The sequence below is a fragment of the Archocentrus centrarchus genome, chromosome 7 (assembly GCF_007364275.1).
Source record: "Archocentrus centrarchus isolate MPI-CPG fArcCen1 chromosome 7, fArcCen1, whole genome shotgun sequence".
Classification (NCBI taxonomy): domain Eukaryota; kingdom Metazoa; phylum Chordata; class Actinopteri; order Cichliformes; family Cichlidae; genus Archocentrus; species Archocentrus centrarchus.
Genome location: NC_044352.1, coordinates 28,501,933 through 29,057,944, shown reverse-complemented (window position 1 = coordinate 29,057,944; position 556,012 = coordinate 28,501,933). Strand labels below are relative to the sequence as shown.

At 41.9% G+C, this 556,012-nt stretch overlaps 13 protein-coding genes across 37 annotated transcripts; 6 read left to right on the top strand and 7 right to left on the bottom strand.

The window, feature by feature from the left end:
- The first annotated feature begins 5,006 nt into the window (after window positions 1-5,006).
- On the top strand, window positions 5,007-13,855 carry tmco4 (transmembrane and coiled-coil domains 4). Of its 2 annotated transcripts, none has more exons than XM_030734528.1 (14): window positions 5,007-5,151; window positions 5,719-5,854; window positions 5,962-6,136; window positions 6,327-6,354; window positions 6,676-6,805; window positions 7,232-7,329; window positions 7,528-7,671; window positions 7,813-7,932; window positions 10,097-10,261; window positions 10,443-10,579; window positions 10,946-11,030; window positions 11,136-11,253; window positions 11,477-11,594; window positions 13,283-13,855. In XM_030734528.1, exons 1-14 carry the CDS (start codon window positions 5,103-5,105, stop codon window positions 13,769-13,771), a joined length of 1,992 nt encoding a protein of 663 aa, XP_030590388.1. In that variant the 5' UTR covers window positions 5,007-5,102; the 3' UTR covers window positions 13,772-13,855. The 2 variants fall into 2 exon arrangements, with proteins under 2 accessions (XP_030590388.1, XP_030590389.1); XM_030734529.1 differs by lacking the exon at window positions 5,007-5,151 and adding an exon at window positions 5,243-5,354.
- A 486-nt stretch (window positions 13,856-14,341) lies between these two features.
- On the bottom strand, window positions 14,342-19,923 carry htr6 (5-hydroxytryptamine (serotonin) receptor 6). Its single transcript, XM_030734530.1, has 3 exons — window positions 19,015-19,923; window positions 16,810-16,944; window positions 14,342-14,889 (listed from the first exon to the last, which is right to left on the bottom strand). Exons 1-3 carry the CDS (start codon window positions 19,921-19,923, stop codon window positions 14,533-14,535), a joined length of 1,401 nt encoding a protein of 466 aa, XP_030590390.1. The 3' UTR covers window positions 14,342-14,532.
- Window positions 19,924-22,031: 2,108 nt separating this feature from the next.
- micos10 (mitochondrial contact site and cristae organizing system subunit 10) lies at window positions 22,032-25,656 on the bottom strand. Its single transcript, XM_030734531.1, has 4 exons — window positions 25,512-25,656; window positions 24,404-24,451; window positions 22,529-22,635; window positions 22,032-22,232 (listed from the first exon to the last, which is right to left on the bottom strand). Exons 1-4 carry the CDS (start codon window positions 25,573-25,575, stop codon window positions 22,224-22,226), a joined length of 228 nt encoding a protein of 75 aa, XP_030590391.1. The 5' UTR covers window positions 25,576-25,656; the 3' UTR covers window positions 22,032-22,223.
- Window positions 25,657-26,583: 927 nt separating this feature from the next.
- On the bottom strand, window positions 26,584-30,766 carry sike1 (suppressor of IKBKE 1). Its single transcript, XM_030733837.1, has 5 exons — window positions 30,317-30,766; window positions 29,722-29,827; window positions 29,492-29,634; window positions 29,258-29,371; window positions 26,584-27,578 (listed from the first exon to the last, which is right to left on the bottom strand). Exons 1-5 carry the CDS (start codon window positions 30,473-30,475, stop codon window positions 27,456-27,458), a joined length of 645 nt encoding a protein of 214 aa, XP_030589697.1. The 5' UTR covers window positions 30,476-30,766; the 3' UTR covers window positions 26,584-27,455.
- Window positions 30,767-32,912: 2,146 nt separating this feature from the next.
- On the top strand, window positions 32,913-47,746 carry csde1 (cold shock domain containing E1, RNA-binding). Of its 10 annotated transcripts, none has more exons than XM_030733455.1 (23): window positions 32,913-33,042; window positions 35,391-36,107; window positions 38,412-38,600; window positions 39,189-39,387; window positions 39,509-39,618; window positions 40,345-40,431; window positions 40,812-40,909; window positions 40,989-41,070; window positions 41,512-41,640; window positions 41,768-41,893; window positions 42,031-42,246; window positions 42,388-42,558; window positions 42,643-42,807; window positions 42,977-42,988; window positions 43,214-43,231; window positions 44,011-44,118; window positions 44,358-44,536; window positions 44,641-44,753; window positions 44,877-44,996; window positions 45,085-45,263; window positions 45,422-45,585; window positions 45,749-45,881; window positions 46,142-47,746. In XM_030733455.1, the coding sequence occupies exons 3-23, from the start codon at window positions 38,442-38,444 to the stop codon at window positions 46,187-46,189; spliced, it is 2,616 nt and encodes an 871-aa protein (XP_030589315.1). In that variant the 5' UTR covers window positions 32,913-33,042; window positions 35,391-36,107; window positions 38,412-38,441; the 3' UTR covers window positions 46,190-47,746. The 10 variants fall into 10 exon arrangements, with proteins under 10 accessions (XP_030589315.1, XP_030589313.1, XP_030589310.1 ...); XM_030733453.1 differs by having other exon boundaries at window positions 39,509-39,675; window positions 42,388-42,528; XM_030733450.1 differs by having other exon boundaries at window positions 39,509-39,675.
- A 2,319-nt stretch (window positions 47,747-50,065) lies between these two features.
- On the bottom strand, window positions 50,066-51,664 carry rassf11 (Ras association domain family member 11). The gene is made up of 2 exons (XM_030732631.1): window positions 51,562-51,664; window positions 50,066-51,482 (listed from the first exon to the last, which is right to left on the bottom strand). Exons 1-2 carry the CDS (start codon window positions 51,662-51,664, stop codon window positions 50,158-50,160), a joined length of 1,428 nt encoding a protein of 475 aa, XP_030588491.1. The 3' UTR covers window positions 50,066-50,157.
- A 4,805-nt stretch (window positions 51,665-56,469) lies between these two features.
- ampd1 (adenosine monophosphate deaminase 1 (isoform M)) lies at window positions 56,470-66,547 on the top strand. Of its 3 annotated transcripts, XM_030733461.1 has the most exons (17): window positions 56,497-56,596; window positions 57,764-57,772; window positions 58,713-58,721; window positions 59,360-59,525; window positions 59,714-59,861; window positions 60,997-61,162; window positions 61,271-61,490; window positions 61,660-61,789; window positions 62,108-62,302; window positions 62,787-62,918; window positions 63,084-63,247; window positions 63,439-63,565; window positions 63,726-63,889; window positions 64,742-64,862; window positions 65,355-65,528; window positions 65,796-65,906; window positions 66,214-66,547. In XM_030733461.1, exons 1-17 carry the CDS (start codon window positions 56,575-56,577, stop codon window positions 66,367-66,369), a joined length of 2,214 nt encoding a protein of 737 aa, XP_030589321.1. In that variant the 5' UTR covers window positions 56,497-56,574; the 3' UTR covers window positions 66,370-66,547. The 3 variants fall into 3 exon arrangements, with proteins under 3 accessions (XP_030589322.1, XP_030589321.1, XP_030589324.1); XM_030733462.1 differs by lacking the exon at window positions 57,764-57,772 and having other exon boundaries at window positions 56,470-56,596; window positions 66,214-66,369; XM_030733464.1 differs by lacking the exons at window positions 57,764-57,772; window positions 58,713-58,721 and having other exon boundaries at window positions 56,560-56,596; window positions 66,214-66,369.
- Window positions 66,548-67,469: 922 nt separating this feature from the next.
- Window positions 67,470-87,984, top strand: dennd2c (DENN/MADD domain containing 2C). 6 transcript variants are annotated; one of them, XR_004020227.1, is made up of 20 exons: window positions 67,674-68,016; window positions 70,804-71,915; window positions 73,941-74,053; window positions 74,594-74,676; window positions 74,857-75,009; window positions 75,904-75,982; window positions 76,223-76,270; window positions 77,137-77,321; window positions 79,111-79,220; window positions 79,867-79,936; window positions 81,496-81,573; window positions 81,938-82,078; window positions 82,780-82,928; window positions 84,313-84,490; window positions 84,714-84,755; window positions 85,360-85,468; window positions 85,892-85,898; window positions 86,003-86,134; window positions 87,088-87,174; window positions 87,251-87,984. XR_004020227.1 is itself a non-coding variant. In XM_030734519.1 (19 exons), exons 2-19 carry the CDS (start codon window positions 71,011-71,013, stop codon window positions 87,280-87,282), a joined length of 2,805 nt encoding a protein of 934 aa, XP_030590379.1. In that variant the 5' UTR covers window positions 67,470-67,600; window positions 70,804-71,010; the 3' UTR covers window positions 87,283-87,984. The 6 variants fall into 6 exon arrangements, 5 of the variants coding, with proteins under 5 accessions (XP_030590379.1, XP_030590381.1, XP_030590378.1 ...); XM_030734519.1 differs by lacking the exon at window positions 67,674-68,016 and adding an exon at window positions 67,470-67,600 and having other exon boundaries at window positions 85,892-86,134; XM_030734521.1 differs by having other exon boundaries at window positions 76,226-76,270; window positions 85,892-86,134.
- An 18,422-nt stretch (window positions 87,985-106,406) lies between these two features.
- rnf223 (ring finger protein 223) lies at window positions 106,407-112,978 on the top strand. Its single transcript, XM_030734417.1, has 2 exons — window positions 106,407-106,716; window positions 111,150-112,978. The coding sequence occupies exon 2, from the start codon at window positions 111,239-111,241 to the stop codon at window positions 111,941-111,943; it is 705 nt and encodes a 234-aa protein (XP_030590277.1). The 5' UTR covers window positions 106,407-106,716; window positions 111,150-111,238; the 3' UTR covers window positions 111,944-112,978.
- A 4,758-nt stretch (window positions 112,979-117,736) lies between these two features.
- ptpn11b (protein tyrosine phosphatase non-receptor type 11b) lies at window positions 117,737-150,192 on the bottom strand. Of its 4 annotated transcripts, none has more exons than XM_030734151.1 (16): window positions 150,071-150,192; window positions 135,307-135,429; window positions 128,864-129,058; window positions 126,528-126,720; window positions 126,194-126,313; window positions 125,916-126,029; window positions 124,546-124,642; window positions 124,240-124,319; window positions 123,870-124,025; window positions 122,980-123,111; window positions 122,032-122,186; window positions 120,170-120,237; window positions 119,924-120,075; window positions 119,596-119,696; window positions 119,363-119,492; window positions 117,737-117,917 (listed from the first exon to the last, which is right to left on the bottom strand). In XM_030734151.1, exons 1-15 carry the CDS (start codon window positions 150,082-150,084, stop codon window positions 119,405-119,407), a joined length of 1,788 nt encoding a protein of 595 aa, XP_030590011.1. In that variant the 5' UTR covers window positions 150,085-150,192; the 3' UTR covers window positions 117,737-117,917; window positions 119,363-119,404. The 4 variants fall into 4 exon arrangements, with proteins under 4 accessions (XP_030590011.1, XP_030590013.1, XP_030590014.1 ...); XM_030734153.1 differs by having other exon boundaries at window positions 126,194-126,310; XM_030734154.1 differs by lacking the exon at window positions 150,071-150,192 and adding an exon at window positions 141,771-141,823.
- Window positions 150,193-154,970: 4,778 nt separating this feature from the next.
- On the bottom strand, window positions 154,971-441,832 carry agrn (agrin). 4 transcript variants are annotated; one of them, XM_030732751.1, is made up of 38 exons: window positions 441,353-441,832; window positions 439,707-439,968; window positions 336,764-336,802; window positions 265,215-265,430; window positions 244,437-244,661; window positions 239,558-239,776; window positions 235,104-235,310; window positions 225,436-225,657; window positions 215,040-215,237; window positions 214,342-214,542; window positions 208,905-209,053; window positions 208,038-208,143; window positions 205,447-205,566; window positions 204,736-204,900; window positions 203,248-203,391; window positions 201,362-201,486; window positions 201,138-201,243; window positions 196,553-196,972; window positions 194,202-194,327; window positions 189,809-189,936; window positions 187,005-187,119; window positions 186,380-186,499; window positions 185,819-186,184; window positions 184,211-184,403; window positions 182,499-182,714; window positions 179,641-179,870; window positions 177,891-178,025; window positions 175,383-175,473; window positions 174,912-175,076; window positions 174,659-174,770; window positions 172,986-172,997; window positions 171,001-171,117; window positions 168,750-168,933; window positions 167,799-167,886; window positions 166,861-166,884; window positions 163,046-163,270; window positions 160,435-160,538; window positions 154,971-157,850 (listed from the first exon to the last, which is right to left on the bottom strand). In XM_030732751.1, the coding sequence occupies exons 1-38, from the start codon at window positions 441,551-441,553 to the stop codon at window positions 157,690-157,692; spliced, it is 6,237 nt and encodes a 2,078-aa protein (XP_030588611.1). In that variant the 5' UTR covers window positions 441,554-441,832; the 3' UTR covers window positions 154,971-157,689. The 4 variants fall into 4 exon arrangements, with proteins under 4 accessions (XP_030588611.1, XP_030588612.1, XP_030588613.1 ...); XM_030732752.1 differs by lacking the exon at window positions 166,861-166,884; XM_030732753.1 differs by lacking the exons at window positions 166,861-166,884; window positions 172,986-172,997.
- Window positions 441,833-454,606: 12,774 nt separating this feature from the next.
- mtor (mechanistic target of rapamycin kinase) lies at window positions 454,607-539,626 on the top strand. Of its 2 annotated transcripts, XM_030732981.1 has the most exons (59): window positions 454,607-454,771; window positions 455,199-455,341; window positions 455,608-455,716; window positions 455,805-456,037; window positions 460,054-460,254; window positions 460,368-460,502; window positions 460,576-460,851; window positions 462,111-462,219; window positions 462,434-462,617; window positions 462,831-462,959; window positions 463,065-463,309; window positions 465,006-465,215; window positions 465,380-465,585; window positions 466,453-466,575; window positions 466,730-466,813; window positions 467,016-467,165; window positions 467,567-467,659; window positions 467,892-468,026; window positions 468,601-468,730; window positions 471,209-471,459; window positions 471,572-471,658; window positions 474,308-474,475; window positions 481,571-481,683; window positions 482,030-482,192; window positions 482,587-482,679; window positions 483,034-483,180; window positions 483,628-483,770; window positions 484,150-484,312; window positions 485,239-485,384; window positions 506,626-506,701; window positions 509,145-509,284; window positions 513,279-513,379; window positions 513,946-514,061; window positions 516,567-516,644; window positions 517,052-517,159; window positions 520,852-520,977; window positions 521,622-521,753; window positions 523,857-523,972; window positions 526,211-526,328; window positions 526,848-527,045; window positions 527,550-527,650; window positions 527,803-527,899; window positions 528,110-528,208; window positions 528,334-528,456; window positions 528,702-528,884; window positions 529,179-529,313; window positions 530,923-531,097; window positions 533,031-533,166; window positions 533,290-533,437; window positions 534,565-534,687; window positions 535,234-535,316; window positions 535,428-535,500; window positions 535,582-535,656; window positions 536,740-536,875; window positions 537,758-537,823; window positions 537,926-538,006; window positions 538,273-538,353; window positions 538,740-538,845; window positions 539,073-539,626. In XM_030732981.1, exons 2-59 carry the CDS (start codon window positions 455,213-455,215, stop codon window positions 539,086-539,088), a joined length of 7,701 nt encoding a protein of 2,566 aa, XP_030588841.1. In that variant the 5' UTR covers window positions 454,607-454,771; window positions 455,199-455,212; the 3' UTR covers window positions 539,089-539,626. The 2 variants fall into 2 exon arrangements, with proteins under 2 accessions (XP_030588841.1, XP_030588842.1); XM_030732982.1 differs by lacking the exon at window positions 467,016-467,165.
- Window positions 489,348-492,584, bottom strand: angptl7 (angiopoietin-like 7). Its single transcript, XM_030732983.1, has 5 exons — window positions 492,031-492,584; window positions 490,922-491,022; window positions 490,609-490,803; window positions 490,171-490,366; window positions 489,348-490,068 (listed from the first exon to the last, which is right to left on the bottom strand). The coding sequence occupies exons 1-5, from the start codon at window positions 492,380-492,382 to the stop codon at window positions 489,899-489,901; spliced, it is 1,014 nt and encodes a 337-aa protein (XP_030588843.1). The 5' UTR covers window positions 492,383-492,584; the 3' UTR covers window positions 489,348-489,898.
- Window positions 539,627-556,012: the final 16,386 nt, after the last annotated feature.

Sequence of the window (556,012 nt, the reverse complement as noted above, 5' to 3'; positions counted from 1 at the left end):
CGTCCGCAGTGGAATCTGTTAGGGCAGGTTGAGTTGGGGGAGGACCTGGCAACCTATCAAAGCTATCAGTGAGGCAAACCAACCCCCCGCTCTTGCATCTCCTTTCTCTAAAGGAGTGCACAAATAAAAAGATAGTGCGCACAAAGGATTTTGTAATGCACCGACGCTCATTTTATGCTGCAGGCACTTGAGAAGCTGACATTTCAAGGTGCCTAACACCTAACCAGGTGAGATGAGTAACCCACAGCCCTTTAATGACAGAATGAGGGCAACTGTTCCGTCCAGCCCATCCTGCCTGCCCCTACAATCACCTGTCATCTACATCTGTTGCCTCTCTTATTAAGTCTGGGCCTTTCACTTCTTGGCACATACAACACATGCTCAGTTTGTGCCTTTCTCTGTTATCAAATTCTTACTTCCTGCTCTTTCTTTTCAAAGAACATACACACCCACCAAAATGCCCCACAGGTCATAAACTCCACTCTGTCTTGGTTTCACTCAACTCTCCTCCTGAAGAGTGTTGAGGTGACAGTAAGGAGAAGAAGCCTGACATTGTCTGTTGGCGATACGCTATCAGGGGAGACGGGAGGGGTGCCGTGTTTGAACTTGTCTGGCTATAGTTTTGCCTGTCTGCCTGTCTGTTTTTCAATGAGTAATCCATTGTAAGACTAAACACACATATCTACCTACAGCTCAAGTACAAGACGGAAGAGGGGTTTTAGTCTGGGAGTGATCAATAGGTGAGATGTGAAGGCTGCAGGCTGGGTTAAAGAGTTTGTCTTGTTTTATGTGCAAAAACACCTAAAGTTCTGAGTTTGAAAAAAAAAAAGGGGTCAATATTGGCCATGAGGCCGTAATGTATTAAGAACTACAGGATGGACCGGCGTCAAACATTCACAGTACCCAGGAGATGATTCATTGGTGATCCCCTGATGTTTCTAGAATTACCGCTGGCTTCATATTTTTGTTTTTGAGTAAAAATAGTCAGGAAATATTAAATGCATTGGTGTGACATTCATTGACAGAATGAATGGTGACAATCAAAAATAATAGATTAATAATATACGGTCTGTGATCAATTACCTGAAAAACAAATCCCCCATCAGCCCCAGGCACACTTTTTTTTTAACCACACGCTTGCAAATGGTAGCACGCTAACACGCTAAACCACAGGTAAGACAGTAGCATGTTGGTTGATATGTGAAATATTTGACATACGTTACAGTAATGTATTTGAAAACCACGACTAATAAAGGCAAAACAAGTAGATTCAGAAATGTAATGCAGGGATTTGAAACCGTCCTTTCCTTACAGCGAGATAATGACAAACACTGGAACATGTGGGGAGATGCAGGCAGATGGAAGGCTTTTGAACTTTATGCAGTTGCATTTTTTTCTATTTCCTCTGGGTGCTTCCAGATTTTTTTTTTTTTTCAATCAACATGTCTTTCAACTGGAAAATAATATTTGCACGTCAAGGGGACCTGCCTTTGCATGCATGACTAAGAACACAAATTTGACATATAGAACTAATGTCCACAAAGTTAAGTCTATCCAGTGGTGAGGCAGGTCATTTTAATCCCCCCAGAGGTATAAAAACTAGCACCAGAGCAGTAGTGATAGCAGAAATGCATGTGCTGTTTCTCGGGAACATTGAGGACAGGTGTGCAAATAAATGTCCCAAACTTTATGCAAGACACAGCAGCGGTTCACCTCGTATTATCTTTTCTATCACTGCTTTTCAACACTCAAGGTTTTTCAAACTCATATCCAGGGCTTTTATTTTTCCCTGATTACAAGTCGAGGCAAGCTGAAAAGGCTGAGTCTATAAGAGGAGAATTCATAGAGGTTCTATTTAACAGTTCTTCACAGTGCCTCTAAACTACATATTGTCAGTGATTAGCTGTACGTGCAGTGTTTAAAGTATGAATCATTATTTATATCAAGCAAGGACGGAATTTTTAAACAAAGATATGCTACTGTACATATGATCATATCATATATACTTGTATATGATACACTTGAGGCTGTATAAACAGGATAGCTTTGAGGGTCAGACGAACACAGCTCACACAGGTTTGGAGATTCCTCTGCGACAAGGCCCGGATATTATTATGACAAAGTACCCACACTGTACTGACTGCTCTTCCTCACAAAGACCTGGTGGGAGTGTAATCCACCTTTACATGCTTTTCCTGTGTTTGCTTTGGCCTCTTTTCTTTTCTTTTTTTTTTTTTTTTTTTTTGTTGGGGGAGGGGCGTTAAGTGTATATACTGTAAATGTGGATGTGTTGATGAAGCAGCTCCACATTTACATGGGTGTTTGCCTTCTCACTCATATGGGAAAGGAGTGAGAAGGCAAACACCCAAACAGAGATAGAGAGAACATCAGCCATAACACAGATCATGGAGTGTGTATCACAGGGTCTGTGCAAAGTACATGAACAATAAACATTTTGGGAAGAGGTCAGAGTGACATTTTGGAAGATTATTTCAAAAGCAAATCCACTACCCAAAGCTATTTCAGCTTGGTTTGTAATTGGAGGAACAGAAAAAGAAAACAGAAAAACAGAAGAAGAAAGAACAGAAAAAGAAAGAATTGAAGACATATAGAGAACGTCAGGTTTTTTTGTAAGTGACAAAATGAAAAAGAATGAAACAAAAAGCTCATGAACCAAATGTTATGCATTAGATAAATGATCCCAAGCCTTCCACGAGAAAGAACAAGATAAACACTGAAAGGTTCGGGGGTCCTTTTCTGAACCTTGTAGACGATGCCGATTTATCAGAAAGTCACTTGGAGCTGTTTTTTTTTTTTTTTATTGGGAACCATGCAGCATTATTTTTGTATAAACTGACTGGAAGCTTTATGTGTTAATCTGAATATTTTACTTGCTGTCCCGTGTCCTTTGTTCCCCCCAAGAAGACTTTGGCTTTCCATGTGTTAAATGGGAGGAGCAGATAATTATTATTTTATCTTTTATTTTTGCTTGATTTCCCATTATTGTTTAAAATAGCTAGGCTTGTGCACATTTTTACAATTTTGTATAGTATACATTTACAATTATATAATTTCTTTTATTAATAAAATATACATTTACTAAACTACAGTCATGTGACTTCTGTGTGGTAGGCAGGATTTGTACCCAAATGCAGAACACAGGAGGCAGGAATTAACTCAAAAAAGCAGCCTTAATGCTGAACTCCCAACAAAATACAAAACTAAGGAAGGCCAGGAACAAGCTCTCCAAAAACTATGGAAACACCGAGCAGGAAGACACACAACCAGGGGGAGGATGTGACAATGAACTTAGACAAACTGAGGGAATAAATACACCAGGTGATGAGGGCAAACAGGAGACACCTGAGTGGACAGCTGAACCTAACAGAGAAAACAGGATGAGGGATGTAAAACTAAATGCAAAGCACAAGAGACAAAAGACTAACAAAGGTGAAAATCTAAACCGAAAGCAAACTCAGAAAGAACTGAAGATATTTAACAATAACACAACTCGACTGACCAAAAAACACAAAACACTGGGCAGAAGACCCAGGACCATGATAACTACTGTTCTTTATTATACTTTTCTACACTGTCATATATTTATAGTATCCATCCATCCATCTATTTCCTTCCACTTATCCTTTTCAGCATCACAGGAGCCTATCCCTGCTGTCATAGAGTGAGAGGCAGGGTACGCCCCACACCAGTCTGACACACAGAGACAGACAACCCATCACACCTTTAGACTGTGGGAGGAAGCCAGAGTATACGGAGAAAACCCAAACAGACACGGGGAGAACATGTAAACTCCACACAGAAAGGTCCCGGCCAGGGTGGATTCAAACCCTGGATCTTCTCACTGTGAGGCAGCAGTGCTAACCACCATGCCACTGCGCTGCCCTATTTAGTATAGTATCTATAATTTTTAAATCATCCTGCCTTTTTTAATGTTTCTCCTATGACTTTAATTTTTACCTCTCTGTTTAAATCTTTCACTTTTTCCTGTCAAAGCACTTTGTAAACCCTGTTTGCTATATTAATTGTTACACAGTTTTTAGAGTTGATGTACACAGTTTATTATGTATTTACTGAACTATATTATGCTATACTGGAATAAACTATTCTATGTATACTATGCTATATTTACCATTTCATACTATGCTATAAAATATTTACTATACTATATTATGCTACATTTACAATACTATACTAAAACATAACATGCTGCTGTGAATCTATTGCAACGCTCTCGTCTTCTCTCATTATACTTGTAGCACAATTCAAATCCATTTATTAACAACATGTAATTCTTTGTTTCACACGCCATGAGCCACATCTGATCAAATGTCACAATGCGCTTCTTTGATAATGTCCTTGGCTGACAGCCCTCCTTCTCATACACTGTCACCCTGCATCTGAGGCTCAACACTGCTGTGGGGAGTCAGACCTTCAGAAATGGACCTTGGATCATCAGTGAACAGCAGGCGAGCATTTGTTTAAAAGCACATTCGTGCTCTTACAATTTAGAAAAAAACTTCCCAATAATCACTTTAAAAAAGGAAGCATATTTATGGAACATAAAAGGGTTATGTGTTGGAAAATAAATGCTGCACTCACACCTACTGGCCAGAGTTGTGTAACACTAGTGTGAAACAAGCAGGGCTTTGGTAGGAGTTTGGGTAAAACCAGCGGCTGCCTTTAATTTAAGCATCATTGGGACTTAACTGCTCATTCCTGACCCAACAATTTCTGATCAGTCTCGAAAATCCAAAATAACACTACAGGTAAACATACCGCTGCCCTTCCTCAGCGTAGTGGAAGTTACGTCACTTAAAAGTTGAAAAACAAATGATACCTTCACTTACCGTCGTACATGTTAAAGTGAGAATTGTAACAGCCACATGTGCGGCTCAAAACAGCTTTTATAGTCATACAAAAAACTGAATTTTAGAAGACATGCGATTATTTGATCGTTAAAACAATATACAGTGTAGGCTTCTTTAAGAAAGTTGATCACATCATCGACTGCGTTGATATTGTGCATTTCACGACGAACACGTCAATGCAACGAAAGTTCAATCTGCGGAGTTGTGACACCTATGACAATGGAGGAAAAACAGAGCAGTACGGACACAAATATTGCCCCAGGTAGCATAAAAAATGTGTTTGCTATATCCTCCGGTGCCATAGTATAGTAAGTTATTGAACTGACGACGTTATGAAAAGTTCCCAGTGTACCGTTAGCTAGTTTACCGGAGAAGCAGCGCAGCCACTAACAGCCAACTGTTTAGGAGCTAAAGTTTTGTGTCGCTCAAAATTCACCCGTTTAGGTTGCATAAATATTATGTGAGGTAAAAGCGAAAGTGAAGTGTTAAAAAATAAGTGGGTCGCGTTTTGACAGTCTCGGTATGTTGAATTGGGGTCAGTTCATCAGAGAGTTAACGAGAGGCGCAAAGTTAGACACCGTGTAACCTCGTTCCTGGCTCTGAGAGCAACATGGATCTGCGCTGCATTTAAAGCATTTAAAATAAACTAATGAGTGCATTATTGCAGCTTGTCACCTTGACCCAGTTGTATGAATACATTGTATTTTAGGTTTTTGTTTATGATTACAGTACGTTAAGTGATTCCTAGTGTGTTTGGTTTCTTTTTTTTAATGCGTCTGAATTCAATTCTTACATTAAAGTTAATCATTAAGCTTTCACCATCTCATAGACCCAGGGGGGGCAGGAACATGTGACCAACGCCCTGAGAGAACAATCAGCAGACAGCTGTCCGAACAGAACCGGTTCGCTTATGCTGCTCTTTGTGGTGTCTCCTTGGGCCAGTTGTTTCCTGGGTCTGAAAACAGGTAACCATGAAAGGATGAGCTTATTATGAAATTCTGCATGTGCGTCCCTCATGGCAATATCAGTGCAGTCCTTGTGCTGATGAGTGCTTGCTTCTTCCGTTTTTCAGGCTATTTAGGGAGCAGTACCTACAGGCCTTAGTTCGCTGGTTGGATCTGGATGAGTCGGTGATGCCAGTTATGGGAGCCTTCCTGTCAGGTTTGGGCTTCGAGGGCTCTGACACCTTCCTCTCCATCTTACAGGCTGAACCGCTGCTGGCAACAGGGGCCATCCCCATCATGCAGGTGTTTGTCACTCTTATTGAGGTTAAGATGGCCCTGGACTACAATTCTCCTTAAAGTTTGGTGATATTGGGGTCACAGCCGTGCAAAACAGTTAATCTTTCTGTTTGTTTTTGATAACTGAAAATATACTGTGTTGTATTCATCTTTACAAACCATCCTATTCCTAACCGGCTCTGGTTTTCTGTTACAGGATCTGGTGTCTTTTTCTGTCAAAGATGGTAAGAATCTTTTAAGAATGAACCAGGGTTTTTGTACATTAAGACAGGCTTTGCAGCCTCCAAAGAAAAAAATAAATTACCACAATTGTATGTACATAATTTTTTACCTATCTGGTTAATTATAGTTTAATTCATAGATACATAGATATCTGAAAAATAAGGCCATACAGATTTTTTCTTACTATTGTGTAGTCACCCCCCACCCCACCCCCAAAGACCTGTTCTCATAAAAAAAAAAAAGGCTGAGGAATACATTCAAAAGTTGCTGTAAAATTCTGAAAGTATATTATTTTAACACTTTGTGGTCTGTCATGTACTCAGGCGAGTATGATGCCAGGGCAAGGGTTCTCATCCGTCACGTCAGCTGTCTGCTGCGAGTCTCTCCACAGGAGCTCGAGGAGTTTGAGGAAACTCTAGGAGAGAGGCTGAGGGAAGGAGGAGAGGAGAGCGAGTAAGTTATGGCTGGGTGGTGGGATGAAAGGATGGACGATGGATGACTGTGGCTGAGTCATTAGCTATATTTACCGTACGTGTACTTTATAAATGATAAGGCATTCATTCCATTTAAAAATAGTGTTATAAACCTTTAATGTTAGTTGTTATAAACCTTTAATGTTAGCTCATTTAAGATACTTCATTATAACATCTTTTTGCTTTGCTTTTTTGGCCAACTCTTGTGTGCGCCAGACTGTTAAAAACTCACACAATGGCTGCACATGGCAGTCACACTTGTATTCAGATTGACAGCATGAAGATAAATAAGCAGCTAATTGTGTTCAAGATATCAGCTTAAATGGGCTGCAAGAGACTCATGTGACATTCTTTTACAGCAAGTGGATATTTCACCACATAAGCATGATCTGTGTGTTTCCATTAGAGAGGAGTCCACACGAAGGCGAAAGAAAGAAAGAGGGCGAAAGCTACGGCGTTACCTCCTCATTGGACTTGCCACCGTGGGTGGAGGAACAGTGATCGGTGATTATTCTTGCTTCAGTTCTGGATATTTGAAGTCTCTTCACCTGAAGAACTAATCAGCTGATAACAAAATCACTGTAGAACTATCAGAATAATTTCTGAATGTTGCCTCAGTTTGAGAATTCTCCAGCTTACAGACGGCGGCTCAGATTAGCTTTTGTATTCTGTACTGATCGTCGTCTTTTTTGTCTTTGCCAGGTGTGACAGGTGGACTGGCGGCCCCTCTGGTGGCAGCAGGAGCCGGTGCCGTGCTGGGGGCTGGAGGTGCTGCTGCTCTGGGCTCGGCCGCTGGCATTGCAATCATGGCCTCTCTGTTTGGAGCAGCAGGAGCTGGACTGGCTGGTAAGAGCACAGCTTTGTGTGGATGATAATTATCAGTTATCAGAATTTGAACTTGATTGGATAATAGCTGCTTTTTACATTTTTTTCCAAAATCAACAGAATTTTGTCACCTTTTAAATGATTAATCCACTGTCGTTCCAGGCTATAAGATGAATAAGTGTGTTGGGGCAATAGAAGAATTTGAATTCCTGCCATTGAATTCTGGGAAGCATCTTCATCTGACCATTGCAGTGACAGGCTGGCTTTGCAGTGGTAAATACAGTAAGTATGACTTCTGCTGTCTTACCACAGTCACTTCCAGTTTCCAGTTTCATTATGTGTGGGCAGTTGGGAGAAAATCTATCCATGCATCCATTCAATTTATTAACCACTTATCCAGTTTGGGGTCATGGAGGTGGTGAGAGTGAACTCTGTCCCAGCTGTCATAGGGCAAAAGGCAGAGTACACCATGGACAGGTTACCAGTCCATCACAGGGCTAACACAAAGAGATAGACAGTCATTCACGCTCATATGCACGGCCAGCTTTTTTCTCTCAGTTGCTAGCAATTGGGAGAAAATCTTCCATCATAACATGGCATAATGGGAAGTAGATTAATCTCTAAGGGAAGTTTTGGCTAATTAAGTACCTACAAAGTTATATAGTATATTAAAGCTTTTTTTTTTCATCCATATATCCATTTTCTGCCACTTATGGGCACAGCAGTATAAGCAGAGAAGCCCAGACCACCGTTTCCCCAGCCACACTGAGGTGTTTCAAAGCCACCTGTTAGATATAGTATCTCCAGCATGCCTTGGGTCTGCCCCAGAGCCTCATTCCAGTAGGACATAAAAAAAAAAAAAAACACGTCACTTAGGAGGCACCCAAGAGGCATTCTGACCAGATGGCCAAACCACTGTAACTGGTTCCTTTTAATTCGGAAAAGTTGTGGCTCTACTCTGAGCCCTCCTGAATGGCCAAGCTCCTCACCCTATCACTAAGTGAGAGCCCAGCTACGCTTTTGGAGGAAGCTAATTTCTGCCGATTGTATCCAGTCTTATTCTTTTGGTCATTACCCAGAGCTTGGGACCATGGGTGAGGGTAGGAACGTAGATCAACTGGTAGCTTTGCTTTCACACTTAGCTCTCTCTTTACCAAGACAGACGCTATAGCAATTGCATCACTGCAGACACCACAACAATCTGTCTGTCAGTCTCTTGCTTCACTCTCCTCTCAAGACCCCGAGACACATGAACTCCTCCACTTGGGGCAGCAACTCATCCCTGACCTAGAGTGAGCACTCAACCCTTTTTTGTATCCGTAAAAGTTGTTAACAGTATCTGTGACAAAGGGCAGCCCTGGTGGAGTCCAACACCAACCAGGGCGTCAAGTTCTCATTGCAGGTGTACGGGGACCGAATGGCCCATAGTAACAGGCCCAATAGCCCATTTCGCCAAAGCGCCCACCACAGGTTCCCCTGAGGGATGTGGTTGAATGCCTTCTCCAAGTTTACATACACCCTTGGATTAAAGACCTGATCCAGTGTTCTGCGACCAGGACAAAAAAATGCGTTGTTCCTCACCACCCCAGTCTTCCAAGTCCAGAGGCACTACTCTGGAGCTCCATGCAACATTTTAGAGGCCTGTCAACCAAGACAGTCCCAAACATTCAGAGCCTTAAGGAACTCAGGGTAGATCTCATCCACCTTGACCACAAGGGACTTGTTTACCTCCATGACCTCACCCCCAGCCTTGCTGAAAGCTTTTCCCACATAATTATAATTAAATCAGAACATGCATTTGATAGTGTTGCTCTTTACACATGATCTACAATGTACACAAAGTGTGTCCTGAAACTGGAGCAAACACTACATTTTGACTGTAGTGTGATTTTTTTTGAGCAGTCAGTCCTGGATAGTTTATTTTCAGAGCACTGCATACATTTAGTAGAGTCAGTGCCAGAGACAAATGCACAAAGGAGTAAATATCTCCCAAAGAAACAGATTAAAAAACACAGTTAGTTAAAGACATTTTCTATGATCTTTATGTTGATTTTTTTTAAAAATGGATGCGATAAAACCTACCAAAGTTCTGTGCATAATATTCTAAATCTATTCCAGTAGAGATCATACAAACAAACCACTTATGATTTGCTTTTACATGAAACAATGCAGCTCTATTCCATCACTAATACATACACACTCTGTTTCTCAATTTAGAACCACCTACACATAAAACTCTACTTTATTCACAAGGGGGTCACCACAGCGGGTAGCTCCGCATGTTTGATTTGGCAGATTTTTTTTTTATGCCAGATGCCCATCCTGACGCAACCCCAAAGGCATTTGTGAACCACCTACACATAAAACACCAGAAAAAACCACCCCACTTCATATACAAGTGCAGCTTAGTCGATCATCTACATTAAACACAACTGCTGTGTTGCAGATTCGTTCCAGGCCCCGTGGTGCAGTTTGGGCGAGTGTGGGGAACAATACTGCCTAGTGTGGGAGTCGCGCTTCCTCAGGGATCTGGGCTCCGCCATGACCTCTCTGTTGGATGGGCTGGTCAGCATGGTTGCTCAGGAAGCCCTCAAGTACACTGTGCTGTCAGGTAAAGAGGACTGCTGTGCAGGAAGCTTTTAGTCCTGATTTGTTGGATTTATACTTACAGATGTGGTATGGGGTGTGAGTAACCTTTGGAACCAGCAGCCACTCTTGTAATTTCTTGTAAAGGATCAATGTCTGTTTAACAGTTTCTGCTATATTCTAACCATCGTCTTCTTACTGTTCAGGTATTGTGACAGCTTTGACGTGGCCTGCCTCTTTGCTGGCAGCAGCCAGCGTCATTGACAACCCCTGGTGTGTTTGTCTGAACCGTTCTGCTGAGGTGGGGAAACACCTGGCACAGGTTTTGAGAAGCAGACAGCAGGTAGCCTATTACTTTATATCTTTATTGATACATGCTTTACCACAAAGTAACATAATTATCCATCAGTCTTTAAGGTTTATTTGTAAATCATATCTGAACGTTACTTTTCACCTTTCATCTGGTTGATGCAGTAGAATTTCAAAGCACAAGAAGAAAGGAGGGTGTGTAGCATGCAGCAACATGCACACCTCACCTGTGCTGCCTGTGTACACATTGTTCACTGGATTACATTAACCAGGATGATTCTCCTCTTCGCTCCCATCATTGCTTCTTTCATTTGTGCCTTTATTGTTTTTTTTATTATTATGAATATGCCTAAACAGTAAGAACATTAAAGCTACTCACATTTCTTTTATGTGTTTGAAGGGGAAGCGGCCCGTCAGCCTCATAGGTTTCAGTCTTGGAGCTCGGGTTATCTACTACTGCTTGCAGGAGCTCGCCAGCGACCAAGGTGCAAGACATTTAGATGATAGATAATAAATGATATAATTTCTACTTTACATTCCACATTTTTCTGAATCAGTAAATTTATCTGTGTTTGTTTTTGAATCCTCAGGTAGTGAAGGAGTAGTGGAGGATGTGGTCCTCCTGGGGGCCCCAGTAGACGGCTCTGAGAAGGCCTGGCAGAGAATGGCAAGAGTAGTAGCTGGAAAAATAGTAAACGGATACTGCAGGTAAAGCAGAGCTCTTTCCTGAATTATACATCCAGCAGTGTTTCAACTTTTTAAACAGTAAATGCTTGCAGATGCTTTATGGTGTTGGTGTAGTTATTATTTAGTCAGTGGGTGAGTCCATTTATTTTCCCTTGTGGAAGTTTGCAAATAATGGTCATGACAGCAAGATTCATGCTTGAAGGACTGCATGCGTAAAGGTTTTTCTGATCTACTTACCTATCAGAGGAGACTGGCTCCTGGGGTTCTTGTACCGAAGTTCAGCTGCACAGCTGTCTGTTGCTGGCCTACACCCAATCAACATCCAGGATCAGCGCATAATCAATGTGGATCTTTCCTCTGTGGTGAGTCATATTTGAAATGTGATGAAGTTCACGTTAGTAAATTGAAGCACAGCTGAAGGTGGAGGAACTGAATTTTAAAGCAGCCGTAGTGTAAGAAAAGCCACATGCAGTGCCCTGCCTCAAATTTACTCTGTTAGGGGGTCAATTTGTGTTTTTGAAATAATACAAGCAGTCCCTGAATAATTCATGAGAGTGAAATGAAGTAACGCATTCCTGCATAGAAAGCAATTCTGTAGCTACTTTTCCATATTCATGTCTGAAGGTTCAAAAAGTTTATGCAAGTTGTTCAATGAGAAATACACTGACTTTGATGTCATGCTTTTGATACTTTGATTTCATTTCACATACCTGTGGCATCAGGCGGCCGTGCTCTTCCAGATTTGGTTTTGGAAAGCACAAGTCCACAGCTTAAATAAGCTTTGTCAAATCAAACACAACACTGACATATTTCCACCTTGTAAAGTTGTTATAGAAAACCCTTTCACTGTTTACACATCAGATACAGAGTGACTGTTGTCTCCTTTAAATCCTGAGGGAATTATTTGGCTCTTGTGTAAAGCAAATGCACCGCTGTGGGACGCCACTTTGGGGCTGTGCTTTCTAGAACAGTCCCCACTGTTCCAGGATCATTGAAAACTCTGTTTTTTTTTTTTGTTGTTGTTTTTTTTTTTTTATTCCTGAAAGACTAAATTAAACTCCTTGTCAGTTCCTGGGGTATAATGCTTCAGACACAAAAGACGCTGATCAGTGATTAGCGATGGGTCGCATGATCACATCAAGATTCAAACTTCACTAAATGTAGTTTAAAGTGGGATATGGGATAGAGGCTGCAGATGGTTGGGGAATGTCTTTAAATGTAAAAACAATATCTAAACATTTACAGTCAGTAGGCATCAAATGTAGACATCTCTTCCCTGCTAATCACCAGAATGATTAATTCTGGGTCTGACTCGGTCTTCTCGGTTTGATTTTCATCTTCAGCTGCTGTTATCTGCATTTAAATCGCAGGAAGATTTAAGTCTGATAAATGCTGACAGAGTGCATGACTTGCTGTTTTTTTTGTTTTTTTTTTTATATAAAGATCGTGGTCTGCACTGGCACACAGTTATACTTGAAGCCCTACTGGATTAAAATTGAGGCTGTGCTTTTTATTTACCAGTTGCCATGGCGAATCTTGCTCTCTGAGCTCCATTGTTGATCAGGGTGAGCACAGCCACATTTGATTGAAAAGTGTCCCCTCTCAGATATAATGAACTCAGAGTTCAGGGTTAGATTCAGAGTTTTCAGAGTATTAAACCTGCTTTCTGGAACACATCCAAGCTAGTCTCTAACTGTCTTTGACTCTTACTCAAACTGTCCAGCATAATTGAGCTACTGGGTATGAAACTGAAATAGTAAGCATGACTTCATACTCATCGTGATCATCTGTAGTAGTTTTCTTTAACCAAGTAAAGCATGAGAAGTTTAACCTTTTATTTAAGTAAAGATTTAAACCACAACAGTAAAAAGATACCTGACATGTCTGAAGCACCATACAGCACATACCTGGTCATGTAATGTGAAGAGCGGGAAAAATTAATGGTACAAAAAACACATTCGTAGAAAGAACAAAAAAATATATAGTATACATTACATAGAGATGTGAATGAGGTTGAAATTGATAATAACACTATATTCCTGCTTCCTAGGTTAAAGGTCACTTGGACTACATGCGTCAGATGGACACCATCTTGGTGGCAGTAGGAGTTCCCACCAAAGAAGTCCCAGGAGCCTCTTTTGCTCTTCCTCATTCTGTAACAGTAACAAAGGGGGCAGTGGGCATCCCTGACCAAACCACCAATGAGCAACAAGTGGCCGAGACACAGAGCCAAGGTGAGAAGGCCGAGACTTCTACACAAGAAAGCAGAGATGTGAAAGAGTTGGCGGAGACGGCCGACGGTTGGGATATCCCTGATATTTCAGACCTGCTGGACTCATTAAACGACACAGAATCAGACAGCAGAGTGTCACTCCAGAACCATTCATCCCTTATTTCTGAGGAGAGTGCTCCTACTAACACAGTAGCCACTGATTTGAATGCCCAGTGTGATGGTTTAGACGAGGCTGACCTGGATAACGAACACATATCATGGAGCTGGGATGACACACACTGGACTACAGAAAACTCGCACAAATAAAGGCGGCCAAACTTGTAAAGAGCATGTTACAGGAGCAGCTGCTTCCTTGTAAACTCTCATCATCTCGAGTTAGTTTTTTTTTTTTTTTTTGCCGCATCAGAGCTTTGTTGGAGAAAATCTTCATTCCATTCTCAGCACACTGACATGCCAGAGACTGCACAAGCGTCGATGCGCACATACGGCAGCTTCCAGTGAAAAGCCTGTGAAGGAACTGTGTTTTTAGATGTGTTGATTTAATAATAATTTAGAACACTGTAGATAACTTTTTATAGAATTTAAATATGTTCATAATTTATTTCATAAGTGTGCTATAAGCATTAAAATCTGTAATGTTTCATGAGCTTTGCAGGTTTGAGTAGGTGCAAAAAAATAGGTGATATCTCTGTCCTTTCATCTGTCTTATTTTTATCTGTTAGCTTGGTTGCTATGGATATTATAGAATAATTTCCATATAGATAGCAGCAAATATGCCTTTTTTTTCAAACCTTTTTTTCTGTTTTGTTCTGTTTGACTCATACAAATATCATCCACAGCTTACTATAGAATTACATTCTCTATTGGCACTGATAATTGGAAATACTTTTGACGCTGGCTGAGAGAGAGAGTCGACCTTACAGAATGTGACCATAAAATAAATAGATTCTTTTGTCTCTTCAGGCCAAGCTTCACAGTGAGTAAGTCAAATTGTTACCAGCTTCGGTACTTCTCCGCTGTTAACCCTGATATAACCTATAACATATCTGCATTTCCATAATTACTGTTCAGTCCAGAGTGTCGACCTGGTTGGGGAGAAGGAGAGGCAACTCGAGCCCAGCGTGCTCGGCATCCAGCAGATTGACAGCATCAGTGGCGGTGGCAGGTGGGTGGGTGGGGTCAGAAGGCAGAGGTGAGGGTGGGTTGCTGGCGATGTTGGGCTCTCCTGAGTTGCGCAGAGAGAGAGACAGCGCTGGTGAGGGTCTTCTGGGCGACCTCGAGGAACAGCAGGGCAAGAGCTTCCCCAGAGCTCGCTTGAAGTCTCTCATAAACAGCGGGTAGATGATGGGGTTTATTGTACTGTTGCAGTAGCCCAACCAGGTGATGGCATCAAAGAGCGCAAGCGGGACGCACTCACACACTGCCTGGATGAAGATGGTGAGAAGGCGTTGGAGACGTTAAAGCTTAAAAACTTAGTTTAAGGGAAAATGTTTTTAAAAAGTTCATTACAAAAACAAATAAAACATGAATAGAGAAATTAAATAATAGCTACAGCTAACAGATGAAGCAAATAGCCACTGCCACATGCTGGAAGTAGTTAAGAGTTGTACTGATAAAAGATTAAGCCCCCCCCCCCCCCCCCCCCCACGCACACTCATTTAGTTGGTAAATGCACCAATACAGCCAGATTGTGTTTATAAATAAAAGATTTTGGAAAACATTAGGAAAAAAACTATAATCTTAAAAGTGAGGGTAATCTTAAAGGCAGCAATATTACACCAGTGTTTTCATATCATGCACAAAAATAAATATGTGCACACATATATGTTCCTCTTCTGGTTTTACACTGATATAGATCAGGAAATGTCGCAATGTACCAAAAATCAAATAAGTAGAAGACACAGATACGTGCAGTCGACAGTTATCAATAACGTCCATGAAAGGAGTTTGAATGTTTATTAGACAAGCACACACACACACACACAATGTGAATATTAACTTTAATAACCAAAAATGTAATAATTTTAGCTTTTTTTTTTAGTGTGCTTTTATTTTTGACAAATTATATATTTATTCATATAATTTATAGTGCACATTGATTTATTTCCTCACAAAAAATATACACCAAACACTAAATGTACAGTAAATGATAAAGACACACAGTGTATCAAAGTGCACAAAATGTCATCATATTTAACAAACGTTTTACCTGACTGTGTACATAAAATTAGTTTTTATTTATGGCACTTATTGTTTAAATAAATTTCTATTTTTTAATACCCTAATAATATGTGTAGATTTTAAATAGATAATTCTAAAGACATTCAATTAATTCATTTAATTAAAAATTTGTATCTTACCTATATATTAATAATGTGTGAATTTTTTTTCATTCTGAGAAGTCGGTACATCTTGTTTTTTCACCTAAATTTACGTTAGGGTCTGACTATTAAGAACACCGATCTTGAAAATAACCAGTAGGTTTGGAGAGCGACAGCGAAGGAGGGGACAGCTGTTAGAGGAGAGCTTCCAATACTATCAAGATGAGAGGGGGGAGGCGGTGGGAATAGGACAGAATTGGGGGGGGTTGCGTTTCACACACCACATTGAGTGCGAAAAGAAAGGAGTGCGCAGGCACAGTCAAGTCTCTGTGCTCTGTGTTATGCAGGGGAGAAGTGAGAGGGCACAGATGGGAAATCAAAATGACTGGATCATTGAAAGCTTGACAAAAACAGGACAAGTGTCATTACCAATTTAGATTAAGCTGTTTTCTGATATTCATTTACTCTCGGCGAGGTTTTTCAGGGTCCTCCTTGTTTGTTTGCTGAGTAATAAGTGTGTATATTCATTCAGTCTAATCAGATCAAAATCACTTTGAAAAGAGTAGCAATTATAAATGGTACTTTGGTAGGTTGTTTTCGAGGCTTTAGGAATGAGTCAGCCACACAAAGCTGAAATGCCAATCTATTTCCTCGTTAGATAGCTTGGCAAGGCTGTGACGCCAAGGCTGGCCAATACAAAAATAGATCAGTATCCAAGTGTTTTTTCTCTCTTATTTTTTCTTCCTTTTGCATGTATTTCGCACTCTTTTTGTGCCCACCGTGCTTATAAATTTGTGAGAATACCTCTGAATCACTGAGCTATATGAGCTGTTAAAAACAGACATGCTAAGATCCTGAGGGGCATTTCATATATATGAAGTCAAAGCAGACAGAGTGAAATTATTTGTCTTTTGAATTGCTTTACATATGTTTAAAGTAACTGTTAAGCTGACCTGCATTTTTTTTTTTTTCTACCATGAAATCTCTGTGTCATCAGTGTTAGTTTCTGGTGCTCCTACTGACCTGAGCCATGTTGGTGATGAAGAACGGCAGCCAAGCACTGAAGAAGAGTCCCAAGAGGACTCCCAGGGTCAGACTGGCCTTGAGTGCCCTCCGACCCTGCCTGTGAGCCAGACGACGCTCGCTGTTCACTGATGGCTGTGGACAGGTGGGTGCAATAGAACGCCTTAATCTCAAAAGTATTGATACCAAGCAACCTTTAGTCTTCAGCACAGCCTGAGCGCTCTCTGGCTGCTTTCTTGACATTTCTTTAAGCAGTCTACAGGAATAGTTCTCCAGGCTTCTTGAAGGACATTCAAAGCTCTTCTCTGGATGTTGGCTGCCTTTTGTTCTGTTCTCTGTCAAGATGATCCCACTCTGCTTCAATAATGTTGACTGATAGTGTTCAACTGTGCGTTTTTATATCCATCTATGCTTTTGCTGCATCAGCAGTGCATTTGGGATCACTGTCACGCTGGAAAATGAAGCTGTTGGCAATCAGACACATGGTATCGCATGATGGATCAAAATCTGATGGTACTTTTCTGAGTTCATAATTTCATCAGTTTTGACAAAATCTTCAACACCACTGGATGAAACGCAGCCCCAAACCATGACAGAGCCTCCACCCGATTTTAAGATAGCTTGACTGTGGGACCGCTCTCATGAGTTTCTCTGCATATATTGATGACAATTTAACAAACAAAACAACACAAGAACTGGACTGAAAATGAGTGGAAAAAGCAGCCAATGTCCAAAGAAAAACTTTGAAAGTCCTTCAGAAAGCCTGGAGAAATTTGCTGAACACCACTTCAAAAAAAAAAAAAAAATGACCAGCAAGTCTGTCATTAGAAGCAAATTATAAAGTAATGAGTGCTGGCCCAAGACTTTTGCACAGTTCTGTACGTATTTGATGAGGAAGCAAAAACTTTGCTTCAGTCATGATAAACTCATGCGGTGTGACTAAATTTGCATTGAAGAGCTGGAACAAGTTGATGCATGACATGGAGGATACAGTGAAGAAGGCGATTTTAAAGCTACTTAAAAAAGAGAGAATAGCAGTTATTCAAATTCATATAGAATTGAGCGTTTGGGTGGGGCATGCATGTGCGGTTTGTCTGCAGGAAAATGTGACAGACTATGTGACCGTGATCCTTGCAGCACATCTGACACATAGTCTGTATTTTCCCCGCCAACATTTCGGAGGAATTTACACCTTGCTTGCCTACACCAGGCTTGACACCTTGCTCCTTTTACTGGGTCTCTACCATTTCTTCATTTTCTGTCTTGAAGAGCAGTCATTTTTCAGGTCATTTAATATCCACAGGGTTATTTATTTAATACGTTGCACCTCTTCTCTTCTTTTGTACAGCTTTAATTTTGTTAAAGAATTATTTTACTACCTCATCCTTTCACATAGCCAGTAAAAAGAAAACAAATCAAGGACACATTTGTGTGACATTCCTGTCTGCTCTCTGAACGTTCACATTCAAACACATCTTCCACGTCTTAGCAACAGCTTTTAACGTCACCACAAACTGCTTACTATGTCCAGAGATTTTCTTGTTGATAGATCACTTGGTAAAGTTTTACAACCATAATAATTATCTGAACTGTAATCATTCAGATTTCTATTAGCTAGAGGATATTGAACCTGGTAGTGAATTTCTGCAGTATGGCTTTAAGAAAATAACATTAGACATATGTATGAAGAGCACTGTGTGAAAATGTCAAGGGAAAGACAGCTTTTCCACTCAGAAAATCAACCTTTTCAGTGCCTACTCTCACTAATCCTGTGAGGTTTAAACTTCTTTCCTATTGTTTCTGTGTCCTTGTCTGAAAATGGTTGTATAATCTTTGCCCTACAGTGCACGTCTGGTTTGTTTGTTTTTCGCAAGACAACTCTTGCTATCAGAATATGTTTTGGGCTTTTATATGCCTTGAGATATTTTGAAAATTGTTCTCCTGGGTCCTAGCAATCAAATAAACATTCTTATTACCACACATCAGAAACTATTTTCCAGAACATATGGTTAGTTTCAGGATTAAATGTATTCTCATTGTAATGACGACTCAGAGCTCACAGACCTCACTGCTGATTTTTTTTTTTTTCCTCTTGCCTGGCATTTCAGAAATTGCCCAGTGCTTGTTGTAATTATTTGGGTCGGCAGTAATACGCTGACTGCTTTCATTCTGTTGTGTTTAACTGTTTGGTCTCTCTTTTCTTACCAGCATGTTTTGGGACACAGGAGGCTCCAAATGGCTGCAGTCATCTCCATCCTGCTGAGCCTGCCCCGCTGCAATCCCAGGTGAAGGAGGCCGGGAAGGTTCTCCGAGAGAAGGGTGAGGGTGAGGTGGGTGGCTCAGTGCTGCGACCCTCTTTGCCTGCCTCCGTGCTGCCAGTAGGATCCGGCAGTAGGTGAAACAAATGGCACTGGAGGGCAGAAAGAAGGTGAGCACAGATGCCACCAGAGCAAAGGGCAGGGTGACCCGCAGGCGACACTGGAAGGAAAGGCCACCTGAAGGTGACAGCTGAAAGTAGGATTCTGGGTACAATTTGTCAGAGTAGGTGCTGATGTTACTAACGCTGACCCCAAGAACAGACGAGTGCCCGCTCCTGTGGCCTAAGCTGTGCCATTTCATCTGAATGGGCAGGAAGGACGCCAGTGCTGCCAACCCCCAAGCAGCCCCTACCAGGAGTAACGCACGAGGTGGGGTCATCCTCTGCTTGTAGCGCAGGGGTGAGATGATGAAGAGGTACCGGTCCAGACTAATCACACACAGGTTGAGGATGGATGCGCTGCAGCACATGACATCAAAGCAAAGCCAAACGGGGCAAAATGCGGGCCACAGCACCCAGGCCCCACACAGAACGTTCAGCATAGCTGGGGGCATCACCACCAACGCCACCATTAGGTCAGAGAAGAACAGAGACACCAGGAAGCAGTTTGAGGTGCAGCGCAAAGAGCGATGGGCAAACACCAAAGCAATGAGCAACATGTTGCCACAGACTGTCATGAGGATGATGGCAGTCAGCATGAAGGCCAACAACCAGGGGCCGCTGCCAGTGATGTTCCAGGCACTAGTAGAGCTGCTGTTGTAGCTTCCTAAGGAGCCAGACAAGTGAGAGTCAGCCATGATGCCTGCTGGCAGCAATCAGTAAACCAGCTCTCCAGGCAACTCTAAATGTTACAGACTTTAACCGGTTCTCCTTTGCAGCAAAAGCTCACACTTAAGGGACATCGATGAATGAAAAGCCACTGAGGTCTTGTGTTGAGAAGCCATCCAATGCGCTAGAAGGCAGGGTTAACTGAACTGTTCTCCATGGATAAATATCTCCATCTGCCTTTGGCAGGAATACATCCAGGTGCACTGGGCTTACTTCCACAGCCACCAGCACAAAGATCCAAATCACCAGCACGGTTTCACTCATCACTCCATCCTGGTCAGTATGTCCCTGCCTCATCCACAGCTAAGAGCCAGAATGAGCCATTCGAGAGCTGACGGAGGGTTTCGAAGCAGCATGTCACAATGATGACAGGCTCTGGAGGAGGGCACAAAAACAGAAAAGCCTTGAATCGGCATAAGAGAGCAGCTCCACTGAAGATGAAGAGAACAAAGACCAATTCTCAGAATTATACCTCACCTCACAGAAGTAGATTTGCTCAGCTTCCACAAGTCCTTTCCTGAGCTGGAGCTCTGCTGCCTTCCACAAGTCCTTTTTATTCTGGGAAACACAGTAAGGCAGCAAAAACCAACACAAAATTGTGCAGCAGTCATTTGTGAGCAAGGCTTTGTTCATGAGTGCTCTACAGGTATCACGGCCATGTAACGCTCGGTCCCGTTAATCCCTGTGTCGGCCACTCCAGCGTGCCTCCCAGGCTGAGCGCACAGCTACTGAGAAAGGAGCGTGTCAGAGCACTGAGCTGTTAATGCATTACCATGCACAATCACAGCCAAGATATGCTAATTCTACATCATAGGAACTAGTGTGGGTGTTTTTCTCCCTTGTTTGGTCACAGTGTTTTTAACTACTGTGGAACAACTATTTTAAAAATGTAGTGAGTGTTTTGCTTTTTTCGTTCATGTCTATTATGCCTATAAAAAATCATTTTTACCCTCAATTTTCTTTTTTTTGTTTGTTTTGTATGTACTAGATAGATACATGTATTTTGACACTGCTCTTCGGGACAGTCCATACTTTCAAAATTCTCTTTGTCTTAGAGATGTTTGGAATTTTCCTTTTTTCTAATTAATGCTGTTTTTTTTTGTGTGTGTTTTTTTTTTTTTTACATTACAGGCATATTTCACCTCAAATCTCTTGTGGAATAAGTACATTTATACAACTAATGTATTTTATTAGAGAATTGCCATTTTAATTATCAGCTTCAGTTACAAGTTACTTTGTAGTGATTATAGAAGAGCTCATAAAACATGTTGCAGTGTTACAGAATAACCGTGATCCATCCTTTCTCTCCCACTTATCCTTTTCAGGGTCGCAGAAAAATAATGAAAAGGCGAAAGAGCAGTATTTGAATACTTCACTAAACACCAGACACATTAGTAGCATTTTGCCAGTTTCTCAGTACTATATTGTAATATTTTAATAATTTTCAGTGACTCATACTTTTAGCATTAGTGAACAAATTCCCTGTCAGATAACAACAGTCACTTTATGTCATCTCATTATTCTTGATACATCGAAATGCCGAGACAGCCATACAATCATGCATTTCCAAACAGGGCCACTTGAATAACTAAAAGCATTCATCGGGTAAAATCCAATGCGCTCCAGCCTTTAAAGAGCCTCGGCAAATACTAAACGGTATATACACAACTCCCAGTTTTCGTGCCCCCTCAGAGCTGACTAATCTCCACCATCACTGCGCCACTGTCATCTGCCACCTCAGATCAGCTGCTGCCAACCTTCTGACCCTCGCTCACCCACACCAAGCCCACTACCTTATGGGACTGCACTTACATTACTGCCCCCACCTTCCTCTCTGACAAATTTCAGAAACATTACTTCAGCCACCTTTTCAGAACTGCATTAACACTTGACTCCTATTCTCCTTTCGAGTGTCACCGTTACTCCTTATAGTGTTTGAAGTATAACCTGTTATAATGTATTACACAATCCTTGTTTTTGTACCACTTAGTTCAATATGGTTTTTACATAATTACATTCCTTATAAAGCATGTGTGGAACAACTTATTAAGCCATGACTCTTTTTTCTTATAATTATTTTATTAAATAAACACAGACTGTCCTGATAGGGCATATACAAGTCATACAGTCATACAGGGAAATATGTCAACAGGGAGACAAGAGTCTAACTGTAGAACAGTGCAAATGGTGATGCTCCCACAATCAAAGCAAAAACAAACATTTTGGATTTTCTTTTTTAAAAAAACGACAGTCCCTTGATGGCGTGCAGCTATTGCTCCTGTTGAAGAAAACAGACAGGTTTCATGAATTTTCGTTAACATAACCAACGACACAGGGTGGTTATACTTTGAGTTATAAATAGGAAATCAATTCGTTATGTTGCTCTCAACCCTCTGGGGTCATGCTTTAATTTTAGTGGTCATATCTCTTTGTCTAGAAAAAAAATTACCTTAATTCACTAGTTTAAGATATAAGCCTGAGACTGAAATGATGCCAACATTATACACAATTAAAATATAATGAATCTACTGGAATTTATAACATTTTATTCATTTTTTCCATGCACAAACCAACCTTATCGCCTCTGTGTAGTATGTAATGTGACCTCAGGTCATTCTGACAATTGGCATATGCCATGCCAAGTCCTGCTCCTGAGCTGAGTGAAATTGGCCATGTGTGCCCTACAATTGAGAAAGATGCTTTAGATTCTTCAGGAAAGTCGGAAGAAAAGCACTTCACAACATGAAGTGACAAAACTGACCTTTTAAACAAAAGGCACAAAACTTTCCTACATGTAAAATCAGAAAAGACTTGTCTGTGGACAAAAAAAAGTTCTCATCTGTTACCAGTAAAAGACAACTGCCTGTACACCGATCAAGCATAACATTATGACCACCTGCCTAATATTGTGTTGGTCCCCCTTTAGCTGATAAAACAGCCCTGACCCATCGAGGCATGGACTACACGAGACCCCTGAAAGTGGGCTGTGGCATCTGCACCAAGATGTTAGCAACAGATCCTTTAAGTCCTGTAAGTTACAAAATGGGGCCTCCACAGACTGGACTTGTTTGTCCAGCACATCCCACAGATGCTGGAGGAGATTTTAGAGGCCAAGTCAACACCTCAAACTCATTGCTGTGCTCCTCAAACCATTCCTGAACCATTTTTGCTTTGTGGCAGGGCAAATTATCCTGCTGAAAGAGACCACAGCCATCAGGGAATACCGTTTCCATGAAAGGGTGTACATGTTCTGCAATAATCTTTAGGTAGGTGCCACGTGTCAAAGTAACATCCAAATGGATGGCAGGACCCAAGTAGGGCTGCAACTTGGGTCCTGCCATCCATTTGGATTAATTAATCAAGTAATCGGATAAGAAATACTTTTGTCTTATTAACGGTTCATCTGCATATTTTAACTTCTGTAGATTTACGGCAGATTTTTTGCTGTGTGAAACAAACAGCGGTGGATGGAGCAGCTACAAAGTTCTCTTTCCTTCATGTTGACACTAAGTGGTTAATGAAGGATCTCCAGCTGTGCCCCAGTAAAGGTTTAATGGCATTTACAGGAAAAAGCGCTGCTGCGTTGGACGCTAGGAAAACATTTCCTTTCACTCTACCTGAGCTCACTGTCTTGGTAACAGCTTTGCATCGAAGCAACAAATTTGTGTCGAGGATTCTTTATAATCGAATTATTCGAGTTACTTGAGGAATCACTGCAGCCCTAGACCCAAGATTTCCCCAGCAGAACATTGCTCAAAGCATCACACTGCCTCTGTTGACTTGCAGCAGAGGCACAGTGTATCCCATTGCTTTTGGCGGTGGACAGGGGTCAGCGGCTATGTAGCCCCATACACATAAAACTGCAATACACTGTGTATTCTGACACCTTTCTATCAGAACCAACATTAACTTTTTCAGCAATTTGAGCTACAGTAGCTTTTCTGTTGGATTGGACCATACAGGCCAGCCTTCACACCCCGCATGCATCAATGAGCCTTGGCCACCCATGACCCTGTTGATGGGTCATGATTGTTCCTTCCCTGGACCACTTTTGATAGATACTGACCACTGCAGACTGGGCACACCCCACAAGAGCTACAGTTTTAGAAATGCGCTGACCCAGTCATCTAGACAACAATTTGACCCTTGTCAAACTCATTCAAATCCTTACGCTTGCCCATTTTTCCTGCTTCTAACATCAACTTTGAGGACAAAATGTTCACTTGCTCCTTAACATATCCCACCCACTAACAGGTGTCATGATGAAGAGATAATCAGTGTTATTCACTTCACCTGTCAGCGGTCACAATGTTATGCTTGATCAGTGTGTGTGCGACTGTAGTGAGAGCAGAGAATCACTGCAGCTCTGCTCTTCTTTTCTCAAGGACTTCAGAGCAAAAGAAAAAGCTGTTGATCAAGATGCAGTACAGCAACAATTAAACTACTTACGTTTGAAGAACAGAACAGAAAACACAATGCCTAATCCCAGCCCGGTGCCTGAAATTCACAGGGGAAAAACAAAACTGTTAAAGTAGACATGTAATTACACTATGCAGCTATTGTATTATGCTTTTGTATTTTGCACATATGGTGTCTTGCACTCTCTCTGATTAATGTAATTATCATCATGTGTTCAACATTTTTCATGCAGCCATAACAAACGTTTTATTGCTTTATCATAAAGTACTTTATATTTGATATGACACCAACATTTGGTATAAAAACAGCATTTATCCCCATTTTTTCTTCTAAACTGCTTTAAAATACCAGTTTTTAAATATAACAGATGTTATCTTGCCATAAGAAAACCTTTACATTAATGCACAGCCTCCTTCAAACGAAGTGGGTTTGTTCTTTCCAGTTCCAGAGTGTCGATGGTCATCGCACCAAACTCCATTCAAATATCTAACAATTTTATGAAGCTGTGCTTCCTAGCAGTAAGTACATGGCACTGTTACGTTATGCACCTCCTGGTTTGCACTAACTCCTTAGCTCAGCTTATTTTATTAGAGTATTCAACTTTTCGCCGCCATTTGTTAGCTTCATTTGTTCTGGAAAATTAAGTTTAACGCCGAAACAACAACTCAAATGCTGATAAAAAAGAAAAGTTTGTTTCTGTTTTATATGTATGCCGAATTAGGGAGGGGACAGAAATGTCTTGTAAAAAGCTTTCATTTATGTACTAGAAGACGTGTGCGTATTAACGAAGGACAATTAGGTTGACATTTTCTTAATAGCATTTCCATTCTGCTTCCTTCTAACGAAATTTAAGCGAAACACATAAAAAAAACTAGCAGGTAACGTTAAAGCCCGAATGTACAGAGGGTTTTTAATAAAACTACAGAATACAACCTAAACAATTACATTTAGTCAAAGTAAACAAGTGATGAATAAACGATTGGTCATTCAGTTGTCCTTTACAAGCCCTTATGGCTAGCAAGTTAGCCTCTCGCCCAGTCAATGACAGCTGTGCACTTCAGTATAAACGGCCGCTTATTTGGTCCTTATTTTGGTACAGCACAATGTCGTTATGATTGGGAAACTAAGGGATATTCACCTAGTTTAATGGCACCGTCTGCCAAGCATCGGTCCCACTTTTTCCCCAGCTCCTTCTCAGACATGCTTGAAAATTAGCTTGTGTCAGGCTAGAAGTAGCAAATGCAGCTCTGCGTGATGCTTTCAGGTGGTGTCGGAAACACACCCCTAAAGTTGCGATTTAAACGCGTAAGAATGACATTGACCGCGCTGAGAGTTTTAGAATAACAGTAATTAATTTAAAATATCAACTTTTATCGACTTAGTGTTATTGAGAGAGTCTATGTTAAGTCGAAAAAATTTTTAAAAAACGCAATATAACCCTTTTACGCCTTTGAAACCTGAAAGCAGCATTAAAACCTCGCAAACCTCGCGATGGGTTGTACCCAAATAACTTAGTGCCGCCATCCCGCGGTAAAGAGAAGATTATCCCAAACAAGAAGTCATTCTCATTAAGGTTTATAGTATGCAGAGGTGGCAAAAGTACAGACATTCTGTACTCAAGTAGAAGTGCAGATACTTGTGATAAGAAATACTAAAAAAAAAAAAATACAGGCTCTGAAATGTACTCAAAGTAAGAAAGCAAAAGTAGCTCTTTGGAGGATATTTCTACCAGCTATTTTTGTGCAAAGCTAACTGAAACTTTATATGAATAACAAAATAATATACAAATGAACCCAAACTTTATTTCAATCTAAATTCTAATTCTAATGAATGTACTCAGCTTGAACACTTGTGTAGAACATGAGCTGATAGAAACGCTGGATTTCAAAGTACCTGCAACAACATGTCACTCTCCTTATGGTCACTCTGTAGCACTAGATGCTGAAGTGCCCCGACCACAACTTACGTACATCTGTACCAAAATCACCATTCCAGATCGTTCTGGTCCACTTTAAGCCCTGGGTACGGTGCTGTAAATGATGCATAAATGATGTGGTTTTGCCTCTTTCATCTCTTTGCATGCGATAAGCCCTGATGATGGCCACACCAATAGGGTTGTCTTATGTGCTGATGTTCCCTCCATTCAGACTCGGCTCAGTGTGATGTTTGAAAATGCTCAGTGACAAAACTAAACCCACACTCAAACATGCTGTTTTGTATAGCAAACTTTCTGAGTGAAGTTTAATTTGACACAAATCAGTACACTGTCATGAAGTCATCTTAATAACACAATTTCCTGAGATGACAAAATACAGCTTCTGACAACATACAGTGCACAAACGTGGTATCGATTTACACAAAAAACTTGGCATGTACTGAAAGTGGTACCACTAATAAAGATGTGCCATTAGCTGGTACACAATACTCTGAATCTGGAAACTGTACAACTTGTGTCTAACACAGAATTAAGGTACTAAAACATGAAAACCATGTTATATATGTTGAGACTGTCAAACATGTCACACCCAAAACATTACAATAAGATACAAAGGTTCCACTGTTACTCCTCAGCAGGCAAACTATAAAACAGCCAAAAGTTCTCGTATTGGCAGCAAACACAGCCTCTTATATGGTGTGAACTACAAGTTGGCTTCTTGATTTCAAGTGAACTCAAAGGAGGGTTGGTTATGAGCGCTTTACTCACTGTGAGAATGTGTGTGTGTGTGTGTGTGTGTGTGTGTGTATGTGTGAAGAGCAAAGGGGCACCAAAGAGGTAGAAACTGTATCCTTGGAGATTAAAAGTGTCTTTGGCTAAAAACAAAAGAAATCCCCTTTGCTTTTACTGCCATTGCTCCAGTACATGTGTGTGTGTGTGTGTGTGTGTGTGTGTGTGTGTGTGTGTGTGTGTGTGTGTGTGTGTCACGAGTGATAACCAAGACCCTTCATGATGGACTGCATTTAATTGTATGTAAAAAAATAAAATAAAATAAAAATATCAATAATGTGGTGGTGAGCACAGGAGAGGACACCGATAAGTCTCCTGCTCCTGTAGATCTTCTATTCATCCCAACCACGGTTCAGGTCACTCGGTGGACTCTGGCAGAGGAGACTGCTCTCCTGTGGCTAGTGGCTGGTTAGTTTCATCTCTCGTCTTCACAGAGCTCTTGCTGATGGCCAGGAGATCTCGCAGCTCCCTGTTCTCAATCTGAAGGAAAAAAAAATGTTCAGTATAAAAAAAATATATCATCAGGTGCTTACCAGGTTCTAAAATGATCTGAATATAGACTCAGATGAACAATAACACATGACATATAACACCATGTTATTATTTATTTAATAAAACTAAGTGAAAATGCAGAAGCTGCATATGGAAAAACTAAGCACACCCCATGATTCAGTAGTTTGTACAACGGCCTTTAGCAGCAGCCACCTGAAGTGATTGTTTTCTGTATGACTTAATTAGTCTCTCACATCATTATGAAGGAATTCTGGCCCACTCTTCTAAGGTCCCACCACAGCTTTTCAATCAAGTTGAGGTCTGGACTTGGATCATTGCAGCACCTTGATTCTTTGCTTTTTCAGCCATTTTATTGTAGATTTGCTGGGGTGCTTGGGATCATGTCCTGCTGCATGACTCAGTTTGGGCCAAGCTATCAGACAGATGGCCTCATATTTAACTCTGAAATACTTTGGTATGCAAAGGAGGTAATGGCTGACTCAAAGACTGCATGGTGTCAAGGTCCCATGGCTGCAAAACACCACCACCACCCACCGTGCTGATACGCTGTGTTTGGTTTTCTCCAAATTTGGTGCTGTGAATTGCGGCCAAACTTGGTCTCATCTGTCCAAAGGACTTTGTTCTAGAAGTCTTGTCTTTGCAACTTTGCAAGCCTAAGCTGTGATGCTCTGTTTGTTTTTTAGAGAGAAGCAGCCATACTTGTTCACTGTTCTTCTAAATGTTCTGTCATGAACTTTAACATGCTGACCGAGGCCTGTACAGTCTGAGATGTAGCTCTTGGGTTTTTTGCCATTTCTCAGCATTGCAGTCTGACCTTGGGGTGACCTTGTTAGAACCTCCAGTCCAGGAAGATTGGAAACTGTACTGAATGTTTTTATTTATTTTAAAATACATAGCTGGTACTGTTTGGATAATCATCCTTTTCAATAAAATTTACAGTTGGTAATGTATCTAGGGAGTTCACAAAAGGTCACTACAAAGGTGCTGCCATAAGAAAGTTAACCAGCTTGTTTAAAAGCCCTCTTCTAACCCTTTTCCTCCAACATGGATCAATTTCAATTTTATTTTGCACACCTAAATTGAAATTGAAAATATTGAAAGACTTTTTTAGCTGATTGAGATGAGCTGTAGTCATGATTATGAATGCAGAAATATAATGATATAGGTGCCACTGTGATTCAGCCTGTGACACATTAAAGACATTACAGACACTGACGATGCACAGCCCATGTGACTGTCCAAAAAAACCAACCAGCATGCTCCTGGTGTGATTTGCTGCCTTTCCGTTTGGACACTGAATCCTAACCAATTCACTAAAAACTGGATACTAGCTGACAACCCAGCTCTCAGGTAATTTTGACACAGACAATGTCTGAGGTCTGTGGTAAATCACAGACACACAAGTGCAAATGGTCCATTTGGGACTTTCATAGAGAGATACAAAAACAGCAGAGTAGCCCAGCAGTTCCCCCAGAGACAAACACGATGAAGAAACTGGCTGAATTCAAATCATTTATGGCTTTTTGATCTTTATGGATGAATGTGTGGAACTTAAAAAAAACAAAAAACAAAAAACAAAAAAACACAGACACACTTGGTTTGAGGGTTTCATATGCATTGTGTCTATGTATAACTGTATTTCTCACCTCTAGTTGAGCGAGCCTCTCTCGAACAGAGCAATAATGCTGATCATCCACCTGCACTGCTCTTCTCATCACCTGGCCCATCTCGCATATCCGCTCCACCTGGTTCTGCACTTCCTGGAGAAAAGTTGGAAATCAAGGGATTTTTTTTTTTTTTTTTAAACTGTGCATCTAAATCACTTTTAATCCTAACCCACAATGTGTGAGCATGTAAAAAAAAATGCAGTGCTGGTGTACTTTGGCATGGTCCTCATGGAGGCTGAGCACAGGTCTGGTGTCCAGCTCCTTCTTTGCCATCATCAGCTGGAGCATCTGCTTGCGATACCGACCCATGATCAACTCGAGCGCGTACTGGTGTTCTTCAAGAGACAGCCATAGTTCTGCAAAGACAGTCATAAAGAGTGTAAGCACCGGTATGGAACACCAGCCATTCAGAGAGCAGAATCAATTTTGGGTTTTTTTTTTACCTTTATTCTCTCGCTGCAGTTCCTTGATTTGAGTGTTTTCCTGAGTCAGAAGTACATGAGGTTTGTATTTCGTGAGCTCCTGAATCTCTGAACTGTCATCTGTGTGCTAAGAGAAAGGAGCAGAAGAAGAAACAGATAAGCAACAGCGAAGCTTCTTGAATTACTTTTTTAAAACAGATGATCGGTATTGCAGTCCTGCGGCCAGTACAGATATAGGGCTAGGTAAGGCAGTTTCTAAGTTTACACTTATGAAGCAGAACAGATGAACACATACAAAATCACCCCATAATGACATCATTCACGTCAATAAGAGCTTTAGACGATCCTGCTGATAGTAAGACCCTCTAATTTACAGAGACCATCAGAAATGAAGCTTTAATTCTTGAGCGAAACAGAAAGAAATGGTTTGTGATTGGACATCTAGTGCCAACGCCATACACAAACATGATCTTAGGTAGTCTCGGAAAATACCCCAAGGTGTGCGCCTTTAGCGTGATGTTAGCGAAGACGGATCACGAAAACGTATACTAGACTGGTAAAACTTGCTTTGAGTAGTGCAGCTTTTCATAAACGTCAGCTATATACTCGTGCTTACCTTGTCTGGAAGAGCATTTCCCACTTCCCTCATGCTCTGTACTCTCTGACTCAGGGCCCCGGACTGCTCTATCAGTCCCTCGGCGGCTGTGTCGTGCTCTTTTAGCCTTTCGAGAAGGGTCCGAGCATCGGCCAGCACTTTTTCTAAAGTGCAGGCCATTTACTGGAAAGTGACAACTCTTTTAGTGTAACGTAAACAAGCTACTTTAAAACACCAGCCAGTCAAGCAAAAAACACCTCGCAGCGGCTGCTTACATGGGCTACATAACCTTAGCCGAGGTAGTTCGGTGCCAATATAGCAACATATATATTCTTTCTGTTTCGGGACCTAGCTAATGTTGTGTCGGTAAACGGTAAAAGTACCGGACACACAAACAAAAATATTGTGTTGCCAAGGCTGACGTTTCCGTATTAAACTAAATGCTAGCGACGCTTCCGCTTTCCTCTTATCCTTTTGGGTTTACTGACGAATTGTCAAACCAACCTAGAGTCGCCCCCTACTGGGGTGGAGTGTAGAGCAAACAACCAAAAGGGGGAGAATATCTACCAAGCTTGTACTTTGTCCCTGATTCACTGTGGAAAAAAGTATGGACATTTCATCAGAAACTTTTGATAAACAACAAAATGAGAGATGTCTCCTTTAAACTGTTACATAGAATTTATCCCACTAATCAATACATGATGAAATATGTTAAAACAATAGACCCCAACTGTAAGTTCTGTAAAGAACGGTCAGAAACAATCAGTCATCTATTTTGGAATTGTTGCATCACAAGAAAATTTTGGAAAGACTGTAATAACTTTATAAATTGTAATATTGATTCTAAATTTTCACTAAGGTATGAACACATTATTTTTGGTTTTCATGGAAAGAATACAAATGCAAACAAAAGACTAACAATTAATCTAATTATTATATTTGGTAAATTTCATATCCACAAATGTAAATTTTCTTCATCTTCACCCTTTTTTACAGTTCTGGTTAAGGAAATAGAATTGTACTTATCCTCTATTTACAAGAGTACAAACAAAAAAGCTATAAACACTTATGAATGCTGCAAGTCACTGAATGTTTTTAATTTATTGTAATCTTTATAATATCTGCTTTTTGTTTTTGTGCCAATGTATTTACTTCAGAAGACTATACCCGTGGCATATTTTATTTCTCTTCCTGTGTTCTGTTCCTAATTCTATCCTTGTTTTTCCTTTTGTCAACAAGTTGTGTCTTTAATAAAAAAAAAAAAAATCTGAAAAACTGAAAAAAAAAAAAAAAAAAAAAAATCTACCAAGCTTGTTCATCTTTAGAATATATTTACTAGGGGTGGGACTCGATTAAAAAAATTAATCGAATTAATTCGAAGCTTTGTAATTAATTAATCGAAATTAATTGCATTTTAATCCCATTTTAATATTTAACATGAGAAATATTAATTTAAGTTTGGTTGATGAATACATAAGCTTAAACTTCAAAATTTTATTTTCCCACCAGTCTACTACACAGACCAACGAAGGGCGGAAGTGCTCCTGTGATAAGCAAACTCCTGAAATTAAAGTTAAGCTTCATAACTGGATAGTTTTAGTCAACATTAATGTCTCACTTAATATAGTTGGAAATTAATCATTCGCTCAGCTGTATTCCTTGATGTTGTTATGCTGGTTTTAACAGCTTATTTTGAATAAAGACTTAAAATTAAACCACAAAAAGGAGCAAAAGTTCGTTCTTCGTTTAACCAGCTGCTTTTCCACAGCTGTGCTTCACACTCACGTTTGCTAGGCGACATGAGCTACGCAGAGGTGACGGCAGGCGACGCTGATCTGAAGGATAGCCTCTCACTTCCAATCTTTGCGGGATTCGTGGGCTGCGAAGGACCCAGTCTACGTGGGCCGGGTCCTTCAAAGGATGCGGCCCCTGAATTTGGACATTGTGCGTCGATATAATCTGTATGCCGGGAACTCGTGCACTCGAGAAACGTTCCACGGTGCAAAGTGCGATTAAAATGCGTTAAAATTTTTAATTCGTTAATTTCCCCGTAATCAATCAATCGAAATTAACGCGTTAAAGTCCCACCCCTAATATTTACATAACGCAAAGCGTCTCCTTAAAAAAATAAAAAAAAGATGTCGTTTCTTCATTGGTCAACAGCTGGATGATAAACGAATAAACAGTCACCAACAATTTGAGCGTCATTTTAAATATTGTTATAATTTGAAGTATTTTTAATAAATATAAAATACTTAATACTAATAAGCATACTAATATCAGATGATTTCAAAGTGTGTGAAGGTTTGAAATGAGAAGCAGTGATGCATAATGTTACATTTTTCCCACGTTGGATTTTTGCGCAACGCATAGTCTCAGAAACAAACTCTCCTGTGTGAAGAGAAAACGCACCTACTGAGTTTAGGTATCTACTAAATGGCATGGTATTATTATTTTTATTTTATTAATTTATTTATTTCTGGAACCCGACTGGATGACTCTTACGTGCCTATTTTCCAGCCTAGCGAGCAATATAGATGAAATGTAAACGTTATTATAACGCAAGAGTCTCCCATGTCCCTTTGCGGCACAAAGGCGGTTCACCATCAACACCTCCACTCGCTACTCTTCGCTTCAGGATCTTTGGTTAACCTCTCATCAAATATCGCGATAGCCGCCTCCTTGTCACTACGCAATGTGCCGTGCTGCTTTTAGCGGCGCTGGTGACAGTGCTGAAAGCTGTTGGGGTGAGTTTTTAATATATATCCTGTTAAGTAGGACAGTTAAAACGTGTATTTTCAGTGTATTTATAATATGTTTACTTCTTTGTTGCGTGAGTACTTAGGAGGGAATTGGTTATTGAGCGTTCGGTGGTACGCGCAGCTCGGGCCTGGGTGGGGGCTGTTTCTGCTCAACATAAATCACACAAGGGCCGAGGAGCGCAAAGGCATGCTAAGCTAGCTAGCTAGCTAGCTAGCTAGGGCCACTGTTAGCTGCTTAGCGCTGTGATGGCCCAGTTACTCAACCCAAGGTATAAATAAACAAGCGTGTGATGTTGTTTCTAAAGCTTATTAGAGTCTGTTAATGAAGCAGCACCCGTGTAAAGTGGATGCGGTGCACTTCAGAGACAAAGACGGCATCTGAATAGAAATGAGCACGAGGCTTCTAACTAGCTTCTTTGTTGTTCCCCCTCCTCGTGCCGTTAGCTCCGATAACGTTATTCTTCTGCTATCGACTTAAGCAGAGAATAAACTGGGTTTAACGTATCCACAATTGACAGGAAAGGAAAATTAGTATAAGCAGAACTACTTGTTAGGTCTGGTTCTACTGTCGGCAGTCACTTCAGTGTTGTGTCCTGAACTCTTTTGTCCGTTTAGCCCTGATAGCCCGTGCTGCAGGGCTACAAAACGTTTCCTTTATAATACGACTGCTAGTTACAGACTCGCTTTGTAACCAGCCCCGGTTAAGTTCATACAAAGTCTGTGTATTTTAGATTTAATAGCGAACATTAAACATGAATTTGAAGCAGAAATGTAAATGCTGTGTCCAACTAACGTGAACCATTTAACTATTATTAGTAAACTTTCTGTTCAGAGACTCCACGCTGCACGGCATTTAAATCATTCAGTGATTACAAAATAACAGAATGCCTTTTAGTTAACTAAATGACCCTGAATTTCTTCCCTCCAAGTGTTGCTAAAGCCCGGGTAGCATCGGCGAAATGTTAATCTGCCAGGCTTTGTTTGTCCACACAAGGTCATCAAGAGATATTTAACTGCTGTTGTACGGGTTACTTTGTTTAATGAGCAGCAAAGAGCGAAAGTGACGCACAAACGATGTTTTTAGCTTTGTCGTATGTTGTGAAATTGAGTGGTTGGACGTGACGTTTGCGATGGCGTCGCATACCGCAGCGTGCTGGGTCAGGCCGTGTCGGCTGTTCCAGCTGAGGATAGCGGATTGCTGAGAAGTCACATGGTGGTTCCTGTCGGGGCAGCTGTTTTGTTTGCCCAGAGCAAAGACTATCGTTTAATAACTGTACTATCATTAGATGTATCTTTCCCACTCTTGTTAAATTAACAAAATATAGTTTGATCCTAATTAATTCTGTTTAAAGTGGCCAGTCGCTGCTGGTTGTCTTGTGGGTGAATTTTTTTTTTTTTTTTTTTTTTTTTTTTTTCCCTGCATCTCGAAAAGGAGAAAAAATGGGGAGCAGATAGTTTCCACAGAAGCTGTCTTCAGTTCCAGGCTCATAACCTTTAATACACTTACCCGACCAACCTTGTGATTACTGCCTTCTCTGTAATACTCCTAGAATATACAGTGTCAGTTTGATCAAGGGTTCCAAATATACACAAAGGTAGCTATTTTTCATTTTTATATTTGTATATGAAGCCCTTTCAAAAATGTCATGCCTTCTGAGCCTTTTTACAACTTCATATTTTAACCCACTGGGATGTAGGAAGGGAGATGTTGCAACATAGTCACAGCAGAATAGATATCATGTGTCCTGGGTTGGCTCAGCCATCTTGTTTTCAAAGCAGGGTATTTAGGTCAACAACATCCTACTCTTATGTACTGATGAAGGTTACGTTGTGAGTTTCTGACAACATTTAGGAGAAATCCGGACATAGTACAACACTTTATTCATCTGGATTGCCAGATTAGCCCCACACTGAAATGTGTAGTGGTGTGCAGAACATTCGGGAGGCCGAATGATGAAACAGAAGGCCTTAGTCTGAAATGTTGCCATAAATAACAGCCTGAACTGAAGGTATGCACAAGGACTTGTTGATCCACAGCACTTGTCAGCTGCCTAGCATTGTATCTAGAGGCATTTGAGGAAAGCTTATTTTGGTACTTGAGTGGGGGGTAAAGAATCAGATGTTCTCCAAAAACTTCAGGCCACTGGCGCTTGGGGTTTTTAGTGATTTTTATTTATTTTTTCATGTGACAGAATAGTGTAATTACATTTCTCTGCCTCATTCCAGACTCATGGAGCCCTCGGGCCTTTATGTGTTTTACCTAAATTTATGTCTGGGGAGTAGAAGTGATAAGTTTTCATCATCTTTTCCCTTTTTTTCCCCCCTTCCAACAGTATGAAGTGAAACAGAACTGAATTTTGTACCATCCGCAACTGCTTCAAGTTCAGATCACATCAAAGAAACTGAAGACAAACCTACCAAAACAAAGCTGCAACACTGAAGAAGCGTAGGGGGGAAAAAAAAAAAGGATCACTTCAAGGATTTAAACACAAGAAGTAACCAAATCCTGAAACGACCAAAGAATACACACATCAGTCCAACTGAGAAGTGGAAGAGAAGCAATCTTGCGCCCAAGCATATTCTGAGAAGACCATAATTGATCTGAAACCAGAAGTTTGTGCCTACTCAACAGCTTTGACAAAGCACACGTCCCAACGCTGCTCCTAGCCCTCCTCATCCTCACTACACCGCCGACTCACCACCGGGGTGTGGAGTGGGCTGCTATCTGCTAGGTTTTTTTTTGTTTTTGTTTTGTTTTTTTCTTTTTCCCCACCCCCATAGTTCCCCTCCCCATTTTTCCCTCCTCCTTTTTCTTCCTTCTGTTTTTTTTTTCTCTAAGCAGTGTTTTTGCACCTGCATTTGCCTTTTGTTTTGTTGTTGCTCTAGATTTCTGTCCCTCCTTTTGTTTGTTTTTTACTTTATGCAACGATCTAGAACTTGTGCCAGAAACTGTAACGTGTGCGTGTTCAACTGTGTGTGTGAAGAGGTCCAGAAAAACTGCTAATTCATCAAAATCCTGAGAAGTGTCACACACAAGGCAACTAATAAAGGTAGGTCTCAAGTCAGTTGAAGCCCTTCATAGTGTGAGACCTTTTGTGTTAAGGACAGCTGTAAATTTACTACTGATTGTCTTATGTTTTCTGAATTTCTTACCCACATTATTAGTAGTATTGCCCTCTGTGGGATTTAAATATTGAGATCAAAACTGCTGTCTCGGTTCAGAATCTGTATTTGGTAGATGCCTTTTTCTTTTTTTCCTTTTTTTCTTTTTTTAACACTTTGCCTTGATTCACACATGCTTAAACAGATTGTGTAACACCTATTTCACATTCAGCAGCTGCACTGTTTTGGGGCAGCATTGCAGAGGTTGTAGTCTTTACTATCTCTAAACACAAATAATAGTGTTTGCCTTTGTTTGAATAAGCCAGTCCAGCTTTGACAAATCTTGAAACTGCATCACTTTGACATCTAAATTTATTTTTATAAGGCAGTGTTTTGTTATTGTTTGCAGTAGCAATTTCCACAGATGATGGCTACTGCAGTGCTTTGTTAGAAATGAATCTTTTATATTTATTGCTTTTTGCATGTGAGAACACACCCTTTTTGTGGAATGAGTGCATTAAGTGATACTTAATGTAAATTTGATTGTAATTAAAATTTAGATTTCCTCTCGGTGACCTCTACATTGCCCTTTGCTAAAGATAACGCTTCTGAAAACTTGAAAGAAGCCAGTAGAACTGAGCCACCACCACCTCCAAATACTTGAACTGGTCATTCAGTTTTGTTGGAAAATTGTTTACTTGCCTTCCCTTACCCAGCCCACACTCTTCCCATTCTGTCGTTCAGGCCATATCGTCCCTATTTTTTGCCTTTTGTACCCTCTCTGGGGATTAAAGCCCACAGCTATTTTCCTTCTGTTTGTGACACTTGGCACATTGGCTGACCTGCCTTACCTATTATGTTTGTTCCTCTCTTCACCCTTGCAGACATCCAGCGGTGTATCATTGGGTGGTTATATAAGAATAGTACTTAACATTCAAGCAAAAAAAATTAATAGTTCAGCAAGTGCTCAAGCAAGTTTTGTTCAAGTTTATGGGAAAATATGGGCAGTCCCTGGAAAGGCTTTGTTGAGTTTACCTTGCCTGCGTCGCCACCCACCGCGTTTGTTAGCGCTGACCTGAGCAGCACCTCCCCTGTCGGACTCAGCCTGTCGCCATATGGCCGATCCGTAAGTTTCACCTTCCCGCCTTTCTACGTGCCCCACCCCATCGAGCAACCCATCCACCCACCTTGCCCCGCATCTTTGCTGTGAATGGCCTAACTTCTTTCATTCTTTCAGGCTCCCAAGACTAGCCTCTACTCAGTTATTTTCTTACAGGGTGAGGGGCGTTCTGCCGATTAGACTGGAGAAATCTGATGTAAACACGTTTTGTTTTGGGGGTTTTTGGGGGGTTTTTTCCTTCTCATTTTTACTTTGATCAAAATCGGGAAGGGTAAAAAGAGGACAGTGACTCTGGCAAATCAAGTTGGACAACATTAATGCTTGTACATAACTGCACTCAAAATCCAGCAACACAAATGCATGCAAAGGTATACGCTAGTTGGTCCTCAGGAAAACTGAAAATTGATTTAAGTGGCTGGTATTTACAGTACTCACCCATCAGCATTGGACTAAAACCCTTCATTCTCTTTGAGACCTCCATATATGTATTGTCTTGCATCATGAGGAGCTCATTGTGATAGTTGCAGGACAGGGCCTAACAAGAGGCTGCTCTGGGACCCCTGCCTTCCTCCCCATAACTCATAATCCATCACCAACTTTCTATCCACTGTAGATGCTCCGCTCTTTGACCTGTCATTTACATTTTCTGATTCTCCATCTTTTACCTTTTTTCCTTTATTTTAAATTGCAGCACTGCACTTAAACCACTTTCCCTAGACAGTCTGTGCCAAGAAGTTTGCCTGTTTCTTTTTTTTTTCTTTTTTAATCTTGTTAGTGTCCAGGTTGCTTCCTCTGTAGAGCCATTCCTGTTTGCGATGCTGTAGCATTATCAGGCTCTTGGTAGCGCTCAATATACTGCTCCCTTAAACATGAGGTTTTCAAGGTTGTAGACCCCTATTTTCTGAGTGACCTGATGGTTTTTCTGCCTGGTCTTGTTCATGGTTTGAGTATTGGTGGTGGTTGTGATGAATATTATCTAGTCCGTTGCTGTGACATTGTAGATTATATGCTTATGTGGCTGGACTAAAGGGTTCTGTAATACTTCAAGGGAGTTGTGTCTGAGATTACGGGAAAATGTAGGCAGAGTACAAGGTAAATGCTCAATTTCAAAGCTGTTGCCTCCTCTCAACAGCATATCCCAGTCCTGTCCTCAGTGTCAGAAATGGAAAGGGGCTCCTCTGAACCTCCAGTGGCTCGCAACACTGTTTCTACCCCATCTGCTTCTACCGGTCCCATGCCTATCCCCCGTTCCTCCTCCGTCTCTTGCCATCCCCACCCAGGCAGTAAAAAACACAAGCGGACACCCTTGTATCAAAGATCAGTAAGGAGGCAAATCCACTGGTGCCCACGCTGACTTAACCACTCTGTGAGCTGCTGGTGTGTCGTGTGACTTTTGCTAACAGCATGGATGAAAACAAACAACTAGGGTGTCGTGAAAGAATTTGACAAGCAGGGTATTCAGTGATATTCCTATGTAATCACTAGTTGGTTAATGGATAGTGAAACGTTGTGAATGTTTGCCTGTCTAACCAGAACGGTATGAAATTTTGGCACATCTCTGTAAGTTGAATGAGTTCAGTTTAGCTTTAAGTGCATGAGTGACAAGGAAACTCTACAGTGTTGTGATTTGTTTTCTCAGTGGTCTAAATCTGAAATCAGTGTGTCTTAGTCCCACAAGGTTCACATGTAGCTTTACTTTTGCTTCCCCCTCCCCCACACACTCACACTCTCCCTGAAGGTGCTGTATTTGCATGTGTGGTTTTTTTTTTTGTTTTTTTTTTTTTTTTGTTTTTTTTTAAATTAGGTTGGCATCAAACACAGCTGCATCCTCCTCTTTAACCACATGATTATCTACTACTGGTGGCTTTTTTGTTTTTTGCCTTTAACACTTCCCTCTCCTCTTCTCCAGATGAGTTTTGATCCAGGCATGCTCCATAACAATGGGCACACAGCATTTGCCAATGGCTCAGGGCCTGGCATTAGAGAAACTGGTGTGGTGGAGAAGCTCTTGACTTCCTACGGGTTTATCCAGTGCTCCGAACGTCAGGCTCGTCTTTTCTTCCACTGCTCCCAGTACAATGGTAACCTGCAGGAGCTTAAAATAGGAGGTGAGGGTGACTTGCTGAAAAGAAACCTTTTGATTTATTACTGGCTTTATTGAAATGCAGGTTGTACTTGTCATCTGAATTTTGCTAATTTTATTTTCTTTTTGTTTCTCTCTTTCTTTAGATGATGTAGAGTTTGAAGTGTCCTCTGACAGGCGCACTGGCAAGCCCATAGCAGTGAAGCTGCTTAAGATAAAGCCAGAAGTGCTGCCAGAGGAGCGCATCTCGGGCCAGGTGGGGCCAGACCTGCACGCCTATCCCTTTACTGTGCTGCATGGTTATATTCATCCAGTTAAGGAACACCATTTTATTTTTGGTTATGTCCTTGTCTGTCAGCTTAGCTTTTAAAGTGGCCTGTACCTTTTTTCTTTTCCCTTTTTTTTCCCTTGTTTTTGTTTTCGTGGCAAGCACTGTCATTAATATATTGTAAAACATGTTCTCCCTTTAATCCTGCATCTAAATTACATATCAAAAATTTCCATGAACAATTCCAGTACACTTGAAATGAAAACTGGTGTGAGTGTGTGCTGGAGGTGTTGAATGTCTGAACAAATATGTACAAATGATTAGCATAATGTCTTGTTTGACTAAGTGGTGGTGCCCCCCCCCCCCCCCCCCCCCCCCCCAAACACACACACACACTAGTCTTACAAGTACTTGTTGATCTCTTTAACTTGATCAACAGAGGTAGGCAGTAGCATGCCACATGAGACTCTTGTACTTTGCTCATTGGTGATGAGCATAACTGTGTAATGCCATATTATCTTGTAATGGATAGACACAAATTACTCTTCATTTGGAGCTTTTATGCATATGCATTTGTACAATTTGAAATTCAGCCATTTCATCCATCTCATTTCCATAAATATTTCAATTGGGCTGTTTAATTGTTGTGAAAATATAGCCTAACAAAGCAGTGGTTTAATGTCCTCTACCTGCAATTTTCCCCTTTTACTGCAGGTTGTGTCATCAATCCCACTGCATTTGGATGGAAAGTCTGCTCCTGGACAGGTGCCCACTGGCAGTGTCTGCTATGAACGAAATGGGGTAAGATGGGTGGCATGGATTACAGTATGCTTGCTCAGCAAGACGGAGCGTATTAATGTAACCCCACCCCCTCCTACCAGCTCTGGAAGAGTTTGTACAGAAACATTCAGCTAACTTCTTGTATCTGTTGCTTGAGTTTGCTGAGAGCTCACTTGACCAGTACAATATGATTACTTCTGTAGGCAGTGGAAGCCAGTGTTTGCAGGTGTTACCTTTTAGGCACACTAGGTGGCATTGAGTGAATGTAAAATCGTCAGCCTCCACATCACGTGGCTTCCTTTTTCTTTAGCCATTTGCTTTCTTTGTCACTAGTTTTAAGTGTTATTTGGTTTGAGTTAATGGGTGTGAGTTTTCGAACTCACTGCTGTGTCTTTTCACAGGAAGTATTTTACCTTACCTATACTCCCGATGATGTGGAGGGAAATATCCATCTGGACACGGGTGACAAAGTTAGCTTTTATATGGAGACCAATAAGCAGTAAGTGTGCACCTACTGTCACAGTAATGTCCTAAGCAGCTTGCACTTGGTGCTTATGTGTTCCTTGGTGCTGTTTCAGTACTGGTGCAGTCAGCGCTCGTAATATTCAGCTCGTGAAGAAAAAGCAGATGAGGTGCCAGGGTGTGGTGTGCGCTACAAAGGTAAGATCCATTCATAACAGATGTTTTTGTCACCTCCAGAGAGGCAGGAAGACACTTAGAATCACTTTTCCATCATCCATCTGTCTGTCACACTTTCAGCCTTTGAGCTGGAGACGTGTGTTTGCAGCGCTCTTGTTGTTTTTGGTTTTAAAGCAGAATGTCTTTGTGAAAGTTGACAAAACTAAACGAGTTCAGTAGAATAGCTGAATATTTGGTAAACACTAGGATTAGGGTTTGGTATAAATTTGCTTTGGATAGACATAAATCATCCCAGTATATCTAAATGCTGCATGCATGGTTTCACATGTAGAAGAATATTACAATTGTTAACAAATAACATACAAAAACCTCATTTAACCCCCACCCTCCAGCCTCGTTAGGTGTGCTAAGCTAACAGGTCCAACCTGTTATGTTGAACCTTTTTTTTTTTTTCTCTTTCAGGAGGCCTTTGGATTTATTGAAAGAGCGGATGTGGTAAAGGAGATCTTTTTTCACTACAGCGAGTTCAAAGGTGATCTGGAGGCTCTTCAGGCTGGAGATGATGTTGAGTTCACCATCAAAGATAGAAATGTGAGTCCTTTTTAAGGATTTCAGTTCACAAATTCATCACTGAACTTCATTTAGAGCCACTTTTAAACATCTTTGACATCTGTAACTTTTAAAGGATCCGTGTTAATCTGTATGCAACCTTCAATAGGGTAAAGAAGTAGCAACAGATGTGAGGCTCCTCCCTCAAGGAACAGTCATCTTTGAAGATATTAGCATTGAGCAGTTTGAAGGCACCGTTGTAAAGGTCATTCCCAAGGTTCCCACTAAGAACCAGGCAAGTAAATTACAATACAGCAAATTCTATGTAGTAGAAGGAAAGTTTGTCATGTTTAGAGCAGGAAAGGAACTGGCATCTATCAACCAAGAATATACAATATAACTTTAACAGATCTCTAACCTTTGTTTCCACAGAACGACCCTCTGCCAGGTCGTGTCAGTGTAAGGATTGGTTTTGCTGACAAGGAACTGCCGTTTGGCGAGAAGGACACAAAGTCCAAGGTGACCCTTTTAGAGGGAGATCACATACAATTCAATATCTCCACTGATCGCAGAGACAAGCTTGAGAGGGCTACCAACATTGAAATCTTGCCAGACACCTTCAAATTCACCAAGGAGACTCGTGAAATGGTACGAATTGCAGAACAGAAGCTATAAATTGTACTAATTACAGTCTGTAATGACTGCAAGATTAAAAGCGTGATTGATTGGAAAGCTGGTCTACATTTATCGGAAATATTGATTATGGTGCGTCATCAAATCTTCTGCTAGGGGGTGATTGCAGCTATACGTGATGGCTTTGGATTCATTAAGTGTGTGGATCGGGATGCCAGGATGTTCTTTCACTTCAGTGAAGTCCTAGAAGAGGGCCAGCTTCATATCTCAGATGAAGTGGAGTTCACTGTTGTGCCTGTAGGTCCTGTTTATAAGCTTTTCAAAAAAGTATGTATTTCTTATTACCTAAATGGACACATTAAAGTCAGTATTTTTATTTAAAAATGCTAATATAAATGTCATCTTTGCCAGGATATGCTGTCAGCTCAGAGAAACCACGCAGTGCGCATTAAGAAGCTTCCCAAAGGCACAGTGTCTTTTCATATCCAGTCTGAGCAACGTTTTGTGGGTGTAGTGGAAAAGGAAGTTGTTGCAACCGCCGCCAAGAACATCAGTCCCACCAAGGGCAAGGAGAAGGTACCATAATTCACAATTTTAACTAGATCTTTCCATTCCGAACACTACTGTCATAGCCTGTTTCCCAGCATCCCTCATCCTATCCCTCTGTTCAGACTGTGTTTTAGTTCTAATGTTCCTCTTTGCTTTCTCCTTCAATGACCTCCTATTCATGATCCTTGTCGGTTAGAAAAAAGACAAGGTAGGACTGAGAACTTCTGCACGAGGCTACATAAAAATGTGTCACAATTTAACACTGCAGTTATACAAATTATCAGTGTTACCAATTTGTTTGACTAACACCTACTCAAAGACACTTTAGTCATGTAAAATCTAGAAATCCAAATTTGAATTGCAAATAGTCAAGTGAAGGACTTCTCTATTTGCAAGTGTTGCTGTCTAATGGATCTTTCTCTTGCTTTTGAAGGGTAAAGTTGTAGAAAAGGTTAGTCTTGGCTAACTTCTGGCTCACTGGTGTCCTCCTTTACCTCATTGGTTTACAGCATGGTGTTTGATCACCAGTTAATCCTTGGAAATGTGGAATCAGGGTTTCACTGAGTAGTAGGGCTGCACAATTAAGAAAACTGTGGTCAGAAAGCGTGTGTGTGAGCCTGTTGTACTTAGAGGAAAAGTGTATGTGTTTACTGCATCATTTAAATAGCAATTCTTTGGTTCTTAAGAGTTGTAAATGACACTCAATTTTCAATTTAACATCTTTTAACAATTTGCTTAATTTTTTTGCAGTCAAAATAAGACAACTGAAATGGCAACAGAAACGCAGCAACGGACTGAGCAATTTTCTGTAACCTGTTGTTGTGATTATATTATTAAATACCTAGAATTATAACACCAGTAAACTTGATGCTGTGGTTTAAGCGATCACTGCTCCTAATAGTTGAAACTAGAGTAGTGACTGATAATTATGCAGCCCTAAATTCTAGGCTTGTGCTTGCAGTAGATTAGGGTGTGCTGACTAACTAGGCTGCTACAGCATGATGCGTTACACACATTTGTGCCTTACATTACATGATGTAGGTTGTTTGCACATCATCTTCTAATACACAAGTCATAAATCAGTTGATTGAGTTGAGTTCTTCTTAAATTGAAGACATTGCCAGGTTCTTCTCATCTTGTTAAACTGTAACTTTGCAGAGACATTTGGCCAGCACTGCTAATCTTAATTGCAAAGATAATTTAAGTTTGATTTGTTGCCTTCTTTTTCAGGAAGCTGAGGAGGGAGTGATTGCATATGAAGACTGTGGAGTGAAGCTCACTGTTCCATACCATGCTAAGGACCTGGAGGGAGGAAGTCACCCACAGGTTGGGGACAAGGTATCTGAGTGACACTGGTTTATTTTGCTGTGAGGATTACAGAAAATCCTACTTTGTAACTTAAGCTCTTAATAAAGGAATGAGCAGTTACAAAAACTCCTCCTTTTTGGAGGTCTTGTCCCATAGCAAACAGTCTACCACTCTTTTGGAGCTCTGCAGTTTAGTAGCAGCAAGATTGAAGCCTTAAGTTTTTTCTTTTTCTTCTCCCTGTGCAACTTATTCGTGCGTTCGTCCTCCAGGTGGAGTTCTCAATCAATGAAGTGAAGCGAACCGGCCAACAGAGTGCCGTCTCCATCAGGGTCCTCAACCGTAATGCCTCCAGTGCCAAGAGACTGCATGGATTTGTTGCTGCACTGAAAGATAACTTTGGCTTCATTGAGACAGCAAATCATGACCAGGAAATTTTCTTTCATTACAGGTAATGATTTAAGATTGTATCCTTCAGTCAGGATATTCATTTATTAATACCAGGTAGTTCATTTTAGTATCAAATTCTCAAAGACCTTTTTTCTTTTTGTTTAGTGAAATGTGTGGAGACTTGGATAACTTGGAATTGGGCGACACAGTGGAATACACTCTGTCAAAGGGAAAAGGAAATAAAGTCAGTGCTGAAAAGGTTAACAAGGTTGCTGCAGGTATGAAGGATTTCATTCCAGCTGTTTGTGCATGATTTGTTTGTAATGTTTGACTTTGTGTATGTTGGAATGCCTGCAAATAAAAAGTGTATGTGTGTGAAATTCACTGTTTTCTTCTTTTAGTAAATGGAATTGGTGAAGATGTTGGTGGGACGGTGATGACGGGGAAAGTTATCCGTCCTATACGCAGTGTGGACCCCTCACAGACAGAATACCAAGGACTTATTGAACTCTTAGAGGAAGGTCTGTCAGCTTGCGACTCAACATTTAAAGCACATCATTCTATTTGGAGAAAGTAAAATTGACTCCCCTCCCCCTCTATTATTTTCAGGAGGAACTAAAGTACAGAACTATCCATTTGGAATCATGAGTATGGCAAACAAGTGTGATTGTCTGCAGAAAGGAGAACTGGTGAAGTTTCAGGTTTGCACGATACCCCAGACTGGACAGAAGATGGCCTGTAATGTGGTTCCACAGCGTAGAGCTGTGGTGGAGTGTGTTAAAGACCAGGTAGTGTTCAGTTTTGTTTTTCCACCCTCTTCAGTTTCATGATATAAACCTTATTTAGTTACTACAATCTGTCCATTAAGTGGACTACATATTTTAAAACCTAAAGTTGTGATTTATTTTTTGTTTTTGTTTTTTTGTCTCTCTCTCCCCCCCCCCAGTTTGGCTTTATCACATATGAAGTTGGTGATAGCAAGAAACTGTTCTTCCATGTAAAAGAAGTGCAGGATGGTTTGGAGCTTCAGACCGGGGATGAGGTGGAGTTCTCAGTTGTTCTCAATCAACGCACAGGAAAATGTAGTGCCTGCAATGTACGCAGAGTCAGGTAAGAACCAGGACAAAGGGTACAACTTGATCTTTAAATTTATAATGTGAACTGTGGCTGGTATGGTTAACATTTTCCAAGTGTGTAAGGTGGAACACAGTAGGCCTTGACATTGATGTTTTTTGTTTTTTTTTTTTGTTTTTTTTGTTTAAATGTTTTACAGTGAGGGGCCTAAACCAGTGGTGACACCACGTCCTGACCGCCTGGTGAACAGACTCAAGAGTATCACACTTGATGACGCCAGTGCACCTCGCCTGGTCATTGTAAGGCAGCCTCGTGGTCCTGACAATTCAAAGGTACAGTCGGACCTGTAATGATGTGATAAATTTTGCTAAACAGGTTTGCCTAGCTTTTTATAAATGATTTGGGCTAAAATGAATTCAAAGCCAGCCATGTTGTTAATGCACCTAAAATTATTTGCTACAGTTGCCAAAAAAAGAAAAAGCCACTTGGCTGAGATTAAGGGGTTTGAAGTTTTCCTTCCTGAAATCTTCAGACACCATTTTGAGTTTCATTTTATTTTCCGTCCCCATTAAATGTTGTCCTCTCCTCACAGGGCTTCAATGTGGAGCGAAAGACTCGCCAGCCTGGTGTCATAGACTGAGCAGTACAGGACCTATCCCGTTTGGTGTTGGGAGGGATGCTGTGTCAAAAGGCAACAACAGCGGATAAGGGAATATGATTTGACACATGCTTGTACACAAACTCATCCACAAAACATGCGCACACATACAGTAATTGGCATGTGTAATCTTTGTCCCCAGTCTGCAGTGGAACTTTTCTTATTCCACAGTTCCCTGCCTCCCATGTATGATGTACTTGATACAGAGTTCCATGCTGCAGTGTACATGGGGACCTCTGAGTGTGTGTGTGTGTGTGTGTGTGTGTGTGTGTGTGTGTGTGTGTGTGCGTGCGTGTGATGTATCCTAGAATTGATTAGTGTGTAATGGAGGTATTTGTTTCTGAGGACCTTGTCCCTCCCTGGCTGTCTATGTCCTGATCCTCTGCTTTGTCTGGAATTCTGCACCTGTAATCTGTCTGCTAGTTTGACTGGGTGAGCGAGTCTGACCGTTGGCATGTCTCTGAACCTCTGCTTCATATTTGTTCTCCATACTTTTTGCTCCCTTACTGATGGAAGCGTTAATGACATCGCTGTCAGGTTTCCTCTCCTGTATGCTTTCCTACAAAAAAAACGCATAAAGCAAAGCTCGTTTCATAAGGAGGATCATATTTCTGTGCAAGCTTAAACTGAGGATTCTTCTCTGCTCAGTTTTTTTGAGCAGTTTTTAAAATGCTTTATTGAAGTGAAAGCATGGCGCGTGTGTGACGTTCGTGAATGTCAAAGCAGTTAGTCTAATGGGATTTACTTCTACCAATCTGGAGTTGTGAGATACCTTTTTGGTATTCACATGCTCCGCTTGAGCATTTTTTTTTATTTTTTTTATTTTTTTTTCCCCTTCACCCCCCCACAGGTGCAGAATTCCTTGTGGCATCTTATATCTGCAGTTCTTTTATACTTTTTTTTTTTTTTGTTTTTTGTTTTGTTTTTTTGTTTTTTCTTGCACATATTTTGCTTTTTTCCATCAAAACTTAATCTGCTAATATTAAGAATAAGGTGCCTAAAAACTGAAAGCAAAATGAAATAAACACAAAAAAATACAACAAAAAATTAGATGTATCCTCTGATCCCAGCCAACCGCCAAAATATTAAGAACAATCTTAGGGTGGCTTTTTTTTTTTTTTTTTTTTTTTTCTTTTCCTTTTCTAGTAGAAATAATACTGATATGCATCCCAAACCTGTGGGTTGACCTGTATGTAATCTGTGCTTTTTTTTTTTTTTTTTTTTTTTTTTTTCTCCTCCCCTCCCCCCTCCCTTAGTGAAATTTGAAAACTTAAAGTATAATGAAACAAATGTAACTTAAAGTAAAGGGGTGAAGTATTAGAAATTCAGTTTTAAAAACAGCATTAAGAATCAGGAGATCAAGTCTTTGAGCTCCGGAGATGAGCTGGGCGAGCTGTTGTGCCTCTGCACATTAAGTTACAGTCAAAATTAATTTCTCTGGAGCTTACCGGGTTTCAGTTGAACCCCAAACAGAGGTTCTCACGTACTTTTGTTAATGTTCTTGAATGAAACAATTGAATTAAAATTTTATGAAAATCAGGAGTTTTGTCTGTTTTGTTTTTTTTGTGCTTTGAGACTGAGGGAAATGACTTAAACACAATGTTTTTTATTTGAAATTGTGAAATCCATTTTATTTTTCTTACATGGGTCTGCTAATGGTGTGAGATGCATATTTGATCTATAACTGGGTTAAAAGTAAGTTTGATAAACTACACTTTACATTCAACACGTTTCAATTCAAACATTTGCCACTGTAACTTGCCAACTTAAGTAAAACCTCAGAACAATTAGATTCAGTAAGTGGGAATTCAGTTCTCAATATTTAATAACAAAAAGCAAGAAAGTTGATTTGTGTTTGAAATGTCACAGCAGTACAGCTACAAACAAGGAGAAATGTGAGATCATGGATTTGGGTGAGGCTTACCTGCTAAAAAGTAAGGAAAACGAGTATCAGGAAAATGGACTCAAGGGTTTGAATAATGCACCGCTCTATTTTTGCCCCAATTTGAGAAGTGTGTTTCTCTGTTGAGAACTTACTGTACAAATGCATGTAGGGTTACCTTTATGATAATTCCCAACATGTGGGATTTAGTCACAACTGACTGAGTATTGTGAGTCCTGTGTCTCAAATCACAATTTTAGGGAGGAAGTCACAGTGCCTTTATCAGGCTAATCCCAAACAACCACTCCTGTCAAACACACCCAACCCTATAAAACTGTACCACAGGTTTAGAGAAAACCACATCTGTAAGAAAGCCATGATTGAGGTAACCTGACCGGGATCGTGCCACTGGAACGCTTGAGGTAGGGTCGACCACCAGACAATTTGCCACAGCAGTGAGTCCTGATCTCAACTCCACAGAAAACCTGTGGGTGTTGGGTGTGACAGCATAATCCTCTGCAGACACAGCAGCAACTCCTGGCATCACTGACTGAAGAGTGGGCTGCCAGCCCACAGAATGACATCTGGAGGTTGTTCCTGTCTATATATTACTGGCATAATCGATGCAGATGGGGGGGGTCACACTAATTACTGTTTGTATTTTATTTTTTTGGTAAGCTGCAGTTTTATCCCTTAAACCGTTTATGGCGCTTACATTTCTTGGTATTTTTGGTCTTTTTTTTTTTTTTTTTTTGCTCATGGTCCAGTGTCCTGCAGGTTTTAGATGTGTCTCTGCTTCAACACACCTGAGTCAAATATAGAAGTCATTAGCAGGACTCTGGAGAACATGACTGCATACTGGGGAGGTAATTCAGCCATTTGATTCAGGTGTGTTGGATCAGGGACACATCTAAAACCTGCAGGACACCGGGCCACGAGGCCTGGATTTGAGAACCACTGCATTAAAGGGTAATCAGAAGCATGAGTGGTTGTTTGCGTACAACCCAAACTACACCAGTAAATTTACAAAGAAATGTTCCTTAACTGTAGTTTGATCACTGAACTTTCCTCTTGGCCACCGAGAATGACAAAGATCCACAAAGTCATGTTGGTCACTAAAATTTAAGTGTAACTTGTTCATTTCATTCGATGACCAAATAAACTGTTCTAAAAGTTTAGTGTTTGGATGTATAGATTTAAGTAATCCAAGTTTATTGAGACACTGGTGGGACGGTGCTGTGTTGTGCCATTAAAAAAATGTAGGTACAATATTAATGTAGACTAATGTACACAGGAAAACTTGTCTTGAGGGCAAGAAGCAACAAAATATTTGCGTTCTCTGATATTAGACAGCAGTTGTAACAGAAAGAAAGCCATTTACTAAAACTGAACAGCAGTATTGTCATACAGTGTGTGACACTGACGACTTAGCTGATGATGAGGATAAATTCATCATAGAGGAAGCTCAAAGCTTTCAGTCCAGTCCTATCCCTGGAATCAGTTTTCAAATTGGCTTGCTTCAGGTCCGCAGCTGAATATTTATAGTATAATTATCCATTGTCCAGCTCAGTGCCATGGTGCAGCAGAGCTGATTTGAGCACAAAAAAAGAGTTCATAGATGTTTTTGTGCTTGTGTGTGCTAAAAGGAACAGATCAAGTCCATCCATCCATCCATTTTCTTCAACTTATCCGGGGCCAGGTCACGAGGGCAGCAACCTAAGCAGAGAAGCCCAGACCTCCCTCTCCCCAGCCACCTCCTCCAGCTCATTCAGGGGGACCCCAAGGCGCTCCAAGGGAGAGATATAATGAAGTAAAATTTAAAATTCATCCAAAAAAAATTCTTTTCCTTTCTCTGTTCATTTAGTTTGGGCCCACTGAAGGTAAAGGATCCGAGAGACAAAGTTAAACAACGCTTGCCGAGGGGCTTCATCCCAACCTGATATATACAGTAAGCGCTGGTAACAAACTTAGAATGAATCAGTGTCTTACAATGTCAGGATGAAAAAAGCACAGCTGGAGTACAATGAAGTATTCATCATACATTAAGTATTTGTGATCTCCACTGATTCTAAACCTTGGTACTCCCCAAATATATAGTGAGTTCAGACCGGTGAATCACCTTCTTGTGAGTTTGTGATTGAGCACTATGGGCTTCCGACCAGCGTGTCCACCACTCCCTTAGCTCAGTGGGCCCGGTGGGCCGGCGCTCCTTTATTTGGCTTGGATGAACTAGAGCATGAGGATGGCTGTCGTCTTCTCTGGGCAGTAACTTCCTGTTTACATTTGCCTTCCCATCTGCATCAGTTTGCTGCACATTTCCGTCCTGGGCCGAAACAGGAGAAATCCCAGTGGCAGCATTTGCGTCGAGTTTTGAAGCCGTCTCTGAATCCTCTTGAACGGCACCTCTAAAGAAATCAAGCTGCTGCATTTTCCACTTGTACTCCTCCAGTTTAGCCTTGCACTCCACAGCTTTCGCTCTCATCTCAAGGAACTGATGCTGCAAATCCTTCTCGTAACCTTCCTCTGATTTTAATTCGTTTTCCCAAAATCTGATCTCCTCCATCTCCTCTTTAGCTATCCTCTCTTGGGCTTCCTGTGCAGCAATTCTGGCCCTCTGACCTTCCTCGAGCTCAAAAATATGTCTGTCTATGCATGCTATCTGGGACTGCAAGTCCTGCAGATGCATGAGCTGACATATTATGGTTTCTCTGAGAGTATTTTTCTCATCTTCAGTCGTAGCACAGCTCGAACCACAAGGGTTAGATTTTGTCTCGTGAGGTTTTTTGGAGTGTTTGCTTTCTTTACCCCTTGTCTGATTTCCTATACAGCAGGAGGTTTGATGGTCCAAGTCTGACTTCAAAGCTTTCTGACCTTTGGCTTTACCTCTGCTGCTGCTAGCAGAGTTATCTTGATCCACAGTGAGAGAAAAATCCAAAGACATGCGATTCCTTTTATCTGACCTACTGCTTTCCTTATCGCGGGCAGTGCTGTAGACCTTTCCTTTGCCCAGACTTTCCAGCCAGTCCCAGGCCTCCTCCATGAGTGTCAGAGACTTTCTTTTAGGTCTTTTCAGGTCTTCTTGTTTCTTCTCAGCTTCTTGCCTTAAGCAGGACAACATTGGCAAGCTTTGGCGATGCAAACTCAGCGAACCGCTGCTCCGACGCATTCTAGCACCTACATCTTTTCTTCTTAATGGCGGGCAGGGCTGGTATCTTCCCACTTTTGCTTTGTTCATTTCATCCAAGACAGCTGCTCCTCTGTGGAGTAGACTGAGCTGGACCTCCTTGGCCTGCTCACCATACCTCTCCAGGGTCTCCAAAAGGCGCTCCTCTGGTGTCATGCATCGCTCAAAGTCTTTAAATTTCTCCCGTAATGTGTAGCGCCCAGGTTGACCTAAAGAAAAAGTTAAGAATGAGGCTTAGTCGCCATATCAACATAACCTTTACCACCGTACCGAAAACATCAAACATACCCAATGCCTGAGCCAGTGCTAGGACCATTTCTTGGCATGTTGTTTCCTCTGTTACTCCACAAACCACACGTGGGATACCATCCACAAAAACCTTCACTTCCATTGTTTCCAGTCTGTGATCCTAAAAAAAAAAGGAGATTAAAAGCGTGTGGGATATTGAGCAGAGTATCCTCTTATCTCTGTCAGGGGAAGTGGTGGAGACAGCTAAATAACCCTCATTAACATTCATTGTAATCTGTCTGCCCATCATGTGTTGGTCAAGCTTCAGGGCTTTTGAGAACATGACAAAATAGCAGGCTTACGCACCACACTGAACAAAATGGTAAGCAGTGTAGATACCTTTATTAAGCCTTTTCTTTTGAGGATAACAAGAGTAAAAAAAAAAATGAAAGGAGATTGTTGCTGTGAGGGGGAGAGAATAACACACAGATCAGTAGTAGCAGTTGTTTCAGTATTATTTAGAATCCCAAACTATTATGTAGTGCCACCCACCCAAACACATGTACATTACGCCTATATCTATGCACACTTATGTCCTAGTATCAGTGCTGGGTGGTGAGCTGGCAGGAAAGCACTCAGAAAGGCCAAAACAACATCTCTACTGTCATGTTTCACTCACTGGCAGCGATTCAAAATAGCTGATTAACAGTGGCCAATAAGCAACCTGGAATAAGATTTTTTTTCTATTTTTATAAAAGAAATAACATCACATATATACAGGATTTGACAGACGAGGTTAAAGAGGATTTCTGCTGGAGGAAAATGCTTCTGCATGCAGTTAAGGAGGTGAAGGCATTCACACTGGTATGGATCTTTGTTTTGATCTTCTGGTCATTCAAAGATAGCTGTGTGAAGAGATGGTGGGGTTTCATCTTAAGTGATTCAGTTCTTGGTGGTAGAAGGTCATGGGGTTTAATAGAGTCAGCTACCAGCATGGAGTTTATATCATCTGTGCCAGTAGTAGGTAGGATTTGGGGGATACAAAATGTCCTAGAATTAGAAATATCTAACAAAAATATAGTTTTTTTTTTTTAGTATTATTCTATAGTCAAAATGTGGTGTCAAAACGAGCAACTGACCTATCTAAAGAAAAACTTTTCAAGACCTTTTCTAGCTGTGGCTGGAAATGAAAGAAGTTTATGAGGAAGGCTGGAGGATAAAGCTCATCTACATACCTGGAATATTCTGGTAAAACCAAAAAAAAAAAAGAAGAAATAAGAGAAAAGCGGAATCCATGGCAAAATATTATAGACTTACCTCTTTGTCCTGTCTGCAGCACAGATGCTTGAACACGTCTGTTCTGGGGAAGTGAATGTTCTGGCTGGGAGGAATAGTACAGCAATTAAGACCAATTAAAATTCCTGAAGGCATCGCTGGGGGACACTTTATGATCCCACCCATCTTGCATCTTTCCATTAAAAAAAAAAAAAAAAAAAACCCTGAAAAAACAGAGCAACCTGTCAGAACCTTAAACATTTAGTAATGTATGTACACATGTCTCCCCCAGCAACATGTTGACAGTCACACAAAATTCAGTGCACCTCCGATCTTACTGTCTGTACTCCAGGTTTGCACTCCAAGCCTGGGAATGTTGTGTTGTACTTACATTCAGTATGGTCAATTATTCAAAATATACTTCGTTCATAATTGTAGCCCAGATGAAGCTCTCATAATATTTTAAGACAAATTCATGCATAAATCCAGATGTGTGTTTTCACCAGTGGTAGATGTTAGCGCTGTGTTCCTCTTTATCTTTCTAACAGGAAGTGTGATTTCGATCCAAACGCAACATGCTGCAACCCTGCGCCAGCACACGTGAGCAAAGAGCAGACTCCTTCCTGTGCTCCAGAACATTTTTCATCAGAACAGGTTTAATCTTTTGCTTGGTGCATTTAGACTGCAGTTACCTTTACTTATGTAGAAGTCTCAATATCCCCAAAACCTTTTAGAAAAGTGGAAATTAGAGAAAAAATGCTGCATGAACAACTCCTACAGAGCAGAAGCCGGACATTGGAACACCTGTTGTAATTTGGTAGTGTCTGACAGTCTGGATGATTATGATGATAGGAGTAATATGAGCTGGACAAACTTGGACACTCAGTTCCCTCTCACCTGTTTAAACCACATGTAGGCTACAGCTGCCTGTGACCTCCCAGGTTCATGGTGAAGAACAGTGAGATCTGTCTGGAAAAAAAAAAAATTCTTGAATTTGGCTCGTTTACATTTTGCCAATCACCTTTGATTGTTTATCTTTTAAGTTCACATTCATGTGGCAATTTGAAACAATTTATGCCTCACATTAAGCACTAATGTTCTCTCTGAGGCATGTATCTTTAACACTGTGGCACACCATCTGAAGAATGAGAAGAATAAATGTATCTCTTGTGCTTAAGAAGTTGAAGAAAACTGTATTTACAACCCAGTTCACCTTTTTAGAATTCAAACATTCACTCTGGCATTTTAATTTCTTGAGTCTCAACTGACTGACAGCCCATTTTTAACTTGATCTCTTTAACTAAGTAAGAGGAACCTTGACATTTAGGATCTCATTCCCTAAAAATAGATGAGTTGTTGGTTTGTGTCTTTAAGCTGCATGGACATGATGAAATGGGAGCATAAGTGTTACACACAAACCAGCTTTATAAAATATATAATATCTGTTGGTATCTTAATTAAATGCACAGGATAAAATTGTGCATACAGTCCTGTGAAAAACTAATAGACTCTTACAGCTTCCATAGGAATTAGAAGGGTAAGCTGGAGCCAGGTGTTGTTGCTAAAATGCTCTTGATTAACTGATCATAACCAAGTGTGAAACCTCTTTAAAATTAGACGTTTTGGCAGTTTGCTGGTCTGTAGCATTGAGGTGTGTGTTAACATATTGCCACAGTCTTCCCAGGAGTGTAGATCCCAGCAAATTCATCCTAAGGTAAGACCATGTAATACTCAGGGAAACTGCAAAAAGCCCAAAATCTACATCTCAGACTCTGCAGGCCTCAGTTAGCATGTTAAATTAGAAAAAGACAGAACAAATACGGCCTGCTTGGAAAGGTTGCCGGGAGAAAGCTTCGTCTCCATAAAGAGAAAAAGATGGCAGCACAGCTTAGGTTTGCAAAATTGCATCTGAACAAACCACAAGACTTCTGGAATAATGTCCTTTGGACAGATGAGACCAAAGTGGAGATGTTTGGCCCATTTGGCAAAAAGATTAACTCATATCAACTGCCAAGCATGGTGGTGGAGGGTGATGATTTGGACTTTCCGTGCAGTCATTTAGTCGATCATGAACTCATCTGTAGACTAAATTATTTTAGAGTCAAATATGAGGCCATCTGTCTGACAGCTAAAGCTTTGCTGAAATAAAATCATACAACAAGACAATGGCCCAGTTAAAATCCAGACCTCAACCTGAGGAAAATGCTGTGGTGGGACCTTTAGAGAGCTGTACATGACCTCAGTTATTGCTGCTAAAGGTGCTTCTACAAAATAATGAATTATGTGTTTAGTTTTTCACAGGCACAGAATCCTATGAAAACATTTTCACATGACTGTAAATTGATTTTGCCGAGTAACATTTGAATAGTTGAATTAAAATGTTTTTCTTTTAACAATGTAGGTTGTTAAAATTTTACATTTAGCCTGTGTACAGTACTTTTTAAAAAAATTAAATGGCAAGTTTTGTGGGTGAGACCGAATGCTAGGTTTTCGGCAATGACTTAAGTTGTGTTAGGGTTTCGGCATCTCTGGAGGGAGGGGGAGACTTCAGGCTGTCCCTCTTGGTCTGCCAACTGGTGAGCAGACTGAATGCCTGCCCAGTCACAAAGGATCAACAATTTTGGGAAGGGATGTAGAGGCCAAGGAAATCAGAGAAGTACTGAGGGACAAGCGTGTGAAGGGACTTGTAGGTGAGAAGAATTTAATTTGTATTTAAAGCAGCTGAGAGTAGGGGTGATCGCTTGTCAGGATTTAACTTTGGCAACAGAGTTCTAGTTCTGAACACTTTGCAGCCCATCTGAGACATTGCTTGCAGCTCAGTACCCCATAGGACTCCATTTCTGCAGTCCAGACAGAATCTGACAAATACTTGGAGCGTTTCAGCAATGGGATATGAACGTGACCTCTTGAAACAAGTGGCAACCATGATCAACCATGATCTTGAGCACAAAGGCAATTAGTGGTCATCGTGATGTAGGGTTGAGTATCATCTGCATAGCAGTGGAAGCTAATGTTGTGCTGTGAATGGTCGGTTCAAAGGATATGCTTGGAATGGTGGAAGGACTGAATCCTAGGAAACACCTTGTTATGAAGTTAAATGTTTTTGTCTCTATTGCCTATCCCTGATAGAATTATATTAATGATGGAAGACTGACAGTGCAGACAGTACAATGTTAACTTACAATCAGCAAGTATAATTTATGCCAGGATGGGGCACAACTGGTTTATCGGTAATGTTCTACTAGATACCACTAAAGATAAGTGAGAAAATGTGTTTATAACACTCAGCGAGAGGTGAGCCATAAGAATGTTTTTGAGGTGGTGTCTATGTGTCCACATGTCCTACTGTTGTGAATGTGAGCATCTCGTGAGCATCTTTGGGGAAATTTCTCAAACTGAATCAAATTAGATTCAGCAAAGGTAAATGGTTGGGGTTGCCCATCTATGTGGCCGTTGTACCACCCAATGTTCACAGCAACTAGTGCAGCTATCCTGGTGTTTTATAAGACAAGTCCCCTCGTGTGCACATGCCTGTCACTTTGTCAAAACACTGTGCCAGTCAGTCAGCGAGTCCTGTATGCACACAGATCACTTAAAATAGATCTGGGCACATATGAGTAACCCATTACATCAAGGCATGTTTCATGCAGCCACTGCAGGTTCTGGTTACACTTAAGCAGAGGGTGCTTAATATTGCTCAGCGCGAGCACTGGGCTCCACACTTCCCAACTACAGTGGTCCAGTGCCTGACCACCAGTTTACCAGTCCTCAGGATAGTTTGACTGCAAGACCATCACCATGCCTAAAGTTTTGGTTCCAGGTGAGTTTGGGCTGAATGAAACAGTAAAGGAAAGTTTTCTTTTCTTAGCCAATAGTTGACAAAATAGGCAATTGTCTTCAGACTGACATGAAGTGACATGCTGAATGTATATTACAATGGTCTCACACTTTTATGTGCAGTGTTTGGTATAAGCAACCATTCAGATTATAAATCCCCATTTGTTTAGCAGTGCCATTCCAGTGGTATCTCTCTTATGGGTGGCAGTGACAGCTTTAATGGCAGGTTCACCGGGGTTAGTCCAGTGTGAGATAGTGAGAGGCATTATTCCTATGTGAGCTATGCCTGCAGAAAAATAGCTAACTAGTTTTAATATGCACAATTAATTCAATACAATTCTATACCTACGCTCTATTATAACCATGCAGATACAGTGATATACAGTGATGGTATAATACTTTAGAGTTGTGTGTTAGCATTTGGTAATGCATCTAGTTACTGATTTACTGGCTGCTGTGAAAATAGCAGGAGAGGAAATATGATGATGCATTTGTTAGCATGTTCGCAGAGATGGAGTTTGTCATATAGTTACTATTTCTCAGTTTATACTTTCATGACATCTTTCTTGTAGTCCCAACACCATAAAAATCGTTGACATTAATAATAATCTGAATGCTGTTGTAATAGTTGCTAATTATAGGTCTGCCTTGACCAGACACGGGGCAACCAGCCAGTCGCATTATGTAAGTTTTTCAAAAGGTGAAAAAATAGAAATGCTAAAGCCTGACCACCTGCAGACAGGTTTGATTTTACAGCTAACAGGGTTAGGTTGTATTGATTTTGCAGTGATTGCTGGAAGATATCATTGCTGCTGCGTGACATGCAGCCCATGCAGGCTGATGTTAAGACCAGTGGATCTGCCGCAGAACAAATGCGTTATTGAACAAACAGATTCATTGAGCTTATACAAATCATCACAAATACATTTTCCTCACATACTAAGAGCAACATTTAGCCATGCAGATAGATCTGGTTTTGTATTACGCAGGTTAACATCCACAATGTGGATGATATTTTTTTTTTTTTAAACGACTGCGTAGCACACTTGTGTCCTTGTTATTGTTGTTCTGAGATATAACCAGGCATGTTTTGTTTCCCCTTTAACCTGGACTGTCCCACCCTGCCTGGGACTTTTTGCTTTTTCACCAGAGGGAGGAAGTAAGTATCCAGATGGGAAATGATTAGGGAATTTGAAATACAGTTTAAAGTATTTCAAATGCATGGTTTACTGTATGGATGTGAGGCAGTCACATCGCCAAACCTGCATTTCTTATTTGAAAAGAACCTTGTTCAATGACTTTTGGTGAATGAACACAAACGGGAAGCGATGGAATAAAGTGCAAATTGACAGCAGTTATTAATAAACTGTTCACATTCAATATCAGTTCTCTAGTTTATTGAACTGCATTTGTATCAGATGTTTCACAAACAGCATCAACCATGAAGACTGAACTGAAAGTGAGCATTTACATTAATAAATGACTCTTCATCACTGCGACGGCCATCATACAAGTTGGCACAGGCAGCACATTCCATGGACACACAGTTAATGCATCCTTATATGCATGGGGCAGTTAAACTATGAGAATTAGCTGAACATACTGCACATTTTATTTGAAGTGTGTTGCTCCGCCATGAGCGGAGACACCATGAAACCATCTCTGCGTGTGTTTTGAAGATGCACTTACCAGTTTTTTTTTTTTTGTTTTTTTTTGCCCAGCAGCTCGAAAATAATTTTAACAGCCATGTGTCCTTTCTATCACCTATCCTCACACTGCACCTTACATTAATCCCAATTACTCATTTACCATAAGTGGTCCAACATCTCATTTCATTATTCATGTCGGCAACGATTGCCATTGCATGCATTTTCTAATCTATATTGTTGATAATATTTAAGTAAATATTCTCATCTTTTAGATGAGTATGCCTTTTATATATTACAATCTGACTGCAACCTACTGTGTATAATGTTAAAGTGTTTGGGTTTATTTATGTATAACCTTCCACATAATATTTTCTAACCAAAGCTTTTCCTAACACTTTCTTTTCTTGGTTTTATTCCCGGCGATGTGACTTTCTTGCTGGGCATAATCAGGTCAAACGAGTAAGTATGGAAGATTGCAAATGGAAGTCAATGTAACTTCAGTATTAAACTGTATGCTAGACTTGTCAGCTTAGAGTAGAAAGGCTTGGCTCTTGCAAGTGCATGTAAAAACAATAGACTTGACCTAGAGATTAGTTTTGTAGGCAGCAGGTTGTTAAATAGAGCTACAAAGGCTTTGCATTGTCACTGTGTCATTTTGTTGTTCTGTACATATTCTTCAACATATTCTGATCAACAGCAACAATAAACAGCCACTCACACGGTGGCTGAATGGGTGCAATTATGCAGTTATAAAGACAAATGGACCTGGAGTGCCTCATCTCTGTAGTCCTCTATATGCATGATATTTGCAGTCTGTACTGGAGGTCAGAGTTTCACAGTTGCAGTGGTTGACTCAGTCTGTTGCCATGTATGCTTGTGCTGGAGCCTGTACACATCAGGTTCAGTGAGGTGTGTGCTGTGAATGTAATGTTAGTACATCATATCCAAGATTTCCTTGTTAGAATTTTGTCATTCAATGATGCAGATTAGTAGTCAAAAAAATCCTGAATGTGGCTTGTCTAGTTTAGTTCAGTTCTGCATGATGCCACAGAAGCAGAATGCATTTCTGCTACTGAACCCTTTGGTGTGCATGACAGAGACCGATGACAAGATGAGGGCCTTCGCAGAAAAGGTCTTTGCTTCTGAGACCAAAGACGAAAACGTCCGCGATGAAATCTCCATGTTTGACGTGGCTGAGGACTGTCCCATCATCCATCATGAGATGGCCCACCATCTGCACGTTGATGATGATGAGGAGAAACGGTGAGATGGAAAATTATGAATGGTGGTGCCATCTAATTAATGATTTGTTCCCTGAAAGAACAAGAAAAAAGAATCATCAGATAACTTTATTATTAAATGGGAACAATTTGGTTAGCCATAACAACAAATATTTCAGAAATTTTAGAGGAAGATTAAACTGAACACCAAACTTCACCTCTCATCCACAGCAAGAAGCGGTCTCGTACCATGGTGGTGCCCACGGTTGCTTCCCAGGCAGCTGCTGCCCCTGTAGTGTCAGTGGAAGTGGACACACCCACCTATCTGGAAGTGCCTGACTTCCAGAGAGTGGCCGTCATTGGAGACTATGCTGCTGGGGTACTGTTTATTTTCCCTTATAGTTAAAGCCCACCGATGTTTCATACTTTGAGGTCAACCATAAATAACACTTTCCTTCAGTGGTTTATCTTGTAAGTGTTGCATTGCAATGATGGAGAGTGCACTTCACAGTTTATTGGTACACTGTGATCTCACTGAGGGCTGTGGTTGTGGGTGCGACAAAGTAAAAGTCTTTAAACTTTCAAAATGAGCTCAGCAAAGCTATAAAGAAAACAAAGTAATTTATTAACTGCTAAGATGTGTGGTTCAGTCAACAAATGCTTGGGAAGACTGATATGCACTTCAATCAGACTGGCTTTTCAATTACATCAACTCAGTTAAAAAGGTCAGCCCTTCACCACATTGTCTTTGCAGAGTGCTAACATGTTAACCGTGGTTAGAAGAGTTTAGCTATTACTTCGTTGAGTATTCACTTAATTAAGTTTATAAAAGTCATCTTGAAATGGGTTTAAAGTGGTACTGATAACTTTAAAACTGAAAGTACCTGTAGCACGTTCAACTCGGGTCAAGTTGATATGAACGTGGGAAGTGGTGACCATGAATTTCACTGACTATATTTGTCTGTGGGTGAGTGTCCTCGCAGGCCACCTCCCACGATGCAAGGCCATGCGTGGAGCTAATTTGAGAGTAGGCTAAGGTTTCAGGTTTCACCACTGTTGGTTTGACATTTACAGTAGAGGGAGAGAAAAATTTGGAGGAGCCAGTTTTGCTTTAGCTTACTTAGAGCCTCACATTTGTTAAGATAAACTTTAGGTTTGTTCATTGCATATGTAACATGTTGTGTAATATTACTGAGAGCAATTGATTGCTCGTGCAGTATAATGAACCATCTTGTTAGCTGCTGTCTACAGCTGGTGTGAAAATGGTATGTTACTGTTTATTTTCTTGTATATTTTACCTATTTCTTTCAAGATTAGGCCAAATAAACAGTTCTAATCCATTAAACAGTCACATTTTTTAACAGTCTAGCCTCCATCTGTTTCATTCATCCAGCTAGCAGCTTATCCAGTTCAGTGTGGTAAGGGTGCTGGAGTCTATGAGAGGAGAGAGGGTATTTCACATTGTTTTGCAGATAACTGTAAAATGTGTCATATCTGTCATATGTGCTATTCAGGTGACCATGGATGATTTTGAGTTGGCATGCAAGGGTCTGTACCGCGCTTTAACCATCAGGGAGAAGTACATGCGGCTGGCCTACCAACGCTTCCCAAGAACAGCCTCACAGTACCTGCGTGCGACTGAAGGAGAGACTTTCAGACCTGAAGATCAATTGCAGCCAGGTGATGATAAAAGGAGATAAGCGTCAGCTTGATCCTGATCCTAGTGTTTACATAAATGGTCTTTTAAGTAAAGATGTGTACTCATTTATATGCTGCATCCATCCTTAGTCTTCACAAGTCCTCCAAAAGAAGGGGAAGACCCCTTTGACGTCAAGAACCTGCCAAAGAATCTGGGCTATGTTGCTCGGATGAAGGATGGTGTGATTTATGTGTACAATGATGCTGCAGCTGCTGATAAACATCAGCCAAAGGACATGCCTTACCCAGACCTCAATACCTTTATCGACGACATGAACTTCCTCATTGCTCTAATTGCACAGGGCCCAACGTGAGTCCTTTAAGAAGTGTTCATTACTGAGTTGCAGATTTTAGAGCTTTCAAAAAGTGCAAACATGATTTTTCCTCATTTTTGTGATGCAGCCGTAATTCTTTCTAGTTACAAATACTATTAAAGTGCAATTATTGCCTTGTATTAAAACCTCCACTTTGTTTTGCAGAAAGACTTACACTCACCGCCGTCTTAAGTTTCTCATGTCAAAGTTCAATGTGCATGAGATGTTGAATGAGATGGAGGAGATGAAAGAGGTGAAGAAGAACCCACACAGGGACTTCTACAACTGCAGGAAGGTAGCTGTGAAAAGCACATTCTGCATGGACACGACTGTGTGATTTGCTTTAATGTGGAGCGACATTAAATAAAATATGAGTATAATTTGTACAGCTGCAGGATTTACATGAGTGTGTGACTATCAACAGCTTCACACTGACTTTAAACTGGAGTGTGCCATAGAGGTTAATGCTCATTTGCCACCTTTTCTATCATCTTCCTCACTTCCTTCTGCAGTGCAGCTCGTGGTGTCTTTAGCTCCCTCTTGTGACCAATCATGAGTATTACACCGCATAAACAAAAACCTCACTGATCACTCTCTGCCATCTCCATTCCAGGTGGACACTCACATCCACGCTGCTGCCTGCATGAACCAGAAGCACCTGCTGCGCTTTATCAAAAAGTCATATCGTGTGGATGCTGACCGCGTTGTGCACAGCCTGAAAGGGAAGGAGCTCACCATGAAGGAGCTCTTTGAGTCCCTTAAACTGCATCCATACGACCTCACTGTGGATTCACTGGATGTGCACGCTGTGGGTTTCTTAGTAATCTAGCCACTGATAACAGACTTTTGATACAGTATAATAAAAAAAACTCACATAGTGGTAGAATTAAAATGACAGAATAAATTTCCATGAAAGCAAATAGGTATTCAAGTTGAGACTTAAAACAAAAGTATGTGTTTATTTTAATAAAAAAAAAACAAAAAACAGAAAAACAGTGGTATAAAGGATTGTACACATAATTATAATGCTTCCAAATTTACCATTTACCAGAAATTGTGCCATAAATAACCTGCGTGCAGGAAAAACACTTGCTGTCACCTCTGCAGGCCACACATTATCAAAACCTGAAAACTGGATCGGGATAAACTTCCTTTCTGTTGGTTAAGGAAAATTTTAAACATCAAAAAGATTGTATGCTATAATAGAGAATACTTTAAAATTTGTTGTATTGCAGTATTTACTTTTACAACTTCCCTGGTCTTAATTTATTCTCTTGTGCCTTTCTCTGAAGGGTAGACAAACCTTCCAGCGTTTTGATAAGTTCAATGCCAAGTACAACCCTGTAGGAGCCAGTGAGCTGCGTGACCTGTACCTGAAGACAGAGAATCACATCCATGGAGAGTACTTTGCCACCATCATCAAGGCTAGTTTGATGAAAGATTCCTTTGAATGATTTCTCCTTGAAACTGTATAACTGTCACTGTGGCAGCGGAAGATCAATATTGCTCTAACTACCCTATTAATATTCAGTTTTATACTTTGAACTGGTGATTTGAGCTGGATTTGATTTGATCTTTGTACAAACCAGGAAGTAGCTAGTGATCTGGAGGAAGCCAGGTACCAGTATGCTGAGCCCCGTCTGTCAATTTATGGCTGCAATGCCAATGAGTGGAACAAGCTCTCGAGCTGGTTCGTCAGGCACAGAGTTTTCTCCCCAAACCTCAAGTGGATGATTCAAGTACCCAGGATCTAGTAAGCTTTTAGTCTCTATTCCTTCTTCCATGTAATCAGCAAACTTTGAGGCAGATGGAGAATCTTTTTATTTGCCTACATTATGTTATTAAAAAATGTGCCTTCAAACGCTACTACTACCACCTCTACTACTACCAAAGATGGCTAGAATTCAGATTTAAGAAAGTGTGTTTGTCTGTGTTCTATCTCAGCGACATCTTCAGAGGCAGAAACTTCGTGCCACACTTTGGCAAAATGTTGGAGAACATTTTCCTACCCGTGTTCCAGGCCACCATCGATCCACAGTCCAATCCAGAGCTCAGCATCTTCCTCAAGCATGTGAGTCACGGAATGGCTGAAATACTGAACCTTTACTTGGCGGAGGAGTGATTTCCAAGACACAAATTAAGATATAATTATAGAAAAGATGACAAATTCATGCTCAGCACTACAGAGATGAGCCCTGCATTCCCAGTATGATCTGTTGTTTTCTGTGTAGGTGACAGGCTTTGACAGTGTGGACGACGAGTCCAAACACAGTGGCCACATGTTCTCGACTAAGAGCCCCAAACCAGAGGAGTGGGACATCACCAAGAACCCCTCCTACACCTACTACATCTATTACATGTATGCCAATATTGCTGTCCTCAACCAGCTGCGCAAGTGAGTACCTTTCTTTCTATGTACACATTTTGTTCTTTCATGTTCTGCTTTTTACCTCGCCCGCCGATAGGTGGAGGGAGGTAATGTTCTCACCGCTATCAGTCTGTCTGTCTGTCTGCCTGTCTGTTAGCAATACAACTCAAAACATTTTTAACCAAAATTGATGAAACTTTGCGGAAATATTCCATATAGGCCCAAGAAGATATGCTTTCATTTTCAAGGTCAAGGGTCACGGTCACCAAAATTGGTCATCGCTGGTGAAATTTAAAAATTCATACATCAGCAAATTTTTTCATTTATCACAATGAAATTTGGTACTCAGGTATAAACAGTTACTGTTGATAATTGATTGTCTTTTTCTATTTTAAATGAAAATACAATAATGCAAAGTGAACCTCAAACTCTACATCAGTCTCGCACACATTTACATTCATATCACAACAAATGTTTGTTTTTCTTTTTTCATTTCATTTTTTTAGAGGATGCTTTTAGGGTACATAAACTGAATAAAATATAAAACTGCGCTATTATCTGTTCATGTTCATGTGGATCTCATTTTTTTAAACAAAAATATAAAAACATTTTTACAATTTTTAAAGACAATAAAATACATTTCTAGTCTTTGTGATCTCGCTATTCATGATGGAGTAGGACAACACTGGGTGGCATCTACTGCAGCATAGTATCAGCACATAGAAGTGGGGGAGGTGTGCGGTCTACTGAGTGCCCTTCTAGTTTCTATTTGTTTTTTTACAGTCTCATTTTCTCTAAACATTTACAATGAGCACATACTTAACTCTAGCCTAGTATATCTGCCTTCTGTTGTATCATTCCTATTGTTCTGCTCTGCAGACAGAGGGGGATGAACACGTTCATGTTCAGGCCTCACTGCGGTGAGGCTGGTGCCATAACCCACTTGCTGGCTGCCTTCATGACTGCTGACAACATCTCTCACGGCCTTAACCTCAAGAAGGTAAGTCCTCTGGATGCAGATTCTGTTTGCTATAAATCATACTTTAATTTATATGCACGACTGAGCAATTGTCAGCTCAAGGAGCCATGGTTTATGCCATGACCGTAGGGATGGTCCTAAAACACCCTATACGTCTAATAAAAGAATAAAACCGGGTTTCTTGTGTTCTTGTTTTCACCGCATTGTTAATAATATCTGACAAGTTAACGATGATCGTATATATTTTCCTGACATGAAGTTGGACAATGCTACAACTGAGTTGTAACTGGAGTATTGAAATGTCAAGTTCAGTTTCAGATTTGACATGCATTTTATGAACAAGTTAACAGACTGCTTATTGCCTGTTCATAATTTAGTACTTTAATTTTTTTTTTTTTTAAATCCCCCAAATAAACGTGCAAATGCATATCCAGGCTTTGGCAAAGAATATTATAGGGTGGCTGAAGCTGATCTTGTAAATTCACTGTTTTCCTTTCTATCCTTCACAAACAGAGCCCTGTGCTGCAGTACCTGTACGTCTTGACCCAGATCCCAATCGCCATGTCCCCACTCAGCAACAACAGCTTGTTCCTGGAATATGCCAAGAACCCCCTGCTTGAGTTCCACAAGAAAGGACTGGTGGTGTCTCTGTCCACCGATGACCCCATGCAGTTCCACTACACCAAGGTCAGAGCACATGGCCTTTAGTGACAACAGACCAACGCACACAGCCTACTGTGGTGTTTACAAAGGATATATCTACAGATGTTTAGATCAGCTTTTTTCAACGTGCATGATAAACAAACACTGTAAATCCCATAAACAGGTGTATGCCAAAAACATTCTGATGTGTGCAAAATTAGCTTATTGATTAATTTAGTTGTGAATACTCTTAAGTTGAGGTAGAGGTATTCAGTAATATGAGAGTGTAAGTCTCTGTTTTTATGTCAACAGGAGCCCCTAATGGAAGAATATGCCATTGCAGCTCAGGTCTTCAAGCTCAGTACTTGTGACATGTGTGAGATCGCCAGGAACAGTGTGCTGCAGAGCGCCCTCTCTGATGAGGTAACACACGGTGTAGTAAATGTTGTGGTGTTTCTGCATCGAAACGTTTTGTGTCAAATGACACACACACACACACACACACGCCTATGAGCCTGCTCATCAGTCAGAGAAAGTATTACCAGCCACAACTACATGACAAAATACATATAGACATCCACTGTAGTGAGAACTACCAAAGGTGGTTTTAAGAACTTTGACAACCATTGCCACGTAATACCTTGGTTGGGTAAAATTCAGGAAATTAATTTCCCTATAGGGATCAATGAAGAGTAAAACTTTTCTTTGTGGTTTTCTTTTTGCGCTGCAGGAGAAGTGCCACTTTCTGGGTAAGGATTACCTAAAAGAGGGTCCAGAGGGCAATGATATCCGCAAGACCAACGTGCCTCAGATCCGCATGGCGTTCCGCTATGAGACCTTGTGCTACGAGCTCAATCTCATCAAGGAGGGCATGAAGACTGAGTAAACCCTGTCAAACCTGACTTACACTCGCTTACACACTAATCTCTCCTGTGATGTGGAAAGGTTTCTACATTTGTTTTCCACAGTGGCTTCTGAAAGACATCTCTCTGTTGAAGAAAGAAATGCTTTTAAAATCTGCACATCTTTGACTTGCACATTGAAACCTTTTTTTTTTTTTTTTCCAAGCTGGAGAAATATTGTGTATAGGATTGGAAAGAAATAAAATGTCAAATTGTTTACCTGACAGCAAGATCTTGCCCCGCTGTGTTGATTTTTGTATTTTGTTTGCTTTCAGACATTTCTTTTAAGCTCTTTCCATTGTTTTTCTTTAACATTCGGTACCAGAATTACATGTGTGAAGGCTGATCTTTATTTTAGAAGTGTAGCCATATGGAGATTTGGTTTTATCAGCAGAATGCAGGGGAATGTGCATCAGTGGTGCAAATTCAGTTTTTGACAGATCTTCTATGACGACTGCAACAGTATTTCCATTATTGAAAGGCAAAACAAGGTGACAAAGTCAGCATTTGTTAAAACTTAAATTAACTGACTTCACGTTTGGTCTTAAAGTGCACGGTTACTCTGGGGGACTAAAACTACACGTCGCATACGTAATAATTTAAAGGTTCAGTTTTGTTTATTAACTTGTGCGATGCAGATGTAGCTCCTAACCCAGTGTTTATATTTCCCAGGATACTTGAAGACAGCAGTGTTTGTTCGTCGTTGACAGCTGCAGGAGTTGGTGTGATGACGTCTCCCCTGTTAGAGGTTTCAGCCAAACTTTCTCACATTCAACCCGTCAAGCTCCACGGAAACACCCGGAGTAACACCGGAAGTCAAAAGAAAAGCGCAGTTGTAAATAAGGCTGAAATCTTGCATTACAAAAACATTCCCCGTTTACTGTTTGTGGTGCAGTTTGAACAGGTGTCAAACATAGTCAACAACTAATCACTACGGGATGTGTTGTGTATTTATATATTGCCTCCTTCCTTTATTATTTGAATAAATTTAAAATAGTTTTCGTTGTTCCCAAACTTCAGCGGCAGGCGTTACGATGCCGATATCCCAGTGGTCTCGTAGGACCCCAGAGCAACTGATGCAAAATAAGTGTGCAGTTAATTAAATGCATTTACCTGTGAAATGTGTACGATTTACAAAGAAAACCTTAAAAATGTTGCAAAGGAACATATAAAAAGCTCAAGAAACCAAGAAATTTTTCCCCCAGGAATGAACAGGTAAGTTGGGGGGAGAGCGTCTTGAATTATTATCGGTTATATTCTGGCAGTTACAACCGGAAGTCACATTTTTTTTATGGCTGACTTAACGCTAATTGTCCAAAGACGGAGCTCGAGGAGTGTTCTGCTTTAGCAGCTTTGCTCTCCTCTGTGGCCACTTTCTTTGTTGTTGCTGCTGCTGTTTTGAGTTATTAGTAGAAACGGCACGTTTTTTCTTTTACCCCATGAAGTTTTCGTCCTAATAAGTTAGGTGTAGCAGTCTGCGGGCCGCTTCTTCGGAGCAGCGTTAGCCTTTCTGACGTTATTGAGAGCTCTCCAGATTGAACGATGAGACCGAGCGCACTCGGATTTGATATGTGGTTTTTATTTTATCGAAAAGAAAAAGAGGAAAGAACATGAGTCTTGCTCATACTTTGGTAAGTATTGAGACATGTACTTTAAGTCATCTGCCCATCATAGGCTTCTGTCTTCACACTTATTGCACAGCTTGTCTAACACTTTCTCAAAGAAGACGCTAGCTGAATAATTCAAGGAGCTGTCTTACTGCATTCAGTGATATGTTAGCTAATAGCTGGCTGTAAAATTTTGTAGCTCTCCCACACTTCTCCATTACTTGCTTGCTTCCTATGGCGATAACTCAACGCCAAACTCCGCTAAAACTATGGCAAGTTTGAACCGACAATATTATCTACAGCTGTAATCACGTTTTACTGTAAATATCAATACTTTTTCAGAGTCGGTAAGTACTTTTCTTCAACTCGGCATTCATCCAGTATTTTTTTTTTTTTTTTCCTTTTCGTTTATTGCACTGTAGGTTTTCACCGGTGACTTTAACGTTATTCCTGTATTGCTGTTTCAACCAGCGGTTCAACAGGTTTCACCTTAAGTCCGTTAAGTTCCTGACTTTCAGGTCTTTATTAGGGCGGCGGGGTGTTTACAGGTTTACCGATTTTTTTTTTTTGGTCACATATTTTCCTAATGCTATTTTCCTTTCTCTCAGTCCGCATGTGTTCCAGCTCATCTCTAGTTTATCTCTTGTTTATCTACACATAATAACCATAACCATAACCATAAATATGGAGGAAATTCAGGTCACAGGGTGCCCAAAGGAGCTGATACTTTAATGCTGTAAACTGCTGCATGCAAATCATGTGCGTGTGTTGCCAAATGTAGGTACAACAGCTTAGTTAATGGATTAAATGTATGCTCCAATCAAGGCACTGATACTGTAGCAATCTGAAGTAATGAAATTTAGCTTATTTATTGTCTCATTCTGAATTTATGAGATGATGTGGACCATTTCAGCACAACCGACAGCAACAAGCTGACACAAAAGTCCTCAGGAAAGTTGTTTGTCTGTCACTCCCTCACTGGAATTGTGGAAATTACTCCCTGGGTGCCCTGCAGGGTGCTGAAGGATCAGTCATTTTAAGGCATTTTATCTTGCTTTGTCCTTTTATGTTGGCATAGGGCAAACCAGCATTTTCCTTTTATTATAGTGCCGACTGCGACTGCTGGTGATGAACTACAGTTGTACAGTACCTCACCTGCAACATGTCATGTCACGCCGCAATCTCTGCAGGGCGTGTTGTGGCGGTTTTGAAGGTGCAATTAGGTTTAATTTAGTTGCCAAGTGATGACTGGGTTCTCTAAGCTTTATGTGTCCCCTGTCTAGTTTCTACATGGGTGACTCAGTGAGTTTCACTAAAATAATGCCGGGATGCCGTTCTGCAGAGCCGAGTGCCTCATTAAATTGTTCATTTTGACTTTCCCTCTGGCTTTGCTGCTTATCACAACAATGCACAGTTCGCCTCAGTGGCAGTAACATTTGATTTTAACTCAATACCAAGGCAAAGCTGCCATTTTGAGATGTTTCACAGTGTTACTGTAACTGGCCAGTGGCTGATATATTTCTGGATTTCTTGTATTTTCAAACTCAACATTTGAATATAGATGATCTAAACATAGCTTAAACCAGTGGTTGCAGCTGGGTGCAAATCTTTCTGCACCATAATTACGGACACTGCTGATCCTTCTTCCTGCAGCTCAGGAAACACAACTCGTGTCTTCCTGCACTATATACCACACACAGATGAATAACGCAAGTGGGTCAGTTTGGGAGTTGCATTGTCACTGCATGGTCTGGCTATGATGGAGCAGCATTCCACTACAAACAAGTTTGATTTTTAGGTCAAACCAGACAAAGCCATCACTTGCAAGACTGACTGACTATCTGTAGTTTAATCTATTTACCGACACCCCCTACCATCACCCCTACCATCACCCCCACCCCCATTGAAGGAATGCAGCTCATAGACTTATTATGATCATGAGCTGTGCTGTGGAATTTTACCATGTCTCCCCTTCTTGATCCTCATGTGCGACGTGTCCAAATAGTTTGGTTCCAGCAAGACAGGAGCAAAAGCACTTCAGCAACCGTGTTGATGTCAGCAGGGGAGATATAAATCAGGCTGGCTGCAGTGGAAAACAATCACAGACAACATGTGATTTGTAATCTAAGGTGCCTCAGCAACAATTTTTATATGATGTATATAGCGAAGGCCTCAGTTATTCAGACTGTGTGGGCTCTCATCTTTTTATTCTGTGTCTGACAGTTCAACCATGTGGGGAACACCTAATCCAGGGCTCAAGCATGTGTGGATAGGTGGGGTTAAAATGCTCTCCATCAATTGTTGTTGGCTTTTTATGCAAGCATTGAGATTCACGTTTTCTCGTCTCAAAGGCTTCTTGAAATCACGTAAGATGTTCTTCTCAGTCATTTGAAAAACAAGCTTTCAAATGAGGTGCATTTGATTTGCTGTGCCATTGGTATTTTTGTATTTGGCCAGCTATATGGATTAGGAGGACCGCTTCACAGAATTCCCCCAGGGCTAGGGGAAGGTTGGTTGGTGCTTCAGTGACATATACACACAGTAGCAGGTAACCTTGATCCTGTCACATGTTTTTATTTATTTATTTTTCAACTAGGTTTATTTTTAGAAACCAGTCTTCATAGGAATATGCTCTTGCCGACTTCCTCCCTTTCCTTGCCTTCACCTTTTAGACAACTTTGCATGCGTGCTTTTTCAGAAGAAAGATTTCTCTTGTGTTTGTGTTACACTGACCCTGCAGTGTGCAGTGTGCTGTCTGGATGTGTTTTAAGTGCAGTGATGAGTAATTTTAGTGTCTTGTCTTCTTTTTAGGTTGTTTATAAAATGAGACAAAGGGAAAATGATACTCTGCCACCACACAAAGACATGAAGACAGAAAGGAAGCAACAATAAACTTTGTGGCACTTTTGATTTTGGTGACAGTTTATGGATAATTAACAATAAGAACATTTTTCTGTCCTTTGTGGGGAAATCCTTGATGCATTTATCTATGGAGTATTCGGGATGAGCTGACACAATATGCTGGCTCTCAGACCGGAGCAGGGGAGCTGTGGGGTTGGTGAGGTTGTGCTGAAGAATGAGACCCCCACAGCCAGGCAAGGAAGGCCACAAATGAGGACACCTTCTCACAAGCAAGTCATTAATATCAAGGAGAAGATCTCACAGTGGGAAGGTCTCAGTCAGCAGGGCAGCAGCCATGATACCGGAGGAAAAGTGCATCCTCCGACTATATCTCGGACTCTGTCTGCAGATCTCTTAGGTAACGGATGTTCCAGTGAGAGCTGGAGAGGGGGTCTTCATGCAAAAGCCAACCTGTCCAAAACAAAGAACTTAGAATTTGATTTTCAGGGATCCCCAGCAAAGGCTGAGCACAGAGTGGTTGGCAGGAAGTCAGAACCGTTGCACAGTGGTTCCACTGAATTACCAACTACATTGCCAGGAAATAAAACACTTTCAACACAAATACTTGCATCTCCCAAAGTGGAGGCTAATACCGCTATCTCTGCAGGTAAACAAATCATTACTGCCAATGGTGACCAAAGAATGGGTCATATCTTGGATGCTGAAGTAGTTTCTAAACCTCTACCTCTGTCAACTGATGACCTAGAAGACAATATGCCTGCTGGTAACTTCTACACTTCCCGGGGTTTCTGGCGGAAGCTTGAGGGGAACAGACTGCTCTGGGAGAAAGGCAGGGAATCATCAGGTGAAGCTCATCCCCCTCCCAAACCTCAACGGACATTCCAGTATCGAGGAGCCAAGAACAGCAACAACGCAAACTACATGGTGCAATGGGACAACAGATCCCCTCATAACAATCACTCCAGCATAAGAAGCAGGAGGGTAACTCATCCACCAAACTTCCCACCTCCTCCATGTCCAGTTGGAAAGACAGAAGGACTTTCGAGACACAAAAAGAACAGGTCAGTCAGTATACTGAAAGAAAAGTAAAAATAACTTTTAAATACGTAATAAAAAGTAAAATAGAATGGAATTGTTTGCAACCCAAATGATCCAGCTGAAATTTGCTTTGTACTTTGCTTTCCAGCATTTACTGAACAGCAGCTGTGTATTTAGAACAGTTTTGGGGAGGGTACTGTCAAAGTCTGATTGCTGGCTGGGGTCCTGGTGTGATGTCACATGATATCTGGCAACATTGTTCGCTATTGTCTAGAAGTGGCCTAGTTCCTCAGCAGCCATGGGTTCAGGGTCATCATCAGTGGGCACACACACACACACACACACACACACACACACACACACACACACACACACACAGCCCCTCTTTCATTATTTTTAAGGCCAAGTAAAACAAGACTAAACTGTGTCACATGCACATGTTATCTGTAGTCCTGTGAAAACCATTGTTGGCTCTTTTTTGGACATATTTGGACGAGCAAACATTTAATCCTTTTTCATACGGTCCTGCTGATAAAGATGGTAAAGAGCAAGAGTGATCAGTGATTTGAACAAAATATTAAAAAAATATAGACACGTTATTTCTTTACAGATAAAGCAAGTATAGCCTTTGGGCTTAGAAACTAGTATAGCTTGTTGACAATTTTGACTACTCTATCATGCAAAATCCCTGCAGTTACAGTCCTTAGAGGAGTTGATTGCAGTTAGAATCACTATTCTGTCGACTGGTCAGCCTTCGGAAAGATGGCCTCACACTGTCTTCAGGCACGCTGATGAGGGTCTTCTCCATGAAAGCTGGTTTGGTTTATGTCAAACGTCTGTACTGCCACTGCAGCCCAACTTGATCTGTGATTTGTCCTTTCACAGAACATTATTGCAAGAGGCCTCGTTTATACGCTGCTCAAAAAAATTAAAGTAACACTTTTTAATCAGAGTTTAGCATCAAGTCAATTACATTTCTGCCACTTGTAGATGTAACATAATAACAATAATAGATTCAGGCATTTACATCCTTTTTATTTTTGAAGACCTTAGAGAGTAAAACCCTCTCTAAGGTCTTCAAGGTGCAGAGTGATACAACACACTTAAGTAGAAAAGAGAACTCCACCAGATTCTACATGTTAGAGGTTCAAATACGAAGCTCCAATTGTGGCTTCTTGAAGAGGTTCTAATCATTGGCTTCTAGTCTGGATCCAGTAAGTTTGACAGTGTGATATGTTAGGGGTATACGTACTACTGTATTATCTGTCAAAATTATGATGATTAAAACACTGTTGGTAGGTGTCATTGATTGTAGTGCCTTTTTCATTAAGTACTGTTTCAAAGAGAATGAAATGTTTGCTTGTCCAAATAGATAAGAGCTGTGCTTACTTACTTACTCACAGAGTCGGGCAGAGGAGACGACAGGATGGGATGTACATGAACCTATTTTTTTTTTTCATAGGGCAGTGTGCCATTGCCCTGTAATAGCTGGTTGTGGCCTCAGTGTCTCTTTGTTTCAAGTAGTTTCATTGTACTTACAAAGTTGTAAAAGCAGACTTACTTTTTCAGTTCATGCCAGTAGCTCGACTTAGTCTTCTAGTCATGTTTGCACACAGATAGCACAGGGCGTTTTGTTTACTGTCTTCAGAGGAAGCCATTAGCTTTCATTCATGACTGTACATTATGAAATATCTGCACCTAGTTAGGTATTGCATCACATGAACTTCAGTGACATAGCAGTTTCAATTTCTGTACTGACCCAGACTGGTTTTTCCATGCTTCTGTATTGTCTGTTACAAGAACTGTTGTTAGAAGAGTTTTTGCCATATTACAACTTCTCTATCATGTGCTCAGTCATTTCCTTCCATGATGATTTCACTCTCGCTCTCTTGCTCTATCTCTTTTTTTTTTTTTTTTTTTTTTTTTTGCTGGTTTGATATCAACAAGGCATTTTGTTGTGGGGCATTGGCTAAACATAAGACAATAGAGTGTGGTTATCTTTAGGTCAGCAGCCTTTCTCATTGGCTTCACTTCCCTCCCTGCCACAGGAAGTCCTTTGAGTACGAGGATGCGGCACGTCTGACAGCAGAGCAAGGCCCTCGGGCAGATGATGCCCTTTACCATGCCTACTCTGATGACAATATTTACGAGGACATCGTCTGTAAGTCCCACTCCTGCTGTGGAGCTGATTTGGAAATAATTTCCAGAGCTTTTGATTTATGTGGCTATTAGCATGAAAAAGACAGGAAGTCATAAATACCTATCACTGTGTGGCTGGGAATTTCAACATTTCCAGTTTAGGATTTGCCGTATTGTCATACAGCAGCTCAAAGAATAATGTTTCCATTTCCTGATTTCCCACAGATTTCCTACAATTCCTGGAATTAATACTTGTGTTCAAAATGGCGAAACATGCTATAGAAAGTGGGATTGGATATATAACACTTATTCACAATATGTTGCAGGGTTTTGAAATGTGGCCAAGTTGTTTGATACAAGTGTGTAATAATAGCCTTTGACTGCAGTATTGCATTCAGTACATCACAGTACTTAGCAGATAGCTGCTTCCATGGAGCTTAAACAACTTGCTACAGGTCCTGTGAATTTAGGCTGTCTCAGTTGCTTCTCTGTCTCAAGAATCCCCTTCAAGACATCCAAGCATGCTGTCTAAATCCTTCCCATCACTCTTCCTTCCCCTCAGGTGACGTGACCAGAGATAGCCCCTATGAGGATGTCAAGCTATCTCCCATGTGTCTCCCTATTGCAAGGCCCCCTCTCCCAAAGGTAATAGATAATATTCCACATATATCTCCCTTTCATAGGACAGGAGTATTTTTACCAGTTATGCATCAATGTAACAAATGATCCCGACCTGTCTTAACCTGAGACTGAAACAAAGGAAGTATTGTAGTTTGATACCATGTAGCTGAAAGCACGCATTAACTTTGTTGCCTTGTGTTCCAGTTGCCTCCTAAACCACAAACATTGCATGGCTATGCTAACAAAGGGGAGAGGAGGGGGTGTCAAGCAGTGTCCAAATCTTCAACCCTTGCAGACAGTCCCAAGCCAGCTGGACCCCGGCGTGCAAGCACTCAAAAAATGCTCAGGACACCTCAGGTAGATTTGTGCATACCATCGAACCTTTATGCTACGACTGACTGACAGCATTTTTGTGCGTGTATTTATGTGGGGCAGGCTGACAAATTGGCATAGGTTGAATGACGAATCATGTGTTACGTAGAACAGAAAAGAAGGTGGTTACTTGTTGAGCAGGAAGAGGTTCGTGCTGAAAGAAATAGATAGTGTGGGAGCTACTGCTTTGTGTAAATTCAGAACACAGAAAAACAAACATCTAACCCATGGCTGTGGGAAGGTTTTGGACAGGGACAGCCTTTACTGACAAGGTAAATATAAAAACGGACTTCTTGGCATCTATCTTTAAATATGATTACAAGAATAAGAGATTATGGCTTCAAAACAAACATGGCACTAGTACTCTGTCTGTGAGCCAGTTTGACGAATGCCAGTCATGTTTATTTTTAGATGTTTTTTAAGAAGAGGCTTTCGTTGAAGTGCTTCTACTTTATTATGTAACTTTTTTAAATAAATGGCATGAATTACATATCTGCTATTGTTTTAATAAGCAAACAGTGAGTGAATTGAGTATTAAATGTTTTTAGATGATCTTTAAAAAATATTTAAAAAACATTAAACTAGGCATTGACACCTTGACAATAACACGTTATGTATTGTTCATCTTCCAAACAGTACTATTGTGTTTAGTAAGTGTGTTTCATGCAAAGTTTGCTTCCTCAATTCCTCAACAGTCCACTATGTTCTTTTAGGAAGAACAACATGAGTATGGGTAGAAAAAAATGCTGAAAATCTATAATATAATTATGTACTTAGTAGCTGTTAGTGGCTGTATATCATGATTCCCTGTAATCATGATTCTGTAATGGCTCTAAAATTATGGGGCTGACAAGCACCTGTGCTTCTACTACTACATAGTATGTCAACAAGATTGAGACCATCTTTGATGACAAGCGAGGGAGGAAGCGAGTGAAGAACCAAGGAATCTTGGTGCGAGGTAAGACACAATCACCTACTGTCGCAGGTCCACGTCACCCACGTCAAGCTTAAGTTGATCCTCTTGGTGGAAATACCCATCTTTTGATGATACGCATAAGGCTAGTCGCAGTAGGCAATGAAATGAAATTATGAAACAAAGACTGGCTGTCTGCATCTGATTATGGCTTGTCAAGTTTTTTTTTTTTTTTCCTCCATTCCTCTGCTTCTCACTAATCTCTCCTCCTCCAATTTATATAAGCAGAGGAGACCAGTGGGACTGAGAGCGACCCAGAGGAAAGCACCAAAGGTATAACAAATGCACAGAATCTGTCTCTTTATGTTAATCATGGGTAAAGTTTAGAGGTACATCATTTTATATGGAGTAAGAAAAGCCTTGTGATACTATTAGTTCTTAACCCTTTGACACCGAATGTATCCCCCGTGACACAACATACTTCAAAAGTGCCGCCGTTCGCGGACTTCCGGCAGCAAATACTGTAATACCCCTATATGGCTGTGGCATGCAATTTCTGGGCTTCCAGGAACCGTTTGCATTTTTTCGATAGGACAAACGGTTGCGGAGTTACGGTAATAAGCCAGCTGATCAACGTTCCTTTGATCAGCCGACTCCGAGCTGATACGCCACGTCTCAATCAGCTGTTCGCCGCTATTGAGGGCAAGTAACGGGCGCTTCAGCAGCGATCGCCCGGCGTTAAAGGGCTACCAATGAAAGCATAGACATAGTGCTATGGTAAAAGGAAAAGATAAAAACGTCTACATTTAATACTGTGTACTGTTACAGTGTTAAATGCTCATACTAAACATCTCCAAAGTTTCAAATCATGAGATCAACTTATGTATAAGTAATAAGCCAGTGAGAAGAAAGGTGGCTTAAAGGGAGGGGGGAGGGAGCTAAAGCAGCTTGTTTCAGACAGTGAATGAAATGAGGGATTGCACCAAGGCTCAGTAAAAAGGATTTTTTAAAATTGTGAATCATCCAAAGCTCTAGAGTCGAAGAATAAAAATACAGAAGTGGAAATTAGCATAATAGGTCGTTTATAACTACAGTTTTACACTATTGCTATTTAGAGGGCCTTGTATTGCGTCTCTGTGCTGGTTGGATTTGTCCCAGGATAAACATGAATATTGTCTCACTATGTGGTGTCTAAACAGGCTCCAGGAGATCAGTTTACATCCAGTCTACATTGAAACGTCGGCCAGGCTACCGCACCCTGGAGAGAGACTTGATCCAGATGCAGCAGCAGCAGCTTTTCCAGATCTTCGTGGTGGTGTCACTAAGAAAAGGCTCCCAGGGCAACACCTACTCCCCTGAAATTACACAACAGTTCCCCAAAATGGTTAGGAGAAGCTTTTACAATACAGCACCACCATTACTTCTGGCAGTCTGCACAACTCTGCTTTGTTCATGTTGCGTGACTCAAATGGCATCTGTGACAATTTCATGGTCATATTTTAATCTTGTTTGGCATTATTAGGGATTCTCATCATACATAACAAGAAATCCTTTTGAGGATTTGATTAACGGGAATTTCCCAGTCTGATATAAGCCTACTTGGAAGGACTCTCTTGATGTGTTTTTCTATATTTATCTATATATTTTCATATTCTTTATAGAATATGAACAGGATGTTCTCTTGAAGTGCATTTAACCACATAAAGATGACAACAGAATTATTAGCCCACCTGTGAAAATTTCATTTTTATCCCCCTGTGCAAAATAAAGCAGGAGGCATTGTTGTCATACCGTCCGTCCGGATGTCTGTCTGTGAGGTTTTACTTTTCCAGTCTGTAGATTCCAAAACCACAAGGAGTTGAGCCATGAATTTTGGCATTTGTGTTCTTTACTCTTCAAAGATGTGCAATAAGAACTTCATATTCCTGGATGTTTAGTACCCGTTGTACACTCTGGCTGTATTTATCTGAAGTGGAGAGTAAACATCATGGAGGATTCCAGGCTGCTAGTGCTATGATAATATATGCTAATAATATGAAGTCACTTTCTCATACCTGATTGGCTTAGCCTAATCATGTGACATGTATTGTGCTATGTGACTGGCTATACCTACTTTACCATTATTGACTGAAATGGAGAAAGTGGGAATTCCCCATATCTGTCATCTGACCATCTGAACAGCTGGCAGTGAGAAACTGAGGAATCCCAAATTTCTAGGTAAAGAGGCAGTCTGTTTATAGTAAAATCAATTCTAGGCTGCAGTCTTATTGTTTAGCCTGTGATGCAAACTTCTGATTGGCTGAGCATTGTCTAACATGTTGGTTAGGGATGACTCATGGCCATAAATAGTACAGACATATGACTCATCATTAAGCAAAATTAAAGCCTTATCTACTGCTCAGCAGTATTGCTCAAATGGTTGCATTATGTTTTGTTCATGATTGCGTTACTATTATAGTGATGTTATACATCATGTATTGATATCAGCAGATTATGTAGTATGGGGGCATTATGTAGTAATATTCCTTTACACACATGTATAATATGATTTAAATACCTTGTAAATATGCATAATATCTGGCTCATTGTTATAGATTACATAAATAGAAAGACATTATGTAGTATACACTCTTGTACAAGAGTGCAGTATGTACTTTCTCTAATTTATTTACCATGGAAATTTTTTTGTCTGTTCTAGGATGGTTACCAAAAATTATTTGTAGAAATGTTAAAAATAATCACGGAATATCGATCTCATACAGTATGCTTAAAATTCATTTGATTTAATGAGTGGTTAGCACTGTTGCCTCATATAAAGAAGGTCCTGGAGCCTTCCTGTGTGGAGTTTGCATGTTCTCCCCTTGTTTATGTGGGTTTTCACAGCGTACTCTGGCTTCCTCCCACAGTCCAAAGGAGTTAGGTTAATTGGCGTTTCTAAAATCGCCCATAGGTGTGAATGTGAGTGCGAATGGTTGTCTGTCTCTGTGTTAATCCTGTGACACGGTGTACCCCGCCTCTCACATTATGACACCTGGCATAGGCTCCAGCTCCACCTCCCACCCAGCGACCCTTAATTGGATAAGCAGAAGAATGAGATTATTGTTAATATTGAAAACATATTTTTGCTCATTTGTACTTAAGACTTCACAATTTATTCTTCTTTTCTCTTACAGTTTGAGAAGTCATCCCGGCTCTCCAGAGAAGCTGAGGATCAGCTGAAGGTCATTCCCAAGTTCTGCTTCCCCGATTCTCAGGACTGGAAACCTTCTGCACAGATACCAAGGTCAGCTCAAAGACTACACCAGTGTTTTAACAGCATGCCTGATGTATGCTGCATTGAAGCATGGCTAAGCCAGTGACATAATGGTAACACGATACTGTATTATTTCTTCATCTTGCTTTCATTTTCTTTGTTTTGGTATCCTTTTGTTGACATCATACTGTCCAACTTTTTCCTTTATGCCATGTTTATTACCCATTTCCTATTTTCCTATTAATATCTTTAGCTATTAGCTGTAACCCATAAATCTCTGCTGCAACAGCTTAAATTCCCCACAGGGATGATTAAAGTTTCGTCTGATCTAATTAAATCGGAGTGCTAAGGGGAATTGGGCATTCGGTTTGTTTCTACTGTGTATGGTTCATTGTTGTAATGAGGGTTATGCTCACAACTTACACTGCCTTCCTGCCTTTAAAACATTTATCTGAGCCAGCGCAAACAACCAGACGACAAATATGTACGTGTTCATTACATATTTTCTGTTCTCTCTGCCTTCGTGTAGTTTTTCCTGAATTATTTAACTCAGCTGCTTTTTTTGTTTTATAATGAAGTTATTCCATAATGAGATCATTCATATCACTCCCTCAGTTTTTATACAAGGAATGTCATGGTTAAATGTCCTCAGCATTTCCTGTGTTTCCATTGACAGTGAGACTTTCTCCTTTGTTCTGACTGGTGAAGATGGCAGCCGCTGGTTTTGTTACTGCCGTAAGATCCTGGTGAGTATGGATTTGTTTGATTTGTGTTTAAATCGTTAACTGAAGTGTGTGTGTGTGTGTCTGTGTGTGTAAGATATGGCAGCCTGCCCAGTGCTTACTCAACATCTCTTAGGAGATGTGAGTCACAGACCATAAACCAATGCTAAATTAATGACAGAGAGCAAGAGGAATTTCATCATGTTCCCCTTTTCTTAGCCTCAGAAGGATTCACTTAAGATATTTTTTTATGCTGAAATTATGACAAGTTTTGTGCCCGTTCTTTACTGTTAAAGTACTGTTGTTGTCTTGTTAAGAACTGTCTGTTAAAACTCTGTTTTGTTGGGTTTATAGTGTAGACAGATCTAGGCCATATGGAATGTGGAGAGCTTTTTATCCTCCCGCACAAAATAAAGCAGGAGGATATTGTTGTCATATTGTTGTCCGTCTGTCTGGGTGTCTCTCTGTGAGGTTTTACCTTTCTGGTCTATAGACAACAAAACCACAAAGCGCTGAGACATGAAATCCGGCATGTGTGTTCTTTACCCTTCGAATATGTGCAAAATGAACTGGAACGTGTATTATATTTTTTTCTAACCCAGCAGTGACTAAAAGTATTTGGATAAAACTTCAGGCAAGGCCTCCAAATTAGGGCAAAATAGTTTTGCAAAAGGCAGTAAGATGTCTGCTGAAGAGTTTTCAATTATGAAATGGAGCTCTAATGTTATTCTACATTTGTTTTCTACATATGTTTTCCTTAACACACACAACTGAGAAGGCCCTTTTCAGTTTGCTGGGGTTTCCAGACATTGTTTCAGATACTGTGTCATTAACGGTCGTTTTCATTTCACCTGAAGGTTATTTTCTTGATAATTGTGTCTGTAACGTGGCAGAAACCAGTGCAAAGTGTCAGCTATAAGTCCCCCAAAGCCTAAAATTATGTGTTCAGATTACCTATTTTACCCAGCATTCCAGCACTCCAAAATCTTCAGTTTACACTCTGATATGACAAAGACTAGCTTGAGTTGTTTTTTTGTTTGTTTATTTCTTTGTTTAATTTTTGCTTGAAACATGACCAAAACACTTTCCTGTCACTCGTCAGTTTTGGGTCATTGATTTAATGGTGAGGCGTCGATCCATTCACAGTTCAAAAGAATCTGTAGAATTCAATCAGACTGAATGGGTCTTCATGCAAATTGAGTTGTTATATAGCATGAACCAGATGAGCTATATGTCATTGACGGTGTGCTTTAATTTATTGTCAAAGCACTGTTTTTTGCAAATGTGTTTTTTTTTTTTGTTTGTTTTGGTTTTTTTTAATAGTTTTGAATATTACATTTTAAATCTAAAGTGTCTTAACAGGTTATCTCCTTATCATGGAAGGAGACTTTCAGACTTTGGACTGCTGATTAGTTTTGTTCCACTTCAGACCATTATATGCCATTATATATGTCAATATCACATATTGTTAAAATTATTAGAGGGAAAATAGACACTGAATATATATGTGGTGTTTAATGGTGTTTTTTGTAATTGGTGTCTGTGTTGTTTCTTCCTTTCTGACATATGAAACACTCTTTAAGCCCAGTGGAAAGGGGAAGAGACTTCCTGAGGTGCACTGTATTGTCAGCAAGCTGGGCTGTTTCAATCTTTTTGCAAAGGTAACCATACAACACTCTTTACGAACTCTTTACTGCAAGATAAAAGGAGCTGGATTGACAAAAGTTTAGTACTACTTATCCCCTGAAGATTGTGAAAACCGGTGCCTTAAAGCTGCATATATAAAGATAGAATGAGGTTGCACTAGAAGATAATCCCGAGCAGTCATTGGGTGTGTTTTTCCAAAAAAGAAATTGTATGCATGTAACTGTGTCTCACCCATCCTTCAGCTGGCCTGAGGGGAAATTAACAACCGTTAGTGTGCTCTGAAGGAAAACCACATCTGCATGCAAAGCTGTATCTGGACTTTATTCAACACTAGTTTCTTCAGGAGTCACAGTGATTCATCTGCCTTTGTCTGACCAGATTCTGGAGGAGGTGGAGAGGCGTAGAGAAATTTCTCCAGCACTCGTGTACCCTTTTATGCGTAGTGTGATGGAAGCTCCTTTTCCAGCCCCCGGACGCACAGTTACCGTCAAGAGCTTCCTCCCTGGCTCTGGGAATGAGGTAACCCTGAAACCAAAAGAGGAAATCTTAATTAGTAGTTATGTTCCTTCTAGCCACTCCCTTCTGCAGACTCAGAATGACTCAGAATTGGAGGATATTTGTGGAAAAAAGTAGGGCTGGCTTTCTCAGCCATGCTAGGACAGTGTGTGTTTTTAAACCCTGACAGTAATCATTTTGGTCATTACTGTTTACTAATGGTCCTTCCCAGAAAAATTCAGGAACTGATTAAGGAAGCAGGAACTTATTTAAAAATAAAAAAACTTTAGACTTGCAAAAGTGTAAATTTAAGTCCCCATCTACCACATGTCTGTTGTCTTTAACCTCTTAACATTCTCTTGGCAAACCATGTGGGGGTAGCGGTCAACATCCACCCCTTATTATGTGATTTGGCACACCTACACGGAAAAGCTTATATCAGAAGAATTACAAGGCTGAACTACATGGATCAGATTTAATTTTAAAAGTAACAACTTGTAGTTTTGGAAATATGTGTATTTAGCATGAGGCTAGAACAGACCCAAACTGCTGGCTTTAACCATTAGTAGGTCTCTGTTGATCTGGTGGATGGTGGATATCCAGTGTCTAAAAAGCCAGTTTTTTTTTTTTTTTGTTTTGTTTTTTTGCTCAAAGGCTTCAGGCACACTGTCAACAACTACAAGTTCTATTTAGTTTGTCTTCATGTGCTGCCATTGCTTTGCCAGGTACTGACTTTATGCCGACCTGTGGACTCTAGACTGGAGCATGTGGACTTTGACAGTCTGCTGGAGTGTCTCAGTGTTGGAAACCTCCTGCAGGTTTTCGCCTCCCTTCTGCTTGAGAGGAGGGTCATCTTCGTCGCTGAGAAGCTCAGGTACTGATGTAGTAGCATGCACCTCACTGCAGGTGGCAGTCAGCCATCGGTGTCTATAATGACGTAGCAAAATGAATAGTGGGTAATTCACTTCACTGTGATAAATGCCTTTGCAAGTTTGCATTGTTACAGCAGAGTTTTACCTGCGTGGACTTTTGCCCCAGTGAAAATTGACAGCATTAGATGATACGAGATGCCACATCAGTAATGCAGATTAAATGGTTTTAAAGGCTAAGTAAAAACATGCATATTACAGATAACTGAAAATTGCTGCATACACAGAACAACCCAAAGTAAGTCAAACTGAATAAAATCGTGAGCTCTTCGATCATGAGGAAGTGTGTGAGAGAATGCTCAGGGAGAACAGCAGCAGAGTGAAATATGGGGAGCAAAAGAGACAAACATGCAGACTTAAGCACATGCCCAGTATGTGTACAACCTTAGTGCACTGAGTTACCTGCCAATACGTGAGTAATGCTGCACCACTGTTTCTGTGAAGCAGTTGCCATAACTCAATTTTATTACCACTAAATAACCAAAGAATAATATGGAAATGCTAACACTGGGTATAAAAAAAACAAACAAAAAACCACAGGTTAGCATGCTATTGAGCAACAATAGATTAATAGATTGTTTTACATCAATCAAGTAACATCTGTGACCTGCTTAAAAAGAAGAGTGCACTAAATTACAGAAAGGGACAATCTAAGGGGAATTAAGAAAAATAAAATGATCAGATGCACTAAATTAACAATTCAAAGATTCTGATAGCATAACAAGTGGTTAATCTTCTGTCTAAAACTGACTGAAGGTAATTAGAAACAGTTATTAAATGCAGCGTTTGAGTAAATGTGCATGAGAAACTGGTTTAACGTTTTTAAAAGTAGCTTTATTTGAAAGTGGGCTTTTTGCTGAGTGGTATATCAACAGCAGCTGAAACTGTGGAAAAAAAGAATTACTATTCAGATAATTGTGCGGCTGCAGAAGGGAGGGAAAAAAAAGACTGTTTGTGAGACCGTTTCACCAAAGATGAGGAAATTTTTGTTCTAGAAATTGAGCAACCAGATGAAAGGGAAGAGCATTTCACAGTATTCGTGCAACTTTTCATAAACAGACAAGGAGTGTCAGCAGGAGTAGCAGTAACTACAGCACTAAGAGGATTAACAGAGATCAGTTGCATTTTGAGAGAACCCTTTGATACATAAGAAGTTTTCCTGAAAGCTCTTATAGTTTATTGTGAAAATGTGGTGGGAAAATAATACATGTGGCCATCCTCTATCTTTAGGGTGCTATGATTGATATCTTGGTGTCATGTGATCTGTGTGGGAACTGTGTGAGTAATGTTTTGTTAAACCTCGTCTCTTCTCTATTCTTTTCGCCGCAGCGTGTTGTCACGCTGCAGCCACGCAGTCCTGGCGCTGCTCTACCCGTTCACTTGGCAGCACACTTTCGTGCCCGTGTTACCGGCCAGCATGCTGGACATCAGCTGTTCCCCCACCCCGTTCCTCATTGGGGTGCTGGCACCCTGCCTGCCACAGCTGCTGGAGCTGCCTATTGAAGAGGTCTGTGAAAATCATTTTGAAATAATTTCAAGTTTAAAAAGACAGTCCTGTCTGTGTAATGGTTACACTGTCTGCATGCTTTTGCTTCCACTGTGCGTGAGTAGTAGTGCAGCAGCAGCACACTGTGGCTCAGACTCACTGCACCTTTTAAATGGCTCTCATTTCAAAATTGTAAACTCATACAGTTAGTAACTGTCAATCCTCCTTCTTGTTGTCTTTCCAGGTGCTCATAGTAGATCTGTGTGCAAACAAGTTTGTCATTCAGGTGTGTACACACTATGTATAATGAAAATGATAGGTGTGGTCTCAAATGGGAAGATTGCTTTGCCTACACTTGTCCCTTGCTGGCATGCAGAATATTTTAAGAGTGACAAACTATATGGGATGTAAGCCCAGAGCATAGTCCTGTCACAATAGAAAACATGAAACTTGATTCAGTGCTGGAGGTTTCAGTTAACAGTAAAGACTATTAACTGAAGCCTAGCCTATAAACTTTTGTTTGACAGGATCTTTAACAACAATTTATTATACACTTAAGTAATCCTAGCAGAGTTCCATTCAGTTTAAGTTTATGAATAAAGGGCTAAAAAAAAATCTTTGACTTACACAGTGTAGGCATATTTGTCAGTACAGTCTTTGCTTTCTTATACACCAGATTTAAAACCCATCTGCACATCAAAGCACTGACCGTAGTTAGTTTGATAAATTTGTCACAGCAGAAATTAAAAACATGAGCGATACATAAAGTATTTCTATTGAGAGTACTGGTACAGTTATTAAGTGGGAGAAAATGTATAAGACAGATTAAACTTATGCTTGTAAATGGCATCGTGTGACTGCTGTTGACCCTTTGTTTTGATGTGTGGCAGCTGGGCGATGAAGACTGCATCCTGCCCAGCAAACTGCAGGCGGCGCTGCAGCAGATCCTGGAGGAGAGGGAAGATATTCTGAGACAGGAAACTGGAAACACGTGTGAAAGTTGGTACAACAGACATCAAAACTACAAGATTTACCAGTCTCCATGTCACATGTTCCTTTTCTATAGTGATGATGGGAAGAATATTTCACTATAGCAGTATCAGCGTTTCCTTTTGTTCAGTCAACTAAATCTATGAAGAGAGAGGCTGTTCAGAAATGAGCTGCAAATGTCAGCAGCACAGCAGGCCCAGACCACTGAGGACCTGTAGATCAATGCAGATTCAGTTTTTTTTCTCATTTGTAACTAGACAATTGGACCTAATCTATAACTAGATGTGTGCTGATGGCCCTTTGGTATTCTTTGTTGTAATGTAATTAGAGGCCTTTAGCATTTGTTAAAGTACTTATCTTATTGCTGTGCTACGATTCATCTGCATTTTTTTTTTTTTTTTTTTTGTCTTCTTCCAAATGTGGCCCCTTCAGACCAGCCAGCTGAGTTGAGCTCCTTGGTGTCAGAGGGTTTTGTGCGGTTCTTTGTGGAGCTGGTGGGACACTATCCTCTCCACATGGTTGAGTCCTCCAACGGAAACAAGGAGCTCCAGCGGGACAGTTTCCGCAAATCTCATCCCTCCCGGGGAGTTCGCCAGTTCCTGCAGCTCTTCATGGACACCCAGATGTTTGCCGGTTTCATTCAGGACAAGGAGCTGCGCAAGGGAGGAGGAAGAGGTCATTTTGAGATGTTATTTTTTATTTTCCTGTTTGGGAATGCTTTCTGTTTCCAGGCACTGGTAGAGTTCTGAAAAAGGTAAAGCTAAATGTGCTCAATTAAGATTTTGTTGCTTCAAAGGCTGACTTTCCCTTTTAATATTTTAACCACAGAGCTGTGCCAATAAACAGCAAAATACCAAAACAAAACAGAAACTCGGGATTTGTCCAACTTCACAATAAAATGTAGCCAGTGTTCTGCATCTTGATGGGAACATAAAGTATCATCTTACAAGACGTTGCAAAAAATTTCAAATAAAGAAGTCAGATGTTTCCACATAACCGGTAAACGGATAAATAGCAGTGTCGAATCATATTAAACCCGACATATGCATTAAATTAAATGAGTCACAGCAGGCAGGCCTAAAACTGAGTGAAAACAATTTTCCCTGCATGCAAACATTAGAGGCTCGGTGTATAAGCAGCCAAAATGCGTGCATACACCTTTTCCCACACAAACTGCTATTTATAAAGATGTGCAGACCACACACACACACACACACATTCAGACAGTTCCATTCAGTTTTATTTACATGGCACCAAATCACAACAGAAGTCGCCTCAAGGCGCTTTATATTGCAACGTACAGACTGCAATAATACAATGGTACACACTTGTAGAGCTAGTCAAACTTGATATGCTGGAGATGAAAAATAAGGTGAGACAGAACAGTTTTTTGTTTTTGTTTGTTTGTTTTTTAAAGTAAAGCTGCTCAGTGGCTAAAATTTGGTAAAATTGAAGAGGACCATGAGTATGTACAGCTTTATAAATCTGCTGAAAAGAATGCACTTCCTCTGGTTACACATTTTTTTGTTGTGAATCTGCAGATTTTTAGACATGTGGCCCATGCACAATAATCTGTAGCATATGAAGACTAACTCCCCCCCACTACCGCCTCTCCATTTTTCTCACAGGTCTCTTTGAAACCAGAGTGGCCGAGTATCTGGATTCATGCTCTGAGCCTGAGCCAAGTGGTGTGAACAAATTTCTTAAAGGATTGGGTACGTGTCACACCATTAACCGCTCGTTTTTAAAAGGTTAATTTTCATCAGTTAATTGTTCCACTTCTGCTTTTAGGAAACAAGATGAAGCTCCTGCAAATGAAATGAACAGAGACCAACATGAAATTAAAGACAGAACTCTGTTGCTGCTGGACTGAGAAATTGCCATGGATGTGAAAGTCTTCTGTCAGGAGGTGGCAGGGACAAAGAAGACTCGATGTGGAGGACCAGTCTCATCTTATAGCCATGAACTCATGTTTGAGACCAGAAAACTGGATTTAAAAAAAAAAAAAAAATTCTCTGGTACTTTTGAGGCCATGAGAATCAGGCATTGTGTCTTTGTGAAACTGCGAAAAGATTCCATCTACATCAACCTGAACATGTAGTTGTAACTACTTTCTCCATTTATATGGAAACTTGTTTACTTACCACTTTGCTAACATTGGAATCAATCTTACATTTCTTACATCAAGTACTTTACAAAATTTAGTTTTTGTGTATGAATCCGACCTGGGAGATCTTGTTTCTTATACATGTGATGTAAATAACATTCCCATTGCTGCCATTCTTTCACTGCAAACTTTGACACCGTGTCTGTGGCGTTTCTAGTGTGGGCTGAATACCTGTGATCAGAACATTTCAGTGTTTCCAGGTTAAACCTCACTCAGATCAATCTTTTTATACCTTTTTCTTTCTGGGTTTCTTTCTGTTAACTGGAATTGTAAATATTTTTTCTTTGGACATTTTGCACATGATCAGAACCAGTGTACAGTATTTGGAATATTTTTGTATTAAAGCATGACACATCATACATACTTTTAAAATAAGAGTTTCCAAGGACTGTTTAATGCGCCTTTATTTACTTTTTTTACACTTGGCATTAACTACTTGCAAAGCTATATTTTTTTTTATTTTTACTCTTAATATAGGTCACTGAAGGACAAAATGGAGGTATAGTTTTACATTATTTCTCAGTTTTAGGTTCAGAAATATCAGGAACAAAAAAAAAAAATGTAAGACTGATATGAAGCAGGGCGTGTTTGGGGTTTTTTATGGTCAGACATGACCACCATTGATTTAACAGGGAGATTATCCTTATTTTAAATTGGCTCCTCAGTTTTCAGGGAAATAAGTGACAAATCATATGAGCACATTTTAAAATGCGTTCCATCTGTCTAATGATTCCTGGAGTTATTTCTGTAGACTTCATGCTAACCTGATCAATATCCCATCATGCATTTTATGCTTTAAATAAGGCTGCAAAGAAATGTTTTTCCATGATATCACGCATCACATTATGTGAAATACTTGTTCCTTTGACCTCAATTCCTTCACTACATTAAATTCGCACTGATTAAGGCCCTGAGACCAAAAGAGGTGATAATGGTGTGTGAGACGAGTCCGTCTGTGCGGAGGAGTCAATCCTCCAGACAACTGGTGTTGAATGTATTCAGCTTTTAAAACACACCCCGAGAGTGGAGTGATGAATAACTGTGACACAACTGGTTCATTTGAAAGGCGAGTTGTGTTCCCTACACAGAGCCTCTCAGCCAAAACTCTGTCTGTCTTCATACAGTTCTCCCCTCCTCTGCTGAGATAATATGGACCTAATTTTCTTCAGCTTTTATAGAAATATAACACAGGATTAGATGAGTTTGCTGGAATCATACACAGGGTAGGGGCCCAACAGGCAGTTTTAAGTCAACAAAACCACACAGCGTTTTTTGTGGAGAACAATAACAAGTACATCAGACCCATGACCATGTGGGGGCGCTGTCTCCACGTGTTTCTGCTGAAAGCGCCAACAAAAAGTCTAACAATGAAAGTCTCAAGTGTCACATGTCAGATATTTACTTTTTACATTAAGATTTGAAATATATTCCATATTTCAGACAAATGGTCAAAGTTGGCCTGCTGTGACCAGAGTGAAATATTACAACTATTATTATAATTGAAGGGTAAATTTCAAACATTCAGGTTTTAAACACTATAAAGTAAGATTAAATTGCACCTCTTGGATTGTATAGTATGAAAATAAATTCTGCACATTGTCACATAGCTGTGTGATAAACTTGTATGAGACACAAAGACCTAAAGTCTTGCAAACCTAACTCCAAGCAATGCACCATTTACATAAATATGCAGGTCAGTCAAGGCGTTTTTTGTTTAACTGTTTACGTAATGATCGCTAAGAACACGAGATTCAGTGTTCAGAGGAAAACACAGAGAATCACATTCCTGTCATTTTCCCATGGAATTTATGGACAATAGCAAAAATGTGTAATATCACCAGACTGAGAATGCTGTATCTGATTATTTACACACATCCCAGCGAGCTACCTCTAGCACCTTAACATCAAGGCCAATAAATATGAAACAGGGCTACAAAAGATATTTTCATGTTGTCTACCACGTTTATATGACTGGTACTATATATATATATATATATATATGTGTGTGTGTGTGTGTGTGTGTGTGTGTGTGTGTGTGTGTGTGTGTGTGTGTGTGTGTGTGTGTGTGTGTTTGCTGGCACTCTTGACATATTGAAATCGAGTTTTGTTTAAAGAAACACAAAAACACCAAATTTGCATTTCTAGTACTACTGGTGGTTGTAAAGAGAGCCATTGCTACTGTACAAGTGTGCTACTTCTGCCACTATTACTGTTATTATATTGCGATCCCCACTGCTAATATTGATGCAATGAAAGCAATTAAGCAAAATTAATTAACTGTGTTAGTACTTGGAAAGTGTTCCATCCATTTCCTCTGTAAGACATTAAATCACCTGCAGGTAGTCATTATTTCACACCTAGCAAAAGAAAGTGCTGCTGAAGTACAAGTCTGAAATTTGATGTTCTACTTTTTTTTTTCATTTGTTTTTATGTAAATCCTCAGAGGCTGTTTCTGAAGTGCTCACAGAATGCATGGTTTCCATTTTTGTTGCAGACATAGGCAAAACTCCTCCTGAACTTCTTCTGTCTGATTGTGACAGTTTAGCAAGTTACTCGGCCTTGACCGGACCCGAAGCTGTAATTTGTTCTTTTTCACAGAAATCCAGATATTTACTTTGTTTACAGCAGTTGTGACTTATTCATTTTCACAGAAATCACTTCATTTAATGATAGAGAAGCAGATTTAAATGCTGGAGCTTAAAATGCAAATGCTAGTATTATTGTTATGTTGCTCACGCTACTATTAAGTCTACTACTTCTGCTACTATTATAACACTGCAGTCTCTAATGCTAATGTCTGTGATGCATCAGCTGCACAACTCAACTATGGCACAGCAATGATTGTTCACAGCAGTGGTGCAGTTATTCAAAAAGTACATTTTCATGGTACTTTTATTGAGGATGTGCATTTCATGCATTACTGAATTACGTTTATCTAATAAATGCAAGCTACATCCACATATTTCCACAAAAACTTGTAATGAAATTGTAATTTATGATGCTTTTGTCATTTTTAAATCCCAAATTTTAGAATTGTCCTGCAGTTTTGCAGCCACATACCTTTTAAACCTCTGGTGGCATGATTAGAATCTGCCTTGAGTCCAGATAATTAAAACTTCTCAGTATTTTCAGTACACAAATGTGACCACATGTACTGCACATCACCCAAAGTAGAGTTTAACTCATTTATATCCAATTCACATTAAAGCAGGTGGATTCACACAGTCAGCGATGCATGAAAGAGCACATTGAAGAAGAAGAAGAAGAAGAAGAAGAAGAAACAGCCTTTATTGTCCCACAGAGGGGAAATTTGGGTGTAACAGCAGCCGCAGTTATTATAAATATAAATAAAGATATAATAATTCACACTATTAAGAAAAGAATATATATAAAATCAACAAACAATATTAACCTTAATACTACTAATAATAACACTATATACAATGTACATGATGTGCCTGTGTGTTGAACCTTAACAGGCCGGACTATTTACAGTATATTATATATTATCCTACATTGTGTAGGCTATTGTGGTTTTTGTTGGGAGCAGTGATGGTTATAAAGTCTTACAGCTGCTGGGAGGAAGGATCTGCGGTAACGCTCCTTTGTGCATTTAGGATGCAGCAGTCTGTCACTGAAGGAGCTCTCCAGCTCAGCAACAGTTTCATGCATGGGATGGGAGACCATCAGTGATGTTATTTTGGTCAGAGTCCTTCTGTCTCCCACCACCTGCACTGAGTCGAGAGGACATCCTAGGACAGAGCTGGCTTTCCTGATGAGCTTGTCTATCCTCTTCCTCTCAGCTGTAGACAAGCTGCTGCTCCAACATACTGCTGCATAGAAGATGGCTGATGCCACCACAGAGTCATAGAAGGTCTTCAGGAGTGTCCCCTGCACTCCAAAAGACCTCAGCCTTCTCAGCAGGTAGAGTCTGCTCTGACCCTTCCTGTAGAGCGCATCAGTGTTATGAGTCCAGTCCAGTTTATTGTTTAGGTGAACACCCAGGTACTTATAAGAGTCCACTATCTCAATGTCCACTCCCTGGATGTTCACCGGTGTCCGTGTGGTGGGTCTGCGCCTGCGGAAATCCACCACCAGCTCCTTGGTTTTAGCGGCGTTGATCAGGAGGTGGTTCCGCTGGCACCAGTCCACAAAGTCCTGAGTCCACTGTCTGTACTCTGAGTCATCCTCACCTGTGATGAGGCCAACTATGGCAGAGTCGTCAGAGAACTTCTGCAGATGGCAGCGAGGGGAGTTGATGGAGAAGTCTGCAGTGTAGAGGGTGAAGAGGAACGGTGCCAGCACAGTTCCCTGTGGGGCCCCCGTACTGCAGACCAGCCTGTCAGAGACACAGCCCTGTGTCCTCACGTACTGTGGGCGGTCAGTGAGGTAGTCCAGTATCCACTCGGAGATGTGGTGGTCCACTCCTGACAGTTCCAGCTTGTCTCTCAGAAGTCCTGGCTGGATGGTGTTAAAAGCACTGGAGAAATCAAAGAACATGATCCTCACAGTGCTTCCAGGCTTCTCCAGGTGGGTCAGAGCTCGGTGCAGGAGGTAGATGATGGCGTCATCCACCCCGATGCCAGGCCGGTAGGCGAACTGCAGCGGGTCCAACGAAGACGACACCATGAGGCGTAGATGGTTGAGGACCAGCCTCTCGAGGGTCTTCATTAGATGCGATGTCAGGGCTACCGGCCTGTAGCTGCTAAGATCCTTTGGATGTTTGGTCTTTGGTACCGGTACCACACAGGAGGTCTTCCACAGTTGTGGTACTTTCCCCAGCTTCAAGCTCAGGTTGAACATGTATCCCATGATGCCACACAGCTGATCTGCGCAGCACCTCAGGAGCCTGGAGCTGATGCCGTCTGGACCAGCAGCCTTTCGGATTTCGGATCATTGGGAACATAGAGGTCAGTCACAACACACCTGAACACACCTGGAGTAATTTAATTTAATCAGTGGAGACATGGTGGGGGGTTGAATTGTGCTTTGGCCCTCTGGGATTTAGCACTAAAAAGCAAAGACAGTCATGATCGTATGTCAAACTACAGTATGTCATCAGGAGGTCAGCGATGGAAAAATGTGATACACGAGATAAAGAAGCTTGTAACCAAACCTGATGAGAATTCTATTTGTCTAAGTTTTTCATTTTCATTGGGTCTGCATTTAATATTTGACTACTTTTTTGGTAACCTCCTGTGAAAGCTATTCTAGAAAAAGTTCCAAAGCTGAAACTTGGCTTACTGCAGTCATTGCTGCTGCTTTCACTACTATACTACTGTTGTGTACTCCCTCTATTTCTTTGGAAGGCAGGTTGGATTAAACTGTGAGAGCCTCTAATGACCCCAAGCCCATTATGAATATGAATGATTTCCTTCCACTTATTTTTGGACTGTGCAAGTATCATACTGGCTCATAATGTAGAATACAAGAGGTGCACTGTAACAAAACAATGCATAATACTGTGAGGATTTTGATGAAGGTTGTAAAACTCAGCGCCCGGGTGGCTCAGTGGTGGAGCGAGCAAACACATGCATTGTGGTGCGGGCAGCACAGGCTCAAGTCCCAACTTGTTGTCAGCTTGCCCGCGTGTCTTCCCCTGTATCTTTCCCCCATTTCCTGTCTCCCTCCACTGCCAATAAAAGCTGCTGTGGCCAAAAAGTTAAAAAAAAAAAAAAGAAAAAGAAAAAAAGGTTGTAAAACCAGTAGTAGTTGTTGTTTGTGGTCTCTTTTCTGTCTTCTCACTCCCATCAAGTCACAGCAGTTGGCTGCCCCTCCCTGAGCTTGGTTCTGCCACAGATCTCTTCCTGTTTAAAGGGAGTTCTTCCTCTCCAGCATCCCCAAGTACTTGCTCACAAGGGATTGTCTAATTGTTGAATTTAACCTCTGAAACTGTACCATATAAAGTTCCTCTCCACCTTAGCTCAGTTTTCCAGTGCATTGCATCCAAAGTCTCACTAAGCTGACTGCGTACTCTGTTGTACCACCAAAGTCTAGATCTATGTAATCCAGTCACTTTCTTCTACCTCCATCTGGGATCTATGATGTTGTTTCTCATCAGAGTAGCTAACAAATACGTTTAAAATTTGTATATTCAGATAAATTTTGCTCTTTTCTTCCAAGTAATCTGTCCTTATTAAACTTCCACCCATTTGTTTAATTCGTCCTTTCAGCCATTCATCCATCTATTTTTTCTCAAGGCAATCTGTGGGACATAATCTCTCCCGCTTGTCTGTCTGCCCTGAGATGCATCTTAGTCAGATGTTCAGACCACAACAGCTGATTCCTCTGAATGCAGAGGAGTAACAGCTCTCCTCCGTGGCCCCTCCTGAAATCTCCTCACCCTATCTCTAAGGGAGAGCCCAGTCTTTCTTCTGATGAATGAACTACTCACAGCTGAAGGTTTGAATTACTGCAATTTTTCTCTGTTCGGTAAAAATGTTGCCAGTGGTACAAAGAAAAAAAGGCTATTGATGAACTTTTTATAAATAAGATTTAATGGAAAATGTAAAGCTCTGTATATTCATTGTGTGTGTGTGTGTGTGTGTGTGTGTGTGTGTGTGTGTGTGTGTGTGTGTGTGTGTGTGTGTGTGTGTGTGTGTGTGTGTGTGTGTGTGTGTGTGTGTGTGTGTGTGTGTGTAAACAGGTATTTGTTTGTACAACATATCATTTTCCGAGAGTAATTTGGCTCCTCTGCTGTAATGCATAATATTGACTCAGCATAAGTGTAACCATAAAAGCTGCATGTTGTCAGTTAAGGTCACTATGCTGGAAAATTCTGATTTCATGCCAAACAGAAATATTGACTGAACTCCGTCCAGGAGTTATTCTTTGTTATGGAAAGTTGGTCATAGAGCAACAAACCCCTTTGGAAACCTTTCTAGCACGTGATCTGTTATTACTTGAACTCATTTCAGTCTCTGAGGAAGTCACAAACATCCTCCTTAGAGGCACCGTTTTCTCGACAGTGATGATGATAAGGAAACTATTAATCATTATTTTGCAGTCATAAAGATAATCTGTTGTCTTGAGCTAGCTTACAATAAACTGTAAAACACAACCTTTAACCTTATAAATCAACATTCCTCTAGTTTGCCTGCTTTGATTTGAAGTCATTTTGAACCTTACCTGTCATATCTTCATTTCCAACTGTCTAAGAAAGGTGACTGAACCAAAGTCAGATTCACATGGCTCTGTGATTTATTACAATCTACAGCAGACATAGACTCAAATGCAAATTATAAGTATAGATAATATATATATTAGTGGAACTATAACCCTTTTATTCATTTTTATTTATAACCATCTCACAGGCGTATCTTTGTGATCAGCTACTTTCTCTGAGGTAACTTCAATAGTTGCTTCTTCCCAGCCATCAGAGTGTTTTTTTAGACCCCATTTCTAAAAGACTGCTCAAAGAAGTCCTACCATTAATTAACACGTTGATCTTAAATATGATCAATCTGTCTTTATTAATGGGCTACGCACCACAGGCGTTTAATGTGGCAGTAATTAAACCATTACTTAAAAAGCCATCACTTGACCCAGCTGTCCTAGCTAATTATAGGCCAATCTCAAATTTTATTAAAAATAACATTTTTGAGAGAGTAGTTGTAAAACAGCTAACTGATCATCTGCAGAGGAATGGTTTATTTGAAGAGTTTCACTCAGGTTTCAGAATTCATCACAGTACAGAAACAGGCCTGGATGACCTCTAATTTCTGCTACTAAATTCAGATAAAACTGAAGTTATTATACTCGGCCCCACAAATCTTAGAAACTTGGAAAGAAATCTTAGAAAATCTTAGATACTTACTCTGGATGGCATTACCTTGGCCTCCAGTAACACGGTGAGAAATCTTGGAGTCATTTTTGACCAGGATATGTCCTTCAATGCACATATTAAACAAATATGTAGGACTGCTTTTTTGCATTTGTGCAATAACTCTAAATCAAGTTGAAAAACTAGTTCATGCATTTATTACTTGTAGGCTGGACCAGGGTTATTATAGTTAACGAAAAGAACGAAATAACGAAAACTGAAATTGAAAAAACATTGTCGTTAACTGAAATAAATAAAAACTAAAATTAAAAGGAAGAAACGACAACTAACTAAAACTGAATTGTGAGTTTACAAAACTAACTAAAACTAACTGAAATTATAGATATTGTTATTTTTTCAAAAGTCTTGTGGATTGATATGAAATCATTAAGCTCGGAACGCCGTCGGGCAAATGGGTGCGCATGTGCGTGCGTGCGCACACCGCGCTGCTCCTCAGAGAGTCCCATGTGGAGTGTTTTTTTTTTTTTTTTTTTTACTATGATAGCACAGATAGCAGCGAGTGTCTTGTTGTGGATGATGTTGTGGATGATGTACGGAACACTTCTTAGTCAGGAAAAAAAAAACACCAACATTAAAGTAGACCTGAGAAGCGCACACAAGGCAGCTACGGAAACCGCTCTCATCCTACAAGGCAACCCGGCCTGCACCTCCAGAGAAACGTGACTACTCGTCGGGTCAACGCAGCCCACAGCGTTGTGTTTAGTGCTTGTGCGTTTCCGGCTACTTTATCAGTCAGATAATAACAATCAGGACTAATAATCAAAGCATCAATATAAGGACTCACAAATGTCAGCAAATTCCTGGAGGGAGCTGCTGAAACTATGGGAATGGACGTGAAGAAATGAAGAAAGTGAAAAAACAGCGACAAATATGTTTGCACCCTAAAAACTGAGCACAAAGAGCAAGGACCAAAAAACCCCCAGCACACAACCACAAGGTAATTAACACACGCAATCCAGCTATACATGCATAAATGCGGACATGAGGTCGGACACTTCCGTAGGCTACAGAGGCCGCAAAGACCCTGCAAGTCTAATCAGCGAGCATCTAACCAAGTAGCTCCAAAACAGAAGCAGCATCAGGTGGAGAGAACATCAGGATGCAGCTGGATTTGAGCTTTGACTCCTTCAAGGAGTTTGTTTTTGTCAAACACCACATGTAGCTGTTGTTAATCTGCTGCACTGAGGCTGAACTTTATTGGGAGTTTATTGTAGAATTTATCGAGTTTTGGAGTTCATATTGTTAGCAGTTTCTCCCTGTTGATGTCCATGTGTGTCCTTAATATTACACACATTTAGCATGTAGTTCTGCTGTCTGTGAACAGTTGGTTGCTGAATATATTTCTTTAAAGGGTATCTTTAAAGGGTACCTGATTAAGTATGAAAATACTAAAACTAATACTGAAACTAACTAAAACTAAGCATAAAACCAAAAATAAAAACTAATAAAAACGAGCAAAACCACTCTGAAAACTAATTAAAACTAACTGAATTAGAGAAAAAAAAGTAAAAACTAACTAAAACTAAACTATAATGTAAAATCCAAAACTATTATAACCCTGGGCTGGACTTCTGTAATTCATTATTATCAGGCTGTCCTAAAAGCTTCCTGAAAAGTCTGATCCAAAATGCTGCAGCTAGAGTACTGACAGGGACTAGAAAGAGAGAGCAGATTTCTCCCATATTAGTTTCTCTTCATTGGCTCCCTGTTAAATCTAGAATAGAATTTAAAATCCTTCTTCTCACATACAAGGCCTTGAATAATCAGGCCTCGCCTTATCTTAAAGACCTCATAGTACCGTATCACCCCAATAAAGCACTTTGCTCTGGCTTAGTACTTTCCTTTTTGATCAAGCTTACAGCTAGGGCTGAATCAGATGACCCTGATCCCTCCCTTAGTTATGCTGCAGTGGGCCTTGGCCTGCACTGTGTTTCTTTATCACTCACCTCGTTTCACTCTGTTTATTCCCCACGCTGCATTTAATCATTAGTTATTATTAATGTCTGGCTCTCTTCCAGTGTTTTTTCTCCTTTCTCCCTCCTCTCACCTCTAACCGGTCGCAGCAGATGACTGCCCCACCTTGAGCCTGATTCTGCTGGAGGTTTTTCCTATGAAAATGGAGTTTTTCCTTCCCACCATCACCAAGTGCTTGCTCATAGGGGGTCTTTTGATTGTTGGGTTTTCTCTGCGCCTTCGGGCCAGGGAATGGGTCTTGACTGTTGTTTGCACTTATGCGCCAAGTGACAGAGTACCCACCCTTCTTGGAGTCCCTGGGCGGGGTGCTCGAGGGTGCTCCATCCAGTGAGTCCATCGTCCTGCTGGGAGACTACAACGCTCATGTGGGCAATGACAGTGAGACCTGGAGGGGTGTGACTGGAAGGAACAGCCTGCCCGATCTGAACCCAAAGAGTGTTTTGTTATTGGTCTTTTGTGCAAACCACAGTTTGTCCATAACAAACAACATGTTCGAACATAAGGACATCCATAAGTGCACGTGGCACCAGGACACCCTAGGTCACAGGTTGATGATCAATTTTGTAATCGTATTATCAGATCTGTGGCCATATATTATGGACACTCTGGATAAAGACAGGAGCTGAGCTGTCAACTGATCACCACCTTGTGTGAGTTGGATCAGGTGGCTGGACAGACCCGTTGCACCTAAACGGGTTGTGAGGGTGTGCTGGGAACGCCTGGCAGAGCCCCCAGTCCACGAGATCTTCAACTGCCACCTCTGGCAGAACTTCAACAGCATTCCAAGGGAAGCTGAGGACATTGAGTTTGAATGGACCATGTTCCAGACCTCCATTTTTGAAGCTGATGCTCAGAGCTGTGGCTGCATGGTGGTTGGTGCCTGTCGTGGTGGTAATCCCCAAAGCAGATGGTGGTCACCGGAGGTAAAGGGAGCCATCAAGCTGAAGAAGGAGTCCTATTGGGCTTGGTTAGCCTGTGGGACTCCAGAGGCAGCTGATGGGTATTGGCAAGCCAAGCAGAATGTCACTCAGGTGGTGGCCGACGCAAAAACTCAGGTCGGTGAGGAGTTCGGTGAGGCCATGGAAAAAGACTTTGGGATGTCCTCAAAGTGATTCTGGCAAACTGTCAGGTGGCTTAGGAGAGGAAAGTGGTGCTCTACTCAAATGGTCTATTGTGCAGGTGGTGTGCTGCTGACTTCAACTGAGGCTATAGTCAGGCGGTGGAAGGAATACTTTGACGACCTCCTTAATCCTACTGACACATCTTCTGTAGTGGAAGCAGAGTCTGGGGATGAGGGGGATGACACGCCCATCACTGGGGGGTGAGGTCACTGAGATGGTTAAACTCCTTGGTGGCAGGGCCCCTGGGGTGGACGAGATTCACCCTGAGTTCCTGAAGGCTCTGGATGTTGTAGGGCTGTCTTGGTTGACACGCCTCTGCAACATCACATGGAGATCTGGGACTGTGCCACTGGAGTGCAGACTGGGGTGGTGGTCTCCATCTTTAAGAAGGAAAACCGGCGGGTGTGCGCCAACTATGGGGGGGGTCACACTCCTCAGCCTCGGGTGCTGGAAAGGAGGGTCCATCCGTTAGTCAAACCTCGAATTCAAGAGGAACAATGCGCTTTTCATCCTGATCGCGGAACACTGGATGAGCTCTTCATCCTCTCGAGGATATCTGAGTGTGCGTGGGAGTTTGCCCAACCAGTCTACATGTGTTTTGTGGACTTGGAGAAGGCATTCAGCTGCATCCCTCGGGGTATCCCGTGGGAGGTGCTGCAGAAGTGTGGGGTGCCTGGCCTGTTGTTGCAGGCCATTCAGTCCCCGTACAACCACAGCGAGAGCTTTGTCCATATTGCCGGCAATAAGTCGGACTCATTTCCTGTGGGTGTTGGACTTCGCCAGGCCTGCTTTTTGTCACCGATTCTGTTCATAATTTTTATGGACAGAATTTCTAGGCATAGCCAAGTAGCGGAAGGCTTCTTCCTTGGTGGCCTCAGAATCTCATCTCTGCTCTTTGCGGATGATGTGGTCCTGTTGGCTTCATCAGGTGGTGGCCTCCAGCTTGCAGTGGAACAGTTCACAGCAGAGAGTGAAGTGACTGGCATGAGAATCAGCACCTCTAAATCTGAGGCCATGGTCCTCAGCCGGAAAAAGGTGGAGTGTCCACTCTGGCTCAGGGACAATTTGCTGCCCCAGGCGGAGGAGTTTAAGTATCTCGGGGTCGAGGAGTTTAAGTATCTTGGGGTCTTGTTCATGAGTGACGTGAGAAGGGAACGGGAGATCGACAGACGGATCGGGGCTGCGTCTGCAGTGATGCGGATGCTGCAGTGGTCTGATGTGGTGAAGAGGGAGCTGAGCATGAAAACAAAGCTGTTGAATTACTGGTCAATCTATGTCCCTACCCTCATCTATGGTCATGAGCTTTGGGTAGTGACCGAAGTAATAATATTGCAAATACAAGTGGCAGAAATGAGCTTCCTCCAAAGGGTGGCTGGCCTCTCACTTAGAGATAGGGTGAGAAGTGCAGCCATTCGAGAGGGGCCCAAAGTAGAGCTGCTGCTCCTCCACATTGAAAGGAGCCAGTTGAGATGGTTCAGGCATCTGACTAGGATGCCTCTTTGGCGCCTCTTGGGTGTCCTACCAGGATGAGCCCCTGGGGCAGACCCAGGACATGCTGGAGAGTTTGTATCTCTTGGCTGGCCTGGGAATCCCTTGGGGTTCCCACGGATGAGCTGGTGGAGGTGGCTGGGGAAAGGGAGGTCTGGGCTTCTCTGCTTAGGCTGCTGCCCCGCGATAAGCAGAATGGATGGATGGATGGATGGATGGATGGATGGATGGATTTTCTCTGTATTTTTTAGGGTTTTTACCTTACAATAAAAAGAGCCTTGAGGCCACTGTTTGTTGTAATTTGACACTATATAAATAAAATTTAATTGAATTTTATCCCCAATTTAAACTTTTCTAGCTTGTTTGATTTCATATCTTATCCACAGTATGTATTGGATGCAGGAAGTTTAACTTCAACAGTGACCCTCTTTCAGCTCTGGTATTTCACTTATTGACATTCAAAACAAGAAAGGGGAAGGAAGTGTACACCTGCTTAGGTGCCCATTCTAAAGTTTCAAAAACATTTCTTAGCGTATTTTGGTTTGACACTTGACAAGTTAATGAAACACAGCTGCTGGTTGTACAGAGCACAGAGAAGCAGACGAGTGTTGGAAGACAGAAAAGCCCCTTGAGGTGATTGGTTTTTTTCAGCACCTCAGCATAAGCCCTGTATTGGTAGAAAAATGACAGCAAGCTTTAAAGTGTAGTGCTTTAACAGCACATGCCTAGTATTTGAAAAGTCCATCCTCATTGTCATGTTGCCCTGTTGTTCAAAAAAATGAAGGGAACACTTGAGCAATTTTAACATTAATTTTTGATACAATTATGAATCCAGGCTTCAAAGGTTTGATGATTTTGGCTTCCACCGACCACTGTTATATAGTTTTTTCTCAACAAACTACATAATTACGTCATTAAAGATTTTCAACTTGCAGGAATAACCTTTCAGTAGCAGCAGATGTAAAGTGTCACATGTAGATGCATCTATCATTGAAATACTATATATCAAGAAGGATAGATAGATAGATAGATAGATAGATAGATAGATAGATAGATAGATAGATAGATAGATAGATAGATAGATAGATAGATAGATAGATAGATAGATAGATAGATAGATAGATAGATAGATAGATAGATAGATAGATAGATAGATAGATACTTATTATTGTAGGGTCTTTATCTTACAATATAAAGTGCCTTGAGGCAACTATTGTGGTTTGGCGTGACATAAACAAAATAAAACTGAATTAAATTGAATTAAAGAGATTTATGTATGGACTACATACATAAATTAAGTCTACATAAAGTCTACTTTTTTTTTTTATAAAGTCTACTTTTAAGATTAGGTTTCAAACTTTTTTCACACTTGTGTTGTTTCCAAATTTCAATGTCTGTCTATCTTCATTCTCCTAGCCCAACGACCCCTAGTCCCTGTTCTTAAAACTGATCATGATCATGATGACTCTGCCTTTCCACAGTGCCATCCTCCTCCTCCATATCTCCACCTTAGCTCAGTTTTCCAGTGCATTGCATCCAAAGTCTCAATAAACTGGCTGCTTACTCTGCTCCACCACCACCACCAAAGTCTAGACATAGGTAATCTAGTCACTTTCTCCTACCTACATCTGGGATTAAAATTTTGTATATTCAGATAAATTTTGCTCTTTTCTTCCAAGTAATCTGTCCTTTTTAAACTTCCACCCATTTGTTTAATTCATCCTTACAGCCACTCATCCATCTATTTTTTCTCAAGGCAATCTGTGGGACATAATCTCTCCCGCTTGTCTGTCTGCCCTGAGATGCATCTTAGTCAGATGTTCAGACCACAACAGCTGATTCCTCTGAATGCAGAGGAGTAACAGCTCTCCTCCGTGGCCCCTCCTGAAATCTCCTCACCCTATCTCTAAGGGAGAGCCCAGTCTTTCTTCTGATGAATGAACTACTCACAGCTGAAGGTTTGAATTACTGCAATTTTTCTCTGTTAGGTAAAAATGTTGCCAGTGGTACAAAGAAAAAAGGCTATTGATGAACTTTTTATAAATAAGATTTATTGGAAAATGTAAAGCTCTGTATATTCATTGTGTGTGTGTGTGTGTGTGTGTGTGTGTGTGTGTGTGTGTGTGTGTGTGTGTGTGTGTGTGTGTGTAAACAGGTGTGTAATGCATAATATTGACTCAGCATAAGTGTAACTATAAAAGCTGCATGTTGTCAGTTAAGGTCACTATGCTGGAAAATTCTGATTTCATGCCAAACAGAAATATTGACTGAACTCCGTCCAGGAGTTATTCTTTGTTATGGAAAGCTAGTCATAGAGCGACAAACCCCTTTGGAAACCTTTCTAGCATGTGATCTGTTTTTACTTGAACTCATTTCAGTCTCTGAGGAAGTCGCAAACATCCTCCTTAGAGGCACCGTTTTCTTGACAGTGATGATGATAAGGAAACGTGTAGAGGATAACCCCCCCCCCCCTTCTTCCCAATGATTATTTTGCAGTCATAAAGATAATCTGTTGTCTTGAACTAACTTATAGTAAACTATAAAACACGACCTATAACCTTATAAATCAATATTCCTCTAGTTTGCCTGCTTTGATTTGAAGTCATTTGGAACCTTACCTGTCATATCTTCATTTCCAACTGTCTAAGAAAGGTGACTGAACCAAAGTCAGATTCACATGGCTCTGTGATTTATTACAATCTACACGAGACATAGACTCAAATGCAAATTGTAGGTATAGATAATATACCTATAAGTTTCAAAAACATTTCTTAGCACATTTTCAGTGCAACACAACTGCTGGTTGTACAGAGCACAGAGAAGCAGACGGGTGTTGGAAGACAGAAAATCCGCTTGAGGTGTTTGGTTTTTTCAGCACCTCAGCAAGTGTCATGCCGCCCTGTTGTTCAAAAAAAATGAAGGGAACAATTAATAAACACTTACTAAATATTAACAACAGTTGAACTTCATTTGTCTTTATTAAACACACAAATAATAACTTATGGTCTAGGCTAGAAAAATTATAGGAACCTATTTTTTATTTATTTATTTTTACAAGCGCTACTTGGAGTCAGGGGTTCTAGGGAGTGAGCTGAGACTGTGTGTGCGTGTGTGTGTGTGTGTGGGGGTGGGGGGGGTGGGGGGGGGGGGGTGTAGAGGCACTTTAGCAGTCACTGCGGGAACTGGATCCAGTGCACCCTGGACAGGCCACCAGTCAACCATTTACTCTCACATTCATAACTATGACCAATGTAAAATCACTAATTAACCCAACACACAGGTCCACATCTGTGAACTATGGAAAGAGACCAGGATACTGTGACAGCACAGAGAGGACATGCAAATTCCACAAAGAGAGGCCCCAGTGAGGAGGGTAGTGCTAACCACTCCACCACTATGCCATCCCTTTAGTGTCTTCAGTAAAGATATAAAATGTACAACATATTGTGCTAATAGTGTGGTCAGATTGTGTTTATCTTTAATTCAATTTAGTTTTATTTATATGGCACCAAATCACAACAACAGGTGCCTCAAGGTGCCTTATATCTTAAGGCAGGGGTAGGGAACTCCAGGCCTCGAGAGCCGGTGTCCTGCAGGTTTTAGATGTGTCCCTGATCCGGCACACCTGAATCAAATGACTGAATTACCTCCTCAGTCTGCAGTCAAGTTCTCCAGAGTCCTGCTAATGACTTCTATATGTGATTCAGGTGTGCTGGATCAGGAAAACATCTAAAACCTGCAGGACACCGGCTCTCGAGGCCTGGAGTTCCCTACCCCTGTCTTAAGGTAAAGGCCCTACAGTAAACCAGAGGAAAGTAACACAGTAGATGTAAAACCCAACAATTTGTACACAAGCTCTTTGCAGCAGTGGGGAGCAAAACCTCCCTTTTAACAGGAGGACACAGTGCCAGTTTCAGCAAGGGCAGCAAACTACCTCGACCAGTTTGGGGTGAGGGGAAAGTGAGGAGCGAGGAAAAGAAGAAAGAGTCAGCAAACAAGATCGAGCACTCGACAGGCCGGTGGGGCCAGTAACCGCAGACCAGGAACAGCTAGTTCCAGAGCCAGAGGTACCTGTACAACTGCACACAAGAGCATAAAGAGAGAAACAACCTGGAAAGAGAAGGAAAACGTTGCATGTCAAATTTAGAACCTGTAAACAGAAGACTTCCAGCAGATTATCTCTGCTTAATATCACCTTTTTCAAACTCATCCTGACACTAAGCCAAGAAATGCTTACAAAGCACCCAAAATTCAAATGAGGTTTTTCATGGGTTTCTATGGTAATAATTTTATTTCTGGTGCTTTGGCACTAGATGATATTCAGAAGCTCAAGCAAACCAAAAGCCAAGCAGTGATGTCAAACAAAAGAAATAAAATTAAAGTTGAGATAAGGTGAAGATAAACTGTCATTAGAAGCAGTTTTAAAAGGTATCAAAAGGACAATTAAAGCAGCACGTGAATGCAATTTAAAGAAAGTTGCTGATTCCACATGCTTTATTTCCTTCAGCAGTCTTTGCAAGTAGTCCTGGAGGTAAAGGCATTGTGATGTTTAGATCTAGGCCTGGACAGGCAGGGGGATTGCACTAAGGCTGTGAGATAGCTCACATGGACTCACAGTGTTTCTCCTATGGGGCGAGAACTCGACTGTTTGGAAAGTGATCTGTAAAATCTTAAAACCAATCCTAAAATTTACAGGGAGCAATTGGAGAGAAACACTGGGATTGGGGTGATGCCATGCAGTCTGGTAAAACATTAAGATGCTTAGCTGCTGCTGTGTGAACTAGTTGGAGGAAAGAGAATGTCTCATGGCGATTTATCCAAATGTTTGGACATGAAAATCAAATTTATGCTAGCTGTAGATGCAAACATTTCCTAAATCCAGTAGGAGCCTCCTTATGGAATCCTCAGGTGTCAATCAAAAATCATCATGTCAGAGGTCAACAATACTGACCACTTCGTAAATAAGGCTGATAACAGCCAACCACTGTACACACATTCCTGCTGGCGGCCTGAGATGAAACAGTGCAGGAGCGTAGATTCAAACTGTCATCTTGATCATTCGAGTAACTGTCAGTTCAAGTGGAGAGACGGTCAACAATGAGTCATTTTACAGTCTGTCTGCACACACCCAACTCCCCTTCTCACGTGTATCATTTCCCCACCTTCCATCCTACAAGATCACTTACTGTAGCATACTGTATTACTTTCACTGAGCCGCCCACTAAATCTTTGACACATTTATTATGAAGCCCAATTCATGGATTCCAAGAAAGGGAGTAAAACACATTTGATTGTGTACCTACCCCTTCCTCAAAGCTCACTCAGCTTAGATCCCAAGAAATGACTTTGCTGATATGATACGGCGGTATTTGTGCTTGGGTTACTAAATAACTGAGTCAGTTAGACAGCTGTTATTGCTATTGCTAATGGCCCATAGCCATTAGTCATCTCCATAAAATATAATGAGTAATCAAATAAAACATCAAGCATACATCCTTCAAGTCATCTGAATGAGCAGTAGCCTCTTCATGGTGGATACATTTGTTACTTCTATGTTTATTTCCTGTTATAGGTATTGAATGAATGTTCTGACAGTCTTTCAAATGCAAAGTTGATGAAAGTCTTTCTAATCTCTTGTGATCTCACCCTCTAAGATCAAACATGATGTCGTTTTTCTTTTAATGATGAAGTGCAGCTGGGAAGGTTTTCCAAATTTACATTCATCAGGCCCGATTAACTGACCGGCAGCACTGCACGCGAGTAAAACAGTGAAACCAGAGACTGTTTGCATGTACAGTGGTGCCCTGGTGGGAAGATATCCCTCTGTCACCACCTGTCACCTTATCAGTGACTACATGGAAATGAGACCTTTATATATATATTGTGTATCTTAAGCACACTGGCTGATACAAAGGCTGTGTAGCTTGTGTGTCATTTGTGTTTAAATTCAGCTGGTGTTAGATCAAAAAGGCAGTTTCATTCTGTTTGCATTTACTTCACCTGCAGGGGCTTTTTTTTTAAGGGCACAGACTTGGATGCTGTTGACAAGAAAATTAATGTTGCTGTCATGTGAAGAATATATTAGACTGAATGTGTTTATTGTGCTGCAGGATGATGGGTGTATGCTTTGTGTGTGTGTGTATTTATGGGGGTGGGGAGACAGTGAGCACAGGTAGAAAGAGGCACGGAGGAACACAAAAAGGCAGAAGGGGTGTTGCTCAGGCAAAAATGTGTATTACTTTCCTTGAAGTTCGGAGGCGTTGTCCTCCTCCCCTTCCTCCTCCTCCTCCCCGCCTCAAGGCCAAAACTCTGTTGAAGCCATTTACATAGAGGGCTAAAAGGGGAGCTGACAGAGCAGGACAGGTGATACCGGCCAACAGATGCTGAGGAAGGACGACCCAGATCTGACTGACACAGCTAGCTATTACTCAGCCTTTGAACACACACACACACACCCACTCACACAAACAAACAGAGACATACCACAGAGGACAACGTGAGCCTGAGCGAGAGGCACAATTAACACCCCAAACTCCCTGCTGGGAGCTCCAGAGTAAGTTGGCTTTGACTCAAGAAAAATGCTCTGTCAAGTGCTGAGGGAGTGAGCTGAGCTCAGCCCACAAAGATCAAGACAGGATCATTTGACATCTTCATCATCTAGCAGGTAAACTGAACTCTTGCTCTACAAACCGCTTCGAGACTTTGAGCTTTTTATAACAGCTTGTAGCTCACTAATGTTAAACTCAAAGGCTTTAAATGTTGCACTTTAATATTTGTTTCCATTTGACTGTTTTCTTTAAAAGTAAAGACTTTAAATACTACTTATTGTCCTTGAATTAAACACAAGAGCCAAACTCCAGATTGTATAAGGTTAAGATAAGGTTCCTTTACCTGATCTCCAAACTGTATTGAACCTGTGTTACTATTGTAACACAGGTGGGCTACACCCTTCATAATCTGCTGTAGCAGCTGCACCAGTAGTTGTCTGTATATTCAGGTTCTCAGGTGTGTGTGTGTGTGTGTGTGTGTGTGTGTGTTGCTTCCTACTTTGTCCTTTGTGTGTACACGTTTCCTACTGCACAGATCTGTTTTTGCCCTGGCTAACCTCATATTCATTTAAACTGTCTCATGCTGTCCCCCCCGCCCCTGATTCAAACCGTAGATAGGTCGAGTTACATTTACCTTTCAAATTGAGAACAGGTAGTGCAGCATTATAGATGACAGTTGAGCAGCAGATGCACCCAGTTGAGCCTGACACAAAGAAGCGGGGGGGGGGGGGGGGGGGGGGGGGGGGGGGTAGTACTTTACATGCAGGTTGGGAAAAAAGCCTCTCATTTGGCTAACACACAAATAAGCTATAATGAAATAGGCCAGTGGGACAGGTGAGAAAACACACGTGCGATTGTTGTGCAATTGCGCGTAAAAGTGAAGGTCAAAGCAAAAGAGTGCTGAACAACAATAAAGATACCTGGCCATGTTTTGAAGTGTTGAAGGCTGAGCAACGACTGACTTTGAGTTAATATTTGACCCAATATCAGATTAGTCCCAAAGCCTTTTGCACAGCCTTTCCTCTACGTGAAGTGTTCTGCTTTTCATAACAGTCTGTGGCTGTTATTTAAAAAAAGCAATACTAGAGAGAAAAAAAAAAACAGTCAGCAGGGGTAAAAGTGTGTGTGGACACCATTCCCTTTTTGGGGGTTGTCTTGTTGTTTCCTCTCCAGTGCACCTGTTGTCACTTTTCATTTGCACTAATACAAGTGAAATGGATTCATAGTGGTTTCTGTTTCCTAACTGAACAGGCTGATATCCTTAAAGTTTAACTGACTTTGTGTTATACTGCGTTTTTCTAGCAGTGTACTTGGCCTACTAATACCTAAGCAGTGGCCACAGGGGCTGCGTGGCTAATGATAAACTCTAAAATATTACATTCTTTACACATTAACAGTTCCACATCTATGGAAACTTTCCAGAAGCAATTTTCATGTGAGCAGCTCTGTGAAGTGTCCTTAGAGCATTCCTTCTGACCAGCCAGCAGATTAAAACCTGTAAACCTTTAACCAACAAGTTTGTTACCAGATTACTGGGGATGGAGACAGTTGTAGATGTCATACAGGAGATATCAAACACACAGCTGAGACTTATCAGTTCAAATTTAGTTACTTTATTACTACATTCAAGTCAATTCAATTCAACTGTAGTTATATAGCACCAAATCACAACAAACAGTCGGCACAAGGTGCTTTATATTGTAAGGTAAAGACCCTACAATAATTACAGACCCCACAGGGAGCAAGCACTTGGAGATGACAGGAAGGAAAAACTCCCTTTTAGCAGGAAGAAACCTCCGTCAGAACCAGGCTCAGAGGGGGGGGCAGTCCTCTGCTGCGGCTGGTTGCGGGTGAGGTGAGAGAGACAGGACAACAGACACACTGTGGAAGAGAGCCAGAGATTAATAATAACTAATGATTAAATGCAGAATGCAAAGAGGTGAGTGAAGAAGAAAAACTCAGTGCATCATGGGAACCCCCCAGCAGCCTAGGCCCATTGCAGCATAACTAAGGGATGGTTCAGGGTCACCTGATCCAGCCCTAACTATAAGCTCTATCAAAAAGGAAAGTTTTAAGCCAGCAGTCTGAGAGTAAATTGCTCTATTGGGGGTGATACGGTACTATGAGGTCTTAAAGATATGGTGGGGCCTGATTATTCCTTGTGTGTGAGAAGAAGTATTTTAAACTCTATTCTGGATTTAACAGGGAGCCAATGAAGGGAAGTCAATATAGAGGCAGGGAGTTTGGGTGGGCTCATCAGAAGTCAGACAGTCTGAGGTGAACTTTGGTTTTTACAGTTTGAAACTTGTCCGGTTGGTCGCCATTGTTTTTGTTTTTGTTTTTTTTGTAAGACGTTGAGCTGGCTCTGTGTGTCTTTGAGAAACATAAAATACCTCATGTGAACCTCTATGTAGGTGTTTAAATATTTGCTAAAGCCTTATGTTAAACGTTTACCCACGTTCACATGTGTGTCATACATTCCATTGTTAATGTTTCAGATCCTTTTTTGTGTTGTTTCCATCTGTGTAGTCACTTTTGAAGCTACTTTATCAGCTGTGGTGACATTGAAATGAAATGAATTTTCAATTTGCTGCATCAGATACTAGTCACTGGCAGTTTAATGTTATCTGGAAGTCTTCTTCCTGGTATTGTAGGTGAGCCAGGCGTCCAGTAAAGTGCCACGCCCAAAAAGTAAATTTTGATTTGAATTAAAGGGACCCTGAGTCAGAATCTGTGCTTAAAGGAGTCTTTGAACAGATAAGATGTGTAAGTATACCGAGAAATCTCTACTAAAGCATGTTTGACTTCAGCAGAGATGTGGAGGGAGAGAGCTGTCTGTGCAGGAATGTCGAGGGTAGATGGAGCGATTAGATGGAGAACAAGCAGGGACTTTGTGTAGATGGGAGAACTGGGGCAAGACCAGCCCTCAGGGCGCAGAGAGGAGAACACCTGTGCGGACATCTTTCATCCCTAATGCACACACAGTCTCCCTCAAAATTAGTGACTTTTAATACCAGAACTACAACACAAACTGGAAGGTTATTTCCATGTAATATTACTATCGAGCTGACAGCATAAAACGAGGAGGCAAGACTTGAAAGTAAGCAGCAATTCTCTCATCAAGGGCTGGTGTCCTGCAGATGAGTTAGATCCTGCTCCAGGTCACCCACGGTGCCCTCAAACTTGGTATATTAGTTTCTGCACAGACGTAGACAAAAAGCTACATTAACAAAGCAGCCTGTGTGCATCCCTGATACTCACATACCCACAAAAATTGTTCATCACCTGCCAGAGGCAAGACACACCCAAGACCTCCCTGAAAGAGCTGTAGACAGACACTATCCATGCAGGAAAGCTACCACTTAAAAGATTCCTATACAATAGGCGGTGTAAACTCCAGGCAGTCACACAGAGACGCTCTCATCTCTTTGTGTACAAGCTAGCAAATATAATATATGGGTTAAAAAAATGTGAGTACACTAAGTCACATCCAAAATAAAACACACAAATGCAACAAAAGATATGTCACCACTCAACAGACATTTTTATATATAATATAAAATCCCATTACATTACAGATGAGGAAGGTAAAGCTCTTTTTGCTAAAGCCTGTTTTTGCACTAGTTATTAAACAACTATATTATCCTACAAGTGAAAGAATTATAACATTGAGGCAATACGCACAACTTGAAGTTTGCTTGCGCAGTCACCGGTTAAGTCACCGGTTAAATAAGTTATATTTTTATAGTCTCTGCAACTGATTAGAGATGTAGCATTATGCACTGTACAAAGTCTTGCAGTACTACGACACCCAGGAACAGGAGTGCATTCTCAAAACGGTCTGTGTGACTCATAAAATCGCACAGGTGCACCATACTTTCCATTTACGCACTGAGCTCTGAAAGTCTTTCACCCACTGTGAACATCTGATAACCCAGTTGGCAGCGACCAGGATGTTCGACAAATAGTGCTCAACAAATAACAAACAAGGGATTCTTGGGTTTCGTTGACTGACTCATTCACTCATCCTGCATTACAGCTGTAACCTGTACAGAGTGTTCGGCCAGCAGATGTTAATAATTTCTATGATTTATAGTGGAATTACAGGTCTTTTTTTATGGTTTGCTTTAGCTTTTCCTTAAGGCCTGATTAAAATGTTGTCATGACTGTAATATCTTTATACAGTTCCCCTGAGAACACTGTGTTCATCTACACTCACGCTGTACCTGCAGAAGTGCCCACTCTGTGTGAGGGGGCCGAGGACTTCTTTTCATTACTGTCTGGCCACTAAACTGACTCATATGTTTGTGCTTGTTGCATTGCAGCTTTATCACACAACACACTCGACCCATTTTGCATCATTCCTGAATTACTCACTGACAGGACAAAATCCTATCAGCTTTGTAATATTATCAGCACACTGAGTGAGGGTAAAAATAGTTGGGGCACTTTGTTGGCCTGACTGAAAACTGGTCTGCAGTTACTTGCAGTTTCTGTGACATTATTAGAAATATGAATACTAATCCATACATTTCCCTCCTTCTTTCAGGATATTCAGAGAGTTAGGGGCAGACCAATAAAACACCAGAGCCCAGAGGAAACTTGACAAAGGAAGTGAGACGTCAAACATTTCTAAAGATGGAAGAAACTCAGCAGGTCTGGCACGTGACGATACCCTCCCAGGAAGACGCTGGAGAGCTACAAAAAAAGGTGTCCGTAGCAAACCAGCCAGAGTGCTCCATCTGCTACAACACCTATGACAATGTCTTCAAAACACCCAAGCTGCTGCAGTGCACCCACACCTTCTGCCTAGAGTGCCTTTCACGCCTCAATGCACTGTCCAACCCGAACAAGAACGACAGCAACTCAGACCTCCGTTGCCCCGTCTGCCGTCAGGCCACCATTTTGCCAAAGGAAGGACCCCCGGCCCTGGCCACCAGCCGTGAGGTCCTCTGCGAGCTGCCCAGCCACCAGCAGCAGGAGGAGCCGGTGTGGCTGGAGGGGGAGAGGCTGTGCTACAAAAGCAAGCAGAATGGTAGCTCGGGGGACCCTGACAGTCCCACAGCATTCTGCATCTGCATTGACATTGGGGCCACCAAGAGGGATATTGCTCATAACGAGCCCCCATCGCGGCATCTTAGTGTGGTAGAAAGAGTGGCAGACTGCAAGAAGATGCTTCTCTTCATTATGCTCCTGGTGCTGCTCATTGCGGTTGTGTTGTGGCCTCTGCAGTGTGTATTCAGCACTGGGAATATTCGCTGCATCAGCGAAACACCCCATCCCACTGTCAGTACTACCCCCACCACCACTACCGAGGCCATTTTCAACGGACTGGCAGGATAAACTTTGAAAGTACCCTCACTTCACTCTAAATGGTTGTAATGTTGTAATGACACATTTGTACTGTTATGTGATGTTTTCATTTTTTTTTTTTCTTACCAAATTATTGTCCTTAGAAGTGTGCTTTGTTATTGGCACACACAAACAACATCTCAAATTTTTACTCTTAAAGGACCCACAAATATTAAAGCTTCTATGTGTAAGCTTTTTAGACATCTGGCTTCAGTGCCCCCCAGTGGTGGTTCAAAAAACTACATGGAGGCAGACAGGGAGAAAACTAACAATCACTGCAGCCATTTTCACTGGAGTGTCGTGCCATTGTGTTATATGACTCAAGAATTATTTAGATTTTTTTTTTTTATTAATGGACTGAAATTTCTTGTTCACACAGGCAAGAATATAAACTGTATATAAAAGATGGACGTAGCCACTGTGTCTGTAAAGTGAAGCCAATGTGGATGTTCCTCAGCCAGCAGGGACAACTTCCTACTCCTCACATGATTTATTACCTCATTTTCCTGAAGGCTTATCATATCAGACCCACTTATTATGTCTGTTTAAAAAAAAAAAAAAAGATGATGATGATGATGTTGGTTTATTTATTTATTTTTTTATTTTTCAAAATGGTAGTCTATGAACCAGCAGCTATGCCCATCTTTTAGAGTCTGTGGGAATGACACACAGTGAACACCAAACACCACACAGTGAAGCAAGATTAACACAAGCTGTACTTATTTAGTGGCACAAAAAGGTGAAGAATCTTTACACTTTAATCTGCACTTGTATTTATGAAATTAGATATGATTTTGCTGGCTGTTGATGGGCTGGAACACAGCAGGGTCGATTCGTCGTGGCGCAGAAACCGGCCGTCTCCAACCCAAACAGTGAAGCTTTAAAATGTTGGCATTCAGACGTGAAATTTGACCTTTGGTTTGCAAATGTGTGGCTGGCAGCACAGAACCTCCGCAAAAGAGAATGAATGTAGTGTTCCCAGTGCGCCGCTTAAAACTGTATGTAATGTGCATTTAATTGTTTAATTGTGTTTTCATAAGTCCTTTTCTACAAACTTTAAATTAAAAAAATAAAATGATCTCAGATCAGGATTGTGGAAAATAAAACATTTGAGGGAAAGTGATTGGGGTTAACTTTTGAGGGTCATCACATGTTGAGTGACGAGTTTCCATAGCTGACATATTCCCCACACACACACACACCACACACACACACACACACACACACACAAAGCTGCTCACACTCTTTTATGCTAATTAAAGCAAAGCATAGTCTCAGCATCAAGTTACCAAACCAACCGCTCGCTGTCCGCTGCTCATTCACTCCCCGTGTAACCATTAAACCATGCTCATAAAAGCCCGCTCCTCCTCTGTCTGGATAGGAAGCCGCCTTTATTTCTTCCTGGACTCGGCGTGTCACATGAAGGAAAACATTAGGCTGCGGGGCTTTCCAAAGCTCATGTGTCATATGAATGATAAGAGTTTAGGTTCATTTCTAACCTTCATTCAGAGGAAGGCATAAAAGAATAACTTCCTGAAGTACGAGCTGAAGCTGCCAGTAAACACGGTTAAACAATAAATCTGCATGAAAGACAAAAATGCTGAATCACAGCCGAATCAAAGTTGTTTCCTCTAAATAGAAGAAGACAAAATAAAGTCCTTGCATTAAAAAAAAATAACAGTTGGCAAAAATTTGTCTCTATAATTAAAGTGATCTTTTTTCCAGAAAGAAGCCTTTTATAATAATAATACATTTTTACCTACTTACAATAAAGAAGCATTGAACAGCCGATTTTTTTGTGACTGGCAGGAAAAGAAAACTGTCTCATTGAAATTCAGCCAGGAAAGCATTAATTTCACACTCATCAACTATTTTATTTGCTCTAAAGTTACAAAGCACATTTTCTTGAAGCCACTTCAACCATGAAACACTGGTGTTTTTCTGGGTCGGCTTCCCTGCCTTGCTTTTAGTATTAGTATTAGCAAGTTAGTGATCAGTGAGCAGCATTGAAATAATAAGTGGAGTGAGCAAGACGGAGAAGCACAGAAATGTATGACCAGTCATAAACACACCCCATGATTCAGCAGCTTGTAGAAACACCTTTAGCAGGAATTAAAGTAATTTTTTTTTTTATATCTTTATCAGTCTCTCACAATGTTGCTTCTCTTCATTGAGGTTTGCATTTGTTTATGCACAGCTCTCTTAAGATCCCACCACAGGTTGAGGTCTGGACTTTGACTGGATCACTGCAGCACTTTGATTCTTTTCTTTTTCATTTTGTTGTAGATTTTGCTGCTGTGCTTGGGATCATTGTCCTGCTGCATGACCCAATTTCAGCAAAGCTTCAACTGTCAGACAGATGGCCTCACATTTGACTCTAAAATACTTTGGCATACAGAGGACTTCATGGTTGAAAAAGACTAAGGTGCTGAGGGCCTGTGGCTGCAAAACAAGCCCAAATCATCACTCCTCCACCACCGTGGTTGACAGCTGCTGTGAGGTGTTTGTGCTGATATGCTGTATTTGGCTTTTGCTAAATGTGGCGCTGTGGATTAAACACCCCCACTTTGGTCTTGTCTGTCCAAAGGACATTGTTCCTGAAATCTTATGGTTTGCTCAGATGCAGCTTTGCAAACCTGAGCTGTGTTGCTATATTTAATTTTTTTGTTAGAGAGAAAGGAGGATTCCAAACAAGCCAGACCTGCTGTAGAGTCTGAGATGTAGCTCTTGGGGTTTTTTTGCAGTTTCTCTGAGCATTGTACTGTCTGACCTTGAAGTGAATTCACTGGGACGTCCACTCCTGGGAAGACTGTACTGAATGTTTTCCCTCGTGGATAATCGTTCCCACTGTAGAATGATAGACTGCATATTTTTTGGAAATGTCCATATATCCTTTCCCAGATCTCTAAGATCACTGATCAGCATTGTGTTAACACACACCTGAATGCCCCAGACCGGCAAACTGCCAAAACATCTGCTTTTATAAAAAGGTGCTCACACTTGCAGATGATCAATTAATAAAGTGGATTTGATTAGCAGCTCCTGGATGCTACTTATCCTCTGAATTCCTATGGAAGCAGTCAGGGTGCGCCTTGTGCTTTTGCATTTTGGATTCATTTTTGTTAAATAATGACGTAATATGTAATATGTCACATACTGTTGTTCATCTGACGATGTATTTAAATGATTTCAAGACCATGTTAAAGACTTTCTCCTTTCCCAAACTGGAAAAAAAAGAAAAGAATCAAAAATCACATTTAACTTTCTATAGTGCCATCATAGATTTTTATTAAACTATGATAAATCATTTTGATGCCATTTCTGACAGATCATTGTGTCAGCAGTTAGAGCCTATACAGCAAAAAACAAGGCGTCTGGGTGGAGCCAGTGCAAGAAAGAGAGCAAGAGGGAAGAGCCTCCACTGAACAACATGGGAGCACTTAGTATACCACTACTCATTTCAGGCTTACTGCAACCAACAGAGGAACAGGGTATCAAAACAAAAAACACGTCGACATCATGTTCAAGTAAATGTAAGATGACAAGCAGAGAAAAAAAAAAAATCGTGTTACCTCTGCAAATCTCCGTGTATGTAGGTACAACTCCGAGCCAGAATTTTATCAATGGTAAAATTACACAGATTAAAAAAAAAAAAAAAAAGTCAAATAAAAATACAAAATGCAAGAATGAATAAAACAATCAAAAACTATACAATCACACAAATGAAATGAAATAAACACAGATGGCAAAAATCTAGTGCACTACCAAAAAAAAAAAAAAAAAAAAAAGCTGACAAACATCCACACAGCCTGAGGCCAAAGGTTCAGCAGTTTCACGCTTTCAAGTACTGATGTTTCACCAAATCATAAAAACAATCTGACCAATAGAGGCAAAAGAAAAATACAAAAAAGCAAAACAAAAGAAAAAATCCTAAATTATCTCCACCGATCATAGTTCAGGAACATGAAAACAAATCCACAAGTCATTTCTCATTCATTGGACAACAATCACAGTTCAGGAAGGAAACAGAAAAACAGGAGGGTTCAACACGCCGTCAGTGCTCAAATTCAACGGACGGACAGGTGGTGCAGCGTTTTCTTCACCCACAGACATACTGTAGGTCTTCACCAACACGTGGCAGCAATTCAAAAGACATACGAGTTAACCATTCAAAAAATAATTATTTGATTGTGCTTGGCTGCATTATAAATTGTGTTGGTAAAAATCACGAGCTGCACCTTGTGGAAGCACACCATCAAACATGGAGTCCAGCTGAGAGTGTCCGCGACCTGGTTAGTTTCTCTTGGCAGAGGAAGATGAATGGTGTGAACACTCGTAACGAGGGCCACTCATTCACACATTATTTTGATGCTTAAATTAAAAGAAATATTTTTTTAAAAAAAGTGGACTGAACATATTATCATGGGCATGTTCAAAACTGTCAGACATTCAGTAGTTTGTTTTCAAAAAGGTTTTTAGGACACTGAGTCACTACAATTTAAACCACCGAGGTCAGACTTCCAACACGTCTACACTTGTTTTTGCGCAGGATATTTTGGTGCCGGTTCTTGAGGCTAAAAATAGCCAACAATCTGCTGCACAGCACACTGGCAGCGGCACCACCGTCTTCCTTATCACATCAATGACGTCAGCTTACTCTCTCTGCCATCATCAAGCCTGGATTATGGCCATCTTCTAAATTACTTTTTGGAGACAAATCTATTCTTCAATCTCAGGGCGATTACAGTGGGCCAGATGGCTATGTGCCGCACTGTAATCGCCCCCCTTTCCCTCGTCTCTTTGTGACGATCTCCCCTGACAGATGTTGAACAGCATCAGACCCGCTGATTAACAAGGACGGCCAGTCAAACTAAGCTGCGAGACGGCGGTCGGCAGAGCACGACTCCAACCACCCGTTCAGGAATCCTTTCCGCCTGGTTTCCTGTCCAAATAATTTTAATTTCAAATGTCGAGAAGTGATCTCTTCCACCACAGCGCATCTTTATAAATATATATTTAAATAAACATTAAAATATAACCATTATACCAACAGCATCAATAAAAAAAAAAAAAAAAGACAAAAAAAGATGATTCAGAGGACAGAACAGACCCAATTTTTGTGAATGACTGTTCTTTAAGTGGAACCACTGGAGGTCGTGTTCATATGACAGACAGGACAGATGGGATTCGTCCCTGCAGTAAATACAAATCGCCTCCAATTTTATTAAACAGTGGATTGCATTTGCAGCTATTAAGATTATATACAACTCTTTCACTATACAACACTTTGATATATGCAAATAAAACTGTCCACTTTACAACTTAAAATTGCAATTTCATTAAAAGGAGGGAGGGGCTTGCTTTGCCCTTCTTGTGACTAGGGTCATGAAGCAGGTCATGTAACTGCCCTCGCCATCACTCAGCATTAATAACCACCACAGCTGGACAGGCAGAAAACATTCAAAAACAGTCTTAGAATCCAATTCAGATGACAGCCAGCAAAGACTGAGAAAGCGATAACTGAGTGACTCGGGGCGGCGTGCAGACAAACAGCTTAGTTTTGACCTCTTCCCTTAGTCCCACACAGCTCCGTTCAGTTCACTTCAGGTCGGGACAGGCTCCACATTTAATAACTGTCACCCTCACGTCAACTTGCAGAGTAACAGTAGGTTTGGGTTGTCTAGGTTACAGACGCATCCTGTGACAAGGCACTTGTGCTGGTTAAGAAAGGGAGAGGCATTAGCACGGGAGGGAGGAAAAAGGGTGTGCGGGGGGGGGGGGGGGGGGGGGGGGGGGGGGGGCTGAGTAAGGGCACTATGCTGTGGACTCCGCAGAAGTCCAGACAGAAAGAAGTCCAGCAGGACGGCGGCAGCACACTGGTCAGCTTGCCGCCTTCAAACCAGGCCAAGATCCAGCAATGTGGAGTGTACCGAGCGTGGAGCCCCCAGTGAGGGATTTTCAGGTGCTGAGAAAGTGAAGGAAACACAGACATGGAGACAAGTGGAGTTAATCACTGTTATCACTAATGATGCAATTCAGGTAATTTCCACCTGCCAGTTTATCTCACTGGGAAGAAAGCGCACATTATTATTTTTTAATAAACATTAATTTAACAAGGAAGTGAAATGCATGAGAGTAAGACTCTCTTTGGGGGGGGGGGGGGGGGGGGGGGGGGGTCCTGGGCCCAGACAGGCAGCATTAACTTTGGTACCCAAGTTTGATCCTAGGAACCCCTCTTACTATGAAGCAACACTGCTAATGCCTGAGCCGCTGTGCTGCCATAGAGCAGGAGCGTCTCTAATGCCGTCAGTCTTTTTGGTAAGGATACTGTTTACTTATTCATTCTTTGCTTTTTATGACTGCAGAGGAAGGAAAGTGCACAATACATCGATGTTCAGGAATATATCTGTCCACTGCGCTGCTCTTTGACATGTCTTTTTCAGTGGAGACCTTCAAGCAGAAATAGGTGCAGGTATAAGTGCACCCATTATTATTTCATTTCATACATACTGCATGCACAATCACACCAGCCTGCCACGAACACTGATGCACAACGTAACTCAAAGTTGGAGGCTTCCCATGAAAATCAGCCAAAGGGAGTTAAATGGAAGTTTGGAAAAAGGTTTGACGTTAAGTTTGAACTAAGAAAGACACAGAGGGGCTCAAAAATCAGACTGATTGTTAGTCCTTTATTTTAAGCATTTTAAAAAACACAAAGAACTGCTTTAAAATGTTTTGATATGATTCCTCAAAAAACAAAATGCCAGATTCATTTAACACACATTTTCAATAAATTCAGCAGTAATTAAAACCATATTCAGGATCTGTCTTGTGCTGGTGACTGCAGAATCAAAGCTATGATTCATTCCCTGTAACACTGCCGGCTTCCCTGTCTACTGTGCTATATTAGTCACTGAGACAGAAAAGAATGACAGTGTGAGAACTGAGGTTGATTAGAATTTGAAATTAAATTCAATCTTTTGTTGCTTTAAAAAGGAGCGCTGCTTTTCTTTAAAGCCAACTCAGCTGCTTCTGGCTAACCTATAATTTAAAACTTAAAAATATAAGAACGGCACCTCTTCTGCTTACATAAGGAAAATTAATTCGAGACACTGGAAGAAATTGAACTTTCCGCCATAAGTGGAAGAACACCTCGAGTTTTGATTTTAGCTGAAACATCATATTCTGACACATCAGCTTTAAGTTTTCAGGTTTTTTTTCCCCCCACCAAAAGCCACATTTACACATAATGGAATCCAACATGTAAAACCAGCAACGCTTGTGGCAATTTCCTAAATTGATCAAGGTGGAAAAGGAAAAGAAACAATGAAACAAGAGTTTGTTTTTTTCCCCCTCTAGCAAAGGGGATAAATTTTGAAAAACCTGGAAATAAAATCGACAGACACTTACAGAGAGAGGCAGACAGAGAAGAGGAGGTCCACAGCGCCAATTTTACCTCCTGGTATTACTGCTAAAAGACGTCTGAGGGCTTTTGAAGTTTATGTTCTCGTACACACTCGACGAATCGTCGTTTGTCAGCCTAAAAGAGAAAATATTCACTGTGAAAATGAGACATCAAACTCGTTTTTCTGCTATAGTCCTGTGATGACATTTTTGAATTGTTGTGTGTGTGTTATGCTTACACAGAAGAAGAGCGGGAGGAGGCCATGTTGTGCTTGGGCCTTGAGTTGGTCACTGGCGGATATTTGATATTGGAATATTCTCGCTCTTTCATCTTATTCCTCTGAAAAGTGGCAAAAATCAGTCAGGGCAGTTTAGCCTGACACACCGAGCTCACTCAACAAGCCCAGACTGCCTCCACATTCAGTGAATGAGCATCTGGTAAACATATATGCTGATGTTTGCCTCTCTGCTCTAGCTTTCAAAACATAACCCACAGTACTGGCCTGCAGACTGATTTTATATATCTTCATTGCCCTTTCAAAAAGCAGTATTTCTTTTCTGCAGTACCTGCTCTTCCTCCAGTCTCTTCTGAACTGTGTCTATGTACTGCTGCACAGCCATGTAGATGAACTTGTACTGAGCCTCTGTTTGCACCATGCCCGATCTCTGCTGCCGTACCCTCTGGATGGTCTTCGGGATGTCGATGTCACAGTCGAGACCTAGAAGACGCAGATCGAGAGGTTAGCAGAGACGGCGTGCAAAGACTTGAAGGAAGATTCAAAATCCAGAATGTTTGATATCTGAGCCTCGTACCTTGGCGATTAATAACGTCAATCAGGATGTCAATGACGATAATGGTGCCAGTTCTGCCGATGCCTGCGCTTTAGAGAGAAGAGAGTTTAAAGTCAAAACCATGCGTAGTTCCAGTACTTGAAGAAATCAAGCATGATTATCCAGGTGAAAAACACACGAGAATATTTGAGTTGATTTAAAGTGTTACTGCAGCATTACAGGGTAAGAAGCTGCAATGAAAACTGCACAAAAGTTTACAAATTCTGGGTTTTCACTTGCCAACAGCAATAAAAGTTAACAATCTGTCTGCTAATGCAGCCTCTAAAGACAAAAGTAAAAATGTTTTGGTGCTTCCAACGTGGTCAGCAGAAATCAGAGCCAAGATTCACGCCCCATGCTCCACTCACTGTTTACAAATGCAGAGTTTAACGTATGCTAACAAGCTGAATTGTCAGACAACTTTTAAGACTGAAAAACCAGAATATGAACCAGTGAGTGACATGAAGCCAACCCCTGCTCAAACATGATTGTTAGTGGTGCTCTGAAGCAGAAACAGGAAACTTTCTGGTATCAGAAATCTTGTTCTTTCCCTACAGTTGTGCATTTGCATAAGCAGATATCCATTTATAGAGACTGATTTATCTGAAGTCAGCTGACCACTGCGTGTCACAGGCAAGTCTGCTCTGTCGTTGTGTTTGTAGTATATGTTTGGGTGGGTGTGGTGAAAGAGATGGAAGAATACCACACTGATAAACTGATTAAAACACTTGGTATCAGCATAAAAGACATAAAGCAGAAAACTATTTGATAAACACAACTTAAAGTCTGAAAATATTTTTTATCACAACAAAATTGGATTTTATCAAAACACTGAGCGCATCACGACAGTTTTTGCACCGTTAGTTCCTCCAAATCAACCTGCTGTTATTAAGAGCATGTGTGTTTGTACTACTCGTAACTTTGTGGTCTCAGGGACACTGAGCTTTAGTGTGATAAGAATATGTTAACTGGCATAAAGTTTCTCACAATGTGGCTGAATTGGCTGAATTAGAATGAAAATTTAAAATAGACAAGCTTAACTAAACTGGCATTAGATTTACTCTAGATTAAGAACCTCAATCATAGCACACCCAAGTGGTCAACTGAAATAAAATTTGACAAAATCCTACTCTCACAAATGAAATCTCAGGGAGCAACATTTTAGACACTTACAATTAACCCTTAAAAAAAAAAGCACAGGAGAATCATGGAAAAGTCAGGTATCGGCTGAATAGGAAAATCTGGCTGGGTGCAGCCTGCTTCACATAAATTCTGTAGGTTCATACTTTCGTAGCACATCTACTGGATTCAGATCTGGTGGCTCGGGCGACTGCTGAAATCCACTGATCTGCCTCGTGCTTGTGAAACTAAAGATTTCTGATTCTGAGAAACAAACAGCTGTAAGGAGCAGTTATCTATGTTCATTGTATTTTTTTAAGCATTCTGAGTAAACTCTAGAAACCACCAGGAGTTTCAAAAATAGTCAAACCAGTTGCCCAGCATCAACAGTGCTACCGCAGTCAAAGTCACCGGGATGCCATATTCCCCCATTTTGATTTCAGCAAAACTGAAGGTCTTGACCTGCATCTTCATCTAATTTGGTGCACTGCAGTGCATGACTGGCTGATGGGGTGCCTGCATAAATAAGCAGATGCTCCTAACACAGGTGCTTTATGAGTGTGTGCACAGAAGAGTGTAACAGTTATTTTCAGTGTTGGAACTATAAATCAGATCATGTTTTAACCTCAGTCATTAAGTTGCAATCCAAGCAGAACTTAAGGCGGCTTTAGGCCTAAACTATAAGCATCCCATCATAAAGTATTCCCCCTTCCTCCTAGTCATACCTGCAGTGGACGATGATGGGCCCAGTGTGTGGAATGGTGCTCTGGGTGCGGTTGACCTCCTCTAGGAACCAAAGGACACCTCCAGGCTCATTGGGCACCCCATGGTCTGGCCAGCTCAGGTACTGATAGTGCCAGATGTACCTCACAGGTTCCTTCTATAAAGTGAAAAAAAATAATGAGCTGAAATTACCAAAGATTTTAAAAAAAATTATTAAATAAATAAAATTAGACAAGCAAATTACATGATAATCTGTCCTTCCTAGAACTAAGGACATTCCTCTCCATTTTTCTTTAAGTTATTTTTGTGTTACTCAATTTGACCAAATCAGCCTGATGAGACTTTGGTACACGTGCTTATTGAGAATCACGATAGTTACTTCACTGTGAATTTCCATTAACGTGTTGTTTGTGTTTCACTTATTCTGAACAGTTTAAAATCTTGCTTCTGAATAAAAACTGAACTGAAACATACAAACCCACTCTGGAAACTAACTGGAACTAGACTGAAATTAAAAGAAAAACTCAAAGATAAATCAAAATGAAAACCATGTAGAGAAAAGAAAAAATAACTATGAGCTAGAGGGGATTCCATCTCTATTACTATAGTCCACCTAACATCCAGACTGTATGTCCAGATACCACTGAAATGTTCAAAGTTGCTCCCTTTAGATCATATTAAAACTGCCTGCCTGCTGAGATCAAAGCAACAGCCTCTAAGCTTTCATTTGTGCACACAGGAAAAAAAAAAAAAGCAGCCACTCTTAACTTTGATAATCACTGTATACACGCACCAACAAACACGGCATTAAAGAAAACTGAGCACTGGATTGTGGATCCACGCATCCGCAAGTGCAAGCTTGTGGTGAACGAACACGTGCGTGTCTATCGTTAGATAATCTGACCTCAGGTCAGTGGGTCAGCTCAGACTGAGGACAGAGCTTTCCGTACCTGGTCCAGACGTGTGACCTCCAGCTTCCTCAGGATATAGTCTTGTGCTGACTGCTCGTCCATGTTCCTCACCAGCACCTTTCCGAAGTCCTTAGTGGCATGAAGGTCTGGCCAGTAACGGACACATTTGTTCTAATTCAGAGCAAAAACAGAAGAGTTAGTTTGCCAACCAATATAAAGGTGGTGTAGTTGCAGCACCATAGCTAAGAGTAAGATGTACATACTTCCTAATATTCAAGTCAAAGCGTAGAAACGCGTGACAGATTTTAAATCATGTCTTCATTAATGCCTTTAATGTCTTAAAATTTCATTTCCAGCAAAAAAAAATGCTGGAAATGAAATTTTTGATACTAAATTCCCAGGGCATGGCCTTCAGACACCTTTTGATGTGCCCTCTTTAATGAAAAATACCACTGTGACTGGTGGGTATTAGACCATTGAAAGAACCAGCTCATCTCAAGCAGCTTTTCAATCAGCTTACATGTCATACTATCCTTGTCGGCCATCTCTCTACCCACCCCCACACTTCACACACGCCATCATCACCACTACATGACCGCCAATCTCTCTGTCATCTAATAATGCCTCATCTGAAAATGCTAAACAAAAATGGCTGACAGCAAAGCAGATGTAAGAGAATGCCAGGATTTCATACTGGATAATGCAGAAATGTGAGCATTTTAAATCAAATTAACGATGCTGTCCACTGAAACCAGATAAAAGAAAATGTTAAGCAAAGAAAAACTTGCTCAATAGAAATAATGTAGAAAATCATTCTCATTATATCAGTTCCTTTAAGTATCTTGTCCACAGAACTGTTCACTGCTCCACAGGCCCTCTGCTATAATGTAAAGCTGCAGGTCTGCAGGACTTTGCTGCAAACTGCTCACCCGTCCTCGTTCCATCTCCTTTGTGGTCATGACAATGACGTGTGTATTCTCCTGATACACCATCTTCCAGAAGTCAATGACTGTGTTCTGCAGGCACCCTTGGGTGGCAATGAAGACTTTGCCCTGCTCCACATGACGTCCATCTTCATGCATACTCTGTGGATGGACAGCACGGATGATTAACTATGCTCTGCATGAAGTATTTTATCATGATGACGAGAGCTACAAGAGCATGGAGTGATCTAGAAATAAAAATGCAAGTTTCATAGCTGAGAGCAAATGTTCTTCAAGTGCAAGGAATGCTGCTTATTACGACTATATTTTAATAATGCCTTTGTTGATACATTTATCGAGTGCTGAACAGACTCACTCTGATATAGTTGGCATTGATGTAATCTGAGCCAGGAACATCTGGATCCATTTCCCTGATTTCAACACGTGTTGTGTCAACTGAAAACACAAAATAAAAACTATTAGTACACAACAAAAAGTCTACAGCTTCATGAGACCACACTTGATTTTGCACCTTCCCCAAATGTAATGCCAAGTGCTGGGCTGTGAGCTAAAGCAAAATCTACAATCTCTGCTTAGGCCTCTACGTTGGCTTTTGTCTATTTGTGTCACTTTCCACAGGAAGTTGGAGAGACAGGAAATGGCAGGTTGCTGCGTGACTCACAGGGGAGGATATTCTTGTATCTGTTTTTACTCTTGTTTTCTGGCTTTTGGCCCTCTTTCCGGGGATACAGCAGTTTGCACTCCTGCTGCTGAAGTACCTGAAGATTGACAGCAAGAGGAAAGAGAAAAAAGAAAGAGTTGCAGGAAGTTTCAAACAAAACAATATGCACTAGAACACAACTCAATATTGTGAGGACACCGTTTACATATCAGCTACTCTAGATTAAAGTTTAAACAGTGTAATGGGCATTTACTACAGCAGAGGTCACCCTGGAGTGGAACAATGAGAAAAACTGCAGTATTCAGACGGTACAATGAAGAGGAAGTGTTTCAGTGGAGTTCTCTATTATTACAGCAGAGTTCTTCATTTATACTTGCAATTAAAATTTATTTTAGATGCCTGCTCTTCTTTTGAAGGATAGAATATGTTAAACAATTATTACATCAATCTTTATTTCATTTACCGTAATAATAAAAACCACAAATACAAAGCCAACAGGACTAGGTATTATTCTTGCATTGTTTTCCTGATTTGATTTCCAAATAGCCTACACTGTGCAGCTAGTTGTATATATTTTATTCTCTCTCTCTGTCTCGCACTCGCGCTCACACACACACACACACACACACACACACACACACACACACACACACACACACACACACACACACACACACACACACAAATAATGCAAAAACCTATTTAATTCACTGGGAAGCTGAGACCCGTCTCACACGGATGACCAATAACAAGTCAAACCTGCACTGGTACTGGGCCAATAAATATGAGATAATAACTACCTCATATACCCCAACACAATAGAAATGGTTAATATTAACGGCCTGTCAGTCAGTTGCATGAAAATGACATTACAGGAACATGAGTGTATAACACAAGATAAGCTAAGCTTCAGCCAATTTCATTACTCAAAGGTTAAGACAGCAGAAATACATTTACATTTCCCATGACAGACAAGCTAACAAAACAAAACAACACAAAACCCCCCCAGCTTTAAATGTACACAAAAGTACTACATTCCTATACTCTAGACTTCAAATTTAAATAATAAAACAAAAATTTGGCATTTATGCTTCTTTCTTAAAATATACTGCAGTGATGAAAAGCTGGACTCGCAGGGTACAGATGGTACTCAAAAGGGTAACAAATCAGTTTCCTCAGTTATGTCAAGCCCATGTGACTCAAACCATTAGGCTATTAAACTGATTTAATCAGACTAGGAAATAAATTTCCCTATATTTTTAATGACTCATAATTGAATGGTGTGACTCTGGCAGGCATGGATGGATGGATGGATGGATGGATGGATGGATGGATGAAATCTAGTAATGATAGTTTATAAAGGTACAGACCTCAAATTCTTCCCAGAATCCTTGCTTGGGTTTCTCAGAGTTGTCTGCTACTTTGTTGAGCTCTCGTACCCGGTTTTCAATGTTGGCAGCATTTATCCTCGTGGCGTTAAAAGGCTATCATTGCCGCAACGGGACGAGAAGATTAAAGATCCGATCAATCAACAGACAAAACAAGCTACTCTGAATTAAAAAAAACATTTTCACATTAACCTTAAAATTTGAACTCAATTCATGATTTTAAAGACTGGATGTTTTAATTTGTTAAAATACTTCCATACCTGTTTGAGGTGCACTACAATGCCACTTTTTTCCACCATGGGGTTCTTTTTATAGTGCTCCACCAAGTCAGCCAGGGTGTCAAACCTCTCTCCACCACCCACGTCATACTTGCCATCCTGCTGAGGACAAAAATCAACACTTCAACTACTTAATAGCTGGCCTGAGGAGTTCCTAGAAAGAAAAAAAATGACCTAGTTAAAAATACAGACTGCTGAGGTCAAACTAGGATGAGTAGGCACTGTAAGCCACCAGACTCAAGCCACATAAACAATACCCAAAATCCTCCTTAAAAAGATTCTGCACATTCAGCTTTCCTAAAATTAAATATCCAACCTGGTAGTGTATCATCACGTGGGTGACCTTGGTCTTGCGGTCCACATTATCGTGTTTCTCCTCATTAGTGAGAACTGAGAGGACAAAGTCTCCCGGTTTACTCTGGCTCTCCCGTACCAGAAAGCTGCCAGCTTTGCCTTTTTCTGTGAGAAGTTTCTCTGCATCTCGACCAGAGAGGTGCCCATGGTACCACCTGGAGAGGAGTAAGAGAACTTGATGAGAGTCTGGAAACAATAATCAGAGGCAAGCTGAAAAGTTGAAAGATAGCAGTATGTGAAATGTGAGATTCTCTCAAAATTAAACTCAACTGAAAAGATCCTGAGAACTATAAATCCTGATCATGCTTTTGGCAGCCAAATTTTTAAGAGTACTAGATCATCATTACTGCATGTTTTATAATTGCTATTTAAATGCTGTTTAATGTAATTTTAATTGCAATCAAAAATAATTAGCCCTTTTTAAGCACTGTGCCTAAATTCTCTCCATTTTGAAAACATTTACTGTGGACTTCACACTAGCTGGTGGTCACTACAACCGCAACAAATAAAGATGACAAATAAAAACTTAAGGCAGATGAGACATTTTCAATAACACAATGCATATTTGCCTTTTTCTTTTCTGTTTCTTTGTGTGTGTGTGTGTGTGTTTTTTTTTTAAACTTCAGTCAGGCCTTATTTACCATCAGTTTCTCCAAATAGTATAGAGAGTGAAAATCAGCCTTTGGGCGAATGCTGTTGCAAGGTAGACAGAGTAAAAGTCAAGTTTAAAAAAGACAGCAATTTGACCAACTGAGGAGGAGGATAAGTAATACGCTTCCTGTTTCAAAGGAAAAGTTCCATATTGTACCTTTGAGGGTTTAGCATAATGCCTGTCTACACTCGTATAGTGAGCGTAGACTCCTACTCAGGGGTGATAGCGTCTCTTATAGTACAGCTGCCTCACTCAGTTACTGATGTTAAGATGAAAAACTTGCATGTCTGCATTTATTTTCCTGTGTGGTGAGCAAGAACACGCAGGAAGCTCTGACAAGAGATGCATGTAGAATGGAAAAAAACCACATAAACCAAAAGTATACATCACAAGTCATCCTTAGACCTAAAAAGAAACTAGATATACACACTGCAACGTGCAGAAGTGTTGAAAAGGGACAGTAAATAGCCCCCTCAGCAGAAAAATGTATTAGATTATAGTTTTGTGCAAATTATGACAGAAATATGACCATGTAGCTTTCTAAAAAGCTTCCTGGAAATGTGTGAGTGCATGCATGGATTCCTAGCATTAATACACCAGATGAAGAAGTCTCTTATTTCAAAGAAGTGTGTGTAGGTGTGATGAAGTTTAAAGCTGCGTCCAACCCGTGTACACACCCTAAAGGATGTTAGTGTGTATGAGTATCAGCAAAAAAACAGCAGCACCACCAACTTAGTTTGTTCAACTGCACATAATGCGACTGCACATAATGATGTACAGAATAGTGCATTAGCTCTACATATAGTATGTGTAAACATGTATTATGTACTGGTACATAATGAATTAATGGCCGATCCCCCCACCACCCCCCACCACTCTACTGAACTGTTTGCTAAGTGGTGATTTGAACCTAAATTATAATTTACAGTATTATATTTAATGTTACCTGATATTTGCTGTGCTGTTTTTATGCCATTTGAGATTCTGCTTTTGCTTTGAAATATTTTGCTACATAAATTTACAATTAATATAAAGTCTTCCATATCTTAACACAGATTTGTAGCAATGCATGTAAAAGTTAAGTTTCTAAAGACATGAGATATCTGAATTTAGTTTTTATTATGTCGATGATAAATTGATCTGTAAATATTAAGCTTGATATACATACTGTTCTAGTGTGTTTGGTGGCTTTCTTATCCAACTTGTAAATTCTACACTGAAAAGTAGATTACAAAAAAATGTAATGCTTAACATTTAATATAACAATATTCCTGACTGAAAAAAAGAAAAGAAAAAAAAATTCAATATTTTGCCCACAGTGGGTTTTTTTTTTTTTGGGGGGGGGGGGGGGGGGGGGGGGGTGTTGACATATCCAACAGAATTCAGACCTTAGCTGTACTGGTATTTCTCAGCGGTTTAACTGCTTCTCCTGACAGGAAGAGGCCTAATAGTTTAACACCCTGAAGCATAACAATAAAAGTGAACTGTCTGTAGTCAGGAGTGAACTTTCATACAGTTAGCAGTCTTTATAAACTACATCAGGCTGACCTCAGAGCAGTTTATATGCATATTTCCACACAGTGTTAGCTCTATGCAAATGTTATTTATTTGCACTTGTGGGCATTAGTGTGCACATTTACTGGCACCTCTCAGACGTGGGGTCCTTGCAGTTGAGTGGATACTTGAGCTCGATGACATGGCCGTTCCTCTCACGCAGGAGGTCCTGTTGTTCGGTGTAATACTGCACCAGCTCGGCCAGCGTGGCGAACTTCTCGCCTCCGTACAGGTCATAGTAGTCACCCGTGTTCTGGATCTTAATGTGGGTCACCTCATTGTCACGCCTGAGAGAGAAAACAGAGGGAATTCAGTCAATTACCATTTATTTATCATGCATGTAAACAGCAGTGCACTCACTCTAAAGTAGTATTTTTTCCCTTTGGAATTTTCCCTTTTTCACTGGTACCCTGCAGAAATGTAGGCACTAAACACATAAACAGCCACCTACACAAATGCACAGAATATATACTCATGAGAAGAGGGAGGGAAAAAAAAAAAAAAAAAAAAACACAAACATGCCCACACTCAAAGCATTAATGTATACACATGATAAATTCTCCTGCTTATCAAGCAAACTGCTCCCATTTTAAGATTTTCAGTGCTATCATTTCACCTGTGCTTACCTCCACTTATCTACAAACTGTATCTATGCAATACTGGAGCCTTTCCAAAGTTGAACACATTGTTTTATATAATAAAACAATATAAATGTTAAATATAATTATATAAACATTTCTCCATGTGTAGAATTATACATGAGCGACAAGCTATTTCAAGACAATTAAGATGAGCAAAGCAGCAAAAAGGTGCAATTAAACTGATGCATTTTTGTGATAGCAGCACACTAGAAAAGACATGCATGCAGCTGGCAAGTTTAAAGACTGATAAGCCACAAAACATTTGACATCACTTTGCATATTCAAAGTCCTCTGGCTGGTTTGAATAGGTGCATGTGAATGTGAATGGAGACTGACTCACACATAAACACATATGCTGTTCTGAACTATAATATATCTGCCTGGAAGCAAGTAAAGAACTGCTAAATGTACTCTGTAGATGGCAAATGATAAAGTAAATTTACATAGCAGTGATTCAGTCCAACTTTTTTTTCCCCAAGAGAGAAACAAAACATTTTGTAAACATATTAAGTAGGACAACACACACGCACACACACACGCATGCACACGCGCACACACCAGATTTAGGAACCACTGGGGAGATAGTCAGGCAGTACAGACTATCTATCCGATCTGCAGGTTGAGATGCAACAGCTTCCTCTCTCTTTTAAAGTGATTATCAGTTAATGGTCATATCAAATAGCACAAAGCCCATTTCCCTCCATCACTTTTTGGTTGTCCTAATGAATTTCACATTCCTTTTTTTCTTTCTTTCCATCCTCCCGCTCAGCATATCAGAAATCCTCTCCTCCATTCTTGTGTTTATCTGTCCTATAATGCATCTTTCCCTCCACTCCCCTCTCTCAGTGTTTCCTGGTAATTGCTTCATGGCTCTATTAGTGGCTGTTGGCAGGATGCCACAAGTCTATAGCTGTGTTACAGGTCCCTCCTCAACTCTCAGGCCAAAGCCCCCTTTTCTCTAAGAGTTTAACACCATTAACGCTGGAATGAGGCAAACACATCCTAATACATTTTCATTCTTTTCTCTCAAACGCTGACATTTTGTAAGAAATCCATACAGGTTATCAGTGTTTCAGTTGTTTTTCCATTAGAATTCAGAAAGGTAAGGACCACATTAGTTTTGTTTGTCTCTGGATCACTCCTGACTATCCCAGTGCATGGCACATTACCTAACACTGTTAGCATTCTGAGAGAAGGTGTAACTATAATTGCTGACATTCACAATCATAAGTTTATAACCATTTAGTAATAACTCTGAACCTCTGAAATAAAGGATAGATTATCAGGTATGATAAGTGTGTAATTGTGTCAGGCCACACCCTGATGCGGAACAACAAATGAGACATAACGACTTAAAAAATAAAGAAATTCAGTAAAAACCTCCAAAACATGTTGGATTCTTAATGATCCAGCAGTAGAGGACAAAAGCTATGTTCAATTCCATAGCCTCAATGCATCACACACAGCTGCTTATTCACAGGTGGAGCTACATAGGTAAAGACAGTCTGCTACTGCTGCTGAACACATCAGGTCCACTCACACTATCAACTGAAAACTGGGTCTTGTGAACCAACCAGGTTATAGTGCATTATTGTGCCACTGGACAAACATGCACGCTACTGCAGGTTGCAACACTCTGCACTGCAGCATGTATGCATCCTGTGCAACGTGCTGACACTGATTGAACATATCTACAAACTGATAATTATATATAATTGATAAATAAATAATCACAATTGTGTACCTGTCAAAATGGTACACTGGAAAGATATCTCAGTGCCACATCTTGAAAGATGTATTATTCCTAAAAATTCATCTAGTCAAGAGAGGCAAGGTTTGCTGGTGGAGGTGTGAGCAAAGATTCACAGGTGTATCACCTTTGATGTATGAAAGAGGTGTGACAACTAAATTATACAAACCATGGGTAAAGATGGACTCTACAAAACATTTCTTTTCTATTTAAAGGCTGTACTAGTCATTTAAAATGATCAGCTGTGCAGTGAATGTCTTTATGCTTCACCATTGGCAGATATGGTATGCCCGCCCACCCACTCATCCATCCAGGTTTGCGTTGCAGGTGCAGCAGTCTAAGCAGAGAAGTTCAGACTTTGCTCACCCCGGTCATATCTTCCACAACATCTGGCACATCTGCAAACTCATAATTTTCTTTCATCATTAGCGTTTGGGTCTTCAGATCTTTGAGAGCTCAGGGCATTAAACTGTAGTTTAAAAAAGCCCAAAACAAAAAAACCTAAATAAAACACTAAAATAACTCAAGTCATTGATTTGAGAATGCAGCATCCTAGAACAATCTGTTTTATCCACAAAATAATCACAAAAATCCAGGATATTTACCTTTTAATCAGATTACGGAGTATATACATGTAGTAAGTCACAGGAATATTTAGTGAATTTAATCAATCTTTACAAAACATTTAATCTGACAGTGCACTAAAATCCCATTTTCCTGGAAAAATGAATGCAGCAGGTTCCTGCAGCATCACTGTACCCTTGATTATGCTATGAACCAGTTTACATCGAGGGAACCAGTTTAAAAGCACAAACAATCATGATTCACAGATCACCACATTGTTATTATGCTCCAGCTTAACGATCTGAGCTGCAGCCAGATCGCATATATATATATGGGATTATTCTCCGCATTCTAGCCATACCACTGCATAATAACGAGGTGTGTTTTTTTTTTTAAGATATAAACGGTACACTGAGGAGTCGGAGTCCACAAACACAGACAACTGCGAAACAGATTACCTAAAATGCACATATTTGTACATCTGGACAGCCTACAACATAAATTATTGTGCATTTGCCCTGAAGCTATTCCAAGCAATATTGACACCACTGAGCTCTCTTTTACTGTACACTTATCAAACTGAAGTTGATACAGTTTCAGCCTCTACTTCAGTTCCACTTTTTGTGTTTTTCAGGTCTACTACACTGTATTAACCTAAATTCTAGAGCAGAAACGTTCAAATATGACCAATAATTTAAGATTATAGGTCAGTATCTTCTCTGTCTCAAGACTCTCTCAACAGAAATCATCTGATAAAAGAAGACATTTTCATTTTCAGCCACGGCAAGCCGACTTCTAGCAACTAAGAAACCTTCCTGTCAGCCTTTTTCATAAGCAGGAAAAGATATCCAAGCTCAAAGACATCTGCTAATATCTGAGCATATGTACAATAAATCATTTCTACTATTGGCAGTTGGGAACAGATATCACAGGACTAAACAATAGCTGTACTTCCACCACAATTAGAAAGGCACAGTCTAAACAACAGCAGAGGAAGTGAGTGTCAATAATTCATAAGCAGGCAGCATCCTAGTGGTATCGTATATGGAAAAGCTAAGAACTGTTCTTCATAGCAGTCATGGCTGTAGTGTCATTCTCCATGTTGACCTGCATTATTTTGAGACTAATCTTCATTATTAACTGAGGGTGTGTAACTCGGCATTCTCATGATGTGCGAAAAAGTGAGAATGAACATTTTTACTGAACACAGACATGTTGAAAAGACCTTTTTCCCCCATGCTGACTAAACGTGGCAAAATTCACAGACTGGTATCCACAACAATAATGGTGAAACGTGATTTTAACTTGACTATAAATAGCATTGATGCAGTGGGAACATATCTGAGTAAACCCAGGCTAGAATTACATAATACACAGGCTTGAAGAAAATCCAGTTGCTCTCTGTGGTAATCTGCCCTGCAAAATTCTCTCTTAAGATTGCCCTTAAAATTTCTCCTTGAGTTCTTTAGAGGGTATAAAGAGCATGAAAAATGATGGTGAAAACTTGACCAGACTTTTCTCCTTATAAAGTTAGACTCATATATAAATTAAGGCCAAACTTTTTCTGTCTCGAACTTTCTCCATCTTTGAGTTTTCTGAAAACTCCGAACTGATTACAGTTTCAAAACCCTCAAAAAGCTCTCATTAGCGTTTCAGACTTCGGAGCAGCGGCTGTGTCCGACCCCTCCTTCTTATGTTCACCTCGTGGAGCAGAGAAAACGAGAGAACTGGGAGAAACGACGAGAAGATGCTCAGAGAGAAAGATAAGCAGGGAGGGAGGGATAGAAACCTCAGCATCTATAGGAATCTGAATATTAACACTGACTTAAGATGATAAGACATGAGTCATAATGGCCATTCTAGGCAGCTACATTCTGGATTTTCCTTCTGGCGTGACTCATATTTAAAAATAAAAACATTTTAAAAAATGATTTATTTTTAATAATGCTGTCAGAGGCCTACTACTCATCCTGCACAAGTCCGCATTTCAAATACTTTACTAATAATTTCTGTATTATTTTACAAATTCACTCTTTGTGTCCAATGTTTTTGTGTTTTGGACAAACAAGCAAAATTAATTAACTTATTTTTATACTTTACCTTGTTTTGTACTGTAGCCAACACATAGAAACTTGATAAACTGTAACTAAGAATTTTAAGCTGTCACAAGCTACTGATCTCTATAAACTAAGTAAGGCTGCTCTGGCAAACCAGAGACGTTTTTTATTGTTAAGTTATACAGACTCTTCCTTGCCCTTAGTTCAAAGTGACCTACCTTCCATAGCAGGTGGTGAGGCTCTGCAGCTTGACCACTTGACCTCTTTGTGTGTAGATCTGTGTTTAAATCTGTCAAGACCACAAGCTGTGGCTGCAACTTACTCAACCAACCTTCCTGTGTGTATGTGTGTGTCTCACATTTACTACAACCTCACCACAAACACAAACCACAGGCAGCGAAGGTCAGTGCCTCAGTAGGTCCCTCACTCTTTAACATCATTTAAAAGCCACTGCTTGTCTAACTACCCTGCTTCTCTTTCAACTATTTTTCTACATTTCATTCTCCCGCTCTCTCTCTCTCTCTCTCTCTCTCACACTCACACACACACACACACACACACACACACACACACACACACACACACACACACACACACACACACACTCCTCTGCCTAATGTCACCATGCCAGCTACAGCAACAGTCACAGTAACAAATGCGTCTGGGCTTTCTTCCAGGAGCTTGGCCGACTGATCTATCTCTTAAAAGCTTCCGTTGCCAAGGAAGAGCCACTCTTCAAACTCTCTCTTCTTCTGTCTCAGTTTGTTTCCTGCTCTCCATAATCACCACAGCATGTAGTGCACAGTCTATTTACCAGAAACTGCACCCCCAGAACACACACACACGCGCGCGCGCGCGCTTTTAAAGAGAACAACAGAAATAAGGCACAAGTGACAAGTTTTAGTGAACACTTTACTGTGCTTGTTTAACTCACTTTAGTTGAAGCCTGCTGTCCAAAATTAAGATTTTCTGGCTATGTTGTGTCAAAACTGACGAAAATCACACCGTGGAAATGTGTTATCTAACGTGTTCCTAGAAACACTTGCACAAAACAACTCCCGTTTGATACCATTTCTCTACCCACAGGCAAAATGTGGAGTCACTTGCTGAGCCACCAGTTTCTGAGACTCTTAGGCCTTGCCTGCTCCTGAGAAATAAACTTTCTACATTTTTTCAGACCAGTGCGTTACTGTTCTTATTCTCAGGCTGAAAACTGACCAAATCCATTCTCACAGAACTGAGGACCTTACCTTTGCACTCCTGAGTTTTGTTTGTGTCGTTTTCGATCATGTGATCATTCAAGCTTGGCTATTTTTAGACAGTGTAGGATTACCTTTAAATCACTTTCATCACTAGGAAAGTATCAAACACCATAATCAATGTTTTCCATAGTCATCTACTTGCCTCTTTAATTTACCAATCAGCTTCTCCATATGACAGGAGAGTCATTTTGTATTTTCTCAGGATTTAACTTTGTACTGTTCAGAAAACTGAGGTTAATCAGCGAGTACAGATGTGTTTACCTGACAGAGAGGGTAAAATCCCCCGGGTTACTCTTGCTGGGCCGGGCCAGAAAACTGCCGTGGACTCCCCGGGTCAACAGGAGCTGCTCTGCCTCGATTCCGGTAATGTTAGGGTGAAACCACCTAAATATTTGTGCACAGAGAATTTAAAAAGAAAAGACATAAATTAGGACTAATCAGTGCGTATAAATCTGCCACATATATTCTTGTACTAAAAATGTTACAAAGTCCTTTTACATCAAAAATGTTGGTGCTGCAGTCTATCATGGGCTTTCAGTGTTTTACCTCTACTAGTGTACAGACCTGTTCCATATAGAGTGGCCATAATGGATGCAATGTGTAGCATTAGGCTTTTGCTGCACTCTGGCTTTTGACTACAACAGTTACACAACAAAAAGTACACAATCGCTGTACACAAGCTCTATTGATTTTTTCATCTATGTTTTAACAGCAATACCTGCAATCGTGACACTGATGGACTAGTATACAGTGTGCTTTATTAGAAAAAGTACACGTTCTTCCTTGATGAATCAGTGAAACTGTATGTCCTGTCCTAGTTTGAAAAGGAAGGACACCAAAGGTTACAGTTCTGCAAAGGCAAAGCTAATAGTTACACATTACTTCCTGTGCTGCAACACACGGCAGGCAAATATTTATCCCGACCACTTCTCAGGTGCAGTTAGAAGAAAATGTCCATTAACCCTTTGGAATTACCATGACAATTGATTTCTAATAGGAATATAACATGTATATAATTTAAGAATATTTTGACTGAACACACAAAAACACGTCATGTCTATTGAACCTGTAATCATTTAGTGTGCAGACTAAATGATTACAACAACATCAACATACACCATAACATCAACAACCTCCATCAGATGTTTCCTGTTGTTGCTTATGAAACCTGCAACACCATTTCTGGGCTCTCTTGATTAAACAACTGTCTTCAAGTCACAGCATGCGAACCGAGTCATGGGTCGGGACCTTGGTTTGGACTGTAAACATGAATTCACTTCTTTTACAACCAATGTTTGGTTGAGACAGGCTCTTTGGGTCATTGTCTTGCTGCATCGCCCAACTAAACTTCAGGTTATGGACTACTGACGTTAATATCATCCTGTAAACTTTCTTGATACAATTGAATTCCTGGTCTCCTCACTGATTACAAGGTCCTGAAGTAGCAAAGCAACCTCAAACCATGAGATTAGAGTGTTAATGTGTAGTCCACCTCTCCCCCATCACACACATCATGGTGCATTTGACAAAAAACTTCAACTTTCTCAATCTGTTCATGGAGCACTTTTGCAGGAATGTGCGGAATAGCCACATGGGCTTTTGCAAAAATGTGACATGCGGAAGTATATTTTTAGAGAACAGTGATTTCCTTTGTAGCTTTCTTCCACTGACATTTCTTACTCCGATATATTGTAGTCCTGAATATCCTCCATTTGTGCAGTAATTCTAATATGAAAGTTACTATGATAGAGGCATGGTGCATACCAACCCACCTTTTTAAGAAGAGCAGACTTTATGAAGAAAACATGAAAAATCCAACTGCTTGGGTGTCATTAGTTTGAAAGACTACATTAGACTTTAAGACGCAGTGAGAAGCTAGTGCAGTAATGTCCCAGTGAATGGCTCTGTGTCAGCTGTGTGGATTTAGAGCCCATGTTTAAGCAGGGATCATTGGGTTAAACCTCCCTAACTACTGTGTGCCATTGCTGGCTATTCCAATGCACCATTACCCATCCAGGACCCCATTATTGTATCAAGGTACAGCGGGCTGACAAAACTGACATGGAACAGAATAAGTAAACACTAGTTTGTGATCCATCATGGGCGACACAAAAATGTGCAGCGGCTCAGGGACATAATCACTTTCACAAACAGGCTCCAAAAACTGCCATTTCGATAAAATGTCAGCACATTTGGCAGGCAGCATAAAAGCTCTCCAAACTCCACTGATAACAATGTCATTATCTTCCTATAATACATGAAATCTGTCTGTTTGCCCACAAACTACTCCTACACAATCAGGAGTTGAGCAACCAAAACTGGCACACAGGCACACCTGAAGGTTCTTATCTACATCAGATATTATGATGTCATCATGTTACCTAGCACCCATTTAAGCATGGGCTAAAATGAGTACTTGTAGCCTTTATGCACCTATAATACCTTAGAAAAGCACTAGCATCACTTTATCTTTGCAAAACCTAATTTATATCCACAATGTTGCCTAGCAACCACCTAAGCTCAGACTAAAAAAAAAATACTGTAGCACGGGATTGTGCTAGTTTACTTAAATATAATTCCTACTGCCTGTACACATTGCAGTAGGATTTAACTGTTGTAATACAGAAATACTTTTTTAAAGCATTATTATTAAATAAACTGAATGCATAGAAATGTTTTTGGCCTGTTTTTAAGCTGAACTTTGCAATGTAGACATCAATCTTGCTCCAAGTTTGTATTTTATAGACCATATAATTCAATCACTAACAAAAGCTGTAAATGATGAAGACAGGAATAAATCTGTGCAGCAGTCTAATCATCAAAACATTTTAACATGATGGCTTTTTTTACAACAAGTCTGAAAGCGTCACACGGACATTTTAACGTCAACTCACTGGATCCAAGACTCCTGGTAGCCGAGTACCTGGAAAATTGTGATTTTCCAAGTATTTGCAACAATGTCAAATTAATGATCAAGTTAAATCTCTTCCTTATTCACAAATAACCTTTATCTGCAGCCCTCAACCTTCTCTGTGAGAAAAGTGCTTGTAAATGTGAGTCATGGAAAACATGCATTTCATACCCTAAATCATAGCCTTTCACCACAAGCCCGACATATTACAAAAGCTTATTATTGATTAATACAGCCCAGTTGAGAGCAGGCAGTGGGCGACACAAGAGCGCCTTTATAAAACTCACGCTGAGAAGATAATATCAGAAAGCTTTAACAGTGGGCGAGCATTTAGGCATTGCCATTTTTACACACTGTATGACACAAACCCATGACAGTAAGATAAAAATAAGACTCATGTGTCAGCTCAGCAGATCCTGTGTCACCTCAGAGCGGCAAATACAATACCAGAATACTTTTGTGGTCACTGCTATTGTAAGTGTCTGAACCTCAGCTCGTGTTATGTGACACAATGCTTTCTATTAATTTCCTAAATAACTTGAAGCCACAAAATATAGCCCTGTAACAAGGATACTTAAAAAATAAACATAAAATACTTTTAAAATTTACATGTACAGTCTTAGAGATTTTGAATTCATTAGAGGGAAAAAAACAAACAAAGTGAAACTGATGGTTTCGCCATCACAGAGTAGCCTGACCTGCTTTGACTGTGGAGGAACATGAGAATGTGGGAGAGACGAAGTGAGAAGCAGACAATGCAGGCCAGTGAGTAATGATGTAAGTTTATTATAAATAATAGAACACAAGAAAACTAACAACCTTCTTGTTGTTGAGGGGTCTTAGATATAAAGTGCTCAGTATGAAATTTTAAAATATGGTAGATTTGAACTCAGAGTATCATTTGAACAGAGACTCATGTCCAGAGAAAATGAGACCAAGACCAAGACCTGAACTTGACCAGCTCGCAGCAAAGAGACCACACCAGCTGATACATCTGACCCAGACTGAACCTGACCGCCCTCTTACCCTGCAAAGCAGCACTACTACACTCTCATTCTGGCGAGCAGATTATAGGGGGAACATTACAGCTAAATTGTAAATATTTACAAGAGAATTAGTCCTAAACACATGCAAGACTAGAGGGAGAACTGGACAAGGCCCTCCCTGTGGCATTAAATATCTCTGCAAGCCTAGTGGGGACAGTGAGCATGGACAGACAGGAAATGACTCGAAGGCAGTGGAAGAGTGATAAAAGTAATATCTAAAATAGTCAATGTGGCACATTCAACTGACTGAGTATTTTGTCTCCAGATAGTAAAAAAATATAACTCATGTGACATCTAGTTGTGTATGAAGACAGCCAAAAACAGGAAAACCATTATGAGTAACACAGTAACTATATTCCCTTTCGGTGCAATCAAACTTCCAGGCTAGAAGTGCCCTCTGAAGAATTGTCCTTTGGGAGTTGCTTAAGGTTAAATGTCATTTTCCGATCCTCCACACATGATTGTTTATTGCTAAATTTACAGAAATTTAGAACAAGATCCGAATTTCATACCCAGCTAAGATTGAGACGGCACCCACTCTCCTTGATAGACTGGTTGTTCCAACTTGCCACATTTCTTCAGTGGATTTCGGCTGTTTTAATGTCAGGTGGCTCGTCGTGTAACCCCAGAATTACTCAGTGCTGATCAAAGTTCTGTTGGAGGACTCTTTGTTTAGCTGCAGGTAGTTCATTTTTGACTCTCACAGTACTTTTACCTTTGTCACAGAGGTTATGTGTTTGTTCTGTTTGCTTGTCAGCAATGTTATTCAAAAAGTTGTGGATAGATTTGTTATGGGACTTTTACCAGAGGTGGAGCTGGGCCCAACATAGAAGTGATAATGTTCTGGATTTGAACCCAGGATTTAATTTTTTTTTATTTATTTATTTTTTTTAGAAGGACAAAATTTCGAATCATATCTTCACAAATACACATCAAACAGTTCAAGAAACTGTCAAACTAATCTGGATCCAGGAACTCAAGCCCTAAATAGTGTGGAAGGAATTTTAAGCTAAATTGTATTTGGTTGCATGTTTGGGTTCACACTGCTAAATCAATCTGGGACCAGTCAGACACCTTGCCACACTTATAGTGTTTTACACACCAATTTTACTGGGGAAGGCTGCATAAGGCTGCATTCTTTATCTATCTGAGAATACAAACAAACAATCTAGTGTAGAATCTCCCCACTCTTATTTTGAAAGGTCAGTTGCTATTTACCAGCTAGCCACAGTCCTTATCTTTCCTACCAGCAGGAGGAGCAGGTTGATGCTGTGGTGGTCCTCAATATTTAGCTGCCACTCTAGTGAGACTCTCCTCCCGCTGTTAGACAGCCTCCAGCTCCACCATACTGAACTACAGATGGGGACAACAGCCTTTGCTCTTCCCTGGGGAGCCACTGTGAGGGCCACTAATCAGAAACTGCAACAGACTGAGAACTGGTTTATGTATTGCTGCAAAGGCTGAAGCAGAATGAGAACTACAGTTGCTGGAGTTGGACGCCATCAACCCGAGGAGATACTTACTGGGTAGACAGCAAAATATTTTTAATAATTAATTTAAGAAAGTGCAGATGTACACCCTTTTATACACACACACACACACACACACACACACACACACACACACACACACACACACACACACACACACACACACACACACACACACACACACAAGATTTCATTATTTTAATACAAATTTAATTTCTTTCCAAACAACAAGCTGGACATTTTACAGTTGGAAAACCTCTCAGTGGTCTTTGGGATCAGCGTTTTGGTAATTCCCTGTTGCTTTAACAGATACACCAACAAATTATTTGCAAGAAGAGCTGACGTAATGTCGACTAATACGTTTAACCAAACAGTTTATGTCATATCACACTACTTATTTAGGGATGGAATTGTGAACTTGTTCAATGGGTACCAAGTACTTTCTTAAACTAGAGCCTGGCACACCTGAGTTTAATCTATGCCTTTTTTCTACTGCTGGACAAAACAGTGGCAGTCATGCTGAAAACCTGTGAAGTCCTGCAATTCTGGGCCTACAATCAGAATTTATCATTTAATTAGTATCAACATTTTATCAATATCTATCCCAAATTACAAGAACTGGCCGATGCCTTTAGGCTACCACAGTGAAGAGTCAATAACAGGTCATGGATGTCAGGTGGGAGGCACATTATTTGTGGTATTGTTTTTAATCCTACGCAGATTCATACTGAAAATAAAATCAGTGGGACACAAATGCCTTATGCCTTTAATCCATTTCTAATCCAGAGCGTGGCTGTAGCTCAACAAGTTATCACAACAATAGAAATGGGCTGGACCAAACACAGGATCCCTGCTTCCAACACTACAGAACAAACTACTGCACGCTGCTCACAGTGCCAGGTTGACAGAGGCAAGAGTGCACCTCCCCCTCTGTGCTGACACAAAAACACACACAAACAATTCAACAACCTTCTTAACAACTTAAGTGTACTCCTAGCCTCGTCTTAAGCCTTCTCTCACACAACAGTTATGTTAGAATAATACTATATTTGTACGCACTTAGCAGCCAGGTCTCTACATGCTTTCAAGTTTCCATAGTCTGGATTCAGTGCATGTAATTAATAAAAGCTACAACAGAATTAAGTGCATTATTAATGGGAAGAGGGTGAGCTAAAGCAGGATGAGGGCTGTTCACAAGAAAAAAAAAAAAAAACTACAACAAAATAAAAATAATGAAAAAAAAAGAAGAGCAGCTGAATGGGATAATTTCTGCCCTACCTCACCATTGTGGTCGAAGCTTGCCACAGCCCCTTGCTTCAACAGCCTCAGAGCTTAGTAATCCAGCACTGGGCAGTGTTACACAAGGGAGGGTGGAGGGAGTGAGGGAGATATAGAGACGAAAGCGGGGAGGGTGGAGGGGTGCTTGTAAAAGTGTTACTGGGTTAGACCGAGTGAGACAGAGACAGTGAGAGAAACGACAGAAGTGGAGGGGGTGCTTTGTAAGAGTGTTAGAGAGAGAGATAATGTGCAGGAGGAAGAGTAGACAAGGGGGAGGGGGCCTTTAATCTGGGATTTGGATGAGCGTGAGCGGGCCTGATACCGGCACCCGTCAGTGCTATCAGCAGTCCTCTACCCCCCACCCCCGCCTTCCCTCCTTTCCCACCTGAATGTGACAGGCACTAGCTGACTGGTAAACCACCGTCTGCCCTTCTCACTTCAGTCTCACCTTCTCTTCCCCATTTGTACCCTAAGAGGTCACAGGCTCTCGCTCTAAAGCTCGCTCTATCCCAAAGCTAATAGAGCCTTCTCTGGCTGTAACACAGTCCACGGCAGGCCAGATCAGGGTGCCAGGTCTGCGAGAGCTACAAGGTCCTCACTATCTTGTCGGAGGCTAAATACAACAGCTGTGTTGCCTGTGCTTGGAGATTAAATATGCCGTAGTTACACCGGATCACAGCTAGCAATCGCCAAGCTAAAACCCCCAATCCAGCCAATTCAGCAGTATGCCATTAGCCTATTAATTTTGCAAGGGTGGGTTAGGAAGCTTTACTCAGGAGTTAGAAAATAATGCAGAGAACAAAAGCACGGCAGAACTACCCTGTAGTTCAACTCTTGACTACCTAACAGTGAGTTCTGGATTTTACAGCCATCTGAAAGGACCTGCAGAACCTGACTCAGTCTACTTTCATTATTATTAATCCAGTATCTGCAAAATACTAAACACCAACAATTATTATTATGACACAAGAGTCAGTAAAGAGTGACTAATAAAACTATAAAAATGCAACCACATTAAGTTTGGGAGTTTGTAAACAAAATCATAATTTGACCTGCTCGCTCTCTGGGAGCTGCAAATGTGTCTGCAAGAACTAGGCACCATGTTAGATGTTAGGTAGTAACGATAGTCAAGAAAATCACCAAGAAGCTGCCTAATTTATCCTTGTACCACTTTTCTTCTGATACCCATAGATCCATGTTAAGTTCCTCAGAGCTTTAAATTCAATCACTCAGTAATCTGCATAGAATTATTTTCTTGGTGAAGACCACACATTTTTCAACCTTGATTCCAGCGCTATCCTTTTCATACAAGGCAGGACAAACTGACAACCCCCCCCCCCCCCCCTAAATTTGAGGCAATGTAAAAGAACACACTGATTTTGTGAGTCTCCAAAGTCCCAGTACAAAACTCTGGCTGCAAACAAAATGTAAAATGTACAACTGAAAGCTAAGTGGTGCAGAATTACACCCACACCAGCAGCAGAACGCACAAGAGCAAAGTTATCTCCTAACTGCAACTTTTGTTTGCCAGAAGTATGTATATTGTGTAAATGCGTTTCTACAGGCCAATTTAATTGATGTTAAAACTGATAATCAAAACGTGTTCATCTTCACAAATAAATCCCCTGCTATTTAAAATGTATGTAATGGCCACATCATTAGTGCAGCACAGATCCAAACTCAAGAGACTATTTTAGTGCAACTCCCATGCTAATAAAACTGATGTCCTGAAAATGTTGTTGGATAAGACTAGTTTATGTAGGAGTGAATTTTGAGAAGTCTGGAAAGCAAACTCAACAGTACATCCTGCCTATAACGCCTTATCCATATTCTCTACCAGCCTCAGTTCATGACTGCAGGAGCAGGAGTGACTCAGGGCTTTCCAAGAATAGGATTGCCTTTGACAACCACCAGGCGCCCCATTTCCCTGCATCTGGCCTTGGGCAGCGAGGAGAAGAGATACAAGACAATGAGTCTGAGATTTCAAATAGTCTGGTTATATCTGACGAGACATCGAAAGGAAAGAAGAGAAAAAAAGTGGACGTGCTGTGGGAGAGACGGGGGCAGCTGGGAGCTGTAGGTTAGGCCTTGGGGAGCTTGAGGGGAAACAAGCCCAGTGTGCATCCAGCCACCACTCTATCCTCTTACATAATGTCTCAAGTTCAATATAGCCCTGGTTGGCTATTTAAAGCATGCCTGTCTAGGCCTGCTGACAAAAAGGTGATATACTTAGTAGCCACAGTGCAGCATGAAAGCCTCTGCTAGGACTATATTGGTCACAGACAAGCCTGGGGTGTGGATTTTGGTAACACTGCAGTTATTTTTAGCCCTGCTGATGATCTCGGGTATTTACATGAGGTGAAAAACTCACTTCAATAATTCCCTTCTGTGGAGAACAAGTCCTTTCAGTTTACTAGAACATGATAAATAAGAAAAACTGTGCATGAATTAAAAAAAAAAAAAAACAGTAATAATTCTTATCCATATTCACCAAAAGATTGCTCGCTGATTACAAAAATGCAAGTTGTGATAAGAAAAAGAAAAATAATTGAGGGTAATCGTGATTCTTTAATCCTGCAAAAACAGCTTATAACACAGGGTACAGAGCTGTGGCTGTTACATCAACTAAACAGGACTTGGGAAGCTCTCAGTAAAAGCAACTCTGAGCATTAGTGGTTAATCAATAACTCGTGTTTTTTTCCACAGACACATCCAAGCTTTGCTTTTTGTTTTTTTTTAACCATATAGACATCACAGAACTAGATATGGAAGGTAATTATTATAATCACTACATGCCAGACTTGTCTCTCTAAATGGCAAACTATGTAGAAAAATATTATAAATGCAGTTTTAAACGGTTCACTTATCTTTGAAAAATGAAATGGTAATGTGTAATTGGTTTATATGACATTCGTTCTCACTCTACTACAAAAGCAAACAAATTTAAAGAGGTTTTACAGTTTATAAGGGACTGCTCATTGGCTGCCTTTGGGCGTTTATTCCAGAGGAAAATGTTATCAATCACAAGCTTATCATTTAATGCAAATGCAGCATATGCTGATACGTTGCTAAGATTTTCTGCACCTCATTTCACTATGCAAAACTAAGGGAATACTAGTTTGAATATAATTCATGTTTATCACCAGCAAGCTGCAAATAGGTAAAGCATTCCTTCTTTTCTCCAATACTGTATTATAGCTGCCAGTTAAGATTACATAAAATTCTTATTTCAGACATGACTTTTGTGGATACATTTGCTATTGTATTGTATGTAATCCTGTATGCAGGATTACCTAACTGATAAGAAAAATAGTAACTGGCTGCTACATTCAGTTTGAAATCTCTCATTTAAAACAGGAAGAAAAAACAAACACTGCAGCGATGACGAGAAATCTCATGTTCATCTTTCTGTTCAGTTCACCAGTTCACTAAAGTGTCAGTGTGACATGAAACTATATAGTTAAATGGTTAATATTAGTCAGTGGGGAGTCACTGACTAATCTTCTCCAGCTTACTTTTTTCCAAACAGATAGCACTTTTTACTGAATCATAAGACTAATATTCAAAGTCAGGTATCTACAGAGAAAACTCAGAAAAAAGCAGTAGCGGTGGTATTAACCTGATCAAAGCACAACTCTGAGTCTGAAAGGAATTAGGTTTTGACGTGTTAGACATAAAATATTTGGCATTCACCTAAAAAAAAAAAACAAAAACATGTCCCTTCTGCTTTTTTAAGCAGGTTACCCTTAAAAGACCATAGGCATGGGGAGCTGTCAGGCATGTAATGCCTTCTCTAGTGTGCTCTATTTGCATTGTTTTGCACCTGAATAAATGAATAAAATAAAAGCATGTATCTGGTTTAAAAAAAAAAAAAACTGTGTTCAGAGCACTCATGGAAATGTTGGCAGTGCTATCTTATTCCTCCACATGGGCTGTTGTTTTCCTGTCGGCTTATCGAGAAAACTGACTCACTGTTCTCAGCTGGTCAAATGAGTTTCAGTGACAGACGAGGTCTGTTCCATAAACAAAGAGGGGCAGAGGTGGTTTCCAATAGTGGAAAGTTTGCAACACAGACGCAACTGGCAGAAACAGAAATGGAAGTGAAGTGATTCACCATTGCATCTTTATCTGGGCCCACAGTTATGTTGAAGTCATTACAATGCCTTATGATTGTTAAATTTATGGCAGTCACAGTAAGGGACAGTACAAATTGTTCCTTTATGACCTAACTTCAATGAAATAATAAAATATGTGGAAACTCCAGACATCCGCAATATTATGATGAACTAAAACCCTTCCTGAAACGGGGTGTCGGACCGATACCATCATCAACAACAGAGTGGGCTGGTTAGATCAAGATGGCACGCATTGTAGTATTGTTCCCCTGTGGTATTTCAGCTCAGGAAGTACAGAACAGAGCAGCAGAACAACAGTCATACGTGTCTCAACCAGCGGCAAAGCATAGAAACTGCCTCAGATAAAAGCACCTTTATACTTGGTCTCAGTGCTTTCCTCTGCTTCCTCTTAGCCTGGTGGCTTTAACCTCTAGCTTTAACCTCTAGGCTTTAACCTCTAGGGAAACTGGACACTCGGCTCTCAGTCAACCGACAATTGTTCACTATGATTGTTGCCAATATCTGTAAAGTATTTATATATATATATATATATATATATATATATATATATATATATATATATATATATATATATATATATATATATATATATATATATATATATATATATATATATATATAAAAACCTAAAATTCTAAAAGCAGAGAAATGATGAGACTTTTTTATTTTGGCTCTTTCTGTACCATCCCTGTCAACTGATAAAAATTTACTGACCAGCATTACTGAGATTTTGGAACATCACTCGACACATTCTCAGATGTTGTTGTGGCAACATCTTCTATCCAAGTCCGGTTTAATCCACCAATCTGAATCATATTCGGCATTCGGATATGAGTTGAATTTTAAAGGGAGTTACCTAACACTTGTCGTTTGGTTCTGGTTCAACTTGCAGACACGGTTCATCTACTTTAAGTCTGCACATGTGCACACGCTGTTTGGTTAAGCTCCTCATCTGTTTATTCAGAATCAAATAAATAAATAAAAAAGGGAGGACATCAAACTGAAAGGACTTACCAACATCACCGCAACAGTTTGATGAATAGATACGCTACTTTTCCAAGTTTACTCAATTGCTTATACAAAGCTGAGCCAAACGCCGCACCATTATAAACAAAACTGTGCACAGCATGAATACCCTCGCCCCAAATGTCTAACTACAACTGCAGGTGTTGTAACATCACAACCAGCATATTTTATTTAAGCAAAAGTTCAAGTGTGGTGGCTTAAAATACTAAATAATATATTCTGGAGTGGTGTTAACAACAGCACGCGACGTAAGTGAATAAGAAAGAAGGCTCTGGATAGTTGGCCAAAGAAAGCAAATTATACACGGCTTTACCCCAGGAAGCTTTACCACAAGATCAGAGCAAAATGATCCTTCAGTGGCACCGAAAATTATTCATGCTTTCCTTACCTTACACCTGCACTAAGTGTAAGGTGCTCTGTAACTCAGCTTCAAACTGTTCAGCCAGACCTCTGAAGAACACCAGTTTTACCACCTTCTTTTAAAAAGCTACTCATGACTTACAAGGCTTTCTGTGGCCAGGCGCCAGGGTACGATAATGAACTCTTAACTCCTTACTATCCAAAAAAAAGCCTCTTAGATGTGCTGGGTTAGCTCTGCTAGCTGTTCCAGAGTCCACATTAAGGTCAAAGGGTGAGAGTATGTTTGCTGTACTGGCACCTCCGCTTTAATACAGTCTTCCAGTTAGTATTCGATCTGCCGGCACACTTTCTGCTTTGAAATCCTGTCTTAAGACACGGTTTTTAAACACACTTGCCGTCTTGCATGACAACTTTTATATGTTTCCATAACACACCTGTAACCTCATTTTAAGTTTATATTGTTTTTTTTCTTTTGCAATATTTATAAAATTCTTTTATACACTTTGTTTCCCAAAGGGATCGCCACAGCTGATGGACCCACATGTTTGATTTGGCACAGATTTGATGCCACTTGCCCTTTCCAACGCAACCCTCCCATCTATGCGGGTTTGGGACCAGTACTAGGAGCGCACTAACTTGTGACCGCTGAGGCTGGGTTTGTGTTTCCTCCTGGCCTCATACAGGAGATCTTTCAAGTGTAAATAAAAAAGGGCCAAATCTTCTTTTTAAAACAAACAAACAAAAAACAACAGCTACATGCCATCCCATTCTGCGAAGCTGGATTATGTTAAACTGGTGGACACCATCCAACACAGCACATCTGCTTCTTTTCCACCCATATAGTGGTAGACTATTTGTATCAACAGTAAACTCAAGCTGCCAACATTGCATTTTCTTGATTCCACAACAGCCATCATGGTCAAAAGACAAGCCAGCGGCTGTAGTTAACTTTTCAGCAGCCACCTTGTATAGTTTCTGTTCTAATGGCTTCATTTCCTAACACTATTTGAAATACCTAAAAAATAACATTAACCCTATAGATTTCAGAATATTGCCCTTACACATACAGCTTATTAACTCTGCACTGGGAAGAAGGACTATCTAGGAGCAAATCTTACACTAAAAAGCTACACACAATACACCCCTTTGTTTTTATAGTGTTAAGTACAGCCTGCCTGCTGTAGCGCTTAATTCCTCCTATCTCAAGCCAGGCAAATCATTCAAGGGAGAGCTACAAATCATTACTAGTCCACAGATGTACATGTGGTCAATATCATGCAGCCAAGGGCCCACGGTTCTGATAGAAAAATAAATACACTGTGATATGTTTGACTGAGACATCACATGCATTAATGGTAAGCAGGCAATCCCATCAGTGTCAAACAGACCAGAATGTTACAGTCACAAAAATACACTGTCAGTAAACTTGTAACACACGGCTGTATATTTCAGGTCTTTATTAAATCCACTTAGTAATCATGGCTGGAAAAACTGAACTTTAAAATTTAGTAACTCAAGCCTTCATTAAAGGGTTTTTGTTTTGGTAGCTGCATAAACATGAGGAATTTTACAAAACTATTTCATCAATATTTCTGGAATGCTTGAAAATCGAGTTCATGCCACAGACCTGTCCAAAGGACGTTGTATTCACGTGGTCTTTTTCAAAATAAATAATAATAATAATAATAAAAAAAGCAAGCTGTAGAGGTTTCTGCTGGTGTGTTGCTGTTATCTTTTTTCTTTTTCACTTTCAGGATAGCACATTGTGATCTTTGCGGGGTGCCCACTCTGAATTTCCTTCACGTGTAGACAATTTGTGTCATTGTGGGCTGAAGAACACGCAGACCTTTAGAAATGTTTTCAGCCTTTTTCAGCTTTGTGCATGTCAATAATACTTCTTCTACAAACCTATTGAAGTCCTTCACAAGAACCGCAGACCTTCTATGGTTTTATTTATACAAAAGGACACCTCTAGCACAACTCACACTTCTGATCTCATTTCCTGACTCCATGTAACTTTTGGAGAAGTCCTTAAAACAAAAGTTTATAAGCCTGAACTGCCAGTTATTACCAATGGTGCTCAATAAAATTATAAAAAGGTACACCCATGTCTGCATTTTCAGTTTACACAGACTGGGGTTGTCTATAATTGTGACTTAGATAAAGATCAGATCAAACTAATTCATGCAGAAATCACAGCAACTCACAAACTTTTTCCTGGGATTCTGTTGTTTTGAAGAACCTACTGCAGCTTAACATTAAACTGTTTCCATAGTGCCGTAAATTTGGGGATACTTCAAACTGATATGAAATATAAGGAATTGTTTTCCCAGAAACACATGAAAAAAAAATCCACAATATAAAAACAAAATGAAAATGTAAATCACTGTAATACCTGGTGGTACTGAGGTACAGACTTCAGGGCGTTATTTAACTGTAACAGGTGACCAAATTTGAGAAAATCTCGACAGCTTTTCAAACCTTTCAAATGCCTTAGAGCAATGCCTGAAGTCAGTCATATAACTCAGTGCAAGTTCATATTTAAACCACAAACTTATAATAATTACTTTGAATACAATATAATTAGAAATGCGAGGCATGAAGTAATAACGGGGTCTGTAGTACTAAAGAAAAAGTTGAGGCGTCCCTGCTCCAGCAGGCTGCCTCTCTACCTCTGACCGCTCGTGCAGTGATAATCTCAGACCGCTCGTGCAGGCTGTGAAATATTACAGTGGGATTAGTGACAGTTTAAAAAAAACCAAACAAACTCCCGCTCACCTGCGAGATGTCATAGCAGTCTCTGAAAGCTGTCAAGTGCCCTCAAACGTTCCCCTTGCGGCTCCGCCGACTAGCTGAGAACAGTGTGAGATCTGCGGGACCTGCGCGCTGGGCTACACATAACTACCGACACGCCTTCCGGTTTTTAACCTTCAAAACAAAGGCCTCATTTGGGGGTAAAAGAGAAATCCTGAGCGGATTCATATGCCACCTGTATGAATATTACTTTTGAACTTCTGTTTTATTTTGCCTAAAAAAAAAACAAAAACAAAAAAACTGGTATATCAAGCCTCGACTTGTTTTGTTGCTTTTTTTTTTTTTTTAAACAAATAGATAAATAAAATAAAAATCCAATATATTTTTTGAATTCCTCCAAACTAGCTCCAACATTTCCGTTTTGATTTGGGCGATAGATATTGTTGTAGCCTGTGTAAATGTGATGCACACTAAATTTCCCACTTTTTTCACGTGACAAACTCTAGCTTGATGCCATGTCAAGAACTTTGAACTTCAGATTAATACCGTAGACTTATAATTAAAATGAGATGGATTACGTCCTCACTTCTGATTAGCTGAGCCCCTGTGCAACGTTAATAGTAGGAGTATAGTGAAGCTGTAGGTTAACTGTATAAAACAGGCCAATACGAAGTGCCTTTAAAATGCATTATTTATAGGGTAGTGGAAAATAAATGCTACTTTTTTCACATTAATAACATTCAACTATTTTCCATTGGTTTATCTTTTTTAAACAAGTTATTAGTTATTATTAACCCCTTTTTTCTGTACCATTGTAAAGCTGTAGCTGTTGTCTACAAGGCTTATCTATTAGCATTACCATACATACATCCATACGTAGAGAATGGTGGTGCAGCAGAGGAGTAAGCGCTGAGGCAGAGCAGCATTGACGTCACCAGCCTGTGGTTATCTGTGGAGGTTAATCTACTTGGGATGGATGGGCTTATGCAATTGTCTGTGAGCCCACAGGCTCCGCATCTATGGATTTACTTTTCCACTGTTTGACCCAGTGTTCCGTTGCAGCCTGCAGACAAACACTGAGATGACAGAGTGGGAATTTCTCCTCTCTCTGGAATTTCTAGTAGATGTTTCTCTCTCGCGCGCAGTGTGCTTCAGGCTGGATAAATAGGTTTGAAGGCAGAGTTTATTGTTTAGGTGTGGTGAGCATTTAAAATGATCCCGTCGCACATTACTGTCTGATCAATACCTGGTGGAAATTGATGAAGACGGCGAGAAATAACTTAATAACAGGGAGTGTTTAATGCTAAATGTGACTGAGAGACTTGGAAAACAAAGTCATTACCATTTATTGCTTGGGATGCCCTTTGTAGATTTTGTGCTGCACCTCCAGGCGCATATTTTAGTAGACAAGTGCTAGAAATTGACTTTGGCTTCTGTGTGTGTTGGAGAAAACGATCAATCAGGCTTTAGAGTTTATGTGTGTTTTGTGTTGGGAGTGGGACTGAAGCATTCACTTTTTATCACCCAGCAGACCCAATGTCCTGTTGAATCTGTGTGTGTGTGTGTGTGTGTGTGTGTGGGGAGGAGGGGGGGGGGGGGAATGGACCTGAGAATACAAAGCATAGTCTCCCTCGGGGGAATGGAAACCAGGATGTCCCTTCTACCCTGAGGAGTCTGCTTCTATATGCTACTGACCTTTGACCCCCTTTTGCCTTGAGACTTGCAAATCTGGCTGCACAAAGATTAGAAAAAGAATCTGGAAATGCAAACAAAGAGGTCTTATAGTCAGAGTGATGCAACTGGACAGCTGGAGCTCAGCCAGAGATAAAGAACTTTTATTACCGTGTGGACATAAAAAAAAGAAGAAACTGTAGGAGAGAACCTTTATGGGCGAAGCCTTTCATACAGAGGGAATAAGTGCTCAGCTATTTCACAAAACCTTCTTCAGAAGTTGATTCAGGATTTTTCGAAGAACAGCTTCTTCCATCATGTCATGGTGTTTGGCTTAGGTAGGAAGATCTGATGAAATGCGTTCCACTCTGACCTTTGAACAAACTGCACTCCCCAACTTGTGCTTAAAAAAAAAAAAAAAAAAATCTGAAAATGCTCCATCTACCTCCGAGCTCTTGCTAAATGCAGCTTTTCTCAGAGCCACGCAGTCAGTTGCTCAACGCATTAATCAAAATTAGCTTTCTCTGTCTCTGTTTCTGTGAATCGTATATCCTCGGAAAGATGTGTTTGACTGTCCACGCCCAGCTTTGCTCTTCTGGGAGTCACCCGGGATCACTGTTTAATTCTTCTTGTACATGTTCTATTTTGTTTTGATTTAATTCTTGGGAAACCCTTTAATCAAACTACTTGCAGTTATTAACTTGAAAATGATCTGTCCCTCAGTAGGATCCCTCGCTGGGCGAAAACTATTTCATCTACAGCATTTCATATAGTTTTAATTAGCGCAAGATGCAGTGTCTTTCTCTGTCATTAGCAAGGAATAAATTAAACTCATTAAATCTCAGGCTTAATGAAAATGCTCAAGACAGATTTAGGATGTGCTGAATGATGTATGAAGCCGTGCAGCAGCTACTTTTTGTTCTCTAATTCCAGCCTTTCAATTAGCAGTCGGCCACCACAGACTGCTGTTGATGAGTTGAATTATAAGAAGTAAATATCACTGCAGCCACGAATGTTGTTTATAGACATGTTTATGAGCGTGTTTGCTTTAATTGCTTTTGAAAACTGCTTGGCTTGGACATTTTGAATGTGAGCAGAAACCTCTTGTTAGGACAGAGTTGTGATTGCCTCCGTTTGAGCAGGTTCCAGGAAGCTAACAAGGAGACTGACAATCCTAAACGGCACTTAAAATATTAGAATTTTTATAAACTGATTTTCGTGTGGAAATGCAGTAACTGAAGTGGGCTCACTTCCCTTTCATTGATTGTTTTATTATCTACAGAAGCTGTGAGCTTACCTGCACTAATGTACAGTAAATGTACAGTTAAACCTAGCCACTATTGGGTTGGACCCCCTTTTGCCTTCAGAACTGCCTTGACCCTTTGTGGCACAGATCCAACAGTTGCTGCAGATTTACCAGGTGCACATCATGATGCAAATCTCCTGTTCCACCACATACCAAAGGTGCGCTGTTTGATTGAGATCTGGTGACTGTGGAGGTCATTTGAGTGCAGCGAACTCAGTTATGTTCAAGAAACCAGTTTGAGATGATCCGAGCTCGCTGATCGTGGTGTGTTATCCTGCTGGAAGCAGCCGTCAGAAGTCGGGGACACTGTGCTCATAAAGAGATCGATATGTTCAGTAACAACAATCAAGTGGGATGTGGCATTTAAATGATGCTCAGTTGGTACTAGGGAGCCTAAAGTCTGCCACAAAATATCCCCCAGATCATTACACCACCACCAGACTGAAGCATTGAGACAAGGCAGGATAGATCCATGCTTTCATGTTGTTTACACAACCAATTCAGACCCTACCATCCAGATGTCACAGCAGAAACTGAGACTCATCAGACCAGCCGATGTTTTTCTGGTGTTGTAGCCCATCTGCTTCAAGGTTCAATGTGTTGTGTGTTCAGAGTTGCTACCCTGCATACTTTGGTTGTAACAAATGTTTGTTTGAGTTACCGTTGCCTTCTTATCAGCACTCTGGCCATTCTCCTCAGACGTCTGATATCAACAAGGCATTTTCACCCAGAGGCCTGCTGCTCACTGGATGTTTACTCTTTTTCAGAGCATTCTCTGTAAACCCTGGAGATGGTTGTGTGGGAAAATCCCAGGAGATCAGCAGTTCCTGAAATACTCAGACCAGCCCGACTGATACTTAAATCACCTTTCTTCCCTATTCTGATGCTCGGTTTGAACTTCAGCGGGTAGTTTCGACCACGTCTACGTGCCTAAATGCAGTGGCTTGCTGTCATGTGATTGGCTGATTAGATATTTATATTAACATGCAGTTGATTACTTAATGGCAACAGTCACTCTGCTGAGATGATGATGATGAGTTGGCGGTTACCCCCCATTCAAATAAAATAAAGTCATTCTCTGTTGAATGGGGCAACGTTCTTTCTTGGACTACAATGTCTCATCATCCTGAGAGGACATGAACTGCAAAGTTGGCTCTGCAGTGACCAAGTCAATGATGAACAGAAAGAATCAAAAGGCTACACTAACATCTGCTAAGGAGCATAGCATGTGGACAGCGGGGAACGTGCACAAATCACTTTAGCAATGACAGCAAGTTTCATTTAGTTCGTTCAGACAGGAAAATGCTGTGTGTGAACAAGTCACTTGGTTTGGTTTGGGGGGGGGGGCTCTTAAACAGCTACATGACAAGGTGAACGCTAATGCTTATTACAAGCTCCTTCACCCACACACTGTTCGTTCCCTGCCATCAGTTCTGAATAAAGCAGCAAATTTTCTGAAACAGTGCACGCTGTCACCCTGATACGTGGGTAAATCCATTCACTGAAGGTGCTAACACTGTAATAATGAAATGGCAAGCCCAGAGTTCTGATCCGTACCTTACTGAGGATCTCTGAAAGATCACTGACTAAGGAGCCCACTGCACTTGCTAAACTTTCAAAGAGATAGAACAAAATCAAACCAGAGCGATGTGAGAAATCTGTAAGATCCCACAGGCACAGATGTGCTAAAATCATTCCAAGAAAATGTCCTTTATGCTTCCTGCTGGTTGAAAGTTGTAACCATCAATAATTCAATTTGTAAGCTGCTTTTTTTTGTTTGTTTTTTTGTTGCTACAATAGCAAACTGACTCCAGTTTATATTAGTGCGCTTTGGAATAGAATCTTTTTTTAAAAAATCAAGTAAATATGACTCATGCTCTAATTTTGATCTCTTATGCCACATGAATGAGGACGAAATGAAGACCACCGACAAGATGAGGCTCCGTTTGGTTGACATTTTATTTCATGGTGGTAGGAACACAAGACAAAGGTCATAAAGTTAGTAATGTTCAGGTCATGCCACTCTTATCGGTGCACTGCCCTTTGACGAGGTTTGCGCAGTCAGACAGTAGTTTACAGAGGCCGGACATGGAGGGTAATCCACATGTAGACATAAATAAGGAACAGAAAATAGATTCAAAAACAGTAAATAGAAGATTTTTTTTGTAAAAAGCCAGATGGGACATTTGCGTAAGCCCTCTGGGATATTTTTTTTTTTGTATGAGCATTATTACTAATATAGTTATTATTATTATTATTATTTTGTATTACTCATTTACATTATCTGAATGAGGCTAATACACTGGCTAAAGTAACGAAACAGTTACATGGATGACGTCTTTGTCACCTGCTCGCAGTCAAGATGACTGGTTTTTAAGGCAATTCATAGTTTCCACCCAAACCATACATGGACTGCAGTTGTCTTCTTTTTTTTTTTGGATCTTGAGTCCAAGTGTTCCCACCTGAAGTGGTCAAATTCAGAGAAGAGTGTGGTAAAAATAAAACCAGTTTAAGCTTAAGAGAGTGAGCGCTGGAATTTAAAAGCATCTCGGGACACCAGAAGAGGGTTTCCTGCCCTGGTGCGGACGCCCGAGACCTCTACGCACACAATAGCTCTAAGGGTTATTCCTCCCCCATTTACAGATGTATAGCATCGTGTGGGTGAACAGACAAGTCAGACATGGCTCCAGTGTATATTACTAAAAACATAAACCTCCACAGATCACACATTTTGCTAAATTTACACTTAAAAATTGCAGGGCTGTACAAAAACAGGTTGCTTGATGATTTAAGGAGGGAAAGATAATTAAGAACATAAGGAAAAAAGAAAATAGTACAAGACCATTTGATACTCAACCACGAACAGGCATGACTTTGTCTCAGAATATTGCCAAGGTTCTCATATCAAAACAAGTGTCTTTAAGTCAGTCATCGCAGCTTATTGTGATTCAGCAAAGACGACTCCACATTGCAACAGTTCACTGAAGTGTACAGAATTCGCACTAGTTAAACAAACCCATGCGTTACTATGTTAAATTGCAAGTACTGTAGGATTATGTATCTTTTCCCAGTTTTTGCGGCTGTTATGGCTTCAAAAGGTCACATGGACATTCAGTCTCTCTCTCTCTCTCTTTCTTTCTCACACTCAACAGCCGAAAAAAAAAAAAATAGATTCCTCCAGGAATGGTGAAATAGGAAAAAAAATGATTTATTTTTTTTGAAGGTTTTTCTTTGTGTCTTGATGACTGACTGCTGTTTGACAGGATGCTCCCAAGAGAAGTGGCTCTCCTCGAGATAAGATCTCCCCTTGCCTCCTTCCTTCAGTCTTTGCTTTCAGCACCTCCTTAAGGTCAGATGTGGTAATAACTCTTCCCTTATACGCCATTAAAGGTCCTGCAAAACTAACTGCTCCCGAGAATAATACAAAGTTAAAAAAAAAAAAAAATACAAGGAATGAGCAAACTTTAAAGATAACGGTGAAGCCTTTCTGAAATCACATCAGTGGAAAGAAGAGAAGAAAAAAGAAACCTTGATTAGTCAACCCCCCCCCCCCCCATTATTCAAAATAGATTCTTTCGTGGACCCAAACAAACAAAAACCAGATTCAAACCAACACTGCAGAAGTGCATGCATTTATAGTGGTCATCATTAGTTCATCTGCTGATTGTAGAACAGAACGCACAATAGTACATGAGAAGCACAATTCTCCAAAGAGAACCCATCTTACATATTCACAGTCTCAGGTATTATTTATATACTCTATATTTATAACATTTATCCATGTCTATGATTCATGTCTTGACTTATGACTAATGATATGCAAGTCATTGTGGAACGCAGCGCTCGCTCTCCGTCACGTCGGGTTGCAGTGTTAGTGAGTCATATTTCAAAACTAAAGGCTCGGATGGGATTCAGATCGAGTGGAAATTTTTTCTTTTTTTTTTTTTCTTTTTCGGAGCGCTGTGAGATGGGGTTGATCGAGTGCTTATGACTGCATACTTTCTCACTGTAGCAGCTTGACTGATTTCTGAAAAGTCCCATTAGGAAAATACAGTGGACTAAATACCAGGGCTGAATACAGAGTTTCTCGACTGTAGTCGGCAGCTGGCTGCAGCATCAAAGAAACGCGCGCACCGGCTACAGCATCCATCTCTCATGAGGGAATGTAATGTGGATCAAAGATGTATAGGCCATGCTTGGGGAATGTGAATGGTAGATATGGCACCAAGACAAGGCAAACCAGAGATCATCATCAGCAGGGTCCACTGTGTTCAAGTAATGAATGAATAAAAAAGAAAACAAAAAAAAATATAGGGCTGTTTTTTTTTTTTTAAAGTTTGTTTTAAAACATCAAAAGTGACATGAACTGAATATCTCTCTCTTTTTTTCCCCACAGAGATGCCTTCCTTTTGAAAAAAATTGAAGGGCCTGAAAGAAAAGGAATTCTTACTGTGAACGGAGGTGTGGATTAAAAAAAAAAAAAAAGAGCAAAATATATAAAACAAAAAAATAAAACAACATATTCATTTTCTTTCCATATAAAAAGCAATGAGAAGTATACAAAAATAGAAAATAATTACAGCAGGAGACATGGGCGCTATAGAGGGTGCGGGTGGGAGGGTTTCTTTTTCTTTTTCATTGCTTGCAATATTTTGTCTCTGCTGGGTTATTTGGCGGCGGAACAGTGTAATATTCTAGGGCTGTTTAAGGCGTCCTCCACCAGGTGGAGATCCACCCCATCCACCAGCACATCCTTGATGCAGCCAACGTAGCCGGTGCTGTAGGCCTTGGGCAACCGACGGGCCACCGCCAGCTCCTCCAGACCACCTGAGGAGAGACAGAAGCAGAGGTTACTGTGACTGGCTCCTTTTAACTTTTCATTTACGTGCAGAAAAATACTTGCACAAGTAGTCAAGTGATCTTAAAAATCAGCGTAGTGGCCCTTTAAAGATCAAACACCAGGATAAGAGTTTGGCTTTCATAACAAATTAAACTGGAAATATCCATCAAATAGCCAAGCTTTGAAATATTTCGGTACAAACTACAAAAGCAGCTACATGGTTCTGTCAGGTTGTATTACAAGCCTTTGATATTTTCCGCTATGACACCAGCTGATGGACACGACAGGATGACAGTGTATTTGTCAGGCTGCCATGATCAAAGTGAGAAGGAGCCTAGCACAGCAGTCACACAAAACTGAAGTCAGACGGAGACGAGAGAATGTTCTTTTAATTTGACACGGTGCATAAAGTACTCAAAAAAACAACAACCGGAAAAAAAAAAAAAGAGCTACAAAAGAAAGGTGGTGACAGAGTGTAAAATGATGAATGCCTAACATCCTCATTATTTTTAATTTGTTTCCATCTTTGGTGCTAAGCGATCGCTGCCGTGCTGTGAACTCCCCACGTATCACATGTCCATCACCTAGTGTTTTCAGATATCTGGCAGCCTTTGTTGTAAAGAAATTTGAATTCATATAGGTGCTGCTCTTCGGCTGCTCAGTAACCAAGGTGGCCCCCGAGGTGCAAAACACAACAGCATCCTGAAAACAGGAGAAAACTGAAAACACAACGTTTCAGGAATGGTCAGTTTGTGTGTTTTTTTTTGTTTTTTTTATGTTGCTGTGTTTTGGATCTCGGGGCCACAGCTTGTATACAGCTGCTAACTACCCACTTTTGCCTGTGCTTATTTCAAAGAAAGCAAAAGCAGAAAATTATTCTTTTCTGGTGTGTCTCAAAAGGCTGAGCGGATGATTTGCAGTCAGTTCAAGGCAGATCCTGATCTATTGAAAATTTGTGGACTGCGCTTAAAAGCCGGGTCCGTCCCAGGAAACCGACCAGTTTAAATGAACTCTACCAATTCTGCCAAGAAGAGCAAACATCAAACATCCAGCCAGAGTCATGCAAGAAGCTACCCAAAGCTTCTGGTCGAGGTGGAACTTGTTAAGGAACATTTAACCAAATATTAGTGGTGTGCATGCATATATTTGTTTGACGAGTCTCTGTAAACTTCTGACAACAACTGTATATTATCAGTTAAGTGGAAAAAATATGTTTTATTATTGGCAGTCCCATATAAAGAGCAGAAATTCAGAGTTCTTAATATGATTTGCAGCCAGTTCACAGATGTTAAAGGTAGAGCCTTTATGATTATAGAGTTGGTTTCTGCTCCTTGAATTGTCCTTTTTGTGTTGCCTATAATTTTTCCAAACCTCTTTATGTAAAGATGCCGATGACCTCATTTCTGGGTGTTTTTCCAGCTCCTTTACTTCTTTTGACTGTGTTTCGAGCGAACCCAAAGTGGTCATTAGTGTCTTTCTCACTAAAACTATATGAAACATCTTTATTCAGAATTAGCTGAAATCTGTTTTTACTGGAAGAGAGACTCACCCTCATTTTTCCACGTTTTCCCATGTTTTACCTAGCTAGCCCACTCCCCTTTCTCCTTCTTTGGCGTCTACACAGTCAGAACCCTCCCGCATCCCTCTTTTCGTCTTTACTTCATGGCTGTGCGACTCATTTCATCCCCAGACTTCCATCTCTTCCATGTTTTTGTCAGGCCGAGAGTTCACATCCCCGCTGAGCTCTTTACATCCCCTGTCCCTGCCCACATTAATCGGATTGTGTGCCTCCGAATCAGGAGTCGACAGGGCTAATTTCATGCGAGTTACAGATGAATTAATGATGAACAGCGAAAAGGGGATTTAAAAAGGGAGAAGGGCTCTCGATGGGAGGGCTACGTGAGGATTATATATTCTTGCTGCAGGGCTCGCTCAGCACCTGTTCCACTGCGCTGCCTCCCCATGTGTGTTTGTATACGTGTACCTGAGTGCACGAGCGCACTTCTACATGCGGCGAGACTCTTTAAATGTCACTCCGGCTGCTTCTCCTCTCAAGCCTGCTTCTTTTTCCGCTGCGCACTGTGCATTTTAAAGAACAGTCTGACTTTATTTTGCTGCCCGTCTTCAATGTTATTTCCTCAGAATGTTCAATCCAGCGGTGCCGTGTGTGTTCTTTCAAAGCCATTTCTCTGAGCCAAGTTCAGCCTAAATTGAACTCAAGGTAGATAACGAGCCGACTTTGGTCATTTTCAATTCAGGAGAGCAGACAACTTTGGAGTTAGTCAGATAGCCTTTCATTTCTCAACTCAATACCTGAATAGGCTTGGACATTTTTTTTTTTTTTTTGCCCAAACTGCAATCTTTTTTTCCCTGCCAGAGACTTTGCTTATCCTCTGCAACGACATTGACTTCATTGCTCATTTTTGGCAGCCTAACCAGTGGCTAGGATGAAAAAGCACTATTTTGCACAATTACAAGCATTTCCCTTGCTTTATGTATGGCATCAGTAGACACATTTTCAAGTCTGAATTAAGAGTTCCTCCTTTTTTTCCTGCATGCGTGGGCACCTACCCAACCAGAGTGCTCCATCTGTGTCCAGCTGTGTTGCTGCCAAAGGTGATGACCCCGTTACTGGCGCCTCGTTGCCAACCTGTAGAGAGCCGTCTCGAAGTGCTCTAAAGAGGAGAAAGACAAAAAGAGAGGGGCACTGGAAGTGAGTGCATATGTGTCACAGTGAATAGGTTTAAACTGCAGTTTCGTTTAGTTTAGCATCTAGATTCTGTTGCCTCACTGCCAGTATACTAAGCACTCACATAACTGCCTTTGCCAAGCAGTGTTCTAAATGTGCCTGTCTACCAGCTAACAGATGCCGTTAGAGCACCATTTATTTGAGGTGGCTCCGTGCGGCGCATTAGCACTCGCTTAAGAATTGTGAAGACAGGGCTGATTTGAACTCACTAAAGTGGGTTTCCAGCAGAGAGACAGTCATTAGAGGCAGGCCACAAACACAGCTAGCTATACAGCTATGTGAGCCGTGTGCCACATGCTGCGATTTACACCATCATTACCATTGAAATGATGTCATCTTCTCATGTGGTCTCCATGTAAGTCTGGGATGAGATTTGGCCTAGTTCCTGCTTGCAATGGATGGAGCAGTTTTTCAGGGATCGATTATTCTCGCCTTACACGGGGAAAGCGTGTAAGGCGTGTTATCCCCCACGTGTCCGCTCACTGAAAGTGAAATGTTCTGCAGCGGTAATGAAGAGATCACAAGGAAGGTGTCGAATGGGTCAAAGTTCAGGCGATTAATTTATTTTTAATGAAAAAATCCATTAATGTGATCTCACCATGGGACACAAAAATTACAGCTTTTTCTCTTCCATCCATTCCTCATTTACAAAACATTATTGTCTCTAATGCATGTGTTATTTATTGTTCATGTAAATGTGCATAGACTCACTGGCCACTTCATTAGGTACACTTTTCAACTGCTTGTTAACACAACTATCTCATCAGCCAATCACATGGCAGCGACTCAGTGCATGCAGGCATGCATGGCATGCACGGCCGAGATGACCTGCTGAAGTTCAATTTGAGCATCAGAATGAGGGAGAAAAGTGATTTAAGTGACTTTGAATGCGGCATGATTGAAGCCGCTGATCTGCTGGCATTTTCTCACACAACCATCTCTTGTTGAATCTATGCCACGAAGAATTAAGTCAGTTCTGAAGGCAAAAGGAGGCCCAATCTAACTAATAGAGGACTGTGTATACACGCATGCTACAGATTTGTACAGACAAGGCTCAAGTGTATCGAGCTGTCAAAAACTGTTTAATATGTGACTGTCTAGTTTTGTGGTAACTCTAATTTAAATGTGTTGATTCCTAACAGGAGAATATGAACCACTGCAGCACAGCATCAGCTGCCATGATGTGAACGTGATTTCTACATTGTGCCCGTATCCAACGATTGGTGTCAAAACGCAAATGATCCTAGCTGACTGTAACTGAGCCCTATTGCAATTGTTCCTAATATACTTCTTCTCCTGTGCCGCAAAACCCATAATAATACATACTTTTTGAACTTCCCATATTCTCCTTAGATACCAAAACTTGATGTACTGAACTCAGAGGTTGTACTGAAACTCCATCCATGCTTTCTTAAATGCTTATGCAACTTAGGGTCGCAGGTCAAAATAAATCCACCCATCCATCTTTGCACTAAGACATGAGCCTCAAACACATGTTTGTTCAGTTTTCACTAAGCTTATGCATTTAAGTGCATCAGGCTCCACCTCTGGATGGTAGCACATATGCAACAAAGGTTATACCTCATTGTTGGCTGCATGGGTTAGTGCAAGTTTGCACAATCTAGGGTCCTGGCTAATGGTTGAAGCATTAAACGTGTTAATGATTGATTAAAGTTTTTTAGGAGGGCCACTAATGTGTAACGAAATGTTTCACATTAAACATGAAACCCTGTGAATGATGTGGGATTTTCCCTTCAGAATAACAGCACACATATTTTCTGACTGTTGTGAGGCTTTTGCGTTTTAATAAACAGAAGAAATACCATAGTCCTGCATATATGATACGCCTGGCAAACCAAGTCTTTGCAGAGGTTCTAGGGTTTGTTAACAATATAGCAATTCAAGCATGTTGTTTTCAACTGCCCTCAGAGGTCGACAACAATTTGAACACTATCGGTCTGCTCGGACCTTGATCTTCACTGCTTGCAGCTATATTACTGTTATTCATACTGTTTCGCTATTCTTTTCATTGAAGCCTTCTTGTAGGTCACGTACAGTGTGCAATGCATATACATCAGTGTTCTGATTTTTATTTATTTCCCTCCTATATTTCCTGTAACATGCCTAAAACTGTGTAAAAATATGTGGAGATATTTCAGCATGTTCTTCCTCTTTGAACATTCATTACCGTGTCAAAGCAATTTGATGCATAATATCATACTTGTGCATGACCAGGCATGAAAATAACCTTAATCTGAAACTAATCAGAGACATCTCAATGCGAGGGATCACTGTGTAGCAGAGGATTCATGCAGGAGATCACAGTGTGCAGCAACACAAATACAATATGGATTAATTCTAATCCTGGTCTAACTGTAAAAGCTTCCACCGCTGATCCCCACCCCCCCAGCTACCTATCATCTCCCTTCTTACCTGCTGGCCTTGATGCGTATCCAGCGGTTGGTGTCAACACGCACAGAAGAGCGCAGCACAACGGGCTTGGACCCCAGGTCGTATGTCATTTGGACATGCCCGTCTACAATTGCTAGGGCAATGTAGTCTGAGCGCTCCACGCCCTTCCCGCTCCACAGCACCAGACCCTGGGTCGCCTCAGTCCGGATGCTCAGTTCAAATTTGTTCACCAGCAGAGCCTTCTCGCTAGAAGGACAGAAAATACACAAGTTAGTTGTTTGGGGTTTTTTTTTGTCTGCTGCATTGAAAAGGAGTTCTAATCCTTGGCATAGCTATGGATATTGCACATTGGAAGCAAGGAGCCTCTGCTATTGTCTCAAAGCTGCGTTACCTGTGATTCAATGATGACATCTGCCTCTATTTGCTATATTCAGGAAGAAAACTGTGTAGCTTGAACTCTGCAATCACATGCTAACAGAGTTAAGGGGATTTTGAAGGAAAATCAAGTTGCTGGGTGAGTAGTAGGGGGTTGTTTTGCTATTAGCTTTTCTGCATCCTACTGAGCCTGAATTGCACTGCTGTCTACTGCTTCCTTTGTTGCTTTGTGCATTGCTCTGCGTGTGTGTTGTTTAGGCAGCTATTTGATCTCCCATCTCTTGACTGCTACAGCTGCCAGGGTGATTTGGATGCAGAGACTAGGAGACTTTCCTTCTATCCTTAAGAGGCACTGTAAGCCACTGTCACCGCTGTGTGAGAAAAGTACACAAAGCAATGTGCCCCTACTGAATATGTGCACACACAGACACCACCACACATCCATCTGTGAGTCCACCAGAGATACAGCAGACATCCAGACAATCATACAAGCAGTTTTTATTCATCAGTCAGTCTCTGCACATTTGTCAGCGCATCAGCAAAATGGAACTACTTCCAAATTTTTCAAAGGGTATTTAAACACAAAGACAGACACAAAGTGAGGGCACGTACGACAAAGAACCAACGACACATGGATCAAATTAAAAAAAATAAATAAATAAAACACCACCAACACAGAGCTGGAGACAAAGATTAGACAAGACAGACGACAAAACAAAGGAGTCAGCACAGCAAACAGGGAAGCACATGGGAGTACTAACAGGACAGGAAATGGGAGGGAATAAAGAGACACTGAGTGTGACAACTCTCCTTAACCTGGAGGAGATTTGCTTCATTTTCTCTGAGTATCGTCCATTAAATAATGAGTAAAAGAAGCAATGAGATGAGATTTAACTTTGGAGGGAAGGTAACTTTGACAGCTCACGCCACAAAATGACTCAGCAGAAGCAGGAAAAAAAAAAACAGAATCAAGTATGATTTCCTTTTTCAGAAACATGCTTAGGTTAGAAACATCGACCCCTTTGATTAACCAAAACTGCTGAGGCAGACGGGAACAACAACACCCCCCCAAAAAAGTATGATTTCAAAGCATCAGTTTTTTTTCTCAAGGGAGAGAAAAAAAAAACAACAAAAATATAGCTTAGTGAACCCTCTCCTGGCAAACCCTCCAAGAGCTTACAGGGGCCAATAAATCTCCACTGGAGCGGATTGTCAGTGATAAGGTCAAGGTTATTAAAAGTGCTGAATATATCATGAATAAAACAACGCCGGCGCACAGCGCGCTAGATCTCATATACACCACTGACTTCATAGATTTCTGCTGTGATGCTGTTTCTTTTTGGAAATGGAAGAGTTTTATCTTATATTTTTTCCAAAGCTGGCAGGGTGTGGACCTCCATTTCAACTCTAGGTGGCAGTAGTGCTTAGAATAATAAAAAGCCATGTGGGAGGACAGCTTTAGCGAAGAGGCTGCAGCTCTGGTTGGCTTTGTGCTGTTATCAGAGCTCTTAACTTTTTCAGAATTTATTGAAGCATATGCAGAGGCTCTTTGCCATTCGTATTGGTAACTCTATCTCAGTAATGGAAACAGTGTTGTCTCTGCGGAGGAGGATTTAGCCCTGTGAGAGGTCGAGGAGGGGTTGTCTGGAGGGAAAGGGAGGAATGAGGAGGCGAGACGCAAGCCGACAGCACCAAAGTTTGAAAGCTTTGAGAGACTCACCTCTGGTCAGATGGGTTCTCCAGAGATTCAGGACTTAAGGGAGCAGGGGAGAAAGTCAACGGCATGCAGTGTAAGCGCAAGGGGCCACAAGGAGAAAGGGAAGGGAGGGAAGGGAGGAGGTCTAGTTTAGACCTGGAGCTGCAAAAAGCATAACTTATCTGCTCTACTACAATATCGACCGTGTCGAGTCGATAACAACTGTTGTGTGATCATAGGAAGTGTGTAGCTTAGCCTTGATAACACCACAACCACAAAAAAAAAGGTTCTCAAGGGAACCGCTCCGATTAAGATGGATGACTAACTCTACAAAATGCCTTGGGATCAAGCACTTTTTAAAAGTGAAGCATCAAGATTAAGCACATTCATGGTCAGTGTCCACAGAGGTGCGAAGCCTGCTTTAAGTCAGCGTCCAATTATTGACCAGCTCCTTTATATTTATGGCTCTGCACGCTACAGTGCTGCGCCAATTACCTTCTGTCTAGAGATGAAAGCAGCGAATGAGAAAAATTGGGCAATTGTCCAAAAATGGGGTCAAGCACGTATCAGTTGAGAGTCATAGCCAGATATGATTTGTCACTGAAATGATGGAGCTTGAGCGAATCGACCTGAGCTTTCAGATATGGAGGAGGAGAAGTGATCAAAAGGGTGCTGTAAATAGTAACGAAAACATTAACCTGAGGTTAAAGTTTGACATTTTGGCCTCGCCAGCACTTAATGGCTGAGAAATGTATTCATTCACTTTCCAAGATCAAATCACACTGAGCTGATTGTGTCCCTTTAGAGTGCTGCACCAAGGGCCCGATGTGCGTAGAGTCACCCTCGTTGTGCCTCTTAGTAAATGTGACATCCATTAAACTTTTGACAGTCTGGCTTCAAGGACCACTGTCCCCTCCTGCTAAGTGAGATTGATGCCCATGGCTACACACTGAGGAGAGAGATCTCAATTGGAGGTCTAATCTACAAAGAGAGACAAATCTGTGATTAACATGTCACAGCCTTTCTGTACAGCCGACTCTGTAATTATTCACAATTACAGTTAGAGATCTGGCAAAAATGAAATGACAGAAGCCCTGGCATGGAGTGGAACTCTGGGCTGAATCCAGTCGGCTTAATTTGAGCTGAATCCTGCTTCGCCGCTTTGTGGGACTTTTTAAAAAGAGGTTACTTACCAAGCTAATGAGCAGGAAGAAAAACCCTTAATAACTAAGTCGTGACCGCGGGTTTTCCCGCGCACAAGCTCCACAGGTACCAGAATTTAGGTTAAGGGGTTATTTAGTATATCCTCTTCTTGTAGTTTTCAAGGGATCTCATTCATTTCTCACGTAACACTTAATGCCATTCAGCATAAAGTGCGTGGCAATTCATTTTGTTTATGAACGAGCTACAACCATGCATAAAATATCGCACATTCTCAGTACAGCAATTCATTTTCTCTGAGGGCTGTGCACAATGCTTATCATGCAAACACTCATGCTTCCCTTTGCACTGGAAAAAAAGACAGGAGCTAGTGACGCTGCATGATGTATTCAAAATAAGGAAATCTGTCAAATGGATTTATGGATATGGACCTCGGATGTGAAATCTGACTTGAACGGTTAAGATGATTTCTGTTTGGATATTAATATGGGAAACTGAATGTGCTTTAATCTCTCCAGTTGGGTTATCAAACATGGAATTTAAACTGCTGTTAGTTGGGCTGGATTTGAAACTGGACAAATACCCAGTGTTAAAGTCTACTTACTCTGGAATCTCATTGGTCAGTTGGCTTGAGTGAAAAGGAAAGACAGTGAAGAACATTTACATGAGACAAAGACACGTGTGGACAAAGACAAGGGAGGTCACGACAAAGGACGGGCATGCTGACGCCATCGACAAGCAGCAAAGACGCATCAACAGCCACACACGTGTGTGGCAGAGTCCTCCAGCCAGTTGTGTCTGAGTGAGTGAGAGTTATGAGCGTTCACGGCAGCGTGATGATCTGCGCACTGTGGCCCGGTTTTCACACCTCCGAGTGTTTGTGTGAGGAGCTGTGAGTCGAAGATATAGAACCGTATGCTTGACGTCTTCAGGCTCATCACATAAACATTTTTGTTTATGCCAACCTGGAGGCGCTCTCTTGCCAACCTTGTAGATGGATGGAAGAGTAAAAATGTCTCATCAGCTGCCTAAAGGGAGTGGATTTCCTGTTTGTTTGGTTTTTTTATACAACAGCTCCCGAAATCATTTTCCAAGTACGTCATCAGCTTTCTTTCCCCTTCACAGGGTGTTAAAAATTGCAGCCTACATTTTTTTTTTAAGCCAGCGTGATGAAAAACAGTCAGAAGCACATTCAAAATAGGATAAGAAGTTTAATCATGTGTGCTCTTATTGTCCAGCGTCAGTGTGAGCTACGGGGTAGACCACAGAGCGAAGTGAGTGTGCTCAGGGCAACGCTGTGATTGTTAACTGTCTCGCTAATTAGTGAAATCCTGTCAAAAGCGTAGCAGAACTGCCACAGACAGGGGCGATGAGCTATTAGCCAAGCGCCTAGTTCACCCTGAAGCCCCGGGACTGATGATATCATCCACACTGTCATCAAAGTTTACCAAGGGAGGAGATGGACGAGGGAGGGGTTATTTGGCTAATAGCTATTACAGTGCGGATGGTGGATGAGGTTAAATGGGCTGTACTCTATCTTACCTCCTGGTAACAGCGTTGTGGTACTCGATGAACGTCCGTCCGTCAAAGGCGATGGCCTCGGTCTCGCCAGCGGACTTCTCGTAGATGGCTGTGAAGGACAGGGGCGGGGCGAAAAACGTTCAGAGGATGAGATCACACTAATCAATAAAGGTTTGGTTATCAGAGCTGAAGGCAATGAAGTGTGAGCACATGGGGTAGGTGGTTGGGTGGGTGGGGGGGGACGCTGGTGCGTTTGTAGTTTTAATTAAGGTGAAAGGGACAGCCGGCCACACGCACAAGGTTAATGGCAAAAGCAGTGACTGAGTATGTAAGACAGATCAGGCCAGAGCGAGTATATGTCTGGCAGAGTATCGTGAAGATGATGAAAGGAATGTGCAAACGTTTCATAAATATTCAGTTGACAGAGTTCATCATTTTCATAAGTGCTGCAGTAGTTTGAAATCGATACATAATGACACCGGCATAAAAGAGACATCACATGTCTAATATTGGCATTATTACCTCGCACAGGCAGAACACAATGGAAATAAAGGTCTTACAAGCAGAAAAAATTGAGACTGATATTTTACCTTCTATAGAGGCAAGCCAAGAACAAGCAGTGTTACATGAAGCATCACTGATTTTTAGTCCCACTCATACTATGCTTTAAAAGCAGCCAAAATGCTATGCTTCTGGAATAAAACCAGATAATCTTGGATGAGGTAATAGAACAATTTGTACGGTTACAATGATTCATTGCAGCTGCACGCTAGCGTGATAAGGTGATCTCAACCCAGCAAGCATTGCTAGCCACTGGCTTACACAAAGAGCAATCACACTGATCCTTAAAATAGGGGTAGGAAATGTGTTAAAGCACTGAGATTTTCTCTGGTTCATTGACTTGGATTAGGATAAAGCCAAATGCAATGTGTGCGTGTGAGGACATACAGCAGAGATCGCAGCGATACTCACTGTTCTGGCAGTGCGCTCCTGAGAAACCGCTGAGGCAAATGCACTCGTAGGTGTCCAGCTGAGGGTTGCAGCGGCCGCCGTTGTGACAGGGCTCCTGGGAGCAGGGGTGACCCTGGAACATGGCTATGCTACTGGAGCGCAAGGCATTCTCCTCCCTGAGGATGGGCGTACCCATCAGAATGATCTAGAAGCAGTACACATAGGGTGTCATCGTGTGTTATCGCAGTCTGGGTTTGGAGTCTGGTCACCCTGGGCACAGACTTTTTGACCCTCTCCCCTCAGGCAGGAGGCTACGGTCCATACGGACCAGAACCTCCCGCCATAAGAACAGTTTCTTCCCCTCTGCTGTTGGACTCATGAACAATTACCCTAAGACTGTTACCACCACCCTCCACAAACGCTGATGACCCTATGTCTATGCACCTGTCTGACTGCACTGATGTACATATTAGTGGAATATAGTCTACATTTTTTTATCTTTTAATTAGTCTCTGCACTGTATATTTTGTAATTTTGTAATATTGTGCTATAGTTATAGCTCTAATATCTCTGTATATTTGCAATTTGTATACTTGTATATTGTCTTATAGTTTTTATACTTATTTGTTTTTTTTTCTGTAAGCACGAAGTACCGCAGCAATTTCCTAATGCTGTGAACCTGTTCACCCATATGGCAATAAAAACCTTCTGATTCTGATTCTGATTCTGATTCTGAGATGTTTTTGAAACGAAAATCCAGCATTTAAGCAAGCACTCAGAAAATTACCATACTGGGGAGAAATATTTGAGATATCTGAGGTTCTGGTAGCGCAGTAGTACTTCTTAAAGCCTAAGTATTTCTCCTAAAGTCAAATATTCATTAATAAATAAGCCCAAAGTAAAAAATGTATTGTTTAAGAGTCATCAACGCTGACTTGGAGTGGTTTGATTGTACTCAATAATGACTTGGCAAAAAACAAGCCCACAAATGTGAATCATATTTTTTTTCAGATGTTGCTGAATCCTCTGTGGAGCAAATAAATATATGATGTCACCCTTTTCCATCTAAGCATCACCCATTTCAAACCAAAGCTCAGGCGAAACAGAAATGTGTTGTCTGAAATCCAAAGATCTGCCTCGGGGAGCGTGAGTTCACGTAAGTGTCTTCTGTGCTCGGTCGCTTATTTTAAGCAGACTGAGACCTTTAATAAAGAACATGGCATAGTGTACATAATGTGCAGTAAATACATATACTACAGAGTTTATAGCAGTGTGTGTTAATTAGAATATCTAGTTTTTTCAAGCTGTCTGCAACAAATCAACAGAATCTCATAAAAACTCTTCTAATTTCCCATTTTTACAGATTTACATTTATGTAATGCTCTTAGTGACCTTTCTTTGAAGTGCTGCATTTGCAATATAATTCTTGTCATGCTTGCATGCCTATTGCCTCTGATAAGTCGTTTAAGGTTTTAAAATTATCTGATTAAATTCTTGCCTCCTTAGCACACCACTTGAAGATTACCATTTACCACTCTCGATTGTTATCCAAAGGAACGCATCCATGAAGGGCTTTGTGTTTTCTGCTGAACGATCCCTAAATCGAATTATGGCAACACATCCTAAGAGTAAATAAATGCGTACAGTGAGGCTGTAGATTCAGTTTAACGTGCGCCTCTAAAGATGAATTCCCCCACTGCCACAGACAGAAAATTGCCTCAGAAAATTACAACATGCATGTTAAACAGTACACCAGACCCAGAATACTTCCTCATAATTAATTATTCCCTACAGGCCAAGCAAGACAAACGCCACGTTTAGCTTTTGATTTGCTCGAAACTGTCAAGGGAAAGTTTGCCGAGGATAACTAATGACAAGTTTGCGCAAACAGTAACATCCAGCCTTTGTTCTACCGAGTTATTTTTGGCACTTTGAGATGAGATTTTTTGCTGGAAAGTGGAGAAAAAAAAAAACTGGAAAGTTGTCAGAGAAAGATCTGAGAATAGCAAAATGGAGGGACTTCAAAATGTGCATTCTATTATTAGTGCATACTAATCCAAATGAGCAGAGTCGCTGTCTGTCACAGAGTGAGCTTATAATGGAAAATTACTAATATGAGGCTTTATAGTAGGGCGGCCGGACAGCAAATAACTCATCATTTGACTTTGCTGCTGCATGTCTAAGGTCGCAAGTCATTAAAATAACATTGAATCTATGAGCTGAGCTAATGACACTGCAGTTCTTTTAGAAAAAAGGACATGTACAAATTTACCTTTTGGACGGTTCCCTTGAAGCCCTCCGTTAGTGCAGCGGCTCTTGCTAGTCGGCTGTAATCGGGAGCTCCACCAACAAAAAGAGACTCTTTCAGGTTAAGATCTACGTGCCGGTTCTGGTGAGAAAGGACACAGTCAGGTTTTAGGTGGTGAGCCAGAAATGCCCCACCTTCTACATCTACCTTTTAAAATGTCCAGCTGAATCATTTCCATACCCCAACATCAACTTTTCTCTGGGAGTTGTCTGTTCAGAACATATTGGTTTATAATTTTACTGTAGCCAAGGGAGCCAGAAATAAGTTGCCACCTTTTCCCCGAAGATATAAAGACAGATTAATATACATATACCGCATTTACAGACATGTCACAAATGTCCCATTAAAAGAAGATTTTATATTGTAGCCAACAGAGGCTTTAACTGCACTTCCTTGCCTTCCTTCCACGCCGACACACTTGATACATTACAGCATAATTGATTTCTGTGTCTCTCAGAGAGAGTGGTCAATTATCCTCTATCTGAGCAACATAAAAAGAGACTACAAAGGAAAATCAGAAGCAGGCTGGGCTCGAGATATGGATGGTTCTTTACAGACATCTCTAATGAATGGCTGATTATAAGCACCGACCTTTCAAACAGTTGAGTGTGGAGACACATTAATTGCAATTCATTTGTGCAGCAGATGACTATGAAATTCGATTCTTTCCACCAAACCTTTGGAACAATTGCTTTGCATTAGCAAGGTGCCTCTTTCCTTCTTTTGCATGGGAGAACCGGCCCACTTCAGAAGGCAGGAATTAATGATCTTTATTTTATGTAGGGCAGTAATTGCCTGAGGGTTAAAGTGGAGTTAATTGCTGTAAAAATGATGGAAGGGGCCAAATAAACAGGCTTTGTGCAGGCAAGCTGGCATCACCCTGGCTTTTATTTAGGATGGGATTTGGAGTGCAGGAGGCAGTGGTGCTTGGCTGAAGCCCGGGGCTGTGTCACTGCACCTTGAGCTGCTTCCAGCAGAGATAGAGCAGGGACTTTGGCCAAAGCTGCTGGACCCAGTTGTGGCTGGTGCCTCTAGGCTTTGCCAAAATGTGTCACCAAACTGTAAGGCAAAGTTGGCCACCTCAGGCTCTTTATGCAGACTTCACTGCTCTGCAACACTCATCTACTCTGCAGGTAAAGTTACAGATGCACACCGAACCTTCTCTGAGATCTTACCCCTTCATAATGTGGGACTCTGGAATCCTCATCATCTATGTAAAGCTACACTTCTATCACGCTAAGTGAAACTGCATGCAATGAAATGGTAGATCATGTTCTATTTTTTCTCTCACAGGTAATAATAATCACCTGTCGAAGGAGAATGGTTGGTTCTATGGCGTGACTCTCGCTCGGTGATGTTCGGTGAGACTTGTTGTGTAGTAATGAGCGAGTGAGTGAGTGAGTGAAAGAGTGAGCGACTTCATGATATTATGGAGGATCATTCTTGTGTACAAAAGAAGTGAGAGCAGATGACAAAAGAACAGCCTGGCTTGGCTTAGCACCTCGCCTTCTCCTACGGTATATATCCTCCTCGCCTCCCGTGTCTTCGCTCGCACTTTTCGACAGGCACGCGGCACTGGCGTGATATCCCCGCCTACACCAGACTAATGAAGACATTTCTTTGTTGCTAAAAACAATGGCCACCGCAAAGATGACTGCCTCTTTTCCTTCTTCCCTCCCACCTTCCCACCCCCACAGCAGATGGACCGAGGTGAAAGCCAAACCTTGTTCTTTAGGAGCATCTCCTCTTCAGTGCCGTGTGTGCGTGTATGAGCTCATGAAAATGGCAAAGTTGTTCTACAGAACTGGCACCTTAAAGGCTGCCTGCAGCTCTGCAGAAGTACCCTTATTTTTGTGCAGTTGTTGCATGGAGACATGGGGGTGAGAGGACATAGAGAGTGGCTCAAACAAACCATGGGGCTAAGGTGTGATTGGGACTTGTCTAATTACCTTGCGTGATTTCTTATTTCCAGACAGCACATCATAGAAAAGGAAAGAAAATAGGGAGGAAGAGAGTTATTAGGAGGGTAACTAGAAAGTGTCTGTGCACAAAGGAGCATGCAGCGCTAGGCAAGTGCAAAAGCTCACAAAGCACACACATACTATAACATCATATACACACACACAGGCACACACGCACATCTGTAAGCGCATTAAAAAGCTGCTGTGAAGCACTGACATCCAAGACAAGTACATTAAATAAGAATATAAAAGTGTGCAGAACACACACTTTTGCATTATATACATACACAGACATGGAACCACAAAGCTGTGCGAGTGTGTATTAACACTAAAGAAAGTGAATACAAATAAGACAGTAAATCTAAGAAGGCCATGCATGAAATATACGGTGCCATTAGCAAAAGATGAAAAGAAAAAAACTTCATGGATGAGAGACTACGAATAGTGCCACTTAACCCAACCTCATTCATAGACCACTGCCATTCAATAAGAGGTGAAGTAGATTATTATTTCTCCTATCCAAATCTTTGAAAGTTTGTACTTCATTACGCTGGCAGCCTGAATAGTCTTTGAAATGAAGATCACTCCCAGCACGCTATATGTATCCATATATGTTCCTGTGTGTGACCACCTTTGATATGATATGGGTTTCTCTGAGCAAAGCGTATTGTAACGCCTTCCTGGTTCTTAGCGATGAAGTGGGAGAGAATTAGCTTAGAGCCATACTGGATAGGGTCTCTGCAATGAGCTCCATAACTAGTCTCAGCTCATCCCTTGCGTCCTCCCAGCCCCCCACTCGTCTTCGCTTTTCCCTTGCTCTCTTCCTTTAATAAGATTTTCTGCCTCTGTTGCTGGAGTAAAACACAATTACCATACGGACGATGGGAGTGAGAGGAGGGGTGACTGAGCAGCAAGAGAGAGGGGGAAAAAAAAAAAAGGAGTGTTGCATCTTAGAGGAAGCTGATGGAGTTGACAGGGTGCATGTTCATAGTCACAAATTACAATGTTTAATATAATTGGATGACTTACAGACTTATCAAACTATTAGATAGCCTTCATTTGGAACCATGTACCTGTTTTATTAGTCTAGTCACTGGGTTTAAAATTTTCATTAGGCTCTTCTCGCTGCTGCTATCTCCTTTATCTGCCTCCACCTCCCTAGGCAGCACCTCAAAGGCTAGATTTATAAAACTGACTGTATACCAGCAGAAAAGGCTGCTTTATGATTCTGATATCTCCAGAAAGCCAGCAAGCTTGGAGAAGAATTGCAAAATTAAGACAGCTTGCCAAACTGGCCCTTCTACATCTGGAGCACTTCCTCTCACCTTGTTGGATTTCTGGAGATAGTTGCGTACTTTAAGTTAGAACAAACTGGCAAAGCCACGTGTTCGGGGGCCGTGTGCAAAAGCAAAAAAAAAAATCAGTAAAAGGGTAAAGTCTGCTTTACCCCTTTAACTGTGCCTGAAATGGTAACTTGGACACTCCTTGCAGGAGCAAACATGAGCACTAAAGGCTGAAGATGTGGCGTAGATGAGACATGTGCACGCAGATGAGTATATATACTGGCAGAGATAAGGGTAAGCATAGCATAGGCCCATCAGCCCCGCATGCTAAAAGCAAGATAACCATTAGCAGGAGCTCGTCGGCTCGCTGTTTCTTACTGGTGCCTCTCCTCGCACGGCACCCTTCTTGTTCACCATGATCTCTCCTTTGCGGTTGGAGCGCTCCAGGTTGACGATGTTCCACACGTTCAGCTGGATCGCTTCCTTACTCCTGAATCACACATACACACACCCACACATGCATGAGCAGTCACATATTAGGAAAAACACATTCATTGTTGCGTCGTATGCCCTTTAATATGTAGCATGCATTTATAACTTAAAGTCTCTTAGGTTCTCAAGTCATGGTAACCTGATGGTGGCGGGTCCCTTTCCCAGGTCGTAGCGAAACTCCAGGATCCCATTATTCAGGGACAGCGAGATGAAGTCTCCTCCTCCGTCCGATTTTTGGCCGTTGTAAAAGATCAGACCGTTGGAGCCATTGGCCATGAAAACCACTGTCATGCTAACCTTTTGACTGCAGACGTAACAGAAGCAAAACACACGCATGAGTGAAAGAGCGCTACCCATCTCCTACTGTACATGGGTTCTTGTTTCTGGTGCATCGGCACCCTTTCTGTATAAAGATATTATATGTTCTACATGCTCAGGCTTAGATAACACTATTTGTTTCCTTCATTGTCAATTCAGTTCAGGCTTAAAGAAGGCTGTTGTGCCTTAGGCACAGAACAAGTTCAGCCTATGAAACCTACGTGGTATCCAGTGTTCAGTAACACATGCCAGACTTGACTGTGTGGGTTTCACGCTGAGGCATGGGACTTACCGCAGATCGTGCCCATAAAGATGTAGCCCCTTCAGCTCCAGGTAAGAGTCTCCGTTGAACAGTGGCATGTAAGCCCCTCTCCTCTCAACCACTGGAAAAAAAAACAAAACAAAGAGACTGTATTCAACCGCAGGTGTCGTTTTTGTTACTGCTGACAAAATTGAAATTCAGGGACAGTCGGTACATCTTTGAAGGGCCTGTCAGCATTAAGGAGAGAGATGGATTTGTGTTTTTATAGCTTTTGGGATTAAGACATTCTCCTGACAGAAATTCAAACAAAAAAATTCAAAAAAACCCTTATGTCAGACTGATTACACAGCGCGCCACTGTATAACAAAGGACCTTTGGAGACATGCGGAGTTTAACACCACAGCCTGGGACCTACGAAATAATACAGCTATTGTATTTTGGCAGGCCTTTTTACAAATTCATGCCTTCGCGACAGGGTCTGCGTCTGGCTGTCCCGTCTTTTGGCTGTCTGGAGTGATTAGGACAGGCAGTGCGCCATCCTGCTAACAAGTAGCTTGACATTAAAAATCATTCAAGTGTCACTGTGGGAGTATGTGTTTATGGTGTTGCTTGCAAAAGCTACAATCACCAAGAGGAATGTGGAAGGCTAGATGCTCACACACACACATATGCACATATCTATCTATGTAGCCGGCAAGAAAGCTTTTACTCGTAATTGGCTGGGATTAGTCAGGATGGAGAAGGCAGACATAGAAGAGAAAGCTAATTAGCTATTGTGCAGAAGACTGCTAATGATGATGATGGTACGCATCGTGGCGGAGATGGGAAAAGAGTTCAGTGCACGCAACGAGGAGTCCTGTACTAAAGTAAACTCTGCTTCTCAGAATGCAGTTTCTTACAGAGCAGGTCTGGAGGGTTTTTCTTATTTTTCACCTAGCGCTGGAACTGAAAGCACAGTGATCAATAGGTGAGAAGAGGGCAAGGCTTGAGAAGAAGCTGGATGACCAGGAAAAGCTGCGCGATGTGTGGGTGACTGAGTTTGACGGCTAAGAGAATTTAGTCAAGTTAAAGTTTCAACAGCTTTTCTTTGGTCAAATCCCAGAGAAATAGAAGCAGCATTCAGGCAGCTGTTGCTTCCATCGCTAAAGTCAATAGCAAACTCTGAGCTCATTTTGTTTATGTTCGGGTAATTAGTGCTTACCCTATCAAAAAAATTAGAGAAGGCTACAAACAGCTTGACTGCATGCAAGAAAAAAGGAAGATTTCACACACAGACACACACTAACTGCTTAATGTGGCCAAGAGGCTAAATGTAATTTATTTATTTATTTTTTTTTTGTGGACTGCCTCAATCCAAACGATCGTGGTTTCATCGCTAAATTGTAATGATTTACACTAAGACGGGGTAAAGGCAAGGAGTAAAGTAGGCCATTCAATACTACAGGAACACCCTTGAGAAAAGTCCTTGACTGTGAATATTACAGCAGTGAGCTGTACTGACAAACCCCTGGCGGAATTGAAATGGAAACCACAGCTCAGCCGAACGCACACACACACACGCTAAGATACAAACACTTCATATTATGACCAATTCACCTTCAGGCTTCTGATGAGAGCGCTCTAAGCTACCTGTCTTTTTAACTGTTCTCAGTGCAGCCCTCAGAGGGGACGTCCGCCTGGCTGCCGCCTTATCTCTGAGCTCCTCTCTGGGGCTGACACTCTGGCTGACTGACGCTCCCATTAATCACCGCGGGCAGGAAGGACTGATGCGATTAGTCATCTCATTGATTCCCGTGAAAAAAATAGCCTTTTGGAATTGGAGACGCTCCCGCTCACATGGCATTGATTTTGGTTCACCTCAATTTATTTTAATCACCTGCTAACTTGGACTTGGGGCGAAGGAAAAGGCAGCAATTCCCATCTGTTTTTTTTTCTAAATTCCCAGGGTTACAAGGTTGCATGTTTCTCTTTTGTTTGGAATTTGCATCAGAATATATTCTTTTTAATTTGTACTTGGAGTAGCCAAATTCTGCAAGCATTTATGACAACATCTACAAAGGAAGGGAGGGATAAACATGAGTAGTCTTCAGAATGCCACACCGCCCAAAGTGCTAATGATGAACTTCAAAAGCAGCTGAGCTGTGCTGCAGTCTTTTTCCCAGCAGCGCCCTGGTTCTGCCATGTGAAAGTAAGTACCAACAAACATGTTTGAACACAACACCTGTGGGCGGAAAGGCAGGGAGGGAGGCTGCAGCTTTGCTCCTGCTTACCCACTAACAAGCGTAGCAGAGTCGATGTGGTGAAAGGCCCGACGGGGCCAATCATCTACCTCAGTTCTGTAAGCCACCAACCCTCCCTTCCCCTTCCAGCCTGAAGGCTTAACCCCCCCCCCCCCCCCCTTTGCATTTGATCTCCCTTTTCGATTCAGAAGGGAAGGAAATGTCACAGAGTAGAAGAAAAGAAGAGGAAAAATAGGCGTGGAGGAGGGTGCTGCTCAGCTGACTCCAGACCAGAACTCTGGTTCTGTGGAAAGATTACCGTTCTCGCAGTGTCTTCCTTCACGTCCCATGGGACACTCGCATTTGTAGCCTCCCTCGGGCAATGCCTGGCACTGGGAAGATGGATGGCACCTGCTGGGGTTGCATGGGTCATGGATGTCTGCACACGTTGGACCTGGACAGAGACACAAAAATGTCTGCCATGAGAAAACCACCAAGGAAACCTGCCAGCATATTCAACCACTGTCTCTTTTGTATTCCATCTGAAATGAGGGGAAGACAGAAAAAGGGGAGAGAAGTGGGGTATGAGGATTTCCTCTGTAATAGAGGTCATTTTCTAATAGGATTTAGAAATATTACACATCCAGATTAAACAGTGGAGAGCCTCCGCGCCACGCGGCCATGTTTCTGGGCCAACGCCGACTGCGGGAAAGGCTCGCAGGCGTCTGGTGGATGATGGTTTTGCCCTCTGCCACAGCCCATCTGAATTCACCCGTCATTACTTTAGCAGTCAGAGCCTGTGGTGAGGAGAGTGCTTTAATGAACGCCATCCCCGCTGAGCTCACAGGGTTCCCCCCGTTTTCCCTCACTCTCACGTTTGGAAGCTGTATTTTATTCTCCACTCTTACCTCTTCACCAGCACAGCTCTTTTTTTACTGTCTCCTCTTCCTCTCCCATCTTTTTAATTCTATTACTCTCTCACCTCTCTCATTCATCCAGCTGTCCCGACATGCCCGCCCTCTAACTACAACTCTTCCCACCCATTTATTCTGTCTTCTCTCTTTCTGTGATCTGTCCCTTTCCTTCTAGCCAATCTCGGCCACTTTTAAATTGACATCATGACAAAATTAACTTCAATCTGAGGCTGCAGGCACTGGTCCAGCTCTCATTATCACCATTCACTTTACACGATGTTGCCAACACAACCTTTATCACAGCCGTGCTTCTCCAGAATATACTTCTTCTCAAGCTTCTCTGTAACAACCAAAACATAAGGGGAGCCCTTTATATTAAAGGCAATAGTAATGCATTGTGATACTTTATTGATCCACATTGCAGATTCAAGGAAAACGGCCCTTAAACCTCTGCTGACAGGTTGTTCCAATAACCATTAACCTGCTCCTGTTTGTGGATAAAATCCTTTACTATTCGAGCATAAAAGTTACATCTGACAATTAAATTGGTTCTTGTGTGAAACTTTCTGCGGTAAGCTGCAGTATAACCGGCGAGGGGCACGCTTGGCTAGGCCCCGCTGGTGTCTGCTCTTAACTATACTCTCTCTCTCTGCTGCTTGTTAGTTGCCATCTGCTGGAGGGAGGAAAAAGAAGAGGGAGGGAATAGCGGAAGCAGAGATAGGCCAAAGGCCAATCTCGGAGAATTTGTTCAAAGATTTTCATGTTCCTTGCACTGCGTCAACATTTAAACTCTCATTTCTATGTTGGACACACAGATTTGATGGTGTTGGTGTTTACAAAATGTCTTCCAGCGCTGCTGCTGGGGGCATGAGTTACACTGTCAAATTAGCCTGTCAAGCTTACTTAGGATTTGTGAGTCAGGCATGACCACAGCGAATCCCTGTGGAGAAGGCAACACTGAGATGTATTAACAGAATTTTAACTACAAGGTGTTAGGAAAGTTTGAAAATTACATATGAATAAGGCATATTTTCTACTTCCTTCCCTGCACTTATACTGGAATTAACTTCTCAGAACTCCATGACTGTACATAACTATTAGGAAAATCTGCTGAAAGGCACCCCTTTTTTTTTTTCCCCCTTCTCAGCATCTTACCCCAGAATCCTTTGGTGCACTTGCAGTGGAACATCTCAGCCTCCTTGACCTGGCATGCACCGCCATTCTTGCAGGGATTTGGCTGGCAGGGGTTGTTGCCGCATTCGCCCACTCCGCTGCCGTACAGACTGTCGCCCCCATTCTCCTGCAGGTTGAGTATCCGGTTGTTGACATCTAACATGCGGATGCAGCCCACCAGACCGACTGCCACACCTGTCCTCTCCCTTACACTGAACACGGAGGAAAAAAAAAAAAGCAAGTTACACTAAATCTGACTTAATTAAACCGAATATACATTAAAGAAATGCCAGATTCTGGGAAGTATCATTGATGCATTTAATGCAGCAGAGTACCCCAACATAGTTCCTAAAAGAGGAACAGCTTGAAGAAGAACTGTTCTTTTTCAGATTCATTTGAACATCCAATGAATTCTGATCAAAATCTCATTAACTGGTTAATTACAGATAACACTGCATTGACACTGACTTTTGTAGCAGGGTTCCCACAATATCATATCACACAATTACTGTTGCCAAAAATAATTCACAATAATGTTGGTGTTACAACTCCTATTCCAGAAAAGTTGGGACACTGTGTAAAATGTAAATAATAATAAGACACCTGCTGGCCTACAGAGCGCCGCTGCTGAATGTTTAACTTATTCAATATGTGACGTGTTGGAAGTGAAACTAATCCGGCTGTGGGTCAAATTTGCCAATGAATAAGGAAGGGGTAGCGATTGACGTTAAACACCAATGTACAATATTTCTTAAAATACAACACTGCGTAGCATCCATCTTTTAACAACAGCCTGTAAACATCTGGGAAATGAGGAGAGCAGCTGCTGAACTTTTGGGAGAGGAATGTTTTCCTCTTTATCGCATTTTTCGTGTCATGATGCTACAAATGTTTTCAATTGGTGAAAAATCTGGACTCTTCTATTATGAAGCCATGCTGTTGTAATGGGTGCAGTGTGCCGTTTAGCATTGTCTTGCTGAAATATGTAAGACCTTCCCTGAAAAGACATCATCTAGATGGGAGCATATGTTGCTCTAAGACCTGCGTGTACTTCTCAGCATTGATGGTGGATTTCCAGATGTGCAAGTTGCCAATTCCATAGCCATCAACCCCCCCCATACCATCAGAGATGAAAGCTTTTGAACTGAGCACTGACAGCAAGCTGGATAGTCTCTCTCCTGTTTAGTCTGAGGATGCAGTGTCCATATTTCTCAAAAAGCATTTCAAATTTCAATTCGTCTGACCACAGAGCAGTTTTCTTAGTCTTTCTCTGAACTCGGCCTTTCTTAGATGCTCTTTTTATACTCAATCTGTTACTGACCTGTTGCCAATTAACCTAATTTGTTGCAAATTTGTTCCTCCAGCTGTTTCTTTTTAGTACCACTTACTTCTCCAGCCCGTTGTTGCCCCTGTCTGAGATGTGTTGCTGCCATCAAAATTAAAAAGAGCTAAGATTTTTTAGCAGATACTAAAATGCCGCACTTAAAACATTTGATATGCTTTCTATATTTTATTGTGAATAAAAGTGCAGGTTTATGAGATTTATTCAACTTTTTTGGAATTGGGGTTGTACTGTACAGTAATGGTAAATCTATAGAAAATATGAAATAAAGACGCTCTCGGTTATTCAGATTTGTTCTAGAATTTGACCAGTGTGTTTTGTCTCTTTTCTTTTTTTAGTACAAAAGCACAAATAAAGAACAATTACTGTAGACTTAATCAGCTGTGACAAGGTAGTGGGATAAACTGAGAAACAAAACATCCACGAGGACAGCAACACAGTGTCAGATGAAACAAGATTAGCAGCATGGAGCAGGGGACAGAGTCCACCCGCCAGCAGCTAACAACTCAGTGGACAGTGTGACTTGATGCCTACTGTCCATGTCCTCAGCTAGCGGCAACCTCTGCGGCTCAAAACTCAAACTGCCACCTGATGCTGGCTCCAAAAGCGAGTTAATCCTCCACAGATTCCCTTGTTAAAATTCCCAACTTTACAACAGAATTAAACATGCTTACAGTCTGGTACAAAAACACAGTTATGGGCTCTATAGCCAATTTCTCTCTCCATTGCCACTGTGTGGGAGAACATCTTTTTTCTTTTTTTTTCTCATCCATTTAAGTTTTTATTAAGGCTTACAGCTTACATTATTAGCCAGCCAGTAGCTGTCTGCATGGTTTACCTAAACTAATTTAAGTCACTGAACTGAACTGTGTCTGGTGCCGTTTGGAGCATTTTAAATGTTATTATACGGCTTGCTGTGTGGTTACTGGTTCTAACAGCTCATCTATAAAAGTATGTGCAACACTTTAGTCCAGTCCTCCTACCTGCTGTGCTGCAACCAGATAGATATTGTCATTGGAGCATTTACAAAGCTTTTTTTTCTCTTTAAATATTCTTATATTGTGCCCCTCCTCCTCTGTACTGTAGTACAGTTCTAGTAAGACCACTGAATGAGCAAATAGCAGCTGGGAAAAAAAATTGAAGATTGTGCCACACTGTATGAAACCACTCTAGGCAACTATCTGCATATGACTTAATGGAAGGTATGAAATGAATACAAATATAGTCAATTTATCAAAAAGCTGCACATGGCTAATTTTTCCCTCAAAGGACCCAAACTAGGTTACGGGCCACTGAAGTGGGATTAACAGTGGTTATGTTTCCGCTGAATAAAAATGGAAGAATCAGCAAAATTAACATAAACAGGAAACGAGATTGGAATTAGCTGCAGAATGAAATATTAAAATAATCCACAGATGATGGACTTTCTGTCTGCCGCACTGCTTGCAGTGCTTAACACCACAATGCTGTAACTGTAACTGTAAATGGAAGGTCTTACTCTTGCTTGATGTCCTCAGGCACTCCTCCGATGAACAGGTTGGTATCGAGGTTGAGTCCATCTGTGCCCCGTGGGCTCTCGCCCTCGATGTGTGTTTCGCCGTCCACGCTGAGCATGGCGTTCCGGCGGTTGCGAGTCACCACCAGCTGATGCCAGCGGCCTTGACTGACTTGGACTTTGCTGAGGGCTGTGCCTGTGCCTGAACCTGTGTTGAACCTGAAAAGGGATGATAGAGAACAAGTTAGACACTTACTCAGTCAACTTTATGTGAAAATATTTCTGTGGACTTTTATACTTCACCAGCCAAGAATATTCTTGTTCTTTATTAAACAGCTCCTAATGACTAGAGGAAATCTGCTCATATTGCTCAATAAGACAGAGATGGAGGAAAGAAAGAAGGTACAAGAGCTCTCATTTGGAATTCCAAACTGGAGCATGCGACTGGAATGAAGCAGTAACTCACTTAAAAAATTGTCTCTCACATCCTCATTTTTAATTCAACCTCTTTTCTAATGAGGTTTTGTTGCGAAAAAGGCCGTATCATCGCAGAAAAGAGCCGTCGCGTATGTGCACCCACACATATGGTAGTATTATCACAACCTGAGAGCAATTATCTGCCACAAATAATTAGTTCTTCTCCCCACATCTTGGATTTGTGGAGCTGTGGGTGGTAATCTCACAGCTGTATTTCTGGAATTGAGGCAGAGCTCAATTTGAAAGCACAAGTGACTAATGATCTCCTTTAGTTTGCTATTGATTTTACTCTGAATAGAGCAATCTAACCTGGCCAGGTTGGGAGAAACTGAAAGACCTTCCAGGGGTCAGGGTGAATTATGAGAACCAAAAAGACAAGGAAAGCTGACAATGTTGGGAATAAAAGGTCCGAAACAGATGCAGCACAGCATTCCTAATTACCTCATTTTTGTCTCTTCTGAAGACGTTGCCTTACCCAAATGATTTTTTATTCATACAGCTCCACCACAGAGAAGAGATTAATACTTAGTGTTTGTGCAGGTTTCTGGCAAGAAAAGTGTCCTCTTTCAAAAGAGCAGATAAGACTTCAGTTACTGTCAGCTTCAGTCTAAAATTTAATACTAGATATTTTGCTCACATCCAGCTACAGTGTATGTCTTAAAGGGGCACAACACCAATTTTTACATTTTACCAATGTTGACTATATGTACAAAAACGCACTTTTATCACTTCAAACCCGACTGCTACGTGCACAGTCGGTGCAATTTAAAGCATGTAGTTGTAATTTCTGAATGCATCTGTCTCATTCGATTCATCTGTAAATACAAACACCACGTTTGTAAATGCAGCTTTGATTTCTTGTTTCATATGTGTGATTAAAGATAATACGTAAAAGCTTATGTTTCTGAGCATATACTCCCCTCCACCTGTAATCATGTGAATGTGGCTTTTTCTTTCTTTCCCCCCCAGTGCTGCCGTTTTCAACACATTCACTCACTGTAATTATTTGCCTCATTATCTTTAGTGCTGTCTCTTTGTTTTATTCTTATCTGCATCTGTTGTCAGCTGCTGCTGCAATGACCCTGTTTCACAGTGCGGATCATTAAAATTTCGTCTAATTTTGCCAGGATGGACTGGAAGGTTAAAAGCCTACTGAATTCCATTTAAAAAAACAAAAAAACAACAACGACAAAAAAATCTGAATCAGTAGCTGACAAGGTAAATCAGCCGATGCTCACCTGAGCTCCACCCTCCCGTTGACCAGAGCCAGAGAGATGAAGTCCTTCTTGCGATCCTGGCCGTTGTAGAGCAGGATGCCGTTCATCTCGGAGGCTCTGAACTCCATAGCAATGCGGACAGTGTGGTACGCGCTCATGGTCTGGAAGGCCAAGTAGGACTGGCCTCCAAATGATGGGATGTAGTATTTTATCACTGTGGAGGAAAGAAGACAACCAGCCATTCTCGTCATTATTATGCGATTTGCTTAATCACGGCGTAATAGAAGTTTAATGCACATAATTAAGTGTGAGCGGTGGTGATGTGCGACGAGCTTGCCATAAAAAAATAAGCCTTTCTGTTTATTTTAGGATTGATGCTTTTATGAAAAACAGGTTTATCAAAAGCAGAAGGTTGAGAAAGACACACACAGGAAACCTTTGTTTTTTTTTTTATCCACTTGACAATTCTGATTATTATTATGCGTTTTCTCTCCTGGGCTCCTTTTCTCTCCGTCCATCTGCCTTTCTGTCCGTCTCTCTGAGGAGAACGGCAGCTGATGAGCGCTCGCGTTTCTAATGACTTGATTGATCTGGGGGAGGCTGGCGTGCAGTTTGTGTGTGTGTGTGTGCATGATTTCATTTAAGCACTCTAACTCAAAGATACACACTGATTCTCACCAGCTAATCCCCATCAAAGCAATTAGTGTCAATTATCTTAAGATGCAGCTGCACGAGGTCGCTCCTCATTCCTGAAAATCCCAAAGTAGGGTAAGAGGGAAGAAAGAGAGAAGTTGCGCTTCTCTAAAAGTTCTCCTTGGATTATGATTTTCTCTTTGGTCTTGGCTGGATTTTGTGTTGCCTTTGGTGCACGGCTCAGTGGTCGCTCATTTCTGAGATGTTGGACCTGTCTGAATTGCTTGAGATGAACTCGAAGCGCAGCAACCGAGAAGAGACTCAATCACACTTCAGCTCTTTATTTCCACGTTTTTTTTTTTTTTTGCTTCAGCACTGAGCATAAAACTGTACAGCGGTGCGATTGCTTGCTGATAAACCGTTGAGCTTTATACGATCCAATAAATCCACATCTGTGACCACATAACATTTCATTTACATATTTTAAAGCTAACTGAAAGTCATTACTCCCACTGCCAATTAAGGTGTCACCTTGCACAAACTACAGTTAGACCAAACTAAAGCATAACGCGGGGGATACATTTTATTTTCCGCCGTTAAAATAAATGTTTTATTTGATCAAGCATTTCTCTAATATTTAATTTTTTTAAAAAATTATAATGGTGTGTTTCTCTTACTTTATAAATACATAAAAGCACTTGAGGATGTGGTTAGCAGTGATTATAAAACAGCTAAAAGGCATGATTGGCACAATGGAAAGTGGAGTGTCTAAAACCCACTTAGCTGCTACAAAATCTCTGTAACTGTTAGCCTTTGGTGGGTTCTTTGAAATTGCTAATTGCAAAGTAGCAAATTACAGGGAAAGTCTGTTTGAACTCATTTTCTTAGATGAGTCTGAAATCAGCTCAGACTTTGGAACTTTTGATTTAAGAGCAATAATAAACATGGCAAAAGACATAGTTCCTAAAGAAAATGAACAATCTCTGGCTGACCCACCCTTCTCGCACACAGACCCTCCTCGGCCGGCAGGGCACTTGCAGCTGAAGTCAGTGCCGTCTTCCTCGCAGGTGCCGCCGTGGAGGCAGGGGTGGGAGTCGCAGGGCTTCTGTAGTGCCTTGTGGTAAGGCTTGGTTGTGAAGTGGGCGACAGTAGTGGCTGGAGGCAGGGCAGTTGGGGTGAGAATCGAGGTAACCAGTGCTAATTTATGTTTGCCGTTGAAGGGCCTGCGGGTAGTGCCTGGCAGGCGACGGGTGACGTAGGGGGAAGCTGAAGACGGCCTGGTTGAGGTGGTGGGAGTGGCTGTGGTGGGAACAGCTGTGGTGACCGATGCTGGGGTGGTGAAGATGGGGCCGAAGGGCAGGCCTGTCAACAGAGCCGGGAAGAACAATGGGATTTGGAAAAAGAAAAAAAGGACATTAAAGTATGTTGAGCCTGCGGTTCTGAGACTTTCTGTTCAAGACCTGTAAAACCTTTGATAAACCACCTCATGAATAACTTAAAACTCCCTTTCAATTTTATTAATCCCTACACGCTCCTGTTAAGTCCACACTGTATTACCATTATTGTCGAAGTGAATATTCTCATCCTCTGGCTTCTTCACAGAGATGCCGGTGTCTTTGGAGGCCTTTAACTGTTTCACCAGCGCTCCTACAATGTCATCCACGGCGTATCTCGTATCTACAACAAACAAGGCGTACAAACACTCAAACCAAGGCCCCTAATGAGCACTCCAAAGTAAATACAGGACTCGAGCTCCTTAAATGTTAAAATGGATATATCAAACAGCCCTATGTATGACAGTTGGAAGGTCTCCGTGGACCACTTGTCCTCTAGCCGTTGATTGTCCGGCTTTTTTCCAGATGAATCGGTCTCATAATGTTCGCTGCAGATGTTTGCTTTACAAGCCATGGAGGAGCGGCACATAACAGCACCCGATTCCCCACGCGACGGGTATCAAGGACACTAAACGATGCTCATAAAAATACAGAATTAAAAAAAGAAAGGCGCGGAGGAGGAAGCTGGTGTTCTGTGTGGTACAAAACAGAGTTTAAAGGAGCAGTTGCAGCACATCATCAAAGATCCAAGACCAAAAGTATTCTAAGTATCCTACATCAGACCATAATCATGATGATATTTAGAGAACATTCAATCCATTTTTTTGCTCTTCTTAAGCATCTCTCACCTGGTTTGAAGTGAGCGTCGAAAAATGCCAGGATGGAGTTGCTGGGTCTCAGGTCATGTACACGAACGCTCATAAAATCTTTGTGCACCTCCGACTTCCTGAACAGCTCATTGAGCTGAGGAAAAGAGAGAGAGAGAGTGAGTGGGAGGAGAGAATGGACAGACAGAGGAGATGATAAATGAGGCTGGTAATGAGTTCCACGCTATCATAGCAGCGAGTCCAATTCCAGAAGACTGTACCCTATCTGTGAGGAAGAAAGAAGCTGCCTCTCAAATTGGGGTGCAGGGAAGAAACCCATCGGGTGTGGGTGCACAAATTGACATTTAGCTGCTGCCGTGGCATTAATTATAGGAACAAGTTTTCAGGAGGAGCTAAGATAAATGCCGTGCTACCCTGACATTCTGATTGGTTTTGCTACTGATGCTCGTTGCTGTGTGCACATTGTAACCGCCTGAAGAGCTCTCTGTAAGGTTTGACTGAAGTGTTTTTTTATTTTTTTTAATAAGCCAACTGTGATATTTTAACAGTTATAAGTACTGACGCTGCCTTTAACCTAAAATCTGGGCCAGTATGTCATCTTAAAATCAAGCTAGAACTTAAAAAAAAGTTGCACGTACTAGTTTAGTTTGTCAATTAATCCCATTCACACACTCAGTCTATGAAAGAGACGGGAAACAATTGGGAAAACCCTCTGCATTGCTCTCATTTCAGATGCTGGTTAAGTATCAGAGGAGCCACAGGACTCACTAACCCAGTTTACTGCGGCGGCCTTCGAACGGCCACTTCTGCGGTTTCCAGTGAACGCCGTCCATGTTCTAAAGCAAATCACTGTTCAGAAAATAATGTTTTTAAATAGCTCCACCCCACATATTTATATAAAAGACCTATTTCCTGTACATTTTAACCACGCTGTCTATCAGCAAGTCTTCAGACAATAATGAGGTGAGAGCCAGTGCAAAAAGCTGCCAAGTGACAACGATGTTCAGTGGACTTTGCTCAGTTTGAGAATTTGCTTTGTTAAAGATGATTTCCTTCATGCATTAAATGCCTCTAATTTGTGGGCTGAGGTGTGACAGCAAAGCAGAAAAATAAAATCCTCCAAAACTGGCTTAGTCACAGTGGGCAAACTCTCCTGTGGACCCAAGGTCTTCAGAACCACCTGATATTTCTTTCCCCTCCTTCTCTTTCCCTTCCATGCACTAATTTACCTGCAAATGACGACAGGTCGCCGTGCTGTCAGCGAAATGAACGGCAGGCTGATTCGTTTCCTTCCTATAGTGTGTACGCTCGGCATGTGCTCAGTGTGTGCGCTGGAAGATGAATAGGGGGTGGCTGGCGTCAAGTGGCACACCAGGCTTCAGAGACACACGGGCCGATAGTGTTAATGAACGCGCGCGCGTGCACACACGCACGCAAATCGCTGTGAGGTAGCAGATTAGGTCCCAGTGGGGCATAGTGACACTAATTCAACAGCTGGTACATGTGTACTGTATACACACACACACACACGCACACGCAAAGTTCCCATTTCATCAGAGGAGCAGGGCCCTGGCTTGACAACAGAGACATTTGTTCAAAGGTCTGAGCTCAACATAGAAAATGGACAGTACGGAAATTCAACCACGGTGTTGACGGGAGCCAAGCACTGATTACTGTACAGGCTCTGTGCCCGCCTCGGTTTTGGCTTTCTAACAGCAACTGGCATCGTGACCATCCAAAGTTATGAGACTCATATCCAGAATAAGGACTCGAGTTTTCAAATAGCTGAAAAATCATAATTAATCTCACATGAAAAGCTGCTTTTCAAATTCTGTGAAGTGTTTGGCAAGGAACTGACAAATTATTCTTTAAACAAGTCTGCAGAAAGCTGTTATTTATTTATTTTATACAGTGGTCTTATAAAGCTTGAAGATTCTTTTTGGTCTGTTTATCTAGGCCACATTCTTTGAAAGTTGATAATACTTCTCTGTGTATATATATATATATATATATATATATATATATATATATATATATATATAAAGAGAATGGGCTGAGTACTAATATCTTCAGATGTACCCACCTGTGTCAGGTAGGTACATCTGAAAATGTTATTCAATTACTTTACATATTCATGTCTACAGATCGCAGATTATAAGAGATTTCCAATATTCTCCTTTTATTAAAAATCAAATATCAGATAGACCATGTTGTCTCCCTCAGATATGATGTATGCTCCTCTCTGACTGCAGCCAGCATATGTGTTTTTTTCTTCTTCTTTTTTATCATTGTTGTTTTTCTATCAGATGTCAGAGCAGCGAAATCACTCCAGCTCAGTGTGGCAGAATATTACTCAGCTACTTCAGGGGTGTCAAGTCTGTAAAACGTGCGATGAAACCTGCCTGAAGGAGCTGAAAGAATCTGATTAGTCTGGCTCTCGGGAGGAGTTTTAGTGTGTCATGATACTTTGAATGTTTTCTGAGAAGCTTTCCACTCTTGACAAGGACATTCTTGGGAATACTAAGAAAAATTTGTAGCGTTACTCTCCAAGTTTCCCCAATGGACACAGTGGTAACTGCCATTTGAGTCAATTGGATCAAAGAGGTTTTAATTATGCTTTTTTGACACCTTTTTGACACTTGAGGGCAGCAGAAAACAGAACAGGACTTGAGGACATTCAACAGTACTTTCAGCTTTGTTTTGAGCTTCAACAAATATGCTGAAAGCTAAAAAAAAAAGCAGAACGATGTAAGGCATGAATTCTTTGATCTATTCATTTAGATTTTTTGCAATCATATTATATTACAGAAAATTCAGCCACTTACAGCACCCTCTATGCTGCGTGCAGTCTCTCCAAACAGCTCCGACTTGGGGTCCTCCATCTCAGGTGTGTAGAAAATCTCCTGGCCCTCCACCTGGTCCAGGTGCAGGAAACCACTGAACTTCATGGTGGCTGGAAGAAGAAGAGAAGACAGTGAAAGGCTGTAGCTCGAGCCTTCTTCCTTCACTCATTTCCCGCTGCCTTCCCGCTCGTTTCAGAGTAGTGCCAGTTTTGGGTTAGTGATGGATTGTGTGTTTGTGTGTGTTTGACAAGGAGGGGTTAGTTGAGTGTGTTGCTGATCGTCTGGGGCTTTAGAAAAGGTCTGGAGTTTGGCCATTAAAGGTGGCTGTAGAGGTGGTGGAAGTTGTGGTGGTGGAACAGGTGGACTGTGAAATATGAGAGAAGAAAGGAACAGAAGGTGGAAAAATGGGCCAGTTTTACCAGACCGAGACTCGTCCCAAAAGATGGCTGTGCCATGGAGGGCTGGGTAAAAAGACAACACGTTAGAAAGACAGACAAACACATGAAGGAAACAACAACACACACTAAAGTGAACACAACCCACAGGCACTCAGAACGGTGCCTTCCTCAGCAAAGAGAAAGCCTCCCTGTGTGACCTTGCGAGTTATGGTGTCCCACATCTATCAACTCTCTATATGGTTTCTTGGTACTACCGGCAGAGAGGTGCAGTGCGAAATGAAGCTGAAAGTCGAGGGTGTTTATGCGTGTGGTGGAGAACGGAGGAACTTTTGCGAGGCGCCGATGCCGGGTTTGCATGCCGCTCATAATCAGCAGAACAAATTGGCCAAATCAATCATGGTTGCCCCTGCCTGAGCAAAGCCAGAGAGAACGGGAAGAGCACTTGTATGATTATCGTGAAAGATAGTCATAATTGTCTCCTTAATGCCAGCAGACCAATGACTGACACAGCCTGGTTAAAATTGCATGAAAAGGACAGCAGACACTACCGACACACACCGCCCTCTCGCCCCGCCTCAGCTCCCCCTTCTCCCCTCGTCTTTACAGTACTTTCACGGGCAGCACACATCGATTCACATGTGACGGTGGCCATAAAATAGAGGCAAATGGGCACAGGCTGGCCGACGGGGAGGGGGTAAAGAAAGAAAAGAGAGGGGGATGAGCGAGATCTGACTTTTAATCTGCAAAGAAGACAAACATCAGAAAGAGTGATTTTCCAGACCACTGCCGTGACGGACGTAAAGAGAGGGAAAGAGAGTGATAAAAAGACAGACAGAGCTATTTGGCTATCTGATTCTAGTGAACTGTAAAATGTAATGGATATGTCAGACTTCCCCAGGCATATGGAAGAGTTTACAGTATCTGGAGCCCAATGTGCCTTTAACGTTCACATGAGCATTTGGCAATTATTTCCGATGCTATTAAATTTAACATATGCAGAACTGAGAGTAATTTTTTTTATATAACACTTTACAGGAAAATATACCCAATGCAATCTACAGCCACGGTCTGACATCCACTGTGAATACACTTTCATACATCTCTTTAAGCATGTAAATGTGGACTGCACTACACCTTGAGCATTTTCAACATTTGACGTCTTGATAAAAATGCAATGTCAACAATGAACAATTTTTTTTTTTTCACTGTGAGGCCGCCGGGCAGATATCAATAACCTGTGTCGTACAATGGGATTGCAGCCGATGCACGAGGCAGAGGGATGTGTCATTTCACTTCTAATGAGTGGAAGATTGGCTGAGCCCTTCACAGGAGAAAAAAAAGAAATCCAGCGTATTGATCAGCTTATCACGCAGCCGGGTTTTATTGGTAATAACACTTGAGCTGAATGAAGTATCGATCGTTGGTGTGCCGTCATTGTTAGCCGGGATAAATATTTACAGGCTTTAGCAGATTTGTTATAACAGTTCTCTTGTAGCTCAAACCTGTTTCTGTCATAGCCTGGATTTGAGGCTAAATGTCACAAGGTTCAACTTCAACAGAACCTTTCATGTTTCACCCCAGTTTGACTGTAAATTCTGTGAAAGAAATAAATGGCATAGGGCTTTGGACGGCCAAAGGTGGCCTCATAGCTTCAGGTCGTGTTGTAGACTGTGTGGCAATAAACTCTGCTGGTTTATTGGAAGGCTTAGGGACCTTCAGCACGGTAGAAATGCAACTCTATGCACTAATTTGTGGCCCGAGCTCTTTCAAGTCATGACCTGAAGCTCCCCTGGGAACCAGAGTGAATCCCTCTTTTCACAATCAGTCAGACTAGCACAGCTAGGACAAACAGACAGCAGATTTCAACCGAGGGATGAAGGGAGAGAGAGAGAAGCCCTTTATCTTTATGAACTGAGTGTGGCAGAAGTCACTGATTGGTACAACAGCGCTCGTCGGCCTCTTCTAGTCTCTGGGCTCTCTCGCCACTCAACTCCAGAGAGAAATGAACTGATGCAAGACTGGATTGAAACTGACTGGTTTGAGAGAGAGAGAAAAAAAAAATGTGACACACGGCTCAGAAGCATTCCTCTCTTTATCAGAAAGACTGATAAAGAGAGGAATGCGCAAGGGTGTGAATAAAAGAAGAGAAAAGCTGGTGAAAGAGGAGAGAAAAGGCAAGAGCACTGATGGTTCCTGATAAAGCAACGCACGGCGGCCAAACATCATTCAAGAATCTCGAGCAAAACAAGAGGAAAGGAAACTCAGTGAGTGTCTGTCGGGGTATGAGTAATATCAGGGTGAGACTGCAAAGTGTTGTCGAATTCATCAAAATGGATTACCAGGGTCAGACTAATGGTTTCACTGTTTGTGTTTTTTTTCCACTTTATTTCCTGCCACCTGTCAATAAGCTCATTTACATATGATGGAAGTGATTCATAAAAACACTGCAACATAGAAAAAAAAAAAAACACCACCTGTTCTGCACGATTAAGCCAAATGATCCGATATTCCTATTTGTAAAGTCAACATTAAAGGTATAATATGCAGCAAATGGTGCTTAACGTTTCAAAACACAACACTGAAAATTGGTTTCTGTATCCGACTCAACAGAGAGCAGCAGTGGTCGCACGAGCCAGATAATGACAATGAGGATGGGGGGCAGGCTTAGAGTCAGGGCTAATATGTTCCGATTGCTTTATGGCGCAAATACCGCAACACATGCACACTTTCCTCCATGTGGGAGGGTGCCACATTGCTGGGTTTTGTGCAATACTGTTGAGCTGCAGCTCTTTATACATCTCTTACCCAAACAGAGAGCAGAGGAGAGAGATGGAGGCAGCAGTGCAACCTGGTCACCATGTTTTTATGAGTTCCGCCCTCATACCCTCATATTATTGGCTGCAGGCTATGCTACACACGCTTTTTGTATCCCAAAAACCTTCTGGACACAGCAACATTAGAAGAAAACCCATGCAGAGGGGCAGGGTCTCTGCAGATAAATACATCACCACACACTTGTAATATGTCATAAGTGAAGATTAGGGAGGATTATTTTTATCTAAAAAAAATACTGCATATTATGCTTAAAAACACAAAAACAATATTATGTTTAGTTTTCATATTCTGGCATATTAATGATCTAAACTGAAATAGATGGAAAGTAGTGCCACAAAAAAGCAAGTTGATTTCTTGCATTTTATGTCTAGTCATGTCAAAAATGATCCTGATTCTGTTTCATAAGTAAGCAAAGTTAGCTGAGGGTCACTTTAATTTTCGTAATAACAAAAATTGCGAGAGCATTGCTTAACAATATGTTGTGTGGATAACTGTCTGGACACAAGCTGATCAATTCTCCATTGTGACAGTATTTTTAGCATTTTAACAAACAAACATTTTCTCAAGCCCAAGACAGCAGATCAATTACTGAAGTCTGGGGCAACACAGTGCAAGACGATGCAAACGGAGGCACAGGCTACAGCTGGAAAATTCTTGTTTTTTTTTCTTCCTGCATTCAAATATGGAGGTGAAGCTGGGACACGATTAGTTTGGAGGAAGAAGAAACTGCAAACAAGTCCCTGTGAAACTGTCGTCATCACATTTGAGTTTGTGTGCTTGTTAAATAAGGTGACACAAAGCGTTCACTGGTGAGCTTTGGAGAGAGATGCGTTAGCTGTTCTCTTCTGCTTCCAGCCTTTACTCTAAGCTAATCACCTCCTGGCTCCAGCTCCATACTTAATGCACAGGCATGAGAGCAGTATCAGTCTTCTCATCTCACTCTTGGAGAGAAAGCCAATTACTTTTCTCAAAAGACCCATGAAAGGCACCCTCCATATGAACAGAGCCTCAGCTTCTGTGACTCAAAGCAACAACTACAGGAGCTAGCGAAACAACAGCAACAGACAGAAGACACAGGACAGGAAAATATTTAGGTGATTAGCGTGTAAAGAAAATCTTTTCGAAAGGTGCGTTTGACTTACAGGGACAGTTGGCGCCCTCTGGAGTACTGGATGGTGTCTTGCCGTCAGGGCAGCAGCCGAACTCTGTGTTGTCGCAGGACGACCTGTCCTCAATCGTGGGTACAGTGGTACTTGCTACTGTGGGACCTGAGGGTGATACACAGAGATTCATAATAGTTCATGAAGCTTCAGAAAAGCCACGAACCCAAGCCAGCTTATATAGGAAACCCAGAAGAGAGCTACGATTTTTAGGCACTGAACACCAGGAGTGATTCCGAGGTCAAAACTTACGATTCCAATTTTCTTTTGTGTCTTACACACATTTGCGTGTTTTTAGTGTGCTGACCAGTGATTGGACGCTAATAAAGGCATCTGTCAGGAGTGATTATATGGCATTTTCTTCGGAAGTGATTGCACACTTGGAACTCCTTTTGTCAGGCAGAGAACACTTAATGGGCAGTGTTTCCAGTCATCTCACACATGGAGCACCTTTAATGATGGAAGGATGTGATAACTGCTCGCTGCAGATTGGATGACAGTTACCTTCAAGGACAAAAAAACATACACTCATGTTTGTGTTACTGTCACTGTATATCTGGCTATCTTGGGACATTAAAGGCATAAAAGTGGCTAGGCCTTCTCTATCTGAAGGATGAGAGTGTATATAACAGCAGCGAGCTTCGGTCCACTCTAATGATGGTGTTGGCGAAGGGGGAGTTGTCTTGGTCGAGGCAGTGCACTTTATGGCCGCAGAGAGATTAGAAATAATCGTTGAGGCAAACAGCTAGCGGCTAAACAAGCCATAAACACGTCAGAGGCGAGGGACGTCCTTCTCAAGGACATGCGGTCATGGGATGTGGAAGGAGGGAGGAAGGGGGGTGGGGCTGGGGTTTATGGGGCATCTGTTGGCATGTGGTCTGCACATTTGCAGAAGCCGAGGTGAAGAGGAGGGTGCCGGTGGGGGAAATAGGGCAGTGCACAATGACAAGGGTCTGCATGACTCCTATGGGAGCCATGTGAGCTGTCAAATAAACACACACACACACACACACACACACACACACACACACACACACACACACACAGATTTGTTTCAGAATTCAGAAAAGTATAAACAGAAAAATGTGCAAATATGCACCTCTGACCTACTCACATTTGTATACTCAGACAATGACATGTGCACTCTGAATTGAACAAACTCAGTGACATGAGGAACAGGAGATAAGACTAACACACACATACACATACACACACACACACACACACACACACACAAAACAGATGAAGAAACAGATTAGTTCAGTTCTTCAATATACAAAACTGCACAGTAAAAATTGTCTAATCAACTCTCAAGAACTGACGTGTTACTACTTGAACACGCTCTCGCAATGCAAAAAAAACATCCAGGCACGCTTGGGTACACATTCATATACATGCACGCACACACACAAACACACACACACACACACACACACACAGTCACAAGACAGCAGGTCTCCTTTGCCGACAGGCTACATGCTCCTTGCGTCACCGAGCACTCTGGTCAGCCTCTGACAAGAGAATAAATCTAAAACTCGGGGAGAAGGAACAAGAGGGGAGGGGGAGGAGGAAGAGCTGAGGAAGAGCACATTGGGACCTCGCCGTTCCATCAATCTTATCCTGTTACCGCAAGCTGTCAGGTGAGGTGGATAGACGGATGGAAGGCAACGTCAGAAAAATAATAAAAAAAAAGAGGACTGATTGAAAAGTCTCAGTCGTCCCTCGTTGTCCGAGCGGAGGCCCGGCAACCGCGGCACCCAGGAAGGCATGTCGAGAAAGATTTGAGACTAGTCATGTGACAAGGTATGCTGCCTCACATGCTCACACCTCAACCTCCCAGTCACATCAGCCTGTCAAGTCAGGCTCCAGAGATCCTGAGATGCGGGCCAGCAGTTTCATCTAGAGTGTATTTTACAGAGCTTGGGTTTGTTTTGCTAGCTGTTGAGAGCTGGTGGAATGGGAGGAAAAAAAAAAGCATGGGTGATGTAGCAACAGTGAACCATGCAAATACATTCTTTTCTGTCTGAAATTGAGATATACATCTTATGCAAGTGGAAATGACACTAACAGCACCTGTTGACAAAGATTTCTCTTCCCCGCCTGCCTGCCTGTGACATTTGTCTCCTCAAAAGCAATTTGCATACAAATACGTAAGCCTGTGCCTATTTTTCATTTTCAATTAACAGATGATGGCATGAATGTATTATGATGTGAGCTAAGAGAAGACTATGAGTTCGACCAACCCCTTTCTTTACGCCCCACCCCCCCCCCACCCCAACACACACACACCCTCAAAGCTTTATGGATAATGAAGTGAAAGACCAGGGATTTACCGACAGGCTCGTCTGCCCCACTGGCCTCTGCCGGGATGCCACTGCCCTCTTCTTCGTTCTGGTCGTCCCCACTCGGATCCCCGCTACCTGAGCCCTCGAAGGAGGATGCGGCAGCAGTTGGGGTAGGACTGCTGCGAGAGGATGAGGAGGTGGCGGCGCCAGCGGTTGGGGTGGGCTGCAGCGTTTGAGGTTGGGTGTGGATGGAGCTGTACTTGTTCGCTTGCGCGCTGTTGTGGGAAGGGGATGAAAAGGGGGTGGTGGCCGCAGGTTGCTCGAAGGTCTCGATCATTGGAGGCGGGACGCCGTGCACCATGTTAGGATGGAAGGGGGCGGCAGTGGTGATGGTGGCGGCAAAGGCTGAGCTTGGGGTGGTGGCGGGGGGGTTGGGGGTGGGCCGATCTGCTGGCTCAGAGATGGTTTCTGGTGGAGGGAAGGGGAGGAAGCAAGGAATGGATGAATGACTGAGCATGGAAATGTTTGACCTTGTTTCACTTAAGTCCAGTAAAATCTCAAAAACATCACACCAGAGGAAATAAAAACACAATTAACCAACAAAGCAGGACAAAAATCACTTAATGATTATTACAACCCAGTGCTGACAATACCTTTTTTACCTCTGCATTCAGTGAGTGATTATGGCCTTTCAAATCTTCTAACCCATCTCCCAGATGCTCACCAGTGTCATTAAGTAATTACATAAAACATTTTCTCACACACATATACAGGCAGGCTCGTAAAAATAACCTGTGATTTAAAACCCTGCGATGGATGAGATGCCAGAAAGCTTTGTTTCAGAGGCCTTAAGAGTGAATATGGAATATGCCAACAGATGACACACCGCATTCGGGCACGTGCACTCCGCCTGCAGACGAGTTATGTTTCCCAAACCGGGTTAAACTACTCCAGTTGGTGTCAGTGCATTGTGTTGAGAGTATTTGTGCTTGCGTTTGTACACATATGGCGTGCATTTGTGTGCACAATATGCATGTCTGTGTGTTGTTGTGCCAATGCCTATGAATTATATATCCATATTCAAACGCTGCCCTCCAGTAGCGCAGCTTTAATCACCAACAGCCAGTGCCTCTGGTGATGAATGATTGATAGAAATGGGGCAAAAAAAAAAAAAAGCAGACTTTAACTCTGGCTTCAAAGCGCGCTGCTCGCACAGAGAACGAGCATCCGTCAACGCCACCACAAACACACTGCTGTCAACGGACGCACGCAAACACACACAAACACAGCAAAAAAAAAAAAAAAAAAAAAAAAACCCCAAAAAGAATTCTTCTAAATGAGGGAGCGAGAAGAGCCTCTCTGTAGAGCCCATCATTACCAATGCAAAAAGCTCTGGTGCAAAAGGACAAACTGTTGGCGATAAAAGAGAGATAAATAGGACAAAAACTCCTGCGGGAGACAAGCGAGTTGGCAGCGAGATGCTACGTAAGTGAACACTTCAGATCTAGCTGTGGCAAGCAGGCATGACAATATTGTCATTATTTCTTTGCTTCCTTACGTCCCACGAGCACAGATGTGTGTTAACGAGCAGGTTAAATGAACAGAAGATTAAAAAATAAAAACCTATACCATAGACTTGCGTCTCATTAGGATTCACCTAACATTATGTGTAGGACTTAATTACACCGCTATAATCGCTTAGTTGATCGGCAATTATTCACCGAGGTGTGAAATGTGATACCTACTGAGACGGCAGAAAGCCTGGGAGACACACAGATTGTCAGCTTAAAACTCAGAAGATATTTGTAAATAGAGAGATTTGGAGTGCATAGAGGAGCGATGCTATCACCAAGAAAGGTGGCGTGCATTGCATTTCCTCTTGGCTACACCTGTCAGTCTTGTGCCAAGCTTAGCGTCAAGTGGCTTGTTCCCTGGAAAGGGCCTAATGTGTGTTTGGGTGTGTGCGCATATCTCGAGGAGCAAGCTCGGTGACGTGGGATAAGGCAAAGAAAGGAGCGCACGTGGGAAAAAGCAGAGAAAGACTGGCAGCACAGTCTCTCCAGTTGACGCTTCTCTTAATCAGGTTTAACAGTCCATTTGCCTTTTTTTTTGTGCTTTATTTCCTCCCAGTCGAGCACTGGACAGTAATGTCACGGAGTAGAGAGCAAAATAAATCATAGTCATCTCGCTGTGCTTCAGCTGTGTACTTATTGTTGAAAGGTGGTTATTAAGATTGTTTGTGGAGTCAGCCACCCTCAGTGAAGAGGAAGAATTTGGATACAGGAAGCTGAAGGAGAAAGACAAGGGAGCCACAGAGGCAAGGAGGAGAAATGATAGGGGAAAGGAGTCTAACAGAGAAAGGGTTTAAATCAGATGGAAAATACAGGTTAACAAAGCAGCAGCAGGAGAATATGGCAAGGCGAACTGAACGAGGGATTGAATAATGACAGAAAATAGCAGGACATGGAGGAGAATGCAGCAGAACCCTGACTAACATGCAGGCAGAGGGCTGCCTGTGCCATATGCTTGCATTCGTTGCCAATTTGCTACAAACTTACAGGTAATAACACCATATGGGAGAGGCAGGTCATTGCCAACATGGTGGCCATTTCCTCCCACTGCCAGAATTTGCTCACCAGTACAAATGCCCTCCCTCTGGTGCTTGGTACAGTAGTTCATGCATCTTTTTTTTTTTTTTCTTTGCTGGATCCCTCAGTTATCGCTTCATCTTTTGCTGAGACACAGCAAAGAAGCCGGGAACACTCCTCGCCTTGCTCCGCGGCTGCTTGGAGACTTCAGAGCGAGCTCGGTAACATCACAGTTCTCTGTCACAGGCAGAATGAATTGAGGAGCTTTTTCTGCAGGCTTGTAATTTTTTTTTTTCCTCAGCCTGCCCATTAGTGGCAGACTGTGCAGCAGCAGTCACACTCCATTGTATAATAAAAAAATTGCAACAGATCAATGATGTTAAAAAAGATCAATATTCACTCATTTATAGCAGCCCTTGGCATTGCTCTCCTGTCAAACCGCAGAGCAGCTCGGCGAGCATTAGCATGCCACAGCGCTGAGGCCGGGCGTCTGGAGGCACTGCATGTAAACAGTGGGAGGGAGGGCAGGCATGGCTTCGGCGTGGTGAGGGGTGGAGGCAGAGCAAATGCTAATTCGCACCCAGCCACACGTGAAATGAGCTCGAGATCTAACTCCCGAGCCCACAGCGGCGCCAGAACAGCAACCCGCGGTGCGACCGCATCCGGGAGAAGAAATTAAAAGATCCTCCGTGGCTGCCGGTGGGGCCCGAGCGCTCGCCTGTCTGTTCATCCCCCGAGGGTTTGATAGAGAAAGAGTCCGCTGTGAGGCATCTTCGTGCCTTCTGTATATGCAGAAATGCTAGGTGAGGGATTACACACAACCCACATCTCTATTGCCAGGCAACAGAGGAATGTGAGACCAGACTGGATTTTGGCTCCTTTTGCTGGTAACCCACGGCACTGAATTTGTAATTACCAGATGTTCAGGGACTTATCAAAGCCTTGTCAATTCCTTGCTGAGCATATTTTTTTTTTAATTTTATTTTTTTATCTGTGTACCTGCAACTGCAGATCAACCTACTCCCTTACTCCTATCTGGTCTACTCTAATTTGAGGCTGATGAAGACCACTAAAGTGAGACAGGTAAAAGGGACTCATGTCTCTATATGTGGTCACTTGATCCACTAAGCGATGAGGTGAATGAAAATGTTTCTACCCAAAAATGTAAGACACCTGGCAGTGGCTCATAGCCACAACTTCACAGCTGGCATTCCTCTTCCTCCTGCTCTTGCCGGCAGCGTCTCTGGAATTCTGCTGTGACGCAAGCTGGCAGTCGCCGAGACCACTTCACTGTACATGAAAGCTGTGGCCTTGGCAAAGGTCCCAGTGCCTATTACACCGATCCAAGCAATGTCCATCAGCATGTGGGCCAGAGGGCAAGAGCTGTACCTTTTCCTGTGTACACATGTATTCTACATGTGCAATCATACTTCAGCAGCATCGTGTTCCTGGCAGCATCAAGCTGCGAAGGGATTGATGTATTCCCCAACAGGGGGGTTTGAAGACGAAGCCAAATCCCAACAAAGCGACTGGAAAGCAAAGAGGAAGTGTCATTGCTATCTTGTGGGTTTGCAAGGCACAGACTCCAGTCAAACTTGTTTTTCTTTTTGGGGTTTTAAAACGCCAAAAAAAAAAAAAAAATCTCCATCTTTCTTAATTCTAAGATCCCTGTAGTCTGGCACATGCTTTCATCCTCACCAGGCAGTTTAAAACTAGGGGGAGAGACAGGGTTGTTCTATATACAAAACTGTTATTGAACACGATGCATGCAAGATGCTCTTATTATATACTTTTCAGTACTTGAATTATCCTAATAAGAAATAAGCACAGCTGCTGAAATGTATGCAGAACCATTTATTTTAAGATAAATGTGCTCTCACAATGCCGTGACCTTACTTTCTGACTCAGAGACGGATAGGAGGAGAAACAGCAGGAGGGGGTTAATTTGAGGCCCTCGGCACCGCTCATTATCTTTTTGATCAGGGACTGACAACAGTTGGCCATCCGTGTGTCTCGTTATGCACGGAGGTTTCGACGGGGCTCACCTGTGCACTGTCTAAAGTATTGCACTGTGATGTCCTTGTCCTGCCTACAGGCTATGGTCCTCAGCTGGCACTGGTCGGCATAGGTCACCCCATCTGAGCCGCACACCTGCTCCACAGTGACAGAGACGGAGCGATGGGAGAACACGTTAACTCCCTACAGGCAACTCAAACAATGTGTTTCCATTCAAACTACTTATTTCTTTAGACAGTTTTGAAAGACCCACCTTGGTTTTGTTTTTCAGATCGCAGTCAGGTGAGGGACACTCACAGTGGGCCTGGCCATTCACCTCAATGCAAGTAGCTCCGAAGTTACACACCAACTCTTTACATGAAGTCGGGGCTTCAGGACCTGTGGTAGGAACAGGTTTACACTGCTTTACATTCTGTAAAGTCTCACAACAACATACACTATTTTTAGTGATTTCCTGCTTTATTGTGTAATCCTCGTTCGTTCCTGTCAGTGTTATTTCCGCCATTTGTTCAGTGTCCCACCTTTTTTCTGTTATACTCACATATAATCATGTAATCCCTGTTCCCAGAGATTTATCAGGACCATATGGTGGTCAAGCCTTTCAGCCATTCATCAAGTTCATGTTTGCCTTCCCTTGTATTTAGTTTTGTGTATTACCACCTTTGTGTTCCTTGTTATTTGTTCCTGGTGTTGTTCTAATCGTATTTGCACATTTAATATCTTTGCTAGGCTTTACCCATTGCCTTTCCATCAGCTGGTTTGCTGATGGATTAAGGATTCAGATTTTTGACCCTGCTCTCCCATGTTCTGTGTTTGGGTTTCTGAAACCATGGCAATTTCCTGTGTCTGAATTTTTCAACTTTTGTATACCTTTACTAAGTTAGCAAAAGTTCTGCCGATAAAAGATCCATTAAAGAATAAAATACAGTTTAACACAATACTTAAGAAGTGAAATAAAAGTAATTTAAAAGTTGATGCTGATGTTTCCCTTCAGAGTACAGGTGAGTTCTGATATATATGCTGGGATCAGGTCATGAAGGGATTCAAGCCATATTTGTGCTAGTGTGCTTTTTTAGCACAGAGCCACAGTCTTATAACACTGTTATAACACTGTTGCTCCACTCTGGGTGATTTTATAATGCGAATGGGCTGAGCTGAAAGACCATATTTAATGGTTCTCCAAGTTTTTCTCTTCTAAGCGAGTGGCTTGTTTTTAGTATCTTTACACTAACACTATAGCAATGTCAATAGAATTCCCAAATTTGCTGAGTCTCAATTATTCATGGCATTCGCAGCATCTTTCCAAAACTGCACCAAAAAAAAAAAAAAAAAAAATCTTCTGAGGGGCATAAAGGTGTGCACTCAAGCTATCTCCTCAGATCTTCCCTAAAGCTCGTCTGAAGCCTTGAAGCTGCCGCAGCAGGAGCTGCTGCAGGGAGTCCACCATCCACCCACCGGGCTGTGAGTGTGGGGTCTTTGCATTGTTTCATCCCAGAGGCTTAGAGTACCCCCCCACTCTTTAGCTCCCGCTTTTATGTGCTGCACCCTCCTAGTACCTCGTCCTTTTTATCTGGCAGGGTGTGCGGCAAAGAGCCCCACCACTGTGCTGGGACTGCTGGCTTCATTAAGCGTTTGACTTCCAGTCGATATGTGATGGTGCATCTTAATCAAGGAGCTGCAGGCCCCCACAGCAGGAACTAACCTTTCCTTCAACTGGCTTTCCAGCTTGTACAATCACAGGGGCTGTTTTCATTATTAATCAAAAGTAATCAATAGTCCTTAAACAGAGGTATAAAACTACACATTCAAGAACAGTGAATCATTACAATTGAGCATGTTGTCGAGAAAATAAAATATCAATGGGAAATGTGTTGTCCACATGCCATTTGTACACTTGAGTATTTTCCTAATCACTATTGATTAGCTCTCTTGCAGCCATATCCTTCTTTGCCAATAACCCTGATGGATGCGAAGAGCCGATGAAGAAAGAAATGGCTGCTTTGAGGCTGATCCATAAATCAGATAAGTGACAGACAACCACTTTGGAATGATAGAAGGAAGCTGGGACGAAGGAGAAAAATGTGTGTGTGTGTGTTTGTTTTCTAAATGCTCCACCCACATGGTACTCTTTCTTATTACCTTTGTCGCAGCCATTCATGCCCATTTTACTGCCATCTGGACACACGTTGCACTTCATGCCCTTCACTCCCGTCTTGCAAGAACACAGACCCGACATCTGCTCGCAATCATCCCGGACTGAGCCCGTAGCGTCGCAGTTGCATGCTGCCGTGGAGAGGTGGAGGGAGAAAAAGAAGGGAAAGATTGATGAGAAAAAAGGTCAGTCAATTAGTGACGATGGCAGGAAGAGGGATAAGAATAGCTTGGTTTATAGTCAGTACAAACTGTGCTTGAAGCAATCTTAGCCTGTGTAGTTTTGCTTGAGATACATCTTTATCTCAGAGTCAAGGGTTGGCAATAGTTCAGCCAGCCCTAGGGGCCACAGCAGAAGGACAAGGAGGAGAATGAGTACGTAAGAGAAACTCAAGAAAACAACACTGGGGAAGGACATCAAGTCCATTATGTTCCTGGAATCAATGACGTGTGTTGTTTTCTACTCCTCTCCTGCTGAACGTGGTATTGGCGTGTGGTGTGCTGTCTGCTTGCTTTGGGTAAACCTTGTTAAGGTCAGGCCACGGGTGAGGCACCTGCAGGCTTCCTGCTGTTGACTGAAAATGCTCTGTGACTTGGGGAGCTATGTCCTATGATACCTCAACGGCAGTATACGAGCTAGTCACCATATTGCATTACACCAAGACAAACAAGGGGTCCTGACCCCGTTCTTTACTCGAATACAAATGAGAATGGTTCCTTCAGTACAGCATTGACAGGTCTAAAGGACACAGAAAGACTTCTTTCTACAAAACTATCATCAAGTAGTTAAGATCTATTATAAATAAAGGTACTGTAATTAGAAGAAAATGGAATCTGACTGCCTAGATTTTATGGATATTCATTTTATAGCTCAGAGGCACTGTTATTAATTCAGTGAGAAATGTATTGTTGAGCTATGATTGTTATCTTGAGAAATATGTTTCTCACTTACCCAGAGTGGACTCTAACCATGCAGATTTGGATTTGTTTGCCAAAGATTTTGAGATGCAGGTTTTGGGTTTCTTCCCAATACAATGGGGGAAAAAAACTGTAACACTGCTTTTACTCAGGGGGAAAAAATTAATGGCTTTAAATGGGAAGTAGATCAGAAGAAAAGCGCCCACAGAAATATTGATGGACTATCTAGAGCAGGGGGTGGGAATCATGTCCGCAGAGATGTGGGGAGAGAGTCGCTGACAAGACCCGCTGGAGATCAGAGTTGGCTGTGTGAACTAAAATGACTTTGACATCCCTGATCTAGAGCAACTATTTCACTGTTTCAGGATTTCTGAAAACCAAATAAAAACTCTTTGCATTGCAACACTGTGTGTGAATTTTACATTTTTTTATGTGTGCACAGATCATTTATGGAGAGAAGATGTAAGGATTAAAAAGTAGCATAGATACATACAGTGACTGTCAGCAAAATAAAACACATTTGCACAGTTGATCAGATACAAAGAAGGACTTCCTTACGCGTGCAGCCACTCATGTTCTCTGTCACGATGCCGCGGAAATTCCAGAATCCCGGCTCACAGCGGTCACACTTCTGCCCCCCAACACCCGGCTTACAGGAGCACTGCCCAGTGGTTGGGTCACATGTCCTCTTGTAGGAACCATAGACATTACACTGACAGGTACCTGAGGGGAAAACATTACTATGATACAGTGCTGTTGTTTACAGATTCATGTAGCTTACAAGAGTTGGATACTGCTTACTATGATGGATACTCTGTATTAAAGATTTATGCTAGGCTCAAATGTTGGATAAACTTTATTCCACAAATAAAAAGGTGGATAAAGTGTGCTGAGGTGATTTTCCTCTTTTCTAAATCTCTGCGTATCCTTATTTCTGTGTCTGCATTTTCTTCATCCATAGTGCATCCCCTGGCTAACCGCTCGATGCAGCCTTTTCTCTTCCATCTGCGTGCTATCAACTGTCAAGATCATCAGATGAAGAGATTCTTCTGTTGATACAGCGCAGAATTATCATAATTATTCCTTGGATTAAGATGAAACGTTTTCGGCTCTGCAACTTTGCTACTGTAATTGTAGTCAAGGACAATGAGGCCCATATGCTGCTGCAGCAGCCCGATACAATCTACAATTTTTTTTTTTTTTTTTGAGTGCACACAACAAACTCGTGACACGCTGATGGGTCAAAGTGGGACACAGAATAGGACTCACTGGGACATCCAGCCTGTCCGACTCCTAAGGCGGCCGTCACATTGTCTGAGCAGCAGCCGTACACAGACAGGCTGCAATGTTTGGAAACCGTCAGCTCCGGCAGAGATATGGCTGAAATTGCTGATGAGGTAGGAAGGGAAAGGGGAGGGGAGATGGAAGATGGAACAAGGAGAGAAAGAAGAACACCAACATTTGAGTGATTGCTGTAGGGTTTGGTGGTGGTAGAGAGGAATTAGACAACACAATCTCTGAACAACATGTAACTTTTTGCCAACAATGAGATTGGCTTGAGGGGCAGAGGTGGAGAGGCTGGCAGTCGGCTTCAAGATAACAATTCTATTTGCTACTTTCTCCACAATGGCTCAAAATCAGGGGGAAAATGATGCTATTACCTCCAGTGAAAACAAACAATGGCATTTCTGGTGAATGTGCAGCAGCTGACATTTACCACCTACTAGAAGGCATGTACTCTTCATTTGTTCTTGTCTAATATTACGAAATTGCACCGCTGCCCTACAACCTTCAAAAAAAGAAAAAAAAAAAGAAAGAAAAAAACAAAACAAAACAAAACAAAAAAGGCCTGCTGCATAATGTGAAGGAATGTGCCAAGCAGTTTCTGCCTGCGCACACTGTGTGGAGAGCTCCTTTGTCTAAGGATGCACCAGCAGCCAAAGTAGTGTGACAGCACTGAATACAGAGCTACATTCAACAAAATAAAAACAAATGCATTCCTGAAGCTGGCGCTTCTCCAGAAATTGGAAGAGAACAACAAACCAGTCAGTGGGAGGAAAATAGGATTTGTTTAATGGCCGAAGCAAAAAAACATCATTGTTCAAATTTTCTCCAGATTTTGGAGTGAAAAGTAAAGTTGCAGATAGAAAAGGGAAATCTTTCCCTTCGTTTTCTGTGTGTGTCTCTCTATTCCCCTCCCCGTCATCCCTTCTAGTGTTGCTCATTTGGAGTTTGGAGGCTGGAGATACAGGGGCCATAAATCACACTGTTACTGGTGTGGATATGAGCCTCAGCCTAATGGTGATGACTCGGCGCGCTCTTTTTCCAGTGCTTTCCCACTCCAGAGATGGGCTCTGGACACAGTTCATTTAACTTGCCACTTTTCAGTGCTCCATTCGGCTATCTGTACTGAGCCTATTAGGACAAGGAGAACTTTTAATTTCATATGTTCTTCCACCCTTCAAGGGTCTCTCCTCTTCAGTGGCTATTGTCCGGCACAATGCACCTCACTGTGACATGCAATATTACCCTCACATCTTCAAGGTCTGCTGCTGTGCTTTCTCCGCTTCGCTGAGTGTTGCTAGTCTTTTTTATTCCTGCAAGGGCACATCTGCACACGTTTCTAGTCAACCAACAGTGGATTATATTGAAATCCCTGACCCTGATTTGAGTTTGCAGGCAGTGAAAAACAGCTGCTTGAAATGCGACGAGAGGCAAACTTTACAAATGTGCATGCAGCAGACAACTGTGTTGACGCTGTATGCAAAATAGGTAGCTTTTCAAACCGAGAACCTCTAAAATACAAGGCTGCTTTCATGCTCCGCTACTGAGAGCTGGCATGTTTTGATAAAGTTTCTGGAGCTGAGGTCAAATGAAGTTTCTCCTTACATAGCTAATGTGGAGGGCAGTAAAATTCCCCAAGATCTGAGTTTTTTTCCCCCATTAGCCAATAGGAGATGAGAACCCAGAGGCCTTGTACCCATAGAGGGCTCTTCAAAAAAGGATTGATTATCCATGGATGGTAGAGAAGCGTGACAGTCAGTGCCCAAGGAGGCCAGCTTAGGAAGGAGAAGAATCTGCAGAGATGTGTGTGAAAACACTGGCAGCTCCTTCATTCTCACTCTCTTCAACTCTCTCCATCCTCCTCTATTTCAGACCCATGGGGAATCAAACAGACTGGAATGATCACACAAAATCCCTTAAGTGCCTTTTGCTCTGCTCCCCGGCCTGTGCTAGCAAAAGCTCTTCATTTAACATAGCCACAGAGAGGAAGATGGTTAACCTTTGCTGCTTTGCCACTGATCTAACAACAGTTCTGGCTGATAAATGTCATTCATTACATGCAAATAGAGAGCGCTTATATTAACGTAAGAGGGGAAAAGTGGTGTCCTGAGGGCTAAGAAGCAGGCTCCAGTGCACAAGCTTGTTGGTTTAAATTCTCTGAATACCTAAAAAAAAGTGAACTGTTATAGCTGTCAGTTACAGTAGTTCATACTTTGGCCTGTGAGAAAGATTTTTAACTCTGCACACTAGCCGGCCCACGAGGACCCGTCGCTTCTCAGAAAACCTGAAAAGCTACAGTAGTAGTGTGCTGAGTCAACTTTCCCTGAGCAAATTATACAAACCCACACATCAAATTTAACATTGACCTCCCATCATTTCAGTTGCTTGTGGCTACCGTGGCCACACCGAAGAGACACACCAGCAGTGCTGTCAGAGTTACATTCAAACTGGAGACAATTACAACCCCATCAATGGGATGAAATGAGTGGAGAAATGGGATGTCGGTGTCAATGAGGCTTGATGAGGGTGCTCTTGTGCACTGTAATGACATTAACTGAGTGATGTAATGTACCGACCTGCACAGGGTCCCTGATTTTGAATCAACAAGTGCTCTTGTTTCTCACATCTGGCCTTCCTCAGCTCACACTCGTTGCTGTAGTTTTTCCCGTCTGAGCCACAAATCTACAAAAAAAAAAATATTTTTTTTTTTTTTACAGAAATCAGAGTCTGACACAGTGTCTGTTTTAACCCTCAGCTTCAGTTATTACCAGGTGCCATGTTTTAGTGAGGCATGCCTTATATTTAATGTGAAAAGTCCACTGGCCTAAACACTTGGGTGCTTCCTCATACCTCACAGCATTTATCAGATGGCATTTTGCTCAGTTGTAATGGACATGGCTTAATCAGATGTTATCACTTTCACCACACTTAGACCATGTGGTGACACCTGAGCCACAACCATGACAACAAAGCAAACTGCTGCTGCTGCTGCTGATGGTCAGATGACCTCGTGGAAAAAAGAGGATCTATCGCCTGGTTTTGTTCCTGCTTATTTGACAGATCTTTTTCTAACGGGGGGAATTCTCCTCATGTCATGCGGTGCTCCCCAGGCACCAGTTCTTGAGTCAGATGATCTGTAAATACAGTGGTTCTTTCCACTGTTATGCAGACTATATGCAATGGGTGCAATTTTCCATCTCAAGTTGACCTTAAAAAGTTACCCATGCCCCTTATTTTACAATAATGTCAAATTTAATACTAAACACACACAAATTCAAGAATACATTTTCATGTAATTTTATAGCAAATTTGAGTTTGTCCCAGATGGGAAAATAATCCAAAAAGCAGCACGTGTCTGATTTTTTTATGTATTTCATTTTGAGTGGGTATGGATTTAACCATGTTAACAGTTAGTGGCAAATGGTTTTTGAAGGCTGCTGTACCAGGCTGTGAGGCACGCTCGCGCAGCTGAATTCACAATTGCAACGGTCGCCTTCGTCTTCTGCATCCTCATCCCACACGCCTCCAAACGTGCGACAGCGGTCCTGTTCACAGCTCTCCTGGCCTGATCCCGACCCGCCTGAGCCACAGTCTGCATTAAAAAACACACACCAAAATACACAGTGTTGTTAATAAAACACATGCACACACAGGGGAAAGGCCACTCAGTCTATGGATCTAGTGAAAGCAAGTGCCACAGTTTTATTTGTTTTAAAGTTAACAGCACAAAGTTAAGATAATTTACATGTCCCCTCGTGATGGTGAGAGGGAACCAAAGGCGCTGCTGGTAGTACAAGATAATGACCGTGTCTAGCGAGGGCCACAGATTGACTAAATAAATTAGACATCTCTGCACCACCAGTGAGGCATCCTTTCATTTCAATTAAATCAGAAACAAAAAAAAAAAGGGGGAGGGAATTATTAACTCTGGCCTCCAAGTGTGCGGAGAGAATTGGTGGTGAGGCCCGCTTTATGGGTGCCTGCTTCCCGATATGAGAATGCAACTAATTGCAAAGTGTTCTGTAAAATCTAATTATCTCCCGAGACTTTAAAGAAAGTTGTCCCGGCAACTCTTTAACTGTGACCCTGAAATGGCTTTTAGTCGTTTTTAAAAAACGCACTTCTCTGTATCGCAGTAGGAGGAACTGCGAAGGCTGTTTATAGTGAAAGAGGCAGCAAAGACAAACAAAATGCCATAATTGCAATCCAGGATGTGCGGCTATACTAAACTACTTAAAGGGGGATGTATCTGACAAGAAGGTTGGCTTAAGGAAAACAAACTGGGGGTGGAGTGTACTGCAAAGTACAGGCAAAAATAGTGGGAGGATCTCGGCTTTTGAAGTTGCAAATTTTACCTACAGTGGAACTCCTGAGGGAGATTAGGTGAATGTGTGTGAAAGCGGGGAATGAAAGCAGGCAGCATGAAAGACGGAAAGAATGTCAGACAGAGAGAGGCACCCTGGGGGCCGGCAGAAAGTTCATTTAAAACAAATTTGTTATTCAAAAAAGGAATACAGTTCAACTAAAAGCTCCCAGTGCAGGCAAAAGACTCAAAGCACACTAGGTAATCGAGGTCTTTCTTTCTCTTCTTGTCTACTTTTAGGGCTCATTCAACTCTGTGTATCAATGCACTCTCTCTAATGGTTAAATCAATGTCATAGTGTAATGGAAGTAGCACTTAGCATAAACCATCTTCTAAAGTGGATTACGGAGCAGGTCACAGTGCACAGGCGGGGAGGGGCGGAAGATGAAGCCTTGGCTGTTTTTTGATATGGGTCATCAGCTGTGGGAGAGATTTGAGTGGTCGATATAGCGGAGGAGCCTTCACTTTATTATCTGTGGCTTCAACAGAGGAGTTGGAGCTTTGTGTAGAGCCCCCCCCCCAAAAAAAAAACATCAGGGCTTATTAAGGACTCGCTCTGTCTCCATTTTAAAGCCCCAACCCTAATCCTTTTACTTGAATTTCCCATTGTTGCAACTTATTGATTTTGAACCACAGTCCGAGTTAAACATAACATTTTGTGACAGAGCTAATGCGCTGCGTAATGGCTTTCAGCTGCCGCCGACATTATCGCAGGTGCCTGGCGTCAGATGGTACCTGAAAATGGGAAGAAGAAATCAGAAAGCGAGAGGGAGCTCAGCAGAACCGCGGTCGGCTTCCTGTATGTGTTTACTGTTTGCCAGCTCAGCACGACGCAGTGAAAAGGAAATGCAGGAGTAGCCCATTCATATTCCGCTCAGGTCCCTTCACAGAGACAAGATAAATATATGAAAGAATTAGAAACATTAGAATGGAATAAATAAAAGTGAAAGGCGAAAGGGAGGTCCTAATTAGCTGTTGTTCTTTGATGTGCCCGTCACCCACGCTGCTTATGAACCTTTCAATTAATATGTCCCCAGCCAAGATGGCTGCATCAGCTATTCTCTCCATACTGCCCATCCGTTTCTTTTTACTCAATCTTGTCAGAAGCCGGAGTCTATTTAGCCAGGGGAGCTCCATTAAGAAGCCAGAATTGAGCAGCGGAGAGAAGAAAGGAAATGAATTGCATAAGAATAATGTCCAAAAAAAAAAGAGTGAGAGGATATGACAGTAGAAATAATAGAGGAGGTGAAGAAGAAGACGGTATTGTGAAAGCTGCGTTGAACTGTGTGTTAAGGAAAACAGAGGGAAGAGGAGAGGACTTGAGAACCCGGGTAAATTATAGATGATAGAGAGGGGAAAAAAGTATGTGATAGACTGAAATGCAGCCTGAAGATGTTCAGTCAACCAGATTTGTTGTGTCAACATCAATAGTCCAGGAGCATCTGATATTATTATGATACCTCTGATATCATGACCTGAGTGAATGTCAACTTGGGACATCTGTCGCGTTAAAGAAATTCTCCCTCGTTGAAAATGACAACGCCGTGTAGTGAGATGCTATTTCCCTTTGGTTTTTCTCCCTCTATCAGTCCTTTGTACAGCCTGCCTTTTGACTGATGTGACAGCATGTTCAACAGTCCAAATAAAGTTCCTGTAAGATAGAGAAGGATGGAGCATCGCAGCCACTGGGGAAAAGGGATGGGGGTGTTTTTAGATGGCAGGAGGAGAAAAGAAGTTTTTTTGCCTCAACAGAAGGTTAGAAGCCCCTGTGATGAATGGCCCGTGGAGGAAAAATGCGCTGATCAAACTCGGAGAAGCTCTCGTCCCACGCAGCCACCCACTTCGCTTTGTTTTTCGTGCGCTTTTGTGTGTCTTTTGGAGCTTTGATCAGATCTGTGCCATGCGGGGAGCAGGGCACGGATCGAGCATCGCCGTGTGATCCTGCCCTCATAATCTTGTTTATTAAATGTCTATTCAATTAAAAAGGGCCTGGGCCTCCGTAGGTGATGCACTGCTCTCAGTTACCACTTTGTCAGTGTCGAGAAAAGGAGCTGAGGCCAGGCCTACCCGAGTGTGAAATTAAACAGGTGATAAATTTCCCTGTATGGCCAACAGTGGGAACACTGTCATTTTTCATTACTGCTAAATAAAAAGGCAGGAGAAAACAACTTTCATTTTTATGCTGTGCGCTCCCCTCCTCCCAGCAAGACTAATGAGGATGGTTTTTAAGTCAGGTCTACGTAAGCAAATAAATCACACATTCACTTCCTCTCTGGGCTTATCTTAGATTTGAAGTATGGAGTGCGGAGTTCTGCATACTGGTGATGTAGAGCTTCGCTGTTGTCTACAGTGGATGCCAGAAAAAACAGAATTACATTTTGTGACAGGGGTGCTCTATAACCCAGCATATGCTCTTAATTTTGCCAAATCTTCTGCAGATATTGTACATCCAGGCAAGGGCGAATACATCACCAACAAATCCTGTTTAAGACAGGTAGCCAAAGAGAAGCAGAACAACTTTCAAGACAAAAGTCAGCAACTTGGTTCTGACTGTTTTACAGGATTCCCGTGGAGGGTCCGGGTCAGATACGAGGGGGCTGACAGAATCAGGGAGAAGAGCCTGCAGAAAAAGACAGAAGTAGCTGCTGCCCCTGGGGTGAAATTTATTGATTTCCGCCAATCCCATCTCCACCCCTGTCTGTGAAAGCCTTGGTGCCCCTTTTGTCGAGAAGCACAATTTTGATGGAGAAGAGTGCAAAATGGAAAGAGACATGAGTGGGTGGGACAGCAGGGTGCGACGTGTAGAGCAAAAAGAAAAAAAAGAAAAAGATTCTATTGTGTAAGCCTGATAGTCCTCTCTGAATCAAAATGAGCAAGTGATGGGAAAAGGAGAATGCTGAGAGACAGTATGGTAGAGAGAATAAAATATAAAAACAAAGCCATCAGGCAGCGCAAAGCAGAGCAATGCCCCTGGGATGCAGATGAGAATACTTTTTTGCCTGATACAACCTGCAGACACTGAGGAGTGTGTAGCTGTGCGTGCGTGTGTGTGCGCGTGCATGCATGCGTGTGTGTGTGTGTGTGTGTGTGTGTGTGTGTGTGTGTGTGTGTGTGTGTGTGTGTGGTGACAGTAAGTCTGCATGTCTGCATCGGGGGCATACAGTTTCACATTTCTTCATGCTCCACATACAAAAAGAAGGTCACTTATCTCAGTCAATGAAATGATGTTAAATCGACCACAAGAAGCTTTGACGGTGAGATTCGCCTCACAGGCCCGGGGCCAACTATGGTAGACAATGGCAGCAGGGGAAAAAAAAAAAAAAGGAAGGAGGGGAGAAAAAAAAAAAAAGGGAAAAAAACCCACCCCTGGCTACAGCAATCAAAATGGAAGTGGATTCCCCTCATCTCTATTTGCTCTGTCCTCCATCTACCCCTTCTTTTCTTCTCTTCAGCCATCCCTCCTGCTGGCAGGTGTAATCTGCTCCCCTTCACACCTTGTCAGTGGATGACTATGTTCACTGTGATGGCCAACTAGCCACAAGGGAACAGCATTGCCACTGTCTGCATTTAAAACCAGAGGTTGGCATTTTGCTCCCTCCAGAGTTGTCCCCAAGATGGGCTGAGCGAGGGACTGCGATATCCCGCCTCAGTCTGTCAGCGCTGATCAAGATATGATCTGCACGGTGAATCAGAGCTCATTTATTCAGAATGTGGAGCAATGACAAAGCTACAGGCATGGAAATGAGGGATACTCACATTAAGTGCCATCGGTCACGCATTTAAAAGCCTAATTGAATAGAGGAGATTGATAAAAATGTGTACCCTAGCTGTCATAACACAAACAAACCCAACCTAGCTCCCCCATAATAAAGGCCAAACATAATGATTCATGCTATTACAGCTCATATTGCAAATTCAGGTAAAAGTGCATGTGATAATCACCAGCCTTTTTTTTTAAACACACATAATATTTCCATTCTCCAATATACTTCAGTCACCTATACTGCGCACATATTTCATTTTAGCGACACAAATGCAGGAAGCATTGAGTTTAAGATGCATCTACAAGTTCCTGATACCAAATGAAAACCCATCTGTAATTAATTAGTCTCAGTTTATTGAGGCATCAAGTTGCAAAGGGGGAAACCGGTGAGATCCATAAACAAAAACAGCTGCAGCTGATACATTACAAAGCACGCTCATGAGCAAACAAGTCAGCCAGACAACCAGCCAATGTAAATACCGTTTTGAAAAAGTACAGCTGACCTGAGCTTAATAACCCAGAAGTCATTTCCGTATTTGTAACAGGTTTTGTTTACAGACACACACCGGCGACTGTCACCTCAGCTTTCGCTGCGTTAAGACGGCTTGTCGTGCCGCTGGTGGCATATGCCACCATTACTAAAAATCCACAGATGACTGAATAGTGCACCACAGGTCAGTCGACAAAGATAATTACACCACTTCAATGGACGATTGGTTAACATAATTACACCATTTTAAAGTCCATTTCCTACCGTCGTCACAGTTGCCGGGCTTCACCACATCAATCCTCTTCTTGTGCGTGCAGGAATCTCGGCGAAGTTCACACTCATTGTCGTAGGTGACGCCATCGCTTCCGCACACTGGGGAGAAGGCCTCGCCTGAGCACTGCGGGCACTCACACCTATTCTGGACACACCGGGCACCCATGGCACAAACAGTGCTGCCACATGTTTCTGTATTAAACACACAGCAGAGTGGCAAGCCGCAGCACGACTGGTGAGTTATTTTGATGCATCTCAACCACACAGACATTCAAAGTCATCTCTGGAATATGTTTTTAAATAGGATTTCTCTTTTCCTTTTCTATTTGTTATGCATGCTGCTTCCCCTTGTAATATATTCCACTTTTAAAACATATACAATAGATGCTGCCTGAGTAATTTCCCATCTGAGAATTCAGTTTGACAAGTTTGCTCTTATTTGAACTGCCTGCAGTTTTATGAGTTTCCTGATGGGCACTATTTTTACATGTCATTTCCATAGTTAAAGTAGAGCCAGAGGAAAGAAATATATCATGTAGCTCAGTCTTTTACATATGAATATCATGCACTTTTCTAGCCTAATATCTAATCACCAATCTTTCCTTTCATATTTATACTAATAAGGACATGCTAAACATGACATACTGTAACGACTGGACACATACTGCATAAATGTATGCATTACTCACTGCATTCTCCCTGGCTAACCACTCGGAGGTCCATCTGTTGTTTGCAGGCCCGCACATGCAGCTCACACTCACTGCTGTAGGTGGTACCGTCACTGCCACACACAGGCTGGTTGGACTTGACACACTCCGATGGACACACACACTGCTTGGTCTGGGCATCGCAGATTGCCCCAAAAGAACAGTTGGCACACGCCTCATCTAGACGGGGATAAGAAAACGTGTGTGCTTCAGGTATAATTACATAACCTTGGTTGTGAGGTCTGACTTTAACAGACACAGTGAGTTTAGAAAATATTGAGTTTCTTTTGCATTGCTCATATTAATGCATGGTAGACTCAAAATGGATTATCTTATGTCATCATTATGCATATGCAGTGCAGTGCTTTTCAACTCATCTCACTTCCTGACGATGCCTGAAACATCACTTAAGTGGATATAAAATTGCAAAGGAATGCTTTTCTGCCTACTACACATCCTTACAGTAGCTTTGCATGTCATTTAGTCTTTCAGCCACAACATTAAAACTACTGACAGGCGAAGTGAATAACACTGATTATCTCATTACAGTGCAATGTTCTGCTTGGAAACACTGGGTCCTGGCATTCATGTAAATGTTACTTTGACACATACCACCCGTTTTGAAATTGTTGGAGACCAAGCTGGTGTGGTGGTAAGCAAAGAAACAAGAATTGCACAAACAGAGAAAAAAAGTAAAAACTTGCAGTAAATATATTTTAGAGTTTACATTACAAGCTAAATATATGGAATGATGATTTGGAGAAATCTTCGCGGGGTATTGGAAATCAGAGTATTGCAAATGCTGGAGATCTTCTTCAGATGGTAATTACACACCACAGATTTGTTCAATACAAATACGCACTCACTGGACACTTTATTAGAACAGCCTTAATTCTTTGTGGCACGGATTTGTGCCTCAAAGTCTGAGATTATTTGAGATTTGTCACATGGTGCATTACCCTGCTGGAAGCAGCCATAAGAAAAGTTATAAAGGGATGGACGTGGGCAGTAACAATACTCAGGTAGGCTGTGGCTGTGTGTTTAAAAACAATGCTCGGTTGGTACTAAGTGGCTCAAAGTGTGCCAAGAAAATACCCCAAGAAAAAATATACAAGGCAGGCTGGATCCAGGCTTTCATGTTGTTAATGCCAAATTCCATCTGAATTGTGCAGCAGGAATTGAGACTCATCAGACAAGCCAATGTTTTTCCAGTCTTCTGTTGCCCAGTATTGGTGAGCCCATGAGAGCTGTAACCTCCGTTTCCTGTTCTTGGCTGACAGGAGCGGCAGCTGGTGTGGTCTTCTGCTGCCGTAGCCCATCTGCTTCAAGGTTTGACATGTCGTGTGCTCAGAGAAGCTCTTCTGAATACCTTGGGTGTAATGAGCGGTTATTTGAGTAACTGTTGTCTTCCTATCAGCTCAAAGCAGTCTGGACACTCTCCTCTGACACCAACAAGGCATTTTCAGGCAGAGAGCTGCAATTCTCTGTAAACCCTTGAGATGCTTGCTTGTGGAAAATCCCAGCAGATCAGCAGTTTCTGAAATACTTAGAGCAGCCCGTCTGTCATTACCAACCATGCCACATTCAAAGTCAATGAATTCACCTTTCTTCCCTCTTCTGATGCTCGGCTTGAGCTTCAGCAAGTTGTCTACATGCCTAAATGCACTGAGTTGCTGCCATGTGACTGGCGGATTAGATATTTTGCATTAACAAGCAGTTGAACAGGTTCACCTAATAAAGTGACTGGAGAGTTATGTAACTCCTGCAAAAATAAATTGTTATGCAAATATAACAGACAGTGCACTGAAGGCTGACAGAGCACTGAAACAGTCTGGGTAGAGGTCAGAGTGACATGTGAAAAAATGATTTCAAAAGAAGTTCCACTAGAACCAAAACTCTTTCTACTTGGTTTGTTTCTCGAAGAACACAATTACAGCTGAAAAGAACAAACGTTTAAAAAAATAAATAAACCTCAGCTTTTCTAAATGTCAAAAAGATAATAAAATAAAGTTGACATTTTATATGTCCTCTATTTTTGATAAGGCTTATGTCATGAATATGTCTCTTTTTGCAGTTTTCTCATGCAGGATGATTATAAGAATTAAGTATGACTCAGGTACATTTATATTGAAGAGCAACAGGAAATTCTTGGTTTTCTCCATATAACAATTCTAAATGAAGAACTGGCGTAAAACATTAGTAAGAGTCTACATGGGGTACATTCAACTGATTTTAAATAATATAGAAAGTCACACACCTGCCTTTTAAAGTTGTCACAGTCCACCTGTGTGTCAGAGGTAAAAACCAAGCCATGAAATAAAAAATAAAAAACTCTCCCAGACAGAGCCCTACCACAGCACAAATCCATGGAGGAGGATTTTAGAAAAGATGTTAAAGTGCATAAAGTTCCCAGGAGCACAGTGGGTCCCATCACTAAAGAAATTTCAAGCCTCCCAAAACCACTCTTTCTGGAACTGAAACTAAATAGCTCAACACAATGAGCTTTGAAAATTGTCACCAAAAATAGATGAAGCCACCAGAAGGTCATACACCTCTCCAGCACTCCATCAATCAGGTGATCAGAAACTGAAGCTAGTCCTGAGTCAAATCCACAAGAGGGCCTGGCTAGAGTTTGCCAAATTACACTTAAATCATTCTGAAAGCACGAAGGAAACGATTCTCTGGTCTGATGAGACAAGAATTGAGTTCTTTGGGCTGAATACCAATTGTTGTATGTAGTGAAAGCCAGGTACTGGCTACTCCCATCCCTATGGGAAGCATAGTGCCAGCACCATTTTTTTTTTTTTTTTTGGGAAGCTTCTCAGCAGCGGATGCCGAAAAGAGCTAGTCTCAACTGAGTGTGAAAAATCGCACTTTCCTGTAAGATTGTAAGGCTAATGCCCCAAAATGTGCTGCTTTTTCACTGCTTTTCATTCAGAATCCGGCTGAGGACATCTGTATTTTCTCACCAAAAGACAGTGCTGAGATACCCGAGGAAAGGCCAAGAGAGCTTTTGAAAGCTTTCATATTAGTTTGAGGATTTATCTGGATCATCTCTCGACTGATTGAGTGAGACGAAGTTTCTCTCAAAAGAAACGGCACGGCAGGCTCGGATATGCTCAGGGTGCTAACTGAGCGCACGTGGGGGCATGAAACAAATGAGAAGGCAAATCTAAGACCTCATAGACAGAAAAGGCTAGTAGCATAGACACCTTTTCCTCTGACACCAATTACACCAGGAGGATTGCATTAGCACAGCTCACTATCACATTCAATTAGGGGCAGGCTAATACCCACCGCTGATTTAGCACTAATTGAGAGAGGCGAGGCTGGCCGCTGGAACCCTCCACATTATTAATCTGTTTATTACTCTTTTAGAGCCATTCATTTCCTTCATCTCTCCATCTAGTGAAGGCATCCACTGCCTTCTTGATTAACAGCCTTGACTGTGAAGTGGATTTGGCTAAAAATGTGGCACTTTATGTACATTGCATTGCCTGCGGGAGCCTGTAGGAGCAAATGTTTCACTCTGTGCAGGTAGAATGGCCAATTCTATGAAGACATACTTAAATTAAACTGCAAGAGCAGGACATTCAGGACAAGTGTTTATGCTAAATCGATGTGTACTTTTGACTATTATTCAAAGTCTGGCCATCTATCTTGACTTTCAGTCTGGGAACATCTTAGTGGACATCTGTGACATTTTTCTACAAATGATATTTTTGCCTCCAAAGCTGTTGCAACAGTTTTTTGATTGCTCTGACCTTTTGCAACGTGTCACTTTTCCTGTGCAGGACCTTCAAATGATTTTGCTGTCGAAGACCTGACCAGCACAGACCAATTCGATACGCTTGCTGCTGTCGCGGTCACAGACGGCAATCCAGGCCTCAGTGTCAGCGGCTAGCCTCACTAATGCACTTTGTTTATAGGATGGGAGCAGATCCCTGCAAGTTCCAAAATCTTGTGGAAGCGCCACATTTCCAGCCATAGTTTTAGAATGGGGTGTCACATAAGAGTGTAATGTTGGGGGTACATTATTGTTTTGTCAGTATTTAATGACTCAGCATGACAAACATAACAATGAAGTGCACTGATATATATATATATATATATATATATATATATATATATATATATATATATATATATATATATATATATATATATATTCAGTGAAGAATCTCCCCTGCAAGGATTTTCTATGACATAAAATAAATAAACATAAAATATAGTAAAGGAGGGCTGCTGTGGTCGTTGCTCCTCTGTGGTTTAGGCAGCTATAAATCAGGAAGTGGAAGTGGTGAGTGTTGTCCTTTATCAGGCCCTGTGTCCTGATAGTAGCCTCGCTTCTTTATCAGCTCCTGCCCCTCGCACCTGGCTCTCTGCACTGCCTGATCCTCCAGACAACATGCATCACAGACAGAAGAGGAGGGGAGCTTCAGTTCAAAGCCAGCAAAAGAAGGGGGGGGATTGTTGCCATTACTGATAATGGTAGGATGTGTACTTTTTTGTCATGTCTGATCTCTGATTCAGTCATCTCCAAGTCTGTCATCACCATTTCTGAGTTTCAGTGGTTTCTGGAGGCAACCTCACAGCCATTAAAAGTTCAGAATTTAAGGTGAAAAGTCTGGCTCGCCATTATGAAACACAGACATGACAATAAAGAATGAGAGACATTACAACGGGGGATCTTTCATCTCATGCAAATGCCTTTCAGGTGCACTACTGCAAGGGCCTACAAAATATACAGTATAGCATTGATCTGTATCCCAGATCAATGTGAGATATTTTAAAGCCTTTTCTGATAAAGAACTTTACACTAATACTAACTAAATTAAAAATAATAGCTTAAAAGTCAAATAAAATTGGTTCTGCCTTTATAGCAGGCCAATGATTCATGATTCGGGCCAATAAAGACTTAAAAATGGCACCAGTCTCTGTCTCAAACACAGCTGCCAGATTGATGTTTTGTGAGTATGGAGATGGGCTGATGGGCTTAATCACATTTGGGCAACCATTTAGGCAGCACTGGCACCCAGAACAGGGGAGTTCGAATGATTTTTGCATGCTGTTTATAACAAGTCTGGCAACGAGGTGGGTTTTCTTTAGGCTCTGGCTGAGGTACACCAATTTGGCACATGTGAAATCTACAGTATGTTTTTAAGCTGTCTGGAGATGCTCGCTAAATTGTAACATTGGTGAGGCATGGAGCAAAAGCCTCAGGTCAAGTTGAACATGGCTGCATGCTCTACCACGTGAGCCACCAGTTTTTGGCACCCAAAGCTGGCATACTCATTTATTTTAGAAATGAGCAAAGTCATGTTGTGCTTTTTAACAGCACAACATGACTTATGAACTTTGACTTGATGAGACAACAGATATTTATGGGTCATCTCCTTATACAACCCTAATTCCCCCAAAATTGAGATACTCTATAAAATCTAAATAAAAGCAAAATGCAGTGATCTGCAGAGCTCATAAAAAGAACCCATATTTTGTGAATTTTTGGCAGCAACATGTCTCAGAAACCTGGGGCAGGGTCATGTTTACTACTGTGTGGCATCCGCTCTTCTTTTTAACAACAGTCTGTAAACATCTGGGAACTGAGGAGAGCAGCTGCTGGACCTCTGGGAAAGGAAGGTTGTCCCATTCTTGTCTGATGCTCAACAGTCTTCTTTGTTGTATTTTCCGTTTCATGATCTGCCAAATTTTTTTCAAATGGTGAAAAGTCTGGACTGCAGGCGGGCCAGTTCAGCACACAGACACTTCTACTGCGAAGTCATGCTGTTGTAATAGATGCAGTATGTGGTTTAGCATTGTCTTGCTGAAATATGCAAAACCTTCCCTGAAAAAGACATCATCTAAATAGGAGCGCATGTTGCTCTAAAACCTGTATACACCTCTCAGCATTGATGGCGGCTTTCTAGATGAGCAAACTGCCAGCTCCATAAGCATCAATGCACCCCCAGAGATGCAGGCTTTTGAAGTGAGCACTGATAACAAGCTCGATGGCCTCCCTCCAGTCTGGAGGGCACAGTGTCCATGTTTTTTTCTGACCACAGAGCAGTTTTCCACTTTGCCTCAGTCCATTTTAAATGAGCTTTGGCCCCAAGGAGACAGCACAGTTTCTAGATCATGCTCACATATGGCTTCTTCTTTGCATGACAGAGCTTTAACCTGCATTTGTAGCATGCACAGTGAACTGTGCTCACAGACAGTGCTTTTTGGAGGTGTTCCTGAGTGATTTCCATGACAGAATCATGACAGTTTTTAAAGCAGCTCCACCTGAGGGCCTGAAGATCACAGGGCTCGAATATTCACCAAAGATTTCTCCAGATTCCTGGAATCTTTTCATGATATTATGTACTGTAGATGATGAGAAGTTCAAAGTCTTCACAATTTTGCATTGAGGAACATTATTCTGAAATTGTTCCACTATTTGTGGATGCAGTTTTTTTTTTTTGCAGATTGGTGAACTTCTGCCCATCTTTACTTCTGTGAAGCTCTGCCTCTCTAAGACGATGTTTTCATACAGTCATGTTACTGACTTGTTGCCGTTTAACTTAATTAGTTGCAAAACGTTCCTCCAGCTGTTTCTTTTTTTCCAGCCTTTTGTTGCCCGTGTCCCAACTGTTTTGATACGTGTTTGTAATACGTGTTGTATGATATTCTCACATATTTCTATATTTTCCCTTCACGTCTTCAACTATCAAAAGAAACCTTTATTCCTTTGGCTGAGGACCTGCAAATATTTTGTCAAGGTCCCCTTGAAGTCACAGGGACCTGATGTTAGCAACTTTGCACTTTGACAGTTTCTGTCGCTGTGTTTGGTTGAAGTGTTTGTGGATTTGAAGGTGAGAATGAGGAACAAGGGCAGGTTGGTAGAGAAGTGCCCTTGAAAACCTAAAGAACTGACTCATTGAAGAAAAACAAAACAAAACAAAGAGCCTCCAGCTTTACAGCATTTTTTTTTTTTGGATTTTCCTACTGGGGGAAAACCTGAAAATTGCAGCTGAGGGGGGTCTGGGTTGAGTATTGCCTCAGGATTAAGAAGAAAGAAGAAGGCTGCTTTGTGTTTTGGAGGTCTGTGAACATGCCTGGGTGATAACAACTCCCCTGTTGATGCATGTCTGGCCAGTACACTATTAACTCTGCCCCCCCCCCCCCCCCCCCCCCCCACTTTCTTCGCGCCTCCTCATCTTATTTACCTCCATCTCCTTTCCTCCCAACATTTATCACATTCTCCTCCCTCTTTCCTCTGCCCTCTTTTATTTCCTCTTTTTCTCTCTCACTGCCTGCCTGTGTGACCTATATTTCTTACTCAACTGAGAATATCATTTCCAACACCTGTGGGAGGAAAAAAAAAGGGGAAGTTGTTATTTCCTTTTCTCAAATGATTCAGGCACCTCTGCTCTCATCTGTTTGGGTAGTCAACATGAATGGGCTTTTTTCTTGGGGTGACTGATATTCAGCTGGGGGGTCTATTAACCAAGTGTACCTCTTCCAGCCGCTGTTACAAGGTGGCCCGCCACTCAAATGCGTGAGGAGGAAAAAATCTCTGAATAATAACAAATGTCAGTCATATTGCTATCAGGTTGCACCTGAGCCATATAGATAACCACTATGTTTCCAGCCCGGAGGGATAGAAATGAAATTATGTCTGGGCCCATGAGAGGCTATAAGCCGCACACACATGCACACACAGAGCTAAGTACGCAAGCACAGTTAAGTTGCCTGTTGTGGCACTTCTCTCACCCCTTACACTATTGCTACCCTCACAGCCTCACCTAAGCTCCTACTTTTGAGCCTGGTAGCCATAAATATGACAGCTTACAGCTTATAGAGCATTTGGGCGGAAATAACAAAACGGCAACAGTAAACAAATGTGCCCTTTCCTTGGTGGCTATTTAGGAAATCATATAAATGAAATATTGTGAAGGCCTGCAGCACTGCACAACAGTCTTGAGCCACATCTCATTTCTTTATCATTTTGGTAGGAAAATGGGGAAACAGGTGCAGCGATTTATTCAAAAGTGTGCAAACATACATAGAAATACAGCATATAAGGCAAAAATAGAGTTTTTACAAGTCTAAGAAGCTTGAAAGTCAAAATCTGGTGTGACCACCTTTGTTCTCCAACACAGTCTGAACTCTCTCAGGGAGCTTTCTTGTCATTTCTTTAAGTAGTGTTCAAGAACAGTTCTCCAGGCTTCCTGAAGGACATTCAAAGCTCTTCTTTGGATGTTTCTGCCTTTTGTTCTGTTCTCTGTCGAGATGGGTCTGCCACTTCTTCTTTTGTCCTCCACTTGTCCAGTTTCCTCAAAACACCACGCTGATATAATTTATGCTTAAATGATTCATAGATCAGCGTTAAGTGGCTTAACAGACAAACATTGCTCCTAAAAATGATCAGGTACATGGACTGGATTGAAAAAGCTGCCAACGTCCAAAGAAAAACTTTGAAAGGAAGCCTGGAGAACAATTACTCAAAACTACTTACTTAAAATTGGAAGCAAAATATAAAGAAATATGGGGTTGCTCAAGACTTTTGCACAGTCTATATATTTTTTAACTCCAATTATCACCAGTTCTGCTGTGGTTCTGCAATCCAAAGGTCAGACCTTCTAATTTGATTCACCTTCTTTGCTTATATCTTTAACAGTTAATTCCTATTCTTCCAACTCCACCTGAAGGCAGCACATATTGTCTCTCTCCTTTTCTGCTCGGTGAACATGTATAGTATATTAGTGGAGGGAATAGCCGGTGATAATTAGGTGAGATAATAGCTTAAGTCAGTCAGTTGTTATGGTGCTGAATAAAAGCCCAGTAAAGCTGTGCAAACAGCCCAGAAATAACCCACATTATCATCGCCATCATTTCTCGGGCCGGCTCGCGCTTGGCAAGCCAATGCCTCAGCATTTTTATGGCACCATTGCGCTGACGCAGGCCTGTTCCTCTGGGAGCCAAGAACCATCCATAGTGCTGGATTACACACAGGGCCCCTCAGCCCCGCCAGCTCGCCCTGCCTCTCACTTTTTAAAATAAAGACTATTCATTACCGCAGAGGGACTCCGAGCCGACAGATCTGCTGTCTACCTGTGGCGCGGTGCGCAAAATTGACGTGCCTTCCCACCGACTGAACACTGCTTCAGATCTATTTCTCGTTGGTATACATCCTTACACGCTGGAGTTCAATTAAGAGAAGGCTGGAAGGAAAGGATGACAGATGCAGTACACAGAGAGGCAAAGAGTCCACATAGCACCTCTCCAGGTACTAACTCTGTCATTTTCAGTACACAAAAAACTCAAGCCATGTTTTATTAAAACATTTAGATTCATTTGTACAGTAACCCCCCCCCCAAAAAAAAACACCTTAGGACAGTGAAGTACAATTTCCTAACACCAAACTAATTCTGCTGCATTGATCATTGTGCTAACTGCTCATCTCACTCACAAATACTGTCCTGCAGAGGCCGACAGATTTTATTGTTACTGTCCTCAAAATATGCAGGAAACAAAAAAAATCCATTGCATTAAAATTGAGTTACACAGAGAGTCAGGCCATGGGGCTAACAGCCACTGTACTTCTGCCCAGTTTGAGTAAAAAGTGAATGACTTGACTTGTAGACAAGCAAGAATACTCAATAACCAATTAGAGTCCATGGGAAAATTGGCCTTCCAAAATGGCATTAAGCCACTGAGAGTATTCACTGAGTGGGTTTACCAAGCTGCAAAAACCTGTCCATATGGCTGTGTGCCAGCATAGTGGGTATGGAGATATTTTTACCACTTGAAGCTCTGCTGTCGCTGGTATACTAATGACTAGCTGATACTGCAGCAGTGCAAGACAAAGCCAAGTGACTCATGTAGCCAATTACAGGAAAATATGCAGCGCGCTCCGTTTCATCGAAAGCAAAGTGCATCTTCACTTAAAGGTCAAAACAGGCAAATTGAAGTTGCGGTCTTGCAATAGAAGCGCTGATGAAGAGCACGAAGGAACAGATAAAGAGTAATAGACAAGGGATGGTGAAATTCATCAGTGTGTTAAGTATTGATTTGCCTTTACTGGATTTGGAACGGCCTCCAGTGGGCTCACGCGTGAGCATAAATTTGTTTTTTATGTGTTAACTGTTAATGTCTGTGGATTATAATTTTGCCTCTCAGTATTGTGGCACTATTAATTAATTATCAAAATTATATTCCAGGGAGAGATCCCTGTGTGTGTGTGTGAGCTGTGATTCACACCATTTCACAGTCATTTCTCCACACTATAACTGCCTGCACGCGGCAGTGTGACCATACGAGCATGACGTTAATTTATTACTGAGATGTAAGTATTTTTTATATTTGTTTTTTTTTTTTTTGCTTTTTTACTCACTGCAAGGTCCTTTGTGTTGGATGCTGATGTCCTTCTGCAGGGCGCAACCCATGGATCGCATCTCGCAGGGGCTGCCGTAGCTCTGGCCATCGGATCCGCACACGGGGTCGGACGTTTGCGGGCAGGCCTCGGGGCACTCGCACACCGGTTCGTTGTTCTTGACCACACACTCTGCCCCGTGATCGCACACTTTATTCATGCAGGGGCTTGGTATGTTGAGATCTGAAGGCCAACCAGCCGAGAGACAGAGATCATAGTTAGAGGCAGGGTACCAAACAGTATAGCTGAGCGGTGGGGAGAATATAAAATTGAGGTTGGAGAGAAGTCTGGGGTTGGAAAGGGCACAGGTTATAGTGAGGTAAGTTAGAATATAGCTACACACAGAACAGGGTTTTGAGTTAGAAAGGGTTTAGGGAGGAAAAGAGATATGATGGAATATGAAATGCAGCCCTAGTCCTGTGACACCTCAGCTTCCTCAGTTTCCTATGTCATTTCCTTGCCTTTGTACCTATCCTGATGTATCCTGAATTTTTGAAGAGTCCACTGAATCCGGAGGCACGAGGACAGTGGATAAAAACATGGCCCTGTAGCACAATAGAGATGAAACAGCCTACGAACAATGGTTGCACAGGCTTTTTTTTTTCCTTTTTCAGGCGCGTAAACGCCTGGATTAATTGACGTTCCCAGTGTGCCCCTTCAAAGGCTGCCATTTGCATCTCAGTGAGAGCCATTGCTTCAGCCAAAGCTGGTTGAACTGACATGGACGAGCAAGGAAAAGGAAGAGCATGAGGGATAGAGTGCGCTTTTGAGAGAGGGAGAAAATGTAGAGAATTTTTTTAAAAAAAAAGAAAGAAATAGGCAAAAAGAAGAAAGAGCCCTCTGCTTAATAATTCAAAAAAGGCAAGCTCCTGGGCAGAGGCAGATATGAAATGTGAACATCAGAGAGAGGTGTCTGCCTCAGTCTTTCCTTCTTACACGCTAACTCCAGCATGACTTCATTAAAACGAGGACTGGATTTTGCACCCATGCTTCTCAGTAGCGGCACATGGGTGAAGGCTGGGCTGATAAAAACCTGACTTGATCAGAACAGAGGGGAAAACCTGAAAAAAAAAAAAAAGAAAACGGGCACGAACAATGCTTTGATCACAGCCTCCCATCTCATCAGTTCTTTAAAGCTTTACGTATCAATGAAAATATTACATGGCATTGTGTGTTCTGAGACGGGGTGCCAGCGTGTGAGCACAAGTGCTGTCGGCTCGGCTCGACAGCTGAAGATTGAGGCCTCAGGTGGGATAGTGTGCACTCCGGTATCGAGCGTAAGCAAAAGATGATAGCCTGGCTCCGTAGTGGTTTTCATTTCGGAAGTTTCACGCATGAGGAACGGATCCCTCCGCTAAATGTGGTGTGTCTGCAGATTAGCGGGAAACGCAGACGGAGGCATCAAATAGTTTTTGATGAGAAGCAGGGGTTGAAATTGAAAGTGGTGCATTTCACAACCAAAGCAAAACAAAAACTTCTCCCTTCTCTGCGCCACCTTTAGTTTGAGCTTTGGTTTAGATGAGTAGAGGTGCTGTCATGGAAACTGCCCTTTGTAATGATGCCACCCATGGCTCCATCATTATTGAGACCATTATGGGATTAGATGGCAACATGGGTGGAGGCTGACTTGGCATGTGCAAAGCCCCATGATTCATTTATTAGCTCAGGGATATGCAGTAGAGCCTCAACTCGTAGCCGTAACACAGGGGGGAAATTATCAACTGATAACACAGACGGCGGCAATTAGCTTGTTGCACTCTGATGAAAGAAGGGGTATGTGGGATAAAGATCACCGCTATCTACGACAGATAAGGCAGATCCTTTGGCTCATCCTTCTGAATGATGATCACGCCTGAGCTGAAGTACAGATGTTAAAATAAAAATCGGTGGAGGTGTAATATAGTTTGTCCGCTACCGCCTACTGGTTTCCAGCAAAGTTGTGGCTGTAATTGAACAAATCTTTCCTGAACTCGAGCGAGGACACGGGCGCTCTCATTTCCGAGGGTGAGCGTTTCAGATTAAAGGGTGAAAGACCATTATTGATTTCTGCGTTTTGAAGGCAAGCTGCTGTTTCAAAAGAGCTCGGAGGTGCCACATAAATATGAAAGCTGCTCAATGCCGCTTAATTCTGCGCCGCTTCAAAAACAACTGATTCCCTGTGATCTCATTTCAACGCCTTGCATGTGTCTGCAAGTGTGTAACAGTCGACGCTTGTGATCCGAGCTTAACTGTACAACCTTGGCCTGCACAAAAGTTCGCCAGCCCACTTCCCAAGGACGGGCTCCTAAAACACAACTGCAGCCTCCGATAAGGCCTTTGTCTCCTTTTCTCTTTGTTTCACACTCATAAAAAAGATGAAAGAATTCCCCTCCAAAACTATATATTTTTTTAATCATCCTCTACCTCTGGGGGGCAAAATTTCTGCCCGATTTATTAACTGGAGACGATGCAAGAAGAAGAAGAAAAAGGAAAAAAAAAAATCTCCCCAAGTGTAAAAAGTCTTGTGACACAGTTAAATACTGAAGCTGTCTTTTTGCTTTCCCTTGGATGCAGGGAGAAGCTTTGAAATGACAGCCTGTCACAACGAAGGCTCGGCGCTCACACGCCTTTTTCCAGCTCTCTTTTGCTCTCTGGTCTTCTCCCAAATATGAAAATCCATCTCTTCATGCATGTATCAGTGTTGCTTTCAGGCAAGTCCAGCATAAACCACAATTGCTGGGCTGAAACGGTTCTATTTTATGCACGAAAATGAGCTTGACTGTTAAATGTGAGGTGCCAAACACATAGTAGCCAAGGCATTGTTTTAATGGCTGAGCACGTGCGGTGAGTTGTCTCTTATGGCTTTAGAGAAACGTCAGGGGCGGGGGAAAAGAAGCTGGAATACTTTGGTTTCCAATCAAGGATTCAGCTCTGCTAGTGTGTAATGTGCTCTGTCTCTGTAGTACCACACAAGCTGAGAGGACTTTACATTCTGGGTGTCACCTCAGTCTGTATCGTCTCCTGCTAGGAGGCATGTAAATTTCTCTATTTTAATTAGTGTGGTATTTTAATAGCATGGCCCCACTTGAGGGCTCAGGAGGGGATTACTTCAGGTCAGGCCGCAGAGTCGCTGGCAGGCCACGTCAACTATTGAGAGGACACGTTCCTCTGATTCCCCGATTGCTTACCTGTCTGCCTGAAGTATTATTATTGCCCACTTAGTGGAGTTATATGACAGATAAAGTGGCAAGGACACCACGGTGTCACTTCTAAAGCTCCTAACAACCTAACAACTCCTTGTTAGGTTGCGTGATGGCACAGCAAGCTCCGGTCAGACTCTGGCTGTGACTGTGGTTGCTGTAGTGAGCAGGCCTACACTGTTAACCCCCCGTAACATGTCGCTGAAATGCTGGGAGATTATTTTGGCGAGTGCTTCCTCCCATCTCCGCTCAGCTCATACATATGTTAATTGGACTTTTTCCCCCTCGGGTCTGTGTGCAATTCCAAATCATTCTCTGTATTATGCAGGGCAGTGAATCAGTGTAATCCAGGTGATGCTTGCAGTAGCCAACTGGCAAGAATAATCACCGACAACTGCAACCCATTACAACACAGGATTCCAATAGGGTGCAGCCAATCTGCAGCAAAACCCCGCCTTCTGTGTTTCTTCACTGCCAGGGCTTTGATCCGACTCCCTTTGCCTGCCTCACATTAAAAACATTTATGTATCATATTAGTTGGGGGAGAGGGAGGTGCAGAGAAAAGGCTATATTAGCATACAGCAAAAGGCATACCCGCAGGCTGTGTCTGTCTACCACTGAATACTTATCACAGGCAGGAGGTGAGTCGAAGCCTCTTTGTGCTTGTACAACTAAGAATGTGTTCCTCTTCAAAATGGAGACGAGCAAAAACAACATGGGGAAAAAAAGAAAGACAAGCTGGGATCCCTGATCTTTTGACATGTATCCGTCAGAGATGAAATGATATGCAAACATTGTTTGTTTAACCCAAAAAAAAGAGCTGATTTTGTCATCAGGATGTGCGTCTCGCAGGAAGTTTCAAAAAATGATCCTGAAGATTCTTGATGTACGTGAAGCAAAAAAAAAGGCGAAACAGTGGTTCTCATCATTTTCTGCATCTCCAATCAAATCAGAAGCTACGGCACGAGGATGGCCTCAGAAGAAATAACAAAAAAAAAAAAAAAGAAAAAGAAAAATGTGGGAATTGGAAGAACTGCATGGCTGATCACAGCCCAGCGGAACACAACACCCAGCCTGCCTCAAGTCACTTCTGACACCCCGTTGACCCACATTTCTCTGCAATTTCTGCTCAATGACAGCCTGCGGGCCGCAGTAAGTGGACCAGCGGTCCCTAGCTGCCGTCAATCAGGCTCCCACGGCACTTCCTCTAATTAACTTGATTAGCAATAACAGCACTGTTGATCTCAGGCTGACTTACATACTCAGGCTTCACGACTGTTTGTTAGTCCAATCACAAGCGTACACGCGCATGGGGCACGCGGAGGGGGGGGGGTGCTCATCAAATAAACATGCAAATGATAAAATATTCTGCACAAAGTCTTGACACCTAAGGTGACAGATTTTTCTTTGCTGCTTTGCAGAGCTCTTTGTCAATGACAATGTGTCTTCCACTGAGTGATTTTGTGTTAACCTCCAGAGGCGACAGGCAACACATTCCAAGCAACTTGCACTTGCAAGAGTTTTTCTGCACTTGTAATTGTGAGCTCGCTCTCGCGCGCAGCTGTGTACACACGAGATGACAAAAGAGTCGTGAATAAAGATTTTGCTCCTTCATTTGTTCACTCCTTGTTTTTATATGTGTGTGTTTCTTCTCATAGATTGTCTGTGTCGCTGATTTTACTGAATCATCCTCCTCTATGTGCTACAAAGCCACACTGCTGCTTGTATTACTGTTTTATGAACAATTTAGAAAGCCTTCTCTACTTCTTATTCTGTTAATACCAGACGTGAGGCTAGTACATGAACAGGCTCCAGGGACCCGTGGTGAGCAGCTACGCACTCCTGTAGTCTCTTCCATTGATTACTACTGAATATGCACCAAAATAGCTTGCCCGCTGGGCAGGAAGTAAGCTGCGGTACGACTCTGGGCCAAGACAGAGGAGAGAAAGCAAAGATTTAATTATGCATTTTCACTGCAAAAGTAATTAATTTTACACACAGTCTGGTTCCCTCATATCAAATAAATCGATTTTTAAAAAAAGGCATTTTAACAAGCGCAATCATTTGGGGGGAAAAAAAAAAGTTGTTGAAAAGATATTTTCTTCCAATTAATGGGTCTTCTCGTGTTGCTTTGTTGCTTTTCGGCATCAGATTGACTCAGTGTCTTTCTGGCAGCAAAGCATCACAAATGCTTCCCAAATACAGGAGCTATCAGTTCAAGTTACTCTCTATTTTGCTCCTTTATTTAGTATTACCTTTATCAATGGGCACATTTTTATAAAATCTGTATGGGATACAATAGCTGGTTGCGTGCATACTCTAAGTCACATCAAAGAATCTGCCATCGTTGCTTGGTCCTCTAAATATAGCTGAAAACAGGAGAATGCACACTTCCTTGCTTAGTTTCTGCTAGTGCCCTGTTGTGTTGACATCACAGGGGACAGACAGGAAAAAGCAGGAGTTCTTTGCATTGTGTTGTTGAACCCTGTTAATCACTACCATTTAAAAATTAACCGCTGCAGACATTTCCTTGCATTTTATTCAAACGCTGGATGGAAACAAGCTCTCCTGCACTGTGGGGGCTGAAATGATGTTTTTACTCTACTAGTGAAATTGTCTCGGTGCGCGCTGTAGAACAGCAACCTGGTCTCTGAAGAGGTTAATCAAAGTCCGGTAAATAGCATAACTAAAGACCTCTTTAACAGTGGATACATCGTTTCTTCCCTTAATGCTAAAGGAGTCTTTTGTTCCCATCTCAGAATCCAAGGATGCTGACCTGGTCATTCTCCTTTTCATGCTCCTTCCCGGCAGCTTACTCTGATTCATTTCCAGCAAGTCCTTCACGTGTTCACAGACATCTGGAAGATTTGTGACCCTGTCTGGACTTAAGTTAATCAGGCAAACGTCACGTGGTGTCTTCATCTCTAAATTGAAGGTTTAGATATCAATCAAATAGTTTTTTTTTTTCTGGGGAGGACAGCCGTCAGGACATTATAGACATGTTGGTTTCTTTACAGCACAATCCATTGTGGGGGTGAGTACCGGCAGGGGAGGGGTGACATTAGGGGCTGTCACCCACATGAAAAGAGATTTACGACTGTGTCAAAACTGGAGAATTTCATCCATTTGACAGCTGGCAGAGTGATCGATCACTCCGCCTCTCCCACCACTCAACCATTGAAACAAGAATGAAATGAAAAAGTTCAATAAATATTAAATACACTAATTTAATTTATCAATTTCCTTTTTCCTCATCAGATATATGAAACTTTGCCTATGATCTTGGCATGGTGGGCGAGCGAATGTGTGGAAGGGTACGACACAGTGCTCATTATGATCTGTCCTTTGACAGCGCTGTCACACTCTGTAAGCGTGTTTGCACGTGCTTTGTGTTAGGCTGTTGATTGATTTCGGACAAGTCGGTGTTTCGGAGGTCAGGACGACACCCTTAAATTATATGCATCTCTTTTTTAGTTTTACAGAGAGAGACCTACAAGCCACAATTTGTTCCACTAAAGAAAGAAAGAAAGAAAGAAAAATTGAGAGAAAGTTCTAATGTGATTAAACAAACACACTGACAAATACACACACACACACTCCTTGCATGCATATCATCTGTCTGACTAAACCAACAGTCTCAGTGGGCACCTAGGCTTGCCTCTTTTGATGTTTAATTAAAACCGTATCGGGGGGGTGGGGGGGGGGGGGGGGGGGGGGGGTGGCGTTCGTGGCGCTCTGTTTTGAAAAATATGCAAATGTCAATAAAAATGCATTAAAGAAACATACTACCATTCACTGACGGCTGCGATGCGCCGTGGAAACGAGGAAGGATGAACAGAGAGGAGAAAAAAAAAAAGTAAAACAGCTAAACAAATGAGGGAGGGGAGGGGCCTGAACGCAAACACCATTTGCTAGAAATAATGAAACAGAGCAAAAATATATAAGCGCTCAAACTGCCATTTCCACTATTTAATTTATTCACAGCTCAGACGGCCGAATAATGCAAATGAGTTTTGGTGTCTCCTGACGCTGACGACTGGAGATAACTTTGATATTCAGCTTCGCACCACTGCCTAGAGGACGGACGGATTTCTCCCGTTTTATCAGCCTCTGTCGCAACAACAATGAAAACGCGGACAGCAAGTCTGAACGTCGTTACACAATGAGTCTGTTGGGTGGATTTCTTGTTTGAGGTAATGTCACACCAAACAGCATGAGCAGATTACTCCAGCTTTATCACGCACGCTGGGCTATCAGCGTTGTGATGGGAAAGAGCAAAAAAAAAACGCTTCCAATTCTAAAGAAGATTAACTGAAGATGAGGCCTTCAAATCACCTCTAAAAATGATCACAGAGACACTTGGACAAAATATATGATGCGTGATAACTCAGTGCATTTTTGTGTTGCTGCACTGAAAAGATCTCATCTTAATTTGGGTGAATCAACCCTTTAAATCAACCCTTTAACAGTGGGAAACAAACTCGACAGAGCGTTGCCAACGCAGGGAACAGAATGGGCCTCGAACATCTTGAGATATCAGTTGAAATTCTGCCAACCTGCTTTTCACATTGAACCTCGAATGAAGTGCGTGCAGCTTAAGGTTGGCTCACTAAGCTTAGAGGCTAACAAATCTCTTCATTCTTCTTTTATTAACAAAGAGCAATTTACAATACACTCAGCTGGCAGGCTTCTTATTTTCACCAGAAAGAATGTTGATATGGGGCAGCCGAATTAAATCGGATTTTGTTCAATTAGAGTGTTTAATGTTTAGAAAATCTTTTTTTTTTTTTGTCCAATATCTGTGTCACCTCACCATGAGACGCTTTGAGCTTAGAGCGAAATCTATAGTAAACTATAGTAAAGGGATGGTTAAGGTTGGGCAAATATGATAGCTGCTAAGGTTAGGAAAAGGGTGCGGCTGTGGTAAGAAGCTGGTATACAACAGGAGGAAATCTCTTGTCTTCTGAATGCGGAATAGATGAGCTGCGCACACACACACACACACACACACACACACACACACACACACACACACACACACACACACACACACACACACACACACACACCCTGACCTCAATCTTTTTACCTGGCTTCTACATAAAAAAAAGCACACATCAGTCCCTATTTTATCAAATGTCACATAAACACCATGAGCGACTTGCCCAAATATCAACTTCTCTTAGGATGTGATTCATGTAACTCACATGCTCTCCATTAGACAGTGTCTATGCTAAACCAAAATCAAGTAACTTCATATTTCTGATTCCCTACTACTAGTTCTACTACTACTTTACAGTACACTTCTGTGTGTCACATCTTGTTTAGCACCAGCCCTTCATTGGCTCCCTGTTAAATCCAGGAATTAATTTTAAGTGCTCACATACAAAGACCTGAATGATCAGGCACAATCATATTGTCAAGACCTTGTAGGATTTAGTGTTTCATTAAAATGCAACTAAACCCCAGCCCTACTGCACGAGTCATGCTTACACATGGTAACAAACTAAGTTTGTTGCACTGTTGCAAGCTTTTTCTGATACAATCCTGATGATGGAGAGGGGGATTGTTTGGGAAGCTGTTAGGTGGGGAGCTGGCGTGCATGTTGCAACATGCAATAGGAAATTAATCAGAGGTAAGCACTGGTTAGGCTCTTTTTTGTTAGGTTGGAAATAAAACACAAAGAGGAGACAGGGAGACTTCTCCAACCTCAGGGATCACATCTTTGCAGGAGGGTAAACAGAAAGAAAAGACATTAATGCCACAAAGAGACACAGAGAGACAGAAGGAGTGAGAGGAAAAAGACAGCAGTACAAGACCCCTCCTGTTAGGTCCACACAGAGCGAGGGCAGGGGCTTCACCCCTCCGAATCCGCTTGATGAGGTCGCCCACCGGGTGACCCCACTTGCCACCTGCAGCCAGACAACCGGGAAGCCGGCCAAATGGACATAGACAGACAGACAGACTGACTGACGCACTGAAACAAGAAAGAATAGCTTTTTTATACAAGAAGAGCACACAAGACAAAAAAGACAAAGACAAGAGAGAAAAAAAACCGACAAAAGCCACTGAAGTGGAAGACTGGCACCAGTGAAGGAGTAGAAGACAGAGGGTGGATGAATGAAACATGAAGGTGGCGTTTCGTTTTGGTTGTCTGTTTGAGATGCAGGGATGAAGCGTGACAGGGGTGAGGAGATGGATGGGAGGTGAACGGGTGACGAATTGAAGGCACAGTTTTTATAAAGGAAGGCACACCCATCCTTTCTGAACCACCCCCCCTCAGAGAGCATCACCCAACCATTTCAGATACTTTTCAGGAAAGTTTCAAGTACAGACTAAACATACCATTGGCCTAGATGCTTCAGTAGGAAAATCAGACTGACTATGGATTAAAAATGCACAGACCAAGACAGGGATTCAGCACTGTGAAGCCCCAAAAGCTCCACTCACCACAGGGCCCTGGATGCTTGATGGAGATGAGGGTTTTGCTCAGACACTCTGCCTTGCGTCGCATGCAGTCATTGGTGTATGTGTGACCATCCCTGCCACACACAGGCTTGTAGGCGCCGTCGCACTCGATGGGATCACAAGAGCAGCGGGCGTTCAGCTGTTCCACTAGACACACGGCATTGAAGAGACACTCCACCTGGCACTCCTCTGCAAGAATAACAAAATAATGCAGCATGTTTGGGTTGTACAGGGGATAACCTAACCTTAACCCTTACCCGATCAAGTCATTCAGTGACCTTTATGCTCTATGTGGGAGCATCTGCGTTCACTGATTTATTCAGGTTTTTCCCTGACACCAAATTAGGCCTTTTACTTTCCAACTGCCAATTTTGTAACAGCATGACAGACTGATCATCATAGATGAAAGCACTGAAGAGGCACTTAGCAAGCATAAAACAAAAACAACAACAACATTTGATGCGTGAGAAGTGTCAACCTGTTGTTCTTCCTCCTGTGTGAACTTGCTGGTACAACCATAAGGACATAAAGCAGGCTATAAATTATCCAAGCAGTAATTATATGTATGTTTACTGCTGTTTACTGAGGTTAGTAATGTTAGCAGAGGCTAAGCTGTTTCCAGAAATGCATGAAAGGAACACATCAGACATCCATATATTTAAGCCTGGCCCATAATCCAAAACATATAAATACACATGTAAAAGTGTGTGTGTGTGTGTGTGTGTGTGTGTGTGTGTGTGTGTGTGTGTTTGTGTGTGTGTGTGTGTGTGTGTGTGTTCTTTTGGGTTGAGGTCAGGACTCTGTGCAGGCCAGTCAAGTTCTTCCACACCAAACTCACTCATCCATGTCTTTATGGACCTGCTTTGTGCGCTGGTGTGCAGTCATGTTGTGACAGGAAGGGGCCATCCCCAAACTGTTCCCACAAAGTTGGGAGCATGAAATTGTCCAAAATGTCTTGGTATGCTGAAGCATTAAGAGTTCCTTTCACTGGAACTAAGGGGCCGAGTCCAGCTCCTAAAAAGTAATCCTACACCATAATCCCCCCTCCACCAAACTTTACACTCGGCACAATGCAGTCAGACAAGTACCGTTCTCCTGGCAACTGCCAAATCCAGACTCGTCCATCAGATTGCCAGATGGAGACGTGTGATTCATCACTCAAGAGAACACGTCTCCACTGCTCTAGAATCCAGTGGCAGCGTGCGTCACACCACTGCATCCAACACTCTGCTTTGAGCTTGGTGATGTAAGGCTTGGATGCAGCTGCTTGGCCATTCCATGAAGCTCTCTATGCACTGTTTTTGAGCTGATCTGAAGACCACATGAAGTTTGGAGGTCTGACTGACTCTGCAGAAAGTTGGCGACCTCTGTGCACTATGCACCTCAGAATCAGCTGACCCCATTTTGTGATTTTAGGTGGCCTACCATTTCGTAGCTTAGTTGATGTCGTTCCCAATCGCTTCCAGTTTGTTATAATCCCACTAACAGCTGACTGTGGAATATTTAGTAGTGAGAAAATTTCACGACTGGAATTGTTGCACAGGTGGCATCCTATCACAGTATCATGCTGGAATTCACTGAGCTCCTGACAGCGACTCATTCTTTTACAGATGTTTGTAGAAGCAGTCTGCATGCCTAGGTGCTTGGTTTGATACACCATGGAAGTGACTGGAACACCTGAATTCAGTGATCTGGATGGTTGAGTGAATACTGTTGGCAGTATAGTGTATATAATATTACAGGACACTGGACAACATAGTGTATTTGCAAATATCAATCAATCACAAGGGAATCAATGTTGCATGGTGACTGCAGTGGTTGGAACCAATCAATCAGGTGTTCTTACAAAGACAGTAAGAAATGTCTGGCTCCACTGATTGTTTCTTGGCTTTCAGTTTTTCCTCTCTTTTATTAACATTATACTTGCTCTGTTCATTGGTGTCACTGTTTGAAGCTAGCCTGTAGCAACACTGATAGACAGAAGGTTCATCCAGTCATGTGCTATGCATTTTTTGTGTTGTTTTCTGCCCTTTAACAAACACAGATGACTTCACCGATGGTTCTGTTACATCAGGTTATCTGTTCACACATTAGGTGACAAAACTACCCACAAAGTAAGTTTACATTAAAATACAATAGTTATAGTTTTGGTTGCAGATAATATCATTTTTATTTAAATTTGTTTGTATTTTTAGCATTCCATAAAATTTTCTGGTTTATTTAAGTTGTGCCTTTGCCAAAAAATAAGCAAACCTTGTAGCCAGACACCTAGTAAGACTGCAATTACCTGAAAAACTTGACTATATCAGGTTGGCTGTGCCCCCCTCTAACTTTAATAATAAAGTTCAGCAATAACTTTAAGAAAAAAAAAAAAACCTCAAAAATTCATCATGAATTTCATTTTAGGGTCATGTTTAAATCTAAGCTATTACATTCATACCATTTTGGCTCACTAAGCAGAAATATACTGTGGAAATTAAGAAAAAAGAAAGAAATACTGGTAATGTGAAATGGCAAATTTGCCACTGAAGTGAGAAAATTCAATTTGAGGCAAGCCTCTGTTCTGGAGGCACTTGAATTGATTCCATTCCTGATCAGTGGATCAAATTTGTACACCAATTCAATTCCTTCTTCTCTTCTCTTTAAAAGCCTGTCATGCCACACTTAATTACATCGCTGCTGTATCAGAGTGAGAGGGATACAAGGATGTGCAATGTCATGGTTACAAGTCGAAATGGCCATTTTCATTAGTTACCAATTTGTAATTTGCTTAGGGATATGATTTCATGGATCTCTGTTTCAAATTGAATTATTCTTTCATTTGAAAAAGCACAGCAGAAAGAGAGGGGAGGGGAGGGGGAAAAAAAAAAAGTCCATCCCATTGCTCACATGCATGCACGTGTCTGCATGGACACACACACTGACGTACGACACAAACATGCGACACTACTTAGGCTGGGATTTGGGCAATTTTAAGCTCTGACGCTCACACCGGCCTGTCAAGCAGAGCAGAAAGAAGAACCAGGCTGCATCAGCCCTCGCTGCTGACCATACCAAAAGACGCCCTGCAGTGATCTGTCCTTGGTGTTGCCGAGGGGGGGGTCGTAGTACATGGGTGGGGGGTCTCCGCACATTACTGCTGTAAAGCAATACAGCTGTAGCTTTGTGGGACTTCAGCAACAACACAGCAGGAAAATTGGATTTCTTCCGATGGGTATCAGACATACAGTAAAAGCTGACAGCTCTTTGTTGACTACGGTCTAAACCTCATGTTGTAATAGCACAGATAACAGCCCTGGGGGCTCTTATCAGGTTGGAGGAGGCTAGTGCTAGCATGGATACAATACAGACCCCGAGACCCCAGAGTAATTTATCTCTCTGGAACACAGCTTTAAAGTTTGGTTTTGATGCTAGTCTACCTGCACGTGGTAGAAACTTGGGTGAAAGCATTTCCACTCTTGCATAATATATGGTAACGTTTCACTAACCATTGTACCATGTACATATAACACTACCAATCCAAATATTTCTAAAGGTTGCATGCACTGTGCTTTACTTGCTGTCCTTTTGTTTTGTTTAAAAAGAGTGATTTGTGCAGAGTAAAACACAAGTTAGACTATTATTAATAGTCAGCCCTTTGAATCCAATTCCAATTTGCCAGACTTTGAAAGCAAGCAGACAGTTGTGTAGCCTACTTGTAAGGGAAACTCTCACGTATCAGTGGATACATAAGTTGTTCAAATTCGCTGGCAAGTCTGCTGTTTCCAAGACTGCATTATGGCAGATGTGTTCCCTCTTTAAGCCTGCTCAAATATGAGTGGTCAGTCTAGCTTCTGCATATTCACATACCGATATACAGAGATAATATAGAGAATAGTAAAGTAGTGTATTGGGTTTTACAAACTGAAATTTGGAGCCTGGAGCAGCCAGGGATTAAAACACAAGGCCTCTGGTTAGTAGGTGACCTGCTCTACCTCCGGAGCTACAGCCACACTACACACTGCCATGACACACAAAGCCACATGTTGGGGGCGCTCATTTTGAAAATGCTCATCTGGATTGTTTTGAAACGAACGACTAATACTGTCGTTCGGATTGCAGGACATGTTGTTACACACAGATGAACTGCATCTTATCATCTCGCATTTTTTTTTTTTTTAGATTGTTAACAGGAAGAAGAGGGCGAGGTCTGCCAAAAACACTGTTTTTAATGCAGCGTAAAATAAGAAATAAATAAGCTAATGGAATAAGAATCCTTTATTGAAATGATGACATCTGGAGTTTTTAGTTGCTTGTGTCAGTAGATGAATTTCCAAGATTTTCTCGGATCTGAGTCGAAAGGGTTGCATTACGAAACAAATGCATCAATCAATCAACAGGTATCGATGCAAGAATTTTTCAGCACACTCCACGAAGACAACAAACTTCATCCTTACCCAGCCTTCTGCACTGTCCTGCATGGATCTTCCTGAGCTTGATGCCTTTCTGCAAGCCCGTCGCCTTCATGGCACACTCACTGGGGTACGTCCGGCCGTCGCTCGCACACAGAGGCTCATCACCCGGGGGGCACAAGTTGGGCGGCCCAAAGAACTGCGGCTGGCGGGTGAGAGCCTCCACACGGCAGTTCTGACTGTTCTCACTGTTTTTACATGAATCTGTGGAGACAGAGTTAAGACTGTGTACCGCAGTGCAGCATAATATGTAGTACAACATGATATGGAAATAGCTCACTGTTTACAGTTTTTCTCCTTTGCTAAATCACAGAATCCCATTCTCTGACCCACACTGTCAAAGTCCCAATCCAATTCATCAAATGAATCACTGTTTGGGAAAAAAAAACTTTAACAGTTTTCACCTAGTTAGACGCAATTTGCAGATCTCATTTAATCTTTTTTTGTAAATCTCCGAACACATTCTCACATTTTTCCACACTGATACACACAGTGATGCATAATAACCACTGGAGGCAGAAGTTAAACACAACTACAGCAGAGATGTCTTTTTTTTTTTTTTTTTTTAATGCAGCGGCTCAAATATGTTAACAGATGTTACTAATTATGTAATGAAACTGATATATGCCAGGTAGCAAGGGTGAGTGGAAGGCTGGTACCAGCAATGGAACAAACTGATCTTTACTGAGCGGCCGTGATGCGCCATGATTCTGCACATGGAAGGAAAACCCATATGAAATGAAATAGAAGAAACCTACAGCACAAGATTTACGTCTCACACAATAATTAATCATGAAAGTGTCCCCTTTTTCATTTTCACATACAATAACTATAACACTTTCATGAGTCATACTTCTTATAATGACAGTACTGTGTATAGCATATGGGTCACCTTATCAACCCAGTGAGCTGAAACCAGCAAGCTCACTTTTTAAAGTGTTCTTGAAAGGTTCTCCCGGCTTTCTGAAGGTTTTTTTTTTTTTTTGGACATTGGCTGCTTTTTCACTTATTTTCAGTCCAGGCCTACCTGACCATTTTCCACTTAACACTGACCTGTGAATCATAGCATGAAAAAGGTCTGAATTCAAGGGATGAACAAGCGTAGAGCTCTTTTCCAAAATGCTATAAATCCATTTTGATTGTTTTGAGAAAAATTACTTTTTTACACAGACCCAAAAAGAAACAAACAAAAACCTCATTTCTCTGATTTAAATTGTTTGTTAGAAAAGTCTGAAAATGTCCAGTTACAAACTTCCAATTGCACAAACATTGCACTGTTGCAATCAACATTTTGGTTGATTACATAGCCAAAACAAAAAAAATGTTTTTTTCAAAATGATATACAGTATTTCCTTTGGAGAAGAGGAAGAAGATGGATGGATGGATGGATGGATGGATGGATCAGTTTTGACAGGCTTATCATAAAATTGTGAAAATTCATGACTAAATCTTCAGGATTCAGCTTGCATGGCATAGCTGTGCGTTAAGAGGTGCAGTGTGTGTGTGTGTACAGGCTTCTGCTGGACACAGTACGTCACCAGAATGGCAAATTTTCTTAAATTTTTTTTGTTTGTTTGTTTGTGTGAGTTTAATCTCTGTCGTGGTTTGGGGCTGCATTTCAGCCAGAGGTGTTGGGGATCTTGTCTAAATTGACAGAATTATGAACACAGAAATGTATGGTCAGATTTTGTTCCATCCTGCAATAGCATCTAAAAAGCATCTGATTGGCAACAATTTTGAGCATAACAATGGCCCCAAAATACCTGGATAGAAAAACACACAGTGGAACATCATCACTCATGGATTGACCTCTGCAGAGCCCGGACCTCAGTAATAAGCAGTGTGGGATCATCCTGACAGAGATCAGGACAAAAAGCAGCAAACATCCAAAGAAGGGCTTTGAATGTCCTTCAAGAAGCCTGGAGAACCATTCCTGAGGACTACTTAAAGAAATGACAAGAAAGCTGCCTCGGAGAGTTCAGGCTGTTTCAATATAAAGGCAGTCAATTCCCCAACCAAGCAAAAAAATAAGGGGTGGCGCAAGACTGTTGCACGGTACTGTATGTTGGAACAGAAAAACGTGAAAGTGGGCACTTTCATAGCTAACGTATAGTATGACACACATAAGCCTCATAAGATATGCAACATAAATAAAACCTAAACTCTGTAAGATTTGTTCTATTTTCTTCTTATGTAAATGAGGCAAGTAGGAAAACAGAGAATAATACGGTCTCAGCAGATTTTCTGCTGCAACCATAACCTTGAGCCTTTAGTGTATACTCATATATTATTATTATTATTATTTCAGTATTTTTTTATGGAATTGCAAGACAACCACATCAAGTTGGAAAGACTTGAGTTCCAGGTCCTGAACACTGTGTTTACTGATTTCTGCTGCAGTGAGTAATGAAGGCTCAGTGGTGTTATGATTCTGAGTGCTCGTTTGAGTGATCTAAAAATACTGTTTAGTTTTGAGCATAGAAAAAGAAATGTTTTGATGCATTCCTGTGTGTGTGTGTGCGTGTGTGCGTGTGTGTGTGTGTGTGAAGAGTCAAAGGTTTTGTAAATGTAGTTTGAAAATTGGGTCTTGTGTTTAAAGTTTGTAGAAAAGGCCAAAAGGTTTCAGGAAATGTGTCTTAGAATTTGTGAAAAACTGTAATTAGACTCTGAGGGATCATAATCTAAAACATCTGTGACCATCTTTTGGTCCTCTGGAAAAGTGAACAACGCTTCACTGGCAAAGAAAAAAGCATCACAGTATAACAGGATGCGGTGAGCGCTGGCTTAATTGTGTTAAAAATGGCACTTCCTTCCAAAGAAAACTTTTCAAGGCCTGTTAGATAAAGCTTTAGGATGTCATTTTTTTAATTAGTAGTGAACAGTCTTATATCTATGATACATGAGAAGAGAAGAGAAGAGAAGAGAAGAGAAGAGAAGAGAAGAAAAGAGAAGAGAAGAGAAGAGAAGAGAAGAGAAGAGAAGAGAAGAGAAGAGAAGAGAAGAGAAGAGAAGAGAAGAGAAGAGAAGAGGAATATCTGCTTCACAGATATTATCAGTGGCCCGGCAGCTGAGAGCATCTCAGAGTAGGACCTTGGTTGTGAAGAGGAGACAAGAAAACAGATGAAGAGACGATCGGTTTGATTTGCTCTCTCGCACCTCCTTCCTTCCGGGGGAGTGTTGGTCTGGCACGCCTGGCCCTATCAGTCCGTGATCATAATGGAATTGGTTTGTGGATGTGTGGGATGGGGGGGTGTTACTCCTTGAAACAGGAGCCCGGGCTTTATCCTGCTCGCCACGCTTTCAGCATGTGGGAAGACAAAGGATTTATGTAGCACCGTGACATATTAAATCACTGCCAAGCTGCCGGCAAGTCATTCAAAACACACCAAGGATGAAACACCCCATCATCAGGAAAGGAGTAGAAAGCGAATGAGAATCAGAGAATAAGGGAGAATGGTTTCCAGAGACCTCTGGCAGCAATACAAAGAGTGACAATGCTGGGACAGAAAAAGGGACAGAGTGCTTTGGCTGCATAGGGGTGGGAGGCGGAGTGACCACAGGCCAGGCCTTGGATTGTTTTCTATGTGCACAATACAAGGGCTTGCAGAGACTTGCAACTGAGCAAACAGGGGTTTTATTGTAATGCACATAGTGTCTCTGCATGACGCAGTGCCTGACCCGCCAGCCACACCATTATCTGAGAGAAAGACCATTACCTCCCATTAACTGAGAAGAACAGCTTCTCGAATCCATGCTTTCCTCTAGCTGAGCAAGTGGGGTAATTACAAAAAGAATGGCCTGTTTTCTGTAAAAACTAGCAGTGTAGATAAATCAACAGCATTTGCCTGGCTAGGGTTAGCAAGTTGAAATAGCCAAGGCTTAGATGCAGTGGCTGTAGGAAGATTTAAAGGACCATCAGGGGCAACCAGTATCCTGAGCTGACGCCGTCCCCAGGGGAGACGGTGCAACCCAGGTCACTTTGGCCGACTCACGGTGGATTTATATGGCCAACCTTCTGCCTGTGGACAAACACATCCATCTCTTGTTGCCTACCACCCCGCTCTGTCTCCTGGAGGCTCCTGCTGCTAAAAGACAGAGTTACTATCTGCAGTCTTTTGCCTCTATCTCCCACAAGAAAAAAAAAAAAGAAATAAAAAGTCAAGCGCCTTGGGAATAAACAACAATTTCCTGATGAGAACAAGCATGTGCCAAAAAAGCAACAACAACAAAAAAAAAAAAACAATAGCTCTAAAAACCTATTTAGAGAAAACAACAATTCGCACCATAGGAGAAGCTGTGTGGGGCAAAGAAACCTGAATGAAGAATGAGAATTAGTAGAGACGCACTTTAAATAAGTGGGGCATATGAGGGAGAAAAACAAAAAGAAAGGCAGTAAACAGAGCAACGGGAAGAAAAGGTTTTCTGATAGTAATTTAAGTCATTTCTCAACAAAAATGACATTTTCACCATTGGAAATGTGTTTGCTTGCTTTCTTGATTCTATCAGTTATTTTTTTTTTTTTGTATCATGGGGTTTTTGGCTCGTTAAACAAATTTCAGACAGTACTGCTGAAGTCAAAAGAAAACTGTTATTTCCATCTGCAACAATTTATATTTGGTGGTTCGGCTCTGTTTTGGGATCTCCCTGGCTTTCCATGCCAACATGTGAGAAGCATAAAGCAGGGACGGCACACCTCTCCCCCACAGCAGCGGGACTCCCTTATAGCACAAGAGATGGAGTGCAGGTGGGTTGGAAAGAAAAATAAACTGCACACTTCACTATTATTGACTTTTCACTATTACCTTTGTTCAGAATCAATGCTAAAAACAGAAAAAAAGGTAAAGAAAACCCCCTGAGAGCTTACCGCACTGTCCTTGGTATTGCACACGTATGTTCTTCTTGTTCTTGCAGGCATACTGATGGAGCTCACACTCATTCGGGTAGTCCTTTCCATCGCTACCACACACTATTTGCTTGGGCTTGCCCTCGCAGCCAAGGGGGCACATGCACTTAGCCGACAAGCCATCTGACGACTGGATGCAGGTGCTGCCGTAACTACAGGCCACCTCTGTGCAGGGATCCTTCAGAGCTGCAAGGCAGGGACAGACACAAAAACAAGCTTTAGTCAAAAGCAGACGGGCTCTTGCATCGAAGGACACGTCTGTCAAGCAGCAATACGTCACAGCACTTGGCGCTACAGTACACTAGAGTGCATCATAAATGACAGGCCACCTTATTCAAGTGGCTTCTGGTGCACTTTTAGAAGCGCAGCGCAGTTATTCTGAGGTTTGAAGAACTACTTGACACCCCTGGGTAAAGATGCATTGCCACAGCTATCTACTAGTACAAACAAGTTTCATTTCACAGAGTAGTGTGAATTGGATTAGAGGCTTTGCATTCACAACACATTCTCTGTTGCTACGCTCAAGCATGCTTTAATCGGCACGGCTGAAAAGCGACCCTTGAATATTTACCTTTCCACAAATTAGACCAAGTGAGAGCAGGGAAGTGGGGGTACCCCCCCCACACCCCCCTCCTGTGGGGAATTTGTTTCCATCCTAATTAAAGAGAATGCCACTTGTCGCTGAGTGACTTCCTCCAATCACAGGAGAAGGTGCAACTTTTAATTTTGCCTTCGCGTACGCTCAACAAAAGGTAGCCATGAGATTACAATCGCCGTCTTCTCACAGCATGATACATATTTATGACTGTCACGGACAAACATGCCTTCCCATGAGAGAGAAGCGCAGCATCGGCAGCCCTCTCATTTCCTAAGCCTGCCACTTTTAGAATAAATATTTACCAATGTCTGATATTATCCCCGCTTTTGTTACAAGCAACATCGATGAATTTAATTTAAAGGGGGTGTGCATTTATTGAATCACAAACTCTTTGCTGCACATTTTGCTTTGTTTTGTTTTATTTTTTTTCTTTTCTCCTCAGACATGAGTGTTTCAGGTTTGTCTTCTTCTTCTTTTTTTCACTTTTTTTGAAAATTCAATACCTGCCTCCAGGATGAAATGGCACTGCCTTGTTAATAAGAGACTGGAATGTGTGCAGAGATATATTATGGATGTGTAAGGAGACAGGAGCGCTATGAGGAGTGCTCTTGATCAAAGCATATCCCCCTCCCTCGCCTTCCTCGTCTTCATGACACATCCCCACCACCCTCCTTTCGTTTCATTTTTTTCGTACTCTTTCCTGTCAAGTTCTTTTGAGGTTTGGTGCGTTAGACTCTTTAATGAACACTTTTTTTTTTTTTCATTTTATATTTGTGCTGTATCGCAACAAGAACTTTGAAACCGACTCTAATTTACAAGCAACTTCAAGACAAAATATGATAAAGTAATTGCGTCTCTAACTGAAAGAGACTCATAGTAAATGCCTCTCTGAAAATCATAAATCATTGCTGAAAATCATAGGTCATTGTGAGGCAATGATGACTTAATGGCTGCTCATGCGAAACAGATAGCAATTGTGATGCTTGGCTTCTAATGTGTGTCTAATCACATGAACAATGAAGCACTGATGACTTGTGGGAGCAGAACTGCAATAAAAACCTTGTTGTATCTGCCAGAGCAGGTAAAAGGTCATGTTAAATCACAGCAGCAGCAATTACACACAAACTACATTCACCGCACGTGTACAAAACAGAGTGCTACCTAGCATACAATAAAGAGAAAGAGCCTGCTCAATAATCACAGGGTTGAAGGTGCGATCTCAGGCTCCTCTGAGAAAATGTACAGGCTGCAAGTAAGTTAAAAGAATGATGCAGCAATCAGAGTGCAATTTGTCTGGGAATAGCACAGTCTACTCTATTCAGGGGGAGGCTGTCACCGAGGTAGTCGTGCACTATCTGGAAGGTTGATGTTCTGATATCCAACTTCTCCAGGCCTTGGGCAAAATACAGAACCTCAACTGATGCCTGGTGGGCAGCCAGGTCTGAGCACCAGTTTGATTTATTTTCCTAGACAAAAGCACAACAGCTGTTATCTAAGTTATCTAATGTTTCTTATTAGCATACTATTCTCCATGTTTACACATATAAGACAGGCTGAAAAAACTACAAGAAAGAGAAAAAATAACCAGGAAAATGTTATGACTTAATCCCACTTTATGGGTCAGCTTATGCCACCTAATAATGATAGGGAAGCTCATCCATGGCTTCACACGAACAAGGTTAACCATGAGTTGGTGCACTCATGCTGGTACAGGCTGCGGGAAATAAGCCCTTGGATGTCTCCTTCTCACCAAGATACTGAACCCCATATTGATGTATTACTGGCATATGATACATAAAGCACTGTGTGAATGGGTGAAAGCGGTTTCTGCAGTTTGGTCAGTAAGACTAGAAAAGCACTATATAAATACTAGTCCATTTACTGTGTTGTTTTGATAGACCTGCTGTTGGGAATGGGAGTTGTTTTCTGACAAGAAGAAGTACCTTGTCAGAATGCTTACTTCTTCCAGAAAATGGTGGTTGTTAAGAGGTTGCAGTTACATCTACTGAGAAACAGGAGAAGATGAGCAAGAAAGTCTCCTTTCCTTAAAGTAAACAGCATCCCCCCAGCACTTCTTGATCTCATTAAATAATAGCCTAGGCTTTCTTCCCCCCCTCCCCCCAGCCCCCCTTCTCCTCCAAGCAAATCTGGCGTGTTGACAGGCAAGAAGGGGTGGAGGCGATAGTAAGGGGCACAAGAGCTAGGTAGAACAGGAAGGAGAGGTGGGGGCGCTTGATTTGAATGCTAACAGGGGCCGATTTGGATACGAAGCACAGCCTCGATGGGGCGTTAGTGCAGATAAGCTCCCCTTCTCAGACTCAGACAAGCAGGCAAATTGCCTGGGCGAATGTGATCGGTGTAACAAGCTCAAATGAAAAAAAAAAAAAAGAAAGGGAAAAAATGCTCACCGCAGAAAACTACATGCAGTTTTTACTTACATTTTCTAATCATTATCAGGTGAAAAGTGCCATAAAAAAAAAAGAGGAGAAAGAGGGAAGCTGAAAAAGTCTGTAGCGCTGGTTTGGCTAAATTGGAATGATCCTTGCTGCCAATTAGATCATTCTCCCTTGCTGGAGTGAAATCTCAGCGTGGTTTAGACTGCAAGGATAATGAGAAAGAAAGACAGATAAGGATACAGATAGACAGCGAGATAAAGACACAAAGTGACACCGAAGCAATGGCATTTCAGCATAAACACAGTGAGAGATGACATATGATTAGGGAACGGGAGGACACCCCAAAGAAGAGCCAGCATCCTGGGGTCCAATTAAAAGAATAGCGCTTTATAGATTTAAATGTTCAAAAAGACTTTTAAAGGAGACAACGCCTGGGTTTATTTACATTTAAGGTTTATTTACGCTTCTGAAATGCATCTAGTTTGGACTCATTCCTTTCAGTCCATCACAGCTGGACCTGGATTTGATTGGCTTCTTTCACTGAACAATTGCCCCCCCCCCCCTTTTTTTTTTCCTAATCACAAGCATGCAGCATTTGTATGGACAGGTCTCCTTCAAATTTCTACACTCAGCAGGTTTGCTTCATTTAAATCAGAGGGCTGGCATTGTCTGCCATTCCGGGGCGCATTGTGACTGAACCACCTATGTGCCTAATTGTGAAATCATGTGGGGAATTCTGAGTACACACCTTCACAAATCAACACTTGAACATCTCTGCAACTTGCTCTTTTCATGCCAAGTGGATTTCAAATTGGGATGAAAATTTGCCTGGTTGTGACGCGCTGTGCTGCAGATGCAGAGGTTAGATGGTTACTTGCACCACCTACTTTTAAGGTGTGTGTTTTCAAACTGAAAACTATGCAGCATTACAGGAACATAAAATCAATGCAACGTGGGTAAAAAGAGGGAAGGGGGGTAGGGGGTATGCAAATTTGCCAAAAACTGTTTGCTCATTGAATTCATGAATGCATCTGCAAACAAGTGGACATACCTTGCTAAATTCAAAATGTGTGCCTTTCCCTGCTCTGCCTGAGCTGCATGACGCATGTTGAGAAGAAGTCTGCAAGCATGTTTTTTTCCCCTCTGCATGCATGGAAATTAATTTTATATCAAACTACAGTGATGCATAATTTGAAGAATAACAACAACAACTGTGAAGCAAATCCTTTTGCACTTCTGGCTGTAGAGTTTAGTGCAGAGCTGCTGAAGTGCTGGGTATCACTTTGTAGCAGCTTAAGTATAAGAGCGAAAGCTAAGCTATAGCTTAAGTGGTATTGTTTTCACCTTGTGAGTCTGTGTATGTGTGTTTGCATGTTTTTGTGGTTACGCAGAAACCTAGTGTAGTGGGAACTACCACTAAGGCAGTTCTGAGTCCTTTTGGCAGGTTTATATGTCTGCCTGTCCACGATGTCTTCCAGAAATGTGGGGCAGAGGGGTTTTGGAGAATGGGGATTACAGTGATCCTCTTCCTCCTCATCTCTCCCTCTGGCAGTTAGCAGACTTCCAGGCAGGTGGGGAGCTCCACTCCTCTGATCCACTGTTTTGTGCTGTCGTTTATTAATGCTTCATTAGGGACATGGAGCTGTCAGTGCCGTGCTGGCTTTACTTGATACCCCGCTGCCATGAAACCAGACACACACCAGATGTGTGCGCAAGTGTTGGGAGAGTCATATATGCCAGTGCACGTTTGGAGGCAGCCATGGAGTTCAGATAAGTCTGCAAGTCAGTTTGTGATAGGTATGCATGTGTACCTGTGCAAGCGTGCGTGTGTGTTGTGCTTCCTGTTGTGCTGGTAGTGATAAGGGAGGTATGGGGCTGAAGCTAATCAAATGCAATGATGCAATGTAGGGGGAGCTTGGCGGTGTGTGTTCTAATCAGGAGCCCCCTTACACCCATTGCCAGCAGGAGAAGAAGAAAGGGAGCGACAGTGAGACAAAAACATTAATAAGGGGACTGAGTTCAAATATGATGAGAAAATAAGATGAGAAAAATGCAGTAAAAGAAAAGAAATGTAATTTAGAGCAAAAGTTCCACATTTTTTGGAAATATGTTTATTCGCTTCTTTGGAAAGCGAAAGGCTACCTGGTTCCTCTACCTTCCAGTTTTTATACATCGTGACCCCACTTTCATACATAAAGCTGCATTAATCATTATTTGATATCTGAATTATAACCCAAATCTGCAGAGTAAATCAAAATAAACTGCTTATACCTTAAACATATGATGTATGTGTTAAATGTGTGATGTTCATCTTAAGGTTATACCTTTAAATGGCAAAAAAAATGATGATTAATACAGAAACATGATGACTGGTATTGATTGTTCAATCTCAGCCCAAAATGCTGAAATACTCCTTTAAAATAAAGCTGTCCATAATTCCCTTGAATATTAGTCGGATTAACGATGCTGAGCCAGTCTAGCGCCCTGAAATGATCTAAAACAATATAACGAAATATTAGTGTCCATATCATATACACTACCTTTGGCTACAAACTCAGACTCATCAGTATAGTAAACTATAGGGAGATTTAAACAAACTGATGCATGTAAACAGTACTAAAGACAAGCTGGGCATGTGAACAATATTGGCATTATTTGAATAAAGACAAAGCAGGCAGGGACAGATAGGAAGTTGGAAAGAAAAAAGCCAGACAGCAGATGAAGGGGAGGTGAGGAACTAGTAAAAGAAAAGTGTGTGGAAGTGCGATAAGGGAAAGGGGGTCAGAATGGGAGAAGGAAAAAAGGCGGCATGGAATGGTCAGAAAATCAACAGACAAGATCGACAAAGACCAAAATCCAAGAACTAAAAATGTGGATGAGAATCTGCAGCCAGATACCCAAACCGAGGAGCAGGAGGCAGGGACTGAGGGAAGGCCAAAGGATTAACAGTCCCACACACCTCTCCAACTTGGTTTACCCCCCCCCCCCCCCCCCCCCCCACACACACACACACACACATACACCACTTTCTCTACTGTGAGGCCAATGGCTGGAAGATGGTTCTCTGTGTTTGATGTAGTTCTTGAAAGCGCTCCATTGAACTGCAGCTGTTGCTCTCTTTTACACGCTTTGCTGTTTTACCCTTGAGAATGGAAAATGAACCACAAAAAGCCCTCATCATGCTCCAGTCGGCGGTCGCACACACAATAAAGACGTGGCGCTTCTGTGTACGGTGTGTGTGAGCAGATCTTTAGCCAAATGTCTGAAGTTTAGGCAATCCTAAAGTGATGTTGGGAAAAAACAAAACTTTTAAGAGGACAAAGAATGAAGTCTAGTTTAGTTTATTTCCATCAGCTGCATCACTACAGCAGCTATTCTTCCTCAGGGCATAAGTCCTTAGTCTGACGCACTTTTAGATCAATGTTTAAGAACAAAAATATATGAATGACAGATGTAAAAATAGAGGATAAAATACAAAAATGTCACAATACTTGATTTTTGGAACCATAGCTGTCATTTTCCACTGACAGATATCTTACGCTTGGAAAACGCAGTAAAGCATAGGTGTGGTGCTGGAATGACAACACAGGCCCCATTTATTCTGCTGAGTGACAGAAAGAAGGTGGGATGGGATTAAATCGTCCGGGTATGGCATTTATGACAAACACAGACAGAGATGTACAGGTCTTTCAAAGGACAGCACACAATTTAACAGCAGCAGCAACAACAACAACAACAACACACTTAAATTCTTCTGTTAAATATCAACGAATATTAACAAGCCCATTTAAAAAAAAAAAACACCGTCTGATGAAAACCCAGTGCCATGTTAAACAGTCCCACCAACTTACTGTGTGCATCATAACTGGAAGAAGCTAAATTTAAAAACTAAAAAAATATGCATGTGAGAGGGGAAATTCTTCCATTACTCGGTTGACAGATCAGAGGTGAGTTACAGAACAGCAACCCGGCAGCCAATGGGACAAAAGCCAGAGGTGATCTGAGGAATCCGAGAACATGATGCTGAGGACATTTCAAAACACAAACAAATGCTTTTGGCCTCTCCGGGGAACAGAAGAAGAACAGAAGAAGCAGTAAACACAACAGTAATATCGCCTCATAATATTGCTGAAGGTGCCCTAATTGTATTGCTGAAGGACTCTGCGAATGGTTGCACATCATGTGTCAAACCATCCAGACATTGTGACAACTCACTTTATTTTAGCCCTGTAATCCCTATAAACAAGCTGAAAGAGATAAAGGTGAGAAGAAAAGACAAACACTGGCTGATGGGCAGTTTCTTTAACCTCGGGGCCTCGCTGTCCCCTTAATAGCCTATGGGAAAAAGCCTGTATTACCTATTGGCAAGCTGTCAGTGCTTGCACCGGGAGTTGTTTCTTTTGGATTAAGGCCTTTTGAAAGCAACAAAGAAGATCTTGGTGCCAAAATAAGTTGGGGAGAGTAGCCGGAGGCACTATTAACTGCTTCTCTGTTTACCTCTTTAAGGCCAGGAGTCCACATAATCAATAATGTATTCATGTGGTTTTTAAGTGTTGAGCTCTACACCAGGCACCTTGGGATCAAAAGCACCGAGATAAAGCGGGTTAGACCCAGCACACTATGCACGCAAAATGCTTAAAGTAAAAGATCAAGTAAGGTAACCCTAAATTTAGTTACATTCAATATTTTCTTCCTTTCTGAGTTACTGAAACTGATCTTTTTTTAGCTATGATTTGAATTATGTAGGCCTCACCTTAAAGTATCACTTCACTCTACTGGTTATTAATATCACAGCATCAGGACCACATGTGACAGGAAAGTTACACGTTTGCAATAGTGGCAAAAAGATTCTGCATGCTCTATCATACCGTGTTGTTCTATGTTTCTCCCACTGTGCTAAGGTTGTAATGTATATGCCTTCAGCAAAGCTATGACACTGCGAGTGAAGCGGGTTACTGATTTCATAACAATCTCCATGTTAGCACAGATGGAGGTATGCAGCAGGGTGATGCTCTGCACGCCGTGAAAAAAAGAAAGATCAAGCTGTTGTGCTGATGATGATTAAGTAAGTACTCGCCATATACATTTCACGGAAGACAAAAGTTGTGGTCTTATTGGATTATTTGCGTATTTCATTTGAGAAAGTACGTTTTTTTATGGTTACAAAAATTCAAAGACATAAAATAATAAGTCACATTAACTAAGTTATTTAAGTTGTGGCTTCATAGTGTAGCAGTGTACAAATCTGCCTAACAAAAGATCAATTTTGGGAGGAGACACAAATCTCACTGGTGAATTATATCCTGAAACTGATCTGTGCATTCAGAATATCTCCCTGGCCCCGGAAAGAGGTAAAAAGACTCATGCGGGCTAAGTGGCACATATGCCACAAATTTCCTTTCATTAGCTCCTGATTAACTGGAGCCGGTGATGGTGGGGAGCCAAAATCAGTACTGATGTTCAGTGAAGCATTGGCTAATCATCCTTGGCCTTTGCTATCAAAAAAAACTTGCTAATGAGCGGTAGCCGCTGGGGGCAAAATGCTGTTCAGAGCTGCTGGAAAGTCAGTTACAGTGGGTGTTTGGTCTTCAGTACAAATACAGGCACATCTGTGTGAAGACATACAGTGTCAGCACAGTCTTCACCTGAATGCAAGATAAGCTCGAAGTGTGATAATGCCCTCTGCATTATCTCTTTTTTTTCAATAGTCTCACTTAAATAAACATCAATTTAAGAGTTCTCTGTCACCGGCTGATAAAGGAGCAAATAAATCTAAAGCCATATCATGGAAGCACTTTAAAGTCAGCAGTTCCCGGGCCGGGTGCTGGGGCTGTGCGGTGACTAACAATAAAATTTTGAGCTTCCTTTTTACTTTATTCTCATTAACTACTAAAAAAGAGGATCAAATCTCGGCTAAAATTAAGCAAATGAGAAGATCTCACAGTTCACGGCCGATAATCTGCCCGTGGATACGTCAAAATATTTAGAACCCGGCACATTAAGTTTTGATTTTACATTTCCAGTAATTGACTGAGACATGAGTCACTTACTATCTACTGTATGTGAGATCTATATTAAAGCTAATGAACAGGAAAAAGAATGGAGACACATCTTTGCACTGAGGATTGAGGTTTAATTAGGAAATGTAATGAGTTAAAGTTTAATACTCAAAACCACCTTAGTGAACACGCAGACACTTCCAATAAGCAGCATTCCAATATAGAGCCCTATTTAACATGACAACAATTTTGATAAGGAGAACGAGAGCCTGAGTATGAAAGCAGAGCAAGAGAACCGACATTTATTATTTAGAGCAAAGAGTAGATGAAAATAACTTGGATTTATTCTCTTTCTCTTTTCTGGCAAGCATTATTACTGCAGGCAGGCAGGCACTGTGTGTGTGTGTGTGTGTGTGTGTGTGCGTATGCGTGTGTGTGGCCATTTATTCTAATTGCAAGGAAAATTGAAAAGTATATAAACAAGAAAACAAACACATTTTAGGGAATGAAGGTATATTGGCCTGTCCTTACAAATTTCACGAGGCTGGAACGAAGTTTAGGCGAACGCGGAAAACAATAAAGAAAGCGGCGTTTGCCAGAGAAAAGTGATACGGGTCGGCCTCAGCGGTCAAGTGGTCCCGACAAACAAGGTAAAAGTGGACCTATTCGGTCCACTAAAGGGCTGCATTTTAATTAGCTTGTATTAATCTTGAAAAGGAACAAAAAACGATACTGAGTCAGGACACAGGAAGTGTTCAAAAATGGGCATGCTCCACAACAACAAAAGAAAACGACTGTTGTTTCCTTGACGTTTCCAGTGTGCAATATTTTTTACATAAAACCATGCAGTCACAAAGTTAGAGGAACCGCGGTGCCACTGGAAAACACTTACAGCTTAATTGCAAGGTTTCAGGCAGAAAGGGAAAAATCACTTCTGAAAATGCCACTTTAGCAGCTAAAACGAGGGAATAAAAATATCAGTTTTGAACTTTGCATCTAATTGTTATTTTTACATTTGTTGTTTTTCCCGATGAATCATTTTAAAGTTATAGTCCATTAGCTGTTCACAGAAACTAGCTGTGCTTTTACACATTTTATGCATTTTGTTCTGTGATTATTTATTTATAGAAGTTACTGGTAGAGTCTACCACTGCCACATGCACAAGGGGCTTGGACTAACTGATCATTACTACTGTTTATAATGGCTTCACTTGTGTGTATTACTCTTTACAATTAACTGATGACTGTCTTAGAGATCTTATTGATGGGGCATCAAATTAAAAGAGCCAAACCACTTTCATTATGAAGCATCGTGGCTTTTATTATGATTTGTCACCGAGTGGCGCTGATATTCTGTCATATAAAATTTTTTTTGGACCAAGAACAGTGAGATTAACAGCTGCGGGCAACAAGCGGCACACTTCCAACTCATCGACAAGGTCACCGAGTCCTTTGGACGAGCCACGCTCTTGGCGTTTCCCGTGATTTAAGAGAATCGCATGAAATGAATGGAAATTAGCACATTACTATCTTGTAATTGTCACTTGTGGCTGTTTAACAGAAGAAGATATAAATATATTCTCATTATAGATTTCTACTCACAGAAATCATTCGATATCTTTCCGCCAGTAAAAGGATAAAGCGAGAAGCGCCCAGAGCAAACCTGTGCTGCATGCATGAAGCATTTTTTCCTTTTGTGATTTTCAATTTTTCATTTTCAAATTTACAGACATTCGCTGATACTGATCAGTGAGTTTTCTTGCTTATGGATTATAATGGATGAAAATTTAGCATATACAAAATTCAGGAGTTTTGTGGCAAGATTAATGCAAAGTATAGTGTATACGCCATGGATACTATTGTGAACACTGCATGCTGAACACTCAAAATCACTTTATACATTATTTCTCTAACAATCCTTATTTGTAATCCTGAGGACAAAAGACCGTTGGATTTCCTTCCTCCTACTAAATTAACCACATTCACATTCTAACCCAGACCCGACACTGTCTGATTAGGTCGCTAACATGAAGACCAGCAGGACTCCGGTTCCTGATGACCTTGATCGATAACCGCTCCGCCGCATCATCTCAGCTCTTAGACGACACAATGCCAGTTGATTCTTGAACCACACTGCGTCCAAGTGGCCGGCAACCTTGTTGAGGAACAAGGTAAAAAACTCTGAAAAGTTACAGCCCTGATTGCTCATTTTACATCAGTGGCGCTTTGATTTACAATCAATCACCCACTGAAGGCAAGGAGTATCTAATTTGCCCTCCACTGCAACAATGTGAGCACAGCATTACTCTGGGGAGTGGATGTAGTCGATGGACAGACCTTAAATAAGCAGCGAGGTAGGAATGGATGAACAGTAATGAAGGAACTGCATATAAAGGTGCTGTGTGTAAACAGGGAATGTACTGTACTGTAGATATACAGTGCATGAGATTTACATTTTCTACAGTGCTACAGTATGCAAAGTGTTGAGCCCTCATTTCTTTATATTTTGCTCAGAAAATGGGAACTAGGTGCAGTGATTTATTGGAACGTGCTCATGCATACACGGGAATACAGTATATAAGGGCAAAAAACAGTTTGTATAATTCTAAAAAGCTTAAACATCAATATTTGGTACGACCACCTTTATTCTTCAACACAGCCTGAACTCTCTCAGCCTTCTTGTCTTCAGGAATAGCTCTCCAGGCTTCTCGAAGGTCTTTCAGACACTGCTCATCTGAACGTAGTTTTTTTTTTTTAGGCCTGTCACTTCTTCTTCTGTCCTCCACTTGTTCAGTTTCTTCAAACGTTTTAAGGGCACACGGCACATCATGCCAATATATGCCAGGTTTTCGGCTAATAGCTCTTTGGGAATCACCTTGCAGGTACAAAAATGCTATTTTATGCCTGTCAAAGGAGCGGGAATAAATTATGTGATTTTTGCAACATACTGCAAAGTGCTTGAAGATACAATTTAAAATTGGTTCTGTGATAAGTTGCCTGATACGTGTAGACAAAACACTGGTTCATCCTTTGTTAGGTGGCTCAAGACTTTTGCGCTTCTGATTATGTGTTCCTGTACATACATTAGAATATGAGTACTACTCTCAACATGGATCAAATAATCCAGTTATCTTATTTAATCCGTGCCGAGATTCTTTGACGATGATTCGAAACAAGGGATCTTCTCTTGTTATCCACAGAATCAAAGCCGATGCCGAGAGAAACAAATATTCTTTAGAAATCTGCCTCCTGTCAGCTGTCGTCATTCTTGTTCCACACCAAATGAAATAAAATATCCACTACTGTCGACTGAGCTGGTAGTTATCCTCGTATTTTTCAGCACCGCTCTGCTTTTATTATTTTCACTCCATTCCATCTCTCTCGAAGCACACGCAGTGAAAATAACAAATAACAATGTATTATTCAGTAGAAGCCAAATGCATAAATACATTAAAAAGTCTCAAAACACAACCCCTTGTCTAGGATTAAGCAGGTGTATGTGGATATGGATGTGTGTACATAATCGGTGTTTTGCCTGGAGATTTCAAAGAGGTGAGCGCTGGAAAAAGAGCGAGCGAGAGATGAAGAAGAAGACGGGATTTGTCTTACAAGTATCAGTGGTTGCAGACTTGTGGAACAGCAAGTAAAGATGGATGGAGAAATTCCAGCACAGCCCCATTATCATCGCTTTATGTGTGTGTGAGCGTGTGTGTGCGCGCTCTGATAACAAGAATGTATATTTTTCAGTCTATCGGTTTGCAAAATGCCCGCAGTGTGTGTATATTTCACTAAATATGCCCGTGTGTGTGTGTGTGTGTGTGTGCTATCAGTACACATGCACATAGAGATGCAGGCACACACACATACACACAATCAGTCCGTCAGGTTGTGCATGTTATGGTTATGAATACCAAGCAAGAGTCAGTGCCCCAGGGAAATGAAAGCACGAAAGCCGAGTTATTTACAATGACCTCTCGCCCCGTGTGTGTCTGTTAGTGTGCGTGCGTGTGTGTGAATAAATGTGTTTAGCGATAACCCCGGAGAAATTTGATTACTTTCTTGCATTTGTGTCTCTGTGCAAGCATGTTACTGCTGATGAGCAGCGGCAAGAAGCAGAAAAAAAAGACTTTTGTCGTGAAGTCTCTGAGTGAAAAATGAAAGAGAAGCGGGAACATGGAGCAAATGAGCGAAAGTGAAGGAGAAAGGAGAAGTAAGGGGTGCGTAACTAAGTCCTCTGTGGTGGAGCTAACAGTGAGCAAATGAAGGAGAAGTGAAAAAAAGAGAGGCTTGAGGAACTATGGAGGGATGTGGAAGAATGAACTGGGAGGGAAAAATGTATAAAAAGAGTAAGAGAGGGAAGGAAAAGAAGAAGAAGGGAGGAAAGGAATATTTTAAATAAAAATCAAGGAGAGTAATAAGGGTAAAAGAAAAAGACAAAAAGAAGGGAGGCATATTGGAGAGGGGAAGGTACAGAATCCAAAAAAGGAGGTAGAGATGGCTTCACTCAGTTAGACTGCGCAGAATTCTGTTATCTGCTTTGGCAAAGCCAGAAGTCATCTCCACCATCTACGGCTATTACCACCATTATCACAGAGGCTAACCGGGCATGCCACCAGGGTACAGTCACAAAAGAAACCGTCTTAGCATGAGCAAAATGAGAAGTAAAAGAAGGGGGTAAAGGAGGAGTAAAGCAGGTCGGCCTTCATCTCCTGACTCTCCAGTTCTGCTCCAGGATGAGGATTTTGCTTGCAGAGGATTTTCTGAAACCTGCTCTTCCAGGGAGCTTCGGACCCAATGAGGAGACATAAATCAGGGCTTTAACCTTAACAACTGACCAGACAACACAAGACAAAAGACTGAATGTGTCGATGGAGTAATGAGAATAAGTCACTTTCAATTATGGCTCAGGAGCAAAAAGAAGACGCACACAAGAGGAATGGTAACAACTTGTGCAATGCCATGTCACGTCATTAAAAAAAAAAAATCTTCCAATTTCTTGCATAATCCCAAACACGCACACATACACAGTACTGTGCAACAGTCTTGAGCCAACCCTCATTTCTTTATATTTGGCAGGGAAAATGGAGAATAGGTGCAGTTATTGATAGAAATGTGCAAACGTCCATGAAAATATAGAATATGAGGGGAAAAAAATAAACAGAGGTTGTACAATTCAAACAAGCTTGAAAGTCAATATTAGGTGTGACCAGCTTTATGCTCCAACACAGCCTGAACTCTCTCAGACAGCTTTCTGGTCATTTCTTTAAGTAGTCTTCAGGAATAGTTCTCCAGGCTTCTTCAAGGACATCCAAACTCTTCTTTGGATGTTTCCGCCTTTTGTTCTGTTCTCTGTCAGGATGATCCCACACTGCTTCAGTAACGCTGAGGTCCGGGCTCTGGGGAGGCCAATCCATGACTGATAGTGTTCCACTGTGATTTTTTTTTTCTATCCAGCTATGATTTTACTGCATTGGCAGTGTGTTTGGGATCATTATCATGCTGAAATATGAAGCTGTTGCGGATCAGATCCACATGGTATTGCATAATGGATCAAAATGTGATGGTACTTTTCTGTGTTTATAATTTCAGTTTTGACAAGATTTCCAACACCACTGGCTGAAATGCAGTGTTTTACAGATGGCTGTAGACACTCACTGTCACTCCTGATCTCCTCGGTACATAGTGTTGTTGATTTGAACCAAAATTCCAAAATTCAAATTTGGATTAGATTGATCAACTGAAGCTCCAGATATATCTCTCAAGTCCTGTATCAGGTCTTTGCTGGATTTTTCCAATTTCTTAAGGAGCTGACATTCAGATACTGTTCATCTGCTAGTTTTTTTTTTAGGTCTGCCGCTTCTTCTTCTTTCCTCCACTTGTCCAGTTTCCTGAAATTGTTTAAGGATAAACTGCCTGCCATGCCGAGATATATACAATATATAGTTTTTAGCTATTTTAGGAATTTTTATTTTTAATTTTTATTTATGGCATTTTTTGTAGATTCAACTACAGAAATGGGAACAAATTATGCATTTTTTTATTGCTAGTAACACAGTGTCTAAAGATACAAGATACAAGTTGTCTGTTACATGTAGACACAACACTGATTCATCCTTTGAGTTAGGTGCATTTGTTTTTGAATGATTCATAGATCAGTGTAAAGTAACATAGTGAAAATGGTCAGGTACGAGGACTGGACTGAAAATGAGTGAAAAAGCAGCCAATGTCGGAAAATCTGGAAAACTATTGCGCAAGAAGGTCTGGCTCCTTGGAAGGAAAATACAGAGAAATAAGGGGCTGCTTTGCACAGTACTGTACCTTTCACAGGTTGGCAAAAAAATTAAAGGAAAAAGTTCCCATTTTACTGGAAAGACTTCTTCCAGTAAATATTCCCTCATTTCCATCGTGGTTTTCAGTAGCGCTGCGCTGATCAACTGGCCAGGGACCGGAATCAGCCTATTTCCAGCATTCTCAGCCCTGAATGACCCATTTCAAGCATGTTTGCGCAGGCATACAGTCACACACACTCACAGCCACACACTAACATGTCATTAGCATGGAAGCTCATTACTGTGGGTAAAGACACAAAGTTCGCCAAAGTAAACTGGGGGGGGGTTGCTTGTATATGCTGTCAGTCGCAGCTCTCAGAAAGAAAAGTGGCAAAAACTGGTACGCAGTGATATGACTGTTTATTAATTCTGTATACAGCCACTGGTGCTCACAAAGAAGGTCAAATTTGCTTCAGTGGATGCATTTAAAAAACTTTGCCAGCATTACTGTGGGTGTGCCGTGCATCCTACATGTTAAGTTTAGAAAACAAAACATGGTCATAATCATAGTCTTTGGTCATATACTAGAAAACCAGTCAGTGTAACCTGTCTTTGCTTAAATATTCATGTAAATACTAAAACATTGAACACAGATAACATTTTCTAATGAAGCCTGTAGAAAATTGACTCAGTCTGGTATTATGTTTGCTGTAAAATGTATTTAAAAAAAAAGAAAGAAAAAAAAATCCATCTATGAGGCTTTAAACTATTCATGCATAATTGCAATTCAAAAATCAACAATCAGCTCAGATTTTTCTTTTCCTTTATTATAACTAAATACAACAAGTAGCAGTGCTTTATATTTAAGGAGCGGTTCACATCTCTCTAACATTTAGTCTGACTGCCTGCAGTATATAAGAGCAGACAGAGAAGCAGGTGTGGAGCACTGATGCCTTTTCTCCTTTCACTGTGAAGACTCAAGAGTGTTTTGGTGCCGGAGAGATAAAACCTCCTCTAAAGTGCAGAGAGAGAGAGAGAGAGAGCAGAGTGGACTGACTGAGCAGAAAGTAGGGGGCCGTGCTGATAGCCAACTCTCAAGAACACACACGTGCACGCTCACACATACATAAAATCAATCTCCATCGATCGCACTCTCGAACCCCAGTCACCTCACCCACACACGCACACACTCCACTTTTTTGCATTACTTGTTGCAGTCCATCAAGAAGAGAAAGAGGGAAAAAAAAAGTAAAGAAGAATGAAAACTCCATGTTCCAGTAGAGTGGCCACACAAGATGAGTTCTGCAGCACTTCTGTAGCTCTCTCTGGGAAAGGGAGTGTATTTACCACTCTGCTCTGATTCAATATTAGGACAGCAGACATGGTGCACGCTCCCTTGCTGTCTGTAGCATGTGCACGTGCACACACACACGCGCGCGCGCGAGTGCGCACACAGTCCCCCAAATGTCTCTTGTCTCTCCAAACCAGAAAGTGTTTCAGCTTGCTGTTTCTCTCTGTCTCCCTCTCTGAGGCCTTCCTTTTCTTAACTGACCACTTTTTTTTTTTTTTTTTTTTATCACCTTGTGTTGTTATCTGGCACTCCTGCGGGGCCAATTTAAACGTGGCCTCTCCTTTTAATTTCGATAATATCTGAAGCCATTATGTGCTCACCGCCTGTCTGCTTGACTGCCGGAAATGTAACCCCACCGATCCCAAATCATCCATCTAGAACAAAAGAAAGATAATGAAGAAGCTGGGTCGGCGATGGCCTGAACCATTAAGGGGCAGGTTATGTGAATATCAGAGTGGAGCAGTGGAGGGAAACTAAGTGCCCGCACCTCAACAACGAACGGGTCATTTTGTCCTGCCCTCAGGAGGGAACTTACAACATTTCCTTGGAACTAAAATGTCATAATAGCCAGTTCAGTTTTATGAGTGAGGTGCTAAATGGGTATGGTTTAAGGGGAATTTTCTTTTCACTACTGAGTGAAACTGGGCTAAGGTGAACTGTACAATGGGAATAGTGGGGGTATATGGGCATCTGTCAAAGTCTAGGTTGTAAACAAGCCACCTTATTTGGTGCTCAAAGCTGGGAACAGAGCTAAAGTATGTGTAAAAATCCCTTCAAAATCCAAGGACAATATGTAAGTAATTAACTGGAGAACAGCACTGTGATGTCAGTAGCAGTCAGTAGTAAGCAAGCACCCAAAAAGCTGGCATGTGGATGTGTCAGCAGGCTGCAGATGTCAGGGACCTGCTGGTTACTGCTCCCTCCTGTTTGCAAAAACATACCCCAAGCTCCAAACTTGCACTTAGTGGTAACAAAATGCTCCGTGTAACTCCCATCCTTTTAAAAAAGGGATAATCTGGGAGAGAAATAAAAACTTCTTTTGTGGCTTTCCCTCTGAGTGCCAGATAAGACTCCGGAGTTGATATGAATTGAACATGACGGCTCCACACAACGGCAGCCAATTCACTTACCCCGATGAAAACCCGCCATTCAAATCGAAAGAGTCGAACGAGGCTTTGCACAAAAGCACCAATTCAGCTGCCCACATATTCTTAAAGTTAAAAGCTTTCTCATTCCCTCACCTTTCTAACGCTCTTCCTCTTTCCCTTCTTCGCCTCTCTCTTCCTCCATCAGCACTGACAACTCCATAATCTCAGCCAGAGTGACCTGTCCAAACCCTCTGTAGGGGCTGAATTTATTGAAAGCAGAGAGAGAGAATCAGAACCTGTCACCTGCCTTACGCTGACCTCCTAACACACTCACACTCACAACCTATACCATACCTGCTGTGTGTGTGTGTGTGTGTGTGTGCGCACACCTTCGAAATCCAATTATCCTCGCATTCATTCAAACACATACATACAAATATGAATATTGATGAATGTTACGACTGTTGCTTCCTCCTTCGGTGACCCTTCCATCCCACAATAAAACACTTTTTTTTAATTCTCTAGTTGCCTGCCCTTCTCATTTTTGTCTATAGACATATGTGGAAGCTTTTAACAAGGATGCTGCAACAAACACAAAAATAAACCAACCAGATGATAGCTAGCTAAGTGGCTGGTGCACACTCACTTGCACAAAATGCGGCAAAACAGAAAAAAGCAGAGGTAAGGAATTGAAAAGAAGGGAATATATTAATGTTTCCTGCTTTTCAAAGATGTTCATTCGTCACTCCGAGACCAAAGCAAATATTGTCACTTTAAGATAATAAAAGCACTGATAGCCTTCTGTTTAAGCTTTAAGGTCACCTTCATCAGTGCGTGGCAGCTTGTTTAGCACGTAGATTCGCTGGTTTGGTTCTCCGAGCTCTGGGCAATTCAACCGAATCACAAGATTGTCCAGAAAAGTATCAGAAAAGTGCAACTTAGCCAGTTTCCTTTTTCCATTTTAAACTCTGCTTCGAGGAAACAATAATGGAACTGTAAAGCAGAAAACGTACAGGAAGCCGAGATGAATGGATCTTGATGGAAGCTGAAGCTAATTAAATTAGTCATTTTCGGTTTTGCATTGATTACACTGATTACACTATAAATTACAATGGCAGCAGATGTGTGGAAGTACAAGCACACAAGATCGCAAAAGCTACTGCTCAGGACGTCATCCACTGATTAAACATTGCACACCTGTCTCCTTCAGATTCAGTGACTGCATGAATATGCTGACATAAATCGTGCTTTACCAATAGCAATAATCACATTTGGCTCTCAGAAATAAAGCCAACGCAGGAATGAAAAAAAAAAAAAAAAAAAGTCCTTGCAGATGTGACGGGATAAGAGAGGAAGTCTGCTCTGGTGGCGAGCATGTAGTTATTACCAGCAATACTATCATTAGCATAATCATTACTATTATTTTTTTACTTTATTTTTTCCTTGTGACTGCCTGCTGTTTTGCCAGGGCCAATTATGGTGCTTCTGATTGCCTTAACCCTCCATAAACCATCATTAAACCACTCATACTACTACTTTCTCCCTCTGGTTTTAATCTTCTCTTGTAATCTGTTCACCCGTTCAATCACCCAAGTACTCTCTTACTTGCCCCTGCAGCCCACTCTCTGTCTTGATGTTTCATTGCTCTTTCCTCTCTTAACATTATACCCTCCCCTTTTTTAAATGCTATTTCTCTCTCTTCTCCGCTGCGCCCTGTGCTCCTCCTGTCCTCTCTATCTCTTTATTTCCACTCTGCCAGTAGTGGGCAGGCACCAAGCTTGTTATTAGTGCCAGGTTCGAGCCTGCACTGTAATCAGACCCCTGGAATTAGCAGTGGGCCCACACTGGCAGGAAAGGCACGACGCTGACAAAACACTATAGTTATCATTGAGGCTGCTGCAATGTTGCAGCTTTGGCAGGAATCTGCTCCTTAGAGCCATGGATTTTGATGGGCTTTGCTAAAGAGAAGCAATGAGAGACAGAGCAGGAGTATTGGCACCCACCGGGGTTAGGGATAAAATACACACTGGATGGCTACCAATGGGAGCAGTAAGTGGCACACTTTTTTGTTTGTGAGGGTGCAGGTGGCGCTTAAGCACTGGGAGCATAGCCATTTTGGAAAGACAATAGAATGGATATAATGGAGACGTGTTTTATTATTGTGGGATAAAGATAGGATGGCAAAGCACGTTGTATTAGGACAGGGTGTCATTGAAATCCATTTACTTGACAATAACAAGCAATTTAGTGTCACTCAGAGACTTGCAGCTTTGTTTTTGTCAAATTAAGTGGCCATGCCAGTCCTCTGGTGCAAACATCAGTACATCACAAGTCCTGTTTCTATCATTTAAACCAAAACCTCCGAACGCATTCGCCGTGCTTTAAGATGTTAATTCACCTGTTTCCCCACGTTCGCATTCGGCTCTCACACTGGTGTAACGGAGAGCGTCTGATCAAACTGCTTTTGGGAAAAAAACTGCAGATTTCTGTCTTTTTTCTTGGACTGAACTCACGTATATCCTAAAGATAAAACTGTGAAAGAAAATTGTAAAAATCTCCCAATGATTGACATCTTCGTAGAACGCTGTCAGTCTCATTTATAAATTTAGGGACTGTGGAGACCTCAAACATCAGGTCAACAGTCAAACCTGCTCAAACTCCTCAACAGTTAAATCCACATTATGTTCTTTAGAAATATTGTATGAGCATATCAAGAATTTAAATGTTATAGGTCAAACTGACCTATTTTTATTCCCATTCCCACAGGTAATTAAGGCTCTGATTCATACCCTTGAAATCTTCAGACAAGTCGAGACAGAAAAAAGCAGATCGTTGCACAAATGTCAGAGGGATTTCTGAAAATGAGTTACTTTGCAGCAAAAGCACATGGAATTATCTCAGATCATTCTCCATTTGTTTGAGAGAGAACATGTTTCAGACTCAAAATGAGATTGGGTGAATTTCTAAAATGGATCATTTCTGCAGTTGTCTCCAGGAAGGGGTTCTGCAGGTTAGCAGACAGATCAATGGTTACTTACAGCAGGGTCCCTTGCGCAGCACCTTGATGCGTCGCTGTGTGTTGCACTGGGCTTTCTCCAGCTCGCATTCGTTGGAATAGGTGGACGAATCAGAGCCGCACACAGGCGCCACCAAGGACGGACAGTCCATTTTCTTGCAAACACACTCAGCCTTAGCCGGGTCGTTTGGGTCGCGCTCACACATGGCACCAAAGCCACACAGCATCCCTCTGCAGCCTGCCAGACAGGATGACAAAGAGAAGACGGGGTTAGGATACTTCAGTCCAGTTTATGTCGAAACACCAATGCATAGTTCAATTCAGCACTTAATAGAACCAAGTCTAAGCCTGTATTCAAAAAACTTCAGCGTACAAAGAGTAGTCTCTAGTGAGTATGATGTTTTCCCACAAAGTTAAAACTAAATCCTAATAAAGGAAACACATACTCGCAAAGCATCGTAACCTTTAAGAGAGCTCTGAAGGTGAAAAGTTGTTCAGAGTATGGGAAAGGTCCTTTAAGGAGTTTCCTTAGGAGAGGAAAAAATGGCAGCAAGACAAAGTGTAATGCCACTGAAGCGTACAAGAAAAACAATTCAGCACATTTTGGAAAATAGAACATTCACAGTTTGCATAATCTGGTTAATTCATATCAATCTTTTCACCTTTTTGTTGACCTAATCATTGCTAAAAATGCCAAAATAGAGCCAAAATAAACAAAGTTAATGGTCCAAAGTTGCTGCACTGATATTTATTTGTGCTGGCTTATTCACCTCATCAACTCATGCATGGACTAACACAGGAAAGGCTGCTGGTATGTCTTTGAGCAGCACAGTGATTTTATTTTATTATTTTTGTCAGTTTTTACAGTGGCTGATGGAGACAGGCAGAAATGGAAATGAGGCATTTATGAACCATTCATGCAGTCTAGCATCTGATGGTGTGGGTATAGTTGACTATTGTATGTAATTTATATAAACTTGCCAAAAATAATACCATTCATTACATAACGAGGCACCACAAACTCAATGGTGCACTACAAAGAGGCAGGAGAGACATTCTCCAAACGCTGAATGACAGCGAGCTAATGAAACGCTGCAGGTTAGGCGGCGCGGGGATAATGTTCGTGGTCGATCTAATAAGAGGTGGGCTCACATCTCTCACCCGCTTCAATAACGCCATAACGGCAGAAATGAAAGAGATCATCAAAACACTAAGATACTGGGCAAGTAGAAAACTAGCACCAATGCGCAGTGATGACTTGGGTCTGTCCAGCCTTCATCGGCAGCGTGATCACACAGTTACAGCACTGCTTTCACAGTCTCATACTGCGATGCAGTTCATTTCATTTTTGAATCATGTTGCAGACTCCCAGTGTTGTTATATGAAATAAATATCATAGAACTGTATATATCCGCATGGTAAATAAGTATAAGCAAGTCACACAGCATCTATGCGCATGCATCAGGAGGTCTGTATTTCAAACATGCAGTAGGCTAAAATGTGGCTTATTACATTACAGGCTATTAACAGTCGATTTCACCGCCCATTCTGCCAATTATCACTAAGACAGCAGATGCAGTTTTTCTTCTTCTTTTTTTTTTAAGAAAGAATGACTCATGCCAAGCACCAAGGTCAGCCAAGCATCCTTATTAATGTAAATAACTCCTATGCTGGGCATGCTTGCCAGAAATTTCTAGGCTACGTTAGCAGCTCTCTGAGAAAACTCTCAAAAGTTTTGTCAATACTGGCGCTGTATTTGTCCAATTTAATTTGTTTTTCTTGCACTTATTCCTCCAAAACTCTTTATGAGTTAATGCAAATAAAGTTTGTGTTTTAACACCAGCAGAGCAAGTCTGAACAAATTTGTCTCAATATGCGTTAGCTACTGGCATATTTGTGGAAACACAGTTCAGCAGCATAAAAGCATCAAGGATTAAATGTGATCATGGCGTGAAGCAAACATATGCTCTCGATTCATTCGGGGACAGTCTGCCCGGCCGTGCAGAGCGAGCGCAGTATGTGCATTGTCGGGTGTTCGGAGTCTTTTGCAGATTTTGCAGAACTTTCAATGTTAGAATTTCCAGAAAGTGAGCAGCAACATTAAAATCAATCGACAGGCAGCAGGCTGATGCCTGCAGTCTTGTGGACAGAGATTTTATTTTTTAACCTCTCTGAAACACCAATGATCCACCGTCCAGGAAAACATACACGGAGGTGGGGGTGGGGGGGGGCAACACGAAGACAAACCAAGGTTAGCCACACACTTCAAGGTCTCACAAGTCAGGCAGCGATGCCTTATAAGGCTTTGATCCTCAGCCTCCCACTGACACCTCAGCTTTGATCAAATGTGAAGCAGCAAACTGTAAACTTTGTCGGGGGTGCTGAATTCGCAAAGCAAACAGCAGACACGCACGTGCACACGTGGTTGCGTTATGTGTACACAACATCAACTTAGAGAGTAATTGACCCGTATTATGGCAGCTACAGCTGCTGTGGCTCTGTGCCCACTTAGAGGGCTGTTGGACATCCAGCTGGCATGACGTCCTTGCCTCAGCACCGGGGGGCTGGGGGTGGGGTTGGGGGGTGCAATAAGAGAGATGGCAAACTCTCACAGGTAACCAACCGGATTGAAAATCAGTGGACGAATGCACCTAAAAGTCCAAATCCACTCTAGGGGAAAAAAAAAAAAGGTCTACTTGGTTAGATAGGCGACCAGCCAGTGTCACTGCAGAGTATATACATGTCACACACTCACACACACGTGCACCCACAGATAACTATTTCTTATCACTGGCTCCCAGGCTAGGACTAAACGAAAGGCGGCGTGTCCGCTTGGGCTCACTGGCAGGTGGCTTTTTGTGGTACTAGAGAGACAGACAGTCAGATAGACGCACACACGCAGACACACATGCACAAACTCTCTGTGTGCAGCATAGACAACTGGTCCAGCATCTGCCCAAGGCATCTCATTCTGTCTCTCTCCCCACACCAAAGTACACTGTGCGAACGCGTGTATATGTGTGCGTGTGCGAGCGCACAGAGTGACAGGCGAGGAGGCTGTTTTTGACTGGCCCACTGTTCCCTGTGGGGGAGCGCCTGTCAGCTACCTGAGCTCACTCTCTCTACCGGGAGGAGGGGTGTGTGTGTGTAAAGCTATCCATGAATGCATCTGTATTTTTGACAGCATGTGTGTTGAAGAGATGTAGGCATTAGGTGTCTAGCTCTCTCTTTCTCCCTCCCTCTCTCTCACACATACACGTACATGTGGCCAGGTGCTAGCACGAAGGCATTGTCATGACTGGCCCACTGCTCTGCCATCACTTCTCACTATACGCTGCGTGTGCTTGTGTGAGTCTGTCTGTGTGAGCGTCGGTGTGTGGCTCCGAGGCAAAACCATGCGAGCGGAGTGACAAGAGGTGAAATTCAATCGAGCTGTGTCAGATGTGTATGAGAGAGGGGAAGGTTGTCTGCTGGTTGTATGACGGGGGGGTTACAAGCTGTAGCTGTGTTACAATATAGGTAACATGGTTTATTTTGGTAAAATCATAAAAAAAAATACTTAGTTTTATTACAATAATTCACAATAATTACTTATAAAAAGGTATTTTAAAGGTTTACAAAAAATGAATGCCAGCACTGAAGCGTAACAGGATTCCTTCTGCGATGCTCTCCTATAAGAAAATCTCACAGTAGCCTCGAGCTTAGCTCACTGACAAAAGACTGACACTGGAGTTGAGGCCCCTGTCAAAAGGGAGATATGAGCGCCGGCTCTGGAATGAGTGTAAAAGCTGCAACGTTATGTACTGGGAGCTGTTTCCTGGGAAAAATTGCCCCAGCACCTCATAACAGATACATCTGACACTTCCAATTTCTTTAGAACAAAAGACAAACAAAATCCCCTTGCAGTTAATATGAACAGCATAATCTATCACGGGTGGAAACAAAAAAACACAAACAAAAACTTTGGCAACAATATATTCCCACTGGCTGGCCATGACCTAGTTTGACTGGCAGGTGATCTATAGAAGAGCAGACATGATAGGAAGAAGCGAACGCAATCATCTACAGGAACGCGACGGAAAAGCTTTCCAGCTGGAAACACACACAATCGGTGTGTTCGTTGTGCTGCTGTGTGGGTACTGAATGGACAGTTTTCACACGTTGTCACAAACTCACACCTTACTCGCAGGGATTTAACAAAGCCCAGTAACTTTCTGACTTTGTAACACATACGTAACTTCTTTGGTTACTGTATTATTGGTCTGCCTAAACAAACTCAAAACAAACTTTATTTAATTAACGCTCACAGGCAAAAGCTTTCCTGACTTCCAGGACTGTGTGTATCCTGTAACTGCTGCCGCAGCAGAGTTTCTCAGGACTGAATAAAGATCAGGATTTTTAAACATTTTTAAGTGTTGATTGTGCTTCACATTATTATAATTTAACAAAGTGCTCCAGCATTAAGACGGTGTATGTTAAGACAGTGTGTTACCCTCATTAATGCTTGAAACTCTGTTTGTGATGTGTTCAGATAAAGGTGCTTATTGTAAAAACTGACTAACAGGCCTGATCAAGGAGCTTTCTCTCACTCGAGAGGTGAATGCATATTATGTGTAGGCAGACCACAAAGCTTGCTCTGATGGAAAAAGATCCCAGATGCTGATAGTGTGCATACAGTTTTATTTACATTGTTTATTTTGTAATTATTAAGGAATGCATTGCTGTACCAAACACCAAAAGAATGAATAGCTGACACTGTATTTTGCTTTGCTTTTGGGTTTTCTGTATTGCAAAACTGTAAGATAAAATATAAAATGCTGTAACACTTTGCACCGAGCTACCCTGGCTCCAGCTTTCAGTCCTGGTCAACAACCTTCAAGAGCTGTTTTTAAGTGCCTGGGAAGGTGCATGCTTTTGTATACAAAAATTGCAAAAGCCCACTCAAGCTTATGCCATTTCCACTATAAATGTAAGCTTTTCAATTCTTGGTGCAAATGTCTTTGTGAGTGCAATGAGTGTGAATATGTGTATGTGTGAATGCTCATTGGTCCATGTAAGTGTGTAAGGTAATCTCTCTCCAAGCCCCGCAGCGTTAAAAGCTTCACTTCCATGCTGTTTTCTTTGCTACCGGAGGCAGGGGAAGAAAATCCCATTGGGAAGAAAAGACAGCATGTCCAGTTTGTGCTTGTCGAGGCAAACGTCTTGTCCAGGTAACATGTCATCCCCACGTTTGGACGACTCGCCTATTAAATATGACACGGTGTCAGAGCTAAGGGGGCTCTCAGTGCATCGGCTGCTTATGAAAGGAAAATGATGGTGCTGTTCTGATTAAAGCCGCAGTGAGAAAATGTCATGGTTTGTGATTTGAAAGAAAGTAATGCATGGTTCTCTGGTGGCAATTTTCCACATTTTCTATTGCCAGTTCTGCTGCTTTAGGATTTAGGATGGGGACTAGGCTGAAACACTTTTCAGTTCATTTCTTTTGTGGAGCAGAGCACACATGCACAGAGGGTTTTTTTTTTTTTTTTTTAAGCCGCTCTGAAACAAAACGGTTTCAGGACAGCGGAGCCCGATTCTAGATTTCAAACAGAATTTGATGCACGGTGGATAAGAGATGCACACCTCTCCGTGTTGTGCATTATCTGGGCAACATGTGTTAGCGGCTACCTTTTCGACACAGATTCACAGAAACACAGATTCAATAAACATGCAGCAAAAGCAGCAAGTTCCCATTACACTGAGACGGTGTCGACGCTGTATTCTGTGAACAATACGTCCCACAGCCTGTGTTTGTGGTGAAATGCTCTATCAGTTTCATTGTTTTGCTGCCTTGTTGCATCTACCTCAAACAAAGCGAAAGGGGGCTTGTTGTGGCAAGCATGAACGCACTCAGACCCAATAAGGCTTGACAGAATCGCCTCAAAATGGCTACTTTAGGGAAGGAATACTATTCTTTGCAGACGCGGTGGAGTCCTGGCTGTCAGACTTTTGAATTATCTTACAGCAGCCTGGTTTGTTTCAGCTGGAGAAGACAGGAGCGAGGAAGAGGGAAGGTAAAGGAAGGTGTGCATGAATAATTAACAATACTGAACTTTACATGGGTGACAAGAATAGCCGCTGAATAACCGGGACTGTTGGGGCAGTGATGCACAAATGGCAAAAGTGTTGGATACCCCGTTCGGGTGAACGGAGACGTACCGTGATCAGATTAAATCTGCGCACGGTGGCTTCAGCATTGACTAATGACCCACTGACTGTCAAAAATCAGGAAAGGGAAGTTGATGGAGGAAGATACAGCTCAGTGGCATCGAAGCAACATCACATTAATGTTGAATGACTCTAAATTCATTACCCTCTAGCACTCCTAGGGGACATCTTCCACTTACTTCTTAATAAAGGGACCCTTTCTTTTCAGCTGACACTAAGTAATACAGATGTGCTCCTTGCCCGGGCGGCTTTTAGCAGTCCCCTCTTCCCTCTGTCTCCTTCTCTCTCCTCACCTCGGTAAGAGGGCTTTAGCCTCTCTATCAGTGTAGCTGTAGCAGAAGACCTTTGCGGTGAGGGGACAGGTTGCTATGGCAACAGCTAGTGATGCAATCAGCACAAAGCAGAGCTTCTCTCATCAGGTTAGCAGTGGAAACTTTCCGTCATGCACACAGGTGGTTTATATATGTACAAACACCACACACACACACACACACACACACACACACACACACACACACACACACACACACACACACACACACACACACACGAAGCTCCCTCTATATTAAATTCCCTGCAGAACTTTTTAAAAATAACTGCTAAGTCTCACCAGCGTGATTACGCATCACTCTTCTTCCAATCGATGCTCTGGGGTGAAAGTCTAATTTTGAAAATCAAATTCTCGTACAGGTCATGCGCAGCACTGAGGTGATAAGTGCTTTGCATAGGTCTGGAAAGAAAAAAGCAAAGGGTTGATAGTGTATTTGTTAACCGTTTCCTTCTCTGCGCCTGATGCTACACACAGCGCTGAGTCTCAAAGTGTCCTTGCAGAATAGAAACATAAAGAAACATAAAAGGTGGCCTGCAGCTATAAAATATCTGAGGGGAAGAACTGACCCTACACAGCTTCTATTGATCTCCAGTTAGCGGTCCTCAGGGACCAATGGAGTCAATTATTGATCTCACTGCAATCTTACAACACCCAGCATGAATGAAGAAAACGTCTGCTCACAAAAGAACACCCCCACCTCACCAGCTCAATATGAGAAATTGCTTTTTTTTTTTTTTTTTTAAACCAGTTAAATGAGAAGAAAAAAGGGCGGTGGGGGGGTGAAGGAGGGGAAGAACAGAGATTCTTTCAAAGGATTTTCAGGGAAAAAAAAAACAAACAACTTTTTCTCTCGTTCTGCTTTTCCAACGCTGTTCTTATCAGGGCAACAGCAGAATGAACAAACTGAAGAAAAAAAACTGTAAAGAGCTGTTCGTTTACTGTATTTTCTCTTTGCCTTTGGCTGCAGTTCTCTGCTTGAAGATGGCGAGTTTTGAGTGTGTGAGCATGTCTTTGTGTGTGTGTGTGGGGGGGGGGGGGGGGGGGTATGGCTGGTACAGTACAGTATTTTCTCCTTCTCTCACATAAAAGGGGCAATCAATTTCCTTCTCCTCCTGCTTCCTGAATGCAACACACATAGTTGAGCGCCTGGGCCATGACCCGGCTAACATGCAGGATGAACTTATTTACCAAACTCCACAGACCAAGGCGTGCCAGAAAATGAGAGATAAAACTGAAGACAGAGGAGGGGTGGTGGTGGTGGAGGTTATTAGAAGAAATACTGCATGAGATGAAGAAACAGAAGGGTAGGAAGGTTAAAGAGAAATATGAGGCAGACGGAAAACCACTACAATGAGAATTTCTCCCATCTTCTACACAGGCACCCCGCAGTCCGATAAGTCTAAAAAAAAAAACCCTCACCTGCTGCCAATAATCTGAAGGCTGTGGCATGCATAATTACTGCTAAAACTTTTTCTTTTTTTAAGGTTTTTATTAGAAAAGGGAACAAAAGAAAGCTCCAAAGTTGTATCTCCGGGTGAAATCAGCAGGTCAAAATTTTAATATATGGCACCGTCACTCGTTAGAGGAGCCCCGCGTGTTTCAAAGTAATCAAACAGTCTCTAGATCCGCTTATTTTCCCTGCTGGCTTTGTTGCTCAGTCACCTCGACTACTACTGTTGTTACAGTAGTGTTCTGAGATTTTGTCAATGCTATTTCTAGCCTCCCTTGGCTATGGTTACTTTTTTAATTTTAATGATGTCCCACTGGCATAAACAAACCATACAAAAGCTACAGTGAACACACGCAAAAGGGCTGCTTTTTTTTTAGTTTGGGGAAAGTTCAGTTTCACTGTATGTATGCCAGCAGCTTTATAGCTGCAGACAGGAACTGGGGTGAAGTATTTAAAGTTGTTGTGATGCCTTAAAATTGCATTTTTTATATATATATATATTTAAATGACAAGTTGAGAAGGAACCCCCTAATCTTTACTAAGTACTTATTTAACTAAAAGCTTTATGTTTATCTAAACCAAACCAAAGTGGTTTGTGCCCACACACTGTCAAAGTGGCCACTTACTTAACTTGAAGCCATTGCAAAATCCAAATGGATTAATTATAAAAAAAAAAAGGAAAAACCCTACACAGTTGTCATGATAGGGAAAAGTCACTGCAGAGATCATATTTATTTATGTATTTATATTTATGTATGTATTCATTTATTTTTCATCACATTTTATGGGACTGATTTGCTTTTGGAATGAGCCTCAAGAGGTCATTTAGAGGAACTGCAGGTTTGGGCGCTACTACATTAGTGTCATTTTTCAGCCCCAAAGGCTGCGGGTTGGCCACAATTCAAATCACAGCTTATGAAAAACAGATGCAATTTTCAGAGATTTGTAGAGACATCCACCAGATTCGGTCTGCCCTTGAGATCAGATAACTTGTTGTGACCTTAGATCAGGGCTCTCCAACTCCAGGCCTCGAGAGCTGGTGTCCTGCAGGTTTTAGATGTGTCCCTGATCCAACACACCTGAATCAAATGGCTGAATTACCTCCTCAGTATGCAGTCAAGTTCTCCAGAGTCCTGCTAATGACTTCTATTTTTGACTCAGGTGTGTTTAAGCCGAGACGCATCTAAAACCTGCAGGACAGGGGGGCTCTCGAGGCCTGGAGTTGAAGAGCCCTGCCTTAGATCATCATCATTGACATGACAGGGCTAAATGCTACATTGATAAGCAGAGGATGGATGGATGGATGGATGGATGGATGAATGGATGGATGGATGTTTATCCTAAAATTTTTAAACTGTACTTAATGTAAAAAAATAGCATTATCCATCTCTTAAGATTTCTCTCCTGCCATTAACATTACACACAGTGGGATCACCTCCGTGTTTTTCTGTTCAATTTCTGGCATTCAAACTATAGAGCAAATGGATTTTTCACACCTATTTGGGTGTGAGAAGTTATTTCAAACCCTGGAGCAGTTCTCTGTTTTGTTCACTTTGTTTGGCCATATGAGAACCAATGATTGCCAAAGCAATTAGACTGAGACCTTGTTGAGAGAGCTTTCAAAATATGTTTCAAAACTAACCCCAGAGCTGTGTACGGTGTGGAAGCACAATCAGCCTGCAATCCAACAACTCTAATGCAGAGGCTATTCATTATGGATTGTGCACGATATGATTTATTGGTAATCTATAGCTTTAGCCAGGAAGACTGTGCTCTCCCTACACAAAGTAGGATCAATAGAGGGCCCAATAAGGGTTAATGATTAGTTACGGTTCACCTACAGTAAACGTCTCCAGTCCAATACACCAACAGCTGGTCATGTTTATCGTCATGCAGACCACAACACATACAATTTAGGTTTTGAAATATCACGACATTGATCACCATCAACACACTCAGATGGCCAGAGGCCAAATCTTTCAAAAATGATCAGTCTCTTCCACTTTTTTGTTGTTTTATTCATGCTATCCTTTAGGTCTCGGAATGTAGCAGGTGCTGCTTCTTCATAAATCAGCCCTGAAATATGACAGCTCTTGACAGCTTCGAACATCTGCCTAATCACGCTTGTTATGGGAGAAAAATACATGAAGGGTAAATGAGGAAAATCACTCGGTTGTTTGTCTTGATCAGGCGGGGACAAGAACAGGGAAAGACAGAAGGGACTAAAGCAGAAAGAACAATGTAATGAGAATTAAATAGCAAACATGTTTAACGCAGGGAACTAAACTTTTCACGTCGCAAGAGTAAAAGCCATACATCCTGAAAACAGTGAAATAGTGACGGCTAAGATAAGTTAATTATGTGGCAAGGTGGTCTGTGTCTTCTCAATCAAACTGTTGGGCAGATGGAACAAAAATGGACTGCTATTCTTTAGAGCTGCCGACTGGAGCAAAAAAAAAAGCATAATCTACTAAGACAGCAGTGATTTTAGTAGTGTTTCTCATAGTGAGCTGGTACAATCCTTCTCCCTTCATCTTAGGAGACACAGAGGAAAGACAACAGCAAACCCCCATCTAAGATGTCCCCCCCTTTACAGAAACCTTACCCCAGCTAGCAATGATAGCGCTTTGCTCAACCGAAAGTGCTTCACAGGAAATGCAACTCTGGATCCCATCAGCTGTCTTGTTCTATTTAATGAGTCACATGGGGAATGGAAGCAAGCCGTGTTTTGGCATGAACAAACTTTTTCCCGTCACAATGTTCCAGATTTTCAAATTCTCTCTCCAAGCTCTCCTCCACTTTATCAATAATGGAGGCACTGGTGACAGAGCCCTATTCTGTCACCTCATATCTCCTCCACAAACTCAGCAGCAGGCAGACAGAGATGCTCCCTGAGAACAGATTACAGCCAGTCTGCAATATACATGAAGAAAACCAGAATGGCTGCCAGAGAACCCCTGAATTCAATTATTCAGCTAATCCAATATTATGAGGAGAGGAGACTCCTTTGTTCACGTCTCAGAGCTCGTCATCCGAGCTCACCGTCACCTCGCAGACACCTGTGCTGGACTCTCTTTTGAAACCGACTTGGTTTTCATATTACACCCACAAAGAGCAGTTTTTTTAATGCCTGCTAATTGCACATAGTCATTCTGCGGGAGCTCGAGGGGCGATTCATTTTCTCACAGTGAATGTCCACACAGATGTGCAGAGAATATACGCTTGCCTAACCTTCTCCGTGCCTGCCTTTTCTCTCCTTTGTTCGCACGCTCCACTCTCTTTCATTCCATCTCTCATCACTGTCATTCAGCGTTTCATCAGTGTTGCATTTGCTCTCACTTCATACATTAAAAAGGAAAGCCGTGCGCATGAGGGGCCTCGCTGTCACTGCAGCACGGGCTTTCAGACACTACACACCCCCTTCAGTATCCTGGAGAAAGCTGGGCGGCAGCGACAACTTTGCAAAGAGTTAGTTCATGTCACCTCACAGCCCAAAGCTCCGTATCTGATTAGGAAAAGCGAGAGCAGCTCATCCCAAAAGTCACATAGCCTAAATGAGGTTTGGGTTAGCCCAATTTAGAGGATGAGATTACCTAAGTTTTACCCAGGATGTGGCTCTGATAAGAGGCAGAGTACAGATCTTGAACTTTTCGCACAACCAAATGCCAAATCGGAGTATCATGCTGTAGAGTGCTGTGCCTAACTAAATGCTGTCAGGCTGCCCAAAACAACCAGTGAGCGCTTCTTCCTCACAGCAATTTATATGACTGAAATGAATTGGTGTGATTTATTTGTTTTCTCTGTGAATAAAAAGCAAAACGCAGAACCGAGCATTATGTAAATGTTGGCCGTCGTAACTTGATTTAGCTCTGGACTCCCACCGTTCTGCTGTTTTACATGTCTGTAAACAAAAAAAAACAAAGCGTGTGAAAAACATGTAAGTGCATGAGTTGACTTTGTCCTCCATGTTTGAATCAATAAGTTGGTATTTTAATCTAACATAAGGAAACTGCACATGAACTACAAATCAATACCGGGCTTTATGCACTGCATCACAGAAAAAAGGATTTCCGCTCACACCGGACAATTCTGCATAGACTGTTTTCCTCTCTCTTTATGTGGGGAAACTGAAAGTAAGGGTGTGGGAAAAGTCTCCTTCTTGTCAAAGACTGTTTATTACACTGACTGACACTGAACCTCACTTGGGGTTTTGTGGAATTGTCTAATATTAATGTTCTGTGTGGCTGTGTCTGTGCTGCTCCCATCCTGTCCCTTTAAGGCTTTATTTTTGGTGTCATATCTTCTGTTTAGTAACAGTACCTTATTGGATTGTTTACTGTTACCCAGCATGCATGTCTCTGGCAGACTGAAGGCAGTGAAGACAGATTGTGCTACATTTTCCAAGGTATTTAGGTCTCTGCAACCCAAACGCTGAGCATATTTCATGCAAACATGATGAGTTATTAAGCATTAAAAAGCTACATACCTTAATCCATTTTCAGTAACAAAGCTATAAGTGGTCACATTTAATGCCCTCCAACCTGGGAACAACAGCAAAGAGCCACAGAGACAAAAGACCTTTTCATTATTTATGTGCTATGGGGAAAAAATGTGACTTGAAAATCACATTCAAGGCTGCTTTCAACTACTGCTTGCATGCATGATTACTACCTGATTTCCTAAATTTCCCTCAACACCTGCACCGGCAATAAGAAGGAAATTGTGTTTTTCTCTTCAAATTAACAAAAACGAACTATTTTAAATCACCAAAGTTATTTTGTGATCACAGGGGATGCAATGAGAGCAAAGAGAGCGGGATGTTTCTTTTGTAAAACTTTCATTTTTCAGCAAAATATGACCTCAAATTACTTGCTGAGTGTTAGTTGAAGGATTTGGCATTTGACAGTTTGAGCATGTGATGCCACCACTACCCCCCCCCCCCCCCGGTATGGCCAGAATTCAATGTTACTGGTCGGTCTTGCCAGAGGGGCTCAAGCCACCGGCAGTTTCATGTACAGTAAAGAGCAGGAGAGAAAACTGGGCCTTCATGTTGGTTCCCACTATGGAGAGGGTGCTCCATTTTTTTTTTTTTTTTTTTTACAGATTTTTTGGAGGGAGCCCAAGTCAGTGGCAGATGGCAGCAGGATGAGACTCAGAGACAACCTGGGGAGAGCTTGGAAGGAGAGCCAGGAAGCAGCAGCTCTCAAGTGCTGAGCTGGTCTGCACTGGATAAAAGGGAGGCAGCCTCCCTCCATATGCTCCTCATTGCTATGCCTGATCACAAAGAGGTGCCCAAAGACTCATTGCCATTGTCACTGGAAAGGATTTGGGATAGCTGGAGAAGATATAACCATTTTTTTTCTAGGCAAGAGTGTATGGAATTGTGTTGAAAGCAGGAAATTGAGCCAAGTAGCCGTTTGCCAGTTGGTATTGGAGCAACCATATGGAAAAAGTGGAAAACAAAAGGGGCATCCTTCTTGAAGTTTTCAGTTAGAAGTGAATTTGCGATTCTGGGGCTAAAGGACATTATCTGTCCCTAAAGAATATAGATTATTGATGTTCCCGGATGAAAAGCTCACGCAGAAAATAGTGAATGAAGAGCTTCTCCCCATCGTGAGAAGTTGATGAAAAAAAGCTGTGCGATGAAGCCATTTGGACCAGCTGAGCCACAGGAGCCCAAGATTTTCACCCACCCATAATGAACCACAAGGGCCTTCTGGCCATTTATAGGAGAAACAGCTTCTTGAGGCCCTCCTGCCCAAACAAAGATTACATCATTCCCGTCCTCATCTCCAATTCCATCTCCTCCTCCCATCTCTCAATCTCTCTCCAGACTGATCAATAGCTCTGACCCGTGGATCAATAAGGCCACAAATCACTTCATTTTCTTCTCTCCTTCTCCAATTTTTCCGCCAGTATCCCTCCCAGCCAATTGGGTGGGCATTCTAGGCTTAATTGCTACTTGTACCACAGTCGGAAGAGAATCTGAAAGCTTATGAGAACAGTCCAGGTCATTTGAAACTGGGTCACCATCTATTATTCTACACGCTAACAAACACACCCTCACAAACTTCTGTCACGGCCATTCGCTGTTAATAACCCTGAAAGGTGAATGTAGCATATGATTGTGTTTCAGATTTTCAGAGAATAAAAGTGCAGCGTTAACTGCCTATCCATCAACCTGAAGTTTTTCTCTGAGGTGCTGCTGAGGCCATAAGCGCACACAATGTGCACCATCTCACTTAGAGAGGATAGGTAAAGTAAGGGTTAGAGAGTAAAAAAGTGCCTGGCATAGATTTAAATTTATAGGCAGCGTTCATGCACTACTAGCTTTAGCATTAGTATTATAGCACCAAAGGCCCCCGCCGGGCACCGCTGTGGAATTAATTGCCAGTGACGCGAAAGTAGCACGAAAAGTGCCACGCTTTTGCGCTTTTCATTACCGTGCCGGGAGTCTTTCTGTGCGGCTTTGTAATATTTCCCGGGGAGAGGGAGAGAAGGAGAGAAATGAAAGGAGGAGACGGTGGGATGGTGATAAGTAATATGATGCTGACTACAAGAGTGTTTAGCTCATCTCTGTTCATTTGTCTTCATTTTCTCTCTTTAGAACACTTAGCCCATCCTGACCCACACCGCTGCAGCTCCACTATGTAACAGCTGTGCGCGTGAACCCACAAGTGGCTGCACCTAGATGCACGTGCATGCACTCACCTGCAAGCACTTACAGCAAGCAGATTCACACATATGTGTTAAGGCTCACAAACAAAGCCCGGCGCTGTAAACCAGCAATTTCGTGTTTATGTATGCCAATAAAAAGAAGTGTAAGGTAATACTTACATGTAAATGTAGAGCTACATCAGAGTCCAGCAGGAAGTTAGGTTGGCAGTTAGGTTTGGAAATTTGCCTAGAATAGTTCCCAAGACTGAATATTAATGGTTTTGCCAAAATGACTCTTCATATTCTAGCCCATGGTAAACAACACTCACCTGACACTTTGTTAGGTACAAAAGTTCAACTGTTTGTTAATGCAAATATCTAATCAGCCAATCGCATGGCAGCAACTCAGTGCACTTAGGCATGTAGACATGGTCAAGATGACCTGCTGAAGTTCAAACCGGGCATCAGAATGGGAAAGAAATTTGACTTTGAACATGACATGGTTGTTGGTGCTAGACGGGCTGGTCTGAATATTTCAGAAACTGCTGATCTACTGGGATTTTCCCACACAACCGTCTCTAGGGTTTAGAGAGAATGGTCCAAAAAGTGAGAAATTTTCCAGTGAGTGGTAGTTCTCTGGGTGAAAAGGCCTCATTGATACCAAAGGTCAGAGGAAAATGGCCAGACTCCTTTGAGCTGCCAGGAATGCAAAAGTAACTGAAATAACCACACGTTACAACCAAGACATGCAGAAGAGCATCTATGAATGCACAACACAGCAGCAGAAGACCACACTCGAGGCTCGAGTTACTGGCAACATTTGGAAGGTGGGGTCAGAATTTGGTGTAAATAACATGAAAGCCTGGCTCCATCCTGACTTGTTCAGGCTCAGGTTGCTGGTGGTGGTGGTATAATGGTGTGCAGCCTACTTGAATACTTTTGCTGAGCTGTCCCCATCTTCTGATAGCTGCATCCAGCAGGATAACACACCATGTCACAAAGCTCAAATCATCTCAAACTGGTTTCTTGAACATAACTCAAACGGCCTCCACAGTCACGAGATCTTACTGTAATGATTGTAGCCTTTTTATGCAAATACATTTGTATGAACCATATCTCCACCTTAACAGGTGGGCCAATCTGAACAAAGTGTAGCATGAACATTGTCACACATACAGCAATTATTAACATCTCTATGCTTTGAAAAAACATTTAGTATAAATCCCAGTACTTTTGATTTTCCTGTATTTTATATTTATTTCATCACCCCCCCCTGCATACACTCAGGCACACTGCCCATACATAACTTAACCATCAGCAAAATTTGTATCTGCAACAAAACATTGTTTGAGTCACCATTAAATATGGAATAAGGATTTAGAAACAGCACCACAGGTCCGGCAAAAAACGCCCAAAAAGGACGGGTTGCTGCTAGTATATAATTATAACAATTTACAATATAATTATTATTGTGTATTTCTCTTTTCAGTCTGACACACAATCAGTGCCTGCATGTCATCCTCATTTCACTGTGAAACACGTCAGTTATACAATCCTAAAAACAGAATGCAACTATTTGCAAACCATCAATCAAAAATGGAAAATGTTTATGTTTATTACAAAAATTTTCTCTTTTTGAATTTGATTCCGGGAACATGTTTCAAAAAATCTTGGACAGATGTCTCCTGGGCGATATCAGCTCTTCTTTAAACAACTCTTGATAAGTATCTGGGAGAAGAGGAGACCAGCTGCTGTAGTTCTGAAAGCAAAAAAGTTTTCCTTTTGTTCCATAATGTAGACTTTCAGTAGCTCAACAGTCTTTGGCCTCCTGTGCTGTTTTTTTTTTCATTTCATAATGTGCCAGACAGGCCAGCTGAGCACCTCAGTTCTTTAATACCAGAGCTATAGTGCTGTTATACATACAGTATGTGGTTTGGTATGTTCTTGCTAAAATAAGAAAGCTCTTTCAGAACAAGAAGTAGTGTGGATGGCAGCACACTAATGGAATACTGCCTGAAGCTCACAGTGAGTGTTTTTTTTTTTTTTGGTTTGGTTTTTTTTTTGCTGTAAAACAGATTTCTGTAAACCTTTTAATGATATTCCGTAAATGATTAAATCCCCACCTGATTTGCAATTCTACACAGCTTTACAGAGTGGTAAAAGACACACTCAACTTCTCTGGGAGGCTCTTTGTATGGTTAATATCACCTGCTGTCATTTCTAACTTATATCGCAGTAGATAAGCTGAAATTTGAAGGAATTATTTTGTTATAAACTTAATGCTTTGTTTCTATATGGAGAGCCAAAGTGAAACTTTTACCTTCAGTTGGCATCCATCCATCCATCCATCCATCCAATTTCTTCCATTTATCCAATTCAGGGTTACAGTGGGGCTAGAGCCTATTATAGCTCTTATAATTACAGTGGGTTAAAACTCATGGTTTAGGTGATGTGTTAAACACTCTATTTTAGACTACTAATGTCTTCACAGTAAAATAATTTATAGTTTCAGAATAAGTAATATAGGAAAATGATGCTGCAGTGTGACACAGAAAGTGATGGAAATGTAAAACAAGCTGAACTCGTGATTCTGAAGCTGGTGATAGGGTCACGTAGTTTTGCCCCTTAAAGTTTTTAGGTTTCCTTTGCCCTTAATTAGCAGCACTCCTCATTCACCCAGGACAAAGATTCCACCCAGAAGGCAAAGGATAAATTCTTTAACAGGAAACTGGTTGTCAACAGCACCAAAGAGGCCAAGCAGAATGGTTGACAGAGGTCCAATCTGGTAGCCCAGGCAACCAGGTAACTGTTATTGTAACCATAAACACATTAATATCCTTCCTTCCCTGCTCTCTCGTATATTTTCCGAATGCGGCTTGGCATGCCTGTGGATGCACTGACTAAATTACACCACATTCCAGTCTCACTGTGCTGCGTATTCCCTCCATAACAAAGCCTTTTTAAACAACCTGCTCCTACCAGCACACACATAAATATGCATTCACCAGCAGCGGATGACTTGGGAGTGTTGGACACTGCATCGTGGCTCAAGAGAATTTGTTTCCTGATAGTTTTCTTTTATTATAATATCCATTCATCCAGGTAAAAGTTGCATTTGTAGATGTGTTTTGGGAATCCATCACATATACAGTACCAGTCAAAGTATGGCCTTAATGAATCAGCTTTTATTCCTAAAACAATTTCATTATGTAAATTCGCATTTCCGTTCTTGTAATAAATCAGCAAACAAAACAAGCAGAAACCATCAACTTCCCTCTGAGGTGTCTTAAAACCAGACAATGGAAGACTTTCGCTAATGATAACATTAAAGGAATAGTGGCACTGTGAGCGTGCGTGTGTGTGTTTGCATGTGCAGTACTGTAGCTGACAGTTCACTGATCTGAGCTTTAACAACCCAGTGAAGTCTGATTGATGCCTTTTGTTTTAGTTCATCCCTCTTCTGTGACATCAGAGGCCAAGCTGAGTGACCGGACAGCAGCTGGTAGGGATTTCATGTCTGCATAAAGGACATTTCAGTCAAGGAAATGCTGAAACACTCTTACTGCTGCTGCACCTATTCCTGTAGCAAAACCTGCAAAAGCTTCATAAAGCATCAATACATGTATCTGGACATTCATTTAATATAAAGGGATATAATATAATCTGGGAGATAAAGGTCTGAGTGCAGACTTGCTCTTAAATCCATGCTTTACAAGGTTAACTCTGAATCACAGCCTCAATAATGCGATAACTATGGGATAGTTTATTGCTCCCTACTGGGAAACTCTGCTTAAGCCACAGCCTCGAGTTGAAAGGATTTTGCTCAGTGACACTTCAGCAGGGGAGATGCTGAAAGGCTCTAAATTGTGCATAATCACGTGGTGTCACTTGGTTAAAGGAGAGCTTCTATTTCTTGCATGTTCAGTATCATTGTTCATGTAAAACTAGGTTTGTTGTAGCTGGATGTATCATCAGGTATACACTGCATGCGGTACTTATGAGACTCATTATAGCATCTACTGTTCATGAATAATGTTAAATACAGATAGATGGTGTTCAATACAGAGAAAAGCCAGTGAATATAATCCCCTCGCTAAATTCATCTTTTTTGTATAGCTGAAATAATTAGTCATTCAACAGAAAGTTAACTCCACAATTTATTTAAAAAAAATTCAAAGGTCCTTGCCTTCTGTGCTGAACCTTGGTTGATTGGGAAAAAAAAAATACATTAGAAGACTTGGTCTTTTCGAGGTACTTTTCATATTTTTCAGTTTTTCAAGAACTTTTTATGGTAAATAATTAATGCTTTCACTTGCAGAGTGGAAAAAAAAGTTCATTTGAGTTAAAATTAGAGCTGTTATGGACAAGACTGACTGCTTAGTAATTTTACAGAATATGTCACATTCAACTGGAGGTCATTAAATGCCAAAAGAAAATTTGAATTTTGGATCGTTGGATGCACAAACAAGAAAAATCTCAAGTTGGGCTCACTCTTAATCTTTGCACTCCATATTCTAAAAAATAGAAAGTATAAAAGTTGGACTTGGCCACTGTGACGTCACCCAATGTTTGTGCAGTCTGAAGAATGACCAAAATGTACAAACTGGACTTGATGTTTTATTCAATATAAGCCCATAAACTCGTGAGGAAAGTATTGTCAGCGGTCGGAGCCGAAGACTTCAGAAGGACCCAAAGTTCAGCTAGGTTCTTAGAATGAATAGACCATTTTTCACACAGCCATTTTCTCCATGCAGTGTGCCAGTTTCTGCACATAATACAAAAAGCTGAACTGTAAAGCTAAGCCTGCCCTCATAGTACTTGTTCAGTATACCCTGAGGGGAGATTTACAAATCACTAACACCAATACTTGGTGGGGAAATCAACAACCATGTGAAAATGTACCCATTGTTGAAAGATTAACTCCAATCACAAGTTTTGGTCTTGTTGAAAATCATTAATGGGTGGGATTTGAACAAAAGCATTTGTTGTACAAGTGTTCTTGCATAGGCATCTTTGTGTATGACTATATTTCTATGCACAGTTCCACTGCCGTTAGAGACTGATGCTGCTTTCTATCTCCCATACACAAACATACACACATCCGTCTCTCTCTTCAAAAACACTGTTGTTTTTTCCCCCGTCTTTTAATCACTCTCCCTCTCTTGTTCTGGCTCAGTATTGCTGTGACATGGCTAGTTTTGAGCGTGTTGTTCTTGAGTGTGTGGAAAGTCTTCTCAACATGCAGCGCGCTGATGGAGAGCGGCTATTTGACTGACCAACAGCTGGGTGATGGGAGTGTTTAACACTGTTAAATGTGGCACTTTTATAGCTTATGACAGGTACTGTAAATACATCCATGAACATGCGCGCACACACACACACACACACACACACACAGTCTGACTTGACAGTTAGGATTCAATATAATTAATAGCTGCCACAGTGATCCATTTTCCATGCCAATAGTTTTTTGTGACAGCAAGACATAAAAAAAAGGAGAAAGAAAAGAGAGAGGGAGACAGATGGTTAAAGTGTGCTAAAGCATAGAGGACCCTGGAAAATAACACTGACACAAGGTTACCCTGCATGTGCATATATCTGTGTGCACTGTTCACGTCATCTGTATACAAAAGATGAATGCAGTCGCAATGACACCTATTGATTAGTGAGGTCCCATCTTGTAGCCTCATGCTGAGAATTTTGGCAGTTGCTACTGTAACTTGTGTGAATTTAAAGCAGGATGTGATTAGTAAGGGCTGGAAGTGACTGAGAACGTGAGGCACAAGGTAGGTCCACGCCAAGGCTTTGTCATCGGTTTCACTCCAATGGGGAATATAGGCAAGAGTTTACTGTGGTCATACAGTAAATCAGCTGAGCATAGACCCCCCCCCATTCTTAGAAAGAATGCAGGTTTAAGATCTTTTGTTAAAATGTTTTTGCTCATTTGAGATAAAACGCACTGTTTCCTTTGGATTTTGGGGTGCTGAATCCAAAAATGGCAATTAAAGCAGTTAATTGGCCACCATTACCGATACACTTAATTGTTTTTACATGTTATGCCTGTGTGCATCGTTTAGATGATTCAGAGCACTTTCAGCATCGTATTGTGAAAGAAGATGAAAAATGTTACCTGCAAGATATTTTGATATGATTTTAAAACTTATTTTGCAGCATTACAGATTTCTTGCTGGTAGGAAGGTCAAATCCAAGGTCAGAGTAGAGGTCAAAAGGTCAAATAAGATAAGGCAAGATCCTGAAAATGACCAAAAACTCTGGGCCATGTTTGCCAGAATTCAGAATTCATGAAACTAGAGCCAACAAACAATTTCAAGCATCATTTTCAGTGTCAGTGCCCCAAAATTATTAAAAATGTGTTGTATTTTATTTTGGAAGCATTTTGGCTGTAGACCTGTGTGTGCAGTCCACTGTGCTGTTACAGACTGCACTATAGATACTCCACATGTTCAGAAGTGACTCACAGTAAGAGTCTACCAGCCAAAGATACAAGGCAAGGTGTGTGAATCTTGAGTAAACTGCAACTGGATCTGTAAAGCATTGTAAATCAATTTAAAGGACCACAGGCGCCAGTGTGCACAATCCCTTCACATATCCACAGAACAGTTAAAGAGCGGCTTGTAGAGCTGAATCAATTATTCAGTTTATCAATAAGGCGAGATGGATGGAAATGTTTACTCATCGTCACGTAGAACTGTACTTTCCAATGCACTCCAGTTATACCAAATCTTAAAGAGTTCCCAGCACATTACTGAGAACTCTTTAAAACTTTAATACAGCTCGCTCATAATAATTCATTTGACCAAAGCACCACATTACTACAATATGATTTCACCTACAGAATTACATTAATACTCAGAAGATCTTATGTTAGGCCCCTTTGACATTTTTCACAATTTCATATTTTGTAGATTCAACAGTCTATTAGTTAATTGAAAAATGCAATCAAGAGTGTAATCCATGATTAAAAAAAATAATCATACCACAGCACAGATCAAACTTACAAACCGCTGCAACCAGACTTTCTCTCAGATTGTAAAGTGTGAAATGACTGTAATGTAAACAAGATAAGATGGTTTGCAAATGAACACTGAAAACGGACTGTTGTAGCAGAATAGTGCATGATAAAATACAAAAAAATGCATGAAGGAAACCTTTTATGATTATTTTAATTGGAAATGTATAAAAGGACTGTGAAGCATGAATCTGAATGTGTAGCAAAAGAAGAAGTAAATTTCAGGAAAGTCTGCAATGAAAAATAAGACCATCTGAGGGGGAAGAACACACACACACACACACACACACACACAGAAAAACCGCTGGGTTTCAGCTGTGGTTTTTAACAGCTGACCAACAGAGCATATTCTATTCACATCAATAACAATCTGTCCATCCATCTGCTGTCATTTCACTCCTCAGCAGTGATCTGGGAGAGAAATCCAGACTTTAACAGAGGCAACTTTACTTACTTTGCAGTAAAGTTTAAATTAAGCTAAAAGCAGAGCGGGACAAAATTAAGTCAGCCACTGAGCATGACTTTTATGGCCCGCTGTATTCATCCAACAAAATCTGCTATTCAGCAAACTGCCTGAACAGAAGAGAAAAGCAGCAGAGTGGCTCTGCATTCTGACTGCACAGAGGGAGCAGAGGCTAAACAACGTGCCCGAATGAGTTTGTAGTGCAAAGCTCAGATGTCAGGTGACTTGAGGTCACCCTGTACACTTTCTTGGAAAAGTTTGCAAGTGATTCAGGTAAACTAACGTGCCGCAATTAGCTGTTAGCACCTCGTTTAAGCGTTAGGCATTTGCAGCTGTAAAGAGGCAGCTTGTATGGAACAGTGGGCACAGATGGAAATCATTCCACTTGCATCAACTTTGCTGTCTTGATTTATGTAAGGTATGTATGTCTGGGATTTCAAACTAAGGGATGGCAGTTCACCCATAACTTTTATGAACACTACATATCTTCAAACCAGCTTTGGGAATGAAACTCATAAAATAAAAAAAAAAAAAAGAAACGCACATATACATGCTCGTGTAACACCCACTGCTATGCCCTGTGGTGAGATGGAGAGCAGGAAGGCAATGTTTGCTTTCATGTCCAGAGGAACCTTGACTGCAGTGCGTTTGTCTGTGTGAGTAAATGTAAGTCTGTGTGTGAGGATGCCTGTGATCCCATTTTGCACTGAGACAATGAATTCCAAGGCAAGTCTGTGTGTGTGTGTGTGTGTGTGTGTGTGTTTTAATGGTCTGTGCAGCCAATGGAACAGAGTGAAAACCTACTGCTGATCCATCCCCTCTAGGACACACAAACAAGTGCGTGTGTGCGACATGTTCCACCTGCAGGTGTGTGCTACCTGTTCTTGGGACAGGTTCAATGATGTATATATTTCATCTGGGACCTGTGTGTGTGTGTGTGTGTGTGTGTGTGTGTGTGTGTGTGTGTGTGTGTGTGTGTGTGTGTGTGTGTGTGTGTGTGTGTGTGTGTGAGGTCTTACAGGTGAGGCATAAGGGATCAGATCAGGTATGAATGTGCAAAGATTCCAAAATAATCGCTTTTAAAACAGCTTTTAATCTTACTCCATTACTCTGCAACGCCTCTCCATCTTTATCATAGCGAGTGTGTCAAAATAAAAATCGAAACATGTGAACACAAATGCAACAATATGACAACAAAACACGGCTCATTCACAGATGCTGATTTCTCTCCCTCCCAGTTCTGTCCCTTTCTTGCTCTAGAGCTTATCTATCACGCCGTACACCAACCAATTTATATGGAAAACACTTTTAATGTGCAACGACAAATGCATCGCCTGCAAACAGCGTGGTCTGCTAAAGCATAAGGCACACATGCTTCATCTATTAAAGGCTTCTTAGCTCAACGATTTAGTATCTCCCAATGTTAAACACATATGGAAATACAGATAAATGCCTCTCTTTGTCTCCACAGTCTTGCACTCGCTCGCCACGCTTGTTCCACAGCCGTCTTCCCTTTCTACCTCTGGGAACAGAGTGGGAAGAGAGAATGCGGAGAGGGTATTCATTTCTGAATCATCATCGACTCAGCCGCATGATATGTTTCCCCCTGGAGGGCACACTAATGATCCATAGCCTGAATGACATATGTCTGAGGCCGATTAGGACACCGGAACATATCAACAGGGATCATGTCAGGCTGTATTAGTTCAGCTCCACATAGGTGGGCTTGAGACGAGTTTGGAAAGTGAGACAGGTGGAATTACATCACAAGCACGACTCCATGCAAAAGGAAGCATCTTTGTGCCTGTTTCATTTATAAGAGGCACAGGAAGAAATGCACACTGCATCTGCGAAAGGCATACTGGGCTGCAGGTGAACCACACTGAGCTACATCCTTCTCTAAAAACCTTCATTTTGGATTTGACGGGAGCTGTCCTTGGCTCGAGAAAACATTACAGCATGTGCTCCTCGCTGCCAGCCTTTTCTTTTCTTTTCATATGGAGTGCTACTATCTCACGCTGCCTTTCAATCTCTCTTCATAAGCGCCGTCCAAGTTCACGAAGTGTAAATATGTCTCCTCACCCATTCAAGTTCTTTTAGATATAACAGCAAAATGGACCATGGAACAAAAACCTTTGTTTTCAGCACAGTGACTTTGGATTTATTTTGCAAGCAAAGTGAGGTAAAGCTGCTTAGAGCAAGAGCACAAAAAAGAGAAACTGCGTCTGGAGTATTTGATGTTTTGCTCAGTACCATTTCTACTGTTCATGTACATGCCCAAAGAGACTGACAATAAATATTTATAGAATTTTTACAATGTGCTATTTATACATCACTCTTCAAACACGATTATTTACCGGAAAGATCGCATCTGTGTGGCTTGGAAATCAAAGGAAATTCCAACTTTAAGACTCAAATTAACCACTGTCGGCCTGTTCATTTGTGCTCAACTTGTAATTATGATATCTCCAAAAGCACTTGAAGGCAGACTAAGGTGACAGCAGTACGTGGGTTTGCTGGTGCTGCTAAACTAGGCGAATGTGTGGAGAGTTTGTCATTGGAGAGGATGCCAGAACATTTCAGGCGAGCAGCTTTGAAATTTAGATTGCATCAGATTCTCTTTCCATTTAATGGAGTGCCAGACTGCATTAACTTGAATCACTTATGCTAAATATGGGGCTATTCATATGGTAAGTGGTGCTAGGTATGTATTTTTCCAGCTTGAATTTATGGATATCTGCGTAGTAAAGATATGAAAAGTAACAACTGCTTTCGGTGGGAAGTATAACGCTGAAACAGACGGGGAGAGAGAGAGAGGGACCCAAGGGCCTTGCTGCACATTATGCATGCAGTGTTTTTATTTTCATACACAACAGCAGGACATACAAATAAGTCAGCTATAGTGTGAGCATGTCTATTTCAGTATAAGTGTGTCATTCATACTGTACAGGGTACAACAGATAGTTTTCTCGAACAATTAGCGCAGAATGATTAAATTGTTATTACACAAAAGACGCAGAGATTAAATGAGAACATTTAATGGCATTCAGATCCACTGCCAATTTCTATTGTAATATTATCTCTGCCATTTCATAAAAAAAAAAAAAAAAAAGAATTTCCCCATGGAAGAGTGCTTAAGCTGCAAAATATAAAATGTCATTTAACCAGCACCAAAACGAATTCATGCTAAAGCAGCAAATGCTTCAGTATTCTCAGGGGTTTAAATCAGCCACACAAGTTGGGCCTCTATTAAAAAGGAACAACAACATACAGTTTAACACAGTTTAAATTTGCCTAGCAAAACCCTAGCATGGTTTTTATAGATTACAGATTTAACGGATGCTGATTCAATAAATAAATGACAGACGTACATTTTTCTCTATAACTCGGAACGGTTATAAAGAAAAGTATAAATACACCATAACACAGCTCATGTTGTGCTGTTTAAAATCTTAGCAAACAAGTTAGGTTTCAAATAGCATCCTAGTTTCTAATCTAGCAAACACAGAAGCATTTGCATCTCATTTGAATCCTCTTTCTGCAATCCAATGAATGTGCATTAATGAGTATAAACAGATTTTTTTAGCATTCATTTAGTTTCCACCAGATACTAAGAAAAATATGCTATGTATGCTAGATGTACATAGCATGCTAGCTGAAGATTTCTTCACCAAGCACATATTGAAGCTATTTCAATCTCTGCAAGTTTGGCCTAATGGGCTCACTTAATTAGCTAAAGAGGTAAGAAGCTTCACTCAACTTTAGGTATTAATTCTCAGTGAGTTAGGCGCCAATCACACAGGCCTAGGGACTGGTTGGCAACCTCTGGTCATTAGGGAAGAATGTGTATTCCCCTGGAGGTTGCTGGCTGTCCCTGGGTGAAACCAGTCACCCTCCTTGTGATTGCTTTGGTCACTAGCAGGTTGTTGCAGTTAATTTGAAGACGAATGTGTTTGTGTGGCACTTATCACAGTTTCAAAACTACTTACAGTAGTAGAGTAGTCAGTGAGACGCAGACAAGTCAGCGTCTTCGATACAGGCAACAGCAGCAATCTGTTACCATCCAAAGCAATCATAAGGAGGTTTTTGGTACAGCCAATATGGTGACGATTTTTGCCTGTTGACTGGAAGCGACCTCCAGCATCACCAGCTTGTTTCTGAGCAACCTGTTGTTACTGGGAGGGTCGTTGACATGTCACTAGGCCTAAGTCATTGAAGTTTCGCAATTGATTTCACAGCGACTGCAAGCAACTCCATCCACCACTCGCGACTGGTCAGGAATACTCTTTTTTTCCCCCTTGCAACTGGTGGTTGCCAGGTGGTTGCCAACTGGTCTCTAGGCCTGTGTGACTGGACCCAAAAGGCCCTTTCACATAGGAAGTCATGTGCTGTGCCTACGGCCAGGTTAAGAGAATGGCTAAAAATCTGCCTGCGCTCTGCCTGTACTATGTAATTTTTCGCAATCGCTCACAGTCTTCACATAGGCTATCTGCGCCCGCTCCCTGTCACAGTCAAAGTTCAACAGTGCTCCCCACGCTTTGCTCGACGCAGCAGGAAATTGTTATTGTGCAGCACAAGCAATGGAACAGAGCAGGTTTAAGCATGCAGCACATTTCCCTTCCTATGTGAAAGGGCCTTTAGATAGTAGTCAGTACACAAAATATCTCTAGTTTCAGGAGTAATCTATCTTTCTTTGCAGACAATAAATTGGAATAAACTAACTCCATGAGCGTGGGCATACATTGATGGAGCTGCCAGAGTTGATCACGCCCACTCACGACAATGCTTGCGATTTCACCAGATGTTCATGTTTTCATAGTCATGTCATCAAAAATAACATCCAGACTATTTTTTTATGGAAATCACATGAAACTAAACAGAGCAAGACTAAGCACTCCTGAAATGCTGCCTTGTGCAAGATGGAACAAAACGGCATTGGAGAGCCAACATCACAAGGGTCACTGTCTACTAAAGTATCAGTATAAATCTGCTGTGCTGTGCAATTCTTGGAGTGATGTGTATGCTATTAATGCAAAAACCACAGATGTAACGACATTATAGCTCCAATACTAAGATTCGTTTTGTTAAAAAAATGATATCGTTAAGCTTCATCTGTCCTTGGCTTTATCTTCATCTCCACTCAGTTGATTGACCTCCGGGGTCTTTGTAAACTCACCGAATCACTTACAGTCATATCATTCCACACACATTCCTCGAGCTTGTATTGCTGAGCTGCAGCAATGTAATGCATACAGTGGCTTGTTAAAGGGCACCTTAAGCCACAAGTTTTATTCATTCGCTTTCGGCGGTCACACTTCTCCCATCGTGTTTGAAGGATTCAGACTGGAGACCTTTACATAAGGTTTCACACCCTTCTATCTTTAAATCCACTGATCAATTTATTCATCCCTCCGTCCATCTTCTATCTTCTCTCATCCCCATCACTGCTGCTTGGACTAATACACTAACAATAATGACTGTGTGTGTGTTGTGGAAGAACAGGCAGTGGAAAGGTTATAATGAATAGTACATGAGGGTGGGTGGGGTCGAATTGTTCAGCGTCCATCACCTTCTTACAGATTAGCTCCAGCTGGTTTAGATGGGGGTAACTGGCCAGAGACTGATGTGTATGACTTTGTGTGTGTGTGCGTGCATGCGTGCATGCAAGTGAGTGAATGTGGTAGCAGCGGCCTGTTCCATATTCATGTTTCCCCCTTGCCCATATTTATTTAGCTCCACATGAGACTGGAAATTGGGATGGAAATAATGGGAACAGACATTAAGGTAGAAGTTTGACCTTTGACCCCACACTTTGTATGTGTATATGTGTGTATAGGGGGAGGGCTCAAATAAAGACCGTTGATTGGTGAAGATGGTTTGAACGGATGGGTCAGTTACCAAAGCATTTACAAGGGAACAAAACAGATGGCTTCAATATAAAAGCCATTCACATTGCTGCCCTGCCAAATACATTCGGTCCAGGTTCACCAGTAAACACACACACACACACACACACACACACACACACACACACACACACACACACACACACACACACACACACACACACACAGAGCATCTTCAATAGAAGGACAAACATCTCACAGTTCTGCTGCGCTGATATATTTTTTAATATCCATCTGCACCTCCACTGGATGTTATTTAATAACTTTCGAGGTGGCTGCGAACACATCGCCAACATTTCCCCCACTTTAACAGCAATCAGTGGCACGGCAGAACTGAGACTTGTGTTGGCCATGGCAAAAGAAATAAACAAAAGCCTACGGTTTAAGAGGTTACGCTTTGATTTTACCACATTTTACCTCATTATTCAGAGCACATTTTAGGTTCTGTAAATTAAGATATCACTGTGGAATAACAGTTGGCAAAATCAAACCATTTTCAGCTGGAAAGCTCCCATAAAGGCAAATGAAATTAGAAGTAAATGACGGAGTAATTTCTGTCATTTTTATTATTTAGCAAACTGCTCCGTGTGAAGAGAGCGGATGGGATTTGGTTCTAATTTTAAGTGACTTCCTGAGTATGAATAATAAAATAATAAATTAGAACATTTATGTACCAGTGCTGTCACATCCACACAATAAAAAGCAAGAAAAAGACTGTATTTCACCACAAAGTGTCTGTAATTTGTGGTCTTAAAGGGGCACGCCACTGTTTTCATGTGTCAAGTTGATGTATTAGTCAGGGGATGCTATTCGGCGTGTGAAAAGAACTGTAGACAGTCTCCTAAACCTCTGCTGGAGCTCTGTAAAGTCTGAGAAAACACCCCAAATGATGTCATCATTAGGGTTATTAATGATAATAATGATGCTTTTAACTTGGGACCCATTTTTAACAGAACGTCTGCAAGCTGGAGGCAAGAACTTTGAATTAAAGACCCAACTGAGCTACTCTGTGACAGGTGTAGGCCTGCCGGTTTGTTCCTTCATCAATCATGAGTCCCCCCCCCCCCCAACTTTTTGGAACTTTGAAACAGCCTGGCTGCCGACCTCTCTTTAAAGTCATATTTAAGTAATGTGAACGATGTGAGTGTAAACAGTAGTGGCATTTTATGGCTGCATCAAATGCAAGTCTGCCCCAAAAAAATGGTGAAAATTTTAAGAAACTTCAATCGGTGACACGAGCGAATAAATTCACTTCAACACACCAACTTGAAATATGGAGATAATGACTTGGAGAGTCTCAAAATGTTCATCCCTGAAAGTTATTTCGAACATTCTGGACTAGACAAGTGATAGTAGTGAAGCAATGCGTCTGCAAGTGTGTTAGACTGAGTTATTATCTCCCAAGGTGGAACAAGTAGTACCAGCCCCGACTCACATGCACATACTCCATCTGTACACTCATCAATCCCATCCTCATTTTTCTCCCTTTACTCTTTTGACACTCTCTCATTATTAATCTTTACACCAAGTCCCGCTTCAACCAGAACTCCTCCTGTCTCCACCCAGACGTCAGCACCTGACAGACTGATACAATAATTTGATCAACCTTTCCATATTTACATTTCAGAGTTGAGAGCAAACTTCAGACTCAAAACTTGATTCATACCTGACACACAGAAGCACACATATTAATCCTTTATTCCATGAAGGTGCGGGGGATGGGACTATGATGTAGTATACTGCACCTGAGATATTAATAACACAATACTTCCTGCTCAGTGTTGATCCCCTGTTGGGCCCTTAGGCAGGAGCATATGGCCCCACCATAAAGCCAATGAGAATCTACAGCATATTAGCTTATGCAATGCAGGAGCAATCCCGCATAATCCTTGACTCTCCTTGAATCCGTATCACACCACAGACAATTGTGACACAGCAGGTACAAAACATATCACAAGCCCCTTTATGTGAAGCATTTTAAGAAGAAAACAGGAAGTGCCTAAAAGTCAGAGAAAAGGAAAATATTTCAATAATTCTCCCAAAACAACATGAAGCAAAGCAGGGAAATGACGAAAAGCCTGCGAGGGTATTTGTGTGCACACGCTTCAATTTCTAAAATGCTGACTAGTTTTTGCCTATTTTGCAGGAGGCTTTGATTTCTTTCAGGTGCTATTTCAACACTATGCATACTATACACTCCCAATTTTCGCTTATTGAGGGCTAGAAAGCTGCTGCTGCTGCTGGGAGAGACCAAAAGAGAAAGAGATGACATTGAAGAAACAATTTGTGCAATGTGTTTGTTGATGTCTCGTGTTAGATGACGTTTAAGATCGTCGTACAAAGTTTTAAGAACACAGGATACCCAGTGGTGTGAATGAGATGCTAAATAGCACCAAAAAATAATTATCTTTTATTAAAAATGAGTGAAGTTGTAATTACATTACAGAGAGTTCCAATTAGTCCCTTATCTTTCCCCAACAGTTTAAAGTTGCATATCTGTGTGGAATACAGTATGAAGTGCCCCCCCCCCCCTGCACAGTTTCTTGTGAATCACTGCACCTTCCACCACACAGCAGAAGCTCAAACTGTGAATGCAGATGGTGTGCGTGGTTCGGTTTGTGTGCATGTGTTCCTCAAGGCAAGGAGCAGAAAAATCATGATCTTTACTTTTGATTCTGCTCACTGATACAGCCTCTGGTCATATTATCCCAGTGCAGTTCATATTGTATGCGTCCACAGTGCAACCGCTTTAAAGAGTGTAATATATCTCCATAAGACAGAGTTTCTGAGTGTGAGGCGCAGCTCAGTGAGATGGCATAACCTGAGTTATGGCTTCTTTCCCCACCTGGGCCTACATATGTTTACATTCAGAGTGAGTAAAGCCTTGTTAAATAGCAGGAGTGTGCTATGCTGCAGCTGCTGCACTGCTCGCAAATATACCATGAACTCTGGCGTCTCTCTTAGCTTAACAGGATGCATTTCAGCACTGCGAGCATCGCGGCAACATCTTCACGCTGGAGTCTGTGTTACATATGTTACCTCCATATGTTAATTTTAACAAGCTGCACCGATTAAGGAGCGCTCTACTCGCATAGTGGCGTGCACAGTGGTCCATTAGAATAACTCGTGCTATCAAAGATTAATGTGGGAAATGAAAACTGTAATCTTCGCATCAGTATGTGAAAGAAGCATGCAGCAAAAGGAGGTCTGCCTGACAAAATGTCATGGTCAAATATGTGACGACATGCATCGCGGAGGTAAATACATTTCAGCTGTGCTGTGAAATGACATTTTAAACTAAAGCACTCATCTTGGATTTCCAAGTAAGGAAAGAACAACAAGTCAACAGAGAAGATAAAGAAATCAGGTTTATCTTCAGCAGTCTGTATTTGCTGTGCTCTTATCAACAGCGTCGTTTCTGCGGCTGCTATGACCCAAATTATCCTATCTGATCTGAAATGTTTTTTGATGTCTTTGCCTGATCCCAACCAAGCTCCATCTGTTGAATTTGGCTCTCTCAAAACATCCCAAAATAATGGTTTTTGCAAGTACAAGCAAAAAGAAAAAAATAAATAAATAAAAAGCACTGAAAATATTTAAATAAAGATGTATGAATAAATTTGAACTACTGCATATCTTTCTTAAAAATACACTTCCTCCCACGAGAAACAACAGTAAAAACACCATTCAGAGAGAGAGACTAGAGGGATGGAAGCACGAGCGCTGCTTGGGATTTTACATCCCATCTGCAGAGCTTCCTTTTCTTAGGAAAAGCAAAAAAAAAGGTATTACTGTGATAATCCTGTTTTTCATTATGTGCAATATTAGCTGTTTAATCTAGATTAAAAACCTTTTTCCTAAATAAGACAGAGCTGCTGAAAACTGACAGCTCTGCTGTACCTGTGTGCTGCACAGACTTCAGAGGAGTGTGCTGGGATAAAGTGAAGTGTGAGATGTCTCTGCTGATTTCTCTCCTGGCTCATTAAAACTTGATGAACCTGAACACTCCCTCTAAAAGCAGGAGCTCTTTGACAGAGCAGGGCTTGCCTCCGTCCATTAGCATAATGTGTTCTGTGACAGAAACGGGAAAGATCATGAAGAAGGCAGGGTTTAAGGAAGGATGGTTTTCTCCAAACCTTCATATCAAGGAACCAAGTAGTTCACATTTTGCCAGTTTTATTTTCTTAGCATCTAATCTGATTATGACTGTTGTGCTAATGAAGGCTTTTATTTTAACACTGGGCATGTACTGTTAAAGGTGCTGTTCATAGTGCAAAGTCAATCCTGCAGCTTCCCTCAGCTGAATGAGGCATTTTAGTGTCTTTGAGCTCAATGTTTTACTGATTTATTTATTTTTCCTTAGCATTAGTAACAAGAATCATATACAAAATTAATATAATTCTCTGTTAATGAATCAATGTATAATTACGTGTATTTTTCTCGCAAGTTCTAGTGTTGTGTCCGTATGTATTATGTATGTAAAACACATAATTTCCTGCATGACAGCAGCCTTTTCCACCGATCAAAGATCAAATGAAAAACCTTTTACGATTAGATACACACTCAATAATTCACTACATAAAATCAATGGTGTGCAGATAGGAGCTGCAAAACAGGGATGAATTTATATGAAAATGTTGCAGATTGTGACTTTTAAAAAATTTAAAAAGTTTCTCAAAGCTGCATCTAGGGGAGTTAAATATGCATGGCTGTTTGCAAAATTTAACGTGACGGGGACTCGGTGAAAGGCCTTCAAAGACACCAACAGAACCACCGAACGGGCCTGGATTAGAACATAACTCACTGTGTATCACTGTTTACTCCATATGTGCTAGTGTATACAGCAAAAAAAGTCAATTATAAGCTGGTTTAGTTTGCATTAAAATGTATTTGGTCATGAACAGCAGGAAAATATAGTTAAAAATATAGTTAATATACTTAAGTTGGCTTTATGGCACATCCTTTGACAAACACCCTGTTTGTTTACCTGCATTGGCTAGAGGGTGTGTTGATGCGCATTAATGACAGTGTGTGAGTGTGTGTTCATATGTGAGGGTGTGTGTGTGTGTGCGTTTTCAGTCCCTGAAGCTAGCTGTTTCTCCATTACCATATCTCATCTTTTACAGGAGGACTACTGTGACCAATCTAAAACTGCCCCAGGAGCAGAAGGTGTGTGTCCGTTTGTGTGTGTGTGTGTGTGTGTGTTTGTTGGCTGCCATCTGCCCCCGTCACTGGTCGGTGTAGCAGCTCCTGACCTGTGCGGCCGTCTTTCAGGACTGCTGAACGTGGCTGCCATCTCTAACACCTTCATTTCAGAGTCTCTCCAGACACTCGAGGAGAAGAAAAAAAACCCCAAAGAACTCTGTTATCTCATTGAAAGACAAAAATAGGGAGCTTCATATCATCACCCAAACCAATCCCTGTTCCTCTCAGCTATAATGGAACTGGTTGGAGGGGGCTGGGGAAGTGATTGAATCGTAACGTGGCATCAGATGAACCCAGCATGGCGCTGAAGTAATTGCACATTCTTTTTTTCTCTCCTTTGGTTCTCCTGCTTGCACATAAAAGTCTCATTTTGAACAAGAGGAAATATACTGCCTCTCAGGGGACTGACGCGCCTTACATGGCTTTGAGTCTGAATTAAACCCCACCCCTTGTAGACATAAATGCACATGCTGTGCTTAAATACAGCTAAAAACATACTCCAATGACCATCCATTCAGCATGGTATAACTCAGCCAGGCAATCACTGGTTTGATCAAGCCAATTTTGGTTTTTGATTGATCTTCATCCTTTACTGACAGTCATTTGCTGATGTTGGCCTTTGAAAAGACAGAGAATGGGGACAGCTGATCTACTGACTGAGCACAGCAGTGTGGGACCCCCTCGAAAGAGTGGAGGAAACAGTGCAGTCTATAAGAGGCACCAACTGGAAAACCTGTTTTAATTAAATTGCTCTATCTGCTTCTTACAAACACTCGCACACTCACATTTTCTCTCACACACACTGAAGGTGTTAAGTCCTACCCCCAGGCTGACAAGCCCTCAGCGCCGGGGCAAAGGGGAAGTGATTTCAGAAGGAGGGAGAGGAGGGGGGAAAAAAGGAGGTAGAGGGAGATAAATGGAAGGGAAACTTCAGTTCAGGTCAATTTCTGAATGATTTTAACTTAATATTCACAGTATGCAGGATGGTGGAAGTGCTTGTAGTTAAGTTGTTCCCCATCCTGCCATGCCCTCACTCTCCCAATTTCTTACCTGCCCGTCTACCTTTTTTTCTGCTTCCACTCTCCCTCGTATCCTTCCTCTCATCTGTATTTTCCTTCCCTAGTTTCTCCCCCTCTTCCTTCCTTCCTCCTTCCTTTCCTATTGTTCTCTCCCTCCCGATTCACTTCAGTCTTACTGTTGTTTGTTGGTTCTTTTCAGTGTTTTGCTCATTGATTTTTAGATCTTTTACAAATGTGGCTGCCAACACTTATTGCTTGTGAACCCTCAGGTAATGCAAATTTGGGTCTGCTTGTACCCAGAGTTGATATAGAGGAGCGAAAATGAGCAAAAAAAAAACCCCGAAAAAGGTCAAACACTGGCCTGAAGTAGAAAGAAATATACACACATTCATATAATCCTGACCTCTACATTGAAAACCACTGTTTTTTTCAAGCTGCTGTCAATCTAAGTGCTGACACTTCCTTCCTTCCTCCCCCTTTACATACTTCCAGAGGGCCTGTGAGCCACTGTTAAAGTAAATCAGTTCTCCCACAGCAGCCCTAGTGCCTCTGCGTGCCTCCATTTCCTCCATCTAAGTACCATGCAAGAGCAGCATCCACGACTAATGGACTGAATTAGATACACACACACACACACTTTTTTATTCACAGGAGCCCATACACATGCATATGTATTGTGCAACATTTACTGTAGACAAAAAAAAAATGCAGCAGAAGGCTGTAGCCACAGCAGGAGCATGGGGAAGGGTGGGGTTGGGGGTACTTCTGTGTGTACAGTATATGGAAGGAAGGGCTGTGTGTGTGTGTGGGGCTTGAGATTGTAGTTTAGTCTCAGGCTGCGTGTGTGTTTTTTACAGGGAACAGTATAAAGAGAGGAAATGATAACAACTAGAGCTGCACAGTATCACAGCTGATTAAACACTGATTTAAGCTGCCAGACAGTATCTAAAAAACAGGAATCTAAAACACCTCCGCTCACGATTGTGTCCTTGAATCGAGCTATGGCATCTTAATGAAGCGGAGGTGGATCGATCTGATACCTGGTTTAGGAAATTACTCCAAGGATACTAATATTAAGCTCTAATTTGCCTTGGATTTGAACTCCCTGAGATAACTAATTTGTTACTGTAGAAGAACTTTTTGCAGCGCGCAGCGGTAGGAGACAGCTGTGGGAGATAGGAGCTGTCCGACACCAGTGGGAAATGTCACCGCTAATACATATCACATGTGGAGGGACTCACACTAGCTGCCTTGTTTCCGACAGGCGAGCGCGTGTGAGACGTGAGCTCACTCACAATGAATTTCCACATGTGTGCAGCACATGTTGAGTGCATGTGTGCGCTTTGCTGTTATTTGAGACACAACCTGCCGAACCATATATCACGCAATGACACGTACATATAAGGCTTCACTCTGAGGTGTCCACATGTGCTTGCGGTCCTGTCGTTTGTCAACAAAATTAAAAGTGACTATATTACTAGTGGAGCGATAGACACACAATTTTTCATACTGCAGGTGCAACAAATACGCATAAAAATGCATTTCATGGAATATTGACTTTTAACTTACTGATTTACTCTTGCACAGCCATATAATTGTGGTGCTCAGAGGAGAATCACAAGTGCAGCAGCAAAAGGTTAGATATCCTATAACTTTCAGTCTCTAGTACGGGTATTGCACCCAGAATGCTGAATTGTGTGCACAGTGCACACAAGTAATAGACCCTTTCAGTACTCCTTTAAATGCTATGAACTGCAAGGTACACTCATGTGGCAACTTTGGGGACAGAAAACATGTTGGTGCCAAAAACACTTGTGGCTCATTCATGTCCAGTAGAAAAAAATCTAATTACAGCCTAGTTAAAAAAAAAAAACTATTTGGATCTCCATAGATGATTTCATCCTTGATGACAATGGCAAGGCAGGTTCATTTTTATCTAACTTAACTTAAACTTACACATGATTAATCATGGCCGGTGTTTGCCAGATGGTTGCCAACCAGTCTCTAGGTCTAGAGACTGGTTGGCAGCCATAGTTAACGAACGGTTGCTGGCAGTCACTGTGAAACTGCTAGAGCCCCATTCATGCAGGGCTGGAAACCAGCCAGTGACCTATGTGGGAAGGGAAATGTGTGTATCAAACCACAGACTGGTGAGTGGTTGCTGACGGTTGCTAGCATGAAATTGGTTGCAAAGAGGTATATAGTGCTGCACCCAAAATCTCCTTGTGATTAGGGTTTGGCCATTTGCTTCATAGTCCAACTGTCCTATCGCTCCCTTGTGGCATGACCGATAGCATCGCAGCTTTAACATTTTAAAGTCACGAGATCCTCCAGCTCTTAATTTTTTTTAAGCTTATACCTAGTTTTTTTAGGGGTATTTTTTTTAACTATGTAAAATATCTCCCCTGTCTCTCCTGCACTCTTTACCATGGCCTCCCCACACACACAGCTGTGTTTTTCACTGACAAAAATGCTCAGTAGAAAAAAAAAAGCTTGAGATGAAACAAGACTCTCAAATGCAGTCTCATTAAGCTCTGATTTAAAAATCACTCCAACAGTCTGAAATATCCTCCTGTTTTCTCTCATTTGATGATGATTATGATGGATCAGTATTGACACTCCACACACACACACACACACACACACACACACACACACACTGAAGTTGTGTGCGCACACCCGTGCTCACCCAGTGACGCCCGTGCTGCAAGCAAGCGTCAGTTATATGTGGAGAAATGCCAAAGCTGAGGCATTTAAATGGCACCCCACAATCCACTGGGTGAGCTCGTGTCCACTTTTTGTAAACAGTCTATGAGCCAATAAGTAAAATTAGTTAAATCCCCCCTTTTAAAAAGCATTAGCGTCCCACCCATTTCACTGTTAATTTAATGGGGAGAAAAGTTTTTGAGTTTAAAATCCTGTTTGAGATTTTTTTTTCCCTGCATAACCCTTAATTCTGACCTCAAACCATCCATTTACTGCAAATAAAGCAGTGTCCTCAAGTTCGAATAGTGCACACAGCACACACAGTGTCACACACACAGAAACACACACAGTGTGACACACAAACACACAGAAACACTCAGACAGTGTTTGCCTTTAGTGACACCAACCCCTAATTATGGAGTTACAGAGGGTACCAGGGTGCATGAAACTCTAGTGGATAAACAAGCAGAACTGAATGAGTGCAGATACACAGACGCACACACGCCTGTTGGTTATTACTGGAAACCTTTTGGCATTTTTTCAAAGAACTTTCTGCTTTTTTATGCTCATCACAGCGCGTGAGTGTGGAACTATAACTGTTCACCCAACATAAAACCTATTCAAATAAACAAATTACAGAGCTGTGCGCACATTTTGAGGCTTACGTGCTCATTCACTACAATCAGCAAACACAGAATAACTTCAATCTTTCTTCCCTTCGAAGACTAAACACAACAGCTAAAGTGTTCAAATTATTCACAATTCTTTGTTCTATTTCTTTTCTCTTTCTTTCTTCCCCTTTCTCGTTATGGAAATGCACTAGCGGGTGAATGTGAAGTTGTCAGGACACAACGCACACTTTATTTGTTCTTTCTTATGCAGACACACAGGTGTGTGTGTGTGTGTGTGTGGCTGAGAAACAGGATGAGGTAATGTAATTAGTTAAGCGTACAGGAAATAAACAAAAAAATACTTACAGGGAAATTAATTTGCCGGAAACAGGAGTACACTTAGCCACCGTTCCGTATCCGCGTGTTTAATTTCCATACTATGGTCTGCAATTTATGACTCTGTCTACTGTATGAAACTCCAAGCGTGGCAGTAAAATTTCTCACTAGAGTCACCGTTACTTAAATATGACTGCTGAATTGTGCTGCCTATAAAGCACAGAAGCTATTTGGAAGGTAAAGTTTTTAAGGCATTATGGCTCAATATAGCTGATATTTCAACTTTCAAGTTGTGGGATCATCTACAACTTATAATTGGCTATTTCTCTGCGTATGAGGTGTACCGTTACATCACAAATTCATCACAATGCTACCTTAAGATATAAATACAGCAAATTTAATTCATATTATCCATTTAATATGCAATATCATCCATCAATGTCATTTTAGTGGAGCTTTGTATTCAGCTCTGAGGAAAGTCCTGAGCAGGCAGTTCATTAGGGAGAAATGTCTTTCATTCAAAAATGTGGCTGATGTCCAAAATGACGTTCAGTAAATGAAGGATGTATGTGAAGACTTTTGTATTTTATTTATGCAACAGTAAAAAGTGAATGTCATTTTTGTTTCTTATTCCTGCCTCGTACAAGATGATGGAGGTCCTTGTTTGGCTATGTGACCAGTGGAAGGCAAATCGAGCCTTCCCAATCCAGAATTCAAACAGAATACTTGTATAAATAAATATAAGATACATAAATCCCCTATGATTGTGTATAAATGCTAGTTCAAACTTTGACAAGAGGGTAAACAGTTCAATGTTTCTGTTACCTGCTGCCATGCCTCTGGCTGCAATGTCACACTGTAACATGCAACGTGCAGTATAATATCGTCTCCATTTCTTTGCTCTGTGAGAAAAAAACATAACATTTAAATGATTCAAGTGATTTACAGTCTTCTTCTCTTTGTTTCTCTCTTTGTCTCAATATCTTCCTCTCTCTGTCTCACTCCCTGCTATCATAAATCTTATTAAAGCTCACTGAGGGGGCAGCGATCAACATGCTGTACAGACCCTCCAACACACGCACACACAGATACACACACACACAAACTAAAACACATCTAGATGAAATTCCCACTTCTATGTGTGTGTGTGTGTGTGTGTGTGTGTGTGTGTGTGTGTGTGCGCTTCACTGTGTATTGTGAAAAAAATAAAAATAAAATTGCAGTACGTAAAATGGTGTCAGTGAGATGCTGCTGGGCCATGCGTCAATGTGTTGTAATTGTATCCAGTAGAGCAGAACACACACAGACACACACACACACACACACATACATGGATGCGCACACACAATCAGGTTGATGTCAAGGGTTCCAGGTTGGGAAGTCAAATGAAAAGCAATGATGACAACAAATGGAGGCCGAGAGCAACCTGCGTGTGTGTGTGTGTGTGTGTGTGACCACAGAGCTCCCAATAAAGGTACCTACACAGAAGATACACAAACTACCTGATACCGTTACTTTAAATATGAGAATGCTGTTCACTTCATCACGTTTTAAAACCTTGTGCGGGTGCTTGTTAGTGTTTGTCATCATGTGTTTCGGGGTCACACTGAGGGTGGGATGTTCACAATGTATAGTTCCCTGCCCTCACTGTGTACGAGCCCCCAAGGAACACACACACACAACAAACTCAAAATGCAAACTCAAGACGCAGGAAGAGCACACACACGCTGGCATTCCCGCGGCACATCCACAGAGACTCAGACAAAAGATGATACAAACTGTAAAATCAGATCTTAGGGATTCTGTAATGTGTGTGTGTGTGTGTGTGTGTGTGTGTGTGTGTGTGTGTGTGTGTGTACCCTTGGAGTGTATGTGTGTTCATGCACACATCCTGAAGTTCAACTGCAATCTGTAAACAATGTTTCTGGCTGAGTGAAGAAAAACAAGAAGCACAGGGTGAAATGTTCAGGAAAGAGTAAGTGTGTGTGTGTGTGTGTGTGTGTGTGTGTGTGTGTGTGTGTGTGTGTGTGTGTGTGTGTGTCTGACAGAACAAGAGAAAGGAAGAGAGCAGTGAACTGCAGATGTCTGGCTCTCACAGCAAACATTGCTTCTGCAGGAAACTAAGACATACAGTATCTGCTAACGGTGCAGATATCATGAGCTCCTGAGCAAAAAGCCTCCTTTAACTTTCGCTTCTTAATAAGGGAACCGCTGATTGCGATGCAGGACTCAGCTAATAGCCGGATATCACCGCGCAATATTGTTCCAGAACACGTCGACACGCAGGGCCACTTATTTCCCTCTAATTAACAACCTGACAATGAAATTCGTCGCATTGGTTACACTTACCAGTGTGGTTATTTTCTGACATTGCCACCCAACAATTAAATTAGCGCCTGCCCATCACAGCTTAAAGTGGAACGATGGCTGAGTCCTGATTTAAAATAACTTGCTGCTGTGTTAATGAGACCGAGTGAGCAGCGCGGCCTTTCACTGCTGCTGAATAGCCACATTTGCCGTCAACATGCGACAAACACAGAGAGCTCGTTTAAAGTGACATTAGCCAATTCCGCATGCTAATTACTTTCAAAATATGACATAGAGCCGAGGAAGGATGGGCTTTCAACATCCCTCTGCACTGCCATGCTGAGTGATAAGGGCTTCGATAAGCAGCTTGAAACTATTAATTAGCTCCAAAGGATTCTTACAGTCAATGGGGTTTTGTTTATCCTGCTAATGTCACTCCTTCGATTTCATTTTGAATGCTGGGCATAATTAGGGCCCGAGCACGAACTGTGCGAAGGCCCTATTGTAATTGCTTCGTTTATTATTATTATTATTATTATTATTATTAGGCCCGAGCCGACGAAGTCTCGGCGAGGAGCCTATTGGATTCACTATGCCACATACCCCAAAATGCGTTAAAATCCCCACGGTCGCATGGGACGCGGTCGCCAGTGACCCCCGACCTCATAGGGACGTGGGTCAGGTCGAGACGTTTCCGAAAAGGTATGCGTCGGGGTGACTGGGAAAACGCCTAATTGTTTTTGCTCGAATTCTCCATTATTCTTTATTATTATTATTATTATTATTATTATTATTATTATTATTATACTTTCTCTCTCTTTGAACCCAATTTTGACCCCCTGAACATGCGCGAAAAGTCACCATTTTTTGCATGGTGGTCAGGTCTGGCGAAAAATTACGTATTTTAATGTCGCCACAAACTAACTCAAAAACACGGCTACACTGCGCCCCCTGGAAATTTCATTTTTCGGGCCCCTATGGGAGAGGCCAAATTCAAGTTTGCCCTAGATTCATGAAATTCTCGTCACACATAGATCATGTCAGGACAAACAAAACATCCTCTTGAGGCACCCCTGCATGACCCACAGGAAATCCACCAGGTTCACTTGAAATTTGGCTTTTGCCGAGTCAGCAATTTCGCTCACCTTGTATTTGCGCGAACTTCTCCTACAGCATTTGACCCACAAACACCAAAATGGCTCAGCATCATTTAGACACATAGGGCATCTAAAGTTATCGAAGGCTTCGTATTCATTTCAATTGTCTTGTCACACTAGGCCCCTGAAGTTGGCCTTCGTTTGACCAATAATTCCGGTCCTCTTTCCTGCCATCAATCGCACATGCTTTGCCCGATCTGCCCCAAAATGGAATCATTTATGAACACACCTACACTGAATCCATAAGTGCAGAAACCACGTCGATTGATGCCATAGCGCCCCCTACAGAACAAAATGAAAATTTGTATGGGGGTCCACAAAATTAGTTTCTCTGGTATGCATGAAAATTTTTGTACACAATCCTCAGATCCTCCTGGTCAGAAAAGGCAATCAGACCTATGCCCAATTTTGCACGCCACACGCGCCACCACACCGCAAATGTGCGTTGCGTTTATATGGGGAGCCAACAATTTACTTTCTCAGACATGCATGCAATTCGAGACAAACATTCTTTACCCCAGCACGATCAAAAAAGTCAATGACACCCATGTCCACATTCCCACAGGAAATCCGCTAGCTTGGCTTGAAATTCTGTTTTTGCCAATTTTGCACTGTTGGACACCTCGTATTTGCGCAAACTTCTCCTAGGGCATTTGACCCACTAAACCCAAAATGGCTCAGCATTATCTAGAGACATGGGGCATCCAAAGTTATCGAAGGCTTCGTATTCAATTCAACGGGCTTGTCACACGAGGCCCCTGAATTTGGCGTTCGTTTGACCAAAAATTTCTGTCCTCTTTCCTGCCATCAATCGCTCGTGCTTTGCCCGATCTGCCCCAAAATGGAATCATTTATGAACACACCTACACTGAATCCATAAGTGGACAAACAATGGCGATTGCTGCAATAGCGCCCCCTACAGAAGAAACTGCAATTTTGTATGGAGGTCCACCGCATTACTTTCTTTGAAATGCATGAAAATTTTTTTACATGTTCTTCAGATACTCCTGATCAGAAAAGTCAATCAGACCTATGCCCTTTTTTGCACGCTGCAGCCGTGACCACCACCCCAATGTCAACATGACGTCACTATGGAGAAACCACAACCTTGTCACACGTATTGCGCAATCACTCACGCTCTCTTTCTGCACTTTGCTTGCCATTTCCTTTCCCTTATGTACTGGACAAGACTTAATTTAGATTTGTGGATTCAGAGCAACAAGTGCACTAGTGCCCCCTACAGATGGAACAAAAGCATTAGATGGTGGGAATCACATTTAGGTTTTCTGAAATGCATGAAAAAAGGTAGACAACTTCGCGACAGTCAAATAGATAGATTCAACAGTGTTATCATGTCCATCCTTGCCAAGATTTTCATCTTTTGCCAGTGGGGATTACATTTGGCAGAACAGGTGGCTCTCTGACAGCTTGAAGGGGGATCTCAGGTGGCTCGCAGGTGGGTTGCAGGCTGTTTGCAGGGCAGGTTGTTCGCAGGGAAGGCAGGTCGCAGGTTGCAGGAGCAGCGGCTCTCAGGCGGCATGCAGTGGGGTTTGCGGGGCTCGCAGGTGGCTGGCTGGAGATTTGCGGAGCTGGTAGGTGGCTCGCTGGGGGTTCGCGGGGGCTCACTTGCGGCTCGCGCTGGGTTTGGCGGTCGCGCAGGCAGCGAGGGCCGTAAAACGCCGCTTGCGGCTTTAATTAGGGCCCGAGCACGAACTGTGCGAAGGCCCTATTGTAATTGCTTCGTTTATTAGGGCCCGAGCACGAACTGTGCGAAGGCCCTATTGTAATTGCTCCGTTTATTATTAGGGCCCGAGCACGAACTGTGCGAAGGCCCTATTGTAATTGCTTCGTTTATTATTATTATTATTATTATTATTATTTTTTTTTTTTTTTTATTATTATTCAGGCAAATGAATTGGCTTTTTGGGGGCTTTATCATATTCAAAAACTCATGAAACTTTGCACATGCGTCACACCTGGTGAAAATTTAAGTATTTTAATGGGCTCGGGCAAGGGCGCGCCCAAATGGCTCGCTAGCGCCCCCTAAACTGGAGCCCCACCGCTGTGTTTCACGTACATGAATGAAACTTCATACACATGTATATCATGTCCAGGCGCACAAAAAATCCTCTTGGAGCCATGCCCTAAACCCAACAGGAAGTCCGCCATTTTGAATTAATTATGCAAATTTGGCGATTTGCAGCCCTCACACTTTTTCTAATAACTCAGAGGTTTTAGACGTTATCATCTTCATATTTGGTTTGTCTAACCTACACCCCCAGGGGAATCTAAATCTCGAAAATGGTGAGTTTTTGCCAAGGGGGAGGGGTCCTTATGCCCCTTTGAAATTTGATCATTCGCCATGAAATTTTGATTGCCTCTCATTCATACCTACATGATCCAATGTGCATCAAACTTCTCCAGTAGGATGAGGGTGCCCCCCTGAACACATACATATGACAATATTTAATATCAGTCGCAGCGCCACCTAGTGGGAACAGGAAATGTCATATTTTACACTTGGAGGTCCAGCTCCAAGGTGGTTTAGCAGAACCATCTCAAATTTCACCTGGAAAGCCTTAAGAAGTTGGACTTACTGTGTTTTCAAAACTGTGAGTTTTTGACAAAAGGGCGTGACCCTTATGGGACGGCAAAGTTCGATGATTCGCCATGAACACAAAAATGGCTGTAACTCAAAGCCAACTTGCCCAATCTGGCTCAAACTTCAGTGGTGTGATAAGCACCCTGTCCTGAACACACTGATATGCATAAAGTCCATAAACGTTAGAGCGCCGCCTAGTGGCAGCTCGGAATATCTTAAAATAGCAAGTTTTTTGAGTAGCCCCGGAGCTACGTTTTATCTACATGTATGAAAATGTACAGGCTCGTGTAGCATACTAAGACGTACAAAAAAGTCTCTTGGACCCATACCCCAAACCCTACAGGAAGTCGGCCATCTTCAATTGAAGGTGTCAATTTTTGCGATTTCCACGCCTGCTATTTGAACGAACTCGTCCTAGGGCATTTCACCCACTGACACCAAATTGGCTCCAGATCATCTACACAAGTAGCCCATCAAATATTGTGGAAATCTTTACAAAATATTAAACGGCCTTGTCACACCAGGCCATTAAATTTGGCCTTTGTTTTTCTCCCTCACCACCAAAATTGTTTGTGCACTTGTTCGCACATGCTTTGTCTGATCAGGCTGAAAATTTAATCACTCATGTACACACCCAGGCTGAATCCATAACTACAGATTCAAGACTGTAGGCGCAATAGCGCCCCCTACAGAAGCAAATGAAAATTTGTATGACCGTCCACAGAATTAGTTTTGCTCTGAAATACATGAAATATCTTTCACCATTCCTTACAAAATCCTCATCTATTTGATAAGCCTCCTGCCCTGAACACATTGATATGCATAAAGTCCATAAACGTTAGAGCGCCCCCTACTGGCAGCTTTAAATATCATAATATACCATGTTTTTTAGCTAGCCCCTGAGTTACATTTTATCTACAGCTCTGAAATTTTGCACACTCATGTAACATCCTAAGACATACAAAAAAGTCTCTTGGAGCCATACTCCAAACCCTACAGGAAGTCCAGCATCTTCAATTGAAAGTGTCAATTTTTGCCATTTTCAGGCCTGCTATTTGAATGAACTCCTCCTAGGGCATTTCACCCAGTGAGACCAAATTTGCTCCACATCATCTAGACAAGGAGCCCATCAAATATTGTGGAAATCTTTACAAAATATTAAATGGCCTTATCACACCAGCCCATTGAAGTTGGCCTTCGTTTTTCTCCCTCACCACCAAAATTGTTTGTGCACTTGTTCGCACATGCTTTGTCTGATCAGGCTGAAAATTTAATCACTCATGTACACACCCAGGCTGAATCCATAACTACAGATTCAAGACTGTAGGCGCAATAGCGCCCCCTACAGAAGCAAATGAAAATTTGTATGACGTCCACATAATTAGTTTTGCTCTGAAATGCATGAAACTATCTTTCACCATTCCTTACGAAATCCTCATCAATTTGATAAGCCTCCTGCCCTGAACACATTGATATGCATAAAGTCCATAAATGTTACAGCGCCACCTACTGGCAGCTTGAAATATCATAAAATAGCATGTTTTTTAGCTAGCCCCAGAGCTACATTATATCTACAGCTCTGAAATTCTGCACACTCATGTAACATCCTAAGACGTACAAAAAAGTCTCTTGGAGCCATACTGGAAACCCTACAGGAAGTCCAGCATCTTCAATTGAAAGTGTCAATTTTTGTCAATTTTTGCCATTTTCAGGCCTGCTATTTGAATGAACTCCTCCTAGGGAATTTCAGCCAGTGAGACCAAATTGGCTCCAGATCATCTAGACAAACAGCCCATCAAATATTGTGGAAATCTTGACAAAATATTAAACGGTGTTGTCACACCAGGCCATTGAAGTTGGCTTTCATTTTTCTCAATGGCGACCAAAATTGTTTGGGCACGTGTTCGTACATGCTTTGCCCGATCTGCCTGAAAATGTAATCACTCATGTACACAGCCACTCTGAACCCATAACTGTGGATTCAAGGCTATACGTAGCTGCAAGAGCGCCCCCTACAGAAGCAAATGAAATTTTGTATAGCATCCACAAACTTAGTTTCTCGGAAATGTATGAAAATGTGTTTCAACATTCTTGACATCATCCTGATCAAAACAGTCTATCAGACCCATGCCCTATTTTGCATGCTGGAGCCGTGACCCCACCCCCAAATATTCCATTGCGTCTATGCCGAGAGCAAAAGATATCTTTTCCTATAAAAGATTTCAACTTTCTACAGACCTTCTGTACACCATCACGATCACAAGACCTCCGAGTGCGGCACGGGTCGACGAGCGCCACGGGTCGACGCGCAGGGAGTGCGAGGGCCCGATATCACCGCTTGCGGTTTTAATTATTTTTTTTTTTTTTTTTTTTTTTTTTTTTTTTTTTTTTTTTTTATTATTATTATTCAGGCAAATGAATTGGCTTTTTGGGGGCTTTATCATATTCAAAAACTCATGAAACTTTGCACATGCGTCACACCTGGTGAAAATTTAAGTATTTTAATGGGCTCGGGCAAGGGCGCGCCCAAATGGCTCGCTAGCGCCCCCTAAACTGGAGCCCCACCGCTGTGTTTCACGTACATGAATGAAACTTCATACACATGTATATCATGTCCAGGCGCACAAAAAATCCTCTTGGAGCCATGCCCTAAACCCAACAGGAAGTCCGCCATTTTGAATTAATTATGCAAATTTGGCGATTTGCAGCCCTCACACTTTTTCTAATAACTCAGAGGTTTTAGACGTTATCATCTTCATATTTGGTTTGTCTAACCTACACCCCCAGGGGAATCTAAATCTCGAAAATGGTGAGTTTTTGCCAAGGGGGAGGGGTCCTTATGCCCCTTTGAACTTTGATCATTCGCCATGAAATTTTGATTGCCTCTCATTCATACCTACATGATCCAATGTGCATCAAACTTCTCCAGTAGGATGAGGGTGCCCCCCTGAACACATACATATGACAATATTTAATATCAGTCGCAGCGCCACCTAGTGGGAACAGGAAATGTCATATTTTACACTTGGAGGTCCAGCTCCAAGGTGGTTTAGCAGAACCATCTCAAATTTCACCTGGAAAGCCTTAAGAAGTTGGACTTACTGTGTTTTCAAAACTGTGACTTTTTGACAAAAGGGCGTGACCCTTATGGGACGGCAAAGTTCGATGATTCGCCATGAACACAAAAATGGCTGTAACTCAAAGCCAACTTGCCCAATCTGGCTCAAACTTCAGTGGTGTGATAAGCACCCTGTCCTGAACACACTCATATGCATAAAGTCCATAAACGTTAGAGCGCCGCCTAGTGGCAGCTCGGAATATCTTAAAATAGCAAGTTTTTTGAGTAGCCCCGGAGCTACGTTTTATCTACATGTATGAAAATGTACAGGCTCATGTAACATACTAAGACGTACAAAAAAGTCTCTTGGACCCATACCCCAAACCCTACAGGAAGTCGGCCATCTTCAATTGAAGGTGTCAATTTTTGCGATTTCCACGCCTGCTATTTGAACGAACTCGTCCTAGGGCATTTCACCCAGTGACACCAAATTGGCTCCAGATCATCTACACAAGTAGCCCATCAAATATTGTGGAAATCTTTACAAAATATTAAACGGCCTTGTCACACCAGGCCATTAAATTTGGCCTTTGTTTTTCTCCCTCACCACCAAAATTGTTTGTGCACTTGTTCGCACATGCTTTGTCTGATCAGGCTGAAAATTTAATCACTCATGTACACACCCAGGCTGAATCCATAACTACAGATTCAAGACTGTAGGCGCAATAGCGCCCCCTACAGAAGCAAATGAAAATTTGTATGACCGTCCACAGAATTAGTTTTGCTCTGAAATACATGAAATATCTTTCACCATTCCTTACAAAATCCTCATCTATTTGATAAGCCTCCTGCCCTGAACACATTGATATGCATAAAGTCCATAAACGTTAGAGCGCCCCCTACTGGCAGCTTTAAATATCATAATATACCATGTTTTTTAGCTAGCCCCTGAGTTACATTTTATCTACAGCTCTGAAATTTTGCACACTCATGTAACATCCTAAGACATACAAAAAAGTCTCTTGGAGCCATACTCCAAACCCTACAGGAAGTCCAGCATCTTCAATTGAAAGTGTCAATTTTTGCCATTTTCAGGCCTGCTATTTGAATGAACTCCTCCTAGGGCATTTCACCCAGTGAGACCAAATTGGCTCCACATCATCTAGACAAACAGCCCATCAAAAAAGTCAATCAGACCCATGCCCTATTTTGCATGCTGGAGCCGTGACCACACCCCCAAATATTCCATTGCGTCTATGCCGAGAGCAAAAGATACCTTTTCCTATAAAAGAATTCAACTTTCTAGAGACCCATCACGATCACAAAACCTCCGAGTGCGGCACGGGTCGACGAACGCCACAGGTCGACGCGCGCGGAGTGCGAGGGCCCGATATCACCGCTTGCGGTTTTAATTATTATTATTATTATTTTTTTTTTTATTATTATTATTCAGGCAAATGAATTGGCTTTTTGGGGGCTTTATCATATTCAAAAACTCATGAAACTTTGCACATGCGTCACACCTGGTGAAAATTTAAGTATTTTAATGGGCTCGGGCAAGGGCGCGCCCAAATGGCTCGCTAGCGCCCCCTAAACTGGAGCCCCACCGCTGTGTTTCACGTACATGAATGAAACTTCATACACATGTATATCATGTCCAGGCGCACAAAAAATCCTCTTGGAGCCATGCCCTAAACCCAACAGGAAGTCCGCCATTTTGAATTAATTATGCAAATTTGGCGATTTGCAGCCCTCACACTTTTTCTAATAACTCAGAGGTTTTAGACGTTATCATCTTCATATTTGGTTTGTCTAACCTACACCCCCAGGGGAATCTAAATCTCGAAAATGGGGAGTTTTTGCCAAGGGGGAGGGGTCCTTATGCCCCTTTGAACTTTGATCATTCGCCATGAAATTTTGATTGCCTCTCATTCATACCTACATGATCCAATGTGCATCAAACTTCTCCAGTAGGATGAGGGTGCCCCCCTGAACACATACATATGACAATATTTAATATCAGTCGCAGCGCCACCTAGTGGGAACAGGAAATGTCATATTTTACACTTGGAGGTCCAGCTCCAAGGTGGTTTAGCAGAACCATCTCAAATTTCACCTGGAAAGCCTTAAGAAGTTGGACTTACTGTGTTTTCAAAACTGTGAGTTTTTGACAAAAGGGCGTGACCCTTATGGGACGGCAAAGTTCGATGATTCGCCATGAACACAAAAATGGCTGTAACTCAAAGCCAACTTGCCCAATCTGGCTCAAACTTCAGTGGTGTGATAAGCATGCTGCCCTGAACACACTCATATGCATAAAGTCCATAAACGTTAGAGCGCCGCCTAGTGGCAGCTCGGAATATCTTAAAATAGCAAGTTTTTTGAGTAGCCCCGGAGCTACGTTTTATCTACATGTATGAAAATGTACATGCTCATGTAACATACTAAGACGTACAAAAAAGTCTCTTGGACCCATACCCCAAACCCTACAGGAAGTCGGCCATCTTCAATTGAAGGTGTCAATTTTTGCGATTTCCACGCCTGCTATTTGAACGAACTTGTCCTAGGGCATTTCACCCAGTGACACCAAATTGGCTCCAGATCATCTACACAAGTAGCCCATCAAAAGTTATTCAGGGTTTTGTAGAATATTGAACGGTGTTGCCATGGCAACCCTCTGAATTTGGACTTTTTTCAATTTCAAATTCACAGAGATTCTAAACATCAGCCCCTGGGCTGTGCTTTCTCTATGTACCTGAAAATGTGCCTGCTGATGTAAGATGCTAACATCTACAAAAAAGTCTCTTGGACCGATAGCCGAAACCCAACAGGAAGTCAGCCACGTTCACTTTAAAGTGTCATTTTTGCAGCATTTTTCGCCTTTTTCAGGCCTTTTTGCCTCAACTCCTCCTAGGGCATTTGACCCAGTGAGACCAAAATGGCTCCAGATCATCCACACAAGTAGCCCATCAAAAGATATTCATGGTTTTGTAGAATATTGAACGGTGTTGCCGTAGCAACCCTCTGAATTTGGACTTTTTTTCCATTTCAGGCCCACAGAGGTTCTAAACATCAGCCCCAGGGCAGTGCTTGGTCTGTGTACCTGAAATCGTGCATGCTGAAGTAACATCCTAAGACGTACAAAAAAGTCTCTTGGACCGATAGCCGAAATCCAACAGGAAGCCTGACATGTTCTAATTAAGGTGTCATTTTTGCAGCATTTTTCACATTTTTCAGGCCTGCTATTTGAATCATCTTCTACTACAGCTTTTCATCCAGTCACACCAAAATGGCTCCAGATCATCTACACAAGTAGCCCATCAAAAGATATTCATGGTTTTGTAGAATATTGAACGGTGTTGCCGTAGCAACCCTCTAAATGTGGGATTTTACTCATATACCACAGTGCACCAAATTGTTACATCTCTGACATACATTGTCCGATCTGCCTCAAACTTCACAGGCTTAATGGGAGGGTAAGGGAGACTGGACACACCCCTCTATCAGCTTTGTTTCACACTCATAACGCCACCTAGTGGCAACAGGAAATCAGTAGGACACTGATACTCATCATCCTATGGTCATTACAGTTTCATTGATGGCTGCAGGCATTACATAGAGCATTGTGACATATTAATTAGTGGGCACTCACCAACGCCACCTAGTGGAAGCGGGAGACGATCGACGCGAAGTACGGCTAGCCTGCTGAGCCGTCAGCAGCCGGGTGAGCCAGCTACTCTCTCGTCTGCGAGAACCTCCGAGCGCGGTTCGGCTGGAGCGTGCCACGGGTCGACGCGCGGCTTGGCTGGAGCGCGCCAGGGGTCGACGCGCGCCCGGTGCGAGGGCCCGCTCATCGCCGCTTGCGGCTTTAATTAGGGCCCGAGCACGAACTGTGCGAAGGCCCTATTGTAATTGCTTCGTTTATTATTATTATTTTTTTTTTTTTTTTTTTTATTATTATTATTATTATTCAGGCAAATGAATTGGCTTTTTGGGGGCTTTATCATATTCAAAAACTCATGAAACTTTGCACATGCGTCACACCTGGTGAAAATTTAAGTATTTTAATGGGCTCGGGCAAGGGCGCGCCCAAATGGCTCGCTAGCGCCCCCTAAACTGGAGCCCCACCGCTGTGTTTCACGTACATGAATGAAACTTCATACACATGTATATCATGTCCAGGCGCACAAAAAATCCTCTTGGAGCCATGCCCTAAACCCAACAGGAAGTCCGCCATTTTGAATTAATTATGCAAATTTGGCGATTTGCAGCCCTCACACTTTTTCTAATAACTCAGAGGTTTTAGACGTTATCATCTTCATATTTGGTTTGTCTAACCTACACCCCCAGGGGAATCTAAATCTCGAAAATGGTGAGTTTTTGCCAAGGGGGAGGGGTCCTTATGCCCCTTTGAACTTTGATCATTCGCCATGAAATTTTGATTGCCTCTCATTCATACCTACATGATCCAATGTGCATCAAACTTCTCCAGTAGGATGAGGGTGCCCCCCTGAACACATACATATGACAATATTTAATATCAGTCGCAGCGCCACCTAGTGGGAACAGGAAATGTCATATTTTACACTTGGAGGTCCAGCTCCAAGGTGGTTTAGCAGAACCATCTCAAATTTCACCTGGAAAGCCTTAAGAAGTTGGACTTACTGTGTTTTCAAAACTGTGACTTTTTGACAAAAGGGCGTGACCCTTATGGGACGGCAAAGTTCGATGATTCGCCATGAACACAAAAATGGCTGTAACTCAAAGCCAACTTGCCCAATCTGGCTCAAACTTCAGTGGTGTGATAAGCATGCTGCCCTGAACACACTCATATGCATAAAGTCCATAAACGTTAGAGCGCCGCCTAGTGGCAGCTCGGAATATCTTAAAATAGCATGTTTTTTGAGTAGCCCCGGAGCTACGTTTTATCTACATGTATGAAAATGTACAGGCTCATGTAACATACTAAGACGTACAAAAAAGTCTCTTGGACCCATACCCCAAACCCTACAGGAAGTCGGCCATCTTCAATTGAAGGTGTCAATTTTTGCGATTTCCACGCCTGCTATTTGAACGAACTCGTCCTAGGGCATTTCACCCACTGACACCAAATTGGCTCCAGATCATCTACACAAGTAGCCCATCAAATATTGTGGAAATCTTTACAAAATATTAAACGGCCTTGTCACACCAGGCCATTAAATTTGGCCTTTGTTTTTCTCCCTCACCACCAAAATTGTTTGTGCACTTGTTCGCACATGCTTTGTCTGATCAGGCTGAAAATTTAATCACTCATGTACACACCCAGGCTGAATCCATAACTACAGATTCAAGACTGTAGGCGCAATAGCGCCCCCTACAGAAGCAAATGAAAATTTGTATGACCGTCCACAGAATTAGTTTTGCTCTGAAATACATGAAATATCTTTCACCATTCCTTACAAAATCCTCATCTATTTGATAAGCCTCCTGCCCTGAACACATTGATATGCATAAAGTCCATAAACGTTAGAGCGCCCCCTACTGGCAGCTTTAAATATCATAATATACCATGTTTTTTAGCTAGCCCCTGAGTTACATTTTATCTACAGCTCTGAAATTTTGCACACTCATGTAACATCCTAAGACATACAAAAAAGTCTCTTGGAGCCATACTCCAAACCCTACAGGAAGTCCAGCATCTTCAATTGAACGTGTCAATTTTTGCCATTTTCAGGCCTGCTATTTGAATGAACTCCTCCTAGGGCATTTCACCCAGTGAGACCAAATTGGCTCCACATCATCTAGACAAACAGCCCATCAAAAAAGTCAATCAGACCCATGCCCTATTTTGCATGCTGGAGCCGTGACCACACCCCCAAATATTCCATTGCGTCTATGCCGAGAGCAAAAGATACCTTTTCCTATAAAAGAATTCAACTTTCTAGAGACCCATCACGATCACAAAACCTCCGAGTGCGGCACGGGTCGACGAGCGCCACAGGTCGACGCGCGCGGAGTGCGAGGGCCCGATATCACCGCTTGCGGTTTTAATTATTAGGGCCCGAGCACGAACTGTGCGAAGGCCCTATTGTAATTGCTTCGTTTATTATTTTATTATTTTGGGGCCCGAGCACGAACTGTGCGAATGCCCTATTGTAATTGCTTCGTTTATTATTTTTATTTTTTTTTTTTTTTTATTATTATTATTATTATTCAGGCAAATGAATTGGCTTTTTGGGGGCTTTATCATATTCAAAAACTCATGAAACTTTGCACATGCGTCACACCTGGTGAAAATTTAAGTATTTTAATGGGCTCGGGCAAGGGCGCGCCCAAATGGCTCGCTAGCGCCCCCTAAACTGGAGCCCCACCGCTGTGTTTCACGTACATGAATGAAACTTCATACACATGTATATCATGTCCAGGCGCACAAAAAATCCTCTTGGAGCCATGCCCTAAACCCAACAGGAAGTCCGCCATTTTGAATTAATTATGCAAATTTGGCGATTTGCAGCCCTCACACTTTTTCTAATAACTCAGAGGTTTTAGACGTTATCATCTTCATATTTGGTTTGTCTAACCTACACCCCCAGGGGAATCTAAATCTCGAAAATGGTGAGTTTTTGCCAAGGGGGAGGGGTCCTTATGCCCCTTTGAACTTTGATCATTCGCCATGAAATTTTGATTGCCTCTCATTCATACCTACATGATCCAATGTGCATCAAACTTCTCCAGTAGGATGAGGGTGCCCCCCGGAACACATACATATGACAATATTTAATATCAGTCGCAGCGCCACCTAGTGGGAACAGGAAATGTCATATTTTACACTTGGAGGTCCAGCTCCAAGGTGGTTTAGCAGAACCATCTCAAATTTCACCTGGAAAGCCTTAAGAAGTTGGACTTACTGTGTTTTCAAAACTGTGACTTTTTGACAAAAGGGCGTGACCCTTATGGGACGGCAAAGTTCGATGATTCGCCATGAACACAAAAATGGCTGTAACTCAAAGCCAACTTGCCCAATCTGGCTCAAACTTCAGTGGTGTGCTAAGCATGCTGCCCTGAACACACTCATATGCATAAAGTCCATAAACGTTAGAGCGCCGCCTAGTGGCAGCTCGGAATATCTTAAAATAGCATGTTTTTTGAGTAGCCCCGGAGCTACGTTTTATCTACATGTATGAAAATGTACAGGCTCATGTAACATACTAAGACGTACAAAAAAGTCTCTTGGACCCATACCCCAAACCCTACAGGAAGTCGGCCATCTTCAATTGAAGGTGTCAATTTTTGCGATTTCCACGCCTGCTATTTGAACGAACTCGTCCTAGGGCATTTCACCCACTGACACCAAATTGGCTCCAGATCATCTACCCAAGTAGCCCATCAAATATTGTGGAAATCTTTACAAAATATTAAACGGCCTTGTCACACCAGGCCATTAAATTTGGCCTTTGTTTTTCTCCCTCACCACCAAAATTGTTTGTGCACTTGTTCGCACATGCTTTGTCTGATCAGGCTGAAAATTTAATCACTCATGTACACACCCAGGCTGAATCCATAACTACAGATTCAAGACTGTAGGCGCAATAGCGCCCCCTACAGAAGCAAATGAAAATTTGTATGACCGTCCACAGAATTAGTTTTGCTCTGAAATACATGAAATATCTTTCACCATTCCTTACAAAATCCTCATCTATTTGATAAGCCTCCTGCCCTGAACACATTGATATGCATAAAGTCCATAAACGTTAGAGCGCCCCCTACTGGCAGCTTTAAATATCATAATATACCATGTTTTTTAGCTAGCCCCTGAGTTACATTTTATCTACAGCTCTGAAATTTTGCACACTCATGTAACATCCTAAGACATACAAAAAAGTCTCTTGGAGCCATACTCCAAACCCTACAGGAAGTCCAGCATCTTCAATTGAAAGTGTCAATTTTTGCCATTTTCAGGCCTGCTATTTGAATGAACTCCTCCTAGGGCATTTCACCCAGTGAGACCAAATTGGCTCCACATCATCTAGACAAACAGCCCATCAAAAAAGTCAATCAGACCCATGCCCTATTTTGCATGCTGGAGCCGTGACCACACCCCCAAATATTCCATTGCGTCTATGCCGAGAGCAAAAGATACCTTTTCCTATAAAAGAATTCAACTTTCTCAGACCTTCTGTACACCATCACGATCACAAGACCTCCGAGTGCGGCACGGGTCGACGAGCGCCACGGGTCGACGCGCAGGGAGTGCGAGGGCCCGATATCACCGCTTGCGGTTTTAATTATTATTATTATTTTTTTTTTTTTTTTTATTATTAGGGCCCGAGCACGAACTGTGCGAAGGCCCTATTGTAATTGCTTCGTTTATTATTTTTATTATTATTATTTTTATTTTTATTATTATTCAGGCAAATGAATTGGCTTTTTGGGGGCTTTATCATATTCAAAAACTCATGAAACTTTGCACATGCATCACACCTGGTGAAAATTTAAGTATTTTAATGGGCTCGGGCAAGGGCGCGCCCAAATGGCTCGCTAGCGCCCCCTAAACTGGAGCCCCACCGCTGTGTTTCACGTACATGAATGAAACTTCATACACATGTATATCATGTCCAGGCGCACAAAAAATCCTCTTGGAGCCATGCCCTAAACCCAACAGGAAGTCCGCCATTTTGAATTAATTATGCAAATTTGGCGATTTGCAGCCCTCACACTTTTTCTAATAACTCAGAGGTTTTAGACGTTATCATCTTCATATTTGGTTTGTCTAACCTACACCCCCAGGGGAATCTAAATCTCGAAAATGGTGAGTTTTTGCCAAGGGGGAGGGGTCCTTATGCCCCTTTGAACTTTGATCATTCGCCATGAAATTTTGATTGCCTCTCATTCATACCTACATGATCCAATGTGCATCAAACTTCTCCAGTAGGATGAGGGTGCCCCCCTGAACACATACATATGACAATATTTAATATCAGTCGCAGCGCCACCTAGTGGGAACAGGAAATGTCATATTTTACACTTGGAGGTCCAGCTCCAAGGTGGTTTAGCAGAACCATCTCAAATTTCACCTGGAAAGCCTTAAGAAGTTGGACTTACTGTGTTTTCAAAACTGTGACTTTTTGACAAAAGGGCGTGACCCTTATGGGACGGCAAAGTTCGATGATTCGCCATGAACACAAAAATGGCTGTAACTCAAAGCCAACTTGCCCAATCTGGCTCAAACTTCAGTGGTGTGATAAGCATGCTGCCCTGAACACACTCATATGCATAAAGTCCATAAACGTTAGAGCGCCGCCTAGTGGCAGCTCGGAATATCTTAAAATAGCATGTTTTTTGAGTAGCCCCGGAGCTACGTTTTATCTACATGTATGAAAATGTACAGGCTCATGTAACATCCTAAGACGTACAAAAAAGTCTCTTGGACCCATACCCCAAACCCTACAGGAAGTCGGCCATCTTCAATTGAAGGTGTCAATTTTTGCGATTTCCACGCCTGCTATTTGAACGAACTCGTCCTAGGGCATTTCACCCACTGACACCAAATTGGCTCCAGATCATCTACACAAGTAGCCCATCAAATATTGTGGAAATCTTTACAAAATATTAAACGGCCTTGTCACACCAGGCCATTAAATTTGGCCTTTGTTTTTCTCCCTCACCACCAAAATTGTTTGTGCACTTGTTCGCACATGCTTTGTCTGATCAGGCTGAAAATTTAATCACTCATGTACACACCCAGGCTGAATCCATAACTACAGATTCAAGACTGTAGGCGCAATAGCGCCCCCTACAGAAGCAAATGAAAATTTGTATGACCGTCCACAGAATTAGTTTTGCTCTGAAATACATGAAATATCTTTCACCATTCCTTACAAAATCCTCATCTATTTGATAAGCCTCCTGCCCTGAACACATTGATATGCATAAAGTCCATAAACGTTAGAGCGCCCCCTACTGGCAGCTTTAAATATCATAATATACCATGTTTTTTAGCTAGCCCCTGAGTTACATTTTATCTACAGCTCTGAAATTTTGCACACTCATGTAACATCCTAAGACATACAAAAAAGTCTCTTGGAGCCATACTCCAAACCCTACAGGAAGTCCAGCATCTTCAATTGAAAGTGTCAATTTTTGTCAATTTTTGCCATTTTCAGGCCTGCTATTTGAATGAACTCCTCCTAGGGCATTTCAGCCAGTGAGACCAAATTGGCTCCAGATCATCTAGACAAACAGCCCATCAAATATTGTGGAAATCTTGACAAAATATTAAACGGTGTTGTCACACCAGGCCATTGAAGTTGGCTTTCATTTTTCTCAATGGCGACCAAAATTGTTTGGGCACGTGTTCGTACATGCTTTGCCCGATCTGCCTGAAAATGTAATCACTCATGTACACAGCCACTCTGAACCCATAACTATGGATTCAAGGCTATACGTAGCTGCAAGAGCGCCCCCTACAGAAGCAAATGAAATTTTGTATAGCATCCACAAACTTAGTTTCTCGGAAATGTATGAAAATGTGTTTCAACATTCTTGACATCATCCTGATCACAATCAGACCCATGCCCTATTTTGCATGCTGGAGCCGTGACCACACCCCCAAATATTCCATTGCGTCTATGCCGAGAGCAAAAGATACCTTTTCCTATAAAAGAATTCAACTTTCTAGAGACCCATCACGATCACAAAACCTCCGAGTGCGGCACGGGTCGACGAGCGCCACGGGTCGACGCGCGCGGAGTACGAGGGCCCGATATCACCGCTTGCGGTTTTAATTAGGGCCCGAGCACGAACTGTGCGAAGGCCCTATTGTAATTGCTTCGTTTATTATTATTATTATTTTTATTATTATTCAGGCAAATGAATTGGCTTTTTGGGGGCTTTATCATATTCAAAAACTCATGAAACTTTGCACATGCGTCACACCTGGTGAAAATTTAAGTATTTTAATGGGCTCGGGCAAGGGCGCGCCCAAATGGCTCGCTAGCGCCCCCTAAACTGGAGCCCCACCGCTGTGTTTCACGTACATGAATGAAACTTCATACACATGTATATCATGTCCAGGCGCACAAAAAATCCTCTTGGAGCCATGCCCTAAACCCAACAGGAAGTCCGCCATTTTGAATTAATTATGCAAATTTGGCGATTTGCAGCCCTCACACTTTTTCTAATAACTCAGAGGTTTTAGACGTTATCATCTTCATATTTGGTTTGTCTAACCTACACCCCCAGGGGAATCTAAATCTCGAAAATGGTGAGTTTTTGCCAAGGGGGAGGGGTCCTTATGCCCCTTTGAACTTTGATCATTCGCCATGAAATTTTGATTGCCTCTCATTCATACCTACATGATCCAATGTGCATCAAACTTCTCCAGTAGGATGAGGGTGCCCCCCTGAACACATACATATGACAATATTTAATATCAGTCGCAGCGCCACCTAGTGGGAACAGGAAATGTCATATTTTACACTTGGAGGTCCAGCTCCAAGGTGGTTTAGCAGAACCATCTCAAATTTCACCTGGAAAGCCTTAAGAAGTTGGACTTACTGTGTTTTCAAAACTGTGAGTTTTTGACAAAAGGGCGTGACCCTTATGGGACGGCAAAGTTCGATGATTCGCCATGAACACAAAAATGGCTGTAACTCAAAGCCAACTTGCCCAATCTGGCTCAAACTTCAGTGGTGTGATAAGCATGCTGCCCTGAACACACTCATATGCATAAAGTCCATAAACGTTAGAGCGCCGCCTAGTGGCAGCTCGGAATATCTTAAAATAGCAAGTTTTTTGAGTAGCCCCGGAGCTACGTTTTATCTACATGTATGAAAATGTACATGCTCATGTAACATACTAAGACGTACAAAAAAGTCTCTTGGACCCATACCCCAAACCCTACAGGAAGTCGGCCATCTTCAATTGAAGGTGTCAATTTTTGCGATTTCCACGCCTGCTATTTGAACGAACTTGTCCTAGGGCATTTCACCCAGTGACACCAAATTGGCTCCAGATCATCTACACAAGTAGCCCATCAAAAGTTATTCAGGGTTTTGTAGAATATTGAACGGTGTTGCCATGGCAACCCTCTGAATTTGGACTTTTTTCAATTTCAAATTCACAGAGATTCTAAACATCAGCCCCTGGGCTGTGCTTTCTCTATGTACCTGAAAATGTGCCTGCTGATGTAAGATGCTAACATCTACAAAAAAGTCTCTTGGACCGATAGCCGAAACCCAACAGGAAGTCAGCCACGTTCACTTTAAAGTGTCATTTTTGCAGCATTTTTCGCCTTTTTCAGGCCTTTTTGCCTCAACTCCTCCTAGGGCATTTGACCCAGTGAGACCAAAATGGCTCCAGATCATCCACACAAGTAGCCCATCAAAAGATATTCATGGTTTTGTAGAATATTGAACGGTGTTGCCGTAGCAACCCTCTGAATTTGGACTTTTTTTCCATTTCAGGCCCAGATAGGTTCTAAACATCAGCCCCAGGGCAGTGCTTGGTCTGTGTACCTGAAATCGTGCATGCTGAAGTAACATCCTAACACGTACAAAAAAGTCTCTTGGACCGATAGCCGAAATCCAACAGGAAGCCTGACATGTTCTAATTAAGGTGTCATTTTTGCAGCATTTTTCACATTTTTCAGGCCTGCTATTTGAATCATCTTCTACTACAGCTTTTCATCCAGTCACACCAAAATGGCTCCAGATCATCTACACAAGTAGCCCATCAAAAGATATTCATGGTTTTGTAGAATATTGAACGGTGTTGCCGTAGCAACCCTCTAAATTTGGAATTTTACTCATATACCACAGTGCACCAAATTGTTACATCTCTGACATACATTGTCCGATCTGCCTCAAACTTCACAGGCTTAATGGGAGGGTAAGGGAGACTGGACACACCCCTCTATCAGCTTTGTTTCACACTCATAACGCCACCTAGTGGCAACAGGAAATCAGTAGGACACTGATACTCATCATCCTATGGTCATTACAGTTTCATTGATGGCTGCAGGCATTACATAGAGCATTGTGACATATTAATTAGTGGGCACTCACCGACGCCACCTAGTGGAAGCGGGAGACGATCGACGCGAAGTACGGCTAGCCTGCTGAGCCGTCAGCAGCCGGGTGAGCCAGCTACTCTCTCGTCTGCGAGAACCTCCGAGCGCGGTTCGGCTGGAGCGTGCCACGGGTCGACGCGCGGCTTGGCTGGAGCGCGCCAGGGGTCGACGCGCGCCGGGTGCGAGGGCCCGCTCATCGCCGCTTGCGGCTTTAATTATTATTATTATTATTCAGGCAAATGAATTGGCTTTTTGGGGGCTTTATCATATTCAAAAACTCATGAAACTTTGCACATGCGTCACACCTGGTGAAAATTTAAGTATTTTAATGGGCTCGGGCAAGGGCGCGCCCAAATGGCTCGCTAGCGCCCCCTAAACTGGAGCCCCACCGCTGTGTTTCACGTACATGAATGAAACTTCATACACATGTATATCATGTCCAGGCGCACAAAAAATCCTCTTGGAGCCATGCCCTAAACCCAACAGGAAGTCCGCCATTTTGAATTAATTATGCAAATTTGGCGATTTGCAGCCCTCACACTTTTTCTAATAACTCAGAGGTTTTAGACGTTATCATCTTCATATTTGGTTTGTCTAACCTACACCCCCAGGGGAATCTAAATCTCGAAAATGGTGAGTTTTTGCCAAGGGGGAGGGGTCCTTATGCCCCTTTGAACTTTGATCATTCGCCATGAAATTTTGATTGCCTCTCATTCATACCTACATGATCCAATGTGCATCAAACTTCTCCAGTAGGATGAGGGTGCCCCCCTGAACACATACATATGACAATATTTAATATCAGTCGCAGCGCCACCTAGTGGGAACAGGAAATGTCATATTTTACACTTGGAGGTCCAGCTCCAAGGTGGTTTAGCAGAACCATCTCAAATTTCACCTGGAAAGCCTTAAGAAGTTGGACTTACTGTGTTTTCAAAACTGTGAGTTTTTGACAAAAGGGCGTGACCCTTATGGGACGGCAAAGTTCGATGATTCGCCATGAACACAAAAATGGCTGTAACTCAAAGCCAACTTGCCCAATCTGGCTCAAACTTCAGTGGTGTGATAAGCATGCTGCCCTGAACACACTCATATGCATAAAGTCCATAAACGTTAGAGCGCCGCCTAGTGGCAGCTCGGAATATCTTAAAATAGCATGTTTTTTGAGTAGCCCCGGAGCTACGTTTTATCTACATGTATGAAAATGTACAGGCTCATGTAACATACTAAGACGTACAAAAAAGTCTCTTGGACCCATACCCCAAACCCTACAGGAAGTCGGCCATCTTCAATTGAAGGTGTCAATTTTTGCGATTTCCACGCCTGCTATTTGAACGAACTCGTCCTAGGGCATTTCACCCACTGACACCAAATTGGCTCCAGATCATCTACACAAGTAGCCCATCAAATATTGTGGAAATCTTTACAAAATATTAAACGGCCTTGTCACACCAGGCCATTAAATTTGGCCTTTGTTTTTCTCCCTCACCACCAAAATTGTTTGTGCACTTGTTCGCACATGCTTTGTCTGATCAGGCTGAAAATTTAATCACTCATGTACACACCCAGGCTGAATCCATAACTACAGATTCAAGACTGTAGGCGCAATAGCGCCCCCTACAGAAGCAAATGAAAATTTGTATGACCGTCCACAGAATTAGTTTTGCTCTGAAATACATGAAATATCTTTCACCATTCCTTACAAAATCCTCATCTATTTGATAAGCCTCCTGCCCTGAACACATTGATATGCATAAAGTCCATAAACGTTAGAGCGCCCCCTACTGGCAGCTTTAAATATCATAATATACCATGTTTTTTAGCTAGCCCCTGAGTTACATTTTATCTACAGCTCTGAAATTTTGCACACTCATGTAACATCCTAAGACATACAAAAAAGTCTCTTGGAGCCATACTCCAAACCCTACAGGAAGTCCAGCATCTTCAATTGAAAGTGTCAATTTTTGCCATTTTCAGGCCTGCTATTTGAATGAACTCCTCCTAGGGCATTTCACCCAGTGAGACCAAATTGGCTCCACATCATCTAGACAAACAGCCCATCAAAAAAGTCAATCAGACCCATGCCCTATTTTGCATGCTGGAGCCGTGACCACACCCCCAAATATTCCATTGCGTCTATGCCGAGAGCAAAAGATACCTTTTCCTATAAAAGAATTCAACTTTCTAGAGACCCATCACGATCACAAAACCTCCGAGTGCGGCACGGGTCGACGAGCGCCACAGGTCGACGCGCGCGGAGTGCGAGGGCCCGATATCACCGCTTGCGGTTTTAATTAGGGCCCGAGCACGAACTGTGCGAAGGCCCTATTGTAATTGCTTCGTTTATTATTATTATTATTATTATTATTATTATTCAGGCAAATGAATTGGCTTTTTGGGGGCTTTATCATATTCAAAAACTCATGAAACTTTGCACATGCGTCACACCTGGTGAAAATTTAAGTATTTTAATGGGCTCGGGCAAGGGCGCGCCCAAATGGCTCGCTAGCGCCCCCTAAACTGGAGCCCCACCGCTGTGTTTCACGTACATGAATGAAACTTCATACACATGTATATCATGTCCAGGCGCACAAAAAATCCTCTTGGAGCCATGCCCTAAACCCAACAGGAAGTCCGCCATTTTGAATTAATTATGCAAATTTGGCGATTTGCAGCCCTCACACTTTTTCTAATAACTCAGAGGTTTTAGACGTTATCATCTTCATATTTGGTTTGTCTAACCTACACCCCCAGGGGAATCTAAATCTCGAAAATGGTGAGTTTTTGCCAAGGGGGAGGGGTCCTTATGCCCCTTTGAACTTTGATCATTCGCCATGAAATTTTGATTGCCTCTCATTCATACCTACATGATCCAATGTGCATCAAACTTCTCCAGTAGGATGAGGGTGCCCCCCTGAACACATACATATGACAATATTTAATATCAGTCGCAGCGCCACCTAGTGGGAACAGGAAATGTCATATTTTACACTTGGAGGTCCAGCTCCAAGGTGGTTTAGCAGAACCATCTCAAATTTCACCTGGAAAGCCTTAAGAAGTTGGACTTACTGTGTTTTCAAAACTGTGAGTTTTTGACAAAAGGGCGTGACCCTTATGGGACGGCAAAGTTCGATGATTCGCCATGAACACAAAAATGGCTGTAACTCAAAGCCAACTTGCCCAATCTGGCTCAAACTTCAGTGGTGTGATAAGCATGCTGCCCTGAACACACTCATATGCATAAAGTCCATAAACGTTAGAGCGCCGCCTAGTGGCAGCTCGGAATATCTTAAAATAGCAAGTTTTTTGAGTAGCCCCGGAGCTACGTTTTATCTACATGTATGAAAATGTACATGCTCATGTAACATACTAAGACGTACAAAAAAGTCTCTTGGACCCATACCCTAAACCCTACAGGAAGTCGGCCATCTTCAATTGAAGGTGTCAATTTTTGCGATTTCCACGCCTGCTATTTGAACGAACTTGTCCTAGGGCATTTCACCCAGTGACACCAAATTGGCTCCAGATCATCTACACAAGTAGCCCATCAAAAGTTATTCAGGGTTTTGTAGAATATTGAACGGTGTTGCCATGGCAACCCTCTGAATTTGGACTTTTTTCAATTTCAAATTCACAGAGATTCTAAACATCAGCCCCTGGGCTGTGCTTTCTCTATGTACCTGAAAATGTGCCTGCTGATGTAAGATGCTAACATCTACAAAAAAGTCTCTTGGACCGATAGCCGAAACCCAACAGGAAGTCAGCCACGTTCACTTTAAAGTGTCATTTTTGCAGCATTTTTCGCCTTTTTCAGGCCTTTTTGCCTCAACTCCTCCTAGGGCATTTGACCCAGTGAGACCAAAATGGCTCCAGATCATCCACACAAGTAGCCCATCAAAAGATATTCATGGTTTTGTAGAATATTGAACGGTGTTGCCGTAGCAACCCTCTGAATTTGGACTTTTTTTCCATTTCAGGCCCAGATAGGTTCTAAACATCAGCCCCAGGGCAGTGCTTGGTCTGTGTACCTGAAATCGTGCATGCTGAAGTAACATCCTAAGACGTACAAAAAAGTCTCTTGGACCGATAGCCGAAATCCAACAGGAAGCCTGACATGTTCTAATTAAGGTGTCATTTTTGCAGCATTTTTCACATTTTTCAGGCCTGCTATTTGAATCATCTTCTACTACAGCTTTTCATCCAGTCACACCAAAATGGCTCCAGATCATCTACACAAGTAGCCCATCAAAAGATATTCATGGTTTTGTAGAACATTGAACGGTGTTGCCGTAGCAACCCTCTAAATGTGGGATTTTACTCATATACCACAGTGCACCAAATTGTTACATCTCTGACATACATTGTCCGATGTGCCTCAAACTTCACAGGCTTAATGGGAGGGTAAGGGAGACTGGACACACCCATCTATCAGCTTTGTTTCACACTCATAACGCCACCTAGTGGTGACATGAAATCAGTAGAATACTGATAAACATTATCCTATGATCATTATAATTTCATTGATGGCTGCGGGCATTACATAGAGCATTGTGATACTTTCATTAGTGGGCACTCAGCGACGCCACCTACTGGAAGCGGGAGACGAACGACGGGAGGTACAGCTAGCCTGCTGAGCCGTCAGCAGCCGGGTGAGCCCACTACTCTCTCGTCTGCGAGAAACTCAGAGCGCGGCTCGGCTGGAGCGTGCCACGGGTCGACGCGCGGCTTGGCTGGAGCGCGCCACGGGTCGACGCGCGCCGGGTGCGAGGGCCCGCTCATCGCCGCTTGCGGCTTTAATTATTATTATTATTCAGGCAAATGAATTGGCTTTTTGGGGGCTTTATCATATTCAAAAACTCATGAAACTTGGCACATGCGTCACACCTGGTGAAAATTTAAGTATTTTAATGGGCTCGGGCAAGGGCGCGCCCAAATGGCTCGCTAGCGCCCCCTAAACTGGAGCCCCACCGCTGTGTTTCACGTACATGAATGAAACTTCATACACATGTATATCATGTCCAGGCGCACAAAAAATCCTCTTGGAGCCATGCCCTAAACCCAACAGGAAGTCCGCCATTTTGAATTAATTATGCAAATTTGGCGATTTGCAGCCCTCACACTTTTTCTAATAACTCAGAGGTTTTAGACGTTATCATCTTCATATTTGGTTTGTCTAACCTACACCCCCAGGGGAATCTAAATCTCGAAAATGGTGAGTTTTTGCCAAGGGGGAGGGGTCCTTATGCCCCTTTGAACTTTGATCATTCGCCATGAAATTTTGATTGCCTCTCATTCATACCTACATGATCCAATGTGCATCAAACTTCTCCAGTAGGATGAGGGTGCCCCCCTGAACACATACATATGACAATATTTAATATCAGTCGCAGCGCCACCTAGTGGGAACAGGAAATGTCATATTTTACACTTGGAGGTCCAGCTCCAAGGTGGTTTAGCAGAACCATCTCAAATTTCACCTGGAAAGCCTTAAGAAGTTGGACTTACTGTGTTTTCAAAACTGTGAGTTTTTGACAAAAGGGCGTGACCCTTATGGGACGGCAAAGTTCGATGATTCGCCATGAACACAAAAATGGCTGTAACTCAAAGCCAACTTGCCCAATCTGGCTCAAACTTCAGTGGTGTGATAAGCATGCTGCCCTGAACACACTCATATGCATAAAGTCCATAAACGTTAGAGCGCCGCCTAGTGGCAGCTCGGAATATCTTAAAATAGCAAGTTTTTTGAGTAGCCCCGGAGCTACGTTTTATCTACATGTATGAAAATGTACATGCTCATGTAACATACTAAGACGTACAAAAAAGTCTCTTGGACCCATACCCCAAACCCTACAGGAAGTCGGCCATCTTCAATTGAAGGTGTCAATTTTTGCGATTTCCACGCCTGCTAATTGAACGAACTTGTCCTAGGGCATTTCACCCAGTGACACCAAATTGGCTCCAGATCATCTACACAAGTAGCCCATCAAAAGTTATTCAGGGTTTTGTAGAATATTGAACGGTGTTGCCATGGCAACCCTCTGAATTTGGACTTTTTTCAATTTCAAATTCACAGAGATTCTAAACATCAGCCCCTGGGCTGTGCTTTCTCTATGTACCTGAAAATGTGCCTGCTGATGTAAAATGCTAACATCTACAAAAAAGTCTCTTGGACCGATAGCCGAAACACAACAGGAAGTCAGCCACGTTCACTTTAAAGTGTCATTTTTGCAGCATTTTTCGCCTTTTCCAGGCCTTTTTGCCTCAACTCCTCCTAGGGCATTTGACCCAGTGAGACCAAAATGGCTCCAGATCATCCACACAAGTAGCCCATCAAAAGATATTCATGGTTTTGTAGAATATTGAACGGTGTTGCCGTAGCAACCCTCTGAATTTGGACTTTTTTTCCATTTCAGGCCCAGATAGGTTCTAAACATCAGCCCCAGGGCAGTGCTTGGTCTGTGTACCTGAAATCGTGCATGCTGAAGTAACATCCTAAGACGTACAAAAAAGTCTCTTGGACCGATAGCCGAAATCCAACAGGAAGCCTGACATGTTCTAATTAAGGTGTCATTTTTGCAGCATTTTTCACATTTTTCAGGCCTGCTATTTCAATCATCTTCTACTACAGCTTTTCATCCAGTCACACCAAAATGGCTCCAGATCATCCACACAAGTAGCCCATAAAAGATATTCATGGTTTTGTAGAATATTGAACGGTGTTGCCGTAGCAACCCTCTGAATGTGGGATTTTACTCATATACCACAGTGCACCAAATTGTTACATCTCTGACATACATTGTCCGATCTGCCTCAAACTTCACAGGCTTAATGGGAGGGTAAGGGAGACTGGACACACCCCTCTATCAGCTTTGTTTCACACTCATAACGCCACCTAGTGGCAACAGGAAATCTGTAGGACACTGATACTCATCATCCTATGGTCATTACAGTTTCATTGATGGCTGCAGGCATTACATAGAGCATTGTGACATATTAATTAGTGGGCACTCACCGACGCCACCTAGTGGAAGCGGGAGACGATCGACTCGAAGTACGGCTAGCCTGCTGAGCTGTCAGCAGCCGGGTGAGCCAGCTACTCTCTCGTCTGCGAGAACCTCCGAGCGCGGTTTGGCTGGAGCGTGCCACGGGTCGACGCGCGGCTTGGCTGGAGCGCGCCAGGGGTCGACGCGCGCCGGGTGCGAGGGCCCGCTCATCGCCGCTTGCGGCTTTAATGGAAATTTGTTTTGTTTTCTACTTTAATGCCCGATTTTTAAACCTCCTGCAAATTCAAGCACACATAGTTTGGCTGAATTTATACTGTGTGACGTTTGAGGCAAAATAAAGAGAGTTGCCACAACTGTGTTAAGCTGTATCACTGCACTGGATGAACATGTGGCATTAATATTGGATTTTTACCATTTATTTTGCAACAATGAGAGCAGCCATCAGAGACTGAAACCTCTAAATTAGACATGACTTTTAGGGATGCTTGCTGACAGCTTCCAGATCACAGCCAACGATAGCTCAGTGTGATGTACATCCACATCAAAGATCTGCTGATCCTTACAAGGTCCAAGGTCCCTGACTAACCTGCATCAACAATCGGTGAGGTTTGCTCCAACAGCTGGGGGGACATATCAAAGAAAACCTGCATCACTAACTGTGTCAACAATTACGCTGTGTCATAGGAAATCAAAAGAAAACAGCGCTGCGCTTTACTGCTTCAGCCCACTCAGCTCTCTCGTCTCTAGCTAATATTTTTGTTTTTCTCTCTTTGGACGGCTGCTTCTAGCCCATCTTGGTCGATCGATACTGGGAAGCTGAGGTGAGTCGAGGCCGGTCTGTGTGGGAAGGTTGTCAGTGATGAATGGTTAGATGTGGGGGGTTTAGGATATTTGGCTAATTCTGTTGTCTTTCACCTGCGTTTATGAAAAAAAAAATTCTACTTTCTCGCTGCTCAGACGCTCACGCAAGCTCTGCTGAATCAACTGATGTGAAGCGAGATGGGCTGAAGTGAGGATCCAGAGTTCAGCTGTGCAATTTGAGATGTCTGTGTACTTTTAAAGGGCAACAAACTTTCCGCCGATAAAGTCAAGGCTGCTTGCTTTCCCCCACCAGCCTCAACAACAGTGGTCTAACAAGCTGCACGCCGTTAAAAGCCGGACATGACAACTCTTCTGTTAAATTATAATCCTAGAGAGGCGACTTTACGGTGTACCTTTGATATCTTGATGTGAGACTTTCTCAGCCAGTAGCCCCGCCCTGGATAAAAGATGAGGTAGATACTTTGCCTCTGTTGTGTAAAATCTGTGATGTGAAAAGATTTAATTAAGATAGGCCGAGGAGTCATAATTAATTCTGCCTCTCTCTGAGTCAGGCTTACTGTCAAGAACACAGGGAAAGGCTCCCAGAATAAATTACAGGAGGACCGTGTATGTATATGTGTGTGTGTGTGTGTGTGTGTGTTTGAGGGGGTAATGGCTGTGAAGCCCTTGGTTACTGTATTCTCCCGGAGCTGAAAAGCGGTTATGTCAGTTCTGGGTAGTGTTCTCAAAGTGTAAGTGAGCCCGCTGGCACTTTTTTTTTCTTTTTTTTTTTTATACAGGCATCCCACCGTCTTAGATCAAATCACATTTCAGTCCAGGAGTTTATTTTGACTGTCAGTGAGGAGCATCCTCTGGAGAGAGCTGTCAGTGACAAATGTGAAATGGAAAGATTCACAGCGAATGGGCTCTTTCCAGGCAGGTGGTGCTGAAGACGGCTGCAGTCACTGGAGACCTCTGAACTGTCTGTGGCTCAGCTCTCCCATTACACCTCCTTTATAGTGACGGTCTGGCCTATTTTGAATCTTGTTCGGCCATTGTTTCGCAACCTAAGCTTGCAATAGGAAGAAATGAGGGCTATATCTCCAGGGAAACACTATATTACACTACATTTTTTTTTTCTTTCTGAGACAGAATCTATTTTGTTCAAGTGGCATAACTTAAAAACCCCTCATAAGTCTTAACAGAAACTACATATAACATTACCAGTGCCTCCTTTGCATGTCCTTAACAAGCGGACAAGCATTTTCTGTGTTTTCTCTGCATGTGGTCGCTAACAGCTGGAGGCCAAGAGCCTCATTCATGCAGAATTTCTCTCATTCAACCCCAGTTCCAAAGTCCAATATTAATCCCTCAAGCTGCAAATTCTATGAGCTTTTTAGCTTTGGCCAAACACGCAACAACTGTCTTATTATCAGGAGACGACAGGCAATAATGAGTATAGCCAGAGCCGAGCAACTGCTGCTTTGAGCTTTCAAAGAAAGAGCCTAATTAAAGGCTGCTTTGTGACTTTTGTCACTTTTTTTGACTGGTGATTATAGGCCATTCACTGGGAAGGAGTCATCAGCTATTTGCGGGTGGCGCGCACCATAAATATCACGTAAGAGCTTTGCTTATGCTGGGCCGAAGCCACATTTTTTTCCCCTACCGGCTCCCAAGATTCTCTCGCTCTAATTTGCAGAACAAATTCCTTTACTTTCTGCAGAATCTCCTCTCGCTAATAAGGACGTCTCATAAACGGCATTTCGGAGACAAACAAGGCTGTTTAAAGATGCAGGCTTCTCTGTATCTTGTCTGTGATTTCCTGTAATTAAGTACTGGGGAGCAGAGTGAGCGTCCTTGGCATCGAGGACAAGTTCAGCAGAACAAGCCTTGCTCCTTTTGGAGCTGATTTGACTAATGGCAGAGCTATATTAGCCCTCTGCTGGTTTGCAGCATCTTCTAAATCACCCCTCCACTGCTACTAAAACCATACGTCTCCAAAAAGTGGCCTACTGCTGTATTTGGGCCAACTCTAATTGTCTCGCTAATCTCTTCAGCGTTAAATGACCCAGAGAAACTGGGTCCCACAGGGCAGGCTTACCCTGCTGATTGGAGACTTTGCTTTTTGTTTTGCTTGGCATATTAAAACAGCATAGGCTGCTGATGGAAAGCCTACAGAACTATTGGAAATGTAATTAAGGGCTAGCAGCAGCTTTTAAACGGTTGACTAGTGCAGAAACAAACTGTGCCCTTCAGACAGCAAAAACTTTAATACATGGGAAATGAGTGGCCCGATCGATAAGGAGGGCGTTATTTCTTTTGTACGGGAAAATTCAATGGAGAACAGAAATGGGCTGTTTCAGTGCCTGTATACTATTTCTCATTTTCCCAGCGGAGAGCCGAATTTTATGGCAATATTTGCTTGAAAAGCAGACAAATAGAGTCCTCTCTGTAAGATATAATCATTTGTCAAGTCAATTTCATCTGTCATTAAAACAAAAACAAATAGCTTCTGTAAGCTGTGCTGACCACAATTGAATCTCCAGTGTTCTGTGAAGACAAAAGATTTAAAAAAAAAAAAAAAAAAAGAGGCATGCAGCACGTATGCTCCTCAGGCGTTCAGGTGAGGCAGAGTTGAGAAATGCTTCAATCAAGCACAATTATTTGTTGAAACCATTTTGGACTGACAGTGAGCACCCCTATTGTCCCTACAATAGGCTGTTCACAATTACATTCATCACAAACCACCTCTTATTTGACGCGTCTTTTTTTTTTTTTTTTTAAGCAGACATTTTTCACAAACCGCTTTCACAAACAAGCCGGCCTATGGGGCGAGTGATTGAGCAATTATCAGAAACAGATTCGGCAAACCCATACCGTGGCCTTTTGTCCCCTGCATCAGCCAGCCTTGGGATCATTAGAAACTTTTTTTTTTCTCTTCATGTTTTCTCTCTTCAAACCTCTGGCTTTGTAGCCTTGCACACAAGCAGGATGATACAACACCTTCAGAACTAGTAGGAGTCCGTCCGTCCCTGGCTATCTGTCAGTGCAGCAAAAAGACATCAAAGTCTATCAAACACTGTCTCACTGTGCTGCCTCTGATAAATATTCATGATCGAAGCTTGAAAACCAGCTGTTTTTCTCCAATTAAAGCTTGCAGAAATGTACTGTTTTGGAAATAAATTGTTGCTTTTTTTAATTAATGGCTCGTGTTACTGCACTTAAAAACAACTGAAAAAAAAAATATAGCACTCCATTCCAGAGATGTGCTGGATGAGAACATATGGATAACAAGGTGAGGAAATGGTGCAGCACCGAGCCCCTGTTACCCATGGAAAGGGAGGGGTATATCCTATTAGACCTTATCAGAAACATGAGAATGCTGCTTTGGTAACAGGTATTGAACGCCAGCCCAACTGGCCATGCAGAGCAGATCAAATCAAGTCATCAAAAGATCCTTCTTACATCAAAGCCCAAAGCAGGCCTGGCCACGTGCCTGCCATACCAACAGTGTCGAAACAAAAAGCGGGGCAGCCAAATCTGGCAAAGCACACAGACGGCTGCCCACTTCAAAGGCAGGGATCTGCTGTCTGCGGCCATTATTCGCTGGCACCCCCCAGAAACCCAGCGGTCAATGAAGGCGAGCGGGGAGAAACCACTGAGGACTTACCATCAGGAGGCTGGGCCGGTGTGAAGTGAGGTGGTTTGTCTGAAAGAGATAAAAGAGAAAGAGAGAAATAGGTTTTTAGTTTTGGGGAGCTTCAGCGACTTCCCAGGAGTAAAGGCCAAGTAATTGAGTTGCTACAAAAAAAAAAAAAAAGAGAGACAAAAAAAGAGGCAGGGCTTGGCTTTTTCCTCTAACACATTCTAATGCAGTGACTGGATCCTACAGGGATCCGGCTGAGCTAATCGAGGCAAGTACATTTCAGCAAAAGCAGTGTCATCATTGTCATTCATTACATCTACGCTCTTTTGATCCCAACCCCACTTCTGATATTAGAGCACACGAGGATTGAGAAGACAGACATCTGTTTTTGTGTCGGGTTCAAAAGTACGAGCCCAGACGTGAAATTACACAATACTGATATCATAATGTACCTCAGACCCCCCCCCCCCCCCCCCCCCCCCCCAGCCCTGAAGATCCTTCAACTATAAGCACAATAAATCAGAATGTTTTCCCTTAATTCATTAAATGACATCATACTATTGTCCCGGTCAAAACCCAGCAGACCATGACATAAAGCTTATCAGTTCATGGGAACCATAAAAACAAGACCTGCAGTGTCAAATGACTGAGTGTGGAAAATCGCTCACAGGAAGAAAAGGAAAAAAAAAGCTCAGGTAACCTGAACCCTTTGCAGTGTTGATACCATGATGCCTGCCAATGAAGACAAACTTGACCAGGCTGTTTGCACTGATTAGGAACCCTTATATATAATGAAGATTGATGTAGCTTATTTCCACATTACTTTGCAGGGAAATTGGGGGCTATTGTTAAAAACTGAAATGCGGCTAAAACTAACAACTATTATTATATTGTTGTTTAATCTCATGATTATTTTTTCAATTACATGATCAATTTGTTTAGGCACCAAAATAAGAAAAAGAGCGAAAAAGCAATTTCCCAGAGCCTTAGGAGATGTTCAGTCTGAAACCCCAAAAATGTGTCATTTCCAATGTTAAACAGCCAATTTCCAGATTTTAGAGGCTATAACCAGAAAAAAAACAAAAAAAGTTTGCTTGCAAAACAATGGGCCATTCATACCGCAGTAGATTCATTTTCTGCGGATTGACTAACTGATTAAACAACTGAGCATTAAGTAGTGAACAGAGGACAATCAAGTATGCAGACAGCACACACATACGGTATGAGCATCATGTAAGAGAAGCAAACACATGTCCGGTTTGTTGAATGCTGCAGAATTATAAATGTTTTTCTCACAAAAACTTCACAATAACAAACGATCAGTCCTGGAGTGACTCATACGTCAGTCTTGTACGTTCACGTGCATTCACGCGTGCAGAAAGAGGCAAGCACACCCTTTCTTAAAATAATTATTAAATAACACGACATACATTTTGTGACAATAAATAAAGTAGCGCAATCAGCTGTCCCTCCGGTGAGTCCTTCTCCCTGCGGACCACCACCTTCAAACCCACCGTCTTGCACAGCAGCATCCAAATGTAATCCTTGTTTTGCTCTGCAGCCTACAGTAGGTGAGCTCATGATAGCAGCAACGTGCTGCAGGCTCTGGCTGCTGTGGCCTCACCAGCACCGTTGCCAGCCACCCACAAAACCAAGAGATTTTCCGGAAAGGCGGCTGAATGACCTTGAGGACGGCCAGACAGGAAGGGCCTGAGCTAGATAGTCAGCAGCAAATGAACTTTCAAAATATGAGTAAGGGGCCTATTTATTGGTAAATCCATCACAAATGCTGTTCTTTTCTCTGACAAATGAAAAATAAAAAATGACTAGAATGTGTCACGAAATTTTAATTGAGTTGTCATTAATGTACCTGAGTGGACTGCCAGAGTAAAGTCTATGGGCAGGAAACACTACAGATCATCATCATCACTTAGTAGTGATCATTAGCAAATGTCCAGCTTTTAAAAAAAAAATGTTTTCCTCGAAGAGCATCTCGATACACTGGCCAAAGTGTGCACTAGAGGTCCAGGCACGACCCAACTGAACCACCATCTGCACTCCAGCAGTCAACTCGGCTGTCTGACTCACTAAGCAAAGCCCCAGTGAGTTGTCAGAGCTGCCTGCGCTGAACAAACACACCAACACACACGGCTTGTGCAACCACCCAGCCATGTCTCCAATGTCTCTGCACTGTGAAGGATAATGAGGAAGATAAAACACATCACATCATTTACCCCGCTAACACATTTTTTCGGGGACCCACATCAACCAATGCACCGAAGCCTTTTCTCAGGACTTCTGCGATCCACGTTGGAATCCCGAGACACAGCTGAGTTTTAAATTTAGGCTCACTTAAAATTGCTTGTCAACAGCCGAGGCTTCAGGGGAGAAAGCAAAAGTGTGTGTGTGTGTGCGTGTGTGAGTGTGTGCGCGTGCGAGAGAGAGAGAGAGAGAGTGAAAGAAAAAATGAGGAGAGGGAAGAGGAGAGGCGAGGTTGGGGCTGGAGGTGAATAATGAAGTGTCTGGTGAAGCTGTTTCCTAGTCAGTCATGACAGTAGCTGATTTCCATCTGTGGGGATTTCAAGAAAACACAGAAATTGGCACGAGGATGATACAGAAGAAGTTCTCCTAAGATTGTAAAGGTGCACATACGCAGACTCTGCTTCCCGTCTTGCATCTGCAAGCACGTCTAAATGTGAAAAAAAAACAAAACAAACACACACCAATAAAGACGTATTACCGCACAGGAGGGAGAATAAGGAAAAGCGCGACAGAGAAGGTGCAATACAAAAAGCGAGCTGCTGGGGAGAGCTAAACGATTTCTTCACATTTCCATAACGAAAGCACAAGATAAGATCTCTCCATAAACATATCAGCCGTTTTCATCTCCCTTCGCAACCTGGCAGAGCCTGCGTGAGTTCCTTTGCCTGTGTGAATGTCACAATGCGGCCATCATTCACCCTATATCTTCAGCAAATCAATACGTGTCTGAGTGTGACATTTAGCCATGTGCAGAAGGAGGTGTGTGTGTATATATCTTTGCATGTGTGTCACCTTCCCCTTTGCTTCGGTTGATGTATAGTCAAACCAAATGATGAAGTGAGTGTGTGTCCGCGCTGGCAGGAAAAAGCATTTGGGAGGGGGGGCTACAAACTGTATGCGTATGTGTGAACATGCTTCACCCCATATGGCGACAACAGAAATTGCGAATCTGAGGTTGCATGACTCCTCTAACACCCTTCCTCCAATCACACACATACACACACGTCACTACTACCGGCGCTATCACAATCCCATCCAGCTGTCCTTGTGGCCACATGGCGAGGGCTCTTGGCAGCATAATAGACCCTCTTTCAGCTCATCAATTTCTCCAGTGCACATTTCTTTTCACTCGGTCATCTGAGAGGTGAAGATTGGCTTGCTTTAACTGAGTTTTTATTAAATCTAATAGAATCTGTCTGGCTTAAATTGATTCGGGAACACGGCGAGGTTACAAATGAACTATCCCCATTGCGGTGACCAAGAGCGGCGAGTTAGAGAAGGAACAAGTGACAGAGATGACAGGAAGACAATCTCTGACATATCCGAGGAGGAGCATCCTCTGCCGAGGCTTTGCCTCGTCTATGGGTGCAAATTCAACAGCCTGATAACAGCCTAAGAGAAATCCAGCAAAAACAGGTGGAATAACAACTGCGGACAGAGAGAATTAAAAGAGCCTTTCCCTCCAAAATGATCCTCAAATAGCACTTTAAATCGAATTTGGCAGTATTAAAATCACTATTACAGTTGTGCTTTTTGAACGCATTTGCTTACTTATTATAATCTGCAGGTGATTATGAGGAGCAAGTCATGCATAAATATTAGCCCACTTTGAAACGTTGAATAAATTTCACCTTTAACACAGTTTTAGCTGGCAGGGCACTCACAAACAGAAATGTGTAACTCTGTGAGAGAGTGAGCAGCATGAACAAGCCTGCGTTAACAAAGTGAAGTGGGGGGAAAACCTGGCTGCAGGTTGCAGGCTGGTGGTGCGAAAACAAAAGGTGGCAGGCGGATGTCTATTTCAGTCATGTTGTGAAGGTAACTGTCGGCATAATCGGCCCTATCTGTCGCGGGGTGGGCCGAGTATCGCATCATTGTTTTCTAAGCAATATTTGAAATGTCTCGAGAATTGAGAATCAAAAAGTGTCAAGTGGCATCAAACACTGTGATTCTTGTGATGTCTTTTATCTACGGCAAAACCCTGAGAGAGGAGGGGGGGAGACATCTATTCTTCAAATTAATGTAATGAGGGGGAAAAAAAAAAGACATTTTTTTGTACATAAACTCAGCCACCGCAATGGCACTATTACTTGAAATCCACAGTTAACTCTTTTTTTTCAGAGCACTTTCACACAATGTCCACTATCAAAACTGCCACCGCTAACTAAGGCTCACAAATTGCATGCTTTGGACTCTTAATGAGCTGCTTTAATTTCGATAGATTAAGAGGAAGGAATTTTGCGCTGGGGGTGGATGACAGGAGCGGTCAGAGTTTTTCAGGCCAAAAGACACTTTTTTATCCACCAAAGACATTTAATCGCCATTTTAATACTTCATCGCGCAGTTCAAAGTAAATGCCAAAGCTTTGGAGAGGAGATAGGCACAGTCTTAGAAGCCTGCAGATACAGAATCAAGGAGGGGGGGGCTGTGACTTTAGCTGTCTTGATGTCCCTACTTAAAGTGCAGATAAGGCTGTCATGAGCGTTAAGGTGCTTTTGAAGGGGGCATTTCCTCCAACAAGGGCATTTAATGCAAAATGAGGTGGTATGTGGCATTTAAAAAAGAATACAGCACTCTATTGCCAAACGGTGACCCATACATTAAGGTGGCATGAAAATGCAGTAGAAGAGAATGCAGTAAAGTGCGAAGAGCTAAGTTGTGTGCTTTAGATTAACAAACGTACAATTGTTGAGGAACAGGAGCACGGCAAAGCCCAGCGTCGATGTGGCCAGCAGGATCAGGCAGATGTTGCAGGGGATCATGAAGTAGCGCACCACCAGCGACACTTTGTGCTGGTACCTGCGGTCCCGCTCTGGCGGCGGCGGTGAGGGATAGTGGCACCCGCTCATGCTCCACTCCAGTGACCCCCGCCCCTCCAGCGTAGAGGAGATGACGGGGCGAGGAGAGCGGCGAGGGGTGCCCAAGGACCCGTTGGAAAAAATGATGGCGGTGGGTTGTGGGGGTGGAGGCGATGAAGGTAAAGTGAAATAAAATGCAAAAAATAGATGGTCGCTGTTTCAGCTGTGGTTCCAGCTGTGCACCGTGGCAGGGACCCGGTGACTGTTTCTCTCACAGAATTGCAGCAGGAAGCTTTCAGCGGTTTCCAAGCAGCACATTTTTAGAGGTAATAACATCCATTTGGGGGAAAGGACAGACTGCGAGACAGGGATGTTGGACTGCTACAGCCCCCCACCTGTCCACACAACCTCCATTCTCCTGTGCCCACTGGAGAAAAGCCAAACTAATGGGATTTTAATGTGAAAGTATGTTTGTGTGTGTGTTCTTAAGTGGTTTATACTTACAGAGCAAACACGTGCGTGGATTTAAGTGGGTAGTGATAATGTGCCTGAAAATGTGGTTTAGTGCAATTGTGGCATGTATGTGTGTGATGCACCTAATCCAGAAATTTGTAGGTTGGGATGTGGGTGTTTTGGATTGTCAGATATCCAGCGTGGGGGAAACTTCCAGAGCAGACCGACGGTAAATCCACGGAAGGAATCCGTTCTTTTCTTTGCTGTGACCCTGACTGATAATTAGTGACACAGGTCTGGGGACGAGCACTCCTCCTTCCTCTCTTGTCAAAAGCCTGTACAAAGAATGCCGACGTCCGGCGCTCACCGAAAACACGTCACAAGTATTTCCCTAAGAGGTGATGGCTACGTATCTTATTTAGTTTCCATGTGGCTGTTGCCTGCTGGACTATCAGAGTATAGGCGCTTTCACCACCGCTCTTCAAACTTAACACAACTTTTTTTGTATCCAGCTTGTTGGGCTTATGGCGTGGTCCACTGCACGCAAAATCCATCCAAAGCTGACATCGTCACCGGAGCACCTTGTATCTTCCGTCGCGTGATTAGGAGGATGGCTGGAAGGCAGCTGGCTGCCTCTCGCTCAACCATATGGAGATGGTTTGTGTTTTCTCTCCGCTTGTCCTGCGTGCCTGCCACTCCTCGCTGCTTCGGTGCCCTATTATTCCTATCGAGTCTCATGGAGGAGGGTAAGCAGCTGCCCCCAACCCCCCCCCACACCTTTAAACCCTCTGGAGCACTGGGGCCAAAAGCAGGTCAAAAGAAGTGGCTGAGAGGAGGGAAAAAGTTAGAGTGGCGAACGAGCGCGATCCCCACTCAACCTGTCGGTCCACAGCTGTTTTCTTCCTAAGCAGCTACAGATGAGCAGCAAAATCCAGCGACACTATGGATGAATAACCTCATAGAGAGAAAAAGAGAAAAAGCTCTGTGCTGTTAGAAATCGAGGTGCTCAAGGCGAGGATTTGTTGGGCATTATTTCCTTGTGTCAGAAGCCCGTGAAGAAAATTCCAGCCAAATAATGAGAGGATAAGGCTCTCGCTGACCCTTGTAAGAATTAGGCTGATTTAGCTTCTGCTGTTTTTGCCTTTCAGGAAAATAACTTGTCCAGTATTGTCTCTCATTCTCATGTCTGCTGTCTCTCTTTTATACGCTCCCCCAAGCATCCAGTCCCTTTTTCACTGGGATATCTCAGTCCAGAGGCGCTCCGAGAGTCCTGGCCAGAAGGATTTATGCTCCAGCTTCTCCTGTGTGCGTATCCAACATTCACTGGCAGCCAAAACAACAAATTAGGCTCCGGGTATTCATAGCGTGCTTAATCCCCAGGCAGCAGGTAGTGGTCCCGGTGTCAGTGCACTCAGTCAGCCAACTGAAGCACGCAGGAGAGAGTCAATGAGAGAAGTCAGCAGACAGACAGAGCGAGAGGGAAGTACAGGGGAGGGAGGAGGAGTGTTGGCCAAAGGAAACGCAGCTCCTGACACTTCTGTCCACCTTTTTTTTTTTCTTTTGGAGAAAACTGCAGCGACATGTCGCTGGTTTTCCAAACAGTGTCCTCCTGAGCACGCCTCTCTCAATCCTCAGTCAGCAGAACGGATAGGCACATATTAAGTGAGCAAGAGAGACAGTGTGAGAAAGAGAGAGAGAGACGTGGGGGGAGTGGATGAGGGGCTGTCTTTAACAAAGGCAGAGGGGAGGAGGGCTCGGAGTTGGGTGAAGGAAAAGAAAATGAGCGAGAATAAAGGCTTTGGGGAATAGTACTCGAGTCCTGTCAAAGCAGATGGGGAGGGGAAGCAACAGTGCAGCAGCAAAACAAAAGAGGGCCACAGTCCTGGGAGATGTCAACCAACTCCTCCATTTGTTTATAGCCTAATCAAAAGAAAGTCTCTTCCACAAGAGCTGCAGAATTTCCACAAAGATTTAATGAGGCAAACTGAGAGAAAATAAGCCTGCGGAGGGAGGAGGGAGCAAAACTTAAACACATTAAAGTCAATCACGTATTAACACTCTCCAAACAGCCTAACCCACTTGTCACCAATACATGCAACCAGTGCCGAAATAAGCCTGAAAAACTCCACATTTATTAACAATATTCAGTTAATTAAGATTCCTACTTGGACCTTTTTTTTTTTTTTCCCTGACTCACTTTCATGATAACAAGGAGCAGGTTTAAAAAAAAAAATGTAAGAATATGGCAAAGATGAATATGATCTGAGGCTATTCCATTTCACAGAAGGTCATCTTTGCTCTTTTAAACTGCGATGTGTAACTGCTTTTTTTTTTAATGTTCTAATGAGTTCAGACTGGATGGGTGGTTATCCTGTGTTTTAGCAAGACCCTGCATCAATATCTACTTTGAAGTAACTCAACAGCAGCAGGCAGCAGATGCAAGGCGGTGTCTATCATCAATTATTTATGGTTCTTTTTCACTCCCTCTATCTGTGTCTCCATCTTCATCCCCCCCCCCCCCCCCTCCCCCCCCAAGCTTTACACAAGGGTGCACGGGCACATACACACACCGATGGTGGTGCATGTAGAGGCTGCAATCCACACAATTCCCTTTTCTGACAGAAACTAGCGCATACACATAATAAAAAGCTCCTTCTCTCTTTCTGCCTCGGTCTGTTTTTAGTCTACAAACTTATACAACTCAGACACACACATGCACAGGTTGGTGATCTTGCTTCCCCCACAAAGTTGGTTTTATCCTTTTGGACAGTGTGCTCATTCTCAGGTTTAAGCTGAGCTTTGTGGGGGAGAGTCTAATACGAGGGGAGCTGGATTTTTTTTTAGATTGCCTGCTGAGGGTTAAAAGTTCAACCCCCCCTCCGCCCCCCCCCCCCCCCCCCTCTTCCCTCCATCATCGGCGACACCACCCACCTAGAAGCACCCCACCATCTCTCTCTCTTTTTTTCCAGACATGATACCCAAGACAGTCCATATCAGCTCTCATATAGCATTAAAAAACCTGATTGATGGACTGAGTGCACAGAAGAATGTAGCAGCTGCTTTCTCGTTTTTCTGCTTCTCTTTTGTCTCTCGTTTCACTTTCATTTATAACTTTGTCTTTATCATCATGCTCATCGTGCCTAAAAGGGGGTTTTGGGGGTGCAGCAAGTGCTTCAAACACAATACAAGCATGGGAACCTGACAACGTCACAGGATTTGATCATGGGTGAAATGCCAAATTCTCCCAGCAGAGGGCACTAAGCAGTCAACCTGAGCACCCTGCTCTGCTGCCACGACCCAAATAAAATCTTCCATTGACATCAAAGCTCAGCTGCTTTGATCCATTTTTAATGCCACAAGTATCGCACAAGGTTAACATCTCTCTCTGCAGGCTTTGAAATGGCAATTTCCATTAAGGAGCCGAAGGAGCGGCTCTCGTCCTTAATGGTCTGGCAGAAATAAAAGTTGATATCTGCCTTGAATATGCACATGTGTATGAGTTATCTTTATGCCGAGGGTGAGAAAATTGTCATGTTCAATAACTGATTGGCAGTTATGCTTCAATCAAGGTGTGTGTGTGTGTGTGTGTGTGTGTGTGTGTGTGTGTGTGTGTGTGTGTGTGTGTGTGTGTGTGTGTGCGTGCTTACTAGACTCTGCACGTGTGTCTGAGCACACCCCAGTCTTCTGGCTGGCCAGTGCTCATGTAATTGATCTAAGGGAAAATAGCTGTGGCCTTTTCAGAATGACAATGTTTCCTACAAAGGCCAAAAGGATTATCGGCTGAAGAGAGACACGAAAAGAGACGATTTCTACTGAGATTCACTTAAAAGCATCAAAGTGAAAAAGGCTAAATTTCCCATCTTTTTGCATCATCTTTATTTCTCATACACGCTCCATTCAAGCCGCACAGCCACAGACTTGAGGCTCAGAACATTTACGGTGATATTTTTGCAACTTTGCAGACATTCTCGAACTGTGGGGCAGGCCTTACTGCTGGGGCCACTGGTGAAAAATACACAAGGTGATGTTTGAAGGTGCTGTTACACTGCCTTTGAGGTGTGGGGTGTGGGGGAAATAACGTTTCTTGATTTCTGAAATGGGGCTCGCCTGAAAACGTTTGAGAAGCACCAGGTTAAACTATCACTATGGACCAAGCGCTCGGAAACAAGAAGTGGGAGATATTACTGTGTGTTTAATAAAGCAGTTCTCTAAAGGGTGATCACAAAGCTCAGGGAATGGGCTCATTAAACTGAACTCTCTTTCAAGATCATCTTGTGCAAAAATCCTCATTGAGCTACAGCCACAAGCATCAGGCTACAATGCTTGCCGCTCGTCCCTAAACACCTCTCGTCTCACGGCTCAGGCTTGGACCCAGCCCTCATTACCAGCAGTGATCCTATGCAGGAAATATGGATCGGCTGGAGGAAGTTGATTTCTGCGCAAATCCTTTAATGTCTAGTGATATCAGCATAAATAGTCAGAAGCAGACATCCAAGGAGCAGCAGGCTCGCAAACATGTCCAAGAAGACGAAATTAAGCGACAGCGAGCGAGAGGCCGAATTTAAAACAAGCAAGGATTTAGATTTTTATGAGCCTCTATCCCTTTTTTGATCACGTCTCAGGAATTCTAACTGTAATTTTGTTACGAGTAGGTAACGAAGTGACTGACATATCACGCTTTGTTAGAAATGCATTGACTCTAAAATGAATACAAAACCAAGTCATTCAACTTGTTTTGACGGCATTAGAGGCTTATTCTTCCTGCTCTCTGTCCGACTCGGGTAAAACAGTTTCCATGCTCGCTCACGCAGAACTATCCTGGATCATGAAATAAGTATGAATCCTTCGGCTGAATCTTTCATCAAATTATGTGCTTGAAGGGGGGGGAAAGTCGGTGTAAATATCCCATGCTGAACACGTCAACAACAGTTTTGTAGGTTAGGCTGTGTAGGGAAAGGAAAAAAAAAAAAAAAAACCTCTGTTGATGAATACATCAACACCCCATTAGAGTGAGATTGTAACCATTTTTCAAAGCAGGAGCTATCAGAAGTGAAGCTGTTGCATCCACTAATGGCATCAGAGATCATCCTTTCCTGCTGTCCATTGTAAATAAGCATGTTAATGATGTTGATGAAAAGAAAGTCTGTTAAAAATTAGAACGGATTCTTTTTTTTTTTTAATTGGCTGCGCTAAAGCCCATCTACTGGCCCACTCAACTATTTGCGCGTCTCATTTCGAGGATAATTTACCGTATTATTCGTTGTTTTGTTTTGGTGCATATGTATTTGTGGATAATTAGAATCTGCAGTAATGGGGGTTATTTCAGCCAATGGGATCGCAGAGCTCAATCAGGAGCTATTGACAGCTTTTTCTTGTTATGAACCGTATTTATACGCTCCCTCAGCCCTGCATTAAATTACTACTTCATATAAATGCACCTAATTCAACTATAAACAAGTGTTCAAAGCCACAAATTTTGTGTAGGTTATTAGGTCGACATTACAGGGCAATGTCAAATTCTTCATGTGCATCGAGCCGTGCAGCCAAGGGCTGATGGAGGGAGGCCCAGTTTCCTTAACCAATGGGCAATGGCGGAGAAATGCTAGCAGGTGGGCCAGTTGTCTTGCTACGGTATTAACTCCAATCATCGTAAGTCAGACTTCGCTGCACCGCCCAACAGCATCGCAGATTTCCCTGTCATCAAGCCTCCAAGCTGAGCGGCGCTCATTCAGCAAAGAGGAGGCCAGAGCCGCTCACAGCTGTGCACAGCTAATAGCATTAACCTCTGCTTAACAGGGGATCAAGAAAAAGAGTAAAAGAGTAAGAGTAAGAGGTAAAAAAAAGAAAAAGGGCAGTTGATGATGAGAGATGAAAACAAAATGGTTAAGCCACTATCGTTATGAAAACCAAAAATCAACACTATTCCAAATGGATAGAAATGTATTTTTTAATACATTTCTATCCATTTGTTGTTGTCTTGTTTCACAGTATAGAAAAAACACAACTGTATGAATTTGGGCACTAATCAGAGAGACTGTATATTATTAAGTCCCGACTGAGAGACTCTACATGAGCTGCTTCATGTTGTTTTGCTTTGTCTTTTTTTTTTTCCTTTTATCTAGAAGTGGACACATTTGGACAAGAGGTTTGAGTAAAAAGTGATCAGCTAATGCAAGATGCATCGGTGCACTGTATAGCTGAATGACATCCCATTCTTAATCCATAGTGTTTAGTATGATGTCGGCCCACCCAACAGCTTCAGCTCTTCTAGGAAGGCTTTCCACAAAGTTTAGGAGTGTGTTTATGGGAATTTTTGACCATTCTTCCAGAAGCACATTTGTGAGGTCAGACACTGATGTCGGGTGAGAAGGCCTGGCTGACAGTCTCCGCTCTAATTCATCCCACCAAACCCGCTCATCCGTGTCTTTATGGACCTTGCTTTGTGCACTGGTGTGCAGTCATGTTGGAACAGGAAGGGGCCCACACCATAATCCCCCCCCCCACCACCAAACTTTATGCTTGGCACAATTCAGTCAGACAAGTACTGTTCTCTAAAACCAGACTCAAACGAAACAAATCCAGACAGAGAACATGTCTCCACTGCTCCAGAGTCCAAAGCTTTGCATTACACTTGGTGATGTAAGGCTTGGATGAAGCTGCTCAGCCATGGAAATCCATTCCATGAAGCTCTCCATGCACTGTTCTTGATCTAATCTGAAGGACACATGAAGTTTGGAGGTCTGTAGCAACTGACTCTGTGCACTATGCACCTCAGCATCTGCTGACACTGCTCTGTGATTTTAAGTGGCCCACCACTTCATGGCTGAGTTGCTGTTATTCCCAATTACTTATTTTGTTATAATACCACTAACAGTTGACTGTGGAATATTTAGTAGTGAGGAAATTTTACAACTGGACTTGTTGCACAGGTGGCATCCTATCACAGTATCACACTGGAATTCACTGAGCTCCTGAGAGTGACCCATTCTTTCACAAATGCTTGTAGGAGCAGTCTGCATGCCGAGGTGCTTGGTTTGATACACCTGTGGCCATAGAAGTGTATACAGTGTATAAGGGAGAGGTCAAGTTCAGTGACTCCAGTACCTGCTTAGCAGACAGCTGTTTACACCGACTTGTCAATCAAAGTGGCCATGCCCCTAATATATGTGACTTTAAGCCTTAAAAAATTTACGTGTTATAAAAGAAAAATTAATTCCCCATAACTTGTTATGAAGGGGAAAAATAAGCTACACAGAGTAAAATCATTATTCAGATCAGGCTGTAAACGTGCTTCATTCTAACGTCAGTCTGTGCAGACGGGCTCGCTCTTAGAACCAGACCAGAGTGGTCACTGAAGGAACTGCACACCTCAGCACTGCAGTGGCTTCATTTTTTAACCTCTGGTGTTGGTGCAAACAGCACTGCGATGAAGGATTCAGGAAGTTTGGAAAGTTACACAAACAGCTGAAAGCTTCTACCAGGAAACTTGGACTTGTTTGCATGTGTTTGGCCAGTAGAGCGCTGAATTATTTTCATACAAGGGTCTCAATGGGTTGAATGCTTAAGCATATGATTATTTTCACACACCTCACATTTTCTGAGGCTTGGAACACTGGTCATCATTTTTAAACACTTATTCTGGATTTTATTTTTTTGACATTTATCATCCTCCATCTAACAGCATGACTAAAACAGGCATATATGTGATCTGGCTCTCGTTTGTGGTTTGACATCGCTCCACGAGTAAACAATTTTTTAGCAGCATTGAAATTTTTTTCAGATAATGAATTTGCTGCTGTATTAAAGTCAAAATTCTGCTTTTATGACAGCTCTATTTCTGAGTCAGTGGATGATTGTACTACTGCCCAGCACTGATGTAAGTGTGAATGAGAGCGTTCCCACACTGGGTGGGCTCCACACACTGTGACTCACTGTGTGACACATCGGCCTCCATTTGGTGTCAACTTGGACACACTGTGACGCTGATTGCAGCGAAAACAACCCACAGCTACATATTAATTCTCACAAATCCACTGATCACAGCACTCGGGTCATCTTAAAATGTAGCATTTATGTTCCATTTAGCCATTTAGTTTGAGCATATCAATGGTGAGCCTGATCTGTTCATGTTGTTTAGACCCCAAGCCATTCTTCCAGCTAATGCTGTTCAGCCAACCACAGAGGAGTCTCCAGCCAAAATGATCCACCTGTCTACACTCAACACTTCTGGCCACATTAGCCTCTTCCGCCCACTCCATCCCACGCTACCATGACCTGCTTTGCAGCCTACGCTGAGGCAGCTCTTAGCCTGGGGCCCCAACCAGGACCTATCCACAGCTGGACACTGAATTCCCTCTCACACAATGAGAATGAGCTTTTTCGCCTCCAGAACCATCTGGAGCCAGAAGATGCTGATTCTCTCCTGAAGGCTGATGTTCTCAGGGCTACTGCGCGCTGACCCTCTCCCTTCTTTTCCAACAGTCCACTAAATAAAGAGTAGCCCATTCAGGAGGAAGTAAGTTGTTATTAGCCAGCTCTGATTTTCTAGCCAGCCCCTTGTGCACATCAACACCCACAACAACAATGATTACAGGATGTAATATCCTCCCCGCTTCACTGCCTTGCCCTGTTTACTCAGGTCTTCAGCACCAACATTTTTCCCTTAATGGCCATGTAGGAAATTATTCCAATGGAGGGGCACAGACAGGGAAATAATGAGAGAGAATGGCATGGCAAAAAAAGGACGAGTGACAGAAAAAAAAAATGTGGGAAGAGGAGAGGGAAAGAGACACAGACAGAGAGAGAGAGAAAGGGAGAGAGCGCAACCTGGGAGCTCTTGGCTGCTGCGAGCAGAGTTAGCGGAGAGTGACACTTCTCCATGTGGCTGGCATATGGAGCCAATTGTGGCTGCAGCACAGGACGGCTAGGAGCAGGGAATCAGAGAAGGAGTGGCTGGCTCTGACAGCCTTTACATTGGAAAGGCAAGGCTGATGGAGCTAAAGGATGATACAGATGTCAGTCTGAGGCCAAGTCAGCCATCTGTCACGGGGAACCGGCCAAGTCACACCGGCCTGGTCGGGCTGAGAAAGTAGCAGGAGACTCATGTTGATAAGTCATTATGAGCTGAGAGCTGTCCTTTCAACATGGCTTATATCCAATAGCACTTTTCACTAGTGCAGACAGAGGACAGTTAGACACAGAAGTCGGACAGTGTGGGTCAGCGTAGACACAACAGTAACGTCTGTTAATAGGTTCTTAAGAGTTCTCTGGATACACTCTCCAAAGGTTTCCAGCATCCACAAACACGTCTTCACTTTCGCCCGCACATTGCTCATTTGCATCGATTTTACAACGTGGCTGCCTCTGAAATTCGCTTTTCACACGCAGATGCATAAATGCATGCATGCACATCTGTAACGACTCTCAAGTATTGCACTGGCACAGATTAAAAAGTGTTCAGACACCTAGCCATCTGCTGATGTGAGGGAGCGTACAGGAGGCAGTGAAATAATGCATGGAGAAGTGCGTGGGAGACCTTATTATCTCCACCGAGAAGGTTCGGTTTAATGTTTAAACGTCCAAAATTTAAGGAAGGAAGGAAGTGCAGTATCAAAAGCATGCACGCTAAGGCCACAGGGATATGCTGCTTCCCACAGAAAGTGAAACATTCTTGAGGATTTCTTGCAAATCAGAAGTTGCACTTAATGAGCAGCATGTCTGAAGCAGAACATTATGCACACTGACTTGAAGTAGGAATATTCTATTTTAGATTTCAGCTCCATCAAAGGCCTTATGTTCTTCTGTACTGTGAATCCCTTGTGTTCTACATCAATAATCCTGCTTTTTATGAACATATAATTACCGCTGCCTTCACCTTTGTTTATATATATAGCGTGACATTTTGGCATACATCTCTGTGACATATACATATTGCAAACAAGCAGATTTACCTGATTGGCTTTCTGGCATCCAAGCTGACAGTGACAAGCTATTATACAGTGGGACCTTTTTATTTGCATATATAGTTATGAACTTGCTGCCTTTCTCCTCTTTTTTTTTTCCTCCTTTCTTTTTCTTTCCTCTCAGCTCGTCACTGGCGGCTGGCTGCACGTCGAGCAGAATCTTCTCGGATGGAGGGCAGAGAGGGAATGTTAATTGGCGAGCAATACCCTCTTGTTGAGACGCAGTCCATAAATGAACGACTATAAATTATTTATATGCCTAATCAGACAGCTCAAGTTATTCTCTCGAACAAGATGGCTTCTGTGCTAGTCCACCCCCCCACCCCCCTCCTAGTAAATAATTCTAGTTTCTTTTGATAAGAGTGCAGTCACACAAGGCTGTGTGCTAGAAGAAGAAGCCTAATGAAAATATGGTGCTGCAATGATGAAATAGCTGTTTTCTGGCTGCAATCACAGGCAGGAAAATGAATGACCCGCTTAGCACCAGGTATTAAAATGCATCCTGGATTTGGAGGGTTTTATTCTAGTAGACCAAAAACAAATGCAGCCCAGGTGTAAATGCACATAAGGTACACGAAGTATTAGCAACCATAGGACAATGAAATGAGAGTAATCCACTAGGAATGGATACAGAGATTCAAAAACCGTTTGCACATTCAGCCAGGAGATGCAGAGAAACTGAGCGAGTTCATCAATTACTCAAAAAAAGGGGGAAAAAAAGGATAACTGATACCCCCCCCCCCCTTTCGGGAATTAAAACATAATCTGTTGGTGGGTTTCAAAGCTATTACTAATCACTGATTTGGAAACATTAGAGCGGAGAATTTGATAAGGTTAGACACAAAAATAACTCTAAGTTTACTGAAGGACGGTGGTATTTTGTTAGGGAGAGTGAGACCTTTGTCACCATGCTTACTATCCTGCTTTAAAATGATCAGTTCGAAGCAGGAAACCAAAAACTAAGTTTTGTGAATCTTACTTCCCCAAAGCTGTTCTCACTCTCAGCACTCTGAAAAAGACTGGTGAAGCTCTGCAAGTAAGCACAACTTACCTGTGACATGTCTCTTTGCAACAGGCGACTCAACTGGTTGCCAGCTGCTTGTATTCTAGTTAAATTCCTATATAAAAGGTGAGGTTGCTGAGGGTTTCTGGCTTTTTGCGGTTAAACCACCATCCTGCGTGTGGAGGAATTTCTGTTTCAAATCTCTGAGCCTCACCTTATGTCATTTGAAGAGTTATGTGGGTATTTCCAGCTCCAGAAAAGTGATTTTTTTTAGATATCTACAGTTATGTTCTTTTCTGACTACACATAGAGACTGGGAAAGAGTATTAAACCCCTCACCTATAGAGAATATTCTAACTCAAATCCAAAAAGGTGAACGGGTTAAGAAATTCATAACAAAGTTGTATAAGGTGTTTCAGTCAATGAATCTTGATAGGCCCATTTGGACAAAACAAAGATGGGAGGCAGAGACGGCCACAACCATTTCTGATGAAACATGGGAGGGAGTCTGGACTGAGGCACATCGGGCCACAAGCTCAAATACATTTTTCAGGAGGTCATACCAAAGGATCTAACAGTCGCAGTACTTGGTATTATACCTGCAGGAGTGCAAGGACGAACTAAATCATATCTTAAATATCCTTTTTACAGCTGCCCTGAAATGTATCACAATTAGGTGGAGGCAATTAGAACCACCCTCCTATAATGTCTGGGTTCAAAAAGTAAGGGAATTGTACCAAATGGAAAAGATAACATATTTATTAAGACTTCAAAAATCTGTTTTTAGCCTACGGTGGGGTCCAGCAGAAGCCCTACTCATGTAAAGGTCCAGTGAGACGGAATTTTGGTTTACGTTGCCTGCTTTTTTTTTTTCTTTCCCTCCTTCCCCTTCTTTCTAGTATTGTATGATGCTAAACCCACATAAAACTGTTAAATGTTATGCTGAGATGTTTAATTGTTGAAAGATTCTACATTATTAACATGTATGTGAATTGTTGCTGATGCTGCTGTGTAACCGCTCTGTTAAAGAGTTAATAAAAATTTTAAGTTAAAAAAAAAATCTGAGCCTCTGGCTGGACTCTGAATGTGAGTAGGTAATGTGAATTTCTGTTTACCGTGAATTTCTGTGTTTGTTCAGGGCAGCAAATTTGCAACAGACAGCAACAGATTGCATGCAATCGCCAGCTTGATGCCATTCAACCACAAACCAATAGCAGACTAACAGCAGACTGACTCTGTCTTCAAAGTTGCTTTGAAGATGGCGACTGACTGGTGGTCGCAGACACGGTCCCCGTCTTCAAAGCAACCATGTCGAAGGCAACAAGTTCACTGCGTATAGTCGCAATAATTTTGGTCGTGCTGCAGTCTCCAACTACTGTTGTTCCCTAGTGTGAGTGTACTATTAACTTAATAGTACACTCACACTAGGGAACAACAGTAGTATTAATAGTATTAAGTAACGGCAGTGCAATTCTTGAACTTTAATTTGGTGATTAATTTTATGTTTTGGACTTAATGTATCTGAAAACATAACCTGGGGCTCTGGATAATACGATAAAAAATATATTAACATTTATTAACATTATTATATTTTTTGCTGCTAATTTGTTGTACAGACCTTAACAGACATTTCTCCCTGATGCACAATAGGCTGCCGCGGCAGATGGCTACACATGTTTGATTTGGCAGTTTTTCCCCTCCAGGCTCCCTTCCTGACACAACCCTCCCAGGGATTTGGGTCACCACCTGGTCTCAAAGCAGGAATCTTTCACATTTTAGGCAAAATGTGCTCTGCCCAGCAAAGGTAAAATGGATTCTCCTGTTCCCGAATGGTCTGTGCGGCTATAGCCTGAGCTTCAGCGACTGTGAGGTCAGTGCTTTCATAGATTTTTGCAGCATTTAGAAGCAAACCCACGCCAGGAAAGGGGGCCATTACTGGACGTAGAGAGGGGAGCACAACCGATGAAGAACTATCATGAGGCTCTTCAGATGTCTGGAAGACCACAATATGTCCTGCTACATCCCGGCTGTCTGTCAACCACAAGGCTTTAGCTGCATCAATTCCAACAACAGCGCGCTGAGAGTCTCAAGCACACATGCACTCATACAAGATAGGCACGATGTCTCGGCATTCACACACTTGACAGAGAAAAACAGAGAGACAGACACATTTCTTCCTTCAAATGTCACAAGGTGCTGGAGGGTTAAAATAAATGGACTGCTAAAAATTTGCAACAAGATAGAACACAGGGCTGGAAAAATGCTTCAACGGGTGTTTTAAAATTGCATCGGCAAGAAAACAGACTGTGTTTTCACACTGAGATTTCTACAAGAGCCGGTTTAAAAGGCTCGCCTGTGTTTCATGACCTCTCTTTTACATGCTCACAACTAATTTGCTGGAAACCCCAAACTTCTGCTTTAACAAATATCTTGTTATTGTTATTGCCAAAGTTTCCTTGAGCATGACTGTAAATTGTATCCAGTTCCTGAGTGCTGTCCTCTGGCAGAGCCTGACCTCTGACCCCCATCTATGATGGGACAGGAGAAAAGAGAATTTCTGCACAACGATCAATAAAGTGCCATTCGTTCTGATTCTGGGTCACAGCAGAAACACCTCAATCCTGCCTTCTGATAAGCTTCGATTTTAGTTTGTAACTAGTGTCGACAGAGGCGATGGTTCAACGGTAAATCCTCACAGAACAAAGTCATTTTTAAAAATTTCACATTAGCTCAAGCGTTATGCTTGTTATTTGGCTAGATTCTAGGTTCTGTTTGGACCGAGGGTCTGAAAATACAGACATGGAGGGAAGCACAACAACTGAGGAGACTGCTGAGAGGTCAAGCAGAGTCTACAGATGGTAAGTTTTAGGGCTATACCAGATACACCATCACAGCTCTGCCACACAGCATTCACCATCAGCTCACCTCATTGTTACCACCTTAGCAAAAAGTCAAGCGAAAACCTAGCCGCAGTAAGCTGAAATGCAGTTTGCAAGATGCAAAGCTTGAAAATGTAAAGATGTGAACGCACATGCCATGGTCCAAAGCTCTGCATTGCTGGAGACTTGCAGCAGCCCTGTAATAAAAATGTGATTTGTCTATGAGAGTGTGGATCATGTTTCCTCATATTTTATCCAAAGCGCATGAACTTATACGTGCCCTTGAATGAGGATAACCACATACTCATGCAAAGAATGGACTGGGGTGATGGAGAGATGGGTCAGTCTTGCAATGGAGGGCCAATCCATTCATACACTTCCATAGATTTTCTAATGGCCCTCCCTCTTCAGCATCTCGAAGTGCACAGCAGCCCAGACTCAATCACAGCGGGAACAGCGAATGCTGAGACGTCAACTCGTGTATCAACCAGAAGTGGTGGAGGAGGAGTCATTGGGAGGCAAAGGGGGATACTGGACCCGGTTTTCGTGAGTGAACGCGTGACAATGATGAGCTTGGCATGTCGCCGAGGCAACAAGTGGCCTCATCCATTATTCATCTGGGTAACAAACTGATAAATGAGGTAAATGAAGAGGAACAACAACAGCGAAAATCATGCCGATGGACCAAAAGAGACATTTAGAAGTCGGCTGCACCCGCGGCATCCTGAGGCGCATATTAATCTGCGAGGTAAACAACAAGGTCTGGACACAGGGTCAGAGCGAAGCACCTCTCATCCTTGAGAAGAGTAATGTGAATGTGGAGCAAGCTTCGAAAATGGGATTTGGTGGAAACGTACAAGTATTAAAGGGAGAATTCACACTGTCAGGCATCCACCTATGAGCTCCCAGCGCACTCCATACCCCTCTTCATTGTCCGCCATCAAAAAAACAAAACAAAACAACAACAACAAAAAACCCTTCAGTCCCTTTGCAGACCAACTTACAGTTACATCAGTCTGCTAGCACAGGTACAGAGAGCATAAATGATATCCCAGGTCTCACATGTCATGCCAAATTAATGCAACGCAATCTGTACGAGACAGGAGGGGGATGAATTATTGCCCTGTTGCTACGGTAACATCTCATATGCAGAAAACACATTGACGCGGTCTGAAAAATGGTGATTTGTGAGATTTCATTTCAGAAACCATCCCAATGACAAGGGGAGAAGCAAAGAGGGATAAATAGAGAAAAAAAGACTGGCAGCGATGGAGGGAGAGAAAGATGAGACCCTCAAATACAGCGAGAGAAAGAAGGAGAAGGAGAAGAAGAAGCGAGGCAAGGCTTCACTCGCAGCAATTTGAAGCAGTCCTTCAGACAATTTGGGTCACTTCTGTCACTGTATTTCTATAAGGAAAGCAGAAACACCTCATCTGCCATTCATTTCATTTCCATTCCAACACCTGCAAGCCATTTGCATTCTGTCAGTTTTACCTCTCTCTTTCATTTCTCCACATGCCACTACATTTCCTGAATGATAACATACTGGCAATTTCTACACTGGCATAGCCCAGGCCAGGACCACAACAGCACCTGCATCCAAAGCAGGGACATTTCCAATCTCAAGTTTCTTTCTTTTCCCTTCGTCCCTCCACCCTAAGTCCCCAGTCCGACTCTCATGTTTCCAGCAGCAACCCCACCCCCAACCCCCCACATTAGAAATCCACCTCTTTGCCATCTGACCCTCACGAGCCCTTGCGAGGCCCGGCGACTCCCCCCCCGGGGACCTGAGGTCGGATCATATGTTCCGCTTCTCCATAGCAACAAATGAACCCCACACGCTGAATAGGCCACCTGACTGGCTGTCATCAGATCTGTGCTATCATTTCTTCCAACAGGCATTGCTGGATCATTAAACCAGTGCAAGTGCGCAGCTGTGCAGATCACATCAAGGCTGGTTTCATCAAGTTAAATGCAACATTTCTCCAAATCCAGTAAGAATGAAACACACGCCCAATTTTGTAGTGAGGGATGAATGTGAAAATTTAAACAACTAAAAAAAAAAAAAAAAAAAAAAAAGAGTAGCACTGCTTGTCAGGGCTCATCTCTCATCAGATATACAACACAGAAAGAAAGAGAGGGGGAAAAAAACATCTGAGAGGTTCAAACTACTATCTGCTATGCAATTATTACACACCAATAGCCCCAAAATGTCAGAAAAATGAAGCTGGGCTTGAATTTTGAGGCTTAAGGATCTTTACGCAACACTTCGTGTTTACGGATCAGGCCAGTCTGTGAAGTTTTATAAGAAGGGGCTACCAAAGGGATGAGCGAGAAAATAGGGATCTAACACTGGTGAGTCCAGCCTGAGCACTCACTCCTCACTGCTGTTGTGAGAGATTCACTCCAGCAGTAATCTTTCAGCTTTTTTTTTTCTTCCTTTCTTTAGTCACTCACTTTTGAAGATTGCTGCCATTTCTATAAAGCCAGCAGTGAAGCTCTTTTTTCTTCTCTCTCTCTCTTTTTTTTTTTTGTCTTGCCTTGTTTCAATGTTGCTCTCTTCTCTGCTTCTTTCAGCCTCCCTGACTATTACTGCTTAATGCTAACCACACACCAGTTCTATTTTTACCACACAAAAGCAGGAGAATCAATCAAATTCTCGTGCGTGTCCCCCAACGCCGAGCATTTACACCAGAACATGAAAAGGCCTTTTGTTATCACAACAGAAGAGCAGCAAAATAGATTTACGAAATTGTGAAATTGTTTTGTTAATGTGAATGATTAAAAATTTGCATTTCAATAGGCAGAAGCAGAGAATTAATTAGTTTTATTATCTACCAATTTGTTGATTCCTTTTTTTAAAATTTTGATTAATCAATTAATTCCCAAGTCGTAAACCACAAATATAATTTTCCAGAGCCTAAGGTGGCTTTTTTCTTAACTGCTTTGTTTTGCCTGACCAGCGGCCTCTAATCCACTAATGTTCAGCTTACAGCATAAAACAGGGAAATTGGCCAAACCTTGCATTCATCTTTACTCAGCCGACGTCCGAGAGTAAGACTAGAAGAAACTCTCGTGTCTTTACTGTACATCAGAAAGTCTTGTCGTCATTGTGGGGTTGCTAGGCAACCAGCGGAGACTCCAGAAAGTCACAGGACTGAGCCCAGAAACAGTCGCACACATAACCCTCTGTATAAACACAACTTAATGTGTTCGTGCATTTTACAAACATTATTTCGCACACAATACATTTGACATCATTATTCTGTTAAGGCGCCGTATTAGTTTAGTGAGACTTTTTTTTTTTTTCTTGAGTTTTTAATCCACCCATGATCTAATGTTCCTAAGAACGTGAGAGATGACGAATCGCTGCTTTCAGCTGCTCCCTTATTCTCCACAGGTAGCTTCCATGTGTTTGATTTGGCAGCATTTTTACTCCAGATGCAAAGGGATTTGTGTCTCTTCCAGGGAATGAACTGGGGAATCTGTCACTTGTTAGGTAAGTGTTTAAACCACTACACTGAGGAACCACTAAGAATGCGAGACGCTGTTGAAATAAATCTAAAATTTCTGGCTCTAGGGAGGAGGGCTACCTCTTTGACTCGCAACCCTTGGAGCTGAAAAACGAAGCCAACAGTGGTTAAAAAAAACTGGCATTCCAGGTGCCACTCGAGGCTGGCTCCAAGAGGGAGTCAATCCTCATGAATTCCCATGTTAAAATGCCAAACTTTGCAGCATTAAAACAACAACATTAAGGCTTCAAAATGCAGAGTCCAAAACCAATGGGTGGTGGTTATGTCAATCTCTACTGTATATTATTTTAATGCAGCATCTGACTTAGTGTTTGGGTCTAAATTAGCTTTCTTTCTGGAATGAAAAAGCCCAGAGTTTCCCTCATCTTGTGGATAACAAACCCACATTTTTCACTAAAAAAGCTTAAAACACCCCAAGAAATCCTGAAATACCCTCTCCAGAGGCTAAGTCAGCAGACTAGGCAATTGGTTTCCTGATTGATCTCCTACTAATAAGAAAGCAGTCTTTCATTTTGGCAAATGGTGCTTGCATGGAAGCATGACTATCTGAGTCTGACTGATTAGAGAGCCGTATTTTTATATAGGAACAACTTCAACACGTGCACACACACCTTGGGAATGTACATATGTATCTGATGGGGAAATGTAGCAGTCCTGTGATTGAGAATCTAGGGCGAATCCCTTAAGTGGAGAGAGAGAGAGAGAGAGAGATCATCAGAGCCATTACTGTGTGATAAATGATTTGCTAGCTGGTGAGTTGCCCTGAGGGAACCAGTGGGGCAGAATGTGTGTGTGTGTGCATGTGTGTGTGTGTGTGTGTGTGTGTGTGTGTGTGTGTGTGTGTGTGTGTGTGTGTGTGTGTGTGTGTGTGTGTGTGTGTGTGGCAGGAGGGGCGGTAAACCTGTGGCTTACTTTTATCAAGATCCCATGGCACCCACGTACTGCTAATGCAATCTGCTTTGCTACAAAGGGAAAAGGGGGTTGAGGATACAGCTGTACGCACGCATGCACACACACACACACACATGCATGCACACAGACACACAAATGAACTCCAACTGACTGAAATCCAACTTTCTGTATTTTTCTCAAACACACACACATCCATCCGCACACACAGGGTGAACTCAACTATGTGCACTTTCTATCGCAGCAAAGCACACAATCAAACTTCTCCACATACACACACACACACACTATCTCACACTCGCTCTCGTACACTCTCTGCAGGCAGTCACATCTCAGGGGAAAAGGAGCTGGAGCCAGGGCCAAGCTCAGAGGAGGAGGAGGAGGAGGCAAATTAGTGCAGAGTTGAAAGAGCAGAGTGGTCGACGAAGAGAGAGGGAGAGACTGGTGGAGTTAGAGCAGACCAGAGTGGAGGAACAGTCCAACTGCAAAAGGTGAGAGATGGAACAATAGAAAAAGACAGGGATGTACTAAAATGATTCAGGTGCAGTAAGTAAAAAAGAAGGATTGCATGTTAAGAGCTTGAAAAGGGTGAACGAACAGAGAGAGAGAGAGAGAGAAGAAAACACCGGGGAGCTGGAATGACAGCGAGGAGAGAGAGACAGCAAGAGGGTAATGGCTGGTGGGAGAGGTGCGAGTAGCTCCTGCCAAGATAGAGGAAGAACCAGAGTGGGAAAAGAAGGAGAGAAATTGAGCAGCGTAACCCTCAAGACCCCGCTGTCTTCAGAGGAGAGTGGTGTGTGTAGGTTGATGTGTGTATCTTCACTGGCACTATGGTGCACTCTGCGCTGTCAGGTCTGAGAGTTGGTGTCAGGCTCCTCAGGTTGTCCGTGGTTAAGATTGGGAGGGAGGGAGATTTCTGGTGCGATAGCCCCTAGGGGAGCTCTTCTTGCTGGGGTAAGACAGCCCGCCTGCCTGCCTGCCTGCCTGGGCTGCTGGCTCCCAACTCTGGATGAAGCCCAGGAAGTGAGGCGCAGCTGGATGAGCTCTGGCTCTGACTCTGACTACCAAATCAACAGCTAACATACATCCTGAGGTTGGATGCTCTCACGCACACACACACACACACACACACACACACACACACACACACACACACACACACACACACACACACACACACACACACACACACACACACAGGTGGAAAAATGAAGAACCGGAAAGGATGCGGCAAAATATATTCACTTCTTTGTGACATTTTGTAGGCAAATATTTCTAAATTAAAAACTGTCAGAAAGGCTCCTAATGAAAATATTCATTACCTGTAGTCTCTCCTGTTTGGTGTCACTAATGGTCCTCATGTCTACTAACTCGTGGCAAAAAAAAAAAAAAAAAAAAGTTGATTAAGAAATGTTAACAACCTCCATTTATTACAGCTGATGAGCAATTAGAATACAGCACATTAAAATTCCCCTAAAACCAAAGCTCCATTAGAAAACACGAAGCCAAGTGCAGATATCCAGACTAATTCTTAGTTGCCTGGTGTTATGCTGACCTTTATCTGACATTACTTCCTCTTTTTTTTTCCACAACTGAGTGTTGTCAAGGCTGGAGTATTAACAATAATCCGTGCCAAGAAAGCCCAAGGAACCATGAGCAAAAATTGCTCATATACAGTAGTGCTGGTTCAGATGAATGTGCCTGTAGACAGACTGTTGTAAAAAATAAAATAAAATAAAATAAATAGAGCGAACTGACTGTCGGCTGAGGAGTGCGGTGCAGGTTTCGCAATAAGTGCACACAATTCAGTCTGAGATAATCTAGCAGCATGACAAAATACACCTTTGTAGTAACTGTTGGTTCAAAAATACACTATCTGTCATTTCTTAGTATATACCAATATATATACACACACAGAGCTGTGTCACTCCAATACAACACAGCCTGAAAAAGCCCAGATGTCTGACCTTGGCTCGGAGCAGGATTTGGCTTCAAAGCCCAAATAGCTGATGATGCAAGACATAACTTAGAGTAAGCTTGATCATCCGTTCAGCAGAGTTTATCTTTGCTCAGTCCCATATCCCCAGGTCAATAATGTTGACTCATCGACCACTTCTTTCTCTGTTGTCGATAAAGCACACTGCAGCCTTTTAGCCTCTGCCTCTGTAAAGAAGAAACAAAGCAAATGACCCCCAAGGACTAATCAAGACAGAGGAAAACTGAGGCTGACGGTGATGACAAAGTCCCAGTTTTCTTGTGACGGTTTTCCTTCTAAAATTCGCAGAAATCGTGTTGGCCTTTAAGGATAAGATGTGAAAGTGGATTACAAAGGCGTGGAAGCACTTAGACCACTGATGGGGTAAAGAAAGAAAAAAAACACGTGGGTGCTCACCCTATAAAATCATTCTTAGTCTCTAGTGATTCTAGCTTTTCTCTTTCCTCACACCGCCCTCTATCATATTGATTAGTAAATCAGCTGCCTAATAGACAGGCGATGTACAACGTAGAGCAAGGTAAGGCTTAAGGTGAAAGAGTCATGGAAACTGACCAGAATATTGAAATGGTCAATTAAAGCCAGTCCTTCTTGGAACAGCAGAGGACAGCCTGAGAGTCACACGGGGCCGCTCCAGATGGGGGGGGAAGGGGAAGGATTATTATCTCCCTTAGACTGAGGCGCACACAAAATAATTCACCTGGAAATCAATTTCCATCACGTCTATTACAGACCACCGATGGACCGAGAAAGAAAGAGAACGAGAGAGACAGACCAAGAGAGACTCTCATTTCCCCTTTTCATCCTCGTATTTTTCTTCCCTCTTTCACTGCCCAAACCATTTCCACAGCAGAGTGCGCTGGCCGCAAAAAGACATCTGCAGTCGATCATGATAAACAGTCCGCATCTCTCACATTTGTTTCCCTTAAAAACCACAGAGCTGCATGAGTAAAAGCTACAGCTGCTGCCTCTTCATGGACTTCCTTCTGCATTAAATCATGACGTAAGGGGGAAAAAACCTCAGAAGTGCAGCTGCTGATGGATTCGTGCCATTGTTTACAGTGACACAAATTTCATTAAAGGGAGCACACCCAGTTCAGTGGGGGGAAAAAAAATTGCAAAATTAGCTTGTAATGAAGAAGAGAATCCTATTTTTATTATTCATATTTTATTCTTGTTTGGAGCCCAAAGAACCGGGTGGAACATCTTCATCTTCAGTTTAGAATCTGTTCTCTGAAACCCAAACTAGGAAGGAAAAAAAAAACAATTTAAATATCCCAGCTGCAAAATGCTGTTTTCCTTTCCTTCTAAACAAAAGCAGGTCATAACAGCCACCATCCGTTTAACAGAAATTGAGTGCTTGACTGAAAAAGGAGTGTGCCAAACGGGGATCAGATTCACCACTTAACAATGGCACCATCCCACAACCCTCATCCTCCATCCAAACCTCCAATTTCTGCAGTTTCTCCTCCGTCGGATCCTCATTATCAACCAAGGAAAACAGCGAGGATGTGGTGTGTGTATTTGTGGAGAGGGGGACTGGTAGATGGGAGAAAAAGATATGAAGCAGAAGTAGGCGAAGTGATGGGTGTGACTGAAGGGAGGGGGGTTGTCAGCATTTGTAGGTCAGCGTAAATGTTTCATGCTTTATGCTGATGAGGTGACACTCTTATCTGTCTGTCTGGTTCTCAGAAAAAAAGAAAAAAAAAAAGATGCATTCTGATACCCACCGCCACTTTCACACGCACGATTCCCACACATTTGCAGGCGTAAGCCGCCCACTTCTGAGCCCCTGCTTATATTCTCCCCGACCTCTCGGCACGCCAATTAAGCAGGTATGTGACAAGACAGCCAAAAGTTCCAATTAGGCCAATCTACCTCTGCGACACGTCCCCTCATACCAGCCTCCCCAACGCAGCGGCAGCCTGCACGTTCCCCACCCCACTGGTCCTAAATGGTTTTCCGTGCCTCTCTCTCTCTTCCAGCACTCCTATTTACCCAGTTGCATCAGTCCAAATAATGCATCTTTAATAGGGCCACTTTAACATTCAGTCTTAAAGCAGGGATAGATGTCTCAGTTATGAGCATGCATAATTATCAGGCCTGGAGTACACATCGTAATTGAAAGGGTCTTATAACAATGTTGCCTTGTTACATGCAATATGTTAGGAAACGGGGAGATGGATTAGAGTTACATGACAGGGAATGGGGGGAAAACTCAATTCAGTTTGCAAGGTTTAGCAAAGAAACCCATAATGGCCTGTTTATCTTATCAATTAGGGAGCTATAATATTTTTTGAAATGAGAAATGGGGCTTGCCACGGGGCACAATCACCTCATAAATAAGGTACCTTGCTAAATAAATCCCCCAACCAATTTATTCAATTTACCACACAATGGCTTACAGCTTAATTTCAGTGATAATGGGAGCACACACTTGAGGAAATTAAAATGGAGAAGTTGAAATTTCATGAGTCATTTCCAAATGACCCCCAAGGATGTTAGAGAATCAGGTGGCAGAAATATTCAGACAGCACAGTCTGTCTGCTGAACAAATGCAGCTTAGGTTTTTGAAACAGAGGGAAAGCCAAAGGGCACCGTTTGCCTTTTTTTTTTTTTTTTTTTTACCGTTTGATCAACAATCATTTCAAACACCGGCGCAGTTCTGGACGCATTATTTTCAACACGTCGTCATTAAGGATTCAGTGGAAGCCTGGCCGTTAATGGCTTTTAGATGCTGCCTCCCACACCCTACTTGATGGGGCATGCTTTCCATTAAACTGAAAGTATTTTGGATGCTTACAGTTCGATCATAAAGCTCCATATGTTGTGCTGTTATTTCTCCGGCTCTGTCACAAACAAGCCTCCTCGCTGTTACAGCGTGGGGAGACAGCACTGCACGAAAGCCAACGTGTCAAAATCAAAATTCATCACTGTCAATGACGGTAATTGGTACTGAAAAAGAGAAGAAAAGCACGTTCTGTGCCACTGGGTTGATTAAAGGCATCACACACGCAAGCATACACACAGTCTGTTACTTGGGGCAGATTCTTTTCTTGCTCGAGTTTTAAATGTAGCCGCATCTTATTGTTCAAATGTCAAAAAAGATCCATTGCGTCCCCTTCTAACACAGCACACAGTGTGCGCAGAGCGTTGGACCGTGTTTTGGTGCTGAATGGTGTTTGTGGAGGTTTAGCTGTATAGAGTGGCCTCCAGCACTGTTGGAGCAAACAAGACAAAACTGGGTCCTTTACACTGGGTGTGGCCTGGATTCACACAAAGCCCCCAGTGGGTCAATGCCTACGGAGTGTGTCTGTGCATGGATGGATGAATGGTTAGATAAGTTTATTGGGGACAGCGGAGTGGCTCCGTGGTGAGTAAGGGATAACAATGGGAAGCCGGAGGAGTAGCAGACGTAAAGCAGATGGATATATGCCGGGAGGAGGGCGGGTGACAGATATGGATGTGGGTTCTTGTTAAATTAAAAATGCATCTAAGAGCATATTTGAGAATATGCTATCAGTCATGTAAGGCCAAAGCGACATTAATAAATATACTGGTGTATCAACACTACATTATAAAACTAATCAGTATCAGCATGTTTCGTAATCCCATGCATTACACTCAGATATTAGGATAGGCCTCACAAATCCAACAGTGGATGAGATGTAAATTGCATTTTCCTTGCTAAACAGATGATTTAGGCTGAAATCCACTTCCATATGGAAACGCATTATTACCCCATGTGGACTAAGAGCAATCGCATGCCACCCCTAACACTTTAAGCCCCCCCCCCCCCCCCCCCCCCCCCCCCTCCCCCGTCTAAATCCACAGATGACACTATCGCTTTTAACTCCCATTTTTCTTAAGCGCAGATCCCTGAATGCAACACCACTGCAACACATCAGGGTCAGGGCTGCTAATGGAGCCCTCACCCCATGTCTCTCCCCTGAGGCTGTCTGTCCTGAGGAGGAAATGACGGGTGTTGGGAGGGGGTGATGTAGTGTGGGACGAGAAGGGTGTGGGTGTGGGTGTTTTGACAGGGGGAAAGAATTCTGGGTCAGGGATTCAGTGCTAGCCTCTTAATCTGGAGATGGACAGGGTTGGGTGTGGGCAGGCTACACACACACACACACACACACACACACACTCACACACACACACACACCAGATGGGACACCCCCCCCCCCCCCCCCCCCCCCGACAATCCACATTTACCTACTTAGCATGCCCCTGGGCACGTGGATGCGCACCCACTCTTATCCCTTCACTGCAGCCCTCTGCATATACAGTAAGTGCGATCATGGGTAAAAAAGATTATATTACCATAACCCAGATATTCTAACCCCCCATGACCTACTGGGTTACAATAGCAGCAGTTCTTCTGGTAACACAATAACCCCAGAAGCCCACCACGTTGATGAAGCTGACTTCGCATTGGCTACTCAGTCACTAGAATGACAAGGGTTGATGCAAAAGCAGCTCAAATGATAAATTAAATATGAATGTGCATGAGCCACCACCCTCCTTTCATAGTTTCCCTCTCCTTTTACTTCTTTTTACGATCAGGGGCACCGAGGATGCGGCCGTAATAATTCTCGTTCAAATCCTTTTCACGGCCTCCCCTCTCCCATTCTTCATTCCTGTCACCCATAGCTGTGTTTTTCTTTCTAAAGAGCAGATGCACTATAAAAAAAAAACACATCATTAAACTAAAATACCTCTGTGACAGCACATTTTGCCTGAGCTGCAGTTGTTATTCATATGAAAAGTATGTATTTGAATGATAATGCCCACAGTCTGCCTTGACCCTGTTGTGTAAAACGCTGATGAGTGTGACCCCAGAGAGGAGAAGGAAGACAGCTTCCACACTGAGCTCAGGTTTGGCCTCTCCAGACCCTTGGAACGAAAAGGTGATCAACGGGAAAAGCCACCTCCCTGTACTCAGTGTTGGAGCATTTGTGCCCCCTAGTGTACTTACTTGTCCAAGCAGCTTCAGGCTGTAAATTTAAACACTACTTTTGATACAAGAGTTAGAAAACACTAGAGTGCATGAGAAGGTGAAACGCGAGCGCAAAGAGTTTCATTTTTTGTGTCAGCGCAAATGAAGAAGAAAGTAGTCATTTATCTATGTCAAATGGTGGGAAAGTTGCTGTGGGATCCTGTGCTGAGCATACTCAGAGTTTTACATCAGCAGGAGGTGGCAAGGCTGCTTCTCTAATCCAAGGAAATCACGCTTTAGTGACCTACATTCTTTTTGTGTTTCTACAAAAGAGAGCTGGTGAGCTCATGGATGCTCTGGGAGTTCAGAGAAGGGCTTCTTCAGAGCGATAACAAAGAATGCAGGAATAAGGTTAGACCCAGGCCCAGCTGGGAAACCTATGAGGGCGCTGCGGCTGTTTTCATCTTCATCTTCTTCGTCATGCTGTATCATCTTTCATTCATGCACTTATTTCAGACACCCTTAGATAAAACCAGACATTTCAGAGATTCCCAGGTTAACAAACAATAGCGTTAAATGATAGGTGAACAGAATCACGCAGATCTGACCTGAACTATAAGTCACGACAAGAAATAAAGCTAAGCAAATGTGCAAAATTAAACCACAGCCACACAGCAAACAACAAGCAAGACTGAACAACAGGAGACACTCAACTCCAATTCCCATCTACTCAATCTTCTCTGAATACTCTGCTGCCGAGTTTAACGGGTAACAGCTGTACCGTGCAGCACATGGCCATTAGATGGCAGCAGATGCAAAGAGTATCCCTTTTGTGTCAATGTCAGTCATTTGAAGTATGAGCAAAACCTTACACAGGTATGGGAAAAAATAAATCATAATAATCACCCTATAGAATAACATGCTATTTATGACATCAGTAAGACCGATGACCACATGAATAAAAAGATGAGAGATCTGTCATCATGCAGCATGTGCTGCAAACTAGAGCTGGACATTTTAAGTAAATTGCCAATAATGTACTAACCATTTCCCCTAAAAGTGATTAATCTTGCACTTTACAGCACTCATCATGGGTCATGGTAAGTGAAGTTTTCATCTAATCACTATTTGAAATACTATAAATACTTATAGTAAGTTACATCTGTAAATAGCTGCCTCCAAATCCAGTTTTATTTTAACACTGAAATTAAGGTTAGACTTGGCAGGCACTGTGCTATAATAAACTGATCTATCGAATTGATAACCAAAGCAAACTCCAGTACACTAAAACAGTTCATTGCACCAAAACAGTTCACTGACTGGGAAACCGCAAAGCTTGCATGGGTTCCATAAAGTGTTCCACACACTTTCACGTTTGCCTCTGAGCCACTCAGAGCGGCCACCTTTTAAAGGTTTGGCGCTCGAGTCTTCACTGTTGTTTATCGCATTTACAGCAGGTCCGAGCAGAAGCAGATGAAGGTAATAAGGCACAGTGCAGGAATAACCACAACTAACAAGCTTGGCTGTGACACAAAGTTCAATAGAGGCATGGGGATAAGACTATGCATATGATCCAGAAATCACTGCAAAGAAGAAGAGAGAGAGCACAGCTGAGGTGCTGCCTGTGTCTGGCTTTAGCCGGAGATGATGAGGTTCAGCACAGAGGATCGTGTTCATTCCCGCAGGGGGAAAGAGTGCACTGGATCACTTCAAGGACCCTTGGTCGTGTTCCAACAAAGTCAATTAAGTGACACAAGTTGTGTGTGCGTGTATGTGCATGTGCGTATGCAAGAGAGAGGTGAGAATGCAGGGGAAGAAGAGAGAGAAATTTCCTCCCAATGAGGAGGAGGAAAAATAAGAACATAACCCTGACAGAGTTAACAGCCAAGCTGCCAAAAAGAATATGCACATCTTAATAAACATGCCCCTGGGCAACAATAAGCTTACACACAGGTCGTGTCACAGCTGTAGATCAGGAAGCATACACATTACTCAAAGACAGTAAAGCTCTGACAACTGATGGAATTTCACATTACAAAAATCTGAATTATTTGAATGTGTCGAGTCTCACAAAAGTGGCAACAATCAAACAAAGCAGCCACTAAAACACGAATCCTCTGCCAAGGCCTATGTCACACAGGCACCAAACTCTGTGTGAGGCACACACTAGGTTCACATGGGCGACTCCCCATTTTTAGGGAATGCAATCACAGAAAAGTGAAATATCCACGATTTGCAGTTACTGTGGTTTTAAACCAGATGACACCAGCAAGCTGAAGACCCTAACTGAAGCACTCAGATGAAGCACACCTCAGCTTGCAGCAGGTGGAAACCACGTGCTGTATTATTTTTACATGTGCTTGTAGAATCATCCAGACCTAGTGACCTATTTTGCAATTTTAAAGAAAATGATCCGAAGCTGCACCAAAATTTAATGAGCTCCTCCTCTGAATGTCCTTCACCTCTGCCAGTTTTTTATGAAATTTGCCCAGGTAGTTTTTGCATAATCTAAATGAAAGACAGAAAAACACAAGGCGCTGTTATCATATCAGCTTTTTTAAAATAAAGATATATTAAAAAAGCGATAGAGAGCTACATAGATATCTGCATATACATTTTTTTGTGCACAGAACATGGGCATCCAGAGGAAAGGTCCAGTTGTAATAAATGCAATGAAATAATAATTTTCAAGATATTAAAGACATTTAAGAAATGTGACACCAAGAGCTCAAAAGGACACTATTATTAAAGTTTGATTTACTTTGTTTTTGATTTCTATCACAGCATTTTTGCATCTTTGAAATAGCAGTCATGAAAAGTCAAATTTTGTTTACTGCTATTCCAAATATCACATGATAATGAATCAACTTTCACTGTTGCCTGAACAGAGCAACAAGAAAATGATGTGAGTAACCACAATTGTTTTATATTACACAAATCACTTCAGCGAAACAAAATAAACATCTGTAACACTTTAGGAATGCCTTTCATGTTGTTCCTGCACAGTTGGTATCTGCCAAAGTGCCGAGAGAGAAGGAGATGTTTCTGCCCGGCATCAAATATATGCTGCTGGGAGCTTTTGCTCTGTAAAGCTCACTTTCTGCTGGAAACACTCAGCCACAGATTTAGCGAAATAAACACTTGTGTGAGGCCATAGGCGTATGGAAATAAACGCTCGTGCACTCTTTTGGAAAGAAAAGCATGTGCAGACCTATGGTGAGCAAGAACTGACATGTAAACCTCTAAAAGTTCAGACACCACAAGATAAACTAGAAACATACTGACATAGATAAATCCAGGAGAACTAGGATAAACAGAGGCAAAGGAAAAATGTCACGTCTTCTGAAAGTTAGAGGACAGCATCGCTATCAGTGGGTAATGCTTTTAGGGTCATATAAACTTTAAGGACATATAAAAATTAAGGATATTTGTGTTGGGTTGATTATGTCTTTGTTGTAACAATGCTTCTTGGCAATAAATCTTATATAGTTGGAAAGCCCGTTTATTTCCGCTTAAATGGAGCCACATTTGTAAGGAAAATGCTTTTGTGGGTTCAGCAGCAGAGGTGAGTATGTGTTTGGGCCCATGAAAAACTTGCCAAATCTTCTCTGACAATACCAAACAGCTTATTCTGCTAAACTCTTGTTATAAGCTTCTGATACCCCAGGAGCTGACAGTCAGTCCTGTCAAAATTGGAGGCAATGTCAATGCAGAAGATATCGAGGTGAGGTTCTGCAACCAGCGGCAATCCCGTATCTCCCAAGGCTGGGACTGAACTCTATCCTCCAAGACGACAACGCTCGCCCCCCCCACAGAGCGAGGTTTATCAGAGACTACCTCCAGAATTTGGGAGTGGAGAGGATGGAATGACCTGCCTGCAGTCCTGACCTCAACCCCACTGAACACTTGTGGGATCAACTTGCAAGTGCTGTTCGTGCCAGTGACCAACACAACCACACTGGCAAATTATGCTTGAAGAATGGGAAGCCGTCCCACAGCACCGTGACCAAGCTGGTGACCAGCATGAGGAGGAGCTGCCAGGGTGCTGTGGCTGTGTTTGGTTCTTCCACATGCTACTGAGGCCCCTGTTTGTTACATGAATGAATAGTTAAATTGCCATTCTGTTTTGTTTCTTCAGGCTTTAACCATCTAATCCAATAAACAACAACAAGCAAGAGTCAATAGCAGAATAAGCCTAGCATTGCAGAAGAGAGGCTGTTCTTCCCTGCTAGAGATATAATGTTAACAACACAACAGAACATGCCATTCAGACTTCTAATAAGCAATTCGTGGATGTACGTACTGTAACAACAATGAAAAAAAATCACTAGAATGGTCTTTGACTTTCTGGGTTATACAAAGAGCATGTCAGCTCAGTGGCCTCTTATCTCAGGAATAGTTGATACTGAAGGTCAGTGTGGCCCTGAATTCATGGAGGTCTTTTTGACTGACACATAAGGATACCTCCCATTCAAAGCTGAGCTCCTGCAGGGGGCCGGAGGCCTCCCTCTGACCTCAGGGAAAGAAGGAGGAAGGATAGATAACTGGAGAAGGACTGAGAGGGCCCTGATAAGGGGGATTCCCACATCCGTGAGGCCAACGACAGTATGAAGTTTACAAAAGGTTATTACCAAAGACATGAGGTTAAACCATTTTGGGAATAGCCTCAATGAACTATGCACTCAAAACAGAGCAGATCATCCAACCTATTTTGATATTTTATTACAATTTATTCCTCCTCACTCAGACTCTCTAACACGTCTCATATCATATGTCCTAAGATGTTCATCTACTTTTCTAACAATTCAGAAAATGCTTTACTCCTTAAACAAACATTTCCAATTCTCTCACCCCAATGGTCATTTACTCCCAACCCTCCCTCAAGTGCTAGAAAACCTCCAAGGTCCTGATGAAAGAGGAAGACCTACAAGTCTGTCTAGCTGGTAACTATTAAATGTGCCTGTGCAAAAATGCAGTGGAAAATACCCAGATAAGATGCACACAAGCGAAGGAATCTAAGGGCTACTTGCCCACCTGCACAATGAATACTATGACTCATAGAGCTTATCATTTAAAACTAATGACACCAAGTCTCTTGGGGACAAAAACCTCAAGAGCCACAAGCTACAGGCCTCAACCCTGTAAATCGGTTTACTGCACAAACTGACCTCACAAATCAGACAGCAGGTAATTGCACCCTCTTGCATCTGAAAGTCACATTAAAAGGCTGATAATGGCCCTCTGACTCTGAAAAAAAAAATGAACAAGAAGAACAACGACTCTGTCTTTGGCTTCGAAAGGAAATTGGTATCGGCTTGATTCATTGCCAAGTCCACAAAAGATGCACTCTCCAGGTAACATTCATTGTTAATGGTGTTCTACTTCTGAAAAGGGCAAAAATACCTGTTTCTTATTGAATAGAGCTGCTTGAGAAAAACGCTGGTGTGGAGATAATAAGGGTCCGCTGGTAATGAAACCCACACAGTTCATAGCTGAATGGGCTATTCATGTGCTATCAAGGACTGTGATAGAGCAATAAGAAAAACATTTTGTCTAACAAAGCTGACGCAACTGAGGTCCAGCAAATGGTCCAATGAAATACAGAGTATGACAAATAGAAATAGGATGGATCTGGTTTTATTGCTTCATTTCAATTTTTGAGAATTAAAATCACGCAGAAAAAGTGAATTATTAGATACAAGAAAGCGTGATATAAAAGACACACCACGAACAATTGAAAGCACAACGAATGAAGCCGAACTGAAGAAAGATGCTGTAATAGTAGGAACCTAACGGGCCCCAGAAATCCAGTAAAGTACGCTGGGGACTGTGCTGGTAAGACGGGAACCTGAAACAGGTGTGCCAAAGCTACATGTTTAGACCGATTAAGAAAAAATAAACAAACTCTGCCGTAGTTGTTTATTCGGGTTAGTTAAATTAGGCCAGCGTGAAAGTTGTTATTAGAAACAAAATCCCCTCCTTTGTTTTTAAGGATCTAAGGATTACAGCTACAAATTTATATTTTACATAGTTCAAAGATGTATGTATCTCACTCCACAATATTGTTGCCTCCAGCAGAGTTTGATTAGAGTATAAAAGAATCAAGGCAAAGAGAAGGGCAGGGTGGGATAGGATAGGATAGGATAGGATAGGATAGGATAGGATAGGATAGGATAGGATAGGATAGGATAGGATAGGATAGGACAAAAACAGCAATGACAGATTTTCACTCTTGTGGAAACCCTGTTGTTCAACCTCGTTTGGAAGTAGGGAATATAAGTTTGAGTCTCAGCTCTCACATGTGCTTATTTGCAGCAGCTTTCTTGAGCTGCTTGTATAGCAGTTAATGAGATCCCCAAGGAAACCGGTGTTAAGCAGGTCACAGACTGTTGCAAGCACCAGAGCATTTATAACCCAACTATGGATGACCTTTGACCTCACTCCTATCCATGTCCTTGCTATATAATCTTGTGAAAGTCTAAAGCCTCACTTGAGGGTTACTGCAACACAAATTCATGCACAGCCAAATTCATTTTTTGTTTTGTCTGGATACATTTGGAAATTACAACTAAATGTTGTAATGCTGTTGCTGCCTGACATAATGACTATTTAACTTCCCTGCCTGCTTTAACCTGTCCAGCTGTCTACACAGGCCACGTAAACGGCTGTTTTACTTGCATCCCGAAGCACATTTTTAAGCTTCAAGTCTATATTCCTGCAGTGACAAGCCAAAATGACTGGGTGTCACAGCAGAAAAAAACTCAGCCATTACAGCTTTTTATATCAGTATAGGCAGCTTGACACAACATTGGCAATCTACCCCACGAGCCCTATACCGCATCAAATTACTAACATATAACACGCATGAAATGAAAGAGTATGGCCCTTAAATCTGTCAGTAAAATTATCAGGTGCAGAATAGCAAATTGCAGAGATGTTTTTCATCCATGCAACAGGTGAACACAGTCACGGCACCCTGTTCCCTCAAAGAATGCATGCACAGCTTACATACTTAACAAATCCTTGTCATGTTTAATCAGGAACACCAATACAGTTACAGGTCATGCCTGTGATTGACTGATTTTTCCCCAATGATGGAGACCCTAAATAAACTCTGAATTCCTAGAGGTGCACTTTAATGGCACTGTCTTCATATTAACTGATAAACCATTTAAGCAACTACTGTATGCAGCAGGCTGCAAATTCCACATACAGTTTACTGTTTATCTCCAAAGCACATACAAAGATTAAGCAGCTGGGCGCTAAGAAGCCATGGAAAAGCATGCACTTACCTGCAACGATATATTTGTGAGCTTCAGTTTGCAAAGAGGGAAAAAAAGAAGAAGGGGGAAAAAAATGCAGTGAGTGATTAGATTGCAAACTAAGCATAGAAAACCCATGCTTTTTTGTATGTGTGTGTGTGTGTGTGTGTGTGTGTGTGTGTGTGTGTGTGTGTGTGTGTGTGTGTGTGTGTGTGTGTGTGTGTGTGTGTTTTTAAAGTGTCATGAACCTGATGAATGAGAATGATGATGAGTGAAGTAATAACCACTGTCGCTGGCATGCTACTAAAAAAGTTTCAGCATATACAATCACTTCCATCTTGCATGTACTTTGAATAAGTAGCACAAAGCTTTGGGCCTTATAGAAAGCTTACAAGGGCCACTGCCAGCAACGTATTACAATCCTAAGAACAGAATACCTGAAACAACCCAGCTTGTTCACGAGCAAATCACCAAAGACATGCGAAATCATAGATTATACTCATCTCCTCTATCTTACACACATGGGCTCACACAAATGTCAATCTGCTGTTTGCCCAGCTGATGCAGATTGATGAAGAGCAGTGTTGACAAGGTATATGAGAGGCTCATGCATAAAGGATGGGCTGAGCAAGGCTGAAACAGGGAGCGACTGACTGGGGAATAGCACAGAAACCACAGCTCCTGCCATCGATTACTAGCCAGGCACTCCTGCAGATATTCTGACCATGCCTGAGCTATATGTTGGCATCAGATCAAATTATGTTCTGTTCCAGGAAATGCTGAGAAAATGCCTCTGTTTGTGGGTCATGACCTTTGTGCCCACACAAAATAATGTGGAGAAGTCTGTATGCTCCTAACTATTAGCATTTTTTGCAGTGTCACAACTTTTTTGGGGAAGCATAGTTGTAGCTAAGACTAATTTTGTGTGAATCAGTAGAAAGTAGATTTCACTGAAGGTTATTTATCCATTACCCCAACAACACGCATCTACAAAAAAAATCTAGCAGACAAAACAGGTGTTTTGGTGGGTTTAGTCCTGGGGCGGGTATTAGGAAAGTGTCAGCTCTCCTCCTCTGTTCCGCCCTCTTGCATTTCTCTTAACCTGCTTTCTCTACTCTTGTCTCGATCCTCATTATTCCAAACTGGGGTTTTTGTGGGAGCAAACGGTCTATTATCCAAAGATGGAGCTTAGGACAACTTAAAGCTTTGGAGGAGTGGCTATTTATTTGGGCTGAAAGACAGAGAAGAAGGGGGGAGTGTGTGTCTGGCTTGGCATTCCCATATCACTTAGGCTAATGTGATTAAGGGTGAGAGAGAGAGAGGGAGTTCATTTAAATCAAAGTGTGTTGGTACTAAGTGATTCACGTCAGGGAGATTCAAAGGGGGAGACGCAGGGATATAACCGATCATTGGACCTCCTTAAACACACACACACACACACACACACGCACACACGCATGGACGATCAAATAAGAACAGCAGTATGTGACATTTTTAGTGCCTGGTACTGAAATGAGCACGCATGAATGCACACACAAAAATGCTCATTGGTACCACCCAAGGTCAGAAATGAACAAAGTCCCCATTATTCAATTTTCCACGTTCAATGGTCCAAACCCTACGAGCCAACTCAGGGAAGTCGGTTTGAGTGTGAGAAATAGTTGACGCTATTTTAACAGTGGTATCACAGCAGTGCAGGGCAGATTATTTTAAACGTGTTATATTGTCTAATATGATCAACCTGTTTGTCGTAAGCTGTTGTCCTCTCGCTTTAAAAGAGATGCGTTTGCGTTCTGAGAAACAGTTATTATTTTAAGATCTGTTCCAAGCTAAAAATACATAAAAACATATACAAAGGGCAAACAGGATGGCAAGCTTAGTTAGGCAGAAGAGGTGCTGTTTTAGAGGTGAGAGGTGCTGAATGCAGTGTATCAGTGGGTGCATGAAACACAGCAGATGGACCTGCCGGACTTTTGAATGGCTTTTTGCGTGCTGCCACCCACACTCACATTACACAGACAGACACAGCGTGTCAGTGGCACTTCAAACTGAGCACAGAAAAAAGCCTGCTCTCTTTTTTAGGGTGGGCTTTCCAGAGGTGAATAAATACATACAGAGCCATAAAATATCTCAATATTTCAGCATCACAAAGCATTACAAAATTAAGAAATGACTATACTAAGCAACATCTATCTCTTTAACTAAAACCTCTGAACTCCAAAATATTGTACATTTATGGGTGTTTTTTATTAAATGAATACCAGGCTCAAGATCAACTCAAGCAACAAGTTAGTTGTTAGTTTTCAAAAGGCTAACACAATTCTGATTCAGTCATTTATCTCATGTATAACTGATTACTGCAACTGTGTAATGAAAGGACATCATGTAGCTGCAACTTGTTCAAAATTTAACTGCAGGGCTATAAACTACAAACAAAAGCAGAGCCCACATCACCCCAGTGCTTCGGTTTGTCCTGGTTGAAGAATTGATTTAAAGTTGTATCATTTATTTATAAACCTGGGATACCTTTACATCAATGAGGAGAGGACTGCTGGTGGTGCTCAGGGCCAAATCGAAAACAAGAAGGAGCAGCTTTTAGTCATTAAATAGCACAATGCTGTAACCGACTGCCCGATGATCTTATAAATGCCTCGATTCTTTGACATTTTTAAAAACAAGAGACCTGCTGGCCAATAGAGCTCTACTGTCAAACGTTTTACTTACAGTATGTGATATATTGGAGGTAGCCCAGCCCAGGAATAAGGGAGGAGTATGGATTAAAGCAAGTCATCAATGTACTGTATTTCTTGAAAATTTCAAAAATTCATTAAAAAAAAAAAAAAGTCAAAAATTTAAAATGTGTCTCCCCTATTTCGTAGAGCCTTCCCAGAGAGTCTCTGTGCCAAGTTTCAGAAGATTTTAAATGACCGTGGAGCAGCAAATTAAAGAAAAATAGCTGACTGACGGCGGACGGCTCGGTATCAGATAAGCTCTGCTGTCGTAGAAAAAATGCTCCTAAAGATCTCATTGATATTTATATTTTTCACTGATGTTAAGCTATTCTTTGATCGTATGGGTTTATTGGTGCTCTCTGTTGTTTAAGCTTTGAATTATGTTTTAACTTTAACTTGTTTCATGTCATTTAAATTTTCTTTCTACGGCGCATTAAATCAGTCTGTGTATATAACTCCTTCATGAATAAAATTGCGTTGCCTTGCAAGTGAACGCGCATATCAGACAACTTATGCTGTAAGAGTGAATACACATGCAGGCCTGTGTCAACATTTGTGTGCTTTTCACAAGGGAAATGAGGCTTTGTTACTCAGCTGTATGCTGACTGCAAAAAGACCCCCCCCCCCCCCACCACCACCACCACCACCACCACCACCAAGAATACTGTCCACCCTCCCACTCCCCCAAAAACAGGAAGAATTTTACAGACAGGAAGAAAAATGTGTCATCCCTCCCTCGTCCTCTCAAGCTCTGTTGTACTTTCAGACACCTCCCTCTGTTTTCACATTGGTCAAAAAAGGGAAAAAGCAAAGCTGTGTATTTACAGAAAGGTGGTAATTCCCTTCTGTAATAACTGAGTCCTAACTGTAACTGTGAACTGGGCATATCTGTAGAAAACACAAGTTCTTAACCATCTTTCCAGATGCCGATTATCCTCTAAGTCTTGCACAATCTATCTTCAACTGGAAACTAATACTGGACATCATCAGAGAGAGAGAGACTGAAAGCAGCCTTTTGAGATTCTTGATTGAAAAAGAATGTATTGGAGATGCAGACACCATATGTGAATCTGGACCGCAGAGAGCCTTTAGGTCAGCCACAAACAGGGCCGAGAACTGAGAAAAGGGGGAGATTTCTAAGGGACTTGGACCAACGACTGCACTTTCTCACACGCGGGACACTGTGGGTGTAAAAAGTCCTATCAGTTTCCAGCTGTGAGGTGTATACAACCCTTTCACCGTCCCCTCCTTTTCTCCACCACTTGAATAAATAGAGGCTGAGAAATGGGCCAGAGGGGAAGAGAGAAGGAGAAAAAGGAGGGAAGGATTCCTTTGGTACTTGTTTACCTCATGCAGCACATCCTTCATGTCGCCCCAATTTACGTGGCCTTGGCAGTCTTTGCCAAACAACCACTCGCCAGAAGAATAAGCAAGAACCGCACTGCTTATTTTCACTGTGGTGAATTTACCTCAGCTGATGGGAAATTAGGCATCAGCTAATGAAGTCATGTCAAGTGAGTTTTATCATCTCTGACTGTCCTGAGGCTGGACCATTTAGTGTTCTTATTTATTTCTTAGTTAACACAGTGGAGTTGAGTTGGACGAGAGAACCGAGCATGCGAGCCCGTTTTCCCTGTGCACGGCGGCCACGTGCGTTTTGCAACAGTTATTTGCATATGCAAGACTGTGATTATATATAAGAGAAGATAGAAATGCAAAGAAGGTTCCTTTTCGCTCAAGCAGAATCTTTTCACAATAGCGTAATTTCACGCCAAGCAAATCTGCAGCTCGTCTGTGGGGATGGGCTGCCTTAATTAATTTAGTGCTAGCGGAGAGATTAAACACCCACAAGCAGACATCAAGATAGACAGCCAGGACTGACTCAAAAGCCACAAAGACAATGAACTGACAGAGTTATACAAGGTGGATTTTGCCACTTTTGTTCAGTTACATCTTCACTGTCTTACTTGGCAGATCCAGAGGGTTTTATATACTCTTCAGTAATATTCATGTAGAAGTACAGATTATGCAGTTTGGCTTGTTTCCCCAACTCATCATGGAGATAGCATTAACTCAGCTCCTTATAAGGAGGGAGTGCTATCTGTTTTTAAAGGAAGGTCGAACACTAAGTCTCCTGGAAACGGGGCGCTCCATGTTAGGATGCTCTGTGTCAGCACTCCTCCTCTGTGGTCCATTTACATCTAGGCCTGATGACAACTCCCACGATCCTGACATTCCAGCTGTAGCAAGACATCACTGCCTGTGCTCAGACTTTCACACTGTACAACTTCAAGGTGCATGTGGAGACTCAGGCCCGTTTTACACGAGATCATTTTCAGTGGAAACGGTGCCCTTTCACCATTTTCATTTCCGGAACGCGTTCAGAGGGAAACGTTTTAAAAACGATCTCCGTTTACACGGAAACGCAGGACGTCGAAAACACTGTAGCTCCCATTGCCAGGCCACAAGTTGGCGGTGCAGATATAGGAGTCACAACCATAGTGCACATGTGCCGGTGTCCCCGTTTTGCGTTTACACGGAACTGGAGATCAGAAATCGTTTTCATGCTATTCCCGTGCAAAACTTTAACATTTTCATCTGAAAATGTTCTTGTATAAATGGGTCACGTCCACCGAAGGCTAAAGCTAAATCTGAAAGTTCTAAAACACTAATCTGCTGCTAGCATTGGTGAACAGTTAGCTCTTATGAGATACCACCAAAAAACCAACTTATACCTATCCAACTGCTGGAGAAACAAAAAGAACAAGCAACTGACCCTTCCCACCTACTACTTCCCTACCAGCTCACTTCCCCGATGGCTTTCCAAGACAGTCACTCTATTCTTGTGATCTTCACTTGGCTTTTCTCACACTTTTTTCTCCTTATGTTGAGCTCTGCTGTGGTCATTATTTTTCCAGTTCAAGCCAACCTTTCAGTCAGTCAGTCAGCATTAGCATCTTCACCCAAAGGCGACTTGGTGTTGGCTTGTTGCAGGACTGTACCTCTCCTTAGCCTGTGCACTGGTTAAATTCCCATAATTCCTCTCCCTGCATAGGCAGAGAGCTATGAAATTGGACACCAATGCAGGATCGTAAATCAGCCTTATTAAAATCAAGCAGGTAATGTCTGTCTCATCAAGGTCAAAAAAGCACAAGGAAATCTATAAGGAGTTCCATCTATAAAGCAGCAAGTCCAGTCTTAGTTAAATCACACACACACATACACACCCCCCCCACCCCCCCCCCCACCCCCCAATTAGAAACAGCCTTTCCGCCTGTTAGCGAAATAGACCGATCCATTAATAGCTTCTAAAGCTCTCACTGTTAAAGGAAATGGCTTTTAATTTGGCCAGTTGACAAGCTGCTAAATTCATCTGCAGAGCAGGAGAGTCGTCGAATTAGACAGCAAGGATGAGAGTGTGTGTGGGGCGCGGGGGGAGGGGCTATATCCAGCTATATCCTACAGTCCACTCAGGATGCTCTACAGGGGTGCAATTATCAAAAACACACATTAACAGAGGACAAGAATATCTGGTTGAAATCAGGCAAAAATGTCTGATCCAATGTTGAGAGATGAGCCATCTGAACTGATGATGAACACAGGCTGAAGTGATTAGCCAGCAGGCAGAGGACGTGCACAGGACGGTAACTGACAAGTGTAATGTCCTTGAATGCTGACGGGTACAGGCACTCAACAGATGAGAGATATCATAATTTGCTTCATGTGCATCCACAGGCAGAGAGGACTTGCAAGATCGGGATACTGGTTAATTAAGGATCAGCCTGGTGTATTTAAAGAGGAAAATCTCTATTAACAGTCCAGTCAAGATTTGTACTGAAAAAAAAAAACAAAAAACACTTGTGCAGGAAAAGCTGCTGCACACAAAACTGAAGAGATTCCTTTACGAGGAAAATGGAGTCTTTTATTACTAAAGCTAATGGGTTGTAAGGGGGTAAGTACTCAGAGTTCTTCACAACCCCAAATAAACCTAAAATTAAGTGAAAACAAGTCAAATAGATATTTAATCTACTTGGCTGCACAGTTACTGTCCTGAAGAGCTAAAGGGCGATAGCTGTGCATCTCCTGTCGTGAGCGGCAGGGCGGCTTTTGTGTTAAACATGCAAGTTAATTTACAATATTTTTAAGTCATCAGTGTTTGACTTATGCAAAGTGGATTCCAGCTTTTCACATTAAAGGCTGTGCCAGTCTTAAAAACCCTATACTGGTCAGGCTCTAAATGATATTAACCCAAAAATGTTGCCTGAGCATGAGTGCAGAGGACTTACTAAGATGGACATTTTCTGAATTGTACTGAAGTTTATTGGCAGTTATTGTTTGTACTTTCAATGAAAGAACTGCACCCTTAACTGAGGCCCAACCGACTTGTCAGCGAAATCCATAAAAGTCAGGGTCTTCAGTCATTAGGCTTTCTATTCTCCAGTGAAGAAAAACCAGAACGGACGTGGACAAAGCGGCCATTTTCTTTTCTTGTGTGGGCCAAGATAAAGTAGCCAGTGAAAAGGTTGCCATCCATCTTCATTCGCCCGGCATGAGCTTTAGCTGCTTCCGCCCCCCCCCCAGTGTAGCCTGTGTCTTTTCTGCTCTTGTATGTGTGTGTGTGTGTATTGTACGTAGCATAGAGGTTAATGAAGTGCATCCACCTTTGTTCCTTCGCAAAATGAACGAGACTTCATTAAGCACCTCAACTCAGTGTAATTCGATCCTCGTAATACATGGATGAACATAAAGAGACACCTGAGGATGGCATTCACAGATGAGACAATGACAGAGACGCCTGCACATGTCCACAGACATGTTCAGCTTCTGTTAAAATGGGATGCCAAATACTGAATGCTCTTGAATGTTTCTTTTTACAACTCTTTAACAGAGTGCGCAGCATCAATACCGACCCTTTCCTTTTGTTTTCAGCAGGTCCATCTGACTAAAATTCAAGTGGCAGTAGCTCAGAAAAGTTGAAAAAAGAGAAATGTCGCCATTGTGATATCAGTCCTGTTGCCTGTATCGCTACCGTTTCCCTATCCCTGTCTACTCCCCTCCATCCTATTACCTCTCTCCACCCTTCCTCTTTCTCTCCAACATCCTTTCATCTCAACCTCCCACACATTTCAGGTCACTGGGGAAGCAATCGTCTTAAGTGTTCTAGCTGACAATGTGAGCTGATGAGAAACCTTCCTGTGAGTGTTGGCTGGCTAAGGTAAGCTCCTGATCCACCCTGCACAGCATACAAATGCACAAAGCTCATCTACACCTTTCTCTTCCCCTCGTTCTTATTCTGGAAGTTTCTATCTAATCTTAAAATCAAGCAAACTCCACTTCCTCACGTTAAAGTCCACAAAGAACAGAAATTAAAGGAAAAGCCAATTTAACTGCGTGCAGAGTTGACGAGTGATGAAATATTTGCACCGCTGAAAAACAGACCTAATGGGTGGATGGATCTAAATAGACTTATTTCATTTCCCTTTGAATAATTAAAAAAAATGAACTCAAGGTTAAGGTCATTGACACTGTCAATGTCACTCTAATCTCTTTATAGCCACCTTTGAAGAGGAGGTCATTACATCTATCACCCAGTAAGGCAAGACTGCTGACTCAACACACCTTTCCCATAATCCTTCAGTGACATTGGTGGAGCAATGTCAAAGAAAGGGGCAAGAGCAGCGGCCACAGGAGAGTCAACAAAACCCAATTTACAGAAGGAAAAAAAAAGAACTTTTCTCCAGTTGCAGTTTGCCTTTCAGATGATTGATTTGTTTGATTCTACATCAGTGGACTTAATTCATCCATCAAAACCAGCTGTCTAAACTCGCACTAGAATCTGTGTCCTCCAAACCACTCGGAGCCTCAGCAGCAGTGAAACCTCCTGAGGCCAAAACTAACAACATTTACGACAAACCGACAATTCCGACTCAACAAACTTTTGCTTCCTTGATGCTGGTGTCAACGAATTAATCGTGGTTTTACTTCCTCTGCTCTGGCAAGTTTCAGTAAGCAAATGTCGAGTGCCAACAGACAAGCCGAAGGCAGCGGTAACTTATGAATGGTTGTTCACACATCCATTTGTTCACACTCATTAGTGAATAATTTCACCATCAATCCTGTGAGGTCTGCACACCCCTGAGCCAAACACTATGTGAACAATCGGATTTTTGGCTTTTGAAAAGTTTTGGCAGTCAAGGGACGAACTGGAGATCAGAAATCGTGACAGACACACAACAGAAAGTACCCCCACCACCCCGTGTACAAAAGAAAAGGTTAGGTTTAGGGGTCGGTTTCATCCTTTTTTTCAAAGTTGTTAGAATTCACACCAATATTGCAACCACCATTAAATCACTAAATAAAAGTAAAGACTGTTCAGGTGGCGCAGTCGCCTCGCAGCAGGAGGGTTCTGGGTTTGAACCTCCTGGGCCTGCGTGGGTTTCCTCCTGGCGCTGCAGCTTCCTCCCACAGTCCAAAGACATGCTTGTTAGGTTAACTGGTGATTCTAAACTGGCTGGAGGTGTGAATGTGAGCGTACCTCACCTCTCGCCCTAAGACAGCGTGACAGCTGGGATAGCTGTCATGGGACAGCCCCCCCCCACCCCACCCCCTCCGGCCTTGACTGGAGTAAGCAGTTAAGAAGATGGATGGACGGACTGTTATCAGTTTTTCAAAAACAGATTCATAATTAGCAGCATCACTGAAACTGGACACGAGCCTGAAAGAACATTGGAAAAGGACTTGCCGTTATGAATGCTGGCCAAAAAGTGGGAATGTGTCAGGTCAAATCAACGCCATCTGCTGATGAAGGCAGTGAGATGCGAATATAAAGCCCAGAAGAAGCAGTTTTTATAACTATGTAGATGTCTGGTGTTTCATGATCCACACGCCCTGTACCAGTAGGGAGTAAACGATCCAAATGTGGTCTGAAACTGATCGTGCCACAGACTTTGGGAGAAAAAAAATAGCTGCTAGTTAATAATTCTGTCTAAAACTTCTTTAGATAAATAGGAAAAATTGTGTGTCGGAATTAAACCACAGTCAGCTCTACTTTTCAAAAGAACTGTTTCAAGTTTTAGAGACATTTTGATTTATTATAACATGCAGCTGGTCCTCAACACAGTGAACAAGGAGTATAAATGAGCTCTGTTTAACATGCAAGAAGAATAACTAGAATTACACTTAAATTCATTTAAAATGAATTAATGCAAATATAACAAAAACTAAAAGTCTTTAAGACAGTTTAATAGCACTGTTATCTCCAGGTTCACTTTTTCATATTTTCCCTCACCAATGAAAACCGTTCAACTGTCTGAAACTCATTTTATGCCTTGAAAAATCAAATTATTTTATTTTCATCCAAAGGAACACACAGCTCATAAAATGAAGCTCTCGCTCTCTCTCTGCAGGGATTTAGAACTGCAAACCATAACACTCAATTAGCAAACATGGCCAGCCTCTTGTATAATGGACAAGGAGAGGGATGTATAATCAGCCTAATTGGCTCTGGGTGGATTTAATAGCATCACAGAATAGTCATGTCACGAACCACTAATTAAATGCTGTAATCAATATTGCCGCCTCATATACTGAGCTTCTGATGCGGTGTTTAACAGCCACGCATGAGGGTGAGAAAGAGGACGGGGGTGTGAGAGTATTCATGTAGTTCAGTGCATACGTGTGTGTGTGGGGGGGGGGGGGGTCGAGTGCTGGAGCAGGTGTGCAGGCAGGCCACCGTTTGATCTGCTTGGACAGATCCACCGAGAATGACAGCTTGTGGAGCACTTATAAAGACTCGGGGCTTGATAAGATTCTAGTTGGACTTTGGATAACCCCCTGAGTAACTGCAGGTCAGCTGATCATTGTTTTCATCAGTGGATGATGTTTCCATTATCTGTTCTGGTTCATCAACTGACCGTCACTGACAAATAATCAAATATTTTTATCAATGAATTAAATGTTTTTTCTTTTTCTTTAATGTGAAGTACTGAAGAAAAACGCACAACTTCAGATGTCTTATTTTGTCTCATAACTGCAAAACACAGCAATATCTGAACTGTACTGACACTGAAGAGAAAAAGCAGAAGATTTGACGTTTGAACCACAGAAAGTTTTTCAACTTAAAGAACGGCAGAGATGATAAATCAGTCTCAAATGCTTTTCTTCCGTTTAATGCCCTCCTTTTGTGAAGCTTCCATCAGTCAACAACATTAAACGAAGGGATTACATTTATGACATCTTATAACAGTCCAGCAATAAAAGATAAAAGATGCAGGTTTACTTTCCCACTACATTCCTGGACGTTATCTCTCAAAGGAAGTTTCTTCTGACCCAAATAAAGCGGCAAAGAAAGAAAACATACTCTGTATCAAAATGTTTTTCTTAGAGATAAAGCATGTGTTGTGGTGAATGTCATGTCCTCCTCTTCTGTGCTTCAAATTCTTGTCCCTTTCTGAAGCAGACTGCTGTTTTCATGCTTTTGTGTTATGAAAACAACCCCATAAAACTGATATTAAAAAAACGGATGGAGTGTGAACCCAGAAAAAAAAAAACATGATCTATTGGATGTCTTCAACAACTAGGGATTAAAGCATCAGCATTGATTGGGCACCAGTTGGATCCTTGCTGGGACACAGTAAAAATCCATGGCCGGCCTCGGGCCGCAGTGTTTCTCAGGCCTGCAGACAAACCACAGCCTTATTTAGCATCCATTAACGTCCCGACTTTTAACAGTCAGCAATGGATGGCCCAGATACAGCAGAAATTCACTTGTTTCTACTGGCTCTTCTGGCTGTTTGAATGGTAAGAAAATGTCCCTCTTCAAAGTGAGAAGTATGATCCTGAAGTCCTGAATGATGAAGGTTCCTTTTGGGTGTAACATATGTAGCTTCTGCAACAAATGCCTTGACATAAAAAAAAATAAATAAAAAAACCCCACACCTGTAGCCTTTTATTACAGCATTAGTACACAAGTAGGCTGCACCAGTGACTTCATTCCCCATAATCCTTCACCTCAGTTCAATCATTGGCTCTGTTCAGCTTGCTGTGGCATGGGAATGAGGGCTTTGATTCAAAATCTGCTTCACACAGAGAATTCAGCCAGGGGCAACAGAAGGTAGAAGAGGGACGTGGGATGGCATTCGGTGTGTGTGTACACAAATTGGATGAGTGTATTACCCTGCAAATCTCCAAACACAGAGACACACACGGGCTGGGGGGCCCCCTTTGCCCCAGTATTTTTGGGCTTCCTTCCAGTTTTACGTCAGCAACTCACCCCCATCTGCCCGACACACTGAGCACCCAACAATGGCCACCTATGTTCCCACAGGGAGAGCGAGAGATGCTGCTAGGGCCCTTCTCTCCCCACACACACACACACATACACACACACACACACACACACAAAATAATAAACACATGCACACAACTGTTTGGCTAGCGTGACAAGGACCACATGGAAATCTGAGTGTATCTGCTTACTTGTGTTTGAGCATACATGCAGCCAGCGATAAACTTGTCCAGTATGATGTAACTCAGCAGAAAAAAAAATTGTCAATGAGGAAAACAGAGCCACACACACACACACACACACACACACACACACACACCTCACTCCACACCCCGTCTTTCACAAGGTGAGATCTTTTTTATAGACTAGCCACAATAGTGAGCACAGAGAACAACGCCATTGTAACCACTGCTGGTGTTTTGTGTGGAGTTGTAGTTCTTTTTCTAACTTCGTTCGGTGTTTCACTATGGGAATCGCCTTGGCGTGACCAACTACGGAAGCTCCAATGACACCACGTCTGTCTGCGACAGACCTGCCAAGCCGTGCTCAGGGCCCCGCCCCTCCTACTATCACGGCTGACCAGCTCCTCCCTACTCATTCTCGCTTTCTTCCCGTGAGAAAACTACATCGGGCTCCCTCAGCGCGCCCAGGCTGGCTTGGTTAGCTGTTTAACAGTTCTCAGGCGTCCCGTAGAGGAGTACGTCGCCGAACGCAGTTCTCCAGTTTTCAGTCTGGATTGTGCTGAGTAAGTCCTTCGAAAGAAGTGTACTGGTAGTTATACACCCTGGACAGCGACCGCGTCGTGGCGAGCTGTCTTCAGCGGTCACCTGGGTTTAATTAGCAGGGTAGCCGTTGTGTGTGTGTGTGTAACTTGGGCTAACGCGTCACGGCGAGCTTTTCGGTGTCCGGCTAGCATTAGCTTGTTAGCGGGTCAGTACCGTGTTAGGTCTGGCTAGCATTAATTTGCTAACCGACCCTAAACAGTGTTAGGTTTCAGTTAGCATTAATTTGTTAGCTGGATCAACTGGTAGAGCTCAGCTAACGTGTCACGACGAGCTGACTCTCACGGCGACTAGCTCGGACTTAACCCCGTTGCTAGCGCTAGCTACAAACAGGCTAACGTGTCACGACGAGCCTTGTATAGCTCAGTCTCACCATCTTTCCGACCACGATGGCTACGGCTCCTACCCCCCGCCAAAGGGTCAGAACCGAAGGCCAAAGAGGCTGCATCCCGCCCATGCCCCGCATCATGCGGTGCTTCCATTTCGGGCAGGGACTCTCATCCGATGTGCATAGCTTGCATGGGTGCTAAGCATGCTCAAACTTCTCTGGCGGACCCGCAAGGTTGCTCTCATTGCGCCTTGATGCCAGAGAAAATCCTGGAAAGGAGGTTGAGAGTAGCAGTGGCTAACAGCCAGGACCCCTGTCTGTCAGCCAACAATGCTACGATTGATATCCATCAGCCGACAGCCACAACGAGCTGGGCGGACATAATGGAGGAAGTGTCCCCGGTTATGCCCCAGTTGTTCGAGGGGCTCCTCGACCCAACTGAGGGTGAGCCGGCGGATGAGGATGCGGATGGCGATGCCAACTCCGACCTCCTCGGCCTAGAAGACATGGAGGAAGAGGAGGATGACTCCACCTTCCCTGCCCAGCAGTCCAGGCCCCCAAGTGGGGCTGAAGCTGTACCCCCAGTGGACAGCAACTTGTATGATGTTTGCAAACGGGCTGCTGCCAAGCTGGGCATCACATGGCCAGCAGCCCAGGCGGCTGAAGGGGCAGAACGTGACCTGTATGATGGCAAGAGGCTCCCTCCAGCCTCACCACCTGCAAAGCAGCTTCTGCCAGCAGTGCCTGCTTGCATGAAAGAAATGAGTCGCTATTGGTCTAGCCCTTTTAAGAGCAAGCTTCCTACCCAGGGCTGCTCTAAGCTGGAGATGCAAGGAATGGGTGAGCTGGGGCTGACCGGACCCCCAGCAGTTGAGCCTTCAGTGGCTTATCACCTTCACCCTAACCGCAGGTCAGTTTCAGCTTCTTCTAATATTTCTCTGCCCAGTAAGATGGATCGCCTCACCGCATCCATCTATCAAAGGATGTACAAATATTCAGCACAGTCGGTGTGTTCCCTTAATGCGGTTACACTGCTGTCAGCTTATCAGGCAGAGATTTTAGAGGACATGGGCCGTCAACTGGACTCGGGGTCTCCAAACCCGGCCCTCTGGGATGAGATCTGTGTGGTCAACGATCTCATCCTACGCTCCTCCAGGGGAGCAGTCCAGGGTTGTGGGCGTGTAATGGGTCTTGCAGTCTCAGGTGAGAGAGCTTTATGGCTAAACCTGTCAGGATTGGGAGACACTCAGAAGGCTGAAATCATGGATGCAGCCTATGACCCAGCCAAGGGTCTCTTTGGCCCAGCTTTGGAGAAAATGAGAGAGACAAGCACTCTCAGAAAGCAGGAGGGAGAAGCTTTCAATCTCTGCTTACCCAGAAAAGTGAACCCACAATCTCACCAGGTGCCTAGAGTAGGCTTCGCAGCAGCAGCTGCAGCCGTGAGGGGTAGGCAGAGTGGGGCTAAAGTTCAGAGGCAAGCGGCAAGACTGCAGCCTTCCCACCAGGTCAAGGCAGAAAACCCAAGGCCTTGGGGCAAACACTCCTTTGCAGCAGCTGCTGCAAAGAACCGAACGTCACACCCCGGGGAAGGGAAGAAGAAGCGTTCAGCCTAGCAAGCCTGCAACGTTGTGCATCACCTCTCTCTCCTCCCTCAAAGAGGAGGAAGGTGCTGGAAGAGGCAACCACACCTCCCAGGGTTCATGGTTCAGAGGCTCCTGGGGTTCCCAGTTCATCAGGAGCCCTCTCTCGGTTCCCACACCTAGTTCAGAGAGAGGAGATGTGGGGTCAAAGGTCGCAGTGTCACCATGCACTTCCCCGGTTTCATTATTCACTTCAAAGCAATCTATCAGTGTCACCAAGCACTGCCCAAAGTTTTCAGACACTTCATTGTGTTTCGGGGGTTCAAAAAGAAATAAAGTGTGCATTCCTGCAACCAGGCAGTTTGCCAAGGGCAGAATGTCCCCCCAGTTTAAAGAAAATGAAAAAAATGAAAGAAAGTCACTGTCATGTCACTACGTTCCCTGCGGAGGGAGCTGGCGCTCTTCGCGAGGGGGACACCTCCATGCGGGAGGCAGAGGTGACGTCACACGTGTTCATGGGCCCGCTCTCTGCGCGGCTGGAGCAATGGCGCGCATGCGCAGTCCATCCCTGGGTTATGGCCACCATTTCCCAAGGATACAGGCTTCAGTTCGCAATGAAACCACCGAAATTCAACGGAAAGTTGATTTCAGTGGCCAAGGGAGAGTCAGCAAGCGTATTGGAGGACGAAATTGCTTCCCTGTTACGCAAACAGGCGATCAGAGCGGTCCCGAGCGAGGAGGCTCAGCAGGGCTTTTACTCCCGCTATTTCCTCATTCCAAAAAAAGAGGGTTCCTCTCTCCGGCCCATTTTAGATCTACGTGTATTGAACAAACACTTGAGAAAGTACACGTTCAGAATGCTCACACACAAAGCGCTCTGTCGGGCCGTTCACCCAGACGATTGGTTTGTGACAATCGACCTCTCAGACGCATATTTTCACATCGCCATTTATCCTCCACACAGGAAATATCTCAGGTTCGCCTATCAGAACGCAGCATACGAGTTTCAGACTATCCCATTCGGGCTATCATTAGCCCCAAGGGTGTTCAGCAAATGTGTGGAGGCAGCGCTGTCTCCGTTAAGGAACAGCGGCATCAGAATATTCTCTTACATAGACGATTATCTGATATGCTCCCGATCGCGGGAGCAGGCGATCAGAGATTCCAGGGTGGTGGCAAACCACCTTACGGAGCTCGGCTTCAAAATCAACCTGGAAAAGAGCCGCTTGAAACCCGCACAGTATACGGAATATCTGGGGCTCATTTTAGATTCCAGATCTTATCGTGTCACGCTTTCAGAGCGCAGGATCGCATCCTTCACTCAGTGCCTCTCCCTCTTTCAAGTGGGGAAAGTCGTGCGTTTCCGGCTCTGTCTCCGCCTCCTCGGCCTTATGGCCTCGGTAATAAATGTGGTGCATTTGGGGCTGCTTATGATGAGGGATTTTCAGCGTTGGGTCACGTCCCTACGTCTGTGCCCTCACCGCCATCTCGGTCGCAGTGTAAAAATAACACCGTCATGTATAGCGGCTCTCCAACCTTGGAGGAACCCAGCAGCTCTTGCGGCGGGAGTACCTCTGGGCGCGGTGTCATCCAGGATGACCCTGACCACAGATGCATCTCTGTCAGGGTGGGGCGCAACCATGATGGGGAGGGCAGTAAATGGTGTTTGGTCTCGGAGGCTCTCTCGGGCTCACATCAACATACTGGAGCTGCACGCAGTGCGCTTAGCTCTAAGGCATTTTCTGCCGTATCTCCAGGGTCGACATGTTTTGGTGAAAACAGACAACTCTACAGTAGTTGCTTATATCAACCGCCAGGGTGGTACTCGTTCCCTGCAGTTGCACAGACTGGCCAGGGAAATAATTGTGTGGAGCAGCACAAAATTCCTCTCCCTTCGGGCAACTCACGTGCCGGGTATTCTGAACAGGGGGGCGGACCTCCTGTCCAGAGGAACCCGTTGTTCGGAGATTGGCGACTTCACCCGCAGGTGGTGGAGCAGATATGGCAGAAATACGGCCGGGCTGCCGTAGATCTCTTCGCCTCGCAGGAAAACACACATTGCCCACTGTTTTTCTCCCTGTCAGACCCAGTCGCCCCACTGGGCATGGACGCTCTGGCCCACCCATGGCCAGACACACTGCTATATGCCTTTCCGCCTCTCAGCCTTATCTCTCCAACCCTAATCAGAGTGAGAGATCAGGGGCTGTCGCTAATTTTAATAGCGCCACGGTGGCCGTCGAAACACTGGTTAGCAGAAATAATTCAGCTCCTGGCGGGCGAACCGTGGCCGCTCCCATCCGCCGGGACCTTCTGTCTCAGGCGCGAGGGGAGATATATCATCCTCACCCAGACCGGGTGGCTCTGTGGGCCTGGCCCGTGAAAGGTCGAATTTGAATGCTGCGGGTCTGCCTCTGAAGGTTATGACACCATTCAGAATGCAAGAGCTTCCTCCACACGCTCTCTTTACAGTTGTAAATGGCGTGTTTTTGAAGAATGGTGCTATGAAAGGCAGGTTATCCCTTTTCAGTGCTCTGTGGTGGAGTTGCTGTGTTTTCTTCAGGATTTGCTGGACGGAGGGAAAGCTTTTTCCACAATAAAGGTCTATTTGGCAGCTATTTCAGCCTGCCATGTGGGATTGGGTGATAAACCTATTGGTCAGCACCCTCTTGTGTGTCGCTTCATGAAGGGGGCACGCCGTAAGCTCCCAGTCTCAAGGCCACTGGTCCCATTATGGGATTTATCACTGGTTTTGGATGCACTCTCCTACCACCCCTTCGAGCCAATCGAGGCTGTAGGGTTGAAATTTCTCTCACTTAAAACCGCTCTGCTGCTGGCTCTAACTACAGCCAAGCGAGTTAGTGAGTTACAGGCTTTGTCCATTCACCCCTCTTGTTTACAGTTGGCCCCTGGTCTTACTAAAGCATGCCTGAGGCCAAACCCAGCCTTTGTCCCTAAGGTGATAGAGTCATCATACAGGTGCCCCACAGTAGAACTACTGGCATTTCACCCCCCGCCTTTTCCTCTGTAGAGGAGCGCAGGCTTAACACATTGTGCCCTGTGCGGGCCTTGGGGTCATATGTGGACAGAACAGCTGGGTTCAGGAAATCTGATCAGCTGTTTGTTTCCTGGGCCCACCCCCACAAGGGCAGGCCTTTGTCCCGCCAGAGGCTGTCTCATTGGATTGTAGAGGCTATAACTCTAGCCTATAGCTGTAAGAGTACTCAGCCCCCATCGGGGCTTCGAGCTCATTCTACTAGGGGCATGGCTACATCCTGGGCTTTGTTCAGAGGGGTGTCAGTCCAGGATATCTGTGCAGCAGCGAGTTGGGCTACACCACACACATTTGTGCGGTTTTATAGACTGGATGTCGCTCAGTCATCCCTGGCTCAGGCAGTCCTGGAGTCTAGTGCCTCAGGTCTGAGCTGAGATCCTGGGCAGCACTGGAGCACAGCTTCGGGAGGGCTGGCGCAATCCGGGAGTGGGCTATATCTCCCATAGTGAAACACCGAACGAAGTTAGAAAAAGAACGTTGGGTTACATAACGTAATCCCTGGTTCTTTGATAACAGAGTGAGGTGTTTCACCATCACTTCCCTCCTTGCTTGGGCACGGAAAGAAATCTGCTTAGAATGAGTAGGGAGGAGCTGGTCAGCCGTGATAGTAGGAGGGGCGGGGCCCTGAGCACGGCTTGGCAGGTCTGTCGCAGACAGACGTGGTGTCATTGGAGCTTCCGTAGTTGGTCACGCCAAGGCGATTCCCATAGTGAAACACCTCACTCTGTTATCAAAGAACCAGGGATTACGTTATGTAACCCAACGTTTGCAGAGTGCTGAGGTTCTCTATTGCTCTCAAGTCTCGGAGTCAAGAGCATAAAGCAAAGTGAAATGGGAGCTGTCAGACTTTGAGAATTAGAATTGGAATTCAGGGCAGGATAGCTACACCAAAGCCATCTGGTTAAGCCATTTTTGTGAGTTGAGGGATTAACAAGAGTCCACGGGATGGGGGGATTGGGGGGGGGGGGGGGGCAGTAGTGTAGAAATTACAATCCATCTATAACGAAAAGTGAAACAGACAGGCTGCAGTGAGGAGCAGCCAGCATGTAAAAGGAGCTGGGACTAAAATCACAATGATTGACATTATATTGCATAACTTTCGTGTAGTTCTTGGAGACTTGTTTTCTTGAAGCCCTTGAGAAAGGTTTGAGATCAGTACCTGATCGGGGAGGATGGGTCTCCTCCTCCTCAAGGACATCTCAGCGTGATGTATGCTTACTGACAGGAAGATTTAAACTTTGGACATTCACCTAAAACGATGGTGTCTCTTTCCAAGATGTGACGCCACAACCGCCAAGTATTTCAGCACAACCGAGGTCTCAACAACCGAACATTTACTATGTGCTGACAGTAATGGCAGGTACTGAGAGGAAAATATGTTGTATGACTCTAAACCTTTGCAGTACAAAGCTTCTATTAACAGTCATTCAGAGTATCAGACAGGATTTTATGGGGATGTTTTCAAGCATTCACTTTCTGTAATATATTGAAAGTATATTAAACTGATGTGACAGTTGTTCTACATTGCGAATAGCACTCACTACAGCCTAATCCTTAAACATGGAAACAATGCACACTGATACAATTCTAAACAAAATATAAATGTTGCTATAAATGATGCTACACTGAGCACTCCACCCAGTTGTTCATGATAAAATAAGATACTTTATTATTCAGCCCCCACCGGTCGTGGCAGATGACTGCCCCTCCCTGAGCCTGGTTCTGCCGGAGGTTTCTTCCTGTTAAAAGGGAGTTTTTACTTCCCACTGTAGCCAAATGCTTGCTCATAGGGGGTCGTTTTGATTGTTGGGTTTTCTGTGTAATTATCGTAGGGTCTTTACCTTACAATATAAAGGACCTTGAGGCGACTGTTTGTTGTGATTCAGCGCTATATAAATAAAACTGAACTGAATTGAATCCCATATTTGGGAAATTCTTTGTTGTTGAAATGATGATGAAACACTAACAAAGAAATAATAACACCAGGAAAATATTATTAATAGTACTACTACTAATAATACTACTATAATAATAATGTATTACATATACATGCATGAGTTATTTTTTTAATATAGAGATATTTTTATATAAAAGCTGAATATAAGCACCAGGTTTGAAAAGTGAAGCCATTGCGGACGTGCCTTAAGCCTTCACTTCTCTGTTGAACAACGAGGGGTTAAACCTCCGACTGCAAAAACAATATATATATATATATATATATATATATATATATATATATATATATATATATATATATATATATATATATATATATATGATAAAACCACTCTACTGCGCCTATGGTCTTACCTGGTGAGTTTATAGTCCCAGTCACTGGTTTTTAAGTCCTTTCCAACAAGGATGTTTATTTTGTGAATTATGAATTAGCAACTTATAGACTCAGAAACGCTTTAGTGTGATGACAGGCTATTACCCTATCACCAAGCAGTATCGCCCGCTTCGCTGTCACATCAACCCTGTGCTTGTTTACCATTACAGTGTTCACACGCCTAAATGAGAATTACAGCTGATATCTGTGGATAACCATCATATGTTGCTAAAAAATGTAGTTGTTCGGTGCAAAACTCTGGTCCAAATATGGTCACGTGACATCTGGTCTCAAAAGACTAAAACTGTGACGCCAAATGCATGGGTTGAGGTTTTAAAGCAGCAGTTCATGAACATCCATCTTTTAAATACAAGCTTCGCGTACGACCGTCAAAGTCAGTGAAGTGCTAAACTTATAAAACACTTTAAAGTTTTAACCAAAGCACTGGGCCATAAAAATGACAGACAAATGGTTCCAGTCAGTTTAAAAACTGAATGGAAAGGTCAAGCAAGAAAAAAAAGAAAGTGATGTGGAGCGTTCTCAACCAAAGCCTTGAATATAGCTGCTGGATTACAAAATGTGCAGGGTGAAGAAAAGAAGAAAAGCTGATGGAGTAGCTGAAAGAAGGAAATTCAAATCCATGTCCAAGTGATTAACTGTAAAGTTATGCCCATTAGGCAAATGATGATTATTGGCTGCTCATTATTAGGCTATTACGGCATCATTAAAATGACATTAGTAGCCCAGTTTGCATTGAGAGCTGTTAGACACAAACACATCATGAGAAAATCCTGCCTATAAGAATCACTTGATCCAAAGAAATACAATTTACTCACGTCATGATCTCACAATCAGAGCTAGAAGAGATAGAGAGGAATGTAGGTACAGGCTGACACAGGATCAGCTTCAGACATGTATGGGCTTGTCTCATCTCTTCTTTATAGGTGTCTGCTCTCAGAGATGCACTACTCTTACTTGACAACTCTTTGCTTAGGTGTAGCTTTTATTCTGTTCTCCTATGATACACACACACACACACACACACACACACACACACACACACACACACACACACACACACACACACACACACACACACACACACACACCACTTTGAAGTCAGGACAGTACATTGTTTTGTTATGTAGCTGTGAACTGTGGAAGAAGCTGAAGAAAAAATGCCAGTGAAATCCCATGTCGGAAGTAACCCATGCCGGGAGAGTGTGAGAATGAGCGTGCCTCAGGAGGACCAGTCATTACGGGTGAATGGGCAGGATGGGACTAGAGTTATCACGTGGAGGGGCTCAAGTTGCACACAAAATCTCACACAGTCTGACACACAAAAAGCAGGTGGGCGTCCCAGTGCCTGTCACGGTATGAGATCCCTGTACTACACTGGCACAGAGCATGCAGCGTTTTGCACACATGCACGCACACAAAGGCAGTCATGTCACTGGTATGATTCCATGCAGGCATTAGGACATCTGACAGTGACGATGCTGGAATGGTTTCATGTGTTGAAATGAATGAATATGTGGAATATAATTTTGAAAACCCTAACAAATGTATAGTTGCTTTGTCCAAGCAGACCATCTACTTTCTGCCTCTTAGCGTTCTACATATGGCAGACATATGATGGGAAACCAGGAAAAGGAAAGTGGGATAGGAGAGACCGGCATTTTAAGCAGAAAGTGCTAAATTATATGAAATTTCTGCAGCTTTTTAATAACAGGATGCTGATATGAGTCAGCATGGCATGTGGCCAAGATCAAAAAATAACAGATTCAGATAAAAATGTAGATTGCCTTGGTAGAATAAAAAGACTTAATGGGTACTCTAGTTCATTAAGTTCTGGTATCTTCCCTGGAAAGGTTAAATTTACAGCAGGAATAGTACACACAGCAAACCTCATTATTAGTTTTTGGAGGCTTTCTTATTGCTAAAAGCCTGATCAGTATATAATATTACAGTGTTGCGTTTAGCTGTTTACCTTAAAGACCACCAGAAATCTTAAAGATGCTTACAAAATTCTAGTTTGGGTAAATAAGTATTTTTATTAGAAACCTATGTCGTGTGGTATTTGTTGAACTGTTTGCTGAGCGTTGACTCATCGCTTATGTCCCTGTCCAAAAGGCTCTTCAGTGACACAAGCAATTAACTGGACTTAATAAAGCATATAAATCAAGTGCTGCTTTCCATTTACTGAATGACTACCTAATTATATAAAGTTCTCCCAAAGTAAATGACAAAATTTGTTCTTGGCCCATGCCTTCACTAACAGCGCAAAGATCCATTTTCTGATCTGATGCCCATCTCGGTGAGGTGGCTTTATGTTTTCTGTGCCTTCCAAAAATGTTACAAATCACGTTTGAAAAGTAAAAGTTTCGGGGGAAAATTGTGGTTTGGTGTAAATTAGATTATTTTGTAAAAGCAAAATAAAAGAATTTGGACCTCTCCTGCACCAGCTCATCAAAGGTCTTTGGCTGGAAGAGGGATCAATGGAATTCCTCCTTCAGATGGCACGTCCTTAATCTCATTATCTGAGAGGATATGAAATCTGCATTCCTTCCTCCTCACACACACACACAACCACACACACACACACACACACTCACAAACCCACACACACTGCTCAGAGCTCCCATTTCATCGCACAGGGACATGGTGGCTGTACACAAGCATTCTGTCACAAACACACGCACAAACAAATGTGCCCTTATATGCATCACTCCCAGAGCATACAGGCAAACTTAGACGAGGAACAAACAGGTAAACTTGAAGATGCTCTTTTAAAAGCTTCCTCCTCAAAAACTCAGCATGAAGGAAATGTTGTGGGTTTCTGCACTGAGTGACAAAGAGGACCTCCCACTTTCACAGGGCCCGTGATGAGGCGTGACCGCTCCTGACAGGTGTTTTGTCCCACTCGGAGCGGCATGATGTGGCCATTGTGGTGGCTACTTCCACTGAAAAGGCTGACGAAATGCCACACTAAACAGGAAGAAGACTTTCCTACAGCAAACATCGTTTTCTCCCTTTACAAAGCTGTCCTCACATAAAACTCACCATCAATCAATCAATCAATAAGCCAACGTGACACTTGTAAGCTGCGGCACATGAAAGCCATGCAATGACCTTCAACGCAGTTTTGGTGCTTCTTAGTTTTTTCAGGTGTGTTTTCCTAAAGCAGATTCAATTCACAAGGCTAGTATGGAATTTAATCAGCAAAAATCTTCTCTGAGCCACAAAAAGAAGGTATTAAAATCCTATTACGACGCACAAAGCCTCCACTGTTTCTCAGTAATGTTACAGCACCCCGTAAGGTGCTTAAATGCTAATGCTAGCTAGCACCAGGACTGCCTTCTCTATCAGAAACCATAAATCTCTCGAGTGAACCGCTATAACGACCTGAGGAGCTGCATAGTGTTTTCAGCAACATTTTGGCTTCCAGGGCCAACATTCCAAGTCCATGAAAGACGAGCTTTGGAATCATGCTCACCACTGTGGGTAAAAAAAGACATGTGGCACTATGTGTGGGATACAAATGTTGACAGTGCTGAGATATAAAGCCAGCTTTATGTTGCATCTGACTCTATCCCTGCTGTACATTCTGGCCATTTTTTTGTATTTCACAACTGCTTCAAACATGTCTTTAGCTTTTTAAAGCCATGTTGGCAGAGTTGCCAGAGATAAAGGGGGGGTGGGGGGGTTGGGGGTTGACTGGGAGTGCTTTAACAGGAAGGGAAGGGCTCTGAGTGGAGAACACATGAAAGGACAACTCCGTCATCTGGGAGCTTTAATGACAGACTGGGCGGCCTTGTTTTGACTGAAGAGCTCTTTTAATATGCATGACAAAAGACATCCTTCTGGGACCTTCCCTGCTAACAGCCCCAAATCCCCTGACAAACTCCTGTTGTTTCTTCATCGTGTCATCATCAGTGACGGGCAAGCGTCCATCGGCGCACAAAGGCCAAACTCTCCACATTTGATGGTCCATCCAGTCAGCTCACGATTGGGACTCTTTATGCACAGTGAGCAGGAAAACAAAAGGGCAGCCGGTTCAGGTGCTGGGCTGCTGGAATGGGGCTCTTACTCAATATTATCTCCCTTACTTTAGCTGTACAGAGCTCTTCACTCCTCTTTTTTTATGTTTTTGTGTGTTTTTGTAATCAACACAGAAGAGTGAAGAGTACAGCCAGGAAATTAACATAACAGTGAGTTCTCATTAGGCAACCGCTCTCGAAAAGCTAAAAGACGGACTTCGAAAGCGTCCTTTTACCATAAATGATTCAAACAAATTTCCAGTTTTCCCGACTAAAATTCATGAATCGGATCATTTTGTATGCAGAACCAGGTCACATTCAAGGGAATTGATGACTACATGGAAAATGGCAGTGAGCTAACTGGAGCAGAGACATGCACGGGATGGGCACTAAATAGATGGCAAGAAAGCTTTTGGCCAGGTACACAATAAACATTAAAATGTGTGATTATGACTTATTACCGCATCAAGGATGGGGGGCTTTGCTTTGAAAAACACAAAACAAGCCACCTCCTACTTCTACAGATCAGATGGTCCTTTGAGGTATGATAGCGTTGAGTGGGGGGTTGGCAGATGTGGTTTGAGAAAAAAAGACTGTGGCCATTATGAGCCAGTAACATTAACGTTAGGTGTGGTCTTACCTGGAAGGGCGTTGACAGGACGATAGAGGAGACGGCACATGAAAAAGAAAGACAGAAGAAAAATATCAGACACTGTTTGCTTAAGCCACATCTCAGCACATTTGCTTAGTATAGAACCACTGCACTGATAAAGTGCTGTCTAGACAGAGATACATATGCGTTTTTATTATTTTCATAATGGACACTCGGAGTGCACATCTTACTCTCTTGGTGAAGCACTTAAAGTCAAGACACAATGGCAAAAATCATCAATCATCTTTATTTATTTTTTTTTAGTTAAAAGATCTATACTTGCATTGGGAGTGGAACTGCAGGCATATGCCTTACTGCATCACAGCAAAATTGCATCAAGGTCTCTGACTTAGATGTTGTAACTGTATAAGCATTGATTTTTCTTCCACTGGATAGTCCTTTTTAGCTGATGTTGGATTTGCTCAGTGTCTTCAAGGATTTTTAGGTTATTTGTGGCAGTGTCACATCAGGACAGAGAAAGCGCATCATACGCATATTTTTTTTTTTTTGTTTCTGTCACTGACGTACAAATTGGTCTAGAAGAAAACCTGTTAAAGAAAGACATTTTCACCCTTGCACTGTAGCCCAAACCTTTCAACATATAGCTCTATGGTGATGCATGAGAATATTAATTAAAGCTCCTACAAACTACAAAGTTCACGTGATGTCTGATTGCTCTGAGTTCCCCCTAGACATTAAAGGTACAGTCAGTAACTTTTTGAGGTTATTTAATAGAAAAAAGAATATTGTACTCATAAATATATACTGATTAGTGTAATTACATCTTCCAACAAACTGATGTATGCTCATAACTTTAGACTTAATCCATTAACAATATATAGGAGTGGGCACCGGTTCATTGAATCCGCCATGTTGGCCCGCCATCGTTGATATAGTGACCGTGACGGTCATCATCGTTACACCTAGTCGCAGGCTAGAGACCAGCCACATACACAGTATGCCTTATAAGTTACTTTTAATTTAAAGATGACAAATGGCTCTTTCAAAATATATAACCATTTAACATTTGTAAATGTGTATTTTCATCATTTCTTTGTCATTATGCATTTTTTCCTCCTCTACCTCTGCTCTCTCCTGCCTCATTTCCACCCCATCCTCCTCACCTCAAGCCTCCTGAACTGAAGTCAGGGCTCAAACGCATGAAAACATGCATAAACATGCTTATTTATTCCCGATATTGCCGCAGTTACTTACTGTCAGCAGATTAGACATGCGACCCTCCCGTCTCCAGACAGCTGACAACGAGCCCGCTAAACAGCAACAGCTAGTTTTAAGCTAACATTACGCCATCTAATGTTAAGCTCGAGTGTCCTAAAAATCGCACTTCCACTTTGATAAACATTTTGAGTTCATTCGCTGAGTGTCTGAGTCCAACAATGTTAGCTCCACTTCGAAGAAAGTTCCAATAACATTTATTCCTCTGTGGCTCTCACTGGACATGATAATAACTGCAGTTCCAATTCTTTAGCAACCATCCTTCAGCTCAGTGACAAGCACTGAAATATTTACAGCCACAGGATCAGTTCACCAACAGCCTCCACTTGGCATTAGGCAGGAGCCCCAGTGGTCACGTTCTTTTTGTCATCCATATTTCAAAAAGGAGCTGGGGGTGGGGGTAGTGGGGGCCACTGCAGAAGCAAGTTTACTGATCCAGAATATGAATGAGCACTGAAAATCCAAAACATCAAAGTGATCTGATAAAACTTCAAAGAATGAGACAGAAGAAGTTAAGACAAGTCAAGAGCCATGTTTGGGCGGAAAAAAAAAGGTCTCATTAATGTTTGATTCAAAACTTCTTCTAAACCCTCCTTTCACCTTGTTTGGTGATACAACATCAAAGTACAGTATGTGCTGAATGCAACATTTTGAGCTTAACCTGGCACACAGAGGTAACAATGCATGATTTATAGGCGCTGACTAATGGTGAACACAGAAACTGAGGACAAACCATACGCTGTGCGGAAAAGCTTTAAAATGTGATCAAGCCTGAAATTTTAGTGAAAAATGCTTCTGGGGTGCAGAAAGGAAGAACTTCACACTGTCCTGAAAATACTCACGGGAGGATGTTAGAAGAAGAAAGAGGAAAAACAGAGATATAGAAGAGAAGCACCAAGTTTATCACACAGCCTGGTGCCTTGATAAAGAGATACCCAGCTTTGGGAAAAGAGCACTAGACAAAACAAGACCTTTCTGACTTTCTAGCCAGGAGTCATAGCCATTCCTATCATCTGTGGGTCATGAGAGCAGCCGGCAAACCCAGCGCGTCTTACCCAGAAAGGAAGAAGGGGCAACGTGGCCTGTTAAGTAACTAAGACAACCTAAATCACACACAGTTTTGGCACTAGAGTCCATCCTATGCAAAGCCATAACATGAAAGAAAGAACTTATTTGTGAAACTGGTCTCAAATTAATAAAAGTTCCAAACTGAATTTTAACTCCATGAAGTTCACATGCTTAAAATGTACAGATATATGTCAAAGGCTGCAAAGTTTTCAAATAGGAAAGTATCATCTGCTGAAAGACACACATCCCAGTCAGTGAGGATGCAGCTCCTCGTTAGCTTCTCCGGTTTTCCTGTCAACATTGTTCGACTTGTAGCTGCAAGTTGCGCTCAACTCCCATTGTAACACACTGAATGACTCGCATGAGTCACAGTGACACTATCAGTGCACTGAACACACTATCTGTTAGGATACAGTAAAGCCCACCCTGCCTGTCCCACTACGCAGACGCAGTTTGACTCAGCGCAAGCATGCAAACTAAAATTATGCAGTCAGCCCATATATTAAAAAAAAATGTCAAGTAATGGCCCCTACAGTTCCTGGGATATGGCCAAGAACAGCCCCTTAAGTTCAACGGCACTAGGAGTAATCAAGTTCCCAAGCAATCTTCATTATACAGAGAGCACTCAGCTTTATTGAGATTCAGGGAGAAGGAGGTTTCTAGCATAGAGAAAGGATTTATTGATTGCACTTAATGCAATAAGCATGCTGGATCCAATGCAACAATTTCATTAGATTTTTCTTTACAGCCATGCTGTTGTTGCCAGCAGGGGAAAAGGCTCAGGGATGCTGGCAACTTATGCATTAAAATCTCTGACTAAGGGCAATCGGACACGCAGCATAAACAAAAGCCTCAATGCTTTGGTCTCAATGGCACGCAAAAGGTTTTCTCGTTATATAATTAAGAGCTGCATCTTTCAGGTATTACTTTTAAATTACTGTTGCCTGAATAGTCCTGTAAAGGCTGCAGCATATTACTAATATTAACACTAGCAATAAGCTGCAATAAATTTAATAGAACTGCTTGGGCTCTGGTTTAATTAAAGTGGAGCAATGCCAACATAAAACTTTAATTTTTGAAAAACTGGCCAAATTCAATAGAGCAAGAGTACTTTGGGGCCAAATGGAAATATGTTTCATTTTGTTTTTCTGCATTTAAGACTCCTAACTCAAAGTGCTCGATAACTTTTTCAAAGATGACCAAAGTTTCCATTTCCATTTGCATCATAATCCAACTATTGAAACAAGATGCAACAGTTTGACCTTGATGACAAGACAGCCTGACAGGTTCAAGTGCTTTGTTGAAACCTTCAGTGTTTGCTGAAAAAAAACAAAAAAGTAGACACTTGTTCCCAGTCCAGTCATACGAAGCAGCTGGTGTGGCTGCTCGAGTAGCATTTGCCTTTTTTTTTTTCACATTTAAATCATCTCTATTATTATTCAAGGCCAGCTGGCTCCCTGCCCTCTCCAAACTGAGAGAAAGGCAGATAAATAAACAGATCTGGAGAAAAGGGATTGAGAAGAAACAGGCCCGGGTTTCTGGACTGATGACAGTCAGCCATGTGTTCCAGCTGTTTGGTCTTCTTCCCCTTACACCCCCAGTGTGAACTACTAGCCAGACGACCCCCACTGACACTTCTGTCAACTCTCCTAACCCCTTTCACCCACCCTGCTAGTTGTCTTGCTGACCCTCCGATATTGGGTCAGGGCTATAAAAACTGCTCTCCAAAGGCACGTATACTTCAATTCACCCCGACACCTGTGCAAAGGCGGAGGAGTCACATATTGCTGCTTTTGAAAGAGTGGAGGCTTAAACAAATTAAGAAAACTGGCCGGACAAACACATAAAGAACAGTAAATCACTTTTTAAAAGTTTATTCTTGGAATCTGTAGGTGATTTTATGCTCCAGGCTCTATAAATCTCTGGCTGAATCTTGTAGTGAGGGAGCATTAGGTTTTTACATTCTTATTACGCAAGAGGGTTTAAGATCACAGCTACATGAGGGAAAGTCAAGGTATTAATTGTGTCATGTTATGCTCACATTAATTAAGTATTCTTTTACTATTTGCAATAAAATGGAAGAGTTTATTCAATGCTATTATAAGTTCATACGAGATTCAACTAGCTAAGTTAGGCCCCAGCCGCACAGGCCTGGGTACTAGTCGATGACCATCTGGCAACCAATGGTCGCTATGGTAAAATTTGTGTTCCCCAACTGGTTGGCGAGTGGTTGCTGGTTGCCACCATGTGAAATTTGTCACAAATAGCATGTTACAGCAAAAAGCTCTTTGTGACTGCTCTGGCTGCTAGCAGATTGCTGACTAGTCTGCAAAGACTTGCCATTTACTCTCTGAGCTGTAGTGAAACAGAGAAAGTTCAAATTCAACGTAAACATTGTGCCTTACTGCTGCAACTAATACATTTCAAAAGGTGCAACTTTTATTTTGAAGGCAAACGCTCTCTGTTTCCAGTTTACGCTGCACTTTTTCACAGTTTGACTGATCAAAAAGTCAATGTCTTCCAGCTACTGCTGACTGCAGCACCTTATCTCGCTGGAACCAGTTTCACACTAGGCAACCACTGGTTGCAGAATACTCACTTTTCCCTAACAACCTGTGGTTGCCAGATTGTTGCCAACAGGTTCTCTAAACCCTGTGTGACTGAGGGCTTAGATAAATAAGGCTGGTGTTGCCCAAACTTCCAGTCTTTTCACAGAATTTCCACAGACAAAAGTCAGAAAATCAGATTTCAGGGTGAGTGGACGGTTGTCAATCAAGGTATGGTAAAGACTTCAAAACACAAGTCTAACATTAAAACAACCACAGAAATAATAATCTAGAATCTAGACCTTGCCACACAAGGTCTGATAAGGTACAGCATGAACCTCAAGTCAGGAGTAAGCACATTTTGAGCATTCATACTTTTTCTTACTGAACACAAACACCACACTTATAAAATAATGAATTAAAGCCTGCATTAATTTCATGAAGTTTAATGCAATGTAAGATCATGTAATATTCATTCTAGCCATTGGGACATTGTGTCATCCATCATTTACTCTCTTGGGTTTACTGCCAACGCTCTGAACTTAGCTGCTCTCGAATTCATCGGGCTTGATTGGGCTGCCAGAAGCATACTGACCTGTACTTGACACTCTCTCAAGACCTATGCGCTCAGCGAAATGAATGGATGGACGATGGGGTGATATTACTGGATGAGATGGATGGACTCAATTCATGTGAACACTAAGCACACATGCTGTGAGTTTGTTCTTTTCTCTCGCTGGTTATTGCAGTAACTGTTTTGTTTGAGTTAACACAGAGTTATGAATGGACCACGTCACAGTAGGCCAGGCTTATCCTGCACCAGGTGTGAAGCCTTTTGATGTTTTGAAGTCAGTGATCAGATATGTTATCAGTTACAAATCACAGTAATACTTGTGTTGCAGATGGCAGGGATTGCTTATCCTAATGGCCTACGATCTAAACATCCTTTCAGAGGCACCGGAGTAAAACATGTCAAGCTTTTGAGACAAAATATTTCATCATCAAAGTGTCCCCTTTACCAAAGCTGTTGTGAGGCACTTAATGTTTGAACACCACAGTGTAAAAAAAAAAAAAAGAAAAAAGACTACACAGTAATGTGCAAAAGTCTTGAGCCACCCCTCATTTCTTTGTTTCCAAGGAGCCAGACTGTCTTCTAATTTTCTATAGCGGTCTTTGGACATCGGCTGCTTTTTCACTCATTTTAAGTCCGGTCCTTGTACCTGACCATTTTCAGAGGAGTGTTTTTTTTGTTTGATAAGCTACTTAATACTAACCTATGAATCATTCAAGCATCAAAAAAGCACATAACTCAACGGATGAGCCAGTTCTGTATGTATACATAACAGACAACTTAGCAAAGAATTAGTTTTAAATTTTAACTTTATGCACTTTATTACTATCAGCCTGTCGCAAAAGCATATATTTTGTTTCCATTTCTTCAGTTGAATCTACAGAAAATGCCAAAGATAACACAGTTTTACAGGCATAAAATTTTATTTTTGTGCCAACAAGATGATTCCCATTGTGCTGGCAGTCCTAGGTTCGATTCCACCTTAGCCGGGGTCTTTGTGTGTGGAGTTTGCATGTTCTCCCTGTGTTTGTGTGGGTTTTCTCTGGGTACTCCAGTTTCCACCCACAGTCCAAAGACATGCAGTTACTGGGGTTAGGTTAATTGGTGATTCTAAATTGCCCATAGGTGTGAATGGTTGTCTGCCTCTCTGCATTAGCCGTGCGATAGGCTGGTGACCTATACAGGGTATACCCTGCCTCTTGCCAGGGTACACCCTGTCTGCACAGTACCACAGAGATTGTACCACAGTCTGCACAGTACTGTGACTAGAGTATAAATTGTGGTAGTTGCTCTGCAAAATCAGGTTCCTGATTGGGATGATAAACAATCACTAAATCAAGAAATGTTTATACTTTCCAAGTACCAGAGCTGCAAGTTTGATTGCAGACAATAAAGCTGCCTTCCCTCAAGGAACTCACCCCTTAACTGGACCTAATTTCTTTATGTACAATAAATAAAATGAAAGTAGGACTGACATCTGTTAAAAGAGAAAACCAAATGCTAAGATGCACTAAAGAAATAGAAAAACAAACCCTTCCTCTTCATAAATAGTGCATGCCGTTCAACTCCATACAATAAACTAAAGCACAGCTTAGCCTACACTGCAGATAAGAAAAGCTCACAGTTGCAGTGTGGGTAGAACAATGAACTTTGTCTCATTTAGCCTAAGTGAAGAAAACATGGCAGCACAGTATCAGCATTCAGCCCAGCTTTGCTCTGTACTCTAAATTACCTCAGACTTACAGTAGACGTTCAATGCAAAAAAGCACGAATACACTAAAAATATTAAGCTAAATTTGGTGTACTGATTCAAATAAGGAGTAAATAATACAGTTCATTCAGATGTTCGACTGCATTTAATTGATTCTAATTAATGAAGTCTACAGCAGCAGCTTCAGGTCTTACAAATTTGCTAGCATGTAGAAATATGTAGGTCTTATTTTGACTGCATATATCAAATGAGCAGCTAACATGCTTCATTTACCACAACACCCTGCTTTAATTTGGACAACAGGGAAAAGCACATCTTGAAAATCAGTCCCATTTTTTCCTGCTGTCCTGCATTATACAGACATGCGCTGACAAATGACTGCTTCTCTCCTCCCTCTTCAACGCTAAATGATTGGGTATAAAGTGGTGGTGGTGGGGGCACTCTTGCAGCATGTTCTGTGATGTACTTTATATGTAACTCATAATGGTGTGTGTTCGAGAACTAACTTTAAAGTGGGATGTCAAAATCTCACATGTGACATTTACAACGGACCTTGCGGTCACTGCACTGTGTATGTTTCACTCAGTGTATTTCTGCTTTACATTGGTAAACTGGAAAAGCTCCTTATATTTTAAACTTATTCAAGAAAAATAAACCGACGTCATGCTCTGTCTGCATTCTTTGCTTCATTCATGCATCACACACGACACATGGTCCATTTTCCTTTTTTTAAATACACACCCAGGCCTCAATGAGTATGCTGCAGGCATGTTATTTAATCTGCTGTGTTATATAAGCAGACAATAAAATATAAAATCTAAATAATATAAAACCATATCCCTCTCCTATGTCAAATTATCAAATAAATGTATGTTAAAAAGACTTTATCACTACATATGTCCAAAAACCTACCATAACGTTGTCCATATAAACAAACTGTAAGAAAAATCATCTAACGTTAACTTCAATAACGAGTAAGAAATCTCAGCACATTTTCAAACTGGTGGGAGCTTTTGCACCTGTGGGGCCTGTTTCTGTGCATGTGGTTCTGTTACCTGCTTATTAGTGGTGTGTGCTTGTGTGAGTACACATGTTTTTATGGGTGACTGCCAGCCTTAGGGACTACCTAACCTCAGGACTCTCCCTGCCATTTCAAGGCTTTCTTTCTGTGATCTTACTTCCATCTTGCTCAATCTGTGCATTTCTCTTTTTTTTTTGCACATACTTTCTTTATCTTTACATGTGTGTGTGTGTTTGTATGTGTATGTAAAGGGACAAACTTTCCTCAGATAAAAGGTGTTATTGCTGATAACAGTTTGGTGAGAACAGACAAGCCATGGAAAAACATTTAAAACCATAAGCCCGTGTGTGTGTGTGTGTGTGTGTGTGTGTGTGTGTGTGTGTGTGTGTGTGTGTGTGTGTGTGTGTGTGTGTGTGTGTGTGTGTGTGTGTTTCTTTATAAAACATTAATTTGGTCAACACCCACCAGTCACTGTGGTGTGTGCAATGTTATGCTGAATCTGAGGTCATGTGACCAGCCCAAATTGGGTCAAGTTAGTAGAATAGTATGCCTTCTCTCTCTCTCTCTCTCTCTCTCTCTCTCTCTCTCTCTCTCTCTCACACACACACACACACACACACATACACACACACACACACACACACACACACAAAACCCTATGCATTATTCAAAATATATTTCACTCCCCTATACACACAGCAGAGAGTGGATCATCAGAGAAGCCCTGAGCCTCTTGGAAACTCAATGAGATAAGAGGGTTCATCAAACAAAGACTTTCCCAGTCAGGCAGAGGAATAATTGAAATTGGGGTCAGATCTTGTACTAGCCACAGGCTCTCCCCAATATCACTGTTCCTGAATTCTTGGGTGACTGTAAAACCTCAAGCTTCACCTTTTAAGTAACTGACAGTTCTTTGTAGTTACCTACATTGTAAAAAAGTTTGCTTCAAATCAAACCATTTGGGACAGAGAACAGACCCTCTGCATCTTTCTTTTGATATCTTTGGGCTTTGTGTCTGTGGGAACTGAACATTTTATCATGGCAAAAGTGAAGCCATATTCTTCTCATTGTCATCATAATTATATGTTCGGGCATTTAATTTGCTGGTGTTAACTGAACCGTTCCTCTATCACTGCTGTGTTTTCTGAACTCACACTAATGCGCACTCATGAATACTTATGTAAAACTTTAATTTTCCCAGAGGCAGTGCAATTTCAGTTTAAAGTTATCAAAAAAATGAATCTAGAGCTCTGTCCATAATTTCTTGCACTCATGGGGGACCATGTTTATCATTATAGTGAAACCCTGTGACGAGCGGGACTGTATTTGTATCTGCCGTAGAGTTTTAGCCTGCAGGACTGAGCTTCAGACAGTGAAAACACACCGACTTTACACAGATACAACAAAAGTCCAAAGAAAGGACCTGCAGTGGCAGAAGAATCCTTACTGGCAGCCGACTAACATATTTTACTGATGAATCAGACTGATTTCAAGTGTCCTGTATGTGTCAGAGTTGATTACACGCATATCTGTGTTTATGGCAATGCCGGTAAGCTCCCCCAGAGGAATAACCGGTAACAAGCCACAAATCAATCCCAGAGTCCAAAAAAGCAGCCTGAAATCACAGTTCCTGCAATTACATGTTCACATTTCTTTATAGGCCATCTCTTGTCCTGACGGCCATCAGTTCTGAATCTGCACTTGCAGCAAATGACACTGATCTACAGTAATGAATCACGACAGAGCTGAGAGGTTCTACTGAATGTGTCTACAAAAAAGCCAGCCTGCAGGGAAACAGAGTGAAGGAGGGAGGAGTGGAATGAGAAAGGATCCCATTGTTGCAAAGGAATAAGAGTGTAGAGGATCCCTGGCACAGGTATTCTGCTAAATAAGGCCAGCATTGTACAGAGAAAGCTGGCACAAATAATGACAAGGAAAGGGAAAAGTCAGACGGGGCTTCAGAAATCCGCTTAGATTCCGACTTTGTTACAGTCCTCAGATATTCACCTCTAGAACATTTTTCCAGAGAATGGAACATATATAGGCAGTTCATATTTTTTGCATTAATAGATAAGATTTTAAGGCAATGCCTTATCAAGGCAAGATAAGACCAGACTTCAATTTCTCTCTCAAACTCTCCTTATTCAACACCAACCACTTCCACATCAACATAAGTATGTTGCCAAAAGTATTCACTCACCATCAAAATCATTGAATTTAGGTATTCCAGTCACTTCCATGGTCACAGGTGTATCAAACCAAGCACCTAGGCATGCAGACTGCTTCTAGAAACATTAGTGAAAGAATGGGTTGCTCTCAGGAGCTCAGTGAATTCCAGCGTGGTACTGTGATGGGACGCCACCTGTGCAACAAGTCCAGTTGTAAAATTTCCTCACTACTAAATATTCCACAGTCAGCTGTTAGTGGTATTATAACAAAGTGGAAGTGTTTGAGAATGACAACAACTCAGCTATCAAGTGTTTGGCCACAGAATATCAAAGTTGCCAACCTCTGCGGACACTGAGTCGCATAGCGCTCTGAGTCGCCAACTTTCTGCAGAGTCAATCTCTACAGACCTCCAAACTTCATGTGGCCTCCAGATTAGCTCAAGAACAGTGCATAGAGAGCTTCATGGAATGGGTTTCCATGGCTGAGCAGCTGCATCCAAGTCTTACATCACCAAGCACAATTTAAAGTGTTGGATGCAGTGGTGTAAAGCACGCCGTCACTGGACTCTAGAACAGTGGACACGTGTTCTCTGGAGTGATGAATCAGGCTTTTCCATCTGGCAATCTGATGGATGAGTCTGGGTTTGTCACTTGCCAGGAGAACGGTACTTGTCTGACTATATTGTTGTTGTTTTTCAGGAGTTGGGCTCAGCCCCTTAGTTCCAGTGAAAGGAACTCTTAATGCTTCTGCATTCCAAGACATTTTGGACAATTTTATGCTCACAACTTTGTGGGAACAGTTTGGGGATGGCCCGTTGCTGTTCCAATATGACTGCACACCAGCGCACAAAGCAGGTCCATAAAGACATGAATGAGCCAGTATGGTGTGAAAGAACTTGTCTGGTTCTGACCTCAACCCGAAAGAAAACGTTTGGGATGAACTAGAGCAGAAACTGTGAGCCAGGCCATCAGTGTCTGACCTCACAAATGCACTTCTGGAAGAATGGTGAAAAATTCCTATAAACACACTCCTAAACTTTGTGGAAAGCTTTTCCGGGAGAGTTGAAGCTGTTATAGCTGCAAAGGGTGGGTCGACATCATGTTAAACCCTATGGATTAAGAATGGGATGTTACTCAAGTTCATATGCGTGTGAAGGCAGACAAGCAAGAATACTTATTGCAACATAGTGTATGAGGCTCTTCTTTGGCCAGGCCTCTCTCTGTGGGAGCCTGGTGGGCAGCGTTGGATTAAGTTCTCAGTGGGCACTTAGGGGATTCAGTTTATCCGCTCTGGCATCATGTTTGGTGAATCAGACATCCACCTGTCTGGTTTTATCATTTTTAGGTTGTCTTTATGTTAACTGCCTGTTTAATTAATACAAAACTGAATTAGTTTGTGAATCACTTTTCTTTATTTACTTCTACATTTTGTGGATCCTAACACTGACAGATTGGTGTTATTCTGAATCATATCTTGGAATGACATAGCTGGAGCAATCCGTCAGCAATTCTAAAACTGAGTGAAGGGTAAATTTCCCCATTCCCAGCAGGAATCTCAAGCCACATAAAGACTATTCTGCATATCCATGTCCCAACAAAATGCAACAAAATGAACTTTTTCATTGCATATTTTACGACTGGTGGAGGCACAAAAGAACTTCTAAGCAGCAAAAAAACTCCCAAAGGAAAAAATCTGAAGCTGCCCCCTGCCTCAACTTCCCAGGTCGCCACTGCATTTCCATTAAAGCATTCAATTCTCCCTGTTGTCCCCTCAGTGCCCAGCAAACAGAGATATAGTGGCATTGATTCATTTATTATGGGCCCAATGTGCTTTTCTCTGGCTCCTCAGCGAGCAGTGACTGTGATCTAATTACCAGTGAGGAGATGAAGTTGTCTCCCCAAGCATAGCTGAAAGGACCATTCTTCTTCTGAATAGAAAAGAAGGCTGATGCTCACATCCAGTCAGCTCCTCATCAGAGAGGAGCTGACTGGATGTGAGGAGCGCATTAGTAATAGAGAAGCCCAAGGACCATCGACTGAGCAGCCTAAATGATGAGGCTACATTGCTCTCCATCAATGCTGGAGAAAAGCAGCCACCGGATTGGTACAGTCTCTTCTTCTCCTCTAGAGGATGAAAGTAACCCTCACATAGTTAGAGGAAACAAAGAAACCTTATTGAAAGACTTCCCTTTAAATCTTATCCATTTATTGAACTTTTCCCAGGAAAAACAACATTAATGATTTTTCACGGGACTGCTTATTGACAGCTTCCTACTAGAATTAGACTGAACAAATATAGCCTCTGGCTAGGCAAGTGCCAAAGGTTAAACATGCCTCACATGTCAATAAGACAGTAATGAGGCTTACTATAAACAAACCCTGTCCAAATCCATACCAGGCAAAACACTTCACAGCCACTGTGACTCCATTCTTCTCACTTGTCCTTAAAACAAACAAGCCCATCCAACTTATGAAATGGCTTGACCTGCTCGAGCCAAAGTCTCTGCATGCAAAGAGCTTTGTCTCACAATCTTTACAACTGCGACAGGACCACACACACACGCTGTCCGGATGATGACCAGTGCTGGTATTGTTCACATGATTGCCAAGGTGCCTTTGAAATAGCAGCACAAAGGACAGGAGATGGCCACAGTTGTTTAAAGCTAATCAATAACCAGTGTCAGACCAGCCCTGATAATAAGGCTACACACCAGGGTGTTTGTAGGTGAAGGCAAAGTTTAGTAGGGATTTCTGAAGAAAACTCTTGTGCAATCATTCAAACACCTCTGATACACTGTCAGTCTGAGTTACTGTTGTGTTTCCTTGTCGCTGTTTTGAGGTAATGAACTTTCAGGTACAATTAAAGTTAAAATAAGTATGATGGCCTCTTGAAAACATTATGCATGAGAGTCCAACCAGAATCCCTCTAATCAGGTATTCAAATGAAGGAGATTATGAAGGGGGATTCAAAAGCATTTGGATCAAGACAGCCGTGTAAAATGCTTCTAATCCTTTCGTCAGACACAACGCATCACTTTTGTCTTAATAATCAAACTTATGATGAATCTGTCAGCTTCTATTATGCCTCCCCGATGTGAAGAGACACTTCTGTGGAGATCATGTTAGCAAAATAAATGGATGGATGAATCTGTCAGGAATTAGTTTTGTGGCTTGCATAAATTTAAATTAAATGAAACACTGCAGTGCTTAAGCAATGATTCAAGTGGTGACATGCAACTGACAGTGCCTGTCAGAATATGTCTTAGAGTGATGCTGCAGAGCCCCGAGTGTTGGCTTCATCTTCTAGCAATATCTTAGACACTGCCATCACATATTTGGCAAGGCAAGACACCATTTTCATTACAGTTTTAGGAGTTTTCAGCTTTGTTTAGAAAGTAATTCTCCAAATGACTTAAGCCAGACAAGTCAAGGACATTCCCTTGCAGAGAAATGACTGCCTCCCAGCTGTATTTTGACCATGTTTGGGCCTTCACATGAAGACACAAACTCTGCTTTGCAGTACAAGTCAAACCCAACCAATGAATAAAATTTCTGTTTCTATCCTTTGATGGTTAAGTCTAGACATTAAAAACTTCCCTGCAAAGAAAGGGGGAAGAGAAACAAGCAGCTAGCAGAGCAGAGAGCTACAAGACGTGCAGGTTGATCTCACTTATTTGCAGCCTGAAACAATGCCTCCCAAATGGCTGAATTACTGCTAATTTCTAATATCATTAGCATCACGTCCATCAGTGTCATGCTAATGAGGATTTAACATGACAATGAAGTTTTCTAAATGAGCAGCCGAGGGAAATGCAGCACTCGTATAATTACACAGCATGAGCTGCATATCACGACTTTACCATGATCTCCAGCATTACGCCTGTCGCGGGTTTGTTTCCTGCGAGGAAAGGTGTTTTCAGCCTCAAAAAGATTCCCACAGAGCAGAACGGGCGCTACATTTCATTCTTCGTTGTATGTTTAATTAACAAACCGTTCCAGATGAATCTAATTGGATTAGCATATGAAAACTGCAATAACGGAAATGAATAATGCAAATGAGAAGAACTGCGCCGTTGTAGATCTTGGCAATCAACCAAGGCCAACATGTTTCAGAAACACTTGCACTTAGATAAAGGTGAAAGGAAAAAGAAAAAAAAAAGAGCAAGCAATGCCGACAAAATGTGTTCACAATAACAAAGCATTTAAGAGTTCAAAGACAGCTGCATCTCAGCCACCGCGGCCACTGTCTTCCCTTATCTGTCTTTTTGACCCCCCCCGAGCTGTTGGAAAGTTTCATGAATCCAGACACAGCTAACAGAAGCTGCCAGCGAGAGGTAACAGATGCCAGAACACTTCCACTATAAAATCCAATCCCAGCAAAGGTACACTGAATTTCAAATGAGAGTGGACGTATTTTCATGCTATGTGTAAGAAAACAGCAAGAAATGCTCATTCTGGATGAATTTGCTGTTAATAAACAACATAATCTGTTACAAGATAATTTAAAGAATCCTTGTTAAACATTTTTTTTAAATGTATGCATGTAAGTGAGGCCATTATAGAATGCTAACTCATTAAAAACATAATTTTCCTTACATTTGGAGTTAATATTTAAATTATTAATTATATCAAGTCATTTTGGTTTGCTTATTGTGTAGATAGTAGAATGCAAACTCTTTTTTCTGTGCTTGTAAAAAGGATTTTGTTTTGTGTTTTTTAATTATCCCCCCACTAAGTTCCTCAAAAGCAAGATGGAGAAACAAGTTAAGGCATTTGCTTCCTCTGGGTGATCAGCTCCAGCGGCTCGCTTAAAACAAACAGCTTAGACTAAATTTGTAAATGTTGGTCAAGGCCCTAAAATAAGCGAAGCTGAAAAGCTTTTCTCTCAATGAATGCATCTGCCCAGTTGCAGTTCCTTTATCTAATAATCCACTGCAAATTGTTTTTGACAAGATTATTTTGATTAGTAAAAAGAAAATGCATTCACCTTAAAATATTATAGCTTTTATTATAGCTTTTTTTAAACTGCCCTGTTTACGGTGTATTCTATTCCACATTTCAGCATTGGTCGGACAAAATCGCACTGCCTCAAACTCACTGGGAGCGCTAGGAGCATGTGGGAGCTACATGATTTCATGCATGTAGGTTGCCTCCACTTGATTAGAAACATATGGCTACATGAAAGGGTATAGGAAAAGCAAATAGATTGAAGTGCAATTTAAACAGATGTCTGTCTACACAGCACTTCAATGTAATGTAATAAAAGCAGCTGAAATGGAAAACTAACAAGCTAACAGGTGCTGTTAGACCACTTTCATGAGTTGAAAATAAAACATTTCCTCTCTGAGCTCTGGAGGTTTTACCCAGTGGGACCATATGTTTTAAGAATCTGTACCGTATTAGGTAAAAGTGCTGCCAGCCTATACTTGGTTCTGGTTTGTAGTGCTTCCAGACACTGGATCAGTGACATATACAAGGGGAGCAAATGCCAAAGGCTATTTAAGTTGACACCAGCTGAGGTACAACACTGCTCTCTGGCCCTAGGCAACAACAATCCAAATCTTGTTCTTTTTGGTTTTCCTTTACTGTTTTTCCAAGTAATTCAACCACGAAGAAGATCAAGAGTTGTGAAAACATTTTATTGGATGTCCACTGGTTTTCCAAACCCTTTTAGGTCACTAGCAGAAGGAAAAGGGAACTCTTCCTGGGTCAACTGAGCGGATGTAGTGGGAGTGAACCACTATACGGCAGCATCAAGAATGGGATCCTGACCAGCCAGGGGTAAATAAGGTTTGACAGGAGTGTTCTTATAGTAAAGCACAAGGGTTACCCAAGGCCTCAGTCAAGGGACGGCTGCAGGGGAGGTTGAGAATTGGACTATGAGAGAGCTCAACCATGGAAGATGATCAAGAGAAGGTGAGAGTGATGGAATAAGAGATGCCATAAACTTTATAGCCAATTAAAAGTCCTTGCCACCATGGTGGGCATCAGTAGCCTTTACGATCTGAGGTCTGGTGCTGCTGACCCATGCAGCGTGTATTTCATCTACAAAAAGCAAAATTAAAGTTAGCTTTATGAGGAGCTCTGGTGATGGAAAACTGCAGTTGAAGGAGCAAAAGCAGCACAACACTACTAACAAGAGTTACAGAAAAGGGCTGTTAATAAGGTGACTGTGACATTTTCTAGTTGGCACTGAGGGGAAATGTTTCACTCAAAGGGAACATGAATGAATAGTTACAATCCAGCATGACCTCCAGAAGTACAACTTCATTTGTGAATGTGCGGGGCATTCTTTGTTCATGTAGGATTTATAGAACCCTATTTACACAACAATAACACGACTGTCTCCCAGAAATTACGTTTCTATATTACTGAACCGTTTTCCCAATTATGTTTGGATGACAAATGCAATCATTGGGAACGTTTTTCTTCCCCATATGAATGAGACACTGTCCTTATTAACAGCAGAGGGGTTGACGGTGAGCATACAAAGTGCACAACTTTTGATGGCAGAGAACATGGTTTTCATCCCGACTCCCTTTTGTGGTTAGATTTAGGCTGAATTCAGGGAAAGCAGCAAAAGCACCTAAGGTTATGTTCGAGAAGTACCGTAGTTTTAATCTGATTAACTAACACACGTCTGTAAACTCTTCCTATGTTAAAGCACCTTTAACTAAATGCTGCAAGTACTTTAACAGAACCCTAAAAAGTGCAATAGTAGAATCAGGAATTATGCTGGTCATACATTTTTGGTAGATATGTAACAAACAAACTTCAGTTTTTCGAATACTGTTTGCTGTTGCAAATTGCTTGTGCACAGACATAATTCTAGAAACCAGGGTCGGGAAAACAAGATAGATCATTTGTATGAAGCTGTCTGTTTTTTTTCTGGATGACTAAACAACATAATGTCATAATGTCACATGCTGCATGGTAATAAGGGAGTTCGGTAGAAGAAATGTTTTACATCAACACTGATGACAGACTATTACAGTCAAAACAGCGAAGGCTTGTTTGCATTAGTTCTCCTTATCATCATTGCTACAATTTATCCTCATCTAATCTGAAAAACTCGTGCTCCCACAATTGCCGCAGTTAATCTTTCCACGGCCAAACGCTGTAAATTCAAGTACATTTTCGCGAGGTTTCCGAAAGCCACTTTGACAAATGAGGTTAATCCGTTACTGAAACGAAGACACGGAAGATAGAGCAGTTCAGGGGAAAAAATGGTAAACATGTAAAGTAAATTAGAACACTTCATCACAAACGAACATCAGAAAAGTACATTCCAGTCTTTCATGGAGCTTTACAGCCTGTGGAAAAAGCTGTCGTTTTGCATTGTGTACTGTGACTCAGTACAGCAGATCCTTCAAGGACAGAGATTATCTGCAAACTGCTGAAAACAGTTTGTAAAGCAATAGATCTTTGAGTAAAATGTGCCAAAAAGAGATTGTTTTAGCAAGAAGATGAAGACCGCAATGAAATAATGATCCTCGTGAATACTGTTGCAGAGCTCCTTCTGGTCCTGTAAGGAAATTCATGTGGAATGATCTATAACTGGGATGGCTAATCTGACAGCAGATGAGAAGTCTTGCTTTCATAAAAAGCAAGACTAAACCCGAGGGAAGCTGAAGAGGTTTTTGAGGTTTAATTGTGTTGGTTTTGTCTTGTGTTCTTCTGAAGCATTTGTGTTTGTAGCCCAGGGGCTTACTGGACAGCAGTCTGCTCTACTGTCTGGGCAGCAGTCCAGGCTGGTGGAGGTTGTGGATGCTTCAGCTTTGGGCTTTAACCCCCATGGTTGAACCCAAGCCCTGCAGCTGCTCATTACTGTGCAGTGAAAGTGCAGGGATTGCTTTATAAGCCCTGGAGGAGTCAGGAGGGATTCTCTGCCCACTACAAGCTAAGCAATCCAGTTACATCAATAGTGAGCCCAGGGACACATGGCTAGCCCAGGCTAATCCCAATATCCAATTTAAAACGTTGAGAAACGATAACCAGATGTCAAAGGCTCATGTTTCTGCCTTACAGTCCAGTGGGCTGAACACCAAAGGAGGTTATGGAGGACATTAGAAATGAGACCTATCCTCCCAAGTGGTCTGACTGAATTAACCTGTTGGGGTTATGAGTTTTCTGCAGTTCCAAGGCAGTAATTCCACAAGTGATTTTTTTATTACACACAAAGATCGATCACACAGGAAGGTCCGAGCAGAGGTACTCAGGTATTAAAAATTTGGGTGGAATATTAGGTTTATTCACTTGAAAATTTTTAAATGTATACAAATATCCTTTGGGTGGGTTTATGCATTGCATTATATTTCCTTAATGAATTACTGAGTGAACATATTATGGTATAAACTGCTCTATTAAACTGAGAATTGCTCCCAGTCCCAGGATGCTCTTTTTTAATGCCCAAAAAGAAAAAGAAAAAATAGCAGAAATTTAATACCTTCAATGAATACTGGGAATATGAGAATACTAATATGTTAAGTACTTCATGAATGCTGGGGTGAGTCTGATCAACATGTGGTGTGGATGCATTACATTCTGGTCTATTTACGTTATGGTCTGAGATACCGCTATGCTACTACCCAACAGTATAATTGACCCTAATTTTTAAATCCTGAATCTGACTGGTCAGTCTAAACTGAATGCAGATTGAACACTGAGTGAATTTTGGCCTTGAATTTGAATGATGCCTGTGCCACACACCAACTTCTAGCTGTTGTTATTTAAGCCATTTCCACTCATGCACTGCAGCCCTGAACTTTTCCAAATGACCCAACAGAGGTCCATGTGAGAAAGCAGTTGTCCATTGAAGCTGGATCTGACATTAGCCGGTCTTTAACCTCCCAGCTCCAGTACAAAGTTAGCATTATGTCAGACTGTATAGCACAGCTAATAGCGCTTTGCACACACAAAACAGACTTACCGCTAGCGATTGAGTGAGTGAGCTTGAGTGAAGTAGCTACAATTTTACTGTAATGTATCTGGATGGCACCCCAGACACCTGCTCATCTCATCTTGTTTTACCACTGGCACTCCACACTGTCTCACACATTAATCAAAAACCTTTGAATTAGCGCAAACTTTTTTGGCTGAGTTAAAATGTTTTGTACGTCTCCATTTTGAAAGTGCAAATACATTTTGATGTTTTGCATTAAAAGCATGCGGCTGTCGGAGTTACACTTTCATGTGATGTCATGGTGCCTCTGTTTTGATGTTGAGCTTCAGAAATAATAACAATACACAGTTTTTTGAGCAGTAATGGCTGTTTGAAATTCTGGATGTTTAATTACGCTAATTGGCGCAGTAGATGGAGATCCAGAAATCGAGACAAACAAGGCCGTTCTGATTCACCTCCTGTTCCTTGTTTTGGCTCACTAACTCCACTGAGTGCATTTCTCAAGCGCCTGTAAATCATTAGCAAGCTGCTTTAATGAACAGGTTGTTCACCTCTCTGCCTCTCTCCTTCTCTCTCATTCCAACCCTCCTTGCTTCTTATCGCCACCCACTGACAAATCCAAATGAACAAACACTGAGTCACCGCACCTGCGTTTCCGCCCTTCAATCACGGCAACTTATCATGAAGTCTCAGTTCAAATGCCGCCTCCCACCGCACGCAGTGAGCGAGCATGAGACGAAACAAATGATCTGAGAGCTCTTGCCATTAAGGCTGAGTGCATGGTTCATTGACAGCAGATATCTGGATCTAACGCAGGCAGTAAATCTGCATTGCTGTATCTGTTTAACTAGCACAGTGCCCATTGTCACAAACACACTGGCATCAGCAACGACGTTAGTTCATCCAAAGGCAAATCTAACACTGCACTTCCTCGAGTTCCCAGCACATGTGGAGTAGATCAGATCAACAGTTGCTGAGAACACACAGACATACAGGCAGAGATGACTTTATTTATCAGTGAGATGATACAATTAGTCACCAAATGCCATGTCACTCAATAGAGAAGAGCTACAAAGCTTCATCAGCTCCACTGAACACATCATAGTGCTGCGAAACACGGGAATATTCGAGGTAATTGTGTAGTTTGAAGTGTGCCCACGTATTTTAGGTAGGCTTTAGGCATTTTAGGCAAATGGCATCAAGTGGCCTTTCGGTCTTTATTCTTGTAATCCCAATGCAGTTTGCATTAGCATTTAATACCCTTGAGATTCACCTTCAGCTGCGACACTTCCTTTCTTCTTGCCATTTTCCCCTCATTCTAAATCCCCCTCCCATCTGTTGCTAAGAAAGCACCTGTGTCCAAAACACAGGGTTTTTTTTTTTAAGACCTCCATGCTACAGGTAGCAATTTAGTGAGCTGCGTGCTGACTTCAATCAATTTTACCCCTGTTGTTTGAAATTGGGAGGATAATAGTGTATGCGGCGGCTATGAGGGCTAAGCCTGCAGCCCCACAGAATGAGAGGAAATATCATTAGTCAAAGTCAAGATTACAGTAGCTGCAGTTTGGAAGATCTAATACTTAAAGAAAGAGAGTAATTAACGTAAATAACACAACATAAAAAGAGACATTTAGGAGAAAAAGGAGCTCTATAAATTTGTGGCAGCCTCAAAGTATTAGTTCCAGTTTTTGGCTAACTGCACAACAATGAGGATCTTTAGACTGCTCATACGGCAGCAGTTGATTAACAAAAAAACAAAAAGCAAATACGTCAGATGCCATCTCCTTTCAGCGTTTTCCAGTGTCAATTTGCCTCCTTTGCCTTTTGACATCGTGGGAAATCATTTAATTTGAGATACTTGGTCACAAAAGCAATCTGAATGAATTCATGACATGGGACATATGAGAAATGTCTGAAAGACAGCAGAGGTGCAAATCCCCAACGAAATGGGCCAACTGAGGTTTCATTGTTAACTTGAGCTGTTACTTATTACAGGGACATTAATCAAAGCTTGCAGCCTGCCCGTCAGGTTGCCACCATCCACTGAAGCGCTTAGTAATAAATGAACAGTCAGGTGACTTGCAGAAAAGCCTTGTTATGTCTGTCTAAGTTCTGAAGCATGAATGTAGTTGATGCGGACAATGCTGGGAAGAACTGAAGGACAAGGGTCGAAAGCAAGAGCAAAGGTCACAGGTTCCATTACCTTTTGGAACTGGAACCAATGTGGTGGGGAAGCTGTGAGGATAATGAGCGTATGCTGCTTTTCATACTCAGGTGACTGTGTTTGAAACTTGAGGATAGGGTTGGGAGGTCCGTAGGTGAAAGAGAAAGAAATAACAAATGGACAGAAGATGAATAGAAGTCAGTAAAAACATGACCGTGTTGCAATGGGATCACACCAGCCGTGACACCAATACATTCTTGGACTGCATCTATTTGGCCTTCATTGTGATGAACTACACACCTGTAAAGTCTGTAGACTCCATTCTACCAGGCTGAACCCAGCATTGCTCGTCTGATTACTAATAGACAAAAAACAAACTGGTTTAAAAAATATCAAAGATTGGATTCAGAATTTAGCTGTAAATAAACATGACAACTCTGTTACAAATTCAGCTCCTGATGTTGTGCAAGGCCTTCAACCTACCCCTCGTTTTATCCTTGAGAGGGCATACTCTGCAAGTAGACTTGTCAGACCCTTCCTCTGGTGATGTATCTGTGCCAGCAGCAGCAGCATCCTCACTACTTATTCTCCTCCAACACTCTGCTGTGTGCTTAATGTTCACTTGGGCTCATCCCCAGCTCTGCCCCCCCGCACCAGTTTCCATTCCCCTCTCACTTGCCCCCCCCCCCCTCCCAGTCTCAGCACAATTAAGTACCCCCGTCAGCGATGGGCATGTCATTACCTAAGTGCCAATTTCTTAGTAACGGAGCAGGTAGCAGAGCACTTAACCACAAGCTGAAATCTGAATGCTAATGAGAAGGCTCATCGTGGCTTTACCCTCACTTAATACATCTATGTGAGGTGTATAAAATGGTCCCCAGAAATACCCAGGCTAAGGCAATGGCTTGCTTTTTTAATGTACTAAATCAGGAGTTGTCCACATATGCATTTTTAAATTTTTTTATGCCATTTGGCTTTCAGTCAGCATTCAAATGAAGTTTGATGTAAATGAAATTCTTTTTCTGATATTTTGAAAAATTTCCTTTTATGGCAAATCTATTCATACAGTCAGTTTGCAGTTTTGACATGTAGACACGAGAGAAACTGAAATCCACACAAGTGACTGGGTTTTATCAGTCAGTGTGTGTCCTCTCCGGATTAATCGCAACTGAGAAACCGCTGTCCCATAATAAACTGACCATTATTATTTCCTACCAGCCTCAGTGCCGACCCTGCTTGTGTGCATGTATATGCACTGTATATGTGGGCCTTGTGACCCATCTGGTGCTTGCATAGCATCAAATCACAACACGCCAAGGTAATTTAAACAAGACATAAAACAGTCCAGCTCTGTTAGTGAGGTTCCACTTACTCCAAATCTGATTAGTGTTCACAGGATTGGACCTGTGCTTTCCAGTTTAATGCATGTGAGACAAACTGAGTAACTTCAAAAAGTATCTGTGGTATTTTATGGAGGGTGAATCAATGTCTAAGTAGCCCTCTTAAACAAATGTAATGTCTTTCTGGGCTTCTGCCATGACTTTGAGAGCTCAGTTTTTCCTATTCCTGTCCCTTTGTCCTATAAATGTCTCTGTAAGTTGATTTAGCGTGACTGATGTAGGACACTATCTGAGTCACTGGAACAACAGACACTTTAAGTGAATCTGTGCAATACCTGCACCAATGCCTGCTGCTGAACTTGGAAGCAGCTTATACTTGGTTGGCCCTCAACAGAGGGATCATTTAAGTGACATTAATCCCTCCCAGATTCAAGATTTTATGCCACAACTAAACCCTGACCTCTGACCTTCATGTGGATGGGGGGGCAAGTAAAAAAACAGACTTCAAAATGTTCAGTAAACTGTCACATTATCATATTAACTGAGCTCACTAGGGACCAAATAACAGCAAAGATGATCACTTTTCTTTAACTATGAAGTAAAACGTTGAGAAAATGGTTAATAACCAACTCTAAAAGGCGCCATGGCCTCCCAGTGGACGCAAATCTCCCACACGCTTCTCCCCTCCCCCAAGGCAAGTGACTGGGGAAACAGCCATAGTCAGGTAAAATGACCCTTAATGCCTCCTGAATAGAGCAGCTAACTTTATTCAGCCGGGTCATTAAGGAGACAAAAGGGCTGACCAAACAGCAGGAGCACACTCCCGAACCACCAGCTGCCACACTCCCTTTCCCCCCAAATCAGAGAAAACACTCCAAATGTAGCCTGTCTCTGCCCCACAAGCACCACCATAAGTTTTTTTTCACACTTGAGTCTTCCGCAAGCGACAGAGCAGAACAGGACACTCCCAAGTTGGAAAGGACTGAAGAGAGCGGATAAATCTGGAATGGAAAAAATGAACTGGGATGTGTGAATTTGGCTGCTGCTCAGCTGAAGTGATCTGAATGATCGAGCCTGTGTTGAAGCCGATAATAGTCGTGCACAAACATCCACCGCTGCCATCTGGGAGCGGCTGACAGTCCTCGCATCAAGTATGTTAACGATGTTTGCAGATGACTCGGAGGCCAGCAGAGGACCTGAAGGACGACCGAGTAGGAGTGTTTGAAAGGAGAGGACCCGGAGCTGAGATTGTGTGCCTTTCCCATTGACATTCAGCACATGCACATAAAGCCCTGCACATATACACAAAAAACGCACAGCAGAGTCCCGTCTCATTTGACTGTCTTCAAATGTTGAATAAACTTGTAGTCCAGACATCAAAGTATCTTGCTGTTTGTGCATGCAAGCGTTTACAGCACTACTGAGTGACCACACAAATACTTTCACACACTCACAGCGAGGGAGAAAGCCAGGCCTGGAAAGCATAAATATCCAGAGTTACACAACAGCAGCATGCAAACTCTCCCTCAGAGGCTGTGCAAAGTGAGTCCCACGCGGTGAAATATGACTGTGAAATGCACTGCTATAAATTAAGGTTGCTACAGGACCAGTATGGATGTACCTAACGACCTGGATTTGTGTGACCAATGTGGGACAAACACCAATATGGAAGTCACAATTCCCGTGTCCAGTAGTTATTAAACTAACGAGCTTTTCGGGAGCTCGTGCTTTGTATTGCTAGTTTTCAGCAACATAACCACTTGTTAGATTTGTGCACTCTGATCAGTTAATAGCATGTTACCCTCACCTGTTTGCTTATTTACAGGCATCAAGGTGTCTGTCAGCTGATTGGTTCATGTATGTCCCTCAGTCCCACCCAAATAGCTGATTTTGTTTCATGTTTTGCAGCAAGTATTACACTGACAGCGGCTGTTCGGAAAATCTTAACATAGTCCAACCCTGTTGTATAGTTTAGATCAAATTAACTCTTCATTTTGCCATATGAAAGTCAAGTAATTGAAAAAAGTGTTTGGCAATCATTCACACACATGATAAACATTGCTTAAAACTTAAAGTCGCTGCTAAAAATGGCTTTTTCTTTCAGTTGAGCGCCTGTCACATCCGGGGTCAGGTTACTCTGCCATGCAGACCAACAAAGGGAAGCAGAACAAAAAAAAAAAAGAGTAGCTGGAGCTCTGGCAGTGACTTCTGAAAGACCCGGTTCACAGAGAGCAATAATTTCACCTCATTTAGAACGAAATCCCCGTGAATAATCTGCAGACATGAGAACCTGTGGGCCTAACCAGAAATGGGCAGGATAAAGTTTGCTTGAGTGAGTGCATGTGTGTGGGTCCTCAACAGATGTAGCAGTGCTGATGATTTTTTTTAGGATCTCAGTGGTTATGTTAACACAAGCTCAGCAGGTGAATAAAAGGAGGAAAATCAAGTGTACAAAACAGTGCCCACCGTCCTTTATTGGTAAATGATCTAAGAAATGTGCAGTAGAAATGCAGCCCCTTAAAACAAAGAAAGCAAATTCTTACACGGTGGTAACAGGGTTACAGTTCATTACTTTAGAGTTATGGAATTAAATCTGTTAATTATTTATAAACATAGAACAGAAGAAGACTGGAAAAACAGTGTGGAAAAGTTCAGGGAAACACAATGTTTAATTCAAATTTAATGATATTTCTACGTGCGCATGTGAGAAAGAGTTAGTTCAACAGTGTTTCTCCTTCATTCTTTCAACACTCTTGACGCATTGATGAGCAGGCTGCAACAATACTTTTTCTTTAGAGCCACCATGGTCCCTTCTCCTTAATCCTTTCTACTTCCAACAATATTTCCTCAATATGTCCCACCAAAAAAAAAAGCTTTTTTTTGTTCCCCTTTATCCCTGAGGGGTGAATAGCAAATACAATATTCAAAGTCTGAAGCAGGTATACCTGCATGCACTTAGTTCAGCTTTAGCGCTTTGATAATCAGACATGATGGAAGGCAGGTGGTTGGGAGGAGAGGGTTCAAAAAGACAAGAAGTCAACAACAAAGGCCACCCCCTCCCCCCCAAGCCTCCACACCCTACCAAAAGCTGGCCTCCGAGCTTTTGTCAACACTGATCTAAAAAGGAAAAGCTCTGGTTGTAGCCCGAGGGTGATCATTTACAATCTGCTCCAATGCTGAGCGCGTATTCCTCCGGTCTTGCTTAACACCGTACCAGCAGACACAATAATTAAGTTCCCACTCGCCTCCCAACTAGCTGAACTCAATCTCCCTTTCAGTGCTCAGTAAATGAATATGCTGATAACAGTCTGGTCCTGAAGTTTGCTGTTGATGAAAAAAAACTTCTTTCTTCTCAGCACATTTCAATTCCTCGTAATTCCGCAGACTGGCAGCGGAGAGGAGTGAAATTAAAAAGCTCGCTCTCAGGAGGTTTGATATGGTGCCTGAGAAAAAAAAAGGGGTGCCACTCCCCTCCGTCCACATCCATATGCAAATACACAAAGCAATTTAAATATTTAAATGTAAACACAATGTAAAGAAATACACAGTGAGACACAAGAACCGGGATGATGCATCGCACCAACCTTTCAGCATCACCACGCTAGGAAAATCTCCATTATTGAAGCTTAAAAAAAAAGGGGGAAAGGAGTACTCTTGGGAAAAGGGACTTTTTAATAAACTTCATACTCTATCAGTTTTCTGAGAGGGGAGGTGATGGAGCGTCACCCTTTATCAGGAGTTGTCAGCGCTTCATCTCAATCCAACTGAGTGATTTGAATGGGGGGGGGGGATCTCATTTCGGCTTCTTCAAAGGAGTGATGGCAGAGCTAAAGCAAGCAAATCCAAAGCACAGCAGCCATGACTGACTGCAGGTAATCCACCAACTGTAAACCTTTGGAAGAACGACTCCTGCCTGGCAGACCGGCCCCCTACCCCCCCATGACTTCATGTCCACCCTTCCTATTTTGTTTTGATTTTCAACTGAGGGATAAGACTGCTTATGCATCAGTTCTTTCATAAATGTCACAGTGAGGAGGATCAGGTGAGGGCAAAGACGATTCAAAATATATCCTGCTTTCAAAATGGCTGCAACTGTGCAGAATCAAGTAGAATGATCTCGCTTCTTTGGCACTGCGTCATTTGTTAATTCAGGTGCGATCAGATCCTGACTCTCCCAAGGCAAAAGCACACCAGAGCATGTGTAAGAACTGTTGATGTAAGTGCGGACACAACAATTTCCTGGGCTGCAGCTGAAATTGAATTACTCACTTTTTATCCCGGGGACAAAATATTTCAAACTGAAAAGTCTCATTCTGAAGCCAAATAAGGCAAATACTAAAACAAATCTGTTCTGTCAGGGGTTTGAATGGTGATTTACTGGTCAAGCCTTCATAGGACAATTATTTTGGAATTCAGCTGTAATTTCCTTAGTGACTCCTGGGCATTGTATCAGTTACAACAAGCCCAAAACCTAATCATACCATTCAGCAAGGTTCTTTAATCAGTCACTCCTTTCTTATTACTCACTGACAAAAACACTACTTTCTTTCCTTTCTTTATGTAACATTATGTAACATTTGTTGCTTTGACATGAATTACTCAACTCATCAGCATGACTGGTTTCACAAGTACTCAGCCAACAGTTTGGAAATTGTTCCACACTCTTTGCAGCTGATTGGATGAACTTATCAGCTATTTTTGATTCCTAAACGGAGCCCGACACACGTGCTGATCTGAGCCGAGTGGAACAGAACGCAAATGAGCACATAAATAACTACAAATAGCAAATGTTAGAGAAATCTATTTATGTTTTGCATGTCTAAAAGCCAAAAAAAAAAAAATATCAGCTGATGTATTGGAATATCAGATTTTTAAATTACTAAATATCTGAATCGTTACCCGTCCTAAAGAAATCCCATATCAGTCAGGTTCTCTTGCTAAAATCAGTTGCCTACATCTTTGAGAATTCACGTCATTAAATAACTAACGTGGGCATTTAATAGCACAAGTTTGTTCATTTAGAAGATGCAAGGTGTCCTTTGGGTGAAAGCTTCATTTAGTTCCTCTCAAATTACCTGTGAAGAAAAGTAATCTATCTCAAATAAATGTTTTGTTACTCTTTTTTTTGCAATAAATTAGTGTGCACTTGCACTTGCTATCAACGGGTGATTTTAGGACTGATAATAGAGCTGAAAAATCGTGACTTAGCCCAAAAGACTGCACACAACTCTTCAGCAAAATACCAATGAAGCAGGATCTGATTCTAGGCTTTGTCTCCTGTATGTGCAGAGACTAAATACTTCCATCGTTAATGCCAAACTAACACATTCAAAACCATTCTGTGTACACAAGAGACAAAATATGTGCAAGTAATTCCCCATGAGCCAAAACACCTTCTAAACACATTGTTTTAAATATTTTTTTTCTACTCTTGGATCTGTCTGTGAAACAGAGGGGATATCCTCATCCCTGTCTCAGGCTTGGTGCCAAATTAAGTGTATGCTGGCTGACAGTACTATGTGGTGTGGTGAGGTGTCATGTATGCACAATATAACTTAGACATTAAGGACACGCAGCACAACGTAAGGCTGACTGTGCCATCCGAAGCTTGTTTAAAGCTAACATAAGGGTGTTTGTGTGTGTGTGTGTGTGTGTGTGTGTGTGTGTGTGTGTGCTCTGACAAGTGCGCAGAGTTCATTATCAGGAGAGCTGAGTTCTCCAGAAGCCCAGATGAACTCCAGAAGCATTCAGTTTAGTCTACTGTTGAGGTGGCTCCCTCTCTGTCCTTTAGTTCCCATCTTCTGACAAACACAATAAAGGAGGAGGGATGGGGGCCGCTGGCAAAGACACGGAAGAAAAAGGGAGGACAAAAAGGAGGAATAGGAGGTTCAAGGAGGGGAATACAGAGGAAGAAGAGGAGGAGAGAAATCGCCTCTCAACTCGTACCATTGTCTAGATGTAAATTAGAGCTGATCAAGATTCCACTAGCATCCTAACCAGCAAATTCAATCTGCACAGACCGAACAGAGAGAGAGAGAGAGTGACATAGATAGAGCACAGCAGAGTGTTTAAGAGTGACTCACATACAGACAGACATGCAGAAACACATACATGGATAAAGGAAGAGATTGGCCTCAGTGTGTGAAACAAACGCACTACTTCAGAACAAATAAAGCAGTGAAAATCAGGGAAGGGAAGGGGGTGGATGTACTTTAGAGCCAGAGAATACAGTCATATATACATTCAGTGTGACCAACTGGCTCATTCGAGAAGCCAACTGATCATTTAAATTCAAGAGTTTCAACGTAAAGTCAGCATAAATAAAAACTCAGTACTATGGATTCTGCCTCATGCTCATTCTGGGAATGTATCACATCTGACCCCGTTTTAACCCCTCATCCCATAACCAATTCAAAACACCTTTTGGCCTCAGGTAAAGGCTAACTGGAGGATGACCTGATGCCTTTCATTCTTCCTTCATTTAAATGGAACAGGATGTGTGGAGGCTGAATACTCCTGCAGCAGTCTGAGCATGGGCTGAGCCGAAATAAGAGCCTGGAAGTCAACAGGTGAGAAAAAAAGGACCTCGGGGAAATTCCAGTGGGAATTTTGTATTGGGTGCTAGATCAAGGTTACTGGCGTGCAGATGAAGAAGGCCAATATTGGTCTTGAAAAATATGACCTAAACCTGCACATAAAACTATTCACAGTCAAACAACAATTAAAAGACTCAATTCAATTTAATTCAGGAATAAAGCAAAAGCAAAAAAATTTAAGGCAGCCAATAAAAGACACAGCATGTTACATCTTCTCATTTGCTGAATACACTGAGCTCACAAGCTCAAACATGTCCTGTTGAGTCCTGGTGAGTAATGCTGCACTGATGACCTTGAGGTCAATAGGTGCGTGGAGTCATAAACGTATGGAATCTTAAGTGAATATTTTGTCTGGTGACTTGTGAATCTTTCTATTTATTTGAATGTATCCTCTCACTTTCTTTTTTATATTATATTTTCATATCTTTTATGTCTTTGTGCTGGAACTAACTGGGAATCCTGCAGAAAAGACTATTAGCACAGGGGACCAAATATCCCAGTTAGATATTGTTTGAATTTGGGCCACAGTGTGATTTTTATTGGTTTACAGGTCTGTAAATATGCAGAATCTGTAGGACAGAGACCGGCTTTCCAGTTTGCATTTGTAGTCCATTTGTAGTCTGAGTAGCTATGGCATATAATGTTAGAGCACACTTTGGTTGCACGCAGGTAAACGGTCCATGCGGTCAACAAGTGAAAGAACACATTTGCTAAAAGGAAACCTCAGATCCATCGGTTATCAGCTGGTGAGGACTTTGCTTTAGACTCTCTACGTTTGTAAAGAAGGCCTGGATAAACACTGGCTACATTTGATGCCCCAAAACACCGTCCATCAGCACCACAGCCAAAGTCATTTGATTAGCAAACTCCAGTGACAGTCTTGGGCTTTCTTTGCCCAACCAGTCACCCCAGCTTTCCTCCTAATGATTTTTTTTTAGGTAGCACTGAGTCGAAATAACTTTTAACTATGACTTCAAACCAAAGTCGTTGATCTTGACAGGCCTAATATCTGGCCATGAGAGACTCACGTCGTTTTGTCACTTACAAAGAAACACTGCAGTGAACTTGCAGACAGGTAGACGTTTGCCCCGTGGAGCACAGCCTGAAAAGGAAATTGTGATTTACTGACAGTCCTCTTTTTTCTGACAACTTGTCCAAGCAGGCCACATAGCCTGTTGAAGACTAGAACACCACAAACTCAAACTCTCCACGCTCGACGCCTCCATCCATCTCAATGCTAATATATTTCTCTAAGAGCCCTCTCCAACATGTCTGTTTCAAGTGCTCTTCCAGGGCAGGCCTCTACCCACTCACAGAGGAAAATCATCTCTGAGAAAGATGGCTGTACAAACATTTTTTTTGCAGTAGGTGCTTTAGCTCTCATCGTCACAAGAGGATCTTGGGACATTAAAAATGGCTGACAATGACTGTATGGTAATAAGGCCACACTGTCTGGGTTATGCAGCAAAAAGGGGCTTCAGAGTGATAACACGGAGAAATTCAAAGAGGCTGATCTGGGCATACGTCTGGCAACTGCATACAGTCTGTGATAGAACTTGTTACCTCAGGCCAAGCCTCTCTTAGGCGCTCTGCTTCTGTTGGAAAATGCCAAAAGCTGCCTCATGGCACTGGCTTCAAGCCTTCTTCTTTTTTTGTGTGTGGATTCCAGAACAGCAAAAGCAGCAAAAGCCATGAAAGAAATGATGCTGATATTGTGAGCATCTGAATAATATTTTAAGATGGGGTTTAAGGAGTTGTATAGAGAGAGGCTGTGTGTGTTGAAGGCTATGCTCAGTAGCCATGTATGTGCTATAGCTTTGAGAAAACTATGTCATCTGTCCTCGTCCTTTTCCTCACAGCTCAATCGCTCTAACTTTGAGCCGACTTTGCCTTTTTTCTTCTTCTCTTCTACATTCCTTTTACTATCAGCTCTTTTATCCCTTCCCTTCATTCCCATTCTTCTTCTTCTGCCCTTCTCCATCTCCTGTCTCTCTCAATCACTCATGCTCTTTAATCTTGGACTTCACTTCTTTCTTTCTGTTCTCACCAGTCACACTTTCTCTGTTGCAGGCATGCTTTGCAGACCTGTTGCAGCCCTATTTATAGCTGGACTCCGTCCTTGAAAAAAAAGCATACACAAGAGCTTTAACACACACTGCTATAGTAAAGAACTGCACAAATCAGAATTGCAGTCAGTAGCAACTATGAGCTCCTCTTGTCTTTCTGTTTGTCAGCTGGCCCACAAAATACTGCAAGCTGATGTCATTGTCAGTCCGGCTTATTTGCGTTTGAATATTTGCTTCTAACTAGGTGAAGATTCTCCTCAAGCGTCCAACCTCCTAATTATTTCAGTCATATCCTTTAACAATTCAGACTCACAGGCTCTGGTGACTGATTTCATCTCAGTTAAAAAAAAATTAAATTAAATTAAAGAAAAATTATTTATACAGCACATTCAAAAGCACAGTTAACTAAAGTGCTGTACATATTGTGGGGCAGACAATATTGGAAATACATGGAAGAAGTAATTATAATTATAATTGGATGCTGGCTATGAAAAATGTCTTAGATGGCCAGTTTTGGTCACTTCAGATCTGACAGCACATTTCTCATCATGCAGCTAACATTCAGCTAATCACTGCTGAAAGTCATCACAATGCACGGCCTAGGTCAGAAACACACTGTACTATGTTTATACTTCATTCGGGTTTGGAGACAGTAAAGTCTGAGACTGTGTGTATGTTTGTGCGAGTGTGTATGTGTATACAGATACACGCTCAAGCTAGTGAGACATCCTCTGCCAGATATCTCCGTTTGTCTCTGAAAGCCATCACGTCCTTGCCATTGTTGGCTAAAACAACAGGGGCAGACCGGTGCATCCGTCCAGCCAGACAACTCTGTCGGCCTGGAGGGCAAGCAAAAAGGAAAGAGGGGTGTGGGTGTCCCAGAGGGTTTAGTCCTCAGGGGAGTTTAAGTGGTTTGTCAAGATGACACATAGCATAACGCATACGCACAAAAGAGGAGCTCACTTTTTTCTGACCCTAGATTTTTTTTTTTTTCCAACTTACAGTCTTGAGTTCCAGCTGTTAGTGCGTCAAAATGACAAAGCTCGAGGCAGTTTCACAGATTTCAGAGAAGGCTTCGCAGCAGACCTTTTTTACATACGTGCAATAGCACTTTTCTAGGCCTGTAAACAATTTTTGACTGTTTAAGCCAGCATTACAATTTAATGCTGGCTCTAGTTTTGTGAGGAAACTGAAAGAGAGGCACACTGAGAGAAGCATGCAGAATTAGGTCAGAGGCACCTGGTTGTTAGGACTGACAGCTTTACAGGGCTTGGGATTCCAGTCTAATTGCAGGTGGAAGCGCAGTAACATGGGAACGCTGGGAGAAGGAAGATGACGACTGTGAGAATACAGAAGGGAGAGACCAGGATTGGGAAGATATGTGAGTAAACTGAAGACTTTAACACGTGTTAGAGGTAAGACTGGAGTAGGGCTGCATAAAACGATTATTTTAGTAATCGAGTATTCTATCGATTATTCCAGCGATTAATCGAGTAATCGGATAAGAAATACTTTTTTTTATTAACAGTTTATCTGCATATTTTAACTTCCGTACTGCAGTTTCTCGCCATGTGAACAAACAGCGGTGAATGGAGCAGCTACAAAGTTCTCTTTTCTTCACCTTAACACTTGCTGATCAGGTGCTTGATGAAGGACCTCCAGCTGTTTCACAGATTTAATGGTGGTTACTAAAAGAAAAAGCTGCTGTTTTGGACGCTGGAAAAACGTTTCCTTTTTCACTACTTGAGCTCACCGTCACAGCTTCGCCTCTTTGCGCTTGCCCAGTTAAAACCGCTGCCTGCTATGAGTGTTTTGAAAAACTAGTGGCTGCGGGAACCATGGCGCATGTGTGAGTAATGGTGTAATGCTTTGTATTCACAAGCATTCTCGAAAATACGTTTCTACTGCAGGTCTATATTTAGTCACTAATAAGGGATTAAAGTATAAAAAATATTTTGAAGGAGCCCCTCGGTCCTGGGGGGCGGGCCTTCCAGTACCGAACCATCGCTAGTGCTAATGGCCCGCGCTCGCTAGCAAACCAGTTCTGGTAGCTACAGCTGAAGTAAAGACAAAAATAGCAGCTGAAATTCTCAGCGAACACAACACACACAGACACACAGAGAGCAGTGGAGGCGTGGAAATGCATGTCAGCGACAGTTGCCACCCGTCCCGTAAAGTACGGAACACGGCATGTTATGGAGCCGTATTCCACGGAGTCCCGTAACATACGGGGTTCTGTATTTTACGAGACAGGTGGCAACTCTAGTGATGATCCACTCTGTGTTAAATGAAATCCATCGCAGCGACGGAGAGCTTTTTAGAATGTGTGCTTGTGTATACGTGAGTGATTCACACTCCAGTCCAGTAGGTGGCGGTAATGCAGTTCTATGTTGGTTTGCCAGCCCCCAATAAACCCACAAAAAAACGTCAGCACAAATGCTGCTAATGCTAGTGAGGAGCGCCCCTTACACCGAGACAGCTGAGCGCTGCAGAGTTTAAACGAAGCATCGACACAGTAAATTTGTGTCGATAAATTTTTAGAATCGATTTAATCGAGTTAATCGATGAATCGTTGCAGCCCTAGACTGGAGATATTAAATCCAAAATGGGGTTGGTCACCAAGCTCACGCATATCAACCTGCAACAAAGGCATGACAAAGAAACATAAGAAAGGCACTCTCACACACACACACACACACACACACACACACAGTGACAGAGACACATGTGCAGGTCATCATCTGAAAGTGAGAACATGACTGAAGATGGCAACTGAAAGTAGGAAGCAAAACAAACATAATGGCAAACACAGAAGGAAGATGCGAAGGACAAGTCGCGAGGCACAGAGAGGTGTTCATCCTGGGCTCACCATGACTGTCCTTCGATAGAGATGGATGAGGGGGAGGAAAGGAAGTAAAGCAGACTGAACTGTTGTCTGAGGAGCAAAACAACACTGGGAAAAGCTTGTGTAAATCCTGTGATTTGTTTGTGAACACTGGACCCCAAGCTGTCAAGTCTCCCCAGCTTCCTGTAAGTGCATCACCATAAGGAAGTCGGTGTTCAGTCAAGAGATGCGCAGGGTTAGACACAAAAACGGCTAAAGTTGAGGAAGGTTTCCCCAAAAACTGGAAGCTGTTATAGCTGGATTTGGCAGTCATATGGATGGAAGTACGTAACAGGCGCACACCACAAGACAACAATGAAGACGATCCCGCAGTTCTAATTAAAAGCACAGGATCGGTGCATCTGCATCGACATCCAGAGGGGGCGGAATGCAATTAAACCCTGATCCCATTTCTTCCTGTTTTAATCCAGCCATGGTGTAAGTCAGATGAAACATCTCCCAATTATTCTGTACATCTGCCACAAGTGAAGTAGGGTTTCATCTCTCAACCCTGAGATCTCTCCATGTCAAACTTTTTTTCTGGAGGAAACAAAGCCTCTGTAGCTTCAAACTAGGTAAAAGGTTATAAAAAAAAGAACAATTTCCTCCCCCCTTTCTCTTGATTTAAGAAGTTTTGGAGTGACAGCTGACCTGACCTAAATACAAATCACATTAGGGCTTCTTCTCCCTCCCCTGGGGTCTCACCAAAACCCTTTTCTCTGAACCTGATGTTTTTGGCATGTTGACAGTAAGTAGCCGCACTTGCCACAGCAGCTGCCCTGCTCCAGAAATGCGGCCTTGGTAGCAGGAATTTTGTCACGGATCCAGTTCCCTGGAGGGAGCCCAGATCTCATGCGGACTGCTGCTCTGAGCTCTTTATGTTGGGGATAGAAGAGAAAAGTTTCCGGGTCACTGTACATCCAAGGCCCTGCTCAGAGCCTCCGGAGTCAATTTCGCTTTCCTGGTCCTAAACTAAAGAAGAGCTTAACTGGGATTTTGACACCAGCTAACTTTACATCTTCTTTTCAGTTCCATTGGCCTTGAAGCAATTGCTGTTTGGTAAAGATTGTCATCTTTACTATCAAATGACTTCCTAAATAATTTGATCATAATGAATTTTGGCCAACGAGAACCATAATTGTACTGAAAAGCTTATAGATGGGCCTTCCAAACAAAGCAGGCTGTGGAGACAGACTGTGTGTAAGCATGAAGCATCGAGATCTTTTAAAAGCCTTTTTCATAAAAGAAAATTTTTTTTTTTCTTTTAAAAAGGCTCATTTTACCTAACAAAACATGTAATCATGTCAAACTCAGTCGGCTTTTTCACACAGAACACAGCACATCAGGACGGCCTCACTGTTACACTGTATGTCTGTGTGTACACTTTAAGAATGTCAGCATCTCACAGGTAGTGACAGGCATGTCACTGCATGTAGGTGTCTTTGCTTACTATCAGTGCCATCTGTGATTCTAATCAGCAGAGGACTGACACACTCCTGGTTTGGGCTGGGAAACAAGCCAAGATGAGCAGACTGTGGTTAAGTGGTCCGTTCCTCCTTTGCTCTCTCCCATCTTTCATGGCTTTTTCATTTTCAGACTCCTTTATCGCTATGCCAAGGAGGCTCTCCGCTCCTGCATTTTTAATTAAAATGTAAAATGTGCAATAACTCCAGAGACTCTGGGCTAGATGGCACACAGGTCCGCTGGTCTTGTCACTCCCTTCAAGCCTTTGTTGCTTATTTCATCAAAGCCATCCATCTAGCCTTTCCGTGTGCCCAATTCGGTTCACTTCACTGCATAAATGCTTTGACATAAGCCACACAGGGTACACAGATTTATCAAAGGTACACCTTTGTGGAAAAGCTCTACAGCAAACGAATTAAGTCTCACTCTTAGCTTAATCCATTCAAGGCCCCTGAGAAAAATCCAGTCCTCAAAGTCACTCTTTTTGACTTCCCATGACTCCCTGAAGACAAAAGGCTGCTTGTGTAGACATAGACTGGGTAAAGACCCCAGCACTTTAGTTCAGTCATCTGGGTGCGGCTGCGAAGTGTTCTCACATACTTTACAGAGCTGCAATGAAATAAATTCCATCTCCCCCTTCGGAATAACCCACCGGCCATATGTTTTTCTACCTGGGAAAGTGGTAGGTTGTCATGTTTTACTGTGCAACAGTGATGTTTTAATCTACCTGTACAATTCCATGAACAGGAACAGGTGGAAGCGGAGCCTAATATTTTAATTATAAGGCGGCAAACTCGGTGCAAGTTTTCCCAGAGTGTTTTATAGCCGACCCGGGCCATTTTACCAGAACTAAAGACTCCACTACGCTTAAGCAATTATTACACTTGAAGTGAAATGAAGCTTCAGAAAAAAACACACAGAAGTCATTTACTCTACACAAATAGCATCAAAACTAATCATCAAGATTAATTAGGACCTCAACTCAGGTAAAATGGACTCTTTTGCTAAAGGAAAATTCCAGAAAATTTGAGTATTTTCCACAGCTTTTAGTAAGTGATTAACTGTAAGTGAAATGTCTTGAAACACAGGAGAAGTTGTGGGTAAAAACTGAAATGTTCACTCCTCCCGCATTTCATCATTATCTCCTCACATATCAATAAAGGAGGGGGGGGGGGGCAGCCAGGTTAGGAATTCCAGTCTATTCCACACCTCCTCCTTGCACAAACAGTGAGGAAAAAAAAAAAAACTTTCCACGAGACCTAGCTTCATTCACCCCTTGAGGAGAAGAGGAGGGGGGCTTAAACAGTCATCCCACATCCCACCCACCCCGCAAGACTGTCTGCTCGCCCATCATTAAGCAAGACCACCTGCTGGCAAATCAGAACCCCCCATCATGCTCTCAACAAGCCCGGCTAACCTGAAAGCCTCTGGACTGCTGTACGCACAGATCATAAAGAGCCAGTAGTATGCAGAGCAGCAAAATGCCGCTCATTGTCACTCCGGAAGGACAGCGTGCACACTAGCTGCAGTCAGCAGTATGGATTGAAATAGATGCAACACAAAAGGGCAAAGAAATGATCTTTGATGCAGCTGTTGCATGACTGTGCACTGAGTTCTGATTGGCTCATTCCTGCTCTTCTACGAAGGGGGAGAGAGACACAAAAAAGAGGGGAGGGGGGGGGGAGAGAGAGGAAAAGACTCTGGCATCAAGTCATCAAGAGCTGAAACAAAAGCAGCTGATAAACAGCGCAAGGCAGATACAATCTCCCTGTACACTCAACACTTCTCCATCAAGGCAGCTTCCTCTCTCCCAAACCCCCCAACACCTCCGCCTTCTGTCTTTGTTGTCATTATGTGGGGGGTGAAACTAAATAACTCACGCATATTTATTTTTATCTTCTAAGGTCTTTACAATATCTGGAGAAGGAGGCTTATTGAGCCCTAAAATTGCCTTCTTTATCCACTTTTACAAATCATGGCTCACTTTGTGTTTCCAAAGACAGCAAAATGGCTGCTGGATTCTGTTTGACACATTATCTGTCAACTCTCTGCACAGCACAAATGACAGGGCTAGCATTTAACTGGTAGCCAGAGGGCTGAAGAGAGGAAGACATTCTGTGCCCCAGGCCCTCTGCTCATCTGCCCCGACAAGGTGCAAATTCAACAATGTGGGAGGCGAGCTACATCTGTATTTAAAAAGTTGGAGTTTTGGGGGGTGGGGGTTAGTTTCCTACTTTAACTAACAGAAATGCCTGTAAGGGCTTCAGCAGGTAGCAAAACAAGACAGAGAAAGGCTTGCTTATTTGTGATAAATATGGCGGACATTATTTTAAGACATAACTGACATTGCAAGTGATTACTAAACGTAGTATGTAAGCCTGCAGCCAAGTGATTGCACGCATGGACTAAGCGGCACTAAAGTGGCACCACCCAGTGCGAAGAGCACAAGAGAAGAAAAACCGTGAAACACAACGCCTGAGGGCATCTATCTTCTCGCGGCCCCAATCCAACAAATAAGCCACAGCAATACAAAACCTCTCTCACACTCCACGTCCTCATATGCACAACGACAACAACAGGGGAAAAAAAAAATACGAATCTTCTGTATTCTCTTCATTCTGCATCACTCATCTTATTTCTCTTATGACTGTGTCCAAAAAGACTCTGACGGCAGGGAGCTTACACAAAGCCTTTTTTCTTCCACCTCAGACAATGCGCCTCCCCACCCAGCACTCTGCCAGGCATTCCGGAGTCTATCCTAGCTATCGAAAATGTCAAGAATGAGGAGAGAGCGGAGAAGGGTACAATGAGTTGCTGCGGCAGGTACAGTCTTGTCCCGCTGTGCTAACATCCCGCAGTCTCCGGGGGTAGTGGCTGCATAGAATGGATGGGATCTGACTTGACTCTCTTAATTAAAACCCTTCACTGGAACAAGCCTCACAGCTCATTCTCTTCTGGATGAAGGCATTCAAGCTAATTATCAGGGCCCGAAAACAAAATAATGATTTCCCGGCGGGGCTGCACCTGACAGTTGTCCCGAAGGCTGCTGCTTGCAGGGTGATCAGTGCATAAGAAGCTCAAGAAAGTTCCTAGCAAAGTGTTCAATCTGTTCAGATGTCCTATAAAATGACTTTTTCCATAATGACTTCTTAAAGTATTTCCTTACTGCTATTCCTTCAACTGTAAATTGATATGAGAAAATCAGGTAATGCGAAGTAAACCCTCTTCAAATACAAAGCCTCGAAACAAAAAGGGCACATTCTAGACAGTTCGTCAGAGCCAAGAAACTCCCCTTTCCTCAACAGGAGTCCAAAGAGAAAAAGGGGGCTGAATAAAAAGGTTAGCAGTGCAGTGTTTCGTGCCTAGACAGACAAACAGAAGAAGTTTTATGTGTGTGCCAAATGCAACTTAACACTGCAAACAAGCTCCATCCACTGGAACATCCTGCCACCCAGAACTGTTCACAGGAAAGTACCCAGAATATAGACCCCACGACTCAGTAACACTGCTTGCCCCAGAAAGGCTTCAGCAAGGTGATTCGTGCTCTGATTCATTTCCTCACTCTCTCGCTCCCGGCTTGTGTGAATGTTACAGTCAAACGTTGAACCGCTGCCAACATTGTCAAGCACCAGTAAAAGTTAAACAGCAGCAAGCTCACAGCTCACTGGCATGGGGGGGCCACCGGGTGCTGCAGTCTTGCTGTCACGGTAGATGCTGAGATTTATTAGTCATGGCTGCATAGTTTGTCTCATATGAGCCTGACAAATTACTTCTCGTCCAATGTAGGACCCAGAAGGAGAACAGTGTTTAATCAGCTTGTTTTAGGCTGAAGCAAATCAGTAGAATAAACAACAATTTTGGAAACACATCACTTATTTCCACTTTTTCAAAAATTCTGTGAGCAGAGAGTCATTTTCTCTTTCTTCTGCCGTTAAGCAGCAGGAACCCGTGTTGTTCAGGAAAACTCCCACGTCATGTGTCATGTGTGTGTAAGAGTTCAAGAGTTTCACCTCAGACTTAATAAAATGTCCCAGCTTCAAGGTGCAAAGGTCGGGAATCATCCCTTAACCGCTCAACCTCTCTCCTTAAGGTCTTTATCAGACACACCCACTTCAAGGCTTCACTGGGAGCCTCACCGTAGCAACAAAGCTCCTACAATAACTCAGGCGTCCTTGTTTCGTGGAGTTCAGGTAGACTTTGACACTGTGAGGCAGAGGCTGTTTAATCTCAGCAGCCACAGGAGTATGAAATCCTGCCTGTCTGAAGTCATTCACATCTGCTCCCTCATATATAACACACTATATGGAAACAGATCACAGCAAGCTGATTTACAAAACAGTAAGAAAACGTACTTGTAAACGTATAATGAGCTCCCGTATTCTTGTCATTGTAAGACTTACTACACAGGGTCCACTGAAGATCTTATTCCTTTCCTGACAAACTGGCTTCTTACCTTCCACGCAGTGCTCCACATCCTCCAGGTTGCGAAGGGTAATCCTCATCAGACTTGAGTTGAGCATAAGTTCGTTCTTGTGCTCCGGCCCCATGTAGTCTGGGGCAGGGTTGAGGAAGAATATGCGAGTGTCGCCTATGGACACCTGGTTGTCACAGATCCCGGGGTTGCCAAAGCCGCCAATCATCACCTTGTTGCCGCCATCCAGAAGAATTTCACTGTTGACGCTGGACTTCCCTTTCAAGTAACGCCATACTCTGACCTTTACAGAACAACAAGAGAGATTTGCATTTATACATATGCATTAGGGGCGTACATGAGAAATTTTTCACTTCAGTCAAGTTCTGGGCAATCTTAATCAAGGTTTTCCCCGTTTCTCTGACTTCAATTTTTAAATCCTCAACTGACTCTTTCAAGTTACATAAATCTCAGCCAACTCTTCCACATGCATATTTTGCCCAGCCACTGGGAAAGTTGCCTACAATACTGCCTGCACCAATATGCACTGCGTCACATCAGGTGCAGCAAAGGCTGCTTCATACAACGTCACGGGAAAGCTTTCTCCTTCCGTCACATGTTTGCTCTCTTGCCTCATTTCAGCATTTGGTGGTGGTTTCTGTTTCTAGAAGGAGAGCCTCGCGCCTCTAATCTGCTCCATTCATTCGCCGGGAAACGGGAAGCAAGTGGGCGCTGAGGAAAAGAGCAGCGAGAGAGCTGACCAAATAAAACTTGTTTAGTTTTCACAGATTATAGAGTGGTCTACCACAAGTCCAGGATGGAGGAAGGGTGCTTCCTGACTCAAAAGGGCTTATTGTGGATCAGTGGGTTGTTTTTCTTTTTTTGTTTGGTTGGGGGTTTTTTTGTTTGTTTGTTTGTTTGTTTTTGTTTGTTTTTTTTTTGGGGGGGGGGGTACACTGCAAGCCATCATTTCTATTAAATAAATAAAGACAATTAATCAAAGACAATATGTCCATGTCGCAGAAATAAAGTAGAAAAGACAGCTTCAGGTCTTAGGTTGCTCATTAATGAATAGTGACAATGTACTGAATGACTACACATCTTAGTAGTGACTTAAAGTTGGTTTTGTTGTAGTAACTTTCTTATCTTTTGATACAGCCTGTTATCCACAACGACTGCCACTTAGTTTAGGATGCAAGTTGAGTCAGAAACTATAAAATAAATCAAGATTTATAATGTTATCCTTGCATCCAGTGAAAAATGACATGCTGTATGTTTCCAATATTTATGACGGGTCATCAAGTGAGCGCTACCTGTCAGGGCCCACCGAGGGACCAGTTTCCTGCTGCAACATGTTTGGGATGATTACATGGTCGGTTAGGCCTGCCTTATAGCTATGTAATTGGCAAGGGGAGAAAAAAAAAACACCATCCATCTATTTCTGAAGGCAAAGTGGAATCACTCTCAGTGTCCGTGTAACCGCTGCCAAATGATTCTGGATGAATGAGTTTGTAAAATGTTTTTTTCAGGCATGCTGCTGATGCCTTTTAGAGAGTTGAAACTCGGAGGTAATGGCTTCCATCAGCTACACAAGGGTAAAGGCAGCGCATTAGATATTATTAAAGTCTATGAGCAGGTGTACATGCGCTCAGGCGCAGCAGTTTCGGGAACCACATGAAAAGTCCTACCTTGCAAGAATACGTCTTATTAACCGGGTCCTCGTTAATTTTGTCGTCCACGGTACCGGTCAGAACTATGTTGGCTTCCTCTTCTCTGTCCTCCAAGTTTTTCTCCGGGCAAATTGCGGCGCAAAGCTGCCACACAGCTACGAGCAGCCCCGCCAGGAGCAGCCCTCTCCGGCCGGCCCTGAGTGTCCGCTGGGAGCCCATGACCACGGATGCAACCGGAAAAGTAAACTTTTCTCAGACTGAATCTGACCGCACGGTGCGTCCAAACGCAAACTCCAAACTCTTTCGAGTGCGCTTAACGTTGCACCAACAGCCTTTGCCACAACTTCTCTACGTTTCGCCGTGCAGCCCTATTCTTCGCATCTGCAGTCCGGGTTCAAAATCCCTCTCTGCCGCTGCCGGCTGGGAGACCAGGAGGGAAGAGAGGAACTGGGAGGAAGAAGGAGGAAGGGGCAGGGATCTCTCTCCAGGAATGCAACTACACTTCTCTCCTTTCCCCCTCTCTTTTCCTCTCTCTCTCTCTCTTTCTCTCTCTCATACACACGCACACACACACACACACGTTCACAATGACGCTCCTGGATTTGCATGCAATCTGAATTGCTGATCCCACAAGTGAGGATGGAGTGGGGGGGGGACAGGAGGGCTGCACACTGGGATGCGTGTAGAAAGGGATTGTCCAACGCCGCCCCCAGTCGGACAGACAGTGTCTCTACCTCTGCTGCCCCCCCAGCAGCAGCCCCGCAAACCCTGCACTGCAAAGCAGGAGCTGCAGGATCGCAGGAGGGTTTGATTTCACATAGTTGGGTCTCCATCTGCAAGATTATATACTTCTAGGCTACAGTCTTGCAGATTTTCATAACAAAGAATAAAGAATTGAGACTTATTCCCCAGAAGCCCTTTACAGCATAGGTAATTAACTATGACTAGTAACTTGTCACATTCAACAACTAATCATATGGGCATACTTATTGTTATGGAATATTGCTACACTTTCCATACAGTTTTGAGTGGCTTGGTTTTGCTCAAAGTGATTATTGTAGGTTTTAATGCCACACTCCCACAGACTTGCAAAGCAGGATGAAGCAGATTTTGTCATTTAAAGGCTCTATAAGCCATTTTTACTAATGACATAAGTTATATTTGACTCTTACAATAGACTGGAAGTGCCTTCTTTTTATCCAGTTTGAGCCAGATTGTATACAAAATGGATCTAGCAAACTTGATATCACCCATTGCTTTGTGTTTGTCCGCATCTTGTGACTGCATATGTGCCTACCATAATAACTATGTACTTGTGTGTATGTTAACCTGTATTTTTTTTTGTTTTATTGTTTTTATTGTCACTGCAGACTTACATAGTTTATGTTTTTATCGCTTTTAGTAAGCACATTGAGCTTACATGTAATGAAATGTGGTATATAAATAAAATTGACATTGATATTTAGGAGCTAAATTTAAGCAAATTACCATATTTAAGCAAAAGTTTAACATTACTACTACTATTATTATTATTATTATTATAGCACATTAGCTAACGCTAGGCCAGACACAGATACTTGCTAATTAGCGCTAACTCACCAAAGCTGTAGCAGACTTCAGTAAAAGCAGCTCCACAGAAGTCAAATCATATTATTTATAAGATATTAACAGAATTATTAAGAAGTCTACATATGGCGCCAACACCAAACACATAGTCAAGAGATCCAGTTCATGAACTGACCTGAAGCTTCACGGTAGCTTGTGGCTACTGTACCCACCTGCCACTCACAGCATCTATCGTGATAAAGACAACTTTAAGCCTTAATACAATTTAAGTGGGTGATTTAAAATAAAAAAAATACAGCCAAATGCAGTTCTTTGTTTGTTTTTTTAACAGCAAAAATTAGCTATAGAGACCAAAACTATTCAACATGCATCCAACGTGTTGATTTCAGCTCTGAAGTTGGGCGTTTTAACACGGGAGTCTATGGGGCGCTGAATTAAGCGACCATTCAAACAAGAGCAGTTTTTAGCACTTCATAGTTTGGCTTCATTTTTAAACCCTGCAGGTGTCCACTTGGGTTTAAGCTCAGTGTTTCAGACACTCACCGGTCACTTTGTTAAGCAAACCTTGCTAATACTGGATTGGACCCCCTTTTGCCTTGAAAACTGCCATAATTATTTCTGGCATAGATTTAACAGTGTGTTGGAAGCATTCATCAGAAATTTTGGTCCATGTTGACAAAAGGGCATCACACAGTTTCATGGATCATGGATGGTAACTGTGAAGGCCAGTTTGAGATGCTGAATGCACTGTGGCCATAAAGACATGGACATGGTGAGTGACAATAGGTTTGGCATTTAAATGATGCTCAGTTGGGATTAAGGGGCCCAAAGAGTGCCATGAAAATATCCCCCACACCATTACACCACTACCACCAGCAGCCCGAACCCTTGACGCAAGGCAGGACCCATGCTTTCATGTTGTTTATGCCAAATTGTGACTGTACCATCCAAATGTCACAGTAAGCTAATCTTCTATTGACCAATTTTGGTGAGCCCATGCAATGTGAAACCTCAATTTCCTGTTCTTAGCTGACATGAGTGGCACCCGGAGTGGTCTGCAATCCTAAATCCATTGAGTTGCTGCTGTATGATTATCTGATTACATATCTGCGATAACAAGCGGTTGTACAGGTGTACCTAACAACATGGCAGGTAACTGCGTTGTTATGTATATTAATTTTCATTCATGATCGTAATTATTTTTTATTTAAGTTAAACCTTTAGTCTTGCATCATTGCCTTTGCCCCCTGGAGGTCACTGAGAGTGATCCCAGCAGCAGTATCTCTCAGAACTCTGACAAGCACTAAGTAGCTGGCAGACAATGTTAGTAGTCAGTTGAGCAGTTAACAGCTAAAGAGCCATTTATCTTCTCAAGAGTTAGTGGATGGCAACAAAGAGATAAAATAAGAAGGAATGCTTGACTTGGACCAGAAACATGACTCCAAATTTTCAAGTTTTTCAAGGTTCCGTATTTGCTTTATCCAGTGTATTAAGGTTGTTCTGTTGTCCCAGAACTTAGATACTGGACATACCCTGGCTTGCAGTCTTAAAACCTTAATCACTTTTTGTTTATGCATTAACTCTTTGGAAGATATGAAAATGATAGACTGTAGAACCATAAATATTATGAACTCACAGGGAGAAGATACCTCAGTGACTGAACGTCCACGTAAAGCTGGACCCCACCACTGAATAGGCGGTTCACTGCATGTCATGTATCATTAAAGATTCCCCTTATATCTTAAAACTTCCCATGATTAAATCTGTAAATGCAACCACATGGCTATTTTGTTAGAGGTCCTTTTTAAGAACAGACAGTGCGTAAATTTCCACTCCTCAAAAGCTGTAATTTTAACTACCCTTCTATTCCTGGGAAAATGACAGGCTTGGTTATGCACAGTTGCTTCAGAGGATATTTACAGAAATTTGTTCAAGCAGGTCTCAAAAGTGACAGTTAGCCCAAGGAAACCCAACTGTGTCTTTAATGACAAATGAATGTAAAAAAAAAAAAAAAAAAACACACCAGAAATGACAGAATACCCTATGAGCACTCTGTCCAGTCAGATCAATTTTTTTTTCAGCAATTTTCAAATGCAAATAATCTTCCATAATCTTCCAAAGTCCCCCCCAAAAAATCACATAATGTGTAATATCAGAATGGAAACCCTAGAGCTGCTCCACTGAGAGTAAATGGCAGACTGACTTTGTGGTCTTAAAGAACATTTTCATTGGCTTCCGCACTGAAATGAGTTTCATTTTATAGCACTAATGATTGGTTTTAACCAGAAAGCATATCCACATGCAAAAACATCTCCTCTGCAGGTTATTATGGATTATAAATTATTCCTAATGTAGCTCTCTGTTAGTGTCAGACAGCAATCACTGCTGTAATTTGGAGACAAAAATATTCTCGTTCTTTGTTTTCTGGTTTTGGTAAACAGTAATAAGTGTAAATTCAGTGTGTTGCGCAGCTGTATTACTGCTCAGAATTACAGGATGCTACACAAAGAGAAGATATGTGTGCAACCGTCTGAGAGACACTTCGCTCTGACAACTTTATGTCAGAGTTTTTGTTTACAGTTTGGTCCCCCTGCCGCCCAGTGGCAATGAGTGAGAAATATTCACCCACCAACCACTTTATTAGGTACACCTTGCTAGTACTGGATTGGCCTTCAGAACTGACTGACATAGATTCAGCAAGCTGCTGGAAGCAGATTTTGGTCCTTATTGACATGAGAGAATAACACAGTGGCTGCAGATTTGTCGGCTGAACATCCATGATGTGATGAAAAGAGTTCATCACATCATGGAAAAGAGTTCCACCACATCTCAATGGTGCTCTGATGGACTGAGATCTGGTGGCTGTGGAGGCCATTTGAGTGCAGTGAGCTCACTGTCATCTTCAAGAAAGCAGTTTGAGATTATTTGAGCTCTGTGACATGGCCTGGAAGCTGACTGAAGCAGCCATCGGAAGAACATCTGACCTCTGACATCAAAAAGTCACTTAAATCAACTTTCTTCCTCATTCCAATGCTCAATTTGAACTTCAGCAGGTCGTCTCAACCGTGTCCACATGCCCAAACGCAGTGAGCTGCTGCCATGTGATTGTTGGATGCATTTTGCAAAAACTTTAATCGTTTAAGCCTTTAATAATTTTCTGTATCAGGACAAAAAAAAAAAAATCAGAGCTGCTATTGATTATCAGCCTGTCTTTGTTTGTGGACACAGAACATAACATCCCTCATGGTGAAACTTAGCAGAGCATCCCACACCTCATCCCTCCTCTCCACTTACGTCCTGACAGCCTTCATAATCCCACGAGTATTTCGGCACAAAAGCACCAGAAAGTAAACAAGCTTTAACAAGCATCTTACTGAAAGAAGACTTTTAATAGGATCTTTTGTGAATAAAAATTGCAGGCAGATGCAGTTGCAGCAGCAGATAAAGACGAGTTTTATTCCCTCAGAGCAGCGTTTCTGGCTGACATGGGGAGAGCGTGTAGGAAAAAGCTGGTGTGTTATTTTGCTTGAACTTTTTCCTTTTGCCACATGTGTCAGTTTTACACAGACACAGAAAAAAAAGCATTTATAACGCAGAGCCACTTTGCAGTCTGGCACAGTCAGTGGCACCTTTTCTCCTGTCCTTTTCCCCCCAGTTCTACAAAGCTAGTGGGTCATTTTAAAATAGTATTTAGCAAGAGAGGACTCAGAAAGATCTGCATGAAATACTTGCCTTAATCATGGCTGTCAATCTGTATTTTTCACAGTTATGACAAATATAGATGCAGATGAAGGCTTTTATTACAGTCTATTTTGATAAGTTGTACTTATGTTGATGGCTTACACAGAAGAACCGCTGCCGCTGGAAAGAGTTGCCTCGGTATTCAGGCGTGTGTCACTGGAAAGAGAGAAGCGTAACCCGAGGAGCAACATTAGCAGCCACATTGTATGCAAAGCTCGAGGGCTGCAGTTTGCTGAGAAGCAGCTGGATCAGTGCATCATGGTCAGCTGGACAATCACAGTGCAATGCGGCGCTGAAAACCAACCCAGCCTTCGGGCTTGTGTTCCAGTCATGTAAGTGATATCTTACATTGTGTGTCACATAAATAATGCACCACCCCTGCTGAAGTTATTCTGTATGTCTCGGCATTCCCTTTGTGCTCACTTTCAGCATCCTTTATACTGATTGTGTGCTTGTTTCCCCTGCTTACTGTCTCATTTTTTATGCGGCTTTTATAGATAATGTGCCAGCACAATCCCACTTAGCATTCACCAGTATGCATCACACATGTACACTCACACACTCACACTTGGACACATTCCAGTGTTATCAAATGAGGCTGCTGTAGCTCTTTTTGTTTTTCTAGAGGACAGGCCCACTCCCCATTATCAGGTATGAGCATGACAACAGAGGAGCGAGGCTCAGCTTCCTGGCATCTATCTGCCTCAGACTGCAGACACGGTGTTCAGTTTCCTACAGTGCAGCCTGCCCTCTTTCTGCTGTCTCACGGCGCAGCAGTCAAAAAGCAGAGAAATGTGCTTCCCATTCAGGTTGAAGTTAAATTTCAAGTTAAATGGCTGGACTGTAATTTGTATATGTTATTTTTTAAGGACGCGCAAATACATTATATTACAGTGTATTCGTTTTTATGTTAGTTAAATCTGAATTTGGTCTGAGTATTTCAGAAACTCCACTGGGATGTTCCCACACAGCCATCACCAGGGTTTACAGAGAACGGTCTGATAAAGAGAAAATATTCAGTTATCTGGGTGAAAGTGCCTGGCTGATGCCAGAGGTCAGAGGAGAATGGCCAGACTGCTCGGAGCTGATATTAAGGCAACGGTAGCTCAAATAACCACTTATTGTACAATACACCTTGAAGATGGGATACAGCAGCAGAAGACCACACCTGGTACCATTCCTGTCAGCTAAGAACGGGAAACTGAAGCTACAATTCACGAAAGCATGGATCCATCCTGCCTAGAACCAACGGTTTGGGCTGGTGCTGGTGTGATGGTGTGATGGTGTGGGGGATATTTTGCACACTTTGGGCCAGGTTGTACCAACTGAACATTGTTTAAACATCACAGCCTACCTGAGTAGTGTTGCTGACCATCTCCATCCCTTTATGACCACAGCGTACCCATCTGGCTGCTTCCTGCAGGATAACTCGCCACTTCACAAAGCTCAGATCACTTCAAACTGGTTTCTTGAACATGACAGTGACTTCACCAGTACTGTACCTGCCTGTCTTCAACAAAGGACTCTTCCCTTACCTAAATTATAAAGGCCATTTTCTTATTGGCAAAAATACCTGAAGAAGAATGGGATGTGCCCATAAGGAGGGGAGGCGGGACCTTGACAATGGGGCGGCTGATTGGTGAAGAGACATGAATAAATATCACTTCACCAAAATGAACAGAAAGGCTCATGAACACTGAATCTGATTGAAATAATTCAATAATAACTGAGAGGTGCAGCCTCAGTGCTGCGATGATACTTGTTATGCTTCATGTGATAAAAAAAAAATGCCTAACCACTTGAACTGTTTATTATGTTGAATGTAAAACGGCATGATTGATAGACTTACATGAAATACCCATTGTGATGGCTTACGAGGAATGTGTGTGGAGCCACAGGATGTTCCCTAACGCCAACGCAGCACACACATTCATCATTCACAGAGTTTGCATGGGAGAAGTTCTACAAGAAGAAAAGAGCGAGAACAAAAATATGAATATGCAGAATGTGCCCAAAGCCCTCTTTGGTTTTCTGAAATGGAGTCTACGGCGTCTGCATTGGTTGATTTCCATACCAATTATCTTGCAGCAAGAGACAATTGTCAGTTTTTACATCTGTTTTTATCAATCTTGCCGTGAGGGCAGACATTTATATTTGGGTAATGTGTCTTCAAAGCTGAGGCTGTTTCATCAAGTACTTGTTGAACAGTCATATATGAAATGCCTATGGTGGCTCGCAGCATTTCCATAAGAAAATTGCTTTTTCAATTTGGCATTTCTGCACAGTTTAAATCTATCTGAGCTATTACAACATCTGGTGCAAGGTTCATTTACAGATAATTGGTCCCCCCCCCCAAAAAAAAGAAATGTGTAGCATGCCATTCACAACATTAAATTGTTTTGTTTTCTGCAATGCAAATTGTTTATTATAATTTTTCCCTGCAGATTTGATTCAGATTGATGCTGTTAGCTTTGCCAGGTTGTTGATGTCTGTGTCAAATGCATTCCAAAGGACTGAAAATATTTAACTTTTCACTTCTGAATGACATTTCATTCACACTATCAGCTTGCAGACAATGCAAATGTAAAGGCAAAATTACCTGGATTCCAGTCAGACATTATCTTCTTCTAACTGCGGTCCCACTTTTCCACACAGATTTTTATTTATCTGTCTGACAGTTTGCCAAATGGCACACCTGGTTTTACACAGCTGGGATGTCAGATAGTTCACTGCCCTGTGAAACCTCACCCAGCTCTTTCAGTTTTACTTGGACAGTTTGCAATGTATGCAAAAGTGATGTTTGGGGGTTTTTTTTGGTGTCTACATGATGGCCACACAGAAATGACTCCTGTGACTGAGTACATTACTGTGGACCTATGCAGGCCAAAATAACCAAATATCTTCTAATTCTAGCTTTAGACGTAAATGATAACCTCCTGGTCCTTGAGGCTTTCTGTCACTATTTTTGTCTGCCTTATCTGAATGGATTGTCACAGATAAGGCTAAGTGGAGACAAGATAAAGCAGTGTCAGTGAGGAACACCATGTAGACTACGTCTGCCTCATAGATAAAATCTCCTTACTTCCTCATGTCAAATAAGTCCTGTCACACATGTCTACTGTGTTGACTACCAGGGTGGATTATATCTGTGATGTCTCCACACAAACGTGATAATGAAGCACCAGGGTGATATGAACTTTAGATAACAAATTCTCTCAAAGTAGGTTTGGTAAAAAACGAACCCAACATGCAGCATGCAAAACGATCTAAGTAACTAGAAGTCATTATGCTTACAACCAGCTATAAACTGTTTAGTGACCGCACTGACAGCAGGGCAGCCGTGAATGATTGCAGGTCTGCTTCCATTAGTTTGTGACGGGACCTCTCCATCCATCTGCTCCTGCTCCCGCCCAGCTCCAGCTCATTTATGCAGAGTGGCCACAATTTACAGAAGGCCATTTGGTCTAATGGATACCGTTCATTCATTCCCAGTGTGCTCTTTGGCAGACATTCACCGGAGTCCATTAGGAAATTAGTCCACTGCGAGTGCACCCGCCATCGTAGACGAACGGCGAGATCAAAACCTGTCTGACTCCCAGTGATTGAGTCACCGCTATAGAGCTGATTATGTATTCTGTATCTGTCGGCCACTTCTGTTGCTAGATGTGTAATGACACCATTTTGATGTGAAATTGCCTACTCCAATCCACTATTATAGCACTATGTCATCTTCCCTCTGTTTGACATATTGAATCCAACCATAACAAAATGATTACCAATGAACAAGACACAGGGGCTGTGGTGGATTGATGAATGATGCCTTTATGTAAACACTAATACTATTTTAAGCCAGAGGTTCCGGAAAACACTGTTATACCTCCTGATTAAGGACTTTTTGATGTACAGGAACTCAGTGTCAGAGAGGATCCTCATTTCCATAAGCTGGCCTTAGGTTTCCCCTGCAATGTGATTCATGGATTAGCAATAGTGTTTGATCTATATGACTTGCCAAGGGTAGGAAACTCGATCAATAAACTGGCTCTGTGGGTGTATGTGTAGCTGCCCTTCAGGGAGCTGAGCACTGTGCCAGAAGACAAACTAAGCACTGTGACAAGAAAGTGCAGCATCATCATGGATTCCTCCTCTGCAGATTCTGTTTGATCTAAAACGCCTGTCAAGTTGCATTAGGTAATTGCCCTCTATATTGTCTCTGAGCTGCTTTGCACTTTTTCATCTGACCGGCTTTGCTGATTCAATTCAGAATGAGACCCCAATCATTTAAATCTACTGCAATAACTAAATTTGGACCTACCTGTATTCATCAAAAGGGCATTGATCATTGACGATATTGCTCTCTAAGATTTAAAGATCTCTAATTCTTTACTTTTCTGCTAAGAACCTAACAGTCTGCACGGACTGTTGTTGGTACCATTTTTTCTTATAGTGTGCTTGGGGGTTACAGTGCGTTCACATATTATTGGAAGAGCAAAAGTCCGATCCATATGGTAGAGTTAATGCTTTGTGGTTACCCCAGTTTCTCCTTCCAACAGACATGCAGCATTATGAAGTTATCTAAAGATGCGTCCCCCAGGCAGGTGGGCAAGATATGATACATTCAGACCAGGATATAGTGTTGGGCTGTAGCCAAGTAGGGGATAAGAGCTGCCTCTAGCATTTAGAACCAGATGTTACCTCATGAATCTTTGTCCAGGAATCTGTGACTCATAAAGAAAAAAAAAAGGGAAAGGGAAAGAATACGGAGAGGCGGTGGAAGATAAATCATGAAGTATGTGATGGGGGGGAGGGAAGGATGAAGGTGGGAAGGATTAACAGATGGATAGATGGTGGATGAATAAGGTAGGTGGAGGAGTAAGTGCAGGAGTGAGTTCTTTTTTCTTCCCCTCCTGACTCTCTCTTCCTTCAGTGTAGATGGAATGACAGGCTTCATCATGGGGGAAATATTTCAAAAGCATGGCTGAGTGAAGAGGCAAAGCAGAAAATAAACAGGACGGATGGCAGAGGAATCAAAGCCTTGGACTGATGAAAGTGCACCCGATATCCTGTCTGTCACTTAGCAGAAGAGGCCGGCTGCTTGTTAGGACAAGAGCCTCTGCAGCTGTGAGTGTGCATACATTTGTGGTGCTTAAGTGGATTTGTGTGTGTGTGTTGAAGTCAAGTGACTGCATGTATGTGTTTTTCATCCCACTAAAGCACCATCCAAAGGTTCTTTTTTTTTTCTTCTCTCTCACACACAAAAACTTTTCAGTGAAAGCAGATGTTTGAAAGAAAGGTGGCGTCTTCCTGACTGAATGAGTTGGTGTCTCATGAGTGAAATGTGTCTGGCCCGGTTAGGCCTAAGAGAGGGAGGGAGGCCCTCGGATGCAAAAGTGGGGATCTGTCCCTCGTTTCCGTGTTGTTACATTTGATTTCCCCACGCTCTCACAGCCTCAACCCCTCATTTTCTCCATGTAAAGTGCTGTAAGGCTGCAGAGCTCTCTTTATGGTTCTCCTCCTTCTGCAAAACCACATCACATATCCACACACACACACACAAACACAGCATTACTCATTAAAATGGACATTTGCATGTTTGCATTTGAAACCATACATTGCATATGTGTGTGGAGCACGTACGCTCACAGAAACTGCTGCACTGCTGATCACAGCAATAATCTGATCGGTGTTTAATTTACTTTATGTGTCACAGGACCACAAATAAATGTAATTTGCCATAAGAAAAATGTGCAAGTAGGACTATGACAAATAGTTTTTCCAAAGCAAAGATCGTGATCCATCTTACAAATTTATTCAAATAAAAGCCTAAGTGTTTCTTTCATTTAGTAAACACATGAATTTCCTTAAGTCACTTGCACTGTGCTTTTGTCGAGGCATTTCAAGTCTGACACCAAGAGCACCAACTGCTTTAGTTGTGCTAAGTCAAAAAGAGTTCAAGTACAATTTATTTTAACTTTAACAGAGATCATTTTGTGTGACATTAACCTTCATATTACGTGATGATCTTTTTTTTTTTTTTTAATGCTTTTAAGTTTTCAGCTGTAGTTTTGCTTTTAAATGAAAGGTTAACTGTCAGACTGACTGAAATGAATTCAGCATTTCAAAATTACAGGGTCACAGTGATAAAACTTCAAAAACTGAAGCCAGTGCTCTCAGTTCTACTTTCATTGCCCTGTAAATTACTATATGTGGATAATGTGGATTCTCCACTGTCGTGATAACATGAACTCACTTTTGCTGTTTTTTTTTTTTATAACATGAAGGTTAAAAAAAAAATACAGGTGTCTCCCTGCTGCACACATATAAACTGAAATACATTTATTAAAAACTCCAGGCTCAGTTCCCTATTGTTGTGTAGGAGATGGGACCTCCTGGAATCACCTAAAGGACCACCCTTGGGACCCCAGGCCTCAGGCTGGGAGCAACAAGTATACAATGGCCACGAAAAAAATATATATATATAATGAGAGAATATAACGTTTGTTTGCTAGGGGAAACTTCTCTCATGTAATCTCATGGGGAGAATTTAAAAGAAGATTGTCATTAATTTTGATGACAAAAATTCATTTGACATTTAGGCTCCAATTTCCTACAAGTGGGAAATAAGAGGGTACTCGCTTAATTGGTGTGCTGCACGATGGTAAATGTCACCGCTCATGTAAAATCACATGAAGTCAGAGAGGAAGCTGACCGCATGGCTGGTCAATGTCTCCCCCAAGAGGCTGAAAGTTGAACTGCAAACTAAAACCAGCCACACAGGCTGCTACTGCACATGCAGCATAAGCTTATATTTTATTCACTTAACTGCCATTATCTGTTTTCAGCTTCTATTCGTGTTCATGTCCTTTGCATAATTTGTGTACTTATTGTTTCTAGAAGTTTTCATAAGCTTATACTCTATATCTCATATCTCAGCAACAAAAAAACGACCCTGAAAAACTAGAGATTCCAGAGAAAACACTAAAGTATATATCATTAATCCTGAAATCAAATTTAATATTTATCTGTACCTGCATATATGCAGGTACAGATAAATATTCACACTTCTTTCTATGCCATATATGGCAAACAAAGAAGTCTACAGGCCTGTCAGGTGTGTCAGTGTCAGGTATGTTAAGTATGAACACTTGAGTTGGTAGTTAAAAGGAAAATAGTTCCTATACAAAATTGTTCACAACAAGGTTTATGGATTTCTTCATTTATTTATTTATGTAATGTGATCAACCAGGTCATGATTTCTGGGGAAAAAGAAAGAAAAAAATCAGAATGTTCAAAGATGGCTGATGGTTCTATAGCATATATGTGAAAAACTGGATAACAAAAGAGTCTAAATGGGAAAACAGCATTTTAAAAGTCCCCAGGGAGAAATATCTAGTCAGCGGTTGATTTTAGGGTGAACTGTCCCTTTAAAATGTTGCGCAATACTGTGTGCCGCCTCCTTGTTGCTGATGACTAGACCTCAGTGGACATTATTTCATTTTATTTTTTACAATTCTAATAGGCTTATTTAGTGTTACATTTTGTGGCTGATGATTACAAAAGACTGGAAATATAGGACGTCACTAGGCTTTAAAACACGGACTTTTTTTTAACGTAATAAAACAGGATCATGTGCCTTGGTAGAACAAATTAAAAACATTCATTCTGAAGTTACAAGGGCTCCATGAAGATCCGTTTGCCCAGTTTGTGATCTAGCCTCCGTTACAGAGCCACCTTTAGTACTATGAACCAGCGCGCAGACTGAGCTACACCATGCGACAGTCCGCTTGTAGTAAAACAGGTCAATGACGTTTAGTCAGGGGGAGGAACACTAGCTACAGAGTGTAAAATTATGAGTAACATGCGTCCACCATAATCTCACAGATGTAAACATAAGAAGACGACAGCATCTCAAAACTGCACTCAAGGACGTGCGAGCTGCGCTCAGTTCTGCGCAGCGTTGCGCAACTTGACGCTTGTGAAGTTTTGTGTGCGTACCGCTGGAGTCGGGCGATAATTCATCACAGATACCTCAGCTAGCCGACCTTGCACAGTGTTAGCCGGGTAGACGTACAATGAGAGATATTTTGGGTAAATCGAACAGCAGTTAAGTGTTCGGCATAGGAATAGAAACACGTAAGTGACACAAAGTGACTTTACCTTCTTGCTAATGGTTTGCCACGGTAACCGTTAGCACTAGCTTAACGTCAGCTAATCAAAACAAGCATGAAACACACCACGATCTGAATTTACCTGTAACTCACCCCCACTACCCGGGCGTGTCCGTTTTTGTACTAGTTGTGTAAAGAAGTGTGATGTATGTTTCTAGCTAACTAGCAGGGCTTGCAGCTTGTTTCCAAAGCGAACCACACGTTAGCTAGCTGGGAGCAGTGTCAGCTAACAACAACATTGACCTAGTGTTTTACCAACTTAGCACATACATTTCTTCTTTCCATGTGTGGTATTTAACTTGTTTATTTATTTATTTTTTTAAATTTGGTACTTTTTGTTTGATAACCCAGAATGTTGCACTGAAAGCACACAATTCCCCCTCTCCTTGCAGATTAGGCCGTCCAAATGGTGATCATGTCAGGCACAGCCACTGTGCTGCAGCAGTTTGTCAGTGGGCTGAAGAGTCGAAATGAAGACACCCGAGCAAAATCTGCCAAAGATCTGCAGCATTATGTGACAACAGAGCTCAGAGAGGTAACAGCAGCATTATATATGTGCATAACTGAAACATGTCATGAGAAAAACAGTGAATCAGGGTTGCTGCACACAAGAGCTGTAGAGTTTCAGAAGCAGACATGATTCCCCCACATCAGTTCAGCCGTAAATTTTACATGCTAACGTGTGCAGCAATAAGAAACATTTTCCTCCTTTTACCCCCACTTTGTCATTAGTGGTACAAGTTCCTGTCACTGATTCTCCCCCCCCCCACTTGCTCTTTTTACACTGGTCATGTAACACAGTTAAGCCAAGATGAAGCCACTACATTCTACGATGAGTTAAACCACCACATATTTGAACTGGTGTCCAGCTCTGATGTGAATGAAAAGAAAGGAGGAATTCTTGCCATAGGTAAGCAAAAAAAAAAAAAAGTGCTATAAGTTTTGTACTTATTTAAGATCTTACTATGTATCACTATAATATATATTTTTTCTGCCAGTGAGTCTAATTGGAGTTGAGGGAGGCAATGCCACCAGGATCAGTCGATTTGCCAACTACCTCCGCAACCTGCTCCCTTCCAGCGACCCTGTGGTGATGGAGATGGCCTCTAAAGCAATGGGCCACCTATCTATGGCAGGTGACACCTTTACAGCTGAGTATGTGGAGTTTGAGGTGAAGAGAGCCCTGGAATGGCTGGGAGCAGACAGGAATGAAGGCAGACGCCATGCTGCAGTAAGTCACTAGCAGACAACAGTCACTGGTATTTGTTCAAATAAAACCACTTCTTGGTGGTGTTTATATGTGCTGGAAATGTGAGCAGATTGGGAGCTGTAATAACCTCATCCATTGTAAACCAGACCAAGTCTCATGAAGAGTTTTAAGTGCTTTTTTACTTCCATTTGGCTCAAGTTTAGACACTTTTCCTCATTCTCTCATGTCCTCGTAATTGTTTTTAGTCTTAGTAGGTTACTTTCTTGCTTGATGGTTAATATCAAAGCTTGAGCATTTACATTCTTTCCTTTGGTAGTGTTTCTGTTGTTGTTACATAGCTGTATGTGGTTTAAAGGTAAAGGATTTGGCCTCTCCTCTCTGACTCTAGCTAACTTGTGATGTTGGACTGAGCTAGAGAGTAGATGAAGCAATTGAGTGACAACAAAGCAGTGAAGCATCTTAAAAAGTAGTTTTCTAATTTTACTCGGTGGCTACATTCTAAAGCGCACAAACACGTTTACATTGTGGGCGACCCCACCCACCCCACACCCAGCCTCTTCAGTTGCCTTCTATCAGGGAGGAGGTTCAGGAGCCTTCGGGCCTCCTCCACTAGACTGACTAACAGCTTCTTCCACCAGACTGTCAGGAAGCTGAACTCTCTGTCCTCTCTCCCCTCTGCTACCCAAGACACTAGATTGTAATCTGCAGCCCCCACCCCAAACACACACACACACACACACACACACACACACACACACACACACACACACACACACACACACACACACACAGTTTCACCATATCCCCCAGCACCAGCCACCTTACTTTATTACTTATTATTTATTTATTTTACAGCCACTGTGTTGCTGCTACCAGTTACTGTTACTGTGCAGACTTCAGTAGTTAGCGTGTATGTAGTGTGTTATTGTGTATATACTGTGTATATTGAACATTTTAATCTACTGTGTATATATTGTGTACATTTTGAGTATATATTGTATATTTCATATTTTATATTGAACACGCTCTTTGCACACTGTGGGTCGTGAGAAACATAATTTCAGTTCTCTGCCTGTCTTGTACATTCGGCAGCAGTTGACAATAAAAGTTGAGTTGAGTTGAGTTACACCTCCGCACTTGTGCACACTTATCCCTGACCTTAAGTGCTCCGTAGCCTAATGCTGCATTCCATTTGCCTCGGAAGTTGGATGATGTGGATGCTGGAGCTGGGTGTAGAAAGCGTTCCTGTAACAGAGTTGGAAAAGAAAGGAAAAACTGTTTTGCTCCTTAGCCAGATAGAACCATTCATGTACCACTAGCGATACAACGCAGTGCTTGTTTTTTGCGCTTGAAAACACTGCTGCAGCACGTTCATGGATAGAGCCTCGGTGCTCTGCATGTGGCTTATTTAGCAAGTCACAAATCCACAGCAGTGGCAGTACAGATGACAGAGTTTACATTTTTACTGCTATTTACATCCACTGCTGCTATCTTGGATTGTTGGTCAGGCTGCTCTAACTTTCTAAGTTGGAAATCCAACTTGAGGGGGCGTTCCAGTTGAGAATTCCGTCTGGGAATGCGGAAATTCTGATTTTCAATTTCAAATGGAACACACTGTAGTTACTGAGTGGAGTCAGATGTAAGGGATGGTACTTAAAGCAGGGAGGGAAGGCAACACACGCCTAAACAGGCAAAATCATGGTAGATCTGCTGGTTCCCTAACAAAACTAAATTCAGGGAGATGTTCCCAGCTCATAGTTTTTGCAGACTTCCAACAAAGACTGTCAAACGGTAGTTAGAAACATTTCAGGAGGATACCTGGATTTTGTTTTGGTGAACAGATAGTAGTAGGTGGACGAGAGGGTAGTTTCCCTGCGCCTTCGGGCTGGGGAACGGGTCCTGACTGTTGTTTGCGCTTATGCGCTGAATGACAGTTCAGAGTACTCACCCTTTTTGGAGTCGCTGGGCGGGGTGCTGGAGAGTGCTCCATCTGGTGACTCCATAGTCTTGCCGGGAGACTTCAACGCTCATGTGGGCAATGACAGTGAGACCTGGAGGGGCGTGATTGGGAGGAACAGCCTGCCCGATCTGAACCCAAATGGTGTTTTGTTATTGGACTTCTGTGCAAACCACACTTTGTCCATAACAAACACCATGTTCGAACATAAGGATGTCCATAAGTGCACATGGCACCAAGACACCCTAGGTCGCAGGTCGATGATCGATTTTGTAATCGTATCATCAGATCTGCGGCCGTATGTTCTGGACACTCGGATGAAGAGAGGAGCTGAGCTGTCAACTGATCACCACCTGGTGGTGAGTTGGATCAGGTGGCGGGGGAAGATGCTGGACAGACCTGGCACACCTAAATGTATTGTGAGGGTGCGCTGGGAACACCTGGCAGAGGCCCCGGTCCGGGAGATCTTCAACTCCCACCTCCGGCAGAACTTCGACAGCATTCCGAGGGAGGCTGAGGACATTGAGTCCGAATGGACCATGTTCCGCACCTCCATTGTTGAGGCTGCTGCTCAGAGCTGTGGCTGCAAGGTGGTTGGTGCCTGTCGTGGTGGTAACCCCCGAACCAGATGGTGGTCACCGGAGGTGAAGGGAGCCATCGAGCTGAAGAAAGAGTCCTATCGGGCTTGGTTAGCCTGTGGAACTCCGGAGGCAGCTGACAGGTATCGGCGGGCCAAGCGGAATGCAGCTCGAGCAGTGGCAGAAGCAAAAACTCGGGTGTGGGAGGAGTTCAGTGAGGCTATGGAAAAAGACTTTCGGACGGCATCGAAGCGATTCTGGCAAACCCTCAGGCAACTCAGGAGGGGAAAGCAGTGCTCCACTCACACGGTTTATAGTGCGGGTGGGGTGCTGCTGACTTCAACTGAGGCTATAGACGGACGGTGGAAGGAATACTTCGAGGACCTCCTGAATCCCACTGACACGACTTCTGTAGTGGAAGCAGAGTCTGGGGACGAGGGAGATGACTTGACCATCACTGGGGGTGAGGTCACTGAGGCAGTTAAACAACTCCTTGGTGGCAGGGCCCCTGGGGTGGACGAGATTCGCCCCGAGTTCCTGAAGGCTCTGGATGTTGTAGGGCTGTCTTGGTTGACACGCCTCTTCAACATCACGTGGAGATCTGGGGCAGTGCCATTGGATTGACAGACCGGGGTGGTGGTCCCTATCTTTAAGAAGGGAGACCGGAGGGTGTGCTCCGAATTTCGGGGGATCACACTCTTCAGCCTCCCCGGTAAGGTCTATGTGAGGGTGCTGGAAAGGAGGGTCCGTCCGTTAGTCGAACCTCGGATCCAGGAGGAGCAATGCGGTTTTCGTCCTGGTCGCGGAACGTTGGACCAGCGGCAGAAATGAGTTTCCTTCGAAGGGTGGCTTGCCTCTCCCTTAGAGATAAGGTGAGGAGTGCGGCCATCCGGGAGGGGCTCAGAGTAGAGCCGCTGCTCCTCCACATTGAAAGGAGCCAGTTGAGGTGGCTCGGGCATCTGATTAGGATGCCTCCTGGCCGCCTCTTGGGTGAGGTGTTCCGGGCATGGCCCACCGGGAGGAGGCCCCGTGGTAGACCCAGGACACGCCGGAGAGATTATATCTCTCGGCTGGCCTGGGAACGCCTTGGGGTCCCTCCGGATGAGCTGGAGGAGGTGGCTGGGGAGAGGGAAACCTGGGCTTCTCTGCTTAGGCTCCTGCCCCTGATAAGTGGAAGAGAATGGATGGATGGATGAACAGATAGTAAAAACGTGAAGCAGTGCATGCACCCCTGCTTTAGGTGTAGTATTTGTTTTTTTTGTTCCGACTGTGAGAAGTACTTGTTGAACTTTTTGTTTTTGTAGTGTTTTATTAATGCTGCTCATTAAAGGCTTTTTACTTTTTAAACATATCTGAGGGCTGAACTTTCAACATGAAATAATATGATAGCAGCTCAATTATTAGTAATGGTATGTAAACTTGTTACTTATTTGCTCTGCAAAAAGGTGAACAAAGGACATTTATGTGTGGCCAGACACAAAACTGCTTTCAATCTTTTCCAGGTGTTGGTGTTGAGGGAGTTAGCTGTGAGTGCACCCACCTTCTTCTTTCAGCAAGTCCAGCCCTTCTTTGACAACATCTTTTATGCAGTATGGGATCCTAAGCAGGCCATCCGAGAAGGCGCCGTGTCTGCCCTGCGAGCCTGTCTCATCCTCACCACGCAGAGAGAGACAAAGGAAATGCAGAAACCACAGTGGTACAAAGTAAGACATGTAACTGGACCCTGGAAAATCATGTGTTATGTTAATTAAAGTAGTGGAGAATCTATATTTTTTGGAAGAGGTGACATGAGTGTTTTTTTTCGCTCCTGTGACAGCAAACCTTTGAAGAGGCAGAGAAAGGCTTTGATGAGACTTTGGCCAAAGAGAAAGGGATGAATCGTGACGACAGGGTCCACGGCGCTCTCTTGATCCTGAATGAGCTGGTTCGCATCAGCAGCATGGAGGGAGAGGTGAGGTCAGATATCAGCGCGTGCATATGATCGTTTTAAAATGCAGTACACTCACCGTCTTATTTCTCACCAGCGTATGCGTGAGGAGATGGAGGAGATCACGCAGCAGCAGCTGGTCCACGATAAGTACTGCAAGGAACTTATGGGATTTGGAACCAAGCCCCGCCACATCACACCCTTCACCAGCTTCCAGTCGGTGCAGCCGCAGCAGTCCAACGCCCTCCTGGGCTTGTTGGGCTACAGCACACCTCAAGGCCTCCCCAGCTTCGGCGCTGCACCGGTACCTGCCAAGAGCTCGCTGGTGGAGAGTCGGTACTGCCGCGAGCTGATGGAGGAGCGGTTTGACCAGGTAGATTTTGACTACAGAAGTTTTTCTTTTTAAATAATGCAAAATGTGTTAGAAACGTGTAATGGCAAAAAATGTCTTGTTCCAAACTGCAGCACTCTAGGACTTTGACTGCCATGACAAAGAAATGAAATAGTGTTTAAAAATAGAGTTTATTGTATACTGTTTACCAAAACATGATCATGTGACCTTTGTAATGGACATCAAGCTGCAGTGCTATGCAGCCGTTACCTCCCACTGAAATTATTATTTTGCATGTTTGACACAGAGTCTAAGCAGAGTTGGTTTAGGACAGTTCCTGATGCCCTGAAAGCTTTAGGTCAGGGGTGCCCAAACTTGCGGCCCACGGGCCGCTTCCGGCCCCGCCCCCTTCCAGTCTGCGAATTGATGTAAAAAATAACATACAATTTGGCCCTTTAAATTACTTTTTTGACGTTTTGCTTAACCTGCTTAATTGGAGGGGACGGCGAAATGTCAAAAAAGTAACTTAAAGGGCCAAATTGTATGTTATTTTTTACATCAATTCGCGGACTGGAAGTAGGGGGCAGGGCTGGAGCGGCCCGCGGGCCGATTTTGGGCACCCCTGCTTTAGGTGTAGTATTTGTTTTTTTGTTCCGACTGTGAGAAGTACTTGTTGAACTTTTTGTTTTTGTAGTGTTTTATTAATGCTGCTCATTAAAAAGTGTTCCCGGTGTCTTGTCTATGCCTGGTATGAATTTGGGAGAAGTTCATTGAATGTTTTTATATTCAGGGATTGTAAGTAAGAAATACAATTTAATCTTACATGTAGGTGGCTTTGCAGCCCCGTATCTGTCCAGAAGTTAAATCTCCCCAGGAAATCATGAAAATTGTCACATTTTTATTCTAAGCTTGGTTCTGTCTTTGTGATGTTTTCACTATATGCTAAGTTGGATAGAAATGTGTTTGTGAGTTTGCTTGAGGTTAGGAAGTTGAAGTCATACCTGTAGTGGTCATGTGACTGAATAACTGAGGAAGCCTCTACATATATATTTGCGATGCTTCCACATATAGCCAGTGAAAGCTGAATAGACTGAACTCTTGTAAATTGTAAAATCTCCAACAACAATGAGATAATATGTGGGTGTTTGTCTTTGTTGACTATAATGAAGATTACATACATACTGAAATGATGCTACCGGTAACTCTCAGTATCAGAATAGGTCAACAACACAAGGCCAGTGCTGTTTTGTGCGCCCGATAAAATATAGATAACACAGGTATTTGTTTTGTGCTTTGTCCAGGTGTGTCGGTGGGTACTGAAATACAGGACCAGCAAAAATCCTCTCATCCAGATGACCATCCTCAACCTGCTTCCACGCTTAGCTGCCTTCCAGCCTCATACCTTTACAGGTGGGTTTAATTAATATGCTTATAAAAATCAGATTTTCAGTTTGATGCAAGAACTTAAAACCGTGCATTCTTTCCAGTCACTTGGCCGACGTATGGTTGATACTTTTCAGGCTACCCTTTGCAATTTCACTCAGTTTTCTGCCAGTCACTCAGTTTAATGTGTTGCGGCCTATACAAAAATCCTGTGCCTTGTGGTTGTTCATTCACTGTGCAGACCAGTATTTATCAGACACTATGGGCTACCTGCTGGGCTGCCTGAAGAAGGAAAAGGAGAGGACAGCAGCCTTCCAGGCTTTGGGGTTGCTGGTTGTGGCTGTAAGGACAGAAATCCAGCCGTACCTCTCCAAGATACTTGAGATCATCAAGGCTGCCCTGCCGCCCAAGGACTTTGCACACAAGTCAGTTAATGAAAATAGTTTTTTGTTTCTGTATATTTTTTTTTTGTATTTTGATTTATTAAATTGATATTCATTACACATTACATTACCTCTTGATCTTAAAGTCTAAAATGTATATTACAGCTAGAATTTGCTCTGTGGTGTAGTTAATTAAAAATAGTTTTGTGATGCTGTCTATGAGCAGTTTCACATTCTGACCTTTCATCTGTGCAGGAGGCAGAAGACCATGCAGGTGGATGCTACAGTGTTTACATGCATAAGCATGCTTTCTAGAGCCATGGGTCCCAGCATCCAGCCAGACATCAAAGAACTGCTTGAGCCTATGCTTGCTGTGGGCCTCAGGTAGGACAGCAAAAAAAACCCATTTTCAGCAGTTCAGGCATCATATTATTATTAAATTCTAATGTTTGGGTTTATTTGCGCTGTTTGTCCATTGTTCTGTTGTAGTCCTGCACTTACAGCGGTGCTGTATGACCTGAGCCGTCAAATTCCCCAGCTAAAGAAAGACATACAGGATGGTTTGCTGAAGATGCTGTCTTTGGTGTTAATGCACAAACCGCTGCGTCACCCTGGCATGCCCAAAGGCCTGGCTCATCAGTTAGCCTCGCCAAGCCTCACTAACATTCCAGAGGCGAGTGATGTTGGCAGCATCACTCTGGCCCTGCGGACCCTGGGAAGCTTTGAATTTGAAGGTAAGAACCTTAAAAACACAAAGTTAGATCTGTCTGATACTGTGTGGGTCCTCCTCATGGCTAAAAAATAGCTATGATATGTCATGGCTGTAGACAGGGGGAGGGGTGTCCTGCAGTTTGGGTGGGGGTGATGGGTTCCTGTTGTGCATAAATGTGTAGGTCAGTCGCATGTGTCAAAGTAACATCCACGTTAATGCCAGGACCCCGATGTTTCCAGCAGTGTTGCACTGTAATGAGCAAATAAGTAAAGAAATGATTATTATTTAGCACTTTTCACAGATTTACAAAGTGCGTTACAATACCAAAAAAAAAAAGGGATTAATGGGATTAAACCTGGCGTAGAATTAGAAGAAGGAAAAGAGTGCAGTGAAAAATGGGTCATAAATTAAAAAACAAAACAAAGCAATAAAAAAAAAGCTATAACTCGAGCTTAAAACAGTCTAAAAATTGAACATTTAAAATGCTTAATATATAAAAGCTATCCCAGTGCATCAAGAGCAGCTGAATTCCATGTAAGCAGATGTTTTCAGCTGGCATTTAAAAGCATCAGGAATCCTAGGGATGAAAGCACAGCATTTCAGGTGGCATGGTATGATAAGCTAAGTCAGTCCAGCTGTTTAAGTGGGTCAATGGCACCCACAGTAACTTTATTCTGAGTGAGGAGAAAAGTGATGGTGAAAGAGATCAGCCTGATTATGAAATACTCTGTATGTGAGGATGAGAAATTTAAACTCGATCCTGAATGCTTGTTACTCACTTCACCCGACAGTAGTTTTAATTTTGTAGCTGGCCACTGTTGTATTTCACTGTTCTAATGCACAAGGGTCCAATGATAAGTCACACTTAGTGAACATATTATTTTACGAGTAGTGACATTACTGTCCTAAATTGCTCATAAGAAATAAGTGGGGTTTTGCTGTCTATGCAGTCTACATGCAGCGGAGTTGAAAATGAAATATGTTTTTAAACTAAGCTTAAGCCGTCACTCATAAGTTATTGGGCCCACCAGAGGTGAGAAAATCATGGTCCAAAATAAACGTTTACGTGAACTGCTGAAATGGCTGCAGTAGTTGTGTTGATGAGTGTGTCCATCTTTCAGCGGTAGATATAAAAATGTCTTTTCAATTTGTCACCAAGATGACTAGCTTTATGTTCTCCAGTATGATGTAGACAGAGAAACTGAGGGGGGAAATTAATTCTCGTCGTCTCTTGTGTCATTCGTCAGCGGACTGTTGGCTGAGTTTGCTTTTTGCCGCAATAACAGGCTGGGAGAACATTGCACAAATGAAGACTTTCTGGCATTACAGATGGAATATTTTGTTAAATGATTCAGTTTGCACTGAAACAAACCGCCTGACTTCCTTGGTATTGAATTTTAAAATCCAAAATGGACAAATAAATCCATTCATTTTCTTCCACTTATCCTTTTAAAGGTCAGGCTGGAGCCTATCCCAACCTGTCACAGGGAGACAGACAATCATGCACACTCACATTCATGCCTATGGCCACCTTAGAATCACCAGTTAACCTATTAATTACCACAAATAAAGCAGAAACGCCAATATAGGATAAATCAAGTCATTGTTGTCATTGAAGCTGTATGCATAAAATAAACTAAAAACTGCTCTGTGATCATCTACTAGGATGTTAATATTACTAATAAAAGTGATTATTCCAAATGAACTTCTTTCCCCAGGACACTCGCTCACCCAGTTTGTGCGCCACTGTGCTGACCACTTCCTGAACAGCGAACACAAGGAAATTCGGATGGAGGCAGCTCGGACTTGCTCACGCCTGCTCACTCCCTCCATCCACCTGATCAGCGGCCATGTTGTCAGCCAGACCGCTGTGCAGGTTGTTGCAGATGTGCTCAGCAAGCTGCTAGTTGTTGGCATCACTGATCCAGGTAAGAAAGGAGCAGAAAAGGGTATTACTGTACAGATTTGTTTAGTTTTGTTGCATTTATGGGATAATTCAGGAATGTTAGCAGCTACAATGATCTGTTATGGTAAAGGCAATAAAAGCGATGGGAGATTCCAAATGTCTGATTTTTTTGTTTTGTCCCTGTAGATCCAGATATTCGATACTGCGTGCTGGCATCTCTTGATGAACGTTTCGATGCTCACCTCGCCCAGGCTGAGAACCTGCAGGCATTGTTTGTTGCTCTGAACGATGAGGTGTTTGAGATCAGAGAGCTGGCAATCTGCACGATCGGACGCCTGAGCAGCATGAACCCTGCCTTTGTTATGCCCTTCCTACGCAAGATGCTCATTCAGGTAGGAGAGGCACAATAATGGCTCGATATGAGTTTTACCATTTATTGTGTCAGACATCCTGTATTGATTAATTTAAACCTTTGCATTTGGTTAATAGTATCCTCATATAATTCAGTACATTTGCGTATCATCAAAGGTTAAAGCCTGATGTTTAACAGCTGTAGTACGAATTCATATTAATATTATTAAATAGTATATTAATAGAATCTACTTAAGTTTAGCTGTCAGTCTCACCAGGGCTTTTTTTTTTTTTAATGAAAGGTAAGAATTTCAGCTGGAAAAAGGTCTTGTTTTGTTTTGTGTGTGTTTCATTGCCGGCCCTTGAAATTAAATTTAAGGACTTCTTGAATGATTCAGATCATGAAGACATTTTGTATGAAATACTGATGAAATTATTTTTCATGTAATTTCCAATTATTATTACCTGGAATTATATTCCTGTAATGCAAAGTATTCACAGCTCTTTATGTGTTGCACACTTTGATGCATTTAATCGTTTTATTTTAAATGGATACAACTGACATTTTTCACCAGTCCATACTCAGTGACCTGTGGTGGCAAAAACTTTTATATTTGTTGAAGTTCAAAACAGGCAGTTTTTCATTTACTTTATTCAAGCATTTAACTTCTATATTTGTTATTATTTCTCTTGAAAATATCACCTGTTTTCAGCATTTCAGTTGGATGCCCTTAGGGGGCAGCAAAGACCATGGCAAAGCTGAAAAATCAAAATAAATTCACCTGTAATGCAAAGTCAGAATTTAAATTTTTTTAAAGGCCTTGTGTTTGCCATGACTTAATCTTTTAAAATTTATTCTAGATAAAGATGAGTGCATATTCTATGCTAACATGATCATTTTTCTGCAGATCTTAACAGAACTGGAGCACAGCGGTGTCGGCAGAAACAAGGAGCAGAGTGCTCGTATGCTTGGTCACCTGGTGTCCAATGCACCCCGCCTTATACGGCCATATATGGAACCCATCCTCAAGGTACAGCTTTGCAATAGTGAAAGGGGCCCATATGTTCCCAGTAGACTTAAGCTAATAAGTAAAAGCTGAGGTCCATTACATCCTCATTTCCCATCAAATAAGTGATGATTTTGAATTATATGAGGTAGTGACCACCTCACTTTTCATTTTCTAGGCTCTCATCCTCAAGCTTAAAGACCCAGATCCTAACCCTGGGGTGGTCATCAGCGTCCTTGCAACCATTGGCGAGTTAGCTCAGGTAAGACTGTTTTTCTCTGAATTTATAAATCAACTGTTTATTGCAACTAAATAAATCTGAGCAGAATTGATTGCCCATTGTACATAAATATTTTTTTCTTTCATCTTAATAATTTTAATGTAAATAATCTGAGCTTGTCTTGAGGAAGAAAGTAATTGCAGGCCCTTGCCCTTTGATGTTGGCCTTGCTCTACCCTGTCCAGGTGGTTGACTGGTCCCCACAAAGCAGTCAGGGAGTCACAGTTAAAAGGACACAGACCTTGAAGTTCAAACAGGGTTCAGGAGATGCTCAGGGAGACTCAAGGCAGGAAGAGGCAGAAGCCCAGCTGTTCAGGAGCCCAGACAAAGAGAATGTAGGGAATACAGATAACAGTAAATGTCGAGCTATCTTCCTTGTGAAAAAAATCTGTCGGCAGCCTGAAAGCACTTTATGCAATTTGTAAGTTTGGTAAGTGGTAGTGGTTGTTGACATAAATGGAAACAAACAGCTGAAATATTCACAGGCGTTCTTTAACAAACAAGCCAAATGAATATTTTACGAAATAATTTAAAAGCATTAATAATAGATTTTAATCGTTTTCAGTGTAGTTTACTTGAGTTTAGGGTGCTTCAGTTTATCTGTAACATTATATAGCATAACAGAATTTAGCAGCAATAGAATAATAAGGTCCCAAAGTGCCCCTTTGGCTTTAGGAGATTTGATAGAAAATGCCAATTTGAGCAATTTTGGTTGGTTCTGTGTCTGCCCTGTCAGGTGAGCGGCCTAGAGATGAGGAAGTGGATGGATGAGCTTTTCCCAATCATTATGGACATGCTGCAGGACTCCTCATCACTGGCCAAGCGGCAGGTATAAAAGTCACAAAATATCAGAATTGAATGTTTTGACTTGAATTTTTAGGTGACTATGATAATACAGATTCAGAAGAAGGTTTGGGATTCATTGAAATCAATAAAAAGCAATAGCATATTTTCTTAAATACATGTTTTCTTGCATAAAAAAGTTACTAATTTAAAAAATACAGATATCCTCTTTCCTTGTTGATGACGAGAGTTAAAGATTGTCTCTGACTTTCCACCAGGTGGCTCTGTGGACACTGGGCCAGCAGGTCGCCAGTACAGGCTATGTGGTGGAGCCCTACCGCAAGTATCCATCCCTTCTAGAGGTGCTGCTTAATTTCCTCAAGACTGAACAAAACCAGGGCATCAGGAGAGAGGTATGCATAAGTGTCATGTGATCATGGCCCATCACAGTAGTGATGGGAACCTTGTGCGTAGTAACATAAGGCCAGAAAGCACACTTTTCAACATAGATTGAATTAATAAAGGTCTTTTTAGATGCATTGGGTTTGGTGAATATTAATCGCATGAACATTTTGCATGATCCAAAGCACATCTTCCATAAGTATATGGAACCTTTTCTTAGATCTTGAGCTGTGATGTGAGTGGTAACTGTCATAGTTTCTTCTCTTGCCTGCTACATTAAATGAGGCGCAGAGTGTAATGTCACTCCCTTTATATGGTGTTTGGCTGGGGAAAAACTACATAGAGACAAGCTTCTCAAACCGCTCTTGTAGTTTAGCTAGAGCTCTTCTTATTAGCATCTATTTTCATTATGTTCCAAATGTTTTTTTTCTTTGGTTCCTCAGATTTCTGTAGCTCAGCTAAGGCAGCATATTTTGCAAATTTTTCAGATAGATTAGACATAGATTATACCAGTTATGTTCTCAGTTTTGTGTTGAGGGGCAGACATCATTCCATGAAAGACTGCTAACTCTGTCTCTCCAACAGGCTATACGTGTTCTGGGTCTTCTTGGAGCTCTGGATCCCTACAAACACAAGGTGAATATCGGCATGATCGATCAGTCCCGAGATGCCTCTGCTGTCAGTCTCTCAGAGTCCAAGTCCAGTCAGGACTCAGGTAGGCCTCAGGTTACTGTTAATACAAACAGTTTTTTTTTTTCACTAAGAGTCATAGTGTGGATTAGTTTAACTTTTTACTTGCATTCCTCAGACTTACTGCAGTATCAAATTTACTGTACAACAGCTGGAAAGTCTCTAAATGAACACAAAACTGTGGAACTTGAGACTGCTTGTGTAATTTCAGTGTGTCTGTATGAGCCTGATGAATAATGTTGTCAGGAGTTTGTATATAGACTAGGTGTTATTGTTGCTTTGTGCTACATTTACTGCATTTATCACAATGCGGTTTGACCCTTCAGTCATACTTTAAAATATTTTTCTCCCACATTGAGTTGTATTTATTTATGTCAGATGCATGAATGATTCCATGATGCAAAACAGCCCATATGGATGAAAAGACTCATTATAATTTTAATCACACAGCTGTTCATATTGATGAGACATTTTAATCTTCGTTTATTTCTGGGCTCTCTCTCCCGTTGTTGGTGTTTGGTCCTTGTGTCTTTATGCGTTTCTTTTTCTCTTCTCTTTCCCCTCACCCCATAGCTGGTTGTGTTAACGCCGACAAGACAAAACACAATCTTTTAAGGTCTTGCCCCAGCATTTGAAAAGTCAACAGCATCAGTGGCTTTGGGTTTGCCTTTTGTGGGACTCTTCATTCTTTGGGATCTAATATCTGGCTCCTGTCTGATCTACACCCAACTAAAAATCCTCCAGAACAAGGCTCTGCCAGTTTAGAGGGAAATATAAGCACCACAACTGGAGTGGGACCTTTTGAAGTGCAGATATTAAATTTAATGTGACCCGCTTTAGACAGATTTCAAGCATCTGTTTAATAGAATATCAGTAATATATGTCACTCCTTTTTACAGGGGTGAACAGATTACTGGTACAGTCCACCACATCAGCTGAATTACTCAGTATTGTCTGTCAAAGGCTTTTTGGTCAGTATGTTTGTTGTAATAAACAATATGACCAAAACATGATTAATGACATGGTACAAATGTACTATCATTCCTTAGTTATACCAGGCTTCACATGTGGCTTGTATTTATTGCCCCCCCCCCCCCCCCCCTTATAAATTAGGGGTGGTAATAGTCTTAAAGATGTTTTTCTTGCTTGTAGTGGGTTTTACTTTAACCTCTTGGATTATTTCTCTGTTGAGTGTGATCAGCTGAACTCTGCTGTGCATCATGAATGGTCATCCTCTAGATATTGTGAATTTTCCTAATAATGACTAAAGAAATTCACATCTGTCTTTGGTCAAACGCCTCGTGTGTGGAAAATGCAGATCTCCACTCGTCTGATCCAGTCATGTGCCTCAGAATGACCTTGGACAGTATTGTAATGGTTTTACCAGTTTGTTCTCCAGCTAAATGGACTGTGACCAGAACTGGAAGCCATATATCTGTTGGCAGATTTGATTTGTTAGAGTCACCGTCTGAAACGCTAGTATCGCCGACCACATTTTTTTTTTTTTTTTTTTTTTTTTTAAGGTTTGTGGGAGGTGACTGTCTAGGTCCATCTCCTCACCTGACTTTAAATAAGACCAATCACGTCATTACAGAACGTAATGGTCGTAAAAGTGATGAAAAGCTGCACGTCCCCTCATGAGTTGCTATATATTTTACATGTTCTTACAAGTAGTTAACAGTTCCTTTTCGTCCCATAGAGCTGAATTATTACACTGTTCTTGCTCCACTTGGGTCCACTAATGCCTCTTTGTTGGCTGTTAAGATACAGATTGTTACCATCTATCGCCATCATTAATCTTGACTTGGTGAAGGCCGAGATATTAAAAAACTAACAGGGAAGCTAACTTTTGGTCCTCAGAGAGGGAGACATTGAAGCAGCTGAAACTGTGGTAAAACGCTGAATCCCACACATTTGTAGTCTCAGATGTAAAATTTAATAGCCCTTCATAGATAAATGGACGATGAGAGCTGCTTTGCATTCCCTATTACAAAACTATTAATGGAACTACACATGGCTCCTCAGGCTCCTCAGGCTCTTGAATCTGTTAGAAATGGAAACTTGTTTTTTTTTTTTTCTTCTTCACTGGCAGTGGCAGTGCCTAGGTGGCTAATGCTGCTTTATGTTGTGGCAAAATTTGGAAGAATTATTTATTAATTTTTTGACAGACCTTTAAGCATTAGGTTGCCTGCTGCCTCCAGCAGTGCTGAGGTCTTGTTAAATTGAATGAGGGGACTTTATTTTTTCATGTGGTAAATACTAAAGAGATGCCATATTTTTACCTTAATGGTAAAACCTAAACTAAAATGTTAAGCAGATCCTGCGGTCACTGCAATTAATTTGAGTAATTTGTTGCATCTGTCTGAAATGTACAACAGACTGATTCAATTATGGCAAAAGAGAATTCTTCTGTTTATTTTTGGCAAATTAAGAAATATTCTGTGGTTTTTCTCAGTTTTAAATATGGCCACTCACAGTGTTCACTATTTTCTCTTCCATCCAGCGGATTATAGCACCAGCGAAATGCTAGTGAACATGGGTAACCTGCCCCTGGATGAGTTTTACCCTGCTGTGGCAATCGTCACTTTGATGCGCATCCTGAGAGACCCATCGCTCTCCAACCACCACACTATGGTAGTCCAGGCGGTCACCTTCATCTTCAAATCTTTGGGCCTCAAGTGTGTCCAGTTCCTGCCCCAGGTCATGCCCACTTTTCTCAATGTCATCCGGGTCTGTGATGCCAGTATCCGAGAGGTAGGATTGAGAGGAAAGAGGCTGCCCAACGGATTCATTATGTAATTTCTCTTATATTTTGTTAGCTGTTCACAAAGCAAGTTTTGGACTCTGTGCTTCTATCGTCCTCCAGTTCCTCTTTCAGCAGATGGGAATGGTCGTGTGCTTTGTGAAGATTCACATTCGCCCCTATATGGATGACATCTTCACGCTCATCAGAGTGAGTAACTGTTTCAACCCAATCTCTAAACACCCATTATCTAGTCCCTCTTTATTTTCCTATGAGTTAGGCTTATGTCTCAAAACTCTTAATTGCACTCAGTTGTGCTTTCTACTCTCCTCATTAGAAGTAATGTGTTTAGGGCCCCTGCATGAAGTCTGGCCCCATGTCACAGAGCTGTATGCATTATGTGTAGTGAGGTACTTAACTAACAAGATTAAAGAGACTGTGAGTCAGAGAGAATAGGAAATGAAGTTATTTATATTGAGATATTTTCTCTTTACTTTCCCTTTTATTGTGACTCATTGTTTACCTGCTAACTGCAGAGCTGGATGTGACTCTGATGTATGTTTCCACTCACATTGTCCAAATAATATTTAAGAGAAAACTGCTGATGACTCATGACACTCACACATATCCCGTGACGTGGAAAAACTGCTAAATCCATAGCCCCTGCTCTTGCACAAACACAATGTCAAGCACATAATCATTTAACAAGTCACAGAATATCATATGACTGTCCTTGCATCGGAATCTTGGTAACACTGTTACTGAAGCTTTTGCAATGGCTGCACTGGTCAGCGGTGGAAAGTAATTGAGAGAAGTAGACCACTGCGCCTCAAGTCCCCGTGAGTTAATAAATGGCAAGTAAAACAAAGAATCTATTCATTTTTACTCCAGTTCGGCTCTTGCATCCAGATGAGGGGGCTGGAATAGCCATTCAGGACATATTCTCACTTCCTCTCTAGTTTGCAGCCACAGGCAGGGAAAGCAGGAAGTTGGGGGTTGCTCGAGACCTCTGGTCTCTGACAAAAATCTTTTGCCAGATCTCAAAGCTGAAGCCCATTGACTGATTGACGTATTGCGTGACTTCAGGTCTACCTTAACTCCAGCTATTATTATTTTTAATGTACATGGTGGTCATGCCTAGATTTTCCAAAACGGTGTCAAAATCCGTGCAGAGACGCAATGTAAGTCCCAGCTGACAGGAAATTATCTCTATTGCTTGCCATCCAGTATTGTGCCGCCCCCTCTATGTCTCTGGCACATGAAAGTTTTGCATTTCCACAGGGGATGCCATCCAGATGTTTCTCTCACACTCAGCTTATTGATAAAGCACATTTTGACCTAATTCTGTAGACCTTTTAGCACTGCATTAGAGCCATGTGAGTGAGTGCAAAGTACTTTGGTTGTACACTCTGTCAAAGAAGAAAACAGAACTGAGGGATTAATAAATAACTGAAACTATATATTTACTGAAAATATTATAAAGACAACAGATCAAGAGTTGAAAATGAGAAATACATGCTCATTTTGACTTTAAGAAGTCCTAACTTTTTTTTTTTTTTTAATGTGTTGCATTAAAAACGTTAGGACAGAATCCTGCAGGTGCATGTTGTGTTGTATCACATCTTCTTTTAACAACGCTCAGTAACCATTGGGGAACCAGTTGCAGTGGTTTTGTAAGTTTTATCATTCTTGCTCATTACAGGGTTTCAGCTGCTCAATTGAGGGCCTTCTTTTTTGTATTTTTCATTTCATAATGGCCGCTCATTGGTGAACTGCATTCAGGCCATTTGAACACCTGCACTTTTGTTTGTTTGTATGAAACTGTGAAGCTGTGCTTTTGTAGCATGGGCAGAGTAGAATTTGGTATTGTCATGTTGAAATAGGCAAAGCCATCTCTGAAATACATCAGGATGGCTGCGTATGTTTCTCCCAAAACCTGTTTAAATCATTCAGCATTTATAGGGCCTTCACAGGTGTGGAAGTGATCAGTGCCACATGCACTAATGCATGCGGGTACATCACACATGCTGGCTTTTCAGCTGTACACTGGTTGCATTACCTTTTGACCTGAAGACGGCATGCACTGACAGTGGTTTTTTATAAGTGTCTCTCATCCATTCAGTGATTTCCACTCCAGAAATCAGAAACAGTCCAAAGGCCCAAAGATCATGGCCACTGTCCCTTGTGTGCAGAGATTTTTCTGAAGTCTCTCTTGTTCATATCATAACCATAATATGAACGATATGTTAAAAATGCTGTTCTTAAATTATGGAACTGTTTTCCTATTCCCATGCACTCTTTCACAGAGTGGTGAACTTTTCCCCTGCTTTACTCTTAACTCTGTAATATGGTGCTGAAAAGGAGCCGACCAAAGCAAACACAGTTCTGGGTTTCAGATTTTGTCCTTCTACTGTTTTCAGTTAAATGATTTATAAAATCACTGAATTGTGTTTTTAATTTACATTTTATGCAGCATGCAAACTTTTTTGGAAACTGGCTCGTGGAAAAAAAACATTATCATGACTGTCATATCTCTTTACTTGCTGATGAATTACTATTTTGTGGATCTTCCTGTATAAGCGTGGCAGGGTGGTCTTCTCATAGACTTTTGTAATATTATTAACCTTAATTGGTGTTAAGGCAGTTTAAAACATTTTTTTTCCCTTAAGTTTATATCCTCATCACGTAGCGTTAGACTTAGAAAGCAATTTGAATTTCTGTAGTGTGTGTTTGACTAATAGGGATTCACTCCCCATTAGGGCTGCAGCAGAATGTACAATCTTTTAACTTAAGATAAGTTTTAAAAACTTATGTGAAGTTAATGTAATGAATACCAACATTTTATTATCTGTGCTTTAGGAATACTGGACCCCAAACAACCCCATGCAGAACACCATTATCCTCCTGATTGAGCAGATTGTGGTGGCGCTGGGTGGAGAGTTCAAGCTTTATCTCCCGCAGCTCATTCCTCACATGCTACGTGTCTTCATGCACGACAACAGCACCGGGCGCAGTGTTACCATCAAGGTGAGTTCACTGCTGCACAGTTGCAGATGACATGCCTGCAATAACCTGTGTAGCTCGTTGGGTCTCATATTTTTTTTATGAGCTTACAGTTACTGTGCATACACTGAAGGGTAGCCAGGAGTGTCCAGCAGCTGGAATTAATAACACAAGAAAAAAAAAAAAAGACTTTTGGAGATTGATTTTCAGTGTTTTTGCTTCACAAAAAGCTTTTAATTACTTTTTCCAATGCTGCAAAAGTTATTTAGATTTTTGATTTCTGTAACACAAAGCAATAGATTGTTTTTGCTTTTCTTGGCATCTTCAAGTACATTTTTCAGGTTTATGTTTGAATGCACCAGCAGTTAATATTGCCACAATTACAGGTCGAGCCATTACCTGTGACACATAGATGTTTAAAGCGTTGGAGTTATAGCTTAGATTACATTTTGGTAAGAGGAATTATGATTTAGTTTTTGCTGCAAAAGGATTTACTGCATAAGATTTCTTATGTTAATGGTACCACGACTGCTTGCTCGGCAGAGTGCAGAGCTGTTGGTGAAATAAAAATTAAATTGAGTACCCTTAATTATAAAAACAGACCAAACTGCCTGCTGTGGTGCCTTGCATAGGCATCATTATCATCATTAATCCCCGATTTCAAGCTCCTCGTTCCCTATGTGGCAGTCCAAAGCTTATTTCCTTCTCTCTGTTTTGCATAATTGAAAATCAGTTTTGTTTTCTAACTAAATTCATTTGATAATGTTTTTGGAAAAATACTAGTTGCAAATCAGGGGACATACTTACAAACCTACCTACCTACCGCAGAGGTGATTTAGAAAAATTCTCAGAGCAACTCTGAGAAAGTAAGCTTTGATCATTCTTTCCAAAGGGCGATTGGTTATTCACAAATAAATATATAAAAAAATGTATTCCTAATGATAATGAAAATAGATGGTACAGTTAAATTGAAAGGCCAAATCCTAGAATGCAGACGCTGGTAAATATATTTACATATGTTTATTTACCATGATGGTAATTTTAGTGCTTAATCTTTTTTAATATTTACAGGGGGGAATAACATTTTGTGTAAAGTGGATGATATGATGAGATCAGCCAGAGACATTACCCTGGGAAATCTAATCTGTAGCGCTTCATTACTCACTCATTCAGTGTTTGGAGAATATTTCTCCTACTTTCAAATATTTCTGCTATTTTCTCTTCTGCTTAAAAAGATCTTAAACCTCTTAAAAGTCCTACCCCTGACAGTTTTCACCCTAAGCACTCCGTGATGTTTTTGTGAATACCTTTTATCTCTACCTTGATCTCATCTTAAAAGTTTGAGAGTAAATTCTTCTTCAAAAAAAAACCTCTTGGTCTTTTTTAACATAATATAATGTCAATCATGCTTGTAAGGTACTGCTTTTCTTGTTAATTCTATAACAGAGTTGATAAGTGTTTTCACCATTGTGCTCATTAGTACATCAGATTGTAGCTAGAGGATCACTGCTGAGCAGCAACAGATTGAGTTTCAGTAACATCATTACTTTCCCTTGTAGTGAGTTGCGTAATGTCTAGAAGTCAATTTTGAGGACTACTGTTACTAATCCAATTCTGCTTGCTTAGCACACCCGAGGATAAGGTTTGTGATGGTTTTATGTAGAACAGGAAAGTACCCTAATAAATCTCAGTTAAATTAACCCTTTAACACCGAGCCATCGCCGCAGATAAACCTGTTAACAGCCTGTAACGCTGAGCTTATCACCGCCGACACGTTTGCGTAAGCGCATATTGCGTTAACGTAATTACGCGACAGTTTGTCCCGTCGGAAAAATCCAAATGGTTTCTGAAAGCTGAGAAAGTGCACTTCACAGCCAGCATGTGGGTATTAGGGGAAATTCACTTGTGATGTTGCCAGAAGTCCGCAAAAGGCAGGACATTTGAAACGCGTCACGTCGGCATGCAGGAAGCATCTTTCATCACATTTAGTTTAACTGAAGTAACGCAAATTGACCAACCGTCTACTAACCAGAGATTTAGAGGTGAACCGTGGAATTGACTAGCAGTGGTCAAAAACAGCTGCTTGATAAGGCTAATTGTTGATCACAGTCCTATATTGAGATCTAACTAACATAATTATTAACTTTGAAATGTACATTGAATTTGAATTTGTTGAATTTGTTTTTTACAGCAATTGTGTTTGTATTTCTTGTCCATTTGGACTCCTTGAAAAACAAGGGTTTGCAAATAATTGGTGTTACCTTTCTTATTCACTGTCACAAACTGGCCCACACGACCATGACAGTAAAGGGAATTACACACAATAAAAGCACTTAATAAATTGTTTCTTTAAGAAGAAAGAAACTTGAGAAGTGCATGATTGCATGAGCGGTGTATGCAGTAATAAAAACCAAATGCCAACCAAAAAAATGGTTGTCACAAGGAGAGCACGCCAGCACCTGATATTCAAGAAACTTTTTTTTCCCTTTTTTTTTTTTCCCTCTGGAGGAGGAGGCCGGGCACATTGGGCCAAGGTGCTGCCAGTGTTGCTGATTACCATCAGCCACACTTTCCCTCCAGTATTTTAAAGAGCAGTTACACAAACCAGCAGGGAGAGTCATCACAGACAAAGCGCTCTCTTTGGCCCAATTCTTTTTTGTCTCTGACACCCTCCCACTCACAGTTTGAACTCTGTGTGGAATTACACGTGTGGCTGCAGAAGGTTCTCTAAGAAATACAGCAGCAAGCTTTGGGACACCTTTACCTTTCTTCAAATGAATTTCTAATCAGCCTCTCTGGTGATTTATACTGCTGGGAAGTGGTAAAGTGTACCACAGCGAAGGAAAGGGGTGTGCAGAATTTATAGCATAAGACAGAGTGAGAGAAATTATCTTATTTCAATTATCTTATTTTCATAATTAAGGAAACTCTAAAATTGTAATTAAAAATAACATTTTAATTGAGTGCACAGCTCATGCGGAATGCATGCAGCAAGCTCAGTCTCATGGGTTACACATTCATGCTGCAAGTGAAACATTTATTAGCAGTTTTATGCAGTAATGTTTCAAGATACTAGTAGTGGATTAATATCAGCAGTGAAGAAAAACAGACTGATTTTAGTTTGAGTGCAGCAGAAGGATTCTACCAGCAGGTTTAAACATTTAAAAATATAAAACTGACTATGATTTAGATGTGTTTAAAAGTTATACTCAACATGTGCTGCATCCCTAAGAAATATGGTTGTGAAAACGTGTACGTATGAAGATATTAGAAGCTGTAATGGAAAACTATAAAAGTGTAGTGTCTAAAATTAGTAATGGCCATAAAAATACAATATTTATGTCTCAAATGTGTTATGTAATAGTTTTTTTGAGAGCTGCACCAACTGTAAGTGAAACTTGTCATAAATCTGGAGGAGAAAGTCTATTAAGTAGACCGAGAAGAGCCTATGTCAGATTTGACTATATGACTTTATTTTGCTAGCACTAGTTTATGTTTAATAATTGCTCCCATCGCACCACATTCATACAGAAAGTACAGGAGCTCAGCGTTCAGTTGATTTATTGGGGTTCTGTTTTATGCTTGTGGCTTCCATCAGTATCCATCAGGACCTTTGAGGTCTAAGCCCCTTGCTTGTAATACAGCAGTTCAAAGACAGCATAGACCTATAAGTAACACACTCTTCTGTTTCAGCAGCTGCAGCCAGTAGTTGTCAGGGTTTTCCCTGAAACCTTAAATCATGGTTTAGGCAGAGACCACAAACACAGAATCATGAGGACCACAGTCATCTAGTCTTCTCTCCTCGGGTGCTGTTTAGTCTCAAAGTCTGTAGTATTAGATAATTCAGCAGCCCACAATCTGGATAGTCATGAAATGGGGAAGTTGGAATCAGGTTTCCCGCTTGTCCACAGGAGAGGTAAAGAAAAACATACCTTCATCATTTCAAGAAGCCTTCTGCCCTGAGCTCCACCCCCACTCTTCTAGACACACACACACACACACACACACACACACACACACACACACACACACACACACACACACACACACACACACCTCCAGCTCAACTTCCTGCTGTCTAGCCGTGTGCACTTGAGACATGGGGTTGGAGGGTGGGGAAAAAGCAGAGGTGGTTAGGGTATATATTGGGGTCTGGAGTAAGTTTGATCCTTTCAATACACGTCATCCTTTAAGACCACCATTTAACCACCAACCTTGTGCACACATGCACCACACAACACAGTGTTTACTGCTAGTCCAAGGTACTGTGGGAGTATTTATTTTTTTTTTTTTTAAAAAGCCATTTAGTTAATGTTGAAACTTAAAAATGACATTGTTTCAGAATCTGATTTGGTGCTATTATATTGAAATGATGATTAAATGGTCTTACTCTTGGAATAGTATTCACTGTATTTACAGAAGAAAGGAAAGCAAAATGTTTTTTCACTATTTGACTTTCATTAGTGTCACCACTTAATTAGATATTTTAACAAGGAAATATAAAATCTAGTCAGCAGACAATCTTTCAACCTAAGTGTGCTCAATAATAATAGAAACATTGATTCATACTCTCATTAAATGTTGCCTGGAAGGATATTGATACAAACTCCCATTTCAGTCATTGTGGTGATATAGGCACATCATCAAAAAGTGGCAAAGAACCCTCAAATTTTTAAGAAGGTAATTTTGTACAAGTAACACATGGTGTGTTAGACTGTACAGTAGAGTAGCCAGTTTAGAATCATGTTGGATTCTGTGTTGTTGAATTCTTGGTGAAACTTCCTGCTTCAATTTAAATAGAAGAAAGGTGAGCAGAGGCATGTTATAAAACCACCATCAATCTTAGATAAAGAAAAAAAATGCAGCATATCTCAGTGGAAAAGTTTTAATGTTACAAGAAATTGTAATGGATTCCTTCTTAAAACACAAGATGATTTTCATGCAAGTCATAATGATAGAAAAACACGAACTAATTAGAGTAAGCCAACCTTCCATTTAATTCAAAAATTCTTGAAAGAGTAATTGTGCAAGAGCGAACTGATCATCTGCAGGGAAAAGTTTATTTTAAGAGTTTGTCAGGTTTCTGACAGTGGACTCATGCCTGTGCCTTTCCTGCTAGACCTCAGTGCAGTGTTCGATACTGTTAACCATAATATTTTATTATAGAGATTAAAACATACTGTAAGTATTAAAGGTACTGCACTACAGTGGTTTGAATCATATCTGTCTGATAGACTCCAGTTTGTTCATGTAAATGGGGAGTCTTTTTCACACGCTAAGGTTAATTATGGAGTTCCACAGGGTTCTGTGCTAGGACCAATTCTAGTTACATTAAACATGCTTCCCTTAGTCAGTATTATTAGAAGGCATAGCATACATTTTCATTGATATGCAGATGATACCCAGCTTTATCTATCCATGAAGCCATGTGACAAAAACCAATTAGTTAAACTGCAGGAATGTCTTAAAGACATAAAGCCTGGATGACCTCTAATTTTTTATTTTTTGCTCCTAAATTCAGATAAAACTGAAGTTATTATACTTGGCCCTGCAAATTCTAGAAACTTGGTGTCTAACCAGATACTTACTCTGGATGGCATTACCTTGGCCTCCAGTGACACTGAGAGAAATCTTGGAGTCATTTTTAACCAGGATATGTCCTTCAATGCACATATTAAACAAATATGTAGGACTGCCTGTGCGCAGTATCTCTAAAACTAGTTGCAAAACTAGTTCATGCATTTATTACTTCTAGGCCAGACTATTGTAATTCATTATCAGGTTGTCCTTAAAGTTTCCTGAAAAGCCTTCATCTGATCCAAAATGCTGCAGCTAGAGTACTGACAGGGACTAGAAAGAGAGAGCAGATTTTTGCCCATGTTGTCTTCTCTTTTTTTGGACTCCCTTTTAAATCCAGAATTGAATTTAAAATCCTTCTGCTCACATACAAGGCCTTGAATAATTAGGCCCCATCTTATTAAAGACTTCATAGTACTGTATCACCCCAATAGAGCACTTCGCTCTCAGACTGCAGGCTTACTTGTGGTTCCTAGGGTATTTAAAAGTAGAATGCGACTTCTGTGGAACCAGCTCCCAGTTTGGAGATAGACACCCTCTAATTTTAAGATTAGGCTTAAAACTTTCCTTTTCAATCAAGCTTATAGTAAGAGCTAGATCAGGTGACCCTGAACCCTCCCTTAGTTACACTGCAATAGGCCTAGGCTGCTAGGGGGTTTCCATGAGTGTTTTTTCTTCATTCACCTCTTTTCACTCTCCATGTGTTTAAATAAAACTCTGCATTTAATCATTAGATGTGTATTCTGTCCTGTCTCCCTCCTCTCACCCCCAACCAGTAACTGCATATGACTGCCCCTCCCTGAGAAGAAAAAAACTCTGCCAGAGGTTTCTTCCTGTTAAAAGGGAGTTTTTCCTTCCCACTGTTGCCAAGTGCTTGCTCATGGGGGGGTTGTCTGATTGTTGGAGCTCTCTCTGTAATTATTGTAAGGTCTTTACCTTACAATATAAAGCACCTCAAGGCAACTGTTGTTGTGATTTGGCGCTATATAAATAAAATTGAGTTGAATTGAAGTTTTCCTGTCATTGTTGAACACACTGAGTAACTCACCCACAGATCAAGCATTAACAGCCGTCTGCCAAATTTCTCTTTCCTAGTGTTAAAACTTACCAGTATTATAAAATATAATATAAAGAATAACTTTTCATTGTATTTAACAGAAAAATTAAATCAAAATTACATATACAATTTTATGTCAAGTTTGTATTTTCCATGTGCATCATGTAGATGACTGCTGTGTTTATATAGAATTTTGTGTTTGAATCAATCTGTATTTCTAGCTCTATTGTACCTTATATTTTACTTTTATGATCTGCATCCTGTGAAGAGATATTTGCTCACTCATTCACTCGCAGCTATCCAAAAAAATTCCTGGAAGGCAAGCTTATGTGGCAGCACCTTTCTGAAATAAAACACCATCCGGCTTTTCCTTTAGAGCTCCTGAAGAAAACCATTTCCATGTAACAAGCTCATTAAAGCCACTCATGTTTAAGTGCTGCAGTATGCGAAATTAAGGAATGTGTGGTTTTTTTTTTTTTTTCCAGCTACTCAATGCCATCCAGCTGTTTGGTGCCAACCTAGATGACTACCTCCACTTGTTGCTGCCTCCCATCGTCAAGCTGTTTGATGCTCCTGATGTGCCCCTGCAGGCCCGCAAGTCAGTGCTCCACATGTAGATTTAGTGTGAAATTAAAAGTCATTCTCACTTAATATATTTTTAGTATCAATCTGACTTCATGTGTTTACGCACATGCACCACATAAATGGAAAATTAAAATTAGACCAGCCTTGTGATTTGGATAAAAACGAGCAGGCTTTCATTGGTTCCTTCTTTACCGCTGGAAATTTTTATGTGTATGTTTTTTATTAAAGAATTCAACTGGCTGAGACGTCAGGCTTTTCACATGACATCTTGGCTGTTGGAGCAGGCTGTGTCTCTATGTCTGTATCCTGCAAACATTTAAATAAAGCCGAGCGCCCTTTGTTTTTCCTCTGTGGTTCAGGGTTGCCTTGGAGACACTGGATCGACTGACAGAGTCCCTGGACTTCACGGACTACGCTTCACGCATTATCCACCCGATTGTTCGGACACTTGACACCACGTCAGAGCTGCGCTCCACCTCCATGGACACCCTGTCCTCGCTCGTATTCCAGTTGGGCAAGAAGGTAGCCAGAGCTGTCCCTCGGGCTCCCTTTTAGATGTAGCTACTATTAACTGTACTGTTCCAGTCTCCCTACTGTTGGCTTCACGTGAATTGCCCTCCCCAAGTTTTATTACTTCCTGCCAGACTGCTGATGTCATTGACCATTACGCAGCAGGGGTGGTGTTTACGAGAGCGGATGAGGTCACATTTACCCCGGCCTGTCCTCCTCAAGCCTTCCCCTCCCTTATGCCTCAAACCCCTGTGTGGTTAATGTGTAGGGGAAGGTTTTGATCTGACATTCATGGAGGTTAGAAGCAAGTGCAGGGCACCCAGTTATTTACTTTATGGTGAAGGGAAAGAGTTTCAAGATACACACACACACCCTTATATTTATTTTCCCTCTCTCTTATTTTCAGTACCAGATCTTCATTCCCATGGTGAATAAAGTGATGCTAAAGCACAGGATCAACCACCAGCGTTACGACATACTCATTTGTCGGATTGTCAAGGTAAAGCCACATTAATTCTATGCATTTTTCTAGTGTTTGGTTGGTTTTGTGAACATATATTCATTGTTTTTTTCAGGCTGTCAGTCTTAAATTTCAAAACCCCACATGCCACAAAGTGACCTCACATGGTCAGGCCATAAATTACATAAGTATAAACATTTCATATGCAGTGCATCATAAGCGAGTCATTACCATGTCTTGTTTATCAACAGTCCCTCAGGAAGGAAATGCACCTCTAATTTCAAAAACTGTGTATTGAGGCCCAACTCAACAGTTTGAATGTGTGTGGCCCACGTGTGTGTGTGTGTGTGTGGCCTGCATGTGTTTGTTTATGTTTGTTTTTGTGCCTTTAAGGGCTATACTCTGGCAGAGGAGGAAGAAGACCCTCTAATCTTCCAGCATCGTCAGGTTCGTGGTAACCAAGGTGATGCTCTGGTCAGCGGACCGGTAGAGGCGGGGCCTATGAAGAAGCTCCACGTCAGCACTACTGCACTTCAGAAGGTCGGGAGGAATATTTGGCATTTATTCTTCCATGATTAAAGACACACACACAAGTCCAGTGTTTATATCAGTGGCAGTGTTGCAGGTGTTGCAGTTGTGTATAGTAAGCAGTCCTGAAGGCCATAGTTTGATTGTGGTGAGGACACATGAGTTAACAAACTGGTGATGAATGGAAGGAACAACCTCATCAAATGAGCAGAGGAACACAAATCAGTGCAGATGTTTGACTGTGAAAACAAAGGATCGCTGAATGATTTGATGATAGTTTATAGAGTGGTGTCAGAGTGGTATGGGGACCGATAAATTACACGGTGCTCTTCGCTGCCATCATCAAGATACTAACAAAGTATTTTATCTTAGATCATCCTACACACATTACTTATGAAACCTTTGCTTCCACATAGTTGTCTGTGAGTTCTGAGATTAATGATTTCTGACACTGTAAAGGCTTGGGGAGCTGCCAGGAAGGTGTCCAAAGACGACTGGCTGGAGTGGCTGAGGCGCTTGAGTGTTGTCCTGCTCAAAGAGTCATCCTCCCCAGCTCTGCGCTCATGCTGGTCACTGGCTCAGACCTACATCCCTCTTGCCAGGTAAACTTTAACATAATTCCCTATAAAGCACTTACATAAATCTGAAGCTCTGTCTCAGTATAGGATTTTGGGCAGCTACTACTGCCAAAAGCACGGGATAGTATCAGTTATGGTGGAGTTGCTGAGTTTAGAGCTGCTCAGTTATCAGTAGTACAAGACTAATCGCACTCAGCAGGGTCAGAGGTGACTGCATGTAGCTATATGAAAAGCAGTTACTGAAAGATGCTGTAAAAGCACTAAGATTTGGTCATACCGTGATGCTTTTTTACAAGCTATGTAATAATCTTTCTACTGATTACTCTTTCTGCAAAACATATGAATGTTTTGTTACATGTGCATCATTGTTTTAGTGCCAAAATGTTGTTTCTGTTGACCCCAGAGACCTGTTCAATGCGGCTTTCCTCTCATGTTGGTCTGAGCTGAGTGAGGACCAGCAGGACGAGCTCATCCGCAGCATTGAGTTAGCGCTCACCTCCCAAGACATTGCTGAGGTCACACAGACTTTGCTCAACTTGGCAGAGTTCATGGAGCACAGTGACAAGGTTAGTGAGCTACGTTAAGGTTAAGACCTAAATGTGGGCATGTGTATTTCGTGTTTTTATTTTTTTTAAGGGTTCTTGCGAGTGTAAAATTAAATTATAATCCTCAAGATTTTGACAGTAGCCAAAGTATTTTTACGTGTCTCAGGTTTTCCTTCATTCAACATTATAATAAAACTATCTCAAAAATTTAAGTGGGTTTAGGTTTTTTTAACTATTGCTAGTGATGCCCAAGAATTCTTTTTTGTTTTCTTGAGTGTGCAAAAGATGAAAGGATCTGAATACGTTTGCAATCCACTGCAGATGCACTGATGATGTTGAAATAATATTTGAAAATATGTCTTCATACTGGCAATCTTGTCAGTGTGCAAATAACGAAAATGTTTCAGTTGGCTCAGTTAATTATTTCTTCCACCAACATCATCAGATTTAGAAAGGTGTTTATGAATTCATGCCTCTTCCAGACAAGGCAATAACTACAGCAGATGCAGGTGTAATGCTCATTTGCCCTTATTGTTTGTGGAACTACTAATTGCACAGTTGCGTGCTGCATTAATACCTACATGACACTAGATGCTGTCTTGTAGAGTGGAGGTTTTCCCAAGCTGTCGTACATTAAACCTTTCCAGAGTTAAGTGATAATGACAGCTTTCTTATAATTATGTAATTAACAGTAATAGAAAGGTTAACTTCAAAGACACTGAAACTGCTAACATTTTGATAAAATAAGAACATCAGCCTCAACATAATTAGTGATGATACTGTTACTTTAATGGCTGTGAATGTTTTGGTTGGGCCATGATATAAATAATTTTAATAGGATCATCTGCTTTGAGTCCTCACTTCAAGAACATATGGAGTGTGCTAATCAGAGCCACTGGAAAGATTGTCATTTAGTGTTATTTATTTTATACAATTTCCTTTTCCAGGGACCTCTGCCCCTCAGAGATGATAATGGCATTGTGCTGCTTGGCGAAAGAGCTGCCAAATGCCGTGCCTATGCCAAGGCTCTGCATTACAAAGAGCTGGAGTTTCAAAAAGGACCAACCCCGCTTATCCTGGAGTCTCTTATCAGGTAGGAGGTGTGAAAGTCTCAGAAGTGAATGTGTTATTTTAATGGAAAACAAGCGCAACCTGGATAGGGTAATTAAAAAAACATGCCATGGTCCACCTAACCTTTCTGTTTGTGTAATTTGACAGGTCCTCAGTGATTACCAATTACTGCCGGATAAGTTACTGCTTAAAACAAACATTACACTACCCTGTAGGAGTCAATTTTTAATCTCATAAATAGACAGAAAAATTATATTAAGCATATCGTCATGTCCCATAACCCTTTGATATCTTCTGTCATCTTTTCCATCCCCGTTTCTCATCTTTCTTTCTTTCTACGCCTCTGGCGTTGTGTGGAAAAATCTGTTTTGCAGGCATCTAATTGGAAGCTTGCCTTCTTTTCATCTATGAGTGTCTGGACTTGTGTTTCTCTGGGGCCTGTTTTCAATTTCTCGGGAGCCTTGATGATGATGAATGATGGAAGCCGGCACTCTGGTGTTTTCAATATCCCCATCTGGTTCTCACCTCTCCAGGATTTCCCATAAAAGATCTAGACGCTAGTGTGCAGAAAGCACTGCAAAAAAAGAAAAGCTCCTTATACTGACTCGTGGCTGTATCAGGGGGAAAAATATGTTTCATATCTGATGCACACTTTCTGACGATGGCTTTGTCATTGCCATTTCTGTGCCTGAGTCATTGTGTTTGTAAGTGAGTGATGTTGGATCTTATCATTTCATTCTTTCATATGGATATTCAGTTAAAATACTTAGTTTATAGTATTACATCTGTAACTGATACAAATGATGTGTGAGGGATTTTTTAGAAAATCCAAGGAATTAATTTGTGGTTTGACTATGTTCTTAGTGGGCACAGTAGCATTGATTATAGCCAGGAAATTAGTCACATTTTCCCCCTTATTCCCAACAAGAGAGGAATGATGTTAATTTAACAATTTGCATTTATTATATGTGCATCATGTAATGTCATGTGATTGTCATTTGGTTCTGTTTTGGTCATTTTATTTGTACAAAATTATTTAATTTATCATTATTTGGTAGGATAGGGGTGAAAGCTGTGTGACGGGTGTCATAACGCTAGTGATGGGAGCCAGGCATTGTTGCATCTAAACCATGTGTTAGTGATCTTTGTGTAGCCCGAGTGTAATGGGCACCATGGAAATGCTTGGAAATTGAATTTTAAATAAAATGTAGCATGTTCAGATATACAAAAGGCTGCAAGATGTTAGGCAGAAGATCATGTGCTAGCCAGCCAGTGTAGCTTTTGTTTGTTATTACCAGCTGCAGTAGCTTAGCTGGGGTTGTTTTCACGTTGTGAGTCTATGTGTGTATCGTGTATCGTATAGGGGGCACAACCACAACACTGGTTTAGAGTAGTTTGACAGGTGTTTATATTGTATGTTTATCTGTCAGGATTTCTGTGGACAGATTTTGTCAACACAATAGTTAGTTTAAAGATAAGTTTAGGCTGACTCGTGAGTAATAAGTACTTATGTAACAATGAAGTAATTCTTAAATTACTGTCGTATTGGAGACTTTACTACATTACACCCTTGAGTCAGGAATGTTGACAGGATCAATGTGTGTGATCCTTTTCCAAATGGTTTCTAGTTTGTTTTTTCCATGTTTTGATGGACTTGGATTAGGCTAAAGAGTTGGCAACATCTCTGGTTGTTACCTTCTGATCTACCTGTCTTTGTCCTACTGTGCTCTTACCCCTTTGGTTTGTGGTCCCACCAAGGCAATGGCAGTGGAAATACGGAGTATAAAGTACAACCCCAACTGAAAAATGTTGGAATGCTATTTAAAATGTAAGAAAAACCAAATGATATGACTTGCAAATACCATAAACTCCTGTTTTAGTTGCAATGGAACATAGAAAACATATCAAACATTTTGAGGCATTTTACTATTCGATGAAAAAGCTTTAGATCATTTTCAATTTAAAGGCAGCAACATATCTCGAAATTGTGATTGGCTAGAAAAGTGATATTAAAAAGAAACAGGTCGAGGAACATTTTGCAACTAATTAGGTGAACTAGTTACAGGTCAGTAACATGATTAGGTAAAAAAAGAAAAAGAGCATCTTGAAGAGGCAGAGTTTCTCTGAAGGAAATCAAAAGATTCAGAGAATCTGGAGGAATCTCTGTGTGCAAGGGACAAGCCAAAAATCGGTGTTGGATGCGTGTTATCTTTGGGCCCTCAGACAGCACTGCATTAAAAACAGGTGTGATTCTGTGATGGAAATCACTGCATGGGCTCTGGAACATTTCCAGAAATCATGGTCTGTGAACACAGTTTACTGCGCCATCCACAAATACAGGCTAAAGCTCTGTCATATGTGCACATGATCCAGAAATGCTGCTATCTTCTCTGGGCCATAGCTCATTAAAATGGACTGAGTTGAAGTGTAAACTGTTCTGTGGGCAGATGAATCAAAATTTGAAAATCTTTTTGGAAAACATGGATGTCCAGTACTGAAGTTGCCTGTCTGCAGGCTGCAGAGCTTTCACCAACTGAAAACATCCGGAGCATAGTGAAATGAAAAAAACAAAGGAGATGCAGAACTGCTGAGCGTCTAGAATCCTATATCAGACAAGAATGGGACAACATTCCTCTCCCAAGAGTCCAGAAGCTGGGTTTATGGACATTTACAGACTGCTGTTTCAAACAAAGAGGGAATTCCACACAGTGGTAAACATGACCCAGTCCCAACTTTTTTTTTTTTTTAATGCCATCAAATTCAAAATAATTTTATTTTTTTCTTAAAATGTTAAAATTTTCTTAGTTAAATCATGAGATGTTTTCTATGTTCTATTGTGAATACACTGGGTTTATGAGATTTCAAGATCATCGCATTCTGCTTTTATTTACATTATACACAGCATCAAAACTTTTCTGAAACTGGGATTGTACTTTACTTTTCTAAAGTGCTTCTATTTAACATCACAAACTACAACTTCAGTATTAGCCTAAAGATGAAAACACAACTCTTCTAAAGGTAATCTTCACAAAGGTTATATTCCGGTTCACAAAAACAGAGTGAGGATCCCTGTAGTTCTTACTGAACTTAAAATTTGCATTTCAGGTGGAAAAAAAAAGTCAGGTGAACATAATCAAACTTAATTAAAACATTTTTACAATACAATCTATCACACTATTGTTCTTATTATTCTGTAGGCTAAATTCATGCTGAATGTGCTATTTACATTAACCTTCATGCAATGTCTTCATTTGACAATAGCTGCCACTTTTGGCAGTCCTATCACTGAAGTTTAAACAGCAGTAAATCATATACATTTCATTTTCTGAGGTGACCTTTCTGAATAAAGCCTGCCAGCCATTTGAATTCCTCCAATGGCAACACTGTTTATGTCAATAGTAACTGGCCTCTTAGTGTGGTGTAGTTCACCACTGTTTAAGGTTTGCTTTTCTGTTGGGGACACAGCTTTAAATACCTTTGACCCTCCCAATAGGTCTTCTGTGGGTTTCATGTGAAGGGAAGAGATAAATGTCCAGCTTTCATTAGATGTTTACCTTAACCCAATATTTCACTTTGTAAAAGGAAAGGAATATGTTGCACTATTTTTATGATTCTGAGTAATCACAGCCTCTGAGCCTGTATAGGCAGTGCTTGCTCTCTGTAGGTATTATCTAAAAAAAATATTTGTTAGCCTAACAAAATGATTTTAATGTTGTCATGGTAGTAAAGCTAGAGGCATTTAACTAGATGGGGTGGTTGGTGTGGGTGTGTGGTCTTTTTTTCCCTTTATTTGGGTTAGATGGCATGAGACCTTTTGGCTAGGACGTCAGAAGTCAGAGGTCGAGGGCTCAAGGCAAATATGTAGGCATTATTGGATATCAGTGGACACAAGACCTTGACTTGTTTTTAGACTCCTTTGAGTTTGCCGAAATACAGCTGTGCTGTTTGCCCGGTGAAGAAATGAATAGCATTATGTAGAATAATATGTTTAAAAAATATTTTTATTTTCTGTCACAAAAAACAACGTACTTACAGAGCTGTACACATTTTACAAATGACACATTTCGATCATGAATGGTTGCGGTTTTAAAACAATGAGGAAAAAGAAATGCAGCCTAATTTATATGACCGATCCCTAACAGCAAGTCACAGAGAAATTCTAGTCTACCAGTCTTTAATGATTTATAGATGTATCGGACCAGTCTGGAATGATTGTTTATGATAACTGAAAATGCGTCATAGTGCATTCAAGACGAAGGACAGAAAGAATCAGAATCCAGTTTAACCATAGGGGACAGTGGTTAAAGGGCATCTAGGAAAGCTTTTAAAAAATAAAACATTTTATGTCTGATAAATACACAAAATTAACTACAATTTACAATCAAACATGGCAAAAACATTACACATTCATCTGACTGAAATCTAGCCAAACCATCACAAACAGCAATTTCACTTTCACAGTCCAGGAAAAGCCACAATTTGGTTGAACAGGTATGAGAGCGTATGATCTTGATCCAGGACGCCCAGCTGGCACGCTTATGAATGAAAATCGACTGGCCGGACTTTCATCTCCACCTTTTTGAGGGAGTAGTTGCGCCCATGCCAGCCGTACCAGGTGATCCCATCGGTGTTCTTGAGGTGGTCACCATAGCGATAATAAACGCCATTCAAATTTGAGTCAGTGCAGCAGTTGTACCAGTAACCACCTGGAAGAAAGTAAGAATTGGATTAATGGAAGGAAATATCTACTTGTATTATCTGCTGTAGATGACTGGCTCGCTTTGATAAGATTTTCTCTTCTATGTTACCTTTGCGCTGGGATGCACAGTCGTCCACACATTTGTCATTGTCTTTGTTCATGGTGCTGAAGTTGGTATTGTTGTGGTACCGCAGTGAGTCTCCAGCATTTCCACTGTAGTTGGCAAGGAAGAGCTTGTAGCTGTTGAGCTCATTATCCACTTTGAAAAAGCCATACTCAGCATACCGTTTGCGTCCCTCCCAATCCTGCATTGGAAGACATATAACATGATTTAGACAGTGACAGAAAGTGAGAATATTTGCTTTTCTGGTCTGCCTAATGTCTCTTAGAGTTAGCTTGATTTATTACTAGCTCAGTAACTGCAAGTATTACCCAGTACTTGTTGGTATAAAGTGTTTCTGTTTCTTACTTTTAGCCATGAAGTCACTTTTGCATGGGTTACATATTCTTGCTGTCCTACATGATAGTCATTCTTTTCAACACTTACCTCCAACTCAATCCTGAGTGTACTGGGCTGTCTTGTTAGGCGGAAGATGTGGTCATTGCCCAGCCAGAAGTCTCCACGGATGGATCCAAATCCTTGTTTGTACTGCTTCCAGTCACGTTCAAAGGAGATCAGGCCAACCTTGCGCCTTTGAATCAGAGTCCAGCCACCTCCATTTGTCTCCATATCACAGAAGACCTGAAACAAAGAGCCCTAGCATTCATCAGGTTTTCCAGAAAGCTGGGAAAAGACGAAAACTCCTGCTAAAAACTAAATCAGTCAATCAATCATTAAAAAATACATACTGAAAACTTACAGTATGCTCAGGTGTTCCCAGAAACTCATCTTTAGGCAGTCTGTACTCGCCAGAGATTTTGTAGTTCTTGCCATAGAGTGATGCACAGTCATATATAGCATCTGGAAAAAGGAATATCTGTTATGCTAAAACCATATGCAGATTCACAAGTTTTAAAAAAAATGTGATACCCATAAATTCAAGTTTTATTGGTATCTGAGGAAATGGACAGGAAAAAAAAATATGCTTTTTTGCCTCCCACCAAAAGAAAAATAGATCAAAGAAGAATGAGATATGCACAGCCTGCAGAGAGTTTTTCACAGCGGCACCTTTTACTCCTGTTCCAGTCTGGTGATGCCTTTAACAGGGGTTTAAGATTACTGTGGAGCAAAGAGCCCCAAACTTTAAAGATATGGAAACCTTCCACTTCTCATAATCACTGCACCCCTTCCTGTTCTGTCCTCCTGCGTCTGATTTACTCGAGTTTTAAAAAGGTTTGTGTGTTCCCTTTGCCAGTGACATAAATGTGATCCTGTTAGACCACACAGTTAAACGTACTGAAATAATAAACGACGTAATGCCTGGTTAACCACTCCGCGGCAGCCAATGCTGATTAGTGGTGTGTTGAACTTGAGTTGAATGGTGGAGTTGATGTGGCTTTGATGGAGTTCATTACTGACAGCCCTGCAGATGGGACTGTGCAGCTCTAAATGATTGGTTTTTAGTACTGTGGGGCAGCTCAGATAAGTGCATGCACTGTAATTTCCCTCACAATTAATTCATGTGTCTGGGTTCCTGAAAGGCTGATTATAGTGTTTTGTAGCTAAAATATATATATGATGATATGTGTGCAAAGTAGTTTATAGCTAATTGTTTTGTCTACTTTTAAAAATAATCACTCCCCCCAGTGAAAAGAAGCTTTTGTCATCTATTAAAATCAAACTAAACAGTTAAAACAAAACTGAGTCTGTCTGGAAATTTTGAGAGGTGAAAGGTATGTTTGCAATTTTGTTATTAAAACCTGAAATGATGTGTTAACAGCAGGAATGGGAGTTTTTACAGCAACTGTTTTGGGGGCTAGAGAAAGTAAGGTCAAAAATCTACTCTGTTAACAGAGTGTCAATACTCACGTGATGAAGTCTGAGGAGCAGACTCGAGGGTTTGCAGCTGCATGATCTCCACACGGTTGTTGATCTCTGAGTACTTGCTCTCTGCCTCTGTGACCCGGGCTTCTTGCTGTCGGTTCTGCTGGTCCAGCTCCAGTATCTGCCTCTTAAGCTTCTTCATGTCTGCCTCCTGCTTGTGACTCAGGTCTTCGAGGAGGCTGGTGAGATTGGCCACTTGAACTTTGAGGGAGCGCACCTCATCGCAGCACTGGCCCTTGGAAGGTGTCTGTCTCTTCATGGGCTTCTGAGCCCATGTCTCTGCAAGGAAGAGCAGTGCAACCCCCAAAACCACTATGCTCAAATTGATTTTGGCCATTTTTAAAGGTCAGAGTTCTAGATCTTCGCGCAGTCTCGGCGGTTTTGATTGGTCTCTGCTAAAAAGGAGTCTCTCTCTTTAGATGATTCTCTCTGAGAATGTCAAAAAGATAGAAGCTTTCTGCAGATAACTGAAGTTTGTCCTGTTGAGTTGGAGCTCTCCTTTGACCAGCTGCTCACTCAGGCTCTGTCTTATTACCTCAGTGAAGTCCTCCTCTGTCTGAGCATCTTAAATATTATGCATATGGGTCCTCCCCCTCTCCACTGACCCTCTCCAACCTTCAGGGTGGAGGACCTTTCTCGTTCCCCCTCCTCCTCCCCCTGCCCCTTTCTGCCTCACCCCTCATCTTACTTTCACTCATAATAGGGAAGCTTTGCCCATGTTTTTACTTGCTTTGTCAGGTGTTTAATGTTTCTGGGAAGTCTTTTTTTTTTTTTTTTTAATTCCCTCTGCCTGGAAGAAAGACCTGAGTGAACAAAACAAATGCTACTGTCTGAATCTGCTGCATCTCCGTAGCTCTTAACTGGAAATGTCGACTCTAAAAGAATTAACTGCATTTGATTTTAATTTATCCAGCAATATACACTAACATGATTAAAAGATTTGAATGCTTGTTTTATGCGTTAGTACATCTGTAGGTGATTTCTTACCCACTTCTAACACTTTGTGTTAATGACAGATTTTACGATATCCTTGAGGGGTGAAGTCACTAAATACTCTTAATTGTGGGTTAAGTGTTCTGTTCATGCTACCCTTTTTGGCAGATGGCAGATGTTAATGCCAAAAGCTTTTCAGGATCACATTTCAAAGGCATGTTGATACATGGGGGAAGCTTTAGTGAAACCTTCAGGATAAAATCAGATCAAATACAGTTTGCGGAAGAATGGAAGAAATGCTCAGGGTAAGGCGGGCAGAGTAGTCAGAATATGCTGTCTACATGTGTAAATGCTTAACATTCTGCCATCACATATGAAGTGTATTTCTCAAAGGGCTTTAAATGTTAAATCCGCCAAAGAACAGAAAAAAAAATGAAATCATACTGTTGTGGCTTTCATTATTAGCAAAAGGGACAGCCTGCTTGTGTTTTCTCTGATCAATTCCATGCCTATTATAAGTAATTTTCAACTTGTAGATGTGGAAAATCGTCAAGCATTTGAAAGAACAGGAAACTTTACAATCAAACATCAAGTTTTTATAAGTCAAAGCATGTTTGACCTCAGTTAAAATCTGTTTGGTATCAAGTAGCTGTATACAGTGTGGTATGTTAGATGGATAAATTACCTAAGATTACAGTTTATGCTTACCATTATCAGTTGCATAGGAAAGAGTGATTTATTTATTTGTTTTTCTTTATGGATTTTGATACCTGTCGTTTAGAAGACCGCAGCAAGTTGAGCGGCCCATGCGTGCGATGTAAATGGAATATGGACTGGCACTTATATAGTGCTTTTCTACTCTACATGAGCACTCAAAGCACGTTAGACAGCATGGGACCCTTAACATGAGCATTGCATTTGTGGAGGATATAGGCTCTTTAGCCAGTGAATCTTGCCCTTGCATTGTGGGTTGAACCACCACATGCAGTCTGCTGCTGAGCGAGGTGTGTTTGCCTGACTTAATAACAATGTTTGTAAAATTCCTGCTTCTGCGTTGCCTTTTAAAATTCCTTACATTCCAGTCACTGGATGGGCTTAAAATAATGCCTTTCATGGAGGCTTTCTTATGTCTGCTTTCAGTGGAATTTCTATTTCTTCCCTGAGGTGCTGCCATCCCTGCCAGACTACAGGAGATGCATTTGGAAAGTAGCCACAAGGGTAGCTGTGGGGTTTCTTGGGGTGCCAGAATACGCCTGTGAGCATTAAGACGGTATATGAGGCATGACTTCTGTGATGCTTTGTATGATAATTACAAGGCAAAAGAGATTAAGTGTTCTATGCTGAAATACAAGGACCTGTACTGTAGTTTTTACTTTGAACTTTATGGCTTTTCCCTTATCCACATGGACAGAAGTAAACTATCTGAGAAAAGCGTGCAAGTTTCTCAGTAAATAATAGTACGTTACCAATACTAACCTACAGTGTTTAAGCCTATTTTGACCACTTTTTATCTGGACATCTGCATCTGCCTCTATGTAGAGTGCTGCAGTAAATCAATGCTGCAGGGCTACTATTTGACTCACCAATGCTTAGTAATAAGAATGATTGTTGATATTTTATGCTAATCTTAATTAAGAGCATATTGTCTGTTGAAACAAACACGTCTAAACTTCAAGCTCTGTCTCTATGCCTGTACCTCAGCATTACAAATGGGGTGCAGACAGGCACACAATTTGATATAGCTGATACCAAAGATCAATTCATATTTTAATTCTCAATATATGGTTATTTAAGCGTCACACTAGTTGATCACTGCAACTTGTATTTTATTTATTTATTTAATTTAAATTTTGGCTGTTATCTATATGCGCTGTTCATGACGTACAAACTCCTTGAAGGAAATCCTGTTTTTCTTGGTCATATGTAAAGGCTGGAATCACAAAGCTGCAAAGTGCGGTGCAGATAGGGTGGATGGAATATCACAAACACAGAGCTCAGACAAGACTTGACACTTTGTGGTGGTGTGAGATCTTATTACATAATCTTGCATCTCCACATTGAAAAAGCTTCTTGTGCCTGGAGGGAAACGGAAAGCCTGAGCGGCCCTCCAAATGTTTGGCGCACATCCGTTTCCAATTCTCACTTGGTCAGGCGAACAAGTAAGGAAACGGTTCTGCTCATCATCATCTTTGTTATCGTGGGGACTTTGGTTTGGAACACGGATTCAAAAAAACGACTTTCTTCAAATTTCACAATATTATATAATTATCAGATGGTCTTCTGTTGCTTTGATGTGTCAAAGCGTGATGCTAAATGTCTGTATGCATTGTGACTCTTTTTCCCAGGCATTCTGCTCCCTCAGTATTTTTTGGCCAATATTTGGTTAATGCTTTCCATTTTTCTCTTTAGGTTTTCTTTTCCATGTTGATGTCAAATGTTGACATGTGCTTTTAGTTTCCTGTATTTCTTTGATGTGTAAGAAACATGTGGGAGTAATAAATCATTTCTTAATACCTTTTTTTTAATAGAAGTATAATGAGATATTAGACTGCCTTAATGTTTATTTTGCTGCAAATTTTTAAATTCTGCATAAATCCTGAACTGATTAGATCCTAGACATGATCTTTCTCTTAATTTCACCCATTTGCAGATAATAGCTGCAACTTTCCGTAATATTGTAGTGAAACCAGTGTTTTAGTGCTTTCAGCATAAAATAGCAAAGACATTTTAAAGATTAGAACATTATGGTTAAGTTGAGCTACTAGAGAAACTAGTTTTGCATTTCCAGGTGTCCAGACAGACAGCAGAATTCAAATATTTTTAAATGCACCACTGGGACACTTTCTGCTGTACTGGTGTTGCATTTAATAAAATCTTTTTTTTTTTTTTTTTTTTTTTAACACTGTTGTCAGCGGTTTTTCTTTATAATCTAACATTTGATGACACATAGTGCCTCTTGACCTCCTTGTAAATTTTAACCTTAAGACATTGATGTGCGTCAGTCTCGCTTGGAAAAATGTGGAAAATTTACCTCCCTGCATTTTCTCATTGCCCTAACTGCTCCATGAGTCATTTCTCGCTCTCCAGCATCACTTTCCTTCAGCCCTGGACTCTGTCTTTAAGGGTTAGTAATGAAAATCTAGCTGTTAACTTAAAAAAACCAAAACAAAACCCCCCAAAAAACACACATTTATTATAACGCTGTGTTTTTCTTCAAAACAGCCTCTTTATATACCAGTTACCCTTTAACCATCCCTCCCCAGGGTCTATGTGAAGAATGCACATGGCTCCTCTTAACATTAGAGCTGTTCTGTGGGAAGCCCGTATATTTCATTAAGCAGATATTTTTCCTTTGGTGTTTAAGAGAAGCTGGACACCCTGCAGGGTTAATTGCATTAGTGATCTGACTTTGGTGAGAGTGAGCTGACAAAACAGGTGTGTGGGTGTCATAACATGCTCACAGATGCTTTTTTGTGTCCCTAGATCCACTGGAAGAACAGTTTGTAATTAATCAGTGACCACAGGGTCCAAGCTGTCAGCAGAGTGCTCTGCGTTCAGTTACAGGAAAGGAAGGAAATGAAAGCAGGAGCCAGTCTTTATCTCAAAATTTTGAATTACATAATCCTCGTGAACAGTAACTCGTTCCACTTGTCATCTCTGTCAGCACAGAAGCGCCGCACAATTTTGAATTATACACGTTTTGATTTGAGTTTGGCTGATTTTGAAACTGTTAGATTTCCTTGAGATACTCGAGATACTCAAATGTTCCTGTGTCCTGTGAAACCTGTTTATAATATTAAAACATGTAAGAGGTCAAAATAACCTTTTGGTAATGAAAACAAAGGGCATAGGATTTGTAACAAAACAATCATCAGGCAAGCCCTAAAAATAACTTCTGATCATAGTATTTAAGATCCACCAGTGCAGGTTTGATGTGCTTTAAGAATACTTTTTCCTTCTGTCCATCAAAGCACCAAATGTCAAATTATCCAGAAGCCAATGAAGCAGTGCCGCTTCCAAACTATATGCATGTACACTTTTTATTAGCTGTTAGCTCTACTGTTTTGAAGAAAAAGTTGAGCTGTTGTTATAGCCTTGGTGTTGGCATAGGCCACTCAAACTTTACACAATTGTTTTCTAACAGATGGGCTACATGCTGACCAAGGGCCATAAATCTGTCATGCATTTTGACAAAATTATCCCCCATTTTCCACTTAGAAATTCAATAAAAACTTTAATATTGTCCGTAACTTCTATACAGTTCCAGGTAGCCCCATCAAACTTCACACACTTTTTCACTATCACAAGTGCTACATTCTGACCAAGCTCTAACTTTTACTTATTTATCCTCCTTTTTTAGCTCAGCTGTCTAAGGAAGAGTCAAGCTACTGTCATAGCTTTGGCTTCAGTGGTGTCTGTTCCACAAAAACTTTAACATTGGCCATAACTCAAGAACGATGTGACCTAGAATGTTCAAATTCACACCATAGATGCATCAACAGGAGTTAATCTTTACCTAAAGGTAAAGGTCAGAAGTCAGGTTTTCTGAAAATCTTGTGAAACTGATAACTCAAGAACAATTTCACATAGGATTTTCAGATTCACAACATAGATGCCTACTGTTCAAGCTAGACCCATCAAACTTCACAGACTTGCTCACTGACTTTGTGGGTATTCAATTTTCAAAACCTGCATTCAGTTTTGGCTTCAGCAACTGCAAGAACGTGCTCAGTTGGGTTGAGATCAGATGAATGACTTTGCCATTAAAGAACATCTAATTTCTTTGCCTTGAGAATCTCTTGCGTTGCTTTTGCAGTATGCTGTGGGTCTCATCAGTTTTGTAGAATTTGACTGAATCTGAGCAGAGTATAGTCCTGTACACTTCAGAATTCATCCTGCTACTTCTGTCAGCTGTTACATTACATTACAGTATACACTAGTGACCCAGTTCCACTGGCAGCCATACATGCCCATGACATAATATTACCTCCACCGTGTTTGACAGATGATGTAGTTTCCTTCCTGTATTTCCATTCATGTAGGTGCCTCTGTGTTGTAGACTTCGACAAAGATACACTTACCTCCTTGAGAGTGTTCTTGACTTGGTTAGATTTAGCTAGATGTTGCAAAGGGGTTTTTCTAAACCAAGGAAAGAAATCTGCGATCATCCAATTTAGTTGTCTTTTGTGGTCCTCCAGGGGTTTTAGTGTTGGCGAGTGCATGTCTTATTGTTAAGAATGTACCAGCTTGTTTTTGTCCACTCCTAAAGATTATGCTATCTAAATCAGGGGTGCCCACACTTTTTCAGCTCGCGAGCTGCAAGCAAAGCTAGCATGGTTAAATGCGCGTGTGTAGGGTGGTAACGAAACAGATGGATGACAGTTCATCAATCATCTTCTACTTCTTTTAATGCCGTGCGATCTACATTTTCCCCCCAACTCCACTGGGGGTTCCGTATGATCTACCTGCATGCCTCTTGCGATCGACCAGTAGATCGCGATCGACGTATTGGGCACGGCTGATCTAAATGATAGATTTATTTTGCTTTTTCAGCCTAACGACGGCCTCCTTCACTTGGATCACATCTCTTTGGAACTCATACTGACAGTTCTACTGAAAAGCTACCAAATACAGGTTAAACATATAGAATCAACTCCCCATATTTTATTATTTTATGTGCTTAATTTATCATTATTTAATGATAAATTACTTAGTTTGTATTGAATCTGAAATCTGCTTAGGAACTTAAAAATGTACATATATCCTGTGAAGAAATTGAAAAGAAGTTGAAATTGCACATCTGACAGCACAGCTGCTATACCATCATGGGATGAATGGTGTGTTAGCCTGGACACCTAATGCACGCAACTGAGTTACAGTTAGATTTTAAAAATATTACAGTGGATATTGAGTTCGAATGCCGGTCACGTATAGGGGTAAAGTAAACTCTTCCATATTTTCCATAATGAGGGACACTGTATGCACCAGGGTATCCTCCAGCTCTAGGCTGGCAGACTTCATTCCCTGGCAGACCATCAAGTGGTCCGAGCCTTAAGCCAGTGATGGCTACCAGGTGGCGTCTACTGTCGTAGCGCGGATGCAGGCCAGGCAGTGGCTGTCTCCTCACCCACCCCAAAAACCAGTAGCTAGGACAAACAGTACTGGAGGGATAGAAGCTGGATTAGGAAGAATAGCACTTTGTGTGTGCACAGTTCGCCATGTGGTATTGCTTCAGAGGCATTTCGTGACACTAGACTTTAAAACGGTTGTGCCATAGGACAGAAAACAACAACCGCTTGTGCCAACATTTAGATTCCTTTGTTCAGTTAGATTTGTTAGATTCATTATTTGCCAACTGTTACATGTTTTAGTTTTGTAGGTATATCAGTGATTTCAGCAATTTTAAGGTAAGTAGTTCTTTAATTTCAAAGTGATTAAAAAGTGACATATAATAATTACTACCGTGTACCATTTGTAATAGATTCCTTACTTATCAATATAAATATAAACTCTATAAATATGGTTAGCTGTTTAGAAGTGGTGTAATCTTTCTGTTTAAATGAGATCACTGCCCCTCACTGTTTGTTATTATTTAGGAAAAAAATCAATTATAACATGAGTCAGTTTCAGTTGAACAAAGCAGAATAAGTAGAAGAAGAGCTGGCATATTTCATTGGAAATATTCAAAGCAGAATTTGTAGCTGGCAGAAATCCCTTGCACAATCATTGTTGACAAACCTCTTTGTCCCCATAGCAACAGCAGCATGCCAATGAGGTAACTGTCAGGCTTTTTTTCACGCTTTGGGCCACCCGTGACGCCTCGTTCTGTTGGCCTTTTGACCCAAAGGTGAGGAACCCAGGAGACGACATACTGCAGCAGTGTCGCAGTGTGGTGATAGAGTGATGTAAACATGTGTGCAATGGTTTCTCTGGGTGATGTCTCATTGACCCCCTAACGAGCCTAACTTACTATGGGGGGAGAGAGAAAAAAAGATTCAAATGTCATTTAAAGTTATGCAATTGTTAGATCACCAGTATGAAATTGTTTTTTTCCCTCTTTTACAGTGCTGCATTCCAGCTGAACTTTCTCCTCAGCTTTAGAGCTGAATTTTGTCATTTTTAAATAAACTGTTTCAAAGTCAAAGGACACTAAGTGTTTCCCTATGGTGCAACATCTGCTTGGTGATGAAACAACCACCCTTTTGTCCTGATGTTGTTGGAGAAACAAGAGTCAATGGGCCAGTCAGATGGTGTCAGAGATCAGTTTAAATATGCGTGTCTCAGGACAGTCTGGAACAAAACTGGTGACTGATGTAATCACTTTGTATGTTTCCTTGTTTACTTCAACCACTGCTGCTTAAGAAACACAGAGAATGAGAAGGTCTTTGTTTAATATTGTCATGCTGGTCATCACTTCCATTGTGTAATGCTCAAAGGTTTGTGTTTTGTATGCATTATAAGTTTGACTTTTGAGTTTTTGTGTTGTGTATCAATATTATCAATAATAGTGTTATTGTTTGGCTTTGAAGTCAGCCTATTGAGGTCTAGATGTTCCTTGAAATCCTTTTTTTCTCTCTTCAGTTTTTTTAATATTTCATGTGGAACAGGATGTTTTTTTCCCTCCCTGATTTAAAGTGGCTATTCAAATAAATCTCCCTTTCCTTGTTTTAATCAACCTCGGATTCACATGCCAATAGTCAGTAGTATAATATCTCTTGCTTTCTGAAATTCAGTCATGCTGCTAGAAAAATATAAAGCTTTAAAAATAGTAATGCTTTGAGCACTTTAATCTCAGTCATTTCCATTTGCCCACGGTTGATGTCTGAATGGGATTGTTGGTTTTTGGGCAGACAAAGCAAGCAAAACTAGTCCATGCTGCATCGATCACTGTGAACCATTGAGGATTATTTTAAATGAAATCTCTCCAGAAGTGGAGTTTTAGAAAATATGAATATATTTAAAGTGTCATCTTAATAGTATTTTTTTTTTCTTTAAATGGAGGCTTGTGTTGTGTGGAAAATCTAATCCAGCAATAAACATGCAGGCGTTGCTTTAATTCCAAAATTTTATAAGCATTGAATGATTTAATTGTGCCATTTGCAAATGCTATGGGTCAGTATTTTTCTTTTTTATTTCCTTTATGGCTGTTTTCTTGATTTTTTTTTTTTTTCTTTTAATTTTGTGTGTGTGTGTGTGTGCGTGCTTTTTTTTATTTGGGTTTTTTTTTTTCAGTTTAGGCAATGCACAGAATTAAATAATAATTCTATTACCTGACATATTTTCTCATGAAATTAGTTCATCTTGGCTGTTCATCTTCATTTAATTTCTCCAAATGCCATTTACATGGGAAATGTTTATTTTCGAGCAGTGTTCTCATCTGTTGTCTGTAGGACAGGACCTGTGCCACGGAAAGAAACAAAACAAAAACTCAGTGCTCAATAGCTAGGGCCTTTCCTCCAGGGAATATTGTTGATTGCATTCTGGCTGCCCCACAAATGAACAATTCTTTAGGCAAAAAGGTCAGAGAAGTCTCAGACAGTCAGTGTCATTTTCCATTGGTGCGGTTGTTGGTTTGGCTAGCATCAGTCACGTGTAAGGATTCATACTTAATAAGCTCCAACAACTTTAAACCAAACCAAAGCTCTTGGTGGTTTACTTCTTTGTTCATATTGAATCTGGCCTCTGTAATTGTGCTTCCCTTGACAATATTGCCTTGCGTCACTGTGTGTAAAAAACCCCTGTGTTTAAAAATGTAATCAAGATTCACAATCAGTGATTGTGAGCCACACCTGCCCCCTCCCTTCACATTTAATTTATATTCAGAACGCTTTTGTTTAAAAAAAAAAAAAAAAAAAAAAAAAAAATCAATCAAAAACCATTAGGTCATGCTGGTATTGAAAAATATATTGAATGTTTATAATATGCTGTGGTAAGCTAATTGACCACAGTATACAGATTTTGATGAGTTTCTACTGCTCTTTTGCTGATCCCCTCTGCTCTCTATTTCACCATGTTTATAAATGTGTCTCTTTGCCACTGTAGAGCAGAGGAGAGTGAATTTGAGAGTAGAGTATGTAAATAAATGAGCAAGAGAGCCTGGCACAGAGCTAAAAAGTATTTTTCCTTTGTTTTGGGGGAGGGGGCAGCTGAGTGTTCTGAATGTTGCAAATTTTTGTCCGAAAGTATAAAATAAACAAGTAAAACACAAAATATTTGAAATTATTGGACCATTATACTACATAACAATGTCCTCTTTGTTTTCTGTCTTTTTTTTCAATGGTAAGGGAATGGAACAATGTGTAACAAGCAAAGGGGCAAAAATCAAGAAGGCTCAAGTGGATTGCTTCCTAATTAGATTTGATTGAGTCCAGTAATAAAGCCTGATTTTTCCTCTGTGAGCTTTGCATACATATTAACCTCTGAGGGGGGAACTGTCTAGATTTGTTCAAGGATCATGTTTTCTTTCATTACCGAAAAGCCAGACCATTTTAGAATAGTCGGAGATGGGGGGTGGGAGGTTATTTATTCATACGAAATGGATTTTCTATGTATCCTGCACTATTGTATTTTGTCATCAACAGTTTCATGTTTTTTTTAAATGAAATTATATTTCTCTAGTCCCTCTTGATGCTTTTTAACCTAGGTATAATTATATTAAATTAGTCAAAAGTTTTCAATATTCAAAATCATTCATGTTTTTTCTTGTTGAAAATTTCGCATCACGCATGAACCTACAATCAGGTCCAAAAGTATTTGGGCAGTGACAGAATTTTTGTAGTTAAGCCTCTGCACACCACCGCGGTGGATTTTAAATCAATCAAGATGTGATTGAAGTGCAGACTATCAGCTTTAATTCAAAGCTTTTAACAAAAGTATTGCTTTAACTGTTTAATAACTGATAATAACCATTCTGCTGACAGATTGCTGTAACTGTATGGATTTTAAGGCCAGATCACAATTTAGAAGCAGAAATATTAAAAGCTGTTCTGCGCTTATTGTTTTTTTTTTGTTTGTTTGTTTTTTGTATGTTATGTAAACAAAACCTGGAATGTTCTGTCAATATTGCTGCAATGATGGTGCACAGATTTAAGTGTTTAATTTTTTTGATTATTTGTTACCAATTACAAATAAGGAGAGTTGATGTTATTTTGACAAATAACAGTATAATCACTGTTTGGTCGTGTATTCTGTCTAGTAACTCAGCTTTCAATGCTATTTCCATGACATATTACATATTAAAGCTAACACGTTCTCAAGTTGAGTAGAATATTAGTCAGAAAACTTTCCAATAGCTCTTACCATAATGCCAATCACAGAAAGTGGCAGTATTCTCGGTGGTTTATATTATTATGATTTTAGTTCTTACTTTGCTTTTGGATTTGCTTTGGTATAGTGAATAAGGTCACTAAGGCTCATATGCACCCCATTAAGATCTACTGAGACCTGGTAATTATGTGTTCTAGGACTTGTGCTTCCAGGGGGTTTGTGCCACCTAAAGATTCTACTGCCAGGAGACTGAGGGGAACCGGCAGCCGACAGTATTTTTATACATAGCCCTTCATTTTTAGGGGCTCAAAAATAATTGGACAAACTAACAATTTTAAATATAAGGATTGTTTTTACTCTAAGGACTCTAAGGAAAGATCCGGTCAACATATAAGCCCAACCGTGAACTGTTTGCCAAATTATTAGCGATGGTGCAGTGCTCTGTTGTTTGTAGTTAAGTGGCTATGAAAATTCCCAATCATCATGGAGGCGTAACAGCAGAACTGTTGGTACTGTTTTTCTCCAATGATATTACCAGTCTTGGTATATGAAAGAAGAGAATCATCATCATCTTGCAAACTGCCAGGCTCCACAGTTTTTACTTGTTTATTGTACCAGTATAAATAAGTGAATCTCTGATTGGACAAGAATAAAAATAGATTTATTGTGATTTAAGATGGGTCTGCTTAGTGTATAATTAAGCAGAAAAGGTACTGATCAACCAGTACACTCCTCTTTACCTTCTGGAGTGTACTGGTTGATCTTGTGCCATATTAAATTGGTATCAGATCCTCCCCTCAGGATTTTGTGGAAGAGCAGCATGTTCTTTTCCATATTTATTTCAGGTTTCTTTCCTATTTATTTTTTGCCAGATTGGCTAAATTTCTTGAAGAGATCTAATAGTAATGACGGTTTTACAGTCTTGACCTTTAGCACCTGCTCTTTTTTGGTGACCTCTCCATATAACAAAGGTGCAATGTGTAAAAAGTTAGAAAGTGGTCCTGCATAGATGAGAGGGTCCGACAGTGATATCAGTACCTTTTCTGCTTGTTTTTTTTTTACTTCAGAGGAATGCTGTGTGAGCATTGTCATCTGGATGCATTTAGACTGCATGTGCTCGGTGCTGGTATCCAGATGGCTTTAGCTGAGGGACAGTGAAATCTCCTGGGTCTGCAGGAGCAAAAGCCCTCCTTCTGATTTGTCTTCCCAGATAAAGGCACATCTGGGTAGTTTTAACTCAGTTTGTGTGAGGTGGGACATGGCGACTGGGAGTTTTTTTCTTTTTTCATTTGATGATTGAAAGTAAATTACTGACAGCAGAAGAAGCCATTTGATGGTTCAGTTTAAATCAACAAGTATATACAACATACCTGCGTGATATTGTCAGTGTACTTCAGAATACTGGGTGGTAGCTGCGCCTACTGAGAACTGTGGGTTACTGTAACAGTGCCTGGCACTCTATCAAGCTCCGTGAGAGTCACAGACAAATGCTTATTTACTAAAAGAGCTTATTTTCTTGTGTTATGCAATCGTATTCTAATGGGATTTTCTTGAGCTCATTAAGTTTTATGCCCTGTGTCATCTGATTACACCACCAAATGCTAATGTCTGTCAAAGGACAATAATCATTGTTCTGCAAGATCGAAAGGATTGCTTGGTTTGATTTGTGATAGACCTACCTCTCTAAACCCAGCCGGTTCTCATTTATTGGGGAATTGAACTGCTGTTTGGTCAAAGTTGCTAGCATGCCACATATGCTATGGTGTTGATGCCTTGAAATATGGACACTTGTAAAAGAGCCTTTGGTGTCACATTAAAACGTACAGGATAAGCATCATTTTTCACTATGCAGGGTTAAGTGGCATACTTTACCGTAAATCAAAATTGTCCTGAACTTAACCAGGCAGTTTTTGGTGCCTTAAACGTACCAGTAAGTGAAAGTATGTAAGTAAAAATGAAGTGAAAACAAATCTAATACATGACTGTATCATAATACAAAGCTAGAAGAGAAACAAACTGCAGTCTCCTTTCCTCCAACTTCCACGTGCAGACTTTGTTACTATGTGGAAGAGTCCAAGATTGCTGTGCACGCACTAATGCCAAAGGACACCATGACTGTTTCTCTACAAATCCAGCTGCATCTACAAGAGTAGCAGCTTTGGCTACAAGCAGGATGAGTACTTGCTAAAGCTACCCACAAGTCTGAAACCAGTTTTGTTCTATGTTATGTTTCCTCGTAGTACTACTGTATATCATCTAATAATGCTTCAGTGTTGTGTTAATGATGTGCGTAGGAAAAATCTAATCAGTTCAGCAGATTTTTAATTGGAAACAAACAGCACTTGTTTGAGTAACACTCTTATGTTGCTCTGCTTTTTGGAATATTCACATAAAAAGTAAGACCTAACATTAAGGTGCTGATGTCAGTAATTGCTTAATCTTCAGTAACCGTTTATCTTGTTTTAAATTATGTGCAAGCTAGTTCCTGCTGTTCTGTTATTTTACCCATCATCATGCAGGTCTACACCAACAGGTCCTTTTCAGGCTTTAGCGTGACCTCTTGCTGTGCTATTTCATCACACTTTTTGGCCTTTACCCTTTTTCTGTCCAGCTTTCTGACATATCTGCACTGATGCCTTTTATCAGCTTTTGCTTGCAGTCCTCAGGAATTCCACGGCATACCAGCACTTTTTTAATGCTACATTTTACAGATGTATTGGCTGTGGCTGCGCACAGGTTTCGCAGTTGAGGAAGTGTAATAGACTCGTGGTTCATATGAGTATTTCCAGATGTGGTGGCAGTGTGGGTCAGTGGTGGGCGCACAAACGGGAATTGTGGTGTCTTAACAGAAAATGCATCATTTGTCAAACAAGTGTGACAGATGTCAATAGGTGCCTGTGGTTTTCCCAATAAACACCTTTGCTGAAGTATGAAATATTTATTTAACATTGCCAAAATACATTCAGTAGTAAGCATTGATGACTGGCTAGGGTAAGAGTGCCTCATTGTTGTGGGAATTGCTTTTCTTCTAGGGACATGGATGAAGTACATTTCTTACTCAATGTTATGGAAACCTGGGATTTAGTGAGAGGTAGTGTGTTGATTAGCTTGATAAAGCAGCATAACGGTCTGATGGCAGTTCCTGTGATTGGGCTGTAGTCAAGCAAAGATGGTTCAACCATTCGATTGGTCACATAGACATGAATACATGAATGTCAAGTTTTCCATATATTTTCCGTTTGCCATTTGCCTTTGTTTTTATATAATACCTGCATCTACATGTCGTCCACATGCTAAACAGCAAATTTCTGAAAGTCATTAGTCCCTGATTTGTGTTTAGATTGGCCTAACATCTTACCATTGTGTTGCCATTTCTTTCAGCATCAACAATAAACTGCAGCAGCCAGAAGCAGCATCTGGGGTGCTGGAATATGCTATGAAACATTTTGGTGAGCTGGTGAGTACCTTTTCATTCTCCAACTGAAAAAAGGAAAAATGTACCCTCAAGTTCTTTCAGACTGACGCTTGTTGCAGTTCTTTTGTTGCAGCCCCCGTTAAAAGTTAATCCAAAATGTTAATTTGGCTCAGTCCACATCTTAATCCAGCTGAATCTGGGAACAAATTGTATTGGCTGGTTAAAAAAAGGTAAAATGCCACATAGTATGTAGGTGTAACATGGTGTTAGTTAGTGTTATTCTACAGTAATATGTTTCAGGAGATGTAAAAGCATTCCTTGTTTAACTAAATAAAGCACTGTTGTGTCTTTACAGCTAATAAGTCTCCAAATTCCTGGATAAACAATTAGACCGTACCGGCTAGTATTTCTTTTTACTGATATATCAAATGAAGATCTCACATGAACGCAGATCCTTATATTTGTCCAAGCACCTTTTGACTAAATATGTCTTTAGTGAGAGATGTTACATTTGGAGTCCTGTCTGCACTTCTTTCTTCTTTCATTTTAACGTGGGGATGATGGTTGTTTGAGGCCGATATCCCCAGAAAACCATGATTTTAATCTGCAGTATATGGAATAGCCATCAGCTACACTCATCAGATGTCTATGGCAAGAGACAGAATTATGGACTTATTTGTCTAATTAAGAGGAGGTTTGGGTGTTCTTAAATTTTTGCTTATTTCGTCTGTCTGCTGTGCAGGATGCTTGAGCCTACTGGGTTCCTTTTAAAATGGCAAAATAATGTCATGTTTCATCTTAACAAATACAAACTGTCTTAATATTGAGGTTTCCCTATATTGTCTGGAGCACTATAGTAGTGAAATTAATTGTGATGCAATCTTTTGTTTTCATTTTGCCGTTGTAGAAAAATATTGTTTGTGAATTTTTTTCTGTTCACGTAGAGGACCACACCTCCTTAATGTTACTAAAAACCCTGTTCTTTTTCATGTTCTCTGTAGATGGACCTGATCCATATATGAAATAACTGTCAAAGAGTGGACATGCTTTGGATGTGCTTACACTGATTTTCCACATCAGTTACATAACAGGAAAAGAGCATTTGGTTATTTTGATCGGTCTCCCTCCCTTTTACAAAATTACATCATTTATTAACTGTGGTTTTGTTTCTTTTTTTTTCCGTTTTCCTCGAATGAAGGTACCAGACAGACATTTGAGATACATTAAGAATCACTCAAATTGACTGGTGGTGTTCTGCTTTTATTTTTTGAAGGGATTCATTTATCCTAATAACAACTGTTGGGGGTATGGCCAAAGTCTGATGCTGTGTCCAAAAGTTTCCAACAAGCCGTCTTTTTCCATTGGCATAATTTGGCATGGTTTCTTTTAGTGTGCATTGCCAGTGTAGGGCTGTCCCCGAATCATATTTCCATTGAGATCATTGCATATTTGCAGCATCATACAGCAGCAGGGTCCATAAAAGCGTCTCCACACTGAGAGAGTTATGTGCATTTATGGAGAAACAATAGAAACTTCAATAATTACTTGGGCTAAGATAAATTATTTTTGGACACGAAGACAAGACTGATCAAATATGACTTAAAAATAGGCGAATGTGTATAAGAATGACCGTAATTACTCGCTCATTATTATTATTAACGCAGTATGTTTTTTTTCTTCAAGTACTCACCTTAAAGCTGAGAGTCTGAGCCTTTGTTCATCATACATGTGTGACTTGAATGTATTTTGGTTTCAGTTAAAATGACAGTGGGCCCTAGTATAGCTCACTGGGCTCAGCAGGTGACCCTCTATATGCTGTAAGGCTAATGCAGAGGCCAGAGTTAGAATCCGCCCTGAGAGCATTGGCTGCGTGTTCTCCTCTTGCCCTTTTTTCCAGCTGTTCTGTCTTCTCTCCACTCTCCTAGCCCAATTTAAAAAAAAAAAAATAATAACAAATCCATAAACATACATGAGATTAGCTGTGATTCTGCTATGCAGTCAGTGATGTGAAGAAGCCATCAAATATCAGGGCAGTGTTTGCTGAATAACCTAGACATACTATAGCATTTCCTAATTCCTGCAATAAGAATTCATGCTTGATTTTTATGATTTGGTTAATTTTAGCCCACTGTGAATCGTATATATACGGTCTTAGCTTCTGCCTCAGAGAGCTGCATTTTCTGTTTCTCTGTGAGAGCATGTAAAGACTCAGAAAAAAAGGCTTTCACTCTGGATCTTTAATTGCTGACCATGTGGAAAGCTTTACTGTGCGAGGATGCAACCTTTCCGGTTTAGTATACAAGTCAGGAATCCTCGCAGTAAAATGTGTACTTAATCATTCTAAATAAGTCCTGGAAGTCATTGTTAAATGTAACAGGTCCAAGATTGCTTGTTGAAGTAGGAAATGTCAGCTGTACATTACTGTAATGTATTGTAGATGGAAAAGGATTCTGGTTTTATTTATTTTTTTTTTTTATTTTATTAGGAAATCCAAGCCACCTGGTATGAGAAGCTACATGAGTGGGAGGATGCCCTGGTGGCGTATGACAAGAAAATCGACATGAACAAAGAGGATCCAGAGCTCATCCTGGGCCGAATGCGCTGCTTAGAGGCTCTGGGGGAATGGTATGTTATTGGTCTATTATGATTATAATTTTAGGCTATTATGAGTTTATTAAGGCGAAAAAAAAAAAGGATAAAAGGACAATTGCAAGCTTTACGTCTTAAGATTCAGTTAGTTTTTACTCCTCAGCCTAAAAAGGATGGTATTGCCGGCCGGCCAACTTTCAACTTTGTGAACGCGATAACTGCAAGAATGTCACTAAGCCTCATATGTACCCCATTAAGAGCTACTGAGACCTGGTAATTATGTCTTCTAGAACTTGTACTTCAAAGGAATTTGTGTCCCCTAAAGACTCTACTGCCAGGAGGCTGAGTGGCAGCACTGGCAGCTGACAGTATTTTTGGAATTACCATATGCTTGTGATAAAATAAATAAATTAATGTTGGCTCAGATGAATTATGACAGCATCTGAGGTTGATCTCTTTCATAATCTATTTTTACGTAGGAAGCCTATTCCAATGCAAGTTAGACACTCTGCTACTCCAATGAAGCAAATTCTCAACCCCACAACAGCCGCCCGCTTTGATAGATCATACTTGAGGGAAAAAGAAAGTCACAAGATGTCCAAAGGATAAAAATATATTGGTCATCACAAATCTCAAAAAGCAAGCAGATGTTAATTAGCTTATGTAACCTGCTGTCAGTGTGGCGCACACTATGATTCTTTCCACAAGAAAATGATTCAGTAATTTCACAAGAGAATGATTCAGCTGAAATCGAGCTTTGTGTTTCTGTTTGTATGTGGATGGGTAATGCTTAGAGATGATGTAACAGTTGACCACGTTCGAGGTCAAAGGAGATCCAACTTATGAGAACAGACTTACATAATGACATTGTAACGGTTTCCTCTGTATTAATCTAAAAGTGAAATAGGAGAGATTGCACAGTTGATGTTTTTGACAGTCTTATTGGAGAGTTGGACACCTTTGAACAAATGTTTAGTCTAGAACTTTTGATGGAAGGAGACTTCGAATTAATAAAATCTTCACTGCCATTTTTCTGGGTCATATTAAGTTGAAATAATGCATCCTTCTATGCTCTGTAGTCATTATTTAGATTTGTTGAATTATTTTATTATGGGATAACTCTGCATACAATACAAGCAAATAACCTGAGTATATGCAGTCATTTTAGCATGTTTTCTCTGTGCTCTGTTAGGGTGTGGGAGCACTGTTTCCATTGTTAACTGTAATTTAAGGCTTCCCTGTGGCAGAGGTCCACCTGTCTAAAAACATCATTTATCAAACCTTCATGCATATTTTTATGTGCAGATTTGAGCTTCATTTGGTTCCCACTTTAAAGGCATTTTGCAGTGTCAAAAAAACAAACCTCTATTTGTCTGCTGTAGACACACACATGCTAGTTTATTACAGCTTTTACCTGTTGCCTTAATGTTATACAATATGCAGGCAGATGGAAAACGACTTTGACTTCACTGACCCACCCCACCTCCCGATCTAGCCGATCTCATTTTCTCTGCCTATTCTTCCCCATTCTTTCTCATCTAAGCTGCTTCCAGCACCCTGCCAGCAAAACACATGCGGTTGGTTTGACTTCCTCCTGGACAATTCTCTGATTGTTGTTAATGCAGAATTAGTCTCGGTTAGATGCACCTGAACCCAGCAGGAACATCCATCTGTCTGCTGGGATGCTCGCTGTTATCAGATTGTTATGGAACAGTACACTGATGATGTTCATCTGTAAGAACAAATGAATATATCAGGTGTCACAAAAACCCTTATCTGTCTTATCTGTCAGTTTTCTTTTCACCTTTGTCCAGATGTGGTTGGCTATTTCAGTGAATAATTTATTCAATTCAGTTTGAGGCAGGAAAGTAAATTTGTATGTAATAGAATAAAAAGATCCTTTTGATATGTGGAAGGGAAAGACCAGCAAAGTATTGCATCATTGTAACGAGGCTTTAAAAGTACCAGTTAAAACAGTTGCTCTTAGTTCATTTCAGTGGTTTTGAACCTCAAACCTGTATGTTTAATAAAAGAGCAGTTTTTCATTTTCTGAGGAGATTATGCAAGTTTGCTGAACTATATTTTCCCCCCTCCTGCCTTATTTAAGTAACACAAAGTTACAACTAAATAACATTGTTGTCCAACATAGCCACCTTTTTTTTTTTTTCCAACTGCTGTGGCCCACGATCCATCCATGGAGTCTTTATCTGTTCACACTCAGCTTTTGCTGAAAGTTCTGAGAACGACACAAGTATTGGTTTTCACAAAGTTTGCTGCTTCAGCTTTTAGGATGGCAATTTGCATATACTCCAGAATGTCATGAATGATCGGATGAATTTCATCTGATCAGAAAATGAACTTAATCCCAGAAAACCTGTTTGATGCTTTAAAAGGAGGGTGGTTGTTCTTCCTCTGTTAAATATAGTTAACTGCAAGGAAACACGTGCAGTCATCATTGCTTTGCATAAAAGCCTTCACAGGCATGAGTATTGCTGCTGGTAAGATTACCCCTAAATCAACCATATCGTCATTGATCATTGAGATCTTCAAGGAGAGAGGTTCAGCTGTTGTGAAAAAGACTTTAAGTCCAGCAACCAGGACCGTAACCAAAGTGGACTTAGTCACAATTTTACCTAAGAACACAGCCATGAATAAAGACTAGCACCAAAATGTCCTCCAAGGACAACTTCTTTGAGAGCCATGAGCCATTCTTCAAGAACCATGCCTTTTCCAGCACTGTGCCATAAGGCAAAAGTGATTACTAAGTGGCTCAGGGAACAAAACATCAAAACTGTGGGTCCATGGCCAGGAAACTCCCAGACCTTAATCCCATTGAGAACTTGTGGTCAGTCCTCAAGAGGTGGGTGGAAACACAAAAACCCACAAATTCTGACGGACTCCAAAGAATGGGTTGCTATCAGTCAGGATTTGGCCCAGAAGTTGATTGACAGCATGCGAGGGCGAACTGCAGGGGTCTTAAAAAGAAGGGCAATTGTTAATAACTTGAAACTCATGAAATGCTTGTAATTATCCTTCAGTATACCATAGAAACATCTGACAAAATGATCTAAAAACACTGAAGCAGCAAACTTTGTGAAAATACAACTTTTGACCATGACTGTAGACTTCTGTCTGCAACACAGCTTGGAAAAAAGGGGTTTCACAGCTGGCTTATCAGCCAGTTTGATCTGCCATATCTATTCTGCCATTATACAAATGCATGAACTATATTTAAAATGATAAAATAAAAAAACCAAAAAAAACAAAATGCTTATGCTTAATTTACAGTTTTGCAATTGTGTCAGCTTGTGTATTTGTGTAGAGGTGTTTTCAACCAATTCAAACATGGCCCCCTGCAGTCCTGCAAAATCCCAGCTGCACGTTGCTCGATGCAGATGATTGCGTGACAGGTGGGCCGGAATAGAGAGGGGAGCAACAGCAGAGTTCGCCAGGAATGGGGGAACCGTGAAAAAAATAAACAAAGATAAAAAAAATATATATATATATACACACACTGACTACAGTGGACACTTTTCACTGTTTTTAACTCTGTCACTTAAGCTCTTTGTATGTTATAACTTGTCCCCTGTTGGCTGATGTACCACCAGCAGCACAAGCAAGAGTAGGCAGCCTTGAGCAAGAGCCCACAAACTGTGCCACGAATTTTTGACACTGCCCCCCATCTGACAACAGATACTCTCTACAGGTGGATGGGCAGTCCGTAGCTGCGAACAGACTGCCATCAAGCTGTCACCGCCGAACCATAATTTCCTATTTAGACACCATTTGATATGCAAATCAGGATCTTTTCAGACTGTGGAATGAAAGTGCATTCCCCAGGATCATATTATTTTGACCTTTGTGGTCTAGTGTCATCTTACTAGTCCATTTAACAATGCTGTCTGCAGTTATGCTTGTTGCCTGATTAACAAGGAGTGCTAAGTTCAGTTTTTTCTTCAGTGCTGTATGTGCTGTGGGGTTTATCATGTCAGCACTTTAAACATGTTTTTTTTTTGGTAATGTTTTCCAGGGGCCAATTGCACCAGCAGTGCTGTGAAGAATGGACACTTGTCAGCGAGGAAACGCAGGCCAAGATGGCACGCATGGCTGCCGCTGCTGCCTGGGGTCTAGGTAACCACTCATTTAATTAATATCAGGCTTGAACTAATAAATCAAAATAGTAATTGGAATAAAAGTGTAATGGCAGTCAGTGCAGGGTAAAGAAAATACCATCACTGGGCACTTAGGCCACTGTCTGCCTGACTCAGTGAAACAATGCAGCAGCGAAAACAGTAACAGCTCTTGCCAAGTCTTGCTCACATAACCAGATGGCAATGGTATCCAGTCATAACATTGACATATCGTAATGTGCAATGGTGGAGAAAAGCAGGGACCACACTGCTAAAGCAAACCCCAGAGGTTTCTGGTCTGTTGCTTTGACTTTCCAAAACTGAGTCGTGAAACCAGATGCGACACCCAACTGGCAGGCTTGTCCTTCTGAAGATGATATAAGGAAACATAATGTTGAGGTTGCAGTTATTTACACTGTAGCAGTCTGCGGTGGAGTGTTGATCAAAGTAGCTGTGACTGCACGCGAAGTAATTTGTTGTTCCCAGAATTAAATATTTACTCGTTTTCACAGACTTCCTGTTTAACCCCTGCCTTTGTTCCTTTTTTGTGGCCTTGTTGTTCTCCAGGACACTGGGACAGCATGGAGGAGTACACATGCATGATCCCAAGAGACACACACGATGGAGCTTTTTACAGAGCAGTGCTAGCCCTTCATCAGGACCTCTTCTCATTGGCCCAGCAGGTGGGTTACATCATCAGTCATAAATGGAGAAGACCCACATTGAATGTGTGTATTTTTGGACAAAGTCTCATAAAGATATGCTTTGCTTGAAACTGCTCTGTCGTGAGTTTTCTGGAGTTTTCTCTAGTCTTTATAGCAAAATGTGAGATGTTAAAATCACAGAAAACCAAACATTGTAAAAAAAAAAAAAAAAAGCATAAAATGACTTTACAGCTCCAGATGGGATTAAATTCCTCCATCAGGCTGTTCATTAATAGCAGTTAAATATACAAGGCGTGGGTATTTGCTTTTCTTTTATGATGTGGTACCTCCTCTGTGTGGAAATGTTATGTAACTCCCAAAACTGGAAATCATCACAGCATTAATCCTCAAACAAGTAAAAAGCCTGTTAGTCCTCCCGTCTGCATGTTGACAAGGTCCAGTGGAGGTCAGGGGTTGTGTTTTCCTCATCTGATCAAGTTTGAGGATCGCGGATGAGCTCATGGTCCCTGGAGATGTATTTGTTCAAGCTGGATGCAGGCGTGTCTTCGTACACATGCTTCACCTGCTTTTTCAGTTTCCCTGGACTTATCCTCCATGTCCCGCTCTCACCATAAAAAGCCCTGGAGACTTGATTTCTCTGACCTGTCTTCCCCTTCACATCCCTCCCACACCACACACAATTTAGAGATTGGGTCCAGGTGTAGCCTACGGGATTCTTCACAATAAGGAAAGTTTTGACTTTTGCTGACAAGAAGCCCCTCACAATGAAGGAAGAGGAATGAGAAGCAGATGGAAAGAGGGTGAAAGCTCGAACATATCGACATGAGCTCAGCCTAGTTTTCCGGATGTGGTTGGTAATCCTCGCACTTCAGTTTTGTTTGATTCCATCTGGCTGATACTTTCTTTCCTCTATACCCTCAGCAACCTCCGTGAGACTTGGCGTGTGGATGGTTTCAGGTTGCTTTATAAATCCCACTGTTTGGTCTGTTGAACTGATCATGTGTATACATTCTAGTCATGCCCCCTTGCACAAGATTTATGATATGTCTGCTCTCTGAGTGCGTTTGATTTGTAAAAAAATTTTTGTGGGTTTCTCGAGTCACAGTACTCTTTTTGACATCTCAGTCATAACGGCTTTCAAAGCCCAGTTATGTTTTTTTTTCCCCTACAGTGGCTGATTTGGCACTAACCACTCACGAACAGGCCTTCATACTATACTGCAGTAAAGTAATATCACTGAACTTAAACCTTAAATGTGACCTCCTTGTAAGAGAACAGAATGATTGGGCGACGGTTGCTTTGTGGTGACAGGAACCAGACGCTGCATTTATCAGGAGTCGTCTGGGCTGCCCATTTCCAGTGAGGCCCCATCGTGGTAATTCAGGAGTAAACAGGACCATAACTGAGTGGAGACTGTAAAGAAGCAGCCTCATTGTCACTTCTTCCCAGCCACCCTCTTGTTGTGCTTGCCTGAGGAGTTGTTTTGACATGCAGTTGCTCCTCTCCTTCCCCACAAAAAAAATAATTGGTGGGAGATGGTCTGAAACAGCTGTGTGTCCTGGTCTCAGAGAGCTTCCTCAGTAATTCTCTCATTTTACCTTCCCTCTAATAACAGTTCCCAAAAACATTGACTGTACGAGCTCAAAAATCAGCAGACTTCCAGCTAGAATACGTGTGTCCTTGTTTGTCCCTTCAGCTATTCTCGATCAGGTCTCACTCACAGTTACGGTATTTCCATCCCTCCGGGTACTCGTTCACTAGTAATGGAATGTGTGCAGCATCCTTGAATTTGAAGAAGTCTCACAGGGAAAGTCAGAGACCGGGAATCTTGCGGATTAGTCCGTAGAATACAGTAATACATTCCAAAACAGGAAGGTAGGAGAGGAGAGGGAGGAGAGGGAGTGAAAATGAAAAGGTTTTTGTATTTTGTTCACAGCATGACTAACAGCTCCCATTGTGAATTCTTTGTCACCTGCATTTCCCCTCTCTGTTTCTGAAATCGTGTAAAAGTTTAGGCTGTTCTTAAAATTCATTTGACAGCTTTAACTGTGGTTACATAACTTTTGTCCTGTTGGTCTCAACAGTTCATTTATTTGTCCTTATAAAATTCTTGGCACTCAGCAGCGCATCAGATCATTTTGCTATACAGGCAGGCATTCTAGTCCTAATTGCACTAATGTGTCACTGTTGGCAGCTCTTAAGTGAGAAAAGTTTGAACAGCAAGCTGTTGCATGACTTTGTGCTTTTGTACAAAGTGTTTTTATTCCCTAGTGTTACCCAAACCCAGGCGGTCCTGACGCAGGGAGTTTTTAGAGGAGTGTAACACTGTGTTATGGTACATTCAGGGGTCAAGTAACCAGTTGTACCAGTGTCACTGATGCATTTAGAGTGAATTAAAAGCCTCATTTGCTAACTAATAGTTGCACTATTCAGGAAAATTCTTGAAGGGGGGGGGGGGGGCATTTTTATATTTATTTGTGGTGATAAGCTGTAGATTAAACGTTGAATGTGCTTTTAATGCAGTGCATTGACAAAGCAAGAGACCTCCTGGATGCTGAGCTGACAGCCATGGCGGGAGAGAGCTACAGTCGAGCCTACGGGGTGAGTGTTCCTCTAGGACAGCCAAAACATTCAGTGTCTGACTTCGTTTAAACTTCTTTCTCTCTCTCTCTCTTTTTTAATAGCATTCATGTGCAGTGGATTTGTGTAATAGCTACAAGATTTTATTTTTATTTTGACTTCCAGGTCTCAAATCCTAAATGTCAAGCCACAGCTTTCTGCTGTGGCGTGACATTTATCAGCGTAGTGTTTATCAGAATAACCAGTGTTTTCTGATGCTGCACAGTTGAGTCCAGTGGGTTAATGAATGCGTTTGTTTGGAAGTTCGGACTACTTTAAAAGCTTTTATGATCCTTTTATAATTTTTGTCCCATTTGAGCAATATCAATTTTTCAACTGTTACAATCAGTATGTGTATAAGAATGAATGAGTGTGTTTGTGTTTCCCAGGCCATGGTATCTTGCCAGATGTTGTCAGAACTAGAGGAGGTAATCCAGTATAAGCTGGTACCAGAGAGGAGGGACATCATCAGGGAAACATGGTGGGAGAGGCTTCAGGTAACTGCATATGATATATGGACACATACACGCGCGTGCATGCGCGCGCACACTCATGTGCAACAATAAAGGCAATGTAAAGCAGATGTTGGAAAGTCTACTATTACTAATGGGAAACATTGCAAGCCGCCACAATTTATTCATGAGGAGATGCACCAGTTTTTAAATTTGAGAGTAATGTGAAAGGACAACTGTAAAAATAGGATGGTTGTGTCCGCGGGTAAAGTGTTATTTTCTGTGCTCTGAAAAAATGTCACATAAAGGTTAGCTGTGATATTTTTGTGTGAGCAAACACTGCTACTTTCTAAGCTAAAAACTTATTCTGTTTAAAATTCAGTCGTAACTAGACTGCAGTTAGATCAGTTTAAGCAGTCAGCTTGTTTCCAAAGTGGATGATATTTGTTTGATAAATATGATACTGTAGCACAGAGCCTACTGTGTAGCATTCAAGTTCTCTGCCATCATGTGAGCTAAATGTTGCCCACAGAATGCACTGCATTACCCATCCATTCACATTTAATTCTGGGTGTCTTTGTTTCTTGTTATGCACCTGGTTGCTTTTTGTTGATGGAACCGTTGGCCGAGGACGCCGACGTAAATTGTTTCTCTACTGTCTTCTGTTTAGTTGCCTTCTACTTAAATTGACGCAGTGATGTCACGCAAGGAGCAAAAACCCAGTGAATGTGGAAGAGCTAATTATGATATGAATTACACATTTAAGAGTAATTCACTTCTGCCACTTTTTCCTGTTTTCAGATTATTTTTTTGTTCACACCCTGAAGGTCACAGCTATAAGAAAGAAACCATTCATAGATATAAGTCATATATTGATCTTACTCTGACTAAACAAACCTCCCCAGACATGTGGGCACATTAATTTTGCAAAGATGATTAATTTTGATCACATGGTGGCCTGGCTTGCCATTAGTGGCTTGAAAAAAAAACAAACAAACAAAAAAAAACATGTGGCTTGTTTGATGTAATCCACACTGTAAACTGGCGACTGATTGTGATTGCTGTCATTATCATTATTAATTATGAATTACAGTGTTGTAAATGTTGTTAAATGAAACACAAGGATGTTTGGAACAACCCCGAATCCACAAGCGGTTTGGAAATATTTACTGCCTGCCAAGTCTTTGGAATTTGAGACAAATGGCGTCCAATGTAAAGTAATGAAGTTCAAGTTCATCTTTTCCATTTTGCATGACATCTTAATTAAAATGTGTTTCAGTCTTTTATGTGCATGCTGAGGGGAGGAATATTAAGTCGGGGAGACAGACTGTTAAAACTTTGATCTGTGATGCACCATTCCTGACACTTTAAATCATATCAGCCTGCTCTGATCTAATGCAGCATGTATAATAGTGCTTAAGCTCAGCCCTTGTTGGAATTCCTGCTCCTCTTGTCCTGCTCAGATTTAATGGACGCTACTTTGGAAAATTCTCTTCATTGAAAAACGAAAACCTTGTGATCCTTCATCTTAACCACAGGCCAGTGTATTCATCTGACGACCGTATGTCCCTGCCCAGGTTTTTTTTTTTTTACAGTCTTAAGTGCAAATACTAGTACACTCACTGCAATTGGAGGTCTGTCCTCCCACTCTAGAAGGTCACAGTAGACTGAGATGATACCAAAACAAAGACACTCCACTTGATTGAACAAAAAAAACCAAAACAAAAACAAATGTAGAGTTTGAATGTGGATGGCCAGTGTTACCACATATGGAAGAAAAGCTGAAGCTATCAGCTAACGTTAGCAATTAGTGCTGACTAATGAAACAGCAGAATTTCACTTAACACTGAAGCACAACTGCTTATAACTGCTGTGGTCTGTATCACAGCAGTTATAATCTATTCAAATTGCTCAAAAAGGCACTAAGAGCGCACACACAGTGAAGAGGTTCAGGTTAGTGACCTGAGGTAATAGAGCTGAGCCCTAGCAGATACCAGTTGTGTTCATCTGTCAATCAGCATGGCAGTGTCTCTGTCTCAGTTATCCAGGTAGATGAATTCAAAAAAAAAAAAAAAAACTGACCCCACTCAGAGTTGGTATCAAGGGGGGGAACTGTTAAAGGCCAAAACTGTTTTTGTGTTTTTTGTGAATATGCTTTTTAATGTTGTAAAAATGCCCGTTTTAACACAGTAGTCTCTGGGGATTGACTCCTTTTTGGAGCCAGCCTCAAGTGGTAACTAGAGGAACTGCAGTTTTTCCCACTTTTTTATGTTTCAGCAGTTGTCCCGTGATTACAGTACACAAAAAACTTGTGTTGATTGTAACCTTAATGCACCTAACCTGTAACTCGTTTTCTTTCTAGCATTTCAGAAGTTTCTATAAAAATAGCTTGACTAAACAAATCTGACTGTGCAGCAAAAAATAATGACTTATTTTTTTTAAACTTTAGGTTGTTTTGGGGGAAATCTTTTGGGATTGTGTGTGTGTTTGTGATAAAACAGACCATGCACCGAAGCTGGCGCTGCACTGCATGACAGGTTGTGTTTTCCTGTGGTGATTTATTAGAGGCTGACTCGACACATCTGTCCAGGAGTTACTGTCCTGCTCTTAAATGCTTTTTTTTTTTTTGGTTTTCCTTAAGCAGCTTCTCCTTCATTAAAGAGTCCAAGAAAACACAATCTCCTGTTTGTTTATCGGTGTATCAGACTGAGCTCCTGCACGTCTGTCCATTTGAACCCTGGTTCAAGTTGCGGACTCTTATGGTCAGGTGGCTCTTAGAGGATCAGCATCCTTTTTTTTTTTTCTTTCTTTATTTTTGTGTTCTGTTTTGATGTTTCTCAAATAAATGGAGCTCATGAAACATTTTAATATTCCTCTAAGAAAAGTCTGAGGAGTTCATTACTTCATAGATTTACCCCACAGTCTTCGAAGGGGATATTTTCAAAGGCTTTTTCCAAGTCTTTTATATAACAGGCTCTTTTGGCAAATTTAGGCAGCTTGCTCCTCAAAAAAAAAAAAAAAAAAAAAAAAAAGCTCGCTTTTGTTCAGAACCATAATTTGCTCATAATATTGGGAAATTTTGATTCTGTATATTTAAATGAAATTGGTTTATGCATGCGTCTGGAAGGAGAGCAAGAGGGGCATTAACATTCGCACTGTAATGATGTAGCACATATCTCAGACCATCTGTCCGCAGTGATGCCCCATTAAAATGCATTTGTTCTCTTGGATGAACCTGATAATTTGGCTTCATACCTTATGAGCAGAATGTCAATGATTTCTTGCAGTCAAATCCAAACCAAACGGTCTTAGTTATTATAATTACTGAGCATAGCTCAAGCCAGATATGACCTGCACGCAGCCCCTCATCCCATCATGTTAAGCTTACTTCAGAAACTGTAGTATTTAACCTCACATTTCAGCTCACTGAAAGGCTCGTCCTGTCATGCTTTTACCATTTAAGGAAATTATAGTTAAGATAGACTTTAAATTCAGTTAAAGGTAGGATTATCTTTGAAGCTCAGTTACATTTATTGTAATCTTCAAATTTAAATGTTTATTTAATAGAGTTAGTGGACTTGCAACCTGTACTCACCTGTGGGTATTGTAAAGATAAGGCCATCAGTAATAATGGTGAAGCATACCTCACCCTCACGTGCGTTTGTTCTCTTGAGGTTCACTAGTAGATACCTCTCTTTGAATAATGTACCCAAACAATAATATGTGTTTTCCTCCAGGGCTGTCAGCGCATTGTAGAAGATTGGCAGAGGATCCTAATGGTCAGATCACTGGTCATCAGCCCCCATGAGGACATGAGGACTTGGTTGAAATATGCCAGTCTTTGTGGCAAGAGTGGACGCCTGGTGAGTACACTGATGTATTTGTACAAGGGAAATTAGGATTCTCCAAATTTATTCTGGTCTCAGCACACAGATGGAACAAAATAGAGCTGATTTTAACCAGTTTTGCCAGACAGAAAAAGGGAGATCAGTTGTAACAAAGTACAGTGCAACTATGAACTCCTGCCGTGAAATGAAACGTCATTTTAAAATGTTTCAAGCTGGCACTGATGAAAGTAGCTCAGCACCTGCAATCAGCACTGTTTAGGAATCTGGTCCTGCATTTCTTCTCTATTAAATTTGTGCAGTTTTTTTTCTCCTTGACCGCAGTGTTTTTATAATTGATTGCGTGGGATGGTAGACAATTAGGCAAATTTTCCATCTCCACACTCTTATTATATTTAAGTGCACACAGAGGATACCAGAATCACCAACATCTTACTGTAACATTTAAATGATCATCATCTCTATTTTTTTCTCTTTTAATGTGCTTATGCTCTTACCTGTTGTAACTTTTTACACCTAAAGGTTGAAGTTTGAACAATCTCTGTATTGTTGCAAGTCCCTGAAAATCAGGGGTAATGGCTCTTTTCATTTTCCAAGTCCTCCTTGAACTGTAAGCCTTCTGACAGCTCAGTTGCCCTTTCTTTCCCACTTTCTCCCTCTAGGCACTGGCCCATAAGACCCTGGTACTCCTCCTAGGCGTTGACCCCTCCAAGCAGCTTGATCACCCACTGCCCACAACCCACCCCCACGTCACCTACGCTTACATGAAGTACATGTGGAAGAGCGCCCGCAAGGTAGGACAACGAACAACGTTGCTGGTGGTTCTCAACTAACATTGTCTAAATGACGGAGGGCAGCATGTCCAGAGATCTAATTATCACTCTTATGTTATGATGTTTTGAGTATTAAATGAGTTAATGATCAAAGCTTCATGGAGGCTAAAAAGGGAGTGCTTACATTAGTCACCCTACATTAGTTATATAAACAGCCAGTTTCTTCATTTGAAAAATTAATCAAGCTAGAAATAACATAAATAATATGAAAATGTTGGTTCCTTGTTTATTAATGGCTGGATATGTGACTGTGACAGCAAACTCACCCTCTCAAATTAAAAAGTGATGATATGTCATCTGCTGCCCACAAGTTTAAACCAATGTTATTAACAGTGTAGTGAGTACTGGTTCTTAGATTAGTTGGTATACTTCTCTAGTCGTCGGTGCAGGCAGCCAGAGGCAGCTAGAGGAAAAATCTGTTATGTAATCTTGTTTTCAGATAGGCGTGGAAAACTTTCCTCAACATGCTCCATAATTATAATCAGAGGTATGAGGTAGGTGATTTTGTTAATGATTAGCTAACATTACAGATTTTTTTTTCCTCAAAGTAGATTTGGAAGCGCTTAATGGGGGAGGAAAAAAAGAAGAATCTATTTTTAACACATTTGCAATGCAGAGTTGTTTAATTGCAGTTTAATTCAGATTTTACTTAATTTTAGGCTACCAGCAGCAACTGTGAATTGAAAATATGTAATTTTTCCATAGTGCTGTGATAAGTGGCAGATTTGTCAGAATTACAGTGTTTTACAAATGGAAAATATTGAAGGGTTTGGTTGGATTGGCTGGAATAATTGCAGTTCCTGCAGTGAGTGACTAATGGAGCTCAGTCTTGTGTAATTTTTAGAGGTCACAACCTCTGAGTTGATCAGTAAAACTGTTACATTTATGTTATGCATGTTATTAATCTTTGATGTCCATGCCAACAGTGGGTGAAGTACACATGACCTTATAGATTGCTAATAAATGTTAGTACCTGTTCAGAAAGATTAGTTCTTTCTGTGTTCCAACATCCGGCACAGTAACAGAGGTCAAACTGCCAACTACTGGCAGTGGTGACTCAACATTATACTGAAGGTTTCACTGTGTGTGTCACCAGAGCAGCATGGGATTGAACCGCTCTGCCCTGTGCCATTTGTCTTACACACATGCACACACATGCACACATTCACATTCAGTGCATACACCCCCCACACACACACTTAAACATGTCCAGATTTATTCCTAGGTGTTAAATAGCATATGTGGCTCCAGGCTGCACTCTCATTAGGAGACTTAGGTAAGTGTGAGCATGAGCAGTGCTGTTGCCAGGGCCAGCTGCACTGCTCAACAGTAACAATAGTAATATCCATACACACACACACACTCACACTCACACACACACAGACAGAGAGAGCTGGGGCAGGACCCTACTGTTTCTGCCACTGATGACTGAATCACACAGTAGTTGGGCATCTACAAATGAAAGTAAAATTAGTAATAAAGGCAAGGCTTATGGAAAGTAATACAATCTAACGTTAACTGTTAGCTAACTTTCCAAGCTACAGTTATTAAAGTTAGTCATACATATGCATTTGTGCAGAAGATCATGTGAAATAGATACAGAATGCTGGTCAGCGTTGCAAATCTGGGGAAGATGAATATCATCCAGGACAGACTTTCTTTGCTTTAAGAACGTGTCACAAAGGTTCTCACAAGCTTGACTAACAGAAACATTGCGACCATGACAGCAGAGGTGTACCAGTGAACCAGTAGTAAGCCCAACAACACAGATACGTTGAGAGAAAAACATTCACTGTTGGTTGTCATGTATTAGGCTGGCTTAGTTTGTGACTTCAAAATGAATAAAAAAAAGTGCTCACCTTAGATAAACCAGCCATAAAATACATGTCAAACCAGAAATAACAAGCACAAATGTGCTGGTTAGTTTGATGCCTTTTTCACTGTGTATCACTAATTACATGATTTAATCTAAGCTGATTTCACAATGATCTAAACCACAGGACACAAACTTGTTTTTACAGTCACGTTAAGGTTTGCTTCGTCTTGGTTCTCTTATCTCTCCAGATTGACGCTTTCCAGCACATGCAGCATTTTGTGCAAGGGGTGCAACAGCAAGCTCAACACGCCATTGCAGCTGAGGACCATCAGCGCAAGCAAGAGCTCCACAAGCTGATGGCCAGGTCTGTCCTTTTTCAGGAAGCACAGTAACACCAGCTTACCGCCAAACACATTCAGCCTTTCTTGGAGAACATGCCCCAGGAGGAGATGTAAAGAGTTAAAAGGATTAGTATTAATGTTTATTTATTTTCAATGGTTACGTTTTAAGTTGCGTTCTCTTTGTTGATGGGGGGAAAAAAAGAGAAAAGAGCTTCCAGAAGTGTGATGTTGTAGCTTTAGTTTTAAAGTAACCATTAAGGAAGTTGATAATTTATTATCCTTTGCCAGTCTCTAGCATGGCAGAGAAAACCCAACACAACATCCTGAAGCAAGGAAAAAGTAGCCTCATGTAATTCCTCCCTCACGCTGTGAACACATAGGGTCATGTCCAGTGCATTTTCATTTCCATGAGCGTGACCCCTTCTGGCATAGCACCTTTTACAAGTCCATTGGCATCATGTGTGATTTTTTTTTTCTTTCCTCTCTCCTCCCAAGGCTCAAACCTTTCTATAAACAACTCCTTTCAGCTCAAAATGTGACACCATGCTGATGGGTATCACCAGCTGTGTCTCACCCGCAGTGCTGTTGGTTTGCACCTACACCTTTGCAACTGGGTGCTGTGCTGTTCAGTTGATAGTCCTGGCACACTGATTGCACCTTTGCCCTATCATCACCTCACCTCACAGTGGAAGAAAGATGCTGTAAAAAGTCTGTCCAAAGCTTGACATTCCAAAAGCTGTTGTGTGGTTTTTAGATAATGATTTATCTTGTGGGCTCATCAAAATATTGGAGGAAGATAGCTAAAGCTTCCTCCTTTATGTTCTAAAGTCAGCTGCTTTTCTTTGTGCAGAAGAGATTGAGTACTTTTTAAAGAATTTGGATGTACTACATTGCATCTCAAATAACTAAAAATGAGCAAAGAGGTGTGACATGGGAACAGACAGGTATAATCCAGCGTACAGTAAATCACACAGCAGTGTCATTTGGCCATGTCGACAAACACAGAGCAGTCATGTGTATCCTCCCATCTCATAAATCATACATGACAACACATAAGCGTGACAACAGGTAGAAGGGGCTCTTTCTACTTCTGTATCTCCCACAGAGTGACTGTGACTGTGTAAAAATCGCCTGTGAGGGAAAACACCTGCATGCTATCAGTCAGGACAGGTTCTCTCCAGACATTCTGACACACTTTCTTTAATACAGGCTGGCTGCATGGTATGGAGAACACCTGGACTGCTCAGTTAGACACTCACATCCACAGACACCTCCACCCCAAAGTATCTAGTGTAATTCCACTCATACTGATGAATAACTGTGGCGTCTGCAGCCTGAAAAAACATGTTCTGACATCACCGGATGCCTCGTCTTAACTTCTTCCTTCCGCAGAAGTTGAACCTGTTAACAGTTTGTGGAAACAGTTTGGCACAGACACGCTGAACCTAAACTGTATGTCTGCATGGAAAAGCACTCATAAGAAATTACGTAATCCAAAAATGTATTGGAGGTGCTCTGACATATTCACACTGCTGATAGATGGTTCAACAAAGTCCTGCTTGCCAGTTTCTCAGTTTAGAGTAGTTTCATCTGAATTATATGTCTTGACCCTGCCAAGCACAACTAGTTTGACTTTTGCCTGTAAGCATCTGTGTTTTTGGATGATGGATAGCACAAAGTCCTCCTGGGATGCCACAGAGCTCACCATTGGGTTAAATTAAGGGAAAATTGGTTTGGATAATTGAAAATCTTCAACCTTTCAGTAGATAAATGCACTGTTGCCTTAAGTATTGCTACTTTTGATGTATGCCTGTGAGACTCCCAAGCCGTGCATCATTATCAGAGCTTTTTCTATAAACTGCCCTTGGATTTCCTGAATGTGACTGCCAAGTCTTTATAAGCAATGACAACATAAGCATGCTTAGAAACTCATGATGATATTTCTTTTTGGCTTGTCCCTGGAGTACATTTGTTTCCTTGTCACTAATGTAGTCCCTGAATTAGCTGCTGCTTCTGCAGAACTTCTCTTAATGGCATTGACCTTTGACCTTAATACCTTTTTATGGTCTGAAAGGGGTTTTTATTTTTAAAGCCAAGAATGTGAAGGGCTTAAATGTGACTTATAGGGTACCCCAGGTTTTCTATAAATAAATAACTTCTTTCTACCAATCACCACGCTGTATTTATACATGTCCTCTAAGTACTAATGTTAGAGTAAATCTCCCCCTCTCTCTCTTTGCGGCTCCTTTTTCTCCATTTAGATGTTTCTTGAAGCTCGGCGAGTGGCAGCTCAGTCTGCAGGGCATCAATGAGAGCACCATCCCCAAAGTTCTGCAGTATTACAGCAATTCAACTGAGCATGACCGCAACTGGTACAAGGTCAGTCCCTCCCTTTTAACTCTGACCTTTCACTTTTGACTTTTCTCTCTGGCTGCAATAAAATCCCAGCTGTGTCAGCAAGTGAATGTCTCAGCACTGTTTCGCCACTACAAAAGCCTTAGACCGCCATCCCAGTGCCCTTTGAATTTGCTCAATAGATTGTTACACTTGCGAGTCGTCTTCTGTGCTCCATCACACCAAAGATATGTGGTGATGGAAGAGCTGACAGCATCTCTGCTTTTTTGTGTGCGTGCCTGTGCTGCAGGCTACAGAGATGTCCCCACATTCTCGCTCCCCATCCATCTTCACTGACTCCCTTCAGCTTCAGACTTTAATAGCAGGTTGCATAACAGAGCAAACATCAAGCTCATGTGTTTGGATGAGAGAAATTACAGCGCCCTGGGAGATATCTGTCCCATGGCAAACTGGAAAATTACATCATGAACAAACATGGGAATCATTTCCAGTTAATAGATCTTAGAACACCAGTTTCACTCAGTTTGTACCATCTTTCGATAGGCTTGGCACGCCTGGGCTGTGATGAATTTTGAGGCAGTGCTGCACTACAAACACCAGAACCAAGGACGGGATGAAAAGAAGAAGCTGCGGCACGCCAGTGGTGCCAGTGCTAATAGTGAAGCCAGCAACAGTGACAGCGAGGTCGACAGTGCTGATCCCAGTCCTGTACCCTCACCGGGTCAGAAGAAAGTCAATGAGGTGAGTCACGGGAAATTCACACTGACTGTTCAGTGTCCTTTTGTCAAAGCACTCTCAGTTCAACCAGTGCTTTATGATACTTAGCATACCTGAGCTAGTGTGTAAGCCATTACACACAGATTTTTGCCAAATGTTCAAAACTACTCACCACAGATTCCTCTACACATACTGGCCCAAAAAGCAGTGAGTCTCCACATCTTACCATTCCCACCTAGAGGAAGCATCTGTAGTGCAGTATGTTCAGTACAGTGTATTCCCAACTAGAATCTTTTTATACCTTACTGTCATCTCACACATATAAAATTGATAACTCAAGAATTCTGGTACAAAACTATGATAATATTCCACATAAATCTGAAAGGGTAACATTTTACATCAAAAAGGTCCAAAGTCAGGACAGACATGATGGAAAGTGCAACTTGACTGGTTGGAGTAGTCATACAACTGTTTCTTGTTTAATCATGTATAAGAAGCATATCTTTTTTTTATACTCTCGCCCTGTAGGACCTATCAAAGACGTTACTCCTGTACACAGTTCCTGCTGTTCAAGGCTTCTTCCGCTCCATTTCCCTGTCCAGAGGAAATAACTTGCAGGACACCCTTAGGTGAGGTGTCTCAGACACACTGGACAAGTAGCCCAGTGGATGTGATATGTGATGACAGGAGGCCCTCTAGTGGCTGACTGTGATTGATTCGCAATTGTCAGATAGGAGAGATTCTAATTTGATTTAATTTGATTTTGTTTTCTACTTTTCAGGGTTTTGACTCTGTGGTTTGATTATGGTCATTGGCCTGAAGTGAATGAAGCTCTGGTGGAGGGCATTAAGACCATTCAAATAGACACCTGGCTGCAGGTAATACATGTACACACACAAATTTGAAGTGGTGTTAGCCTAGAAATAAAGTCAAATGACAGATAATTTCTTGGGTAACTCATAATGTAAAGCAAAACAAAAACCCACCATCTTCTCTTTTCCTGCTGATATCAGTTCACACTTTCAATGCAGTATTTTCTAAGTTAACCACTGAGACGGACGTTTTCTGTTTTCTCTTAACATTTGCAGGTCATCCCTCAGCTTATAGCTCGAATCGACACCCCTCGAGCCCTGGTGGGCCGTCTCATCCACCAGCTGCTAACAGACATTGGACGATATCATCCACAGGTAAGTCTGCTTATACTGCTGTGGGCTATATTTAACAGGACAGAACAGAAACATGGCCACATTTTTAATGAAAACGTAGAAACTGTGCCCTCAGTGATCGGCAGTTGTTCTGTGTTCACATGCAGGCTTTGATCTATCCCCTGACTGTTGCTTCAAAGTCCACCACTACTGCCCGCCACAATGCTGCTAACAAGATCCTGAAGAACATGTGTGAACACTGCAACACCTTAGTTCAGCAAGCCATGATGGTAAAACATTTCTGTTTCATTACGGAATCAAATCATCTTTATACATTGCACAGAAAAAGGTTGAGGGTTTTAAATGGGAGCTTCTGTCTGTCTAGTGTCCCACCAGACACTAGGCTTTTCTTTAAATTTATTTTTTTTTTAAAGATTTCTATCTAAAGAATTGTCCAGATTTTATACATTTCCTGTGAAAATCACGCTAAGTTTTACAGGACAGTCTAACTTTTTTTTTTTTTTTTTTTATCCAGGTGAGTGAGGAGCTTATCCGAGTGGCCATCTTGTGGCATGAGATGTGGCACGAGGGCCTTGAAGAAGCGTCACGTCTGTACTTTGGTGAGCGCAACGTCAAGGGCATGTTTGCTGTGCTGGAACCCCTACATGCCATGATGGAGAGGGGACCACAGACCCTTAAAGAGACCTCTTTTAATCAGGTTTGAGGCCTCTCACTTTGATTTGTCATCTTGGGTGTGTACATCTCTCCACAAATTAAGCGCTCATTTGTTGATGTGTTGATGATGTTGACTGAAAATGATACTCAGGATCCCCATCAGCAACAGCAATGGTAGAAATTTTTACAAGCATCCACAAAGCTCAACTTAACATCATAATACAGGATAAAAATGTAATCATAAGCCAAACTAATGATTTTGTATTTTCCAAGACAGAAAAGAAACTGGGAAAAAAAAACAAAAAAAACACTTGTGTTTGTTTACTTGATGCTGCAGGCTTACGGGAGGGACCTGATGGAGGCACAAGACTGGTGCAGGAAGTACATGCGCTCTGGAAACGTCAAAGACCTGACTCAGGCCTGGGACCTCTACTACCACGTGTTCAGACGTATCTCCAAGCAGCTGCCACAGGTGAATGAAAATGTGAAACCACTGCAATCAGTCTGCGCTACTTTATTTGTTAATATTCATAGTAATAAGCGCAGCAGTGTGCCTAAGTAATATTCAATAATATGTGCAGTGTATAGAGAGTGTGAGCATTTTTGTGTGTATATGTAGGGATATGGAAACATGTTACAGTATGTTCAACAAAGACACATTCAGCCTTAACCAGCAAATTACATCTGTGCAAACTTATACAAGACAGAAATTCCAATGCAATCCAGATTTTACATTCTTTGATCTCAAGACAGGTAAATCAGACGTAATGTCTGTTAGGTGTGTAATGTGGCATAAAAGGGAGTAATGGGTGTTTTTGCCAGCATACCAGTATTAGAAAACAAAAAACTGAATGGAAGCTGATGATAGAGAGAGATTTCTTTCATTCCCCCATTTCTGGTTAAAGTCATTGGACAAGAAGAAAAAAAAAACTAATGTTGGAAGATGCTGAAAGACGGCAGGATGGTGATGAGGGTGATGATGGAAAAAGAGGAATGGCACAACATCAGGAGATAGCATCACTCATTTTCCTGTCATGCCCTCAGGCGCCAGTCTGTCTACTAAATTATGATATAATGTAAAATTTCACAAAAGACAGAATAGTTTTTGAGATGTATTTTACAAGTTGCGGGTAGTTTTTTTTTATTTTTTTTTTCTTTCCTGTGGTCAATTGTTTTTTTTTTTTAATCAATTTTCTTTCTTCAACTTCCAGCCCCCCCCCCCCCCCCCCCCCCCTTTAATATTTTTGACCCCACATGCATTATATTGTCATAATGCTACACATGTAATCAAAATATACATGAAGCTGGATAAAAAATGACACTACTATAAATGATACAGATGTTGTGTAGATGGGGTGAACAAAAAGTGAGTTTGGTCCAGCGTTATGGGTTGATGCTTCAAAACAACAGGGCTTGTTGCTATAGGAGAATAGATGAAATTGATTTCCAGCAGCCATCATCACAGTGTTGAAGGGTGACATTAAAAATAGTTCTGTCAGCAGCTCGCGCTTCACACAATAAATGAAGACGGCAATGCTATTTGACATCGTAGCACGGCCCTGCTCTCGGGGACGCACCCTGCTGTGACAATACAGTACGCAACATGAAATACACCGCAGCATTACGACATGCTGGGAGCAGTGCAAATATTCCCCCACAGGGCATTAACAAAGAGATAAACCCTTTCCAGAATGCATCTAAACAGCGGTTCCAGAGCAGGGCGGGAGTGTAACCATACATCAGCATTCAGAAATGAACCATAAAGGCCTTTAAATAGTGTGGCACATTCAGATTTGATGCAGTGTAAATGACTGATGGTTGCAGACAAGCAGCAAATGCATTAAGAAAGCGAATTGTTCCAGATGATTTATAAAAAGCTGCGTATAAACAAGTTTCTCTGGATAAAGCCTTTTAGCTTGGATATGAGCCAGTGTCTGGTACAATCTGCATAGTGCTTTAGGCACTGTTGGCTTGGCAGATGCTGCTTTGTCAGTGAAGTTTTTGTACATAAGACTTAAAACTAATTGTCTCTTCCTGTGCTACACCCCCACCCCCACCCACCTCATCAACTTTCCCCACAGCTGACCTCCCTGGAGCTGCAATATGTTTCTCCAAAGCTGCTGATGTGTCGGGACCTGGAGCTTGCTGTACCCGGCACTTATGACCCCAACCAGCCCATCATTCGCATCCAGTCAATCGCCCCCTCCCTGCAGGTCATCACCTCCAAGCAGCGCCCACGCAAACTCACCATCATGGGTAAGATTAGGAGGAAATTGCACAGGCCTTGTGGCTCTGAACCCATTATATTAGGAAAATAGATTAAAGAATATTTCTAGTCATGTGCTTTCAGCAGGCACGGGCCGTCACATTAGAGAAAATTCAGTATTAATAGAAGCCAAACAATAAATGGCTCCAAGGGCATAGTTTATTTTTGAATTCATCAGTCATGGCAAAGTTCTGCGTGTGGTTGGGACAAGACTGTGAAAAACTTCTGTACCACCAGAAGCAAGATCAAACAAGTGATGGATTAAATTCCACTCACCACACAAGGACCAGGCTCGACGGTTATTTAACTTTCTACCAAAAGAGTAATATTTTTTCTCATTTTCTCTTCCAAAAGAAACGGCACACGTGGGCACACCACGGTTTGTCACCAACCCTCCCCGCGCTGTTCTTTGTTATTAAATTGAATACAGAAATAAATAACTCTGACATTTTCCCCTCTGCTCTGTTGTGTGATATGAAATATGACAGTGAAGTGCTTCTGAAATGGCAAAGCACTGTAATATCACGTTGTCTTGAAGCCAAATCCACATGTTATCAATCACAAAATGTTCACTCCGCTTCAGACATTTTATGCCCCCGTACTGGTGCCAGGCACGACCGGAGGGAATATGTTTTTTGGGTTGTCCTACCCCCCCACTGTCTATAAATCTCATTCTCATGATATCTTAGGATGTGCCTCAAGGGACAGTTTGTCACAAACATCCACTAGGTCTCAGTGATGGATCGATTCAAATACGGTGGTCAGATGTCACTGTAATGGCAGTGACATCCAAAGTAGCCATAACCTAAGAATTAATAAGCTAATTATTACAAAATTCAATGAATTGATGAGATAATGTAGCCAAAAAGGTCAAAGATTGACCTCACTGTGACAACATCGTTTTCTGTTAAAAACACTTTTGTGGCTATTATTAAACACTATAACTCGGGAGCAGAAGGGGAGATTGTGACGGTCGTATATTGAATTGGTGTCACTGATGTTGGGTTTCCACCTTGAATTAGTGATAGATCTTTTTTTTTTTTTTTTTTTTCGTGCAGCAGGGTCGACAAATGTGAGTGAAGCATACACGATTTAATTTGTAAATTTGAGCAGCAGCACAACGGCACTTTGTGTTCCATCAGAATCCGCTTTATTTCCCAGGTTTAATTCCTTCAAAGTCTGCACAGACAGCTGCAGCTTTACTGGCTGGGAGAAGTTACAGCGGCACGGTGGTAATGCTACTTCTCTGGACAGTGCTATACTTTGTTCTGATGCATTCCATCAGTGTTATATAAAAAACAGTCTGTAAAAGATGATGGCTAATAAATCAACTGACCTCTGGAGCAAGACTTCAGATTAAGACCTGTCAGCTGCCGCAGGCAACCTAGATTTACTTTCAACGTTCCGTCTTCTGGTACTCTGTACTTACTGGAATTGTCATTAGAAGCAGACTCAGGATAGAACAGGGGCATTATTTTCCACTGGAAGCTTCAATAAAGGTAGTACAGTGTTGATGAAATAGTGGTGCAATTAGATAAGTGTCATCATCTGTAATTCAGATAAGTGAAATATATTTTCCTCTTTGTCACGTTGAAAACTTCATTCTGCTTAAGAGGACTGAGTCAGTATCATATTTATCCAGCAGCTATTAATATATTGAAAGCCACACTGAAAGTACCACAGTATTGCGCTTTGGAAGCTTCGTGGGCATTATTCATATAGAGTGGTTTTAATCCTTTACTGTATGTCTGCTGTTTTGGAGTGCCTGTATGCCAGAAACTCCTGTGGGAGTGGCAGAGCTTCGGGTGATGGGAATAGAGATGCAGCACTGCCAAATCTTAACCACTGATAGTTTTTTTTGATGCATTTCTTTACGTTGTTCAAGCCGTACATCATCGTTGCATTTTACGGCCCCATCTGCAGGTAGTAATGGCCACGAGTTCATGTTCCTGTTGAAGGGCCACGAGGACTTGAGGCAGGATGAGCGAGTCATGCAACTGTTTGGGCTGGTTAACACGCTGCTGGCAAACGACCCTGCGTCCTTGCGCAAGAACCTCAGGTAGACACGCACACTCTGTAATGAGGTCACGTACCCAAATTCCAAGAGACACTTGTCTCAGGCACACATACCTGACAAAGTTGTTTGTGCTTGTCTCGGCTTGTCTTGTGTCGTGGTCATCAGCATTCAGCGCTACGCGGTGATCCCCCTGTCCACCAACTCAGGCCTGATTGGCTGGGTGCCCCACTGTGACACCCTGCACGCCCTCATCAGAGACTACAGAGAGAAGAAAAAGATTTTGCTCAACATTGAACATCGCATCATGCTCAGGGTGAGGAACTGCTGCTAAAATGAATTAGAATACTTTCTCTGTTTCAGTAAGTGGGAACAGTTTTAGTATGCTTTCTCTCCAAGTATGTGCTTATTTACCTTGTTTGTCTCCATTTCAGTCTGTTAGCTTGTTTTGTAACTTCAACATGTCAAAAACGACCACATTCACATGATGAATTCATTTGCTATCTTACTAAATACAGTTTAACGTGTTATTGACTGAATGCGCTCACATGTTGTTTCTGTTTTATGCCAGCAAGCTGGTGCCATTCACTAGTAAAATTGTCATTTTCATATAAAACTACCCATGCTAAATAGATTCATCAAAGCTGAGGAAGCATCTGTTTCCAGTGATTACATTGATGAACACCAATCACTCTTTGTGAAAACACATTCACAGGTCCTTAACTGTCACAAATTAACTGCATGTCGCTCCCCCAGAATTCCTAATTAGCCAAAGAAGAACAACCAAATACATAATTTTCTTCATTAAAACATCACTACAGAAAGTAAAAGCCCCTGACCCACACCAAGGTCAGGGGCAAGGTCGGTGGTTAGATGTCTGTCTCCTCCAGTCTTCATGTCAAGATGTCTTTGGGAAAAATGATGAAGCCCAAAGACGGCACTTTATCTGTGTCTGTGTCTGTGTGTGTGTGTGTGTGTGTGTGTGTGTGTGTGTGTGTGTGTGTGTGTGTGTGTGTGTGTGTGTTATAGTGTGAAGTCTACAAGGACTACACACTATAAGGTGATGCGGTACGGGAGCTCTGGGTGCGCCACACACTTTGAGAATCACTGAATTAAGAGAAGCTTAATATCAGATGTTTAAGAACAACCATTTTTCCTCAAGAGTATTTAATTAGTGCTTGTAAATTTATTTTTCTATATAAGTAAGTGATTACATTTTGAACACAAACACTATGGAGGTGACAGCTCAAGTTAAAATAGGACTCCTCGAGATCTTTCTTTTATTTTTTATCAATATTTATATTCTGTTGATCACCTGTGCTTCTTGGTAGCTGTTTGAATTTCTAAATACTGAGCATGCTAAAGAAGTTTGAGTTATCACTGATAACAGGAGTTAATTATGTGTGTGTTTAAAGTGTGTGTGAATTTCAACTGCAATTCCAGATGGCTCCGGACTACGACCACCTGACGCTGATGGAAAAGGTGGAAGTGTTTGAACATGCTGTCAACAACACAGCTGGAGACGACCTGGCCAAGCTCTTGTGGCTCAAGAGCCCCAGCTCTGAGGTGAAATGCTCAATTTCTATATTCTTGTCAGCCACGCAGAGGAGGGGAGAGGGAGCTTGATCTTTTCACTGTCTAATCTTTATATATTGAGTGGCCCTTGGATAAAATGTCAAGAGAGTCTAATTATAGATCTGATAACCTCTACCTGTGAATTAACATCTTCTCCCCAATAAAATACCTCAAACGTGGTGCTCGTTTGGGAAAGGTTTTCATTAGATGCACACCAAGCAAAGTAGGTCTTTCTAGCTTCTCATTTTTCTGATTACGGCGAAGGATACAGGTGTAGTGAAATGAAATTGTTTTCCCCAAAGAATGGGTTTTCTGGGTTATCCGTCCTACTTTTAAAGCACTGACTCTGCAGGATTTCATTAAGAGACCATCAAATTGAATCAGTTTTAGTACCGTGTGTACCTGATGCTCCACATGTTCAAGTGTCTGGAAAGATGTGTTCAGCAGCCTGCCAGAGATTTCTGTTTCACTTCTCGCAATATTCTCATGTTATCACCCAGAAGAGCTCGTAGAACTCAAATGTTATTTCTCCCCCAGGTGTGGTTTGACAGGAGGACAAACTACACTCGATCCCTGGCTGTTATGTCCATGGTGGGCTACATCCTTGGACTGGGCGACAGGTGAGCTTCTCACCCAAAAGGTTGAAATAATGTATAATTTTTTTTAAAAAAGGTGTTAGAATGGTCACAAAGAACACAATAAAACAGTAATGACAAGTTTCTGTTCCCCAGGCATCCATCCAACTTGATGTTAGACCGGTTAAGCGGCAAGATCCTTCACATTGACTTTGGAGACTGTTTTGAGGTGAGAGGAGATTCACATTAAGTATATTAAAACTTTATATTATTTCTTTTTTAAACTTACCCTCATATCGATTTCTAACAGGTGGCCATGACCAGAGAAAAGTTCCCTGAAAAGATTCCCTTCCGACTGACCAGGATGCTAACCAATGCTATGGAGGTATACAACTCTGCTGAGCTGTGACAAACACTATAAAGTGTGGTAAAGTGCTCCCACTGCAACACCATACTGACGTGGATCTGAGTTAAACAGTTTTGTTCACTGTTTTGATCACTGATCACACTGATCTTGTTAAAATAATAAGGTCAGGGGTTGCATTCACCAGTTTGAATTTAAGATGATGATGATGATGCTTGTTCAGGTCACCTGCTAGACTCCACCTTTCAGCTAGCTTCATTGTGGCTTGGGGTTTGGAAACCAGTCATGATGGATCATGCATAATCTGTCGTTGGCTGAACTCACAAAGAGCAGTAAACCGGAGAGCCGACAGACTCACAGATCAGCTGATCAAAGCCCTTGTGGACACAAAGAAAAATCTACCGGTGCTCGCAGTTCAAATCAATTTAGGAATTATTTCATTTTTCTCTGCTGCATCGCTGCGCTAGATCTTAGGTTTTCCCCACCTGCCAAATCCCACTTTCAGTCCCACATGTAACCTAGCTTAAAGCAGTTAGAACCCCTTTTCATTAGCTCAGACAGTCAGAAACGCTGCAACAGAAAAGTCTCGTTCATTCATTTTATTCCGGAGTCAAAGTCCCCGACCTTCAGCATGACAAATATTCCTCTGCTGAAGTGAATCCTGCCTGAGCTGCTTCTCCTTTGTCTTCTTTATTTTATTCCAAATAATAATTAGTCTTTTCTGACTGTGCAGAGTTTTATCAGAAGCCGTGACTCACTGTGCCTTGAACTTAATGAGCAAAGGAAGAAAAGGAATTAAAAATGAAAGCATCGAGAAATAAAATTCTGCATTATAAAAGGGTTTAATTTCTGACTTTTAAGCTACTGCAGAAGGATTTTTTTTTTTGTTAGAAATACAAAAATCTCCTTAAAGCACATTTTCAGTCTTCTAAATATAAACTGAAAGGCTATACTTGTATTAAACCTCAAAACACTATAATGGATCATTAGTTATCAAATACACTGATCATTTTGTTATGTGCAGACACAGAATAGAAAGCCAGTTGTCTGATGTTGTGAAAGATTTGACTCTATCGGTAAAGTGTGTGTCTGGCTGTGCGTCAGGTGACGGGCTTGGACGGTAACTACAGGATCACGTGTCACACAGTGATGGAGGTGCTGAGGGAGCACCGGGACAGCGTCATGGCCGTGCTGGAGGCCTTCGTCTATGACCCGCTGCTCAACTGGAGGCTCATGGACAGTAAGGAAATGACAGCTATTGAAATGCAGCGCAGACCTTAGTGGGGCCTCACTAACTAGGAAACAGCAACAGACAGATCACATATCACAGCCTCACATAACCACAGCAGCATACCAGTTCAGCCCAGTAAAATAATTTGGTTAAGGTCAGAGCTGATTACACTTGTTCAAGCTCAAAGACTGTTTTTTTTTGAGCTGGTGAAGAGTGGGGCGCGTTAAATTTACTCGCATCAGGCTGCACTGGACTTCTGCTTAGGTTGTGTTTTTGAGAGAAGCAGTTAATGAAGTGCTTCAGACATCTAAAGGTCATTGGTTAAACTCAAGTGTACAGAGTGAATAAATCTCTGTGGAACCTTCTCAGCTAATACTGTTACAGTTGCCTTTAGCGAGACATTTAATCAACAAAAGTAGAATATGTCACTTTGATTATAAAGGAGTTCAGTATTTGGGGGTTTTATTTAGGAAATAATAAGAAGCCAGGGATCTGTACGTGTTTACTTCTGCTGATTTAAAAACAGTTTCTACCTCACAGGGACAGCCTGCAGTTGTTAAAAACTCGTTAGTGTCGTCTCTACAGTCTGCATTATTATAACCTTTTTTCTGAATTGCCACCAGCACTAAATGGACCTATTTAATGTAAAGTTTAGTGAACATATTCCTTGCGCAGGAGGAAATGTAACTTTGAGGTCATGAATGGATTCTGGGGGACAACATAACAGGCCCTTTATAAAATCTGACCTTTTTTGATGAATAGCACATGTAAGCTAGATTTGATCTGTCCTTAAACTAGTCAGAGTTGGGGGTGTTACTTCCCGTGAAGTGAATTAAATTTACAACAAAATTGTCGTATATATTAAAAAAAAATTTCCTATGTCTCCCACAGCAAACACTAAAGGCACCAAGCGTTCCCGTACCAGAACTGACTCCTACACCGCTGGACAGTCAGTGGGTCTGTTTACAACACAAACCGCAGCCATAACTATTTAACTATTTCCCATTTTGTACCGCAAATACATGTTTTCAATCTCTGACTGTGTGGCCTCATCTGCAGAGGCCCTTGAGGGAATTGACCTTGGAGAGACCACACACAAGAAAGCGGGGACCACAGTGCCTGAGTCCATTCACTCTTTCAGTGAGTTAACTGAGTTATTATTTGTTGTATTACAGCTTTTCAGTTTTGTTGTGCTCATTTTACCATTAAAATACCAAACACTCTGGCTGTCATGATGATCAGTGCAAATCACTGTTTATTTGTAAGACAGGACTTAAATCCACTTTGATTTCCTTCAGCTGCAAAGACGCTTACAACAGACAGGGCATAATTTGCTTTTCTGAAGTTGTCAGTAGTTGTTGATGCCAGTATTGTGTTTGTGTGTGTGTGTGTGTGCGCTTTTTAAGTTGGAGATGGCTTGGTACAACCTGAGGCACTCAACAAGAAGGCTATTCAGATTATTAACAGAGTGCGAGACAAACTTACAGGTAAGTGGGAGGTTTTTGCTGCACATATCACTCTCCACCTATAAATTACCCTGTCAAATAAGTGCATAATAAAAATGTATAAATAATATAACCTATACTATAACCACATTATACTGGAGCTTCTTGGATAAGCAGGGACTAGGTCTTGCACTCCATCAGCTCCCTCTTGATACAGAACCAGTCCCTTGCATGCATTTCCAATTTAATGGCTGATCAAAAATGAGCTCAGCAGAGCTTTGATCGTAGAAGGTCACATAACACAGAGGAAAAGTTTTTTCAGATCCTAAACTATCCTAAAAGCACCTTTTATGTTATGTGAGCAAAGTCAAGCCTTTGCAGACTAATTCTGCTGGAGCAGATCTGTGACGGGAGTTTGTCCCCTATAGGTCGAGACTTCTCTCATGATGAAACGCTGGATGTGCCAACGCAAGTAGAGCTCCTCATCAAACAAGCCACCTCACATGAAAACCTGTGCCAGTGTTACATCGGATGGTCAGTACACCTTACGCACATTTGCAGCTTCAGAGTTTAGTCGGAGCCGTGTTGCTTGGCTGCAGGAATCCACCTTAAATCGGACTCAAGCGTGTAAATGTATAATTGTGTAGATCTGTGCAGTAGCATAAAGTTATCTTTGCACATTCTGAAATGCAGTTACTGCATCACAGCTTGAACTTTTTTTTAGTTTAACTTTTTTTCTCCCCCCACCTCTAAATGTTCAGGTGTCCCTTTTGGTGAAGAAGCATTTCCTCCTGCCAAGATTTACACTTGACCTTCTCGCACACTGATTGATGAAGTGGGAGCTCTCAGCGCAGATTGGTGTCCACTGGAATGTGTCCTCAAGCCACAGTGCAGAGCCTAAAGAAAGTTTTTTTTATTTTGTTTTGATTTCTTTGTTGTTGTAGAATTGTACGGGTTACCATTTAAGTTTATGGGAAAGTATCTTTAGTGCTCTGTTTTTACCTGATTACCATAATTTACCAAAATTGTAGTCATTGCTTTAAATGACGTTTGTAATTTTTACCATCGCATTTACTTGCTAAAAGCTTTCTACAGTGGCCATATTGTAATCACTAATGACATTTATTACTTCACATGCTGTTTGCTTCTTTTAAAGCCACCAGTCTGTTGTATCATTGTGTACGAATGTGACAAATTTCAGCAACATAATATGCCTTTTACTAACTTAAACAATCTTGAAGGGTTTCTCATCAGTAAGATATAATTTGAGTTGACTGTAATGTACTGTATGAGCATTTGTCTGCCATTAAATCCTGTATAGATACCACTGTGACTGTGCTGTGTTCTTTGAAATGTACCAGTTGCTCATGGAGCTGAGCTTGTCACACCTACAGCAGTTAAAAATAGAAAGGGGCAAGGGCGTCCCGGTAGAGAGCGAACCGTGTATCAATGCTGAGTTCTTACCGCCAGCGCCCGGGGTTCGAATCCAGCCTGGGCACTTTGCAGCATGTCGTTTCCCGTCTCCCTCTGCTGGGGGGAGACGATGATGGAAAAAAATGGTATGTTCTCAAGTATCGCCTTAAAATGAAAATGGCTCTCAGATTTATTTCTTTCTTTTGTAAAGTGGCATTGGTGGCTCTCTCTTTGTTTACCTTCCAGCACCGACAGAGGGCACTCTGACTCCTAATAGGATCACTCTCCTCCATCTTCTCGAGCCAGCCTATGGAAGAGGATTCACTCATCAGGCCAGAGATGGTAAGAGCAGGCTAGGTTCTTCCCTTAAACAGAAAAAAAAAATACTAGATTTCAAACATGGGCTCTGAAATTGAGATTAGATTCCCATTTCTAACAGCAGCCATTATTTGTTTATTTTTTTCATCATCGTCTTAAGACCACAGGGAGACGCAGTCATTTACAGCCAATGCAGTCTGACAGAAACAAAACCGAATCAGATGCCGCAAACTGCAGAGGCAGCACTGGAGACAACTATTAATTTGGTTTCCTGTGCTGTTATCTGGTGAGTGCGAGGCAGCTTCTGTTTTACTTGTGCTCATTGCTATTCTCCCTCTAATTTCTCCATTTATTTCTTCCCTGCATTCTCCTCTGAAGGTTAATTACTTATAGATAGTTAAGGATTACAGATCAACAAAAAGCAGCCCATTGATCTCTTCCCTGCCGTGCCCACCTCTGCAATGTCACACACTTTACACAGTGGGACAAAAGCCTGGTGATTATCTGTTCATATCGATCGATTCCTCCTCTGTTTTCCCTCGCTTCTCACTCTCCTTTGCTTTCTTTTGCCTCCGCACTGTCACTTTGTTCCCTCCTGCTGCCAAAAGCTCATTATTGAAAATGTGACTTTTCATAGTTTGTGCCACCATTTCTGTTGTTCTTTCTCACCCGTCTAATTTGTTTGTATTTTCTTCAGCCTCTCAAGTCTGTTGAGAGGCAGCCGAGTCAATAGCTCAAGTTAAATAGGCTGCATTGATTGGGAGAGGGATTTAGCTGTTTACCAACTGTGGAAATGGGCTAGGGCCACAAAAAAAAAAAACAGCACAGGTGTTTGCATGCAGCGAGTCAATGGTGACAAATTATACTCATCGGGAGACAATGCCCCTAAATGAGGCAAGGTGAGAGGCTTGGCGGTAGAAGCTGCTGATGCTGGAGGCCACGCTCCATCAGCCTTTAAGGTTGTCACATGAAGCCGAGCGGGCCTGACACATTAGGAATGATGGGAAATGTAGCAATACGTTCGCTCCCCCTCTGGGACTCTCGCCCGTTCCTCCATCCTTGAGCGTGTATTTCCTCACAAGTGCTCCCCTGCAGGTGTTATTCCACATCCATGCATCCTCTTTAGCGTCTCATGCCCCTTAGAGGTTTCATAAGTGCTCTTTACAACACTTGCTGTGTCTGGAGTGTAGTCACACAAACCTAGCATGCTTGCAGGATGGGGACATTTCTTATTTCTCAGTAAAAGCTTTTAATTTGCTTTAATTTGTTAATATGAATATAATCTCATAGTCAGACTTTACTCATGGATAAAGCACACTGCAAGTTCACTAGTTTCCAAATGTGAAACCTTGGCGATTGTTCTGTATTTGTAGTGACATGAATAGTCTTGGCTCTGTGTGATGTCAAAGAGAAGAGATATGCCTACTGTGGTCATCTCAGGCACACACAAGGCCTAGTATAAGATAAATAAGGATTCTTGTGATCATTGAGGGTCATGCAAAACTACTCTAGTAGAGCCCTACAATAAAAACATACTCTTGGCTAAGAGGTTTGTTACAAACCACTAATTTGAGCTGATCTTAATATTCCTTTGTAAGTGGGAGGGTTTCAGGAAGTCCCACAAAAGAATTAATGTGTGAACTGCGAAGCTGACTGACTGCTGAATGTGGGGCATCATTTTCTCTTCAGGGATGGCAGGTGATGTGGGACAAAGTGCAGGTTTTTACTTCACACCGGATCCAATTAAGGTGTCGTGAAAATGTACAGCCCTTTTTAAAGGTGTCTCAATCAGGTGTGACGGAGTAGAGCTGGAGAAGAAACTTGCAGGACTTAAATCCAGTTAGAGTCCAGCACCAGCGAGCTACATGTGCGTAGTGCTGGCTGGATACCCTTTCTGACTTTTTTCCAAAAAGGAACGACACACTCCCGCTCCTCTCTGTGGTCATGAGAATGCTTTCTCACTCACCACGCAAACCCCCCCAACTGAAACACATGCCATGGCTAACAGCTGTGAAGAGAAAGACGGAGACAGAAGCTGAAAAGATATTGACGGCCGACCAGAGCAGTTCGATAGCGGGCTTTGGAGTTGTTTAAAGTGGGAGCCTGCAGCTAGGACTCTGGCTGTCTTTGTGCACTGTGGTGTAAAGCCAGTATCGATGAACTTGACAGCAGTTTAGCCCGCCTGAGATCTGCTGCTCTCTAAGGACACTTCAGACACATTCTCCTGCCAGCTGTAGCCTATTTTACCCTGTCCATTCATGTTCTTCAGAGCAGGGATGTCAAAAATGTACATGGAGGGATTTTCAGTTTTTCTAATCATCAGTTTGTCGATCAGTATCAGCAAAGAGTGGGACCATTTAAGTAGCATGGAAGTAGTCCACAAATCCAGCATCTGTGGCTTATTGGGATGAGTTACCGGAAGAAAAGTTATGTGTGGAAAAAAATACATTTGTTGTTGTTACTGTAAACACAAATATAGAAAGCAGGCCAAGGAGAGGCAAGATGAAAAATTGGGCCAGTTCGACTTTAAGCCCGCACTGCGCATTTTGCATGTTGGCGGCTCCAAATGGCACCGTGCAGTAGTTAACTGTTTGAAAAATTACAAGTGTAATGCCCAGCGACATCAGCAAATGGCATGCAGTATGCTCATTTTTGTGTTGACCAACTGCGCTGGACTGTGATGCTTTTTAACAAAGGATGAAGAGGAGGACATCTAACTGGTGAGCACAGCTTCCCATTCTCCTTTTTACCATTTACACCTGAACAAAACCCACCTGACACCAGAGTTTTGTGACTAAATACTACTGGAGTAAACAGTAAACCAAATCTCTGTTTATCACAGGTAGAGCTCACCTGTGCTGCCATAATAGTGTATTTATACACACACATTGATGGTAGTTCAGCCAAATAACATTTCTTTGTAATTTTCCTACACTTGAAGCACATTTTGGTATTTTTGGTAACTACTGTGTGAATTGCTATCAAAACCAGTTATCAAGAGGTAGTTTTCATGAGATATGTAACAACAAAAAAATTCCCAATCTCTTTAGGTTAGCCCACAGAACTTACTCTCTACTACTGATGCTCTTTGTTTGCTTGAAAATATTTGCAGAGGTAGTTGTTGAAGTTTAGCTTAGGGGATCCTGTTCACCATTATAGTTATTTTCCATTACTGTTGTTTGGTAGACATACCATAGTAAGCACACAGGATTTCTACCATGTGTGTCCAGATCAGGGTTATTATAGTTAACGAAAACGAACGAAATAACGAAAACTGAAATTGAAAAAACATTGTCGTTAACTGAAATAAATAAAAACTATAATTAAAAGGAAAAACGATAACTAATTAAAACTGAATTGCGAGTTTACAAAACTAACTAAAACTAACTGAAATTATCGATAAGCTGACTTTCATTTACTTGTTTTTTTTTTTTTAAGCCTTGTGGATTGATATGAAATCATTGTTTCCGCTCTCCGAGTTTAAGCTGGGAGCGCCACAGGACAACTGTGTGAGTGCGCATGTGCGTGCGCTCACCGCGCTGGTCCGCAAAGTAATAGCTGCGGTCTGCCGAGAAAGCGGCAGAGTCCCGTATGGAGGTTCTTTGAGTACAAACGCCTGCACACGACCACAAGGTAATTAACACTCACAATCCAGCTACACAAGCATAAATGTGGACATGAGGTCGGCAAGTTCTGTAGGCTATGTACAGAGGCCGCAAAGACCCTGCAGGTTTAATTAGCAGCATCTAACCAAGCTAGCTCCAAAACAGAAGCAGCTTCAGGTGGTGAGAACATCAGGATGCAGCTGGATTTGAGCTTTGACTCCTTCAAAGAGTTTGTTTTTGTCACCACATGTAGCTGTTGTTAATCTGCTGCACTGATGCTGAACTTTATTGTGGAGTTTATTGTAGAATTTATTGAGTTTGGGAGTTCATGTTTTTCTTTGTTTCTCCCTGTTGATGTTCATGTGTGTCCTTAATATTACACACATTTAGCATGTCTTGTGAACAGTTGGTTGTTGAATATATTTCTTTAAACTGTATCTTTTGTCAAGTTTTCATTACACAATAGTCACTTTTGCGCCTTGAATCTTGCACCTGATTAGGTATGAAAATACTAAAACTAATACTGAAACTAACTAAAACTAAGCATGAAACCAAAAATAAAAACTAATAAAAACGAGCAAAACCACTCTGAAAACTAATTAAAACTAACTGAATTAAAGAAAAAAAAGTAAAAACTAACTAAAACTAAACTATAATGTAAAATCCAAAACTATTATAACCCTGGTCCAGATTAATACTGCACAGGAATTTTTAAGGTATTATTTGGCCCTGCAACAGGCTGGTGACCTGTACAGGGTGTACCCTGCCTCTTGCCTTATGTCAGATTGGCTAAGTTGTGGTTATAAAATGGACAGTAATTTTTTTGCAGAAAATTATAAATATTATTGTGGCCTTTAACCTTTAGCAGATACACTATATGGGCAAAAGGACTGGCCCACTTACACAATACACCTAGAGGAACTGCTCAGCCATGGAAACTTATATCATGAAGCTCCCTGTTTACAGTTTTTGCACTGCAGTTATTCAGTCAGCAAAGCGTTGGACACTTTGGCGCACCATGAAACCCCACTCTGCAACTTAAATTGGTGTGCCACTTCATGGCTGAGGTGGTTTGGTTCCTAAATGCTTAAGTAGTATTGCTTACAGTTTATCGTAGAATATCTAGGAGGGAAGAAATTTCCATGCTGGAATTCGGTGAGCTCTCTAGAACGACCCATTCTCTCACAAATATTTGTAAAGGCAGACTGCATGGACAGGTGCTTGATTTTTATTTTGTGACCAAAAACACCTGAATTCATAAATTAAGATTAAATTTGTTAAAACCCTGTCAAAATGAACTGGTGCCAGATTTATAGAAAATATTATAAACCCTATCTGCAGTGTGGAGATGTAATAAAACCTGGAAAATCTGCATACAAAATAGATCAACTGGGCTGGAGACCTGACTGTGACGTAGCCTTAACCCATAGTCAAAAGTAATCCGTCCCCTGCAAATCTTGTGTTTTCTGACCTCCTGTAGTTATTTTCTCATCTTGCTGCCATGATGTGCATCACTGATGGGCATGGTTTCATGTGCCAAAGTGTACATCTTTGACCTTCAGCCAACAACACCTTCAGAGATGCTAATTCAGAGGTGAAAATGTTTGGGGTTTAAAATCAGGGAGCTCAGCTCCTCTGCAGTTTTCTTCTAAATAAACAAAAATGCAGTTTTCCTGCAGCGTCTCTACACATCTTCTTAGGTCAGACAAACAAACCGTGCGCCTGCTCTTGCTCAGTCTTTGCAGGAACATTGCTACATTTCTAGATGCTGTGTAAATCAGCTCACTGTCCTCTTGCCTGTGTGCATTCTTGTGCATTAAACATTACAAACAGGAACATTATCCTATATCACTACTTAATGCTTATTCTTGTATCATTTCAAACAAAACCCCGCATTAGAATGAGCATAATCTTTCTGTTTGTTTTGATTTTGTAGTGAGAAGCTGCTATTTTTTGAATGGCTTTCATGGAACCAGCGATGCCTCTGAATCCAACATCCAGCAGCGATTTGTGGCGGCGTCTCAAAAAGCCAAAATTGTGGTCCGATTTTGCAGATTTGGACATCATTTCTATCAGTTATGATGACACCATTGCTGAGATTTGAATATACAGCGTTGTTTCTAGAGTCAACACCATCTCAAGCATTCACAGAATCAAATGGGCCACCATGCTAATTTGGAGGTTGAAACAAAGACAAATCTCCCCAGGGGTTTAAAAGGCTCCATTAGCCGCGAGCCTCAGACCAACACAGAGAGGCACAAACAGCAGGCTGTGTTTTTGTTCAGCAGCTAAAGGACAGCGCTGTGAGCCTGATAATATTATTCCAGTCTTGATGCAGTTATTGGACTGTCTGACCAAAAGTGACCTTAACATTGTATTTGCTTCAGCTGAGCCGCTCCACAGATTGCAGCACAGCGCGAGCGGCCGTCTGCAGATGTGTGTGTGTGACAGCTCCCAGGTGTGAGCGTATAGGGCTGTATGAATGTGTTCAGAGAGGCTGCGCACTCAGCAAAATCCTTCCCAGGATAAATAAAGATTGTTAAAGCATTGTTTGTCTCAGTAGTTACTGTAGATGCAGTTGCGGCGCCGGTCGCAGCGACTGACGCTATTCAATTTGACATTTCAATTGCGTTTCAGCTTTATTGGATTGCAGAGAGAGATAGCGGAGAGATGTCTCAACTCGCACTTTTCAAACACATTTTCACACACCGTGTAAAAAGTAAAAGTCAGCAGCTGAGACTCAGAGCACATCAAAAAGCTCTCACAAAGGAAATGCATTTATACATACTGTCACTGCACATTTAAAACTTAAATGATTGCTGACTTTAATACAATGTTATCGTATTTATAATTTTTAAGTGTCTGTAAATATTCGGCAAGGTTCCAGTTGTATTATTTTTCATTTACGCTTAACAGCTGAGGCCCAGCATGCCTTGTAAGTGCTTACAGAGTTGTCTAATTTCATGTCATCGCAGGGTTTCATATTAGGAGCTTGTGCGGGTGGGTGGAGTCAGTGTCTCACCCTTAGAGCAACGCTGTGATTCCAAAATGCTTCCTGATGTTTTTAATCTGCTGCAAGTGTTCATTTCAGAGAGAGAAGGTTGTCGGACAGAAGTGGCTGCACCTGATCAGCAGCGAGGCTCAGCCACTCGCTGGCATCCCAGTGATGCTATTAATGGCCATAATGTGTGCCAAGGAATCACTGCCCTCGTCATTACACTCTGTCTACCAGCTTGTGTCTCTGATACTGAGCCACCAGCTTGCTGCAGCATGCTTTTAACTCTTGTGGGCCAAGCCAAACCTTCCCTCTTTCCTCTTCCAGGTTTAAATTACAGTTTACCTGAGGGCAGCCCCCACCGCCCCCGATAAGCAACAGCAGCAGATCAAGTGCCTTGCTCACTGGCATTTCAGTAGATTTAAGGAAGAACGAGCAAATGCTGCTTTTCTGTGGTCCAAATGCAAATTTATGGCATTGCTTCAATGTAATAAAGCCGAAACACCTGAATGTCATACAGCAGTTTGCCCACTCCTATCGTAAAGGTGGTGTTATATGCTTGTTGATAATTTGACCACTTGTGAGTGGGACAGTGACCTTTGGCTGTGGTTAGATTAGTTTTCATCCTTCATCAGGTTTGCTTTTTGTATTCAAAGACACCTGCAGCACCGGATATTAGGAGATGAAACTTTTGTGATCTTAACACTGATTGGTTTGTGTGCACAGCAGTGACGGCCTCCATGAAAATCATCATCGTAACATCGTTCCCGAGTGTGTGAAAGAACCACACTTCATAGTGCTAACAGTACGTAACAAGGCCTGATTTTTTTTTTCAATGTTGCCAATAGACAAGTTTCCATCTGATTTTTAAAAACAAATTTTTACTGAATTTCCAGAACACTGGTAGTAGAAAATACACCTGAATGCCAGTTTCTATCATTACTGTTTTGTTCATGTTAACATTTTGCCAAACTGAGATAAACAGTGGCACTAATTATTCACTCTGTTGCCACTTAACTGTTAATGTGATAGAGGGATTTTAATTGGAAGAAAGTTGCTTTCTCAGTCTAATATTTTCGTCTGCTGACTCACCGAAATTGTCCATAGTTGCCCTTTCTCCCAGCAGGAGATTCTCTGCTCAGACATATTATCACTACCAGAGTGAGTGAGTTTTCTCTTTAGGAAAGGGAGCTACCTGAGTAAAGAGTGCAGGAGGCTTGACAACCACTCTGTGAATTCTCTGATCGAGTACCTGCTGTACTCTCACGTGGGTGCAATCAGGCATTAATAAAACTTTATACGGGGGTTCGCGGGGCTGCGTTGGCTTCTTCGGCGTGGGGGGGGGGCTCTGTGGAGGGTCGGGCGGTCGGGCGGTCCTTGGGTGCCGTGGGCCCGGGAGCCCTGCCGCCGGCCAGTGCAGGGGGCTGGCCGCTGGGGGGGGGCTGGCTTCTCATCGCCTTGGGGTCCCTGGAGCCCTCGCTCCTCGACTGGGGGGGCTCCGTCTGAGACCACCCTCTCCCGTCTGCTGGGGTAGGTGTGCGGTTGTCTTTGGACTGAGTGGCCGGGGGTCTTCCTGGCCCTTGGTGGGCTGCTGGTGGCCTGGGGTTCTGGGGGCTTTCCGTACCTGCCTCTGGCTTCTGATGGGTGGAGCTGCAGCGTTTTGCCCTCATTGGTAAGTACGTTCCATGACACAGACACAAACATGACACAGACACAAACGCCCACTCAATCACAACTCAACAAAATTGTTGGTGTGCGTAACATGCTTTGTTAGTTTTGTTTTTCACACACAAATTTATTTTTGCAAGTATTGATAGTATTTTTTTTTATATGTTAAAGTGATGAACTATCTGATTAATAGACTTGTGCTCTTTCCCCTTTTTTTTTTGCTCCCTTTCTCTCTCCCTTTTTCTTCTCTTTATTTTCCTCTTCTTCAGCCTGTCAGCTCTGGCTGTTACATAGTATGTGGAAAAATAACTCAGATAAATAAAATAAAGGGTTAAAACAACAACAAGAAGAGCCTATTGAGAACCTATAGAGCTCATCTTGAAATAGCAAATATGTTTGGCACAACAACGCATTCAGATCACAGTTCTGCTTGCAAGATCTACCAGACATGACAGACTAAAAAAAAAAAAAAAAAAAAAAAAAAAAAAAAAAAAATAAAACTTTATACGACGGAGGTGGCAGGTCAGACACTTAAGTGACTGAGTCAGAGATCTGCATTCTGACATGCAGGGTAATGTCTAGAAGGGTTCTGGGCGTGCATGAAAATAAGTTCAGTGGGCATTTAAGTCACGTTTTAAAACAATTCTTTGTCTCCTCTGGTTTCTTTATGTGGCATTTAGAAATGCAGTGCTGGAAATGTGCTTATTTTTTTCTTGCATGAGGAAGTGAACCTGGAAATTCTGTTGCACCTGTAATGATCACCATTACTTCCCATTCAGCAGAGAGACAAGATGATAAATACAAGTTGAATCACTTTAAATTGAGTTTAGGTCGGCACTGAGCTTAGGTCAGCACTTTTATGGCAGCTCACAACAGATCAGTCGTACAAATTCACGTCAGATGTTGAACTTGGTATAAATTTACTGAACCTTAGTAAGAGAATCTATTGATCAGATTGTTTCCGCTTAAAACAAAGTGATGTTCAGCACTTTGTTCATCATGAATCCACTGTACCCTCATCATCTTGTTCTTGATTTGTAATTTGGCCTGCCTGTTGTCTGGTTCTTCAGAGCTGTCAGTGTAGGGATGCATTTGATTTCACACCATTTTTTTTTTTTTTTTTTTAAAGGATGTGTGAAAATCTCAGGAGTGTATCGTGACTTTCTCTCAATGCCCATGCGAATGCACTTCACTAATGCGCCCTTTCCTGAAAGAACCTGCATGCTTTCTGGTATGTATTGAGCTTTAAGTCATGTGATTGCCTGTGTGGAGGCACCTGAGAAAGTGGCCCCTGAGCCGTTTTAGATTAGCTACTGTGCAGTATTAAAGGAGCGAGCCATTGTTGTCACCTAAAGAACTGAAATCTCAGACTGGATGCAGGGATCTTAGAAACGGCCTTCACGTCTGATTGTTGGATTGCCCCGAGCCCTTCACAGCCGTGTACCCAATCATTCAGCCTAAGTAACTTGTTGACGTGGGACTGTCCTCCAGCTGTCTGGGCGGGCCATCCTCTTGTCTCCCTGCTCAGATTTACTCTCCAGAGGGAATAGCTATTACATCTCCTGTTATTATTTGCCATAAAAATGCGCTGAATGGCGACCAACTCTGAGGCGCTATAAAAAGCAGCGGTGTGTGAGATGGCGTCTGCGCGTCATCAATCAGACACAGTGGTGAAACATTGGGCCTCTCTGCTGGGTAGTGGAAATTGATTTTTCTGTAAGTCTCAACGATTAGGGTGTGAAAAAGGGAGTGAAGGTGGAGTGGGGATGATGGGATGAGCTGGGATGGGGTGCTGTGAGAAAATGGAAAAAAAAGCTAATGTTTTCAACTGTTGATCTGACCCTTGATTGTTTTTTCTTGAATCTTAAATCAATCATTTGTGGCCTTGCTCTGAGGGGTTTCTGCACCTGTCCCAATCAGCAACAGCAGCATTTCAGCACTGCTTGAAATGTAAACTAAAACATTCAATAACAAAGGTCGAAGTCAATTAATAAACCTTTTCCACTGAAGACAGTTTTACGTTCTAGCGGGAAGAGCACTGGTTTAATTAACAGCCATAACAAAGGCTGCAGTCCTTTAAGGTGCTCCATTTATAGGACGCTGCTTTAGTACATGCTGCATCACTGTCATAACTTACTGGAAGCATTCAGTTCCACTTGTGCTTTTGCTGCTATGACAAGGAAGAATGTCTGCCTTTATAATATCCAACCAGAAATATTTGTACTGCTTGTTGATTGAAACAGAACCAAAACAACAACAGCAAAAAACTAGCACAAAAAAATAAAAAACTGTTGTGGGGGTCCGCCTGGCAGCAGGGTAACACTGGGAAGATGAAACAGTTCTGGGGATCGCCCAGGCCATGGGACAAGACTTGGAGGCTGAGGCCAGCAGCAAAACTCTGGAGGACAGTGGCTGAAATGGAGCAACTTTGGAGGCTTGGTCGGAGGCGGGTCTGGTACAGCTTGTACAGGGAACTCACTTTGCACAGGCTGGCGCTGCCCAGGGCCCACTGCTGAATCCAGGGGCTGAGGCTGAGGCCTACCGTCTTCACCCTGGGAACAAGTACGGGTGCAGGTTGGACCCTGGTCACTTCCACCCTGGGTACTGGAATGGGCGGAGGGCTAGGCTCAGTCTCTGGGGTGGCCCTGGGTGGAGCAACAGTCTCTGAAAGTGGAGGCAGTGGAACATTAACAGTCTTTGGAGGGGCAAGCACACATGCGTGGTTAAGAGTCTGGGGTACAGGCAGTGAATCATCATAAATAGTCTCTGGGAAGGCCAGCTCAGGGAACCAAAACATAGTCTAAGAATTGTGAACAGTTTCGGGCTGAGCTGGCAGGAAAACACAATAAACAGTGTCTGTACTGGGAACACAAACAGCAGTCTCTGAATTAGGAGTACCAGGGACTAAAACAGTCTTACTCACTACAAGGGGTGTTTCAGAAAACCCGGCTTTGGCGCATGTGTGGAGTAACAGCTGTGCACCTAGAAGCCCTCGCCTTCAGCACTGGAACAGGTGTGGTGCCGGTGTCAGTTGCCCTCAGAGCAGACTGGAGCCTGATGTCAACAGACCCAGGTGGGAACATAGGAGAGGGCCTGGCATCGGTTGCCCTCGGAGCAGATGGAAAGGTTGGGGAAGAGCTGGCTTGGTTGTTGGGCTGCTGCTGCTGCTGCAGAGCTGATGAGCGGCGTCAACATGTTCCACACCTCCCCTCAGAGTAGCTGGAGGAAGTGGGGGGGGCAGGCAGGTAACCTGTGGCTGCCTCAGCGGAACGAGGAAGAAGCTGAGGAACCAGCACCTACAAAGTACCTATAAAGCCCCCCCCCAAGGCTGGGCGGAATACTTAAGTGGAATACATGAAGCAAATATAAATAATTAATTTTAATTAATTAATTTTGGTGTGATCTTACTGTCTAATCCATTGAGAAGAGTAAAAACCAGCAATAAACTGACCCTATAAATGTTTTAGCTTTTACTCTCTTGTGCCCTTTTGCTCTCTGGTTTTACAAGGAGTATTAAAAATACAATAGTTTTACACTGATTAAAATGCTCCGTCATTAACAACAACATGAACATTATATTGCACCCACATACACCATCCGGTTGTGTTAAATACAAGTGCAACAAATGAGTATTCATCAGCAGCCAAACAGCAGCCGTAGTTCCAAACAAAAGCTCAGTTCAGTCCATTTTAAGGAGCATTGCTAAAAAAAAAAGTGCACTATCAGTTGTTTTATGAATGTAAGACTGTTTTTGTTTAGTAATAAATCTATACAGACCCATTTTGATATACACACATTGGAAAGTACTGAGACGCAGGCAAACACATTCGTTTTCCACCATCTGGAATCCCCTCCTTCATTTACTCACTCACTTTTGCACACAGTACTGTACATTATAATTAACCTTCTAATTAACCTCGTAGAAAATGTATAATTGAAATTTTTGACACTGTTTTCATCAGTTGTTGACACGGACACGTCTTTCTTTGCACTGTGAATAGTTTTATGACCCAGTGTGCACACAGACAGAACACAATTAATTCATGTTCATAAAGAGGGCTCCAGTGTGTGAAGGTGCCTCTGTGTCAAGTCCGTCCGGTAGCACAAGCCCGAAGTGCCTGAAAGCTGCATGTTGTCAAAGTTCAGATCGTATTATAGACTCTTATGCTTGATTTGTGACCTCAAAGGTGATGTCACCACATCAGACATAGTTTATCAATAATCTTCTGTCTTTGCTGATGCTAGCATGAGTGTGAGGTGGTTTGAGCATCTGACTAGGATGCCTCCTGGACACCTCCTTGGTGAGGTGTCTTGGGTATTTTTCTGTGTCCGTCTGGGAGGAGACCCTGGGACAGACCCAGAACTCGCTGGAGAGATTATGTCTCTCTGCAAAGAGCTGGAGGAGGTTGCTGGGGAGAGGGAGGTCTAGGATCAGAGCGCCGCCCTCATGACCGTAACTATGACCTTAGCTCAGGATGATGGACGAATGGAGCTTGACTGCAACATCTTATACATGCACTTGTATTGTAAATTTAATATCTTGGGGTTTTTTAATTGATTGTACAGTGTGAGATATTGGGAGTTGTCACACTGGGCTCTAGAAACTGATAGCTCAGTGGTTTCCTAGCCTTATTCTGTTAGCTAAAAACTTAGTGTCAGCAGCCTCTTCTCAGTGATCTAAAAGTACAGTGTGTGTGCATCTAATTCAAGGCCCGAGGCTCTTGTTGGTCGGTCTAGACCAGGGCTCTTCAACTCCAGGCCTCGAGAGCCCCTGTCCTGCAGGTTTTAGATGTGTCCCTGATCCAACACACCTGAATCAAATGGCTGAATTACCTCCTCAGTATACAGTCAAGTTCTCCAGAGTCCTGCTAATGACTTCTATATTTGACTCAGGTGTGTTGAAGCAGAGACACATCTAAAACCTGCAGGACAGGGGCTCTCAAGGCCTGGAGTTGAAGAGCCCTGGTCTAGACCCTAGACTGAAATGAATGTTCCCTTAGCAGAAAAAGTGCTGTATGCAGAGCTGAAAAATGATCCAGCAACTAAGGACTGTTACATTAAGAAGGGGGGGGCTATTGTTAACCAAACTTTTACCATTGATATTCTTGGGGTTGGCCATTAGGGGTTTTAATGAAAAGATATCAGGGAAGGTTTCAGAGGGAAGAAAGTTAGAAGCTGTTTGTAAATTGATGAAATGTTGTTGTCGGGCAGGCAGATTTCCTCACTTTATTGTGAATTGTGACCGGATGCCTTTGAGTTCCAAGGTAACAATAGGCATTTCTTGTTTTCTGACACATTGTAGACTATTTAACCAGCAAGGTCTGACTCACCAGAAGACATTACACCTCAAACAGAAGAAATGAGGAGTGGAAGCAATGAAAGAAAACTTAAAGCACTGTTATGTATAATTCAGTCTTTCAAGGATCTTTGAGCCTGGAAAATTGTGATTCACAAGCTGAACACACACGTGCACACCCGCACACACACACGCGCGCGCGCACTCACTCCCACACCCTGCGTTTGCAACAGAAGTGTAGCTCTGTCCAGTCCATCCAGCTTCCTGGCCTTATCTTCAATTCATTCACCATGCATCATCCATACACATAACTGCACGGTAAGCTATGATTCAGTGCACTATTCTTATCATAGCCTCGGCGCGGTGATGTTCTGAGGCATGCTGGTGCAGTGACCCCCCTCGCCTGTGTCTACAATAAGCATAACCATATCTGACAAGGCCAGAGCTATTGAAGGAGGAGGGTGTGGGGGTGTGGAGGGGAATATCGCCTCCCTTAGATAGCTTTCCACCCTTCTGTTCTCCTGGCTTATTTCCAAGAGTGCTCTGTGGCCTGAACCACCTCCTTCTCATCCTTCTCGAAACGCAGCTCATTCTTTTTCTTTTTTATATTGTTCGCCAAACTGTTTCTTTGTACTTCCCTTGTTTGCATCCCGGGGCTTCTAGCATCAACAGGTAGATGAGTAAACAATGGGTCCTCCAGTAGCTTCAGATTAGAAGGACTCGAATCCGGCAGAGATGGGAAAAGCTACGGCGTCGTACTGTGAAGCAATTGGATGCATGTTGCAGGATATAAGCCCACCATTTGTTCTCTGCATTCCTGGGTGAATACTTAGGAATGCTAGGAGGGTTGGATACGTGAGCCACACACACACACTTGACTGAATTTCATTTACTACCCACACACTGCTTTTTTTTTAGTCAATCTTGTGTCTACAGAAATAATGTGCATGCGCCCATTATCTCAAGAAGGGGCTGCTAGAGCGTGAGGGGCATCTTTCGCCTGACTGACTTTCATTTACAAAGTGGCGATGTTACTTTTGTGTGGGGAAATGAGATAGCACTGCAGTAGACAGTAGGCTACATTATCCCGAGCTGGGCGCGCATCCTGCTCTCTTTCCTCTTTTTTTTTTTTTTTTCCTCTCTCTCCCTTTATCAGCTGCTTTTTCTTACATTGTTCATCAGCCCCCGAGACACAAAAAAAGCACGTCTCCCAGGATCAATTAGTCACTTCCAGGGAGTTGTGGAGCGGAGAGGGAGTTAAGGAGACAAAAGCCACGACCATGTTGGCGTCGTGGTGAGGTGATAAAGTGACATGGTTTTCCTTCCAGGCCATTAGTGTGACAAGCGGTTCTTGTCCGGTAAAGGTGGACCTGACAGGAGAGTGGTGCCCTGCCACGACATGAAGAGAGCTCTCAAAAGAGCACTTGCTTTCTTTGACACAGTTTTTACCCCGCACCCCCACCCCAATATCTCTGCTTCTTGCACTCTCTCTCCAGCTGTTTTCATTCAGTCTCTCTAACTCTCTCTTTTTCTTCCCTTTTTTTCTCTTCCTTTTCCAAACTCCATCTCTGTCCTCTCCCCGGAGCTTTTTTCCCTCTCAGTCTCTCCCTCCATCCCCCTCACTTTCTTAAAAGCTGTCTCTTTCTAAAGCTCCAAAGTCCTCCCCTCACCCCTCCAAAATTCCCTTCTTTCATCTTGGACTCTGTCACAGCTTCCTCTCCATACCTCTAGTCTTCACCTTTTCAAAATATCTTTGTAGCTTTGAATATAACCCATCTCAAGTCTTTGTTTTGTGTCCACCTTTTTCTCTCCAGCTACACCTCGTGGGCTCACTCTCTTCTTAAGGCGATCGAAGGTGACACTGGCAATGCAAAAACAGTGAGCTGGCACAGAGAGTCACAGCAGGACACAGGCCCAACACAACACAGGAGAGTAAACAGGGACTATTTTTAGGTCTGCTGTCGCCTGTCCTTAAGCCAGAAGAAGTGTAGCTCCCATGTTTGTAAAATCAAGATATCGAAGGGCCAGATTTGTTATGCTGGGGTTTTTAAAGCGACATGGGGCGGAGTCTGGAAGCCATTTCCATCATGTATAAACACCAGGTGTTATGACCAGCAATGTCAGAAGGAAGGTAAAAACTGACATTCAGGTATTAAGCTAATGAATACTAAAAATATAGTTTTGGTATATTAAATGAAACATATATAACAGTGTGACAGGGATAATTTTTAGTGATGAACCTAAAAGGAATTTTGCTAATTTTTTTTTTTTTTTTTAAATTTCACTGTCTCTAAATTTACTATTATGGTTTAGGCTCTGCACCAAACAATTAACTAGCTGCCGTACATATCAGAGCATTTGCAGCTTAAGGAGATTTGAAGATTAGGTGCAGACCAGAGGTGTGCC

Bases quoted from the DNA above. Each gene is read 5' to 3' on its own strand.
- tmco4 (XM_030734528.1), top strand. From the start codon at position 5,103: ATGACAATGGAGGAAAAACAGAGCAGTACGGACACAAATATTGCCCCA. The intron at 7,672-7,812 runs GTAAGAGCACAG...CTGTCGTTCCAG, and splicing joins AGCAGGAGCTGGACTGGCTG to GCTATAAGATGAATAAGTGT. The intron at 10,580-10,945 runs GTAGCCTATTAC...ATGTGTTTGAAG, and splicing joins TTTTGAGAAGCAGACAGCAG to GGGAAGCGGCCCGTCAGCCT.
- htr6 (XM_030734530.1), bottom strand. From the start codon at position 19,923: ATGGCTGACTCTCACTTGTCTGGCTCCTTAGGAAGCTACAACAGCAGC. The intron at 16,945-19,014 runs GTAAGAAAAGAG...ACCTGTCCACAG, and splicing joins CTGTGTCCCAAAACATGCTG to CCATCAGTGAACAGCGAGCG. The intron at 14,890-16,809 runs GTCAGTAGGAGC...ATCTTCATCCAG, and splicing joins TCATCACCAACATGGCTCAG to GCAGTGTGTGAGTGCGTCCC.
- micos10 (XM_030734531.1), bottom strand. From the start codon at position 25,575: ATGTCTGAGAAGGAGCTGGGGAAAAAGTGGGACCGATGCTTGGCAGAC. The intron at 24,452-25,511 runs GTGAATATCCCT...TGTGAATTTCAG, and splicing joins AGACGGTGCCATTAAACTAG to GCACCGGGCTGGGATTAGGC. The intron at 22,636-24,403 runs GTAAGTAGTTTA...TCTCAATTGTAG, and splicing joins TTCTGTTCTGTTCTTCAAAC to GGCACACATGGCCAATTTCA.
- sike1 (XM_030733837.1), bottom strand. From the start codon at position 30,475: ATGGCCTGCACTTTAGAAAAAGTGCTGGCCGATGCTCGGACCCTTCTC. The intron at 29,828-30,316 runs GTAAGCACGAGT...CCTTTCTCTTAG, and splicing joins GAAATGCTCTTCCAGACAAG to CACACAGATGACAGTTCAGA. The intron at 27,579-29,257 runs GTGAGAAATACA...TTTTTCCTTCAG, and splicing joins AGAGGCTCGCTCAACTAGAG to ATTGAGAACAGGGAGCTGCG.
- csde1 (XM_030733450.1), top strand. From the start codon at position 38,442: ATGGAAAGGGGCTCCTCTGAACCTCCAGTGGCTCGCAACACTGTTTCT. The intron at 38,601-39,188 runs GTAAGGAGGCAA...CCTCTTCTCCAG, and splicing joins CACCCTTGTATCAAAGATCA to ATGAGTTTTGATCCAGGCAT. The intron at 45,882-46,141 runs GTACAGTCGGAC...CTCTCCTCACAG, and splicing joins GTGGTCCTGACAATTCAAAG to GGCTTCAATGTGGAGCGAAA.
- rassf11 (XM_030732631.1), bottom strand. From the start codon at position 51,664: ATGGAAGTGAAGGTTTTTGTGGATGGTATCCCACGTGTGGTTTGTGGA. The intron at 51,483-51,561 runs GTATGTTTGATG...CTTTTTCTTTAG, and splicing joins AGCACTGGCTCAGGCATTGG to GTCAACCTGGGCGCTACACA.
- ampd1 (XM_030733461.1), top strand. From the start codon at position 56,575: ATGCCTAAAGTTTTGGTTCCAG. The intron at 61,491-61,659 runs GTGAGTCCTTTA...TTTGTTTTGCAG, and splicing joins CTAATTGCACAGGGCCCAAC to AAAGACTTACACTCACCGCC. The intron at 65,907-66,213 runs GTAACACACGGT...TTTGCGCTGCAG, and splicing joins AGAGCGCCCTCTCTGATGAG to GAGAAGTGCCACTTTCTGGG.
- dennd2c (XM_030734519.1), top strand. From the start codon at position 71,011: ATGCTGGCTCTCAGACCGGAGCAGGGGAGCTGTGGGGTTGGTGAGGTT. The intron at 82,929-84,312 runs GTACTGATGTAG...TTTTCGCCGCAG, and splicing joins TTCGTCGCTGAGAAGCTCAG to CGTGTTGTCACGCTGCAGCC. The intron at 86,135-87,087 runs GTCATTTTGAGA...TTTTTCTCACAG, and splicing joins GCGCAAGGGAGGAGGAAGAG to GTCTCTTTGAAACCAGAGTG.
- rnf223 (XM_030734417.1), top strand. From the start codon at position 111,239: ATGGAAGAAACTCAGCAGGTCTGGCACGTGACGATACCCTCCCAGGAA.
- ptpn11b (XM_030734151.1), bottom strand. The intron at 129,059-135,306 runs GTAAACACATCT...TTTCTCTCTCAG, and splicing joins GATTTTACCCTCTCTGTCAG to GCGTGACAATGAGGTGACCC. The intron at 122,187-122,979 runs GTACGGAAAGCT...TTCACTTTATAG, and splicing joins AGGTCACACGTCTGGACCAG to AAGGAACCTGTGAGGTACAT.
- agrn (XM_030732751.1), bottom strand. From the start codon at position 441,553: ATGGGCTCCCAGCGGACACTCAGGGCCGGCCGGAGAGGGCTGCTCCTG. The intron at 201,487-203,247 runs GTAATAAGAAAG...TTCCTACCACAG, and splicing joins CATGAATGGCTGCGACAAAG to GTCCTGAAGCCCCGACTTCA. The intron at 167,887-168,749 runs GTGAGTATCGCT...TGTCCTTCACAG, and splicing joins AGGAGCGCACTGCCAGAACA to CCATCTACGAGAAGTCCGCT.
- mtor (XM_030732981.1), top strand. From the start codon at position 455,213: ATGGTGATCATGTCAGGCACAGCCACTGTGCTGCAGCAGTTTGTCAGT. The intron at 460,255-460,367 runs GTAAGACATGTA...CTCCTGTGACAG, and splicing joins AGAAACCACAGTGGTACAAA to CAAACCTTTGAAGAGGCAGA. The intron at 516,645-517,051 runs GTGAGTGTTCCT...TGTGTTTCCCAG, and splicing joins GCTACAGTCGAGCCTACGGG to GCCATGGTATCTTGCCAGAT.
- angptl7 (XM_030732983.1), bottom strand. From the start codon at position 492,382: ATGGCCAAAATCAATTTGAGCATAGTGGTTTTGGGGGTTGCACTGCTC. The intron at 491,023-492,030 runs GTGAGTATTGAC...TCCTTTTTCCAG, and splicing joins TGCTCCTCAGACTTCATCAC to ATGCTATATATGACTGTGCA. The intron at 490,804-490,921 runs GTAAGTTTTCAG...TCTTTGTTTCAG, and splicing joins TGGGAACACCTGAGCATACT to GTCTTCTGTGATATGGAGAC.